Source organism: Balaenoptera acutorostrata, chromosome 12 (assembly GCF_949987535.1).
Source record: "Balaenoptera acutorostrata chromosome 12, mBalAcu1.1, whole genome shotgun sequence".
Classification (NCBI taxonomy): Eukaryota; Metazoa; Chordata; class Mammalia; order Artiodactyla; family Balaenopteridae; genus Balaenoptera; species Balaenoptera acutorostrata.
Window position 1 is genome coordinate 27,657,172 of NC_080075.1, and position 576,716 is coordinate 28,233,887.

Below are 576,716 nucleotides of genomic sequence, written 5' to 3' on the forward strand. Positions count from 1 at the left end.
TGCAGCTGGTGCACAGATAACTTCAAACCTGTTATATACGTTTATTGAAGTATAGTTGATGTATTGGTTTGGCCAAAAAATTCATTCAGATTTTTCCGTAAGATGTTATGGAAAAACCCAAATGAAATCTATGGCCAACCCACTAACATATGACATAAGTTACAAGTGTACAATATAGTAATTCACAATTTTTAATGTTATACTCCATTTATAGTTATTATAAAATATTGGCTATATTTCCTGCATTATAAATATAAAGATGTATTTATCCTTATAGCTTGTTTTATACATAACAGTTTATAACTTCATGTGACCTATACATGTCATCAATTGTTAAATGATCCTATGTATTCCATTCCATGTGTTTGAGCTTGAATTCTTGTGTGTGTGTGTGTACAGTAAATGTGTTGAAGAAATGAATGACAGTGCCTAGCCAAGTCCCTGGTGTGAGGTACATTTGAAATAAATCCTACCTACCTTTCAGGAGCCCTTTCTGTTATGAGAGTGGGCTGTCTCCTTTTATAATAGACTCTTTGTAAAGCTCCTTCATTTCAAATGTGATTTTCTAATCTTCATATTAGTAGTTCCTCCTCTCTCATATTCTTCTTTCATATTCTTTAGGCTCTTTTATCTAATCAAAGGGTGAGACAAGGCTAACTTCCTCCTCACTTTGCCAGCCTGACAGCTGAGGCTTTGGTGGCTGCTTGGAAAGCAGGAATAAAGACCACGTGGGCATGGGTCTTATAATTTACTGTGTGTAAGAGCCACCCAGGGAGCTTGTTAAAGTTCAGAGTTGTGGGCCTCCCCACTGGAAGCTGATTTGTTAGGTTGAGAGTTGGGTCCTGAAATCTGTATTTTAAAGCACAGCCAGGTGTTTTTGATACAAGGGGTCTTCAAATGACACTTTGAGGAGCACTCTCCATAGGACCAAATTTCTCCCACTATTTGGGTATTTCAGGGCTGCCAAAGTTCAAAAGTTCAGCATGGGTTGACTTTTTTCCCTTCACTTGTATCTCAGATGGCTTATATTTGTTAATTTACAAGGGTAACCTTAATCTGCAAAAAGAAATTTAATCTCTGAAAGCTAATTGAGGGTGTTATCATAAACCTTCCTTCAGACACCAACATCTATAGGGACTTGTTCTTCTGATTAGTGAGCTCAGGCCCAGGAGGTTTCCCTTCTAGTGTGTCTGCATGGGATATTGGTTTTAAATGCCGAAGAGGAACCTAGGGAATTTGACCCTGCAGCAGGAATTTCTAAAATACAAGATAGTGGTAACTAAATCATAAGTTTGGGCTGTAATAGTTGCTCTAAAGCCATGTGCCACCTTGCAGAGGAATGACCACTTCAACATTCAAATCTTGTTGGGGGAGTGGGGAGATGAGGGAGGAGCTAAGAAACAAATCAAGGAGGGCTCCCCTATTGCCTGTGTCTGGCACCTGTGTGGAGGGTGGGGTCACCTGTACAACTGAAGAAAGAAAAAGGGGGTGCAATCAGAATTACAAAGCAGTTGAGGCCATATGGTGAATCCTGTAAAAGTTCTCTGATTCCTCCCAAGAATCTTTTGTACCACATGGTGAATGCTTGATTAGAGTCACAAAGACATGTATCTTACTTTTTCAGAGAACATGCATCATACACAGACATGAGTTTTGAAAGACTACAGTGTTTCCTTGTTTCTGGAATTAGTTGATCACATTGAAACATTGAGATTTCACATAAAAATCCAGGTTTCTGGTTGTCCCTGGAAAATGGGAAGATCTCAACACATTGGGCCCTAACTCTGTCTGGTAACCTTAGTTGGAGCTAAGGAACCAGCTGTCTCTGAGAGAGGCTTCTCAATCTTCCACATCTGCATTCCTCAACTATTGTTTTACCTACCAGTCCCCCAGTGCTTTTGGCCTTACACATGATATTTAAAAGCTGCCTTTCACATGTAATGAATTCTTTACAACTCATCTGAGAGGATATGATTTCACACTCTTACAGTGAGTTTCCTGTCTTCCAGTCACTGTCCCTGTGGAAGAGGCCAGGGGAGCCAAAGGTATTCCCAAGTCAGCCCTTGCCTGCCTAGCAGAGATGCCTGTCAATCCCCTCCTCTGCTGCTCTAATAATGACCTCCAGCAAGGGTGACTTCCAGCAAGAGTGACCAACTCATCCTGGTTTGTTGGAGTTATTCCTCATTTTAACACTGAAAGTCCCACTTCCTGGAAAACTCCTCAATCCCAGGCAAACTGGGACAGTTGCTCAACCTATCTCCAGTTGGCCAAAGGGACTTTGGAATTTGGGGCTGTGGGCATCAAGCTCGGAAGCACATTCTTGAGCTCCACCTGCCCTAGCTTTGGAAAGCTCAAAGCGTTGTCAGGAGAAGTTCTAAGCAACCTATCATAAGAACTCTTGTATGCTGACAAGGGAGGAGCAATTTATGATGTACTGTGTCTTTCTGTAGGAATGGGAAATTAGATTTCTTCCTATTCTTTCTTTGTATATTTAACGTAACTGAACAAGGAATTAATTGTTACGGATGGCCAACAGTCTTACCTGGCTGCATCTGCCTCCTGCCCAACTGGACGTTCACTGTGTACCTGGACTTCTGGATCCAAGGGAGAGAGCTTTTCCTGTAATTATAAGGATGGTAAATAGAGATTGTAAAAAGACTGCCTTCATAACACTCACATCCAATTTTTGACTCAGACATTTCATTTCAAATGTTTTGGGGGCTATTGTTTATGAAAGTGGAGGTTAGCTTGTACCAGCTTATAAGATCCAGATACATAGGTGTGGTACAAACCCATGATTGTATCTATCTATGAGTTTTATTTTGTTCACATTTTTACATTTTTTTTACAGTCTTAAAATTAATATGTGCTTTTAATGGAAATATCCAAAACATTCAGACAAGTGTAAAGAGAAAAAAGAATCCATTATTCCTCACATAAACTAACTATTATCAACTTTATAATTTTATTTAAAATGTTTTTTATTGAAGTACAGTTGGTTTACAATGTTGTGTTAGTTTCTGGTGTACAGCAAAGTGATTCAGTTACACACCCACATTTTTTTTTTCCTTTTCACATTATTTTCCATTATAAGTTATTACAAGATATTGAATATAGTTCCCTATGCTAGTGGTCCCCAAACTTTTTGGCAGCAGGGACCTGCTTCATGGAAGACAATTTTTCCATGGACAGTGGTGGGGGCAGGGGGAGAAGGGATGGTTCAGGCGGTAATGTGAGCAATGTTTCAGGCGGTAATGCAAGCAATGGCGAGCGATGACGAGCGATGGGAAACAGCAGATGAAGCTTCACTCATTTGCCTGCCGTTCACCTCCTGCTCTGAAGCCCTCACCGGTCCACGGCCCAGAGGTTGGGGACCACTGCCGTATGCTATACAATAACTCCTTGTTGTTTATCTATTTTATATATAGTAGTATGTATCTGTTAATCACAGGCTCCTAATTTATCCCTTCCCCCTTTCCCCTTTGGTAACCATGTTTGTTTTCTATGTCTATGAGTCTGTTTCTGTTTTGTAAACAAGTTCATTTGTATCATTTTTTAGATTCCACATATATGTGATATCATATGATATTTGTCTTTCTCTGTCTGACTTACTTCACTTAGTATGATAATATCTAGGTGCACCCATGTTGCTGCAGATGGCATTATTTCATTCTTTTTTATGGCTGAGTAATATTCCATTGTATATATATATGCCACATCTTCTTTATCCATTCACCTGTTGATGGACACTTAGGCTGCTCCCACATCTTGTCTATTGTAAATAGTGCTGCTATGAACTTTGGGGTGCATGTATCTTTTCCAATTAGAGGGTTGTTTTCAGATATATGCCCAGGAGTGGGATTACTGGATCATATGGTAACTTTATTTTTAGATTTTTAAGGAATCTCCATACTGTTCTGCATAGTGGCTGCACCATTCCTACCAACAGTGTAGGAGGGTTCCCTTTTCTCCACACCCTCTCCAGCATTTATTACTTGTAGACTTTTTTTTTTTTTTTTTTTGGCTGCATCAGGTCTTAGTGTGGCATGTGGGATCTTCACTACAGTGTGTGGGTTTCTCTCTAGTTGTGTTGGGTGGGCTCCAGAGCATGCAGGCTCAGTAGTTGCAACACATGGACTCTCCAGTCATGGCATGCAGGCTCTAGTGTGCATGGGCTTAGTTGCCCTACAGCATGTGGGATCTTAGTTCCCTGACCAGGGATTGAACTCACATCCCCTGCATTGGAAGGCAGATTCTTAACCACTAGACCACCAGGGAAGTTCCTACTTGTAAACTTTTTGATGTCCATTCTGACTGGTGTGAGGTGATACATCATAGTTTTGATTTGCATTTTTCTAATAATTAGCAATTCAACTTTATAATTTGAATCTTATAATTTGTATCATATAACTCGTATCTTCCTTCTTTCACTTAATGTTACTTCATTAGCAAAGATGTCATTAAAAAAAATATTTCACAACTGAGAGAACATAGGTACAGAACCAGTGGAGATGATGCTGATGCTCGGCTAGCTGTGGGGTGGGAGCAGGGTCCTGGAGCTGTCTGCTCTGCCAGGCTTTCACCTTCTAGTGACTAATAATTTCAAAAATCTATGTCAGCATCAAATATACCTAGAGAGCAATATACTATAGTTATATATGTGCATGTAATACATGCACATAGTTTTAAGTTAAAAATCAAATGCTACTAAATGGCTACTAGAAGCTAAGATTACTATTTTTTCTTTTCTTCTGGTATTTATCTCTATATTCAAATACACACATACATCACCTGCAATAAAGTCAATAAACATCTAAACATACACACACAGACACACACACACACACACAGATATATATATGTGTGTGTTTGGTATATATATGTGTGTGTTTGGATATTACTTATTGACTTTTTTATTACAGGTGAAGTGTTTTGTGTCATTTGTTTATTTGTTACCATATTCTTTTCTATTCCTACTCTTCCATCCTCTTGGTATGGCTATATGACAATTTGGGGGTCAATCTGTATTCATCAGTTTTGTCATTTTGACTATGCGAATATTGTTCACTGCTGATCCAAACTGAGTACTGTGATTACATCTTCTTTCTTAGAGAAGTGGCTTAGAACCTGACAATCTGAGTTTGAATTCCACTCTGGTACCTTAGGTACATCACTGCTCTATTATTCCCTCACTGTATAACACAGATATCAAGAATATCAACTTGTTAGGGTGATTTTAAAGATTAAATGAGTTAACATGTAAAAAGGCTTAGAACATTAGTCTCATATCAGGAGTATTCAATAACATTTAGCTATAATTATTGCTCAACTTATTCTGTACTATGGTATTAATATTGCCCCACTAAAATTTTGGCTTAATTTTTTTTTAATCTCTTAGTCTTTTTACACCATTTAATAGTTCTATAAAACGGCTCAAACCAATTTCCTACACATTCAAATATATCAGGTAGTCTTTCAGGGTTGAGGGATTTATAAGAGTGGTAGGGATTATGGTAAACTGTAGGAGATATCCATTCAGAGGTTCTCTGTCTGCTTGGTTTTATTTAAGGCAGGTTTCCCTTACAACTTGCTGCACAGCTGTCCCCAGAGCTTTTCTTGCCATCATCCTTGGATTTCCCTGGCCTTCCTTCTATCTGAGACCCTGGCTTACTGAGCGCTATGCTCTTCTCTTTTTGGTGTAACTCCTTGCTTTGGTAGAAATCATCCATCTGTGATATCTTGAGAATACTTGAGCAAGGCTAAATGCAGGCATAGTTTTTGAGATTTTGCTTGTCAAAGTATGCCTTAATTCTATTTTTCTACTTAATTGATGATTTGGTTATATATAGACCTCTAGGTCAAAAATCTGATTTTTAAAGGCATTTTTGTATTCTGGCCTATAGTGTTCCTGTTGAGAAAGTCTACTGCCACTCTCATTCCAGTCTTTTGTCTGAGACCTGATTCTCCTTTCTGGAAGAATTTAGACTCTTCTATTTATCTCCAGTGTTCTGGGATTTCATAATCATGTCTGTGTGTTGTGGTTCCGCCCCCCCCCCGCCCCCCGCTCATTGTGCTGGGCACTCATTGGGTTGAGAAATCTGGAAATGAATATTTTTAGTTCTGGAAAATGTCCTTGCATTTCTTTTCTTTGATCATTTTCTTTCCCACTAATTTAATTAATACTCCTATTAGTAGGATGTTGGCCCTCCCAATGGGTTCCCTGATTTTCTACCTTTCTCATCTTTGTCTTTTCTTCTGCTTTCCAGGAAATAACCCCAGTTTTGTCTTCCAAACACTTTACTGGATGTTTTCTTAGCTATCAGTTTTTAAAATTTCTAAGATGATAGCACCACTCAGCAGCATATTTAACTTTATGAATAGAACATAATTTACTTAAATTTTCTCCTATTATTGGACACTTTGATTGGTTATAAATTTTTATAGAAAATGAGGCAATAAACATATGTAAATATATCTGCAACCACAGATCCAATGAATTCAATACAATTTTTCAAAAGTGAACATACTGAGACAAATAATATGAATATTTTAAAGTTCTTTGTTATTGATTTATTTTTCTTTATTTCATTTTTTATTGAAATATAGTTGACATGCAATATTATTAGTTTCAGTTGTACTACATAGTGATTTGGTATTTTCACACATTATAAAATGATATCATGATAGGTGTAATAACCATCTGTCTCCATACAAAGTTATTACAATATTGCTGATGATTTTCCTTATGCTGTATATTACATCCCTATCACTTATTTTATAACTGGATATTTGTAACTCTTAATCCAGTTCACTTATTTCACTCCCCACCATTCCCCTACCCTTAGAAAACCACTTATTTCTTCTCTGTATCTATGAGTCTGTTTTTGTTTTATTTTGTTTGTGTGTTTTGTTTTTTGGATTCCACATATAAATGAGATCATATGGTATTTGTCATCTCTATCTGACTTATTTCACTTAGTACAATACCCCTTAGATCCATCCACGTTTTCTCAAATGGCAGTATTCCATTTTTTAATGGTTGAAATTATTCCATTGTATATGTACCACATCTACTATATCCATTCCTCTATTGTTGGTCACTTAGGTTGCTTCCATATTTGGCTATTGTAAATAATGTTGCAATGAACATAGGGATGTATGTATCTTTTTGAATTAGTGTTTTTATTTTCTTTAGGTAAATACCCAGAAATGAAATTCCTGGATCATATGACAAGTCTATTTTTAATTTTTTGAGGAAACTCCATACTGTTTTCCATAGTGGCAGCACCAATTTGCAATCCCACCAGCAGTGTACCAGAATTCCCTTTTCTCTACATCCTTGCCAACACTTGTTATTTGTTGTCTTACTGATAACTGCCATCTGACAGATGTGAGACAGTATCTCACTGTGGTTTTGGTTTGCATTTCCCTGATGATTAGTGACATCAATCATCTTTTTTATGTGCCTGTTGGTCATCTGCATGTCTTTGGAAAAATGTCATTTCAGGTCCTCTGCCCATTTTTTAATCAGATTGGGTTCTTTTTTGTTTGTTGACTTGTTTTGTTCTTTTGTTTTTTTGCTGTTGAGTTGTATGGTATGAGTTCTTTGCATATTTTGGATATTAACCACTTATCGTATAAATTGATTGTTAATATCTTCTCCCATTCAGTAGGTTGACTTTTCGTTTTGTTGATGGTCTCCTTCACTGTGCAAAACTTTTTAGTTTAATGTGCTCCCATTTGCTTATTTTTGCCTTTATTTCCCTTACCTGAGGAGATATAGCCAAAAAACTATGGCTAAGACTGATGACAAAGAGCGTATTGCCTATGTATTCTTCTTGGAGTTTTATGGTTTCAGGTCTTTGAGTTTATTTTTGTATATGTGTGAGAAAGTTTGATTATAATTTTCCCAACATTATTTACTGAAGAGGGAGATTTTCCCCCAATGTAGATTAACTGACCATATAAGTGAGAGTTTATTTCTGGCTGCTGTATTCTGTTCCATTGATCTATGTGTCTGTTTTTGTGCCAGCATTATGACACTGTTGTGATTAATATAGCTTTGTAGTATATTTTGAAATTAGGGAGCATGATACCTCCAGGTTTGTTCTTCTTTCTCAAGATTGCTTTGGCTACTTGGGTCTTTTGTGTTTCTACACAAATTTTAAAATGTTTTGTTCTTGTTCTGTGAAAAATACCTTTGTATTTTGATATGGATTGCACTGAATCTGTAGATTGCCTTGTGTAGCATGTTTATTTTAACAATATTATTTCTTCTGATCCATGAACACATTATATCTTTCCATTTGTTTGTGTCTTCGTCAACTTCTTTCATAAATGTCTTATATTTTGGGGGTACAAGTCTTTTATCTCTTTGGTAAGATTTATTCCTACGTATATTCTTTTTTTATGCAGTTGTAAATGGAATTGTTTTCTTAATTTCTTTTTCTGATAGTTCTATATTAGTGTGTAGAAACACAACAGATTTCTGTACTTTCATTTTGTATCCTGAAACTTTAATGAATTCATTTATTGTTTGAATAGTTTGTTGTGGCATCTTTAGGATTTTCTATGTATAGTATCATGTCATCTGCAAACAGTAACAAATTTACTTCTTCCTTTTCAATTTGAATTACTTTTTTCTTTTTCTTGTATGATTTCCGTGGCTAGGACTTCCAATAGTATGTTGAATAAAAGTGGCAAGGGTGGGTATCCTTGTCTTGTCCCTGATCTTAGAGGAAAGACTTTCAGCTTTTAACCATTGAGTATGATGTTAGCTATTGGTTTGTCATATAAACCTTTATTACCTTTATTGTGTTCAGGTATGTACCTTATACCTCCTTTGTTGAGAATTTTTATCTTAAATGCATGTTAAATTTTGTCAAAATCTTTTTCTACATCTATTGAGATGATCATATGATTTTTTATTCTTCAATTTGTTAATATGGTGTATCCCATTGATTTGCAGAAAACTGAAGCATCATTTTATCCCAGAGATAGATCCTACCTGATAATGATGTATGATACTTTTAATGTACTGTTGAATTCTGTTTGCTAATATTTTGTTGAGTATTTTTGCATCTATGTTTACCAGTGATTTTAGCCCATAATTTTCCTTTTTTGTGGTATCTTTGTTCTGGCTTTGGTATCAGGGTGATGCTGGCCTCATAGAATGAGTTGGGAAGCATTCCTTCCTCTTCAATTTTTTGGTATAGTGTGAGAAAAATAAATGTAGAATTCACCTATAAAGGCATCTGGTCCTGGACTTTTGTTTGTTGGGAGTTTCTTTACTACTGATTCAATATCATTACTGGTAACTGGTCTGTTCATATTTTGTCTTTCTTCCTGATTCAATCTTGGGAGGTTGTATATTTCTAGGAATTTGTCCATTTCTTCTAGGTTGTCCTGTTTTTTTTTTTTTGGTGTATTATTGTTCATAATAATCTCTTATGATCATTTGTATTTATTTGGTATCAGGTGTAACTTCTTTTTCATTTCTGATTTTATTTATTTGGGCCCTCTCTTTTTTTTTCTTGATGAGTCCAGCTAAAGTCATTTTTCTCCAGGTATTTTTTATTTTCCTCTTTGGTTTCTTCAGTGACCTATTGATTGTTTAGTAGCATATTGTTTAGCTTTCACATGTTTGTGGGGGGTTTTCTTGCAGTTTTTTCTTGTAGTTTATTTCCAGTTTCATAACATTGATGACCTATGGAATCATACTTGGAACCAAGATGGAAAAAACGCTTGATAGGATTTCAGTCTTCTTAAATTTACTGAGACTTGTTTTGTGACCTAGCATGTGATCTATCCTGGAGCATGTTCCATGTGCACTTGAAAAGAATGTGTATTCTATTGTTTTTGGATGAAATGTTTTATATAGATATAGATATAGATATAGATATAGATATAGATATAGATATAGATATAATATATATATATTTATGTAGTTATAAATATATATATATATATATATTTATTTTTATCTGTTCTAATGTATCATTTAAGTCCACTGTTTCCATTTTGATTTTATGTCTGAATGATCTGCACATTGATGTACATGGGCTGTTAAAGTTGCCTGCTATTATTGTGTTACTGTCAACTTCTGTCTTTATGTTGTTATCATTAGCTTTATGTATTTAGGTGCTCCTATGTTGGCTGCATATATATGTACAATTGTTATATCTTCTTCTTGGATTGATCTTTCTATTATTATGTAATGTCCTTGTCTCATGTTACTGTTTTTATTTTAAAGTCTATTTATCTGATATAAGTATTGCTACTGTGACTTTCTTTTCATTTCCATTTTCATGGAATACCTTTTCTCCAGCCCCTCATTTTCAGTCTATGTGTGTGTCTTTAGATCTGATCTGAGGTGAGTCTTTTAGGTAGCATATATTTGGGTATTGTTTTTTATACATTCAGCCACTCTATGTCTTTTGATTAGATCAGTTAGTCCAGTTACATTTAAAGTAATCATTGATAGGTTCCTTTTACCATTTTGTTCAACTGGAAAACATCTGATTATTTTTGCAGTAGTTGTTGTTTTGGTTTCTTTCTTTTGTCTCCTTTTGCTCTCTTCCTTTGTTATTGTTTTTTTAAACTTTTATGTATGTATGTATGTATGTATGTATGTATGTATGTATGTATTTATTCAGGCTGCACCGTACAGCTTGTGGGATCTTAGTTCCTCAACAGGGATTGGGCCCTGACAGTGAAAGCACTGAGTTCTAACCACTGGACTGCCAGGGAATTACCCTCTTCCTTTGTATTTTGTTGACTATTTTTTGTTTTATGTTTTGATTCCTTTGTCTTCTTCGTGTGTGTATCTAGTACAGCTTTTTGGTTTGTAGTTACCATGAGGTTTATTTTTAACAATCTATATATTTACATATAATTATTTTAAGTTGCTGATCTCAAGTTTGAAAGCATTTAAACAACCCTGCATACTTACTCCTCCTCCCATGTTTACTGTTTTTGACATCATATTTACATCTTATTATCCCTTAAATACTTATTGTGGATCTATATGATTTTACTACTTTTGTCAGTTAACCTTTCTACTAGCTTTGTAAGTGGTTGATCTACTACCTTTACTGTATATTTGCCTTACAAATGAGACATTTCCTCTTGTAAATTTTGTTTTTCTAGTTGTGGCCTTTCTTTTCTGCTTAGAGAAGTCCCTTTAACATTTCTTGTGAAGCTGGTTTCGTGGTGCTGGACTATTTTAGCTTTTGCTTGTCTGGAAAACTTTTGCTCCCTTCTTCAAGTGTGAATTCTTGGTTGTAGGTTTCTCCTTTTCATCACTTTAAATATATTATTCCACTCTCTTCTGTCCTGCAAAGTTTCTGCTGAAAAGTCAGCTCATAGTCTTATGGGTGTTCCTTTCCTTGTATGTAACTAGCTGCTTTTCCTTTGCTGCTTTTAATATTCTCTCTTTATCTTTAACTTTTTGCATTATAATTACAATGTATCTTGGTGTGATCTTTTTTGGGTTGATCCTGTTTGGGACTCTTTGTGATTCCTGGACCTGGAAGTCTGTTTCCTTTGCCAGTTTAAGGAAATTGTTAGTTCTTATGTCTTCAACTATGTTCTTTGCCTCTCTCTCTTTTGTCTTTCTGTGACACTTATAATGAGAAATTTAGGAGGTTTGATGTTGTCGCAGAGGTCTCTTAAACTGTCCTCATTCTAAAAAATTCTCCTCTTTTTTTCTGTTCAGCTTGAGTGATTTCCACTATTCTGTCTTCCAGTTTGCTGGTTTGTTCCTCTGTATCATTCACCCTGTGCAGAGACTGCCAGCTGCTGGTGGGTAAGGCTGGGTCTTGTCATGGCTAGTTGCACCACCAAGGGAGTCTAGGTCCTGGTGCTGGGCCACTTGTGGGTAGGACCAGGTCATGAGGTAGCTGGCTACAGAGTCTGAGGGGTCCTGGGACTAATTCTGGCCCAGTGGTGAGAGGAGCCAAGGTCTCAGTGTGACTGGTTCTGGGGCTAGTGGTCTTGGAGTTAGTGTCAGCCTGCTGATGGGTGTGACCATGGACCAGAGGGTTCCCAAGACTGCTGTTGGCCTGATAGTGGTTGGGGTCTGACATGGCTTGCTGCAGGGTCCATGGTGTTCCAGGTCTAGTGTAAGCCCACTGGTGGGTAGGACCAGACCCTGAGGTGGTAGACTATGGGACCCAAAATGTCCCAGTGCTGGTGTCTGCACATTGATGGGTGGGGCCAAAGCCCAGAGAGTCTTGGGGCTGGTGCCAGACCACTAGTGTGAAGAGCTGGGTCCTTGGGTCTCTGGCTGTGAGGCTAGGGGTCCCTGAGATGGGTTGGCCCACTGGTGAATGGGACCAGAATCTAAGGGGTTCTGGGGTTAGTTCTGGACCACTGGAGGGTGGAGTCAAGTTCCTACATCTCTGGCTCTAGGCCTGGGGTTCCTGAAGCTGGTTTTGGCCCACTGGTGGGTGGAGATGAGGCCTGAGGGGTCCCAGAGCTGGTGCCTGTCCCCTGGTGGGTGAGGCCAGGTCCTGGGGCTAATGCTGGTCAAATGGTGGACAGAGCTGAGTTCTGTGGTCTCTGGTTTTGAGAACCAGGAGTCCTGGAGCTGGTGGGTGGCTCTGTTGTTTGGATCTGGGGCCCTGGGTGTCCTGAGGTTAGTGCAGTCCCACTGGTGCATGGGGCCAGGCCATAGGCCCTTGGTGGGTGGGGCCAGCTCCACTAGCTCTGAGCTAGAGGTACTTTGGAGAATACATAGGAAGTAATTGCTTCCACCCTTGCAGTTATAAGAAAGAGAGAGAACAGCAGCTATTGGAGGTGAGATAATGAATAAATATCAATAATTAAGTGTGAGCAGGAATTCGAAGCAATAGGTGACCATGAGATAACAAACAATCTTAGAACGGGGCAAGGGCTTAATCCACTGTACTTGAAAATGAAAGGAAGGATGACCTCAGAAAGCTAGATGACCTAGAAACATTTGGATTACACATTGTCATTATTTGTCTCATTTTTCTTCTCCTGCTGCAATCCATATCTAACTTATTCCCTTATTTGTTCCCCTAAATTGCATCTCTCTTTAGACTTACTTACCTGGAAATTGACTGGAATTATTATGCCCCTTTTCAAGCCTAGTAATTTATTGTCTACCCTTAGGAGACAGCTTATTTGACCCTAAATTTTTATAATAAATAAGAAACATGATCCTATTCTTTATAATTATAGTTTCTGAAGGCTATTAAAACAGATTTCTAACCATAGTTTATAATATGACTGAGACATGAGTCATAGACTCAGCAGTGAAGTAAGTTACTGTCTTCTATCTTCCATTGTTTCTGATAAGAAGCCAACCATTATTTACATCATTGTTCTACTGTATGAAATAAATCATTTTTCTCTGGCTACTTTAAATTTTTTTCCTTATCTTTAGATTTTTTTTTTTTAACAATTTGACTATGTGTCTTGATGTAACTTTCTGCTTGATGTTTGTGGGGCATTTTGAATCTCTAAGTTAATGGCTTTCATAAATGTACATAAACTAATGTATTCATTAGTTCTTTAAGAATTTTTTCTCCATTCTTTCTCTTTTCTCCTTCCAGTACTCCAACTGTGTATGTATTAAGCTGCTAAATAAATGGTTCCACAGGTCTTTGAGGGGCTCTGATGATTTTAATTCAATCTTTTTCTCTATGACCTTCAGATTAGATAATTCCTTTTGATCCATTTTCAAATTAACTGACTTCTGCTATTTCCAATCTATAGTTAAGTCAATCCAATGAATTTTCATTTCAATAATTTTATTTTTCAGCTCTAGCATTTACGTTTCTTTAACATAGCATTTATTATGCTATTTTCAACTTGATTATTTATTGCTCATATATTTTTCTTTAAGTTCTTAAACATATTTGTAAGAGCTGCTTTTAAGTTCTTTTTTGCTAATTACAGCATGTAGATAAACTTGGTATTGGTTTTTATTTTCACTTCCTCCTTCTCCTTCTTCAGTATGTCCATGATTTTCATGTTTCTTCACATGCCTCATGACTTTTATTGAAAACTGGAGATTATGAGTTTTGGAGTTTTAACTGGCTATATTGTACATGTTGAGAGCTGCAAAGTGTCAAGGTGGTCAATTTAGCCAAACTAAATCCTTAGTTCACTTTTTGTGATAGTGTAAGCAAGAGGCCAAAAAGAGAAGAGTATTGTTGGCTCTCCCAATGTTCCCAGTGACAGGGGTCAGTTGGATCACTGCAGCTGGGGAACCAAAAGTTCCTGCTATTTTCTGGAACTGGATGCCAGCGTGAGAGAGAGGGGAAGAACTAAGATTGGAAAAGACTGAGTCAGAGTAGGGAAAAGTATCCCCTTGGAACTTTGATAAAGAGATCTTGGCAGAGGAGTCTGAACATGTCTTAGCTGAACATCCTCCCCACCCTCCTCCTTCCCCACATAAGGAGGTCTCTGAATGGAAGTGCCTGGGATAGAATTGAAGATATTCATAAGAGCATAGTCAGCCCAGGGAGAGGAAGTGACTGAGTCCATTATTACAACTACCTTCAGAGGTCACAGGGTGCACCAAATCAGACGTGGAGAGGGCTGCTTTTCCCCCTATGAGGCTTGCTAGGTAAATTTTGTAACTGTCTATGGTCAGGCCTGAAAGATCACACATAGGATTCTGAACTGCAGCTAACTCCAGTAGAGGCTTTAGATTCTGTCATGCTCCTCTGGAAAGTGATTTTTTTTTTTTTTCTAGCAAGAGTTAACTTGGCTAGACTCAAACTACAAACTGTCTTTGTTTCAATTGGCAGCTGCTAAAATCTTCATTTCGTTCTTTCAGCCTCGGGCTGCTGCTTTGTGACCAGGCTCCCTTGGGTCTCTCCCTTATTTGTGTAGTTTGGCAGCTAATCAACGTTTTGGGCATATTTTAAATGAATATTTTGGGGTTCAATCGCTCTGAACCATCATTCCTTCTAGAATTTCTCCCATGTAATAAGTTGAATAGTCGATATATCCACATTGCAATCTCAGGAACCTGTGAACTTTGCCTTATATGGCAAAAGATATGATTAAGTTAAGAATCTTGAGAGGAGAAATTTATCCTTGATCATTTGGGTGGACCCTAAATGCAATCACGTATATAATTATAAGGAAGAAGCAGAGGGAGTTTTGAGACAGACAAACAGAGGGGAAGACAGGCAGAAGAGGAAGAGGTAGAGATTCGAGTGATGTGCCTACAAACGAAGGAATGCCTGGAACCAAGAAGCTAGAAAAGGCAAGGAATTGAGTTTCCCTAGAGCCACCAGAAGGAACATGGTCCTGTAAACACCTTGATTTCATACTACTGATTTTCAGATCTATAAGAGAATAACTATCTCTTGTTTCAAGCCACGCAGTTTGAGGTAACTTTTTACAGCAGCCAAAGGAAACAACTAAACCTCTTAACTTTCTGGTTGTTCTGCCACTCTGGCTTTTGTCCTCTGACACCTCAAGACAGTAAGACTGTTGAATTCTGTGGTTTGGTAAATGGAAACAAAAATCATCAAGAAGGAAAAAATAAAGGGAATTTCATGGTTAAGGTCCCACAGCAAGTTAATGGCCAATCAATGTCATCATTATTTACTTGTAGATGTGGTGTGATTTATAGGCATTCAGACACTTTTCCTGTCCATGTTGCCTTTGTGGTGCCTAAAATCCTATCATCACTAAGGAGAAGTTTTTTATGAATTGTAAAGACTTTCTGGCTTTTAGGGTCTTCCATTATCATGGAACTACTCTCAGATGAGGTAACAACTTCTTCCACAAATGAACATGACAGTGAAACTGAGCACGACCCTGTGGGGCTCCTGGGCATGGAAGCCTTTGCACGTTTCCTTTTTGTTTCTTTTTTGAAGGGAATCGACTCCAACCTCCATGACCTTCCCTGAGTTCCAAAGGGCAGATTCAAACAGCTGCTAATCAGGGAAGGGAGGGTATGCAGAGACAAGGGAGGGGCAATCAAGAAACAATAGTACAACCTTGGGGCAGGGTCTAGTTCTGCTTCAAGGGATACACATAACAATATCTTTGAGCTCTTTACAGAACCAAAACTCCCAATAAATGAAAGACATCAGCATTCTTCATTCCAGAGAAGATCACCTTAGGCCAGATTAAAGGAACCTGGGAAACTCGTCAAGAGATTACCTGAAACCAGATTAAAGGAGTGCAGCCCCTGTACACACCGTAATCTTATCAGCAACCCCACTCTTGAACTGTTGCTATAAAAATCCTCATCAAAGCAATAAAGCTATTTGTTTCAGCATCAACAATATTGAAAACAAACTTAAAACAAGGCTCTGTGGGAAAGAGACAATGTTAGCCATTTTTGGGAGGGTAAGGACATGACCCATATCCACTGATTTCTACTTCATTCCTTAGCTTCCACAATATTTAGCTTATATATTTAACACCCAGAACTAGGATCAAAGTGTGCTGTTGAGCCAGGCAGATTGAAGGGAAAAGATAGCCTAGGACTGGAAAAGTGGCAGGAAGATATGTAAAGTAGCTGACCTAAAATTATCTACTAATTCAAATTAAGGTGTATTAATTTCTCCAGAGGGTGGCAGAATGCTTTGTTTAGATGGGATGAGGTAATTGAAGCTGTTCTGTGATTCATCACTGAAGTTACTGCTTATCACTCTTATTTCCCATGGAGGCCTAACCATAAGTAAGCAGAGTATGCTACCCAGAGGGTTGGAATGTGCTTGTTTTATTTCTATTTAAATGCAGTGCTGAATCCAAATCTTGTGGTGATATGATTGCCAGGGTCTTCAGTGAAAGATTTAATTCCTCAACACATAAGAATATGTCCAAGTTGTCATGGTAGTGCTGAGCGTAGTTGGATATGAATGGCATAATCAATTAAGGAAATCATCAATCTATTAATAAATTAATAAATGCTAATTGACTGTAGAAAAGTGGGTTAAGCATTTTAGGGGGATATAAATAGGCATAAGAAGTCCCTGTCCTTAAATTATGTAGGACATACTGTAGGGCCATTTTCAGTCCTATAGACCTCACCTGTACCAATATTAACCAAAATCTATGGCTTCACTCCAAGTCCATTATAGGTATATCAGGCACTCCTTTCCCTGAGAGAACTCTGGGAATTATTTACCATCACCAGGCTGACCTGAGTGACACATGCATGAGACTACATTAACATTGAGACACAACTTCTTCTTCTACCACTGCTTGGGGACTCTTCATTTAACTGGCCCTCTGCCTTAGTTCCTAGGTTTTAGTTTTATTTTGTTTGTTTGTTCCTGTTCTTATTATTAATGGAGCCCAGCCCTGAACACCAGCTCAGTCTCAAGGTACCTGCTACCCTTAGTCTCTTTGCCCTAGCACTAAAGCAAGATTTCTCCACTTCGGCATTATCAACATTTAGGGCAGGATGATTCTTTGTTGTGGGTGGCTGTTCTGTGGATTGCAGGATGCTCTAGCAGCATCCTGGCCTCTAATCACTAGATGCCACTAGAACCCAACTATTTCCCTCCCAGGTATGACAATCAAAAGTGTTTCCTCCAGATATTGCCAAATGTCTTGGTGGGGCAGAATCACCCTGAATTCAGAATTCTTGCTTTAGACCCTCCCCTACATCTCTCCATTGACTCAGAAAGACTTCCTTTTTCTAGGAGTTGTCGACTATAATCATAAACTTCTTACCTTTACTTTTTTTTTCCTCCCACAAGTAGAATAAGGATTTAATATTTATTTTCTTAATGCCTAAGAGGCTAAGTACTTCCATCCTTGAGCCAAACACTCCTGGAGATGGATGCTGACTGGAATCAGACTGAGGTTGTCAGTATCCTTTAGAGTTGATAATTTGGAGAGCTAGCTGGTTGGTTATGCTTAGTACACAAGTTGGCTTGTCCATCCCACTTCTACCTCCCCACCTGATAGAACAGGCTTGTACTTGCCTAACAACTGAGAACACTTAGTACACCTTCAGATAGGGCCATGCTTTTTATGGCAAACATAAAACCACAAGAAGGTTCCTAACACTATAAAGCAGTATACAATAAATGTAGACTGAAAGATGGCTGCCATTAACTGGCATAATTGTGGAGCATCTGCAACTTGAATTGGGCTTTAAAGAAAGGGATGATTTGATGGAGTGAAAGTAGGAGAGTAAGGGAGTTAGTAATTCTAAGTGTTTCATGTGCAAAAATTAATATGAGCAGTCCAAAGAGTTGGGAAAAACATGATATGCTTTGGAGGGCCAATGTTATGAGGAAATGACCCAGATAGGAAAGAATGAAGACGTTCAGGCGTGAAAATACACAAGAATTTTTCAACAGTAGTTTGAAGGTATGCCTGTCTAGAGTGATTATTATGTAAAAAAAATTTAAGTATCCCTTAGAAGATGCCTGTCTTCTGGCAGAGAGAACCTGAGAAAAGGTGTACTTGATCAGATACACTATACATCAACAAAAATACTTTGGCAAAATTCTCCTAAGTTTATAAAAAGAAATGAACAGGAAAGAAACTTATGAAGTTTTTGACAAAAATGAATATGGGGACCTGTCTCCAGTGTCAAGAGTGAAGGTTTGTGAGGGAGAAGATCAAGATGGCAGAGTAGAGGGACATAGAGCTCAACTCCTCCTACAAATACATCAAAAATACATCCACATGTGAAACAATTCTCCCAGTATACCTACTGAAAGCTTGCAGAAGGTCTCATCCAACCAGAGCTGCAGGAAAGATAGGAGAAGAAGAGGAATCGGGATGGGACCTGAGTTTCTAGAAGGGAGCTGTGAAAGAGGAAAGGTTCTTTCACTCTGGAACCTCTTTCACTGGCTTGGAGGTTCATCAGGACAGATAGGGAGTTTCAGGGGCTTGAGAGGAGAGTGTGGAAGCTGACATGAGGCCAAACAGGATAAAGAGAGGCCAGCACAGATGGTCCTTGCCACATCATCACACTTCCCAGCCCGAGACATGTACCTGCTGGTGTGTGCAGTGACTGGTTGTTGAAACTCAAGCTTCAGTGGACTGACCTGGGGAGAAAACTTGGCTTTGCTGTGCAGAGACAGCCTGAAGGGCCTGGAGTGTAGCCTGGGCCAAAACTGGAGCAGGATGGAATGCAGGTTCACCATAGGAGCCCCATTATCAACATAGGAAGGGAGGGGCATGGGTTACCATTGTAGCCTCATTGTGTGCTCACAGCAGGGAACAGCTCCAGCCATCACAGGTTTTGCAAACTTTGTGGGTGCACACATGGGGAGGCAGGGCTAAAATCGGAGCCAATTACCAGCACTCTTACTGTGGACATGGAGTTGTGGCTTTGGGGGATTTTTGCACTGGTGGCTTTGTGAGTCTGCACACACACCTGAGGGACATCTAAGCCAATTACTGGCACTCACACAGCAGAGGTGACCCCTGAGGGCAACACCAGCAACTGTGATCTTTTTGGGTGTGCACAGCAGGTGGCAGGCAGCATCACAGAGTCACACGTCCCAGAAGACAGCTCCTGGGGAAGAACCTGCAATGGCTCCTTTCCCAGAGGGAGCACTCCAGTCCCACCTGCCTTACACTGAAGCTTAGAATTGGATCTGGGGTCTTCTACTTCAATAACTGGGGAGCAGACTCTGTCTCTGACAGGGCTTTGACAACCACAGAGAAAAGAGGAGGCCCCACCCAACATCCACTGTAGGCTCTGGTCACCACAATACCAAACACACTCCCTATCAAGGGGACAAGGGTCAGCACAATCTGAGGAAAGATGTGGCAAACATCAATAACAAAAAACAAACCTTGAACCAAAAATATTGGATTCTCATAGTCTACACATGGTTGTTCCCAAATAAAAACAGCCCTTCAATACCACAGTAGATAACTGTTTCTCCTAAATTCATAGAGTAAAGTGAAAAAAGCAGAGGAACTGCCCTTTTCAATTAAGAAAACAATAGAAATTCCCCTGAAAGAATAAACAATGAAACAAACCTCTGGTAGACCTCTGGTAGACCAAGCCACCAGAAGCTGAATTCAAAAAGGAGGTAATAAAAATGCTGAAGGTACTAAGGAAGACTATTGATAGAAATGTGGATCACTATGGCAAGGAACTAGAAAATATAAAGAGGAGCCAATCAAAATTAGACAACTCAATTACCAAGATAAAAACAAATCTAGAAGCAGTGAATAGAAGACTAAATGAAACAAGAAAACAAATAAGTTATCTGGAAGACAGAATAATGGAAATCACCCAATCAGAACATCAGACAGAAGGGCAAATTAAAAAAAACAAAAAACAAAAACGAAAGCAACATATGAGATCTATGGGATAATATAAAATGACAACCAATTCATCATGGAGTTCCAGGAGGAAAGGAGAAGGAGAAGGGCATCAAAAATGTATTTGAAGAAATTATGGCTGAAAACTTCCCAAACCTAAAGAAGGAAACAGATATCCAGGTACAGGAAGCATAAAGCATCCCCCAAAAGATGAACCCAAACAGACCCACACCAAGACATATCATAATTAAAATGGCAAAAGTTAATGACAAAGAGAGGATTCTAGAGGCAGCAAAAGATAGGGTCAGTTACAAGGGAACACCCATAAATCTATCAGCTGATTTCTCTGCACAAACTTTGTAGGCCAGAGGGAGTGGCATGATATACTCAAAGTCCTGAAAGGGAAAAAACTGAAACATAAGATACTATATTCAGGAAGATTATTTTTTAGAATAGAAGGAGAAATAAAGAATTTCTCAGTCAAGCAAAAATGAAAAGAATACAGCAATACTAAACTTATCCTAAAGAAATATGGAAAGGTCATCTCCAAATAGAAAAGAAGCAAGAATCTATAGAAAAGGGAAAATCACAATAGGAAAAGTAAATATATAAAAGGATTGAAAATCACTTAAATAAGCCAGTGCATAGATTAAAAAATAATCCAAAAATTCTGTGAAAGAGATTATAAATACAATGAACTGCAAAAGGATAAACATGAAGATGTAAAATACGACATTAAAATCACTAAATATGGGGGAGAGGAGTAAGAAAATGTAGAGCTTTTAGAATGTGTTTGAGATTTATGACTACCAGTCTAAAGCAAGTAGATATAGTTATGGGTTTATGTAATTGAAAATCAGGATAATCACAAGCCAAAAACATACAATAGATTTACAAAAACAGAAAAGAAAGGAACTCAAGCAAAATACAAAAGAAAACCATCAAACCACAAAAAAGAAGAAAGGGAAAAAGAAGAAATACAAACTCAACTAGAAAATAAGGTTTAAAATGGCAATAATATATACTTATCAATAATTACCTTAAATGTCAATGTACTAAATGCTTCAGTCAAAAGACATAGTGTGGCAGATTGGATAATAAAATAATTAATATCCTACATATGCTGTCTACAAAAGACTCACTTTAGGGTGAAAGACACACATAGAATGAAAATGAGGGAATGGAAAAAGATATTTCATGCAAATGGAAGGGACAGGAAAGCAGGGGTAGCAATACCCATATCAGAAAATGTAGGCCATAAACACAGTCCATATAAAAAGACAATGAAGGATACAATACAATGATAAACTGATCAATACAAGAAGAAGATATCACACTCATTAACAACATCTATGCACCCAATATAGGAGTACCTAAATATATAAAATAAATACTAAGAGACATAAAGAGAGAAATTAGGAATACAATAATATTCCTAATACAATAGGAATACAATAATACTAGGAGACTTTAACACCCCCACTGACATCAGTGGACCATTCTTCCAGACAGAAAATCAATAAGACAGCAGAGACCCTAAATGACACAAGAGAACAATTCAGGACATTACATCCAAAAAACACAGAATGCAGATTCTCTTCAAGCACACATGGAACATTCTCTAGGATAGATTACATACCAGGACACAAAACAAGTCTCAACAAATTTCAGAGGATAGAAATTATTTCAAGCATCTTTTCTGACCACAATGGCATGAAAATAGAAATCAAACACAGAAAAACAAACGAGAAAAAAATTACATGGAGACTAAACAGCATGCCACTAAAAAACCAATAGGTAAATAATGAAATCAAAGAGGAAACTTAAAAATAACCTGAGATAAATGACAATGAAAATACAACCTTACAGAATCTATGGGATGCAGCAAACACAGTCCTAAGAGGGAAGTTCATAGAGCTACAAGCTTTCCTCAAAAAACAAGAAAAATCTCAAATAAAGAACCTAACTTGCCACTTAAAAGAATTAGAAAAAGAAGAACAAAATAACACCTAAAGTCTGCAGAAAAAGAAATAATAAAGATCAGAGAGGAAATAAATAAAATAAAGATTTTAAAAAATAGAAAAAAATCAATAAAACTAAGAGCTGGTTTTTGGAAAAAGATAAACAAGATTGACAAACTTCTGGCAAGGCTCACCAAGAAGAAAATAGAGAACCCAAATAAACAGAATAAGAAATGAAAGAGGAGAAATAACATCTGGTACCACAGAAATACAAAAAAACATCAGAGAATATTATGAACAATTATATGCCAACATATTGAGCAACCTACAAGAAACGGACAAGTTTCCAGAAACATACAGTTCACCAAAACTGAATCAAGAAGAAATAGATAATTTGAACAGACTGATCACTAGACGTAAAATAGAATTTGTAATTTTCAAACTCCCTGCAAACAAAAGTCCAGGACCACTGGAGAAGTCTACCAAACATACAAAGAAGAACTTATACTGATTCTTCTTAAACTCTTCCAAAAGATTGAAGAAGAGGGAACACTCCCAGATTTATTCCAGGAAACCAACATCACCCTGATACCAAAACCAGACAAAGACACTACCAAAAAAGAAAACTACAGGTCAATATCTTTGGTGAATTTAGATGCAAAAATCATCAGCAAAATATTAACAAGCCAAATCCAACAACATATAAAAAGGATCATACACCATGATCAGGTTGGATTCATGCCAGGGCACAAAGATGGTTCAACATATGCAAATGAATCAATGTGATACACTACAGCAACAAATGAAAACACAAAAATCACATGGTTATCTATTATCTCAATAGAAGCAGAACATGCATTTGATAAAATTCATGATAAAATCTCATGATAAAAGCTCTTGCCAAAGAGGGTATAAAGGGAACATATCTCAACATAATAAAAGCCATTTGTGACAAACACACAGCAACATAATACTCAATGGTGAAAAGCTGAAAGCCTTCCTGTTAAATTCTGGAACAAGACAAAGATGCCCACTTTCATCACTTCTATTCAACATAGTATTAGAACTCTTAGCCATGGCAATCAGACAAGAAAAAGAAATAAAATGTATACAAATCAGAAAGGAGGAGGTAAAATTGTCATTAAATGCAGATGACATGATACTCTATATAGAAAACCCTAAAGACTCCACACAAAAACTATTACAATTGATGAATGAATTCAGCAAAATAGCAGGATACAAGATTAATATACAGAAATTTGTTGCATTTCTTTACACTAGCAATGAAATATCAGAAATAGAAAGTTAAAAAACAAAACCCACTTAAAATCACATCAAAAAACAAGAAAAAACAAAAACAAAAAACCTAGAAATAAACCTAATTAAGGAGGTGAAAGACTTATATGCTGAGAACTATAAAACATTGGTAAAGGAAATCAAAGATGATTCAAGGAAATGAAAAGATATCTCATGCTCTTAGATTGGAAGAATTAATATTGTTAAAATGGCCATACTACCCAAAGCAATCCACAGATCTAATGTAATCTCTATCAAATACCCATGACACTTTTCACTGAAATAGATCAAAGAGTCCTAAAATTTATATGGAATCACAAAAGACTTAGAATTTTCAAAGTAATCCTTAGGAAAAAGAACAAAGCTGGAGGCATAACCCTTCCAGTCTTAGGACTATAGTACAAAGCTACAGTAATCAAAACAGGAATGTACTGGCACAAATAGAGACATATGAATCAATGGAACAGAATAGAGAGCCCAGAAATAAACCCACACCTACAGTTAATTAATCATTGACAAAGGAGGCAAGAATATACAATGGAGAAAAGAGAGTCTCTTCAGCGAGTGGTGTTGGGAAAGCTGGACAGCCACATGTAAATCAGTGAAATTAGAACACTCCCTCACACCATACACCAAAATAATTTCAAAATGGCTTAAATACTGAAATATCATATAAGACATAATTAGCATAAAACGCCTAGAAGAGAACATAGGCAAAACATTCTCTGACATAAATTATAGCAGTATTTTCTTAGGTCTGTCTCCCAAGGCAAAAGAACTAAAAGTGAAAATAAACAAATGGAACATCATCAAACTTAAAAGCTTTTGCACAGCAAAGGAAACCATAAACAAAATGAAAAGACAACACACAGAATGGGAGAAAATATTACCAAATGATATGACTGACCAGGGCTTAATTTCCAAAACATGCTAACAGCTCATAGAACTAAAGATCAGAAAAACAAACAACCCAATCAAAAAATGAGCAGAAGACTTAAATAGACGTTTCTCCAAAGAAGACATACAGATGGTCAACAGGCACATGAAAAGATGTTCAACATTGCTAATTATTAGAGAAATGCAAATCAAAACTACAATAAGGTGTCACCTCAAACAGGTTACAATGACCATAATCAAAAAATATACAAATAATAAATGCTGGAGAGGGTGTGGAGAAAAGGGAACCCTCCTACACTGTTGGTGGGGATACAAATTGGTACAGCCACTATGGAAAACAGTATGGAGGTTCCTTAAAAAACTAAAAATAGAGTTACCATATAATCCAGCAATCTCACTCCTGGGTGTATATCTAATTTGAAAAGATACATGCACCACAATGTTAATCACAGTATTATTTGCAATAGACAAGACATGGAAGCAACAGAAGTGTCCATCAACAGATGAATGGCTAAAGAAGATATGGTATACATATACAGTGGAATATACTCACCCATAAAAAACAATGCCATTTACAGCAAGATGGATGGACCTAGAGATTATCATTCTACGTGAAGTCAGAAAGAGAAAGACAAATATTATATGATGTCACTTATATGTGGAATCTAAAAATAGTAAATTGAACTTATTTACAAAACATAAACAGACTCACAGATATAGAAAACAAACTTATGGTTACCAAAGAGGAAAGGGGGAGGGATAAATTAGGAGTATGGGATTAACAGATACACACTACTATATATAAAATAAACAATGAGGATTTACTATATGGCACAGGGAACTATATTCAATATCTGGTAATAACTTATAACGGAAAAGAATTGAGTTTGGATATATATCTGAATCACTTTGCTGTAAATCTGAAACTAACCCAAAGTTGTAAATCAACTATACTTCAATTAAAAAAAAAAAGAGTGAAGTGTTGGAATCTAAGAGTCATATAATTGTTTCATGATCTTGAGCAAATTCCTTAAATGTCAACCTTAAGATAGTGAAAATAGTACCAGTGCATGCTTGTTGAGAAAGTTATTAAATATAATATTTGTAGCACAGTAGACCCTCACCATATGGGACCTATTTTTAAATATATATCAAATATTAAAACATCACTTAAAGTTACAATGTATATTACAATCTACTCCTGGTACATGGACATAAAGATATCAATAGATAACACTACATAAATGAAAACAATAATATTAATATATGTAACAGAGCTGGACTAAGTAGTATGTAAGCAGAAAGCCACTGTATTTTTTTCTCACTGTCCCTTAATACACTGGCTCTCTATAATCATCCTTCTATGGCACTGAATATAAATGTCTGGCAAATTCCAGAACTTTTCCATATATTCAAAAGTCCCAAACTTCAAAACCAAATACCAAAACACCAAAACTTTAATCTTTTAACCAATCTCAAACTTCTCTTTTTTCTAAGTTCTGGTCTGAATCATATTCTGAAATTGATCATAGGGAAAGGGATTGTGAAGACTCTTTTATTATTTCTCTCTGTTTTGATTTTCTGTCAAAAAAATCTTCACTGATTCTGCAGTTGGTTCCTCCAGGGTTGCAGACCCCCTTCCAGCAGGAGACCTCCAACTGCAGTTCCCTGTTATGCACAATGCCTTCTCTCCTTGCCACTTATAACTCCTCCTCAGCCACTTGTTTCTAGGATAATTCAGAGTCCCCATCTGTGCTACAGGAAACACACATTCTTGTCCAACAGAAGTCAGGAAGGCACTCTCCCTTCTCTATGCTGTCAGAACTGTTAGACAGCCTCTTATCTTTGGACTATTTGAGGAGCTCGCATCTTCTGCTCTGTGGGTGGGGGATACCTTAGCACACTTACTCTTTGTCCATCTCAGAGTATCCTTCTTATATAACCTGGAGGTGATAGGAACTAATGATGGTGAAATTTGTTTTCTATCTTCCTATTGCAAGTTCTGTAGAGATAGTCTTCCTATTCCAAGTCCAATAGAGATATGCTTTTGAATGATGGGGTAATTGATACCTACTTTTCCCAGGTTTACAATGTAAGTTAAAGCTCCCAAAAGGGAAGAAGTCCTATTTTAACATCCTATTACATGTACACTTAATGATGGTTGAGGCACAAATAAAAACATAACAATGTGGTGACTTTTATTGATAGATTATTTGTTGCTAGTCATTGTACAAAGGGTGGCACAATATTAACTCACTAAACCCCACAACAGCCCTGTGAGATAAGAACTCTTATGAGGAAACTCTGACTCAGAGAGGTTATGTGATTTGGTTAAGTTCACACAGCTAGTAGTTAGAAAAAGAAACAAGAATTTATAAGATGTGCTGGGACAATTGATTATCTTATTGTAAAATTTCCAGTTTCTTTCATCCACTGAACTTTGAAGCAAACCTCAGACTATTAAAATAGTCATATGTTAGTGAACAAAAAGGAAAAGCAGGGGAAGGAGATCAAGATGGTGGAGTAACCGGACATGGAGCTCACCACCCCCCATGAACACATAAAAAATAGATATACATGTGGAACAATTCTCACAGAAAACTAACTGGAAACTGGTGGAAGGACTCCTGTAAAACCAAGGTTTTAAGAAAAATACACACGCAATTGGGTAGGACAGAAAGAAAAACAGTTGAGTCGGGACGTGTGCCCCTGGGAGTGGATTCAGAGGAAAAGGGAGATCGCATGGCTGGACACGTGCCCCCAGAAAGTTAAGGGGTTGAGTCACAGACCAGGTGTCCCAGTCCTGGCGTCCTACACCCCATAGGAGACAAACACCCTTGGCTGCTTAGAGAACCACTGGAGAGAGAGAAAAGCTGGAGAAGCCTAGAACCCACTTGTAAGGAGTGTGTGGGTGCTGGCTTGTCCCCAGGCAGTGTGGAAAGGTCTGTATTAGCAGTTGTCACCTTGCTGTGCCCCCTAGCCTGAGCTGAGTGAATGCACTGAGCCCACCTACTCCATGCAACACCGTGGCACTGGGTATAGTGTGGCCAGAATCTGGACAAAAACTTGATCTAGGGATGCATGGGTGACCCAGGGGCCAGAAGTATAGCCCAGGTGGGGCTGCAGTGGCCATTGTTGGTGCTTACAAAGCAGCACCCCAGAAGCAACCCATACTTCTAATTGCAGGACATCTGCTGGAATTTCCATGACTGCCTGGTTTCATGCCCCAGCACAAGCCAAACATATGCTCTAGCTCTGCTAACTCCACACCACAATGCAGTGCTAGATCTGGGAGGCCACAACCAGGAAAAACACATGACAGTGGGCTCCATTTGAGCAAAGCCACAGACACCTGCACAGGGAGAGCATTGGATCTCTGTAAGTGCATGAGTCTCACTTGCTTTATAATTCCCCTCCTTTGAGACAAAGTTTGCCATGCAGGGAGAAGGAAAAACATACTTGGAGGGAACAGAGCCATCTTGAGAACAACCCACAGTGCATAGGCTCCAGCAACTTGATAGCAGACCCCCCTCCTGACAGGGTGGTGACAGCTACTGAGCAGAGAGGAAGTCCTGCCTCACACCCTGAGTGGGCCCTCTATATCCTCCATCAACAGCCACATCCTCTACCAAGGTGATAGCTGCCAGCACACCCTGAGGAAATAATTGATTGGCATCCACATTAAATCCAGCCCCCACCACCAAAGGCTTTGGGCACAAACAGTCTGCGTAGGGATGCTCCCACATAAGAACATCCATTCAAGACCACAAATGCTAAATTTTTCATCTAAATTCATAGAGACAGAGAAAGTTAAGTAAAATGAAAAGGAGAGGAACTACTCTTAATTGAAAGAGCAAGGAAAAAGCCCTGAAAAAATAAATAATAAAAATTAAATAAATAAATAAATAAATAAATAATACAGAAATAAACAATTCACCAGATAAAGAATTCAAATCATTGGTATTAAAAATGCTAACTGAATTAAGGAATAAAATTGATCTAAACATAGATCATTTTTACAAGGTACTAGAAAATATAAAGAAGACTCAATAAAAAATAGATAATATCTGAGATAAAAAACAGTCTACCACACTCTATCTTGAGACTGGCCATGGTTGTGGAGTATAAAAACCGTGAGCTCACCTCTTCTCATGAACACACCAAAATCACAACTATTTGTGGAACAACCATCAATGAAAAAGACTGGAACCTACTAGAAAAGATCTCCCACAACTAAAGGCATAAAGAAGAAACAATAACAAGATGGGTAGGAGAAGAAGACTGGTGATATAGTCAAGTCATACCCCCAGGTGGGTGACCCACAAACTGAACTATAATTATATTGCAGAGGTTCTCCCATAGGACTGAAAGTACTGAGCCACACGTTGGGCTCTCCAGCCCAAGGATCCTGCACCAGGAAGGTGAGTCCCCAGAGCATTTGGCTTTGAAGGCAAGCTGGGCTTGATTTCATTAGTCCCACATGACTGGGGGAAATAGAGACTTCACTCTTAAAGTGTACACACAAAACCTCACTTGTTCTGGGAACCCAGGGCAAAAGCAGTAATTTAATAGGAGCCAGAGCTAGACTGACCTGTCTTGGAGAGTCTTCTGGAGAGGCATCATGTGGCTGTGACTCACCCTGCAGAAATAGATGCTAGCAGCAGCCATTCTTGAGAGCTTCAGCTACTGCATGAATGCTGGTGCTGGTGGGTGTCACTGTGGAACCCTCATTCTAGCTTATTCGCTCTGAGACCTGGCCCCACTCAATAGCCTGTAGGCTCCAGTGATGAAATACCTCAGGCTAAGCAACTAATTGGATGAGGACACAGCCGCCCCCCCCCCATTAGCAGACAAGCTGCCTAAAATCCTCCTGAGCACACAGCCACCTCTGGACATGGCCCAGCTCACCAGAGGGCCCAGAACCAGCTCCACCCACCAGTGGGCAGGCACTAGCCCCAGACTACCCTGGGCTCAAGCCCTGCACTCAGGAAGCCTGCTCTAAGCTCTGGACTAGGCTTACCCACCAAGGGTCAGACACCAGATGCAAGAAAAGCACAAATTTACAGCCTGCAGACTCAGCCTGCCTATAGCATGTGAGACCCTGCCATGGGATCACCTGGGCCACGCCCTGACCACTAGCAGGCCAAAACAAGCTTTGGGACTCGCTGGACCCCACACCAAGGTGTGTCAGGAACAGGTGTCCCTGCCTCCACCAGTGATCTGAAACAAGTTCTGAGATTTCTGGGCCATGTAAACAGACTCCAGGACTTGGCTCTGCCTGCCAGTAGTCCAGCACTGACCCCAGCAACTGGCTTCACATACCAGTGGATGGGAAACAGCTCTAGAATCTTTGGACTCTGACTCCACCACCAGTGCACAAGCATTAGCCCTGGGGTCCCCAGGGGTTCTGCAGTCAGCCACCTTGTGAACTTGCCCACCAACCAGCAGCCTCCACACAAAGCCAGCCTTGGAAACCAACCAGAGGGGGGCCAACCAAGCCTACCAAACTGCCCATATAGTCAGCATGCCACAACAGAAAGACCCATGTCATCCTCATGGGGGAACCCCCTAGAGCATATAGCTTGGGTTACAAGAAGTGAGTGTATTGCAAGGAAGCATAGGACGTCTCCTACAGAAGGACACTTCTCCAAAGTTGGAAAGTATAACTAGCCTACGAGACACACAAAAATAAAAGTAACAACTTAAGCAAAATGAGGAGACAGAGGAACATGTTCCTGATGAAGGAACAAGATAAAACCCGAGAAGAAGAACTAAGTGAAGTGGAGATAGGCAATCTACCCAAGAAAGAGTACAGGGTAGTGATCATAAAGATAATCAAAGAACTTGGGTGAAGAATGGGTGTACAGAATGAGAAGTTAGAAGTTTTTAATGAAGAGTGAGAAAATATAAAGAACAACCAAACGAGATGAAGAATACAATAACTGAAGTGAAAAATACACTAGAAGAAATCAACAGTAGACTAAATGATACAGAGGAATGGATCAGTGAGCGGGAAGACAAAGTAGTGGAAATCACTCAAGCTGAACAGAAAAAAGAATGAAAAGAAATGAGGACAGTTTAAGAGACCTCTGGGACAACATTAAGTGCACTAATATTTGAATTATATAGGTCCCAGAAGGAGAAGAGAGAAAGGAGCTAAGAACATATTTCAAGACATAATAGCTAAAAAATTCACTAACCTGCAAAAGGAAACAGTCATCCAAGTCCAGGAAGCCCAGAGTCCTATACAAGATTAACCCAAAGAGGAACATACCAAGACACATTGTAATTAAAAAGGCAAAAATTGAGAGAGGAGAAGATGGCGGAAGAGTAAGACGTGGAGATCACCTTCCTCCCCAGAGTTACGTCAGAAATACATCTAGACGTGGAAATGCTCCTATAGAACACCCACTGAACGCTGGCAGAAGACGTCAGTCCTCCCAAAAGGCAAGAAACTCCCCAAGTACCTGGGTAGGACAAAAGAAAAAAAATAACAGAGACAGAAGAATAGGGACGGGACCTGCACCAGTGGGAGGGAGCTGTGAAGGAGGAAATGTTTCCACACACTAGGAAGCCCTTTCATGGGCGGAGACTGTAGGTGGCAGCGGGGGGAAGCTTCAGAGCCACGGAGGAGAGTGCAGCAACAGAGGTGTGGAGGGCAAAGCGGAGAGATTCCCACACAGAGGATCGGTGCTGACTAGCACTCACCAGCCCGCGAGGCTTCTCTGCTTACCTGCCGGGGCGGGCGGGGGCTGGGAGCTGAGGCTCGGGCTTCTGTCAGATTGCAGGGAGAGGACTGGGGTTGGAGGCGTGAACACAGCCTGAAGGGGTTAGTGCACCACAGCTAGCCGGGAGGGAGTCCAGGAAAAGGTCTGGAGCTGCCGAACAGGCAAGAGAATTTTTCTTGCCTCTTTGTTTCCTGGTGCGCGAGGAGAGGGGATTCAGAGCGCTGCCTAAACGAGCTCCAGAGACGGGCGCGAGCCGCGGCTATCAGCGCGGACCACAGAGACGGGCATGAAACGCTAAGGCTGCTGCTGCCACAACCAAGAAGCCTGTGTGCGAGGACAGGTCACTATCCACACCTCCCCTCCCGGGAGGCTGTGCAGCCTGCCACTCCCAGGGTCCCGTGATCCAAGGACAACCTCCCGGGAAGAACGCACGGCACACCTCAGGCTACTGCAATGTCACGCTGGCCTCTGCCGCCACAAGCTCGCCCCGCATCCGTACCCCTCCCTCCGCCGGCCTGAGTGAGCCAGAGCCCCGGAAGCAGCTGCTCCTTTAACCCCGTCATGTGTGAGCGAAGAACAGATGCCCTCAGGCGACCTACATGCAGAGGCGGGTCCAAATCCAAAGCTGAACCCCGGGAGATGTGCGAATAAAGAAGAGAAAGGGAAATTTCTCCCAGCAGCCTCAGAAGCAGCGGATTAAAGCTCCACAAACAACTTGATGTACCTACATCTGTGGAATACCTGAATAGACAATGAATCATCCCAAATTGAGGAGGTGGACTTTGGGAGCAAGATATATTGTTTTTTCCTCTTTCCCTCTTTTGGTGAGTGTGTATGTGTATGCTTCTGTGTGAGATTTTGTCTGTATAGCTTTGCTTTCACCATTTGTCCTAGGGTTCTGTCCGTCCGGTTTTTTGTTTTGTTTTGTGTTGTTTCTTTTACTTAAAAAAATTTGTTATCTCTTTTTCTTAATAATCATTTTTTTATTTTAATAACTTTATTTTATTTTATCTTTATTTTATTTTATTTTATCCTCTTTCATTTTTCTTTCTATTTTTTCTCCCTTTTATGCCAAGCTGTGTGGATGAAAGGCTCTTGGTGCTCCAGCTAGGCATCAGGGCTGTGCCTATGAGGTGGGAGAGCCAACTTCAGGACACTGGTCCACAAGAGACCTCCCAGCTCCACATAATACCAAACAGTGAAAATCTCCCAGAGATCTCCATCTCAACACCAAGACCCAGCTTCATTCAACGACCAGCAAGCTACAGTGCTGGACACCCTATGCCAAACAACTAGCAAGACACGAACACAGCCCCATCCATTAGCAGAGAAGCTGCCTAAAATCATAAGAAGGCTACAGACACCCCAAAACACACCACCAGAACTGGACTGGCCCACCAGAAAGACAAGATCCAGCCTCATCCACCAGAACACAGGCACTAGTCCCCTCCATCAGGAAGCCTACACAACCCACTGAACCAACCTTAGCCACTGCGGACAGATACCAAAAACAACAGGAACTATGAACCTGCAGCCTGCGAAAAGGAGACGCCAAACACAGTAAGATAAGCAAAATGAGAAGACAGAAAAACACACAGCAGATGAAGGAGAAAGGAAAAAACACAACAAACCTAATAAATGATGAGGAAATAGGCAGTCTACCTGAAAAAGAATTCAGAATAATGATAGTAAAGATGATCCAAAATCTTGGAAATAGAATAGACAAAATGCAAGAAACATTTAACAAGGACCTAGAAGAACGAAAGAGGAACCAAGCAATGATGAACAGCAAAATAAATGAAATTAAAAATACTCTAGAAGGGATCAACAGCAGAACAACTGAGGCAGAAGAACGGGTAAGTGACCTGCAGATAAAATAGTGGAAATAACGACTGCAGAGCAGAATAAAGAAAAAAGAATGAAAAGGACTGAGGACAGTCTCAGAGACCTCTGGGACAACATTAAATGCACCAACATTCGAATTATAGGGGTCCCAGAAGAAGAAGAGAAAAAGAAAGGGACTGAGAAAATATTTGAAGAGATTCTAGTTGAAAACTTCCCTAATATGGGAAAGGAAATAGTTAATCAAGTCCTGGAAGCACAGAGAGTCCCATCCAGGATAAATCCAAGGAGAAACACGCCAAGACACATATTAATCAAACTATCAAAAATTAAATATAAAGAAAACATATTAAAAGCAGCAAGGGAAAAACAAAAAATAACACACAAGGGAATCCCCATAAGGTTAACAGCTGATCTTTCAGCAGAAACTCTGCAAGCCAGAAGCGAGTGGCAGGACATATTTAAAGTGATGAAGAATAAAAACCTACAACCAAGATTACTCTACTCAGCAAGGATCTCATTCAGATTTGATGGAGAAATTAAAACCTTTACAGACAAGCAAAAGCTGAGAGAGTTCAGCACCACCAAACCAGCTTTACAACATATGCTAAAGGAACTTCTCTAGGCAAGAAACACAAGAGAAGGAAAGCATCTACAATAACAAACCCAAAACATTTAAGAAAATGGGAATAGGAGCGTACATATCGATAATTACCTTGAATGTAAATGGAATAAATGCTCCCACCAAAAGACACAGACTGGCTGAATGGATACAAAAACAAGACCTGTATATATGCTGTCTACAAGAGACCCACTTCAGACCTAGGGAAACATACAGACTGAAAGTGAGGGGATGGAAAAAGATATTCCATGCAAATGGAAATCAGAAGAAAGCTGGAATAGCAATTCTTATATCAGACAAAATAGACTTTAAAATAAAGACTATTACAAGAGACAAAGAAGGACACTATATAATGATCAAATGATCAATCCAAGAAGAAGATATTACAGTTGAAAATATTTATGCACCCAACATAGGCACCTCAATACATAAGGCAAATACTAACAACCATAAGAGGGGAAATCGACAGTAACACAATAATAGTAACGGACTCTAACACCCCACTTTCACGAATGGGCAGATCATCTAAAATGAAAATAAATAAGTAAACACAAGCCTTAAATGATACATTTAACAAGATGGACTTAATTGATATTCATAGGACATCCACCCAAAAACAACAGAATACACATTTTTCTCAAGTGCTCAGGGAACCTTCTCCAGGATACATCATATCTTGGGGCACAAATCAAGCCTTGGTAAATTTAAGAAAATTGAAATCATATCAAGCATCTTTTCCGACCACAATGCTATGAGACTAGATATCAATTACAGGAAAAGATCTGTAAAAAATACAAACACATGGAGGCTGAACAATACACTATTTAATAACGAAGTGATCACTGAAGAAATCAAAGGGGAAATCAAAAAATACCTAGAAGCAAATGGCAATGGAGACATGACAACCCAATATCTATGGGATGCAGCAAAAGCAGTTCTAAGAGGGAAGTTTATAGCAATACAAGCCTACCTCAAGAAACAGGAAACATTTCAAATAAACAACCTAACCTTACACCTGAAGCAATTAGAGAAAGAAGAACAAAAAAACCCCAAATTTAGCAGAAGGAAAGAAATCATAAAGATCAGATCAGAAATAAATGAAAAAGAAATGAAGGAAACAATAGCACATATCAATAAAACTAAAAGCTGGTTCTTTGAGAAGATAAACAAAATTGATAAACCATTAGCCAGACTCATCAAGAAAAAAAGGCAGAAGACTCAAATCAATAGAATTAGAAATGAAAAAGGAGAAGTAACAACTGACACTGCAGAAATACAAACGATCATGAGAGATTACTACAAACAGCTCTATGCCAATAAAATGGACAACCTGGAAGAAATGGACAAATTCTTGAAAAAGAACAACGTGCCGAGACTGAACCAGGAAGAAATAGAAAATATGAACAGACCAATCACAAGCACTGAAATTGAAACTGTGATTGAAAATCGTCCAACAGACAAAAGTCGAAGACCAGATGGCTTCACAGGCGAATTCTACCAAACATTTAGAGAAGAGCTAACACCTATCTTTCTCAAACTGTTCCAAAATATTGCAGAGGGAGGAACACTCCCAAACTCATTCTACGAGGCCACCATCACCCTGATACCAAAACCACACAAAGATGTCACAAAGAAAGAAAACTACAGGCCAATATCACTGTTGAACATAGATGCAAAAATCCTCAAAGAAATACTAGCAAACAGAATCCAACAGTACATTAAAACGATCATACACCATGACCAAGTGGGGTTTATTCAAGGAATTCAAGGATTCTTCGATATACGCAAATCAATCAACGTGATACACCATAGTAACAAATTGAAAGAGAAAAACCATATGATCATCTCAATACATGCACAGAAACCTTTCGACAAAATTCAACACCCATTTATGATAAAAGCCCTGCAGAAAGTAGGCATAGAGGGAACTTTCCTCAACATAATAAAGGCCATATATGACAAACCCACAGCCAACATTGTCCTCAATGGTGAAAAACTGAAACCATTTCCAATAAGATCAGGAGCTAGACAAGGCTGCCCACTCTAACCACTATTATTCAACATAGTTTTGGAAGTGTTAACCACAGCAATCAGAGAAGAACAAGAAATAAAAGGAATCCAAATCGGAAAAGAAGAAGTAAAACTGTCACTGTTTGCAGATGACATGATACTATACGTAGAGAATCCTAAAGATGCTACCAGAAAACTACTAGAGCTAATCAATGAATTTGGTAAAGTAGCAGGATACAAAATTAATGCACAGATATCTCTTGCATTCCTATCCATTAATGATGAAAAATCTGAAAGTAAAATTAAGAAAACACTCCCATTTACCATTGCAACAAAAAGAATAAAATATCTAGGAATAAACCTACCTAAGGAGACAAAAGACCTGTATGCAGAAAATTATAAGACACTGATGAAAGAAATTAAAGATGACACAAATAGATGGAGAGATATACCATGTTCCTGGATTGGAAGAATCAACATTGTGAAAATGACTATACTACCCAAAGCAATCTACAGATTCAATGCAATCCCTATCAAACTACCACTGGCATTTTTCACAGAACTAGAACAAAAAATTTCACAATTTGTATGGAAACACAAAAGACACTGAATAGCCAAAGCAGTCCTGAGAAAGAAAAATGGAGCTGGAGGAATCTGGCTCCCTGACTTCAGAGTAGACTACAAAGCTACATTAATCAAGACAGTATGGTACTGGCACTAAAACAGAAACATAGATCAATGGAACAAGATAGAAAGCCCAGTGATAAACCCACGCACATATGGTCACCTTATCTTTGATAAGGGAGGCAAGCATATATAGTGGAGAAAAGACAGCCTCTTCAATAAGTGGTGCTGGGAAAACTGGACAGCTACATGTAAAAGTATGAAATTAGAACACTCCCTAACACCATACACAAAAATAAACTCAAAATGGATTAAAGACCTAAATGTAAGACCAGACACTATCAAACTCTTAGAGGAAAACATAGGCAGAACACTGTATGACATAAATCACAGCAAGATCTTTTTTGACACAGCTCCTAGGGAAATGGAAATAAAAACCCAAATAAACAAATGGGACCTAATGAAACTTAAAAGCTCTTGCACAACAAAGGAAACCATAAACAAGACGAAAAGACAACCCTCAGAATGGGAGAAAATATTTGCAAATGAAGCAACTGACAAAGGATTAATCTCCAAAATTTAGAAGCAGCTCATTCAGCTGAATAACACAAAAACAAACAACCCAATCCAAAAATGGGCAGAAGACCTAAACAGACATTTCTCCAAAGAAGATATACAGATTGCCAACAAACACATGAAAGAATGATCAACATCATTAATCATTAGAGAAATGCAAATCAAAACTACAATGAGATATCATCTCACACCGGTCAGAATGGCTATCATCAAAAAATCTACAACAATAAATGCTGGAGAGGGTGTGAAGAAAAGGTAACACTCTTGCACTGTTGGTGGGAATGTAAATTGATACAGCCACTCTGGAGAACAGTATGGAGGTTCCTTAAAAAACTAAAAATAGAACTACCATATGATCCAGCAATCCCACTACTGGGCATATATCCTGAGAAAAGCATAATTCAAAAAGAGTCATGTACCAGAATGTTCATTGCACCTCTATCTACAATAGCTAGGACATGGAAGGAACCTAAGTGTCCATCACTGGATGAATGGATAAAGAATATGTGCTACATATATACAATGGAATATTACTCAGCCATAAAAATAAACGAAATGGAGTTATTTGTAGTGAGGTGGATGGAGTTAGAGCCTGTCATACAGAGTGAAGTAAGTCAGAAAGAGAAAAACAAATACAGTATGCTAACACATATATATAGAATCTAAGGGGGAAAAAAAGGTCATGAAGAACCTAGTGGCAAGATGGGAATAAAGACAGAGACCTACTAGAGAATGGACCTGCAGACTGAGGATATGGGGAGTGGGAAGGGTAAGCTGGGGCAAACTGAGAGAGTGGCATGGACATATATACACTACCAAACATAAAATAGATAGCTAGTGGGAAGCAACCGCATAGCACAGGGAGATCAGCTCTGTGTTATGTGACCACCTAGAGAGGTGGGATAGGGAGGGTGAGAGGGAGGGAGATACAAGAGGGAAGAGATATGGGAACATATATATATGTATAACTGATTCACTTTGTTATAAAGCAGAAACTAACATACCATTGTAAAGCAATTATACTCCAATAAAGATGGTAAAAAAAAGGCAAAAATTAAAGACAAAGAGAGAATATTAAAAGCAGCAAGGGAAAAGGAACAAATAATATAGAAAATAACTCCCTTAAGGCTATCAGCTGACTTTTTAGCAGAAACTTTGCAGGCCAGAAGGGAGAGGCATGATATATTTAAAGTGATGAAAGGGGAAAGCATACAATCAAGGATATTCTACCCAGCAAGGCTATCTTTCAGAAATGATAGAGACAATTTACAGAGCTCCTCATAAGGGTTTAGGTTCAGGCCATCTGACCCCAGAGTCTGTGTGTTTAACCATCCTTCTCTTTTGCCAAACAGTCAAAATAAAACTGCAAATAAACAAACAAAAGTGTAGATTTGATAGAGAAATTAAAAGCTTTATAGACAAGCAAAAGCTAAAAGAGTGCAGTATCACAAAACCAGCTTTACAATACATGTTAAAGAAATATCTCTAAACAAAAAAGAAAAGGCCACAACTAGATACACGAAAATTATGAAATGGAAAGCCTCATTGGTAAAGGCAGAAATACAGTAAGGTAGGAAATCATCCACACACAAAGCTAGTAGGAAGAATAAAAGACAAAATTAGTAAAATCATCTATATCCACAATAAGCAGTTAAGGGGTACACAAAACAATTAGATGTGAAATATGATATCAAAAACAGTAACCATGAGGGGAGGAGAGTTTAAATTCAGGATTGTTAAAATGCATATGAAATTAAGAGATCAGCAACTTAAAACAATCATGTATGTAAATAGATTGCTATATAAAAACCTGATGGTAACCACAAACCAAAAATGTATAATAAATATATACAAAAAAAGAAAAAGGAATCCAAACATAAAAATTAAAATAGTCATAAAAGCACAAAAGAAGTAAACAAAAGAAAAAGGGGAAAAAAGACCTGCAAAAATAATCAAAAAACAATTAACAAAATGTCAATAAGAACATACATATCAAAAATTATCTTAAATGTAAAAAAGACTAAATGCTCCAATCAAAAGACAGAGAGTGGCTGAATGGATACAAAAATGAGACCTATATATATATGCTGATATATCCCTATAGAAGATTCACTTCAGATCTAAAGACAAACAGATTGGAAGTGAGGAGATGGAGAAAGGTATTCCATGCAAATGGAAATCAAAAGAAAGCTGGGGTACTAATACTTACATTAGGCAAAATAGACTTTAAAACAAGTACTGTTACAAGAGACAAAGAAAGACACTATATGATGATCAAGGGATCGAGCTAAGAAGAAAATATGACAATAATAAGTATATATGCACCCAACATAGGAGCACCTACTTACATAAGGCAAATATTAACAGACATAAAGGGAGAAATCGACAGTAACACAATAATAGTAGGGGACTTTAACAGCCCATCTACATCAATGGATAGATCATCCAGACAGAAAGTCAATAAGGAAACACAGACTTTAAATGACACATTATACAGGATGGATTTAATTGATGTTTACAGAACATTCCATCAGAAAGCAGCAGAATACACATCTCTTCAAGTGCACGTGAAACATTCTACAGAATAGATCACGTGCTGGGCCACAAAGCAAGCCTTGGTAAATTTAAGAAAATTGAAATCATATCAAGCATCTTTTCTGACCACAGTGCTATGAGATTAGAAATCAACTACAAGAAAGAAACTAAAAAACTCAAACACGTAGAAGCTAAACAATATGCTACTAAACAACCAATGGATCACTGAAGAAATGAAAGAGAAATTAAAAGATACCTAGATACAAATGAAGAAAACATGAGATCCAAAACCTATGGGATGCAACAAGACAGTTCTAAGAAGGAAGTTTATAGCAATACATGCTTACCTCAGGAAACAAGAAAAAGCTCAAATAAACAACCTAAACTTACACCTAAAAGAACTAGAGAAAAACAAGCAAAACCCAAAGCTAGTAGAAGAAAAGAAATCACAAAGATCAGAGCATAAATAAATGAAATAGAAACTAAAAAATCAATAGAAAAGATCAATGAAACAAAAAACTGGTTCTCTGAAATGGTAAGCAACACTGATAAACCTTTAGCCAGACTCATCAAGAAAACAAAAGAGAGCAGGCCCAAATCAATAAAATCAGTAATGGAAAAGTGAGAAGTTATAACCAACACCACAGAAATACAAAAGATTATAAGAGAGTACTATGAACAACTATATACCGATGAAAAGTAAAACCTAGAAGATATGGACATATTCTTAGAAATCTACAGGCTCCCAAGACTGAACCAGGAAGAAACAGAATATTGAACAGACAAATTACCACTAATGGAATTGAATCAGATATTGAAAAATTCCTAAGAAACAAAAGTCCAGGACAAGATGGCTTCACACGTGAATTCTACCAAACATTTAGAGAATATCCTGAAACTATTCCAAAAAAGTTGCAGAGAAAGGAATGCTATCAAACTCATCCTATGAGGCCTGCATCACCCTGACACAAAAACCAGAGAAAGATATCACAAAAAAAAGAAAGTTACAGGCCAATATCACTGATGAATATAAATGCAAAAATTCCCAACAAAATACTAGCAAACTGAATCCAACAATACATTACAAGAATCATACACCATGATCAAGTGAGATTTATCCCAGGGATGCAAGGATTTTTCAATATCCACAAATCAATCAATATGATACACCATATTAACAAATTAAATAATAAAAATCATAAAATAATCTCAAATAGATGCAGAAAAAGCATTTGACAAAATTCAACATTCATTTATGATAAAAAAAATCTCCAGAAAGTGGGCATAGAAGAAACATATCTCAACATAATAAAGACTGTAGAAGACAAACCCACAGCTAACATCACACTCTTATGAATAGTTGGGAAACATTCCTCCGAGGTCAGAACAAGATAAGGATACCCACTATTACCACTTTTATTCAGCATAGAATTGGAAGTTCTAGTCACAGCAATCAGACAAGAAAAATAAATAAAAAGAATCTAAATTAGAAAGGAAGAAGTATAATTGTTGCTGTTTGCAGGTAACATGATACTATACATAGAAAATCCTAAAGATGCCACCAGAAAACTACTAGAGCTCATCAGTGAATTCAATAAAGATGCAGAATATAAAATTAATATAGAGAACTCTGTTGCATTTGTATACACTAACAATGAACTATCAGAAAGAGTAATTAAGGTAAAAATCCAATTTACCATCATGTCAAAAATAACAGAATACCTAGGAATAAACCTACCTGAGGAGATAAAAGAGCTGTATTCAGAAAACTATAATATACTGATGAAAGACATTGAAGAGGACACAAACAGATATACTGTGCTCTTGTATAGGAAGAATTAATATTGTTAAAATGACCATACTACCCAAACCAATCTACAGATTCCATGCTATCCCTATCAAGATACCAAATACATTTTCACAGAAGAAGAACAAATAATTTAAAAATCTTTATGGAAACACAAAAGACCTTGAATAGCAAAAACAATCTTGAGAAAGAAGAAGAAAGCTGGAGTAAACATGCTCTCTGATGTCAAACTATACTACAAAGATACAGTAATCAAAACAGTATGATAATGGCACAAAATCAGACACAAAGAACAATGGAACGAAAGAGAGAGCCCAGAAATAAACTCACAAAATTATGGTCAATTAATCTATGACAAAGTAGGCCAGGATATACAATGGAGAAAGACAGACTGTTCAATAAGGGTTGCTGAGAAGATTGGACAACTACATGTAAAAGAATGAAATTAGAACATTCCCTAACACTATATATGAAAATATGCTCAAAATGGATTAAAGAACTAAATGTAAGACTGGAAACATAAAATTCCTGGAGGAAAACATGGGCAGACCAAACTTTTACATAAATCACAGCAATATTTTTTGGATCTCTCTCCTAAATCAAAGGAAATGAAAGTAAAAATAAACAAATGGGACCTAGTTAAACTTAAAATCATTTGCCCAGTAAGGAAACCAGCTACAAATGAAAAAAGTAGTCTACTGAATGGAAGAAAATATTTGCAAATGATATGACCAATGAGGGGTTAATAGCCAAAATATATAAACATCTCACACAACTCAACATCAAAAAATTCCAAACAACCTAATTTAAAAATTGGTAGAAGACTTGAATAGACATTTTCCTAAAGAGGCCATGTAGGTACACAACAGGCACATGAAAAGATGCTCTACATCACTAATCAACAGGAAAATGCAAATGAAAACCACAATAAGATAAAATCTCACACCTATCACAAAGGCTATCATCTAAAAGAACACAAATAACAAATGTTAGGAAGGATGTGGAGAAAAGGGAATCCTAGTACACTGTTGGTGGGAATGTACATTGGTGCAGCCACTGTGGAAAACAGTATGGAGGTTTCTCAAAAAACTAAAAAGAGAATTACCATGTGACCCTGAAATTACACTCCTGGGTACATATCAAAAAAAATACATATTCAAAAACATTCAAGCAGAGACCTTCAAGATGGCAGAAGAGTGAGACTTGGAAATTGCCTTCCTCCCCACAAATACATCAGAAATACATCTACTTGTGGAACAACTTCTACAGAACACGTACTGAACACTGGCAGAGACCTGACTTTCCAAAAGGCAAGAAACTCCCCATGTACCTGGGTAGGGCAAAAGAAAAAAGAAAAAACAGAGACAAAAGAATAGGGATGGGACCTGCACCATTGGGAGGGAGCTGTGAAAGAGGAAATGTTTCCACACACTAGGAAAGTCCTTCACTGGTTGAGACGGGGGGTTGCAGAGGGGAAGCTTCAGAGCCACAGAGGAGACCACAGCAACAGGGGTGCAGAGGGCAAAGTGGAAAGATTCCCGCTCAGAGGATAAGTGTCAACCCGCACTCACCAGCCCGAGATGCTTGTCTGCTCACCCACCGGCCGGGATGGGTTCGGGCTGGGTGCTGAGGCTCGGGCTTCAGAGGTCAGATCCCAGGGAGAGGACTGGGGTTGGCTGCGTGAACACAGCCTGAAGGGGGCTAGTGAGCCACAGCTAGCTGGGAGGGAGTCTGGCAAAAAGACTGCACATGCCTAAGAGGCAAGAGATCATTGTTTCGGGGAGTGCGAGGAGAGGGGATTCAGAGCACTGCCTAAACGAGCTCCAGGGAGAGGCGCTAGCCGTGGCTATCAGCGCAGAAACCAGACACGGGCAGGAAACGCTAAGGCTGCTGCTGCAACCACCAAGAAGCCTGTGTGCAAGCACAGGTCACTATCCACACGTCCTTTTCTGGGAGCCTAGGCAGCCCGCCACTGCCAGGGTCCTGGGATCCAGGGACAACTTCCCCGGGAGAACACATGGCACAACTCAGGCTGTTATAACATCACACTGGCTTCTGCCGCCGCAGGCTGGCCCCGCATTCCATACCACTCCCTTCCCCCGGCCTGAGTGAGCCAGAGCCCCCTAATCAGCTGCTACTTTAACCCCATCCTGTCTGATAGAAGAATAGACGCCCTCAGGCAACCTACACACAGAGGCAAAGCCAAATCCAAAGCTAAACCCAGAGGTGTGCAAACAAAGAAGAGAAAGGGAAATCTCTCCCAGCAGCCTCAGGAAGAGAGGATTAAATCTAAACAATCAACTTGATGTACCCTGCGTCTGTGGAATACCTGAATAGACAACAATTCATCACAAAATTGAGGCGGTGGACTTTGGGAGCAATGATATTTTTTTTTCCCCTTTTTCTCTTTTTGTGAGTGTGTATGTGGATGCTTCTTGGTGTGATTTTGTCTGTATAGCTTTGCTTTTATCATTTGTCCTAGGGTTCTGTCTGTCCATTTTAATTTGGGGTTTTTTTTGGTGGGGGGGTTAGTATAGTTTTTAGCACTTGTTATCATTGGTGGATTTCCTTTTTGGTTTGATTGCCCTCTACTTTCTTTCTTTTTTTTTCCTTACTTTTTAATTTTTTTTATTTCTAATAATTATTTTTTACTTTTTATTTTATTTACTTTATATCTTTCTTTCTTTCTTTCTTTCTTTCTTTCTTTCTTTCTTTCTCTCTTTCTTTTCTTTCTTTCTCCCTTCTCTTCTGAGCCATGTGGCTGACAGGGTTTTGGTGCACTGGCCGGGTGTCAGGCTTGTGCCTCTGTGGTAGGAGAGTCGAGTTCAGGACATTGGTCCAACAGAGACCTTCCACCTCCATGTAATATTAAATGGTGAAAGCTCTCCAAGAGATCACCATCTCAACACTAAGACCCAGCTTCACTCAACGACCAGCAAGCTACTGTGCTGGACACCCTATGCCAAACAACTAGCAAGACAGGAACACAAACTCACCCATTAGCAGAGAGGTTGCCTCAAATAATAATAAGGTCACAGACACCCCAAAACACAGCACCAGATGCGGTCTTGTCCACCAGAAAGACAAAATCCAGCCCCATCCTCCAGAGCATAGGCACCAGTCCCGTCCACCAGGAAAGCTACAAAACCCACTGAACCAACCTTCGCCACTGGGGGCAGACACCAAAAACAACGGGAAATACGAACCTGCAGCCTGTGAAAAGGAAACCCCACACACAGTAAGTTAAGCAAAATGAGAAGAAAGAGAAACACAAGGCAGATGAAGAAGCAAGGTAAAACCCCACCAGACCAAACAAATGAAGAGGAAATAGGCAGTCTACCTGAAAAAGAATTCAGAGTAATGATAGTAAAGATGATCCAAAATTTTAGAAATAGAATGGAGAAAATACAAGAAACGTATAACAAGGACATAGAAGAATGAAAGAGAAAACAACAATGATGAACAACACAATAAAATAAATTAAAAATTCTCTAGAAGGAATCATTAGCAGAATGACTGAGGCAGAACTGATAAGGGACCTGGGCGATAAAATAGTGGAAATAACTACCACAAAGCAAAATAAAGAAAAAAACATGAAGAGAATTGAGGACAGTCTCAGAGACCACTGCGACAACATTAAATGCACCAACATTCGAATTATAAGGGTCCCAGAAGAAGAGAAAGTGAAAGGGACTGAGAAAATATTTGAAGAGATTATAGTTGAAAACTTCCTTAATACGGGAAAGGAAATAGTTAATCAAGTCCAGGAAGCACAGACAGTCCCATACAGGATAAATCCAAAGAGAAACATGGCAAGACACATATTAATCAATCTATCAAAAATTAAATACAAAGAAAAAATATTAAAAGCAGCAAGGGAAAAACAACAAATAACATACAAGGGAATCCCCATAAGGTTAAGAGCTGATCTTTCAGCAGAAATTCTGCAAGCCAGAAGGGAGTGGCAGCACATATTAAGAGTGATGAAAGGGAAAAACCTACAACCAAGATTACTCTACCCAGCAAGGATCTCATTTAGATTCGATGGAGAAATTAAAATATTTACAGACAAACAAAAGCTAAGAGAAATCAGCACTACCAAACCAGCTTTACAACAAATGCTAAAGGAAATTCTCTAGGCAGGAAAAACAAGAGAAGGAAAAGACATTCAATGACAAATCCAAAACAATTAAGAAAATGGGGGGCTTCCCTGGTTGCGCAGTGGTTGAGAATCTGCCTGCTAATGCAGGGGACATGGGTTCGAGCCCTGGTCTGGGAAGATCCCAACTGCCACGGAGCAACTAGGCCTGTGAGCCACAGTTACTGAGCCTGCGTGTTTGGAGTCTGTGCTCCACAACAAGAGAGGCTGTGATAGTGAGAGGCCTGTGCACCGCAATGAAGAGTGGCCCCGCTTGCCGCAACTAGTGAAAGCCCTTGCACAGAAACGAAGGCCCAACACAGCCAAAAATAAATAAATTAATTTAAAAAAAAGTTCACAGAGGTGAATGGGAAAGAAAGGAGCAACCCAGTTTGCAGACCCCCCCCCCAAAAAAAGAAAATGGTAACAGTAACATACATATTGATAATTAACTTAAATATAAATGGATTAAATGCTCCAACAAAAAAGACATAGACTGGTTGAATGGATACAAACACTAGACCCATATATAGGCTGTCTAAAAGAGACCAACTTCATACCTAGGGACACATACAGACTGAAAGTGAGGGGATGGAAAAAGATATTCCATGCAAATGGAAATCAAAAGAAAACAGGAGTAGCAATTCTCATAGCAGACAAAATCGACTTTAAAATAAACTATTACAAGAGACAAAGAAGGACACTACATAATGATCAAGGGATCAATTCAAGAAGAAGATATAACAATTGTAAATATTTATGCATCCAACATAGGAGCACCTCAATACATAAGGCAAATGTTAACAGCCATAAAAGGGGAAATTAACAGTAATAAAATCATAGTAGGGGACTTTAACACCCCACTTTCACCAATGGACAGATCATTCAAAATGAAAATAAATAAGGAGAAACAAGCTTTAAATGACACATTAAACAAGATGGACTTAATTGATACATATAGGACATTCTATCCAAAAACAAGACAATACACTTTCTTTTCAAGTGCTCATGGAACATTCTCCAGGATAGATCATATCTTGGGTCACAAATCAAGCCTTGGTAAATTTAAGAAAATTGAAATCATGTTAAGTATCTTTTCCGACCACAATGCTATGAGTCTAGATAACAATTACAGGAAAATAATAGTAAAATTACAAACACATGAGGCTAAAAATACATTACTAAAATAACCAAGAGACCACTGAAGAAATCAAAGAGGAAATAAAAAAATACCTAGAAACAAATGAGAAGGAAAACACAATGACTCAAAACCTATGGGATACAGCAAAAGCAGTTCTAAGAGGGAAGTTTATAGCAATACAATCCTACCTCAAAATACTAGAAACATCTCAAATAAACAACCTAACCTTACACCTAAAGCAATTAGAGAAAGAAGAACAAAAATCTCTATAGTTAGCAAAAGGAAAAAAAAGCATAGAGATCAGATCAGAAATAAATGAAAAAGAAATGAAGGAAACAATAACAAAGATCAATAAAACTAAAAGTTGGTTCTTTGAGAAGATAAACAAAATTGATAAACCATTAAGCAGACTCATCAGGAAAGAAAGGGAGAAGACTCAAATCAATAGAATTAGAAATGAAAAAGGAGAAGTAACAACTGAATCAATAGAATTAGAAATGAAAAAGGAGAAGTAACAACTGACACTGCAGAAATACAAAGGATCATGAGGGATTACTATAAGCAACTATATGCCAATAAAATGGACAGCCTGGAAGAAATGGACAAAATCTTATAATAGCACAACCTTCCAAGACTGAACCAGGAAGAAATAGAAAATATAAACAGACCAAACACAAGCACTGATATTGAGACTGTGATTAAAAATCTTCCAACAAACAAAAGCCCAGGACCAGATAGCTTCACAGGCAGAGTCTATCAAACATTTAGAGAAGAGCTAACACCTATCCTTCCCAAACTCTTCCAAAATACAGAAGAGGGAGGAACACTCCCAAACCCATTCTATGAGGCCACCCACACGATGATAACAAAACCAGACAAAGATGTCACAAAGAAAGAAAACTACAGGCCAATATCACTGATGAACATAGATGCAAAAATCCTGAACAAAATCCTACCAAATAGAATCCAACAGCACATTAAAAGGGTCATACACCATGATCAAGTGGGGTTTACCCCAGGAATGCAAGGATTCTTCAATATACGCAAATCAATCAATGTGATACACCATATTAACAAATTGAAGGATTAAAACCATATGATCATCTCAATAGATACAGAAGAAGCTTTCAACAAAATTCAACATCAACTTATGATAAAAAACCCTCCAAAAAGTAGGCATAGAGGGAATTTACCCCAAGATAATAAAGGCCATATATGATAAACCCACAGCCATCATCATTCTCAGTGGTGAGAAACTGAAACCATTTCCACTAAGATCAGGAAGAAGACTAGGTTGCCCACTCTCACCACTACTTTGCAACATATTTTTGGAAGTTTTAGCCACACCAATCAGAGAAGAAAAAGAAATAAAGAGTCCAAATCAGAAAAGAAGTAAAACTGTCACTCTTTGCAGATGATATGATACTGTACATATAGAATCCTAAAGATGCTACCAGAAAACTACTAGAGGTAATCAATGAATTTGGTAAAGTAGCAGGATTTAAAATTAATGCACAGAAATCTCTTGCATTCCTATATAGTAATGATGAAAAATCTGAAAGAGAAATTAATGAAACACTCCCATTTACCATTGCAACAAAAAGAATAAAATACCTAGGAATAAACCTACCTAAAGAGACAAAAGACCTTTATGCAGCAAACTATAAGACACTGATGAAAGAAATTAAAGATGATACCAAAAGATAGAGAGATATACTATATTCTTGGATTGGAAGAATCAACATTGTGAAAATGACTATACTACCCAATGCAATCTACAGATTCAATACAATCCCTATAAATTACCAATGGCATTTTTCACAAAACTAGAAAAAAAATTTCACAATGTATATGGAAACACAAAAGACCCCGAATAGCCAAAGCAATCTTGAGAAAGAAAAACAGAGTTAGAGAAATGAAGCTCCCTGACTTCAGACTATACTACAAAACTACAGTAATCAAGACAGGATGGTACAGGCACAAAAGCAGAGATATAGATCAATGGAACAGGATAGAAAGCCAAGAGATAAAGCCATGCACATATGATTACCTTATTTTTGATAAAGGGGGCAAGAATATACAAGGGAGAAAAACAGCCTCTTCATTAAGTGGTGCTGGAAAAACTGGATAGCTACATGTAAAGGAATGAACACTTCCTAACACCATACACAAAAATAAACTCAAAATGTATTAAGACCTAGATGTAAGACTGTATACTATAGAACTTTTAGAAGAAAACATAGGCAGAACACTCTTTGACATAAATCACAGCAAGATCCTTTTTGACCCACCTCCTAGAGAAATGAAAATAAAAACAAAAAATTTTTAAATGAGACCTAATGAAACGTAAAAGCTTTTGCACAGCAAAGGAAACCATAAACAAGACGAAAAGACAAACCTCAGAATGGGAGAAAAAATTTGCAAATGAAGCAACTGATAAAGGATTAATCTCCAAAATTTACAAGCAGCTCATGCAGCTCAATATCAAAAACACAAACAACCCAATCCAAAAATGGGCAGAAGACCTAAATAGACATTTCTCCAAAGAAGATATACAGATTGCCAACAAACACATGAAAGAATGCTCAACATCATTAATCACTAGAGAAATGCAAATCAAAACTACCATGAGTTACCACCTCACACCAGTCAGAATAGCCATCATTAAAAAATCTAGAAACAGGGCTTCCCTGGTGGCGCAGTGGTTCGGAGTCTGCCTGCCAGTGCGGGGGATTTGGGTTCTAGCCCTGGTCTGGGAAGATCCCATGTGCCGTGGAGCAACTAGGCCCGTGAGCCACAATTACTGAGCCTGCGTATCTGGAGCCTGTGCTCTGCAACAAGAGAGGCTGCGATAATGAGAGGCCTGCACACCGTGATGAAGAGTGGCCCCCACTTGCCACAACTAGAGAAAGCCCTCACATGGAAATGAAGACCCAACACAGCCATAAATAAATAAATAAATAAAAATAAATAAACCCAAAAGTTTAAAAAAAGAAAAGGTTTGAAAGCAGATATATTATAAAAAAAATCTAGAAACAATAAATGCTGGAGAGGGTGTGGAGAAAAGGTAACACTCTTGCACTGTTGGTGGGAATGCAAACTGATACAGCCACTATGGAGAAGAGTATGGGGGGAGGGTCCTTAGAAAACTAAAAATAGAACTACCATATGACCCATCAATCCCACTACTGGGCATACACCCTGAGAAAATCATAACTCAAAAAGAGTCATGTACCACAATGTTGATTGCTGCTCTATTTACAATAACCAGGACGTGGAATCAACCTTAGTATCCATCAACAGATGAATGGATAAAGAAGATGTAGCACATACATACCATGGAATATTACTCAGCCATAAAAAGAAACCGAATTGAGTTATTTGTAGTGAGGTGGATGGACCTAGTGTCTGTCATACAGAGTGAACTAAGTCAGAAAGAGAAAAACAAATACCGAATGCTAACACATATATGTGGAATTTTTTAAAAAATGGTTATGAAAAACCTAAGGGCAGGACAGGAATAAAGACACAAACGTAGAGAATGTAGTCGAGGATACAGGGAGTGGGAAGGGTAAGCTTGGATGAAGTAAGAGAGTGACATGGACTTATATATACTACCAAATATAAAATAGATAGCTAGTGGAAAACAGCCACATAGCACAGGGTGATCAGCTCAGTGCCTTGTGACTACTTAGAGGGGTGGGATAGGGAGGTTGGGAAGGAGATGCAAGTAGGAGGAGATATGGGGATATATGTATATTTATAGCTGACTCACTTTGTTATAAAGCAGAAACTAACATACCATTGTAAAGTAATTATACTCCAATAAGGATGTAAAAAGAAAAAGAAAGAGAATGGCAGAAAGTATTTGCAAATGAAGCAACTGACAAAGGATTAATCTCCAAAATTTACAAGAAGCTCATGCAGCTCAATATCAAAAAAACAAACAACCCAATCCAAAAATGGGCAGAGGACCTAAACAGACATTTCTCCAAAGAAGATATACAGATAGTCAACAAACACATGAAAGAATGCTCAACATCACTATTAATTAGAGAAATGCAAATCAAAACTACAATAAGGTATCACCTCACACCAGTGAGAACGAACATCATCAAAAAATCTACAAACAATAAATGCTGGAGAGGGTGTTGAGAAAAGGGAACCCTCCTGCACGGTTGGTGAGAATGTAAATTTACACAACCACTATGGAAAACATAGTGGAGGGTACTTAAAAAACTATAAATAGAACTACCATATGACCCAGCATTCCCACTACTGGGCATATACCCTGAGAAAACTATAATTCAAAAAGAGTCATGTACCTCAATGTTCATTGCAGCTCTATTTACAATAGCCAGGACATGGAAGCAACCTAAGTATCCATCGTCAGATGAATGGATAGAGAGGAAGGATGTGGCACATATATACAATAGAATAATACTCAGCCATAAAAAGAAACCAAATTGAATTATTTGTAGAGAGGTGGATGGACTAGAGTCTGTCATACGGAGTGAAGTAAGTCAGAAAGAGAAAACAAATACCGTATGCTAACACATATATATGGAATCGAAAAAATAAATGGTTATGAAGAACCTAAGGGCAGGACAGGAATAAAGACGCAGATGTGGAGAATGGACTTGAGGACATGGGGAGGGGGAAGGGTAAGCTGGGATGAAGTGAGAGAGTGGCATGAACTAACATATACTACCAAATGTAAAATAGATAGCTAGTGGGAAGCAGCCACATAGAACAGGGAGATCTGCTTGGTGCTTTGTGATCAGCTAGAGGGGTGGTATATGGAGGGTAGGAGGGAGACACAAGAGGAAGGCGATATGGGAGTATATGTATATGTATAGCTGATTCATTTTGTTATAAAGCAGAAACTAACACACCATTGTAAAGCAATTATACTCCCATAAAGATGTTTAAAAAAAAATTCAAGCATCTCAATGTTCATAGCAGCATTATTTACAATTTCCAAGATATGGAAGCAGTCTAATTGTCCATCAACAGATGAATGGATTAAGAAGTTGTGGTATATATATATACACACACACACACACACACACACACACACATACACACACACAATGGAATATTACTCAGCCATAACAAAGAATAAAATTTTGCCATTTGAAGCAACATGAATGGACTTTGATGGTATTATGCTAAGTGAAATAAGTCAGACAGAGAAATACAAAAACTGAATGATATCACTTATATGTGGAATCTAAAAATTAAAACACACTAATGAATATAACAAAAAAGAAAGAGACTCATGGATATAGGGAACAAATTAGTGGTTATCAGTGTGGAGAAGGGCGTGGGAACCGGTGAGATAGCGGTAGGAGATTAAGAGGTAAAATCTATTATGTATAATATAAGCTACAAGGGTATATTATACAACACAGGAGATATAGCCAATATTTTATAATACTATAAGTGGAGTATAACCTTTAAAAATTATGAGTCACTGTATTGTATATCTGTAACTTATATATTATTGTTTTTCAACTATACTTCACTTTATAAAAAAAACACTCTAGAAACAATGTATAGTAGACTAAAAGAGAAGAATGCATAAGTGATCTGGAATATAGAGTAATGGAAATAAGCTAATCAGAACAACAGACAGAAATACAAATGAAACAACAACAACAAAAAACATACAAGATCTATGGGATAGTATCAAGCATACCAACATTTGCATTATAGGGGTTCCAGAACGAGAAAAGAAGAGAAGGGAATTAAAAATGCATTTGAAGAAATTATGGCTGAAAATTTCCCAAACCTAAAGAAGGAAACAGCCAGGTACAGAAAGCACAGAGAGTCTCAAACAAATGATCACAATAGACCCACACCAAGACATATCATAATTAAAATGGCATAAGTTAAAGATAAAGAGAGAATTCTAAAGGCATCAAGAGAAAGACAAAAAGTCATGTACAAGGGAATCCCCATAATGCTATCAGCTTCTTTCTCTGCAAAATTTTGCAGGTGAGATAGTAGTGGCATGATATATTCAAAGTGCTGAAAGGAATAAACCTGCCACCTAGTATACTGTACACAGCTAGATTATAATTTATAATGGAAGGAGAGATAAAGAGCTTCTCAAACAGGTAAAAACTAAAAGAATACAGCAATATTGAATTTACGTTAAAAGAAATGTTGAAGGGTCTTCTCTAAATTGAAGAAACCTAAGAATCTACAGGAAAGGGAAAATCCTGATAGGAAAGGTAAATATATAGTAAAGATAGAAGATCACTTAAATAAGCCTACACATCCATTAAAAGACAAAAAATTGTAAACCAAATGAAATCTCAGTAAACAGTAAAGGAATAAGCTATGACATCAAAAACACAAAATGTGGGGGAGAGGAATACAATATCTTTTAAAATGTGTTTGAAACTTAAATGACAATCAGTTTAAAGCAAGTAGATACAATTATGGGCCAACATATATGAACTCCTTGGTAACCATAAATCAAAAGCCTACAATAGATACACAAAAACTAGCAAGAAAGGAACCCAAACACACTAGTAAAGAAAATCATCAAACCATAACGGTAGAAACAAAAACAGGGAATGAATAGAGAACAACTACAAAAACGACTGGAAACAAGGAATAAAAAGGCAATAAACACATACCTGTCAACAATTATTTTAAATGTTGATGTATGAAATGCTCCAATCAAAAGACACAAGGTGAACACACCTACGGTCACCTTATCTATGAAAAAGGAGGCAAAAATTATACAATGGAGAAAAGACAGCCTCTTCAATAAGTGGTGTTGGGAAAACTAGATAGCTACATGTAAAAGAATGAAATTAGAACACTCCCTAACACCATATACAAAAATAAACTCAAAATGAATTAAAGACCTAAATGTAAATCTAGACACTATAAAACTCTTAAAGGAAAACATAGGCAGAACACTCTTTGACATAAATTGCAGTAAGATCTTTTTTGACCCACCTCCTAGAGTAATGAAAATAAAAACAAAAATAAACAAGTGGCACCTAATGAAACTTAAAAGCTTTTGCACAGCAAAGGAAAACATAAACAAGATGAAAAGACAACCCTCAGAATGGGAGAAAATATTTGCAAATGAAGCAACTGGCAAAGGACTAATATCCATAATTTACAAGTAGCTCATGCAGCTCAATATGAAATAAACAAACAACCCAATCCAAAAAATGGACAGAAGACCTAAATAGACATTTCTCCAAAGGAGATATACAGACAGCCAACAAACACATGAAAGAATGCTCAAAGTCATTAATCACTAGAGAAATGTAAATCAAAACTACAATGAGGTATCACCTCACACCAGTCAGAATGGCCATTATCAAAAATCTACAAACAATAAATTCTGGAGAGGGTGTGGAGAAAAGGGAACCGTCTTGCACTGTTGGTAGGAATGTAAATTGATACAGCCACTGTGGAGAACAGTTTGGAGTTTCCTTAAAAAACTAAAAGTAGAATTACCATATGCCCCAGCAATCCCACTACTGGGCATATACCCTGAGGAAACCATAATTGAAAAAGACACATGCACCACAGTGTTCATTGCAGCACTATTTACAATAGCCAGGACATGGGAGTAACCTAAGTGTCCATCAATAGATGAATGGATAAAGAAGGAGTGGTACATATATACAATGGAATATTACTCAGCCATTTAAAAGAAAGAAATTAGGTTATTTGTAGAGACGTGGATGGACTTAGTGAGGGTCATGCAGAGTGAAGTAAGCCAGAAAGAGAAAAACAAATGTCATATATTAACACATATATGTGGAATCTAGAAAAATGGTATAGATGATATTATTTGCAAAGCAGAAATAGAGACACAGATGTAGAGAACAAATGTATGGATACCAAGGAGGAAAGAGGGGGGCAGTGGGAGGAATTCGGAGATTGGAATTGACACATATACACTATTGTTACTATGTATAAAATAGACAACAAATGAGAACATACTGTATAGCACAGGGAACTCTACATAATGCACTGTGGTGACCTAAATGGGAAGGAAGTCCAAAAAAGAGGGGATATATGTATATTCATAGCTGGTTCATTTGGCTCCACAGTAGAAACTCTGACTTTAGGGCTAAAGAAACACACAGACTGAAAGTGTGGGTATGGAAAAAGATATGCAAATGGAAAAGAAAAGAAAGTGAAAACAACAATGCCCATACCAGAAAAAAAGAATAGACTTTAAAACAAAGTTTATAAGAAATAAAGGCATTGTATATTAATAAAGGGAATGATAAAGGGATCAATACCAGAAGAGGATATTACACTCATTAACATGTACACATTCAATACAGAAGCACCTAAACATATAAAGGGACAAATTGACTATAACATAATAATAGTAGGGAAATTTAACGTCCCATTGACATCAATGGACATATCATTCAGGCAACAAATAAATAAGGCAACAGTGGTCTTAAATGACACAATAGACCAATTGTACTTAATAGATATCTACACGACATTACATCCAAAAATAGCAGAATACAAATTCTTTTCAACTCTCCATGGGAAGTTCTCCAGAATAGATCATATACTATGCCACAAAATAAGCCTCAACAAAATTAACAGAATAGAAGTTATATCAAGCATTCTCTCTGACCACAATGGTATGAAACTAGAAATCAACTACCAAGAAAAATGGGGGGAAAAAAAAAGCAAGTGGAGACTAAACAGCATGCTGCTAAAAAATACCAATTGGTCACTGATTAAATCAAAGAGGAAATTAAAAAATACCTCAAGATGAATGAAAATGGAAATATCACTTTCCACAATGTATGGAATGCAGCAAAAGCAGTTCTAAGAGGGAGGTTCATAGCAATATAGGTCTTCCTCAAGAAACAGGAAAAATCTCAATCAATCTTACCTACCACCTAAAAAACTAGAAAAAGGAAACTAACAAAGCCCAGAGTCAGCAAAAGGAAGGAAATAATAAAGGTCACATAGGAAATAAATAAAATAGAGATTGAAAAAACAATAGAAAAATCAATGAAACAAAGAGCTGATGTTTTGGAAAGATAAACAAAATTAATAAACCTTTAGCCAGAAGAAAAGAGAGAGGCCACAAATAAACAAAATAAGAAATGAAGCAGGAGAAATAACCAATACCACAAAGGTACAAAAAATCATGAGAAAACATACAGATGGCCAACAGGCACATGATATGATGCTCAACCTGACTAATCATCAGAGAATTGCAAATCAAAACCACCATGAGATAGCACCCTACACATATCATAATAGCTATCCTCAGAAGGTCTACAGATAACCAATATTGACAAGGATATGGAAAAAACTTAACCCTTGTACACTGTTAATGGGAATGTAAATTGGTGCAGCCACTATGGAAAACGGTATGGAGGTTCCTTTAAAAACTAAAACTAGAACTACCATATGATTCAGCAATTCCACTCTTTGGTATATATCTGAGAATAAAGAAAACATCAATTCAAAAAGATACATGAACCCCAAATTTTAGAGCAGCATTGTTTACAAGAGCCAAGATATGGAAGCAACCCGTGTCTATCAACAAATGAATAGATAATGAAGATGTGGTTATATATATATATATATATATATATATATATATATATATATATATATATACACCCACAATGGAATATTAGTCAGCCATAAAAATGAAATTCTACCTCTTACAACAATATGGATGGACCTAGTTTTATTATGTTTAGTGAAATAAATCAAAGATAACACTATGTTATTATTTATATATAGAATCTAAAAAATGAAACAAACAAATCAATATAACAAAACAGAAACAGGCTCACATATATAAAGAACAATCTAGTGATTACCAGTAGGGAGAGAAAAGGGGGAAGGGGAAAATTAGCAGTGAGGATTAAGAGGCACCAACTATTATGTATAAAATAAATAAGCTACAAGGATATGTTATACAGCACAGGGAATATAGCCAATATCTTATAATAACTTTAAATGGAATGTAATCTGTAAAAATATTGAATTACTATGTTATATGCCTGAAACTAATATAAATTTATAAATCAACTATACTTCAATTTTTAAAAAGACAGAGTATGTGCCATAAGGGAGTGTAGATACTAAAAGTAAGATGTTTAGGTAAGCAGTGTTACATTGCTATTACCATCGTTTACGTAATCAATGCAATGTTAAAGACATACACATTATCTTCTTTAATTCTCAAACTGTCCTTGAGGAAGGTAATACTCATATCATTTTATTGTTGGACATCTTTATGATCATTACCTTGATCTCTTTATTGGGTAAATTGCTTATCTCTACCTCATTTAGATCTTTTCTGAGTTTATGTGTTGTTTGTTTGTTTGAAGCATACTCCTCTGTTTCCTCATTTTGCCCAACCTCTGAGTTTATTTCTATGTATTAGGTAGGTTGATTACATTTTCCTCTTTTAGAGAAATGGCCTTATGTAGATGACGTCCTAAGGGGTCCAGCAGCATGCTCCCCTCTGGTCACCAGAGCCATGTGCTCTAGAGGTGCCCTTATATTTGTTGTGTGCACCTTTCTATTGTGGTGGGGCCAACTATTATGTCTGTGTTGGTAGGTGGGATGGATCCCTGTCCTGATTGTCTGTGAAGCTGTGCTTCATGCAGTGGCTGCAGGCACACTGGATGGTGGGGTTGTCTTCCCATGCAGTTGGCTGCATGGCCCAGGTGGCTCGGGGTTGGTGCTGGCCCACTGGTGGGCGGGACGGGGTCCCTGGTACTAATACACTAGAGGGGGGATTCCAAAATGGCACTTGCCAGTGATAGCTCCTCATAAGGAGCTCCCCCCAAAGGCTGTCACCAATGGCTCTATCCCCAGCACAAGTCCCAGTTGCCTCCTGCCTCTCTGGGAGGCTCTCCAAGCAATCAGGAAGGGCGTCTGACCCAGGCCACTTCTTTTTTTATATATAAATGTATTTATTATTTATTTATTTATTTATTTATTTATGGCTGTGTTGGGTCTTTGTTTCTGTGCGAAGGCTTTCTCTAGTTGCGGCAAGCGGGGGCCAGTCTTCATCGCGGTGCGCGGGCCTCTCACCATCGCGGCCTCTCTTGTTGCAGAGCACAGGCTCCAGACGCGCAGGCTCAGTAGCTGTGGCTCACAGGCCCAGTTTCTCCGCGTCATGTGGGATCTTCCCAGACCAGGGCTCAAACCCGTGTCCCCTGCATTGGCAGGCAGATTCTCAACCACTGCACCACCAGGGAAGCCCCCCAGGCCACTTCTAATTACTGCCTCTGCACTGGGACGCCAAGCATGTGAGATTTTGTGTGCACAATTTAAGAAAGGATTCCCCATTTCCTATAGCCCTCAGGCTCTCCCATATGCAAGTTCCACCAGCCTCCAAAGCCAGATGTTTTGAGGGCTCATCTTCCTGGTGCAGGACTCCCTGGCTGAGGAGTCTGATGTGGGGCTTGGATACCTCTTTCCCTGGGGAGGGCCTCTGCAATTGTGATTATCCTCCCATTTGAGGGTCACCTTCCCAGGGGAGTGAGTCTTGACTATATCATGTCTCCACACTTCCTACCCATCTTGTTGTGGTTCCTTCTTTATACCTTTAGTTGTAGAAAATCTTTTCTGCTAGTCTTCAGGTTGTTCTCATAGTTGCTCTGTAAATAATTGTAATTTTGGTGCGTCCATGGGAAGAGATGAGTTCATGGTCTTCCTACTTGGCCACCTCCTCTAATACCCTATACTTTAGAAAAAGGTGACAGCAAATGAAAATACTGATCAAGCCTGAGATTTTTTCTGTTAAATGTGATATGTGTCACAGATGACACATTTTTATATATTCACATCTCTTATCCCAAGAGGACATCACACAGAAGCCATAAATCCTGGCAAATAGAAATAAAAGCAGAACCATAATTGATAATTTATTAATTTTTCATCTACCCTGTATATTAGCTAGAATTTTACTCTTTAGAGAGGAATGCCTTTTTATTTTATTCCTTTTCTCTTCCACTTTACAAAGACACATTCAGACTCTCATAATCACTCTGCATCTACTTCAGCTGTTCATATACACTATCCTTAAAAAATTTCCCAGATAGATACACTAAAATTACTATTATCCCCTGACCATGCTAATATTGGTTTCCATCTCAGTAACGCACAATTATATTCTGTTCCCATGGATGTCAGTACATCCATTGTGTGCTCTTGCTCTTTCTCGCAATACAGCCTCTTTCTTGCAATCATTAACTAAATAACAACTCTTATCCAGTTCATCTAAAATGAAATAACTTGTTTCAAGGCTTTTTGTGACCAATCATCCTTTAAAACTACTTTGGACGGCCTTTAGGTCATTACCTCTAAAGACGTGTTGTTGTCTGCCTCTCTTTAAAAAAAAAGCAATAAGGGTAATATCCTCATAAAGTTCCTATATTTGTGACTTCCAAGGTGCTTGGGGAACGTTAGCTCATCAGTTCAAGGTCCCAAATACAACACCTGCTCCTAGTGGTTGCCTCCATCACTCCTGGTGCTCTATAAACGCTGGATCGTAGGAGTCTAGGGCCTTCAAGGTGGGTTGATGGGAAGCGCAAACCAGAGGAATTTTATAGCAGGAGAAGGAGTTGCCAAATAGCCTAAAGACTTCCCCACAGTAACCTGATGATTCAGGCTGAACCCCAAACAGAGTCCAGGCACGCACTCCAGGCTTTGGAGAGGAGCCAACTGGGCGGTGGTGGCCACAGGCCATTAAGAGATGCTTTGTAATAACAAAGACCATGTCCTGGAGCAGTTCTTGGGGCCTCCACAGTGCTGTGAAAGAGGACTAGCACCTCTTCCAAGCCACTGGAGTGAAAGGAAAGGGAAGAGACTGGATAGGACTTCACTGCACAAGTTAGGGATCAAAAATTCAGAGAAGAGCATTCCTAAGGCAAGTGTTTTCTAAGGCCCTACTGTGTGTGTGGCATCGGATATGGGGAGACAAAGGAGACAGGTGACCCCCTCAGGGAGCCCACCATCACCTGGTGGCAGCCCTGCTGGGTAAACAGCAGGCTCTGAACAAGGAAGAATGGAGTGAGTGCTATGGCAGGTATGGAGGAGGTCTGCTCACTTAGGGCCATCTTCATCTGAGTCACCAGCACCTCCCATCTGACCTCTGCATTGGTCTATCAACTGCTTTCCTGCAGCCACCACACAACAGCCAGAGAGTGAAAAAATGCAATAACACTTCCCTGTGTCAATGTTCTCATGGCTTCTCCCAGCACGAGTTAAAATCCTGACTCCTTATTGCAGCCTGCAGGGCTCCAGTCTGGCTCCTGCCTCTCTCCCAGACCTCTTCCCCTCTCATTGCCTTTCTAACTCATTTCTCCCCCAACACATGCTTTTCTTTGCTCCAGGAAAACACTGCCTCAACCCTCCCCACAGTCAGCATCTTCTAATCAATCAGATCTTGGCTTACCTCTCTCCTCCTCAGAAAGGCCTTCACTCCGCTTCTTATATATAGTAGCCTGTGCAAGTCCCTCTCCATTATGTGAACCTGTCTTATTTCCTTCACGGCAGTTGTCCATATCTGAACTGCTTACTCTCCCTTATGTATTTGTTCACTTACATATTGCCAGTCTTCCTGTATTCGTTAGCTGTTGTATAACAAGCCACCTCAAAACTCAGTGGCTTAAAATAACGATTGACTGTTTTGTTCATGAGTCTGCAGGTCAACTGGATGATTCATCTGGTATTGCCTGGGCTCATGTGGCTCTGCAGATCTGGGTACCCTCACATGTTTGGGGATTGACGGGCTGTGATCTGGTCTAGGAGGTTCTTGGTTGGGACGACTGGGGTCTCCAGTTCATGGCCTCTTATCTACCAGCAGGCTAGTCTGGGCTTGTTTTAATGTGGTTAGCAGAGTGTATGTGTGTGAGAGAGAGAGAATGGGAAAAGAAGTTCACAAGACCTCATAAGGTTTAGGCTCAGAACTGTGTCTGCCACCCTTTAAGAAACAAAGGCTTTGCACCGGAGTTTTTCAGATAGACCACAGTGTCTGTCCCTACCATGGCTGAGCAGACCACACTGCCTACTCCCACCACCTTCAGTTCAGTTCAGAGGCATCTCACTGTTCAGAACACTATGAGGAACAAGGGTCTGTGTGGGAAATGGTTACTTTAAGAAAAATGTTTCATGAGTCTGGAGAAGTAGGAGGGGCATAACATCCACATACAGTTATAATCATAGTACTCATGTTATTATATTAGAAGTGCTGACACAAGATAAAATAAAGTGATTATATGTAAAGCACATAGAATAGTGCCTGGCACATAGTAATCACTGTTTAAGTGCCAGGGATCCTCCTCTTCCTCCTCCTGCCTCCTGTTATTATTATTGTTTATTGTTGTTTTTTGTTTGGAAGATTTACAGTTTAATGACTTCTGATCTGTTGCTGCCTCCCTGCCTTTCTAAATTCAACCATTTTTGTGTAATTCAATCCAATTTAATACATATGTATTGATCATCCACTCTGGGAAGAACACTGTATGGAAGGGTGTGCTAACAAATACATAGTTAAATAACATTATTCTTGCCTTCAGAGAGCTAACAATCTAATTTGAATGAGGTATAATGCACACCAGATAGTCTGTCTTGTGAAAGGTTGGCTGAGGAAGGGAGCCAGTGACTAAGTAACACATCAACACTTGAAGTGGGGAAGGAGTTGCTTCCACACTAGTGGTTCCAGGGGACCAGAGTTTATGGGGAGCTGAATGCAGCTTCCCTCCCTTTCTCAGCCAACTCCAATATCCTCTCTCATCATCCAAGTGGCTTCAGGCCTTAGGGGCAGCTGGACATAAAGTGATTCCTGGGACTCTGTTGGGGGTTGAACTAAGAGAACAATAGAATTCAGTAGAGCTTCCTCTAGCAGACTGGGCTTTGTTGGGAGATCAGAATGAAAACTTGGAGGAGAACCGAAACAGAGGAAACTGGGTACTCAGATCTTAAAATAGGGGCAAGTATCTGCCCTGGGTTGGTGTACCAGGGAGTCTCCATGATGCTCAAAAGGTCTAGAGGAAATAGGAAGGATGAGGTAGGTCTCCCTGCCCCTGGGGCAGAAAAAGGCTAGGAGAATGAAAGGCAGGGATGCTCCCTGGCAGTATCACAGCAGAACTTTGATAGCCTGTATGTTGGGGGAGGGAGTGGACAACCCTAACCCTAATCCCACAACTTCTTTCATGACCTGGGTAATCACTAACTGTCCACTGTTTAGAATGCTTCAACCTGAGCCCTGGTAACGTAAGAAAGAAAACAGCAATCTATGCAATGGTACCTAGCAGTCAGAAAAAAAATGAAGCTAGACAATCAGAAAACATGTTCAGGTAAGAGAGCTGCTGAAAGAGTTACATGAACACCTGAATAAAACATTACAATAACAGTAAGTATCCTTAAGGAGATTCAAGAAACTAAGCAAAAACATTTTGGCTAAACTACTCTACATCTGTATTAAAAGACCCAAGGGAAAGGTTTAGAAAAATCAAGTGCAAGAAATATATTTGAACACAAATCAGAAATATAAAAAAGATGGAAACCATGAGGAAATTTTAAAGAAACTTTCAGAATCGCGTTCAAATTTTTATTTTTTTTTTTACTGCAATTCACACAAGGATGTAATGGAAATAAAAATTTCACAAAACAATACTTACCCTTACTCTATGTGTTATGCACTCTGACGTTTTCTATTCTGTTATTTCATTTTTTAGATACTAGTTACCACCAAGGGGTGAGGCATAGTTTTTAAAACATTCACAGAATGAATACAAGAGACATAGCATGCCAAAAATAAGAGTCCCAAAAGGAGAAAAAAGGACTAATGGAAAAGAGGTAATAATTTCAAAAAATACTAGAAGAAAATTTTCTTGAGATGAAGAAAGGACTCATCTAGTTTCATGCTGGATTTTAAATAACAGACCCCTTTATTTCCAAAACTTGCTTGAAGAGAAGACTGACCCAAAGTACTTGATAAAAGCACAGATCACTGAGCCCCAATCCAGTCCTACCAAATTAGAATTTTTAGGGGAAAATGATAACATGTTTATTTAACAAGTAATTCAAGATGTTCTTATCATCTGATAAATTTGGAAAACACTTAGACCTCTTTTAAGCTCCCCTAACTTTAATGTGCATACGAGTCGCCTACAGTCTTTTTTTTTTTTTAACATCTTTATTGGAGTATAATTGCTTTACAATGTTGTGTTAGTTTCTGCTGTATAACAAAGTGAATCAGCTATATGTATACTAATATCCCCATATCCACCCCCCTCTTGTGTCTCGCTCCCACACTCCCTATCCCACCCCTCTAGGTGGTCTCAAAGTACAGAGCTGATCTCCCTGTGCCATGCAGTTGTTTCCCACTAGCTATCTGTTCTACATTTGGTAATGTATATATGTCAGTGCTACTCTCTCACTTCATCCCACTTTACCCTTCCCCCTCCCCGTGTCCTCAAGTACATTCTCTACATCTGCGTTTTTATTCCTGTCCTGCCCCTAGGTTCATCAGAACCATTTTTTTTCCAGATACCATATATATGTATTAGCATACGGTATTTGTTTTTCTCTTTCTGACTTACTTCACTCTGTATGACAGACTCTAGGTCCATCCACCTCACTGCAAATAACTCAATTTGGTTTCTTTTTATGGCTGAGTTATATTCCATTGTATATATGTGCCACATCTTCTTTATCCATTCATCTGTTGATGGACATTTAGATTGCTTCCATGTTCTGGCTATTGTAAATAGTGCTGCAATGAACACTGTGTAATAAGACCTACAGTCTTATTAAAATGCCTACCTAGTTTGGTAGTTCTGCATTGGCCCAAGAACTTACATTCTCAAGTAGCTTCCGGGTGATGCCAATGCTGCTGGTTCAGGGACCAGGAGTAATACTTTGGCCATAGTTAAAGATTAGATGCTTCACAGTTCATTTTTTGATACATAGCATTGATACCAAAACCTTATCAAGATAGAAAAGGAAAAGAGGAAAAAAAGCTAGACACCAATCTTGCTTAGGCAAATAGATGCAAAAATGTTAAATAAAACATAAGCAATTTGATTCCAGCAATGTATCAAAGGAATGATATAGCCTCTGGCCAAGCAGAATTCATGCCAGGAAGGTTAGGTTAGGTCAGTGTTTGGGTCAGTGTTGGGAAGTCTATCCATTTAATCCATTGTGTCAACAAGTTAGTGAAAAAAATTGCACATTCATATCAGCAAATCCCGAAAAAGGCATTAAAAAGAAAAAGAAATGATATGACATTCCAATGAAAACTTCAATGCAAAATATAGTAGAAGGAAGCTATTTAAACGTAAAAGACTGTCTAGCAAATTTAACAACAAATATTATCCTAAATGGTAAAAAAACAAAACCATCCTAATTAACTTCAGAAACTGTATGGAAATACCTGCTACCACTATTCTGAATTCGACTTTGTCTTGGAAGGTAAAGGAAATTCAATGAGCCAAGAAAATGTTAAAGGTGTGATTGAAAACCAAAGAAACTCAAGTGAAAAACACTAGAATTTTCTTGAATAAGAAATTTAGTAGAATGGCTAGGTCACACACACACACTCACACAGACACATACAAACAAATACATATACACAGAAGTCAATAGGCTTTCTTTGATCTAGGGTAAAAAAGGAAAATATTTCATTTACAATAGAAACAAAACACATGGAAATACCTTTAATCAAAAGACTGGATCTATTTTAACCAAAATTATAAAATCTTTTTTGAAAGGCATAAAACAAGACTTGAAGAAATGGAAAGGCATACCATGTTCTTGGAAGAAAAACTCTAGTATCAAAAATGTCAATTTTGTCAAAATTAAATAAATTACAGGCAGTTCCAATTAGAATAGTACTGTAGTCTATTTTGTTTGGAATTTTTAAAATTGAATTAAAAATACTAAAATTTAAATGTGATGTCCCAAAATAGATAAGAAAATCATGAAATGAGCACTTATGTGAACTTGCCTTACCAGTATCAGAATATTTTTCTGTTAGGATAAGCTACTATATCATAGTGAGTAACAAATTAATCCCAAGCCCTAGTGCTTTAACAAGAGAAGAATTCATTTCTTGCTTATGCTACACGTCCATAATGATTTGGCAGGGGCCTGTGTTATACAGTCACTCCAGAATTCCAGATGATTGGGACCTGTCCTCCTATAGCTGCATCATTTGGGACTTGGCAGGAGACAGTATATGGAGAAGTCTCTCTCTCTCTTACTCTCTTTATTTTACTCCCTCCCCTGCTCACACACACACACACTTCTATGCTTTAGCCTGGAAGTGACACATATCATTTCCACTAACAACCTGTTGGCTGAATTTGTTGGCTCTGCCTAATTGCAAGGGAGCTAGGAAAAGTAGGAGCTCATATGAATTATATGTACAATGTTGCTATAGAATAGATAAATAGATCAGTGGGAAAGACTGGAGAATATAAATATTAAATCACATATATTCAAAATTTTATTCTAGGACAAGGATAATGATTTAATTCACTATGAAAGTGGATAGAGCTGTAGAAATGAGCAAACTACACAAAAAAAGTATTTTACATAATATAAAATAGCAAACTCAAGGTGAATTAAAGACCTAAATATTAAAAAAAAGAAACAGTAAAAACCTGAAAAGAAAATCTAGGAAACAATGTGAAAAAAGCCAGGATTTGGGGAGGTTCTTTTAAACCAGGACTTAAAAAACCCAAAAGGTATTAAAGCAAATACAGACTACTTAAAAATTGTTCACATTTTTATGGAAAATACATAAATTCAAGAGATAAATAATAACACTAGAAAAAATATTTGAAATATTCATGACATGCAAAGTGTTTATACCTATAACATACAAAGAGTACCTAGAAAAAAATGACCAGAAAGCAATCCAACAGAAAAAGGGATAAAGGGGTATGAATAGACAATTTATAGAAGGGACAATCCATATAGCCAAAAAATATTAAGAGAAGTTGTCCAAATTCTCTAGTTGTCAGGAAAATAAACACTATGTATTAACAATGTTATAATATTTTACATATTTTAGACTGACAAAACTAAAAAAACCCTTAATATCTATTACTGTAGGTGATGTGGGGAAAACAGTAATTTAATCACTAGTGAAATGTTATAGTGTTATATCCTTTTAGAAGGCAATCTGGCAACATAAAATAGAAACATACAACACATATACATATATGCATATGAATATAAATACAATCCGTTACCTAGCAATTCCACTTGGAATCTATCCCATTGAAATAAAGCATCGGACTGTGGAGACATAGATATGTTTATAGTAGCATTGTCTTTACCAGCAAAAACTGGAAGCAGAGTGAATTTTAATACAAATAGGGAAGAGAGTGTATAAATTATGATGCATCTATACTCCAAGAATAATACTTAGCCATTGAAAAGAATCAGTTAAATCTACCTGTTGTCTCTGAAGCATCCAAACAATGTTTTGAGTGAGAAAAACAAAATTCAGATGATAGTGAAAATCCTATATGTGTAAATATATGGCTATTGTGTTTGCATTTCTGCTTATATAATATTAAAGGGCCTGTACAAATAAGAAAGAATTTATACTAGGTTGTCAACAGAATTTTCTTTGAGCCTGGTGGGTCTGTGTTGTGTGCCAAGGAGGAAGTTCAGTAGAAAGGAGAGCCAAGGAAACAAATATCAACTCTTGGAGAAAAAAAGCATATATAGGATCTTACTGATAAAATTTTGCAAAGTTATTCCCTGTGTGGGGAAGGAGTGATGCCAGAGCAAGTGTCTGCTTAGAAGGTGTGTGTGTGTGTGTGTGTGTGTGTGTGTGTGTGAATTAAGGACAACTTTGGCTACTGTATGGCTGAGTCATTTTATTAATGTGAAACTATCATGAATATGCTTTGTTGTTTTTTTTTTGTGGGAAAGAAATTAACTTTAACAAGCCATACATACTTAGGACATGGCTACCAGCCATGAGGATCCAGGAACAGGAAGGAGCCACCCAGGCCAGCCTCACCCACTCTTCGGGGCCAGGAATGCAGACCCTTGAAGGCCAGAGTAAGAAATGTAGGTGTTCTTCTGAGTTAGCTGGACCTTGTGGGACTTTAAGCAGGGTGACATGATTTGACATATGAAATGTATATATGGGATAGTCTCCTCTCTTTCACCCTCAGCCTCCTCTCATCCTTAACATTCTTCAGGCTTAACATTCAAATCCACAGATATGATTTTCTACCCTCTTCCCTGGTTCCCCTCATTGTCTAGATTAATGCCTCCCTCTTCTCTTATCAGGAGATAATACTTTGCTCATCATAATACTGCCCATTTTGTGTAGGCAATTGTCTCTTTCTCTGTCACTATACTGTAAATGTTTTCTAGACTATATCCACAGCACAGTAGTACCTGGTTCAAATTATCATCTTGCCCCACTAATGGAGGATTAATAGATAAATCCTAATTTTTTAGCATTTATTTTAAATTTATTTATATTTAGCTTTTATTATATACTTAGGATTTATTCTCTTTCTTCCCACCCCACCCCCAAGCACTGAGTAAAATTCCTTTAGAAAAAGTCAGGCTGCCTCCACCGGACAGGGAGAAAGAGGGAAAGATAGCTTTAAGACAGCTTGGGAGGAAAAATTAAAGGTGGACACACACATACATACTCACACGGTCAGCTCTGGGAGGTGTTGGAAGCAGCAGTGAGAGATCCAGAGTGGAAGAGAAGGTGTTGCCTTCCACAAGAAGGCTCTCCTTTGATGCCTCTCTAAATGGGGTGGGGTGGGGTGGGGTGGGGCCGTGTGGCCACTGTTCTCTTCAAGGTATCACTAGAGTCTTCTTTTCAGGGTTTAAGGGTGCTTGGAGGACCAGGCAGTGCAATATGCGATTCATATAAACGCTGAAATTCCAGGATTCAACAAGAGCAGAGTGAACTAGCAGATTCCCCGAAAGCATCGGATTTTAGCCCGGCTTAAATCCATACAATACGTTTCTGAACATTAAAGCGCTTCCCGCCAGATACTTTGCTCCCTCGCAGGAGAAGCACTCAACCAGGCAGAACGAGTGCATAAACTCGGCTCCCAGTAGAGTGCCGGCTTACTCAAACCCGAGCTCCCGCGCCCATCCCAGCCCACATCCCACAGTTCCGAGTCCCCGCAGTGAAAGGTGAGGGATCGGGCAGAGGGGTAGATGGCCCCCAGAAAGGCTCGGAAGATTCGAGTGCCCACGGAACCTCATCTCCCAGGGTGTCTGGCTGGAACGCCCTCAGAACCTCAGTCCACCTCGGTTTCTGCGAAACGGTTGGCACCTACGGGCGAGCCCTTCCCAGCTTCTCCCAGCGCCCTGTACCAGCTTGGCCATTTGAAATGGTCTTGGACTAGGAGACGAGGCCTCGAAGCCCGCCAGGGTCGGGTCTAGGGTGGGGAGATAAGGCGAGCAGACATGCCCTCTAGTATTTATGCAAACCTGGCAGCCGGATGTGGAGAGGAGGAAGAGCCCCCGACGCCACCCCGGGACCGGCTCTGGCCCACAGGCCGGGGAGGCGCGGAGGCAGAGGCTGCTGGTCTCGGGACGGCCAACGCGAGACCGCAGTGGGTGCTGGCAGAGAGCCCAGAGATGCGCGCCTGGGAGACATACCGCTTCGCAGGGAGCTCAGCGCAGTCCCCACTGCCTGAGCGGGGGCCTCATCTGGAGAGCGCTACTGAAGATTTTCATGGGGCGAGGGGTGGCTGGGAAAGGTGTCCCCAAAGCTTAGAACCTATCACGGCTTCCCAGGGGAATCGGCCTGCTAGGAAAAGGAACTAGGTATTTTGGGAGTGTTTCGGGCTGGAGCGAGGCCCGGAGCGAGCGCTGGCACGTCGCCCCCACACTTGGCCAACTCCGACCGCCAGAAGCAGGGGCCTCTGCAGAGCTATGGAAGCATTCCTGCCCTCCCTGGATGTTGAGCGTCCATCGCTACAGCTCTTTCGCGAATCCTTCCTTTCCCCTTGGTTCATCTGGGGTTCCAGCTGCGGACCCCATCTGGCGCAGTTACTCCGAGGGGACCTAGCTAGCGCCCCCTCGAGGAGTGCGTGGGGAACCCGGCTTGCAGACTCTCACAGCAGGTAGCAGCAAAAGGCTTGGTGGCTGAGATGGTGCAGTGAGACAGTTGTCAACAGATGGTGCAGCTGCAGCTCTGCGCAAGGGGACTGGCGAGCACGTAGCCAGGTACTGCCCCTTCCCAGTGACGTCTTTACAGTGGGTTATAAAGACCTCACGCGCAGCCTGCCAAGGTTCTGCTAACTCCCGAGCTGAGCAGGACCCGAGCCAAGAGGCGCCTGCAAAGCTGCAGACGGTGGCGGCGGTAGTGAAAGCAAAGGAAAAAATCTCCAGCTGGACGCAGGGCCCCAGAATTCCTGCCACAGACTCTGAACTTTGACAGGTCGTGCTGTGACTAATACCCCCCACCCCCACCTTCGCCCCGAAGTCCTCACGCAGCACAGGGCTTTGCCTTTCCCGCTGCAGATAGGAGGAATAGCAGTTGCAAGCAGCAGCAGGTGCAGAAAGGTGGAGGATCTCTGCTTCCTGGAACCGTGACCCGTGGAATTTTTCTCTTTTCCAGCTCAACGCAGGAGAGACGCTGTCTCCAGATTACAGAACTCAAGTGCTTTCTGAGGCTCGAAAGTGGAGGAATTCAAAGCCACCAAGGGCATACAGCACATCTAGAAGCTTTTATCTTAGCGCCAAGTCTTCTGCTTACAAGGAAAGAGTTCTGTCCAGAAAGAGCCTGCAGCCCTCCTGTCTTGCTTAAACAGGACTCTGACACCAGGTGCTGGCTCAGGACCCTGCTGCAAAGGGTTTGTGTGTGTGTACAGAGAGGAAGGTTTAACCGCTTAGCAGAAGAATGGATAACGTCCTCCCTGTGGACTCAGACCTCTTCCCAAATATCTCCACCAACACCTCGGAGCCCAACCAGTTTGTGCAGCCGGCCTGGCAAATTGTCCTTTGGGCAGCTGCCTACACAGTCATTGTGGTGACCTCCGTGGTGGGCAACGTGGTGGTGATGTGGATCATCTTGGCTCACAAGAGAATGAGGACAGTTACTAACTATTTCCTGGTGAACCTGGCCTTCGCAGAGGCCTCCATGGCTGCATTCAATACGGTGGTGAACTTCACTTATGCTGTCCACAACGAGTGGTACTACGGCCTGTTCTACTGCAAATTCCACAACTTCTTCCCCATTGCTGCTGTCTTTGCCAGTATCTACTCCATGACAGCTGTGGCCTTCGATAGGTGAGCTTGCCCTTTGTGCAGAAGGGAAAAAATATCCTTAAAGGAAGATAGCATTGCTATGGAGCTTCAGGTTTGGATAGTGCCTGGTTCAAGGTGGAGATTGGCCCCTGGATTTATACTGACAGTTAGCTGAGTCACTTGTTGATGGGGGATTTTATCTTATCTCATGATTTTCTTTTCTATTTCTCTTTCTTTTTCTACTCCTTTTCACCCATCACCAGTCTCCCTTCCTTTATGTATACATCCCACCTTTTTCCTTCATTTCTCTCTTTTATTTTTCCCTTCTCCACTCATCTTCATGACATTTTCCATTCAACTCCTACTTTGCTTCTTTCAATATATTCCTTCTCTCTTTTGCCTTTAAAGCCTGAAGGGGATACCCAGGATGTGGCCAAGGGGCTGGCCCCTGGCTAGAGCTTTGTGAATCCTTGCAGGCCTGCTATTCAGCTGTACAGCCTTTTGATACCTTCCAGTTTTAAGTACACATAGGCAAAATTTCTCATTTTCAATTTTTCCTGAATATTCAGGAACTTTCTTCTCCCACCACAACTCTCCAATATTATTTGGATGTGAAGAGCATTTTATTAGAATCATAAAATACTCAGGATTCTAATTCAGCTTTCTCTATGCTGCTAGGGGTTCTCATTCAGAAATGAGAGGCAGCTATGCTGTTCTTAAGGAACTCCACAGATAAGGATCCAAGAGTTTTTCTAAACTTCTCTGGCCATGTGAGGTCAATGTTTTTAGGCTCTCTACATCCACAGAGAAACATGCTTAGCAAAGGCAATTAAAGGCAATTGAAAGCTCTTTCTTTCCTGCACCCAACAGGCTAGGGTTTCAGAAGCTGATTAAAAGTGAAAATGTTGGCATTTTCACACATTGGAGCTACAGTTCTGGAATGAAAGTGTCCTCAGGTGGCATGATGGAAAATTGATCATTAGAGCACAGCTCTATTTGTATTGACTTTTTTGTGGGTGTCCTAGGTCTCTAATGTGTATATCTATGGGTGTACAAGTGTTAAATGTTTACCTAGGATGTGGAGGTATGTTTAAAACACCTACCACTGTGATTTTAAAATGGGTTCTTTTGATGGCCTTGCTGAGATAAATGAATATGAGAAGCCCAAAGAAGGAGCTAAGAGAAAAACTTCAAAAAAAAATCATTCCCAAATTACTGAATTCTTTTGTATAGAGATTTGCAATTGATTTGAGGTCTTTTGCAGGTTCTGTAGTCAATGATCACTTTTAAAATCAGAGAAAACTATGTTTCCTTTGCAGTGATGTCCAAATGCTAATTTTTAAGTTCCCTTTATGCAACTCTTAAGTGCTTAATATGTTGTGTGTAAAATAAGTTGTGGTGAATCAATTTATATTTTAAATGTAGAAGGGAAACCAATTACTCAAAGTGGTAGTGAAATGAATTCTTTTGTAAATTTATCTCTTATGCTACTCTGGTTTTTAGATATTTGGTTTGCTGAAAGTGAGGTACCTGTAATCTTTCTGCACTGACTTGCTCCTTTAACTTCACATCAGCCCCCTTAAACTTAGAAAACTCACAGCATGATGTATAACTGATTATATGTGCAGTGAAATCTGGTGCCTTTTCGATCTTACACACACTGTCTTGATTATCTCTAAATTAGAGGGAAAGTTGGTATTTTTACTGCATCGGGTACTTGTGTGAGCTCAAGGGAGACCTGACAGTCAGCATGAGCCCAAGCATTCAGTAGCTGATGGAACACCAGAGAACAGCTCTCTTGCTTTGGCTTACACAGAAATGACATGTTCTACAGCCCTTCTCTTTCCCTTTGAATGTAGAAGGTTAGGGGCAAGATTCGGGGTCAAACTCTTCAGTGGGTTGGGCAAGGAGCCAGATTTTGGCTGCCTTGACTCTGGCATCACAGGCTCCACTGTTTCTCTCCAGGCAAACCATAGACCCTGACCCTTCATGACACCTGTTCAGTGAGGTCAGAGGATCTCTGGTGTCAGAGCTGAGAGCAATGACAAAAACAAGAAATGTCACCTGTGCCTGATGTGCAGATTATCAATGGCATGCTCAGGGCTAGAGTTCAAGGTAGAGTTAGAGATGATGCCTCAAGGCTGTGTCTCCAAGTCCTCCAAGTGCTCCTTCTGTTTTTCCTTGCTCAGCCTCATGAGCTGAGTAAATTAATCCCTTCAGGCCCTCTGATGAATCTAGCTCCACCACAGGCATGGTCATCCATTCTCTCCCAAGAATGCTTGAGAAAGGAAGAGGCCTCCAGCTCTTTCCACATGAATGATCGCTTCTTTCTCCACCATGACAATGCAGACTTTGAGGAAATGTTAAGTTACCTTTTTGTATGCTCCTTGAATTTTTAACAGATAATCTTTGAATCATCTTAAAAATGAAAGCAACGTGGTTTTCCTGATTATAAAATTAAACCTTGTTCATGAAGGACACAGAAACAAAAATACAAATCAACCATTAATTCACAATGCAAAAGTTACACCTTTTAACAGTTGAATTTCTTTTATGACTATTACACTACATAATTGAAGTCAGATTCTGGATAATTTTGTAGCTTACTTTTTTCCATTGATATTAATGGAAAACATTAATAATATTTTCCCATGTTATTAAAAAGTCTTCAGTAACAAATAATATTTTCCCATGTTATTAAAAAGTCTTCAGTAACATAATTATAGTGGTTTCCTATTATTCCATTTTATGAATGTGCCATTATTACTTTAACCATCCCCCTACTGCTGGGAATCTAGGTGATGTCTAGATTTTTTTGCCATTATGATTAAAGTACTAATAAACATTTCTGTATGATAATTTTATTTTGCTTTCTTGATTATTTCTTTAGGGTAGATTTCCCAGAAGTAGAATTACTGGGTCAAATGAAATGAAATTTTTAAAAACATTTCTTCCTAATTTTAAAGGATTATAAACTCTGGGCAGAGCAAGGAACATTTCTCTTCTGTCTTGTTTATCTTCTCAAAACAGAGAAGAGTGCTTGGCACTTAACAGTCACTACATGTTTATTGATTAAACGAATGAATGAATGAATAAAATAATACATGCTCCTAGAAGAACATTTGGAAGAACATCATCAATGGCATGCTCAAGGTTACAGTTCAAGGTAGAGTTAAGCATAAGGCTTCAAGGTTGTATCTCCAAGTCCTCCATTTAAAAAAATGTAAAAATCTACAAGTCCACTATTGACAGTTAACCTGTTAAAAGTCTGGAATGCTAGCTTATACTTTTTCTGTGTTATTTATACCACATAAAGTCACTCATACTTTTTAAGATAAATTTTGGATCATAATAAAAACAGTTTCAGCAGCTGTTTTTTTGTGTGTTTTGTTTTGTCCCTTAGCATCATATCATGGCCATTTTCCATGTCATGAAATAGTTTTCAAAATAGGATTTTTAATGGATGCATTATATTGCAAGGCTGTAATCATTTACTTAACCATTCCTCTATTTTTAGATGTATATTGTTTCCATTTTCAATGATTACAAGTAACTTTGAAATTAATATCCTTGACATAAATCTTTGAGAGCATCCCTTGTTCTTTTCATAAAATAAACTCCTTAAAGTTGAATAGTTAGGTCAAACCGTCTTGGTAAACTATGCCAAATTTCCTTCTAGAAACAAAATGTAAGCAAAGAAAAAACTTCAGCTGCAGATTGTAGAACTAATTTGAATCTTTCTTGTAATCTTTCCATAGAATGAGGGGAGAGAGGGGATGAATGAGATCCCCTTCAGAAGGAATACTTATTTACTGAAGGCAATGACTACCTAGAACTTTAAAAAGCTGCAGAGATAAATATACTAAATAATATCATGTCTACCTCTAATTAAACTCCAAAAAACACCAGGGATTTTACATTTTAAAACTCCATAAGATTTTTAAATTCCTTCCTATTGTACAAACTAAAAGGTGTGTGTGATGTTTCATGAAATTAGAAGCTGGAGGACACTGAGAGGTGACACCTTCATTTTTCAGGAGCCAGTGATGATGACTGGTTCTAGTTTTGTGGAGCAGCATCTAAGAAGAGAGGAGGGGGGAACCAATCTTTAAGCCCCACAAGATGGGCTACAAAGGCAAAATGTAACCTCACTTGGAACCTAGCACACAGCAACAGGAGGCTCAGAAAAGCTCTGGTCTGATAACACTGCTTCTCTACCTGGTAGGGGAAGTTATAGTTTCAGCAAGATGAAAGGTAAAGGTTGCTCACTACTCAGATTGGTTCTAGATATGTTGTATTTGAGTGAAAGAAAACATCCAATGATGGTCTCTGGACAATATGAAATTTGGTCAGGACCAAAAATATAGTTGCTCAGATAGGGGTAATGGTTGAAGATAGAAGAGGGGATGAACTCTCTGAGAGATTAAAAGAGGAACCAAGAGTAAAGACGTGCATAAATAACAAAACTCTGCCTACTAATTCCCTGGTATCCATCCCACTCTGTTCCAGTCATACTCAGCTACAAGTCTAAATAGCCTGTTTCCCAAGTCTCTGCTAGACCTGCAGTCTGTCCTTGAACCTCAACTTGTTGACAGACTTGGATCTCAGGGCAGTCCTTCTCCATCACACCCAGAGGCGAGTCTTAGATCTCAAGATCCTTTTCACTAATTTAGATAGATCTTACAATTCATGACTAAGCACCTGAGTTTTGCTGAGAATGTTCATTCACTAGAAGCTCATCCACAGTAACTGACCCTGTCTTTTCAAATCAGGAATCTCGAATATCAGGGTTGATGCAGATCAACTTGAGTTGTTACATCTTGGATGAGTCATTTTGGCTGCAGAACTTTTCCTGGAGAGGTTTAATGGCCACCTACTCTCTGGAGTTGCCCCACTGCACTTGCCACATCCTCTCCCTACTCATATGACCACCCCCACCCCCAGTGTCCTGAATGGTCAAGGCCCTTGGTGGTGGGGACGGGGTTAGCTGTCAGAAACATAGATAGGTTCAACTGGGGGAAAATAAAGAGTAATTCTCAATGTAAAAGCATGTAGTAGGAGCACAAGACTTTGTTATTATTATTGTTGTTGAATTAGCAAATGGCAGAATAATGATCGTGAGGGAGAAACACACGGTTAAACTTGGACAAAGATCATCAGTCCATCAAGAGATAGGGCCACCATGTAAGGTGGTTCCTGAAGCAGGGCTTCATGTCTTCCCTCAAAGGGCTTATACTACATAATGAGGCAAATAAGACTGATTTAAAGATAACTACAACATAAGGTGTTATGTGATAGGTTTCACAGGTATTGTACAGACAAATTCTATAGGAGTGAAGAGGAGGGAGGTTATCTAGCAACAATGATCAAGGAAGACCTCAAATGGTGGCAACTGATTTGGGCCTTGAAGATTAGATAAGATTTTTAGAGAAGAAGATAAATAATGGTGACATTCTAGGTAAAAGAAACTGTGTGACAAAAGTATGGAAGTAAAAAGTTGCAAAGTGTTTGGGGAGAATGACAGGCTGACTCAATTGAAGTGAACTCACAAGTGAATCAAGGAATGAATGGAGGAGTTGGTCAGAAGAAAATGAGTACAGTTTTTGTTGGATTTTATGTGAAAATATAATGATTAGTTGGAAATGCCCAACAAGCAGTGTAAGAGATGGGGCTAGAGAATGAGAACCCAGGGACCAAAATGTTTACTTAGGAATTTTCCAAACAGATGGCTTATGGGAGATTTGAAAGTAGAGAACATCTCTTTTACCTATATATGTGTTTCCAGAGAAGAGACCAAAGATTCACGGAAATGTGCTATCAGGCAATAGGAGGGAAAAATGAAGAAACAGAGAGTTAGTGGAATAATCAGGACATGAGGAGAGACAAAAATTAAGAGAGGAAAATTGTGGTGGGTTATATTAATTATAGTGTCATTAGAATCCAAGGATGATGACACTGATTTTGGCAATTAGAGAACATAGGTGAGCTGTGAGAGACAGTGTCAGCAAAGTATGATAAGGGGGGATAAAATTAGATGGCAGTGAGGGAAATGGCCTCTTCCTCATCCATCCATCCATCTATCCATTCATGAAACCATTTTTGAGCACTTAACTTTGTACCAGATGCTGAGGCAGTAAAACATTGCCTTTATCCTTCTGCTCTCTGTCTTCAGCTATTGACAAATTTATGAACACCATTATAACCCAATGTAATTAGTACCATGCAGACGGAGTTTGGAGACAAAGCAAAGAACTATCCTTGGGAAGATGGGAAACACTTACGGAAAAATTAAACAAAGAAGAGGAGGGGAGGAGGAAAGAAAGAGCTAAGTACAGAGAAAACAATGTGGAGTTTGGGTTTTTTAAAATAAACTTCAGGAGCACTGGATCAGGGAATTATCATAATGATTTATTAATGTTTGTCACTAGGAAACTAGAATGGAGATTTTATGTTAATAAAATTTATAATGATACCTTATGATGTATGCTCTCCAATCCATTGTCTCATCTAATCTTCAATACCAATGGGGATTCAGTTTCCACCTTGTAAAGACTATTAGAAACAATTTCTTTTAGCATCATCCTCATACTCTCCACTCCCTCATAGCTTGGAGACCCATGCAATTTGCATTTATGTGCCTTAGATATCTGCCTGTATACTCCTGCTCAAGGTGGCTTTTGAATGCTATATCATTTAAGGAAAGTGATGTAAGGGTCCTACTGTGTCAGAGAGGATGTTAGAGCACTTTTGACAAGTTTTCACTCAAATAATAATTCAACCCCACAACCTTCTAGACGAGGCCATTGTAAGAGGATCAAATTCTGCTTAAATATTTTACTCAATTGGTCTCATTTGTTAAATCCATTCCATTTTGAATCATTATAAAATTATTCCTTTTGTTGAAGGAATAATGCCCCTGATTTGGGTCTGCTCTTACTAGTATAATGTCTCTTCCATGTGGCCATCTCTGATAGATCCCTCCTGAAGGTTCTCGATCCTTGGTTAACTGTCCCTGGTTCCTTCATCTTTCCATCTTCATTGGTCTCTACTTGCTATTCTTGTTTGCTAATGGTCCTTTTAAATGAGAGTTTAACTAATGTCCGGAACTGAGCATTACCCTGTTAAAATCACCTTGTCCATATCTACCTGCTGTGGGGCTGGCATACTACCTGGTGACTTCGTCTTCTTAGACTCAGTTCAGGTGTCACCTCCACCAAGAAGCTTACCTTAATCTACAAGTCTAGATGAGGTGTCCTTCTTATATATTCTTATGTCATTTATCCAACTCTCTGTATATTCCTATGTCGTTTATGCAACTCTCTGTAACATGTTGGTCTCTCCCACACCTCCTTACCCACTAAATTGCAAGCACCATGAAAACAGGAATGCTTTGTCTGGTTTCCTGTTACCAGCAGCTATCCAGTTGTCTGGCACAGAACAGGTACTCATTAAAGTGTTTATAGTGGTTGACATGACTGTACCTCTCTTCTGCACACATCAACCAAAATCTAAAAACCAGATCCAATGCATCAGACAGACTTCAAAGCACACCTATGATGCTATGCTTTGAAGCAAAAGAAAAATCAGGCCAAATTTATGTCTACCACGGAGTTTTCCTACAATATAGAACACTTTTGGTTTAGAACTCCCTTTTCAAGAATAACTACATGTTCTAATTCACCTTGTCTCTTCCAGACTTCACTTGACTCATCCCCACTGGATTCCTGACCCACACTCTGTCCCCAACAGGTATTACACCCCAGGAGAACACCTTCAGTTGAGAGAGGTGTTTATCATTTCTACCTTACCTCCAGTCTATCAAGGCATACTGGAAACTGAGATCTTTCATGGACACTTCTGTGGCCCAACTGTTGCCAACCCCTCTGGCTTTTTCTCCAACACCCCTGCTAGCAAAAGGAAGTGAACTCTCTGATTTACTTAGCCTTCCTGAGGCAGGACCAGCAAAAACCTCTCTTCGATCCAGCCCTCCAAGTCCTATAACTACAGTAGTTGTCTGAACACCTAGACTATACCATATTAAAATACCACCACAGACACAGGAAAATTCCAGCAGAGTGGCGTGAGAAAGTCATAGACCTGGAGGACAGACTGGGAAACTGACTTACATTGCCCAAACCTTCCCTCTTGCCACATTTAGAAGCTGTGATTCCAACTTATTGGAAGGGGAAATATGAGGCTCTATGGATAAGGAACCCCAGGGATGAAAAGACGGTTTAATGATGCCCATGTAACATAAATCTTAGCATGAATATTAATACATGAACTGCCTTAGGAACTTTGTCTAAGCAGCCTGGAGTCTGATGCCCTTTCCTTCTCTTTTATAATTCTTTACTAAATCTACTTTCCAATTCAGCTTTATCACTACGTTTAATATTTGGGACTCTCCGTGAAGTGCCTTTCATGTCCTTTGTATAAGAGTGTCTTGTAATATACTTACATCTGATCTTTGATTATGGAGTTTAGTGTAGGAAAGAGCACAGGCAGTGGGTTCCAACAGTGGTTCTACCACTTACTAGGTATGTGAATATGGGCAAGATACTTAACCTCTCTGGGCCTCAATTTCCCCATCTGATAAAAGGGATATTAATAAAAGTTACCTTGTGGAATACTGCTGCAAGGAGAGAAAGAAAAGGAAAGGAATGGAAAGGTATGAAAAGTTCCTGATCTGTGATCTCCAATAAACACTGACACACCATTATAGCCATTATACACACCCATTTCTGTCAGCCTCCACTTGGATTCCTTCTACATTAGGTATAACAGCAACAGGGTGAAACGATTATATCCTTCCCCACAATAAATATAGTTTAAAATACTTCTAACTGGGTCACCAAACCTGTTTCTAAATGCCATCCAGCATCCTTCCCATCTGTGGAGATGCACACACCCTCTATAAGAAGCCAAGCATTTGGATATTGTATGCTGTTGACTCTTGAACAACAGGAGTTTGAATTGCATGGGTCCACTTATACCCAGATATTTTACAGTAGTAAATAATATAGTTCTACACAGTCAGTGATTGTTTGAATCCACAGATATGGAGGAACAGAGGGCAGGCTATAAATTATACTGTGGATTTTCAAGGGTTGGTTCCTCTGATCCCTGTATTGTTCAAGAATCAACTGTATTACAGCCCAGAAAAACCAAATCATTTTCTTTTATACCATCTCCAAAATTACACAGTCACTTCCTACATCCTGTATGTCCCAAAGTCACCACCCTCACATGAAGCATCATTTTCGTGTTTAATGACTGGGGAGAACTTGGTCATAGTAAAAAACTCTTACTTGCTGCATGTGTTTTTGCTGATACTCAATTTGTTAAAGATGTATTTCTTTTGCCTTTGAACACATCTTCTAAATCCTGGAAGTTTTCTTATAAATCTAGTTTGTATGTATTAAACATCCACTTTCCCTTGTCCTGGGACTAATGCTCAATTAGCTATTAAATATGAGATGGCGTCCTTCCACCTAAACATTTAACAACATTTTCAAACTTAATCAATTGAATGATCTTACATATTTACAATTAGTCACAAAATTTTATAAACAAATCAAATAAGCTTAAAAATGTAAACATCACATTTAAACTTGTAAATTTCACTAAATATTTCAAACTATAATTGCAAACTTAATACATCTGGTTTTGTTAAAACTTCAGATCCCTAACTGGATGATTTATAAATAGGAGAAACAAAATCTTTCTCCGGATGTACATAGTCCCAGCAAAGTTAATAAATCAAAACTTCTAAGTTTAGCATATCAAATTCTCTTAAAACATGTCAACCTCCTAAGAACTACACTTACAAATTCAATAAATGAGGTTCTCGTGAGTATCTAAACAATGACTATGATATTACTTAGTTAAATCTTCTTAAGTATTTCAATTAAAATTATAAATCTGGTAGGTCAAATTCTCTAATATTTCAGATTCTCATTTCCAACATATTAAAAACAAATCACCCATAAAGTAACATATACTGCTCATAAAACTTACTACTACACCCACACTTCTTACATAGAAGTACCACTTCTTCATTGTCTATTAACTTTTTAAAAATGCCTCCCTGTGGTTACAGAGTTACACAAGCAGAGGTGGCAGAGTCATCTTCTCCTTAAGGGGCAACTGAGTTTCTGGAATCAGGGTTGAGTCAGAGATCTGAATCTGGGTGTGCCTTTCAGGGGTCTTGCCCAGAGTTGCCACCCAATACCCTGTGCCGTTTTCACAGTGGAGCTCTGCTGGCTCAGTGCCCACAGTACCACCAACACCTTGTTACTGGAATTGACTTTTGAGAACCCACTGTGTGTGGTATTTCTGTGGCTTCCTTCAAGTTTTACCCCTTACCAAATTTCATCTTAACATTTTATCATCTGATTTACCTAGACGGAATCACACAGAGCTTCAGCCCACACTTAGTTTGCATCCAACTGTTTTATTACCTGAGTAGAACTAGATGCATACTGTACTCTTTTTTATTTTACCTTCTTATTGACCTCCATTTCGGACTAGCTCATTTATATGGATAAAATGACAAAAAAAACCCAAAACAAAACAAAAAAAACTACCGTCTGTCCTGGGTCCTTCAGTTTCTTTTTTTTTTTTTTTTATTTCTGAGATATACATTTTAAAGTAATAACAAGAATTATGACTTATAACATTATACCAGAACATATAAGATTTTTAGAAATTTCATGTAATGTCTGAAACATTTATATTAACATATTTCCATACAAATAACCCAATGAAAGTTTAGTATTAGTTGTTTTGTTTGTTTGTTTGTTTTTATACTGCAGGTTCTTGTTAGTCATCAATTTTATACACATCAGTGTATACATGTCAATCCCAATCGCCCAATTCAGCACACCACCATCCCCACCCCACCACAGTTTTCCCCCCTTGGTGTCCATATGTCTGTTCTCTACATCTGTGTCTCAACTTTTGCCCTGCAAACCGGCTCATCTATACCATTTTTCTAGGTTCCACATACATGTGCTAATATACGATATTTGTTTTTCTCTTTCTGACTTACTTCACTCTGTATGACAGTCTCTAGATCTACCCATGTCTCAGCAAATGACTCAATTTCATTCCTTTTTATGGCTGAGTAATATTCCATTGTATATATGTACAACATCTTCTTTATCCATTCATCTGTCGATGGGCATTTTGTTGCTTCCATGACCTGGCTATTGCAAATAGTGCTGCAATGAACATTGGAGTGCATGTGTCTTTTTGAATTATGGTTTTCTCTGGGTATATGCCCAGTAGTGGGATTGCTGGGTCATATGGTAAATCTATTTTTAGTTTTTAAAGGAACCTCCATATTGTTCTCCATAGTGGCTGTATCAATTTACCTTCCCACCAACAGTGCAAGAGGGTTCCCTTTTCTCCACACCCTCTCCAGCATTTGTTGTTTGTAGATTTTCTGATGATGCCCATTCTAACTGGGGTGAGGTGATACCTCATTGTAGTTTTGATTTGCACTTCTCTAATAATTAGTGATGTTGAGCAGCTTTTCATGTGCTTTTTGGCCATCTGTATGTCTTCTTTGGAGAAATGTCTATTTAGGTCTTCTGCCCATTTTTGGATTGGGTTGTTTGTTTCTTTAATATTGAGCTGAATGAGCTGTTTATATATTTTGGAGATTAATCCTTTGTCCGTTGATTCGTTTGCAAATATTTTCTCCCATTCTGAGGGTTGTGTTTTTGTCTTATTTTTGGTTTCCTTTGCTGTGTAAAAGTTTTGAAGTTTCATTAGGTCCCATTTGTTTATTTTTGTTTTTATTCCATTACTCTAGGAGGTGGATCAAAAAAGATCTTGCTGTGATTGGTGTCAAAGAGTGTTCTTCCAATGTTTTCCACTAAGAGTTTTATACTGTCCAGTCTTACATTTACATTTTGAAAACATTTTGAGTTTATTTTTGTGTATGGTGTTAGGGAGTGTTCTAATTTCATTCTTTTACATGTAGCTGTCCAGTTTTCCCAGCATCACTTATTGAAGAGACTGTCTTTTCTCCATTGTATATCTTTGCCTCCTTTGTCATATATTAGTTGACCATAGGTGCATGGGTTTATCTCTGGGCTTTCTATCCTGTTCCACTGATCTATGTTTCTGTTTTTGTGCCAGTACCATATTGTGTTGATTACTGTAGCTTTGTAGTATAGTCTGAAGTCAGGGAGTCTGATTCCTCCAGCTCCGTTTTTTTCCCTCAAGACGGCTTTGGCTATTCGGGGTCTTTTGTGTCTCCATACAAATTTTAAGATGATTTGTTCTAGTTCCGTAAAAAATGCCATTGGTAATTTGATAAGGATTGCATTGAATCTGTAGATGGCTTTGTGTAGTAGAGTCATTTTCACAATATTGATTCTTCCAATCCAAGAACATGGTATATCTCTCCACCTGTTGGTATCATCTTTAATTTCTTTCATCAGTGTCTTATAGTTTTCTGCATACAGGTCTTTTGTCTCCTTAGGTAGGTTTATTCCTAGATATTTTATTCTTTTTGTTGAAATGGTAAATGGGAGTGTTTCCATAATTTCTCTTTCAGATTTTTCATCATTGGTGTATAGGAATGTAAGAGATTTCTCTGCATTACTTTTGTATCCTGCAACTTTACCAAATTCATTGATTAGCTCTTGTAGTTTTCTGGTGGCATTTTTAGGATTCTCTATGTATAGTTATCATGTCATCTGCAAACAGTGGTAGTTTTACTTCTTCTTTTCCAATTTGTATTCCTTTTATTTCTTTTTCTTCTCTGATTGCCGTGGCTAGGACTTCCAAAACTATGTTGAATAATAGTGGTGAGAGTGGACATCCTTGTCTCATTCCTGATCTTAGAGAAAATGCTTCCAGTTTTTCACCATTGGGAATGATGTTTGCTGTGGGTTTGTCGTATATGGTCTTTATTATGTTGAGGTAAGTTCCCTCTATGCCCACTTTCTGGAGAGTTTTTATCATAAATGGGTGTTGAATTTTGTCAAAAGCTTTTTCTGCATCTATTGAGATGATCATATGGTTTTTATTCTTCAATTTGTTAATATGGTGTATCACATTGATTGATTTGCATATATTGAAAAATCCTTGCATCCCTGGGATAAATCCCACTTGATCGTGGTGTATGATTCTTTTAATGTGTTGTTGGATTCTGTTTGCTAGTATTTTGTTGAGGATTTTTGCATCTATATTCATCAGTGATATTGGTCTGTAATTTTCTTTTTTTGTAGTATCTTTGTCTGGTTTTGGTATCAGGATTATGGTGGCCTCATAAAATGAGTTTGGAAGTGTTCCTTCCTCTGCAATTTTTTGGAAGAGTTTGAGAAGGATGGTTGTTAGCTCTTATCTAAATGTTTGATAGAATTCACCTGTGAAGCCATCTGGTCCTGGACTTTTGTTTGTTGGAAAATTTTAAATCACAGTTTCAATTTCATTACTTGTGATTGGTCTGTTCGTATTTTCTGTTTCTTCCTGGTTCAGTCTTTGAAGATTATACCTTTCTAAGAATTTGTCCATTTGTTCCAGGTTGTCCATTTTATTGGCATAGAGTTGCTTGTAGTAGTCTTTTAGGATGTTTTGTATTTCTGCGGTGTCTGTTGTAACTTCTTTTTCATTTCTAATTTTATTGATTTGAGTCCTCTCCCTCTTTTTCTTGATGAGTCTGGCTAATGGCTTATCAATTTTGTTTATCTCATTCTTTATTTTAAAGTCTATGTTATCTGGTATGAGTATAGCTACTCCAGCTTTCTTTTGATTTCCATTTGCATGGAATGTCTTTTTCCATCCCCTCACTTTCAGTCTGTATGTGTCCCTAGGTCTGAAGTGGGTCTCTTGTAGGCAGCATATATATGGGTCTTGTCTTTGTATCCATTCAGCAAGCCTGTGTCTTTTGGTTGGAGCATTTAATCCATTCACGTTTAAGGTAATTATTGATATGTATGTTCCTATGACCATTTTCTTAATTGTTTTGGGTTTGTTTTTCTAGGTCCTTTTCTTCTCTTGTGTTTCCCACTTAGAGAAGTTCCTTTAGCATTTGTTGTAGAGCTGGTTTGGTGGTGCTGAATTCTCTCAGCTTTTGCTTGTCTGTAAAGCTTTTGATTTCTCCATCAAATCTGAATGAGATCCTTGCCGGGTAGAGTAATCTTGGTTGTAGGTTCTTCCCTTTCATCACTTTAAGTATATCATGCCACTCCCTTCTGGCTTGTAGAGTTTCTGCTGAGAAATCAGCTGTTAACCTTATGGGAGTTCCCTTGTATGTTATTTATCATTTTTACCTTGCTGCTTTCAATAATTTTTCTTTGTCTTTAATTTTTGCCAATTTGATTACTATGTGTCTCAGCATGTTTCTCCTTGGGTTTATCCTGTATGGGAGTTGCTGCACTTCCTGGACTTGGGTGTCTATTTCCTTTCCCATGTTAAGGAAGTTTTCGATTATAATCTCTTCAAATATTTTCTCTGGTCCTTTCTCTCTCTCTTCTCCTCTGGGACCCCTATAATGCAAATGTTGCATTTAATGTTGTCCCAGAGGTCTCTTAGGCTGTCTTCATTTCTTTTCATTCTTTTTTCTTTAGTCTGTTCCGCAGCAGTGAATTCCACCACTCTGTCTTCCAGGTCACTTATCCATTCTTCTGCCTCAGTTATTCTGCTATTGATTCCTTCTAGTGTAGCTTTCATTTCAGTTATTGTATTGGTCATCTCTCTTTGTTTGTTATTTAATTCTTCTAGGTCTTTGTTAAACATTTCTTGCATCTTATTGATCTTTGCCTCCATTGTTTTTCTGAGGTCCTGGATCATCTTCACTATCATTATTCTGAATTCTTTTTCTGGAAGGTTGCCTATCTCCACTTCATTTAGTTGTTTTTCTGGGGTTTTATCTTGTTCCTTCATCTGGTATGTAGCCGTCTACCTTTTCATCTTTCTGTGAATGTGGTTTTTGTTCCACAGGCTGCAGGATTATAGTTTTTCTTGCTTCCGCTGTCTGCCCTCTGGTGGTTGGGGCTACCTCTCCTTCAGTTTCTTTTCTGAGACTTTGATGTCATGAAAAATATGGGCCAGAATTTTTCTGGATATATCCTGTCTCTTCACATGAATCATTAAAAATGGAAGGGCCTCCTCAGGACCCACTGGGGCTTTGGCTTCTTGAACACACAGGGCTGAGTCCATGCTGACAGCCCAGAGGCTTCAGAACACAATGGGGTAGAGTTCATGCTAATGGGAGCCAAGTCTCCTCAGGACTTGCTGGGGCTTCACCTTTGGGAAGTTGTGGGGTCCAGTTCACACTGATGGGAGCCCCGTCTCCTCTAGACCTGCTGGGAGGTAGTGCGGCTGAAGGAAAAGGTAATCCACAGGACCCAAGACATGGTAGCTACTAATATACTATTCCCACAGTGCCTCTTAATACCATGAGGACTCCCAGAAGGGAAACAAATATCACAATTTTGGTTGAATTTAGTCTGACCATGTGGCTGACAGGGTCTTGGCCGGGTGTCATGTCTGTGCCTCTGAGGTGAGAGAGGTGACTTCAGGATATTAGTCCGCCAGAGACCTCCCAGCTCCACATCATATCAAATGGCAAAAGCTCTCCCAGAGATCTCCATCTCAGTGCTAAGACCCAGCTCCACTCAGTGATCAGCAAGCTACAGTGCTGGACACCCTTTGTCAAAAAATGAGCAAGAAAGGAACACAACATCACCCATTAACAGAGAGACTGCTTCAAATCATAATAAGGTCACAGGCACCCCAAAACACACCACTGAGGACAGTCCTGCCCACCAGAAAGACAAGATCCAGCCTCATCCACCAGAACACAGGCACCAGTCCCCTCCACCAGGAAAGCTGGAGTAGCAACCCATTGAACCAACCTTAGCCACTGGGGGCAGACACCAAAAACAATGAGAAGTACAAACCTGTAGCCTGCGAACAGGAGACCCTAAACACAGTAAGTTAAGCAAAATGAGAAGACAGAGAAATATGCAACTGATGAAGGAGCAAGGTAAAAACCCACCAGACCAAACAAATGAAGAGGAAATAGGCAGTCTACTTGGAAAAGAATTCAGAGTAATGATAGTAAAGATGATCCAAAATCTTGGAAGTAAAATGGAGAAGATACAAGAAACGTTTAACAAGGAGCTAGAAGAACAAAAGAGCAAACAAACAATGATGAGCAGGACAATAAATGAAATTAAAAATTCTTTAGAAGGAATCAGTAGCAGAATGACTAAGGCAGAAGAAGGATAGGTGACCTGGAAGAAAAAATAGTGGAAATAAGTACTGCAGAGCAGAATAAAGAAAAAAGAATGAAAAGAATTGAGGACAATCTCAGAGACTTATGACACAACATTAAATGGAACAAAATTCAAATTATAAGGGTCCCGGAAGAAGAAGAGAAAAAGAAAAGGACTGAGAAAATATTTGAAGAGATTATAGTTCAAAACTTCCTCGATATGGGAAAAGAAAAAGACAAAAGTCCAGGAAGCACAGAAATCCCATACAGGAAAAATCCAAGGAGAAACATGCCAAGACACATATTAATGAAATTATCAAAAATTAAATACAAAGAAAAAATATTAAAAGCAGCAAGGGAAAAACAACAAATAAAATACAAGGGAATCCACATAAGGTTAACAGCTGATCTTTCACCAGAAACTCTACAAGACAGAAGAGAGTGGCAAGACATATTTCAAGTAATGAAAGAGAAAAATCTACAACCAAGATTACTCTACTGAGCAAGAATCTCATTCAGAATCGATGGAGAAATTAAAACCTTTACAGACAAGCAAAAGCTAAGAGAATACAACATCACCAAATGAGCTTTACAACAAATGCTAAAGGAATATCTCTAGGCAGTAAACACAAGAGAAGAAAAAACACCTACAATAACAAACCCAAAACAATTAAGAAATGGTAAGAGGAACATATATATTGATAATTACCTTAAAGGTAAATGGGTTAAATGCTCCAACCAAAAGACACAGACTGACTGAGTGGATACAAAAACAAGACCTGTATAAATGCTGTCTACAAAAGACCCACCTCAGACCTAGGGACACATACAGACTGAAAGTGAGGGGATGGAAAAAGATATTCCATACAAACGGAAATCAAAAGAAAGATGGAGTAGCAATTATAATACCAGACAAAAGAGACTTTACAATAGACTATTACAAGAGACAAAGAAGGACACTACATAATGATCAAGGGATCAATCCAAGAAGAAGATATAACAATTGTAAATATTTATGCACCCAACACAGGAGCACCTCAATACCTAAGGCAAATGCTAACAGCTATAAAATGGGAAATTGAAAGAAATACAATGATAGTAGTGGATTTTAACACCCCACTTTAACTAATAGACAGATCATCCAAAATGAAAATAAATAAGGAAACACAATCTTCAAATGACACATTAAACAAGATGGACTTAATTGATATTTATAGGACATTCCATCCAAAAACAACAGAATACACTTTCTTCTCAAGTGCTCATGGAACATTCTCCAGGATAGATCATATATTGGATCATAAATCAAACCTTGGTAAACTTGAGAAAATTTATATTGTATCAAGTGTCTTTTCCGACCACAACACTATGAGACTAGATATCAATAACAGAGGAAAATCTGTAAAAAATACAAATACATGGAGGTTAAACAATACACTATTAAATAACCAAGAGATCACTGAAGAAATCAAAGAGGAAATCAGAAAATACCTAGTAACAAATGACAATGAAAACACGATGACCCAAAACCTATGGGATGCAGAAAAAGCAGTTCTAAGAGGGAAGTTTAGAGCAATATAATCCTACCTCAAGAAACAAGAAACATCTCAAATAAACAACCTCACCTTACACCTAAAGCAATTAGAGAAAGAAGAACAAAAAAACCCCAAAGTTAGCAGAAGGAAAGAAATCATAAAGATCAGATCAGAAATAAATGAAAAAGAAATGAAGGAAACGAAAGCAAAGATCAATAAAACTAAAAGCAGGTTCTTTGAGAACATAAACAAATTGATAAAGCATTAGCCAGACTCATCAAGAAAAAAATGGGAGAAGATTGAAATCAATACAATTAGAATTGAAAAAGGGGAAGTAACAAATGACACTGCAGAAAAACAAAGCATCATGAGAGATTACTACAAGCAACTATATGCCAAAAAATGGACAAGCTGGAAAAAATGGACAAATTCTTAGAAAATCACAACCTTCTGAGACTGAACCAGGAAGAAATAGAAAATATAAACAGACTAAGCACAAGCACTGAAATTGAGATTGTGATTAAAAATCTTCCAACAAAGAAAAGCCCAGGACCAGATGGCTTCACAGACGAATTCTATCAAACATTTAGAGAAGAGCTAACACCTATCCTTCTCAAACCCTTCGAAAATATAACAGAGGGAGGAACACTCCTAAACTCATTCTACGAGGCCACCATCACCCTGAAACCAAAACCAGACAAAGATGTCACAAAGAAAGAAAACTACAGGTCAATATCACTGATGAGCATAGATGCAAAAATCCTCAACAAAATACTAGCACACAGAATCCAACAGCACATTAACAGGATCATGCACCATGATCAAGTGAGGTTTATCCCAGGAATGCAAGGATGCTTCAATATATGCAAATCAGTCAATGTGATACACCATATTAACAAATTGAATGATAAAAAACATGATCATCTCAATAGATGCAGAAAAAGCTTCTGACAAAATTCAACACCCATTTATGTTAAAAACCCTCCAGAAAGTAGGCATAGAGGAAACTTACATCAACATAATAAAGGCCATATATGACAAACCCACAGCCAACATCGTTCTCAATGGTGAAAAACTGAAACCATTTCCAATAAGATCAGGAACAAGACAAGGTTGCCCACTCTCACCACTGTTATTCAACATCGTTTTGGAAGTTTTAGCCTCAACAATCAGGGAAGAAAAAGAAATTAAAGGAATCTAAATTGGAAAAGAAGAAGTAAAGCTGTCACTGTTTGCAGATGACATGATACTATACATAGAGAATCCTAAAGATGCTACTGGAAAAGTACTAGAGCTAATCAATGAATTTGGTAAAGTAGCAGGATACAAAATTAATGCATAGAAATCTCTTACATTCCTCTACACTAATGATGAAATATCTGAAAGAGAAATTAAAGAAATATGTCCATTTACCATTACAACAAAAAGAATAAAATACCTAGGAATAAACCAACCTAAGGGGACAAAAGACCTGTATGCAGAAAACTATAAGACACTGATGAAAGAAATTAAGGATGATACCAACAGATGGAGAGATATACCATGTTCTTGGATTGGAAGAATCAAGATTGTGAAAATGACTCTACTATGCAAAGCAATCTACAGATTCAATGCAATCCCTACCAAACTACCAATGGCATTTTTCACAGAACTAGAACAAAAAATTTCACAATATGTATGGAAACACAAAAGACCCCGAATAGCCAAAGCAATCTTGAGAAAGAAAAATGGAGCTAGAGGAATCAAGCTCCCTGACTTCAGACCACATTACAAAGCTACAGTAATCAAGACGGTATTGTAGTGGCACAAAAACAGAAATATAGATCAATGAAACAAGATAGAAAGCCCAGAGATAAACCCACGCACCTGTGGTCACCTTATCCTTGATAAAGTAGGCAATTGTATACAATGGAGAAAAGACAGCCTCTTCAATAAGCGGTACTGGGAAACCTGTAAAGCTACGTGTAAAAGAATGAAATAAGAACACTCCCTAACACCATACATAAAAATAAACTCAAAATGGATTAAAGACCTAAATATAAGTCCAGACACTGTAAAACTCTTAGAGGAAAACATAAGCAGAACACTCTATGGCATAAATCACGGCAAGATCTTTTTTGACCCACCCCTAGAGAAAGGGAAGTAAAAACAAAAATAAATCAATGGGACCTAATGAAACTTAAAAGCTTTGCACAGCAAAGGAAATATGTTTTCCTTGTTTTCTTGTTTATGAAAAAGTCGAAAAGACAACCCTCAGAATGGGAGAAAATATTTGCAAATGAAGCAACTGACAGAGGACTAATCTCCAAAATTTACAAGCAGCTCATGCAGCTCAATATCAAAAAAACAAACAACCCAATCCAAAAATGGGCAGAAGACCTAAAGAGACATTTCTCCAAAGAAGATATACAGACAGCCAACAAACACATGTAAGAATGTGCAACATCAGTAATCATTAGCAAAATGCAAATCAAAACTACAATGAGGTATCTCTTCACACCAGTCAGAATGGCCATCATAAAAAAATATACAAACCCTCTTGCACTGTTGGTGGGAGTGTAAGTTGATACAGCCACTATGGAGAACAGTATGAAGGTTCCTTAGAAAACTAAAAATAGAACTACCATATGACCCAGCCATCCACTACTGGACATATATCCTGAGAAAACCATAATTCAAAAAGTGTCATGTACCACAATGTTCATTGCAGCTCTATTTACAATAGCCAGGACCTGGAAGCAACCTAAGTGCCCATTGACAGATGAATGGATAAAGAAGATGTAGCACATATATACCATGGAATATTACCCTGCCATAAAAGGAAATGAAATTGAGTTATTTGTAGTGAGGTGGATGGACATAGAGTCTGTCATAGAGAGTGAAGTAAGTCAGAAAAAGAAAAACAAGTACCGTATGCTAACACATATATATGGAATCTAAAAAAAAAATTGTTATGAAGAACCTAGGGGCAGGACAGGAATAAAGATGCAGATGTAGAGAATGGACTTGAGGACATGGGGAGTGGGAAGGGTAAGCTGGGACAAAGTGAGAGAGTAGCATGGACATATATACACTACCAAATGTAAAATAGATAGCTAGTGGGAAGCAGCCACATAGCACAGGGAGATCAGCTCTGTACTTTGTGACCACCTAGAGGGGCTGGATGGGGAGGGTGGGAGGGAGAGGCAAGAGGGAGGAGATATGAGGATATATGTATATGTGTATGTATGGCTGATTCACTTTGTTATAAAGCAGAAACTAACACACCATTGTAAAGCAATTATACTTCAATAAAGATGTTAAAAAAATTATTTTTTAAAATGGAAGGGTTAGTGCCTGTTGGTTTGACAAATCCAGGCTCTCAGCATGTTTCAGATCTGTGCCTAGAGACGTTGTGTGCCTCCTGTGTAAAAGGTCTAAACAGCAGCTTCCATTCCTTAGTGGCAAGGCTTTTATTCTTGGAGCCTGGAAGACTTGAATCCTCCAAATGGATAATGAGATTGCCCTTTCTTCAGATCAGCTGGGTTGCCCTATGTGAACAGTCTCATGGCTTTTCCACAGCTTTAGGCATGCTGAGTTCCTTTACATTACCTTCTTTCTCAGTGTCATAGGTTTCAGATAATAAAATAAATGATGCTCTGTTCTTACAGCTCAACCCAGTACTCTAAGCCATATACGGACTGATGAGCATTTAACCTCACAAATGGTGAGATTAGGAGGATAAACTTAAATACCAACCGTGTACAATTACTTAATTAAATTTTACTGTGGAGAAGTTTCCTCTTGAATAATTAATATGTTTCCTAAGAGTATTTGTCTGACTCTGAAATGTTTTAAAAAACCTCATTAAATATTCTTCTATAAGATCATGTTTAATGGTTACAGAGTATTATAATTTTAATAATCCCACCTCCTAAAAATTTGTAGGTGTTTCTAACTTTTGCTACAATATGTGATTTGTGATTGGTACGTTTTAGCTAAATTTGCACACATGCACAATTATTAGGATAAATTCTTAGAAAAAAGGCCATTAAGGGTGTCAGATATTTATAAGGCTTTGGCTTCATTCTGCTAAACTGGTATTCAAAAAGTTTTAACAATTTAACAGGATGAATCAGAATATATAGACCCATTGTATAAGAGTGCTACTTTCCCCATATTCCTAACAATTTCACGGATATATTTTCCAATTTTAAAGATTGAAATTGTTCATTATGATTGATTTCTTACTATTGAGATTGAATATTTTTGTATATTTATTATCCCTTTATAGATCACATTTTGTGCATTACCTACTTATGACCCTAGATTTTATTTTATTTTTCTTTTTTAAATTTAATTTAATTTTTTTATACAGCAGGTTCTTATTAGTTATCTATTTTATACATATTAGTGTATATATGTCAAACTCAATCTCCCAATTAATCCCACCACCACCCCACCCCCCACCTCTCTTTCCCTCCTTGGTGTCCATAGGTTTGTTTTCTACATCTGTGTCTCTATTTCTGCCTTGCAAACCGGTTCATCTGTAACATTTCTCTAGATTCCACTTATATGTGTTAATGTACGACATTTGCTTTTCTCTTTCTGACTTACTTCACTCTGTATGACACTCTCTAGGTCCATCCACGTCTCTACAAATGACCCAATTTCGTTCCTTTTTATGCTGAGTAATATTCCATTGCATATATGTACCACATCTTCTTTATCCATTCATCTGCCAATGGGCATTTAGGTTGCTTATTTACCTGGCTATTGTAAATAGTGCTGCAATGAACATTGGGGTGTATGTATCTTTTTGAATTATGGCTTTCTCTGGGTATATGTCCAGTGGTGGGATTGCTGGGTCATATGGCAATTCTATTTTTAGTTTTTTAAGAAACCTCCATACTGTTCTCCATAGTGGCTGTATCAATTTACCTTCCCACCAGCAGTGCAAGAGGGTTCCCTTTTCTCCACACCCTCTCCAGCATTTGTTGTTTGTAGATTTTCTGATGATGCCCATTCTAACTAGTGTGAGGTGATACCTCATTGTAGTTTTGATTTGCATTTCTCTAATAATTAGTGACGTTGAGTAGCTTTTCATGTGCCTCTTGACCATCTGTATGTCTTCTTCGGAGAAATGTCTATTTAGGTCTTTTGCCCATTTTTTGATTGGGTTATTTGTTTTTTAATATTGAGCTGCATGAGCTGTTTATATATTTTGGAGATTAATCCCTTGTCAGTTGCTTCATTTGCAAATATTTTCTCCCATTCTGAGGGTTGTCTTTTCATCTTGTTTATAGTTTCCTTTGCTGTGCAAATGCTTTTATGTTTCATTATGTCCCATTTTTTATTTTTGTTTTTATTTCCATTACTCTAGGAGGTGGATCAAAAAAGATCTTGCTGTGATTTATGTCAAAGAGTGCTCTTCCTATGTTTTCCTCCTAAGAGTTTTATAGTGTCTGGTCTTACATTTAGAACTCTAATCCATTTTGAGTTTATTTTTGTGTATGGTGTTAGGGAGTGTTCTTTTTTTTTTAACATCTTTATTGGGTATAATTGCTTTACAATCGTATGTTAGTTTCTGCTTTATAACAAAGTGAATAAGCTATACATATACATATATCCCCATATCTCCTCCCTCTGTGTCTCCGTCCCACCCTCCCTATCCCACCCCTGTAGGTGGTCACAAAGCACAGAGCTGATACCCCTGTGATATGTGGCTGCTTCCCACTAGCTAACTATTTTACATTTGTAGTATATATAAGTCCATGCCACTCTCTCACTTCGTCCCAGCTTACCCTCCCCACTCCCCGTGTCTTCAAGTCCATTCTCTACATCTGTAGCTTTTTTCCTGTCCTGCGCCTAGGTTCTTCTGACCATTTTCTATTTTCTTTTTCTTTTTTTAGATTCGATATATATGGGTTAGCATAAGGTATTTGTTTTTCTCTTTCTGACTTACTTCACTCTCTATGACAGACCCTAGGTCCATCCACCTCACTACAAATAACTCAGTTCCGTTTCTTTTTATGGCTGAGTAATATTCCATTGTATATATGTGCCACATCTTCTTTATCCATTCATCTGTCATTGGACACTTAGATTGCTTCCATGTCCTGGCTATTGTAAATAGAACTGCATTGAACATTGTGGTACATGACTCTTTTTGAATTATGTTTTTTTCAGGGTATATGCTCAGTAGTGAGAGTGCTGTGTAGTATGGTAGTTCTATTTTTAGTTTTTTAGAGAACCTCCATACTGTTCTCCCTAGTGGCTGTATCAATTTACATTTCCACTAACAGTGCAAGAGGGTTCATTAGGGATTCTTCTAATTTCACTCTTTTACATGTAGCTGTCCAGTTTTCCCAGCACCACTTATTGAAGAGACTGTCTCTTCTCCATTGTATATACTTGCCTCTTTTTTCATAGATTAGTTGACCATAGGTGCATGGGTTTATCTCTGGACTTTCTATCCTGTTTCATTAGTCTATATTTCTGTTTTTGTGCCAGTACCATATTGTCTTGAATACTGTAGCTTTGCAGTATAGTCTGAAGTCAGGGAGTCTGATTCCTCCAGCTCCATTTTTTTCCATCAAGATTGCTTTGGCTATTCAGGGTCTTCTGTGTCTCCATACAAATTTGAAGATTTTTTTGTTCTGGTTCTGTAAAAAAAATGCCGTTGGTAATTTGAGAGGGATTGCATTGAATCTGTAATTGTTTTGGGTAATATAGTCATTTTCACAATATTGATTCTTCCATTCTAAGAACATGGTATATCTCTCCATCTGTCTGTGTCATCTTTGATTTCTTTCATCAGTGTCTTATAGTTTTCTGAGTACACGTCTTTTACCTCCTTAGGTAGGTTTATTCCTAGGTATTTTATACTTTTTTTGCAGTGGTGAATGGGATTGTTTACTTGATTTCTCTTTCTGATCTTTCGTTGTTAGTGTATAGGAATGCAAGATATTTCTGTGCATTAATTTTGTATCCTTCAACTTTACCAAATACATTGATTAGCTCTAGTAGTTTTCTGGTGGCATCTTTAGGATTATCTAAGTATAGTATCATGTCATTTGCCAACAGTGACAGTTTTCTTCTTTTCCAATTTGTATTTCTTTTTTTTTTTTCTTTTTCTTCTCTGATTGTCGTGGCTAATACTTCAAAACTATTTGAATAATAGTGGCAAGAGTGGACATCCTTGTCTTGTTTCTGATCTTAGAGGAAATGCTTTCATTTTTTTCACCATTGAGAATGTTTGCTGTTGGTTTGTCATATATGGCCTTTATTATGTTGAGGTAAGTTCTCTCTATGCCCACTTTCTGGAGTTTTTATTATAAATGCATTGAATTTTGTCAAAAGCTTTTTCTGCATCTATTGAGATGATCATATGGTTTTTATTCTTCAATTTGTTAATATGGTGTATCACATTGATTGATTTGCATATATTGAAGAATGATTGCATCCCTAGGATAAATCCCACTTCATCATTTTGTATGATCATTTTAATGTGTTGTTGGATTCTGTTTGCTAGAATTTTGTTGAGGATTTTTGCATCTATATTCATCAGAGATATTGGTCTGTAATTTTCTTTTTTTTTTTTTTGTAGTGTCTTCGGTATTGGTATCAGGGTGATGGTTGCCTCATAGAATGAGTTTGGGAATGGTCCTTCCTCTGCAATTTTTTGGAAGAGTTTGAGAAGGATAGGTGTTATCTCTTCTCTAAGTGTTTGACAGAATTTGCCTATGAAGCCATCTGTTCCTGAACTTTTCTTTGTTGGAGGGTTTTAAATCGCAGTTTCAATTTCATTACTGTGATTTGTCTGTTCATATTGTCTATTTCTTCCTGGTTCAGTCTTGGAAGGTTAAACCTTTCTAAGAAGTTGTCTATTTCTTCCAGGTTGTCCAATTTATTGGCCCAGAGTTGCTTGCAGTAATCTCTTAGGATGCTTTGTATTTCTGCGGTGTCCATTGTAACTTCTCTTTTTTTATTTCTATTGTTATCGGTTTGAGTCCTCACCCTCTTTCTTGATTAGTCTGGCTAAACGTTTATCAATTTTGTTTATCTTCTCAAAGAACCAACTTTTACTTTTATTGATCTTTGTTCTTGTTTCCTTTGTTTCTATTTCATTACTTCTGCTCTGATCTTTATGATTTCTTTCCTTCTGCTAACTTTGGGTTTTGTTTGTTCTTCTTTCTCTATTTTCTTTAGGTGTAAAATTAGATTTTTTTTTTTGAGATTTTTCTTGTTTCTTGAAGTAGGATTTTATTGCTATAAACTTCCCTCTTAGAACTGCTTTTGCTGCATCCATGGGTTTCGGGTTGTCGTGTTTTCATTGTCATTTGTTTTTAGGTATTTTTGAATTTTCCCTTTGAGTTCTTCAGTGATCTCTTGGTTACTTTGTAACGTATTGTTTAGCCTGCATGTGTTTGTGTTTTTTATGTTTTTTCCCCTGTAATTTATTTCTAATCTCATAGCATTGTGGTTGGAAAAGATTATTTCAATTTTCTTAAATTTACTGAGGCTTGATTTGTGACCCAACATGTGATATATCCAGGAGAATATTTCGTGTGCATGTGAGAAGAAAGTGTAATCTGCTGTTTTCGGATGGAATGTCCTGTAAATATCAGTTAAATCTCTCTGGTCTATTGTGTCATTTAAAGCTTCTGTTTCCTTATTTATTTTCTGTCTGGATGATCTGTCCATTGGTGTAAGCGAGGTGTTAAAATCCCCAACTATTATTGTGTTACTGTCGAATTCCTCTTTTATAGCTGTTATCATTTGCCTTATCTATTGAGGTGCTCCTATGTTAGGTGCATATATAGTTATATTTGTTATATCTTCTTCTTGGATTGATCCCTTGATCATTATGTATTGTCCTTCCTTGTCTCTTGTAACATTCTCTATTCTAAAGTCTATTTTCTCTGATATGAGAATTGCTACTCCGGTTTTCTTTTGATTTCCATTTGCATGGAATATCTTTTTCCATCCCCTCACTTTCAGTCTGTATGTGTCCCTAGGTCTGAAGTGGGTCTCTTGTATACAACATATATATGGGTCTTGTTTTTGTATCCATTCAGTGAGCCTGTGTCTTTTGTTTGGAGCATTTAATCCATTCACATTTAAAGTAATTATCAATATGTATGTTCCTATTACCTTTTTCTTAATTGTTTTGTTTTTGTAGATCCTTTTCTTCTCTTGTGTTTCCCACTTAGAGAAGTTCCTTTAGCATTTGTTGTAGAGCTGGTTTGGTGGTGCTGAATTTTCTTAGCTTCTGCTTGTCTGTAAAGCTTTTGATTTCTCTGTTGAATCTGAATGAGATCCTTCAGGTAGAGTAATCTTCCTTGCAGATTCTTCCCTTTCATCACTTTAAATATATCGTGCCACTCCCTTCTGACTTGTAGAGTTTCTGCTAAGAAATCAGCTGTTAAACTTATGGGAGCTCCCTTTTATGTTATTTGTCGTTTTTCCCTTGTTCCTTTTAATACTTTTTCTTTGTCTTTAATTTTTTTCAATTTGATTACTGTGTGTCTCAGCATGTTTCTCCTTGGGTTTCTCCTGCCTGGGACTCTCTGCAGTTTCTGGATTGGTTGGCTATTTCCTTTCCCATGTTAGGGAAGTTTTCGACTATAATCTCTTCAAATATTTTTTGGGTCCTTTCTCTGTCTCTTCTCCTTCTGGGACCCCTATAATATGAATGTTTGTACGTTTAATGTTGTTCCAGAGGTTTCTTAGGCTATCTTCATTTCTTTTCATTCTTTTTTCTTTAATCTGTTCCACAGCAGTAAATTCCACGATTCTGTTTCCCAGGTCACTTATCCGTTCTTCTGCCTCAGTTTTTCTGCTATTGATTCCTTCTAGTATATTTTTCATTTCAGTTATTGTATTGCTCATCTCTGTTTGTTTGTTCTTTAATTCTTATAGGTCTTTGTTCTTTAATTCTTATAGGTCTTTGTAACATATTTCTTACATCTTCTCGATCTTTGGCTCCATTCTTTTTCCAAGGTCCTGGATCATCTTTGCTATCATTATTCTGAATTCATTTTCTGGAAGGTTGCCTATCTCCACTTCATTTTGTTGTTTTTCTGGGGTTTTATCTTGTTCCTTCATCTGGTACATACATCTGCCTTTTCATTTTGTCTATCTTTCTGCAAATGTGGTTTTTGTTCCACAGGCTGCAGGATTGTAGTTCTTGCTTCTGCTGTCTGCCCTCTGGTGGGTGAGGCTATCTAAGAGGCTTGTGCAAGCTTCCTCATGACCCTGGATTTTAAAGTTTACATCTTCATGTTTAAGTTACATATTGAATTGCAACAACTGTATATTAAGGATATAGCCTTTTGACTGTCATACACTGCAAATATTTTTCCATGTTTCTGATTAAAATTTCAATTTCCTTTTCAGTGATTATCTTAAGTTAAATTATTTTTTTAATAGATACATCCATCTCTCTTTTCTTTTATGGTTTCTCCCTTTGGTTTTACGCTTAGAGAATGCTTCCTCAACCTAAAAGTAAACAAATATGAAGAAACAATTTCATTTGTTTCTATAGTTTAGAGCTTTTTTCTTAAATCATTAATCCATCAGTAATTTAATTTATATTATGTCTAATTTTTTAAATGCCATATATGTTTATCTGTTGTCCAAACACATTTATTGCAAGATCATTTCCCTACTGATTTGAGATGTTTCCTTTGTTGGACTCTGAATTTTATGGATACTTGAGCTGTGTTTGATTTATCTGTTTTGTTGCCTGACTATTCCTTTAATAGTACTGGCATGAAATTATTCATCCTGATAAATTCTGGATTCATTATTTAGAATTTCTCTATTGAAAAGTTCTAATTGAATTTTTGTTGGAAAAGCATTAAATGTATTAAATTTAGAAATTAACTTTAGCAGTAATTGTTGGCATATCAAGCTTTTTTTTTCAATGTATGCACATTGTGTATTTTCTATGTATTCAAGCCCATATGTTTTCTTATACAATTTTTTGTGTGTTTTTCTTCATATAATCCTTCACATTTCTTTAAACATTTAAAAATTTAATATTTTTGATTGCTAATGAAAATGTAATTATTTCCCCATGGTTTTTCTAATGGTTATGGTTGGTGTACTAGAAAGCTATTGATATTTTTTGTAATCATTTTGAAACCATATCTTAATGAACCTTGCATAGCTGAAATCCTGCTTTTCCTGTTGTTTTTCTCAGATTTTCCTGATAATTGTATAACCTATAAATTATTATATTTTATATTTTTGTTTTATATAAAGTGTCTGTGTCCTCCTCTAGCAGAAACTAGATCTTTCAGAACAATATTTGTTAAAACTGGTAGTAGTAAACATCTTTTCCTATCTCTGACTTTTAAGGAAAGTTTCTCTTAATAATACTGTTAATATATTGGTTTGTTGGTTTAAGAAAGACATTTTAAAATTACTTCATCAATTTCCTGTTTACCAAGAGAGTTAATCAGATCTAGATTTTTAAAAAGTATAGTTGATATCATGTTAGTTTCAGATGTACAACGAATGATTCAGTTATACATATAATATATATTGTATGTTAGTATATATATTATATATAGTATGTATCATACTATTTTCCATTATAGGTTATTACAAGATATTGAATATAATATCCTGTGCTATAGAGGAAATCCTGTTGCTTATTATTTTATGTATGGTAGTTTTTATCTGTTAATCCCATACTCCTAACTTGTCTTTCCCCCCTTTTCCATAGTTTCCCCTAGTTTGTTTTCTATATCTGTGAGTCTGTTTCTGTTTTGTATATACATGTACTTGTATATTTTTAGAGTCCACATATAAGTGACATCATACATCATACAGTATACGTCTTTTTCTGTCTGATTTTTTTCACTAAGTGTAATATTCTCTAGGCCCATCCACATTGTTGCAAATGGCAAAATTTTCATTCTTTTTTATGGCTAAGTACAATTCTATTTCATATATATATATATATATATATATATATATATATATATATCTCACAGCTTCTTAAGCCAATCATCTTTGATGGTTACTTGGGTTGTTTCCATTTCTTGGCTATTGTAAGTAGTGCTACTATGAATATTGGGGTGTATGTATCTTTTCAAATTAGACTTTTCATTTTTTTTCCAGATATGTACCCAAGAGTGGGATTCCTGGGTCATGTGGTAGCTCTATTTTAATTTTTTAAGGAACCTCCATACTGTTTTCCACAATGGCCGCACCAACTTACATTCCCACCAACAGTGTAGGAGGGTTCCCTCTTATTCGCACTTTCTCCAGCATTTATTATTTGTAGAGTTTTTCATGATAGCTATTCTGACAGGTGTGAGGTGATACCACATGGGGTTTTGACTTACATTTCTCTGATGATTAGCAAAAGTGAGCATGTTTTCATTTGCCTGTTGGTCATCAGTATGTCTTCTTTGGAGAAACGTTTATTTGGGTTTTCTGCCCATTTTTTGAATGGGTTGGTTTTATTTTTTTTTGATTTTGAGTTTTATGAGTGGTTTGTATATTTTGGATATCAACCCCTGATGGGTCACATCATTTGCAAATATTTCTCCCTTTCCTAGGTTGTCTTTCATGTTCTTAATGGCTTTCTTCACCATGCAAAATTTATAAGTTTGATTAGGTCCTATTCATTTATTTTTGCTTTTATTTGCCTTGGGAGAGTGATCTAAGAAAATATTGTTACAGTTTATTACCAAGACTGTTTTGCCTATGTTCTCTTCTAGGAGTTTTATAATGTCTTGTCTTATATTTAGGTCTTTAAACCATTTCAAGTTTATTTTTGTATATGGTGTAAGGGAGTGTTCTAATTTCATTGATTTACATGTGGCTGTCCAGCTTTCCCAGCACCACTTGTTGAAGATACTGTCTTTTCTCCATTGTATATTCTTGCCTTCTTTGTCATATATTAATTTACTGTAGGTGTTTGGGTTTATTTCTGGGCTTTCTATCCTGTTCCACTGATATATATGTCTGTGTGCCAATACCATGCTCTTATGATTAACTTTATAGTATAATCTGAAGACTGGAAGGGTTATGCCTCCAGCTTTGTTCTTTTTCCTCAGGATTGCTTTTGGTCTTCTGTGGTTTCATGTAAATTTTAGGGTTATTTGGCCTAGTTATCTGAAAAGTGTTGTGGGTATTTTAATAGGGATTGCATTAAATCTGTAGATTGCTTTGGGTAGCATGGCCATTTTCACAATATTAATTCTTCCAATCCAAGAACATGGGATATCCTTCCATTTCTTTGAATCAACTTCAATTTCCTTTATCAAAAATGTTTTATAGTTTTCAGCTTATAGGTCTTTCACTTCCTTGGTTAAGTATATTCCTAGGTATTTTTTTGACCTAATTTTAAATGGGATTATTCTTTAACTTTCACTCCCTGATATTTCATTGTTAGTGTAAAGAAATGCAAACAGATTTTTGTATATTGATCTTGTATCCTGCTTCCTTGCTGAATTCATTTTGTTCTAATACTTTTGGGGTGGAGACTTTAGGATCTTTCTATATGTAGAAAAAATGATGATTATGTCATCTGCAAATACAGTAAGTTGCCTACATATGAATGAGTTCTGTTCCGAGAGTGCATTTGTAAGTCCAATTTGTTTGTAAGTCCAACAAAGTTAGCCTAGGTACCCAGTTAACACAATAGCCTATACAGTACTATACAGTAATAGGTTTATAATACTTTTCACACAAGTAATACATAAAAAGCAAACACAAAAAATAAAGAAAACATTTTTAATCTTACAGTACAGTACCTTGAAAAGTAGAGTAGTACAGTACAACAGCTGGCATACAGGAGCTGGTATTGAGTGAACAGGTAAGAAGAGTTACTGACTGGAAGGGGGAGTGGAGGTGGGAGATGGTAGAGCTGAAGGATCATCAGCAATAGGAGATGGAGGGCAAGCTGCAATTTCACTCACCCCTGACATTGATGGAATGCACATTTGCATCCTTGAAAGTTCACATCTTGAAGGTTCGTATGTAGGGGACTTACTGTAGTGACAATTTGACCTCTTCCCTTCCAATTTGGATGCCATTCATTTCTTTTTCTTGTCTGATTGCTGTGGCTAAGACTCCATTGCTATGCAGAAGAGAAGTGGTGAAGTGGACATTCTTGTCTTATTCCTGAATTTAGCAGGAAGTCTTTCAGCTATTCACCATTGAGTATTATGTCAGCTGTGGGTTTGTCATAAATGGCTTTCATTATGTTGAGGTTTGTTATCTCTATTCCCTCTTTGGTAAGAATCTTTATCATCATGAATGGATGTTGAATTTTGTCAAATGCTTTCTCTGCATTTATTGAGATGATCATGTGGTTTTTGTTTTTCCTTTTTTTAATGTGGTGTATCACATTGATTGATTTGTGTATCCTTGCAAACCTGGAATGAATCCAACTTGATTATGGTGTATGAGCCTTTTAATGTCCTGTTGGATTTGGTTTGATAATGTTTTGTTGAGGATATTTGCATTTATATTCCTCAGAGATATTGGTCTGTAATTTTCTTTTTTTGTAGTGTATTTGTCTGGTTTTGGTATCAGGGTGATTGTGACTTCATACAATGAATTTGAGAGTGTTCACTCCTTTTCAATTTTTTGGAATAGTTTAAGAAGAAAAAAAAAAGAAGAAGGATTAGTATAAGTTCTTCTTTGTATGCTTGGTAGAATTCCCCAGTGAAGCTGTCCTATCCTGAACTTTTGTTTGGAGGGAGATTTTTTTATTACAGATTCTATTCCACTTCTAGTGGTGATCTGTTCAAGTTATGTGTTTCTTCTTGACTCGGTTTTGGCAAACTGTATATTTCTAGAAACTTGTCCATTTCTTCAATTTGTTAGCATATAACTATTCATAGTATTCTCTTATGATCTTTATTTGAGGATATTTGCATCTATGTTCATCAGTGATATGGGCTTGTAACTTTCTTTTTTTGTAGTATCTTTGTCTGGCTTTGATATCAGGGTGCTGGTGGGGCTGGGGTTTGGGGCATCATAGCTGCAGGAATTGAGGTAGCTGTGCTGCTGCCTAGGATCTGGGCTGCCTCTCTGGTAGACTTCTTCTGGGACCTATCTGCCCCAGATCTAGTGCTAAGCTGTGGTGTGGAGTGGGAAGAGCTGGGGCACTCTTATTGGGAAACCAGTCACTGAGTACTCCTGCCCAGCGCCTGTCTTCCTAAGATTCAGCACTTAGCCACTGTGTGTTCTTGTAGCGTTGGCCAGTGCATGCATTGACAATGGTCTTCCAGGCTCTGCCTGGATCACACTTCAGGCAACTTGCTGTGTCTCTGCATAAATAGACTGAATCTTTGCCCTGATCTTGCACCAGGCTGTGGTGTGGAGTTGAGTGGGGTTGGGGCATTCACCCCTTCAGACTGGGAAGTGCAGCAAGGTGGCAGCTGCCTATGCAGGTCTCTCTCTGGCTTGATTGTTAGCAAGCCAGCACTGCTCACCGGTGGAGTCAAGGCTTCCACAGTCCTTCTATCTATCTCAGCATATTTCTCAGCAAGCAAGGGAGCTTGTCTCCTCCATGCAGGACCCCAGGACTGAGATGTGCAGATTGTGAGTCAATCTGTTCTCTCCTCAGGGCGAGAGTCCACCTCTGTGGACCTTCTCGTCCTTATAGATCCCTCTCAGGGTAGCAGGGTAGACCTGATGCCTTTTTTCCCCATCCTACCTGGTTATGTGGAGATCTTTCTTACAGCTTTGGTTATATAGGAGATCTTCTGCCAGTTTCCTGTTAGTTTACTGTGAGAATTGTTCCACATGTAGATGTATTTTTGATGAGTTTGTGGGGGGAGGTGAGTTCCATGTCCACCTATTCCACCACCTTGTTCCCACTCCAGATCTAGATATTTAACTTACAAGTTCTTTTTTTTTTTTGAGGGGGGAGCATTCATCAATACATTTTTTTCTATTGCCTGGTTTCCTAGTTTTAAACTATTCTAGAGCTCCTAGAATAAACAGTAGTTGGTCTTATGCTTGGCTCTAAATTTGCTTGCTAATGTTTTATTTAAATCTTTGTGTCTTTGCTGTAAAGACCAATTGCCATTTCACTTTTTTTGATGTTGTCTTTTAAAGTTTTTGTTTCAGGGCTATAAGTGAAATAGTTATTTTCTAAAATTTATTCTGCTGGCTGGAAATAAACGAACTTTGGCAAGAAGCTTATATTGCTTCCCACCTTTTCTCTGTTAGTCATCACACAGTAGTACAGGGCATTTCCCAGGCCCTCCAGATTAAGCAAAAAAAAAAAAAAAAAAAAAAGAAAGAACACAATAGGTTGTTGATTCAGAAAACCAGTGGGAGTGAAATCGACACAGTAGTTTGCAGATATCACCCTCTCAGTTTAAAAGCCTCACCAGAAAATGATATAAACACATGGAAAGAACCCAAGCCACACACTCTTGTGAGAATGGTCAGTGCAAAAGCCAGCCCCAGGCAGAGCAGGAAGGATGCCAGCAGTAGTTTTCAGTGAATTGAAGTCCTTAATTAGAGGGAGAGCCTGAGCCTTGATGCACCATCTTTTTTTTTTCCTGCCACAATATGCAATGTCCCAAGAGAGACAACACCTCATGGGCAGACAGATTTGGGGAAAATGAAACAAATAAGCAAAATATAGCAGCACATACTTTATCAACTTGGGAGTACATTTTGTAAGACGTTTAAAAAGCCTGTGGTTAATAAAACTGCTTATATAAGGACCTCAGTTTAGAGAGCAAAATAAGCATTGCAATTTTTAAAATTAAACTTTACCTTTAAAACATGGAGTTTTACATTTTTCAGACTCTCTCTTCCCAGAACAATATGAATAAGGCAAGGCAGTATCACTGATGAACATAGATGCAAAAGTCTTCAACAAAATACTAGCAATCCAAATCCAATAATACATTAAAGGATCATATACCATGATCAAGTAGGATTTATCCCAGTAATGCAAGGATATTTCAATATCCACAAATCAATCAGTATGATACACCACATAACAAATTGACAAATAAAAACCATATGATCACCTCAATAGATGCAGGAAAATATTTTGACAAATTTCCATACCCATTTATGATAAAAACTCTCCAGAATTTGGGCAGAGGGATCATACCTCAACATAATAAAGGCCATATATGACAAAGCGACAGCTAACATCATACTCAATGGTGAAAAGCTGAAAACATTTCCTCTAAGATCAGGAACAAAACAAGGATATCCACTCTCACCACTTTTATTCAACATAGTTTCAGAAGTCCTAGCCATGACAATCAGAGAAGAAAAAGAAATAAAAGGAATCCAAATTGGAAAAGAAGTAAAACTGTCACTGTTGGCAGATGACATGATTCTATACATAGAAAATCCTGAAGATGCCACCAGAAAACTACTAGAGCTCATCAATGAATTTAGGTAAAGTGGCAGGATACAAAATTAATACACAAAAATCTACTGCATTTCAATACACAAACAATGAAAGATCAGAGAGAGAAATTCAAGAAGCAATCCTATTTACCATCACACCAAAAAAATTAAAATGCATAGGAATAAACCTACTTAAGGGGACAAAAGACCTGTACCCCAAAAACTATAAGACGCTGATAAAAGAAATCAAAGGTGACACAAGCAGATGGAAAGATATACCATGTTCTGGATTAAAAGAATCAATATTGTCAAAATGACTATACTACCCAAGGCAATCTACAGAGTCAATGCAATCTCTGTCAAATTACCAATGACATTTTTCACAGAACTAGAAAAAAAATCTTAAAATTTGTATGGAGACACAAAAGACTGCAAATAATGAAACCAATTTTGAGAAAGAAAAACGGAGCTAGAGAATCAGACTCCCTGGCTTCAAACTATACTACAAAACTACAGTCATCAGAACAGTATGGTACTGGCACAAAACCAGAAATATAGATCAATGGGATAGGATAGAAAGCTCAGAAATAAACCCACGCACCTATGGTCAATTAATCTCTGACAAAGGAGGCAAGACTATACAATGGAAGAAAGACAGTCTCTTCAATAAATGATGCTGGGAAAACTGGACATCTACATGTAAAAAAAATTAACTTAGAACATTCTTTAACACCATATACAAAAATAAACTCAAAATGGATTAAAGCCTAAATGTAAGACTGGTTACTATAAAACTCTTAGAGGAAAACTTAGGCAGAACATACTTTGACATAAATCACAGCAATATATTTTTTGATCTGTCTCCTAGACAGATCAAAAATAAACAAATGGGACCTAATTAAACTCAAAACCTTTTGCACAGCAAAGGAAACCATGAACAGAACAAAAAGACAACCACAGAATGGGAGAAAATATCTGTAAATGATGCAACTGACAAGGGATTAGTCTCCAAAGTTTACAAACAGCTCATGTGACTCAATATCAAAAAAACAAACAACCCAATCAAGAAATGGGCTGAAGACCTAAATAGACATTTCTCGAAAGAAGACATACAGATAGCCAAGAGGCACCTGAAAAGATGATCAACATCGCTAATTATTAGAGAAATTCAAATCAAACTACAATGAGATATCACCTCACACCAGTCAGAATGGCCATCATCATAAAATCTACAAACAGTAAATACTGGAGAGGGTGTGGAGAAAAGCGAACCCTCCTAAACTGTTGATGGGAATGTAAATTGGTACAGCCACTATCGAGAACAGTATGGAGGTTCCTTAAGGAACTAAAAATAGAGCTATCATATGATCCAGCAAACCCACTCCTGGGCATATATCCAGAGAAAAACCTGGTTCAGAAGGATACATACACCCCAATGTTCATTGCAGCACTGTTTACAATAGCCAGGACATGGAAGCAACCTAAATGTCCATCAACAGATGAATGGATAAAGAAGATGTGGTACAAAAATACAATTGAATATTACTCAGCCATTAAAAAGAATGAAATAATGTCATATGCAGCAACATGGATGGACCTGGAGATTATCATACTAAGTGAAGTAAGTCAGAGAAAGACATATTATATGATATTGCTTATATGCAGAATCTTAGAAAAAATGATACAAATAAACTTATTTACAAAACAGTGGGACTTCCCTGGTAGTCCAGTGGTTAAAACTCCATGCTTCCACTGCCGGGGGCACAGGTTCGATCCCTGGCTGGAGAATTAAGATGCTGCATGGCACAGCCACACACACACACAAACAAAACAAAAACCAGACTCAGACTTATTGAATGAACTTATGGTTATCAGGGGGAAAGGTGGAGAGGAGGGATAGATTGCGAGTTTGGGATTGACATGAACACACTGCAATATTTAAAATAGATAAACAACGAGGAGCTACTGTAAAGCACAAGGAACTCTGCTCAATGTTCTGTAATAACCTAAATGGGAAAAGAATTTGAAAAAGAATAGATACAGGTATATGTATAACTGAATCACTTTGCTGTACACTGGAATCTGACACAACATTGTTAATCAACTATACTCCAATGTAACATAAAAATATTTTTTAAAAATGAATAGGGCGGGCTTCCCTGGTGGCGCAGTGGTTGAGAGTCTGCCTGCCAATGCAGGGCACACGGGTTCGAGCCCTGGTCTGGGAAGATCCCACATGCCGCGGAGCGACTAGGCCCGTGAGCCACAACTACTGAGCCCGCGCGTCTGGAGCCTGTGCTCCGCAACAAGAGAGGCCGCGATAGTGAGAGGCCTGCGCACCGCGATGAAGAGTGGCCCCTGCTTGCCGCAACTAGAGAAAGCCCTCGCACAGAAACGAAGACCCAACACAGCCATAAATAAATAAATAAATAAATAAAACAAAAAACAAATTTAAAAAAAAAAAATGAATAGGGCAAGCAAGTAGATACTATTGAAGAAGAAATATGAATAAACATTTTATGGCTTAAAAAATCATTATACATACAGGTTATTTGTTTCTAACATATTATTAATACAAACTGAGTTTGGCATATTTTATTTTCATCATCACTTTGCTTTTAAAGTGATAATTGTATGTTCTACTAACACCAAACGCCCTCGTGCTGTGTAGATGTGGATCTAAGTATTTATAGGGAGTCAATACCATACATACCTTGGCTCCAGTAATACAATAGTCAGCAAGAATCAAGCCTGGTTTTTGCCCTCAAACAGATATTAATAAAACATTAATCCAAAGATTATTCAAATTAATATATAATTACAAACTGTCTTAAGAGCTATTAAAGAATATTAATGTTTTGAGAATATGTAAAAAATTCACTTTGTCTGAATGGTTTTAGGCTGAGATCTAAAGTCTGCGTAGAAATGAGAGTGAACAGTGTGGCAGACGCTGTGGACGGGTTACATAAAAGCCATTTAAGCCCCCTTCTTTTAGCCGTCTTCTACTAGAGACACTGTCAATGTCTCAGTCTTCCTTGAAGGGAAAGTTGGCCCTATGACAAAGTTTTGGCCAGTGGGGTACAGGAGGAAGTCTCTACAACCAGTTTCTCTTCCTGAATAAAAAGACAATATCTACAAGGGGAAATACTTTTTTATGCTTTGCCTTTTCCCCTTTTTCCTCTTTAGAACAAAGGCAAGAGACCTGGAAGACAGCGGGACATTTTATCTATGAGAACACCCTCTACCCACTAAGGATTGTGGATCAGAGTGAAAGAGCCTGCAACCCTAAGTGCATCATTGGCACACGTATTAGCCTCACACTACCTTGTTTTGATCTTCTTGTTATGAAAAACAAAGAACTCTCTATTTCTTTAAGCCCTTGATAAACAGATTTTCTGTTATTTACGACCAAACATAATCTTAACTAAGAGTGAGGATGGATGGAGAAGAAAGAGTTGCAGACAAGTTAACTGCATTTGTGAAAACCCTGGGCAGGAGGAAGTATGATACATTGGAAGAATCATTACTTTTCATTTATACTTGCCATTTTTCACATTAAAAATTTATTCATGGATAAAATTAAAAGGAAATGCAAGACATATAAAATCACAACTTGTAAGCACTATGGTAATTTATTACCATCCTAAGTATTAGTGGAGCCTCAGTAATAGAGGTTCATTGCAGGCTGTGGGGTAGAAAAGATAGGCTGAAAGTTATCAGAAATTTTCACTATGAGTCCACTCTTTATTTCATACTCAGGAGAGCAAGTGAGTGAGTGACATGACCAGAGGGATTACGTTGAATACACCCTCATTTATCTTTAATTTTTTTTTTTTTTGCCACACCACAGCATGCAGGATCTTAGACCCCCAACCAAGCTTTGAACCCATGGCCCCTGCAGTGGAAGCATGGAACCTTAATCACTGGACCACCAGGGAAGTCCCTATTTTTAATAATCTATGTTTAACATTATATGAGGAATAATAAATTAATTATTCAGGCAGTTAAGAACAAACAGGTTAACGTATGTTTGCTTTTATTCATTTTTTAAAATTATTTTTCCCTTATTGAACTTGCTCAGGTTATATTTCTATATTTTTATTTAAAAAAATTATTTCCTAGGTGGTTTTAAAAGGAATTTGGGAGAGAAGTATTTCAAAATGACCTCACAATTTTATCTAACTATAAATCAGTATTTGTTTTGTTTTGTTCTATTGAATAGTAGTTGATTTATAATATTACATTAATTTCAGATGTACAACATAGTGATTCTCTGTTTTTATAATATACTCCCTGTAAAGTTATTATAAAATACTATATTCCCTTGCTGTATAAGATATCCTTGTAGCTTATTCATTTTATACAAAGTTGTTTGTACCTCTTAATCCCCTATTTCTATCTTGCCCCACCCCTGCCTTCCCTCTCCCCATTGGTAACCACTAGCTTGTTCTCTATATCATTAAGTCTGTTTCTGTTTTGTTATATTCATTCATTTGCCTCATTTCTTAAATTCCACAAATAGCATACAGTACTGGTCTTTCTTTGCCTGACTTATTGCACTAAACATAGTACACACCAGGTCCATCCATGTTGTTGCAAATGGCAAGTTTTCATTCTTTTAACATCCCATTGTATATATATACCACATATTCTTTATCCATTCATCTGTTAATGGATACTTACATTGCTTCCATATTTTGGCTATTGTAAACAGTGCTGCTATGAACATTGGGGTGCATGTATCTTTTCAAATTAGTGTTTTTATTTTCTTCATATATATACCCAGGAATGGAATTGTTAGATCATATGGTAGCTCTATTTTTAGTTTGTTGAGGAACCCCCATACTGTTTTCCATAGTGTCTGCACCAATTTACATTCCCACCAAGAGTGTACAAGGGTTCCCTTTTCTTCACATCCTCGCCAACATTTGTTATGTGTTGTCTTCTTGATGAGAGCCATTCTGACACGAGTGAGGTGACATCTCATTGTGGTTTTGATTTGTATTTCTCTGATGATTAGAGATGTTGAGTTTCATGTGCCTATTGGCCATCTGTATGTCTTCTTTGGAAAAATGTCTATTCAAGTCTTCTGCCCATTTTTTAATTGGGTATATATATATATATATATATATATATATATATATATATATTGAATTGTATGAGCTGTTTATATAGTTTGGATATTAACCCCTTATTGGTCATATCATTTGCAAATATTTTCTTCCATTCAGTAGGTAATAGAAGCAGATTGTTTTTTTTTTTTTTTATTTTTCAAACATCTTTATTGAAGTATAATTGCCTTACAATAGTGTGTTAGCATCTGCTTTATAACAAAGTGAATCTGTTATACATATACAATATGTTCCCATTTCTCTTCCCTCTTGCATCTCCCTCCCTCCCACCCTCCCCATCCCACCCCTCTAGGTGGTCACAAAGCACCGAGCTGATCTCCCTGTGCTATGCGGCTGCTTCCCACTAGCTATCTATTTTACATTTGGTAGTGTATATATGTCCATGACACTCTCTTACCCTGTCACATCTCACCCCACCCCCTCCCCATATCCTCAAGTCCATTCTCTAGTAGGTCTGTGTCTTTATTCCCGTCTTGCCACTAGGTTCTTCATGGCCTTTTTTTTTTTTTCCCTTAGATTCCATATATATGTGTTAGCATACTGTATTTGTTTTTCTCTTTCTGACTTACTTCACTCTGTATGACAGACTCTAACTCCATCCACCTCATTACAAATACCTCCATTTCATTTCTTTTTATGGCTGAGTAATATTCCATTGTATATATGTGCCACATCTTCTTTATCCATTCATCTGTCGATGGACATTTAGGTTGCTTCCATGTCCTGGCTATTGTAAATAGAGCTGCCATGAACATTTTGGTACATGACTCTTTTTGACCTATGGTTTTCTCAGGGTATATGCCCAGTAGTGGGATTGCTGGGTCGTATGGTAGTTCTATTTGTAGTTTTTTAAGGAACCTCCATACTGTTCTCCATAGTGGCTGTATCAATTTACATTCCCACCAACAGTGCAAGAGTGTTCCCTTTCCTCCACACCCTCTCCAGCATTTATTGTTTCTAGATTTTTTGATGATGGCCATTCTGACCGGTGTGAGATGATATCTCATTGTAGTTTTGATTTGCATTTCTCTAATGATTAATGATGTTGAGCATTCTTTCATGTGTCTGTAGGCCATCTGTATATCTTCTTTGGAGAAATGTCTATTTAGATCTTCTGCCCATTTTTGGATTGGGTTGTTCGTTTTTTTGTTATTGAGCTGCATGAGCTGCTTGTAAATCTTGGAGATTAATCCTTTGTCAGTTGCTTCATTTGCAAATATTTTCTCCCATTCTGAGGGTTGTCTTTTGGTCTTGTTTATGGTTTCCTTTGCTGTGCAAAAGCTTTTCAGTTTCATTAGGTCCCATTTGTTTATTTGTGTTCTTATTTCCATTTCTCTGGGAGCTGGGTCAAAAAGAATCTTGCTGTGATGTATGTCATAGAGTGTTCTGCCTATGTTTTCCTCTAAGAGTTTGATAGTGTCTGCCCTTACACTTAGGTCTTTAATCCATTTTGAGTTTATTTTTGTGCATGGTGTCAGGGAGTGTTCTAATTTCATACTTTTACATGTTCCTGTCCAATTTTCCCAGCACCACTTATTGAAGAGGCTGTCTTTTCTCCACTGTATATGCTTGCCTCCTTTATCAAAGATAAGTTGACCATATGTGTGTGGGTTTATCTCTGGGCTTTCTATCCTGTTCCATTGATCTATATTTCTGTTTTTGTGCCAATACCAAACTGTCTTGATTACTGAAGCTTTGTAATATAGTCTGAAGTCAGGGAGCCTGATTCCCCCAGCTCCATTTTTCGTTCTCAAGATTGCTTTGGCTATTCGGGGTCTTTTGTGTTTCCATACAAATTGTGAAATTTTTTGTTCTAGTTCTGTGAAAATGCCAGTGGTAGTTTGATAGGGATTGCATTGAATCTGTAGATTGCTTTGGGTAGTAGAGACATTTTCACAATGTTGATTCTTCCAATCCAGGAACATGGTATATCTCTCCATCTATTTGTATCATCTTTAATTTCTTTCATCAGTGTCTTATAATTTTCTGTATACAGGTCTTTTGTCTCCTTAGGTAGGTTTATTCCTAGATATTTTATTCTTTTTGTTGCAATGGTAAATGGGAGTGTTTTCTTAATTTCACTTTCAGATTTTTCGTCATTAGTGTATAGAAATGCAAGAGATTTCTGTGCATTAATTTTGTATCCTGCTACTTTACCAAATTCATTGATTAGCTCTAGGAGTTTTCTGGTAGCATCTTTAGGATTCTCTATGTATAGTATCATGTCATCTGCAAATAGTGACAGCTTTACTTCTTCTTTTCCGATTTGGATTCCTTTTATTTCTTTGTCTTCTCTGATTGCTGTGGCTAGGACTTCCAGAACTATGTTGAATAATAGTGGTGAGAGTGGGCAACCTTGTCTTGTTCCTGATCTTAGTGGAAATGGTTTCAGTTTTTCACCATTGAGGACAATGTTGGCTGTGGGTTTGTCATATATGGCCTTTATTATGTTGAGGAAAGTTCCCTCTATGCCTACTTTCTGCAGGGCTTTTATCATAAATGGGTGTTGAATTTTGTCAAAAGCTTTCTCTGCATCTATTGAGATGATCATATGGTTTTTCTCCTTCAATTTGTTAATATGGTGTATCACATTGATTGATTTGCGTATATTGAAGAATCCTTGCATTCCTGGGATAAACCCCACTTGATCATGGTGTATGATCCTTTTAATGTGCTGTTGGATTCTGTTTGCTAGTATTTTGTTGAGGATTTTTGCATCTATGTTCATCAGTGATATTGGCCTGTAGTTTTCTTTCTTTGTGACATCTTTGTCTGGTTTTGGTATCAGGGTGATGGTGGCCTCGTAGAATGAGTTTGGGAGTGTTCCTCCCTCTGCAATATTTTGGAAGAGTTTGAGAAGGATAGGTGTTAGCTCTTCTCTAAATGTTTGATAGAATTCGCGTGTGAAGCCATCTGGTCCTGGGCTTTTGTTTGTTGGAAGATTTTTAATCACAGTTTCAATTTCAGTGCTTGTGATTGGTCTGTTCATATTTTCTATTTCTTCCTGGTTCAGTCTCGGCAGTTTGTGCATTTCTAAGAATCTGTCCATTTCTTCCAGGTTGTCCATTTTATTGGCATATAGTTGCTTGTAGTAATCTCTCATGATCTTTTGTATTTCTGCAGTGTCAGTGGTTACTTCTCCTTTTTCATTTCTAATTCTATTGATCTGAGTCTTCTCCCTTTTTCTCTTGATGAGTCTGGCTAATGGTTTATCAATTTTGTTTATCTTCTCAAAGAACCAGCTTTTAGTTTCATTGATATTTGCTATTGTTTCCTTCATTTCTTTTTCATTTATTTCTGACCTGATCTTTATAATTTCTTTCCTTCTGCTGGCTTTGGGGTTTTTTTGTTCTTCTTTCTCTAATTGCTTTAGGTGCAAGGTTAGGTTGTTTATTCGAGATGTTTCCTGTTTCTTGAGGTAGGCTTGTATTGCTATAAACTTCCCTCTTAGCACTGCTTTTGCTGTGTCCCATAGGTTTTGGGTCGACGTGTCTCCATTGTCATTTGTTTCTAGGTATTTTTTGATTTCCCCTTTGATTTCTTCAGTAATCACTTCGTTATTAAGTAATGTATTGTGTAGCCTCCATGTGTTTGTATTTTTTACAGATCTTTTCCTGTAATTGGTATCTAGTCTCATAGCATTGTGGTCGGAAAAGATACTTGATACGATTTCAATTTTCTTAAATTTACCAAGGCTTGATTTGTGACCCAAGATATGATCTATCCTGGAGAATGTTCCATGAGCACTTGAGAAAAATGTGTATTCTGTTGTTTTTGGGTGGAATGTCCTATAAATATCAATTAAGTCCATATTGTTTAATGTATCATTTAAAGCTTGTGTTTCCTTATTTATTTTCATTTTGGATGATCTGTCCATTGGTGAAAGTGGGGTGTTAAAGTCCCCTACTATGATTGTGTTGCTGTCAATTTCCCCTTTCATGGCTGTTAGTATTTGCCTTATGTATTGAGGTGCTCCTATGTTGGGTGCGTAAATATTTACAATTGTTATACCTTCCTCTTGGATCGATCCCTTGATCATTATATAGTGTCCTTCTTTGTCTCTTGTAATAGTCTTTATTTTAAAGTCTATTTTGTCTGATATGAGAATTGCTACTCCAGCTTTCTTTTGATTTCCATTTGCATGGAATATCTTTTTCCGTCCCCTCACTTTCAGTCTGTATGTGTCCCTAGGTCTGAAGTGGGTCTCTTGTAGACAGCATATGTATGGGTCTTGTTTTTGTATCCATTCAGCCAGCCTGTGTCTTTTGGTGGGAGCATTTAATCCATTTACATTCAAGGTAATTATCGATATGTATGTTCCTATTCCCATTTTCTTAAATGTATTGGGTTTGTTATTGTAGGTGTTTTCCTTCTCTTGTGTTTCTTGCCTAGAGAATTTCCTTTAGCATTTGTTGTAAAGCTGGTTTGGTGGTGCTGAACTCTCTCAGCTTTTGCTTGTCTGTAAAGGTTTTAATTTCTCCATCGAATCTGAATGAGATCCTTGCTGGGTAGAGTAATCTTGGTTGTAGGTTTTTCTCCTTCATGACTTTAAGTATATCCTGCCACTCCCTTCTGGCTTGCAGAGTTTCTGCTGAGAGATCAGATGTTAACCTTATGGGGATTCCCTTGTGTGTTATTTGTTTTTTTTCCCTTGCTGCCTTTAATATGTTTTCCTTATATTTAATTTTTGACAGTTTGATTAATATGTGTCTTGGCGTGTTCCTCCTTGGGTTTATCCTGTATGGGACTCTCTGTGCTTCCAGGACTTGATTAACTATTTCCTTTCCCATATTAGGGAAGTTTTCAACTATAATCTCTTCAAAAATTTTCTCAGTCCCTTTCTTTTTCTCTTCTTCTTCTGGTACCCCTATAATTCGAATGTTGGCACGTTTAATGTTGTCCCAGAGGTCCCTGAGACTGTCCTCAGTTCTTTTCATTCTTTTTTCTTTATCCTGCTCTGTAGTAGTTATTTCCACCATTTTATCTTCCAGGTCACTTATCCTTTCTTCTGCCTCAGTTATTCTACTATTGATCCCATCTAGAGTATTTTTAATTTCATTTATTGTGTTTTTCATCATTGCTTGGTTCCTCTTTAGTTCTTCTACATCCTTGTTAAATGTTTCTTGCATTTTGTCTATTCTATTTCCCAGATTTTGGATCATCCTTACTATCATTTTTCTGAATTCTTTTTCAGGTAGACTACCTATTTCCTCTTCATTTGTTAAGTCCAGTGTGTTTTGAGCCTGCTCCTTCATTTGCTGTGTGTTTTTCTGTCGTCTCATTTTGCCTATCTTACTGTGTTTGGGGTCTCCTTTTCACAGGCTGCAGGTTCGTAGTTCCCGTTGTTTTTGGTATCTGTCCCCAGCGGCTAAGGTTGGTTCAGTGGGTTGTGTAGGCTTCCTGGTGGAGGGAACTAGTGCCTGAGTTCTGGTGGATGAGGCTAGATCTTGTCTTTCTGGTGGGCACGTCCACGTCTGGTGGTGTATTTTGTGGTGTCTGTGGCCTTATTATGATTTTAGGCAGCCTCTCTGCCAATGGATGGGGTGGTGTTCCTGTCTAGCTACTTGTTTGGCATAGGATGTCCAGCACTGTAGCTTGCTGGTCGTTGAGTGAAGCTGGGTCTTGATGTTGAGATGGAGATCTCTGGGAGATTTTTGCCGTTTGGTATTACGTGGAGCTGGGAGGTCTCTTGTGGACCAGTGTTCTGAAGTTGGCTCTCCCACCTCAGAGGCACGGCCCTGATGCCTGGCTGGAGCACCAAGAGCCTTTCGTCCACACGGCTCAGAGTAAAAGGGAGAAAAAATAGAAAGAAAGAAAGAAAGAGGCTATAATATAGTGAAGTAAAATAAAGCTATTGTAAAGCAAAGCTATACAGACAAAATCTCACCCAGAAGCATATACATATACACTCACAAAAAAAAGGAAAAGGGGAAAAATTAATATCTCCTGCTCCCAAAGTCCCCCTCCTGAATTCGGGATGATTCGTTGTCTATTCAGGTATTCAGCAGATGCAGGCACATCCAGTTGTTTGTGGAGCTTTAATCCGCTGCTTCTGAGGCTGCTGGGAGAGATTTCCCCTTCTCTTCCCTGTTCGCACAGCTCCTGGGGTTCAGCTTTGGATTTGGACCCGCCTCTGCGTGTAGGTCGCCTGAGGGCGTCTGTTCCCCGCCCAGACAGGACGGGGTTAAAGGAGCAGCTGCTTCGGGGGCTCTGGCTCACCCAGGCCGCGGGGAGGGAGCGGTACGGAGGAGGCGGGGCGAGCCTGCGGCGGCCGAGGCCGGCGTGACGTTGCCCCAGCTCGAGGCGCGCAGTGCGTTCTCCTGGGGATGTTGTCCCCGGATGCCGGGACCCTGGCAGTGGCGGGCTGCACAGGCTCCCGGGAGGGGAGGTGTGGAGAGTGACCTGTGCTCACACACAGGCTTTTTGGAGGCGGCAGCAGCAGCCCCAGCGTCTCACGCCCGTCTCTGGGGTCCGCGCTGATCGCCGTGGCTTGCGCCCTTCTCTGGAGTTCGTTTAGGCGGCGCTCTGAATCCCCTCACCTTGCGCGCAGCGAAACAAAGAGGCAAGAAAAAGTCTCTTGCCTCTTCGGCAGCTGCAGACCTTTTCCCGGTCTCCCTCCCGGCTAGCTGTGGTGCGCCAACCCCTTCAGGCTGTGTTCACGCCGCCAGCCCCAGTCCTCTCCCTGCGATCCGACCGCAGCCCGAGCCTCAGCTCCCAGCCCCGCCCGCCCCGGCGGGGGAGCAGACAAGCCTCTCGGGCTGGTGAGCGCCGCTCGGCGCCGAGCCTCTGTGCGGGAGTCTCTCCGATTTTCCCTCTGCGCCCCTGTTGCTGTGGGATCCGCGCTGATAGCCGCAGCTCGCGCCCTTCTCTGGAGTTCGTTTAGGCGGCGCTCTGAATCCCCTCTCCTTGCCCGCCGCGAAACAAAGAGGCAAGAAAAAGTCTCTTGCCTCTTCGGCAGCTGCAGACTTTTTCCCGGACTCCCTCCCGGCTAGCTGTGGTGCGCTAACCCCTTCAGGCTGTGTTCACGCTGCCAGCCCCAGTCCTCTCCCTGCGATCCGACCAAAGCCCGAGCCTCAGCTCCCAGCCCCGCCCGCCCCGGCGGCTAAGCAGACAAGCCTCTCGGGCTGGTGAGTGCTGCTCGGCGCCGAGCCTCTGTGCGGGAACCTCTCCGCTTTGCCCTCCGCACCTCTGTGGCTGCGCTCTCCTCCGTGGCTCTGAAGCTTCCCCCCTCCGCCCCCCGCAGTCTCCGCCCGCGAAGGGGCTCCTAGTGCCTGGAAACCTTTCCTCCTTCACGGCTCCCTCCCACTGGTGCAGGTGCCGTCCCTATTCTTTTGTCTCTGTTATTTCTTTTTTCTTTTGCCCTACCCAAGTACGGGGGGAGTTTCTTGCCTTTTTGGAGGTCGGACGTTTTCTGCCAGCGTTCAGTGGGTGTTCTGTAGGAGCAGTTCCACGTGTAGGTGTATTTCTACTGTATCTGTGGGAAGGAATGTGATCTCCGCGTCTTACTCTTCCGCCATCTTCTCTCTCTCTCCGCAGATTGTTTTAAATAGGGAGATCAGAGAAGGCTTTTCTGAGGAGGTGACATTTGAACAAAGACCAGAATAATGTGATGGAATCTGCCATGTGATTTATCTTGGGCAGGGACTTTCTAGGTAGAACGGACAGCTAGAATAAAAGGTCCTGAGGCAGGAAATGTTTGTCAATAAAATCTGGGTGTAGCTAGATTGCAGTGATTCAGGGGGAGAAAGACTAATGAGGTTAGAGAAGAAGAGCATATGTACCACACATATTAGTCAAGGTAGGGTGTGATATGCTGCAGTAACAAGCAAACCCTCAAATTCAATGGCTTAATACACAGAAGTTTATTCATCACTCACTCTAAGTCTACTGCAGGTTCAATTTCTCTTCTGGGAAGCTCCCTGAAAAAATTCCTTTGTTGCAGGCTACTTCCATCTTGTGGCTCAGCCATTTCTACCTGAGCTCCTTGGTTGCTACATTACAAGAAGAAAGTAGTGAGAGTCACACAGGAACTTTAACCTGCCCCAGTCCACAGGCAATACACATCACTTCTCCTCACAGTTCATTAGCAAGAACTAGTCATATGGTCTGGCTCAAATGCCAGGACTCTGGAAAATGTGGGAAAGCAAATGAATATTTAGTGGCCATTAAGAGTTTTTGCCACAGCAAGATAAATTTTGTTTTCATTCTATGTGTGTTGATAAGCTATTAGAATTAAAAAAGAAAGGAAAAAAGAAAGAAACCCCAAGTGCATCACCAACACAATATTAAAAAGCACAAGGTGTGCCTTCAAGATGGCAGAGGAGTAAGACGTGGAGATCACCTTCCTCCCCACAGATACATCAAAACTACATCTACATGTGGAACAACTACTACAAAACACTTACTGAATGCTGGCAGAAGACCTCAGACTTCCCATAAGGCAAGAAACTCCCTGCCTACCTGGGTAGGGCAAAAGGAAAAAGGAAAAACAGAGACAAAAGAATGGGGATGGGACCTGCACCACTGGTAGGGAGCTGTGAAGGAGGAAAGTTTCCACACACTAGGAAGCCCCTTTACTGGCGGAGAAGGGAGGTGGGCAGGGGGGAAACATTGGAGCCACAGAGGAGAGCACAGCAACAGGGGTGCAGATGGGAAAGTGGAGAGATTCCCGCACAGAGGATTGGGGCCAACCAGCACTCACTAGCCCAAGAGGCTTGTCTGCTCACCTGCTGGGGCAGGTGGGGGCTGGGAGCTGAGGCTCAGGTTTTGGAGTTCAGATCCCAGGGAGAGGACTAAGGATGGCTGCGTGAACACAGTCTGAAGGGGGTTGGTGAAACACAGCTAGCTGAGAGGGAATCCAGGGGAAAGTCTGGACCAACCTAAGAGTCAAGAGACCATTGTTTCAGGATGCACAAAGAGAGGGGATTCAGAGCACCACCTAAACGAGATCCAGAGATGGGCTCGAGCCACGGCTATCAACGCGGACACCAGAGATGGGCATGAGATGCTAAGGATGCTGCTGCAGCCACCAAGAAGCCTGTGTGAAAGCACAGGTCACTATCCACACCTCTCCTCCTGGGAACCTGTGCAGCCTGCCACTGCCAGGGTCCCATGATCCAGGGACGACTTCCCTGGAAGAACACACACCATGCCTCAGGCTGGTGCAACATCACGCCAGCCTCTGCCACTGCAGGCTCACCACGCATTCTGTACCCCTCCCACCCCCGGCCTGAGTGAGCCAGAGCCCCCTAATCATCTGTTACTTTAATCCTATTCCATCTGGGCAGGGAACAGACGCCCTCATGTGACCTACATGCAGAGGCAGGGCTAAATCCAAAGCTGAACCCCAGGAGCCATGCGAACAAAAAAAGAGAAAGGGAAATCTCTCCCAGCAGGCTCAGGAGCAGGGGATTAAATCTGCACAATCAATTTGATGTATCCTGCATCTCAGAAATACCTGAAGAGACAACAAATCATTCCAAAATTGAGGCTGTGGACTGTGGGAACATCTGTAGACTTGTGTTTTGCTTTCTGCATCTAATTTGTTTCTGGTTTTATGTTTATCTTAGAGCTTATTATCATTGGTAGATTTGTTTATTGCTTTGGTGCTCTCTTCATTTTATATATATTTTCTCTTTTTCTCTTTTTCTGAGTGTGTATGTGTATGCTTCTTTGTGTGATTTTGTCTGTGTAGCTTTGCTTTTGCCATTTGTCCTAGGGTTCTGCCTGTCCTTTTAAATTTTTTTTTCTTAGTATACGTTTAGCACTTGTTATCATTGTTGGATTTGTTTTTTGGTTTGGTTGCTCTCTCTTTCTTTCGTTTATTACTTTTTTATTTTTAATAGATTTTTAATAAATTTATTTCACCTATTTTTTCTTTCTTTCTTTCTTTTTATTTTCTACATTTTCTTTTGAGCTGTGTCACTGACAGGGTCTTTGTGCTCCAGCCGGCTGTCTGGCTTGAGTCTCTAAGGTGGCAGACCCGAGTTCAGGACGTTGATGCACCAGAGACCTCCTGGCCCCATGTAATATCACACAGTGAAAGCATTCCTGGAGATCTCCATCTCAATGCTAAGACCCAGCTCCACTCAATGACCAGCAACCTACAGTGCTGGACACCCTATGCCAAACAACTGGTAAGACAGGAACACAACCCAACCCCTTAGCAGAGAGGCTGCCTAAAATCATACTAAGGTCACACACACCCCAAAACACACCACCAGATGTGGTTCTGCCTCTTAGAAAGACAAATCCAGGCTCATCCACCAGAACACAGGCACCAGACCCCTCTACCAGGAAGCCTACACAACCCATTGAACCAAATTTACCCACTGGGAGCAGACACCAAAAAAAATGGGAACTACAAACCTGTAGCCTGTGGAAAGGAGACCCCAAAAGCAGTAAGTTAAGCAAAATGAGAAGACAGAGAAACACACAGCAGATGAAGGAGCAAGGTAAAAACCCACCAAAACAAACAAAAGAAGAGGAAATAGGCAGTCTACTTGAAAAAGAATTCAGAGTAATGATAGTAAAGAAGATTCAAAATCTTTGAAATAGAATGGAGACAATACAAGAAACGTTTAAAAAGGACCTAGAAGAACGAAAGAGCAAACAAACAATGATGAGCAATGCAATAAATGAAATTAAAAATCCCTAGAAGGGATCAGTAGCAGAATGACTGAGGCAGAAGAACGGATAAATCACCTGGAAGATAAAATAGTGGAAATAACTACCGCAGAGCAGAATAAAGAAAAAAGAATGAAAAGAATTGAGGACAATCTCAGAGAACTCTGAGGCAACATTAAATGTAGCAAAATTCAAATTATAAGGGTCCCAGAAGAAGAAGAGAAAAAAGAAAGATACTGAGAAAATATTTGAAGAGATTATAGTTGAAAACTTCCCTAACATGGGAAAGAAAATAGGCAATCAAGTCCTGGAAGCACAGAGAGTCCCATACAGGATAAATCCAATGAGAAACACGCCAAGACACATATTAATCAAACTATCAAAAATTAAATATAAAGAAAACATATTAAAAGCAGCAAGGGAAAAACAACAAATAACATACAAGGGAATCCCCATAAGGTTAACAGCTGAACTTTCAGCAGAAACTCTGTAAGCCACAAGGGAGGGGCAGGACATATTTAAAGTGATGAATGGGAAAAGCCTACAAACAAGATTAGTCTACCCAGCAAGGATCTCATTCAGATACGATGGAGAAATTAAAAGCTTTAGAGACAGGCAAAAGCTAAGAGAATTCAGCACCACCAAACCAGCTTTAAAACAAATGCTAAAGGAAATTCTCTAGGCAGGAAACACAAGACAAGGAAAGGACCTACAATAACAAACCCAAAACAATTAAGAAAACGGTAATAGGAACATACATATCAAAAACTACCTTAAATGTAAATGGAATTAAATGCTCCTACCAAAAGACATAGACTGGCTTAATGGATTAAAAAAAACAAGACCCATATATATGCTGTCTACAAGACACCACTTAAGGCCTAGGGACACATATAGACTGAAATTGAGGGATGGAAAGAGATATTCCATGCAAATGGAAATAAAAAGAAAGCTGGAGTAACAATTCTCATATCAGACAAAATAGACTTTTGAATAAACAAAATTACAAGAGACAAAGAAGGACACTACATAATGATCAAGGGATCAATCCAAGAAGAAGATATAACAATTGTAAATATTTATGCATCCAACATAGGAGTAGCACAATACATAAGGCAAATGCTATCAGCCAGAAAAGGAGAAATCAACAGTAACACAATAATAAGAGGGGACTTTAACTTTCACTTTCACCAGTGGAAAGATCATCCAAAATGAAAATAAATAAGGAAACACAAGCTTCAAATGACACATTAAACAAGATGGACTTAATTGATATTTATAGGACATTCCATCCACAAGCAACAGAATACACCTTCTTCTCAAGTGCTCATGGAACATTCTCCAAGATAGATCATAAATTGAGTCGCAAATCAAGCCTCAGTAAATTTAAGAAAATTGAAATTATATCAAGTATCTTTTCAGACCACAATGCTATGAGACTAGATATCAATACAGGAAAAAGTTTGTAAAAAATAGAAAACAAATGGAGGCTAAACAATACACTAATACATAACCAAGAGATCACTGAAGAAATCAAAGAGGAAATCAAAAAATACCTAGAAAAAAATGACAGTGAAAATAGCACGATACAAAACCTATGGGATGCAGCAAAAGCAGTTTTAGGAGGGACGTTTACAGCAATAAAATCCTACCTCAAGAAACAAGAAACATCTCGAATAAACAACCTCACTTACACCTAAAGCAATTACAGAAAGATGAAAAAAAAAAAAAACCCAAAGTTACCAGAAGGAAAGAAATCATACAGATCAGATCAGAAATAAATGAAAAAGAAATGAAGGAAATGATAGCAAAGATCAATAAAACTAAAAGCTGGTTCTGTGGGACGCTAAACAAAATTGATAAACCATTAGCCAAACTCATCAAGAAAAAAAGGGAGAAGACTCAAATCAATAGAATTAGAAATGAAAAAGGAGAAGTAACAACTGACACTGCAGAAATACAAAGGATCATGAGAGATTACTATAAGCAACTATATGCCAATAAAATGGAAAACCTGGAATAAATGGACAAATTCTTAGAAAAATACAACATTCCAAGACTGAACCAGGAAGAAATAGATAATATAAACAGACCAATCAGAACCACTGAAATTGAAATTGTGATTTAAAATCTTCCAAAAAACAAAAGCCCAGGACCAGATGGCTTCACAGGTGAATTCTATCAAACATTTAGAGAACAGCTAACACTTATCCTTCTCAAACTCTTCCAAAATATAGCAGAGGTAGGAACACTCCCAAACTCATTTTACAAAGCCACAATCACCCTGATAAAAGAAACCAGACAAAGATGTCACAAAAAAATGAACACTACAGGTCAATATCTCTAATGAACATAGATGCAAAAATCCTCAAAAAAATACTAGCAAACAGAATCCAACAACACATTAAAAGGATTATACGCCATGATCAAGTGGGTTTTATCCCAGGAATGCAAGGATTCTTATATATATTCAAATTAATCAATGTGATACACCATATTAACAAACTGAAGGATAAAACCATAAGATCATCTCAATAGATGCAGAAAAAGCTTTTGACAAAATTCAACACCCATTTATGATAAAAACCCTCCAGAATGTGGGCATGGAGGGAACTTACCTCAACATAATAAAGGCCATATATGACAAACCCACATCCAACATCATTCTCAATGGTGAAAAACTGAAAACATTTCTATTAAGATCAGGAAAAAGACAAGGTTGCCAACTCTCACCACTATTATTTAACATAGTTTTGGAAGTTTTAGCCACAGCAATCAGAGAAGAAAAAGAAATAAAAAGTTCCAAGTTGGAAAAGAAGATGTAAAACTGTCACTGTTTGAGATCACATGATACTATACATAAAGAATCCTGAAGATGCTACCAGAAAACTACTGGAGCTAATCAATATATGTGGTAAAATAGCAGGATGCAAATTTATTGCACAGAAATCTCTTGCATTCCTCTACACTAATGATGAAAAATCTGAAAGAGAAATTAAGGAAACACTCCCATTTACCATTGCAAAAAAAGAATAAATTACCTAGGAATCAAAACCACAATGAGGTATCACCCCACACCACTTAGAATGGGCTTCATCAGAAAATCTACAAACAACAAATGCTAAAGAGGGTGTGGAGAAGAGTGAACCCTCTTGCACTGTGGTGGGAATGTAAACTGCTACAGCCTCTATGGAGAACATTATGGAGGTTCCTTAAGAAACTAAAAATGGAACTACCATACTACCCAGCAGTCCCACTACTGGGCATATACCCTGAGAAAACCATAATTCAAAAAGAGTCATGTACCACACTGATCATTGCAGCTCTATTTACAATAGCCAGGACATGGAAGCAACCTAAGTGTCCATCGACAGATGAATGGATAAAGGCATATACAATGAAATATTAGCCATAAAAAGAAACGAAATTGAGTTATTTGTAGTGAGGTGGATGGACCTAGAGACTGTCATACAGAGTTAAGTAAGTCAGAAAGAGAAAAACAAATAATGTATGTTACCACATATATATGGAATCTAAAAAACAAAAAAAAATTGTTCTGAAGAACCTAGGGGCAGGACAGGAATAAAGATGCAGATGTAGAGAATGGACTTGAGGACATGGGGAAGGGGAAGGGTAAGCTGGGACAAAGTGAGAGAGTGGCATGTACATATATACACTACCAAATGTAAAATAGATAGCTAGTGGGAAGCAACCACATAGCCCAGGAAGATCAGCTCGGTGCTTTGTGTCCACCTAGAGGAGTGGGATAGGGAGGGTGGGAGGGAGACATAAGAGAGAGGGGATATGGAGATATATGCATATGTATAGCTGATTCACTTTGTTATACAGCAGAAACACACCATTGTAAAGCAATTGTACTCCAATAAAGTTGTTAAAAAAATAAAAACATAAAATAAAAAAAATAAAAGCACAACCCCAGCGATTTCAATAAGACATTCACTGAGTGGAGAAGTTCTGCAGATTCTACAAATTATTTCCTGAAGTAATTTTCTCTCAGTACTCAGCATAAACCTGAAAATTACAATAATCCAAATTACTTCATATGCCACTAGTGAAAACATGATAGTAATTATTCATTTACTTTTTACTAATGTTTGTTTACTTGGGTGCCTCTTATGTGTCAAGTTACTATTCTAAGCACTCAGATATATTAGTAAACAAAGCAGCAAAAATCTTGCCCTCAGAGCTTATATTCAAGTGAAGGAACACAAACAATAAATAATAAACTTTAGAAATAATAAATTTCATAGTATATTCAATGGTGATATAAGTTATAGAGAAAGAGTAGAACAAGGTAAAGCAGACTTGGATGCTTGGCAATGCAGGGGTAGGGAGTCTCAACTTAAATCTAATTAAAATCTAAATGCAGGGCTTCCCTGGTGGCACTGTGGTTAAGAATCTGCCTGCCAATGCAGGGGACATGGGTTCGAACCCTGGTCCGGGAAGATCCCACATGCCGTGGAGCAACTAAGCCCATGTGCCACAACTACTGAGTCTGTGCTCTAGATCCCATGAGCCACGACTACTGAAGCCCACGTGCCTAGACACCATGCTCTGCAACAAGAGAAGCCACCGCAATGAGAAGCCTGCACACCACAACGAAGAGTAGCCCCTGCTCGCCGCAACTAGAGAAAGCCTGTGTGCAGCAATGAAGACCCAACACAGCCAAAAATAAATAAATAAAATTAATTAATTAATTTTTAAAAATCTAAATGCAATTTAAAGGCTCAAGAAATTAAACATCCCCCCTTATCTCTAGTTCAACTGGTTTTGATAAATTATACAATAAGGGATTACATAAATTGTAATTTTTTTCTCCTTTACCTACTCTTTTTTAAGTAATTAATTATTTTTTTTCCTTTGCCTTACTCTTATCAGTATCCATTTACATTTTACTTTTTACTCTATATGCCCCTGTTTAAAAGTGATGACAGTAGCTCTCCAAAAATTCTACTATTAAAGGCCTTTGTTTGAACCATGTTTTTCTAAACTGTTGCTGTCTGTTTGTCCTTTGCTTGAGAAGGTACTATGGAGCACTTGGTATAGAGGGTATGACTAAGGTAACAGGAGAAGAGAGGTTAGGTTAGGCGTTGGTTCCCTCCGACAATCAACTGTGCTAATTCACAGAGTCCATATATTTAGTTGAAGGTGTAAGAAAATTCTAGTATAAAGAAATAAAGGGTAACAATTTATTTGCCCAAAAAAAGAATAGAATGAGCTGGGTGGAGAAGTTATCTTACCTACACTTTTAAAAGATCATCTGGCTAGTGCATGTTGAATAGACAGTAAGGAGGCAAAAGTGGAAGCAGAGTGACCTGTTAGGATTTCTCCTATGGTGACCCCAGAAGAGAGATCATGGGGGTTTAAACAAGGGTACAATGGTAGAGGTGGTAAGTGTTCAGATTTTGGATATGTTTTTAAAGTAAAGCAAATGAATTACTGATGAAATAGATGTGGGATAGAAGAGAAAAAGAGCAATCAAGAATCACTCCTATGCTTGAGGCTAAGCACTGGGAGAATAGTGATTTCATTTACTAAGACGGGGAAGAATGGAGAAGAAATAGGTTCAGGAACAAAAATCAGTGATTTCAGAGTGATTTTGGCCCTCATAAGTTTGAGATCAGTAGCAGATGGACATGTGGAGATATTGAGTGAACTGACATTTGATTATTATTACTTCAATGAATTTATTTTTTATTGAGGTATAGTAGACATATAACATTATATTAGTTTCAGGTGTACAATACGATGATTCAATATTTGTAGATATTGTGAAATGATCATGACAGTAAGTCGTTAACATCTGTTCACCATACATAATTACAAAAAAATTGTTTTCTTGTGATGAGGACTTTTAAGATCTACTCTTTTAGCAACTTTCAAATATGTAATACAGTATTATTAACAATAGTCACCATGCTGTACATTGCATCCTCATGACTTATTTTATAACTGGAAGTCTGTACCTTTTGATCTCCTTTACCCATTTCACCTCCCCTGCCAAATGTCCACCTCTGGCAACCACCAATCTGTTCTCTGTATCTATGAACTTGTTTTTGTTTTTCTTTTAAATTCCACATATAAGTGAGATCATGTAGTATTTGTCTTTCTCTATCTGATTTGTTTCACTTAGCATAATGTCCCCAAGACCCATCCATGTTGTTGCAAATGGCAAGATTTCATTCTTTTCTTTTAATGGCTGAATAGTATTTTATTGTGTATATATACTACATCTTTATCCATTCATCCATTGATGGACACTTAGATTATTTCCGTATCTTGGCTATTGTATATGATTCTGCAATGAACATGGTGGTGTATATATTTTTTCAAATCAGTGTTTTTTGTTTTGTTTTGTTTTTTTGGCCATGCTGCACAACTTGTGAGATCTTAGTTCCCTAACTAGGGATTGAACCAGGGCTCTCAGCAGTGAGAGCACTGAGTCCTAACCACTGGACTGCCAGGGAATTCCCTCAAATCAGTAGTTTTTGTTTTCTTTGGATAAATACCCAGAAGAGGAATTGCTGTATAATATAGTAGTTCTATTCTTAATTTTTTGAGGAGCCTCCATACTGCTTTTAATAGAGACTGCATCAATTTACATTCCCATCAACAGTGCACGAGTGTTCCCTTTTCTCCACATCCTTGCCAACATTTGTTATTTCTTGTCTTTTTGATAATAGTCACTCCAACAGATGTGAGGTGATTGCTTCTTGTGGTTTTGATCTGCATTTCCCTGATGATTAATGATGTTGATTATATTTTCATGTACCTGTTGTCTACCTGTTTGTCTTCTTTGGACTAATAGTTGTTTTTTAAATATGGATTTCATGAAGAGAGGTAAGGGCCAGGATACAAATGTGAGATTCATTTGCATATACATAAAACCATAAGGCTGTATACAATTACCTAGGGGAAAGAGTGAGATAGAGAAGATTGCCACTGATTGAGCCCTAAGTAACTCCAAACTTAGAAAATCAAGAAAAGGAGTAAGAACTAGCAAATATAACCACAAAAGAATAGTCATTAAGTTAACTAGTAGGTTAGGTATTCTGGAAGTTAAATAAAGACTTTCAGGAAGGTTGAGGTACCTATTGTGTCATAAGCTGCTGGGAGGTTAAGTAAGATGAGAGCCAAATCCAGATCATTGGATTTTACAAGATGAGATAATTACTACCCTTGACAAAAGTGTCTTCAATAAAGTGGTGGGTAGTGACTTGTATAGGCTAGCAGAAGACTGTAAGGGAAGTAGTAGACTTATAAATGGGAGAAGAGGAAAAGTAAAGTAGACGGAAGGGACATTAGCATAAAGAAGAATTTTTTAAATTTACAGTATGTTTGTATGGTGATAAGAATGGGGCAACTGAGAGAGGAATTCATGATGCTGATGAGGGGAGAAAGTAAAAGCAAAGCATTTGAATGTGCAAATGGGGTTGGCCTTCAAAATGAAGTGAGACAATAAACACACTATAGCTGAAAGAAAAATGGTCAATGGGTAGAGGTGAAGATAGACTGGTAGGTTTGATGATAAAATTACGTAGTTCAATTTTATTGCTTCTATGTTCCCAGTGAAATAAAAAGTAAGGTCATCAACTGAAACCGAGGGAAAAGGAGGTGTTAGAGATTGAAAAGAGAGCAAAGGTTGTGAAATAGTTATGTCGTGGAGTTGGAGAGTAAGGTGACTAGAAAATACTTTAAGATTGTTAAGTAATATGGAAGGGTCACTTAAAGTTTATGAATTGACAAGGGAATTTAGAGGTCAACATAATGTGTGTTTTTCTATAATGTAAGCTTAGGGAAAGTAGAGAATTGTGTATTAACATTAGCATTTTGTCAGATGAGTGAAATGGAGAGAGGGAAGAAAGTGGAGTCAATGATACATACAAAGAATGATTATAGGGATGCACCATGGAATCTAAGCTAGGTGAATAGAGAAGCAAGAATGTAAGAGGGTGAGAGATAATAAGAAGTGGTAAGATTGATGGACTGGAGATTCTGGTATTAAGAATTGTTGGATTTGGAGTATGAAAAGGGATGAGCTGAAAAGATAAGAATTGACAGTCACAGAGTAAGAGGCTTGAAGTAAGAATTTTGGAAATGATGTATTTACTAGTGATGACAAAGTCCAGGTAATGATTCAGGTATGAGAGTGGAAGCCTAGAGGAAAGTGGAGGAAAACAGAACTGGAAGTTAAGGAAAACATAACTGGAAGGAGGAAGTTAAGAAAGTAAGTCATGTACGTGGATATTATAGTCACCAAAAATAAAGACAGGAACAGTGGTGGGGAGGAAGACCGTGAGCCAGGGACTAAAATCTCCAATGGATGAAAAGAATGAGTACTAGATGAGTCAGGGAATAGCTGCAACAAGTGCAGCAGGTGGTGTAGTCTTATATCAAATGCTCCAAAGAGGCAGGGGTTTAAAAGAGAAAGGAATAATGGCCTGGAAGTGAAGATTAGGAGCTATAAGTACATGTGCCACTGGTCTAGGCTCTATGGTGGGTGGACTATGGATGAAAAACAGCCAGCCACCTGAGACGACTGCAGTTGTTGAAGTGATATTCTGAAACAGCCAAGTTTCAGATAACAAAATGGTGAAGGGAGCCTCTGAAGAAAAGGGTGAAGATTTTGATGATAGACTATGTGTTCCATAGGGGTAGGAGGTTGGAAGGGTGCATCAGACTAGGGAAGTGCTTGGAGTCATTTTGGAGATAAAAGCCAAGGTGGTTAATGTTAACCGGAGAAGCTCAGACCTCTGGTGGTGGTCAGATACACAGAGAATTAAGAAACAATGGGATTTTTCCTGACAGTCATTATAAGAAAGGCCCATAATGTTCTTAATTAGAGCTACCCCCTTGATACTGGACACCGAGACATCTTTTATTTATTTATTTGTTTGTTTGTTTGTTTGTTTGTTTAATAACATCTTTATTGGAGTGTAATTGCTTTACAATGGAGTGTTAGTTTCTGCTATATAACAAAGTGAATCAGCTATACATATACATATATCCCCATATCTCCTCCCTCTTGCATCTCCCTCCCACCCTCCCTATCGCACCCCTCTAGGTGGTCACACAGCACGAGCTGTTTAGTGGTAAGGTAGGACCAGGGTAGAAATCTTATCAGGAGCAGTTGGGCTCCATGGGATTCCCTGAAATCTTGCTGTACCAAGAACAATTTTGCCAAAGGCTCTTGGATGTCTAGAGGCCTCCAGAGATTTTCCAGGAAAGTTCATGATTTGGGGAGTAGAATGCTTATTAGAACTATAGAATATATCATGGAGACATTGCTTGATGCCATTAGCAAGAATAAATTCAGTGGCGTTTTTAAGGAGATTGAAGGAAGTGAAATCCAGGGCATAGATGATTAGTACTAGAGAAAAGAGATTTCTTCAATTGAGAGGGGCAGCAGGAGTCTGAGATGCATATGTCTGACTCAATACTTTACTTTTTATATCAAATATTTTATTTCATTTTTAAAATATTATATTGAAGTATAGTTGATTTACAACGTTGTGTTAGTTTCCACAGTACAGCAAAGTGATTCAGTTACACACACACACACACACGCAAACATATATATATACTTTGCCACATTCTTTTCCTCGATGGTGTATCACAGGATACTGAATATAGTTCCCTGTGCTATACAGCAGGACCTTGTTGTTTATCCGTCCTATGGTTTGCATCTATCCTACTAGTTTGCATCTGGTAATCCCAAACTCCCAATCCTTCCCCCCTCCCATCCCTTGGCAACCACAAGTCTGTTTTCTATGTCAATGAGTCTGTTTTTTTTTGTAGATATGCTCATTTGCATTGTATTTTAGATTTCACATATAAGTGATATCATATGGTATTTGTCTTTCTCTTTCTGACTTCATGTAGTATGATAATCTCTAAGTCCATCCATGTTTTTGCAAATGACATTATTTCATTCCTTTTTATGGCTGAGTAATATTCCACTGTATATATTTACCACATCTTCTTTATCCATTCATCTGTTGATGGACATTTAGGTTGTTTCCATGTCTTGGCTACTGTAAATAGTGCTGCTATGAACATAGGGGTGAGTGAATATAGTTTTTTCTGGGTATATGCCCAGGAGTGGGATTGCAGGATCATGTGATAGCTCTATTCTTAGTTTTTTGAGGAAGATCCATACTGTTCTCCACAGTGGCTGTACCAATTTACATTCCCACCAACAGTGAGGAGGGTTTCCTTTTCTCCACACCGTCTCCAGCATTTATTGTTTGTAGATTTTTTTTTATGATGGCCATTCTGACTGGTGTGAGGTGATATCTCATAGTTTTGATTTGCATTTCTCTAATAATTAGTGATGTTGAGCATCTTTTCCTGTGCTTTTTAGCCATCTGTATGTCTTCTGTGGTGAAATGTCTATTTAACTCTTCTGCCCATTTTCTGATTGGGTTGTTTGTTTTTGAGATTGAGCTGCATGAGCTGCTTGATATTTTGGAGAGTAATCTCCTGTCAGTTGCTTAATTTGCAAATATTTTCTTCCATTCTGAGAGTTGTCTTTTCATTTTGTTTATAGTTTCCTTTGCTGTGCAAAAGCTTTTGAATTTAATTAAGTCCCATTTGTTTATTTTTGCTTTTATTTCTATTACCTTCAGGGACTGACCTAAGAAAACACTAGTACAATTTATGTCAGAGAACGTTTTGCCTATGTTCTCTTCTAGGAGTTTTATGGTGTCATGTCTTATATGCCCACTCTCACCACTTCTCTTCAACATATTATTGGAAGTCCTAGCCACAGCAATCAGAAAAGAAAAAGAAATAAAAGGTATTCAAATTGGTAGGGAAGAGGTAAAATTGTCATTATATGCAGATGACATGATACTATATACAGAAAGCCCTGAAGACTTCACACAGAAACTACTAGAACTGATAAACAAATTCAACAAGGTAGCAGGATACAAGATTAACAGATATTGGTTGCACTTCTTTACACTAAAAATGAAATGGCAGAAAGGGAATGTAAATAAACAATCCCTTTTAAAATGACTTTAAAAAAATAAAATACTTAGGAATAAACCAGACCAAGGAGGTGAAAGATTTATATGCTGAGAACTAGAAACCATTAATAAAGGAAACTGAAGATGATTCAAAGAAATGGAAAGATAGCCCATGCTCTTGGATTGGAAGAATTAATATTGTTAAAATGACCATTCAACCCAAAGCACTCTACATATTTAATGTGATCTGTATCAAATTACCCATGATATTTTTCACAGAACTAGAACAAATAATCCTAAAATTTATGTGGAAGCAGTAAAGACCCAGAATTGCCAAAGCAATCCTTAGGAAAAAGAACAAAGCAGGAGGCATAACCCTCCCAGACTTCAGACAATACTACAAAGCTACAGTAATCAAAACAGTGTGATATTGGCACAAAAACAGACATATGGATCCATGGAACAAAATAGAGAGCCCAGAAATAAACACACACATCTATGGACAATTAGTCTTTGACAAAGGCAAGAGTATACAATGGGGAAAAGACAGTCTCTTCAGCAGGTGGTGGTAGAAAATTTGGACATCCACATGTAAATCAATGAAGTTAGAACACTCCCTCACATGATACACAAAAATAAACTCAAAATAGCTTAAAGATTTAAATATATCAACTATCTTTAGTGTCCCCTTTACTATACTGAAATATAATTCATAGATATTATAATCTAACTATATATTTTCAAGGGAAAAAATCAATAGAATGTCGTAACTATTATAAAAAAGAAATAAAGAAAAAAAGCAATTTATAATAAAATACGACGTATTTAAATATGGAAATGTTCAGGCATACAATGTGCTGGGCTAGTACCTTTATTTAGAATAAAGAGAATGTGACAGCAACAGATTCAGACAAATACAGTAATGGGGTTTCTTTTTTCTTTAATTGACGGGGTGCTACTCAAATACTATGAGTCATGCTGATATCAGTGACATGATGTTCTGAATTGGGGATCAATTCTTGGTAATGAACAGAACAAAATACAATATCCTCTTATTTGTATGGTAGTTAGGTCCCTAGAAAATTCATGATATTAAAAAAAACTTTAACAATACTTCTTATACTGTAGGCAGAATAATGGTCTCCCAAAGGTGTCCACCTCCTAATCCTCAGAACCTGTGAATATGTTATCTTACATGACACAAGAGAGATGTGATTAAGTTAAGTATCTCGAGATGGATAGATTGTCCTGGGTTATCTGGGTGGGCCCAATGCAACCACAAGCGTCCTTATAAATGAAAGTGGGAGGCAGAAGGGTCAAAACCAGAGAGGGCGATCTGAAGATGCTATGTTATTGGCTTTGAAAATGGAGGTAAAGACCATGAGCCAAGAAATATAGGCAGCCTCTAGAAGCTGGAAAAGTCATGAGAACATATTTTTTCCTAGAGTCTCTAGAAAGAATGGAGCCCTGCTAACACCTTGATTTTATCACAACAAAACCCATTTCAGACTTCCGACCTCTGGAACTCTAAAATAAATTTGTGTTGTTTTAAGTAATAGGAAATTAATTCACTTTATTTATATAAAAATCAAAGCTAGGTTCTGGATTTGGGTACAGATTTTTCACCTGCATGAATATCTGGAGGGACATTCAAAAATCACTTGGAGTTTGGGACAGTATTTCTTTGGACAGTACTGTACCACTCATTGAAGAACATCCAGCATTCCTGGTCCCCACGTCTAAATGCCAGAATCATTGTGACAACCAAAACACACCTTTACAAATAATCAATTTGCAGAAGAAAGCATCCATCATCCAGAAGCAATGAGAGTGAGGGTACTTATATCTGAGGACTTTGAACTAGAAACCCAATTTCAAAGATACTTTCATGGACGTTTAATTAATTGACACTCAGTAGCCTCAAAGCGGACACTGTTTCAGAGTAAAGGTAAAAAAAACTATCAGAATTTCTTATAAAGACTCCTGATTGATTCCTTAAAAGCCTGTGTTTGGCCCTTTCTCATCCCCTGCCCCTGAATTGAGACTGAGAACAGAATCTCCATCTGATAGTAGAAGCCATCGCAATCCATAGCCTTCTAATTTCCCAAGGAGGCATCTTTAATGAAATCCCCAACCCTTATAAAAATTCACAAGTGGAGAGGATTAATGCAATTAAAATTGAAAAAAAGTCATTCTCCTTTCAGTCTCCATTGCTATGGATTACGAAAAAAATAAAATCTTTTTTTAATTTTTTTTTTTAATTTTTGGCTGCATTGGGTCTTCGTTGCTGTGCACGGACTTTCTCTAGTCGCGGAGAGCGGGGGCTACTCTTCATTGCGGTGCACAAGTTTCTCATTGCGGTGGCTTATCTTGTTGCAGAGCACCGGCTTTACGTGTACAGGCTTCAGTAGTTGTGGCACATGGGCTCAGTAGTTGTGGCTCATGGGCTCTAGAGCGCAGGCTCAGTAGTTGTAGCACACGGGCTTAGTTGCTCCATGGCATGTGGGATCTTCCTGGACCAGGGCTCAAACCTGTGTCCCCTGCTTTGGCAGGTGGATTCTTAACCACTGTGCCACCTAATCCTTCCAGATTTAGATTCTAGAAGGGATTTCTACCAGCTCCCAAATGCTCAAGGGACCCTGTTTGTGTCAAATCCAGATTTTAGGGAAGACCCCTAAAACCTTTTATATAATAAGCTCTTCCTCCCTCAGCAGCCATTTGTTATTATCTGCAAAGGTGGGGCATATTTAGCAACTGCTTTCAGAAGAGAAATGTTAGAAAATAATGCATGATATATTTCTGTGTTATAGAAGATGTAATCACATCTATGTCATTTGAGGGTTCAATGAAGGATTCTTGGCATAGTACCATGGAGAAAAAGAACCACAGAATTTAGAAAGGGTAATTTACAGATTGTGAGTCAAAACATGGAAGTCCTTTGGTTGGGAGTGCAGCACCAGAGTAAGTGAGGAGCCAAGGCAAAAGAATGATTATTTCATTCCTGAGCTTCTGAGCTGCAGTGCTGTAATTAGCCCTCACCAGGGAGACCAGGCACCAGCATATTGTTTAGCACATCAGACGTCTGTCCTCTGGGAAGGCTGCATGGTTCAAAGGAATGGAGAAAGCTTATTACAGAACTGTTCTCTGCATAAGAACAGGAAGGTCTAACTTGTGCATTTCCTTCTACTTAAGAATGTAGTTTGATCATTACTAAGTCAAAGGATGTTCTTTATGGTGAGGAAAAAGTATGATGAATATTCTTTCAAGTTAAAAGAGTACATAACTATCGTATAATTAGACAGAACTTTATCTTGCCATCTGCTCCTGTTCACCCCTACGTGCAGACCAGAAAAGGAGTTGTTTTCCCCCTTCTCTGCCTGGTTCATTATGGAGAAGTCAGCTGCTGAGTTCGTCCAGTCATTCCCATCCCACTTTCATTTTTCACACTCTTCCCCTAGTTTAGCCAGATTTACTTGTCCAGTCGATCAGAAGCCAAGTGGAAAATGACCCCTAATTATTATTCATGATTCAAAGAGAGCATTAAAACAATTCACAACAATAAAGTGTGGTAGAAGTATGGCAGAATACACTCTGGAATCACTTTTATCAAAAAATATTTGAAGATTAGAATGTCATAGTTAATCTGGCAGTCAGTTAATAAGCCCTGACAAAGCCTCTTCAGGATTTTTGCTTGCAATACAAGCTCAGCAAAGTAGACAAAATTATGGAAACCTGCAATAACATTGGATACTAAGGTTAACAGCTGAATGTATACCAGTGTATGGGGACAATTTTGACTGAATTGCAAGTTTACCAAGAACTATGAAACAATAAGTTTCTGTTGTTTAAGCCATCCAGTTTGTGGAACTTGGATATGGCAGCCCTCACAAATGAATACAGACATTTTCTGCTGCTAACATGGGGAAACAGGTGTTGCAACCTCAAAGACAAGTCATTATTTTTTGAGGTGACCAGAAGAACATATTCATCCCATCCTCTTTCCCACTGGAGAGCATATTGGCCTGGGAGGCTACAACTCTGCGGATGCAGGGGAAGGTAGAAGACAGGGGAGGGACAAGTGTTGACACCTGAGATGTGTGTTTAGGCCCCTTAGAGAAAACATGGAAGAGACAGAGCCTTGAAAGAAGGGAGTTCAAGGGACGGTTGTTTTTCATATTCTTACTCAGATCAGAGGATCATGTGCTCATAGAGAAATGGGCATGTGGGACAAGTTCAGCAAAATAACACAAGATAAATATACTTGCTAGGTTTAAAAATTGTGCAGGGGCTGTTCAACCTGCCTTCCTGATTTAGATCCTAGAAGGGATTTCTACCAGCTCCCAAATGCTCAAGGGACCCTGTTTGTGTCAAATCCAGATTTGGCTGGATCTCTATTCAAGAAACCAATATGGGGCTTACAAAAAGATTCTACAGCACGGGATGAGGAGAGCATTCTTCTCAGGAATTAAAGAAAAATGATTCTTTTAATAACAGTACAAGAAAGAGGAAAAAACAGAAAACATTCACATTAGTTTCTTAATGTACAAAAAAAATCCTCTCAAATGGAGAAGGAAAATAAGAAAATCAATGTGAGAATAAAAAAGGATCTGGCTGAGAGATGAGAAAACAAGAAGGAGGCTAAAAATGCAATTTTAAAATTACGCTGACAATAATGAAAAGCTGAACTGATACAGAAAAGCCAAATCAGTCACACAGAAGAAAAACACAAGTTGTTCTAGAACAAAGAAGAAAAGAGAAGAAAAAATAAAATTTGAGAGAGAAGTTATTAGTTATTAAAAAATACAAGCCAGAAATCCAACTTCACAGAACAACTGTTCTTGCAAAAGAAGCCACCTTAGAATAAAACTTCTCTGAGAAGAATATACATAGAATGGGCTCACATATTCAAAGTAACGTGAATGGGAAAAAAAAAAAAAAACAACTATACTCATTAATACTACTTTCACTTTCTGGTAAATTTTTAAATTCTAAGTTAAAATTTTAAATCCCTTTCTATATCCCAGCAGAAAAAATTAAAGACATATGAAATGAAACAAAAAATTACTCTGATTTCAGTCTTCTAGTAGTTGGCAATAAATATCAGACAGCAATTGAGCAATGTCTATATAAAATTCTTAGGAGAAAATACTATAACATAATTATTAAATACTTACATTGTTATTCATGCGTGAAAGATATTTTCACATATGCAAGGACTTTGAAAATAGAATAGTCACATCCTTTTCCTGAATAAAAATTAAATCAATGCAAAGACATATTACAACCAGTGAAGAAATGAATCAAAATTGAAGACTCAAGGAGGAAGAACTGGTACAAAACAAGTGATAATGAGAATTGTTACCTGTCAAATACAATTTCCACCCAATTGCTATATAGTAATAAAATTGGAAGCAAAAGTTAAATTCCAAAAGATAAATCTTGAAAGAGATTTATATTTTATTAAAAACAATAATACAATAATAATTTTCAGTGGCATAAGACTAGGATTTAGGTACAGCTGAGAAGGTAGAAGTAGTTGCTGTCTATAAAAAGTAAAGCCATCATAAATTAGATTATTATTATTGATTTAATAATTAGAGAAATATAAGTTAAAGTGTATTTTACCTAACACTTATTTGTGTTTTTTTCTGATTACAAAGCAGAGACATTTTAGAAAATCTGGAAAATAGAAAAACAAGTAAGAAAAAAGTCTCATAATTACAGCACCCAGAAATAATCATTGCCAATACTGTTATATTTCATCATTGGAACTAGGCTGCTATACTTACAATATTGTAATGTGCTTTTCACCTTAACTAAATAAGTTGTTAACCAATATGATTTTTAATTACTGACAGCAAAGTATCCCATTTGTACTAGTTTTCTATTTTTGCTATAACAAATTACCACAAACTTAATGGCTTGAAACAACACAAATTTATTATCTTGCAATTCTGTAGAAATCTTACATGGGTAAAGTCAAGATGTCCGCAGGGCTCTGCTGTTTCCTTTCCTTTCCTTGCTTCTAAAGGCCGACTGCAATCCTTGGCTCATGGGCCCCCTCCTCCATCTTCAAAGTCAGTAACAGTGAATCTCTGACCATTCTTCTCTTGTCATGACTCCCTGGGATCACAGCTAAGAAAAATTCTTCTTCACATTTAAGGACCAGTGTGATTATTATGCCTCCCACACTATTTATGGTCATAATGCATTTAAACAATCCCCCTTTGTTGGAAAACTGTTACAAGATTTTTAAAGTAATAAATAACATTTATTCTTCAACATCAGTCTCTGCAAAGTATTTCCATAGGACAAATTTCTAAAATTGGAATTCCAAGTCCACGTTTTTTTTTTTTTTAAACATCTTTACTGGAGTATAATTGCTTTACAATGGTGTGTTAGTTCCTGCTTTATAACAAAGTGAATAAGCAATACATATACATATATTCCCGTATCTCCTCCCTCTTGACTCTCCCTCCCACCCTCCCTATCCCACGCCTCTATGTGGTCACAAAGCACTGAGCTGATCTCCCTGTGCTCTGTGGCTGCTTCCCACTAGCTATCTATTTTACATTTGGTAGTATATATTAGTCCATGCTACTCTCTCACTTCATTCCAGCTTACCGTTCCCCCTCCCAGTGTCCTCAAGTCCATTCTCTACATCTGTGTCATTATTCCTGTGCTGTTCTTATGTTCTTCATAACCAATTTTTTCTTTTTTATATTCCATATATATGTGAGAGAACACGGTATTTGTTTTTCTCTTTCTGACTTACTTCACTCTGTATGACAGACTCTAGGTCCATCCACTCACTGCAAATAAATCAATTTCGATTCTTTTTATGGTGGAGTAATATTCCATTGTATATATATGCCACATCTTCTTTATCCATTCATCTGTCGATGGGCACTTATGTTGTTTCCATGTCCTGGCTATTGTAAATAGAGCTGCAATGAACATTTTGGTACATGACTCTTTTTGAATTATGGTTTTCTCAGGGTATATGCCCAGGAGTGGGATTGCTGGTTCGTAAGGTAGTTCTATTTTTAGCTTTTTAAGGAAACTCCATACTGTTCTCCAGAGTGGCTGTATCAATTTACATTCCCACCAACAGTGCAAGAGGGTTCCCTTTTCTCCACACCCTCTCCAGAATTTATTGTTTGTAGATTTTTGATGATGGCCATTCTGACTGGTGTGAGTTGATACCTCATTGTACTTTTGATTTACATTTCTCTAATGATTAATGACTTTGAGCATTCTTTCATGTGTTTGTTGGCTGTCTGTATATCTCCTTTGGAGAAATGTCTATTTAGGTCTTCTGTCGATTGTTGGATTGGGTTGTTTGTTTATTTCATATTGAACTGCATGAGCTACTTGTAAATTAGGGATATTAGTCCTTTGCCAGTTGCTTCATTTGCAAATATTTTCTCCCATTGTGAGGGTGGTCTTTTCATCCTGTTTTTATTTTCCTTTGCTGTGCAAAAGCTTTTAAGTTTCATTAGGTCCCATTTGTTTATTTTTGTTTTTATTTCCCTTTCTCTAGGAGGTGAGTCAAAAAAGACCTTGCTGTGATTTATGTCAGAGTCTTCTGTCTATGTTTTCCTCTAAGAGTTTTATAGTGTCTGGCCTTACATTTAGCTCTTTAATCCATTTTGAGCTTACTTTTGTCTATGGTGTTAGGGAGTATTCTAATTTCATTCTTTTATATGCAGCTGTCCAGTTTTCCCACTACCATTTATTGAAGAGGCTGTCTATTCTCCACTGTACACTCTTACCTCCTTTATCAAGGATAAGGTGACCATATGTGCATGCGTTTATCTCTGGGCTTTCTATCCTGTTCCTTTGATCTATATTTCTCTTTTTGTGCCAGTACCATACTGTCTTGATTACTGTAGCTTTGTAGTATAGTCTGAAGTCAAGGAGTGTGATTCCTCCAGCTCCATTTTTCTTTCTCAAGATTATTTTGACTATTCGGGGTCTTTTGTGTTTCCATACATATTGTGAAATTTTTTGTTCTAGTTCTGTGAAAAATGCCATTGGTACTTTGATAGGGATTGCTTTGAATCTGTAGATTGCTTTGGGTAGTAGAGTCATTTTCACAATGTTGATTCTTCCAATCCAAGAACATGGCATATCTCTCCAGTTGTTTGTATCATCTTTAATTTCTTTCATCAGTGTCATAGTTTTCTGCATACAGGTCTTTTGTCTCCTTAGGTAGGTTTATTCCTAGGTATTTTATTCTTTTTGTTACTCCCAATGGCCAATGGGAGTTTTTCCTTAATTTCTCTTTCAGATTCTTTGTCATTAGTGCATATACATGCAAGCGATTTCTGTGCTTTAATTTTGTATCCTGCTATTTACCAAATCCATTGATTAGCTCTAGTAGTTTGCTGGTAATATCTTTACAATTCTCTATGTATAGTATCATTTCATCTGCAAACAGTGACAGCTTTACTTCTGCTTTTCCAATTTGGATTCCCTTAATTTCATTTCCCTCTCTGATTGCTGTGGCTAAAACTTCCAATACTATGTTGAATAATAGTGGTGAGAGTGGGCAACCTTGTCTTCTTCTGATCTTAGTGGAAATGGTTTCAGTTTTTCACCATTGAGAATGATGTTGGCTGTGGGTTTGTCATATATGGCCTTTATTATGTTTAGGTAGGTTCCCTCTATGCCCACTTTCTGGAGGGTTTTTATCATAAATGGGTATTGAATTTTGTCAAAAGCTTTTCCTGCATCTGTTGAGATGATCATATGGTTTTATCCTTCAATTTGTTAATATGGTGTATCACATTGATTAATTTGAATATATATAAGAATCCTTGCATTCCAGGGATATGATTGATCATGGTGTATGATCCTTTTAATGTGCTGTTGGATTCTGTGTGCTAGTATTTTGTTGAGGATTTTTGCATCTGTGTTCATCAGTGATATTGGCCTGTAGTTTTCTTTCTCTGTGACATCTTTGTCTGGTTTTGGTATCAGGGTGATGGTGGCCTCATAGAATGTGTTTGGTAGTGTTCCTCCCTCTGCTATATTTTGGAAGTGTTTGAGAAGGATAGGTGTTAGCTCTTCTCTAAATGTTTGATAGAATTCGCCTGTGAAGCCATCTGGTCCTGGGCTTTTGTTTGTTGGAAGATTTTTAATCACAGTCTCAATTTCAGTGATTGTGATTGGTCTGTTGATACTTTCTACTTCTTCCTGGTTCAGTCTCGGAAAGTTGTGCTTTTCTAAGCATTTGTCCATTTATTCCAGGTTGTCCATGTTTTGGCATATAGTTGCTTGTAGTAATCTCTCATGATCCTTTATGTTTCTGCAGTGTCAGTTACTTCTCCTTTTTCATTTCTAATTCTACTGATTTGGGTCTTCTCCCTTTTTTTCTTGATGCGTCTGGCTAATGCTTTATCAATTTTGTTTATCTTCTGAAAGAACCAGCTTTTAGTTTTATTGATCTTTGCTATTGTTTCCTTCATTTCTTTTTCATTTATTTCTGATCTGATCTTTATGATTTCTTTCCTTCTGCTAACCTTGGGGTTTTTTTGTTTGTATTTCTCTAATTGCTTTAGGTGTAAGGTTAGGTTGTTTATTCGGGATGTTTGTTTCATGAGGTAGGATTGTATTGTTATGAACTTCCCTCTTATAACTGCTTTTGCTGTATCCCAAGGTTTTGGGTCATCATGTTTTCATTGTCATTTGTTTCTAGGTATTTTTTGATTTCCTCTTTGATTTCTTCAGTGATCTCTTGGTGACGTGCTAGTGTATTGTTTAGCCTCCATTTGTTTGTATATTTTACAGATTTTTTCCTGTAATTGATATCTAATCTCATAGCATTGTTGTCAGAAAAGATACTTGATATGCTTTCAATTTTCTTAAATTTACCAAGGCTTGATTTGTGACCCAATATATGATCTATCCTGAAGAATGTTCCATGAGCACTTGAGAAGAAAATGTTTTGTGTCATTTTTGAATGGAATGTCCTATAAATATCGATTAAGCCCATCTCATTTAATATGTCATTTAAAGCTTGTGTTTCCTTATTTATTTTCATTTTGGGTGATATCTCCATTGGTGAAAGTGGGGTGTTAAAGTTCCCTACTATGATTGTGTTACTGTCTATTTCCCCTTTTATGGTTGTTAGCATTTGCCTTATGTATTGAGGTGCTCCTATGTTGGGTGCATATATACTTAAAATTGTTATATCTTCTTCTTCAATTGATCCCTTGATCATTATGTAGTGTCCTTCCTTGTGCCTTGTAATAGTCTTTATTTTAAAGTCTATTATATCTGATATGAGAATTGCTACTCCAGCTTTCTTTTGATTTCCATTTGCATGGAATAACTTTTTCCATCCCCTCACTTTCATTCTGTATGTTTCCCTAGGTCTGAAGTGGGTCTCTTGTAGACAGCATATATATGGGTCTTATTTTTTTGTATCCGTGCAGCCAGTCTCTGTCTTTTGCTTGGGATATTTAATCCATTTACATTTAAGGTAATTATCAATATGTATGTTCCTATTACCATTTTCTTAATTGTTTGGAGTTTGTTATGGTAGGCCTTTTCCTTCTCTTGTGTTTCCTACCTAGAGAAGTTCCTTTAGTATTTGTTGTAAAGCTCGTTTGGTGGTGATGAACTCTCTTAGCTTTTGCTTGTCTGTAAAGGTTTTAATTTCTCTGTCGAATCTGAATGATTTCCTTGCTGGGTAGAGTGGTAATGGTTGTAGGTTCTTCCCTTTCATCACTTTAAATATGTCCTTCCACTCCCTTCTGGCTTGTAGAGTTTCTGCTGAAAGATCAGCTCTTAACCTGAAGGGGATTCCCTTGTATGTTATTTGTTGTTTTTCCCTTGCTGCTTTTAATATTTTTCTTGGTATTTAATTTTTGATAGTTTGATTAATATGTATCTTGGCATGTTTCTCCTTGGATTTATCCTGTATGGGACTCTCTGCACTTCCTGGACTTGATTAACCCTTTCCTTTCCCTATTAGGGAAATTATCAACTATAATCTCTTCAAATATTTTCTCAGTCCCTTTCTTTTTCTTTTCTTCTTCTGGGACCCCTATAATTCGAATATTGGTGCATTTAATGTTGCCCCAGAAGTCTCTGAGACTGTCCTCAATTCTTTTCATTTTTTTTTTCTTTATTCTGCTCTGCTATTTTATCTTCCTGGTTACTTATGTGTTCTTCTGCCTCAGTTATTCTGCTACTGATTTCTTCTAGAGAATTTTAAATTTCATTTATTGTGTTGTTTATCATTGTTTTTTCTTTAGTTTTTCTAGGCATTTGTTAAACGTTTCTTGTATTTTCTGTATTCTATTTCTAAGATTTTGCAACATCTTTATTATCATTACTCTGAATTCTTTTCCAGGTAGACTGCTATTTCCTCTTCATTTGTTTGGTCTGATGGGTTTTTGCCTTGCTCCTTCATCTGCTGTGTGTTTCTCTGTCTTCTCATTTTGCTTAATTTACTGTGTTTGGGGTCTCCTTTTCACAGGCTGCAGGTTCATAGTTCCGCTTGTGTTTGGTGTCTTCCCCCAGTGGCTAAGGTTGGTTCAGTGGGTTGTGTAGCCTTCCTTGTGGACGGGACTGGTGTCTCTGTTCTGGAGGATGAGGCTGGATCTTTTCTCTCTGATGAGCAGGACCTCATCTGGTGGTGTGTTTTGGGGTGTCTATGACTTTATTATGATTTGAGGCAGGCTCTCTGCTAATGGGTGGGTTTGTGCTCCTGTCTTGCTAGTTGTTTGGCATAGGGTGTCCAGCACAGTAGCTTGATGTTTTTTTGAGTGGAGTTGGTTCTTAGCATTGAGATGGAGATCTCTGAGAGAGCTTTCACTGTTTAATATTCCATGGAGTTGGGAGGTCTCTGCTGGAGCAATGTCCTGAACTCGACTCTCCCACCTCAGAGGCACTGTCCTGACACCAGGCCAGAGCACCAAGACCCTGTCAGCCACACGCCTCAGAAGTAAAGGTAGGAAAAAAATGAAGGAAAGAATAAAATAAAGTTATTAAAATAAAAAATTATTAAAAATAAAAATATTAAAGCATAATTTTAAAAATGAAAGAAGAGGGCAACCAAACCATAAAACAAATCCACCAATGATAACAAGCACTAGAAACTATACTAAAAAAAATCCAAAACTGACAGACAGAACCCTAGGACAAATGGTAAAAGTAAAGCTATACAGACAAAATCACACAAATAAGCAGACACATACACACTCACCAAAAGAGAAAAAGGAAAAACTATATATATATCGTTGCTCCCAAAGTCCACTGCCTAAATTTTGGGATGATTCATTGTCTATTCAGGTATTCCACAGACGCAGGGTACATCAAATTGATTGTGGAGATTTCATCCTCTGCTCCTGAGGCTGCTGGGAGAAATTTCCTTTTCTCTTCTTTTTTTGCACAGCTCCTGGGGTTCAACTTTGGATTTGGCCCCACCTCTGCATGTAGGTCACCTGAGAGCAACTGTTCCCTGCCCAGACAGGACTAGGTTAAATGAGCAGCTCATTCGGGGGTTCTGGCTCACTCAGGCCAGGGGAAAGCAGGGGTACGGAATGAGGGATGAGCCTATGGTGGCATAGGCTGGCGTCACATTGCACCAGCCTTGGGCATGCTGTGTGTTCTCCTGGGGAAGTTTTCCTTGGATCACAGGACCCTGGCAGTGGCGAACTGCACAGGCTCCCAGGTGGGGAGGTGTGGATAATGACCCGTTTTTGAACACAGGCTTCTTGGTGGCTGCAGCAGTAGCCTTAGCATTTCATGCCTATCTCTGGGGTCCACGCTGATAGCCGCGGCTCACACACATCTCTGGAGCTCATTTAGGTGGTGCTCTGAATCCCCTCTCCTCACGCACCCCAAAACAATGGTCTCTTGCTTCTTAACAAGGTCAAGACTTTTTGCCAGACTCCCTCCCAGTAGCTGTGGTGCACTAGCCCCCTCAGGCTGCATTCACATATCCAACAACAGTCTTCTCCCTGGGATCTGACCTCTGAAGCCCGAGCCTCAGCTCCCAGCCCCCACCCACCCTGGCAGCTGAGCAGACAAACCCCTCAAACTGGTGAGTGCTGTTCTGCACTGATCCTCTGTTCGGGAATCTCTCCACTTTGCTCTCTGCACCTCTGTTGCTGCACTCTCCTCCGTGGCTCTGAAGCTTCCCCCCCGCCACCCCCAGTCTTTGCCAGTGAAGGGGCTTCCTAGTGTGTGGAAACTTTTCCTCCTTCACAGCTCCCTCCCAGTGGTGCAGGTCCCATCCCTATTTTATTGTCTCTGTTTTTTCTTTTTTCTTTTGCCCTGCTCAGGTACTTGGGGAGTTTTTTGCCTTTTGGGAAGCATGAGGTCTTCTGCCACCTTTCAGTAGGTGTTCTGTAGGAGTTGTTCCACATGTATATGTATTTCTGGTGTATTTGTGGGGAGGAAGGCAATCTCCACATATCACCCCTCTGCCATCTTGAAGGTCTCCCCAATGGTTATTTTTTAAAATGCCAATGCTCTTGACATGTTGCATTTATTTCCTGAAAGTTCTAAACACATCTCTTTTCAGTGATGTGTGGAAATGCCTATTTTGCATCTTGACAACTGGCAATTATATATCTATTTTTAAATATTTAACAAATTGCTAAGTGGAAAACAGTATCACATTATTATACCAACTGCATTTCTTTGCTTACAATGAGCTGAATCTTTTTTTCATATTTCTGTTTCACATTTGTATTTCTTTACAAATGGTTTAACTCCTTTCTGCATTTTTATATTGCAGTTTATTTGCTTATTTCTTAAATTTCTTTGTAAGTGTTTTATGTTAATAATTTGAACTCTTTAATATAAGGTACAAATATATTTTGTTTATTTGTTTCTTAAATTTTTCTAAAATTTTTTTTGACATTCAGAAGTTTTATATACCTAATCTATTAAGCCAATTTTGCTACTAATTTTAAGTTTAGAAAGCTCTCTGTCACCCCAAGATTAAATATTTACCTATATTTCCTTTTAGTTTTTATATGAGTTGAGGTAATATCATATTTTCCCAGATACTTTACAAATTGCACCAGAAGGATTTCCTGGCAATTTTTGCTTTTCCCATATTTATAATGTCACAGATATACTAAATTCTTATATGTGATAGAGAGTGTTTCTAGGCACTTTATTATGGTTATTTGGTCTATCTTCCTCTCCTTGTGTTGATATGACTTTGTTTTACTATCTGATTAAACAGGAAGTTGCCTCCCACCACCAAACACCCTATGTATATGCCATGCTTCTCCCCTCTGTTTCTGAATTGCTGGACTCTTTTGCCAGTTTATTCTCCCAGATGAACTTTAGAAGCCCTCAGTCATGGTTCAAGAAAAATCTCACTATAATTTTTGTTAGAATTGCATTAAAGTATAAAATGACTGGGCAATAATTCTTTCCTCATAAGCTCTCCCATTTTAAGTTTTCCATTTCACCTCTGATTAGCATTTAATGTATTCATCATACAAATGCCCTCTACATTTTAATGAGGTTCTTCTGTACTTTATCTTTTTGTTGCTATTGTGAAAATATGTACTTTTATTATACATATTCTTATTTATCATTACTGTAAGTATATTTTAAAATCTATTATTGCGTATCTATTTTGTAACTAGTGTCAACTGAAAAAAAAACACAACCTAAAAGTTGAGAATTATGTTTTATTCAGTGACCTTGAGGACTATAGCTCAGGATACAACCTCTCAGAAAGCTCTGAAAACTGTTCTAAGGAGGTAAATGAGGAGCCAAGATATATAGCAGCTTTTGCTGAAAACAAACATGCAGTCAAACATCAAAAGATTACACTAATCCCCAAAATCAGGTATCTCAAGTTAATGATTTGAGTGCTTTTCTATATATGGGAAGATGAGAGAGTCTGGGCTTAATGAAGTTATCTCTTTGATATGCATCTTAACTATATAGGGCCAGTATCCTATTTTTCTTCATCCTGAATTCCACTCAGGGTGCACCATTGAAGTGGCTGCAGCAGCTGATGGCTTGATGGTGGACAGCATTCTTTGTCTACTGGAATGGCAGGAAACATTTTTGGGGTCTAAATTGCCTCCTCTTGGTCATAAATTTGAACAAGGTTTGAGAGGCATTTCATGACAAATTTGTTCCATGGCGCTAGAAAGTTGCATTCCTAGGTCAGATAAGGATTTCATTGATAGACCACTTAATATGCTATATTTTGGGTTAAGCCCTGTTGATAATCTAAAATTCTCTGGATCACCTGTCTTACTAGTCTATTATGATCCAGGAAATATTTTTCCTTTTGCTTCTTCCCATATCTAGAGTTGTACTATTACAATTTTTTTTATATAGAGTTATATATATGATCAACTTCCTCAAGACCTTTAACTATCATTAATTTTGCCAGAGGTCTGTTTACATATTGGGTAATACAAGAGACTACAATCTTACAAAATTAACAGGATATAAGTAACACAGCTTACTATTAATACCTTAATAAAGTCATAGTACATCACAGAGATGCATGAAGCATAATTTGAAAACAACAACAGAGAACAAATTAAAACAATGATTAATATAACTAGTTGTGTACTGGTTGCAATAAGCCATCATGTCCACAGGGGAACCAGCTGGAGAAGCCAAATTCTGAGAGGATCAGGCAGAGAGAAAAAAAAAAGTTTAATCTTCATTTACAAAGATATACTTTATCAACTCATAGGTCATAGTTAGAGTAAGAAGAAAGGTTTTCTGGTAAACAAAGATTAAAAGCCAGTATATTTCAGAAAAAATGTCATAAAATTATAAATCATATTTATCAGTTCATTCAGTTCCATGTAATTAATTCCTGTTATCTGGATGAAGTCATTAGGTTTTCCATTAGAGTTTTGTAGTTTCTTATCCAGTTCAGTGGTATGATCTAAAATTCATCAAACACATATTTGTCAAAAAGTCCTTTTTATGAATTTTCTTGAAGATCTTTATTTTATAAAAGCATCAGAGTAAAACAATAATTGTCTATAAGTGACAAAAGACTTAAAATGGCATGGTTAAAAATCTGACTACAATGTAATTGGGAAGAAACCTGGTTATTTCTGTGACATACAAAATTTTAAGATAACTAGAATTATGACTGATAATATTACACATCATAATTTAGGACATATCATAATTTTAGGAATCCCATATAAATTTTGGAATATCTATATTATGACATTTTTCCATACAAAATAACCTAAGAAGGTTTTATCACCACTTATTTGACAATGTTTCCCATATAATTTAACATACCTAATAAACCTACTTAGTTTAACATCTCTCTTTGGGATGTTTCAGGGGCCTTTTGAAGCATTCCAAAGTTAGCTAGAGGTCAAAAGAACCTTCACTAGAATTTGACATTAAGGAAGTTTGTCAAAAAGAAATCAAAAAGTTTTAAAACACCTGGTCAAATAGGATTATAGGTTACTGTGTGACAATACTTATTTACTTAACCAAAGTGACAACAAGATTTTAAAGGTCCTACAAGATCACTTAAAGGCAAAGAAACTCACACAATCTACTATCAAAAGTAGCTCAATATTTTAAGAAAACTTTGTTCTCTTAACAGACAGAGAAAACCAAACTCCAGTCCTGCACCAGCTCACCCTCAATAACAAAATTCATTTACCTAATTGAATTCTGTCCAATCCCAGCCTGACTATGCACAAAACTCTTCTCAGGACTCCATTTCTATGAAGCTTCCACAACTTTTTGTATCAATATTAGTTTATTCCTTATTTTTTTCCCATTTAGAAATAACCAGCTTTAGGACAAAACCACTTTCATTCCCCTTAACAAAATGCATTCCCATTTCTCACACATTCTTTTGCTGAAAACACACATCCTACTTTCCTTGCATACAGAGATGTTTCCCTTATTATTTCTAGTAGCCTTAATTACACATTTTTATTAGAATTCTCAACTCGTAACAACCTTAATCTCTAGTGAAAATCAAGAAGCAATTGTGAACTGTTTGTCATACCAACATTTCATGATTAGCAAATGTAAGAACATTCTATAACTTCTGGAAACATAAAACTTCTCATAGCACAATTTCTTTCCTCAATGTGATACAGGATATGTGTCTAATAACCTCAAACATCTTTAGTTTCCCTTTCATAGGGGGACAAAAGTATGTAAACTTAGACCTGTTTAGCAGTCAATGTTCCATAACTTTATTTGAAATGACCTGGATATTTAATGAATTCCATAATTTAACTTAGCAAAACTCTAAAGTTTCAAGTTACCAAAAATCTGGAGAAACTATTTTAGCTAAACATACCCCAAACATAATTATTCCTAAATAGTTCACCTGAAAACTTATTTCATTTATCTTTTTAAAAATAACTTATGAAGATATCATACCAAGTTAACTTTTCTTGCTGACAAACTCTGCAACAGAAATACATGAACTTATTGACCTTCAGTAAACCTAGGTACAGTAAGAGTAAGACATGTATATATTGATTAAACCAACAAACTTAAGCTAGCTTTAATACCAGATATTAATTTAATGTTGAATATTTCCTAGATAATGTGAACATGAAGTTCATTCTGGACAGTTTTCTTTATATTTAGAAATATTTAAATTGTGTTTACTTACATTTAAGTCAATTAAGTAGAGATATATCATATGCTTAATGTACATACAGACATAAAAACAGACAAAACTAGATATCCCATAGCTTCATTTTAACACTTAGGTATTACAATATAAACTTACAAGTTTATAAATAACAGCTGGAATAGTTAAATTTACTTGATCAGATGACTAAGGCTTTACTGTTTGTGGAAAAGACTTTCAAGATTTGTATTTGTCCTTGATGAATCGTTAAGGAAGCTGTGAATTAGATTTTGGGTGGGGGAATCTTTCCAGCAGTTATGAGTTTTAAAAGGCCTTTTTTTCCCCCTTTTATTTCCTTCAGTTTCAGGTTTTACCTGATTGAGCTCGTTAGGCTCAGTCTCAGGTAGTTGTGGGCTGTATTTACATTTCTAATATGCAGAGATTTGCAAGACAAAGCCAATTGTTTTACTTCCCACTAAGAACTGGTCTGCCACCTAAATGATATTAAAAGATTGATTTGCCCAACTATATTTACTTTTTTTTATATCAGTGAGAAAATTTTCAACTAAACTGAAAATCAAGAGTTCTATGTTCTACAATGTTAGGGTTGAATTTATCATGCCTTCAAAAGTTTGCACAAGGCATTCAACAAAGGCCCTCTTTCTGAATACACAGGTTAAACCCAGAGCAAAAATCACTATTATTATCTTTATTAGCCCTTGAATATTAGCTCCCAGTTTTAATTTTATATTGTGTGGGCTCAGGTAACACTGTTGGTTTCTTTTAGTATGTTTAATTAATATTGTTTGAGGGGCAGATTTACATGCCCTGTCTTATAATACCAGGCAGGGGAATCATTCCCCAATGAGACATAATATTTATCCTACAATATAATTAGGCAAAAGTGATGTAACCATCTTATATAAAGCCCATTTAAATATACTAATATGTATAAATTTTCATCTTAATTGTGTCAACTTTTATACCTTTAACTTTTGTTTCCTTTAGAACCCCATCAACAAGCCTTCTTTTCCAGCCTCTCTCTCTCTCTATATATATATATATAGAGAGAGAGAGAGAGAGAGAGAGAGAGAGAGCATATTTTTGGGGGGCCCTTTAATGTTGAGGACCAAGAGGAGGGTCCCTTTGGTCCATCCAACCTTAGGTAATATTGTATCAAACCTTTGTTTTAATGCCATTAACATCATTTTATTTATCCCATTTCTTAATAACTATCTAAAGATTTTTATCCTTTTTGGAGCAGTCCCTTTACATTTTTCGTCTTGTTGGGAAGACGTCTCTAGATCACTTTTTTATTTCCCTGTTAATCAACCTAATTAACATTAATCAACCTCTTTTACTAGCATCTAAGACTCATTGAGGTGAAGTGAAGACCATAAATTAAGGCTTCTTAAACCATTTTTTGTTTGTTTTAAACTAAGGGAGTTCTTAGGTTAGCTGTCATATAAATATATATGTGTGTGTTTGTGTATGTGTATATACATATATATATACACACACATATATATCCACCTTCTAATTGTTTTTTTCATAGGTTCCAATAAAACAGCTCTTTATGATGAGCATTGTCTAAAACTTTACCAATTAGGAAGTTTCTCCAGTTTAAAGGATTCATCCTCTGGCCATTGACGAGATATATCTTAACAATGATTCAAATCAATAAAACGCAAGAAGAGTCCTCACAACAGAGTGCAAAGGATACAGCCTTCACAATACCTAGACAGTTTATTCCCAAAAACAGCCTAAGAAAATAAAGACCCTTAACTGTACAGGTGGATGCAATGAAGGTTAAGATGACAAAGACTCCCGAGAGTTGGCACAACCAGACAAAAAGACTGCTTGGAATCACAGTCTATTTGACTGGCTGCCAAAAGTACACCATGTATGCACCTTCTGGATGGCAGAAACTGAGCTCTGAGAACACAGGGGAAAAAAAGCCTATGAAGATCAGGCAGAACAGTTACATCTCAAAGACACAGGGGAAGAATTGCAAGTTGCCCCTAGAAGGGTTTTTTTCCCTTAAGGTCAAAATTCTCAAAGTTTATCAAACCAGCTTTTTCTTAACAGAGCGTGCAAAAACTTAATAATTTGACACGTCAAAAGAACCCTAATTTGGCTATTTTTAGGACAAGATTTCCTTTCATTCCTGATTAAGCAAGTACTTGTAAGTGTAAATTCTCTACATACATAATAAAAGCTTCGCAGTGTCTTTCAACTAAGAATAACCCCACTACCTCTTCTTGAAACTGTTTGAAGGAAAACATACTCCTCCAGAGAGGAGTTTAACACCATCAAATAAAACTTAGGATCATCTGCCAATATAAAAGATCCAAGACCCAGGAGACACTTACACATATTCATCTGGACTCTCCAAGGAAGCACACAGACGCAAGAGGCCTCTGCTAGTACCAAGGCCCTGGTTCCTTGTAGAGTTCAGGAGAAGGAGAGAAGTCTGCTCTGGTTTTCTTCATTGGTTCCAAAACTGTTGACTGAAAAAAATGAACAACCTAAAAGTTGAGAATTATGTTTTATTCAGTGACCTTACCTATATTCTGGGCCTATAGCCCAGTATACAGCCTCTCAGATATCTCTGGGGAACTCTTCCAAAGAGCTAAGGGAGGAGTCAGGATATATAGGAGTTTTTACTTAAAAAAAATTATATAGTTGAACATCAAAAGATTACTGCTAATCACAAAAAGTAGACCTCTCAAGTTAATGATTTTAGTGCCTTTCTATATATGGATAGTTCTGCTTAGACAATGAGGTGTTATTTGTCATTGTACTCATGAGTTTATATTGTGAATGTCTTATTTACCTTTTTTTTTTGAGTTGAGAGAAGACTGAGGAGGACAGACTGATGTCTCATCAAGATTGTGCTTCATGAAACAAATTTGGAGGCTTTACCGCTTTTTCTTTGTGCTGGATTAGTTTATATATGATAGAAATCATATGATCTGTTAAAAAAAAATTTACCTGTTCAACTGCCTGGGCTCAAAGTATTTCAACAGACAATTTTTTCCCAAAATTCATGATATTTCTAGACTGCCAGTTTATGCTTCAGTTGGTTTTGGCAATTTGTATTTACCCAGAAAATTATCTATTTCATTTGCTGCATTCAATGTTCATCATTGTTAAATCTCTCTTTTTTTTTTTTTTTTTTGGTCTTTATAACTTTATTTTTTTATTGGGGTATAGTTACTTTACAATGTTGTGTTAGTTTCTGCTACACAGCAAACTGAATCCATTATACATATATATGTGTGTGTGTATATATCCATTCTTTTTTAGATTTCTTTTAGGTCCCACAGATCATTGAGTACAGTTCCCTGCACTATACAGTAAGTTCTCATTAGTTATCTATTTTATACATAGTAGTGTATATATGTCAATCCCAATCTCCCAATTTGTCCCACCTCCCCTTCCCCCCTTGGTTACCATAAGTTTGTTCACTACATCTGTGACTCGTTTTCTGCTTTGCAAATAAGTTCATCTGTACCATTTTTCTAGATTCCACATATAAGCAATATTATACAATATTTGTTTTTCTCTTTCTGACTTACTTCACTCTGTATGACACTCTCTAGTCCATCCATGTCACTGCAAATGGCACTATTTCGTTCTTTTTTATGGTTGAGTAATATTCCATTGTATATATGTACCACATCTTCTTTATCCATTCCTCTGTTGATGGACATTTAGGTTGATTTCATGTCCTGGCTGTTGTACATAGTGCTGCAATGAACATCGGGGTGCATGTGTCCTTTCGAATTATGGTTTTCTCTAAATATATGCCTAGGAGTGTGATTGCAGGGTCATATGGTAGGTCTATTTTTAGTCTTTTAAGGAACCTCCATACTCTTCTCCATAGTGATTGTACCAATTTACTTTCCCACCAACAGTAAAGGGTTCCCTTTTCTCCACACCCTCTCCAGCATTTATTGTTTGTAGATTTTCCATGATGACCATTCTGACTGGTGTGAGGTGATACCTCATTGTAGACTGGATTTTCATTTCTCTAGTAATTAGTGACATTGAGCATATTTTCATATGCCTCTTGGCCATCTGTATGTCTACTTTGGTGAAATGTTTATTTAGGTCTTCTGCCCATTTTTTGATTGGTTTGTTGGGTTTTGTTTTTTGGGTTTTTTTTTTTTTTATATTGAGCTGCACGAGCTGTTTGTATATTTTGGAGATTAATCCCTTGTCAGTTGCTTCATTTGTAAATATTTTCTCCCATTCTGAGGGTTGTCTTTTTGTCTTGTTTATGGTTTCCTTTGTTGTACAAAAGCTTTTAAGTTTCATTAGGTCCCATTTGTTTTATTTTTGCTTTTATTTCCATTTCTCTAAGAGGTGGGCCAAAAAGGATCTTGCTGTGATTTATGTCACAGAGTGTTCTGCCTATGTTTTTCTCTAAGAGTTTTAAAGTGTCTGGCCTTACATTTAGGTCTTTAATCCATTTTTTGAGTTTATTTTTGTGTATGGTGTTAGGGAGTGTTCTATTTTCATTCTTTTACATGTAGCTGTCCAATTTCCCCAGCACCAATTATTGAAGAGACTGTCTTTTTTCCATTGTATATTCTTGCCTCCTTTGTCATAGATTAGGTGGCTATAGTGTGTGGGTTTACCTCTGGGCTTTCTATCCTGTTCCATTGATCTATATTTCTGTTTTTTGTGTCAGTACCATACTGTTTTGATGACTGTAGCTTTGTAATATAGTCTGATATCAGGGAGCCTAATTCCTCCAACTCCGTTTTTCTTTCTCAAGATTGCTTTGGCTACTCAGGGTCTTTTGTGTTTCCGTACAAAATGTAAAATTTTTTGTTCTAGTTCTGTGAAAATTGACATTGGTAATTTGATAGTGATTGCATTGAATCTGCAGATTGCCTTGGACAGTATAGTCATTTTCACAATATTGATTCTTCTAATCCAAGAACATGGTATATCTCTCCATGTGTTTGTGTCATGTTTGACTTCTTTCATCAATATAGTTTTCTGAGTACAGGTCTTTTTCCTCCTTAGTTAGGTTTATATCTAGGTATTTTATTCTTTTTGTTGCACTGGTAAATGGGATTGTTTCCTTTTTCTGACCTTTCATTGTAGGTGCATAGGAATGCAAGAGATTTCTGTGTATTAGCTTTGTATCCCGCAATGTTACCAAATTCATTGATGAGCACTAGTAGTTTTCTGGTAGCATCTTTAGGATTTTCTGTGCATAGTAACATGTCATCTGCAAAGAGTGACAGTTTTACCTCTTCTTTGCCAATTTTTATTCATTTATTTCTTTTTCTTTTCTGATTGCTGTCACTAGGACTTCCAAAACTATGTTGAATAAAAGTGGCGATAGCGGACATGCTTGTCTTGTTCCTGATCTTAGGGGAAATGCTTTCAGCTTTTCACCATTGAGTATGATGTTAACTGTAGGTTTGTTGTATATTGCATTTATTATGTTGAGGTAGGTTCCCTCTATGCCCACATTTGGAGAGTTTTTATCATAAATGGGTGTTGAATTTTGTCAGAAGATTTTTCTGCATCTATCAAGATGATCATATGGATTTTATTTTTCAATTTGTAAATGTGGTGTATCACATTGATTGATTTGTGTATACTTAAGAATCTTTGCCTCCCTGGAATAAATCCCACTTGATCATGGTATATGATACTTTTATTGGATTCATTTTGCTAGTATTTTGTTGAGGATATTTACATCTATGTTCATCAGTGATATTGGCCTGTAATTTTCTTTTTTGTGATATCTTTGTCTAGTTTTGGTATCAGCATGATGGTGGCCTAGTAGAATGAACTTGGGAGTGTTCATTCCTCTACAATTTTTTGGAAGAGTTTGAGAAACATTGGCATTAACTCTTCTCTAATTGTTTAATAGAATTCCCCTGTGAAGCCATCTGGCCTTGGACTTTTGTTTGTTGGATGATTTTTAATCACAGTTTGAAATTCAGTACTTGTGATTGGTCTGTTCATATTTTCTATTTCTCCCTGGTTCAGTCTTGGAAGGTTGTATCTTTCTAAGAATTTGTCCTTTTCTTCTAGGTTTTTCATTTTATTGGAGTATGCTTGCTTGTAGTAATCTCTTATGAGCCTTTGTATTTCTGTGGGGTCAATTATAACTTCTCCTTTTGCTTTGCTAATTTTATTGATTTGAGCTCTCTCCCTTTCTTTCTTTATGAGTCTGGCAAAAGGTTTATCAATGTTGTTTATTTTCTCAGAGAAACAGGTTTTAGTTTCATTGATCTTTGCTATTGTTTTCTTCATCTCTATTTCATTTATTTCTGCTCCAATAGTTATGATTTCTTTCCTTCAATAACTTTGGTTTTTGTTTGTTCTTCTTTCTCTAGTTGCTTTAGGTGTAAGGATGGGTTGTTTATTTGAGATTTTTCTCGTTTCTTGAGGTAGGATTGTATTGCTATAAACTTGCCCCTCAGAACTGCTTTTTGCAGTGTACCATAGCTTTTGGATTGTTGAGTTTTCATTGTCATTTGTCTCTAGGTAATTTTTGATTGCCCCTTTGATTTCTTCAGTGATCCATTGGTTGTTTAGTAGCATATTGTTTAGCCTCCACGTGTTTCTGTTATTACAGCTCTTTTTTTCCTGTAATTGATTTCTAATCTAATAGTGCTGTGGTCAAAAAATATGATTGATATGATTTCAATTTCTTAAATTTACTGAGGCTTGATTTGTAACCCAAGATGTGCTCTATCCTGTAATGTTCTGTGTGCTTTTTTTTTTTAACAACTTTTTTGGAGTATAATTGCTTTACAATGGTGTGTTAGTTTCTGTTCATAAAAAAGTGAATCAGCTATACCTATACATATATCCTCATATCTCCTCCGCTTTGCATCTCCTTCCCACCCTCCCTATCCCACCCGTCTATGTAGTCACAAACCACCGAGATCATCTCCCTGTGCTATGTGGCTGCTTCCCACTAGCTATCTATTTTACATTTGGTAGTGTATATATGTCCATGCTACTCTCTCACTTCATCCCATTTTACACTTCCCTCCCCCCATGTCCTCAGGTCCATTCTCTATGTCTGCATCTTTATTCCTGTCCTGCCCCTAGAATCTTCACAACTATTTTTTTTTTAGATTCCATATATATGTGTTAGTATACAGTATTTGTTTTTCTCTTTCTGACTTACTTCACTCTGTATGACAGACTGTAGGTCCATCCACCTCACTACAAATAACTCAATTTCGTTTCTTTTTATGGCTGAGTAATATTCCATTGTATATATGTGCCACATTTTCTTTATCCATTCATCTGTCGATGGACACTAAGGTTGCTTCCATGTCCGGGCTATTGTAAATAGAGCTGCAATGAACATTGTGGTATATGACTATTTTTGAAAATATCTATTTGAATTATGGTTTTCTCAGGATATATGCCAGTAGTGGGATTGCTGGTTCGTAAGGTAGTTCTATTTTTAGTTTTTTTAAGGAACCTCCATACTGTTCTCCATAGTGGCTGTATCAGTTTACATTCCCACCAACAGTGCAAGAGGTTTCCATTTTCTCCACAACCTCTCCAGCATTTATGGTGTGTAGATTTTTGATGATGGCCATTCTGACTGGTTTGAGGTGATAACTCATTGCAGTTTTGATTTGCATTTCTCTAATGATTAGTGATGCTGAGCATTCTTTCATGTCTTTGCTGGCTATCTGTATATCTTCTTTGGACAAATGTCTATTTAGATCTTCTGCCCATTTTTGGATTAGGTTGTTTGTTTTTTGGATATTGAGCTGCATGAGCTGCTTGTAAATTTTGAAGATTAGTCCTTTGTAAGTTGCTTCATTGGCAAATATTTTCTCCCATTCTGAGGGTTGTCTTTTCATCTTGTGTATGTTTTCCTTTGCTGTGCAAAAGCTTTTAAGTTTCATTAGGTCCCATTTGTTTAGTTTTGTTTTTATTTCCATTTCTCCAGGAGGTGTGTCAAAAAGGATCTGGTTGTGATTTATGTCATATAGTGTTCTGCTTATGTTTTCCTCTAAGAGTTTTATAGTGTCCTGCCTTACGTTTAAGTATTTAATCCATTTTGAGCCTATTTTTGTGTATAGTGTTAAGGAGTTTTCTAATTTCATTCTTTTTCTTATAGCTGTCCAGTTTTCCCAGCACCACTTATTGAAGAGGCTGTCTTTTCTCCATTGTATATTCTTGCATCCTTTATCAAAAGTAAGGTGACCATATGAGTGTGGGTTTATGTCTGGGTTTTCTATCCTGTTCCATTGATCTATATTTCTGTTTTTGCTAGTACCATAATGTCTTGATTACTGTAGCTTTGTAATATAGTCTGAAGACTTGGAGCCTGATTCCTCCAGCTCCATTTTTCTTTCTCAAAATTGCTTTGGCTATTTGGGGTCTTTTGTGTTTCCATACAAATTGTGAAGGTTTTTGTCCTACTTCTGTGAAAAATGTCATTGGTAGTTTGATAGGGATTGCACTGAATCTGTAGATTGCTTTGGGTAGTATAGTCATTTTCACAAAGTTTATTCTTCCAACCCAAGAACATAGTATATCTCTACATCTGTTGGTATCATCTTTAATTTCTTTCATCAGTGTCTTATAGTTTTCTGCATACAGGTCTTTTGTCTCTTTAGGTATGTTTATTCCTAAGTATTTGATTCTTCTTGTTGCAATGGTAAATGGGAGTGTGATCTTTATGATTTCTTTCTTTCTGCTAACTTTGGGGTTTTTTTGTCTTCTTTCTGTAATTGCTTTAGGTAAGTTTAAGTTGTTTATTTGATGTGTTTCTTCTTTCTTGAGGTAGGATTGTATTGCTATAAACTTCCCTCTTAGAAATGTTTTTGCTGCATCCCATAGGTTGTGGGTTTTCACTGTCATTTTTTCCTAGGTTTCTCATTTCCTCTTGGATTTTTTTCAGTGATCTCTTGGTTATTTCGTAGTGTATTGTTTATCCTGCATGTGTTTGTACTGTCACACTTATTTTCCTGTAATTGTTATCTAGTCTCAGAGCATTGTAGTCAGAAAAGATACTTGATACACTTTCAATTTTCTTAAATTTACCAAGGCTTGATTTGTGACCCAAGATATGATCTATCCTGGAGAATGTTCCATGAGCACTTGAGAAGAAAGTGTATTCTGTTGTTTTTGGATGAAATGTCCTATAAATATCAATTAAGTCCATCTTGTTTAATGTATCATTTAAAGTTTGTGTTTATTTATTTTCATTTTGGATGATCTGTCCATTGGTGAAAGTAGGTGTTAAAGTCCCCTACTATTATTGTGGTTCTGTCGATTTCCCCTTTTATGGCTGTTAGCATTTGTCTTATGTATTGAGGTGCTCCTATGCTGGGTGCATAAATATTTACAATTGTTATATCTTCTTCTTGGATTGATCGCCTGATCATTATGTAGTGTCCTTCTTTGTCTCCTGCAATAGTCTTTATTTTAAAGTCTAATTTGTCTGATATAAGAATTGCTACTCCAGCTTTCTTTTGATTTCCATTTGCATGGAATATCTTTCTCCGTCCCCTCGCTTTCAGTCTGTATGTGTCTCTAGGTCTGAAGTGGGTCTCTTTTAGACAGCCTATATACAGGTCTTGTTTTTGTATCCATTCAGCCAATCTATGTCTTTTTGTGGGAGCATTTAATCCATTTACATTTAAGCTAATTATAGATATGTATATTCCTATTACCATTTTCTTAATTGTTATTGGTTTGTTCTTGTAGGTCTTTTCCTTGTTTTTTCTTTCCTGCCTAGAGAAGTTCCTTTAGCATTATTTTAAGCTGGTTTGGTGGTGCTGACCTCTCTTAGCTTTTGCTTGTCCTTAAGGGTTTTTTGTTTGTTTGTTTGTTTGTTTGTTTGTTTTTTCACACACACATACTGTATTTTATTTTTACAAGAGACAAGTAGACTGACACCAAGCATTGTACAAGGATGACCACAACAAAAGCAACAATGATTGCAATTACCAAACATAAAACGCACTCATACTATGTCATAATATTGACATTCAGCCCAGTAATCCTCCACTGCAACAGCTCCTTTACTTTGCAGTGAAAATTGATCTGTACATTCCTTGCCTCTGAGTCCTTGCTGGACCTTTTTCCATTAAATTCAGACAGCAAGTCACAAAAACCATACTCATCCTCATCAGTTCACTCAGTCCCATGTAATTAATTTTTTTTTTCATCTTGATCTTTTGTTAGCACTTCTATGAGTTCATCAGTTTTTCATTAGAGTTCTGAAAATTCAGTTCTGCTTATTCATTCAGTTCAGCAGTACAGTCAGTTACCAGAAACCTGTACTTGTCAGAGTCTTTTCCATGAATTTCCTAAAGACGAAACCCTTTTATAGGAACATATTTGCAAAAGCATCAGAGTACACACAGAACTGTCTGCAAATGACAAAAGACTCAAAAGTGACCACTGTTAAAAATTTGATGAAAGTTCACAATAATGCAGTTGATAAGAAAATTAGTTATTTCTGAGATATACATTTTAAGGTAATAACTAGGATTATGACTTATAACATTTTGCCAGAACATATAAGATTTTTAGAAATTTCACGTAATGTCTGAAACATTTATATTAACATATTTCCATACAAATAACCCAATGAAAGTTTAGTATTAGTTGTTTTGTTTGTTTGTTTTTTTACACTGCAGGTTCTTACTAGGCATCAATTTTATACACATCAGTGTATACATGGCAATCCCAATCACCCAATTCAGCACAACACCATCCCCACCCCACCGCAGTTTTCCCCCCTTGGTGTCCATACGTTCATTCTCTACATCTGTGTCTCAACCTCTGCCCTGCAAACTGGCTCATCTGTACCATTTTTCTAGGTTCCACATACATTCGTTAATATACAATATTTGTTTTTCTCTTTCTGACTTACTTCACTCTGTATGACAGTCTCTAGATCCATCCACGTCTCAACAAATGACTCAATTTCGTTCCTTTTTATGGCTGAGTAATATTCCATTGTATATATGTACCACAACTTCTTTATCCATTCGTCTGTTGATGGGCATTTAGATTGCTTCCGTGACCTGGCTATTGTAAATAGTGCTGCAATGAACATTCGGGTGCATGTGTCTTTTTGAATTACGGTTTTCTCTGGGTATATGCCCAGTAGTGGGATTGCTGGGTCATATGGTAATTCTATTTTTAGTTTTTTAAGGAACCTCCATATTGTTCTCCATAGTGGCTGTATCAATTTACATTCCCACCAACAGTGCAAGAGGGTTCCCTTTTCTCCACACCCTCTCCAGCATTTGTTGTTTGTAGATTTTCTGATGATGCCCATTCTAACTGGTGTGAGGTGATACCTCATTGTAGTTTTGATTTGCATTTCTCTAATAATTAGTGATGTTGAGCATCTTTTCATGTGCTTCGTGGCCATCTGTATGTCTTCTTTGGAGAAATGTCTATTTAGGTCTTCTGCCCATTTTTGGATTGGGGTGTTTGTTTCTTTAATATTGAGCTGAATGAGCTGTTTATATATTTTGGAGATTAATCCATAAGGGTTTTAATTTTTCCACCAAATCTGAATGATTTGCTGGGTAAAGTAATCTTGGTTGTAGATTTTCTCCTTTCATCACTTTAAATATGTTCTGCCAGTCCCTCTGTCTTGCATAGTTTCTGCTGAAAAGTCAGCTGTTAACCTTATGGGGATTCCCTTGTATGTTATTTGTTGTTCTTCCCTTGCTTCTTTTAATATTTTTTTCTTTGTATTTAATTTTCATAGTTTCATTAATATGTGTCTTGGTGTGTTTCTCCTTGGGTTTATCCTGCGTGGGACTGTCTGTGCTTCTTGGAATCGATTAACTGTTTCCTTTCCCATATTAGGGAAGTTTTCTACTATAATCGCTTTAAATATTTTCTTATCCCTTTCTTTTTCTCTTCTTCTTCTGGGACCCCTATAATTTGAATATTGGTTTGTTTAATATTGCCCCAAATGTCTCTGAGACTATGCTCAATTCTTTTCTTTTCTTTTCTTTTTCTTTATTCAGCTCTGCAGTAATTATTTCCACTATTTTATCTTCCAGGTCACTTATGTGTTCTTTTGCCTCAGTTACTCTGCTATTGATTCCTTCTAGAGAATGTTTAATTTCATTTATTGTGTTGTTCATCATTGTTTGTTTGCTCTGTAGTTCTTCTAGTTCCTTGTTAAACATTTAATGTTTAACATTAAAATGTTTAACATAAAAATACAGACAGACAGAACCCTAGGACAAGTGGTAAAAGCAAAGCTACACATAGAAAATCACACAGATAAGCAGACACGTACACTCTCACCTAAAGAGAAAATGGAAAAAAAAATATATATATATATATAAAATATATATATATATATATCAATGCTCCCAAAGTCCACTGGCTCAATTTTGGGAAGATTTGTTGTCTATTCAGGTATTCCACAGATGTAGGGTACATCAAGTTGATTGTGGAGATTTAATCTGCTTCTCCTGAGGCTGCTGGAAGAGATTTCCTTTTCTCTTCTTTGTTCGCACAGCTCCTGGGGTTCAGCTTTGGGTTTGGTCCTGCCTCTGTGTGTAGGTCGCCTGAGGGCATGTGTTCTTCACTCAGACTGTTGGGGTTAATGTAGTATCTGATTAGGGAGCTCTGGCTCACTCAGGCCGGGGAGAGGGAGGGCTACAGAATGCGGTGTGAGCCTGCAGCAGCAAAGGCTGGTGTGACGTTGCAACAGCCTGAGGCGTGCCGTGTGTTCTCCTAGGGAAGTTGTCCCTGGATCACGGAACCCTGGCAGTGGCAGGCTGCATAGGCTCCTGGGAGGGGCAGTGTGGATAGTAACCTGTGCTTACACACAGGTTCTTGCTGGCTGCAGCAGCAACCTTAGCATTTCATGCCCATCTCTGGGGTCCGCACTGATAGCCGCAGCTTGCGCCCATCTCTGGAGGTCATTTAGGCGGTGCTCTGAATCCTCTCTCCTTGCACACCTCAAAACAATGGCCTCTTGCCTCTCAGGCAGTTCCAGACTTTTTCCCAGACTCCCTCCTGGATAGCTGTGGTGCACTAGCCCCCTTCAGGCTGTGTTCACGCAGCCAACCCCAGTCCTCTCCCTGTGATCTGACCTCCGAAGGTGGAGCCTCAGCTCCCAGCCCCCACCCAACCCAGTGGGTGAGCAGACAAGCCTCTCAAGCTGGTGAGTGCTGGTCGGCACTGATCCTCTGTGCAGGAATCTCTCCACTTTGCCCTCTGCACCCCTGTTGCTGCTCTCTCCTCTGTGGCTCCCTGCCATCTCCCGTCTCCGCCAGTGAAGGGGCTTCCTAGTGTGTGGAAACATTTCCTCCTTCACAGCTCCCTCCCAGTGGTGCAGACCCCATCCCTATTCTTTTGTCTCTGTTTTTTTCTTTTTTCTTTTGCCCTACCCAGGTACATGGGGAGTTTCTTGCTTCTTGGGAGATCTAATGTCTTCTGCCACCTTTTAGTAGGTGTTCTGTCAGAGTTGTTCCATATGTAGATGTATTTCTGATGTATTTGTGGTGTGGAAGGTGATCTCCTCATCTTACGCTTCTACCATCTTGAAGGTCTCAGCCCCGTGTGCTCTTGGGAAGAAATTGTATTCTGCTGCTTTTGATGGAAGGTGCTCTAAATATCAATTAAGTCTCTCTGGTCTAATGTGTCACTTAAGGCTTGTGTTTCCCTATTAATTTTTTTTCTGGATGATTGGTTTAAGTGGGATGTTAAAGTCACTCACTATTATTGTGTTGTTGTCAATTTCCCCTTTTATGGCTGTTAGCATTTGCCCTATGTATTGAGGTGCTGTTATGTTGGGTATATATATGTTTACAATTGTTATGTCTTCTTGGGTTGATCCTTTGATTATTATGTAGTTTCCTTCCTTGTCTCTTGTAACAGTCTTTATTTAAAGTCTAGTTTACCTGATATGAGTGTTGCTACTCCAGCTTTCTTTTGATTTCCATTTGCATAGAATGTCTTTTTCCATCCCCTCACTTTCAGTCTTTGTGTGTCCCTGGATCTGAAGTGGTTCTCTTGTAGACAGCATATATATGGATCCTGTTTTTTTATCTATTCAACAAGTCTATGTCTTTTAGTGGGAGCATCTAATCCATTTACATTTTAGGTAATTATCAAAATGTATGTTCCTACTACCATTTTCTCAATTGTTTTTGCTTTGTTTTTGTAGGTGTTTTTCTTCTCTTGTGTTTCCCACCTAGAGATGGTCCTTTAGCATTTGTTGTAAAGCTGGTTTTGTGGTGCTGAATTCTCTTTGTTTTGCTTGCCTGTAAAGCTTTTGATTTCTCCATTGAAACTGCAGAGATCCTTACTGGGTAGAGTAATCTTGCTTGTAGGTTTTCCCCTTTCATCACTTTAAATATATCATTCCACTCCTTTCTGACCTGCAGAGACTCTGCTGAAAAATCAGCTGATAACCTTATAGGGATTTCCTTGTATGTTATTTGTTGCTTTTCCCTTGCTGCTTTTAGTATTTTTTCTTTGCATTTAATTTTTGTTAGTTTGATTAATATGTGTCTCTATGTGTTTCTCCTTGAGTTTATGCTGTGTGCGACTCTGTGCTTCCTGGACTTGGGTGACTATTTCTTTCCCATATTAGGGAAGTTTTTAACTATAATCACTTCAGATATTTTCTCAGACCCTATCTCTTTCTCTTTTTCTTCTGGCACCCTTATAATTCAAATGTTATTGCATTTAATTTTGTTCCAGAAGTCTCTGAGACTGTCCTCATTTCTTTTCATTCTTTTTTCTTTATTCTATTCTATGCCGTTATTTTCACCATTCTATCTTCTAGCTCACTTATCTGTTCTTCTGCGTCACTTACTCTGCTATTGATTCCTTCTAGTGTATTTTTCATTTCACTTATTGTATTGTTCATCACTGTTCTTTAATTCTTCTAGGTCCTTGTTAAGCATTTCTTGTATCTTCTTCATCCATGCCTCTGTTCTACTGAGATCCTGGTTAACTTTACTACCATTACTCTGAATTCTTTTTCAGGTAGGTTGCCTATCTCCTCTTCATTTATTTGCTCTTGTAGGTTTTTACCTTGCTTCTTCATCTGCAACAGATTTCTCTGTCATCCCATTTTTTTTAACCTATTGTGTCTGTGGTCTCCTTTCCTCATGCTGCAGGGTTGTAGTTCTCTTGCTTCTGGTGTCTGCCCCTTGGTGGGTGAGGTTGGTCCATGGGCTTGTGCAGGCTTCCTGGTGGGAGGGACTGGTGCCTGTGCTCTGGTGGGTGGAACTGAGTCTTGTCCCTCTCATGGGCAGGACCACATTAGAGGGTGTGCTTTTGGGTGTCTGTGAGCTTAGTATTACTTTAGGCATCCTGTCTGCTGATGCGTGGGGCTGTGTTCCTGTCTTGCTGGTTGTTTGGCCTGAGATATCCAGCCTTGGAGTTTGCAGGCATTTGGGTGGAGCCATGTCTTGGTGCTGAGATGGGCACCTCCAGGAGAGCTCATGCTGATTGATATTCCCTGGGGCCAGGAATTCTCTGGTGGTCCAGTGGCCTGGACTTAGCACTGCCACCACAGGGGTTCAGGCTCAACCCCCAGCTGGGGAACAAAGTCCCCACAAGGCACCCATTGCAGCAAAATTTAAAAAATTAAAAAAACAGACAAACAAAACCCAAGACAAATAATAAAATCAAAACCAAATAAACAAAAACAGAAACAAAGAAGCAAACAGCATAGAAAAAGAAAACAAAAGACAAGAAAACAACCAACCAAACAAAAAAACTGAAAAGCCAAAAGTAACAATAAAAATGAAACAGAAATTTTAAAAAGTTAAAAAAGCAAACAAAACAAACACACAAAATGACACAAAAAAAATAAAAACCAAACAAAAACCTAAACAAAACAAAAAATCACAACAAAAACAGAAAACAAACAAAAAATACAGAACAAAAAATAAAAATTGAAAAATAAAAAATATATTAAAAAATTAAAAAAAATAAAACAACAACAAAACCAAAGAATAAACTTTTTTTTTAAAAAAAGAAAAAATATTCCCTGGGTCCTCCTCTATCAGTGTCCTTGTCCCCACAGTGAGCCACAGCCAACCCCTGCCTCCTCAAGAGGCCCTCCAGGACCTCTAGGTATGCCTCTGGACTCACTGTGGGCACTATGGGGGCAGCTCAGACTCTGACCTGACCCAACTCCCATGTGTACATGTCCCAAAGTCCACAGTTGCTAAAGCTAGACTGGCCTCAGTTGTGGGAGCACTCAATGTCCATTCATATATTCCACAGATCCTCAGTTTACCAAGTTGGTTGCCTAGGTTTAATCCACAGCTTGTGCCACTGCATGGAGGGATTTCAGTTTCACTCCCTTAGTTGCCTCATCCCTGGGGCTCAGCTTTGGTTTTAGCCCCACCTCTGTGTGTGGGCCACCCTCAGGCATCTGTTCCCCACCCAGGAGAGAGGGGGCGAAGGGAGTGGCTGACAGGGGCGCACTTGCTCCCTTAGGTGGGAGGGGCATGTGGTAGCAACCAAATGGGGCACGCACTCTCACTCAGGCAGAAGAGGGATAAGGCTCCCTCATCTGCGGTATGCGCACTCGCTCTGATGGGATCCCCCTCAATGCCCATAGAGGCAGGGGCTGGCAAGAGACTGTGACAGACTGGGGTGTGCTCACTCTGGTGGGAGTCCCTCACAGTACCCACAAAGGCAGGGGCTGGCATGTGGGGAGAGGGTCTGTGATGGCAGCCCCACCCCTTGCATGTCACCCAACAATGGTGCCTCACTTCCAAGGCAGACCATGCTTCCTCCAAGAGTATTCCCAGCAGCTGAGCTCCTCACTCCCATCCCTTCAGGCTGTCTCTGTGCAGCCAACAGTATTCCTCTCCTGAGTCCACCCTCCTAACCCCATGCTTTAGCACCCAGCCCCTGCCAGCATTGGCAGACATCCGTCTCAGGCTGTGGTGTCCACGGCTGTGGCACATAACGTCCATGCAAGTCTCAATCTGTCCTGCCTGCCATGGACCGGCTTCTGTACTTTCTTTTGATAGCCCCCCAAGCCCTACCCCCCCCATTTCAGCATATCTCACCACTGGTGATGGAGCCTCTCTGGGTGTGGTAACCTCTCCTCTCTTTCAGCTCCCCTCCAGGGGTGTGGGTCCCATCCCGTTTCCTCTTTTCTTTTTCTTCCCTTTCTCTCCTTCATCCTACTTGGTTACCCTGGGATCCTTTCTTGTCCTTTTTGGTGTCTGAGGTCTTCTGCTAATGTTTAGCAGGTGCTCTGTGTGAATTGTTCCACTTGAAGGTGTATTCTTGATGTACTTGTGGGGAGAGGTGATCCCCATGTCCTCCTATTCTGCCATCTTGATCTAGACCTGTTAAATCTTTTTTAAGTTAATGTCTTTAAGTCTTACAAAATAATTCATTTAGTCATAGCTATTTTTCTATTATTTTTATTTTGTACAGTGTATATATGGTCCCTCTTGCTTTTTTAATTTGTATTTGCCTGATTTTTCTTTGTACATTCATTTGTTTATTTTTTAAGGGCATGTATGTTTATTTCAAGACTAGGGTGACAATGTTTACACCACTTCATGAAACGCTCCAAAGAAACAGAAGAACAGTAATTTTGTAAAAATATAAACTAGTCCACCTGCAGGAGAAACTTAAATGAGTCATTTAAAATTCTGCTGAATACAATGAATAAACTCATGAAGAGTAATAATGGAATACTAGGATAAGGATCAATTTCTCTCTCTCTCCCTGTCTCCCCCCCCCTTACTATTAAGACATCTACACTGTTATATTGGTTAGACTACCTTCTTTAAAATAAATCATAAAGTGCTTCTAATAAAAACAAAATTGAATGTCATATTTTTAACATACCTATGTACTAACTTTCTGAGAATTAGTCATCAGGATGTTCAGAGCTCAGTGTCCCTATCTCGACTTTTTTCCTATTTATCTGTTAAAGATTTAATTAAAACAAACAAACAAACAAAAAATACCCTGGTAATGTTTGCCTACCAAGCAATTAATGTAGAGTTGCATTTAATAGAACATATGTATATGAAACACTAAGTTGATTATTAGGGCTTACATAAATGCCTTTATTTTAGAGTTTGAACATTTCAACTGCCATGAACTGATTCATGTCTTCATTCAAAGCAAATATTTATAGGGCCTAAGGAACTTCAGCCCAAAGGAAAACACAGAAAAAGCCTATGCTAGGGTAAATAATTAATAGCAGCTGCAATAGATAAACCCTGAATTCTCAGTAGTTCAGCACAAAAGTTTATTGCTTGCTCTCCCACACTCTGATGTGAGTCAGCTGGGGCTCTCCTCCATTTGGTGACTCAAGAATCCAATCTCCCTCCATCTTGTGACAGTGTCATTTCAACAATGACTTCCAAGATTGCCATGACAGGGTAAGAGTGAGTGTGGAGTGGCATATCAGCTCTTAACTGTCTTAACCTAGAAGTGACACACATTGCTTCCACTCACATTTTGTTGGTTAGACTTAGTCACACAATCTTACCTAGTTGTAATGGGACTGGTAATTGTAATCTCTCACAGAACGAAGACAGAGAAAATAACTGGATATGAGAGAGCACCAACAGTCTCTTCCACAAGTGATAAATACATAGTGCTTCATACTCTCTATAGCAGATTGTAAATGGAATCCCAGCATGGAATTGTAACAACCTTGAAACATCGACAAAATTTCTCTGAGTCATCCATCTGTCAAGGAAGGGGAAATTCCCCATGTGACCCCTCTTGAGTTCTATTAGATGGACTAATAATAAAATTGACACAAGAGAGATAAACAAGACAAAAAGAAACAAATCTTAATTCAAGTACATAGAAGTCTCATAGTGGCCAAAGCAGGCAGTTTTTATAATTTTTTAGACAAAGAAACAATAAATTTGTAAGAAATTGACAGGACAAAGGAACTTAGGTTTTGTGTGCCCAATTAGTGAAGAATCTAAACAGAGTTTGGGCTTGGGGTAGTAAATTAAGAAGTAACAAGGTTTGTTTATACAGGCTTCTAGGCCCAAATTCCCTATCTTTGGTGATAAAGGTGATCTTCTACCTCCAGAGGCAGGGAGTGCACCTTTCACATGAGAGGTTTACTTCCTACTCTTAGGGAGACAGGAGAGTCAGAGGGTCCCTCTTGTGTTGGCCATTTCTTACGTAACTTTAATTCAAAGTAAGCAACATGCCATTCAGGCACATTTTGGGGCTGTCTACCCTGGGCCCAAACAGTTCTTTTTTTAAAATGGTAATATGAAATTAATGTGCCAAAAGATCTTAAGTAAAAAAGGTCAGCATCTTGAGTGTCACCCAGACATAAATAGTGCACCAAAAAATGCTAAAAATATAATTATATGGACTTTCAATTACAGGGAACTGTATCCCCAGTCAAGAAAGTCACAAAATATGATTATTTTTTTAACATCTCTATTGGAATATAATTGCTTTAAAATGGTGTGTTAGTTCTGCTTTATAACAAAGTGAATCAGTTACAAAATATGATTAAATATGTCTGAGATAAAATGGAGCTCAAATAAACCTATTTCCTTTTATATATTTTTTATTTCTAGCTGAAGTTTTTCAATTTCCACTGGCATGCTGTATTGTTCGGGTCTCAAGATTTTCTTTCCTAAAATACCTGACTATTATAAACCTTCATATGCAGGCACCGGCTTTCTTCTGCTATTATTTGGAGATCCAGAAGTGTTGGCCATTGACTTGAATTAGTTAAGGTATGCTACGCTGTGTGCCTCTACCACATTTTTTTAAATTCCTATCATTTTTCTTAAAGAAGTATTTAGGTTGGGTCATGAAAACATACAATATTTTGGGATGGCTTTGACCTTCATAAAGCTGATTTTGTAAACTTTTAATTGCATGGCTGTCTTCTGAATTTGTAGATATCACAAAGTAATAACATTTTATTCTAAGATGCACTTTCAGAACCTTCTTTTGTTCATGATGTGCAAATAGATTTCCAGTATGCTTCTGAGTAATGTTAATGGGAAGATTTCCAAAATTTCCTCTTTTTCTTTCCTTTCCTTTTTTTTTTTTTTTTTTTTGAATAGTCTGTACTTGTTAGAGTCTTGGTTGGGCTTCTCCAACTCTGTTTTGACTAATTCATCCAATATTCACACTGGATTAGTGATTACCTGATTCACCCACTTACTCTTAATCCAAAACTGCCCAGGTTTTCTCTGCAAGCTGATGAGAAGACATGGCTCAATTCCACAAGCTGAATTTGTACACAGGGTGTCCATTTTTTTTATTTGCAAGTTTTCCTAGGAATTCGTTTTTTAGGAAGTTACATAGTTGTTTATATGCAGCTGATATTTTAGGGGCATTTTCTGTTAGCTTTTTAGCCACTAATGTTCCTGTCATGATAAATATGCCTGATCTGCTTCTGCTTTATATTATTTGTTGTTGTTATTGCTGTCTATTTACTGTTTTCTTTTTTATACCCTCTTTACTACATCGACTGTGTTTTCTTTGACTTTGTTTCCTCTAGTGATTTGAAAGTTACATACTCTGTAGTTAACTTTTGGGGTTCTAATTTTACGTTTAAAAAAATTTGATCTCCCTCCCTCCCACCCTCCCTATCCCACCCCTCTAGGTGGTCACACAGCAAGAGGGAAGAGATATGGGAACATATGTATATGTACAACTGATTCACTTTGTTATAAAGCAGAAACTAACACACCATTGTAAGCAATTATACTTCCATAAAGATGTTAAAAAATGAAAAAATAATGAAGTTCTGATACATGCTACAACTGGATGAACCTTGCAAACATTATGCTAAGTGAATAAACCAGACACAAAAGGACAAATATTGTATGACTCCACTTACATGAAATATTTAGAATAGGCAAATTCATAGAGACAGAAAATAGAACAGAGTTTACTAGGAGCTGGGATATGGGGATGGGAGTTACTGTTTAATAGGTACAGAATCTGGGATGATAAAAAGTTCTTGAAATGTATAGTGGTGACAGTTGCATAACATTGTGATTGTAAAATGATAAATTTAAAAAAATTGACACTATTATTCTTATCACTGCCAAGGCCAAGAATAAAACTGTATTTGTTGCATAGCTCTATGAAAGAGTAACATTTTAGCATGCATTTTTAATTCCTCTTTCCTTTCTCTGACTCACCCAGATTTAAAAGTTACATATGGATTTTTTTTTCTAGTGTAAAACCATTATATTGAGAGGCTTGGTAGGGGTATCAAAGAGCTGAGAGTGAAATCTGAAGTCCTCAGCCTCTCTGGGATCTCCCCAGCCTTACAGTCACAGAAAGCTATATATGGGATTCATTTTTATTGGAGTATAGTTGCTTTACAATGTTGTGTTAGTTTCTGCTGTACAACGAAGTGAGTCAGCTATATGTATACATATATCCCCTTCCTCTTTGACCTCGCTCCCACTCCCCCCACATCCCACCCATCTAGGTCATCACAGAGCACCAAGCTGAGCTCCCAGTGCTATACAGCATGTTCCCACTAGCTATTTTACACATGGTAGTGTATATATATCAATCCTAATCTCCCAATTCGTCCCACCCTCCCATTCCCCCCGTGTCCACATGACTCATGCTTTTATGCTATATATTTTCTCCTTTAAGAGCTATTTTTAACATTTGTATTGTCTTATAGTAATATTAAACTACTATTAAATGTTGATTTTTATTTAGATTATTGCAATGTTAGCCATAATCTTTTTAGTCAGCAACTTTCCTTTATTTGGACTCTGTGAGTTGTTTCTCTCCAATTAAATAATGTCTTTGGTGTTGCTGTTGTTGTTGTTGTTTACAAGGAAGGTATGGCTGGCATATTTTCTGAGCTTTTATGTTCCTGAGAACTTCTTTCTGTTGCCTGAACACGTTAATAGTAACTTAGGTAGACGATTCTCAGACTATAAGATTCCTCCTCCCATAATTTTATAAATGTGGTTCATTTGTTTTCTGGAATTTTATAATAGGAAAGAATTATGAGACCAGCCTAATATTTTTTTCCTATAGGCAAAATGTGTATCTTCTTGGATGGCTGGTAGAATTCTTTTTTAACTCTTTTCTTCTTTTTAATTTATTAATTAATTTATTTATTTTTGGCTGCGTTGGGTCTTCATTGCTGAGTGCAGGCTTTCTATTGTTGCAGCGAGAGGGGGCTACTCTTCATTGCAGTGTGCAGGCTTCTCATTGTGGTGGCTTCTCTTGTTGCAGAGCATGGGCTCTAGGTGCGTGAGCTTCAGTAGTTGTAGCTCATGGGCTCTAGAGTGCAGGCTCAGTAGTTACAGTGCACGGGCTTAGTTGCTCCGCAACATGTGGAATCTTCCCTGACCACGGATTGAACCCATGTGCCCTGCATTGGCAGGCATATTCTTAACTACTGCACCACCAGGGAAGTCCCTCTTTTTTAACTCTGAAATAAGAAAAATATATATATCAGAGTGTCTCTAGGTGTGTATTCCCTCTCCCACATACATTGATTTTGTTTAGTATAAGCAGCCCTAGATGTTTATTCAACTTAGGAACATTTTTCTTTTATGTCTGAAATCATTACTTCTGCTCAAATTATTTAGTTCTCCTGTTCAAGAACCCTAATTTCCTCATTATTTTAATTTTGTTCTCATTTTCCTTTTCATTCTGGAACAACTTCTAAAGCTGGTTCATTCATTTCTAATTTGCTTTTCTGCAATTTACTTACTCCAATGTTGAAATTACTTCTGTAGGCACATTTTTAACTCCTTCAAAATTGTTTCTCATTTCAATCAACACTTTTTTCATTCCTGCCTCTTATTTTGGCTATATATATATTTTTAATTTCAGCTTTTATTCCTTTGATCTCATCTTTCATCTGTTTTGTGGAGTTCATATTATCCTGAATACTTTTTAAAGCCCAAAACAACTGCACACTGCACTATAAAATTTATTTCTGGAAACCACAGTAAGTCTTTTTTTTTTTTTTTCCAAAACTGTGTTCTTCCTCTGCCTTTTGAGTATGTTCTCCTCCTTTCATAATACACACTCATAATTTCTTGGCTCTAAGTTCAATTTTTTTCTATTTATTCATCTTTTAATGTGGAAAGTTCTTCTCAGGCTAAGGTTTACTGTAAGTGCCATATTTTTTTTAACTTGGTTTCCCTCACTGTCCACATAATTGCTGATAAGATTCTCATTTCTGATCTTCAGATCAAGTCTTGTTTGATATTTATACATTCTAGTTCTTTTTTTTTTTTTTTTTTTTTTTACTGTTTTGAAGTATTTTATTTAATATTGCCAGGAGGAGACATCTGGTTCTACTGCTTATTTATCTTTTCATCAGTGACAATGATTCCTACACACTAGTTCTTTACTTACCTGACCCAGTGAATGGTAGGTTTCCTTGCCACATAGTAAATTCTCAGTAGATGTGTTCTCCAGTATTCAACAGAACTCCCAGAACATACCACAACTCCATCAGGCTCCGTTCCTTCCAGCTGCCAACCTGACCCTTCTAGATATAGGCACTCCCAGTCACACAGCATTGTGGGTAATTATAGTCCCAGTACTGATGCAAGAAAACAGCAATTAATGCCAGGGAAGAAGTAGCAATATGGCTCCAGTTATTCTAGAAGGCAGATCTAGGTTGGCTTCTCTTTCTCCAGTAGGAAGACTCCATGTTTCTAAGGGAAGGATTTGTGGTAGACATATAGCTTTATAAAGCTATGAATGTCCTACCACCCTTTTCCTTTCTCCTACCTGTAAGTTTTCTCAGAATTTTGGTTGACAGAAATTCTTTTTGTTTCCTGGCATAAACTCAGGAATACTCAGAGTTTCCAGTTTTATTGAAAATAGTTTCTTGGAGTTGAAGAAGTTGGAGGAGAGAAAAAACATGATTTATTAGATTTTTTAATAAAAAGATAATACAACAATTAATAATTATTTAGATTTAACTGTGTTCAGTACTTACCAGTTGACCTTTTATAATACAGCTTCCCCATTTGTTTACTTTGATTTGTGTCTTAGCTGGTACAAGTACTTAATACTCCAAATGATTTAACTGGTGTGGGCATATTGTTTGGGGTCCGCTTTCTGAACCCTTTCAAGTCTAGAATTAGTTAATAGCCAAGCTGGACTAGAAATAGGTCTCCTATTCCTTGGCCTTTCCTACCAAATTAGCTGCTTTACTTATCTCTCAAAAAAAAAAAAAAAGAAATTACCAATAAAAACTTGTTTTGTCAGCTCATGGTTGTTTTAAGAATTAAATGAGAAAATATATCTAAAGCACTTAGTACAACACCCTTAGAGTTGTTATCTCTGTTTTACAAATACAGAAACAGATGTTCAGAGATTGACAACTTGCTGGAAGCCACAAAGCTTGTCAGAGGAAGAACCAGGGCTGGGACATGGGACAATTGAATTCAGAGCAGAGGCTCAACTCTCACTAAATAGCAAGCATCTCACAGACCACAGATTTCTCTTTTCAGTTCTGCTATCCTCTGGCATGTTAATTTGAAGAATACTCAGCTTTCAGGGCTCATCTGCCAAATTAGATTATGTTGCAAACAGTCAGCTGTCTCCCTGAGCTATAGCACATACTCAGCAGGCATTTCAACAAAAATTAATTGATGAAAATATATGATAATCACCCAAAGCTGACAAAAACAACTTTTACGCCTGCTGATAAAAACTAACAGATTCTAAGTTTAGAGCTTTACTTGAAGCTTGGATTAGAGACCCCCTCTTAGGACCATTTCCATTTATCTATTTAAATATACATTTTACCTTGGATAGTATCTATGCTGTTGCTGCCCCTTATAGTAATCCCTTTTATTAAGTCAGACCCAAAGAATACACAATATGCCTGCTCCACTCAGGAAAAAGCCCGAGAGTAAAGGAGACTTAGGAAGTTTTGGAAATCTCTCCTTGTCCACTATTTCTAATCAAAATTATACTGATTAGGTAGTTACCTGGAATAATGCTTTCCCCACAAATGCCTAGGCATTCACACACCTGAAGATCTCAGAGACATTAACCCTGAAGTGAATTAGATCCCAAAGTAATGAGGAGTGCTGGAGAACCAACCTGGGTCATAGTTAGAGCCTCATATTCTCTCTGTCCTCCACTGTCTCTATGATCTTAGATAAATTCTCAACATAGCAAGGCTTCCATTTTCTCATACATAAAATAAGGTTTAGACCTAACCTATGAGGTGATAATGAGAATTGCATAAATCCATATGTGTCTATGCAAGTTCTCTGGGAAACCAGCTCTGAACTAAAGGTTATTTCCATGGGAAATTGGACTCAGAATGCTCCTACTTCCCTGTCTCTAGGTAGAAACACCATAAATTGCTTCACAGTTGTGAATTCTCTCTCAATAGTAAGAAGATTTTCATTCAGGCTCCTTCCCACATCTTCCTGATAGTGACCAGTAACCAGAACTGAAAGAATGGAATGAAATATTGAAATTGTTCATCTCAAATTATCCACCTCCTCCTGAATAAAATAAATACATTTATATTTTTTTCCTTTTTTTTTTTTTGGAAGTATAGTTACCCCTGGGAGTGAGGGCAGTGCATCCCTGTGCCTGGCCTCTGCCCTGGGGTGTGGTGGGGTTCCCGTTGATGCCACTTGTCAAGGTTCTGGCCCAGGGCTATTTGGGGTTTGCCTGGACTATTTATGTCCCTTTTTATGGCACGTTGTACATGAACTGGTGGGGAACTAAGTGAGTGCAACCCTCCATTTTCAGCTCTTACCGGTACCTTCTCTGAGCCCACTAAGTCAAATCCTTGTCTTTGTAGGTCTTTACCTTGCCTGAGTCCTCTCTTTTAGGACTGTAAGAAAGAGAAGTGTGGGACCTAATCAAGCAACCAGGTGGCCTTTACTTCCATGGATGGATGAGGAAACTACAGTGGGCATGTGGTACAAAGGAAAATGGAAGGAAAGATGATTTGTTCAGACGTGGTGGAGTGGCATCTAGCCTTCCTCCATGTCTCAGTTACCAGTTTGCTCCAAGTTAGTATTCTTTCCTCTTTCACTTTCCTTCTCAATGCTTCCCCAACCCCCATCCTACCACTATCACAAACTTGAAATAAAGCTGAGGAGACATCACTTCCAGCCTCTATTTCCAGTCACAGTGATCCAGGGCAGTGGCTGGGATGCTTTGGAGAGATGAGTCCTTTGGATAGATGGATGGAGCACCCAGCCCCCACCCCTACTCCCATCATGAGAGAGGAAGAGGTATCAGCATCACCCTGTGGACATACAAAGGCTTTCTTATTTTCCTATTCAACTTAATAGAAATACAATGTATCCTTACATTGCATTATCTCTTTATCTCCTTTAGGAGAAAACTAAACTTGAATGAACATAACAAAATACAATGTAAAAATACAAATTGGAACAGGGGTTGGCAAAATTTCTGGAAAAGGTCAATATATTAATTTCCTAGTTTTTAACAAGTTACCACAACCTGGGTGGCTTAAAACAACATAATATTAGTTTCTCACAGTTCTGGAAATGAGAAGTGTAAAATCAAAGTGTTAGCAGGTCTGAATTTCCTCCAAAGGCTCTACAGAAGAATCCTTAATTCCCTCTTCCAGCTTCTGGTGGTTCCAGGAGTTTCTTGGTTTGTGGCTATGTAATTTCAATCTCTGCCTCCATTGTCATATGGCCTTCTCCTCTGTGTCTGCATGCATCATCACCTCTGTCTCTTACAAGAACACTTGTCATTGTATTTGAGGCCCACCCTGATAAATCTAGGATGATCTCATCTCAAGATCCTTAATTTCATCTGCAAAGATTTTTTCTAAATCAGGTCACTTTCACAGGGGCTGGATATCAGGGCATGAACACATCTTTTGGGGAAGACACCATTCAACCCACGACAGTCAGATAATAAGTATTTTAGGCTTTATGGGCCATAAATGTTGCAACTATTTTATGTCCCAAATACTTGATTCTGCTACTGCAGCACAAAGGCAGCCATAGACAATCCATAAATAAATGAGTGTGGCTGTAGTCCAGGAAAATTTAATTTATGGACACTGAGATTCAAATTCCATAGAATTTTCACATTATGAAATATTCTCCTTTTTATTTTTTTTATCATCCATTAAAAAATGTAGGGCTTCCCTGGTGGCACAGTGGTTAAGAATCCGCCTGCCAATGCAGGGGACAAGGGTTTGAGCCCTGGTCCGGGAAGATCCCACATGCCGTGGAGCAACTAAGCCCATGTGCCACAACTACTGAGCCTGCACTCTAGAGCCCGCGAGCCACAACTACTGAGCCCACATGCCACAACTACTGAAGTCTGCGTGCCTAGAGCCTGTGCTCCACAACAAGAGAAGCCACCTCAATGAGAAGCCTGTGCACCGCCATGAAGAGTAGCCCCTGCTCGCAGCAACTAGAGAAAGCCCGAGCACAGCAACAAAGACCCAACGTAGCCAAAAATAAATAAATAAATAAAATAAATTTTTTAAAAAAATGTAAAAACCATTCTTTGCCCATAGACCATATAAAAAAACAGGCAGCAGGCCAGATTTGGCCCACAGGCTGTAATTTGCTGATCCTGGGTTGGAATTATAGAATATATTTTAAATCACCTTGATTTCTTTTTGGAGGCCTCCATTAACCTTCAAATGAGGCCAACTATCTTTTCTGTGTCTTCTTTATTCTAAAAGTTTCTGTGTCTTTTGACATACCTTGTGACTGCTCTCCTTTTCAAAACTCTTCCTCCAGCCATATGGATATGATAAAATGTAAATGTGGCTTCACAAGAAATATGATAATGGAGGGTAATATGGTGACTCTCTAAGGCAGGAAGGTGGTGGTCTTGACCTTGTTTATGTGCATTTGAGCTATATGACCCATAAGAACAGGATATGGTGACGTCTATGGAAGGAATAGAACCTCCCACAAATGAGCTTGGCCAGATGTGCCATTGGGGTGGGAGATGAATGGAGCTAATAACATTAGAGAGAGAGAAACAGAGACAGAGAGAAGAGAGAAAGGGGAAAGAAGAGCATGTAAACAAAGAGAAGGGGAGATGGGGAAAAGAAGGGAGAGAAAAGAGAAAGAAAGATGAAATAAGGTTGCTAAAGGCAGAAAAGGAAGTTAAATCCAAATAATGCTAAGGTAGCTTGAGGCTTACTAAGCCATACCAGGAGAGAGAGCAATTAGAGACATCTTAGAGCTGAGGAGAATTAAGACGTGTTAGGAGTTGAAATCTCAAGAATGGAGAGAACATCCTTGAAGGCCAAGGGCAGGATGAACAAGAACACTGGATCTTAAGGAAAGTTCCTGACTGTTTGGGGGTTTGTTTTTGTTATTTTTTAAATGGCAGACAAGGTGTAACCACCTTCCAAAATTAACAAAGTAAGTTGTATTTAGCAGCCCTTTCCTTTAGTATGGAGAAGTGGGGTCCAGGATGACTGTGCTTGCGATGAATTTCTGTGAACAAAAGAATGGGGAAAGTTTAGATTTCCAGGGAGAAGGGGTGCTTCCTCAGGCCACTGTGACTGAGGTAGAAGTGGACTGGATGTGGGCTCTGAAGCCAGCTGCACAGGGTGGGCCAGAAGTGGTGATGGGGTCATAATAGGATCTGAGCAGTGCTTTGGAGAGTGATTCAGGGGACTCCTCTGACAGCAAGGGGATGCAGGGTGGATGGACAGAGAGAGACTGGGGCAAGAAAACCAGAGAACATAGGACAATTAAGAGTGTGGGGAGGAAGAGATTTTCTTCTACTCTTCTAGGTTCTCCTGGCTGGTCTAAGAGTTAAATTGACATGAGACAGATTAACAGGAGAAAATCAAATTTTAATAACATGGGAGAGACCCAGGAGTATTGAGTAACTTGACAAAATGGCCTCAACCGTTACCTTAAATACCATCTTCAGCTAAAGACAAAAGAGGTTGTTGGAGCTAGGGGTTTGGGACTTCACAGGGGAGGGGAGGAAGGCCATTCACATGGAGATGAAAAAGCAAATGTTTGATAAAAAAATATTTGCTGGGCCATGCAGAGATAATGGGACACAAGGAGGAATTTTAACAAATGGACTTTTCTAGGTTCCTCCCTGTCTACACACCTAGTTCATACTATAATTATCTATGATGATAGCTGTCTTCCTAAAACAGGTCCTCTGTCTACATTTTTTTAGGCATTTAGGGAGAAGATCAAAGTTTCTTACTGATTCTTTTGGGACTTGAATGTTTTCAGCTTGAAATAATCTGCATGCCAGAGATATTTTGGGGTGGCAAGTTTTGCTTCCCTACAGTGGCCTCTGGCCTCAGTCCAGGCAGGATGAATAAGAGCCTGTCCCACAGGTGATGAAAGGGAGAAGAAAGTTGGGAAACCCTTTTCAGAGAGGGACCATGGCTGGGTGGCTAACAGGCTGACATTTTTCATTCAGATGTGCTGGGTTTGGTCTTGAATCCCTGGTGGTTTTTGCTTGGCTGATTATCTCCCTGGAGCCAAACTTCCAGTTAGAAACCTCCCAGAGTAGGCAGCTTCAGAAACACAGTTCTCCATGAGATGCTCAGTCTGGAGGGTCTAACTACTCCCAAGTGGGCTCCTCAGGGGTGTTGCTGTTTGGGGGTTTTCAGGAACAGGACGTTCATACCTCAGCAGCAATAGTGTGACCCTGATTGTTGGAATCCAAGGGGAAGCCAGGAGCCTGGGAGGAAGGCAGCATCATGCTCAGCTTTCCTATGGGTCAAGCACTGCTTTGGGCACTAGGAGGGGCACCTGAGAGAGCTAGTGTTCCGCACAGCCAGCCCCCAACCCCCATCCTTCAATTAACCCCCGTCCTTCTGTTAACAAGCAAGCTCAACCTTTATTGAAATCCTTCAAGCAGGCTAGTCCTTTACCAAGGCTGATGATGTCCTTATATAGCAGGGACACCCCAGTTGTCTTCTTTGTACAACACCCTGAATAAAGCTGAATAGTGCTGTACAGAGTCAGCAACTTCAGTAAAAAGTTTAATGAGTCTGGTTAGAGTATTTACATGATGCCAATGACCTATAATTAGCATGAGTAGGAGAGAGAATGTGCAAGTAGTCAAATTCTTACACATAAGAGTTAAGACTGTCTCTTCTGTTTTGTTCCCTGGGTTTTCCTGCCTGGATCTTCTGCCCTGATAAGTTAAAAGGGTTAGCAGCCGTGTGGAAGGAAATGGGAAATGTGTTGGGTGATTTTCAGGAATCTTGCTGCTGCTTCTCCCTCAGTGATATACACCTACTCTAAGAATTAAGAGGTTTGTTTTAATAGTCTTTGTTCTGATTCTAAAAATGAATCCTAGGTCCTTAGATCTGGAAGATATCTCAGAGCACAGGCAGCCAACATTGGTATTTGACAAATGGGGTCAGTGGCTCTCAGAAGAGAGTAACTTGTCCTGGGTGAGTTACCTCATTTCAATGTCAGGACTATCTTTCCTTTGAGCAATTTTTCAAAATGTCCCACTGCGGTATGGATGATGTCAGAAGATTCCTGTCAACTTCTGCTTCCATGCCATGTCACAGTATCTCATTAGATTCAATCAAGGTGATTGTGACTATCGTGTCATTCCCAGTCAGCTATCCTGTTGAACTTCTGCCTAAAACAATTCTTCCAATAGGTCTTGGACCCATGTCTCTTTGGGATTTAATAGTCATTGGCCCATCTACTGAGGATGGCAGAGTGTGCTGTGTAGTCCGCTCTTCCAGGGAGCATGTCACTATCCCCTTAGAAATGAATTACCCAATGGGAAAAGAGTTCAAGTGATGAGGAGAGCTGTGATCGAAAGTCATGTTTAGTGGTATTTATCAATTGTGTATTAAGCATTAATTGAACACCTATGTGTATCAACTACTAAGCTTGCTGTTTTCAGAGTCAGAAGGAATCAGACCTCTGACACTTCAACTCTTGGCTTTTTGGCTGAACTGAGAGCCTGGATGTCCATTTTCAGGGTTCCCATAGCCCTTTGAACATACATTAATTAAAGTTCTTATCTCACTGTATTGTAGTTCAGTGCTATCACGTCTTTTGTTTTTTTTTACTAAACTCCAAGCTCTTCAAGAGCAACTCAGTGTCATTCATCTCTGTGAAACTTACCCCTAGCAAAGTGCCTGGTGTTTCATAGATGCTTAATGAATACATTTTGTAGGGATGGATGAAAGAAGGAATAAATGTGAGGCTAAGCCCATTATGTTATCACCACTTGACACTTGTCACTGAAATGTTCCCATTAAGGGTTTGGAGAAATGTCAGTGCCGTGAACATTTGAGATCACAGCAATAGAGGGGAAGGACAATTGAAATGTCAGCTGGTTTGGACCATGTGCCAAACATCCTGGGGGTGGGGGCTGGTAGGGATGCTTTCCAGCTAAGTTCTGGGAAGGAACATAGTACTTATATAAGTTCTGGCAACTACTTACACAAACAGGAAAACGCTCCACCACCTCACTTGATTTGAACTGGAATTCTGGTCTCCATTTGATGGCTGAAACAATGCAGGGCATTGTAAAACATTTCAGATCAGTTGGTTTCCCTGGCAGCTTAGTTTGTGTCAGTGCAGAAGAACAGAGCAGATCATGTGTCTGTATTAACAAGCCTGCAGAACCTCCCTTGGGCTGAAAAACTAGGACTACAGAGGAAGTGATGGGAAAATTTTTCAGGACCATTATCTCAGGGCCATCATCTTTAACACATTTCATGTTAAAACATTGCCTGGAAGTTGGCCAGAACTAACAATAACACCATCTGTTGTATAGTGGTTTATAATTTATAAAACATTTCACAATCGTTATCACACATTTTTTGGCAAGTGCAACTCCACTTTATAGAAGAGTAAATTGAGACTCATTAAGGTTTGTTGACTTCACACACTAACTAGTAGATTCCATGTGTACTGTCTCCTCTGTGGTTATTAGCATCACAAGAAATTCAGTGATCCTTATCTCAACTTTGACACTCCCCAATTCCACTGAAACTGTTCTTGCCATTGTGACCAGCAATCTCCTAGAAGCCAAATATCATGGACTCTTCCATTTTTATCTTGCCTGATCCTTCTGTAACAAATGACCATGTGGACTACTTCCTGCTTCTTAAGGCAGTCTTCTTTGGTTTCTATGATGCTGTATCCTCCTGGTTTTCTTCCTCTGTCTTAAAACACACCTTTTCAATATCATTTACTGGCACCTCTGTCCCTGTGCACATTATGTTGGTATTCTCCAGCATTTGGTCTTTGTCCCTTTTCTCTTTGTACTCCACACTCTCCTAGGGGATCTCATCTATGTTCATGGCTACAACCATTAACTTCACAGTGGTAACTCCCAAATCTCTGTTGCCAGATCTCTTATCTGAATTCAAGTTGTATAACTGATGTGATTGCTGCATCTCTCCACCTACATGTGAAAATTCCACACACTAGATTGTTCTAACATTACAGTATTGGATATGCCCATTCAGCAGGGTATAATGTTTCTTCATGTATTCAACTTTTCATTATTTCTTTCAGTAAAGGAATATTTAGTAGTTTCCTTCATATAGATTTTACATAACTCAATTTACTTCTAAGTATTATATACTTTCATGACCATTGTGATATGATCTTATTTCCATTATGATATATAAATGGCTATACTAGTATGTAAAGAATCTATTCATTTTTACACATTTGTTTTGAAACCATCTTCCGAAATCTCTAATTAGTTTTATCTGTTTTTCAGTTGATTCTTTTTGGTTTTGTAGATAGGCTATTATCTGCAAATAATGATAGTTTTCTCTCACTTTACACTATTTAAGCCTCTTACTCCTTTTCTCATCTTAATTACATGGACTAACCTAGAACAATATTACCACCAGCAATAATAATCATTAGACCACTTCAATTTTTCATCATAAATCTTAATATCCTTTCACTACTAAATTAAATCTATGTATATACTTTATTTTATTGAGGGAATATCATTCTATTTCTATTTTACATTAGTAAATGATGTTAATTTTTATTAACCATCTTTTAATTATCCAAAAAAAGATATTTTTTCTCCTTTGATCTAGTCATATAATAGATTTTCTGATATTGAATTGTCTTTTCAGTATTTTTTTTTTCTAGAAAGTGCCCCATTTAATTTAAAAACTGAAAATTTTATTTACCTCAGGGGACCACATTTTAAATTTATTAATTATTGCCTCCCTTTCTAGAATTCCTATTATACTATATTTTATCTCCTAAACCCACCCCTCATATCACTTATATTTTATGTATTATATTTGTTTTGTCTTTTGCTTCTGGGTTTTGGGAAAATTTCTCAAACTGAACTTTTGAGTCACTGATGTGATTTTCTATGCTATCTAATCTGTTATTCACGACTACCAATGGCAAATAAAATTTGAAATTTAAAAAGAATTTACAAATTTATAAGAAAAATGTATGTTTTAAGAAATGAAATTAGTTTACAAATTTAAATGTTTAAGAACAATATTTCCTGACATCAGATTTTTGCTTTTAGATGGGGTGGGTGCTTAAATCCCAACTTTTATTGAGAATATGAATCAATTTTGTTTTGTTTCTTGTTATAACTTTTACTTTTTGGAGTAAACTTCCTTCAGAGAACATTTATTCTAATTCTTCAGATGTATTTTCTTCATTCAAATTGCTGAATCATTTCATATAACTGATTTTTCTAACCCTGTTCATGGCTGTGAGTTACAATGTTTTCTGTCAGAGATCATGGGGATACTTGTTCTAATCTTAAGTTTAAGAAAAAGAGAAAAGCAGAAGTCTGCAGCTTTAGTTTTGTAGGACTACAGTTGGCTGTGAAGATTGGGAAAAGGCTATAGCTAGAAACATCTGCACAAAAGAGAACCTTGTGTTGTGAGAAATAATTTCTTCAAGGCCATAGCATAAGTCCCTGGTTAACTCAGAAACCCACAGGCTATGTCCACACTTTTAATTATCACAACTCTCAAGCCTGGAAGGGCTCCATCTATCAGCCCCTACAGTATTTCCTGAACACTTATGAAACCCATGCCTTTTGTCCCAATCATGGGCCCATGGAGTCCTGGGCCTGCTGCCCAAAGTTAACAACACTTGTGCCAAGTCAGAATTCCCCTCAACTGTGGAAACTAAGAAAGTAATTACAAACGAAGGCAGTCTCATGGTGGGGAGCTTCACTGCTAAGTAGATGGGAAATCACTCCTCTTCTTCTTATGCACAGAACTGGAGGCATTGGTCACCAGTTAATGCAGACTACTAGCACCACAGTTTTACGATATATTAGGCAGTATAATGCTGTAAGTGTTTGGTCTGTAGAGCCAGACTCCTTGGCTCCAAATACTAGCTCTTCTACTAGCTGTGGGACTGATGAACATAGTTACCTTCCCTGTGCTATGGTGTCTTCATCTGTACTAGGGGGATAATAATAACCCATCAGTGTGGATAGTGATAACACTCACCTATCACGGAGTACCATGATGTAAAGCATTCCAGACAATGGCCACACACAGTAATGCTTGGTCAATGTTAACTAATGTAAAGACTGTCACCACTTATGGTTCAAGGAAGACATCCTTCCTTGATTATTCTTTTTATATTTCTTTGGATATTTCCATGGAAATTTGAGAAAGAGTAGAGTTAAATGTGTAGGCTCAAAAGTCCATCTTGTTCCAGAAATTCTGAAGTAATCTTTCTGAAATGAAAGCTGATCATTTCACTCCCTGATTTAAACATTTAAATAGTAGTCCCTATCAAATAGGGTCAAATTCAAACTTGTTGGTGCCATCAACAAGGCCACCTGGAATCTAGCTCACCTTCCAGTCTTTCTCTAACCTTGTCCTCTCTCATACCCTAGGCTCCAGCCCAACCAAACCTCCTGGCTCATCATGGTAGTCCACACTGCAGGGTCTCTGCTCGTATAGAGTCTTCCGCCTGGAAGCCTTCCTCCCACCATCTTCTCAGCACCCTTGTGCACTTTATTTGCTCTATTGCAATTCTGAAGGCTCACTTCAGATATTGCCTCCTCTGTGAAGCCCAGAATTGTACCAGCAGATCCTTCCTTGGTATTCACACTGAACTGAGTGCAGGTTTCTCTATAATGTGAATGTAAGGCTTTATTCTCAACTGCCATGGTTGTTGGAATCAACTAGGGAGCTTATCAACAATACAAATAATGGCTCTGGAAGATTCCAGTTCATTAGGTTAGGAATCCATATAAATTATAAAACAACTAAGGTGATTCTGAGGACCAGTCAAGTTTGGGTTAATAGTACATCCTCTCTAGTTAACATCCTTGCTCTGGTTAACAAGGCTCCTCTCTTGTTAGGTCCTCCTTTCTGGTTAAACTGCCCTCCCTTCTGATTAGCATGTCCTCCTCTCTGGTTAACTTGCCCTCCCCTCTGGTTAGCGACCCCTACTCTCTCTAATAGACCATGGATTTCTTTCAAACAGGCACCATGTCTTATCTGTCTTATGTCCCCAACACCTTACACAATTCCAGGCACTTAAAAATGTGTTGCATGAATGAATGAATGAATAACTGAATCACCTTTCCCCTAAATGTTCCAGCCTCCAGTCTCCGAGGTGTTTCTGTCTTTTATTGTTCATTGCTTTTGCCCACTCCCAGTTGAATTTCGGGGACTAAACTGAGGAGCTTATAAGTGAGTCAGAAACCATTGTTTCTACTTTGGCAATATATGCCAGACTTGGTTGCCAAACTTACCGTGAATCTTCTGTCTTCTTGAGAATGGAAACCCAGGGAATCAGAGGGGCTATTGTGTAGCAGCTTCCTCCTGAGACTTAAATATTTGGCAACTTCAGCCTTGGCATGAGGACTGGCATAAAAACAAAACAAACAAACAAACAAACAAAAAACTGAACACCTAGAAAGCACAAGCCAGCATCTTAAATGGACTTAGTGGTGTGCTAGACAGGACATAGGAGAAAGGCTGGAGACTCTAGGATTGAGCCAGTCTCTCCTCCACTAGCTTCTAGTGGCTGTGTTACTTTAGGCAAGTCATCAACTACTCTGAACCTCAGTGTTCTCATCCACAAAAGAGGGATGAATACAGGATATCACAGGGTTCATATGAGAATAAAATGAATAGTATATGTGAAAGCATCGAGTATAGTGTAAGAAATGTTTCCTCTCTCCTTTCTGTAATATCTTGGGTGTTGGCGTGGAAAATTGCAGCAGAACAGTAGAGCGCAACGAGAAACTTGGGCTTGGACTCTCACAGTGAGATGGGGCAGAGAGTGGGGTAGGCAGCTGCAGGAAACTGAAGAGTTCAGTTTAGCAAGTAGACCACAGTTTCAGAAGGTATAAAAAACACACCATTGAGATAGACCAAGCAAGCCACCTTCTTAGAATATCCAAGAATCTTCATAGGGTTTCTGTAACAGGAGATGGCATAACACGTTTTTGGCACATATCAGTGCTCTTTGGGGAAAGGCCCATACCTCATTCATCTGTGTAGTTCTAGTGCCTACTGAGTGCCTGATAGAGGACCAATAAATATCTGTAAAGTGAATAGTAGGAGGACAAGGTCATAGCTTGACACCATATCTCCCTTGTTCTTTCCTAGTTCCTCAGTCCTCCAGATGATGTGTGATGTGAATAAATTGATGTTTACTGTGGGTCATACAGGCCATTTTGTTCATGCTCCTGCCTTCACATCTGGATGTGCTTAAGCCATTACAGACAGACTTCTGTTTCCTGTGCTATTCTTTTTTTTTTTTTTAGCATCTTTATTGAAGTATAATTGCTTTACAATGGTGTGTTAGTTTCTGCTTTAAAACAAAGTGAATCAGTTATACATATACATATGTTCCCATATCTCTTCCCTCTTGCATCTCCCTCTCTCCCACCCTCCCCATTCCACCCCTCTAGGTGGTCACAAAGCATCGAGCTGATCTCCCTGTGCTATGCGGCTGCTTCCCATTAGCTATCTATTTTACATTTGGTAGTGTATATATGTCCATGACACTCTCTCACCCTGTCACATGTCACCCCTCCCGCTCCCCATATCCTCAAGTCCATTCTTTAGAAGGTCTGTGTCTTTATTCCCATCTTGCCACTAGGATCTTCATGACCTTTTTTTTTTTTCCCTTATATTCCATATATATGTGTTATCATACTGTATTTGTTTTTCTCTTTCTGACTTACTTCACTCTGCATGAAAGACTCTTAACTCCATCCACCTCAATACAAATACCTCCATTTCATTTCTTTTTATGGCTGAGTAATATTCCATTGTATATATGTGCCACATCTTCTTTATCCAGTCATCTGATGATGGACACTTTGGTTGCTTCCATGTCCTGGCTATTGTAAATAGAGCTGCAATGAACATTTCGGTACATGACTCTTTTTGAATTATGGTTTTCTCAGGGTATATGTCCAGTAGTGGGATTGCTGGGTCGTATGGTAGTTCTATTTTTAGTTTTTTAAGGAACATCCATACTGTTCTCCATAGTGGCTGTATCAGTTTACATTCCCACCAACAGTGCAAGAGTGTTCCCTTTCCTCCACACCCTCTCCAGCATTTATTGTTTCTAGATTTTTTGATGATGGCCATTCTGACCGGTGTGAAATGATACCTCATTGTAGTTTTGATTTGCATTTCTCTAATGATTAAGGATGTTGAGCATTCTTTCATGTGTTTGTTGGCAATCTGTATATCTTCTTTGGAGAAATCTCTATTTAGGTCTTCAGCCCATTTTTGGATTGGGTTGTTTGTTTTTTTGTTATTGAGCTGCATGAGCTGCTTGTAAATCTTGGAGATTAATCCTTTGTCAGTTGCTTCATTTGCAAATATTTTCTCCCATTCTGAGGGTTGTCTTTTGGTCTTGTTTATGGTTTCCTTTGCTGTGCAAAAGCTTTTAAGTTTCATTAGGTCCCATTTGTTTATTTGTGTTTTTATTTCCATTTCTCTAGGAGCTGGGTCAAAAAGGATCTTGCTGCGATTTATGTCATACAGTGTTCTGCCTATGTTTTCCTCTAAGAGTTTGATAGTGTCTGGCTTTACACTAAGGTCTTTAATCCATTTTGAGTTTATTATTGTGTATGGTGTCAGGGAGTGTTCTAATTTCATACTTTTGCATGTACCTGTCCAATTTTCCCAGCACCACTTATTGAAGAGACTGTCTTTTCTCCACTGTATATGCTTGCCTCCTTTATCAAAGATAAGGTGACCATATGTGCGTGGGTTTATCTCTGGGCTTTCTATCCTGTTCCATTGATCTATATTTCTGTTTTTGTGCCAGTACCAAACTGTCTTGATTACTGTAGCTTTGTAATATAGTCTGAAGTCAGGGAGCCTGATTCCTCCAGCTCCATTTTTCTTTCTCAAGATTGCTTTGGCTATTCGGGGTCTTTTGTGTCTCCATACAAATTGTGAAATTTTTTGTTCTAGTTCTGTGAAAAATGCCTGTGGTAGTTTGATAGGGATTGCATTGAATCTGTAGATTGCTTTGGGTAGTAGAGTCATTTTCACAATGTTGATTCTTCCAATCCAAGAACATGGTATATCTCTCCATCTATTTGTATCATCTTTAATTTCTTTCATCAGTGTCTTATAATTTTCTGCATACAGGTCTTTTGTCTCCTTAGGTAGGTTTATTCCTAGATATTTTATTCTTTTTGTTGCAATGGTAAATGGGAGTGTTTTCTTAATTTCACTTTCAGATTTTTCATCATTAGTATATAGGAATGCAAGAGATTTCTGTGCATTAATTTGTATCCTGCTACTTTACCAAATTCATTGATTAGCTCTAGTAGTTTTCTGGTGGCAGTTTTAGGATTCTCTATGTATAGTATCATGTCATCTGCAAACAGTGACAGCTTTACTTCTTCTTTTCCGATTTGGATTCCTTTTATTTCTTTTTCTTCTCTGATTGCTATGGCTAACACTTCCAAAACTATGTTGAATAATAGTGGTGAGAGTGGGCAACCTTGTCTTGTTCCTGATCGTATTGGAAATGGTTTCAGTTTTTCACCATTGAGGAAAATGTTGGCTGTGGGTTTGTCATATATGTCCTTTATTATGTTGAGGAAAGTTCCCTGTATGCCTACTTTCTGCAGGGCTTTTATCATAAATGGGTGTTGAATTTTGTCGAAAGCTTTCTCTCCATCTATTGAGATGATCATATGGTTTTTCTCCTTCAATTTCTTAATATGATGTATCACGTTGATTGATTTGGGTATATTGAAGAATACTTGCATTCCTGGAATAAACCCCAGTTGATCATGGTGTATAATCCTTTTAATGTGCTGTTGGATTCTTTTTGCTAGTATTTTGTTGAGGATTTTTGCATCTATGTTCATCAGTGATATTGGCCTGTAGTTTTCTTTCTTTGTGACATCTTTGTCTGGTTTTGGTATCAGGGTGATGGTGGCCTCGTAGAATGAGTTGGGGAGTGTTCCTCCCTCGGCAATATTTTGGAAGAGTTTGAGAAGATAGGTGTTAGCTCTTCTCTAAATGTTTGATAGAATTCGCCAGTGAAGCCATCTGGTCCTGGGCTTTTGTTTGTTGGAAGATTTTAAATCACATTTTCAATTTCAGTGCTTGTGTTTGGTCTGTTCATATTTTCTATTTCTTCCAGGTTCAGTCTCGGTAGGTTGTGCATTTCTAAGAATCTGTCCATTTCTTCCAAGTTGTCCATTTTATTGGCATAGAGTTGCTTGTAGTAATCTCTCATAATCGTTTGTATTTCTGCAGTGTCAGTGGTTACTTCTCCTTTTTCATTTCTAATTCTATTGATTTGAGTCTTCTCCCTTTTCTCTTGATGAGTCTGGCTAATGGTTTATCAATTTTGTTTATCTTCTTGAAGAACCAGCTTTTAGTTTCATTGATTTTTGCTATTGTTTCCTTCATTTCTTTTTCATTTATTTCTGATCTGATCTTTATGATTTCTTTCCTTCTGCTAGCTTTGGGGATTTTTGCTCTTCTTTCTCTAATTGCTTTATGTGTAAGGTTAGGTTGTTTATTCGAGATGTTTCCTGTTGCTTGAGGTAGGCTTGTATTGCTATAAACTTCCCTCTTAGAACTGCTTTTGCTGCATCCCATAGGATTTGGGTCGTCGTGTCTCCATTGTCATTTGTTTCTAGGTATTTTTTGATTTCCCCTTTGATTTCTTCAGTTATCACTTCGTTATTAAGTAGTGTATTGTGTAGCCTCCATGTGTTTGTATATTTTACAGATCTTTTCCTGTAATTGATATCTAGTCTCATAGCGTTGTGGTCGGAAAAGACACTTGATACGATTTCAATTTTCTTAAATTTACCAAGGCTTGATTTGTGACCCAAGATATGATCTATCCTGGAGAATGTCCCATGAGCACTTGAGAAAAATGTGTATTCTGTTGTTTTTGGGTGGAATGTCCTATAAATATCAATTAGGTCCATCTTGTTTAATGTATCATTTAAAGCTTGTGTTTCCTTATTTATTTTCATTTTGGATGATCTGTCCATTGGTGAAAGTGGGGTGTTAAAGGTCCCTACTATGATTGTGTTACTGTCGATTTCCCCTTTTATGGCTGTTAGTATTTGCCTTATGTATTGTGGTTCTCCTATATTGGGTGCATAAATATTTACAATTGTTACACCTTCCTCTTGGATAGATCCCTTGATCATTATATAGCGTCCTTCTTTGTCTCTTGCAATAGTCTTTATTTTAAAGTCTGTTTTGTCTGATATGAGAATTCCTACTCCAGCTTTCTTTTGATTTCCATTTGCATGGAATATCTTTTTCCATCCCCTCACTTTCAGTCTGTATGTGTCCCTAGGTCTGAAATTGGTCTCTTGTAGACAGCATATATATGGGTCCTGTTTTTGTATCCATTCAGCCAGTTTGTGTCTTTTCGTGGGAGCATTTAATACATTTACATTTAAGGTAATTATTGATATGTATGTTCCTAGTCCCATTTTCTTAAATGTTTTGGGTTTGTTATTGTAGGTGTTTTCCTTCTCTTCTGTTTCTTGCCTAGAGAATTTCTTTAGCATTTGTTGTAAAGCTGGTTTGGTGGTGCTGAACTCTCTCAGCTTTTGCTTGTCTGTAAAGGTTTTAATTTCTCCATCAAATCTGAATGAGATCCTTGCTGGGTAGACTAATCTTGTTTGTAGACTTTTCCCATTCATCACTTTAAGTATATCCTGCCACTCCCTTCTGGCTTGCAGAGTTTCTGCTGAAAGATCAGCTGTTAACCTTATGGGGATTCCCTTGTGTGTTATTTGTTGTTTTTCCCTTGCTGCTTTTAATATGTTTTCTTTATATTTAATTTTTGACAGTTTGATTAATATGTATCTTCGCGTGTTTCTCCTTGGATTTATCCTGTATGGGACTCTCTGTGCTTCCAGGACTTGATTAACTATTTTCTTTCTCATATTAGGGAAGTTTTCAACTAGAATCTCTTCAAATATTTTCTCAGTCCCTTTCTTTTTCTCTTCTTCTTCTGGGACCCCTATAATTCGAATGTTGGTGCATTTAATATTGTCCCAGAGGTCTCTGAGACTGTCCTCAGTTCTTTTCATTCTTTTTTCTTTATTCTACTCTGCAGTAGTTATTTCCACTATTTTATCTTCCAGGTCACTTACCTGTTCTTCTGCCTCAGTTATTCTGCTATTGATCCCGTCTAGAGTATTTTTAATTTCATTTATTGTGTTTTTCATCATTGCCTGTTTCCTCTTTAGTTCTTCTAGGTCCTTGTTAAATGTTTCTTGCATTTTGTCTATTCTATTTCCAAGATTTTGGATCATCTTTACTATCATTATTCTGAATTCTTTTTCAGGTAGACTGCCTATTTCCTCTTCATTTGTTAGGTCTGGTGTGTTTTGACCCTGCTCCTTCATCTGCTGTGTGTTTCTCTGTCCTCTCATTTTGCTTATCTTACTGTGTTTGGGGTCTTCTTTTCACAGGCTGCAGGTTTGTAGTTCCCATTGTTTTTGGTATCTGTCCCCAGTGGCTAAGGTTGGTTCAGTGGGTTGTGTAGGCTTCCTGGTGGAGGGGACTAGTGCCTGTGTTCTGGTGGATGAGGTTGGATCTTGTCTTTCTGGTGGGCATGTCCACGTCTGGTGGTGTGTTTTGGGGTGTCTGTGGCCTTATTATGATTTTAGGCAACCTCTCTGCTAATGGATGGGGCTGTGTTCATGTCTTGCTAGTTGTTTGGCATAGGGTGTCCACCACTCTAGCTTGCTGGTCGTTGAGTGAAGCTGGGTCTTGATGTTGAGATGGAGATCTCTGAGAGATTTTCGCTGTTTGGTATTACGTGGAGCTGGGAGGTCTCTTGTGGACCAGTGTCCTGAAGTTGGCTCTCCCACCTCAGAGGCACAGCCCTGATGCCTGGCTAGAGCACCAAGAGCCTTCCATCCACACAGCTCAGAATATAAGGGAGAAAAAAATAGAAAGAAAGAAAGAAAAAGGATAAAATTAAATAAAATAAAGCTGTTATAATAAAAAATAAGAAAAAAATTATTAAGAGTAAATGTATTCAGAAAAAAATTTTTTTAATTCTTAAAAATAGATTTATTAATTTTTATAATAAAAATAAGAAAAAATTATTAAGAAAAAAATTTATTAAGAAAAAATTTTTAATTTTTTAAAATAAAAAATATGAAAAAATTTATTAAATTTTTTTTTTAATTTCTAAAAATACAAAATAAGGAAAAAATTATTTAGAAAACATTTATTAGGGAAAAATTTTTTTTTAAGTAAAAACAACAACAACAACAACAACAACAACAAAAACAGACGGACCTAACCCTAGGACTAATGGTGAAAGCAAAGCTATACAGACGAAATCTCACCCAGAAGCCTACACATATACACTCACAAAAAAAGGAAAAGGGGAAATATTAATATATCCTGCTTCCAAAGTCCACCTCTTGAATTTAGGATGATTCATTGTCTATTCAGGTATTCAACAGATGCAGGCACATGAAATTGTTTGTGGAGCTTTAATCCGCTGCTTCTGAGGCTGCTGGGAGAGATTTCCCTTTCTCTTCTTTGTTCGTACAGCTCCCGGGGTTCAGCTTTGGATTTGTACCCGCCTCTGCATGTAGGTCGCCTGAGGGCGTCCGTTCCCCGCCCAGACAGAACGGGGTTAAAGATGCAGCTGCTTCGGGGGCTCTGGCTCACTCAGGCCAGGGGGAGGGAGGGATTCGGATGCGGGGCGAGCCTGCGGTGGCAGAGGCCGGCATGACGTTTCAGCAGCCTGAGGCGCGCCGTGCGTTCTCCCGGGGAAGTTGTCTCCGGATCTCGGGAGCCTGGCAGTGGCGAGCTGCACCGGCTCCTGGGAGGGGTGGTGTGGAGAGTGACCTGTGCTCCCACACAGGCTTCTTGGTGGTGGCAGCAGCAGCCTTAGCATCTCATGCCCGTCTCTGGGATCCGCGCTGACAGCCGCGGCTCGCGCCCGTCTCTGGAGTTCGTTTAGGCGGCGCTCTGAATCCCCTCTCCTTGCGCGCCATGAAACAAAGAGGCAAGAAAAAGTCCCTTGCCTCTTCGGCGGCTGCAGACTTTTTCCCGGACTCCCTCCTGGCTAGCTGTGATGCACTAGCCCCTTCAGGCTGTGTTCACGCCGACAACTGCAGTCCTCTCCCTGCGATCCGACCAAAGCCTGAGCCTCGGCTCCCAGCCCCCGCCCTTCCCGGTGGGTGAGCAGACAAGCCTCTCGGGCTGGTGAGTGCGGCTCGGTGCCAAGCCTCTGTGCGGGAATCTCTCCGTTTTTCCTTCTGTGCCCCTGTTGCTGTGGGATCCGTGCTGATAGCCATGGCTCGCGCCCGCCTCTGGGGTCCCCGCTGATAGCCGCGGCTCACGCCCATCTCTGGAGTTCGTTTAGGTGGCGCTCTGAATCCCCTCTCCTTGCGTGCCGCGAAACAAAGAGGTAAGAAAAAGTCTCTTGCCTCTTCGGCAGCTGCAGACTTTTTCCCGGGCTTCCTCCAGGCTAGCACCGAAGCCGGAGCCTCAGCTCCCAGCCCCCACCCGCCCCGGCGGCTGAGCAGACAAGCCTCTCGGGCTGGTGAGTGCTACTCAGCACTGATCCTCCATGCGGGAATCTCTCCGCTTTGCCCTCCACACCCCTGTGGCTGCGCTCTCCTCCATGGCGCCGAAGCTTCCCCCCTCTGCCACCCGCAGTCTCCGCCTGAGAAGGGGCTCCTAGTGTGTGGAAAGCTTTCCTCCTTCACAGCTCCCTCCCACTGGTGCAGGTCCCGTCCCTATTCTTTTGTCTCTGTTATTTCTTTTTTCTTTTGCCCTACCCAAGTACGTGGGGATTTTCTTGCCTTTTGGGAGGTCTGACGTCTTCTGCCAGTGTTCAGTGGGTGTTCTGTAGGAGCAGTTCCACGTGTAGATGTATTTCTACTGTATCTGTGGGAAGGAAGGTGATCTGCGCGTCTAACTCTTCCACCATCTTCCTGTGCTATTCTTCACAGTGCCCAGGATCCACATAGCTTGCTCTTGCATGGTGACTGAGCTTTCTTCTCTCAGATAAAGTCATGAGTGTCACAAAGCACTGTTATTAAGGAGGGTTTCTTGTTGGAGAGGCATCAAGTCCTGTTTAATGTATCAGGGAAAATTTATCATTTAAATCTCCAAATGTTTTCTAAGGAGGGTGGGTCCCATTATGAGTTGGCTTTGTTCTCCTGAGACCCTATGGATTTGGATTTGCAAACTGAAAGAACTAGAGGATTCCACATTCTGAAGGGAGAGTGACTTGGGACTTCTGAGGCAATCCAAGAGAAGAGAGAGAGCCAACAAGATGATGTGAGTCACTCAGTGAGACCCTCCTGTGATCTCTAAATCGCAGTTCTTACTAGACTCCCCAACTTGTATGGAAACCAATAAAAAGTGAGTTTTGCATCCAGGTGAATGAGGGGAAAAGTAGCCTATGCATTTAGGAACTAGTTACAATGGGAACCATGAAAAGAAAGACCATGTGAATCCCCACACATCATGAGTAGGACCTTGGACTTTACCAAGATTACAAAACTAAGAGTTTGAGCCAAATTAATCTGTACCACTGAAGGGCAAGGCAGGGACATCTCAAGTAATACCTGTATCCTCTGAACTTGACATCAATCTAGACACCAAAAAGAATGCCTAATTAGCATGCAAACTGTCCTTGTCCTCAAGGGGCATACAGTCTCGTTGTACAGACAAGACATAAAGCCATTGGACAATGTGCTTTCAGGCTGCATTTTAGTTTCAGTACAGTAATGGAGATGATTAGAGAAAGGCCTTGAGCAGGGCCTCTTGAGAGGTCAACCTGAGTTGAGTCTTAAAAGGGAGGTGAGAGTATTGGGTATGACAGAATACAAGAACAGCTTTTTCAAGAGCTCCCTGTCATAATTTAAAACAGACCAGTCAGGAAGTACCCAAGAAGAAAAAAACAGCTCTATCCACTGCTCATTTTAAGCATATACCTCAAATAATTTCCCTGTGTAAACTTTGCAGGCAAATTTGGCTTCCTTTTTCCTTTTAATGACTTTTAAAAGTCATTTCACCAGATGGACATTTACCTGACTTGGTTCTTTTTCTAAAAATAAAACAAAACAAAAACAAACAAGAATAAAACAAAACAAAAAAAATTTTTCTGTCACTTTTAGCATCCTACCTTCATTTTCATTTGTCATTGGCCTTTCTGGATTAATTTGAGTTGGAGAAACGCATGCACTTTCCACTCACCCAATCCTCTACTCTCAGCAAAGTGTGTAGAGTGTCTACACGTAATAGAGCAGGTTACTTTGAGAAATTCAGTTGTAACTTCCAAAGGCCAATGGGTAAAATTATTTCCATTTCCATTGTGGCCAGGAAAGGTAGAGATAATCTTACAGTGTCCAAAAATTGACTCTCCATATGATGAGACTTCAATTTCCATTTTAATGGAAACACGTTGATTTTAAAGGAACAAAAGCATATTTCTGAATTATGTGTCTTCTCTCCCCATTAACAACCTGGACGTGTATGGGCTACATTTTTATTCCAGTTCTGCTGGGGGGCACTGATCAGGGCTGTTGTGTACCTGATATCTGATCTTTCTTACCTCTCTGCCTTATTGATTCCCCTCCTGAATGAGATGTTAGTATCTTGGCTATGTCTCAAATAAACTTACAATTCAGGTTTTTGTTTCTTCCCCAGTGGAGCGTCTCAAATCCTATATCTTCAGCTCAACAGGAAGGTAACTTTGTTATCAGATTATTGAATGCTGATGATTTACTTGCTTATATATGAGGGAAAGAAAGATCTGAAATATTCAATTACATATACAAAAGTTCATGGTTCTCTATGTGGGGGACCCAGTGTGACTGAAGTGCATAGAAAGATGCTGCTTTACACAGCTTCACTAAGTGGAGAGGAAAGCCCCGTGGGTCAGACAGAGCTAAACAGACCCGTTGTTATGCCTTTGTAGCCACAGCAGGGAAGCCAGAAGCACGGATTCTCCTTTACCACTCTCACTTTAGTAGAAAAATTACAGGCGCTGAAGTCAGACAGCCTGGACTCCAATCTTGCCTGATCCCTAACTCCAGCCCAATAGGCCTATTCAGACAACTCCCCTTGCCCCAATTCCTCACTAGCAATGGGACCTTGGGCAAATAATGTAATTGCTTTGTGTCTCAGTTTCCTTATGGGCAAAATATAAGAGATAATACTTGGGTAACAGAGCATGTTATAGGAAATAAAAACCAGAATAATGCCTGGAGACCCCCATTTAAGCATCCCATATTGAATGCTTAAACAAATGTTCATTTCATTTCCCTTTCCTTTAGAAGGTTAAATTAATGATTTGACTGTTTAGTGGAGGGGTGGGCACACTATGGCCAATGGACCAAAGGCATCCAGCTACCTGTTTTCATAAATGAAGTTTCATGGGAACATGGTCACACACGTGCATTTGTATGTTGCCTGTGGCTGTCACTCAACAGCAGTTGCATGGAAAATGGCAGAGTTGAGTAGTTGCAATAAAGGCTATATGGGGGGTCGGATCAAGATGGCAGAGTAGAAAGACATGGAACTTACCTCCCCTCGACAAACACATCAAAAATACATCTACATGTGGAACAATTCTCACTGAAAACCAACTGGAAACTGGCAGAAAGTTTTCTGTACGACCAAGGCTGTAAGAAAAATCCATATGTAATCAGGTAGGAAGGGAAGAAAAGTGATGAGATCTGGACCTGTGCCCTTGGGAGGGGACTCAGAGGAAAAGGGAGATTACACAGACAGATACCCACCCTGGGGAGTGAGTGATGAGAGCCAGAGATTGGACACCTCATTCCTGGGTCCTACACAGGGGAGATGAGCTCTTTTGGCTGGTTGGAGGACCACTGGAACTAAGAGGAGGGCTGTGGTAAGGCTGAACTCCACTTGTGAGGAGTGCATGAATGCTGGCTTGTCTCCAAGATGGAGTGGAGAGGGTGATTAGAAAACTTCTCCAGTGGCTGCTGGGTTTCCTGCAACACCCTCAGCATTGCCCCAACCCAAGCCAAGTGAACAGTCCAACCGCACTCACTCCATGTCACAGCTTGACACAGGATCTAGGGCTGTCACAACCAGGGAGAAAACTCAACCATGGGACCCATAGGTGACCTAGTCCTAGGATGGATCCTGGACGGGACAGCAGTGGCCATTGTTGGGGTTTTTATTCAAGCAGCACCTCAGAAACAACCCAGAACTCTGATAGTGACCACTTTACCACAACTCACACCCTAATATGACTGAAAATTTACACAGGCCTGCCTGACCTGCAGTACAGCTCCACAACAGGGCAAGGTGGCAGAGGTTGGGGGGAGTGATTGGCAGTGAGAGACAGAGGTGATTTGGACCCAAGGCTGTGTCTGAGCAGAGTGAGAGAAATAATTGCTGATACAGGCCTCCCATGCTTCAGCACTCTCCCCCTCAGGGGCAAAGGTTCTGGTGCTGGGAGAGGGGAAAGCACACAGTTAAAAGGAAAAGAGCCATTTCAGGCCCATACTCAGGGCTTCTGCTCCAGCAACTTAGGATCAGATCCCAACCCCAATAAGGCAGTGTTGGCCACTGAGCAGATGGAAACCCCACTTCACACCTGGCTCCAGCTTTATCCCTTCTGTCTCCAACCCCACCTCCTTCCACCTCTTAGCACACCCTGAGGAAAGATGTATCTTGTCTCCATGTCAAATTCAGCTCACCCACCAAAGGCATTGGGCACACATAGTCTGTATAGTGATGCTCTCAAATAAAAACACCCCTTCAAGACTGTCATAGGTAACTGTTTCACCTAAATTCATAGAGGCAGAAAAAGTTAAGCAAAATGAAAAGACAGAGGAACTGGTTTCAATTGAAAATGCAAGAGAAAACTCCTGAAAGAGTAAACAATAAAACAGAAATAAACAACTTACCAAATAAAGAATTCAACATTGGTAATAAGAAGGTTAACTGAATTAAGACCAAAACCAAAGACACTTTAAATACAGAAAATTACAAGCCAATATCTTTGATGAATATAGATGCAAAAATCCCCAATAAGGTGTCAGCAAATCAAATCCAACAATATATAAAAAAGATCATACACCATGATCAAATGGGATTTATTCCAGGGATGCAAGGATAGTTCAGTATTCACAAATCAAACAAGATGATACACCACATTAACAAAATGAAGGATAAAAATCACATAATCATCTTAAAAAATTGGCGGAAGAACTGAATAGACATTTTTGTAAAGAGAAAATGCAGATGGCCAACAGGAACATGAAAAGATGCTGAAAGTTGCTAATCATCAGGGAAATGCAAATCAAAATCATAGTAACATGTCACCACACACCTATCAGAATGACCATCATCAAAAAGAACACCATTAACAAATACTAGGGAGGATGTGGAGAAAAGGGAAACCTCCTACCCGGTTGGTGGGAATGTAAATTGGTGCAGCCATTGTGGAAAACAGTATGGAGATTTCTCAAAACACTAAAAATAGAACTTCCATATGACCCAGCAATTTCACTTCTGGGTATACATTCAAAAGATAGAAACACTAAATCAAAAAGATACATGCACCCCAATGCTCATAGCAGAATTATTTTTTATAATTGCCAAGGTATGGAAGCAACCTAAGTGTCCATCAACAGATGAATGGATGAAGATGTGGTACGTATATACAATGAAATATTACTCAGCCATTAAAAAGAATGAAATAATGTCATTTGCAGCAACATGGATGAAACTGGAGATTATCATATTAAGTGAAGTACGTTAGACAGAGAAAGACAAGTATCATATAATATTGCTTATATGCAGAATCTTTAAAAAATGATACAAATGAACTTGTTTACAAAACAGAAACACACTCACAGACAGAGAATGAACTTATGGTTACTGGGGGGAAGGGAAGGATAGACTGGGAGTTTGGGATTGGCATATACACACTGCTATATTTAAAATGGATAACTAACAAGGACCTACTGTATAGCACAGGGAACTCCGCTCAATATCCTGTAATAACCTAAATGGGAAAAGATTTTGTAAAAGAATAGATACATGTATATGTATAAATGAATCACTTTGCTGTACACCTGAAACTAACACAACATTGTTAATCAACTATACTCCAATACAAAATAAAAATTAAAAAATGAAGATATGGTATATATACACACACACATATATATATACACACACAATGGACTACTACTCAGGCATAAAAAAGAATAAAATGTTGCCATTTGCCTCAACACGGATGGACTTGGAGGGTATTATGCTAAATGATATCACTTTTACGTTGAGTCTAAAAAATACAACAAACTAGTGAATAAAACAAAAAAGAAACAGACTCACAGATATAGAGAACAAACTAGTGGTTATCAATGGGGAGAATAAAGGTGAGAGGGGCAATATAGGAGTAAGGGTATTTTAAAAAAAGAGTTACTATGGGATTATATGAAATCATGTATATGAAACTTTTGAAAATAAAGCACTATAGAATTTATAAAAACTTTCATTCAATGAAAAGTAGTTTCACTAATGAAAAAGTAATTTTGAAAAAGTAATGAAAAAGTAATTTCATTAATGAAATTTTAAAAAATCAATTGATCATCTCAATAGACAGAAAAATATGTGACAAAATTCAATATCCATTCATGAGAAAAACTTTCATAAAAGTTGGTATAGAGGGAACATAATAAATCTCATGTATGAAAAACTCACAGCTAACATCATATTCAATGGTGAAAAATTGAGAGCTATACCTCTAAATTTAGGAATAAGACAAGAATGCCCACTCTTGCAACTTCTTTTGAAATTAGTATTGGAAGTCCCAGCCACAGCAATCAGACAAGGAAAAGAAAAAAAAGGAATCCAAATTGGAAGGGAAGAAGTAAAACCATCACTATTTGCAGAAAACATAATATGTTATATAGAAAACCCTAACATCTCCACCAAAAAACCGATTCAAACTAATAAAAATGCAGTAAAGTTGCAGTACAAAATTAATATACAGAAATCTGTTGCATTTCTATGCACTAATAATGAAATAGAAGGACATTCAAGAGAGCAGAGGAGTAAGACGTGGAGATCACCTTCTTCCCCACAAATACATCAGAAATATGACTACATGTGGAACAACTACAGAACACCTACCGAATGCTGGCAGAAGACCTCAGACTTCCCAAAAGGGTCTTGGTGCTCCAGCCGGGTGTCAGGCCTGTGTCTCTGAGGGGGGAGAGCCGAGCTCAGGACATTGGTCCACCAGAGACCTCCTGGCTCCATGTAATAACAAATGGTGAAAGGTCTCCCAGAGATATCCATCTCACAGCTAAGACCCAGCTCCACTCAAAAAGCAGCAAGCTACAGTGCTGAACAACCTATGTCAAAAACTAGCAAGACAGGAACACAAACCAATCCATTAGCAGAGAAACTGCCTAAAATCATAATAAGGTCACAGACACCCCAAAACACACCACTGTACGCAGTCCTGCCCACAAGAAAGACAAGATTCAGCCTCATCCACCATAACACAGACACTAGTCCACTCCACCAGGAAGCTTACACAAACTACTGAACCAATCTTAACCATTGAAGGCAGACACCAAACACAGGAGGAACTATGAGCCTGCAGCCTGCAAAAAGGAGATCCCAAACACAGTAAGTTAAGCAAAATAAGAAGACAGAGAGGAGGAGCTTCAAGATGGCGGAAGAATAAGATGTGGAGATCACCTTACTCCCCACAAATACATCAGAAATACATCTACATGTGGAACAACTCCTACAGAACACCTACTGAACGCTGGCAGAAGACCTCAGATCTCCCAAAAGGCAAGAAACTCCCTACGTACCTGGGTAGGGCAAAAGAAAAAAGAAAAAACAGAGACAAAAGAATAGGCACAGGACCTGCACCTCCAGGAGGGAGCTGTGAAGGAGAAAAGTTTTCCAAACACTAGGAAGCCCCTTCGTGGGGGGAGACTGCAGGTGGCAGAGGGGGGAAGCTTCGGAGCCATGGAGAAGAGCGCAGCAACAGGGGTGCAGAGGGCAAAGCAGAGAGATTCCCACACAGAGGATTGGTGCTGACCAGCACTCACCAGCCCGAGAGGCTTGTCTGCTCACCAGCCAGGACAGGTAGGGGCTGGGAGCTGTGGCTCTAGCTTCGGAAGTCAGATGCCAGGGAGAAGATTGGTGTTGGCTGCATGAACACAGCCTGAAGGGGGCTACTGTGCCACACCTAGCCAGGAGGGAGTCCGGGAAAAAGTCTGGAGCTGCCGAGGAGGCAAGAGACTTTTTCTTGCTTCTTTCTTTCCTGGTGTGCCAGGAGAGGGGATTAAGAGCGCCGCCTAAATGAGCTCCAGAGACGGGTGCGAGTCGCGGCTATGAGCGTGGACACCAGAGATGGGCATGAGATGCTAAGTTTGCTGACGCAGCCACCAAGAAGCCTGTGTGCAAGCACAGGTCACTATCCACAACTCCCCCCCCCGGGAGCCAGTGCATCCTGCCACTGCCAGGATCCCGTGATCCAGGGACAACTTCCCAAGGAGAACACATGGCACACCTCAGGCTGGTGCAATGTCACTCTGGCCTCTGCCGCCACAGGCTCGCCCCGAACTCCCTATCCCTCAATCCGCCCGGCCTTAGTGAGCCAGAGTCCCAGAATCAGCTGTTCCTTTAACCCCATCCTGTCTGAGAGAAGAACAGACACCCTCAGGCGACCTACATGCATAGGCGGGGCCAAATCCAAAGCTGAAACCCAGGAGCTGTGTGAACAAAGAAGAGAAAGGGAAATCTCTCCCAGCAGCCTCAGAAGGAGCGGATTAAATCTTCACAATCAACCTGATGTACCCTGCATCAGGGGAATACCTGAATAGACAATGAATCATCCCAAATTGAGGAGGTGGCCTTTGGGAGCAATGATATATATATATTTTTTCCCTTTTTCTCTTTTTGTGAGTGTGTACGTGTATGCTTCTGTGTGTGATTATGTCTGTATAGCTTTGCTTTTCCCATTTGTCCTGGGTTTGGTCTGTCCATTTTTTTTTTTCTTTTTAGTATAGTTTTTAGTGCTTGTTATCATTGGTGGATTTGCTTTTGGTTTGGTTGCACTCTTCTTTCTTTTTTTTTATTACTTAAAATAACTTTTTTAATAATTATTTTTAGTTTGTATTTGAATAACTTTATTTTATTTTATTTTATTTTACCTTCTTCTTTCTTTCGTTCTTTTGTTCCTCACTTTTATTCTGAGCCGTGGGGATGACAGGCTCTTGGTGCTCCAGCCAAGCATCAGGGCCGGGCCTCCGAGGCAGGAGAGCCAGGTTCAGGACATTGGTCCAAAAGAGACCTCCCACTTCCATGTAATATCAAATGGTGAAAATCTCCCAGAGATCTCCACATCAACGTCAAGACCCAGCTCAACTCAACGACCAGTAAGGTCCAGTGTTGGACACCCTACACGAAACAACTACCAAGATAGGAACACAATCCCACCCATTAGCAGAGAGGCTGCCTAAAATCATAAGGCCACAGAAACCCCAAAACACACCACCAGACGTGGACCTGCCCACAAGAAAGACAAGATACAGACTCATCCACCAGAACGCAGGCACTAGTCCCCTCCACCAGGAAACCAACACAACCCACTGAACCAACCTTAGCCACTGGGGGCAGACACCAAAAACAACAAGAACTACAAACCTGCAGCCTGTGAAAACAAGACCGCAAACACAGTAAGTTAAGCAAATGAGAAGACAGAGAAACACACAGCAGATGAATGACCAAGGTAAAAACCCACCAGACCTAACAAATGAAGAGGAAATAAGCAGTCTACCTGAAAAAGAATTCAGAATAATGATAGTAAAGATGATCCAAAATCTTGGAAATAGAATGCAGAAAATGCAAGAAACGTTTAAAAAAACCTAGAAGAAATAAAGAGCAAACAAACAGTGATGAACAACACAATAAATGAAACTAAAAACTTTCTAGAAGGGATCAACAGCAGAATAACTGAGGCAGAAGAACGGATAAGTGACCTGGAAGATTAAATAGTGGAAATAATTACTGCTGAGCAGAATAAAGAAAAAAAAAAAAAAGAAAAGAATTGAGGACAGTCTCAGAGACCTCTGGGACAATATTAAACGCACCAACATTCGAACTATAGGGGTCCCAGAAGAAGAAGAGAAAAACAAAGGGACTGAGAAAATATTTGAAGAGATTATAGTTGAAAACTTCCTTAATATGGGAAAGGAAATAGTTAATCAAGTCCAGGAAACACAGAGAGTCCCATACAGGATAAATCCAAGGAGAAACACGCCAAGACACATATAAATCAAACTATCAAAAATTAAATACAAAGAAAAAATATTAGAAGCAGCAAGGGAAAAACAACAAATAACATACAAGGGAATCCCCATAACGTTAACAGCAGATCTTTCAGCAGAATCTCTGGAGGCCAGAAGGGAGTGGCAGGACATATTTAAAGTAATGAAGGGGAACAATTTACAACCAAGATTACTCTACCCAGCAAGGATCTCATTCAGATTTGATGGACAATTTAAAACCTTTACAAACAAGCAAAAGCTAAGAGAATTCAGCACCACAAAACCAGCTTTAAAACAAATGCTAAACGAACTTCTCTAGGCATGAAACACAAGAGAAGGAAAAGACCTACAATAACAAACCTCAAACAATTAAGAAAATGGTAATAGGAACATACATATTGATAATTACCTTAAATATAAAAGGATTAAATGCCCCAACCAAAAGACAAAGACTGTCTGAATAGATACAAAAACAAGACCCGTGTATATGCTGTCTACAAGAGACCCACTTCAGACCTGGGAAACATACATACTGAAAGTGAAGGGATGGAAAAAGATATTCCATGCAAATGGAAATCAAAAGAAAGCCTGAGAAGCAATTCTTATATCGGATAAAATAGAATTTAAAATAAATATTATTACAAGAGACAAAGAAGGACACTACATGATGATCGAGGGATCAGTCAAAGATGAAGATACAACAATTGTAAATATTTATGCAACCAACATAGGAGCACCTCAATACATAAGGCAAATACTAACAGCCATAAAAGGGGAAAACGACAGTAACACAATCATAGTAGGGGACATTAACACCCCACTTTCACCAATAGACAAATCATCCAAAAAGAAAATAAAAAAGGAAACACAAGCTTTAAATGATACATTAAACAAGATGGACTTCATTGTTATTTATAGGACATTCCATCCAAAAACAACAGAATACACTTTGTTCTCCAGTGCTCATAGAACATTCTCCAGGATAGATCATATCTTGGGGCACAAATCAAGCCTTGGTAAATTTAAGAAAATTGAAATCACATCAAATATCATTTCCGACCACAACGCTATGACACTAGATATCAATTACACAAAAAATTCTATAAAAAATATAAACATACGGAGGCTAAACAATACACTGCTTAATAACCAAGAGATGACTGAAGATATGAAAGAGGAAATCAAAAATACCTAGAAGCAAAAAATAAAAAAAATAAAAAAAAAAACCTAGAAGCAAGTGACAATGAAAACACGACAACCCAAAACCTATGGGATGCAACAAAAACAGTTTTAAGAGGGAAGTCTATAGCAATACAGTCCTACCTTAAGAAACAAGAAATATGTCAAATAAACAACCTAACCTTAAACCTAAAGCAATTAGAGAAAGATGAACATAAAAACCCCAAAGTATAGTGGGAAGAAAGAAATCATAAAGATCAGATCACAAATAAATGAAAAAGAAATGAATGAAATGATAGGAAACATCAATAAAACTAAAAGCAGGTTCCTTGAGAAGATAAACAAAATTAATAAACCATTAGCCAGACTCATCAAGAAAAAAAGGGAGAAGACTCAGATAAATAGAATTAGAAATGAAAAAGGAGAAGTAACTATTGACACTGCACACATACAAAGGATGATTAGAGATTACTAAAAGCAACTATATGCCAATAAAATGGACAACCAGGAAAAAATGGACAAATTCTTAGAAAAGCACAATGTTCCAGGACTGAACCAGGAAGAAATAGAAAATATGAACAGACCAAACACAAGCACTGAAATTGAAACTGTGATTAAAAATCTTCTAATGAACAAAAGCCCAGGACCAGATGGCTTCACAGGCGAATTCTATCAAACATTTAGAGAAGAGCTAACACCTATTCTTCTCAAACTCTTCCAAAATATAACAGAGGGAGGAACACTCCCAAACTCATTCTACAAGGCAACCATCACCCTGATACCAAAACCAGACAAAGATGTCACAAAGAAAGAAAACTACAGGCCAGTATCACTGAGGAATATAGATGCAAAAATCCTCAACAAAATACTAGCAAACAGAATCCAACAGCACATTAAAAGGATCATACACCATGATCAAGTGGGGTTTATCGCAGGAATGCAAGGATTCTTCAATATATGCAAATCAATCAATGTGATACACCATATTAACAAACTGAAGGAGAAAAACCATATGATCATATCAATAGATGCAGAGAAAGCTTTTCACAAATTTCAACACCCATTGATGATAAAAACTCTCCAAAAATTAGCATAGAGTGAAGGCCATATATGACAAGCCCACAGCCAACATCATTCTCAATGGTGAAAAACAGAAACCATTTCCTCAAAAATCAGGAAAAAGACAAGGTTGCCCACTCTCACCACTATTATTCAACACAGTTTTGGAAGTTTTAGCCACAGTAATCAGAGAAGAAAAAGAAATCCAAATCGGAAAAGAAGAAATAAAGCTGTCACTGTTTGCCGATGACATGATAATATACATAAAGAATCCTGAAGATGCTACCAGAAAGCTACTAGAGCTAATCAATGAATTTGGTAAAGTAGCAGGATACAAAATTAATGCACAGAAATCTCTGACATTCCTATACACTAATGATGAAAAATCTGAAAGTGAAATTAAGAAAACACTCCCGTTTACGATTGCAACAAAAAGAATAAGTAAATAAAATATCTAGGAATAACCCTACTTAAGGAGACTAAAGACCTGTATGCAGAAAATTATGACACTGATGAAAGAAATTAAACATGATACAAATAGATGGAGAGATATACCATGTTCTTGGATTGGAAGAATCAACATGGTGAAAATGACTCTACTACCCAAAGCAATCTACAGATTCAATGCAATCCCTATGAAACTACCACAGGCATGTTTCACAGAACTAGAACACAAAATTTCACAATTTGTATGGAAACACAAAAGACCCCAAATCACAAAAGCAATCTTGAGAAAGAAAACCAGAGCTGGAGGAATCAGGCTCCCTGACTTCAGACTATACTACAAAGTTACAGAAATCAAGACAGTATGGTACCGGCACAAAGACAGAAATATAGATCAATGGAATAGGATAGAAAGCTCAGAGATAAACCCACGCTCATATGGTCAGCTTATTTTTGATAAAGGAGGCAAGGATATACAATGGATAAAAGACAGCCTCTTCAATAAGTGGTGCTGGGAAAACTGTACAGCTACATGTAAAAGTATGAAATTAGAACACTCCCTAACACCATACACAAAAATAAACTCAAAATGGATTAAAGACCTAAATGTATGGTCAGACACTGTTAAACTTTTAGAGGAAAATATAGGCAGAACACTCTATGACATAAATCACAGCAAGATCCTTTTTGACCCACCACCTAGAGAAATGGAAATAACAACAAAAATAAACAACTGGGACCTAATGAAACTTAAAACCTTTTTCACAGCAAAGGATACCATAAATAAAACAAAAAGACAATCCTCAGAATGGGAGAAAATATTTGCAAATGAAACAACTGACAAAGGATTAATCTCCAAAAATTTACAAGCAACCCATGCAGCTCAATATCAAGAAAACAAACAACCCAATCCAAAAATGGGCTGAAGACCTAAATAGACATTTCTCCAAAGAAGATATACAGATTGCTAACAAACATATGAAAGAATGCTTAACATCATTAATCATTAGAGAAATGGAAATCAAAACTACAAGGAGATATCATCTCACACCGGTCAGAATGGCCATCATCAAAAAATCTACAAATAATAAATGCTGGAGAGCGTGTGGAGAAAATGGGACCCTCTTGCACTGTTGGTGGGAATGCAAAATGTTACAGCCACTATGGAGAACAGTATGGAGGTTCCTTGAAAAACTAAAAATAGAACTACTATACTACCCAGCAATCCCACTACAGGGCATATACCCTGAGAAAACCATAATACAAAAAGTCATGTGCCAAAATGTTCATTGCAGCTCTATTTACAATGGCCAGACCATGGAAGCAACCTAAGTGTCCATCAACAGATGAATGGATAAAGATGATGTGGCACATATATACAATGGAATATTACTCAGCCATAAAAGGAAACAGAATTGAGTTATTTGTAATGAGGTGGATTGACCTAGATTCTGTCATACAGAGTGATGTAAGTCAGAAAGAGAAAAAAAATACCATATGCTAACATATATATATGGAATCTAAAAAAAAAAAAAAAAGGGTCATGAAGAACCTAGGGAAAAAACAAGCAGACCTACCAGAGAATGGACATGAGGATATGGGGAGAGGGAAGGGTAAGCTGGGACAAAGTGAGAGAGTGGCATGGACATATATACACTACCAAATGTAAAATAGATAGCTAGTGGGAAGCAGCCACATAGCACAGGGAGATCAGCTCAGTGCTTTTGACCACCTAGACGGGTGCGATAGGGAGGGTGGGAGAGATGGAGATTCAAGAGGTAAGATATATGGGGATATATGTATATGTATAAGTGGTTCACTTTGTTATAAAGCAGAAATTAACAGACCATTGTAAAGCAATTATTCTCCAATAGGGATGTTAAAAAAAAAAAAACAGAAGACAGAGAAACACACAGCAAAGTAGAACCACACCAGAAGCAAGGTAAAACCACACCAGACCAAACAAGTGAAGAGGAAATAGGCAGTCTACCTGAAAAAGAATTCAGAGTGATGATAGTAAAAATGATCCAAAATCATGGAAATAGAATGGAGAAAATACAAGAAACGTTTTACAAGGACCTAGAAGAATGAAAGAGCAAAGAAACAATGATGAACAACACAATAAATGAAACCAAAAATTATTTAGAAGAAATCAATAACAGAATAACTGAGATAGAAGAATGGATAAGTGAGCTGGAAGATAAAATAGTGGAAATAACTACTGCAGAACAGAATAAAGAAAAAAAATGAAAAGAATTTGGGACAGATTTAGAGACCTCTGGGACAATATTAAATGCACCAACATTCGCATTATAGAGGTCCGAGAAGAAGAAGAGAAAAAGAAAGGGACTGAGAAAATATGTGAAAAGGTTATAGTTGAAAACTTCCCTAATATGGGAAAGAATATAGTCAATCAATTCCAGGAAGCACAGAGAGTACCATACAGAATAAATACAAGGAGAAATATGCCAAGATTCATATTAATAAAACCATTAGAAATTAAATACAAAGAAAAAATATTAAAAACAACAAGGGAAAAACAACAAATAACATACAAGGGAATGCCCATAAGGTTAATAGCTGATATTTTAGCAAAAACTCTGAAAGCCAGAAGGGGGTGGCAATACATATGTAACGTAAAGAAAGGGAAAAATCTACAACCAAGATTATTCTACCCAGCAAGGATCTCATTCAGATTCGATGGAGAAATTAAAATCTTAACAGACAAGTAAAAGCTAAGAGAATTCAGCACCACCAAACCAGCTTTACAACAAATGCTAAAGGAACTTCTCTAGGCATGAAACACAAGAGCAGGAAAAGACCTACAATAACAATCCCAAAACAATTAAGAAATTGGTAGTAGGAACATACATATCAATAACTACCTTAAATGTAAACGGATTAAATGCTCCAACCAAAAGACATAGACTGGTTTAATGGATACAAAACCAAGATCCATATATATGCTGTCTACAAGAGACCCACTTCAGACCTAGAGACACATACAGACTGAAAGTGAGGGGATGGAAGAAGATATTCCATGAAAATAGAAATCAAAAGAAAGCCAGAGTAGCAATTCCTATATCAGACAAAATAGACTTTAAAATAAAGAGTATTACAAGAGACGAACAAGCATACTAGGTAATGATCAAGGGATCAATCCAAGAAGAAGATATAACAATTGTAAATATTTATGCACCCAACATAGGAGCACATCAATACATAAGGCAAATGCTAAAAGCCATAAAAGGGGAAATCAACAGTAACACAATCATACTAGGGAACTTTAAAACATCACTTTCACCAATGGACAGATCATCCAAAATGAAAATAAATAAGGAAACATGCTTTACATGACACATTAAACAAGATGGACTTAAGATATTTATAGGACATTCCATCCAAAAGCAACAGAATACATTTTCTTCTCAAGTGCTCATGGAACATTCTTCAAAATAGATCATATCTTGGGTCACAAATCAAGCCATGCTAAATTGAAGAAAATTGAAATCGTATCAAGTATCTTTTCCGACCAAGATGCTATGAGACTAGATATAAATTACAGGAAAAAATCTGTAAAAAACACAAACACACGAAGGCTAAACAATACATTTCTTAAGAACCAAGAGAGCACTGAAGAAATCAAAATGGAAAACAAAAAGCATCTAAAAACAAAAGACAATGAAAACACGATGACCCAAAACCTATGGGATGCAACAAAAACAGTTCTAAGAGGGAAGGATTTGTAGCAATACAATCCTACCTCAAAAAAACAAGAAACATCTCAAATAAACAACCTAACCTTACACCTAAAGCAATTAGAGAGAGAGATGAACAACAACAACAAAAAAAACAAAGTTAGCAGAAGGAACGAAATCATGAATATCAGATCAGAAATAAATGAAAAAGAAATGAAGGAAATGATAGCAAAGATCAATAAAACTAAAAGCTGGTTCTTTGAGAAGAGAAACAAAATTGATAAACCATTAGCCAGACTCATCAAGAAAAAAAGGGAGAAGACTCTAATCAATAGAATTAGAAATGAAAAAAAAGTAAAAATGGACACTGCAGAAATACAAAGGATCATGAGAGATTATTACAAGCAACTATATACCAATAAAATAGACAACCTGGAAGAAATGGACAAATTCTTAGAAAAGCACAACCTTCTGAGACTGAACCAGGAAGAAATAGAAAATATAAACAGACCAATCATAAGCACTGAAATTGAAACTGTGATTAAAAATCTTCCAACAAACAAAAGCCCAGGACCGGACAGCTTCACAGGCGATTTCTATAAAACAATTAGAGTAGAGCTAACACCTATCCTTCTCAAACTCTTCCAAACTATAGCAGAGGGAGGAACACTCCCAAACTCATTCTACGAGGCCACCATCACCCTGATACCAAAACCAGGCAAGATGTCACAAAGAAGGAAAACTACAGGCCAATATTACTGATAAACAGAGTTGCAAAAATCCTCAACAAAATACTAGCAAGCAGAATCCGAAAGCACATTAAAAGGATCACAAAAAAAATAAAAATAAATTTTAAAAAAAGGGTCACACACCATGATCAAGTGGGTTTATCCCAGGAATGCAAGGATTCTTCAATATATACAAATCAATCAATGTGATAAACCATATTAACAAATTGAAGGAGAAAAACCATATGATCATCTCATTAGATGCAGAAGAAGCTTTTGACAAAATTCAACACCGATTTATGAAAAAACCCTCCAGAAAGTAGGCATAGAAGGAACTTAACTCAACATAATAAAGGCCATATATGACAAACCCACAGCCAACATCATTCTCAATGGTGAAAAACTGAAACCATTTCCTCTAAGATCAGGGACAAGACAAGGTTGTGCTCTCCCACCACCAATATTCAACATAGTTTTGGAAGTTTTAACCACAGCAATCAGAGAATAAAACGAATCCAAATCAGAAAAGAAGAAATAAAGTTTTCACTGTTTGCAGACGACATTATACTATACATAGAGAATTCTAAACATGCTACCAGAAAACTACTAGAGCTAATCAATGAATTTGGTAAAGTAGCAGGATACAAAATTAATGCACAGAAATCTCTTGCATTCCTATACACTAATGATGAAAAATCTGAAAGTGAAATTAAGGAAACACTCCTGTTTACCATTCCAACAAAAAGAATAAAATACCTAGGAATAAACCTACCTAAGGAGACAAAAAACCTGTATGCAGAAGACTATAAGACACTGATGAAAGAAATTAAATATGATACAAACAGATGGAAAGATATACCATGTTCTTGGATTGGAACAATCAACATTGTGAAAATGACTCTACTACCCTAAGAAATCTACAGATTCAATGCAATCCCTATCAAACTACCAATGGCATTTTTCACAGAACTAGAACAAAAAATTTCACAATTTGTATGGAGAATACCCCAGATAGGCAAAGCAATCTTGAGAAAGAAAAATGGAACTGGAGGAATCTGGCTCCCGGACTTCAGACTATACTACAAAGTTACAGTAATTAAGACAGTATGGTACTGGCACAAAAACAGAAATATAGATCAATGGAACAGGATAGAAAGCCCAGAGATAAACCCACGCTCATATGGTCACCTTATTTTTGATAAAGGAAGCAAGGATATACAATGGACAAAAGACAGTCTCTTCTATAAGTGGTGTGGGAAAACTGGACAGCTACATGAAAAAGAATGAAATTAGAACACTCCTTAACACCATACACAAAATAGACTCAAAATGGATTAAAGACCTAAATGTAAGGCAGGACACTATAAAACTCTTAGAGGAAAACATAGGCAAGAACACTATGTGACATAAATCACAGCAAGGTCCTTTTTGACCCATCTCCTAGAGAAATCGAAAAAGAAACAAAAATAAAGAAATGGGACCTAATGAAACTTAAAAGCTTTTGCACAGCAAAGGAAAACTTAAACAAGATGAAAAGACAACCCTCAGAATGGGAGAAAATATTTGCAAATGAAGCAACAGACAAAGGATTAATCTCCAACATTTACAAGCAGCTCATGCAGCTCAATATCAAAAAAACAAGCAACCCAATCCAAAAATGGACAGAAGACTTAAAGAGACGTTTCTCCAAAGTAGATATACAGATTGGCAACAAACACATGAAAGGATACTCAACATCACTAATCATTAGAGAAATGTATATCAAAACTATAATGAGGTATCATGTCACACCAGTCAGAATGACCATCATTAAAAAATCTACAAAGAATAAATCCTGGAGAGCGTGTGGGGTAAAGGGAACCCTCTTGCACTGTTGGTGGGAATGGAAATTTATACAGCCACTATGGAGAACAGTATGAGGGTTCCTTCAAAAACTAAAAATAGAACTACCATACGACTCAGCAATCCCACTACTGGGCATATACCCTGAGAAACCATAATTCAAAAAGAGTCATGTACCACAATGTTCCTTGTAGCTCTATTTACAATAGTGAGGACATGGAAGCAACCTAAGTGTCCATCGACAGATGAATGGATAAAGAAGATGTGACACATATATACAATGGAATATTACTCACCCCTAAAAAGAAATGAAACTGAGTTATTTATAGTGAGGTGGATGGATCTAGAGACTGTCATACAGAGTGAAGTAAGTCAGAAAGAGAAAAGCAAATACTGTATGCTAATACATATATATGGAATCTAAATTTTTTAAAAAAGGGTTCTGAAGAACCTAGGGGCATTAAGAAATAAAGACGCACACGTAAAGAATGGTCCTCAGGACACAGGGAGGGGGAAAGGTAAGCTGGGACGAAGTGAGAGAGTGGCATGGACATATATACACTACCAAATATAAAATAGATAGCCAGTGGGAAGCAGCCACATAGCACAGGGATATCAGCTTGGTGCTTTGTGACCACCTAGAGGGGCGCGATAGGGAGGGTGGGAGGGAGACACAAGAGGGAGGAGATATGGGGATATATGTATATGTATAGCTGGTTCACTTTGTTATAAAGCAGAAACTAACACACCATTGTAAAGCAATTATACTCCAATAACAATGTTAAAAAGAAATCTACAAAAAGAAATCTACAAACAGTAAGTGCTGGAGAGTGTGTGGACGAAAGGGAACCCTCTTTCACTGTTGGGGGGAATGTAAATTGATACAGCCACTATGGAGAACAGTATGGAAGTTCCTTAAAAAACTAAAAATGGAACTACTGTATGACCCAGCAACCCCACTACTGGGCATATACCCTGAGAAAATCATAATTCAAAAAGATTCATGTACCAGAATGTTCATTGCAGCTCTATTTACAATAGCTAGGACATGGAAGCAACCTAAGTGTCTATGGACAGATGAATGGTTAAAGAATGTGTGGCATGTATATACAATGGAATATTACTCAGCCATAAAAAGAAGCAAAACTGAGTTATTTGTAGTAAGGTGGATGGATCTAGAGTCTGTCATACAGAGTGAAGTAAGTCAGAAGGAGAAAAATAAATACCGTATGCTAACACATATACATGGAATCTAAAAAAAGGGGGGGGGTGGTTCTGAAGAACCTAGTGGCAGGACAGGAATAAAGATGCAGATATTGAGAGTGTACTTGAGGACATGGGGAGGTGGAAGTGTAAGCTGGGACTAAGTGAGAGGGAAGCATGGACTTATATATACTACCAGCTGTAAAATAGATAACTAGTGGGAAGCAGCCACATAGCACAAGGAGATCAGCTCGGTGCCTTGTGATCACTTAGAGGGGTGGCATAGGGAGGGTGGGAGGGAGACACAAGAAGGAGGAGGTATGGTGATATATGTACATGTATAGCTGATTCACTTTTTTATAAAGCAGAAACTAACACACCATTGTAAAGCAATTATACTGCAATAAAGTTGTTAAAATAAAAGTAATGAAATAGCAGAAAGAGAAAGTTTTTTTAAAAAATTCCATTTAAAATTGCATCAAAAAGAATAAAATATCTAGGAATATACTTAACCGAGGTGGTGGAAACCTATACTCTGAAAACTCTAAAATATTGATGAAGGAAATTGAAGATGATACAAAGAAATGGAAAGTTATCCCATGCTCTTGGATTGGAAGAATTAATATTGTTAAAATGGTCATACTACCGAAAACAATCTACTATCAAAACAATTTAATGCAACCCCTATCAAAACACCCATGACATTTTTTACAAAACCAGAACAAATAATCCTAAAATTTATATGGAACCATAAAAGACCTGGAACTGCCAAAGCAATCTTGAGAAACAAAAACAAAGCTGGAAGTGTCACACTCCCTGACTTCAGACTATGATACTGTCACAAAAACAGACACATAGATCAATGGAACAGAATAGAGAGTCCAAAAATAAACCCATGTACCTAAGGTCAATTAATCTTTGACAAAGGAGGCAAGGATATACAATGGAGAAAAGACCGCCACTTCAATAAGTGGTACTGGGAAAAATGGACAGCTACATGTAAAAGAATGACATTAGATCATTTCCTCACCCTGTACAAAAATAAACTCAAAACGGATTAAAGACCTAAATGTAAGACCTAAAACCATAAACTTCCTAGGCATAACACTTTTGACATAAATTATAGAAATTTTTTTGGATTTGTCTCCTAAGGTGAATGAAATAAAGATAAAATTAAGTAAATGGAATAGAATTACCATATGATCCAGCAATCCCACTACTGGGCATATATGCAGAGAAAACCATAATTCAAAAAGACACATGCACCCCAATGTTCATTGCAGCACTATATACAATAGCGAGGTCATGGAAGCAACCTAAATGCCCATTGACAGACGAATGGATAAAGAAGTTGTGGTACATATATACAATGGAATATTACTCAGCCATAAAAAGGAACAAAATTGAGCCATTTGTTGAGACGTGGATGGATCTAGAGACTGTTATACAGAGTGAAGTAAGTCAGAAAGAGAAAAACAAATATCGTATATTAACGCATGTATGTGGAACCTAGAAAAATGGTACAGATGAACCGGTTTGCAGGACAGAAGTTGAGCCACAGATGTAGAGAACAAACGTATGGACACCAAGGGGGGAAAACTGTGGTGGGGTGGGGATGGTGGTGTGCTGAATTGGGCGATTGGGATTGACATGTATACACTGATGTGTATAAAATTGATGACTAATAAGAACCTGCAGTATAAACAAACAAACAAACAAACAAAACAACTAATACTAAACTTTCTTTGGGTTATTTGTATGGAAATATGTTAATATAAATGTTTCAGACATTACGTGAAATTTCTAAAAATCTTATATGTTCTGGTATAATGTTATAAGTCAAAATTCTAGTTATTACTTTAAAATATATCTCAGAAATAACTAAATTTCCTTGTCAATTGCATTATTATGAACTTTCATCAAATCTTTAACCGTGGTCATTTTTAAGTCTTTTGTCATTTACAGACAGTTCTGGGTGTACTCTGATGCTTTTGCAAATATGTTCTTATAAAAGGGTTTCATCTTCAAGGAATTCATGGAAAAGACTGACAAGTACAGGTTTCTGGTAACTGACTATACAGCTGTACTGAATGAATAAGCATTTTCAAAACTCTAATGGAAAACTGATGAACTCATAAAAATGCTAACTAAGATCAAGAAGAAAAAAAATTAATTACATGGGACTGAGTGAACTGCTGAGGATGATTATAATTTTTGTGACTTTCTGTTTGAATTAAAAAAAAATCCCACAAGCACTCAGAGACAAAAAATATACAAAGCAATTGTCACTGCAAAGCAAAGGAGCTGTTACAGTGGAGGATTACTGGACTGAATGTCAATATTATGACATAGTATGAGTGTGTTTCATGTTTGGTAATTGCAATCATTGTTGCTTTTGTTGTGGTCATCCATCTACAATGCTTGGTGTCAGTCTATTTATCTCTTGTAAAAATAAAATTCAGTGTGTGTGTGTGAAAAAAGAAATAAGTAAATGGTACCTAATTAAACTTAAAAGCTTTTTCATAGCAAAGAAAACCATCAGCAAAGTGAGGAGAAAACCTATTGAATGGGAGAAAATATTTGCAAATGACATGACCGACAAGGGGTTAATATCCACAATATAGAAATAGCTCATACAGCTCTATATCAAAAAAACAAACAATCCAATTGAAAAATGGACTGAAGGCCTGAAGAGACATTTTCCCAAAGAAGACATACAGATGGCCAATAAGCACATAAAAAGATGCTCAACATTGCTCATTATTAGAGAAATGCATATCAAAACCACAATGAGATATTACCTCAGACCTTTCAGAATGACCATCATCAAAAAGTCTACAAATAACAAGTATTGACGAGGATGTGGAGAAAAAGGAACCCTAGTATACTGTTGGTGTAAATATAAATTGGTGTAACCATTATGGAAAACAGTATGAGGGTTCCTCAAAAAACTAAAAATAGAACTACCATTTTATCCAGCAATTCCACTCCTTTGTATATATCCAGAAGAAAAAACAAAAACACTAATCCAAAAAGATACATGCACCCTAATGTTCATGGTAGCACTGTTTACAATAACCAAGACATGGAAACAACCCAAGTGTCCATCAACAGATGAATGGATAAAGAAGATGTGGTTTTTGTATACAATGGAATATTACTCAGCCATAAAAATGAATGAAATTCTGCCATTTATAGCAACATGGATGGACCTAGAGAATATTATGCTTAGTGAAATAAGTCAGAGAAAGACAAATATTATATGATACCATTTATATGTGGAATCTAAAAAATAAAACAAATAAATGTATATAGCAAAACAGAAACAGACTCACAGATATAGAAAACAAACAATGGTTACCAAAGAGTAGAGGGAATAGAGGAGAGACAAGATAAGGGCATGAAACTGAGATACAAACTATTATGTAAAAAATAGATAAGCAACAAGGTATATATTGTACAGCACAGGGAATTATAGCCATTATCTTGTAATAACTTTTAATGGAATATAACCTGTAAAAATACTGAATACTATGCTATACATCTGAAACTAATATAGTATTGTAGATCAACTATACTTCAACAAAAAAGATTATAAGGCCCAGAAAAATCAAAAATATTTATTGTTTAGCCTTTAAAGAAAAAATTTGCCTACATCTGGGTTAGCAGAAGGAGTCTGGGTTTAGATAAACAGGTTCAAATTCTCACACCCGTATTAAGTGTGAGGTATTGAAGGAGCAGAAAATTTACTGAGCCAAAATTTCCCCTTCTGTCAAGTGATAATATTATCAATAGCTTCAAAGGGCTGGGTTGGCATTAAGCAATAGAAAATATATAAATATTCCATTGTATATATGTGCCACATCTTCTTTATCTATTCATCTGTCGATGGACACTTAGGTTGCTTCCATGTACTGGCTATTTTAAATAGAGCTGCAATGAACATTGTAGTACATGATTCTTTTTGAATTATGGTTTTCTCAGGGTATATGCCCAGTAGTGGGATTGCTGGGTCGTATGGTAGTTCTATTTTTAGTTTTTGAAGGAACCTCCATACTATTCTCCATAGTGGCTGTATCAATTTCCATTCCCACCAACAGTGCAAGAGGGTCCCTTTTTCTCCACACCCTCTACAGCATGTATTGTTTGTAGATTTTTCGATGATGTCCATTCTGACTGTAGTGAGGTGATACCTCTTTGTAGTTTTGATTTGCATTTCCCTAATGATTAGTCATGTTGAGCATCCTTTCATATGTTTGTTGAAAATCTGTATATCTTCTTTGGAGAAATGTCTCTTTAGATCTCCTGCCCATTTTTGGATTGGGTTGTTTGCTTTTTGGATATTGAGCTGCATGAGCTGCTTGTATATTTTGGAGTTTAATCCTTTGTCAGTTGCTTTGTTTGTAAATATTTTCTCCCATTCTGAGGGTTGTCTTTTCATCTTGTTTACAGTTTCCTTTGTTGTGCAAAAGCTTTTAAGTTTCATTAGGTCCCATTTGTTTATTTTTGTTTTTATTTCCATTTCTCTGGGAGGTGGGTCAAAAAGGATCTTGCTGTGATTTATGTCAAAAAGTGTTCTTCCTATGTTTTCCTCTAAGTGTTTTATGGTCTCTGGCCTTACATTTAGGTATTTAATCCGTTTTGAGTTTATTTTTGTGTATGATGTTAGGAAGTGTTCTAATTTCATTCTTTTACATGTAGCTGTCCAGTTTTCCCAGCACCACTTACTGAAAAGTCTGTCTTTTCTCCATTGTATATTCTTGCCCCCTTTATCAAAGATAAGGTGACCATATGTGTGTGGGTTTATCTCTGTGCTTTCTATACTGTTCCATTGATCTATATTTCTGTTTTTGTGCCAGTACCATACTGTCATGATTACTGTACCTTTTTAATATAGTCTAAAGTCAGGGAGCCTGACTCCTCCAGCTCCGTTTTGCTTTCTCACAATTGCTTTGGCTCTTTGGAGTTTTCTCCATACAAATTGTGAAACTTTTTGTTCTAGTTCTGTGATAAATGACATTGGTAGTTTGATAGGGATTTCATTGAATCTGTAGATTGCTTTGGGTAATATAGTCATTTTGACAGTGTTGATTCTTGCAAACCAAGAACATGGTGTACCTCTCCATGTGTTTGTATCATCTTTAATTTCTTTCATCAGTGGCTTATAGTTTTCCACATACAGATCTTATGTCTCTTCGGTAGGTTTATTCCTAGGTATTTTATTCTTTTTGTTCCAATGATAAATGGGAGTGTTTCCTTAAGTTCTCTTTTAGATTTTTCATCATTAGTGTATAGGAATGCAAGACATTTCTGTGCATTAATTTTGTATCCTGCTACTTTACCAAATTCATGGATTAGCTCTAGTAGTTTTCTGGTAGCATCTTTAGGATTCTCTATGTTTAGTATCATGTCACCTGCAAACAGTGAAAGCTTCACTTCTTCTTTTCTGATTTGGATTCCTTTTATTTTTTTTTTCTTCCCTGATTGCTATGGCTAAAACTTCCAAAACTGTGTTGAATAATAGTGGTGAGAGTGGGCATCCTTGCTTTGTTCCTGATTTTAGAGGAAATGGTTTCCTTTTTTCACCATTTAGAAAAATGATGGCTGTGGGTTTGTCATATATGGCCTTTATTATGTTGAGGTAAGTTCTCTCTATGTGTACTTTATGGAGAGTTTTTATCATAAATGGTGTTGAATTTTTTCGAAAGCTTTTTTGTGTCTATTGAGATTATCATGTGGTTTTAATCCTTCAGTGTGTTAATAAGGTGTAACACACTGATTGATTTGCATGTATTGAAGAATCCTTGCATTCCTGGGATACACCCCACTTGATCATGGTGTATGATCCTTTTCATGTGCCATTGGATTCTGTTTGCTAGTATTTGTTCAGGATTTTGCATCTATGTTCATCAGTGATATTGGTCTGCAGTTTTCTTTTTTTATAACATCTTTGTCTGGTTTTGGTATCAGGGTTATGTTGGCCTCATAGAATGAGTTTTGGAGTGTTCCTCCCTCTGCTATATTTTGGAAGAGTTTGAGAAGGATAGGTGTTAGCTCTTCATTAAATGTTTTACAGAATTTGCCTGTGAAGCCATCTGGTTGTGCACTTTTATTTGTTGGAAGATTTTTAATCACACTCTCAATTTCAGTCCTTGGGATTTGTCTGTTTATATTTTCTATTTCTTCCTGGTTCAGTCTCGGAAAGTTGTGTGTTCCTAAGAATTTGTCCATTTCTTCCAGGTTGTCCATTTTATTGGCATATGTTACTTGTGGTAATCACTCATGATTCTTTGTATTTCTGCAGTGTCAGTTGTTATTTCTCCTTTTTCATTTCTAATTCTGTTGATTTGTGTCTTCTCCCTTTTTTTCTTTATGAGTCTGGCTAGTGGTTTATCAACTATTTTTATCTTCTCAAGCAAGCATCTTTTAGTTTTTTTGATCTGTGCCATTGTTTCCATCATTTCTTTTTAATTTACTTCTGATCTGATCTTTATGGTTTCTTTCCTTCTGCTAACTTTGGGGTTTTATTTCGTCTTTCTCTAATTGCTTTAGGTGTCCTTTTAGGTTGTTTATTTGAGATGTTTCTTGTTTCTTGAGGTAGGATTGTATTGGTATAAACTTCCCTCTTAGCAACTACTTTCACTGCATCCCATAGGTTCTGGGTCATTGTGTTTTCATTGTCATTTGTCTCTATGTAATTTTTGATTTCCTCTTTGATTTCTTCAGTGGTCTCTTGGTTATTTAGTAGTGTATTTTTTAGCCTCCATGTGTTTGTATTTTTACTGTTATTTTCCTGTAATTGTTATCTAGATTCATAGCATCGTGGTCAGAAAAGATACTTCATACGATTTCAGTTTTCTTAAATTTACCAAGGCTTGATTTCTGACCCAAGATATGATCTATCCTGGAGAATGTTCCATGAGCACTTGAGAAGAAAGTGTATTCTGTTGTTTTTGGGTGGAATGTCCTATAAAAATCAATTAAGTCCATCTTGTTTAATGAATCATTTAAAGTTTGTGTTTCCTTATTTTTTTCATTTTGGATGATCTGTCCATTGGTGAAAGTGGGGTGTTAAAACCCCCTACTGTTATATGTTACTGTCAATTTCCCCTTTTATGGCTGTTACCATTTGCCTTATGTATTGAGGTGGTCCTATGCTGGGTGCGTAAATACTTACAATTGTTATATCTTCTTCTTGGAATGATCCCTTGATCATTATGTAGTGTCCTTCACTGTCTCTTGTGATAGTATTTATTTTGAAGTCTATTTCATCCGATATGAGAATTGCTACTCCAGCTTTCTTTTGATTTCCACTTGCATGGTATACCTTTATCCATCCCCTCACTTTCAGTCTGAATGTGTCCCTAGGTCTGAAGTGGGTCTCTTGTAGACAGCATATATATGGGTCTTGTTTTCGTATCCATTCAGCCAGTCTATGTCATTTGGTTGGAGTTTTTAATCCCTTTACATTTAAGGTAATTATCGATATGTATTTGCCTATTACCATTTTCTTAATTATTTTGGGTTTGTTTTTTTTAGTTCTTTTCCTTCTCTTGTGTTTCCTGCCTAGAGAATTTCCTTTAGCATTTGTTGTAAAGCTGGTTTTGTGATGTTGAATTCTCTTACATTTGCTTGTCTGTAAATTTTAAATTTCTCCATCAAATCTGAATGAAATCCTTGCTGGATAAAGTAATCTTGGTTGTAGATTTTTACCTTTCATCACCCTAAATATGTCCTGCCACTCCCTTCTACCTTGAAGAGTTTCTGCTGAAAGATCAGCTGTTAACCTTATGGGGACTATCTTGTGTATTTTTTGTTGCATTTCCCTTGCTGCTTTTAATATTTTTTCTTTGTATTTAATTTTTGAGAGTTATTTTTTAACATCTTTATTGGAGTATAATTGCTTTACAATGGTGTGTTACTTTCTGCTTTATAACAAAGTGAATCAGTTATACATATACATATGTTCCCATATCTCTACCCTCTTGCATCTCCCTCCCTCCCACCCACCCTATCCCACACCTCTAGATGGTCACAAAGCACAGAGCTGACCTCCCTGTGCTATGAGGCTCCGTCCCACTAGCTATCTATTTTACGTTTGGTAGTGTATATATGTCCATGCCACTCTCTCTCTTTGTCACATCTTACCCTTCCCCCTCCCCATATCTTCAAGTCCATTCTCTAGTAGGTCTGTGTGTTTATTCCCGTCTTGCCACTAGGTTCTTCATGACCTTTTTTTTTCCCCTTAGATTCTATATATATATATGTGTTAGCATATGGTATTTGTTTTTCTGTTTCTGACTTACTTCACTCTCTATGACAGACTCTAGGTCCATCCATCTCACTACAAATAACTCAATTTCGTTTCTTTTTATGGCTGAGTAATATTCCATTGTATATATGTGCCACATATTCTTTATCCATTAATCCAATGATGGACACTTAGGTTGCTTCCATGTCCTGGCTATTGTAGATAGAGGTGCAATGAACATTCTGATACATGACTCTTTTTGAAATATGGTTTTCTCAGGGTATATGCCCAGTAGTGGGATTGCTGGGTCGTATGGTAGCTCTATTTTTAGTTTAGTAAGGAACCTCCATACTGTTCTCCATAGTGGCTGTATCAATTTACATTCCCACCAACAGTGCAAGAGTGTTCCCTTTTCTCCACGCCCTCTCCAGCATTTATTGTTTCTAGATTTTTTGATGATGGCCATTCCGACCGGTGTGAGATGATATCTCATTGTAGCTTTGATTTGCATTTCTCTAATAATTAATGATGTTGAGCATTCTTTCATGTGTTTGTTGGCAATCTGTATATCTTCTTTGGAGAAATGTCTATTTAGGACTTCTGCCCATTTTTGGATTGGGTTGTTTGTTTTTTTTTTGTTATTGAGCTGCATGAGCTGCTTGTAAATCTTGGAGATTAATCCTTTGTCAGTTGCCTCATTTGCAAATATTTTCTCCCATTCTGAGGGTTGTCTTTTGGTCTTGTTTATGGTTTCCTTTGCTGTGCAAAAGCTTTTAAGTTTCATTAGGTCACATTTGTTTATTTGTGTTTTTATTTCCATTTCTCTAGGAGATGGGTCAAAAAAGATCTTGCTGTGCTATATGTCATAGAGTGTTCTGCCTATGTTTTCCTCTAAGAGTTTGATAGTGTCTGGCTTTACATTTAGGTCTTTAATCCATTTTGAGTTTATTTTTGTGTATGGTGTTAGGGAGTGTTCTAACTTCATACTTTTACATGTACCTGTCCAGTTTTCCCAGCACCACTTATTGAAGAGGCTGTCTCTTCTCCACTGTATATGCTTGCTTCCTTTATCAAAGACAAGGTGACCATATGTGCGTGGGTTTATCTCTGGGCTTTCTATCCTTTTCCATTGATCTATGTTTCTGTTTTTGTGCCAGTACCATATTTTCTTGATTATTGTAGCTTTGTAGTATAGTCTGAAGACAAGGAGCCTGATTCCTCCAGCTCCATTTTTTGTTCTCAAGATTGCTTTGGCTATTCGGGGTCTTTTGTGTTTCCATACAAATTGTGAAATTTTTTGTTCTAGTTCTGTGAAAAATGCCAGTGGTAGCTTGATAGGGATTGCATTGAATCTGTAGATTGCTTTGGGTAGTAGTCATTTTCACAATGTTGATTCTTCCAATCCAAGAACATGGTATATCTCTCCATCTATTTGTATCATCTTTAATTTCTTTCATCAGTGTCTTATAATTTTCTGCATACAAGTCTTTTGTCTCCTTAGGTAGGTTTATTCCTAGGTATTTTATTCTTTTTGTTGCAATGGTAAACAGGAGTGTTTTCTTAATTTCACTTTCAGGTTTTTCATCATTAGTGTATAGGAATGCAAGAGATTTCTGTGCATTAATTTTGTATCCTGCTACTTTACCAAATTCATTGATTAGCTCTAGTAGTTTTCTGGTAGCATATTAAAGATTCTCTATGTATAGTATCATGTCATCTGCAAACAGTGACAGCTTTACTTCTTCTTTTCCGATTTGGATTCCTTTTATTTCTTGTTCTTCTCTGATTGCTGTGGCTAACACTTCCAAAACTATGTTGAACAATAGTGGTGAGAGTGGACAACCTTGTCTTGTTCCTGATCTTAGTGGAAATGGTTTCAGTTTTTCACCATTGAGGACAATGTTGGCTGTGGGTTTGTCATATATGGCCTTTATTATGTTGAGGAAAGTTCCCTGTATGCCTACTTTCTGCAGGGCTTTTATCATAAATGGGTGTTGAATTTTGTTGAAAGCTTTCTCTGCATTTATTGAGATGATCGTATAGTTTTTCTCCTTCAATTTGTTAATATGATATATCACGTTGATTGATTTGCATATACTGAAGAACCATTGCATTCCTGGAATAAACCCCACTTGATCATGGTGTATGATGCTTTTAATGTGCTGTTGGATTCTGTTTGCTAGTATTTTGTTGAGGATTTTTGCACCTATGTTCATCAGTGATATTAGCCTGTAGTTTTCTTTCTTTGTGACATCTTTGTCTGGTTTTGGTATCAGGGTGATGTTGGCCTCGTAGAATGAGTTGGGGAGTTTTCCTGCCTCTGCAATATTTTGAAAGACTTTGAGAAGGATAAGTGTCAGCTCTTCTCTAAATGTTTGATAAAATTCGCCTGTGAAGCCATTTGGTCCTGGGCTTTTGTTTGTTGGAAGATTTTTAATAACAGTTTCAATTTCAGTGCTTGTGATTGGTTTGTTCATATTTTCTATTTCTTCCTGGTTCAGTCTCGGCAAGTTGTGCATTTCTAAGAATTTGTCCATTTCTTCCAGGTTGTCCATTTTATTGGCATAGAGTTGCTTGTAGTAATCTCTCATGATCATTTCTATTTCTGCAGTGTCAGTTGTTACTTCTCCTTTTTCATTTCTAATTCTATTGATTTGAGTCTTCTCCCTTTTTTTCTTCATGAGTCTGGCTAATGGTTTATCAATTTTGTTTATCTTCTCAAAGAACCAGCTTTTAGTTTTATTGATCTTTGCTATTGTTCCCTTCATTTCTTTTTCATTTATTTCTGATCTGATCTTTATGATTTCTTTCCTTCTGCTATCTTTGGGATTTTTTTGTTCTTCTTTCTTTAATTGCTTTAGGTGCAAGTTTAGGTTGTTTATTCGAGATATTTCCTGTTTCTTGAGGTAGGCTTGTATCGCTATAAACTTCCCTCTTAGAACAGCTTTTCCTGCGTCCCATAGGTTTTATGTCGTCGTGTCTCCATTGTCATTTGTTTCTAGGTATTTTTTGACTTCCCCTTTGATTTCTTCAGTTAGCACTTCTTTGTTAAACAGTGTATAGTGTGGCCTCCGTGTGTTTGTATTTTTTACAGATCTTTTCCTGTAATTGATATCTAGTCTCATAGCATTGTGGTCAGAAAAGATACTTGATACGATTTCAATTTTCTTAAATTAACCAAGGCTTGATTTGTGACCCAAGATATGATCTATCCTGGAGAAGGTTCCATGAACACTTGAGAAAAATATGTAATCTGTTGTTTTTGGGTGGAATGTCCTATAAATATCAATTAAGTCCATCTTGTTTAATGTATCATTCAAAGCTTGTGTTTCCTTATTTATTTTCATTTTGGATGATCTGTCCATTGGTGAAAGTGGGGTGTTAAAGTCCCCTACTATGATTGTGTTAATATCGATTTCCCCTTTTATGGCTGTTAGTATTTGCCTTATGTATTGAGGTGCCCCTATGTTGGGTGCATAAATATTTACAATTGTTACACCTTCCTCTTGGATCGATCCTTTGATCATTATATAGCGTCCTTCTTTGCATCTTGTAATAGTCTTTATCTTAAAGTCTGTTTTGTCTGATATGAGAATTGCTACTTCAGCTTTCTTTTGATTTCCATTTGCATGGAATATCTTTTTCCATACCCTCACTTTCAATCTGTATGTGTCCCTAGGTCTGCATTGGGTTTCTTGTAGACAGCATATATATGGGTCTTGTTTTTGTATCCATTCAGCCAGTCTATGTCTTTTGGTGGGAGCATTTAATCCATTTACATTTAAGGTACTTTTCGATATGTATGTTCCTATTCCCATTTTCTTAAATGATTTGGGTTTGTTATTGTAGGTGTTTTCCTTCTCTTGTGTTTCTTGCCTAGAGAAGTTCCTTTAGCATTTGTTGTAAAGCTGGTTTGGTGGTGCTGAACTCTCTCAGCTTTTGCTTGTCTGTAAAGGTTTTAATTTCTCCATCAAATCTGAATGAAATCCTTGCTGGGTAGAGTAATCTTGGTTGTAGGTTTTTCTCCTTCATCATTTTAAGTATATCCTGCCATTCTCTTCTGGCTTGCAGGGTTTATGCTGAAAGATCAGCTGTTAACATTATGGGGTTTAACTTGTGTGTTATTTGTTGTTTTTCCCTTGCTGCTTTTAATATGTTTTCTTTATATTTAATTTTGATAGTTTGATTAATATGTGTCTTGGCGTGTTTCTCCTAGGATTTATTCTGTATGGGACTCTCTGTGCTTCCAGGACTTGATTAACTATTTCCTTTCCCATATTAGGGAAGTTTTCAACTAGAATCTCTTCAAATATTTTCCCAGTCCCTTTCTTTTTCTCTTCTTCTTCTGGGACCCCTATCATTCGAATTTGGTGCATTTAATGTTGTCCCAGAGGTCTCTGAGAGTGTCCTCAGTTCTTTTCATTCTTTTTTCTTTATTCTGCTCTGCAGTAGTTATTTCCAATATTTTATGTTCCAGGTCACTTATCCATTCTTCTGCCTCAGTTATTCTGCTATTGATCCCTTCTAAAGTATTTTAATTTCATTTATTGTGTTTTTCATCGTTGCTTGGCTCCTCTTTCGTTCTTCTACATCCTTGTTAAATGTTTCTTGCATTTTGACTATTCTATTTCCAAGATTTTGGATCAGCTTTGCTATAATTATTCTGAATTCTTTTTCATGTAGGCTGCCTATTTCCTCTTCATTTGTTAGGTCTGGTGTGTTTTTACCTTGCTCCTTCATCTGCTGTGCGTTTTTTTGTCTTCTCATTTTGCTGATCTTACTGTGCTTGGGGTCTCCTTTTCACAGGCTGCAGGTTTGTAGTTCCTGTTGTTTTTGGTATCTGTCCCCAGTGGCTACGTTTGGCTCAGTGGGTTGTGTAGGCTTCCTGGTGGAGGGGACTAGTGCCTGTGTTCTGGTGGATGAGGCTGGATCTTGTCTTTCCGGCGGGCACGTCCACATCTGGTGGTGTGTTTTGGGGTGTCTGTGGCCTTATTATGATTTTAGGCAACCTCTCTGCTAATGGATGGGGCTGTGTTCATGTCTTGCTAGTTGTTTGGCATAGGGTGTCCAGCACTGTAGCTTGTTGGTCGTTGTGTGAAGCTGGGTCTTGGTGTTGAGATGGAGATCTCTGAGAGATTTTCGCTGTTTGGTATTACATGGACCTGGGAGGTCTCTTGTGGACCAGTGTCCTTAAGTTGGCTCTCCCACCTCAGGGGCACAGCCCTGATGCCTGGCTGGAGCACCAAGAGCCTTTCATCCACACAGCTCAGAATAAAAGGGAGAAAAAATAGAAAGAAAGAGGATAAAATAAAATAAAATAGAGGAAGATAAAATAAAATAAAGCTATTATAGTAAGAAATAGAAAAAAATCAAGAAAAATAATTTTTTTAGTTTTTTTAAATAAAATTTTTAATTTTTTAAAATAAAAAGTAAGAAAGAAATTATGGAATTTTTTTTTAATTTTTAAAATAAAAAATAATTAAAAATTATTAAGAAAAATTTATTAAGAAAAATATTTTTTAATTTTTAATATAAAAAATAAGAAAAAATTATTAAGAAAAAAAATTTTTAAGTAAAAAAACAAAATCCAAAAAAAACAAAGAAAAAAATGGACGGACGAACCCTAGGACAAATGGTGAAAACAAAGCTATACAGACAAAATCTCACACAGAAGCATACATATACACTCACCAAAAGAGGAAAAGGGGCAAAAATAATATACCCTGCTCCGAAAGTCCGCCTCCTCAGTTTGGGATGATTCGTTGTCTATTCATGTATTCAACAGATGCAGGTACATCAAGTTGTTTGTGGAGCTTTAATCCGCTGCTTCTGAGGCTGTTGGGAGAAATTTCCCTTTCTCTTCTTTGTTCGTACAGCTCCCAAGGTTCAGCTTTGGATTTGGACCCACCTCTGCGTGTAGGTCGCCTGAGGGCGTCTGTTCTTCGCTCACACAGTATAGGGTTAAAGGAGCAGCTGCTTCAGGAGCTCTTGCTCACTTGGGCTGGGGGGAGGGAGGGGTACAGATGCAGGGTGAGCCTGCGGCGGCAGAGGCCGGCATGATGTTGCAGCAGCCTGAGGTGTGCCATGCGTTCTCCCAGGGAAGTTGTCCCTGGATCACGGGACCCTGGCAGTGGCGGGCTGCACCAGCTCCTGGGAGAGGCAGTGTGGATAGTGACCTGTGCTCGCACACAGGCTTCTTGGTCGTGGCAGCAGCAGCCTTAACGTCTCATGCCCGTCTCTGGGGTCCCTGCTGATAGCCGCGGCTCACGCCCTTCTCTGGAGCTCATTTAGGCGGCGCTCTGAATCCCCTCTCCTCACGCCCCAGGAAACAAAGAGGCAAGAAAAAGTCTCTTCCCTCTTTGGCAGCTCCAGATCTTTTCCCAGACTCCCTCCCTGCTAGCTGTGGTGCACTAACCCCTTCAGGCTGTGTTCACTTCGCCAACCCCAGTCCTCTCCCTGAAATCCGACCGAAGCCCGAACCTCAGCTCCCAGCTCCCGCCCGCCCCTATGGGTGAGAAGACGAGCCTCTTGGGCTGGTGAGTGCTGCTCGGCACTGATCCTCTGTGCGGGAATCTCTCCACTTTGCCCTCCACACCCCTGTGGCTGTGCTCTCCTCCATGGCTCTGAAGCTTCCCCTCTCTGCCACCTGCAGTTTCCACCTGCGAAGGGGCTTCCTACTGTGTGGAAACCTTTCCTCCTTCACAGCTCCCTCCCACTGGTACAGGTCCCGTCCCTATTCTTCCGTCTCTGTTATCTCTTTTTTCTTTTGCCCTACCCAGGTACATGGGGAATTTCTTGCCTTTTGGGAGGTCTGACGTCTTCTCAGCGTTCAGTGGGTGTTCTATAGGAGGAGTTCCACGTGTAGATGTATTTCTGATGTATCTGTGGGGAGGAAGGTGATCTCCGTGTTTTACTCTTCCGCCATCTTGCCAAGACCCCCAATTTTTGAGAGTTTGATTAATATGTGTCTTGATGTGTTTCTCCTTGGATTTATCGTCTATGAGAGTCTCTGTGCTTCCTGGACTTGATTGACTATTTCGTTTCCCATGTTAAGGAAGTTTTCAACTAAATCTCTTCAAATATTTTCTCAGACCCTTTATTTTTCTCTTCTTCTTCTGGGACCTCTATAACTTGAATGTTGATGCATTTAATTTTGTCCCAGAGATCTCTGAGATTGTCCTCAATTCTTTTCATTCTTTTTTCTTATTCTGCTCTGTAGTAGCTATTTCCACTATTTTATCTTCCAGATCACTTATCCGTTCTTCTGCCTCAGTTTTTCTGCTATTGATTCCTTTTAGAGAATTTTTAATTTCATTTATTTTGTTGTTCATTATAGTTTGTTTGCACTTTAGTTCTTCTAGGTCCTTGTTAAAAGTGTCTTGTATTTTCTCCATTCTATATCTAAGGTTTTGCTTCATCTTTACTATCATTACTCTGAATCTCTTTTCAGGTAGACTGCCTATTTTCTCTTCATTTGTTTGTTCTGGTGGGGTTTTACCTTGCTCCTTCTTTGGCTGCATCTTTCTCTGTCTTCCCATTTTGATTAACTTGCTTTTTTTGGTTTCTCCTTTTCACAGGCTGTAGGTTCATAGTTCCCGTTGCTTTTGGTGTCTGCTCCCATTGGGTGAGGTTGGTTCAGTGGGTTGTTTTGGCTTCCTGTTGGAGGGGACTTGTGCCTGTGTTCTGGTCAGTCAAGCTGGATCTTGTCTTTTGGTGGGCAGTGCTGCATCCAATAATGTGTTTTGGGGTGTTTGTTAACTTATTATGATTTTAGGCAAACTCTATGCTAATGGGTGGGGTTGTGTTTCTGTCTTGCTAGTTGTTTTGCATGGGGCATCCAGCACTGGATCTTGCTGGCCATTGGGGGGAGCTGGGTCTTAGCATTGAGACAGAGATAACTGGGAGAGCTCTTGCTGATTGATATTACTTGGCCCAGGATGTCTCTGATGGTCCAATGTCCTGAACTCAGCTCTCCCACCTCAAAGGCTCAGGCCTGACACCCGGCCAGAACACCAACACCCTGTCAGCCACATGGCTCAGAAGAAATGGGAGAAAAAAAGAAAGAAAGTAAATAAAAAATAAAATAACTAAAATAAAAAATATTTTAAATTATTTTTCAAAAATGAAGAGAGCAACCAAACCAATAAGCTAATCCACCAATGGTAACAAGCATTAAAATGTATACTAAGATAAACATAAAAATCAGAAACAAGTCAGTCACAGGCAGCAAACCCCAAGTCTACTGTTGCTCCTAAAGTCCACTGCCTCAATTTTGGGAACATTCATTGTCTATTCAGGTATTCTACAGATGCAGCATACCTCAAGTTCATTGTGGGGATTTAATCTGCTGCTTCTGAGCCTGCACGGTGAAATTCCCCTTTCTCTTCTTTGTTCGCACAGCTCCTGGAGTTCAGCTTTTGTTTTGGCTCCAGCTCTACGTGTAGGTTGTCCTCAGGCTTCTGTTCCTGCCCAGACAGGACTGGTTAAAGCAGCAGCTGACTAGGGGCTCTGGCTCACTCTTGCTGGGGGGAGGGAGGGGTACAGTAGTCTTAATTGGAATGTGGAGCAAGCCTGTGGGAGCAGAGACCAGCATGATGTTGCAACAGCCTGAGGCTCACCATGTGTTCTCCTGCAGAAGTTGTCCCTGGATCACGGGACTCTGGCGGTGGCAGGATGTATAGGTCCCCCGGCAGGGGTGTGTGTAGATGGTGACCTGTGTTTGCACACAGGATTCTTGGTGGCTGCAGCAGCAGTGTTAGTGTTTCATGCCTGTCTCTGGGGTCCTAGCTGATAGCCTCAGCTCACGACCATCTCTGGAGCTCATTTAGGTGGTGCTCTGCCTTCTGTGGGCAGACAGGGAAGGATTCCCCTCTCCTCGCGCACCCCAAAACAATGGTCTCTTGCCTCTTAGGTAGGTCCAGAGTTTTTCCCAGACTCCCTCCCAGCTAGCTGTGGCACACCAGCCCCCTTCAGGCTGTCTTCATACAGCCAACCCCAGTCCTTTCCCTGGGATCTGACCTCCAAAGCCCGAGCCTCAGCTCCCAGCCCTGACCCAATCTGGCGGGTGAGCAGACAAGTGTCTCAGTCTGGTGAGTGCTTGTTGGCACTGATCCTCCATGCGGGAATCTCTCTGCTTTGCCCTCTGCACCTCTGTTGCTGTGCTCTCCTCCGTGGCTCCAAAGCTTCCCCCCTGCCCACCCCCTCTCCCTGCCAGTGAAGGGTCTTCCTAGTGTGTGGAAACTTTTCCTCCTTCACACCTCCCAGAGGTGCAGGTCCCATCCCTATTCTTTTGTCTCTGTTTTTTCTTTTTTCTTTTTCCCTACCCAGGTACATGGGGATTTTCTTGCCTTTTGGGAAGTCTGAGGTCTTCTGCCAGCGTTCAGTAGGTGTTCTGTAGGAGTTGTTCCATATGTAGGTGTATTTTTGATGTATTTGTGGGTAGGAAGGTGATCTCCACGTCTTATTTCTCTGCCATCTTGAAGGTGCCCCTCTACACTTTTTCAATCTTATGTAAAGTCTTGCACAAAAGCAGCTACAAGACAGCCTTCTCCTCTCCCATCAGCCCAATTTATTCCCCTAGCCCTTCAAATACAGAAATTCTGGGGCCACCACAAGCTTTAAACACAACTTGTCCTTAAACTGGACCTTGATTGTTCATGCCACCTCTCTGGGACTCAGTGTTCTCATGTGTCTAGTGAAGGGACTGGACTACACAACCTGTAATCCTTCTCCCCATCCTAACAGCCTGCCTAGTCACTGTGGTCCTATGTGTCATCAACATGCAAGGAACACAGACACACTCACCCTGATTCTTGGTTCAAACTGCTTCTAGGATAGCAAGTTACCATTGACCTAACACTTTCTCCTTGAAGTCCAGGCTAAGAGGCCATTTTAAACTGATGATTAGGACATATTTATCTGTTGAGATCTGCTCTGCCATCATCCACCCTCAGATGTCTGTGATCTTTCTAAAGCTCTGAATGTGGCATAACACACCTTGATGAGTTGCCTTTCTTCCTGTCTTCCCTGGGCCTGAATATCTGTTTGGTGGGTGTCCCTAACAGTGCTTCACATGACAATCACAAGTCCTTAATTTTTGTCTTATTTGGTCCTCATTATATTAACATGAGATGGAAAAGTTTAAGTGCCTTTTAGGAATTTGGCCATTTCTGATTGGAATAAGGGGATTTTGAAAGACACTGGCTGAGAGTTCCTATAAAATGTGACAGAGATGAGGGAAGGAACAGACCTCACAGCAGTTAGGAGAAGCAACCCAGCTCCACCTCCAGGGCCAAGACCCACAGCAAAACTAGTACATGGACTTCACAGAACATCTACAGAAATGTTTCACCAATAAGGAAACCAAGAATCAAGAAAAGATGATTTGCCAAAAGCTCTCACTATTCAGTGGCAGAAAAAGAAAAGGCTAGAATTCAGTTCTTTCTGATTTGTTTTCAGAGGAGATTTTGTTGTTGCACTACATCAGGAAGTGCAAATTCCACATGTCTTCTGTTTTGGGTTGTATAAGAATGAATAAGTGAGTGCCAGGCCCCTTGAAGCTTGGACCTACATCTACAAAGGGAGCAACCACTGCACAGGACAGGAAGGAGGCCAGAGAGATGGCTGTACAGAGGACTCCAGAAGCACGAGGAGACTGAGCTGTGCCTTGTCAGATGACATGCCTGGACCCCTCTGCCAACCCCTGACCTCCCTGTGCACTTCCTTCTTCCTTGGGGATGTGCTTTTCTCCTCCTGTGCAATCCCCACATTCACAATCTGTGAGCTTTATCCTCTGGCAACACCCCACTAGTTCCTGGTGTCACAATAGCTCTCTGGTGACAAAGAAATGAGATTTACAAAAAGGCAATGGGGCAGGATGCTGAATAAAGGAGGAAGATTTGTTACACAGGGGAGGGGGAAGGTGAATCAGGTTCCTCCTCCAGAGAGGAGCATGGTCTTACGGTCCCCCAGTCGGGGCAATTCATTCCATCAAACCCTAGAGGGGGTCTGTTCGTAGCTGTCTACATTTTAGTGTCCCTTTACCAGTCTGTGACAGCATGTTTCAGCAATTGTCATGCTTAAATATCTCAGTGGAATTCACACATGGGGACTGTGGGGATGAATAATATACTATTCCAATTTTTTTTTTACCACGAAATACTATTTAAGTTGTAAATTGAGTACTTCCATCTTTGACAACAGCTATTAAGGGGACACCACTGCTTCATTGTCCTTTTGCTGTTTGAGCAACATTTTGGTGCCTGGCCCCAAATTCAGTCAGTCACACATGGTTTAAATAGTTAGTGTCTGGCGCCCTAGATACCCAGGTTTAAGTTAGGTGCTGAGCCTCTGAGAAGACATCGTGCTGCCTCTGGTCATGTGCCTTACAAAGATGCTAGGGAAAAATGAACCTGTGTCATGTGCTACTGTGCACCAGACTCTGCCCATTTCCTTATCATGTTACTGCAGTCAGCCATCATTACCCAGTAAATAATATGTGGCCTGAGAAACCCCTTCAAGAGAGGTTAAGTAGCTGAAAAAGCAATAAGTAAAAGCAAGGAGGGGAAGGAAAGAAGTATGTTCTGTGCTGGGAGCCCCATGGAAGGAGGAAAGTCATAACTCAGACAACACGAGCTCTAGTGCCCAGGAATACAGATAAAGGAAGCCCTAGATCACCAGCAGGATGGGCCACAGGGTGGTCTGTAAACACAAACCTTTGTAGTGTTTACTTTCTGGAAAGTGTGTTTTCCTCTCTTGAGCTCTTACTCTATGTTTGGCAGCCTTGGTCCCAGCATCCTTCATATGTTCCCTTGGAGGCTATCATCCTCTCTGGGCACTTTCACCAGCAGAGACTCACAAGACCATAGCCTTACTCACTCAATTCACTATCCTTGTTTTCCCATCAATATCTGGAAGGAGCAAACTCAGAGACCAACCTCTGCATGCTTAATAGAGGGAGTTGTTAAATTAATTAGATGGTAGTCACTAAGGGGCTATGTTGTACCTGGCCAGGTGCCATGGGGATACAAAAGAAACAGTACTTGTTTATTCCTGATAAGCATTTAATAACATATTAGAAGTGATTATAAACAAGCCAGTACTTTTCAGGTCCCCAGATCTTTGTATATGCTGTTGCTTCCTCCTAGAAAGAATGTGGCACACAGTTCTCCATAGATGTGCACAACAACTCATCTTTCAAGGTCAAAGTCAAATACCACCTCCACTGAGAAACTTCTCTGACTTTCATGCCCAGGCTGAAATGGCTTTCTGTCTCTCTATGCTTCCTACGCATTGTAACTCTACTGCAGCACGGGGCACCATTGCATCTTCATTATCATGTAAATGTGTGCCTCTCCCACAAGACAGATTCTCCTTCAAAAAAGTGAATATACTGAGCTCTGATATGACACATAGAAGGGGATAAAATAATGCTTATTGAATAACTGAGTAAAAAATAAATTAAGATAAAGTATGAATATATAGGTTTGTATGTGCAGAGAAAGAAAGTTCCACCCATTGTTGACAGTGAATGTGAGAGTCCTGGATAGTGCTATGATTAAAAGCAAAGCAAAACGGGGGGGGGGGGGAATTAATGCAAAGGCTCTGAAGACACACTGCCAAGTTCAAACCCAGACCCATCACTTGGTGTATGAGATGTTTAAATTCTCTGAGCTTCAATTGCCTCATATGGAAAATGGGAGTCATAACAGTAGATTGCCTCAAAGAACCAGTGAAAGATAAAGTGAGTTAATGCACAGAAAACACATAAAACTTGGCACTTCCCAAGCACTCAGTATGTTAGCTAGGTATTTTTATTAGGGAAGGAAGGTGGGAGAGAGGTTTTCCCTTTATGTCCTCCTGTATTATTTGAAATTTTACTCCAAATATTTAGACAAGAAAAAGAAAAATAAGACAACAGAACTTCTGCTTCTAGCAAAATGGCAGACAAGATATTCTGATTTATGTTCTTGAAATCAACCAAAAACTTCTGGATGAGATACCACCAGCATCAAAACAAACAAACAAACAAAACCCTTTTAAATGTAATAATTATCTGGTGAGAAAGTGAGGAATATTCAGGTAAAAATTTAAATGAAGATAAGATTTCTAAGTATTGGACATAGCAGCAAAGCTAGCTTTTGTCTCCAGGGCATTTGACCTCAATTTTGGCTTACAGGGTACGGGAACAAAGCCTAGGACCTGCGCAAGGTGGGTTGTCTAATAGGATACCTTCTCTTAAAGTTGAGAAGCAAAGGGGAACACCTTAAGTGTTTGAAAGAGCTAGAAATGCCTACCCTGCTAGGGAGTGCAAGGAAATTTGCCCATCCCAACCTTGGTGCTCAGTCAACAGAAAAAAAAAAAAAAAAACCTTTCCTGAAAGTTTGCAACAGAAAAGGAGTTCTCACATGGTTATGCAGGATGAATCCATATCAGTTAGTTGGTCTAAAAATCCTTACACTGAAATCTAGTTTACAGTGATCCTAGCCTGGAAGTGCTCCAAGGTTCTTGGCAGAAACTATTGAAAGTCTTTTCTGAACCCACCTTCAACCGAAGCATCAATGAATTCTCACAGATAAGGTTCCAAGGAAAATAAACAGGATGCAGTCAAAATGAAGCAGATAATGAAACAAAGACTTCAGCTACTGGAGTTAGTAGAGACACAGAATACAAACTACATTTACTACATATAAAGAAATTTTAAAAGAAGTTTGAAAATATGAGGAGCAAGTGAAAAATATAAAGAAGGACCAAGCATGCTGAAAAATGAGTAAATCGCAATTATAAAAATGAAAAATAATAAGACTTGAAATGTAAATCAGTGGACAAGTCTAGTAGTAGAAATGTTAAGGAGAGAATCAGTGAACTGGATGATTGATCCAAAAAATTAATGAGAATGAGGCACAAATACACAAAAAGACAGATTTAAAAGATAAAACTAGGCTTCCCTGGTGGTGCAGTGGTTGAGAATCTGCCTGCCAATGCAGGGGACATGGGTTCGAGCCCTGGTCTGGGAAGATCCCACATGCCGCGGAGCAACTAGGCCCGTGAGCCACAATTACTGAGCCTGCGCAATTGGAGCCTGTGCTCCGCAACAAGAGAGGCCATGATAATGAGAGGCCCACACACCATGATGAAGAGTGGCCCCCACTTGCCGCAACTAGAGAAAGCCCTTGCACAGAATGGAGACCCAACACAGCCATAAATAAATAAATAAATAAATAAATAAATAAATAAATAAATTTTAAAAAAAAGAAAAGGATAAAACTAAGCTCTATAAGTTGCCTCTATGTTTCTTTTTAATATTTTACCAAATTTAGATACTCCATAATTGTAGTCCTTCCCAGTTTCATACCAGTCCATTCAGATCCAGAATATAAACTATTTAGTAAAAAATAGGATATCCAAAAGAAGATGTGGTATACACACACACACACACACACACACACAAAATGGAATACTACTCAGCCATAAAAAAGAATGAAATAATGCCATTTGCAGTAACATGGATGGACCTAGAGATTATCATACTACATGAAATAAGTTAGAAAGAGAAAGACAAATGTCATATGTTATCACTTATATGTGGAATCTAAAATACGACACAAATGAACTTATCTATGAAACAGAAACAGACTCACAGACATAGAGAACAGACTTGTGGTGGCCAAAGGGGAGGGAGGAAAGGGGAGTTTGGAATTAGCAGATGCAAACTATTATATATAGAATGGATAAACAACAGGGTCCTATTGTATAGCACAGGGAACTATATTCAATATCCTGTAATAAACCATAGTGGAAAAGAATATATAAAAGTATATTTATATATATATATATATATATATATATATATATATATATATATATAACTTTGTTGTATAACAGAAACTAACACAATTAAATCAACTATACTTCAATAAAATAATTTTTTTATAAAAATAGGAGATCCATCAAAAGATTCTTCCCACAAGTCAAAATATTCCTAAGAGCAATTCAAGAATTTCAAAATTAAATTGTGCACACCATAGGGCTTTTATGGTTTACTTTGTGCAGTTCCTCTCTTGCTTTTACAGAGATAAATTTCAATGTCTTTTTGTTTGCCAGATTTGTATTCAAAAGTTGAAATTTTCTAAAAGCTTTCAAAAGCTAAAATTTTGAGATACTCCATTAAAAACATATTTATGAAGATTTTCAGTGCATTTTAAACAAAATGCAACCAAAAAGAGTACTCAATTACAGAAAGTTCAATACTGTTTCTTAGGTTAATTCACAAAACAGTTTATCAAATGCTCAAATATTTCTAAGATCCTATTAAAATGTACTTTTGTATTCATCATTAAATTTATCACCAAAAATACACGTTAGTTTAGTTACTCTGTACCTACAAAATTTTTAATAAATTTCAACAACTTCAGCTTCTATTTCAATTGGTAAAATAAAACAACTTGCTTGGACACAGTGGTAAATTATGTATATCACAATCTATTCCAAACACATTTCGGTTCCATCGATTTCTTAATTGAGTTCTAAAATTTTTAACACATTGTATTCATATTAGTACCAAAACAAGACAAAACAAACCAATTTATCTTCACTGTTGAAGTTTGAAATGAATTTATGACAACATTTACAACAATGTCAGTTTGAAAGCTGACATTTCCAAAAACTTTGAATCCATGAAGTGAAGTAAAAAACAATTGAACCATTATGGGAATTAACTGATTTCTTATTTGAAAAATCTGATGACATGTATAAAATTATAATGTGGTGTATCACATTGATTGTTTTGCATATATTGAAAAACCTTTGCATCCCTGGGATAAATCCCACTTTATCATGGTGTATGATCCTTTTAATGTGTTGTTGGATTCTGTTTGCTAGTATTTTCTTCAGAATTTTTGTGTCTATGTTCATCAGTGCTACTAGCCTGTAATTTTCTTTTTTTGTGATATCTTTGTCTGGTTTTGATATCAGGGTGATGGTGGCCTCCTAGAATGAGCTTGGGAGTGTTCCTTCCTCTGTGATTTTTTGGAAGAGTTTGAGAAGTATAGGTGTTAATTCTTCTCTAAATGTTTGATAGAATTCGCCTGTGAAGCCATCTGGTCCTGGGCTTTTGTTTGTTGGAAGATTTTTAATCACAGTTTCAATTTCAGTACTTGTGATTGGCCTGTTCATATTTTCTATTTCTTCCTGGTTCAGTCTTGGAAGGTCGTACCTTTCTAAGACTATGTCCATTTCTTCTATGTTGTCCATTTTATTGGCATGACGTTCCTTGTAGCAGTCTCTTATGATTCTTTGTATTTCTGTGGTGTCCATTGTTAACCTCTCCTTTTCATTTCTAATTTTATTGATTTGAGCACTCTCCCTTTTTTTCTTGATCACTCTGGCTAAAGGTTTATCAATTTTGTTTATCTTCTCAAAGAACCAGCCTTTAGTTTCATTGATCTTTGCTATTGTCTCCTTCATCTCTATTTGCAAAGTTCTTCTGCTAACTAAGCTATAATATTAATACCTATCACTTGAACTTTTGTACATGCACAAGAAAAAGTGGACTGAAATTGAGTGAAATTAATTTAGAAAGGTCATTTAAGCTAAATGAAAAGTGATGCTTCACAGACTGATGAGCAAACACACCATTTTCACTGCATATGTTACATCAACACCTTTGGGCACAGTTGTCTTAAAGTAACTACTGACTTTTTGGCATAGATGCTGCTGCTTCTTCAGTAGATTTGTGTCTCCTTGTTCTCATGTGTTCAGTGATAACACTTTGGCCCCATAGAAGGTAAATGTTTAAAATCCCTTTGTGCAAGTTACACATTCATCATCAACTTTCATGAAAAGCAGAAATTTAGTCGTTACATTTTTGTTAAACATACTCTTTTAACTTATTGCATTCAAAAGATTTTTTAACAAAGAAAGCACTATCAATCAATTAATTAATTGTTCATACAATTTGTACTATATAATAAAAGGCAAAATCACTGTACTAAGGGTGACCAAATTACTCTATACTGTCTACAGCAGGATTGCTCAGCCTCCATCCTGCTCATATTAGTGATAACTCTCCAGGTTTCCCAAGAACCCTGCCAGCCATGCTCTGGTGACCTGGGGCAATAAAAGGCTGCAGGCAGAGGACACAGCATAACTGACTGATGATCAGTTGGTTGGCAGGGTCAGCAGCATTAAACAATTTTCCTGCAACTACCTGAGTCCTAGTAGAGTTCATTTTACCCATGATTGTCCTGCCTGATGTACTTGAGTGGGAGAGATTTCAGAGCTGCGGATGCAAAATTTAAGGAGACACAGAAAGTCAGCAATCAAGAAAAGTAATATCTAAAGACAATATTTTATTTTTTAATCTTTTTTATTTATTTATTTTTTATACAGCAGGTTCTTATTAGTTATCTATTTTATACTTATTAGTGTGTATATGTCAATCCCAATTCATCCCACCACCATCACACACACACGCACACACCCGCTATCCCCTTTGGTGTCCATACATTTGTTCTCTACATCTGTGTCTCTATTTCTGCCTTGAAAACTGGTTCATCTTTACCATTTTTCTGGATTCCACATATATGCTTTAATATACGATATTTGTTTTTCTCTTTCTGACTTACTTCACTCTATATGACAGTCTCTAGGTACAATCATGTCTCTACAAATGACCCAATTTCATTCCTTTTTATGGCTCAGTAATATTCCATTGTATATATGTACCACATCTTCTTTATCCATTCGTCTGTCAATGGACATTGAGGTTGCTTCCATGACCTACTGTAAATAGTGCTACAATGAACATTGGGGTGCATGTGTCTTTTTGAATTATGGTTTTCTCAGGGTATATGCCCAGCAGTGGGATTGCTGGGTCATATGGTAATTCTATTTTTAGTTTTTTAAGGAACCTCCATACTGTTCTCCATAGTGGCTGTATCAATTTACATTCCCACCAACAATATTTTAAAATATTGAAATTAATGCAAAACCTTTATGCTGAGTAAAATGTCAAATTTTTCAATAAAGACAGGATCCAACACTGTACTTGTACAACCCTAACACAGTGAGTGCCTCACTCACTTTACCCTCATCCCAACCCACAGGTCCTGCTTTTACGGGGTGAATCAGAAAGAACTGTAGGAGGAAAAGGGGTTGCCCTAAGTGAGAAAGAGGTAAGAACATGCCATACTCCAAATCCCCTCGCATCACACTCATTTCTCAGGTTCCCTTGCTTTAAGTTTTCCGCTATCAAGAATAAAAGTCAAGCCTATTGTTGTCCAAAAAATATGACAGTCCTGCTGAGAAAAAGGAAGGCAGAGAATCAGGAAAACCCTAAATACACCTTTCTGTAACTGTGGCAATCTCTATAGAACCTACCAGACTCGATGAAATGGACATTTCAGCACCAGAAGAAAAACATCTTTGATGTTGCTCACACAAAATTCAAAATTGGTCAGAATAAAACATTAACTTACTATCAAGGCCACACTGCATGGTAAGATGAAAATTTAAACCCATCTCAGATTATGGCCAATTACATTTTCCTACCTAGCTGACCAGAGAGAGTTATTCCATATCTTCAAATAAATACTCAGAAGTGAAATTAATGAATCATATGGTGGTTCTACTCTTAATTTTTTGAGGAACTTCCATAATGTTTTCCATAGTGACTGCACCAATTTACATTCCCATGAACAGAGCATAAGGTTTCCCTTTTCTCTACATCCTTGCCAACACTTGTTATTTGTTGTCTTTGTGATAAGAGGTATTCTGACAGGTGTGAGGTGATATCTCATTGTGATTTTGATTTGCATTTCCCTGATGATTAGTGATGTTGAGCATCTTTTCATGTGTCTATTGGCCATCTGTATGTCTTCTTTGGAAAAATATCTATTCAGTTCTTCTACCCATTTTTTAATCAGGTTCCTTTGGGGTTTTTTTTTTTGAGGGTGAGTTATATGAGTTCTTTGTGTATTTTGGATATTAACCCATAATCAGATATATCATTTGCAAATACCTTGTCCCATTCAGTAGGCTGCCTTTTTGTTTTGCTGATAGTTTGTTTCACTGCACAAAAGATTTTTAGTTTGATGTAGTCCCATTTGTATGCTTTTGCTTTTGTTTCCCTTGCCTGAAGAGACATTTCCAAAAAAAAATTGCCTAGACCAATGTCAAAGATCATAATGCCTATGCTTTCTTCTAGGATTTTTGTGGTTTCAAGTCTTACATTTAGGTCTTTAATCTAGTTTCAGTTTATTTTTGTATATTGTATGAGAAGGTAATCCATTTTGATTACTTTGCATGTAGTTGTCCAGTTTTCCCATCATTTATTAAAGAGTTTGTTTTTTCCTCATTGTATATTCTTGCCTCACTGTCATAGATTAGTTTACCATATAATTTTGAGTTAAATTAGAGCTCTCTATTCTGTTCTATTGATCTATGTTTGTTTTTATGCCGGTACCATACTGTTTTGATTACTGTAGCTTTGTAGTATAGTTTGAAATCAGGACGCATTATGCCTTCAGCCTTGTTCTTCTTTGTCAAGATTGTTTGTGTCACTTGGGATCTGTCGTGTTTCCACAGAAATCTGAAAACTACTTGTTCTAGTTCTATGAAAAATGCCATTGGTATTTTAATAAAAATTGCATTGAATCTGTAGATTTCCTTGGATAGTATGATCATTATAACAATATTAATTTTTCCAATTTGTGAATATGGTATATCTTTCCATCTGTTTGTGTCATCTTCAATTTACTTCATCAGAGTTTTCTAGTTTTTGGAGTACAAAACTGTCTTGGTTAGCTTTATTCTTAGGGATTTTATTCTTTTCGATGTGATTTTAAATGGGATTGTTTTCTCAATTTCTCTTTATGATAGTTCATTGCTATAATATAGAAACAGAACAGATTATTGTATATTAATTTGGAGGCTACACCTTTACTGAATTAATTTATTAATTTGAGTATTTATTGGTGGTGTCTTTAGGATTTTGTATAGTATCATGTCATCAGCAAACAGTGACACCTTTACTTGTTCCTTTCCAATTTTGATTCCTTTTATTTATTTTTCTTGTTTGATTGCTGTGTTTAGGACTTCTAATACTATGTTGAATAAAAGGGGCAAAAATGGACATCCTTGTCTTGTTCCTGATCTTAGAGGAAATGCTTTCAGCATTTCACCATTAAATATGATGTTAGTGGTGGGCTTGTCATATATGGCCTTTATATGTTGAGGTACATTCTCTATATGCCCACTTGTTGAGAGTGTTTATCATAAATGGATGTTAAATTTTGCCAAAAATTTTTCTACATCTAATGAATGAACTTATAATTTTTATTCTTCATTTGTTAACTTGGGTGTCACATTGACTGATTTGCTGATATTGAACCACCCTTGCATCCCTGTGATAGATTCCACTAGATCATAATGAATGATCCTATTAATGTATTGTCTAATTCGGTTTGCTAGCATTTTGTTCAGGATTTTTGCATCTATATTCATCAGTGATATTGACCTGTAATTTATTTTTTTGTGGTATCTTTGTCTGATGTTGGTATCAGGGTGATGCTGGTTTCATATAATGAATTTGGAAGTGTTCTTTCCTCTTGAGTATTTTGGAATAATTTGAGAAGGTTAGATGTTAACCCTTCTTTAAATGTTTTGTAAAGTTCATCTGTGAAGCTGCCTGATTCTTCACTTTTGTTAGTTGGGAGTTTTTAAATTACTGATTCAGCTTCTTTATTGTTAATTTGTCTGTTCATATTTTTTTTATTTCTTCCTGATTCAGTCTTGGGAGATGGTGCATTTCTAAGAATTTTCCATTTCTTCTAAGTTGTCCATTTTATTGGTGTATATTTTTCATAGTAATCTCTTATTATCCTTTGTATTTCTGAAGTATTGGTCTGTAAATTCTTTTTCATTTCTGATTTTATTTATTTAGGTCCTCTCTCTTTTTCTCTTGATGAGTCTGGCTAAAGATTTATCAATTTTGTTTATCTTTTCAAAGAACCAGCTCTTACTTTCATTGATCTTTTCTATTGTTTTTTCAGTCTCTATTTCATTTATTTCTGTTCTGATATTTTTCATTTCTTTCCTTCCACTACTTTGGATTTTGTTTCTTTCTTAGTTCCTTTAGGTTTAAGGATAAATTGTTTATTCGAGATTTTTCTTGTTTCCTGATGTCCACTTGTATAAACTTCCCTCTTGTAAATGCTTTTGCTGCACCCCATAGATTTTGGATCCACTTTCAATTTCTCTCCAGGTATTCTTTAATTCTTCTTTGATATTGTCAGTGACCCATTGGTTGTTTTCTAGCATATTGTTTAGACTCCATGTGTTTGTGTTTTTGCAGTTTTTTTCATGTAGTTGATTTCTAGTCTCATACCATTGTGGTCAGAATAGATGCTTGGGAACTTCCCTGGTGGTCCAGTGATTAAGAATCCACCTTCCAATGCAGGGACACAGGTTTAATCCCTGGTTGGGGAACTTATATCCTACATGCTGCAGGGCAAATAAGCTCCCATGCCAACACTACTGAGCCCACATGCTCTGGAGCCTGTGAGCCACAACTAGAGAGAAGCCCACATGCTGTAACTAGAGAAGCCCGTGTGCTGCAACAAAGAGACTGCACACCACAACTGAAGATCCCATATGCCACAACAAAGATCCTGCATGCTGCAACTAAGACCTGATGCAGCCAAATAAATAAATAAATAAATAATAAAATATTAAAAAAAGAATAGATGCTTGATATGTTTTCAATCTTTTTAAATTTATTGATTGTTTTGTGGCTCAGTATGTGATCTATTTTTAGAGAATGTTCCATGTGCCCTTGAAAAGAATGTGTATTCTGCTGATTTTGGATGGAATGTTCTATATATGTCTATTAAGTTCATCTGGTCTAATGTGTTGTTTCTCTAATGTGTTGTTGCCAGCATTTTCCTGTTGATTTGTGTCTCAAAGATCTGTCCATTAATGTAAGTGGGGTGTTAAGGTCCCCTGCTATTATTGTATTAGTATCAGTCCTTTATTCAGTGCTTTGCTCTTCTCCACTTCACTTAGTCCTTCACCTGGGGTTTTATCTTGTTCCCTCATTTGGAACATATTTCTTTGTTGTCTCATTTTGCCCAAGGCTCTGTGTTTATTTGTATATATTAGCTAGGTCAGTTACTTTTTCCAGTCTTGGAGAAAAGAACTTACGTAGCAGATTCCAATGGGTCCCAGTAACACACTCCCCTTTGGACACTAGAGATATATTATCTATCTTGGTGTGCCCTCTGTGTGGGCTGAATGGGCCCATCTGTTGTAGTGGGACCAACTACTGTGAGTGTGCTGGTTGGCAGGGCTGTTTCCCAGCCCAGCTGGCTGCCAGTCCTGCCTTGTGTGTATGCTGCCAGTCACTGGTGGGTACATTCTGGTCCTGGGATGGCTGACTGCACGTGCTAGGGGGTCCCAGCACTGATGCTGGCCCACTAGTGGACAGGGCTAGGGCCTTGGGTGTCCTGGAGCTAGTGCAGTCCTGCTGGTGAGTAGTGCTAAATCCCAGCATGGCTATTTGTGCCAGGAGGCCATAGGGCTGTTCCTAGTACATGGGTGGGTGGTATAGGTCCAGGCATCATTGGTTATGTGGCCCAGGAAGTCCCTAGGTTGATCCTATCCTACTAGTGGGCATTGCTCGTTCCTGGCATAGTTGACTGCATAACCCAGGGAGTCCCAGCGCTGGTTCTGGACTACTGGTGCATGGGGCCTAGCTCCAGTGTTAATAGACTAGAGGGAAGATGTCAAAATTGTCCTTGCCAGAACCAGTGTCCTTGTGGTAGACCAAGCTCTCAAAAATAGCTGCCTTTAGAGACTTGCCAGCAAGATGGCAGAGTAGAAGGATGTGAGTTTATCCCTTCTTACAAAGGCATCAAAATCAAAACTAACTGCTGAAAAAAAAATTTTTTTTAAATAAAACGCTGGAACCTGCCAAAAAATATACCTTAAGTCAAAAGACAAAGAAGAAGTCACAATGAGATAGTAGGAGGGATGCAACTGCAATAAAAGCAAATCCCATACCCGCCAGGTGGGTGGCCAACAAACCAGAAAATAATTATACCACAGAAGTTCTCCCACAGGAGTGAAAGTCCTGAGCCCCACATCAGGCTTCCCAACCTGGAGGTCTGGCAATGGGAGGAGGAGTCCCAGAGAATCTGGCTTTGATAGCCAGTGCGGTTTGATTGCAGGAATTCCACAGGACTGGAAGAAACAGAAACTCTATTCTTCGAGGGGACACCCAAGGTCTATTGTGCATGAAGGCCCAGGGAAAAAAGCAGTGACATCATAAGAGACTGGGCCAGAGCTACTTGCTTGTATTAGAGGGTCTCCTGCAGAGGCAGGGCGTGGCTGTGGCTCACTTCAGGGGCAAAAACACTGGCAGCAGAAGCTCTGGTGAGTACTCATTGGTATGAGCCCTTCTGGAGGCCACCATTTCCCCCCAAGACCTAGCCCCACCCAACAGACTTTAGGCTCTGGTGCTGGGATGTCTCAGGCCAAACAACTAACAGGGCAGGAAAACAGCCCAACACATCAGCAGACAGTCTGCTTAAAGTCTTCCTGAGCACAGCCCTGCCACCAGAGGGACAAGACCCAGCCCCACCCACCAGCAGACAGGAACCAGGCCCTCCCACCAGGAAGCCTGCACAAGCCTCTTAGACAGCCTCATCCAATAGAAGGCAGACAGCAGAAGCAAGTAGAACTAAAACTCTGCAGCCTGCAGAAAGGAAACCACAATCACAGAAAGATAGACAAGATGATATGTCAGAGGAATATGTCCCAGATGAAGGAACAAGATAAAACCCCAGAAAAACAACTAAGTGAAGTGGAGATCAGCAATCTACCAGAAAAAGAGTTCAGAGTTATGATAGTAAATGCGATCCAAGACCTCAGAAAAAGAATGGAGGCATAGATTGAGAAAACACAAGAAATATTTAATGAAGACTTAGAAGAACTAAAGAACAAACAAACAGAGGTGAACAATACAATAACTGAAATGAAAAATACACTAGAAGGAATAAATAGCCGAGTGAGGAAGAAGAATAGATAAGTGAACTGGAAGACAGAATAGTAGAAATCACTGTCATGGAACAGAATAAAGAAAAAAGAATAAAATGAAGACAGTCTAAGAGACATATGGGACAACATTAAAGGCACCAATATTTGCCTCATAGAGTTCCCAGGAGAAGAGACAGAGAAAGGACCTGAGAAAACATTTGAAGAGATAATAGCTGAAAATTTCCCTAACATGAGAAAGGAAACAGTCACCCAAGTCCAGGAAGCACAGAGACTCCCACGCAGCATAAAACCAGGAGGAAAATGCCAAGACACATAGTAATCAAACTGACAAAAATTAAAGACAAAGAAAAAATATTAAAATCAAAAGGGGAAAAGCAACAAAAAACATATAAGGGAATCCCCATAAGGTTATCACCTGAATTCTCAGGAGGAACTCTGCATACCAGAAGGGAATGGCATGACATATGTAAAGGGATGAAAGGGAAAAAACCTACAACCAAGAATACTCTACCCAGCGAGGCTCTCTTTCAGATTTGAGGGAGAAATCAAAAGCTTCAGAAACAAGGAAAAGCTAAGAGAGTTCAGCACCACCAGACCAGCTTGGCAACAAATGCTAAAGGAACTTCTCTAAGTAGAATACAAGGCCACTACTAGAAACAACAAAATTATGAATGGAAAAGCTCACTGGTAAAGGCAAACATAAAGTAAAGGTAGGAAATCATCTGCACAAATATAAGATATCAAAACAAGCAATTGTGAGAAGAGGAGAGTACAAATGCAGGATATTGGAAATGAATCTGAAATTAAAAGGCCAGCAACTTAAAACAATCTTGTTTATATATAGACTGCTAAATCAAATCCTCATGGTAACCACAAACAAAAAATCTACAATAGAGGCACACACAAAAAAGAAAAGTGAATCCAAATACAACACTAAAGTTAGTTATCAAATCACAAGAGAAGAGAACCAAAGACGAAGGGAAGAAAAAAGACATACACAAAAAAATCCAAAACAATTAAGAAAATGGCAACAGGAACATACATTTTGATAATTACTTTAAATGTAAATGGATTAAATGCTCCAACCAAAAGACACGGACTGGCTGAACAGATAAAAAAAACAAGACCCATATATATGCTGTCTACAAGAGACCCACTTCATCTAGGGGCACATACAGACTGAAAGTGAAGGGATGGAAAAGGAATTACGTACAAATGGAAATCGGAAGAAAGCTGGGTAGCAATAATCATATTAGACAAAATAGACTTTAAAATAAAGATTATTATAAGAGACAAAGAAGGACACTACATAATGATCAAGGGATCAATCCAAGAAGAAGATATAATAAATGAAAATATACATGCACCCAACATAGGAGCACCTCAATATATAAGCCAAATACTAACAGCCATAAAGGGAGAAGTTGAGAGTAACACAATAATAGTGGGGGAATTTAACACCCCACTTTCATCAATGGACAGATGATCCAAACAGAAAATCAATAAGGAAACACAGACCTTAAATGACACATTAGACCAGATAAACTTAATTAATATTTATAGAGCATTCAATATGAAAGCAGCAGAATACACATTCTCCTCAATGGCACATGGAACATTCTCCAGGATTGACCACATGCTGAGCCACAAAGTGAGCCTCAGTAAATTTAAAAAAATTGAAATCATATCAAGTATCTTTTCCAACCACAGTGTTGGCGAGGAAATTAGAAATCAACTACAAGAAAAAAACTCCAAAAAAAAACCCCACAAACACGTGGAGGCTAAACAATATGCCACTAAACAACCAGTGGATCACTGTTGGAAATCAAAGAGGAAATCGGAAAATACCTAGAGACAAATGAAATCAAAAGCATGACAATCCAAAACCTATGGGCTGTGGCAAAAGCAGTTCTAAGAAGGAAAATTATAACAATAAAATCTTACCTCAGGAAACAAGAAAACTCACGAATAGACAACATAAACTTACATCTAAAACAACTAGAGGAAGAACAAACAAAACCCAAAGTAGTAGAAGGAAAGAAATCATAAAGATCAGACCAGAAATAAATGATATAGAAACAAAGACAACAATAGAAAAGATCAAGTTAATACTTTGATCAAAAGCTGGAGAGACCTTCAAGACAGCGGAGGAGTAAGACATGGAGATCATGCCCACAAATACATCACAAATACATCTACATGTGGAACACCTCCTACAGAACACCTAGTGAACGTTAGCAGATGACCTCACACTTCCCAAAAGACAAGAAACACCACACATACCCGGCCTTTTGGCTGACAGGGTCTTGGTGCTCCAGCCAGGTGTCAGCCCTGTGCCTCTGAGGTGGGAGAGCCGAGTTCAGGACATTGGTCCACCAGAGACCAACCGGTTCCATGTAATATAAAACAGCAAAAGATCTCCCGGAGATATCGAGCTCAACGCTAAGACCCAGCTCCACTCAAAAACCAGCAAGCTACAGTGCTGGACAACATCTGCCAAATAACTAGCAAGACAGGAACACAACCCCAACCATTAGCAGAGAGGCTGCCTAAAATCATAATAAGGTCACAGACACCCCAAAACACACCACCAGACACGGTCCTCCCACCAGAAAGACAAGATACAGCCTCATTCACCAGAACACAGGCAATAGTCCCCTCCACCAGCAAGCCTACACAACCCACTGAACCAACCTTAGCCACTGGGGGCAGACACCAAAAACAATGGGAACTACGAACCTGTAGCCTGTGAAAAGAAGACTTCAAACACAGTAAGTTAAGCAAAATGAGAGGACAGAGAAACACACAGCAGATGAAGGAGCAAGGCAAAAACCCACCAGACCGAAAAACTGAAGAGGAAATAGGCAGTCTACCTGAAAAAGAATTCAGAGTAATGATAGTAAAGATGATCCAAAATCTTGGGAAAAGAATGGGGAAAATAGAAGAAATGATTAACAAGGACCTAGAAGAACTAAAGAGCAAACAAACAATGATGAACAACACAAAAAAATGAAATTTAAAATTCTCTAGAAGGAATCAATAGCAGAATAACTGAGGCAGAAGAAAGGATAAGTGACCTGGAAGATAAAAGAGTGTAAATAACTACTGCAGAGCAGAATAAAGAAAAAGAAGGAAAAGAATTGAGGACAGTCTTAGAGACAACTGGGAAAACATTAAACACAGCAACATTCGAATTATAGTGGTCCCAGAAGAAGAGAAAAAGAAAGGGACTGAGAAAATATTTGAAGAGATTATATACGAAAACTTCCCTAATATGGAAAAGGAAATAGTCAATGAAGAACAGGAAGCACAGAGAGTCCATTACAGGATAAATCCAAGGAGAAAAATGCCACGACACATATTAATCAAACTCTCAAAAATTAAATGCAAAGAAAAAATATTAAAACAGCAAGGGAAAAACAACAAATAACATATAAGGGAATCCCCATAAGGTTAACAGCTGATCTTTCAGCAAAAACTGCAAGCCAGAAGGGAGTAGCAAGACATATTTAAAGTGATGAAAGGGAATAACCTACAACCAAGATTACTCTACCCAGCAAGGATCTCATTCAAATTCGATGGAGATAATAAAACCTTTACAGACAAGCAAAAGTTAAGATAATTCAGCACCACCAAACCAGCTTTACAACAAATGCTAAAGGAACTTCTCTAGGCAGGAAACACAAGAGAAGGAAAAGACCTGAAATAACAAACCCAAAACAATTCAGGAAATGGTAATAGAAATATACATATCGATAATTACCTTAAATGTAAATGGATTAGCTGTTCCCACGAAAATACATAGACTGGCTGAATGGATACAAAAACAAGACCTGTATATATGCTGTCCACAAGAGACCCACTTCAGACCTAGGGACACATAAACACTGAAAGTGAGGGGATGGAAAAAGTTATTCCATTAAAATGGAAATCAAAGAAAGCTGGAGTAGCAATTATCATATCAGACAAAATAGACTTTAAAATAAAGACTATTACAAGAAACAAAGAAGGATGCTACAAAATGATCAAGGGATCAATCCAAGAAGAAGATATAAAAATTGTAAATATTTACACACCCAACATAGGTGAACTTCAATACCTAAGGAAAATACTAACAGCTATAAAAGGGGAAATCAACAGTAACACAATCATAGTAGGGGCTTTTAACACCCCACTTTCACCAATAGACAGATCATCAAAAATGAAAATAAATAGGGAAACAGAAGCTTTAAATGATACATTAAACAAGATGGACTAATTGACATTTATAGGACATTCCATCCAAAAACAACAGAATACACTTTCTTCTCAGGGCTCATGGAATATTCTCCATGATAGATCATATCTTGTGTCACAAATAAAGCTTTAGTAAATTTAAGAAAATTGAAATCATATCAAGTATCTTTTCCATCCACAGTGCTATGAGACTAGATATCAATTACAGGGAAAACTCTATAAAAAAATACAAGCACATGAAGGCTAAACAATACACTACTTAATAACCAAGAGATCATTGAAGAAATCAAAGAGGAAAAAAATACTTAGAAACAAATAACAATGGAGACATGATGATGCAAAACCTATGGAATGCAGCAAAAGCTGCTCTAAGACGGAAGTTTATAGCAATACAATCCTACCTCAAGAAACAAGAAACATCTCAAATAAACAATATACACTTACAACTAAAGCAATTAGAGAAATAAGAACAAAAAAAAAACAAAGTTAGCAGAAAGAAAGAAATCATAAAGATCAGATCAGACATAAATGAAAAAGAAATGAAGGAAACAATAACAAAGATCAATAAAATTGAAAGCTGGTTCTTTGAGAAGATAAATGAAATTGATAAACCATTAACCAGACTCATCAAGAAAAAAAGGGAGAAGACTCAAATCAATAGAATTAGAAATTAAAAAGGAGAAGTGACAACTGACACTGCAGAAATAAAAAGGATCATGAGGGATTACTACAAGCAACTCTATGCCAATAAAAAGGACAACCTGGAAGAAATGGACAAATTCTTAGAAAAGTGCAACCTTCCAAGACTGAACCAGGAAGAAATAGAAAATATAAACAGACAAAACACAAGCACTGAAATTGAAACTGTGATTAAAAATCTTCCAACAAACAAAAGCCCAGGACCAGATGGCTTCACAGGAGAATTCTCTCAAACATTTAGAGAAGAGCTAACACCTATCCTTCTCAAAATCTTCTAATATATAGAAGAGGGAGGAACACTCCCAAACTCAGTCTCTGAGGTCACCATCACCATGATAACAAAACCAGACAAAGGTGTCACAAAGAAAGAAAACTACAGGTCAATATCACTGATGAACATAGATGCAAAAATCCTGAACAAAATGCTAGCAAACAGAATCCAACAGCACATTAAAAGGATCATACACCATGATCAAGTGAGATTTATCCCAGGATTGCAAGGATTCTTGAACACACGCAGATGAATCAATGTGATAAACAATGTTAACAAATTGAAGGAGAAAAAAACATATGATCATCTCAATAGATACAGAAAAATCTTTCGACAAAGTTCAACACACATTTATGATAAAAAAACCTCCAGAAAGTAGGCATAGAGGGAACTTACCTCAACACAATAAAGGCCACATATGACAAACCCACACCTAACATCATTCTCAATGGTGGAAAACTGAAACCATTTCCCCTAAGATGAGGAACAAGACAAGGTTGTCCACTCTTACCACTATTATTCAACATAGTATTGGAAGTTTTAGCCACAGCAATCAGAGAAGGAAAAGAAATAAAAGGAATCCAAATCAGAAAAAAACGAAGTAAAGCTATCACTGTTTGCAGATGACATGATACTATACATAGACAATCCTAAAGATGCTACCAGAAAACTACTAGAGCTAATCAATCAATTTGGTAAAGTAGCAGGATACAAATTAATTCACAGAAATCTCCTGCATTCCTACACAGTAATGAGTGAAAAATCTGAAAGAGAAATTAAGGAAACACTCCCATTTACCATTGCAACAAAAGGAATAAAATACCTAGGAATAAACCTACATAAAGAGGCAAAAGACCTGTATGCAGTAAACTATAAGATACTGATGAAAGAAATTAAAGATGATACAGATAGATGGAGAAATATACCATGTTGTTGGATTGGAAGAGTCAACATTGTGAAAATGACTATACAACCCATAGCAATCTACAGATTCAGTGCAATCCCTATCAAACTACCAATGGCATTTTTCACAGAACTAGAACAAAAAAATTCACAATTTGTATGGAAACGCAAAAGACCCCGAATAGAAAAAGCCAACTTGAGAAAAAAAATGGAGCTGGAGGAATCAGGCTCCCGGGCTTCAGATTATACTACAAAGCGACAATAATCAGGAGAGTATGGTACTGGCACAAAACCAGAAATATAGATCAATGGAACAGGATAGAAAGCACAGAGATAAAACCATGTACATATGGTCACCTTATTTTTTTTTTCTTTTTTTTAATTTATTTATTTATTTATTTATTTATTTATTTATCTATTTTTGGCTGTGTTGGGTCTTCGGTTCGTGCGAGGGCTTTCTCCAGTTGCGGCAAGTGGGGGCCACTCTTCATCGCGGTGCGGGGACCGCTCTTCATCGCGGTGCGCGGGCCTTTCTCTATCGCGGCCCCTCCCGTCGCGGGGCACAGGCTCCAGACGCGCAGGCTCAGCAATTGTGGCTCACGGGCCCAGCTGCTCCGTGGCATGTGGGATCTTCCCAGACCAGGGCTCGAACCCGTGTCCCCTGCATTAGCAGGCAGATTCTCAACCACTGTGCCACCAGGGAAGCCCTGGTCACCTTATTTTTGATAGAGAATCCAAGAGTATACAATGGAGAAAAGACTGTCTTTTCAGTAAGTGGTGCTGGGAAAACTGGACAGCTACATGTGAAAGAATGAAATTAGAACACTCCCTAACACCATACACAAAAATAAACTCAAAATGTATTAAAGACCTAAATGTAAGGCCAGACACTATCAAACTCTTAGAGGAAAACATAATCAGAACACTCTATGACATAAATCACAGCAGTCATGCTTTTGGACCCACTTCCTAGAGAAATGGAAATAAAACCAAAAATAAACAAATGGCACCTTATGAAACTTAAAAGCTTTTACACAGAAAAGGAAACCATAAACAAGGTGAAAAGACAACCCTCATAATTGGAGAAAATATTTGCAAATGAAGCAACTGACAAAGGATTAATCTCCAAATTTACAAGCAGCTCATGCAGCTCAATATCAAAAAAAAAAAAAAAAAACCAACTACCCAGTCAAAAAATGGGCTGAAGACCTAAATAGACATTTCTCCAAAGAAGAGATATACATATTGCCAACAAACAGGAAAGGATGCTGAACATCACTAATCATTAGAGAAATACAAATCAAACTTCAATGAGGTATCACCTCACACCAGTCAGAATGGCCATCAGCAAAAAATCTACAAACAATAAATGCTGGAGAGGGTGTGGAGAAAAGGGAACCCTCTTGCACTGTTGGTGGGAATGGAAATTGATACAGCCTGTATGGAGATCATTATGGACGTTCCTTAAGAAACTAAAAATATAACTACCATATGACCCAACAATCTCACTGGGCATATACCCTGAGAAAATCATAATTTCAAAAGAGTCGTGTAACACAATGTTCATTGCAGCTCTGTTTACATTAGCTAGGACATGGAAGCAACCTAAGTGTCCATCAACAGATGAATGGAATAAGAAGATATGGCACATATATACAATGGAATATTACTCAGCCATAAAATGAAACGAAACTGAGTTATTTGTAGTGAGGTGGATGGACCTAGAGACTGTCATACAGAGTGAAGTAAGTTAGAAGGAGTAAAATAAATACTGTATGCTAACACATATATATGGAATCTAAAAAAAACAAAAGAAAATGGTTCTGAATAATCTAGGGGCAGAACAGGAATAAAGACGCAGATGTAGAGAATGGACTTGAGGACACAGGGAGGGGTAAGGTTTAGCTGGGACGAAGTGAGAGAGTGGCATTGACTTATTTATACTACCAAATGTAAAATAGATAGCTAGTGGGATGCAGCCGCATAGCACAGGGAGTTCAGCTTGGTGCTTTGTGACCACCTAGAGGGGTGGGATAGGGAGGGTGGGAGGAAGACACAAGGTGGAGGAGATATGGGGATATATGTATATGTATAGCCGATTCACTTTGTTATAAATCAGAATCTAACCACCATTGTAAAGCAATTGTACTCCAATAATGTTGTTTAAAAAATTAAAAGATCAAAAGCTGTTTTTTTGCAAAGATAAACAGAATTGATAAACTTTTATCTAAACTCATCAAGAAATAAAGGGAGAGGGCTGAAATCAATAAAATTAGAAATGAATAGGATGATAGAGAAGATGGCGGAAGAGTAAGACGCGGAGATCACATTCCTTCCCACAGATACAGTAGAAATACACCTACACGTGGAACTGCTCCTACAGAACACCCACTGAACGCTGGCAGAAAACGTCCGACCTCCAAAAAGGCAAGAAACTCCCCCCGTACTTGGGTAGGGCAAAAGAAAAAAGAAATAACAGAGACAAAAGAATAGGGACGGCACCTGCACCAGTGGGAGGGAGCCGTGAAGGAGGAAAGGTTTCCAGGCACTAGGAGCCCCTTCGCGGGCGGAGACTGCGGGGGGCGGAGGGGGGAAGCTTCAGAGCCACGGAGGAGAGCGCAGCCACAGAGGTGCGGAGGGCAAAGCGGAGAGGTTCCCGCACAGAGGCTCGGCGCCGAGCAGCACTCACCAGCCCGAGAGGCTTGTCTGCTTAGCCGCCGGGGCGGGCGGGGCTGGGAGCTGAGGCTCGGGCTTTGGTCGGATCGCAGGGAGAGGACTGGGGCTGGCAGCGTGAACACAGCCTGAAGGGGTTAGCGCACCACAGCTAGCCGGGAGGGAGTCCGGGGAAAAAGTCTGCAGCTGCCGAAGAGGCAAGAGACTTTTTCTTGCCTCTTTGTTTCGCGGCGGGCAAGGAGAGGGGATTCAGAGCGCCGCCTAAACGAACTCCAGAGAAGGGCGCGAGCCGCGGCTATCAGCGCGGATCCCACAGCAACAGGGGCGCAGAGGGAAAATCGGAGAGACTCCCGCACAGAGGCTCGGCGCCGAGCGGCGCTCACCAGCCCGAGAGGCTTGTCTGCTCCCCCGCCGGGGCGGGCGGGGCTGGGAGCTGAGGCTCGGGCTGCGGTCGGATCGCAGGGAGAGGACTGGGGCTGGCGGCGTGAACACAGCCTGAAGGGGTTGGCGCACCACAGCTAGCCGGGAGGGAGACCGGGAAAAGGTCTGCAGCTGCCGAAGAGGCAAGAGACTTTTTCTTGCCTCTTTGTTTCGCTGCGCGCAAGGTGAGGGGATTCAGAGCGCCGTCTAAACGAACTCCAGAGAAGGGCGCAAGCCACGGCGATCAGCGCGGACCCCAGAGACGGGCGTGAGACGCTGGGGCTGCTGCTGCCGCCTCCAAAAAGCCTGTGTGTGAGCACAGGTCACTCTCCACACCTCCCCTCCCGGGAGCCTGTGCAGCCCGCCACTGCCAGGGTCCCGGGATCCAGGGACAACATCCCCGGGAGAACGCACTGCGCGCCTCGAGCTGGTGCAACGTCACGCCGGCCTCGGCCGCCGCAGGCTCGCCCCGCCTCCTCCGTACCGCTCCCTCCCCGCGGCCTGGGTGAGCCAGAGCCCCCGAAGCAGCTGCTCCTTTAACCCCGTCCTGTCTGGGCGGGGAACAGACGCTCTCAGGCGACCTACACGCAGAGGCGGGTCCAAATCCAAAGCTGAACCCCAGGAGCTGTGCGAACAGGGAAGAGAAGGGGAAATCTCTCCCAGCAGCCTCAGAAGCAGCGGATTAAAGCTCCACAAACAACTTGATGTGCCTGCATCTGCTGAATACCTGAATAGACAACGAATCAGCCCAAGTTCAGGAGGGGGACTCTGGGAGCAGGAGATATTAATTTTTCCCCTTTTCCTTTTTTTTGTGAGTGTATATGTATATGCTTCTGGGTGAGATTTTGTCTGTATAGCTTTGCGATACAATAGCTTTATTTTACTTCACTATATTATAGCCTCTTTCTTTCTTTCTTTCTATTTTTTCTCCCTTTTACTCTGAGCCGTATGGACGAAAGGCTCTTGGTGCTCCAGCCAGGCATCAGGGCCGTGCCTCTGAGGTGGGAGAGCCAACTTCAGAACACTGGTCCACAAGAGACCTCCCAGCTCCATGTAATACCAAACGGCAAAAATCTCCCAGAGATCTCCATCTCAACATCAAGACCCAGCTTCACTCAACGACCAGCAAGCTACAGTGCTGGACATCCTATGCCAAACAACTAGCTAGACAGGAACACCACCCCATCCATTGGCAGAGAGGCTGCCTAAAATCATAATAAGGCCACAGACACCACAAAATACACCACCAGACGTGGACGTGCCCACCAGAAAGACAAGATCTAGCCTCATCCACCAGAACTCAGGCACTAGTTCCCTCCACCAGGAAGCCTACACAACCCACTGAACCAACCTTAGCCGCTGGGGACAGATACCAAAAACAACGGGAACTACGAACCTGCAGCCTGTGAAAAGGAGACCCCAAACACAGTAAGATAGGCAAAATGAGACGACAGAAAAACACACAGCAGATGAAGGAGCAGGCTCAAAACACACTGGACTTAACAAATGAAGAGGAAATAGGTAGTCTACCTGAAAAAGAATTCAGAATAATGATAGTAAGGATGATCCAAAATCTTGGAAATAGAATAGACAAAATGCAAGAAACATTTAACAAGGATGTAGAAGAACTAAAGAGGAACCAAGCAATGATGAAAAACACAATAAATGAAATTAAAAATACTCTAGATGGGATCAATAGTAGAATAACTGAGGCAGAAGAAAGGATAAGTGACCTGGAAGATAAAATGGTGGAAATAACTACTACAGAGCAGGATAAAGAAAAAAGAATGAAAAGAACTGAGGACAGTCTCAGGGACCTCTGGGACAACATTAAACGTGCCAACATTCGAATTATAGGGGTACCAGAAGAAGAAGAGAAAAAGAAAGGGACTGAGAAAATTTTTGAAGAGATTGTAGTTGAAAACTTCCCTAATATGGGAAAGGAAATAGTTAATCAAGTCCTGGAAGCACAGAGAGTCCCATACAGGATAAACCCAAGGAGGAACACGCCAAGACACATATTAATCAAACTGTCAAAAATTAAATATAAGGAAAACATATTAAAGGCAGCAAGGGAAAAAAAACAAATAACACACAAGGGAATCCCCATAAGGTTAACATCTGATCTCTCAGCAGAAACTCTGCAAGCCAGAAGGGAGTGGCAGGATATACTTAAAGTCATGAAGGAGAAAAACCTACAACCAAGATTACTCTACCCAGCAAGGATCTCATTCAGATTCGATGGAGAAATTAAAACCTTTACAGACAAGCAAAAGCTGAGAGAGTTCAGCACCACCAAACCAGCTTTACAACAAATGCTAAAGGAAATTCTCTAGGCAAGAAACACAAGAGAAGGAAAACACCTACAATAACAAACCCAATACATTTAAGAAAATGGGAATAGGAACATACATATCGATAATTACCTTGAATGTAAATGGATTAAATGCTCCCACCAAAAGACACAGGCTGGCTGAATGGATACAAAAACAAGACCCATACATATGCTGTCTACAAGAGACCCACTTCAGACCTAGGGACACATACAGACTGAAAGTGAGGGGACGGAAAAAGATATTCCATGCAAATGGAAATCAAAAGAAAGCTGGAGTAGCAATTCTCATATCAGACAAAATAGACTTTAAAATAAAGACTATTACAAGAGACAAAGAAGGACACTATATAATGATCAAGGGATCGATCCAAGAGGAAGGTATAACAATTGTAAATATTTATGCACCCAACATAGGAGCACCTCAATACATAAGGCAAATACTAACAGCCATGAAAGGGGAAATTGACAGCAACACAATCATAGTGGGGGACTTTAACACCCCACTTTCACCAATGGACAGATCATCCAAAATGAAAATAAATAAGGAAACACAAGCTTTAAATGATACATTAAACAATATGGACTTAATTGATATTTATAGGACATTCCACCCAAAAACAACAGAATACACATTTTTCTCAAGTGCTCATGGAACATTCTCCAGGATAGATCATATCTTGGGTGACAAATCAAGCCTTGGTAAATTTAAGAAAATTGAAATCGTATCAAGTATCTTTTCCGACCACAACGCTATGAGACTAGATATCAATTACAGGAAAAGATCTGTAAAAAATACAAACACATGGAGGCTACACAATACATTACTTAATAACGAAGTGATTACTGAAGAAATCAAAGGGGAAATCAAAAAATACCTAGAAACAAATGACAATGGAGACACGACGACCCAAAACCTATGGGACACAGCAAAAGCAGTGCTAAGAGGGAAGTTTATAGCAATACAAGCCTACCTCAAGAAACAGGAAACATCTCGAATAAACAACCTAACCTTGCACCTAAAGCAATTAGAGAAAGAAGAACAAAAAAACCCCAAAGCCAGCAGAAGGAAAGAAATTATAAAGATCAGGTCAGAAATAAATGAAAAAGAAATGAAGGAAACAATAGCAAAAATCAATGAAACTAAATGCTGGTTCTTTGAGAAGATAAACAAAATTGATAAACCATTAGCCAGACTCATCAAGAGAAAAAGGGAGAAGACTCAGATCAATGGAATTAGAAATGAGAAAGGAGAAGTAACCACTGACACTGCAGAAATACAAAAGATCATGAGAGATTACTACAAGCAACTATATGCCAATAAAATGGACAACCTGGAAGAAATGGACAGATTCTTAGAAATGCACAAACTGCCGAGACTGAACCAGGAAGAAATAGAAAATATGAACAGACCAATCACAAGCACTGAAATTGAAACTGTGATTAAAAACCTTCCAACAAACAAAAGCCCAGGACCAGATGGCTTCACAGGCGAATTCTATCAAACATTTAGAGAAGAGCTTAAACCTATCCTTCTCAAACTCTTCCAAAATATTGCAGAGGGAGGAACACTCCCAAACTCATTCTACGAGGCCACCATCACCCTGATACCAAAACCAGACAAAGATGTCACAAAGAAAGAAAACTACAGGCCAATATCACTGATGAACATAGATGCAAAAATCCTCAACAAAATACTAGCAAACAGAATCCAACAGCACATTAAAAGGATCATACACCATGATCAAGTGGGGTTTATCCCAGGAATGCAAGGATTCTTCAATATACGCAAATCAATCAATGTGATACACCATATTAACAAATTGAAGGAGAAAAACCATATGATCATCTCAATAGATGCAGAGAAAGCTTTTGACAAAATTCAACACCCATTTATGATAAAAGCCCTGCAGAAAGTAGGCATAGAGGGAACTTTCCTCAACATAATAAAGGCCATATTTGACAAACCCACAGCCAACATTGTCCTCAATGGTGAAAAACTGAAACCATTTCCATTAAGATCAGGAACAAGACAAGGTTGCCCACTCTCACCACTATTATTCAACATAGTTCTGGAAGTCCTAGCCACAGCAATCAGAGAAGACAAAGAAATAAAAGGAATCCAAATCGGAAAAGAAGAAGTAAAGCTGTCACTATTTGCAGATGACATGATACTATACATAGAGAATCCTAAAGATGCTACCAGAAAACTCCTAGAGCTAATCAATGAATTTGGTAAAGTAGCAGGATACAAAATTAATGCACAGAAATCTCTTGCATTTCTATACACTAATGACGAAAAATCTGAAAGTGAAATTAAGAAAACACTCCCATTTACCATTGCAACAAAAAGAATAAAATATCTAGGAATAAACCTACCTAAGGAGACAAAAGACCTGTATGCAGAAAATTATAAGACACTGATGAAAGAAATTAAAGATGATACAAATAGATGGAGAGATATACCATGTTCCTGGATTGGAAGAATCAACATTGTGAAAATGTCTCTACTACCCAAAGCAATCTACAGATTCAATGCAATCCCTATCAAACTACCACTGGCATTTTTCACAGAACTAGAACAAAAAATTTCACAATTTGTATGGAAACACAAAAGACCCCGAATAGCCAAAGCAATCTTGAGAACGAAAAATGGAGCTGGGGGAATCAGGCTCCCTGACTTCAGACTATATTACAAAGCTTCAGTAATCAAGACAGTTTGGTATTGGCACAAAAACAGAAATATAGATCAATGGAACAGGATAGAAAGCCCAGAGATAAACCCACACACATATGGTCAACTTATCTTTGATAAAGGAGGCAAGGATATACAGTGGAGAAAAGACAGCCTCTTCAATAAGTGGTGCTGGGAAAATTGGACAGGAACATGTAAAAGTATGAAATTAGAACACTCCCTGACACCATGCACAAAAATAAACTCAAAATGGATTAAAGACCTAAGTGTAAGGGCAGACACTATCAAACTCTTAGAGGAAAACATAGGCAGAACACTCTATGACATACATCACAGCAAGATTCTTTTTGACCCAGCTCCCAGAGAAATGGAAATAAGAACACAAATAAACAAATGGGACCTAATGAAACTGAAAAGCTTTTGCACAGCAAAGGAAACCATAAACAAGACCAAAAGACAACCCTCAGAATGGGAGAAAATATTTGCAAATGAAGCAACTGACAAAGGATTAATCTCCAAGATTTACAAGCAGCTCATGCAGCTCAATAACAAAAAAACGAACAACCCAATCCAAAAATGGGCAGAAGATCTAAATAGACATTTCTCCAAAGAAGATATACAGATGGCCTACAGACACATGAAAGAATGCTCAACATCATTAATCATTAGAGAAATGCAAATCAAAACTACAATGAGATATCATCTCACACCGGTCAGAATGGCCATCATCAAAAAATCTAGAAACAATAAATGCTGGAGAGGGTGTGGAGGAAAGGGAACCCTCTTGCACTGTTGGTGGGAATGTAAATTGATACAGCCACTATGGAGAACAGTATGGAGGTTCCTTAAAAAACTACAAATAGAACTACCATACGACCCAGCAATCCCACTACTGGGCATATACCCTGAGAAAACCATAGGTCAAAAAGAGTCATGTACCAAAATGTTCATTGCAGCTCTATTTACAATAGCCAGGACATGGAAGCAACCTAAATGTCCATCGACAGATGAATGGATAAAGAAGATGTGGCACATATATACAATGGAATATTACTCAGCCATAAAAAGAAATGAAATGGAGGTATTTGTAATGAGGTGGATGGAGTTAGAGTCTGTCATACAGAGTGAAGTAAGTCAGAAAGAGAAAAACAAATACAGTATGCTAACACATATATATGGAATCTAAGGGAAAAAAAAAAAAAAAGGCCATGAAGAACCTAGTGGCAAGACGGGAATAAAGACACAGACCTACTAGAGAATGGACTTGAGGATATGGGGAGGGGGTGGGGTGAGATGTGACAGGGTAAGAGAGTGTCATGGACATATATACACTACCAAATGTAAAATAGATAGCTAGTGGGAAGCAGCCACATAGCACAGGGAGATCAGCTCGGTGCTTTGTGACCACCTAGAGGGGTGGGATGGGGAGGGTGGGAGGGAGGGAGATGCAAGAGGGAAGAGAAATGGGAACATATTGTATATGTATAACAGATTCACTTTGTTATAAAGCAGATGCTAACACACTATTGTAAGGCAATTATACTTCAATAAAGATGTTTGAAAAAATAAAAAAAATAATAATAATAATAAAAAAAAAGAAATGAATAAGGAGAAGTTGCAATGGAAACCACAGAAATACAAAGGATCATAAGAGACTATTACAAGCAACTATGTGCCAATAAAATACACAGCCTGGAAGAAATGGACAAATTCTTAGAAAGGTACAATCTCCCAAGTCTGAACCCAGAAGCAATAGAAAATATGAACAGACAAATCACAGGTACTGAAATTGAAACTGTGATTTTAAAACTCCCAAGAAACAAAATTCCAGGACCTAATGGCTTCACGGGTGAATTCTATCAAACATTTAGAGACAAGTTAACACTTATCCCTCTCAAGCTCCTCCAAAAAGTTGCAGAGGAAGGAATAATTGCAAACTCATTCTATGAGGCCGCCATCACACTGATACCAAAGCCAGACAAAGATACCACAGAAAAAGAAAATTATAGGCCAATATCACTGATGAACATAGAAGTAAAAAATCCTCAAGAAAATACTAGCAATCCAAATCCAACAGTACATTATGATGTACTCCATGATCAAGTGAGATTTATCCCAGGGATGCAAGGATTTTTCAATATCCACAAATCAATCAGTGTGATACACCACATAACAAATTGAAGAATAAAACCCATATGATCGTCTAAATAGATGCAGAAAAACTTTTGACAAATTCAACACCCATTTATGATAAAAACCCTCCAGAAAATAGGCATAGAGGGAACTTACCTCAACATAATAAAGGCCATATATGACAAACCTACCACTAACATCATGCTCACTGGTGAAAAGCTGAAAGCATTTCCTCTAAGATCAGGAACAAGACAAGGATGTCCACTCTCACCACTTTTATTCAACATAGTTTTGGAAGTCCTTGCCATGGCATTAAAGAAGAAAAAGAATAAAGTAAGTGTAAACTGGAAAGGAACAAGTAAAACTGTCACAGTTTGCAGATGGCATGATACTATACATAGAAAATCCTAAAGATGCCACCAGAAAAATACTAGAGCTCATCAATGAATTTGGTAACGTTTCAGGATACAAAATTAATACACAGAAATCTCTTGCAGTTCTCTACACTAACAACAACAAAAGATCAGAAAGAGAAATTAAAGAAACAATCCCATTTACCATCGCATCAAAAAGAATAAAATACCTAGGAATATATCTACCTAAGGATACAAAGGACCTGTTCCAAAAACTGTAAGATGCTGATGAAAGTAATTGAAGGTGACACAAACAGATGGAAAGAGATACCATGTTCTGGATTGAAAGAATCAATATTGTCAAAAAGACTCTACTACCCAAGGTAATCTACAGAGTCAATGCCAACCCTATCAAATTACCAATGGCATTCTTCACAGAACTAGAACAAAGTATGTTAAAATTTGTATGGAGGCACAAAAGACACTGAATAGCCAAAGCAATCTTGAGACAAAAAACGGAACTAGAGGAATCAGGCTCCTTGACTTTGGACTATACTATGAAACTACAGTCATCAAAACAGTATGGTACTGGCACAAAACCAGAAATATAGATCAATGGGATAGGATAAAAAGCCCAGAAATAAACCCACAAACCTATGGTCAGTTAATCTCTGACAAAGGAGGCAAGACTATACAATGGAGGAAAGACAATCTCTTCAATAAATGGTGCTGGAAAACTGGACAACTACATGGGAAAAAATGAACTTAGAACATTCTTTAACACCATACACAAAAATCAACTGAAAATGTATTAAAGACCTAAATGTACGACTGGATACTACAAAACTCTTAGAGGAAAACACAGGCAGAACACTGTTTGACATAAATCACAGCAATATCTTTTTCGATCTCTAGGATTCATTCAATCCTAAAGTAATGGAAATAAAACAAATGGGACCTAATTAAGCTCAAAAGCTTTTGAAGAGCAAAAGAAACCATAAACAACATAAAAAGACAACACACCAAATGGGATAAAGTATTTGCAAACAATGCAACTGACAGGGGATCAGTCTCCAAAATTTACAAATAGCTCATGCAACTCAATATGAAAAAAACAAACAACCTAATCAAAAAATGGGCTGAAGACCTAAACAGACATTTCTCCAAAGAAGATATACAGATTGCCAACAGACACATGAAAGAATGCTCAACATCATTAATCATTAGAGAAATGCAAATCAAAACTACAATGAGATATCACCTCACACTTGTCAGAATTACCATCATCAAAAAATCTACAAACAGTAAGTACTGGAGAGGGTGTGGAGAAAAGGGAACCCTCCTACACTGTTGGTGGGAATGTAAATTGGTACAGCCACTCTGGAGAACAGTATGGAGGTTCCTTAAGGAACTAAAAATAGAGCTACCATATGATCCAGTAATCCCACTCCTTGGCATATATCCGGAGAAAAACATGGTTCAAAAGGATACATGCACCCCAATGTTCATTGTAGCACTGTTTACAATAGCCAGGACATGGAAGCAACCTAAATGTCCATCAACAGATGAATACATAAAGAAGATGTAGTATATATGCAATGGAATATTATTCAGCCATTACAAAGAACGAAATAATGCGATTTGCAGCAATATGGATGGACCTGGAGATTATCATGCTTAGTGAGGTCAGACAGGGAAAGACAAATACCATATGATATTGCTTATATGCAGAATCTTTAAAAAATGATACAAATGAACTTATTTACAAAACAGAAACAGATTCACAGAGAAGGAACTTATGGTTGCCAGAGGTGAAGGGTGGGTGGGAGGGATAGATTGGGAGTTTGGGATTGACATGTACACACTACTCTTGTATTTAAAATGGATAACCAACAAGTACCTACTGCATAGCACAGGGAACTCTGCTTAATGTTCTGTAATAATGTAAATGGGAAAAGAATTTTAAAAAAGAATAGACACATGCATATGTATAACTGAATCACTTTGCTGTACACCTGAAACTAACAAAACATTGTTAATCAACTATGTTCCAATATAGTAAAATAAAAATTTAAAAAAAACACAGAGATTGATATCTGGATGTGAATGATCCAGAGCCTATTAAATGTTAACCTACCCACACCAGCTACCCCAGCTCCTTTTAAAGCTTCCATTATAGAAAGTGGGATTGCTTAAAAGCCTTCATTACAAACAGATTGGTAGATTAAAATACCAGCATCCCTACTGACATCAGGTGGTGTGTGGTTTTAACTTGTTTGCCGTTCCTTTTTATTTGTTTGTTTTTAATATGGAATAAACAGCTTTGCCCATTTTTTAAAAAATGGCTGCCTTGATTGTCTATGTCTCCAGTGGGAGTCCCAGTTCCCTCTTGCCTCTCTGAGGGGCTCTCTAAGATCAGCAAGTGGGTCTGACCCAGTCTCCTTTTAAATTACTGCTTCTGCAGTGGGTCTCAGAGAGTGTGAAATTTTGCATGTACCCTTCAAGCCCAGAGTCTGTTTCCCAAAGCCCTCCCGCTCTCCCATATGCAAACCTGGTTAGCCTTCAAAGCCCGATGTTTGGGGACTCACTTTCCCAGTAAAGGACCTCTGGGATTGGGAGACCTATGTGGGGCTTGGACCCCTCACTCCTTGTGAAGAACCTCTGCAATTGTGATTATCCTCCTATTTGTTGGTCACCTCGCCAGGACTGTGGGTCTTGACTATACCATGTCTTTGCCCCCCACCCCACCTGTCTCCCTGTGGTTCCTTCTTTATATATTTAGTTGTGGAAAATCTTTTTGGTTCATCTTCATGTCATTCTCACAGATAGTTGATCTGTAAATAGTTCTAATTTTGGTGTGTCCATGGGAGGAGTCGAGCTCAGGGTCTTCCTATTCTGTCATCTTGGCTGTTCCTCAAAACACTCAGGATATTATATTTGGTTTAGACCTTTACTGCATTTTACCCATAGTCCATTTCAGTCCTTAGTCATGCATACTTTTATGGTAACCCTGGCTGGAGACTCCACATCTGAATAATATTTGAACCACATGGGTCCACCTGAATAGGACAACTTGGACAACAGTCAGCCACATCCCCTCCTTCAATTCACTCTAAATTGTCACAGGCTCTTGGTTCCATCTGTCTTTGTACCCATTTCTTATGGTCTTGTTTACTGCAATCTTGCTGTCATTTGGTACTTTTTGAAATGAGTCCACCAACAGTGTTATGAATCTACTTGGGCTTGGAGGCAAAAAAAATCATGCTCTTTAGAGTTGTGCATAACATAACAGTGAGAATGTGAGAGGCTCTGCCATTACCACAATGATTTAGTAGATGACTCTGTGTCATCTATATTGGCTGCTCAAAGACCTATTTTGTTATAAGTTGTGAGATTTGTCTTAGTTGAGTAGATAGAGTTGCTGGTCAAATGATCTGGCTAAATGAGGTCCCTGAATTTTGATGATTAAAGAAATGTCCTGGAAGAAAACCCCGACTGATGAAATGTTAGTGACCTCAGGTAGAAAGACTATGTGCTCCTTATAATGGAAGGGAGGGGAGTAGGAGAAAGGATGAAGTGACCTCTTGTTCAGAGGAAGAGCCAAAGGGTGATACCATGTAGAAAGACTGAGTTTTGTTTTGTACAGTTCCCAACGTACTGGTCAATGCAGAATTTATTTGACAAATACTTATTGAGAATTTAAGGGCTTAATGTCAAGAGCTAGGAAATTCTGAAGACCTGGATCCAGTGAGATCACTCCTGCAGGATGATCCTGGATGTCTGTATGACAGAAAACACTGAGCAATAATTATTCTCACATATGTTCAGACTGGGAGAAACAAAGGTATAATATGTGTGTACTTCTCCTGCTGCATGTATTCTTATTCAACAACCATTTACAGAGCCCCTGCCATGTGCCAAGAAATTTGTATATTCATTTATTAAATTAAGCTTTCATTGAGTACTTACTATATCTTAGGCACTGAGGAAGCCAAGGATACCAGCACGAATAAATCACAGCAACTACCATCCTCAAAGAATCTGTGGAGGTTAAAGAGATAGCCATGCTCTCAGCTGTCACCCCTCCTGGTCATTTGAACCCAGGGAGATGCAACCCCTCAAAGGAAACTTGTACCATCACAGGAAGAAGGGAGTGGGGATAAGGGAGAGCAAGGACTGGAATTGGAGGGGAAAGTGTAGAAGAAGGATGTGGTAAGACAGATCTCCTAGCCGAGCAAAGACATTCTCTTTACCAAATGACTTAGGGCTGGTATAGGTGAAAGTTATGAGAATACTGCAGCTTGTCAGAAGATTGGAATTCTTTCTCACAATAAGATTGTTTCACTCTGTGTTTTTAAAAATGTGCAGGCTTATATTTTGCCAGACTTAAAGCACTATATGGAGAGTCCTTTTTATAAAGCAAAATCATGCAGGAGGAAGACAGCACCTCAAGTTTTCATCAGAGAGGCCACATACAATTCAAATCAGAGCTCATGGCCCGCCATGGGACTGAAACAACCTGAAGTGGAGAACATAATCCACATCCCACACAGCCTCCAGACAGTCTCTCTGGTAGCCTGATGATTAATGCATAAACTAGAAAGACATTTCATTGACTGCCTTCTAGTCCCACGAGCACAATGTAGTCAATAAATATTTATTGAATGTAATTTCCTGGGGCTTGCAGCACTTACTCTGTGATAACTTACAAGCAAATAAGCAAGAATTGTTCAGGGTGGTTACAAATAAATATATAAATGTATGTTAATGGAATCCAAAATACAAATGGACAGTAAGAAAGGAAATATGCATCCTTCTGCAGACAAGTCATCCAAGTGGTACTAGATTTGGGGTAAATATGAAAGAAGTGCATTACACAAGCCTCAGAAGTGAGAATTGCAAGAGAGAGAAAGAAGAAAGGAAAAAAAGGAGGAAGGAGCTTTATAAATGGCTCTATTTCATACAAATGAAAATATATACGTTTTTTAAAGTCAATCTTTTTTAGTCTCTCTAGCTTTATGTGTACAATACTTTCATCTGTCACTGAAATAGCTCCTACACTCGGGAAATGGCAGAGTTAACTGAACTGGGCTTCCAAATTACAATACTTGCAATAAAAATAAAATATGGCTTTCTGCCACCCATTTGGAGCTACAACACCAATATGCTTATGCGATCCCCCTTAAGCCCCAGTCACATTAGATTCTGAGCCATGTATCACCAATTCGGGCATGAGGGTGACTGTTAGGTTAAATTTATTTAAGTCTGAACATTTATTCTGAGTTAAAAGTAAATTAAAAATTTGCATTTGAGATAATATCCAAAAGGGACAGTGTAATCACCACATTCTCCCTTGTGCATCCTCTCTAAGCTCCTGTGAAGTCTGAGAATGCACAGACACACTGAAAGCAGGAGCCTGGGAGGTGCTGCAGCTGAGACAGGCATCTTCATGGCTGCATGTCCAGCTTGGTAGGGGAAAGATCTTGCCTCTGGGAAATGCTTCAGTAAGCAATTCTACAATTTTAATACAAACACTCAAAAGAAACTCTAGCTATGACCAACCAGGTCCAGCCCTTCAGCAAATTGGAAAGAAGACAATAGTGATTGCACAAATCCACATCCACTGGCTCTGATTGCAGGATTGCCACAACCACCCCATGACTAAAGAGGAAACAAAGGTTTCATTGCTGTCAGGCAGCAGGAAAGAGGCAGAACCAAGAGAGAAATCAAGACTTCTCAGGATTATTTTCAGGATACCACCCTAAGTATGGAAGGTCATCAGGTCTGCAGTACACTGGACCTCCCTTGGAAGTAGCCAGACAATGCTTGATTCACTGCAGGTTGAGAGTTGTCTTTGCCTTTTCTTTTTTATATATAAATTTATTTATTATTTATTTATTTTTGGCTGCGTTGGGTCTTCATTGCTGCATGCGGGCATTCTCTAGTTGCGGCGGGCGGGGGCTACTCTTCGTTGTGGTGCGTGGGTTTCTCATTGCAGTGGCTTCTATTGTTGCGGAGCACGGGCTCTAGGCACGTGGGCTTCAGTAGTTATGGCATGCAGGCTCAGTATTTGTGGTTCACGGGCTCTAGAGCACAGGCTCAGTAGTTGTCATGCACAGGTTTAGTTGCCCCGTGACATGTGGCATCTTCCCGAACCAAGGCTCGAACCCGTGTCCCCTGCATTGGCAGGCAGATTCTTAAACACTGTACCACCAGGGAATTCCCTGTCTTTGCCCTTTCAATGCTCTGTAGATAGCAGTTGAGTAACAGACTTTATAGCCACCAAATCAACCAGGGAAATTTGCCCAGAGATTTATAGATTACTACTCATCTCCACCACAATATCTTTTACAAGTCTCTTCCTAATTCTACTCTCTCCTGACTTCAAGCCTACCTACACGTAGTGTCTTTTTTTTGTTAAACCATAATTTTATTTCCCAAATAGGTGATAACTTTTTCAGGGTAATGCTGACACTTTTGTGTGTTTGACAAAGGAGGGGCACAGTGACTTGCTGATATGTCATGACTAAAATATTCAAATAAGAATAGAGACATGGGTATGAAATGTATAGTGTGGGAAGTCAATAATTATGTAATATCTTTTTATGGTGACAGATCATAACCAGATTTCTTATGGTGATCATTTTGAACTGCATAGAAGTATCCAATCACTATGCTGTATACCAGGAACTAACATAGTGCTATACTTCAAAAACAAACAAATTCATAGAAAAAGAAGATCAGATTTGTGGTTTACAGAGGTGGGGGTTGGGGGGGGTGGGAATTGGGTAAAAGTAGCCAAAAGGTACAAACTTTTCATTATAAGATTTAAAAAGTACTAGGGATGTAATGTACAACATGATAAATATAATTGACATTACTGTATGTTATATATGAAAGTTGTTAAGAGAATAAATCCTAAGAGCTCTCATCACAAGGAAAAAAGTTACTATCAACCCTTAGAATGTATATATATATATATATATATATATATATATATATATATACCACTTTGGTGTACAGTAGAAACTAACACAATATTATAAATCAACAATATTTGAATAAAATAAATTTTAAAAAAGACTACCTAACCACTTTCCAAAAAAGGGAGAAAGAAAAGATCCTGGGGATTCCCTTCTGGGGAGCTATCATCAGTTCAGATTACATATGTAAAAGCTGACCTGAGGGACTGATGCAACTTAACACTGGCCTCTGCCTCTGCAGGCTTGCCCCGCATCCCTACCCCTCCCTCCCCCCGGCCTGAGTGAGCCAGAGCCCTCGAATCAGCTGTTCCTTTAACCCCGTCCTGTCTGAGCGAAGACCAGATGCCCTCAGACGACCTACACGCAGAGGAAGGACCAAATCCAAAGCTGAACCCAAGGAGCTGTGTGAACAAAGAAGAGAAAGGGAAATTTCTCCCAGCAGCATCAGGAGAGCGGATTAAAGCTCCACAATCAACTTGATGTACCCTGCAACTGTGGAATACCTGAATAGACAACGAATCATCCCAAATTGAGGAGGTGGATTTTGGGAGCAAAGACATATTATTTTTCCCCTTTTTCTCTTTTTCTAAGTGTGTATGTGTATGCTTCTGTGTGTGATTTTCTCTGCATAGCTTTGTTTTCACCATTTGTTCTAGGGTTCTGCCTGTCCATTGTTGTTGTTGTTTTTTTTTTTTTTTACTTTTTAAATTTTTTTCTTAATAATTTTCATTTTTTATTTTAATAACTTTTTTATTTTATTTTATTTTATCCTCTTTCTTTCTTTCTATCTTTCAATGTTTTCTCCCTTTTATTCTGAGCCATGTGGATGAAAGGCTCTTGGTGCTCCAGACAGGAGTCAGAGCTGTGCCTCTGAGGTGGGACAGCCAACTTCAGGACACTGGTCCACAAAAGACCTCCCAGCTCCACATAATATCAAATGGAGAAAATCTCTCAGAGATCTCCATCTCAATATCAAGACCCAGCTTCACTCAAGGACCAGCAAGCTACAGTGCTGGACACCCTATGCCAAACAACTAGCAAGACAGGAACACAGCCCCATCCATTAGTGGAGAGGTTGCCTAAAATCATAATAAGGCCACAGACACCCCCAAACACACCACCAGACATGGACCGGCCCACCAGGAAGACGAGATCCAGCCTCATCCACCAGAACACAGGCACTAGTCCCCTCCACCAGGAAGCCTACACAACCCACTGAACCAATCTTAGTCACTGGGGACAGACACAGAAAACAACGGGAATTAGGAACCTGCAGCCTGCGAAAAGGAGACCCCAAACACAGTAAGTTCAGCAAAATGAGAAGACAGAAAAACACACAGCAGATGAAGGAGCAAGGTAAAAACCCAACAGACCTAATATATCAAGAGTAAATAGGCAGTCTACCTGAAAAAGAATTCAGAATAATGATAGTAAAGATGATCCAAAATCTTGGAAATAGAATAGAGAAAATAAAAGAAACTTTTAACAAGGACCTAGAAGAACTAAAGAGCAAACAAACAATGATGAACAACACAATAAATGAAATTAAAAATTCTCTAGAAGGGATCAATAGCAGAATAACTGAGACAGAAGAACGGATAAGTGACCTGGAAGATAAAATAGTGGAAATAACTACTGCAGAGCAGAATAAAGAAAAAATAATGAAAAGAACTGAGGACAGTCACAGAGACCTCTGGGACAACATTAAATGCACCAACATTCGAATTATAGGGGTCCCAGAAGAAGAAGGGAAAAAGAAAGGGACTGGGAAAATATTTGAAAAGATTATAGTTGAAAACTTCCCTAATATGGGAAAGGAAATATTTAATCAAGCCCAGGAAGCACAGAGAGTCCCATACAGGTTAAATCCAAGGAGACACATGCCAAAACACATATTAATCAAACTATCAAAAATTAAATACAAAAAACCATATTAAAAGCAGCAAGGGAAAAACAACAAATAACACACAAGGGAATCCCCATAAGGTTAACAGCTGATCTTTCAGCAGAAACTCTGCAAGCCAGAAGGGAGTGGCAGGATATACATAAAGGGATGAAGGAGAAAAACCTACAACCAAGATTACTCTACCCAGCAAGGATCTCATTCAGATTTCATGGAGAAATTAAAACCTTTACAGACAAGCAAAAGATCAGAGAGTTCAGCACCACCAAACCAGCTTTACAACAAATGCTAAAGGAACTTCTCTAGGCAGAAAACACAAGAGAAGGAAAATACCTACAATAACAAACCCAAAGCAATTAAGAAAATGGGAATAGGAACATACATATCGATAATTACCTTAAATGTAAATGGATTAAATGTTCCCACCAAAAGACACAGACTGGCTGAATGGATACAAAAACAAGACCCATATGTATGCTGTCTACAAGAGACCCACTTCAGGCCTAAGGAAACATACAGACCGAAAGTGAGGGGATGGAAAAAGATATTCCAGGCAAATGGAAATCAAAAGAAAGCTGGAATAGCAATGCTCATATCAGACAAAATAGACTTTAAAATAAAGACTATTACAAGAGACAAAGAAGGACACTACATAATGATCAAGGGATTGACCCAAGAAGAAGATACAACAATTGTAAATATTTATGCACCCAACATAGGAGCACTTCAATACATAAGGCAAATACTAACAGCCATGAAAGGGGAAATTGACAGCAACACAATCATAGTGGGGGACTTTAACACCCCACTTTCACCAATGGACAGATCATCTAAAATGAAAATAAATAAGGAAACACAAGCTTTAAATGATACATTAAACTAGATGGACTTAAATGATATTTATAGGACATTCCATCCAAACACAACAGAACACACTTTCTTCTCAAGTGCTCATGGAACCTTCTCCAGGATAGATCATATCTTGGGTCACAAATCAAGCCTTGGTAAATTTAAGAAGATTGAAATCATATCAAGTATCATTTCCGACCACAACGCTATGAGAATAGGGATCAATTAAAGGAAAAGTTCTGTAAAAAATACAAACACATGGAGGCTAAACAATACACTACTTAATAACGAAGTGATCACAGAAGAAATCAAAAATTACCTAGAAACAAATGACAATGGAGACATGACAATGCAAAAGCTATGCGATGCAGCAAAAGCAGTTCTAAGAGGGAAGTTTATAGCAAGACAATCCTACATTAAGAAACAGGAAACATCTCAAATAAACAACCTAACCTTGCACCTACAGTAATTAGAGAAAGAAGAAGAAAAAAACCCCAAAGTTAGCAGAAGGAAAGAAATCATAAATATCAGATCAGAAATAAATGAAAAAGAAATGAAGGAAACAATAACAAAGATCAACGAAACTAAAAGCTGGTTCTTTGAGAAGATAAACAAAATTGATAAATCATTAGCCAGACTCATCAAGAAAAAAAGGGAAAAGACTCAAATCAATACAGTTAGAAATGAAAAAGGAGAAGTAACAACTGACACTGCATAAATACAAAGGATCATGAGAGATTACTACAAGCAACTCTATACCAATAAAATGGACAACCTGGAAGAAATGGACAAATTCTTGGAAATGCACAACCTTCCGAGACAGAACCAGGAAGAAATAGAAAATATGAACAGACCAATCACAAGCACTGAAATTGAAACTGTGATTAAAAATCTTCCAACAAACAAAAGTCCAGGACCAGATGGCTTCAAAGGTGAATTCTATCAAACATTTAGAGAAGAGCTAACACCTATCCTTCTCAAACTCTTCCAAAAAATTGCAGAGGAAGGAACACTCCCAAACTCATTCTATGAGGCCACCATCACCCTGATACCAAAACCAGACAAAGACACTACAAAGAAAGAAAATTACAAACCCATATCACTGATGAATATAGATGCAAAAATCCTCAACAAAATACTAGCAAACAGAATCCAACAACACATTAAAAGGATCATACACCACGATCAAGTGGGATTTATCCCAGGGATGCAAGGATTCTTCAATATATGCAAATCAATCAATGTGATACACCATATTAACAAATTGAAGGACAAAAACCATATGATCATCTCAATAGATGCAGAAAAATCTTTTGACAAAATTCAACACCCATTTATGATAAAAACTCTCCAGAAAGTGGGCATAGAGGGAACCTACCTCAACATAATAAAGGCCATATATGACAAACCCACAGCAAACATCATTCTCAATGGTGAAAAACTGGAAGCATTTCCACTAAGATCAGGAACGAGACAAGGATGTCCACTCTCACCACTATTATTCAACATAGTTCTGGAAGTCTTAGCCACGGCAATCAGAGAAGAAAAAGAAATAAAAGGAATACAAATTGGAAAAGAAGAAGTAAAACTGTCACTGTTTGCAGATGACATGATATTATACATAGAGAATCCTAAAACTGCCACCAGAAAACTGCTAGAGCTAATTAGTGAATTTGGTAAAGTTGCAGGATACAAAATTAATGCACAGAAATCTCTTGCATTCCTATACACTAATGATGAAAAATCTGAAAGAGAAATTCAGGAAACACTCCCATTTACCATTGCCACAAAAAGAATAAAATACCTAGGAATAAACCTACCTAGGGAGACAAAACACCTGTATGCAGAACACTATAAGACACTCATGAAAGAAATTAAAGTTGATACCAACAGATGGAGAGATATACCATGGTCTTGGATTGGAAGAATCAACATTGTGAAAATGACTATACTACCCAAAGCAATCTACAGATTCAATGCAATCCCTATCAAATTACCAATGGCATTTTTTACGGAACTAGAACAAATCATCTTAAAATTTGTATGGAGACACAAAAGACCCCGAATAGCCAAAGGAGTCTTGAGGGAAAAAAACGGAGCTGGAGGAATCGGTCTCCCTGACTTCAGACTATACTACAAAGCTACAGTAATCAAGACAATATGGTACTGGCACAAAAACAGAAACATAGATCAATGGAACAAGATAGAAAGCCCAGATATAAACCCATGCACCTATGGTCAACTAATCTATGACAAAGGAGGCAAAGATATACAATGGAGAAAAGACAGTCTCTTCAATAAGTGGTGCTGGGAAAACTGGACAGCTACATGTAAAAGAATGAAATTAGAATACTCCCTAACACCATACACAAAAATAAACTCAAAATGGATTCAAGACCTAAATGTAAGACTGGACACTATAAAACTCTTAGAGGAAAACATACGAAGAACACTCTTTGACACCAATCACAGCAAGATCTTTTTTGATCCACCTCCTAGAGTAATGGAAATAAAAACAAAAATAAACAAATGGGACCTAATGAAACTTCAAAGCTTTTGCACAGCAAAGGAAACCATAAACAAGACGAAAAGACAACCCTCAGAATGGGAGCAAATATTTGCAAACGAATCAACGGACAAAGGATTAATCTCCAAAATATATAAACAGCTCATTCAGCTCAATATTAAAGAAACAAACACCCCAATCCAAAAATGGGCAGAAGACCTAAATAGACATTTCTCCAAAGAAGACATACAGATGGCCACGAAGCACATGAAAAGATGCTCAACATCACTAATTATTAGAGAAATGCAAATCAAAACTACAATGAGGTATCACCTCACACCAGTTAGAATGGGCATCATCAGAAAATCTACAAACAAGAAATGCTGGAGAGGGTGTGGAGAAAAGGGAACCCTCTTGCACTGTTGGTGGGAATGTAAATTGATACAGCCACTATGGAGAACAATATGGAGGTTCCTTAAAAAACTAAAAATAGAATTACCATATGACCCAGCAATCCCACTACTGGGCATATACCCAGAGAAAACCGTAATTCAAAAAGACACATGCACCCGAATGTTCATTGCAGCACTATTTACAATACCCAGGTCATGGAAGCAACCTAAATGCCCATCGACAGACGAATGGATAAAGAAGATGTGGTACATATATACAATGGAATATTACTCAGCCATAAAAAGGAACGAAATTGAGTCATTTGTTGAGACGTGGATGGATCTAGAGACTGTCATACAGAGTGAAGTAAGTCAGAAAGAGAAAAACAAATATCGTATATTAATGCATGTATGTGGAACCTAGAAAAATGGTACAGATGAGCCAGTTTTCAGGGCAGAGGTTGAGACACAGATGTAGAGAATGAACGTATGGACACCAAGGGGGGAAAACTGCGGTGGGGTGGGGATGGTGTTGTGCTGAATTGGGCGATTGGAATTGCCATGTATACACTGATGTGTATAAAATTGATGCCTAATAAGAACCTGCAGTGTAAAAAAACAAACAAACAAAACAACTAATACTAAACTTTCATTGGGTTATTTGTATGGAAATATGTTAATATAAATGTTTCAGACATTACATGAAATTTCTAAAAATCTTATATGTTCTGGTATAATGTTATAAGTCATAATTCTAGTTATTACTTTAAAATGTATATCTCAGAAATAACTAATTTTCTTCTCAACTGCATTATTATGAACTTTCATCAAATTTTTAACTATGGTCATTTTTAAGTCTTTTGTCATTTACAGACAGTTCTGTGTGTACTCTGATGCTTTTGCAAATATGTTCCTATAAAAGGGTCTCATCTTTAAGAAATTCATGGAAAAGACTCTGACAAGTACAGGTTTCTGGTAACTGACTGTACTGCTGAACTGAATGAATAAGCATTTTCAGAACTCTAATGAAAAACTGATGAACTCATAAAAGTGCTAACAAAAGATCAAGATGAAAAAAAAAATTAATTACATGGGACTGAGTGAACTGATGAGGATGAGTATAATTTTTGTGACTTTCTGTCTGAATTAAAAAAAAAATCCAACAAGGACAAAGAGGCAAAGAATATACAAATCAATTTTCACTGCAAAGTAAAGGAGCTGTTACAGCGGAGGATTATTGGACTGAATGTCAATATTATGACATAGTAGGAGTGTGTTTCATGTTTGGTAATTGCAATCATTGTTGCTTTTGTTGTGGTCATCCATGTACATGCTTGGTGTCAGTCTATTTATCTCTTGTAAAAATAAAATACAGTGTGTGTGTGAAAAAAAAAAAAACCCTGCAGAAAGTAGGCATAGAGGGAACTTCCCTCAATGTAATAAAGGCCATATATGACAAACCCACAGTCAACATCATCCTCAATGGTGAAAAACTGAAACCATTTCCACTAAGATCAGGAACAAGACAAGGTTGCCCACTCTCACCACTATTATTCAACATAGTTGTGGAAGTGTTAGCCATAGCAATCAAAGAAGAAAAGGAAATAAAAGGAATCCAAATTGAAAAAGAAGAAGTAAAGCTGTCACTGTTTGCAGATGACATGATACTATACATAGAGAGTCCTAAAGATGCTACCAGAAAACTACTAGAGCTAAAAATGTATTTGGTAAAGTAGCAGGATACAAAATTAATGCACAGAAATCTCTGGCATTCCTATACCCTAATGATGAAAAATCTGAAAGTGAAATTAAGGAAACACTCCCATTTACCACTGCAACAAAAAGAATAAAATATCTACGAATAAACCTACCTAAGGAGACAAAAGACCTGTATGCAGAAAATTATAAGACACTGTTGAAAGAAATTAAACATGATACAAATAGATGGAGAGATATACCATGTTCTTGGATTGGAAGAATCAACATTGTGAAAATGACTGTACTACCCAAAGCAATCTACAGATTTAATGCAGTCCCTATCAAACTACCACTGGCATTTTTCACAGAACTAGAACAAAAAATTTCACAATTTGTATGGAAACACTAAAGACCCCGAATAGCCAAAGCAATCTTGAGAACAAAAAATGGAGCTGGAGGAATCAGTCTCACTGACTTCAGACTATACTACAAAGTTACAGTAATCAAGACAGGTTGGTACTGGCACAAAAACAGAAACATAGATCAATGGAACCTGATAGAAAGCCCAGAGATAAACCCATGCACATATGGTCACCTTATCTTTGATGAAGGAGGCAAGAATATACAGTGGAGAAAAGACAGCCTCTTCAATAAGTGGTGCTGGGAAAACTGGACAGCTACATGTAAAAGTATGAAATTAGAACACTCCCTAACACCATACACAAAAATAAACTCAAAATGGATTAAAGACCTAAATGTAAGGCCGGACACTATCAGACTCTGAGAGGATAACATAGGCAGAACACTCTATGACTTAAATCACAGCAAGATCCTTTTTGACCCAACTCCTAGAGAAATGGAAATAAAAACAAAATTAAACAAATGTGACCTAATGAAACTTAAAAGCTTTTGCACAGCAAAGGAAACCATAAATAAGACCAAAAGACAACCCTCAGAATGGGAGAAAATATTTGCAAATGAAGCAACTGACAAAGGATTAATCTCCAAAATTTACAAGCATCTCATGCAGCTCAATATCAAAAAAACAAATAATCCAACCAAAAAATGGTCAGAAAACCTAAATAAACATTTCTCCAAAGAAGATATACAGATTGCCAACAAACACATGAAAGAATGCTCAACATCTTTAATCATTAGAGAAATGCAAATCAAAACTACAATGAGATATCATCTCACACCAGTCAGACTGGCCATCATCAAAAATCTAGAAACAATAAATGCTGGAGAGGGTGTGGAGAAAAGGGGACACTCTTGCACTGTTGGTGGGAATGGAAATTGATACAGCCACTCTGGAGAACAGTATGGAGGTTCCTTAAAAAACTAAAAATAGAACTACCATACGACCCAGCAATCCCACTACAGGGCATATACCCTGAGAAAACCATAACTCAAAAAGAGTCATGTACCACAATGTCCATTGTAGCTCTATTTACAATAACCAGGACATGGAAGCAACCTAGGTGCCCATCGACAGATGAATGGATAATGAAGATGTGGCACATATATACAATGGAATATTACTCAGCCATAAAATGAAACGAAATTGAGTTATTTGTAGTGAGATGGATGGACCTAGAGTCTGTCATAGAGAGTGAAGTAAGTCAGAAAGAGAAAAACAAATACCGTATGCTAACACATATATATGGAATCTAAGGGAAAAAAATGTCATGGAGAACCTAGTGGCAAGATGGGAATAAAGACACAGACCTACTAGAGAACGGACTTGAGGATATGGGGAGGGAGAAGGGTAAGCTGTGACAAAGTGAGAGAGTGGCATGGACATATATACACTACCAAACGTAAAATAGATAGCTGGTGGGAAGCAGACGCATAGCACCGGGAGATCAGCTCGGTGCTTTGTGACCATCTAGAGGGGTGGGATAGGGAGAGTGGGAGGGAGGGAGACGGAAGAGGGAAGACATATGGAAACATATGTATATGTATAACTGATTCACTTTGTTATAAAGCCAAAACTAACACACCTTTGTAAACAATTATACTCCAATAAAGATGTTAAAAAAAAAAAAAAGCTGACCTGAGGTATCATAATATACTTTCATATTCTGAACACTGACTATGCCATCGCTCTTACAGACCAGAGAAGGAAAGCCTAGGTGCCTAGCAAGAAAATCTGGGAAAAGATATTCTAAAGTTTAGGGTGATAAAAGGACGATCAGGGAAGCCTTCATGTAAACTGAGCCTTCAAGCTTCTCAGACAAGGAAGATGTAACTATTCATAACATGGAGAAGGGAAGAAGTCTCTGAATGCTTCTTGCCCTTCAAGCCAGGTGCTCAGCAGGCTCACCCCAAATCCAGCAAAGCACACCCCTTTAAGTTTCTTCAATAGTCCACCTGCCATTCCGAATCTGCAGAATCTCCCTAAAGCTCTGAGGTATTTATCAGATTACCACTTGAGGTCACATATCCTACTGTCATGTTTTGTGGCTGTTTATTTATATGCATTTTCTCCTTGGAGAAATTAGAAACTCGGAGTTCACAAGGAAACACAGTGTTCTGCATGGGGCAGGTGCACAGTGTGAATTTGTAGTGCACATACTAAATGAAATTGCTTTCCTTGTAACCCTGGCCCCAGTTCCAGCCTAGAGATCCTAGAGTCCAAAGACTGTAAAAAAGAATTATGTGGAGCCAGCTGACAGCTGTTCTATTTGTCTGCTCATTTCTGAAGTCTCCATTGACTATTCAGTCCCATGGAAGCCAGAAACACCTGCCTGTCAGAGAATCAAATGCATGATTCGGAGATTTTGTCAGATATTTAAACCCCGAAGGCGGTATAAGACATAATTCCTACTCTGAAAAAAAAAATGCATATTTTAAGGGATGGATCCATGAACTCTGCAAAAAAAAAAAAAATTGTTTTCAGTGTAGACAATATTTATTGACAGGTGTTAAGAGTGCCAGATAGTAACACAGGGATGGGAAAAGAAGTTGGCATGGCTCCCCTTCCCCAAGTGAGGACCCTGTAACCAGGCCAGTGAGGTGGTAGTACTTGACTGCAGCCACTTTGAGTCCAGCGTCCTCTGAAGAACAAGTTTCCAGGCAGGAGGGGTCCTCACAACATGGGGGAAGGGAGCAGTACCCTAGAAGGGGCGTGAGCTATGTTCCATCCAAAGCTGCTTTGTTCCTGTCCACCACACACCTCAAAAGCTTGGGGCAGGGGTGTTAGGGGACTGGGCTAAACCTATCCCTTTAAAAGGTAGATGACTTCTTCAATGCAGGAGGCAGAATTGATGTGATTATAACTGATATGAAATGCTGATTGGAATATTTGCTAATTCTAAAATCTCTGCTGAATCTCAAAGTCTATACACAAATTCAGACGTGGACACTCATTCAGATGACACCACTCAGTGCTTGATCCCAAGTAAGAGATGGAGAAATGGCTCCAGACCTAAAGTCATCATTCACTTTGCTTCCCTCTTCCTGCAGAGAGGTTTCATCTACCCTGGGCTTTGATATGCTCAAGTGTGTCTGTCTCAGGAGGTGGAGAGTCTCTTTCTCTTCATGAAGCATACTTTGTTAGCCATACACTGACTTCTAGATGTTCAAAGAATTGGTGAAGGTTTCTCCAGGAGCTATTTTTTTTGTTGTTGGCTTTAGGCCACTGCTTTCTCATTCGTACACATTCACTTCCCTTCAAATTGTGTGGACCTGTACAGGATTGCTAGCCTTTTACATTGCCACACCAGGACTTTAAAAACTACTATTTCTAACACCATTATTCCTTAATCCAAAAAAGGTAAAAATAGGCTTTACATTGACTAAATTCACAAAGTTGTTCTTATTTTTCTTATTTCACTGTAAGCCACTGACATATACTTAGGCATCATGTCCCTAGCATAAGGACAAGGATGAAAATTTCTCTCCTGGAATGTTGCTAGATGGGTTCTAAAATATTAAAAAATATATGGCTGAGTTTAGCATTTATGCCATAAAAGTCATAAAGCTTAAGGATAGAATATGAAAAAGAAAATAATTGTAAAAATCACCAGGACTCAAAGGGTTTCTGGAGAATTTTTCACTGGGCAGGAACAATGCATAATCACTAATGCAGATTATGGTGACCAAATTGGAATTTTGTCCTTTCTTCTCTGTTCCAGGTACATGGCCATCATCCACCCCCTCCAGCCCCGGCTGTCGGCCACAGCCACCAAGGTGGTCATCTGTGTCATCTGGGTCCTGGCTCTCCTCCTGGCCTTCCCCCAGGGCTACTACTCAACCACAGAGACCATGCCCAACCGAGTGGTGTGCATGATCGAATGGCCAGAGAATCCCAACAAGATTTATGAGAAAGTGTGAGTAGAGATGAATTCCAGTGCCTTCTTTGCCCTTTCTTATTCCTTTTTTCTTTTGTTCTTTTGTTGCTTAGGACTTAATTTGTATGTTCGGGTTTTATTTGTAAACATTTCTCACAACCACTCTGACGTCAGGTTGATGTGTCCATAATTATCAGGAGACTATTATGTCCCAAATACTATTCTGGACTTTGAATGAAAAGTTTTAAAATATAAGACCTGGATCCTGTTATAGCATACCATTTGGGCACACTACTGTGTCCCTCTTACCAGTGACTTTGCCCTGCCTGTGTCTGCATTTCTTTGCCTGGGAACTTTTTCCTACCCTATAGAATGCCATTTTGCCCTCTTGCACAGCATGCCAGAGGGTAAGGGAATTATCCTTCTCTCCACACTCCCAGCAGCTCTCAAAAACAACTGATGGGGGAACTTCCCTGGTGGTGCAGTGGTTAAGAATCCGCCTGCCAATGCAGGGGACAGGGGTTAGAGCCCTGGTCTGGGAAGGTCTCACATGCCGTGGAGCAACTAAGCCAGTGCACCACAACTACTGAGCCTGTGCTCTAAAGCCTGCGAGCCACAACTATTGAAGCCCACACGCCTAGAGCCCGTGCTCCGCAACAAGTGATGCCACCGCAATGAGAAGCCCGCGCACCGCAGTGAAGAGTAGCCTCCCCTCACCGCAACTAGAGAGAGCCTGCACACAACAACAAAGACCCAACTCAACCAAAAAAAACAAACAAACAAACTGATGGGAGTTGGCATATGAACACCCCAGCTCCCTCCCCCTTCAGGTGGGAGGTCTCTGAGGTGTGTGTGTTTTACTGTGTTCAGGATTTCCTCTTGGGATTAAGCTCCAGTCACCCTGGTAGCAGCTGGCTCAATGACACACCCTTTGTTAGCCCCACTCCCTACTGGTGTTTCTCCTTCCAAATAAGTCATTTGCACTTGAATCTTTATCTCAGGTTGTGTCTCTGGGGAAAACTAAACCAAAACACCTACTTTCTAGGATTTTGCAGCTGGAAAAATACTTACACCTGTGAAATGAATGGGAAGGCAAGGCCAGAACATTGAGACCTTATGAGTTACAGGTCCCCCACAGGACAGGCCTGCTTCTCTTCCAGCGGCCTGACCGATCACATTTAGGGTTTTTTAAAGCTATCTTGGCACATTTTTCCAAGATTTCTTATCTTAGAGGCAACATTATAATGGCTTATTCTTTGTTTTGTTCTATTCAAGTGAGCAGCAATGTGACATTTATATTATCATCAGTTTTCTGGATTCAAAGCACATTGATAATATGGCTCCTTTTGAAAGTCTTCTGTAATTTTCCAATCTTGGGTTTATTAAGTGAATTGTAAAAGACCACTGGGTGTTAGAATCAGAAGATCTGGGTTTTAATTACAAGATTGCCAGTTTCTAGCTATGTGACCCTGGGCAAGAGCGCAGTCTCTCCTCGTTGTTAAATGGAACATGATAAAGCACTGCCTCACATAAAAAACTGTTTTGAAGAGCAAATAAGTTAATGTATTCTCACCTTGTAAGCTATTAAATGCCATACGAAAGATAAGATACTGTTGTTGAACTAAATTCATTAGACAGTATAATATAATCATTATAGACCTTTGAACTTATTACATGGTAAAATGAGATACTGTACCTGTTGGTCCTCTAGATTTGAGGGTCCAAAAGCCTGTTGCACACAGAGTTACACTACTGCATCTGTTCCATGGAGCATGGAAATGTGGCTTGCCAGAAAGCAATACATAAAGCTCAGACTTTGCCTTCCAGACACAGACAGCGGGATTTAATTGATCAGTCAGTGGGAGGATTAATGCTTAGCCTAGGACATATTGAGCATTTTTCTTTCAAATGAAACTACAAGCCTGAGCAGAGTCACAGCGGGAGAAAGAATATAGCTTTACAAGCTGTACAGGACCCATGAACATGTTCAAGCCAGAAGCTTCCCTCAAAAGGGGGAAAAAAAACCCTCTGAATTAAAGCTCATTATATAAACTGCTTCAGAAACTGCCATCAACGTCAGGGACCTTAGCTCAGTTCTTAGTTCTTGTGATCTTTTCAAAGTCTAATCACCTTTCTGCAACTTTTTGCTTCAAATAAGCACAGTTCTTTTATCTTCCAACAAATTCAAATTTTAACTTGGAAATAAAGGTTTATTTTCTCATAGATCTCTGGGATCTCATGCAATAAACAGTAGTGTTTAGTGTTTTACTTTTAAACATTTTGCTATTTTATGCTTACTAATGATTAGAAAGTCCCTTTGAGACTCAACGTTTTGGACTGTCCTTTCAAGTTACCTTTAAAGAATTTTGGGTAACTGCTACTGGATGCAGGGTTAGGTTTGCCATTATTGTTTATTTCATGATTTTAGCCTAAAAAAAATGGGCCTGGATTAAGAGCTCCTGATTTTATCTTTTCAAGATGTATAAAATGTTTATAGATGCAGTAGTAAGTTGAAAGAGTCCACATTTGCCATTCACATATTGTCTGTGATACAAACATAAGTGTAAGCTTTATGCAAACCTATTTTGTTTTTGTCAGTATCTGTCATAATGCATCATGATATATTTTTTAGGGAATTTAAATTTCATCAGTTCTAAACTAAGTACTTTATTATATTCTCTTCTATTAGAACTAATGATTGCCATTTCCACAGTACACAGTAATTCCAAATTTGAAACCATAAGGAAACTTTATTTTGAGACAGGGTAAGAGCATAGGCTTGAGAGTTAAATGAGGGATCAACTCCCAGCTACATCTCTCTCTAGTTGAGTCATAATGGTCAAGTTATTCAAGCTTCTAAGCCTAATAGTACAGTCCATATAGAGGTGTTGAGAGAAGTAAATAAGGTACTTGCTTAGCTCAGTGCCATGCACATTGGAAAGAATCTAGTGAATGTTACCTACTGTTAGCATCATTCATTGATCTGGGTACATGGGCAGAAAACTGGCAGCAGAGAGTGAGGTGGGCAAATGCTTAGGCCCAATTCATCTGATGAATAATTTATGCCAGATAATTACACTAAAATGTTTTGTGAAAATCTTAGATTGCTGCATTTGCCTTCTGGTTACATGGTTAACCTCTAACCCTGATCATTTATCATTTAGATTCTTATTAATACATGGATTAAATTAAGCACTTTTAAAGAAAGGCAATCCAATAAAAGAACAGGTAAAAGATATCCTTATATATTAAATGACCAATTAATATATAAAGAGGCACACAACTTCATTCATCAACAGTGAAATGAAAATTAAAACCATAATGAGATCTTACTATCCACCTATTAGACTAGCAAATGTTCAGAAGTCTGACTAAACTAAGCATTTAAAACTTTTGGTGAAGAACCTTAGTAGACTGCTAAAAGTATACATTGATAAAACCACATTGGAAAACATTTTGTAGTATCTAGAAAAGAAGAAACTATTCATACCTCCATAACCCTGCAATTTCACTCAGGGGTAATTAATTACCCTAGAAAAACTCATGCTGTGAACCCACATACATCTAGATATTGTTTATATCAGCATCATTCTTAAAGCCCTAAACTGGAGATACTCCAAATGTCCATCTTCAGTTAGATGGATATTTTAAATGTGGTACAAGCATGCAATGGAATATTACGTAGTTGACAGAATGAACAAAATGTAGCTCCATGCAGCATAAATGGCTCTTGTAAATAAGGTTTTAAAACAAGCAAAATGAAAGGTGGTAATACTACAACTGCAAGCAAAGAAGTAGTCACCATGAAAGTGAAGACTGTGATTATCTTTCAAGGGAGAGAAAGGGATGTGATCAAGAAGGAACACTAGGAGTTGCTTCTGAGGACATGGCATTATATTTCTCCAGCACAATGGTAGTAGCATGAATGTTTGCTTAAAATTTACTCATAATACCAAGTAGTTTGACTTATGCACTTTTTCTGGAATTTATGTTTCATTTTTATTTAACTTAAAATTAAATGCTATCCAAAGGTTTTTGCTTTTACAAGCTCTCAAGATACTGCTTCCATTGGGATAACCCCAAAATTCCCTCCATAAGAAATTATCTTCTGAAGTGTGGGCTCTGCCTGGGGTGACATTCAAAGTACTCATCTCTGAATAAGCCGAAGTATGGATAGGCCCCATTTCATTCTCATGTTTACTTGCATTTTGCCTTGCTGACTCCTATGTGTCAGCCCATTTGGAATTTTTCCAATTGGTCTAAGGGGGGTTAGGACAAATTATTGTCCCTGGAAGGATGTGACAAATGTTAACCAGAGAACAAGCCCATAGACTCTCCACAGCACTCATCCCTTGCTGCTATTATTCATAAGCACGTACATCTGGGCTACAAAATGCTACAGATAGACTTGGTTCATCTTCCTGGAAAATCATTTAAAACTTCATTTTGCATTTAAAAATATAAATAAATTATGGAGTATAATGAAAATTCTTATAATTTCTTTTATCACCCATATTCCCATCATTTACAAAGGCTCTAACATTTTGATGAATTCCCATCCAGGGAAATATTGTTCTTAGTTTCTTTTGAAGTGTCTTGTGTACCTACAGGTCAACACAAATATAGATTGTTTCCATTTTTGTAACACAAAATGTAGCTTATTATGCACATCGTTCTGTACCCTGTTGTTTATTTAACTTAATACGTCTTAGAGACCTTTTCATATCAGTTCATGAAGAGCTTCTCTATTCTTTTTTTCAGCTACACAGTACTCCATGTTATAAATGTACAATATTATTTAACCAGTCACTTTTAGTGGACTTGGGATTGTCTCCAGCCTTTTGCTATTGGAGTGCTGTCACGAATAACCTTTACATTTATCATGTAAGGCTATGTGGAGCATAAAAATCCCAAAAATGGAATTGCTGAGTCAAATTTTTATATTTGCCCTCCATACTAATTTACATTTCCACCACAAATGTGTGAAAGTCTCTGTTTCTCCACAGCCTTGCCACCAGACTGTATTGTCAAGATTTTAGATTTTTGCCCACTGAAGTTGAAAATGCATTTCTCTTATTAGGAATGGGGTTGAATTTTTTTCATAGTTTGAGTCATTTGTATTTACATCTTATAATCCGCCATTTACCGTATCATAAAGAATTTATTATGTCATTAAACATGTTTCTACAATTTGATGTGAATATATATGTGTGTGTGCATATGTAAATAATAGTTTTTTTAACTAATCTCCTTCTTTGAAAATTGATTACTCCAGTGATTTCCCTTAGCTGACTAGTAAGATAAAACAGCAAACTTCATAAGCAGGCTGCTTCTAGCTACATCCCTAGATTCATGCAGGGACAGGTTCAATGTCTTCTGCCATCCACTGTTTATGTCTACAATCTGCAGTTATGGAATGTTATTCTAACATTATAACATTCATGAAACTGGAGACTTGAGTTCATTATTAATATAGTATTGTCATAGCTTGTGATTGAGTCCTGCCATAATTTTAGCAACTTGGCAACTGTGACTGCTCTCGTGAAACTGTGACACTACCTAGGAAGTCCTATAATGGTAGAGTGATTGACTGGTGAGGAAGAAAAATTTCACAGGTAACCAAAAGTAACTCTTCCCAATGGAGAAAAAAAGCACAGTAAAAGAAAAATTAAAGTATAAAGAAGAAATATTTGGCTTTGCAAAATGCAAATTCAGTAGCTTTCAAAATTATTTGGATCCAAGCCCACTCTTGAGGATGCTATGCAAGCTGTCAAGTTGCCATGGCCCTGGAAGGTTATGGGGTAATACCCCTGAGGACAAGGAAGATGAATGAGCCAATATTTCTTTATCAGAGGGCTCACCAATATGGCCAAGAAAATGTCTGTAATAGGGATGAAAAATGAGAACTACATCCCAAAGAATGAGATTTAGGCAGCCTGGGGAATTTCAGCTTCCCTGAATCATTTATTAATATTGGTCATATGTCATTTTCTGTTAATTAAACTTCTTTGTACATAACTTTGTGGTAAAGTTTTAGCATGAAGTAAGATGTGCTTATCTGAATTCCAAATATTACCAATAGTCCTGGGAAAGGAAACTATGTCAGAAAACAGCATCACTCATGACTATAATTACCTGGAGATTTTGTGGAAGTGTACATGAATGTGGATATATTAACTCTAATGTAATTCTTTTATTTTGTATAAATTTATTCATTTTATTTATTTATTTTTGGCTGCATTGGGTCTTCGTTGCTGCCCTCGGGCTTTCTCTAGTTGTGGCGAGTGGGGGTTACTCTTCATTGCAGTGCACGGGCTTCTCATTGTGGTAGCTTCTCTTGTTGCAGAGCATGGGCTCTAGGTGCATGGGCTTCAGTAGTTGTGACATGCAAGCTCAGTAGTTGTGGCTCACGGGCTCTAGAGCACAGGCTCAGTAGTTGTGGCACAGGGGCTTAGTTGCTCTGTGGCATGTGGGATCTTCCAAGACTAGGGCTCCAACCCGTGTCCCCTACATTGGCAGGCAGATTCTTTTTTTTTTTTAAGCATCTTTATTGGAGTATAATTGCTTTACAATGTTGTGTTAGTTTCTGCTGTATAGCAAAGTGAATCAGCTATACATATACATATATCTCCATATCCCCTCCCTCTTGTGTCTCCCTCTCATCTTCCCTATCCCACTCCTCTAGGTGGTCACAAAGCACTGAGCTGATATCCCTATGCTATGCAGCTGCTTCCCACTAGCTATCTATTTTACATTTGATAGTGTATATATGTCACTGCCACTCTCTCACTTCGTCCCAGCTTACCCTTCCCCCTCCCTGTGTCCTAAAGTCCATTCGCTACGTCTGGCAGGTGTATTCTAAACCACTGCACCACCAGGGAGGTCCTCTAATATAATTCTTTATTAGTACCAATTGAAACAGAAGACTATCTTTATTTATAGCATTTTGTCTTTTGTATGTCATGTCCCACCATCTTAGCTGAAATATTTACATTTATACATATCCTTTAGTTTCATTAATAATAATGAAAATTAAAAATTGACTAATTGGTGGAGAATAAGAAGGAAAAAAGAATATTAGAAAAAGTACCTGCAGTTTACTTCCCCAATTTTCCACATTCTTGATTATTTCACAAATGAAAAACAAGTATGGATCCTTTACCAAGCTGCTCCAGGCCTTGCCAAAAGGGTGTCAGCATATTTGTGGTTCCAGGACTGTTTATGCTAGCTTCTATGATTAATCTCCTCCCCGACACCCACTACATTTATATAGCCCATCACTCCTAGTATTGTCACTGCTGTTGATGGAAAGCAGTTAAACTGATAATGAAAAGTACATTGGTATTTCAGGGAAAAGTGGTTGCATAAAAACAAGCCTTTAACCCTGACTCTCAGACAAAAAAAATTACAGTAAATAAAGTAAAAAAAAAAAAAGAAGGAGAAGGAGAAGGAAAAGCCTACATTAATGCAGAAACTATGGAGGTTGCCATAAAAATGCGAGAAATTTCACTACCTTTCTGGTAGATATTGCACAGACAGAGACAAAGAGGAGGCAGTAGCCACCATGGGAAGTTATGTGCAATACATATGGCAACCCCTAATTTGGAGGTGAAAGTGTAAGCCTGAAAAAGATGGGACTACCAAATTTGGGATTCCTTTGTGTTGTCATGTTAAATTTCCAGAGATGCAAGAGGGAAGAGAAATGGGAACATATTGTATATGTATAACTGATTCACTTTGTTATAAAGCAGAAGCTAACACACTATTGTAAGGCAATTATACTTCAATAAAGATGTTTAAAAAAAAAAAAAAAAAAATTTCCAGAGATAGCTGACCTTACCGAAAGAGAAAACACAACCAGGCCTGAAAGTGTAATTGAATGTAAGATTAAATGGACAATTTTCTACAAAACTGTAAATCACATTAATGCAGCTTGAGAGGGGAAGAATGAAAATACTGTTCAAGAGTTACATTTATAAAAGGCAATGGAATCAAAATTTGTGCAGAGAATTTCTTTCAAATATCTTATAAGCTCTTAATGAGTTCAGAACCATATGGAGAACTTGCTAATTTATTATACACATTTGGTATGACCTAAATGTAAAAAGTTGACAAACTAAGCTCCAAAAACAAACCTTTAGGCCAATTCCATTTCCAACTATAGATAAGAGATTCACACAAAGGAATTCAAAATTATATTAAAATAACAATGTTTTATTTTTTGAGCATGACTTCTTCCAGCAATAACGTTAGTAAGTTATCAGGAAATTGTTATTTTATTTTATCAAATGAACTGGTCAAAGAGAAGTATATATTTTCTCAATAAATGTCAAAAATAAATTTGTTAAAATGTAATATGTATTAAAGAAAAAAATAGTTTATATCAGCAATAATCCTTGAGAAAATAAAGTGAATAACACATCTTCTTTACAACAGAAACAAACAAAACCCCAGAAAATTAAGAAATAGGCATTATATGAAGAAAAACAAAAAAATTATGCTATTTTAGACTTTACTGAATGCCATAACAGAATATTTGAGAAACATTTCACATGATCCAAAACCTGGAAAGTATCTAAGGGTATATAGGAAACAATCTCCCTTCTATATACATATTTTTTAAATTTGTACACCAATGTTCATAGCAGCATTATTCACAATAGCCAAAAAGGTGGAAACGCCCTTCTGTCTTTATGTAATTCCATGAAGATATCAGTTCTTCTCAAACTATTCCAACAAGTATGTTTAGATGGCTGATAAAGCAAATCATCTGAAAGAATAAATGGATTAAAATAGTTCAAGAAAATGTTGAAAGAGAAGAATTAATTTCGATATCAGCAAAATAAAAAAGAAATATAAGAAGTGACTTGCTCTTTCAGATATGAAAATACTCAGTACTGAGGATAGAATTGATCAATAAAAAACAGAATAGAAATCACACACACATACAAACACACACACACACACAGACACATGCATACACACACACAGAAACCCAAGAATATAAAGTTTTGTATATAGTATACGCTACAGATAACATGTGAATTCTGAAATGATTTTTCCATAAATTTTTTTTGGAAACCTGAGAACCCCAAATTCTGTAGGATTTTGTAACTTGAATGACTTTATAAGTAATGATTGTGGGTAACCACATAACTCACAGCTACCCACAACTTAGAGAGTCAAAATTGCATTAGTGTACTGAAGCCTCTAAGAGGCTTTCCATTTTTAAATTTTTAAATTTACTTTTTTATGTAATATATTCATGTGGTTTAAAAACCAGTAAGTGTAAAAAGTAATCAGAAAAAAGATTTCTCCCTCTAACCACTGTTCTTAGTTTCTTTTGAATTTTTAAATTTTAATTAATTTATTTTTTTATACAGCAGGTTCTTATTAGTTATACATTTTATACATATTAGTGTATATATGTCAATCCCAATCTCCCAATTCATCACAGCACCACCTTTACCCTGCCACTTTCTCCCCTTGGTGTCCATATGTTTGTTCTCTACATCTGTGTCTCTATTTCTGCCCTGCCAACCGGTTCATCTGTACCATTTTTCTAGGTTCCACATATATGCATTAATATACTACATTTGTTTTCCTCTTTCTGACTTTCTTCACTCTATATGACAGCCTCTACATCCATCCACGTCTCTACAAATGACCCAATTTCATTCCTTTTTACAGCTGAGTAATATTCCATTGTATATATGTACCACATCTTCTTTATCCATTCCTCTGTCAATGGGCATTTAGGTTGCTTCCATGACCTGGCTATTGTAAATAGTGCTGCAATGAACATTGGGGTGCATGTGTCTTTTTGAATTATGGTGTTCTCTGGTTATATGCCCAGTAGTGGGATTGCTGGGTCATATGGTAATTCTATTTTTACTTTTTAGAGGAACCTCCATACTGTTCTCCATAGTGGCTGTATCATTTTACATTCCCACCAACAGTGCAAGAGGGTTCCCTTTTCTCCACACCCTCTCCAGCATTTCTTGTTTGTAGATTTTCTGATGATGCCAATCCTAACTGGTGTGAGGTGATACCTCATTGTAATTTTGATTTGCATTTCTCTAATAATTAGTGATGTTGAGCAGCTTTTCATGTGCTTCTTGGCCAACTATATGTCTTCTTTGGAGAAATCTCTATTTAGGTCTTCTGCCCATTTTTTGATTGGGTTATTTGTTTTTTTTAATATTGAGCTGCATGAAGATGTTTATATATTTTGGAGATGAATCCTTTGTCCATTGATTCATTTTCAAATATTTTCTCCCATTCTGAGGGTTGTCTTTTCGTCTTGTTTGTAGTTTCCTTTGCTGTGCAAAAGCTTTTAAGTTTCATTAGGTCCCATTTGTTTATTTTTGTTTTTATTTCCATTACTCTAGGAGGTGGATCAAAAAGGATCTTGCTGTGATTTATGTCAAAGAGTGTTCTGCCTATGTTTTCCTCTAAGAGTTTTATAGTGTCCAGTCTTACATTTAGGTCTTGAATCCATTTTGAGTTTATTTTTGTGTATGGTGTTAGGGAGTATTCTAATTTCATTCTTTTACATGTAGCTGTCCAGTTTTCCCAGCACCACTTTTTGAAGAGACTGTCTTTTCTCCATTGTATATCCTTGCCTCCTTTGTCATAGTTTAGTTGACCATAGGTGCGTGGGTTTATCTATGGGCTTTCTATCCTATTCCATTGATCTATACTTCTCTTTTTTGTGCCAGTACTGTATTGTCTTGATTACTGTATCTTTGTAGTATAGTCTGAAGTCAGGGAGTCTGATTCCTCCAGCTCTGTTTGTTTCCCTGAAGACTGCTTTTGCTATTCGGGGTCTTTTGTGTCTCCATACAAATTTTAAGATTTTTTTGTTCTAGTTCTTTAAAAAAATGCCATTGGTAATTTGATAGGGATTGCATTGAATCTGTAGATTGCTTTGGGTAGTATAGTCATTTTTACAATATTGATTCTTCCAATCCAAGAACATGGTATATCTCTCCATCTGTTTTGTTCTTAGTTTCTTGTGAGCTTTCCAAAGTTCCTTTCAGCTTATCTAAAAGGGTTTGACTATATATTCTAATTGTCTCCTTTCTTTACACAAAGTGTCATATATAACATACTGTATTCTTATTTTTTCCACTTACAGTTTAACTCAGATATCCTTTCCCCTTAGTATTGAGCAAATAGTCTCATTGTTTTCTTTACAGCTGCATAGTATTACGTTGTATAGAAAAAACATAACTTATTTATCTGGCATGATATTGATTTATATTTGGAGTGCTCCTAGTGTTTTGCTATTTCAAATAATATTGTAATGAATAGGCTCCACTCTGATAATTTTGCAGTAAAGAAACCTGATGGTTGTGTTTAAACTTTGTGTTTCCCAAATTTACTTGATCATAGAATCCTTCTTTTGACTAACCCCTGGTAACATCCCACAGAAATATTGTCCATGATATATATTCTGGTGAAACTCTGCACTAATCATAAAAATGTGTTTCTTTCTCACATCTTAAAACGAATATAAATTCCAAATAAATTGGAAAGGAGTGAAAGCTTTCAAAAAATAACACTCAAGACAAAACTAAAATGAAAGAGATGGCTGGTTTGAGTATAAACTTAGATATAGATACAGGTATATATATATTTGTTAAATACTGTATGTCAGGAAACTCCATGAGAGAGTTTGGCAAATGACAAAGTGAGGGAAAAAACCCACAATGTATGAGACAAACCATTGACATAATTATCATAGAGGAGACCTGAGCACCTGTGGTTGGAGCGCCGAGTCCAAACCACTGGACTAACAGAGATCTTCAGGCCCCAGGAATATTAGTCAGTGTGAGCTCTCTCAGAGGTCCTCATCTCGGCAACAAGACCTGCCTCCATCCAACTGCCTGCAAACTCCAGTGGCGGATGCCTCAGGCCAAACAATCAGCAAGATAGGAACACAGCCCCACCCATCAAAAAAATGAGATGACCAAAATATATGTTACAGATGAAGGATTAAGGTAAAATCCTACAAGAGCAAATAAATGAAGAGGAAATAGGCAACATACCTGAAAAAGAATTCAGAGTAACAATAGTAAAGATGATCCAAATAGAAATAGAAATGGAGGCATGAATTGAGAAAATAAAAGAAATGTTTAACAAGGACCTACAAGAACTAAACAACAAACAAACAGTGATGAACAACACAGTAACTGAAATGAAAAATACACTAGAAGGAATCAATAGCAGAATAACTGAGGCAGAAGAACAGATAAGTGAACTGGAAGATAGAATGGTGAAAATAACTGCCATGGAATGGAATAAAGAAAAAAGACTGAAAAGAAATGAGGACAGTCTCAGAGACCTCTGGGACAAATTAAATTCAACAACATTCGAATTATAGGGGTCCCAGAAGAGGAAGAGAAAGAAATAGGATCTGAGAAAATATTTGAAGAGATTATAGTCAAAAACTTCCCTGACATGGGAAAGGAAATAGCCACACAGGTCCAGGAACCACAGAGAGTCCCATACAGCATAAACCCAAGATGAAACACACTGAGACACATATTAATCAAACTAAAAAACATAAATTCAAGGGAAAAAATATTAAAAACAGCAAGGGAAAAGCAACAAATAATATAAAAGAGAATTCCCATAAGGTTATCAGCTGATTTTTCAGCAGAAACTCTGTAGGATAGAAGGGAGTGCCAGGATATATTGAAAGTGATGAAAGGGAAAATCCTACAACCAAGATTACACTACCCAGCAAGGATCTCACTCAGCTTCAACAGAGAAATGAAAAGCTTTACAGACAAGCAAAAGCTAAGAGAATTCAGCACCACAAAACCAACTTTCCAACAAATGCTAAAGGAACTTCTCTAAGTGGGAAACACAAGAGAAGAAAAAGACCCACAAAAACAAACACAAAACAATTAAGAAAATAGCAATAGGAACATACATATCAATAATTATCTTGAAAGTAAATAGATTAAGTGCTCCAACCAAAAGACACAGATTGGCTGAATGGATACAAAAATAAGACCTGTATATAATCTGTCTACAAGAGACCCATTTCAGTCCTAGGGACACATACAGACAGAAAGTGAGGGGATGGAAAAAAGATATTCCATGCAAATGGAAATCAAAAGAAAGATGGAGTAGCAATATTCATATCAGAAAAAATAGACTTTAAAATAAAGACTGTTGTAAGAGAAAGGACACTACATAATGATCAAGGGATCAATCAAAAATGAAGATATAACAATTGTAAATATATATGCACCCAACATAGAAGCACCTCAATATATAAGGCAAATGCTAATAGTCATAAAAGGGGAAATCAACAGTAACACAATAATAGTGGGGGACTTTAACACCCCACTTACATCAATAGACATCATCCAGAGAGAAAATAAACAAAGAAACACAAGCTTTAAATGACACAACAGTCCAAATAGATTTAATCGATATTTATAGAACATTCCACCCAAAAGTGGTAGAATACACTTTCTTCTCAAGTGCACATGGAACAGTCTCCAAGATAGATCACATCTTGGGTCACAGATCAAGCCTTGGTAAATTTAAAACAACTGAAATCATATCAAGAATCTTTTCTGACCACAACTCTATGAGATTAGAAATCAATTACAGGAAAAAAAACTGTAAAAAACACGAACAAATGGAGGCTAAATATTATGCTACTAAATAACTAAGAGATCACAGAAGAAATCAAAAAGTACATAGAAACAAATGACAATGAAAACATGAAAACCCAAAACCTATGGGACACAGTAAAAGCAATTCTAAGAGGGAAGTTTATAGCAATTCAATCTCACCTCAAGAAACCAGAAAAGTCTCAAATAAAAAATCTAACCTTACACCTAAAGTAACTAGAGAAAGATGAAAAAAAAAAAAACCCCAAAGTTAATAAAAGGAAAGAAATCATAAAGACCAGAGCAGAAATACATGAAATAGAAATGAAGAAAACAATAGCAAACATCAATAAAACTAAAAGTTGATTCTCTGAGAACATAAAAAAAATTGATAAACCTTTAACCAGATGCATCAAGAAAAAAGGGATAGAATTCAAATCAATAAAATTAGAAATGAAATGGAGAAATTATAACTGACAATGCAGGAATACAAAGGATCATAAGAGACTACACAAGCAACACTATGCCAATAGAATGGACAACATGGAAGAAATGGAAAAATTCTTAGAAAAGTACAACCTTCCAAAAATGAACAAGGAAGAATTAGAAGATATGAACATACCAATCACAAGTAATGAAATTGAAACTGTAATTAAAATCTTCCAGTAGGGCTTCCCTGGTGGCGCAGTGGTTAAGAATCTGCCTGCCAATGCAGGGGACACAGGTTCGAGCCCTGGTCTGGGAAGATCCCACATGCTGCAGAGCAACTAAGCACATGTGGCACAACCATGGAGGCTGTGCTCTAGGGCCCCCGAGCCACAAGCACGGAGCCTGCATGCTGCAACTACTGAATCCCACACACCTAGAGCCCATGCTCAACAACAAAGAGGAGCCACCACAATGGGAAGCCTGCGCACCATAACCAAGAGTAGCCCCCACTCACCACAATTGGAGAAAGCCCACACACAGCAACAAAAGCCCAATGCAGCCAAAAATAAATAAATAAAATAAATTAAAAATTTTTTTTCCCTTAAACAAAAGTCCAGGACCAGAGGACGTCACAGGCGAATTCTCAAACATTTAGAGAAGAGTTAGCACCTTTGCTTCTTAAACTCTTCCAAAAAATTGCAGAGGGAGGAACACACCCAAACTCATTCTATGAGGCCACCATCACCCTGATACCAAAACCAGATAAATATATCACAAAAAAAGAAAATTACAGACCAGTATCACTGAAGAATATAGATGCAAAAATCCTCAAAAAAATAATAGCAAACAGAATCCAACAATACATTAAAAGGATCATACACCACGATCAAGTGGGATTTATCCCAGGGATGCAAGGATTCTTCAATACACACAAATTAATCAGTGTGATACACCATATTAACAAATTAAGAATAAAAAGCATATGATCATCTCAATAGATTCAAAAAAAGCTTTTGACAAAATTCAACACTCATTTATAATAAAAACTCTCCAGAAAGTGGGCATAGAGGTAATCTACCTCAACATAAAAAAGGCCATGTATGACAAACCCACAGCAAACATCATTCTTAATGGTGAAAAACTGAAAGTTTTCCTCCAAGATCAGGAACAAGACAAGGATGTCCACTCTCTCCACTTTTATTTAACATAGTTTTGGAAGTCTTAGCCATGGCAATCAGAGAAAAAAAGAGAAATAAAAGGAAAACAAATTAGAAAAGAAGAAGTAAACCTGTCATTGTTCACAGATGACATAATACTATATATATAGAAAATCCTAAAGATGCTACCAGAAAACTACCACAGCTAATCAATGAATTTAGTAAAGTTGCAGGACACAAAGTTAATGCACAGAAATCTCTTGCATTCCTGTACTCTAATGATGAAAGCTCAGAAAGAGAAATTAAGGAAACACTCCCATTTACCATTGCAACAAATAGAATAAAATACTTGTGAATAAACCTACCTAACGAGACAAAACACCTGTACTCACAAAACTATAAAACACTGATAATAGAAATCAAAAATAATGCAAACAGATGGAGAGATATACCATGTATTGGAAGGATCAATATTGTTAAAATGGCTGTACTACCCAAAGTAATCCACAGATTCAATGCAATCCCTATCAAATTACCAATGGCATTTTTCAAAGTATTAGAACAACAAAAACAAAAAATTTGGGCTTCCCTTGTGGTGCAGTGGTTGAGAATCTGCCTGCCAATGCAGGGGACACGGGTTCAAGCCCTGATCTGGGAAGATCCCACATGCTGCGGAGCAGCTGGGCCAGTGAACCACAACTACTAAGCCTGTGCATCTGGAGCCTGTGCTCCGCAACAAGAGAGGCAGCGATAGTGAGAGGCCCGCACACCGCAATGAAGAGTGGCCCCCACTTGCTGCAACTAGAGAAAGCCCTCGCACAGAAACGAAGACCCAACACAGCCAAAAATAAATATATAAAAAAAATTTACAATTTGTATGGAAACAGAAAAGCTGTAAATAGCCAAAACAATCTTGAGAAAGTAAAACAGAGCTAGAGGAATCAGACTCCCTGACTTCAGACTATACTACAAAGATACAGTAATCAAGACAGTATTGTACTGACACAAACACGGAAATATAGATCAATGGTACAGGATAGAAAGCCCAGAGATAAACCCACACACATATGGTCACCTAATCTATGACAAAGGAGGCAAGGATATACAATGGAGAAAAGACAGTCTCTCCAATAAGTGGTACTGGGAAAACTGGACAGCTACATGTAAAAGAATGAAATTAGAACACTCCCTAACACCATACAAAAAACTAAACTCAAAATGGATTAAAGACCTAAATGTAAGACCAGACAATGTAAAACTCTTAGAAGAAAACATAGGCAGAACACTCTTTGACATAAATCACAGCAACATCTTTTTTGAACCACCCTCTAGAGTGATGAAAATAATAACAAAAATAAACAAATGGGATCTAAATAAACTTAAAAGCTTTTGCACAGCAAAAGGAACCATCAACAAATAGAAAAGACAACCACAGAATGGGAGAAAATATTTGCAAATGAAGTAACTGACAAAGGATTAGTCTCCAAAATATGCAAACAGCCATTGCAGCTCAATGTAAAAAAAAAAAAAAAAAAAAAAAGTTCAATCAAAAAATTTGGGGAAGGTCAGCCTTTAAGGTTCCTTTTCCTGCATGCAATTCTCCATTTATTATCTTTAATTTCTTATCCCTTTGAGACTAAAATACTTTCACAGACCTAGAACAGGCCTTCAGACAAAAATAATTGTTGTCAGAGACTGTAATATGTTGTATGGGAGGAGTTTCAAGATGGCGGAAGAGTAAGATGTGGAGATCAACTTGCTCCCAAAAAATATATCAGAAATACATCTACATGTGGAACGACTCCTACAGAACACCTACTGAACACTGGCAGAAAACCTCAGACCTCCCAAATGGTGTCAGGCCTGTGCCTCTGAGGTGGGAGAGCCAGGTTAAGGACATTGGTCCACAAAAGACCTCCCAGCTCCATGTAATATCAAACGGCAAAAATCTCCCAGAGATCTCCATCTCAATATCAAGACCCAGTTCCACTCAACGACCAGCAAGCTCCAGTGCAGGACACCCTATGCCAAACAACTAGCAAGGCAGGAACACAACCCCACTCATTAGCAGAGAGGCTGCCTAAAATCATAATAAGGCCAGAGACACCCCAAAACACACCACCAGACGTGGACATGCCCACCAGAAAGACAAGATCCAGCCTCATCCACCAGAACACAGGCACTAGTCCCCTCCACAAGGAAGCCTACACAACTCAATGAACCAAACTTGGCCACTGGGCGCAGACACCAAAAACAATGGAAACTATGAACCTGCAGCCTGTGAAAAGGAGACCCCAAACACAGTAAGTTAAGCAAATGAGAAGACAGACAAACACACAGCAGATGAAGGAGCAAGGTAAAAACACACCAGACCTAACAAATGAAGATGAAATAGGCAGTCTACCTGAAAAAGAATTCAGAATAATGATAGTAAACATGATCCAAAATCTTGGAAATTGAATGGAGAAAATACAAGAAATGTTTAACAAGGACCTAGGAGAACTAAAGAGCAAACAAACAGTGAGGAACAACAAAATAAATGAAATTAAAAATTATCTAGAAGGTATCAATAGCAGAGTAACTGATGCAGAAGAAGGGATAAGTGACCTGGAAGATAAAATAGTGGAATTAACGACTGCAGAGCAGAAAAAAGAAAAAAAGGAAAGAAAAGAATTGGGGACAGTCTCAGAGACTTCTGGGACACCATTAAATGCACCAACATTCGAATTATAGGGGTCCCAGAAGAAGAAGAGGAAAAGAAAGGGACTGAGAAAATATTTGAAGAGATTCTAGTTGAAAACTTCCCTAGTAAGGGAAAGGAAATAGTTAATCAAGTCGAGGAAGCACAGAGAGTCCCATACAGGATAAATCCGAGGGGAAACATGCCAAGATACATATTAATAAAACTTTCAAAAATTAAATACAAAGAAAAAATATTAAAAGCAGCAAGGGAAAAACAACAAATAACACATAAGGGAATCCCCATAAGGTTAACAGCTGATCGTTCAGCAGAAACACTGCAAACCAGAAGAGAATGGCAGGTCATATTTAAAGTCATGAAGGGGGAAAACGTACAACCAAGATTACTCTACCCAGCAAGGATCTCATTCATATTTGACGGAGAAATTAAAACCTTTAGAGACAAGCAAAAGCTAAGAAAATTCAGCACCACCAAACCAGCTTTACTGCAAATGCTAAAGGAACTTCTCTAGGCAGCAAAACCAAGAGAAGGAAAAGACCTCCAATAACAAACTAAAAACAATTATGAAAATTGTAATAGGAACATACATATCAATAATTATGTTAAATGTAACTGGATTAAATGTTCCAACCAAAAGACATAGACTGGCTGACTGGACAAAAAAACAAGACCTGTATATATGCTGTCTACAAGAGACCCACTTCAGACCTAGGGAAACATACAGACTGAAAGTGAGGGGATGGAAAAAGATATTCCATGCAAATGGAAATCAAAAGAAAGCTGGAATAGCAATTCTCATATCAAACAACATAGACTTTAAAATAAAGATGATTACAAGGGACAAACAAGGACACTACATGATGATTAAGGGATCAATCAAACAACAAGCGATAACAATTGTAAATATTTATACACACAACATAGGAGCACCTCAATACATGGGGCAAATACTAACAGCCATAAAAGGGGAAATCAACAGTAACACAATCATAGTAGGGGATTTTAACACCCCACTTTCACCAATGGACAGATCATCTAAAATGAAAATAAGTAAGGAAACACAAGCTTTAAATGATACATTAAACAAGATGGACTTAGTTGATATTTATAGGACATTCCATCCAAAAACAACAGAACACACTTTCTTCTCAAGTGTTCATGGAACATTCTCCTGGATAGATCATATCTTGGGTCACAAACCAAGCCTTACTATTTAAGAAAGTTTAAATCGTATCAAGTATCTATTCCAACCACAATGCTAAGAGACTAGATATCAATTACAGGAAAAAATGTGTAAAAAATACAAACAACTTGAGGATAAACAATACACTAAGAGGTCACTGAAAAAATCAAAGAGGAAATCAAAAAATACCTAGAAACAAATGACAATGAACACGATGACCCAAAACCTATGGGATGCAGCAAAAGCAGTTCTAAGAGGGAAGTTTATAGCAATACAATCCTATATTAAGAAACAAGAAACATCTCAAATAAACAACCTAAACTTACAACTAAAACAATTAGAGAAACAAGAAGAAAAACCCCCAAAGTTAGCAGGAGGAAAGAAATCATAAAGATCAGATCAGAAATAAGTGAAAAAGAAATGATAACAAAGATCAATAAAACTAAAAGCTGGTTCTTTGAGAAGATAAACAAAATTGATATACCATTAGCTAGACTCATAAAAAAAAAGGGAGAAGACTCAAATCAATAGAATTAGAAATGAAAAAGGAGAAGTATCAATTGACACTGCAGAAATACAAAGGATCATGAGAGATTACTACAAGAACTATAGGCCAATAAATTGGACAACCTGGAAGAAATGGACAAATTCTTAGAAAAACACAACTTTCCAAGACTGAACCAAGAAGAAATAGAAAATATGAACAGACCAATCACAAGCACTGAAATTGAAACTGATTAAAAATCTTCCAACAAACAAAAGCCCAGGACCAGATGGCTTCATAGGTGAATTCTATCAAACATTTAGAGAAGAGCTAGCACCTATCCTTCTCAAACTCTTCCAAAATATAGCAGAGGGAGGAACACTCTCAATCAAACTCATTCTATGATGCCACCATCACCATGATACCAAAACCAGGCAAAGATGTCACAAAGAAAGAAAACTACAGGCCAATACCACTGATGAACATAGATGCAAACATCCTCAACAAAATACTAGCAAACAGAATCCAACACACATTAAAAGGATCATACACCATGATCAAGTGGGGTTTATCCCAGGAATGCAAGGATTCTTCAATACATGCAAAACAATCAATGTGATACACCATATTAAAAAATTGAAGGACAAAAACCATATGATCAACTCAACAGATGCAGAGAAAGCTTTTGACAAAATTCAACATCCATTTATGATAAAAACCCTCCAGAAAGTAGGCAAAGAGGGAACTTACCTCAACATATTAAAGGTCATATATGACAAACCCACAGCCAACATCGTTCTCAATAGTGAAAAACTGAAACCATTTCCTCTAAGATCAGGAACAAGACAAGGTTGTCCACTCTCACCACTATTATTCAACATAGTTTTGGAAGTTTTAGCCACAGCAAACAGAGAAGAAAAAGAAATAAAAGGAATACAAATCAGAAAAAAAGAAGTAACTCTATCACTGCTTGCAGATGACATGATACTATACATAGACAATCCTAAAGATGCTACCAGAAAACTACCAGAGCTAATCAATGAATTTGGTAAACTAGCAGGATACAAATTAATTCACAGAAATCTCCTGCATTCCTAAACACTAATGAGTGAAAAATCTGAAAGAGAAATTAAGGAAACAGTCCCATTTACCATTGCAACAAAAGGAATAAAATACCTAGGAATAAACCTACATAAAGAGGCAAAAGACCTGTATGCAGTAAACTATAAGACACTGATGAAAGAAATTAAAGATGATACAAATAGATGGAGACATATGCCATGTTATTGGATTGGAAGAGTCAACGTTGTGAAAATGACTATACTACCCATAGCAATCTACAGATTCAGTGCAATCCCTATCAAACTACCAATGGCATTTTTCACAGAACTAGAAGAAAAAATTTCACAATTTGTATGGAAACACAAAAGACACCGAATAGCAAAAGCCAACTTGAGAAAGAAAAATGGAGCTGGAGGAATCAGGCTCCCGGGCTTCAGATTATACTACAAAGCTACAGTCACCAGGAGAGTATGGTACTGGCACAAAACCAGAAATATAGATCAATGGAACAGGATAGAAAGCACAGAGATAAACCCATGTACATATGGTCACCTTATTTTTGATAAAGAAGCCAAGAGTATACAATGGAGAAAAGACTGTCTCTTCAGTAAGTGGTGCTGGGAAAACTGGACAGCTACATGTAAAAGAATGAAATTAGAACACTCCCTAACACCATACACAAAAATAAACTCAAAATGTATTAAAGACCTAAATGTAAGGCCAGACACTATAAAACTCTTAGAGGAAAACATAGTCAGAACACTCTATGACATAAAATACAGCAATCATGCTTTTGGACCCACTTCCTAGAGAAATGGAAATAAAACCAAAAATAAACAAATGGCACCTTATGAAACTTAAAAGCTTTTACACAGAAAAGGAAACCATAAACAAGGTGAAAAGACAACCCTCATAATTGGAGAAAATATTTGCAAATGAAGCAACTGACAAAGGATTAATCTCCAAATTTACAAGCAGCTCATGCAGCTCAAAATCAAAAAAACAAAACAAAACAAAACTACCCAGTCCAAAAATGGACTGAAGACCTAAATAGACATTTCTCCTAAGAAGATGTACATATTGCCAACAAACATGAAAGGATGCTCAACATCACTAATCATTAGAGAAATACAAATCAAACTTCAATGAGATATCATCTCACACCAGTCAGAATGGCCATCAGCAAAAAATCTACAAACAATAAATGCTGGAGAGGGTATGGAGAAAAGGGAACCCTCTTGCACTGTTGGTGGGAATGGAAATTGATACAGCCTGTATGGAGAACAGTATGGACGTTCCTTAAGAAACTAAAAATATAACTACCATATGACCCAGCAATCTCACTACTGGGCATATATCCTGAGAAAACCATAATCCAAAAAGTCGTGTAACACAATGTTCATTGCAGCTCTACTTACATTAGCTAGGACATGGAAGCAACCTAAGTGTCCATCAATAGATGAATGGAATAAGAAGATATGGCACATATATACAATGGAATATTACTCAGCCATAAAATGAAACAAAACTGAGTTATTTGTAGTGAGGTGGATGGACCTAGAGTCTGTCATACAGAGTGAAGTAAGTCAGAAAGAGAAAAACAAATACCGTATGCTAACACATATATGGAATCCAAAAAAAGAAAAAGGAAAAAAAAAAACGGTCAGAAGAACCTAGGGGCAAGACGGGAATAAAGATGCAGACCTGGTAGAGAATGGACTTGAGGATATGGGGAGGGGGAAGGGTAAGCTGGGACAAAGTGAGAGAGTGGCATGGACATATATACACTACCAAACGTAAAATAGATAGCTAGTGGGAAGCAGCTGCATAGCACAGGGAGATCAGCTCGGTGCTTTGTCACCAACTAGAGGGGTGGTATAGGGAAGGTGGGAGGGAGGGAGATGCAAGAGGGAAGAGATATGGGGATATATGTATATGTATAACTGATTCACTTTGTTATAAAGCAGAAACTAAGACACCATTGTAAAACAATTATACTCTAATGAAGATGTTTAAAAAAAATCACTAGGGAATAAAAAGATGAAAAAAAATGAATATTTTAGCACCTGAAAAAATTAGTTTGGCAAATTATATAGTTATTAGTCCGGAGTCATTTTCCCACAAATTCTTTAGACGTTGTTCTGTGGTCCTCTGGCATTTCGTTTCATGAGGAAATCTGATGCCATCTGATATTTTTCCATTGTAGATTATTTGTGATATCTGCCTACATGCATTTAAGATTTTTCTCTATGCTTTATATGTATACCCACAGAATATATGTATATATTTAGATGTTTATATTGTATTTTTCTATAATTTCTGAGACCTTATAATCTTACGTCAGATCTCTAGTTCAAGGAAAAATTTTTAAATATTTTTTTCTTTTAATTGCTTGCCCTCTGTTCTGCTCTCCTCAGAGTTAATGCTATGTATAAATTGTTTCCCTCAAGTCTGTTCTCCATGTCCCTTACTATTTTACTAATCTTGGTTACTTCCTTCTGTTTTTTTTTTTTTTTTTTTTTTTTGGTTTCTGGGTGAACTCTCAATCATTAGTAATGAAATTGTGAGATCAAGAGTTTATCTGCTGTTCACTGCTTCTGTTGCATTTTTAAATTCTGTAATCATGTTTTCCTTGGAAAGAAGTATTTCCTGCCTTTTTCATATGTGCAGCAGTCTCTCAAATCTGGTTTTAAAAACAAATAAGGGATTGCCTGGAGTTTCCACCTGTTTCTTGAAGCAAGATTTTTCACAGAGACACATTTAGTTCTTTCCCAGATTCCCATTGTCAGTTCTACCAAATATCAAACTTTTTCTCTTTTTGCTCATCTTCATAAAGTGTAGCCTAGTGTGGAGAGCTAAGATGGCTTCAGTGTTTTAGGGGTCCCTACTCAAATCTTTCAATGGCAGGTGAAAGGAGAAGAAGGAAGTGTGGGTTTGCTGTGGTTTCCTCCTCCCAGCTGCCTCCCTACTGTAGGGTGGCACAGCCCAAAGATATTCGGAGCCCTGCCCCCTTCTCTAGTTATTAGGTTTCATGCTCCCAGGTGTTCAAGCTCCTGAGCTAACAGTTTCTTACCCCGATGCCTGCTGCGCTTTCCAAAACTTGAAGCAGGTTTGAGGTCTAGCCTCAACCATTCCCTCAAGCCCTTCCTCACCATCACCCTGCAGCCTTCTGCACATGGGCAGCCTCCTTACACTTGCTTTCCCTCGTGGGCTGTTCTTTCCCCAGCAGGCTGGACTCTCCCTCCAACAGGTCTCAGCTGCTCAGTGACCTGAAGAAATTTGCTCTGGCCCACGGTGGACACCTTCCACTTGCTTCCAGAGCTGAAAAGGATTTTTACATTTCTTTGACCATTTCAGAGACTACTCCAGAGGGAGAAGGAATTAACTATATTGGGCTTAAATTGGAGTATTACATCCAAATTTTGAAGTGATTCCTTTTATATTTTTCAACTAGTAACATATCAAAGTAATTTGTTTTTATGAGCTTATCTTTTATCTAACCACTTTACTTATTCTAATGATGTTTAAGCTGATTCTTTTTCTAGAAACACAATCATATCATCTGCAAATAATAATTCTTTCTTTCATCTTTCTAGTGGTTATAACTTTTACTTCTGCTTCACGTTGTATTATAATGACCAAAACTTTTACAAGGTTGAATAATAATGACTTCCTTAACTTTCTTACTGTTCTGAGAATGCCTCCAGAATTTTACCATTAAGTAGGTTTTTGGCTATTGATTTCACAATTAAGTTTAATATTTGGAACCTGCTTAGAAGATCATTTCTCAATATTCATATCTTTTATTATTTTAAGAAGCATTCTATTCCTGGTTTGACAAAGAGTTTTAACAAAATATGTCAGCATCTGTTGAGAAAAGTATTTTTTTAGTATGCAAATCATTATAATATCTATCCCTAAGATAAGTCTTAGTTGGCCACAGTGTATTATGCTCTCATATACTGACTAGTTATGTTAAATAAGATTTTATATCAATATTTAAAAGTAATATTTGTCTTTTTGTGCTCTTTTTGTCAGGTTTTGTTGTCAAGGTTAGAGTTTTGAAAACTATACTTGTTTTCCATAATAGCATTGGTATTAGCAAAGGAACTCACCCATGAAACCAACTAGCCCTAGAGTCTTTTATGGAAGGACATTAGTACATTTTTTAGTTCTATCACAGCTACTGTATTTTTGTTTGTTTCAATTTTTTAATGTATATTATTTTTAAGAAAAAAACATCTATTTTATAGTGACTTTCAATATACAGTTATACACCATCTTTAATTTTTTTTTTTAATTTTGACTTTATTTTTATTCCAAAGTACTTGCCAGAGGAGATTATTTATCCATTCTCTTTTTCATTCATTAATTTTGCTCTTATTTTTATTTTCTTCCTCCTGCCTTTTAAAAAATGTATTTAAATGTATATTTTCTGAATTTCAGGGTTGAATAGTTACTCCACTTATTTTATTTCTCAAATAGTGAAATGATCTAACACTTAGATCCACTTTGTCTCCCTTCCAGTAGCACTGATATATATATATAGTGCTCTCTTATTCTCTACTTTTAAAATATTCTATCACTATATTTTTCTAAATATCCAGTAGGTATTTAGAAAAGTTTTGTTTTTTAAAGTCCAAGATTGACATGTACACACTGCTATATTTAAAATAGATAAACAACAAGAACCTATAATATAGCACCAGAAACTCTGCTCAGTATTCTGTAATAACCTAAATGGGAAAAGAATTTGAAAAAAATAGAAAAATAAATAAATAAATAAAAATTTTTAAAAATGAATAAATATCTGGATTTTTATGAGATGCAAAACAAAAACCTCTTATTAAGAGAATGTGTGAAATATTATCTACTGTTTTATCTACATGCATTAAGGTGACCTTATGTTTCTTCTCATTAGTCTGTTAGTGTGGTGATTTTCTTTTTTTTTTTTTAGATATTCTGATATTGAAATATCTTGCATTCCTGAAATAAAGCATACCTGGACATGATTTATAATATAATTTTTTAAAAGTCCAAGATATATGGCATTGTTCTTTCTTTCTCTCTTTCTCTTTCTTTCTTTCTTCTTTTCTTCCTTCCTTTCCTCTATCTCTCTCTCTCTCTCTCACTGTTTTCATTTTTGTTTGTGTTATATTGTATTTCCAGCACTTTCATGCTCTGTAGCACTACAAGATGCTTTAGGCTCATCCTGTATATTTCCTGCCCCAAACCTACAATCAGCCATTTCTCTAAGGAGCCCTAGTTTCTTTTATTGGAGAATGACATTAAAAATCAAGATCTGGGCTCTAGATGTATTACTGTTATTTTTAACTGACTAAAAAAACACTAAAATTTTCTCAGTTTCTGTTTCTAATGTTGTTAACTATTGATAGGTAGAACCCACATGAACAGAAGTTCTTTGGGATCCTCAGTAATTTTTATAGTGTAAAGAGGTCCTAAGGCCAAGTGATTGAAAACAACTTATATAGATCTGCCCTCTTAAAAGTGTTTTCTATTTTATTTTATAATTATGGTTTATAAACAATGTCATCTCAAGCTCAAACAAAAGGTCAGGACTGCAAATATATGGTCAAATGTCACCCATCTGAAATTCTGTAAAGGGCTAAGGATTCAGGACTGAATCTTGGGAAAGAAACATCAGTACACGTCTAAGAGCATTAAGTAACCCATCTATCGTCCTATATTTGTCCTGTAACTCTTCAGTAATTTGATATGATTTAGTTTATTTCTTTGTAAAATGTGGTCTCCATTTTCAGTGATGTGTGTAAGAATTTGTTACTAGTGTGTAATCCATCTCTGAATGAATTATTGTTATAAAATTTATGCTTAAGCTATTGAATCAACTCATGAGTAGGACAAGATGAACTGGTTTCCAATATTTTAACATCCCCTGTCTCCTCAAGGAGATCAGGGATTATATAAACTGGAACTTCTTAATAAAGAGAACTTTTTCTTTCCTGAAAAAAAATAAAAATAAAAATAAATAAATAAACAATGTCATCTCTATATACTTTTGTTTTACTAATCATCAACAATTTATTAGCGCTATGGCTTCCTGATTTTGAATTCTCATTTTGGCTCATCTCTCATTGTCCTGGAGCATGTCTCTTGGTAGCTTCTTTGCAGAAAAGAGTACTTTCTTGCATATTTGAGAATACTTTTTCATACAAACGGCAGCTTGATTTGGTATAGATTGTCAGAATACTGTGTGTCCTTTTAGGCTCAGCAAATATTACTCTTTTGTTGTTTGAAGTCACAATGGTCTCTCCTTTTGTGGGTAGCCTGAATTTTACTCCAAGATCCTTATAGGATTTTATATTAATCTAGGAAACCCAAACAAGATTGAAATATTACATCTGCGCTTAATCGAATCATCACTGTCAATTTTTATGCCAAGATATATTTTACATATGAAAAAAAAATTTTTACTCTATTATAGTTAGTACTCTTTTGACTGCAAGTAATAGAAAATGATTTTGGATAGTGTACCAGTTAACTCCTGCTGGGTAACAGATCATTCCAAAACATATTGGTTTAAAGTAACAACTATTCATTCAGGTCATGATTTTGTGAGTTGGTTAGCTAGTCTGGATTGTGTCAACTCAGCTAAACTCTGTGGGACTCTCTCATACGTCTTCAGGTTATCTGAGTGCTGGATAACCTAGGAACCCTTACTCACATATCTGGCACTTGGAAGATTGCCAACCAGGATGACAGGGGTGACTGAACCATGTGTTTCTCATCATTCAGCAGGAGTCCTTAGGCTTCTTCTCCTGAATTTCAAAAGCAGCAAGAGAGGACAAGTCCTATTGCACTAGTGCTTTTCAAGTCTCTGCATGCCCCACATATGCTGATATGCCATTGGCCAAACAAGTCATATGGCAAAAAATATGTACATATCTTTACCTTCAATTGCAGAGGAGAACCTGGCATTTATTTCTCAGGTACAGTTCCAGAATTTATGATGACGATTTGCTCAACATGGTCAAGAGCTTACTCCCAAATTAATCCACAGTAGGGCCATCATTCATCAACTATGTGACTTTGAGACAGTCACTCCACTAATCTTCTGAGCCTCAGTTTTCTCATCTGAAAATAATAGTATGTACATCATGAGTTATTGTGAAGATTAGATGAAACAGTGCATGCTAAGGACTTAGCAAGTGTCTGGTACATAGTAATCATCCAATTAATTCTGACAGCCACTAATTCTTAAGTTATTTTATTTAATTATTATTAAAAATATGGTAGATCTTGCAGACCATTGCTGAGGAGATTACCAAGGATGTTTAGTGAATTGGGGGTTGCATTCCTCTGATTCACAGTTACTTCATAGTTCCCATGAACTTTATTTTTTAAATTATTCTTCTTAAAAGGAGAGAGCTATGGTCATTCAGTGTGATTTATCATTTCACTCATTCACTTAGCAAGTATTTATGAACACTTATTTTATGGCAGGTACTATGCTAAAGATATATCAATGGCCAAGATGCACACCCCAATCTCAATGCCCTTAAAGTATACCGGTCAATCAGAGAGGTAAAGGAACATTTAAATACAGGAGTGGGTACTACAAGGATAAAAGGTTCACAGTGCCAGGAAAGAACAAAGGCAGTTGTCCTTAACCTGGGATCATAAAACATCCAACACACAAAGTAAGTAACCAGCTGAGTCCTGGAGGTTAAGTCTGAGTTAGTCAGACAGCATGTGGATGGGGGGGTGGGGGAAACAAAGCAGTATGCAGAGTTCAGTGGAAGAAAGAATTCCAGGTTGAAGCAACAGCATGCTCTGAAAGAGAGGTAATATGTTATGTTTAAGAAACTGAATTAAAAAACGATAATCATTAACATTCATTAAGCATCAATGGTGTTCCAGGCACTCTGCCAGGAACTTTACATGTCTCATCTCATTCCATTCTCACAGCAGCTCAGTAAGTTAGGTAAACATTCAAGAATCTCTTGCTAGTAAGTGGCATAACAAAAATTTGAGCCAAGGAAGTCTGACTTTGGAGTTCATTCATTAGCCATTACATCATCCTGCCCCGCTGAATAAATTCAGAGTGGTTGAGAGGAATATGTGTGTGTGTGCTGTAGTTTGTGTGTGTGGTGTGTGGTAGGTAATTGTGTTGGTGTGTGGTGTGGTGTGTGTGGTATATGTATGTATGTGGTTGTGTTCATGTATGGTGTGGTGTGGAGGGGGTGTATGTATTGGTGTGGTGTGTGTGTGGTATGTATATATGGTGTGGGGTGGTGTGTGTGTGTGTGTGTGTGTGTGTGGTGTGGTGTGGTGTGATGGGTGGGACAGGATGGGAATAAGTGAAGAAATTCAAGCCTAGAGATCATGAAGAGCACTGCAGATCCACTGAAAAGTTTAGACTTTACCCTGACAACAATGGGGGAGTAAATGCTAGAACAGGAAAGCCTGAAGCAAGAGGGTGATCATGAGACACCTGTAAGTTACATCCCAGTAGACATAAAAGTCCAGCTCACAAGTAAGGTCTGAGGTAGAGATATAAAAATGTGAATTATGGGCATCCTTGGGAGCAGACAAGTAACCTAGGGAGAGCTAATCAAAGGTTTGGACAAAGCCCTGAGGAAGTCAGTAGAATAGGAAGGCTCGACAAAGGGGAATGTGGATCAGTGGCCAGCAGCCTGGGGTGTGTAGTCACAGAAGAATGGAAGGAAAAGAACCCAAGAATTGAAAGTCAAATCAGTCTAGCTCTTCAAACCTCTCCCAGTGTTAGTATCTGGGGCAGCACCAGACAAGGATGTGGGTGGTTGGATTCATCTTGGGCTGACATGCTATTAGGTGAATATCATAGTGAGTGGAAAGGGTAAGTGTATTGGAGGCAGCTGAATAGAGTGCTTACATTGATGGACAAGGAGGGAAGAAAAACCTGAAGAGACTGAGAGATAGGAAGAAAGTGGCAGGCTCAAATGATTTGAGTTCCCATTGAGACAGAGAACTGTGACACTGGAATTACATAGGCAAGTGAGCTAGGAGGATGGACATGGTATTTATGGAGGGGATGTTTGAAATCCACATCTCAAAAGTGGTGCACAGTGCAGGTGTGACCAGAGAGCACATAACTGAGGTGAAGAAGAGAGTAAAGTCACTAGAGATGAGGAGTCTAAGAACTGAGATGTCAGAGTGCCGAGTGCTGGGCAGTCTTCCTCAGAAGGAAGAAGTCACTGCAATGAGACAGAAGCCAGATGGACAGGAAAGCTTCCAGCCAGAGCTAAAATCCTCAGTGATTAGGGAAGCATGACCAGACGTTTGGAGAGTAATAACAATGAGGGACAGAGGTATGTGACCAGACACGTGCTCCTTAAAGGAATGGTGTTTGACAGAACAGAAGGGAAAGTGGTCTGGTAGAAGCAGGACAACCCTCACCTTACCTCCTGGTTCTGAGGGGAGTAAATATGAACGCAAGAAGAAAATTTTGCCTTAATCTGCAAAGGAGTATAGAGAACACATGTTCTCAGGGGTTCTAATAAGGCTAGAAGTAGAAGGAAGATTCCTAAAACTTTGAGGATAGATGGGAATTTACTTGCCACAAAGCAGTTCAAAGACAAAACGAGAGTTTGAGAGGAAAGTGAGAGAGACTAGATTAGCTAATAGGATGAGAATCAACTGATGGAGTGAGCGGGACATGGTGGTGAGCAAGATTGGTAAGGATGTAAGTTTCAGGGATGAAACCTTGGAAATCTCTTAGCAGATGAGTCACTCAGTTCAGGTTCCTTGATTCCAAGGTTTGACCAATATTGAGGCAGCTGTTTCCAGGGTTTTCCCTTTGTCTTTCTCATAGGACAACTGCTCCCTCAGCTTCCACAAAAGTGTTTCTGGGAGACTGAGGATGTTTATTAAAGTAAACAAGATCATTTCTGACCAAAAATCAGAAACAACCTGAATGTACCATGAAATGGACTGGTTTGCTCATGTTTTAGAATATTATGCAGCTGCTAAAATGTTTAGGACATATTTGTAATAATATGGGAAAATGCTTATGTTGGGGTACAAAAAGGAAATGGAACTGCAGTATGATGATGACAATTATGTAAAAACTAAACACTAAAAGGAATCTATGCATAGAATTTTTTCTTTTTTGGAAATGGAATATATCAAATTATTGTCTTTTTTTGGATGGTGACTCTTCTAGTATTTTTTCTCTCTTCATTCTTCCCTGCATTATATGATTTTCCAATTTTTTATGGTAGGTGTACTACTTCGGTAACGGAATGTGTGACATATTCGGCTGTATGCTGGCATATTCATCATGTTGTAGCTTGAAATTCGCTATAGCAAAAGTATTCACACCACAGAATGCTACCGATTAGAGACTTTTCAGAAAGCCAAGTGTTACCAACATACCACTAGCTGTACGTCACCACCAGGAATGCTTGATGAATATTTGGGTAAACCCAGGAGCAGGCAAAGGTTTGAGAGACTGAATGTTCCATTTGTCTTTACCCTGATGCAAATCCCTAGAGAGCAGAGAAACAACTTGCTCATGTCTCAGCTGAGCAATAGGAAGAAACAAAATCTGTCTCTCGGATATAGAGAGTAAATAATAGCTGCCTCCATTTTGGATGCGCCCCCCAGGCAGGGACAGTGGTCAGCTGCTCATCCCAAACTGGGAGTGAGAAGGGTACCTGAAACCAGCTTAGTCCCAAACAGTCTTCACTCTTGCCCCCCATGTGGTTATCTGTCACTGTCACTGCTTTTCACATGTTGAGTTCTATGGGTTATGTCATTTATTTTTAAAAGATCCAGGTTGGCTCTAATCCTGAATGCGCTGTTTTTTAGGTGAGAGAATGTTTAGCTCAAGTCTCCAAATATAGGCATACCTTGGAGATATTGGGGTTAGGTTCCAGACCACCAAGATAAAGCATATACTGCAATAAAGTGAGTCACACAAACTTTTTGGTTTCCCAATGCATATTAAAGTTATGTTTACACTATACTATTAAGTGTGCAGTAATATCATGTCTAAAAGAACAATGTACATACCTTAATTAAGAAATACGTTATTGCTAAAAGATGCTAGCCATCATCTGAGCCTTCAGTGAGTTGTAATCTCTTTGCTGGTAGAGGGTATTGCTACAGTGTTGATGGCTGCTGACTGATCAGGGTGGTGGCTGTTGAAGGTTGGGTTGGCTGTGGAAATTTCTCAAAATAAGACAACAACAATGAAGTGTGCCACAACGAATGACTCTTCTTTTCATGAACAATATCTCTGTAGCATGCAATGCTATTTGATAGCATTTTACCCACAGTAGAACTTTTTTCAAAATTGGAGACAATTCTCTCAAACTCTGCCACTACTTTATCAGCTAAGTTCATGTAATATTCTAAATCCTTTGTCATTTCAACAATCTTCTCAGCATCTTCACCAGGAGTAGATTCCATGTCAAGAAACCACTTTACTTGCTCATCCATAAGTAATTCTGCACCCATTAAAGTTTTATCCTAAGATTGCAACAATTCAGTCACATTTTTATGCCCCACTTCTAATTCTGGTTCTCGTGCTATTTCCAGCACATTTGCAGTTACTTCCTCCACTGAAGCCTTGAACACCTCAGAGTCATCCAGGAGGGTTAGAATCAACTTTGTCCAAACTCCTGTGTATGTTGATATTTTGACCTCTTCCCATGAATAATGAATGTTCTTAATGGCATCTAGAATTGTGAATCCTTCTCAGAAGGTTTTCAATTGACTTTGCCCAGATCCATCAAAAGAATCATTATTTATGGCAAATATAGCCTTACAAAATGTATTTCTTAAATAATAAGGCTTGAAAGTACAAATTACTCCTTGATCCATGGGCTGCAGGGTGGATATTGTGTTAGCAGGCATGAAAACAACATTAATCTTGTTGTACATCTCTATCAGAGTTCTTGGGTGACCAGGTACATTGCCAATGAGTAAAAATATTTTGAAGGAAATCTTTTTTTCTGAGCAGTGGGCTTAAAATATTCAGTAAACAATGTCGTAAACATAAGTGCTGTCGTTCAGGCTTTGTTGTTCCATTTGGGCATAGGCAGTAGATTTAGTGTAATTATTAAGGGCCCTACACTCTTCAGAATGGTAAATGAGCATTGGCTTCAACTTAAAGTCACCAGCTGCATTAGCCTCTAACAAGAGTCAACCTGTCCTTTGAGGCTTGAAGTCTGGCACTGACTACTCTCTAGCTATGAAAGTCATAGATGGCATCTTCTTCCAATAAAGCTATTTCATCTATATTGAAAAATCTATTGTTTGGTGTAGCCACCTTCATGAATTATCTTAGCTAAATCTGGATAACTTGCTGCAGCTTTTACATCAGCAGTTGCTGCTTCCCCTTGTACTTTTGTTATGGAGATGGCTTCTTACCTTACCTCAAGAGCCAACTTCTGCTAGCTTCAAACTTTTCTTCTGCAGCTTCCTCACCTCTCTCAGCCTTCACAGAATTGAAGAGAGTTGGGGTCTTACTCTAGATTAGGGTTTGGCTTAAGGGAATGTTGTGGCAGCTTTGATCTTCTATTCAGACCACTAAAACTTTCTCCAGATCAGCAATAAGGCTATTTCTCTTTCTTATTATTCATGTGTTCACTGGAGTAGCACTTTCAATTTCCTTCAAGAACTTTACCTTTGCATTCACAACTTGCCTAACTGTTTGAGGCTTAGCTTTTGGTCTATCTCAGTTTTCAACATGTCTTCCTCATTAAGCTTAATCATTTCTAGCTGTTGATTTAAAGTGAGAGATGTGTGACTCTTCTTCCACTTGAACACTTAAAGGCCATTGTAGGGTTATTAATTGGCCTAATTTCAGTATTCTTGTGTCTCAGGGAATATGGAGAGGGAAAGAGATGGGGGAATGGTTGGTTGGTGGAACAGTCAGAGTACACACATGTTTTGATAAAGTTTGCTGTCTTATATGAGCACCGTTTGTGGTACCCCAAAACAATTTCAATAGTAACATCAAAGATCACTGATGACAGATCACCATAAAAATATGATAATAATGAAAACATTTGAAAAGTGAGAAAAGTGAACAAATGCTATTGGAAAAATGGTGCCTATAGACTTGCTTGATGCAGGGTTGCCACAAACCCTCAATTTGTAAAAATGCAATATATGCAAAGTGCAATAAAATGAGGTTTACCTGTACTCAGATACCTGACAGAACAGAAATAGTTTCATCACCGACAATTAAAAAAAATTAATGAAGCAATGGCATTATTGAAAGCCAAGAGTGAGAAATAGTCAAAGAAAAATTACTGAGTTATTTAATCTAGTTCCCCAGTTGTAAAACTTTTTTTTATATATACTGTGTAGCTACTCAGAACAGAAGACTCTGAAGAGCCACTTTCCTCTCTTGCCACATTCACCACACCCATGAAAATTAACTGGCTGTTTAATTGTGGTCAGAAAGTATCTACTTACATTCTTTCTACTTCAAATGAGCATGGATGTGGAAGTGGAGAACTATTGTTTCAGAAATATAGTATGTGGTAAAGAGAAGGAGAGAAAGATAAGATTTAGTCTTATGAGGCTATATGCTAAGGAAATTTTTTTCAGGATACAAGAGACTTGAACACATTATCTGACTGAAGGGATAGAAAAACTGGAAGAGAGACTTCCCTGGTGGCCCAGTGTAAAGAGTCCACCTTGCAATGTCAGGGACGCAGGTTCAATACCTGGTCAGGGAACTAAGATCCCACATGCTGTGGGGCAAATAAGCCCACACGCCACAACTACTGGGCTTGCACGCCTCAACTAACTAGAGAGCCTATGTGCTGCAGACTATAAAGCCCACACACTCTGGAGCTCACGTGCCACAACTAGAGAAGAAGAAAAAAAAAAAAAACCCACATGCCACAACTAGAGAGAAGCCCGCACACCACAACAAAGGGCTTGTGCACCACAACTAAGACCCGATGCAGCCAAAAAGAAGAAAAAAGAAAAAAGAAAAACTGGAGGATATGAGATAGGGGTTGATGGGTGGAGCAAGGTTTTGAAGGAGGTATATGATAGGCTGTGAGCCCAAGTAAAAGGTTTGGCCCTGGAGCAGAAGAAGAGCACTATCTTCCTCTGAAACAAGAGAGAAGAATGAGTAGATGTACAAAAGTATGGAGAGAAGCTGAGATATCCATGTTGGAAGTTCTTGATATTCTCAGTGAAGTGGGAGGCAAGGTCATTTACAGAAAAAATTGAGAAGGTTCTGGAATGTACAACAGACAATGTGAGAGGGAGCAATGAGGCACCAACTGAAATAGCTTTGCAGCTATGCATACATGATAATGAACAAACCACACATATTTGCAGAGCCCTATATAGTTCACAAAGTATCATTCACACATTTTATATTTCTTTATTTGCACAATAGTCCTGTACACTAGGAAGTGCAGGTATTATATCTAATTTCACATGAAGAATACAACCAGAGAGATTAAGAAATTTACCTACACAACTAGTAACTGGTGGAGCCAAGAGTCAAATCCATATCTTCCAAATCCAAATTCTGTGTATTTTCATGCTACCAGGGTATTTTCCAACTGGGTTCTGAATTGTATTGGAGTTCTGAAGAGTTTCCATTGGCTGGCTGGGGTTTAGGGGAAACTAAAGTGTCTTGCCTCCTAATCCCCTGCTTCAACTAGAGTATCAACTTTCTTTCAAGCATCTCACTCTCCATGTCAACCCAACTGCTCCAAAGTATTCAGAGCTTCACAGGCAAAAGGATTGTGCCCAGTGAAAAGAAGAGGCATCCATGGATTTTATAATCAACTGACATCCCCAGTTCCCAGAAAAGTACTACACCATCTGATTGCACATGACAGGAAACTTCACAGATGAAGAGGGTATAGCCTTGTACATATCCTTCTACCCCCCAACTCTCACCAGTCCTCTCCTTGACCCCAAGCCTTAGCAGCTGTCAGAATAGTTGCCCGAACAAATTAATCTAAAATCTCAGGCTCTTATCAAAACAAAGTGTTACTTCTCACGCACAGTATAAGTCCCAGATCCTGCTCCTCACAATCAGAAACTTGTGTAATGAAGGTTCTGCTATCTTGTAGCTGCACCACCTGGAGTATTTCCAGTGCACCACAGAAGTGGCAGAGAGGGATGGACAAGGCACCCCTGACTGGAAGTAATATGTCACTTCTGCTTACATTCCTGTTTGCCAGAGCTCACTCACAGGACCCCATCTGACTGCAAGGGAGACCAAGACATGAAAGGGAACACACGGATTTTAGATTAGTACCCACTGTTCTGACTCAGAAACCCCTGACCTAAGAGAGTAAATATAGCTTTTTTACCTGAATATTCAAGGCTCCCCTAGTTTGACCAGAGTAGCAAACAGCCCACACATGACTTCACTTCTGCAAAACTCACCCACTCATTTCAATGCCTAAGTCTCAGCCCCTGATTTTTTTCCTCCTGAAACACCCTCCCTCTCTACTTATCCAACCTCTATCTTTCTTTAAGATTCAGATAAAATATCACCTCTTCCATGAATATCCCAGACTCCCCATCCTTCACAAGTTCCCTCCTCTAATGGGAGCTGGAGAAGGTGCTGTATACAATGTTGTCATCCCCAATCAATTGCCTGGAGGCTGACCAAACTGTGGACTGGGTTATAGCCATGCAAAGGAGGTCTGTTGTGTGGGTGTGCCACTGCCTAAGTGTGTACACTCAGGGAGAATGAAGGAACAGGAAAAGAGTGAAAGTCAGCCCCATGGTCAGCTCCTTAGCAGTTAAATAGATCCCAGATATTTTCAGAGCACCTACCACATATTAAGCACAGTGCCAGACCCTATGGAAAAGCCAGGTAACACGATATATTGCCCATGCCTTCATAGAGCTGCTCATTACACAGAGCATGACTCCTCCTGGATCTCCATACCCAGTCAGTTGCCAAGTTCTGTTGATTCACAAATGACTCTCATGTCTATACTCACATCTCTATTCTAAGGACTACTGCCCTGAGTGAGCTCCTCATCATTTTTTGTTTGTTTGTTTGAATGATTCTGGTCATCTAGTTGTTCTCCTTGACATTGTGGGGAAATACCTGTTCAAAATTCCTGTTCTAGTATCCAAGGCTTCACCAGATAACCCCAGGTGCACCTCTCTGAGGTTATCTTTCACACTCTTATCACACACCATTGATCCCACATTCCAGACAGTCAGAGAAATTTAGTGACCCCAGTGAAGCTATTTCCTCACCTTGGAATTTCCATTCCTAGAAATCTCTGCCTTTAGAAAATCCTGCCTATCCTTGAAAGTTGAGTGCAAATAGCGTGCTTCATCACTACCACTGCCACCATCTTCATGGCCACCACTACTTTCACTACAATTACCACAGCAGCTTCTACTACCACCACTACCTTTACCTCCATCACCACCATCATTATGACCACAACAACCACCATCATCATCACCACCATTTCTATCACCATCAATCCCATCATCACTGCCACTACCACTAACACAGTCACTATCATTATCACCACCACCATCACCATCATGGATACCCCCACCACAGAAGAGTTTAGAAGTCACAAACTATGAATGTTATTTAGTTTAAGAGCCAGCCACCACACATGGAGATGTCAGAGATCACTGTGGTCATTGGTTGTTAATGAATACCCTTCCTGGTTGATGGACAATTTTGTATCTAACTGGAAAATTAAAGAAACAGAAGCTTTGGTTCAGTTTTCTAGATATTTTACCCAAATAAATTCCATAGCCTATCTTTATTTTAATTTAAAGAATATATATGGAATACTTAGAACAATTTTTGACTCGTTTTTCAACTTGAGTCCTTCCATTTGGAAAACTGTGACTTTTTTTTCCTCCTAGCACCCTATAATTAAATCAACACTAACAGCATTATCAATCACAAATATGCTTTAAGGAGCTATTTGCACACAATGTTATCTGTACATGGTATGGGTTATCTTAGGCATAGCCATGAAAACACAGTGTCAAGAGAGAGCACTACTGCTAAGAGTTGGAAGACCTAGGTTCTAGTACTGGTTTTGCCTCTAACATGTGTTATAACCAGAGTAACTCTCTGTCCCTCTGTGAGCTTGCTCCTCATCTGCAGATAGAGAGCTTTGAACTGGATCATTGCTAATGTCCCAGGATTCTAAGGCAAAACTCTTAGGCCTCATCTTATTATTCCACAGGTAAATCCAGTTATCAAAGGGGCTAGTCAGGAATTTTCTCCAATTAAAAGCCAAAGCACATTGACCAAACAGCCCATATGGTAGGTTGCTGAGGTGTTACAAATCTAACAGAAACTGTCAGTCATAATGCCACAAAGACTTAGAATTACCATCCTACCAAATACAAGGCAGAGACAGATTCTGCAGATGCTACAGATGAACAAACTAAGTGGCTTCAGATTCTTGTCTATACTTCACAGGTGTTAAGGCCTTTGATTCCCAATGCCCACCCTCATAGCCCTTTTTCAGTGTCTCTAACCAGCAGTCTTGAGTTTGTTGAGAATTCCACAGGCGGGTTAAGAGTAGATCAGATTCATTCTGCTCCAAGTTTAATGATGGAGAAAATCTAGCTAAAAGAACATAGCTTACAGTTGCTATTCACAAACCCTCTGGTCCTTTCCATTGCCCAACCTCTAACTCCCAAGATCTGTGAGATTTTTGCTGCATAGATATTATGCACAAATGGTAAATTAAAATTCTCAATATTCAGGTAAATCTTTTCTCTGCTCTATGGAAACTCATGCAGGAGGAAATGGAGGATTAATTTGTGAGGAGGAAGAAAATCAGGGTTAAACACTAGCTCATTGTAAATCATAAAAATGAAACTATGACACATCTTCCCCCTTTCTCCTGTTGCCTCTTCCTTTGAACTGTTTTTTTTTTTTTTTTGAGAATAAGTTTTTTTCTTTTTTCTTATTCTAATTGAGGTATAGTTGATTTACAATATTAGTTTCAGGTGAACAACATAGTGATTCTTATTTATTTTATATCTAGTGACTTGTACCATGTTGCTGTCCCCCCTTCCTTCTCACCACTGGAAACCACTAGTTTGTTCTCTGTATCTGTACATCTGTTTCTTTTTTGTTGTATTTGTCCATTTGTTTTATTTTTTAGATTCTGCATATAAATGATAACATACAGTATCAATCTTTCTCTGACTTATTTCACTAAGCATAATACCCTCCAGGTCCATCTATGTTGTTGCAAATGGCAAAATTTTCATTCCTTTTTATGTCTGAGTAGTATTCCATTGTGTGTGTGTGAGTGTATAAATGTCACATATTTTTTATCCATTCATCTGTTGACACTTAGGTTGCTTCCATATCTTAGCTATTGTAAATAATGCTACTATAAACATTGGGGTGCATATATCTTTACAAATTAGTGTTTTCATTTTCTTTGGATATATACCCAGCAGTGGAATTACTGGATATATAGTAGTTCTATTTTTAGTTTATTGAAAACCCTCCATACTATTTTCCACAGTAGCTGCATGAATTTCATTCCTGCCAACAGTTAACAAGGGTTCACTTTTCTCCATATCCTTGCCAAAATTTGTTATTTGTGATCTTTTTGAAGATAGCCATTCTGACAGGTGTGAGGTAATATCTCATTGTGGTTTTGATGTGCATTTCTCTGATGATTAATGATGTTTAGTATCTTTTCATGTGTCTGTTGGCCATCTAAATGTCTTCTTTGGAAAAAGTCTATTCAGGTCTTCTGCCCATTTTTTAATCAGGTTGTTTGGGGTTTTTTTTATATTGAATTGTATGGGTTGTTTACATATTTTGGATATTGACCCCTAATAAGTCATATCATTTGCAAATATTTTCTCCCATTCAGTAAGTGGCCTTTTGTTTTGTCAATGATTTCCTTTGATGTGCAAAAGCTTTTTAGTTTGATATAGTTCCATTTGTTTATTTTTGTTTTTGTTTCCTTTGCCTTAGGAGACAGATCAAAAAAATATATTGTTACAATTTATATCAAGCAGTATTCTGCCTATGTTCTCTTCTAGGATTTTTAGGTATCCAGTCCTACATTTCGGTCTTTAATACATTGTGAGTTTATCCTTGTAGATGGCGTGAGAAAACGTTCAATCTTCAACCTTTTACTTGTAGCTGTCCAGTTTTCCCAGCACTACTTATTGAAGGGAGTGTCTTTTCCCCATTCTATATTCTTGCCTCCTTTGTCATAGATTAATTGACCTATGGTGTGTGGGTTTATTTCTGGGCTCTGAATTCTATTCCATTGATCTATGTGTCTTTTTTGTGCCAGTACCATACTGTTTTGTTTACTATAGCTTTGTACTATAGTCTGAAATCAGGGCACATGACACCTCCAGCCCTGTTTTTCTTTCTCAAGTTGTTTTGGTTATTAGGGGTCTTTGTGTTTCTACACAAATTTTAAAGTTATTTGTTCTAGTTCAGTGAAAAATGCCTTTGGTATTTTGATAGGGATTGCATTGCATCTGTAGGTTGCCTTGGGTAGTGTGGTAATTTTAACAATAGTAATTCTTCCAATCCATGAACCCAATATATCTGTCCATCTGTTTGTGTCATCTTCAATTTCTTTCACTGGTGTCATAGTTTTCTGAGTACAAGTCTTTTACTTCCTTAGTTAGGATTATTTTGAGGTATTTTATTCCTTTTGATGTGATTGTAAATGAGATTGTTTCCTTAATTTCTCTTTCTGATAGTTCATTGTTAGTATAGAAATACAGTAGATTTCTATATATTAATTTTGTGTCCTGCAACTTTACTGAATTATTTGATGAGCTCTAGTAGTTTTCTGGTGGCATCTTTTGGATTTTCTATGTGTAGTATCATGTCATTTGCAAACTATGATAGTTTTACTTCTTCCTTTCCAGTTTGCATTCCTTTTATTTCTTTTTCTTGTCTGATTGCTGTGGCTAAGACTTCCAATACCATGTTGAATAAAAGTAGCAAGAGTGGGCATCCTTGTCTTGTTCCTGATCTTAGGGGAAACGCTTTTAGCTTTTCACTGCTGGGCATGATGTTAGCTGTGGGCTTATCATATATGGCCTTTATTATGTTGAGGTATGTTCCCTCTATACCCACATTGTGGAGAGTTTTTTTTTTTATCATAACTGAATGTTGAACTTTGTCAAAAGCTTTTTCTACTGGCCTGCTGGTGTGTGGGCTTGGTCCTGCCATGGCAGGCTGCAGGGCTGCAGTTGTCCTGGGGCTGGTATGCACCTGCTGGTGAGTGAAGTTTGTCCCAAGGCTAGAGCAGGCTAGCTGGTGGGCAGTGCCAGGGCCCAGGAGATTCTGGGGCTGGTGCATGCCCACTGGTGGGTGGAGCTGGGTCCTGAGGTCTATGACTGCAAAGCCCTGGGGGTTTCAGGTCTAGTGTCTACATACTGGTGTGTGGGGGTGGGTCCTGCACACTCTGGGCAGGGCTGTGTCCAAGGGTGTCTGTGGGCTCAAGGAATCTTAAGGCAGCCTGTCTGCTGGTAGCAGGTAGGGGCTGTTTCCCTGTCTAGTTAATTGCTTGGCATGAGACATCCCAGTACTGGTGCCTACAGGCTGATGGGTGAGGACAGGGCTGGGTCCTGAGGCTAATAAGCTAGAGGGAGGATTCCAAAATGTCACCTGCCAGCACCAGTGTCCACACCATAGAATAAGCTCCCCAAAATGGATGCTGCCAGTGTCTGTGTCCGTGGATGAGCTCCAGTTGCCTCCTGCCTCTCCAGGAAACTCTCCAAGATCAGCATGTAGGTCTGACCCAGGCTCTTTTCAAATTACTGCTTCTGCCTTAGGTCCCAGAGCTTGTGAGATTTTGCATGTGCCCCTTAAGAGTGAAGCCTCTATTTCCCCCAATCCTTTGGGACTCCCCAATATAAGGCCCACTGGACTTCAAAGCCAAATGTTCTGGGGTGCTCATCCTCCTGGTGCACGACCCCAAGGCTGGGGAGCCTGATGTGGGGTTCAGATCCCTCACTCTTTGGGGAGAACTTCTACAATTGTAATTATTCTCCCATTTGTGGGTCACCCACCCATGCTACAGTCTTGGCTGTACCATGACTCTGCCCCTCCTGCCAGTCTCATTGTGATTCCTTCTTTATATCTTTAGTTGTAGAAAATCTTTTCTGGTAGGTTCCAGGCTTTTTCATCAATACTTGTTCTGTAAATTGTTGTAATTTGGTGTGCTCATGAGAGGAGCTGAGCTCAGGGTCTTCCTACTCTGCCATCTTGGGAACGCCCCCACTGCCTTTACACTCTTAAAGGGCCTCAAGTCCAGATACACAGTCTGTGCCATCTATTGCATACCTCTCACTGATGATATGATTTATTTCTCACTAAGGTATTAGAAACAAATTTAGTTTACCATACATAAAATAACATTGCTGTAGATGACAAGGAGTAGTTGAAGACTCTTAATCAGGAATTTTCTTATTTTGGTAGCTTTAATTCCATTTCCCCTTTTCTCAGCAACTCCAGATTTCTTTCATGTTACCCCTTCTGTGTAAATTTGTTTTCCACTTAATTCTTGGAAAGAACCCTCCAAACAAAGGTAATCACACTGACATGGTTGGTTAAGGCAGACAGTCTTTGATAGGATCTGCTGATCTGTGAGATTGATCTTATGAACCAGATTATGGAGGACCTTATTTATCATCCCAGGGAATAGGGTTCTGATCCTGTAAGTCAGGCAATTCTAAGTGGTCTTTGGAGACCCCCTCATCCCCCAACAAGGAGCTGTCATAGATGGGTAGGTGTGGGGATTGGGTGGGGATCTGTGCCTCCAGTGTGGAGTGATAGATGAACATCAGTTGCTGGATATAGGTAGTCCAATTTTTCAGAGAATAGGAGTCTGAATTACAGAGATACTTTATCCAGCACTGGATTCTCTTGATCTGTCTATAACTCTTTTGAAATTGGATTAAAATGTTCCCAACTCCCGTTTTCTAACACCTCTCTATATCTGCATTGTTCAACTAAGTTACAACAAAAGGTTTTTTTCTTTTTTAATTTTTATTGGAGTAAAGTTGATTTACAATATTGTGTTAGTTTCAGGTGTACACCAAAGTGAGTCAGTTATACATATACATATATCCACTCTTCTTTTTAGATTTTTTTTCCCAATAGGCCATTACAGAATATTGAGTAGAGTTCCCTGTGCTATACAGTAGGTTCTTATTAGTCATCTATTTTATATATAGTAGTGTGTATATGTCAATCTCAGTCTCCCAATTTATCTCTTCCCCCCTTATACCCTGGTAACCAAAGTTTGTTTTCTACATCTGTGACTCTACTTCTGTTTGGTAAATAAGTCCATTTGTACCTTTTTCTAGATTCCATATATAAGTGATATCATATGACATTTGTATTTCTGTGTCTGACATACTTCACTCAGTATGACAATCTCTAGGTCCATCCATGTTGATGCAAATGACATTATTTAGTTCTTTTTTATGGCTGAGTAATATTCCATTGTATATATGTACCACATCTTCTTTATCCATTCCTCTCTTGGTGGACATTTAGGTTGTTTCCGTGTCCTGGCTATTGTAAATAGTACTTCAATGAACACTGAGGTGCACGTATTTTTTGAATTATGGTTTTCTCTGGGTATCTGCCTAGGACTGGGACTACTGGGTCATATGGTAGTTCTATTTTTAATTTTTTAAGGAACCTCCATACTGCTCTCCATAGTGGCTGTACCAATTTACATTCTCACCAATAGTGAGGAGGGTTCCCTTTTCTCCACACCCTCTCCAGCATTTATTGTTTGTAGATTTCTTGATGATGGCCATTCTAACCAGTGTGAGGTGATACCTCATTGTAGTTTTGATTTGCATTTCTCTAATAATTAGCAATGTTGAGCATCTTTTCATGTGCTTTTCAGACACCTGTTATGTCTTCTTTGGAGAAATGTCTACTTAGATCTTCCCCCATTTGTTGATTGGGTTTTGTTTTTGTTTTTGTTTTTTTTGATATTGAGCTGCATGAGCTCTTTGTATATTTTGGAAATAAAGTGCTTGTCAGCTGCTTCACTTGCAAATATTTTCTGCCATTCTGAGGGCCGTCTTTTCGTTTTGTTTATGGTTTCCTCTGCTGTGTAAAAGCTTTTAAGTTTCATTCGGTCCCATTTGTTTATTATTTTTTAAATTTTCATTACACTAGGAGGTGGATCAAAAAATATCTTCCTGCGATTTATGTCAAAGAGTGTTCTGCCTATGTTTTCCTCGAATAGTTTTACAGTGTCTGGTCTTGCATTTAGGTCTTTCACCAATTCTGAGGGGTTTTTTAAAAATTTTATTTTATTTTATTTTTTAACATCTTTATTAGAGTATAATTACTTTACAATGGTGTGTCAGTTTCTGCTTTATAACAAAGTGAATCAGTTATACATATACATATGTCCCCATATATCTTCCCCCCTGAATCTCCCTCCCTCCCACCCTCCCTATCCCACCCCTCCAGGTGGTCACAAAGCACCAAGCTGATCTCCCTGTGCTATGCGGCTGCTTCCCACCAGCTATCTACTTTACGTTTGGTCGTGTATATATGTCCATGCCACTCTCTCACTTTGTCCCAGCTTACCCTTCCCCCTCCCCATATCCTCAAGTCCATTCTCTAGTAGGTTTGTGTCTTTATTCCCGTCTTGCCTCTAGGTTCTTCTGACCATTTTCTATTTTCTTTTCTTTATTTTTTAGATTCTATATATATGTGTTAGCATACGGTGTTTGTTTTTCTCTTTCTGACTTACTTCACTCTGTATGACAGTCTCTAGGTCCATCCTCCTCACTACAAATAATTCAGTTTCATTCCTTTTTATGGCTGAGTAATATTCCATTGTATATATGTGCCACATCTTCTTTATCCATTCATCCAATGATGGACACTTAGGCTGCTTCCATGCCCTGGCTATTGTAAATAGGGCTGAAATGAACATTTTGGTACATGACTCTTTGAGTTATGGTTTTCTCAGGGTATATGCCCAGTAGTGGGATTGCTGGGTCGTATGGTAGTTCTATTTTTAGTTTTTTAAGGAACCTCCCTACTGTTTCCATAGTGGCTGTATCAATTTCCATTCCCACCAACAGTGCAAGAGAGTTCCCTTTTCTCCACACCCTCTCCAGCATTTATTGTTTGTAGATTTTTTGATGATGGTCATTCTGACCAGTGTGAGATGATATCTCACTGTAGTTTTGATCTGCATTTCTCTAATGTTTAATGATGTGAGCATTCTTTCATGTGTTTGTTGGCAATCTGGATATCTTCTTTGGAGAAATGTCTATTGAGGTCTTCTGCCCATTTTTGGATTGGGTTGTTTGTTTTTTTGATATTGAGCTGCATGAGTTGCTTGTATGTTTTGGAGATTAATCCTTTGTCCATTGCTTCACTTGCAAATATTTTCTCCCATTCTGAGGGTTATCTTTTCATTTTGTTTATGGTTTCCTTTGCTGTGCAAATGCTTTTAAGTTTCATTAGGTCTCATTTGTTTATTTTTGTTTTTATTTCCATTTCTCTAGGAGGTGGATCAAAAAAGATCTTGCTGTGATTTATGTCATAGAGTGCTCTGCCTATGTTTTCCTCTAAGGGTTTGATGGTGTCTGGCCTTATTTAGGTCTTTAATCCATTTTGAGTTTATTTTTGTGTATGGTGTTAGTGAATGTTCTAATTTCATTCTTTTACATGTAGCTGCCCTGTTTTCCCAGTACCACTTATTGAAGAGACTGCCTTTTCTCAATTGTATATTCTTGCCTCCTTTGTCATAGATTAGGTAATCATGGTACATGGGTTTATTTCTGGGCTTTCTGTCCTGTTCCATTGATCTTTATTTCTGTTTTTGTGTCAGTACCATACTATTTTGATGACTGTAGCTTTGCAGTATAGTCTGAAGTCAGGGAGCTGATTCTTCCGGCTCTGATTTTTTTTTTTTCTCAGGTTTGCTTTGGCTATTTGGGGGTTTTTGTGTTTCCATACAAATTGTAAAAATTTTTTGTTCTAATTCTGTGAAAATTGCCATTGGTAATTTGATAGGGATTGCATTGGATCTGCAGACTGCTTTGGGTAGTACAGTCATTTTGATAATGTTGATTCTTCCAATCCAAGAACATGGTATATCTCTCCATCTGTCTGTGTCATATTTTATTCGTTTCATTAGTGTCTTATAGTTTTCTGAGTACAGGTCTTTTGCCTCCTTAGCTAGGTTGAATGTTAGGTATTTTATACTTTTTGTTCCAATGGTAAATGGGATTGTTTCCTTAATTTATCTTTCTAATCTTTTGTTGTTAGTGTATAAGAATGAGAGATATTTTTTTGTATTAATTTTGTATCCTGCAACTTTACCAAATTCATTGATGAGCTATAGTAGCTTTCTGGTAGCATCTTTAGAATTTTTAATGTATAGTATCGTCATCTGCAAACAGTGACACTTTAACCTCTTCCTTTCCAATTTGTATGCAGTTTATTTCTTTTTCTTCTCTGATTGCCACAGCTAGGACTTCTAAAACTATGTTGAATATAAGTGGAGAGAGTGGACATCCTTCTCTTCTTCCGGATCTCTGAGGAAATGCTTTCAGTTTTCCACCATTGAAAATGATGTTTGCTGTGGGTTTGTCATATATGGCCTTTATTATGTTGAGGTAGGTTCCCTCTATGTCTACTTTCTGGAGAGTTTTTATTATAAATGGGTGTTGAATTTTGTCAAAAGCTTTTTCTGCATCTATTGAGATGATCATATAGTTTTTATTCTTCAATTTGTTAATATGGTGTATCACACTGATTGATTTGCATATATTGAAGAATCCTTGCATACCTGGAAAAAATCCCACTTGATCATGGTGTATAATCCTTTTAATGTGTTGTTAGATTCTGTTTGCTAGTATTTTGTTGAGGATTTTTACATCTATGTTCATCAATGATATTGGTCTGTAATTTTTGTGTGTGATATCTTTGTCTGGTTTTGGTATCAGGGTGATAGTGCCCTCCTAGTATGAGCTTGGGAGTGTTCCTTCCTCTGCAATTTTTTGAAGAGTTTCAGAAGGGTAGGTGTTAACTCTTCTCCAAATGTTTGATGGAATTTTCGTGTGAAGCCATCTCATCCTGGACTTCATTTTGTTGGAAGATTTTTAATTACAGTTTGAATTTCAGTACTAGTGATTGGCCTCTTCATAATTTCTGTTTCTTCATGGTTCTATCATGAAAGGTTGTACCTTTCTAAGAATTTTTCCATTTCTTCCAGGTTGTCCATTTTATTGGCATATAGTTGTTCACAGCAGTCTCTTATGATCCTTTGTATTTCTGTGGTGTCTGTTTAACTTCTTTTTCATTTCCAATTTTATTGATTTGAGTCCTCTCCCTTTTTTCTTCATGAGTCTGGCTAAAGTTTTATCAATTTTATCTTCTCTAAGAACCAGCTTTTAGTTTCATTGATTGTTGCTATTGTTTTCTTCCTCTCTATTTCATTTACTTCTGCTCTGATCTTTATGATTTCTTTCCTTCTACTAACTTTCGGTTTTGCTTGTTCTTCCTTCTCTAGTTGCTTTAGGTGTAAGGTTAGGTTGTTTATTTGAGATTTTGCTTCTTTCTTGAGGTGAGATTGTATTGCTGTAAACTTCCCTCTTAGAACTGCTTTTGCTGCATTCCATAGGTTTTGGATCATCGTTGTCATTTATCTCTAGGTACTTTTTAATTTCCTCTTTGATTTCTTCAGTGATCCATTGGTTATTTAGTTACATATTGTTTAGTCTCTATGTGTTTGTGTTTTTTACAGTTTTTTTTCCTGTAATTGATTGCTAATCTCATAGCATTGTGGTCAGAAAAGACGCTTAAATTTGCCAAGGCTTGACTTGTGACCCAAGATCTATCCTGGAGAATGTTCTGTGTGCATTTGAGAAGTGTAATCTGTTGTTTTTGGATGGAATGTCCTATAAACATCAATTAAGTTTATCTGGTCTAGTGTGTAATTTAAGGCTTATGTTTCCTCATTAATTATCTGTCTGGATTATCTGTCCATTCGTGTAAGTGGGGTGTTAAAGTCCCCCACTATTATTGTGTTACTGTCAATTTCCCCTTTTATGACTATTAGCATTTGCCTTATATATTGAGATGCTCCTATATTGGGTGCACATATATTTACAATTGTTATATCTTCTTTTTGGATTGACCCCTTGATCATTATGTAGTGTCCTTCCTTGTCTCTTGCAACAGTCTTTATTTTAAAGTCTATTTTATCTAATATGAGTATTGCTATTCCAGCTTTCTTTTGATTTCCATTTGCATGGGATACCTTTTTCCATCCCCTCACTTTCAGGCTGTATGTGTCCCTAGGTCTGAAGTGGGTCTCTTGTAGATGGCATATATACAGGTCTTGTTTTTGTACCCATTTAGCCAGTCTGTGTCTTTTGGTTGGAGCATTTAATCCATTTACATTTAAGGTAATTACTGATATGTATGTTCTTATTGCCATTTTATTAATTGTTTTGGGTTTGTTTTTGTAGGTCTTTTTTCTTCCCTTCCTCTTTTGCTCTCTTCTCTTGTGGTTTGATGACCATCTTTAGTGTTGTGTTTGGGTTGCTTTTTCTTTTTTGTGTGTGTAGCTATTGCAGTTTTTTGGTTTGCATTTCCCATGAAGTTTTGATAAAGCAGTCTATATATGTACAAGGTTGTTTAAGTTGCTAGTCTCTTAATTTCAAATACAATTCCCATTTCCTACCTTTGTACTCTCCTCTCATCATGGTTGCTGGTTTTGATATCATATTTGTGTAGATGATTTCCTGCTTTTATTGTATGTTTGCCTTTACCAGTGGGCTTTCCCATTTGTGATTTTCTTATTTCTAGTTGTGGCCTCTCCCCCCAACCCCTTTGCTTAGAGAAGTTCCTTTGGCATTTGTTATAAAGATGGTTTGGTGGTGCTGAATTCTCTTACCTTTTGCTTGTCTCTAAAGCTTTTGATTTATCCTTCAAATCTGAATGAGAGCCTTGCTGGGTAGAGTATTCTTGGTTGTAGGTTTTTCCCTTTCATCACTTTGAATTTATCATGTCACTCCCTTCTGGCCTGCAGAGTTTCTGCTGAAAAATCAACTGATAACCTTCTGGGAATTCCCTTTTATGTTATTTGTTGCTTTTCCCTTGTTGCTTTCAATATTTTTTCACTATATTTAATTTTTGTTAGTTTGATTAATGTGTGTCTTGGTGTGTTCCTCCTTGGGTTTATCCTGTATGGGACTCTCTGAACTTCCTGGACTTCGGTGACTCTTCCTTTTCCCATGTTAGGGAAGTTTTCAAATAGAATCTCTTCAAATATTTTCTTAGGTTCTTTCTCTTTTTCTTCCTCTCCTGGGACCCCTATAATGTGAATGTTGGTGCATGTAATGTTGTCCCAGATGTCTCTGAGACTGTCCTTATTTCTTTTTATTCTTTTTTCTTTGTTCTATTCTGCAGCAGTGATTTCCATCATTCTGTCTTCCAGCTCACTTACCCATTCTTCTGCCTCGGTTATTCTGCTGTTGGTTCCTTCTAGTGTATTTTTCATTTCAGTTATTGTATTGTTCATCTCTGTTTGTTTGTTCTTTAGTTCTTCTAGGTCTTTTTGTTAAACATTTCTTATATCTTCTCAATCCGTGCCTCAATTCTTTTTTGGAGATCTTGGATCCTCTTTAATATCATTACTCTGAGTTCTTTTTCAGGTAGATTGCCTGTCTCTTCAAAGGAAGAAGTTTTCTTGTAGGTTTTTATCTTTCTCCTTTGCAACATGTTTCTTTGTCATCTCATTTTGTGAAACTTACTGTGTTTGTGGTCTCCTTTCCACAGGCTGCAAGATCATAGTTCCTCTTGCTTCTGGTGTCTGCCCCCTGTTGGGTAAGGTTGGTCCAGAGGCTTGTGCCATTATTCCCTTAATATGGGTTTTGACTTGTGTGGTGACCAGAGCCTGCCTTAGATATTGAGCAGGGTCTCCCCTTTGCTCTGTAGTTCTCACTGCCCTTCAGGGCCAGTGGCTGCTCCGTCATTGTTGGAGTAGAGGCCCCCAGATCTGTTTCTTAGCTGTGCTTTTGATCTGTGGTGTGAGGTAGATGGAATTGTAGCACCCTCACTGGGAGAGAAGCCACTGACTATTCCTCCTCTGGAGCTGTTCACCTGTGAATGTGTTCTGTTGTGTCACTTTTCACCCATTGTATGGGCTCACAAAGTACACTCTTGTTGACACTGCTCTCAGTCCCACTTTAACTATGCATGCGCCGGTAATTGGCCCTGGTGACTCTTGTTTTCACCAGGCCACCAGCACAGATCCACTGAGATCAGGTCCCACGACTGCAGTTGTCATGCACCTGGACCCACTGTGGGAGCTATGGAAGCAGCCCAGACTCTGGCTTTGCCCAACCCCCACAAGTACATGCCCACAAAGCCCATAGCTGCTAAAGCCAGCCCCGTCCCAGCTGCCAGAGCACTTGTTGTCCTTTTGGATGTTTCGCAGGTGCTGAATTTAGGAAGCTGTCACCAGAGTTGTAACTCCGTAGTTCGTGAAGCCATGAGGAGAGATTTCAGCTCTTCTTCCTTAGTCACATTGCCCCTGTGGCTCTGCTGTGGTTTCAGACCCTCCTCTGGGCAGATTTCCTAGTGGGGGGAGCTATCCATGCCCTCTCAGGACAGCAGGGCGGGTCCCAGTGCCCACTGACAGATTTCCTAGTTGCAGAAGCTATACCTGCCCTTCTGCATCAGCAGGGGCATGTCCTGGTGTCTGTCCATGGGTTTGGAAGAGGTGGCCAGTGCCCACCTCTGGAGCCCAAGATGGCAGCTGCAACTTGCCCCTGCCCCCAGAGCTCCTGTCGGTGGCGTCCTGTTGCCTGGGAACACTCACAGGAAAAGAAGTTCTTATGGTGGTCCCACCCCTCTCCATGTGCCTTCCAATAATGGTGACTTGCCTCTCTGGTGGGCCCAGGTTTCTTCCTAGTACACCCTCAGTTGCCACTGCCCAACCTCTTAAGGCTGTTTCCACACCTAACCCTGGTCCTCTCCTTGAGACTGACCTTCAGAGCCTGAGCTTCATTCCCCAACCCCCCCACACACTGACAGAGGAATGTCTCAGGTTGGGGAGCGCAGGGTGGTGGTGCCGACCCTCTGTGCAAGTTACTCTTAGTTTTGCCTTCCACAAACTGATTGCTGCTCCCTCCTCTTAGGCTCTGAAGCTCCCCCTCTTTCCAGGCTGATCTCCCCACCAGTGAGGAGACTTCCCAAGGTGCGGGAACATTTCCTTCTTCACAGCTCCCTCCATGGGGCACAGGTCCCATCCTGATTCCTTCTTTTTTCCTTTTCCTTTTTTCCTACCCAGTTACATGGAGGTTTTTTTCCCTTTTTGGATGTCTGAGGTCTTCTGTCAGCACTCAGTAGCTGTTCTGTGTGAATCGTTCCACTTGTACAAATACAATTGTTCCACTTGTATTTTCCATGTTTCTGTGGAAGAAGGTGAACTCTGCTTCCTACTCCTCCGTCATCTTGGTCTCTTCTTTACAACAGAAGCTTTTGATGATGTAGGTGATGATTATAATGTACAAGGAAAATAATCTTTATTATTTAGAACCCCAACAACTACCATGTTAACTGGCAAGGACTTTGTTTTCTGAGCACCATAATAAGTTGGAAACATGAATTCAGAGAAGAAAACTGGTGGTATTGCATTCTGCACAATCAAGGGAGGAGGCATTTGAAGTTGGGGGAGGGATGAGAAGGATGGGAACCAGAGGATTGGCATCATATCGGGAAAGGTGACTCAGAATATGTGAATATGGAATTGTTTACTACAGTGTGTGTGATGCAAACCCTCCCTCCTATCACCCTGTCAGATTATCAGGGAGGTCTTTGCTGCTCATTGATGTGAGTATATGTATGGTGTTTGTGTGTTCTTTTGAGAGAATTGGAAGGTTTACTGAGTTCTGCATCCAGGTTAAGTTGGAATAAAAACAAACACCATATATAGAGTTTCAGTTTTGCAAGATGAAAAGTTTTGGAGGTGGACAGTGGTAGTGGGTGTATAACAAAATGAATGTATTTAATACCAATGAACTGTACACTAAAATTGGTTAAGATGGTAAATATTTTTAAAATGATGGTAAATATTATATGTATTTTACCACAATTTTAAAAAAATCTTTAAAGCATCATATGCTGATGTTACAGTCATTCCTCGTTTAAATTTCTCCTAAAAATCCTGGGAGGTAGGTGTTATTATCCTTATTTAATGAATGAAAACAATTTGTAAACTGAGGCATATAAAACTTATGTAAACTGCCCACAGTCATACATCAGTGGGTGGAAGAGCAACTTCTTCACCAGGTGGGCTGCCTTCTGTCCAACTGCCAGGATCAAGGAGCCTTTGAGGGTAAGTCCCAGCCCAAACAGCAGGCAGGTGTCAGAGCCACGCAAGAAAATGCAAACAGATTCCTCTTTTTGAGCTTTGAAATACAATTCAAAGTTCACCTCAGATCATTTATTGTCCCCGGGTATGTCATTCATGGTCAAGAGTAATATAAAAGAAATATAAGGCAAGAAACCATTTAGAAGTGGGAAATGGACATAGCCTTTGAAGTTAGACAGACTTAAGATAGAGTTCCAGCCTATCAGTCACTACTGTTAGTGACTGTCTCACTAACAGTCACTTAAGTAAGTTTTTTTTAACAGTTCTGAGTATTAGTTTCCTAATCTGTAAAATGGGTATAATAGTACCTCCCTTATAGGATTATAGAGAGGATTGGAAACAATGCAGCTGAAGCAGGAACTTGTGAATGGAACTGTCATTATTATTATTGGACATGGACCCTGCTGTCAAACTACTTAGAACATAAAATCTGAGGAGAACTTGAATATCATCTAATTGAGCCCCTTATTGTAAAATGGAGAGAATGAGGTCTAGACTGCTTGGGTAATTTTTCAAGGTCATCATTAACTTATGACCGAGTTAGGAGTAATAACCCAGTGTGAAATTATTTTTTACCTCCAAGCACATAAGAAATAGAAGATTACAAAAAGGAATTCTGTCAAACACTGAGATGTGAAATAAAAAATTTACTCCATGAGCAACCAGGGGAGGCAGAATCAGTGCAAACCAGAGCCAGGAAAGAAGGCCGGGACTTGACTGGAACTTGAAGGGAGAGTGGAATGCTAATGGGCAGAGCAGATACCCATGCTTAGTTTACATTCTAGCAGGGGGGGAAAATTAAGCAATACATAAACAAAAATAAGTAAATTGTATAGCATGTTAGAAGGTGAAAAACAATATGGGGAAAAAGTTAAAATCAGAGTGGAGATGGCAGTTCAGAGGACAGGAAAGGAGTGGGTTGTACTTTGCAGTAGGATGGTCATGTCATTGAGAAGTGATCTTTGAGCAGACCTGAGGAGGCAATAATATATTTGTTTCAACAAATGCTGTGATAAGTCCTCACACTGTACTTATGGACAAAACGGTGCAATATAGATAATTAGATGAATGGTGTTGATAATGATTTTGATGAACTGATGAGTTGCCATATTTGGTGCATTCATTTTAAGCGAGGCAGTATGCTGTGGTTTCCAGAAATTTATTTCTTTTAGTATTGATAAAACCCTTGTAATGCACTATGGTTGGATGGGGGGAAGGTAGGATGTGGAGTGGTGGTGGTGACAAAACCAAGCCCTCTCCACTCAGACTCCCTTAACTGCTTCCAGCTTCTACATTAAGAATTTAGCCTCTCGGCAACATTTTCCCAATCTGTCAGCTAAGACAGTGACACCTCTGCCCCTACCAACATGTTCACATGGTTATACATTTCATTTCTCTGAAATGAAATTTAAAGAATTTAGGTGTACAACATAATGGTTTGATATATGTATATATTGTGAAATGATTACCACAGTAAGTTTAGTTACCATTCATCACTTCACACAGTTACAATTTATTTTTCTTGAGATGAGAATTTTAAGCAACTTTCAAATACAATACAATATTGTTAACTATAATCACATTTTGTGTATCACATCCCTAGGACTTATCTTACAATTGGAAGTTTGTACCTTTTGGCCACATTCACCCATTTTCTCCACTGTTTATCCCTTACCTCTGGCAACCACCAATCTATACTCCGTGAGTTTGGTTTTTTTTCAGATTCCGCATATAAGTGAGATCATACAGCATTTGCCTTTCTTTGTTTGACTTATTTCACCTAGCATAATGTGCTCAAAGTCCATCCATGTTGTTTCAAATGGCAGGATTTCCTTCCATTGGATGACATTAAGCAGAGGAACAGCATGTTTGAATTACATGTCAATAAGATCACTCAGAATGCAGTGCTGAAATAGGGACTTAAGGCAGAAGCAGGGAGACCATGGCAGTGGCTTAGGCCAAAATGCTGCAAGCGGAGGTGGTGAAAAGCGGTCTGATTCTTGATATATCTTTGAAAGGAGAGTTAGTAGATTTTGCTGATGAAACATCTTACATTTATGCAAAAGATGAGTCATGGTGTACTTCCTATGTAAAATTGTGGCAGATGTGATCTCTGGGACGTGAAGAACTCTCTAACCAGTGGCCTCATCTGAAACTCTGTACCTGGCCCCCAGTCCTGTGTTCTAGGCCAAAGAGAGGAACATGTGATAAGCCTCCATGGTGTCTAATTGAGCCTGGGCTACCTTACATGGGTGTGTTAAAACTTGAAACCACTATAATCAGATGGAAAATTGCCACTTGCTGAGAGCTTGATATTCTCTAAGGGAATCTATCAAACTAGCAAGAAGATGGGGGCAGCACATGGAAAGGGGAGGGGAAGGAGTTGTGAGCAGCTCAAGCAGAAGAGCTTTGGGGAAGAGGGAGAAGATTTGAAATCCAGAGAGAAGGAATCTCAGGAAGTGAGAATAGGTAGCTCAGGTCAAGGGAATTAAGAAGGGAGACATGATTTGAGGTTTGCGGGTTGGGAGGATACCATAAGTCATTTTGCTTCCATGTTCCGTGTAAATGACCCACCTAACCCACCATTGCCATACACGTGGTAGATATTGTCTAAAGTACAAGGGTCTCCACCTTATGGAAGAATAAGGGAAGAGGAGGGAGACACACACACACACCACATACATGCACGTGCACATGCACCTTAGCACTCTCACCAATGCAATTTCATCAGTCTGTTTTAAGATGAAACGAGGCTTCACATAAATGTCTAAGCTTGACATGCATAGCTTAGGGCTATGCCCTCAGATTCTCCAGAGGATACATGTCCCCAGTTCCTCTGCTGCAAGAAGTAACTTTCATCAAAAAGTCTGAAAGGACCAGTAATTGCCCCCCACCCCGCTTTCGTTTTCTCTCTCCTCAACCTGAACAACACAGAACTGTCAGAATGACCATGCCACAAAGCAAACACATTTATGAATTCATTCAGCAAATATTTATTGAGTCTCTAACCCTGGATATACAGCAGTGAACAAACCAAAGATTATCCCTATCTTCCATGTGCTTAAAATCAAGTGGCAAAGACACACATCAAATAATCATCTAACGATATAATATCATCAACTGTGATAAACATTTGAAAGACAGTCTACCTTGAGAACAAATAAAAAGGCTGGAGGTTTCGAGGAAGATGCCCAGCGGGCCTAAGCCTTGAGGAGTTTGTGAATGAAAAAGGAGAGTAGGGGGACTTATTCCAAGCAGAGAGGCTGCAAGGAATGGTCCTGAGGCTGGAAGCAGTAGGACCTGATCAAGAACAAGAACCAAGTCCAGCCAGGATGGCTGGAACAAGGTTCATGGGAGAGTGGCTTGAGATGTGGCTGCAGAAAGGGGCAGGGCCAGGTCAGACAAAGCATTGCTGGCCAGTTGAGGGTCTAGGTCTTTATCCATCACCAAAAGGGATAGGTGGAACTTCAGGCTGCAGGATCAAACCACAAGGCGAGCTCAGCTAGAGAAGCAAGGACTCAGGTGTGGCAGGACTGCAGATGAGAGAAGTTCATTCTACCACAGAGGAGAGCTTCCCTTGGAAGGATTCCAAAAACAATAACTAAATGCCTGCCCCTGGGGGTCAAGTTCCTTATCAGTGAGTAGGTCTCTATGTAACTGCATGTAGCACTTTGCCTCATGAAAATACCACAAATAGCAACTAGGTAATTAGAATCCTGACCCTACTAGAGCTGCAGATAGATGTTTTAGTAACAGTATCAAAAATGCTTCAATTGCTCCAGGTGAATAGACTACTTAGTTTAAAGGACCAGGTCTCAGCAGGGGAGAAGTGATTAGGAATGGTAAGGAGATAAACAGGTGTCCAATTATTTGTTTAAAATGGAAAGGGGTGGGGAAATCAGTGACAACCTGGAGATATAGCTGGAGAAGTACTGACTAGCACAAAAGGGACTTTAATCACAGGTCTCTACTTGAAGTTGTTTGGGACTGATGGGGCTTCTTTAGGCCAGGGTTTTAATTAGTTTCCATTTGAATTTACACTTCTACAGCTTTTCTCAACAGTAAACCCTGTCAAATGTGTGTAGTGAATGATAATTGTTCTTTGTAGCCACCTAGTACAAGTTCCCCCAGAAGGGCTTTTGTTTCTTTAAGGCCAGAATTCTGAAAAGATGTTTCATCAAGCCAGATTCTCTAACTTAATGTGTATGCAATAAAAGAGCCCCATATTGGCTATTTTCATGGGGAGATTTCCTTTAATACCCAATTAAGTAAGTACTTGTAAGTATAAGTTTTGTACATACATAAATCTAGCTGGAGTGTTAGTTGGAGGTTGGCTCTCTGGTGCCCCTCATTTAAGCCAGCCTCTCAAATAATCACCCAGTCCAGACTGCTCAGTGTCTCTCAAATGAGCAACTCCCAGTGTCTTTCAACCAGATTTCCGCAGTATCTTTCAACTGGGGAGCCAGGTACTTGTTATACACCACCACATGAATTTCAGGATCATCAGCCAATAATCTGAAAATCCAAGAACCAGGAGAGACTAACCCAAATTTGTCTGGACTCTCTGAGAAGGCAGATGGGCACAAGAGGCCTCTGCTGATACTGCCGACCTAAAAAATATTCACAACCTAAAAGTTGAGAGTTATGTTTTATTCGGCAGGAATTTTTAGGACTTCAAGGCTGGGAGGCAGCATCTCAAGTAACCCTGAAAGAACTGTTCTGAGGAGGCGAAGCGGGAGCTAGTATATACAGGAGTTTTGCAACAAAAGGCAGATAGTCAGGAACATCAAAAGATTACTGTTAATTAAAGGAAACCAGATATGCCAGGTTAAGGAATTTAGCACTTTTCTATGTATGGGAAGATGCAAGAGTCTGAGCTCACTGAAATCATTCCTTTGATAGGCACCTCAGCTATCTGGGGCCAGTATCCTGTGTTTTCATATCCTGAGTTTCCTCAGGGCTCACCGTAGGAAGTGGCTGAAGTCTGTTGGCTGCTAGATGGCAGGTATTCTTTCCTTCCTGAGTGTCCTCAGGGCTCACCAGTTCACCATAGGCTGTGGCTGCAATCCCTGATGACTGTGACATCCTTTGTTTACTGATATGGCAGGAAATATTCCATTTCTCAATGCCAAGGCTCCAGTTCCTCATAGAGTTCAGGCAAAGGAGAGAAGTCTGCTCTGGGTCCCTTCATTGGTTGCTAAAACTGTCAACTGAAAAAAATGCACAACCTAAAAGTTGAAAATTATGTTTTATTTGGGGGTATTACTGAGGACTTAAGCCTGGGATACAGCCTCTCAGATAGCTCTGAGGGACTCTTCCAAAGAGGTAAGGGAGGAGACAGGATATATAGGAATTTTTGCAAAGAAACCAAAAACAAAAACAGGTAAGACAACATCAAAACATTACTGCTAATTAAAGAAAAACCAGACATCTCAAGTTAAAGAATTTAGCACTTTTCTATGTATGGGAAGATGCAAGAGTCTGGGCTTAATGAAGTCATTCCTTTGATATGCACCTTAACTATCTAGGGCCAGTATCCTGTTTTTCTCCATCCTGAATCCCCTCAGCATGCACTGTAGTGGCTGATAGCTTGATGGCTGCAACATCCTTTGTTTACTGAAATGGCAGGCAACATTCTTTGTCCACACCTGATATGACCATTGAAATAGTAATCTAACCTCCAGCTACTCAAATGCAGCCATGCTTCCTCCTGGGAATATAGTGCAATGGACTGGGCATATGAGACTCCCCAATGTGATTCATTCATTCATTCATTCAACAAATATTTATCAAGTGTTCACTATGTGCCACGTGCTGTGCTTGGCTCTGAGAATAATTCATGTTTTATAAAACTGGCATGATAAATATTCCAGGAGAGTTGGTTTTACTCAGTGATAAGTAATTTAAAAGTTAATTTTAACAGATACAAAAATGTATCATGGCATAAAATATAAAATCTGCATGAAGTTTTAAGATAAAACAAGAGGCTTTACATAAATGTCTGAGCTTGACAGGCATAGCTTAGGGCTATGCCCTCAGATTCCCCAGAGGATACACATGTCCCCAGTTCCTCTGCTGCAAGAAGCAACTTTGATCAAAAAGTCTGAGAAGACCGATAATTGCTCCCCTTCCTTCATTTTCTCTCTCCTCAACCCAACAATTTAGAACTGTCAGAATGACCTTACCACAGACCAGTTTTATTGTCATTCTCTAACTGAAGGGCTCTTGATCCCCAGGAGCTCTAGTTTTTGGAGCCAAAACTAACACTCCCAAAAGTATTAGTGCACAATTAAATTCTAAACTGGTTAGTGCCAACTAGTAATGTCCATGTACAGTAGGTTTTCTAAAAATGCTTGTACATGCTGATGGTGTAGATAAAGTATTCCAATGGAAGCAGAAAAGAAAGGTGATTATGAAATGAGGAAATCCAAGTAGGCTCCATGGAAGAAGAGGAACGTCAGTAAGATTTGAAGAAAGGTCAGGAATTTAGCCACATGGGGGACTATAAAGAGTGGTTGAGGCTGGAAGAAATCAACAGTGACTGACTCCAGCCAGGTCACCCTCATTACCTCCAGGACTTTGCTCAATAATTTGTGTGCCTTGGAATTCCTTCCCAATGTTGACAAATACTGCAAGGCAAAATTCAAATCTTATCTCCTAGGGGAGGTCCTTCCTGATGCTTGCAGTTAATTTCAGTAAGAATTACTTTCCTCACAATCTTAATATCCTGAAGTATAAGTAATAAACATGTAACAACCATTTGCAAAATTGGAGAGTAACTGCTTCGGCTAATGCTGTGATCTGTGGTCAGATCCACTTAATTGCTTCAAAACCAGCCTCTGAAAACCTTCTCTGAATCTTGTGATGCAGCAACCTGCCTGATGTGAGGCAGCTGCTTAGCAAATGTTGGTCTCTTCCTTCTCCAAACTACTGTAGCGCTCAAGCCTGCCAAAACAAGAATGCATCTTGCATACTATGTCTAAATATTAAAAAGTTATAAATCAAGCTAATAAACCATTCATTAACATCTTTATCCTCTTATCTTGAAAAACACCTTAATGTTGACCTGAAGCCCAGGTTTGAACATTTTACTCCTTGACGTTCTCTGTGGGAACATGATCTTGCAGGACAACCTAGCCTCTAGCTCACAGACTGGTCTACTTTCCTTCCCACCACTGCTTCTGCCCCTACCCAGAGATGGGGTCTCACACAGTGACACCTCAATCTCTGCATCCAAGTTCTTTCTAAATCCAGTCCCTATAAGCAGTTGCCCCTTGGCCACCCCACAGGCAACACAAGCAGCATTGTCTACACTTGGGGAGACTGACCCAAAGGAAGAGGCTTACACAGGCCCTAGAAATAGGGTCTAGGGAATTCCAGGGTTCCAAGTACAACATGATGAGGGTGGAGGGGTCACCTACAGGCATGTCTTCTTGACCCCAGGAAGGGCACAGACTCCTTGCTTTATGGGGTTGGCCTGGTCATGAAAGGGCCTGACAGGGGCTCCTATAGCAAAGGACATGGGATAATGACCCTCTCTTGCCTAGGTATAAGGTGGGTCTGGGAGCACTAATGTGCTCTCTCTGGAAGAGAGACTAGACACAGAAAGATATGCTAAGGAGACTTATTATAATAACCCCTTCAACTGTGATGGACAACATTACAGCCGTAGCCATCTGTTGAGGCAGAAAGAGATGTATATGAGAAAGGGAGTAAAAAGCTTTCACATGGAAGAGGTATGGGACTTACTTTGGGTTGTTCCAAACAGCAAAATTAGGACCAATGAATGGAAGCAGCAGGAAGGCATGTCATGTGGCATCCATGTAAAGACAACTTTGGGAATAATTACTACTGAGAGGTAATGGTATAGACTGCCTTGTGAAGTGAGAGCTCCCTGGCATTGGTAAGGCCTCAAGCACAGACAGGATTTTGATGCTTTAATACATTTGTCAGAGAGCTTGTGGGTGCATGATTCGATGTCTGTGTTCACTTTACATGAACTTTAGAATTATTTTGTCATATTTTCCCCTTAATAATTCTGAGAATCTTCAGGATTTGTTACTAAATAGATTTTTTTAAAAATATGGTGGGTAGTGGAAGAACTATCAAAAAAGAGAGAAAGAACTCTCATTTACTAAGAACCTATAGGAGACAAGTCATGGTGCTAAACATTTAGCACACAGTGTGACTATCAGAAAAGGAACAAAGGAAGACAAGAATATTCATGGTTTGAAAACCACTTAGAGTTACTATTTGCTTTTTTGGTGCCCAAAGAGGATCCTTAGTTCCCCTGAATATATCACTACCAGGACCCTGGTTGCATCTCTGTGCTACCTCCATGATGTTGGAAGTGGCATAGATGGTGTAATTGGAACATATTAGAGTGGAACGTGGAAAAGCAAACAAAGATGCTATTGGACGTTTTGCCTAGAAGCAGAGGGTCTTCATAGAAAGGAGAAATAATAAAATGGAAGCAAAGGGGAACTAATAGAAATGAAATTATTATTTTGAATGACATTAATTTTTTGTCAAGCTCTTATATGAGCCAGGTACTATGCTAAGCACTTTAAATGAATAACCCCTGTTCTTTCCTCCCTGCTGGTGGTCAGAGGCCTTACCTGGGTGATATAGGGGAGCCCTTCTCACTCCCAATCTGGAACATTTCCCTGCTCTAATAATAGCAGTCACACCAATAGAGAAGTGGTTCATTTGATATCAGGAGTCCCAAATTAAAATGCAGATTCTCCAGAAGGGGCAATGCAATAGATGTGGATGAGCTTTCCAACCTGAGTTAATTGATGTGAGTCTGATTATTGGAGGAAAGAGAGAAGAGCACAGAGCTGAGACCAAGAAAAATGGGAAGATTGAAGAATAAAGAGAAGAGGACAAGATCATCAATGGGTTATGTTCCTAGGAGCTTTCCCTGAACCCTCTTGTCTGGAGGAGCAGGCACCAGCCCAGAGCTCCCATGATACATGTACTCTCTCATCACAGCACTTTCACACCATATTGCAATGCATTATCCAGTGACTGAATTCTCAGTAGACCTGAGCTACTGAGAATTTAGCAGAACTAAAGAGAGCAGGGACTGGGTCTATGTTGCTCATCACAGTACCCTCAGCATTCCAGAACTGTCCCACAATAAATGCTGAGAAAGTATTTGAAAAGTGGATGTAAGAATGAATGAATGCACGTGCTGACCTGTTGACTACAAGGCTCTGCCTCAGGATGACCTCCTACACATCCCTTGCCAGAATGTTTGTGTATTTGAGTTGTTCCCATGTCAATCATCAGATATTTGTGAAATTTTTGTAGTCTGGTGTCAGCAATTTACCAAAAACCCCTCTTTTCTTTTAGCTCCTTTGGGAAGAATTCTACCTTATAGGAAGAAAAATTCACAGCAGAACAATCTGAACAATCTTTTAGTGGAGATGAATTAGCCACTGTAGGTTGGTTGGCATAGAAAAATCACACTCTGTGGTGTCAAAAGGCCTGAGTTTGAATCCTGTCAATATTACTGTATTTTCTCTCTGAGTCTCAGTTCTCATAATCAAAATTAAAATAACAATAGGTATATGGTGAGAATTATATGAAATTACTTGTGTAAAACATCTGGAACCTCGTAGCACCTGGTAAATGCTAGTACACTCCCCTTTCCTACTGAGTAAAAAAGTCAATTAACAAAAGAGTTATCTTGCCAAGACTTAGAGTTCTCAGTCTCTTCCAGAGCTGGGAAGGTCTTGGAGGTTAGAACCCAGTCCCATCACTTAGAGAAGAGAAAGAGATACAGAGATAAGCAGCAGTCAGCCCAATGTTGCACCAGTGATTGTCAAGGCCAGCAAAACCAACCTTTATTACACACCAGCACTGCCCAACTAGTCCCTTTATGATGCACTTGGAATTGCCACTGAAGGAAGCTGTACTCCCAACTTTCACAGATGGCTGCTTCAAGGTTTGCAGGTGCATTTGTCCTGTATTAATGCCAGCCTTCCTGTGGAGTTGGCTTGGACTGCCTTCCTCACTCTAATTAACTTCAAGAGGCAAACCACATGTACAGTTCCCAGAAGCTGGATCGACTGGACTGTGTTTTCACTCTCTTAGCCTTTCAGCTAACAAATATAAGCTTCTGTATTTGTAAAGCTGCCTGGGATGGGGGTGAGGGGCGGTGGGGTGTTAGGAGGTGACATTGTCAGGGAAAACAGTACGTGGTAGATTCTTAGAAGCATCCATCATATGACAAGGTCTTTTCCCAAACACTGCCTGGCATAGGATTGTGGGTATTTCATGGAATTCCTACCCATATGATCCAGTCTCTTCTTTTCAGATATGAGAAACTGAGGTTTAACAAGAGGAAGAGACTTGTTCACGGTCACATAAGAAATTAGTAGGGACAGAATAGTAGAGGCAGATTGAAGCACAAACCTGCATCTGCCATTCACTTGTGTTAAAATCTCCCACCCAGTGTGGTTGTGAATTTATCCATTTCTCCTAGTACTTATGTTGTGTATTGCTTTATACCTCGTAAAGCTATGCTATACAGATTAAAATAAGTTTTAACTTTCTGGTGATTTTACAGAGACTCGATTCCTAATATTGGATATTAGGATATTGGATATTCCTAAATTTTGGCTTAATGTCTATTTGTCTGATGTTAACATAGTTACCTCTTGCTTGTAATATCTTCTTCTGTCCTTTTACTGTCAATTTTTCTGTGTTCTTTTGTTTTGTGTGTCACTTTCATAAAGAGCATTTACCTGGATTTCTCATCATTGCTGTTGTTTAAAATATAATCTTACCATCTTACTGGCCTTTTAGCCAGTGAATTTAGTCTCTTTATATTTATTGTATTCATTGACAATATTTTGATTTACTTCCACATTTTATTTTCTTAAAACATTTGTTATATAATTTTTATTTTTACAAATAAATGTATGTAACATATATGTAAATAATGGGGCATATTAATAATTTATAATATAGGAATCTAACAACCGTCTTGTGAACTAGAACATTATTAAGCTATAGAAACCATCTCTGCTTCCTTCCCATAGGTGGTCTGTATGGATTCCTAAAAAATAGGAATTTTCTTGATTTTCACCTTTATGGAAATGGCTGCATTTAGTTTTCATAATTAGTTTAACATTTTTGCTTGACATTATGTAGCTGTGGTTCATTAGTGTTAACTGCTCCATATTGTCTCCTGTATAAGTACACCATAATTCATTTATCTGTTCTATTACTTGTCATCACTTAGGTGGTTTCCAATTTTTTGCTGCTATGAAATACTTGTGTATGATTCCTGAGGCCCAAGTAGAAGAGTTTCTCTAGGGCATATATCTTAAAGTGAAATTAACTTGAGTTCACACATGTTCAACTTTATATGAGAATGTCTATATGATAATTGTTTTCCAAAGTGGGTGTACCAACCTACATACCTGCCAGCAGTAAATAAGAGTTCCTGGTGTTCTGTGTCCTTGTCAACACTTGGTATTGCCAGACTTCTTTATTTTTTGCCTATATAGTAAATGTAAAATGCTATCTTGTTGTGCTCTTAATTTGCATCTTTATGAGGAAGAAGATAGCTGTTTCAAGAAGAGGGAGTGATCAGCTGCATGGAATGCTGCTTCCAGTTATAATGGTTTAATGGTTCACCCCTCTCAAAGATGTCTGCATTTTAATATGGGACAGTGTTTTAACTCAAAGGAATGGATTTTAAATAGTGTACAATCAGCCCTGTTATAGCCATTGAAAGAGGGGACAGCTGGGAAGAGGAGCAGGCTCACAGCAACCCCACATCTAGGGTAAACAACGATACTGATTTGTCTGGAACTGAGGGGTTTCCCTGAATGTAGGACTTTCCGTTTTAAAGTCAGGAAAATCCCAGGCAAGCCAAGACAATTTGGTCACCTACTTACACTACATATATAGATGCTCTCCAACCCTATTAGGACTAAAACATTTTATTCCATGAAGGAAGACTAATCCTCATGCACACACACCCCAAATTAGCCTGGCCTCTGTATGGCAGATGGCAGCACATAGACTACAATTCGAAGCTACCGTCTTGCCTGAAAATACTGCTGTTATTAGTGAATAAGGTGAATGAAATAATTTTACTTCTCATTTTAAAAGAGAAATCTGTAAAAAAAAAAATTTTAAGAGAAATCTGGATCATGTTGCATTTTATGTCAGTATAGTCCTCAGTAGCTATTTTTACAAAAATTCCTATTTCCCCATAGTGGGGAAAGACATCTCAAAAATGATGCAGGATCCAGGGCCAGTCTACCTGGGAAAATCAACCACATTCTATAGAGCCATGTTACTTGGACATGAAGTTTGAGTTTTGCCTCCCCCACAAGGCAGAGTATGCCCAAGAGCTCCTGAGGCACTGTTAACAGGGCTTAACAGTTAAGAGACTTAATAGGGGTCTTGCTAGAGGCTGGAGTTTCAGGGAACAAGAATGACAAAACCCCTATTGTCAATTTTTTTCCTTTGCAGCAAGTTATGACAGCACCAGCCAACACTTGTGTCAGTGGTTTCTTACCTTGCAGATAAGCTGGGTGCTCCTCATGAGCTGGGCTGGCATTCAGCAGAAGCAAACAAGCACAGCTGCACCAGTTGTGAAAATATTTTGACACTTCCTTCCATTTAGTAGATAGTATATAACATAGTAGGTGTTTAAAAAAAAACACTACTTAATAATATAAACTCTAATATGTGTGGTTCATCTTGGACACTATACATGCCATATAATTCCAAGATGTGTTTTGGGTTTGGGCAGAACACAAAATGGGAGGGGTGGTGCAGGTATCCTTTATTTCAGGGCTTGTGAAGTTGCCTTCAGGTTCAAAGCCCTTGGGTAGGAAAGGGCCTCAAAGCTGAGCTGAGGAAACCTATTCTGTAAATGTCTCACCCTACCCAGCAGAAATGGTCCTCCAGGTGGGTTTGTGGAGCCTTGCTTTATTTGGCCATCTGTCTCTCGGTAAGAGGTGGCCATTCCTATGTGAGGCTGTGGAAAATTCCGTTAAATGGAAGTGGGAGAGATTCCTTTCTCTGTTCTATTTCCTCCGTGACTGGTCTCCAGACAGAGAAGCTTCGTTACCCACAGGTTGACTGCTCCCTCCTCCCAGGCCAGCCCCAGTGGGTGCCCACCTGACTCCAGGCAGAGAAAACCGCAAGCTGCACTCTCACCTCTGAGCAACCACCATGCCCTTATCCTTTATTCCTTTTTGTTTCTTTATCTCTTCTGTCTTGGTCCCACTTAGAAACTGAACTCAAGCCAGTTACTGCCTTACCAGCCAGCACCAACATCGTGTGGCCCCCTTATCACACACCCTCCCTAAGAGGGAGATCAGAGTGAAGATGCAGGCTCCAAGCCCTGGTGACCAGCACCAGGAAGTCATCACCCTTCTCCTCAAATTCCTCCTCTTGGAAATAAAGTCACCGTCTGAGATTTTCACTGGGAGCTTCCACACACAGAGGATGCCAAAGCTGTCTTTACATCAGGAGCTTGTCTGTGAAAGTGACACTGCCCAGTTTGAGAACACCTAAAACCCTAATCAGGGTGATCTCAGAGGTGGGACTGGACTGTGATTGTGAGTAGATGGAAATAAAATCAATCCGATTGTAGCTTGTCTGGAGGGTGACTGCAGTCAAAGAAAGAGACTGATTGCCCAGATTCTCAGGTGTTTCCAAATACCCAGTCTGTATACCTGTGGGTAATGAGGTTTTTTTCATTTAAAGGTCTGGTTTTCATGCTGAAATTATGCCTACCCTTCTTTTCTGTTATTAAAATATACTTTGCCAAATGGAGTGATGAAGACAATCATCAGTAGCTTAGTTTAGTTTACCTTAGTTTAGCTTACCTTAGTTTAGCTTAGGTTAATTCTGTTGTTCCATCCTTACTTGGAACAATAAGAAACTGAAAAAAAAAAAAAAAAACCTACATCAGTTCCCAAATTTTATTTAAAATTTTTCCATGAAGTACAGAAGTCTGGGAACAATAGATCTTGAGATTTTAGGCAAAAGGGTTCTGAAGCTGTCCTCACCCTGCTAAGCCAGCTTCAGGACACCAATTGTGTGCCAGGCACTATGCAAGGGCAGATGTCCCCTCAGGAATAGGTGTGTCCATCCCTCTGACAAATAGATTCTCACTGTGGAAGGGGGTGCACCTGCCTTTCAGGCTCTCAGAGTCTGATGCCAGGGAGGCCCTGGATTCAGCCAGCCAATGCTCTTAGTGCTGAATCTGATTACATGATCTGCAGCCCTTTGATTTGGCCAGCACCAACACCCAGTTTACTTAGTGGTCATATTTCTCCCTTAAAAATGGTTTACAAATCAGATTCCTGAGAGTGTGGTTAGTATACCCATGCCTGTGAGGCTATGCATGCTGACAAATGAGGGTTCTGGGGCTCAAAGACTGGAGCCAGCCCCTGCACTAGAGAAAACTTATTAAGGAAAATGCCCTTGGGGGTCTCTTGGTGTCTGGCCAACCAACCATCCCCTGAGACACCATTGTGTACAACAGACACAATGTCCCTCTCAGAGCACCGTTTTTTCACATGTAGCAAGAGCCACCTGCCTCAGAATCATTGAGGCACTTGTTAAAATTCATGCTCCCAGGACTTCCCTCAGAATCTCTAGGGTAGGGCCCAGAAATCATCATTTTTAAAGCTGGCTCACAGTGATATTTTTTTAAACATCCTGTTTGAGACTAACTGCTATGAAGATGGAAGAAATGGGTTTAAATATGATGGGAAAGTCTCTTGTCTTTCTGCTTCTAGACCCAGGAAACTGCCTTCTTATCTTTAAAAACACTTTTTGTTGTTATTGTCAAGATGGAACCAAAACAGGTTTTCACCAGAGAATTGTACTCAGAGATCTGAGTCTGGAATAAACTGGGGTTATCTTAATTTAGGCTGCTGCAACAAAATACCATAGGCTAGGTGGCTTAAACAACAAACATTTATTTCTCACAGTTTTGAAGGTTGGTAAATCCAAGATCAAGATGCTGGCCCATTCTTTTTCTGGTGAGAACCCTCTTCCTGGTTTGTGGAGGGACACCTTCTTGCTGTATCCTCAATGGCGGAGAAAGAGAGATCATTTCTCTCTTCTTATAAGAGCTCCACCCTCATGACCTAATTACCTCCCAAAGACTCCCGCCTCCTAATACCATCCCACTGGGAGTTAGCGTTTCAACAGGTCCATTTGGGGAACACAGACATTCAGTCTCTAACAGAAGTCTTTCTTGGAGAGTCATAGTGAAGAGCAAAGGGGTCTTGGGGTTGGACCCTTGCTGGTCCCCTTCCCACTCCTAATTTTCTTCTACTGGAGAGAGGGGAAAGCAAGCAGTGACCTGCGCTACGCATGGTTCCCCCAGGTGGACACTGGTACCCTCAGGACTCCGCTTTTCACAGACAAATTCAGCAGAGAACAAACACCACTCATGTGGCTGGGTGGACCAGGAGGGGTTAGATGAACGGTGTCACAATGAGGAAGGATATGTGATTTGATAGAAATGAAGGTGCTAAAGAATCTTAACCTTTCAAGGCTACTGCCTTTCACTTACCGCCCACTCCCCCCCCCCCACACACACACACAATCTGTGGTACCCTGGGGCCTCTTGGCACACCATTTCTATAGTATGAAGGTACAATGATAGAGTGGAAAAAGACATAAATATCTGGATTAAAGCTCCAGCTCAAACCACATCAGTCAAGGAACATCTTTGAACCTCAAATTAAATTGAAAAATTGGGATGATGAACCGCAATCTTAACAGAATTGGTTAAACAGGGTAAGACATGGTAATTTTCTGGACTGCAGTTGGTGCTAAATCAAAGGTAGCTCAATCCAATGTGTTCACCTAGGCATTGTTCCCAAGGTTTTCCATGGTTTCTATGGCCATCCCCAACCTCAACTCTCCCACCTTATATTTTCTCCTGATATTTTCTCCCCTATCAGACTCAGATTTCCCAGGAATGCTAGTAAAAGCCAGGAAATGAGGCTAATTGTGTCCATATTAATTCATGCTACTTGGCAATCTTCTCTTACTGATGTCAGCAGCTGCCTTCCTGTGGCCAGTCTCCTCAGATCTCTAATCCTGTCCTGCATACTTGACTCAGTATATGGCTCATGTCAACCACACTGAGAAGACAGAAATCGGACCTCCCTTCTCTTCTCTTTCCCTCTCTGCAATTGAGCCCTCTTTCTGCTCCTTCTGAGCTATTCCTAGCTAACTTCCTCTTCATATTGCCATTGACTCCTGTCATTCACCCACAAATCCATGCAGTACTCACCCCAGACTAAACATTGGTCTTCTGGCTGCCTCACCACCTCTTCCTTCTCAGCACAAACATCTACACTATGCCTGCTACAGTTATTTTTTTCATTGACATATTCCTTTGTTCCTGCTTTCTGGCTTTTGTCCCCATCCTAACACTAAAATTGCTCATGACTGACCTCATCATTATCAAATCCAGAACTGTTCTCAGGCCTCTTCCAATGAAGTAAGAGCATAAGAGAAAGCAAAGTAAGGGAAAACAGAAAAGACCATTCCTGAACAGCCACTCTGGGCACTAGTTAGCTAGTAAGAATGGGGACTGAAGATTATAGAGAGCTTTAAATGTTGTGCTAAGGAGTTCATGCTTAATCTGGTAGGCAATAGGAAGCCTAAACAGGGAGGACATTTGTACCAACAATCAGAGCTGAGTAGTAGAAAACTTAATCCGTGGCTGATAATGTAGGGAGAAGAAAGATACCCATGGTCTGTGTTTTCACAGAGTTTACAGGTAACTTGGAAGACAAAGCTAAGGTGCCTGAAATGAAAACCTGTACAAGGCATCAAGTAATCAAAAACTTAGTAGATGTTAAGTGGTCTGGGAGATCAAAGGAACAGGAGGGATTGTGAAGACCAGACTCATCCAGAGAAGTTCTCAGCATCAGGAGATGGGCCTTGAAAAAGGGTAGGAGTTGGTTTGGTGCCAGAAGAAGGGAGAGCATCGCGATAGCACTAATAACATCAGTGAAGGCACAGTGTTGATCTATACTACTTTCTTCTTTTTTTTTTAATACATCTTTATTGGAGTATAATTGTTTCACAATACTGTGTTAGTTTCTGTTGTACAACAAAGTGAATCAGCCATATGCATATATATATCCCCATATTCCCACCCTCTTGAGCCTCCCTCCCACCCTCCCTATCCCACCCCTCTAGGTGGTCACAAAGCACTGAACTAATCTCCCTGTGCTATGCTGCTGCTTCCCACTAGCTATCTATTTTACATTGGGTAGTGTATATATGGCAATGCTACTCTCACTTCACCCCAGCTTCCCCCTCCCCCCCGGTGTCCTTAAGTGCATTCTCTATGTCTACGTCTTTATTCCTGCCCTGCCACTAGGTTCATCAGAATCTCTCTTTTTTTTTTTTTTAGATTCCATATATATGCGTTAGCATATGGTATTTGTTTTTCTCTTTCTGACTTATTTCACTCTGTATGACGGACACTAGGTCCATCCACCTCACTACAAATAACTCAATTTCAGTTCTTTTTATGGCTGAGAAATATTCCATTGTATATATGTGCCACATCTTCTTTATCCATTCATCTGTTGATGGATATTTGGGTTGCTTCCATGTCCTGGCTATTGTAAATAGTGCTGCAATGAACACTGTGGTACATGTCTCTTTTTGAATTATGGTTTTCTCAGGGTATATGCCCAGAAGTGGGATTGCTGGGTCATACAGTACTTCTATTTTTAGTTTTTTAAGGAACCTCCATACTGTTCTCCACAGTGGTTGTATCAAATTACATTCCCTCCAACAGTGAAAGTAGGTTCCCTTTTCTCCACACCCTCTCCAGCATTTATTGTTTGTAGATTTTTTGATAATGGCTATTCTGACCAGTGTGAGGTGATACCTCATTGTAGTTTTGATTTGCATTTCTCTAATAATTAGTGATGTTGAGCATCTTTTCATGTGCCTCTTGGCCATCTTTATGTCTTCTTTGGTAAAATGTCTATTAAGGTCTTCTGCCCATTTTTTAATTGGGTTGTTTGTTTTTTTGATATTGAGCTCCATGGGCTATTTGTATATTTTGGAGATTAAGCCTTTGTCCATTTTTTCATTTGCAAATATTTTCTCCCACTGTACCATTGATCTATAATTCTGTTTTTGTGCCAGTAACATACTGTCTTGATTACTGTAGCTTTGTAGTATAGATTGAAGTTGGGAAGCCTGATTCCTCCAGCTCAGTTTTTCTCTCTCAAGATTGCTTTGGCTATTTGGGGTCTTTTGTGTTTCCATAGGCATTGTAAAATTTTTTGTTCTAATTCTGTGAAGAATGCCATTGGTAGTTTGATAGGGATTACATTGAATCTGTAGATTGCTTTGGGCAGTTTAGTCATTTTCACAATATTGATTCTTCCAATCCAAGACCATGGTATATTTCTCCATCTGTTTATGTCATCTTTGATTTCTTTCATCAGTGTTTTATAGTTTTCTGAGTACAAGTCTTTCACCTCCTTAGGCAGGTTTATTCCTAGGTACTTTATTCTTTTTGTTGTGATGGTAAATGGGATTGTTTCCTTAATATCTCTTTCTGATTTCTCATTGTTAGTGTATAGGAATGTCAGAGATTTCTGTGCATTAATTTTGTATCCTGCAAACTTACCAAATTCATTGATTAGTTCTAGTAGTTTTCTGGTGACATCTTTAGGATTTTCTATGTATAGCATCATGTCATCTGCAAGCAGTGACAGCTTTACTTCTTCTTTTCCAATTTGTATACAGTTTATTTCTTTTTCTTCTCCGATTGCCGTGGCTAGGACTTCCAAAACCATGATGAATAAAAGTGGTGAGTGTGGATCTCTTGTCTTGTTCCTGATCTTAGTGGAAATGCTTTCAGTTTTTCACCATTGAGAAAGACGTGTGCTGTGGGTTTGTCATATATGGCCTTTATTATGTTGAGATGGGTTCCCTCTGTGCTCATTTTCTGGAGAGTTTTTTTTTATCATAAATTGGTGTTGGATTTTATCAAAAGCTTTTTCTGCATCTATTGAGATGATCATATGGTTTTTATTCCTTAATTTGTTAATATAGTATATCACACAGATTCATTTGTGGCTATTGATACATCCTTGCATCCCTGGGATAAATCTCACTTGATCATGGTGTATGATCCTTTTAATATGTTGTTGGATTCAGTTTGCTAGTATTTTGTTCAGGATGTTTGCATCTATGTTCATCAGTGATATTGGTTTGTAATTTTCTTTTTTTGTGATATCTCTTTCTGGTTTTGGTATCAGGGTGATGGTGGCTTCGTAGAATGAATTTTGGAGTGTTCCTCCCTCTGCAATTTTTTGCAAGAGTTTGAGAAGGATCGGTGTTAGCTCTTCTCTAAATGTTTGATAGAATTCACCTGTGAAGCCATCTGGTCCTGGACTTTCGTTTGTTGGAAAATTTTTAATTACAGTTTCAATTTCATTACTTGTGATAGATCTGTTTATATTTTCTAATTCTTCCTGGTTCAGTCTTGGAAAATTGTACCTTTCCAAGAATTTGTCCATTTCTTCAAGGTTGTCCATTTTATTGGCATATAGTTGTTAGTAGTAGTCTCTAATAATCCTTTGTATTTCTGTAGTGTCAGTAGTGATTTCTCCTTTTTCATTTCTAATTTTATTGATTTGCATCCTCTCCCTTTTTTGTGTGTACTAGTAACAGCCTCTTCTCTTTGCAGTACAGTGGAACAGAGTGGGCAAAGTTTAAGAGGCCAGGTAGTAAATATTTTAGGTTTTGAAGGCCCTATGGTCTCTGTCCCCTAAGCCACAGAAGCATGAAAGCATCTACTGACTAGATTCTCTTTGGCCAACTTGAGGAGGTATGAAAAGCTGTCAACACTCCTTCATTAAAAATGTTTGTCCTCTCACATATAACTCACAGCAGACTTCAAACTGATTCAAACTTCTATCTACAAATGTAGTCTCCTTGATAATTTCTTGTGAAACACACAAATTGCATTGCTCAATTTGTTAATGAAAACTGTAGACTTGCAGCCTGTGTGGTTCACAGCATAACGGTCTATTGTCTATGCTGAGAAATTTTGGCTGAGGTACTGAAAGTAAAGTGTTTGTCTTTCCCACATATTTCAGGCAACTGAGAGTCTTTGGGCTCAGGGTTCAAGACAGGAAAAGGCTGTGGAAATACAAAAAGGAATCCAGATGTAAGCTGAAATCCAAGACCTGGCCACATTCCAAGTCACCCATGTAGATGGAATTGAATTCTGTGTCTGATATTTTAAGCTATGCTATTTTTCAGTGAATTATCTGCATTATTAAATGTTGTGAATAATTTTTGTGCTTAACATACGTGTTTATTCTTGAAAACTGTATTTTCCCTGCTCTAAGAGACATTTATCCATTCTTCTTTCAAGCTCGTCTAAAGAGAAATAATAGAAATGCAAAGGGTTAAAATGAGAAAAGAACATATCTGTTTTCTATTCCCATTTCAACCCTGAGTGACTTGAACAAAGCAGTTATCTTCCTTGTACCTTCATTTTTCAATTTAAAATGGGGTTAGCAATATCTGTCCCTTACCCCACGTCCCAGAAGTAATAGATGAAGTCAAATCCACTTTTCAGAAACACCTTTACAATGAAACTACTGCACATAGAAAATGTGAAATGTCTACATCTTCTACAAGCAAATGGCTGTTTATGTTGTACCACACTTGATAAACTAAATTTCATCAGACTTTATCAAAAGAAAAATGGCCACTACCTGGCCATTTGTTAGTGGTTGTTATGCCAAGATTTTCCTTGTGGAGAGAAAATACTATCAGGGCCTAGCAAGGAAAGTGGGCACTCAGCATGAGGGCCATGAGACTGAGCACTTAGTCCAGACCTGGGGACATGAATGGTTATTAGTTGCAGGCTCTTGTGACTATGATTGTTTTGATTATTTTGTGTTTTCCAGATGCCAGGGACTAGAGTATAAAAACACCCACATTTTTAGGCAACTTACTTATATAAGGGAATGTTTACTAATACCAGTTAGTATCAATCAAATTTTAAACAATGCCCTACCAAAATTAACAGTATTTTAAATGCTCAACAGAATGGTAAAGTACAAGCTTCAGTTCTGCTGCATGTAGCTGAGTCCTCTTTGGCTCAGCATTCATCACAAGCTTCAGCAGCCAAGGCATAAGCTCATCCCAGATCTGTCCCTGCTTGCTTATACGGCAAGGAATATTCCACTGCAGTGATAGTCAGTGAAGCCAACCTCAAGGTGAGCAAAACACGTAGAGTTAAGCACTATCTAGAGAGGTTGAAAGTGGGTAAGTTATATAAACAAAACATTTATCAATGTCCACAGACACTCAGAAAAAACAAATCACAGATAAAATGCAATCTTGTTCTCAATGGGTTTGTAATTATCCGAGGAGGTTTGCAAAGCCCAAGCCATGTTGGTAAAGACCAGGCTAAGGTACATACTGGAAAATGACATCATGACATGGTAAGGGATTGGGAGGAGGGGTATGCAGTTTACAATTAATTCAAGCACATAAAATGCATGCTATTTTATTAATAGGTTACAGAAATACCAGTCACCTAAATGAAATACTGAATGGTCCAAGTGCCAGCTGCAGTTTGGCGCCACCTGGTGGCAATGTCTGTTCAGACGTCAATTATCTGAGCTCTGTGTCTGGCTGGGGTCTCCAGAACTACCATGGGGATTCAAGGAATATCTACATGATTTGATGTTATCTGCCAGACTGGGAAGATTGACCAGGGAGCATAGTACAGATTCAGGAAATCTGTCTCTGTCTCCCTGCTTCCTGAGACAGAGACTTCCTCTCCACCACATCTCCTACCCCACACAAGGTAATGGGAACTTTGTGGCCACCATTATCTCTGGCCAGCCCACTTGGATCCACTCTGGAAACCAGTCCTCCTCATTCACATCTCAAAGCCTCACTGACATGGAGTTGTTGGGTGAGGCATATTTTACAGAAGATTTGGGGAGTGTTTAGAGAAATCAGAGATTTACAGTGTAGGACAGGATTGTACTTTCTTGAATTTACTTCAGATACCACGGTTCCTGCAGTATATTGAGCAGTCCTTACCATAGGAAATTTCTTGCTAGATGTGTCCTTTTACAAGTCCCTGCTACCAACCAAGGGGTCTCAATATCTTCTCTCTCTCTCTCTCTCTCTCTCTTAATCTCTCCTTTTCCCTCTCCTTCTTGTTACTGGTACTCTTGATATTTTTCTTCCTCACAGACAGTAGTTTGGCATTTTTCACCCCACCTTAAGTTAAGCTTCTGGCCTATCTTTTCTTATTGCAAAACACAATAAGATCCTCAGCCAAACCAACTACCAACTACCAACAACCAACAAACCAACTACTAATTTGTTCTTCTCTCTCAGATATATGAAGCCTGCAGAAGCTTTGAAATTTATGGTTTGTTTTTTTCTTTAACATATCCACCGAATAAAAATTTCAGGCAGGATTACTAGCCACCTGCCTCCACCCAAATCTCTGCCTTGCCCCTAAGCAGGCTGGAGGGAAGAGGGGTGTGGATAAGGGAACTGAGTTTCTTTCTGCTGGAGTCCAATATTTAAATATTTCTTGTTAGAGCATTTCCAAACTCTGGAGCCATTCCTGGCAACACATCCTTATAGAACCTTTCTGTTTGCCTGAAAGAGCTGAAGAAGAAAGAATTTGAAACAAGGACATAAGGCCCTGGGCAGATCAATAGCATCCACCACTGAACTTCATCATGAGAATCAATGCTGGGATGGACCAGTGAACTGATCATCTGATATCTTTTGGGAAGCTGCAAGCCTGGCTGCAAATAACTAAAACCATCCCTTGACCCTCTTCTTAAGAAATGTTCAGGAATGGAGATACTTTTTATTTTTTGGAACTAAGTAAAATAATAAGAGATTTTAACTGCCATAGGATAAAAAATGTACTACAAAGCCACAAAAATTGAGATGGTGTGAAGCTGATACCAGAAAGGAGGGATAGATCCAGGAAACAGAGCAAAAGCCCAGAAACAAAGCCATGTGAGTGTATAAGTTAGAAGTGCAATTTTGAATCATCAGGGAAAGGATGGAGTGTCCAATAGTGGTACTTGGGAAACTATAAACAATTGTTAGAGAAAGCAAATTTGGAGCCTTTTCTCATAATACCAAAGTAGATCCCTGATAGACTGAATAGTTAAATGCAAATAAATAAACAAGCTAGGAGAAAGCATAAGTGAATGTTTTCATGATTTTTATATGGAAAAAACATTTTAACTATGATATGATAGAATCCATAAAGAGTTCTTACATATTAGCAAAGACAATATGAACACCCCAATGTAAAATTAAGTAAATTATGCAAGTGGTCAATTCACAAAAAAAGAAATGACAATAACTAAATAGCATAATTGTAAATTTTCAATTTACAATGAATCCCCTCCTGTGGTGGATACCATCAGGAGGATTTCTTGCTGTAGGGAATGGATGAGGTGAGAATTATAATGTCCTTTGAAGCCTGAGATTATATATTTCTGTGAAGTATTGGGTTGGCCAAAAAGTTCATTCGGGCCAAACCAATATTTCCTTGGTGCCTGTGTTGTAAAAGGAATTAAAGAGAAATAACACTGGGCTCTCCCTCTAAGGACCATATCATCCAATCAAGCAGATAAGGGGAGGGAGATCAAGATTGCATAGTAAGGGGACACAGAGTTTACTTTCCCCCACAAACAGATCAAAAATACATCTACATGTGGAGCAATTCTCACTGGAAACTATCTGGAAACTGGCAGAAAGACTCCTGTACAATCAAAGCTATAAGAAAGATACACATGGAATTGGGTTGGAAGGGAAGAGAAGCGATCAGGTCAGTACCCTTGGGAGGGGACTAGGAGGAAAAGGGCAATTAAACAGGCAGAGATCCTCCCTGGGGTGTGAGCAGTTTGAGCCATATATTGGCCACCCCAACCCTGGGGTCTGATGCCAGGAAGATGAACACCCTTGGCTGGTTGGAGGGCTGGTGGCACTAACAGGAGGGCAGAGGGAAGCCTGAACTCCAGTCATGAGGAATACATAAACACTTGCTTGCTCCTGAAGCAGGGCAGAGAGGGAGAATTTAAATCACACTGGTGACTGACTGGTTTCCCGCCACCTCCCCGGCATGCACCCCAGCCTGGACTGAGCAAATGCTCCAACACTGCTTGCCTTGCATCGCAGCTCCAAACTGGAGCAAGGACTGCTACAACCAAGGAAAAAGTTGGGCTGTGAGATGCTGAAGAATCTCAAACCCTAAGTGGTGTCTGAGCAGGGAAAAGGCAGCCATTATTGGCAATTATACAGGTGGCACATCAGAGGCAGTCTGGATTTCTGACAGCAGCCAGACTGCCACAACCCACATCCCAAACCTTGCTGACTACCTTCAACAGTCCCTCTTGTACCAGTACTGCTGGGTGCAGGAGCTGGGAGGGAGAAGAGCACACACTTAAAGGGAACAGAGCCAGCTCGGACCCAACCTTCAGGATTTCTTCTGCTCCAGCAACTTGGGACCTGACCCCACAACTGATAGGGCAGAAACAGCCATTGAGCATAGGGGAAGCCCTGCTTCACATTGGCTCTGGCCCTAGCCTTTCCATCTCCAACCCCAGCTCCTTACAAGATGATAGCTGCCAGCATACCCTGAAGAAGATGTGACTTGTGTTCACATCAAATACAGCTCTCTGACCAAAGCCACTGGGCATAGGCAGACTGTATAGGGACACTCCCACACAAGGACACACCTTCAAGACTACAATAGGTAACTGTTTCACTTAATTGCATAGAGACAGAGAAAGATAAGCAAAATGAGAAGACAGAGGAATTTGTCACCATTGAAAGTGCAAGAGAAAATCCATGAAAAAACAACTAATAAAACAGAAATAAATAATTAACCAGATAAAGAATTCAAAGCATTAGTATTAAGAATGCTAACTGAATTAGAAAAATGAACAGATGAACACAGTGAGAAATTTAACAAGGAACTAGAATAAATAAATAAGAATGAGTCAGAAGTGAAGAATACAATAAATGAAAGGAAAAGCACACTAGAGGAATGAACAGCAGACTTGGTGATACAGAAGAATGCATAAGTGATCTGGATGATAGAATAATGGAAATCACCCAATCAGAATAGAAAAAAAAATTTTTTTTTTCAATGAGAATAGTTTAAGGGATCTTTGGAACAATAGCAAACATACCAACATTTGCATTATAGGGGTCCCAGAAGGAGGAAAGAGAGAGAAGGGGGTTAAAAATATATTTAATGAAATTATGGCTGGAAACTTCCCAAGCCTGAAGAAGGAAACAGATATCTAGGTACAGGAAGCACAGAGAATCCCAAACAAGATCTTAAATAGACCCACACCAAGACATATCATAATTAAAATGGCAAAATTAAAGAGAGAATTCTAAAGGTAGCAAAATAAAAACCAAGAATCATATACAAGGGAACCCCCATAAGGTTAACAGCTGCTTTTTCTGCAGAAACTATGCAGGCCCGAAGGGAGTAGCATGATATATTTAAAGTACTGAATGGGAAGAGCCTGCAACCAAGGATAATCTACCCAGAAAGATCATCATTTAAAACAGAAGGAGAGATAAAGAAATGTTCAGATAAGCAAAAACTAAAAGAGTCGATCAATACTAAACCTTCCCTAAAAGAAATGTTAAAGGGTCTTCTCTAAAGGGAAAAGAAAAGGCTAAAACATGAAGATTCTGTAGGAAAGGGGGAAATCCCACTAGAAAGGCTGAAAGGCTGAGGATCAACAACTTAAATAAGCTAATCCAAAGATTAAAGTACAAAAAAAGTGTAAAATCAAGTATAACTAGAATAATCAGTAAAGGGATAAATATGAAGGTGTAAAATGTGACATCAAAAACACAAAGTATGGGGGAAGGGAATAAAAAATGTAGATCTTTTAGAATATGTTTGAACTTAAAGGACTTCCTGCTTAAAACAAATAAATATAAGTGAACATATATGAACCCCATGGTAACCATAAATCAAAAAGCTACAGTAAATACACAAAAACAAGAGAGAAGGGAAGACAAGCATACCACTAAGGAAATCATCAAACCACAAGTGGAGAGACTAAGAGAAAAAGAAAAGAACAGGGAAAAACTACAAAAACAACTTGAAAATGAGTAATAAAATGTCAATAAGTGCATACCTATCAATAATTACTTTAAATGTCAATGGACTGAATGCTCCAACCAAAAGACATAGAATGGCTGAATGGATAAAGAAAAAAACAAGACCCATCTATATGCTGCTTACAAGAGATGCACTGCAGAACCAAAGACACACAGAATGAAATTAAGGGGATAGAAATAGATATTTCATGCAAATGGAAATGACAAGGAAGCAGATAGCAATACTCATATCAGACAAAATAGACTTTAAAACAAATTCCATAACAAAAGACAAATAAGGGCATTATATAGTGATAAAGTGATCAATACAAGAGGAGGGTATTACACACATTAACATATATGCACCCTATACAGGACCACCTATATATATAAAGCAAATATTAAGAGACATAAAAAAAGAAATTGGCAATACAATAATAGTAGGGGACTTTAACACCCCACTTACACCAGGGTGCCTTAAAACTCCCTGAGCCCACAGCCACCACTGGACACAGTCCTGCCCACCAAAATGTCCAGGACCTGGCCCCACACACCAGAGTGCAAGCACAAAAACTGGGACCCCCAGGGCCTTGCATTCAGAGACCCCAGGACTCAGCTTCACCCACCAGTAGACAGACCCCTTCCACAGAATCCCTGGCCCCACCCACCCTGCTCTAGCCTTGAGACCAGCCTCACTCACTAGCAGGTGGACATGAGCCACAGAACATTCACAGCCCCATAGCCTGAGGACCCAGTCCACACAATAGCAGGCCAGATCCTGCCCTGGGACCAGCTGGGCCCCAGCTTTGCCCACCAGTGAGAATGTTCTCCTCAGGACCAGCCTAACCCACCAGCAGGTGGACCTCAGCCATAGGACAACTGCAACCCCACAGCCTGAAGACCTAGCCCACTCACCACCAGTCCAGCACCTGCCCTGGGTCTGACTGAACCCAGGCCCTGCCCGCTAGCAGGCCAACAGAAGCTTTGGAACACCCCCGACAAAACAGCCTACTGTGTCAGAAACTGGCCCCACCCACCAGCAGTCTGACACAAGCTCTGGGACCCTGGGGTCTTGCAGTTAGATCCCAGGACCCAACTCTGCCTGCCAGTGGCCAGCATTAGCCCCAGGACCTGGCTTCACCCACCAGTGGGCAGGTAACAATGCTGGAGTCTCCTGGACCCCAACTCCGTCCACCAGTGGGTCAGCACAAGCCCTTGGCCCTCCTTGGGTTCTGAAGCCAACTGCCTTGTAACACAGCCTCACCAACTAGTGTCCAGCAACATTCACACATGGCAGGGCCTAGCAACCAACCAGACCAGGGCCAACCAAGCCTACCAAACTACTCACAGTAGTCAACCTGCCACAGCAGAAGAACCCACAAAGCCCACATAGGGGAGCATATAGCTCTAGTGATGAGAGGGGAGTGTGCTGCCAGACACACAGGACATCTCCTATAAAAGGCCACCTTTCCACAGTCAGGAAATATAACCAAGCTTCCAGATACATAAAAATTAAAAACAGCAAGTTGGGCAAAATAAGGCAACAGAGGAACTTGTTCCAAATGAAGGAACAAGATAAAACCCCAGAAGAGGAGCTAAGTGAAGCAGAGATATGCACTCTACCCAAGAAAGAGTTTAGGGTAATGAACTCGGGAGAAGAATAGATGCACAGAGCCAGAAGTTATAAGTTTTTAACAAAGAGTTAGAAAATATAAAGAATAACCAAATAGAGATGAAGAATACAATAACTGAAATGAAAAATACACCAGAAGGAATCAAAAGTAGACTAAATGATACAGAGGAATGAATCAGTGAGCTGGAAGACAGGGTAGTGGAAATCACTGCCACTGAACAGAAAAAAAAAAAAAAAGAAAAGAATGTAAGGAAATGAGGACAGTTTAAGAGGCCTCTGGGGCAACACCAAGTGCACTAATATTTGCTTTATAGAGATTCCAGGAGAAGAGAGAGAGAGAACGGGGCTGAGAACATATTTGAAAACATAATAGCTGAAAACTTCCCTAACCTGGGAAAGGAACAGTCATCCAAGTCCAGGAAGCACAGAGAGTCCCATACAGGATTAACCCAAAGAGGAACACACCAAGACACATTCTAATTAAAATGACAAAAATTAAAGATAAAGAAAGAATATTAAAAGCAGCAAGGGAAAAGCAACAAATAACATACAAGGAAACTCCCATAAGGCTATCAACTGACTTTTCAGTAGAAAATCTGCAGGTCAGAAGTGAGTGGCATGATATATTTAAAGTGATAAAAGAGGAAAAGCCTACAACCAAAAATACAGTACCCATCAAGGCTCTCCTTCAGATTTGATGAAGGGGTCAAAAATTTTACAGATAAGCAAAAGCTAAAATAGTTCAGCAACCACACCAGCTTTAATAGAAATGCTAAAGGGACTTCTCTAAGTAAAAAAAGGAAAGGCCACAACTAGAAACATGAAAATTATGAAAGGAAAAAACTCATTAGTAAAGGCAAATATACAGTAAAGGTAGGAAATGATCCATGCATAAAGCTAGTAGGAAGGTTAAAAGACAGAAGTAGTAAAATCACCTATATCCACAATAATCAGCTAAGGGATACCCCAAACAATTAAATGTAAAATGTGAAGTCAAAAACAATAATCGAGAGGAGAGGAGAATACAAATGCAGGGTTGTTAAAATGTTTTTGAAATTAAGAGATCAGCAACTTAAAACAATCATATATAGACATAGATATTTAGATATATATAAACTTTATGGTAATCACAAACCAAAAATCTATAATAGATACACACACAAAAGAGAAAGGAATCCAAACATAAAACTAAGATAGTCATCAAATCACAGTAGAAGAGAAAAAAAGAAGAAACAAAAAGAACTACAAAAACAACGCAAAAAACAATAAACAAAATAGCAGTAAGAAAGTACATATCAATAATTACTTTAAATGTAAATGGACTAAATGCTCCTATCAAAAGACATAGAGTGGCTGAAAGAATATAAAACAAGACCTGTATATAATGCTGCTTACAATATACTCACCTCAGATCTAAAGATGCAGACTGAAAGTAGGGGATGGAAAAAGGTAATCCATGCAAATGGAAATCAAAAGAAAGCTGGGGTAATTTTTCACAGAACTAGAACAAATAATTTTAAAATTTGTATGGAAACGCAAAAGACCCTGAATAGCCAAAATAATCTTGAGAAAGAAGAGAGCTCGAGGAGCTTCTGGACATCAGACTATACTACAAAACTATAATAGTAAAAACAGTATGGTACTGGCACAAAAACAGACACATAGATCAATGGAACAGAATTGAGAGCCCAGAAATAAACCCACACACTTATGGTCAATTAATCTATGACAAATGAGGCAATAATATACAATTGGAAAAAGACAGTTTCTTCAATAAGTGATGCTGGGAACATTGGACAACTACATGTAAGAAAATTATATTAGGGTTAAAGACCTAAATACAAGGCTTGAAACCATAAAACTCCTAGAAGAAAACATAGGCAGAACACTCACTGACATAAATCATAGCAATATTGTTTTGGATCTGTCTCCTAAGGCAAAGGAAATAAAAGCAAAAATAAACAAAAGGGACCTAATTGAACTTAAAAGCTTTTGTACTGCAAAGGGAACCATGGACAAAATGAAAAGACAACCTACTGAATGGGAGAAAATAGTTACAAATGATATAACCAATAAGGGTTTAATATCCAAAATATATAAAGAGTTCATACAGCTCAATATCAAGAAACAACCCAATTAAAAATGGACAGAAGACCTGATTAGACATATTTCCAAAGAAGACATATAGATGGCTAGCAGGCACATGAAAACATGCTTAATATCACTAATCATCAGAGAAATGCAAATCAAAACCACAATGAGATATCACCTCACACTTGTCAGAATGGCTATCTTCAAAAAGTCTACAGATAACAAATGTTGGTGAGGATGTGAAGAAACCTACACTGTTGGTGGGAATGTAAATTGGTGCAGTCACTATGGAAATCAGAAAGGAGGTTCCTCAAAAAACTAAAAATAGAATTAGCCATATGACCCAGCAAATCCATTCCTGGATGTATACACAAAAAACAAAAACACTAATTCAAAAAGATACATGCATCCCAATGTTCATAGTAGCATAATTGACAATAGCCAGGACATGGAAGCAACCTAAGTGTCCATCACCAGAGGAATGACTAAAGAAGATGTGGTATATAAATATTAATACAATGAACTATTACTCAGCCATAAAAAGGAATGAAATTTTGCCACTTGCAACAACATGGATGGACTTGGAAGGTACTTAGTGAAATAAGTCAGACAGAGAAAGACAAAATACTGTACGTTATCACTTATATGTGGAATCTAAAAAATAAAACAAACTAGTGAATATAACAAAAGAGAAACAGATTCATAGATATAGTGACAAACTAGTGCTTACCAGTGGTGAGAGGCAAGGGTGGAGGGGCAAGATAAGAGTATGGGATTAAGAGGTACAAACTACTATGTATAAAATAAATAAGCTACAAGGATATATTGTACATAATAGGGGGTATAGTCAATATTTTATAATAACTATAAATGGAGTATAACCTCTAAAATTGTGAATCACTATGTTGCACTGAAACATATAATTTTATAAATCAACTATGCCTCAGTTTTTAAAAAGACTTAATAAAAACACAAAAAAATCAATGCACGTGTCTCATCTATCACATCATGTGGGAACCAAGCTGTCCTTTCAGTCACAGTCTATTGCAGTCACTCCTGATTCTTTCCCTGGCTCAGATTTGGCATATCCCTGATCCCTGATCCCTGATCTCTTCTCCCAAGGCAGATATTAATTCTGAGAGCTATCAGATTCGAGAGCCAAAAAAACCCATGAAGCTATACAAAATAAGATTATACTAGGTCCTATTGACCAGTTCTCTAAAATAATTATTCTGGCAAAATATTAAAATGCATATTTATCTCCAATTAACTGCAAGAATAGGTAAAACTTCTCCAAGAATGTGTGAAGATGGAAGAAATATATTTATTTTCATATTTTCTAGTGATTAAATTTCATTCATTTGACCTACATTCATTTAGAATTTTTGATAACTTGGACATAGGATTGAGCACTTGCAACTTCCATGTGAAAGGGGTTTATATGAGCAAGATTTACTTACCCTTTGATCACAGTGGAGGATTTTTATTATTTTGGAGGTTGTTGAGGAGTATCTGAGGGGAATAGAAGGCTGAAAATCTGGAGACCCTGGACGCCAGGTCAGATTAAATGTTCTTATGGTTTTTATTATATTATATAATATATATGTGTGTGTATGACATTTGTATATGTGATAAAATATTCATAATGTAAAATTTATCATTTTACATTCACAATGTTATGCAACTGACACCACTATCCATTTCAAGAACTTTTTATCATCCCATATTCTGTACCTATTAAACAGTAACTCTCAACCCCATATCCCAGCTCCTGGTAACCACTGTTCTATTTTCTGTCTCTATGAATTTTCCTGTTCTAAATATTTCATGTAACTGGAGTCATACAATATTTGTCATTTTGTGTCTGGCTTATTCACTTAGCATAATGTTTGCAAGTTTAATCCAATTGTAGCATGTATCAGAACTTCATTCTTTTTTTTTAACATCTTTATTGAAGTATAATTGCTTTAAAATGCTGTGTTAGTTTCTGCTTTATAACAAAGTGAATCAGTTATACATATACATATGTTCCCATATCTCTTCACTCTTACATCTCCCTCCCTCCCACCCTCCCTATCGCACCCCTCTAGGTGGTCACACAGCACCGAGCTGATCTCCCTGTGCTATGCGGTTGCTTCCCACTAGCTACCTATTTTACGTTTGGTAGTGTATATATGTCCATGCCACTCTCTCACTTTGTCACAGCTTACCCTGCCCCCTCCCCATACCCTCAAGTCCATTCCCTACTAGGTCTGTGTCTTTATTCCCATCTTGCCACTAGGTTCTTCATGACCCTTTTTTTTTCCCCCTTACATTCCATATATATGTGTTAGCATAAGGTATTTGTTTTTCTCTTTCTGACTTACTTCACTCTGTATGACAGACTCTACCTCCATCGACCTCACTACAAATAACTCAATTTCATTTCTTTTTATGGTTGAGTAATATTCCATTGTATATATGTGCCACATCTTCTTTATCCATTCATCTGATGATGGACACATAGGTTGCTTCCATGTCCTGGCTATTGTAAATAGAGCTGCAATGAACATTTTGGTACATGACTCTTTTTGAATTATGGTTTTCTCAGGGTATATGCCCAGTAGTGGGATTGCTGGGCCATATGGTAGTTCTATTTTTAGTTTTTTAAGTAACCTCCATACTGTTCTCCAGAGTGGCTGTATCAATTTACATTCCCACCAACAGTGCAAGAGGGTTCCCTTTTCTCCACACCCTCTCCAGCATTTATTGTTTGTAGATTTTTTGATGATGGCCATTCTGACTGGTGTGAGATGATATCTCATTGTAGTTTTGATTTGCATTTCTCTAATGATTAATGATGTTGAGCATTCTTTCATGTGTTTGTTGACAATCTGTATATCTTCTTTGGAGAAATGTCTGTTTAGGTCTTCTGCCCATTTTTAGATTGGGTTGTTTGTTTTTTTGTTATTGAGCTGCATGAGCTCCTTGTAAATCTTGGAGATTAATCCTTTCTCAGTTGCTTCATTGGCAAATATTTTCTCCCATTCTGAGGGTTGTCTTTTCGTCTTGTTTATTGTTTCTTTTGCTGTGCAAATGCTTTTAAGTTTCATTAGGTCCCATTTGTTTATTTTTGTTTTTATTTCCATTTCTGTAGGACATGGGTCAAAAAAGATCTTGCTGTGATTTATGTCATAGAGTTTCTGCCTATGTTTTCCTCTAAGAGTTTGATAGTGTCTGGCCTTACATTTACGTCTTTAAACCATTTTGAGTTCATTTTTGTGTATGGTGTTAGGGAGTGTTCTATTTACATACTTTTACAAGTACCTGTCCAGTTTTCCCAGCACCACTTATTGAAGAGGCTGTCTTTTCTCCACTGTATATGCTTGCCTCTTTTATTAAAGATAAGCTGACCATATGTGCGTGGGTTTATATCTGGGCTTTCTATCCTGTTCCATTGATCTATATTTCTGTTTTTGTGCCAGTACCATATTGTCTTGATTACTGTAGCTTTGTAGTATAGTCTGAAGTCAAGGAGCCGGATTCCTCCAGCTCCATTTGTTGTTCTCAAGATTGCTTTGGCTATTCGGGGTCTTTTTTGTTTCCATACAAATTGTGAAATTTTTTGTTCTAATTCTGTGAAAAATGCCAGTGGTAGTTTGATAGGGATTGCATTGAATCTGTAGATTGCTTTGGGTAGTAGAGTCAATTTCACAATCTTGATTCTTCCAATCCAAGAACATGGTATATCTCTCCATCTATTTGTATCATATTTAATTTCTTTCATCAGTGTCTTATAATTTTCTGCATACAGGTCTTTTGTCTCCCTAGGTAGGTTTATTCCTAGATATTTTATTCTTTTTGTTGCAATGGTAAATGGGAGTGTTTTCTTAATTTCACTTTCAGATTTTTCATCATTAGTGTATAGGAATGCAAGAGATTTCTGTGCATTAATTTTGTATCCTGCTACTTTACCAAATTCATTGATTAGCTCTAGTAGTTTTCTGGTAGCATCTTTAGGATTCTCTATGTATAGTATCACGTCATCTGCAAACTGACAGCTTTACTTCTTCTTTTCCGATTTGGATTCCTTTTATTTCTTGTTCTTCTCTGATTGCTGTGGCTAACACTTCCAAAACTATGTTGAATAATAGTGGTGAGAGTGGGCAACCTTGTCTTGTTCCTGATCTTAGTGGAAATGGTTTCAGTTTTTCACCATTGAGAAAAATATTGGCTGTGGGTTTGTCATATATGGCCTTTATTATGGTGACAAAAGTTCCCTCTATGCCTACTTTCTGCAGGTTTTTTTATCATAAATGGATGTTGAATTTTGTCAAAAGCTTTTTCTGCATCTATTGAGATGATCATATGGTTTTTCTCCTTCAATTTGTTAATATGGTGTATCACGTTGATTGATTTGCATATATTGAAGAATCCTTGCATTCCTGGAATAAACCCCACTTGATCATGGTGTATGATTCTTTTAATGTTGTTGGATTCTGTTTGCTAGTATTTTGTTGAGGATTTTTGCATCTATGTTCATCAGTGATATTGGCCTGTAGTTTTCTTTCTTTGTGACATCTTTGTCTGGTTTTGGTATCAGGGTGCTGTTGGCCTCGTAGAATGAGTTGGGGAGTGTTCCTCCCTCTGCTATATTTTGGAAGAGTTTGAGAAGGATAGGTGTTAGCTTTTCTCTAAATGTTTGATAGAATTCGCTTTTGAAGCCATCTGGTCCTGGGCTTTTGTTTGTTGGAAGATTTTTAATCACAGTTTCAATTTCAGTGCTTGTGATTGGTCTGTTCATATTTTCCATTTCTTCCAGGTTCAGTCTCAGAAGGTTGTGCATTTCCAAGAATTTGTCCATTTCTTCCAGGTTGTCCATTTTATTTGAGTAGAGTTGCTTGTAATAATCTCTCATGATCATTTGTATTTCTGCAGTGTCCATTGTTAATTCTCCTTTTTCATTTATAATTCTATTGATTTGAGGCTTCTCCCTTTTTTTCTTGATGAGTCTGGCTAATGGTTTATCAATTTTGTTTATCTTCTCAAAGAACATTCTTTTAGTTTTATTGATCTTTGCTATCATTTCCTTCATTTCTTTTTCATTTATTTCTCATCTGATCTTTATGATTTCTTTCCTTCTGCTAACTTTGGGGCTTTTTTGTTCTTCTTTCTCTAATTGCTTTAGGTGCAAGGTTAGGTTGTTTATTTGAGATGTTTCCTGTTTCTTAAGGTAGGATTGTATTGCTATAGACTTCCCTCTTAGAACTGCTTTTGCTGTATCCCATAGGTTTTGGGTCATCGTGTCCCCATTGCCATTTGTTTCTAGGTATTTTTTGATTTCCCCTTTGATTTCTTCAGTGATCACTTAGTTATTAAGTAGTGTATTGGGTAGTCTCCATGTGTTTGTATTTTTTACAGATCTTTTCCTGTAATTGATATCTAGTCTCATAGCGTTGTGGTCGGAAAAGGTACTTGATAAGATTTCAGCTTTCTTAAATTTACCAAGGCTTGATTTGTGACCCAAGATATGATATATCCTGGAGAAGTTTCCATGAGCACTTGAGAAAATTGTGTATTCTGTTGTTTTTGGGTGGAATGTACTATAAATATCAATTAAGTCCATCTTGTTTAATGTATCATTTAAAGCTTGTGTTTCCTTATTTATTTTCATTTTGGATGATCTGTCCATTTGTGAAAGTGGGGTGTTAAAGTCCCCTACTATGATTGTGTTACTGTCAATTTCCCCTTTATGGCTGTTAGTATTTGCCTTATGTATTGAGGTGCTCCTACGTTGGATGCATAAATATTTACAATTGTTATATCTTCTCCTTGGATCGATCCCTTGATCATTATGTAGTGTCCTTCTTTGTCTCTTGTAATAGTCTTTATTTTAAAGTCTATTTTGTCTGATACAAGAATTGCTACTTCAGCTTTCTTTTCATTTCCATTTGCATGGAATATCTTTTTTCATCCCCTCACTTTCAGTCTGTATGTGTTCCTAGGTCTGAAGTGGGTCTCTTGTAGACAGCATATGTATGGGCCTTGTTTTTGTATCCATTCAGCCAGTCTGTGCCTTTTGGTGGGAGCATTTAATCCATTTACATTTAAGGTAATTATCAATATGTATGTTCCTACTCCCATTTTCTTAAATGTTTTGGGTTTGTTATTGTAGGTGTTTCCCTTCTCTTGTGTTTCTTTCCTAGAGAAGTTCCTTTAGCATTTGTTGTAAAGCTGGCTTGGTGATGCTGAACTCTCTCAGCTTTTGCTTGTCTGTAAAGGTTTTAATTTCTCCATCAAATCTGAATGAGATCTTTGCTGGGTAGAGTAATCTTGGTTGTAGGTTTTTCTGCTTCATCACTTTAAATATGTCCTGCCACTCCCTTCTGGCTTGCAGGGTTTCTGATGAAAGATCAGCTGTTAACCTTATGGCAATTCCCTTGTGTGTTATTTGTTGTTTTTCCCTTGCTGCTTTTAATATGTTTTGTTTATATTTAATTTTTGATAGTTTGATTAATATGTGTCTTGGCATGTTTCTCCTAGGATTTATCCTGTATAGGACTCTCTGTGTCATAGAAATGACTTTTAACTATTTCCTTTCCCATATTAGGGAAGTTTTCAACTATAATCTCTTCAAATATTTTCTCAGTCCCTTTCTTTTTCTCTTCTTCTTCTGGGACCCCTATCAGTCAAATGTTGGTGCATTTAATGTTGTCCCAGAGGTCTCTGAGAGTGTCCTCAGTTCTTTTCATTCTTTTTTCTTTATTCTGTTCTGCAGTAGTTATTTCCAATATTTTATATTCCAGGTCACTTATCCGTTCTTCTGCCTCAGTTATTCTGCTATTGATCCCATCTATAGTATTTTAAATTTCATTTATTGTGTTGTTCATCATTGCTTGTTTCCTCTTTCGTTCTTCTAGGTCCTTGTTAAACGTTTCTTGCATTTTGTCTATTCTATTTCCAAGATTTTGGATCATGTTTACTATCATTATTCTGAATTCTTTTTCAGGTAGACTGCCTATTTCATCTTCATTTGTTAGGTCTTGTGTGTTTTTACCTTGCTCCTTCATCTGCTGTGTGTTTTTCTGTCTTCTCATTTTGCTTATCTTACTGTGTTTGGGGTCTCTTTTTCACAGGCTGCAGGTTCGTAGTTCCCGTTGTTTTTGGTGTCTGTCATCAGTGGCTAAGGTTGGTTCAGTGGGTTATGTAGGCTTCTTGGTGGAGGGGACTAGTGCCTGTGTTCTGGTGGATGAGCCTGGATCTTGTCTTTCTGCTGGGCAGGTCCACGTCTGGTGGTGTGTTTTGGGGTGTCTGTGTCCTTAGTATGATTTTAGGCAGCCTCTCTGCTAATGGATGGGGCTGTGTTCCTGTCTTGCTAGTTGTTTGGCATAGGGTGTCCAGCACTATAGTTTGCTGGTCATTGAGTGAAGCTGGGTCTTGTTGTTGAGACGGAGATCTCTGGGAGATTTTCGCTGTTTGGTATTACATGGAGCTTGGAGGTCTCTTGTGGACCAGTGTCCTGAAGTTGGCTCTCCCACCTCAGAGGCACAGCCCTGTTGCCTGGCTGGAGCACCAAGAGCCTTTCATCCACATGGCTCAGAATAAAAGGGAGAAAAATAGAAAGAAAGAATGAAAGAAAGAGGATAAAGTAAAACAAAGATAAAATAAAATAAAGTTTTTAAAATAAAAGATAAAAAATAATTATTAAGAAAAAAAATTATTTTTAAGTAAAAACAAACAAACAAACAAACAAATGGACAGACAGAACCCTAGGACAAATGGTGAAAGCAAAGCTATACAGACAAAATCTCACACAGAAGCGTACACATACACACTCACAAAAAGAGGAAAAGGGGAAAAAATAATATATCTTGCTCCCAAAGTCCACTTCCTCAATTTGGGAGAATTCATTATCTATTCAGGTATTCCACAGACGCAAGTACATCAAGTTGATTGTGGAGCTTTGATCCGCTGCTTCTGAGGCTGCTGGGAGAAATTTCCTTTCTCTTCTTTGTTTGCACAGCTCCCGAGGTTCAGCTTTGGATTTGGCCCCGGCTCTGCGTGTAGGTCGCCTGAGGGTGTGTGTTCTTCCGCTCAGACAGGACGGGGTTAAAGGAGCAGCTCATTCGGGGGCTCTGGCTCACTCAGGCCGGGGGTGCGAGTGGTATGGAATGCGGGGAGGGCCTGTGGCAGCAGTGGCAGGCGTAACATTGTACCAGCCTGAGGCGTGCCATGTGTTCTCCAGGGGAAGTTGTCCCTGGATCACGGGACCCTGGCAGTGGCCAGCTGCACAGGCTCCCTGGAGGGTCGGTGTGGATAGCGACCTGTGCTTGCACACAGGCTTCTTGGTGGCAGCAGCAGCAGCCTTAGCATCTCATGCTCATCTCTGGGGTCCACGCTGATAGCCGTGTCTCAGGCCCATCTCTGGAGCTCCTTTAAGCAGTGCTCTTAATCCCCTCTCCTAGCGCACCAGGAAACAAAGTGGCAAGAAAAAGTCTCTTGCCTCTTCTGCAGGTCCAGACCTTTTCCCGGATTCTCTCTCAGCTAGCTGTGTTGCAGTAACCCCTTCAGGCTGTGTTCACACCACCAACCCCAGTCCTCTCCGTGGGATCTGACCGAAGCCCAAGCCTCAGCTCCCAGCCCCCGCCCTTCCCGGCGGGGGAGCAGACAAGCCTCTCAGGCTGGTGAGTGCAGGTTGGCACTGCTCCTCTGTGCGGGAGTCTCTCCGCTTTGCCCTCCGCACCCCTGTTGCTGCACTCTCCTCCATGGCTCTGAAGCTTCCCTGCTCTGCCACCTGCAGTCTCCGCCCACAAAGGGGCTTCCTAGTGTGTGGAAACCTTTCCTCCTTCACAGCTCCCTCCCAGAGGTGCAGGTCCCATCCCTATTCTTTTGTCTCTGTTTTTTCTTTTTTCTTTTGCCCTACCCAGGTACATTGGGAGTTTCTTGCCTTTTGGGAGGTCTGAGGTCTTCTGCCAGTGTTCAGTAGGTGTTCTACAGGAGCAGTTCCACGTGTAGATGTATTTCTGTGGGGAGGAAGGTGATCTCTACGTCTTACTCTTCCGCCATCTTCTCCTCTCTCCCCTCAGAACTTCATTCTTTTTTAAGGCTAAGTAATATTCTATTTTATGTATATACCACATTTTGATTATCCATTCATCTAATGAGGGGCATTTGGGTTGTTTCCACCCTTTGGTTATTGTGAATAATGCTGCTATGAACATTGGTGTACAAGTATTTGTTTGAGTCCCTGCATTCAATTCTGGGTATGTATCTAGAAGTGGAATTGCTGGGGCATATTCCTGTCATTCTTAATTATCCCTGTTAGAGCATGGACCTGTCTATAACTCATTTTAGTTGAAATTAAGTCCATACTTTTTCTTTCTCACAAATGAATAACAAAATAACTTTTCCTTCTTAAAAAAAAAAAAGAGGCTGATAATTTATGTTTACTGATTTAGCTTAGCATTTTCCTAATGGTCTGATCTGTGAATTTCTAAAGAGTACTTTGTGGGGGTTTTTTGTTGTTGTTGTTGTTGTTTTTAACATCTTTATTGGAGTATAATTGCTTTACAATGGTGTGTTAGTTTCTGCTTTATAACATAGTGAATCAGCTATACATATACATATATCCCCATATCTCCTCCCTCTTGCATCTCCCTCCCACCCTCCCTATCCCACCCCTCTAGGTAGTCACAAAGCACTGAGCTGATCTCCCTGGAGCACTTTGTTTTAAAGTATAGATTTCATTTTTTTATTCAGGTATAGTGAGGCCAACAGATCAGGACATGATTTCCATTGAAAAGATAGTTTATTACTCATAGTTCCCAAGAGGAAGGCGCACACCACCCCACAGAGGGTCACAGGCAGAGAGCATGGAGAAACTGTAGGAAAGTCTTTTACTATGTTTTTGAGGGAAGCAGCCAGTGAGGCAGGGTAAACAGGCCTGGCATTTTCTTGTTTGAATCATTTCAGTGGGCTCCAGTGTAGGGGCTGCCCATAGATGTCTGAGGTGGCCCTGGGGTGATTAGGGCAGGAGGATAGTATCCTGCACTGTAAAAGCCCCCAAAAAGCAGATAGACGGCAGGTAGGGGCCTTGGGTTGTTTAGTTTGCATATGAAGTCACACTAGCAGTAGTTATCTCTAGGAGTTAGCTAGCTCTGGACAGGGAGTCCCTCCTAGATCATCAGCAAGACCCAAGATGTCAAAGCATCAGATACAGAAACTAGAAAATATCATTAATACATACTTTAGTGATGTCATTAAATCTCAAACAACAATATAGTAGTTCCAAGAGGCTTGTAGGCCTTGGATCTGAAAAGGTGATTCTCAATGTTAGCCATATTCCAGAATGGCTTGGGGAATTTTCTAAACTGGTTTCCTGCTCCCACACTCATGACCAATTACATGAGTATCTCTGGACACTGATCATTTAAAAATCTCCTCCGATTTTTCTCATGTGATTCTGAGCTTGAGAACCACTGGTCTAAGTGTTTCTCAAAGTCTGAACCAGAACCAGCAGCAGCATCACCTGGGAACTTGTTATAAATGCAGATTCTCAGACTTACCTCAGACATGCTAAGTTGGAAACTGGGTGGGGCCCAGAGTGGGGCCCAGCCCTCCATATTTGTACAAGCCCTCTAGGTGATTCTGAGGCTGGTTTAAATTTGAGAACCACTGGTCCAAGGTAAGGAGCATCTGTGACTTGACTGCAGTATTCTTCCATCACATCCCTGACTCCAAAAAGATGCTCAGTGCTCTGAGGCAAAGACCCCACAAAGCTCAGTTAACATGTTTTTATCACCAAGTAAGTATTGGTCTTCAAAAGGGAGGGCTGTTCTTACAGATAGAAGAAGTAGGTGCAACCTGCAGGTTCCCAGGATCTCCCTGACACCATAGTCTCCAAACATTTTGATTTCAAGCAGTATCTACACAGCAAACAGGAAGAGGGACTGAGATCAGGTAGGAAACCAGTATGCAGTCACTGCTGTGGTGACTAGAGAACTGAGGCTCCCAAGAAGTCTTCCAGAGGAGACAAAGTGAACATTGAAAGTCCAGTAAGACTGGAACAGCCTGCCTGCACGGAACAACCTGTCTGTACATAACAGCTTGCACTAAACACCCTGCTTTGCTGAATCTGTGGCTTGTTACTTTAAGAACTCTTCAAGTTTCTTCAAGTTGCAAATGTTAGCATTCAGAGGAGGCAGAATAAGTGGTAAAGCTGGGGGCTTTGCAAAGAAGTGCATGAAAACAAACTATTGATAAAGGAGAAATTGAGGGAGTAAGTGGGTTTTCCTTTTTGGAAAAAAATATTGCAGAATATAAGCATAAATAGTGGAAGAAAATATCACTGGGTGACTAGAGCTAATCAATGAATTTGGTAAAGTTGCAGGATACAAAATTAATGCACAGAAATTTCTTGCATTCCTATACACTAATAATGAAAGATCAGAAAGAGAAATTAAGGAAATAATCCCATTCACCATTGCAACAAAAAGAATAAAATACCTAGGAATAAACCTACCTAAGGAGGTAAAAGAACTGTACTCAGAAAACTATAAGACACTGATGAAAGAAATCAAAGATGACACAAACAGATGGAGAGACATACCATGTTCTTGGATTGGAAGAATCAAAATTGTGAAAATGACTATACTGCCCAAAGCAATCTACAGATTCAATGCAATCCCTATTGAATTACCAGTGGCATTTTTTTACAGAACTAGAACAAAAAAATCTTAATATTTGTATGGAGACACAAAGACCCTGAATAGCCAAAGCAGTCTTGAGGGAAAAAAAAACAGAGCTGGAGGAGTCAGACTCCCTGACTTCAGACTATACTACAAAGCTACAGTAATCAAGAAAATATGGTACTGGCAAAAAAACAGAAATATAGATCAATATAACAGGATAGAAAGACCAGAGATAAACCCACACACATATGGTAAACTAATCTATGACCAAGGAGGCAAGGATATACAATGGAGAAAAGATAGTCTCTTCAATAAGTGGTGCTGGGAAAACTGGACAGCTACATGTAAAAGAATGAAAATAGAACCCTCCCTAACACCATACAGAAAAATAAACTCAAAATCGATTAGAGACCTAAATGTAAGACCAGACACTATAAAAATCTTAGAGGAAAACATAGGCAGAACACTCTTTGACATAACTCACAGCAAGATCTTTTTTGATCCACCTCCTAGAGTAATGGAAATAAAAACAAAAATAAACAAATGGGACCTAATGAAACTTAAAAGCTTTTGCACAGCCAAGGAAACTACAAACAAGATGAAAAGACAACCCTCAGAATGGGAGAAAATATTTGCAAATGAATCAATGTACAAAGGATTAATCTCCAAATATATAAACAGCTCATGCAGCTCAATATTAAAAAAAAACAAATAACCCAATCAAAAAATGGGCAGAAGACCTAAATAGACATTTCTCCACAGAAGACATACAGATGGCCAAGAAGCACATGAAAAGATGCTCAACATCACTAATTATTAGAGAAATGCAAATCAAAACCACAATGAGGTATCACCTCACACCAGTTAGAATGGGCATCATCCGAAAATCTACAAACAACAAATGCTGAAGAGGGTGTGGAGAAAAGGGAACCCTCTTGCACTGTTGGTGGGAATATAAATTGATACAGCCACTATGGAGAACAGTATGGAGGTTCCTTTAAAAAATAAAAATAAAATTACCATGTGACCCAGCAATCCCACTACTAGGCATATACCTAGAGAAAACCATAATTCAAAAAGACACATGCACCCTGATGTTCATTGCAGCACTATTTACAGTAGCCAGGTCATGGAAGCAACCTAAATGCCCATTGACAGATGAATGGATAAAGAAGATGTGGTATATATATACAATGGAATATTACTCAGCCATTAAAAGGAATGAAATTGAGTCATTTGTAGAGACGTGGATGGATCTAGAGACTGTCATACAGAGTGAAGTAAGTCAGACAGAGAAAAACAAATATCGTATATTAACGTATATATGTGGAGCCCAGAAAAATGGTACAGATGAACCGGTTTGCAGGGCAGAAATAGAGATACAGTGTAGAGAACAAACATATGGACACCGAGGGGGGAAAGTGGTGGTGGTGATGGTAGTGGTTGGATGAATTGGGAGATTGGGATTGACATATATACACTAATATGTATAACATAGATAACTAATAAGAACCTGCTGTATAAAAAAATAAATTAAATTAAATGTAAAAATTAAAAAATATATAACAGTGGCTGACTTTTCTCCATTGGCAAGAAGCTGATTCTGTGGTCACAGTCCTGTGTTCTAATCTCAGCTCCTCATTTTACCAGCTGTGAATTTAGGAAAGTTAATTAAATTCTAAGCTTTGGTTTCCTTATCTACAAAATGGGATTATGATAGTATCTACCTAATCATTTCTTTTGAGGATTAAAGAAGATAATGCCAGTAAAGTGCATGGCACTGTGCTATTCACCCAATAAAATCTAACTTCCAGTTCAGCTATTAATACTATCATTAATGTTATTATGAACACAGTGACCTAGAGTAAACCCCTCAAAATATTAGCTCTTCTCATTATTATTATTATCAGGAATGCTGAGGCTTTGTATTAAACTCACATCAGGGGGAAAGGCCTATAACTAGCCAGACATGCCAAGGACCATCTGAGAAAAAATATTCTTTCTCAAAATTCAAATAACTTATTAAAATGTCCAACTTACAATGAGCTTCATCTTAAACAGAATAGGATAAATTGTGCTGTTGTAAGAAACCTCAAAATCTGTGGTTTAACACTGCAAAGGTTTGTTTCTTTCTCATATTCCAATCAGACTCAAATCATTTGGTATCTGTCCTCCAAGTGGTAACTCAGAGACCCAGACAGCTTCCATCTGGAGATATATATTTAAGGACCAGGCCTAGAAGTAGCTTAAACTTTGTGGCTCTCACCTACTGATCCTAATTCTAGGATAAGTCTTATCTCTCTCCAAGATAATTATACTTATATCCGTGAAGCCATTTGTTATTTAGGATAGACTGTCTCATTAACCATGACGATGGTTCTCATCTGAATGTACTAGTTGGTCTATGTCTCTGCACCAAAACTGACCCTAAGTTTAAATCTGACAAGTATGTATTGAGCAGTAAAATCACCGCCTTTATTCTAGAGAATATACTTCCATTAATGCAGCCTAAGATTGCATTTTCCTTTTGGAAGGAGAGGTAAGCAATATTGAACTTAACATCAACTAAAATTGCCGTAGGTATACAACAGATTCAGTTCCCTCTGATCAGTGTTTTTTCTTCTCTTTTCATTCTGAATAGGAATCTCCATTACAGAAAAAGTCCACAAGAAAAACATAAGTTGAAGAGATTTGCTTTCTCTACTTTATCCATTATCACCCATCCATCCAATGCAGGTGGCTAGCCTTATCATCAAAACTTATTAATGGCAAATGCTGAGAAATGTAACTGTCAAGGCTTGACCAACACTATTATTTCTTGAACTGACCCCTCCCATCCACCTTGTTGCAGGTACCACATCTGTGTGACTGTGTTGATCTACTTCCTCCCCCTGCTGGTGATAGGTTATGCGTACACTGCAGTGGGCATCACACTGTGGGCCAGCGAGATCCCTGGGGACTCCTCTGACCGTTACCACGAGCAAGTCTCTGCCAAGCGCAAGGTGAGCAAAGGACAGGCAGCACTTAACCCACCCTGGCATAGGTGACAGACCAGCAAGCTTATGAGCCCCAGAGCCTCAGGAGACCCAGAGGCAGCAGGCACAAAACATCCCTGGGTCCTGGGAACAATAGAAGGGAGTGGAGGAAAGGGGAGGGGAGGGGAGGGATGGGATCTTTCTTCAATGTTTTCATAACCTAGGCCTGCCTCTACAGGCATAAGCCACCTCACTCTCGCCTTAAGGCTAATTGAAAACTGTCGAGTCATTAAAACACAAACACACATATTTAACTACAAAAGCATGAAGAGTTATTCAGTTCTCTTTTATTATTAAAATTTGACAAAATAGTACATATACTTGGTTCAAACATCAAAAAATACTAAAAGAAACAAAATTATGGTGATGGAGAACAGACTAGGAGTTGCCAGGACTAGTACTGGGGGAAGAGTCTGCCTACAAAGGGATAGCATGAGTGAGTTTCTTTGTGATGATGGAGCAGCTATGTATCCTGATTGCTGTGGGTTTTTCACTTATCTCTGCATATGATAAAATTTCATAGAACTATACACAAAAAAAATGCATGTAAAAAGTGGCAAAATCCAAATGCAGTCTGTTAATAGTACTGCACTATCATCAGTTTCCTGATTTTGATCATGTGGCATAGTTATGTAAGATGATATCATTGGGAGAAGCTGTGTGATGGGTACCTGGAAACTCTCTGACCTATTTTTACAACTTCTTGGGAGTCTTAAATTATTTGAAAATTAAAAGTCAAAAAATATATTGAGTCTTACCATGAAAGGGCTTCCTCCTTTCTAGGTCCTCCATCTACACAGTTCCCAAATGTATGCGCACACACACACACACACACACACACACACACACACAAACACATACACACACACTATGATAACCACAGTTGTTGTTAATCCTTTCAGATATTGTAATGCATTTATAAGCCAAATAAATATATATTCTTTTCTTTCTTACACAAATAGTAAATACACACTGTTCTTCCCCTCATTTTTAAATTTAACAATATCCACAAAATCTTCAAAAATCAATATAGAAAGAGATTTCTCATTCTTTTTTTTTTCTCTTTTGGTACTTCTTTGCATAGTATTTCATTGTGTGGATGCTAGATAGCTTTTCTTTTTTACTGAAATACAGTTGACTTACAATAGTATGTTAATTTCAGGTATATTACATAATGATTTGACATTTGCATCCACTAGCACCACAATAATTCTAGTAACCATCTGTCCCCATACAAAGTTATTAAAATATTACTGACCATATTCCTTATGCTGCTTATTACATCCCCATGACTTATTTAAGGTTTGTACCCCTTAATCCCCTTCACCCATTCCACCCACCTGCCCATCCCCCTTCTTTCTGGCAACCACCCTTTTATTCTCTACATCTTTATGAGTCTGCTTTTGTTTTGTTTGTTTCTTTGTTTTGTTTTTTAGATTCCACATATAAGTGAGATCATGTGATATTTGACTTTCTCTTAGGATAATACCCTCTATATTCATCCATGTTGTCCCAAATGACAAGATTTCATTTTTTAGTGTCTGGGTAACATTCCATTGTATGTGTGTGTGTATGTGTGTGTGTATGTGTGTGTGTGTGTGTATATATATATATATATATATATATATATATATATATATATATATAAAATATATTTTTATATCCATTCCTCTATCAATGGACACTTAGGTTGCTTCCATATCTTGGCTATTGTAAATAATGCTCCTATAAACATCAGGGTGCATGTATCTTTTCAAAGTGTTTTTGTTTCCTTTGGATAAATACCCAGAGGTGTAGTTGCTGGATCATATGGTAGTTCTATTTTCAATTTGTTGAGGAATCTCCACACTGTTTTCCAGAGTGGCTGTACCAATTTACATTTCCACCAACAGTTTACAAAGGTTCATTTTTCTCCACATCCTTGCCAATGCTTGTTATCTGCTGTCTTTGTGATATAGCCATTCTGACACGTGTGAAGTGATAGCTCATTGCGGTTTTGGTTTGATGAGTGATGTTGGGCATCTTTACATGTGCCTTTTGGCCATCTGCATGTCGTATTTGGAAAAACATCTCTTCAGGTCCCTGCCATTTTTTAATGCAGTTGTTTGGTTTTTTTGATGTTGAGTTATATGAGTTCTTTGTATATTTTAGATATTAATCCCCTATCAGATATATTATTTGCAAATATTCAGTAAGCTGCCTTTTTGTTTTGTTTATAGTTTCCTTCACTGTGCAAAAGCTTTTCACTTTGATGTAGTCCTATTTGTTAATTTTTGCTCTTGTTTCCCTTGCCTGAGGAGACAAATTTAAAAAAAATGCTAAGACCAGTGTCAAAAAGGGTGCTTCCTATGTTTTCTTCTAGAAGTTTTGTGGTTTCAGGTCTTCCATTTAAGTTTTTATTCCAGTTTGAATTTATTTTTATATATGATGTGAGAATGTAATCCAGTTTTATTTTTTTGCATATAGCAGTCAACTTTTCCCAACATGGTTTGTTGAAGAGGCTTTATTTTCCCCACTGTAATTCTTGCCTCCTTTGTCATAGATTAATTGACCATATGGGTGTGGGTTTATTTCTGGGATCTCTATTCTGTTCTTTTGAGCTCCGTGTCTGTTTTGTGCCAGTACCATACTGTTTTGATTACTGTAGCTTTTAGTATGTTTTTGAAATCAAGAGCATAATGCCTCCAGCTTTGTTCTTCTTTCTCAAGATTGTCATGGTTATTTGGGGTCTTTTGTGTTTCTGTATAAGTTTTAGAATTATTTGTTGTAGTTCTGTGAAATTGCCTTTGGTGTTTTGATAGATTGCATTGAATCTGTAGGTTGCCTTGGGTAGTATGGTAATCTTAACATTATTAATTCTTCCAATCTGTGAGCACGCTATATCTTGGTTTTTGCTTGTGTCCCCTTCAATTTATTTTATCATTGTCTTATACTTTTCCAAGTACAAGTTGTCTACCTCCTCGGTTAGGTTTATTCTTAGGTATTTCATTCTTTTTGATGCAATTGTAAATGGGACTGTTTTCTTAATTTCTCCTTCTGATATTTCATTGTTAGTATATAGAAATGCAACAGATTTCTGTATATTAGTTTTATATCCTGAAACTTTATTGAATTTGTTTATTAGTTCTAATGGTTTTTTGGTGGCTTCTTTAGGATATTCAATGTATAGTATCCTGTCATCTGCAAACAGTGACAGTTTGACGTCTTCCTTTCTAATTTGGATATCTGTTATTTCTTTTTCTTGTCTGATTGCTTTGACTAGAACTCCCAATACTACATTGAATAAAAGTGGTGAGAGTGGGCAACCTTTTCTTGTTTCTGATCTTAGGGGAAATGCTTTCACCTTTTCACCACTGAGTATGATGTTAGCTATGGGTTTGCCACATATGGCCTTTATATGTTGAGGTATGTTCCCTCTATACCAACTTTGTTGAGAGTTTTTATCATAAAAAAATACTGAATTTTGTCAAAAGTTTTTTCTGCATCTATGAAAATGATCATATGATTTTTTCTTCTTCAGTTTGTTAGTGTGATGTAACACATTAACTAATTTGCTGATGTTGAAACATCCTTGCATCCCAGGCATAAATTCCACTCAATCATGGTATATGATCCTTTTAATGTATTGTTGAATTCTGTTTGCTAATATTTTGTTGAGGATTTTTGCATCCATGTTCATCAGTTATATTGGTCTGTAATGTACTTATTGCCATATTGTTAATTGTTTTCTGGTTGTTTTTATAGTTCTTTATTCTTCTCTCTTTTTTGCTCTCTTCCCCTGTGGTTTAATGTCTGCCTTTAATGTTATGTTTGGATTCCTTTCTCTTTTTTCATGTGTATCTATTAGAGATTTTTCTGGTTTGTGGTTACCATGAGGTTTATATATAGCAAACTATATATACATACACATGTGATTTTTTTTATGGCTGCATTGGGTCTTTGTTGCTGCATGCAGACTTTCTCTAGTTGCGGGTTGTGGGGGCTACTCTTTGCTGTGGTGTGAGGGCTTCTCACTGTGGTGGCTTCTCTTGTTGTGGAGCATGGGCTCTAGGTGTGCAGGCTTCAGTAGTTGTGGCATGCGAACTCTGTAGTTGTGGCTCACAGGCTCTAGAGTGCAGGCTCAGTAGTTGTGGCGCATGGGCTCTGTGGCATGTGGGATCTTCCCAGACCAGGGCTCGAACCTGTGTCCCCCACATTGGCAGGCAGATTCTTAACCACTGCACCATAGGGAAGTCCCACATGTGATTATTTTTAAGTTGGTGACCACTTAAGTCTGAACACATTCTAAGCACCCTTCATTTTTATTTGCCCCCCCACACATTTAATGTTTTTGACATCATATTTTACATCTTTTTGTTTTGTGTATCCCTTAACTACTTATTGTGGATATAGATGATTTTACTACTTTTGTCTTTAATCTTCCTACTAGCTTTATAAGTGGTTGATCTACTATCTTTATTGTATGTTTGCTTTAACCAATGAGATTTTTCCTCTCATAATTTTCATATTTCTGGTTGTGGTCTTTTCTTTTCCCCTTAGAGAAATCCCTTTAACATTTCTCGTTAAGCCAGTTAAATGGTGCTGAATTCTTTTAGCTGTTGCTTGTCTTAAAATTTTTATCTCTCCTTCAAATCTGAATGATAGCCTTGCCAGATAGAGTATTCTTGGTTGCATGTTTTATCCTTTCATCACTTTGAATATATGGTGCCACTCCCTTCTGGCCTGCAAAATTTCTACTGAAAAGTCAGCTGACAGTCTTATGGGAGTTCCATGTATGTCACTATTTGTTTCCTCTTGCTGCTCTTAATATTCTCTCTTTATCTTTAATATAATGTGTATTGGTGTGGATTGCTTTGGGTTCATCTTGTTTGGGACTCTTTGTGCTTCTTGGACATGGATGTCTGTTTCCTTTCCCAGATTGGGGAACTTTTTAGCTATTATTCCTTCAAATAAGTTCTTTGATGTTTTCTCTCTCTCTTATCCTTCTTGGACCCCTATGATGCAAATATTTGTACACTTTGGTTGTCCCAGAAGTCTCTTAAACTACACTCATTTTTTGTTAATTATTTTCTTTTTTAATTTTTTGTTCAGCTTGGGTGTCTTCCAGTTTGCTGATCCACTCCTCTGTATCACCTAATCCACTGTTGATTCCTTCTAGTGAATTTTTTATTTCAGTTATTGTATTCTTCAGCTCTGTTTGGTTCCTTATATTTTCTAATTTTATTTAAATTCTCATTGTGTTTATCCATTCTTCTCTCAAGTTCATTGAGCATATTTATTATCATTACTTTGAAATCTTTTTCAAGTAGATTGCTTATCTCCACCTCATTTAGTTCTTTTTCTGAGGTTTTGTCTTGTGCCTTTGTTGAGAACATATTCCTCTGTCTCCAAAAATTGTGTGTATTTATTTCTCTGTGCTTATTTCTATGCATTAGGTAAGTTGCTTACATGTTCTGATCTTGGAGAAGTGGTCTTGTGTTGGAGCTGTCCTGTGGGGCCCAGCAGCACACTCTCCTCTGATCAACAGAGCTATATGCTCTAGGGGTGCCCCCTATGTGTGCTGTGTGGGCCCTTCTGTTGTGGTGGGACTGACTACTGTGGGCATGCTGGTAGGTGAGGTTGGCCCCCAGCCCAGTTCACTGCCGACCCTGCCTTGTGACTGCTGGCCCACTGGTGTACAGGGCCAGGTCCTGGGGTAGCTGGCTGTGGGTCTATGAGGGCCCTGGGGCTGGTACCAGCCCACTGGTGGGTGGATAACCTCCCAGAGCTAATAGGCTAGAAGAAGAACTCCAAAATGGCATTTGCCAAAACCAGTGTCCTCATGGTAGAATGAGCTCCCCAAAATGGCTGCCACTGGTGTTTTTGTCCCCAAGGATGGTCCCAATTGCTTCCTTCCTCTCCAGGAGACTCTTCAAGGTCAGCAAGTGGGTCTGGCTCAGGCTCCTCTCAAATCACTGCCTCTGTGCTGGGACTCAGAGCATGTGAGAATTTTTGTGCACTCTTTAAGAGAAGAATCTCTGTTTCCTACAGCTCTCTAGCCCTCCTGTGTGCAAGCCCTGCTGGCCTTCAAAACAAGAGATTCTGAGGGTTTGTCTTCCTGGTGCAGGACCCCCTAGCTGGGGAACCTGATGTGGAGCTCAGACCTCTTGCTCCTTGGGGAGGACCTCTGAAATTGTGATCATCCTTGCATTTGTGGGTGACCTCCCCAGGGGTATGGGTCTTGACTATACTGCATCTCTGCCCCTCCCATCCATCTCATTGTGATTCCTTATTTATATCTTTAGTTCAAGAAAATCTTTTCTGCTAGTCTTCAGGTCGTTCTCATTGATAGTTGTTCTGTAACCAGTTGGTGTGCCCATGGGAGGAGGTGAGCTCAGTGTCTTCCTACTCCACTATCTTGGCCACACCTCTCCTCGGTCATTTTTTCTCTGAAGGTTTCTTGGGAATAAAAAGGAATGGGTTAAGCAATCCCACTACTGGGCATATACCCAGAGAAAACCGTAATTCAAAAAGACACATGCACCCCAATGTTCATTGCAGCACTATTTACAATAGCCAGGTCATGGAAGCAACCTAAATGCCCATCTACAGACGAATGGATAAAGAAGTTGTGGTACATATATACAATGGAATATTACTCAGCCATAAAAAGGAATGAAATTGAGTCATTTGTTGAGATGTGGATGGATCTAGAGACTGTCATAGAGAGTGAAGTAAGTCAGAAAGAGAAAAACAAATATCATATATTAACGCATGTATGTGGAACCTAGAAAAATGGTACAGATGAGCCAGTTTGCAGGGCAGAGGTTGAGACACAGATGTAGAGAATGAACATATGGACACCAAGGGGGGAAAACTGTGGTGGGGTGGGGATGGTGGTGTGCTGAATTGGGCGATTGGGATTGACATGTATACACTGATGTGTATAAAATTGATGACTGATTAAAAAAAAAAGGAATGGGTTATATCACCCAGTATTCATAAAACCATTTTATGAATATCCCCTTTAAACATCTGACATTCCCTTGCTGCAGCTGTCCAAATCCCACCCCTTCTCTTTCCCTCCCCCGAGTCTTCAAACCTAGAAGCCTGCTCTGGTTCATGGCCCCTTTCCCTCTGCTGCTTCCTCCTCATTCCTGGGTCTTTTCCTCCTGAACACCCATACCCCTTTGCTCATTAATGTGGTCTCCCTTGGCTTCTCCAGTCATTGCCCAGAAGTATGGTATAACACAGTAGTTCTCAAACATGAGTGCACATCAGAATAATCAGAAGGGCTTGTCAAAGTCTGAATTTTGGGTCCCACACTCAAAGTTTCTGATTCAAATAGTCTGGAATGGGGTCCAAGGATTTGCATTTCTGACAAGTTCTGTTATGGTTATGTTGCTGGTCCTGGGGCCACCCTCTGAGAATCACTGACATAACCAAAGTCCTTTGGTACCACATATAAATGGTCCTTCCTCCACCTTGAAAGGTGTTATTATAATTACTTTACACCCCATATCACACTGTGCACAGTAAGGGGGCAGGATAAGACAGAAAATAACCATGAGAAAGGGAGGATGTGCTGGTGGTCTCACCTGTCTCACCCTCTTGCCAGGTGGTTAAGATGATGATTGTTGTTGTATGCACCTTTGCCATCTGCTGGCTGCCTTTCCACATCTTCTTCCTCCTGCCTTACATCAACCCTGATCTCTACCTGGAGAAGTTTATTCAGCAGGTTTACCTGGCCATCATGTGGCTGGCCATGAGCTCTACAATGTACAACCCCATCATCTACTGCTGCCTCAATGACAGGTAAGAACCCCATCCCCCATACTCTCTCCAGGACAAGAAACTAATCATCACACTGTTCAATCCGCTGACTGAACCATGTGATGATTAGTTCTCTGTAGTCTTTACCACTCCCTCTTGTCTCACAGCTGGCTTTCCTCATTTAGGTTGGCTACTTGGGGACTACACAGACAAATGGTCTTCTTGTCACCATGCAGGAATATGAGCTCTGAGGAGACTTTTTTTTTCTTTTCCAAGATGAACCAGAAATCCATGTTTTTATGTGAAATCTTCTAACTTTTAAACACTCGTTACTAAGTCAGTAGTAGAGGATGGGATGCAGGGACAGATAAAAAACCCTCTGTGATTAATACACATAAAGCAGGTTGCAAACTGGATCAAGCTCATGAATTGCTCAATCTGCTCTATGGATTCCATGCACAGGGGGCTGTCCATGCAGACAGAGAGAAAGAGAATCAGAGAGAGAGAGAGAGTCAGAGAGTGAATGAGTCAGAGAGTGATAGTGAGAGAGAGACTGAGAGAGAACAAGAGAGAAAGAGAGAAATTGATGCCACTAGAATAATTATCCACCACATGGCATCTTTTCCCTTCTCTGGTCTCTAATTTTCTTCTTCCCATCCCATCATAAAATCTGGGCAGCTTTGTCCAGTTTCTTCCAGCACTTCCAGCAGGACAGGGTAAGCAAAAAGAAGTCAGAGCCTCAAAGACCTGATTCTGCCTTTACTTGGCCACAGGGGCCAGAAGAGCCTTCCCTGAAGTGGAAGCCAACCTCAGACAAGTAAGAGAAGGTAGAGCCATCTAGAATGGTATTCAGCAATAGGGAATTCACCACTATGTGCAGAGTCCCCAAGAGGGAGCTGGTATGCCATGGTGGCAGCTCACTCATTTGGAGCACCACCTCAGCCTCTGTGAAAAAGGAGGCAGGAGAAGGAGGGGGAGGGGAAAAAGGCGTGTCACATTTATAGCCAACAGTTATCAGCCTATAACGTGCCTTCTCTGAATGAGACACTCAGGTGCTATGAATTTGGGGACAGGTATTCCATGGGACTTGTCCAAATGGTCTTGTTTGTCTAACTCATGGATTTATCTTTCTTCTAGGAGCCTCACAACATACGTAAACATTTCTAAGTTTAATCTCCCAAAAGCTAATTCTGAAGGGATATGATTGGCAGAAAATCAGTGGGCTACTTGAAGGAAAGGACTGAGTCTTGACACAGTATTGTGCATATAGTAAACACTTGGTGAATGTTTTTACTGATGTTGAACTGACCCAAAATCAGCTGACCCTGAACCAGTGGAGGCAGCATATTTCAACAGCCACCCTAAGTACAGACATGCATTTGACATGAACTTGGGTTCTAGTCCTGGATTTGACCTTGATCACTAACCTTTGAATCTTTTTGCCCTTAGCATCTTCAGCTGTCAATTAATTTTAAAAAATAATAACACAGTGTCTCATTTGGGTTTATCCACATATTAAAGAGCTACCGCAATGGTGGGAACACCCTCTGAAAGCAGGTCATACTCAAGGATTACCTCTCCTTCCACTCTCTCTTCAGGTTTCGTCTGGGCTTCAAGCATGCCTTTCGGTGCTGCCCTTTCATCAGTGCTGGTGACTATGAGGGGCTCGAAATGAAATCCACTAGGTACCTCCAGACGCAGGGCAGTGTGTATAAAGTCAGCCGCCTGGAGACCACTGTCTCCACAGTGGTGGGGGCCCATGAGGAAGACCTGGAGGAAGGCCCTAAGGCCATGCCTTCATCCCTGGACAAGACCTCCAATGACTCCTCTCGCAACGACTCTAAGACCATGATGGAGAACTTCAGCTTCTACTCCAACATGCTCTCCTAGACTACAGGGCCTTCAGTAGGCACAGTCACCTTTGTCTTTGTCTTGCTTCATTTCATGCATGGATAAATCCTCAATATAGAGACCATAAGAAACACTCTTGGGGCTTGTGAAAGGGTCAGAATAGTTTAGGAAAAACATTCCATTCTGGAGTCAAAAATCTGCATTCTTCTATGTCTTTGCCACCCACATGCTGTGTGACCCAAAACAAATCATCGAACTTCTCTGAGCCTGTACAATGGGAAGGTTAGACTCGATTTTCTCTACAATCCATTCCAAGATTCTAGAATTAACTTTAATTGTATGTTGGCACTCATTTCAGGGTAATTCCTGCAATGCAGCAACAGGTCCAACTGATCTGTTTGCCTAGAGCTGCTGTCTTATTTCAATAAAGGTGTTCTCAGTCTTGCTTAGGTTATTTTCCTTTAGCTGGTGGCTCATACTCCATCAGCCTCTGCTTGATAAGGTGAACAAAAGGAGGAACCACATAAAATCTGAATGAACGATATAACACCCTCTTCTAAGGACCCATGAAAAGAAGGCATACTTCTGCCCCTTTTTTGGCATCTCAATATCTCAGTGCATTATGGGATTGAGAGCCTCAAGTTTATCTGCATTATGTCCCCAGTGACTGTCCTGAGCAATCAATGCAGATAGAATATGGCCACTAATACTAGCTAATGTCTGTTATGAACCAAGACTCAGGAGAACTGTGCAATACTTAATCTATCTGATCCTCTCTTTCCTTATTTGTAAAACTATGAGCTGAACTACATAATCTAGGGGTCCTTTTGAATTTTAACATTCATTGGTTCAATGATTGTGTCAGTCTTTTTTTTGTTCAACCAAAAATTTGTAGTCTCAGGAAGAATAGAAGCAGTAAGTCCAGCAAATTAACACCTGGCTGCTAGAGACGTAGCAACTGCTAAGACCATGTATCAGTATCCACATATGACTTTCTCTGATTTATCCTAAAACTGTGAGCACTTTGCTTCTCCTGAAGATTTTGGCCTTTGATGGAGCAGAGGACTTCGTGTCAAATCCTACATCTCTCTATCAGGCTTTAACAGGCTAAGTCTCCCAGCTGGAGAATGCCACCAGGGAAGAAAAACATGTAGGCTCCCTGCTCTGGCCTTTTGGGTATCTTAGGGCGGGGAACTCACCTAGATTTTTAGCTTTATACTAGCATAAGGCATGAGCTCAGATGCCCAGTGACTGAGGAGGCTGCACGCTGCAACAACACTTGTGGGAAGAGACCACCTTGCATCTTCCCTTTAGACTCTCTGAATCTCCCCTTCCTGCCACCAGCTTTGCTGGCCTCCTGTCTAAAAGAGGTGGGATGATCAATCAACCCTACAGAAGAGTCAGTTGACAGAGAGTCATGAACTTAAAGCTTCATGCCCTGACACAGTTTGGGGGTTACAGCAGGTGAGTGTGCAGTTTCTTTCAGTCTCCCAGATCTGTGCTTTGTCCAGATGTGGCTGAAAGCAGAAACCTCATGTATACCATAAATGCCTTCTTCGTGGTTCAAAGAATGCATGCACATATTCTGCATCCATCATGTTGAGGGAGAACCGTGCTGCACATAGGGTTTACAGCCTTTACCAACTGTGCTGGCCCTAACCCTACCAGGACATTGACAGGCCAGGAAGAAGCTATATAGCAACAGTATAAGCCAGAAAGACCTGACAGTCATATCCTCCAAAGCAGCATGAGAAGGATTAAATAAACTAAGAAAACCAGCTCAGTGCAAATATATGAATGGAACACATAATTTAGGGACAACAAAAGTCAGTGCCCAAAGCATTAGTCTTACTTCTGATAAAGAATCATGCCATGTATGGATTATTCACTTCAGAGGGATGTAAAGAACTGGCATGATTATGAGAAGTACCTAAGAAGAAAGTGTTAATGAGTAGGGGACCTCCCCTCTATGGAAGAGGTTAGAGTTGAATTCAACAAGGATTATTGAGCACTTGCTCTGGACTTGGCCCTGAGCTGGGGACACACAGCTACTTCTGTTCTTGAGGAGCCTACCGACAGGCCATTGTTAACTCACCAGTCTTAGTGGGTCTAGGCTGCCCTGCAGGCATGGAGGCAGTTGAGAAGCAGATTTTCCACAGGATTCTAAAAGACCCACACTCAACATGGGTAATCGGGCCAAAGACCTTAAGATAGCCTTTTGCAATGAGAGCTCTCTGAGATAATTCCAAAGAGAGCACCAGCTAATCCAGGGGAACTGAAGGGATGCGTTTGGACAGCATCATCACTGCACATAATAGGAGTAGACAGTTTCAAATATGGCAGAACATTTCCTCTGAGAGAGCCCAGCAAGCCTTCCTCTGACCCACTCTGCAACACCCATTTAACTTATGAATTTGTTGTCTCCTCCCATGTGTGAGAAACACCATGATCTGCACTGTGCATTGGTCTCATTCTTATAGAAATCTGTCATCCTGTGTTTATCTCCTAAGTGTTTTTCCTTGATATTCTGTTCAGTAGTAATAGAATATAAGGCATCGTGGGGCTATCACTGTTATGTTACTTCCAAAATGTGGGATCCAGTTGCTGTCAATGAGCTATTTGTATTGTGCTGATTCCTCCTCATTCTTTCACAGAGAGAAGCTGATGTATATAATGGATTCACAGTAGTACCATAGCAATTGAGGGTTGGGGAGGGACACTATATGGCAAGAACTAAAGGATAGGGGTCCTTGTCTTCCTCACCTCCCACTGGAGTGCTAAGACATACTGGAATGTCCTTTCTCTTGGAAGGACTGAGTGGAACCCTTGGAAAAGGGGACTTGGGAGCTAACCTTATTGACCTGGTTTCAGGAAGAATCATGTAAGTGGAGAGGAGTAGTTCTTGAAGTTTCTATGTTTTCCAACCTGAGATCATGGAAAGAATCTCCATACAGAAATAAAGTATGTTTTTAACTGTCTCATGCCTCTGTCTCATCTCCAGGGAAACTAAGCACCCTACAAGATGCTGAATGGGGTGGTACTATGAATCTTAATAAATTGCATAGGCCAAAGAATGGAACCCAACACCCAGAAAACTCCTATCTCTATGACAAAATGGGTTGGCAAGATGTGGGAACTATTTCCAGGTAGGGATCTGGGAAGGTAATATGGGATTGTGTGAAGTGACCAACAGTGTCACCTATGAGTAGAGTTGTGTCAGTTCAGATCCTCCTAGAAGCAGACACCAAGACAGAGTCAGAAGTGCAAGAGATTTATTGAGGGAACACTTGGGAAAGATAAGGGGTGAGGAAGGTAAGCAGGGGAGGCCTTGAGACCACTATGCAGATCTGACACCTGTGAAAAAGTGAGGGGAAGATTGGGCAGGAGGAGCTTCCATATGAGGTGCAGCCCTGAGAAAGTCTCAGCTGGCCCACCAGTGTGCAAAGGGTGCCCAGAGAAAAGCCCCAGCGTGCAGAAATGGCCAGGCTTGGTACCCTCAACATGCTGGGTCACTGACTGGTAGCTCTCCGGGGAGAGGGTGGTCTGCTCTTGAACACTGTGGTGGTCCCTGAAGGCACAGCAGCTGGAGGCAGGCAGCTGATGGCACGCCCACTGCCGGGCCTCTCCTGAAGGGAGATCTGTACCATCACTACCACAGCTGCCACCAGAGCTTCGGTCCAGCCCCCTCTGTTTGAAAACACACATCAGGAAACCCTTGGCAGTATTAGAAACTTCAATGGTTAATCTCTGTGAGCCCGGGCAACCTGAACGGAAGCCCAGGAAGTAGGGGCCACCCTGTACCACCTCACCCCTCAGGCATGCATCCTCAAAAGAGTGATGAGCAGCTGTCAGCAAACTTGCGATGACAAAGATTGTAAAGCCTATAAAAGAGGGAGTTTTTTTTTAACATCTTTATTGGAGTATAATTGCTTAACAATTGTGTGTTTGTTAGTTTCTGCTTTATAACAAAGTGAATCAGCTATACATATACATATATCCCCATATCTCTTCCCTCTTGTGTCTCCCTCCTATCCTCCCTAACCCACCCCTCTAGGTGGTCACAAAGCACTGAGCTGATCTCCCTGTGCTATGCGGCTGCTTCCCACTAGCTATCTATTTTACAATTTGGTAGTGTATATATGTCTTTGCCACTCTCTCACTTCGTCCCAGCTTACCCCTCCCCCTCCCCGTGTCCTCAAGTCCATTCTCTACGTCTGCGTTAAAAGAGGAAGTTTTGAGGAGAATCTAGATAGCTTCGCAACACGATGAGTATCAGAAACAAATAATAAAGATGTCTCTGTTTAAACTAAGGCATCTTAAACTGAGGTGCCTGGATAAGCTTCAAGAAATCCACAACTTCACTTCAAGGTCTCCACAAATCATATGTAAAACACTATGTGTGTGTGTAATAAAGGGTGCAAAACCTGAATCTTCTCAGAAGAAATCATTCATCCTCCACTCTCTAGAGAAGGAGAGAAAATAAATTGTTTATGGGAGAGAGGTGAGGAGCCCTGAGGCCTTCAGAGCACACTGAGAGGTAGGTGAGCCCTGGGAGAACCAGAGTGGCTGCCATGAAACTTGAAACAACTTTGGAACAAAATCATAATTCACCTCAGGCGTCCAGATGTGTTAAAGCTGTAGAACATCCTTAAAGATGTTTGTGGCTGTAAAAACACCAAATTCATGATTAAGGGGTGTGCTCACTCTTCCATGGAAAGATGAGTATTTGTTAGCTGAAGAAAGACTAACCTTAGTTACAGGTCAACAAATAATATCAGCTGTGGAGTATTGATATTCTTGTGGAAATGCAAGCACGTTTTCATTTAGTCCTGTGTAAGCACATGTGACCTCATACACGCTGAATGTGCTTACCTTTAGGGGCCAGTCTGGCTTTGGTAATTCTCCCTGCATAGCTGCCTCAGATTCTTTTCATGAATAAATGGATTTCCTCAGCTCTGGAACCCAAGAGGGGGTTTCAGTCAAGGCCTCAAACAGAGTCAGGCAAGGTAGGGACACACCAAGAGCGTTCCTCTCCATCTTCAAAGGTGAAGGGAGCACTTGACTGCAGAAACTGCTTTCCTGATCTCCACAGGCAATGTTCTGAGACACCCTCATTTATCTTTACCAATTAGGAAAACAGGGAGGAAGTGGAATGAGGCATGGAAGGGCACATCTCATGAACACCAAATTCAACATAAAATTCAACCTTTGGTTCTGGCTTCTTTCTCAAGCAGTGCAGCTAGCAAGGAGAAAAGGCTGCTAATTAGAAACAAGTGAAAAAGTGTATCAGCAATGACATGAGCCCCACCGGGGGTGCTACCCTTGCTCCGCCACTGTCTGCTGGCATGTTAGCAGCATCTATTCCACGAGCTTCAGAGATTTTCACACAGACAGATTCAAACCCAAGTGCTCTGCATTGTGTTCACATGTCCTTTGTCTCTTTCCTCTTCTTTTTATGTCCAGTATCCTTTTGTACTCCACTCTTTAGTCCAACATTATTTTCATTCCTAGAAACCCTCTCCTCTTAACATACTCCCTGCTGAAATCTCTAGGTTTTAATCCCACTATTCTGGATGGCTTCTTAGTACACATTTTAATAAAGAACGTACTTGGCGTAATAGTGAAAACCCACCATCCCTAACAAATTCTCTTTTCCTATCTCAAGTACCCTCTTGCCCACTTCATGTACTCACTCACCCACTCTTTTCTTTCACCCCCTAACCTCACCTCCCACTCACCCATTTTCTGAAATTAAGAGGACTTTCAGATCAGGACTCCTGAATTAGTGCCAACACTCAAAAGAAGCAGCTGAAGCAAGAGATCCAGCCACTAGGCTGGGCTGGGAGAACAGCAGACTCCAGAGGGATGCCAGGTTCCAGTGCTGTCATCTCCTAACCATGCCAATACATGAATTTAAAGAAGAATGTTAGTGCATGAAGAGGCCAGGCAGTGCATGCTCACTGCCCAGAAAGCTCATTCTGAATTTGGCTGTGCTCCTCTGCCCTTTTCTGACTCATTGACCCATGCCCATTGCCCTCTTTTTCCATAACCACAGCCTGGAGGAGTACCTGTTTTGGCAGAAGTGTCCTAAGGGACAATAACTATTCCTGAAACATGGCAGCCACCTAGGCTGGTCCAGATAGTCAAAAAGAGATGCTGTTATGGATGATTATAAACATGATTCTGGGTTGACCTCAGAAATTTGGGGACAACCTGAACACTATCTCAAAAAGAGAGGCAGCACTTTTCTGCTAATTTTATACCTATAAGGACTTGACAGCTGATAATTCAACTTCATCCACTGAATATTTGCCATGATGTAGCAGGCACACTGTGGGGGATTGGAAATATAAATTTCAATAGCACATGGTCCCTGCCCTCAAAAAACTTACAGTCCAGAGGGGTAGACAGAGGTTCACCACAGTCCAGTGGGAGGAATGTCAAAGTAGAGATGCTGGAAAGAACTCTTGATGTTTTACCACACCAAATGTTGTCGAAAGACAACAAAATCTTAAGCCCAATGTTTTTCTCAGTGGCAACGCACATACAATTACTCACAGAAAATGATTTCTTGTCTCAATGACTGACTTCCACAAACTCCTAAGTTTTCTCATATCAGATGGACATCCTTACTTTTTTAGGTTGTGAAGTTCCAAATTCTTTAACCCTCTTTCAATTGTTGATTTTTCAGTTGGGTTTATTGTTGAGTTTAAATCCTCCCAAATCAAAATGCAGTCCCTCAGTAGTCTCAGTTGAATCTGACCACCACTACCTCTACCCTCACCTCTCTCCAGGTTCCACTTTTGGACCACAGGACTGCTTTCGGCTGCCCTCTGGAGGACTCTATAAAAAGGCACAGGTGGGCTTCCCTGGTGGCACAGCGGTTGAGAATCTGCCTGCCAATGCAGGGGACACGGGTTCGAGCCCTGGTCTGGGAAGATCCCACATGCTGCGGAGCAACTAGGCCCGTGAGCCACAACTACTGAGCCTGCGCGTCTGGAGCCTGTGCTCCACAACAAGAGAGGCCGTGATAGTGAGAGGCCCACGCACCGCGATGAAGCGTGGCCCCCGCTTGCCGCAACTAGAGAAAACCCTCGCACAGAAACGAAGACCCAACACAGCCAAAACTGAATAACTAAATTAATAAAAAAAACAAAAAAAACAAAAAAAAAAACAAGCTCACTCTGCATCCTGGGTCTCTAGCTTTAAAAAAAAAAAAAAAAAGGCACAGGTTACGGATTGAAATGAATGAAGTATCCAACACTAAAGCCAAATGCCCTCTGCCAGCAGGTGGCGATGCCACTTTAATGTGTCCCAGGAGCCAATGCCATGAGCATGACTTTCCTGTGCCTGGGTGTTTGGGTTATAGATTCAAAGAAAGAAGACACACATTAGAATATGTGGACGTGAAAATGGGGACTTCTCATACAATTGTACTCATCATACATACAATCACCTCTGTTCCCACCAGAGGAGCTCCCGATCTGATTATGGGAGCCAATCATGGGACTCCACCATGGACTCCTCATGTCATTATCCTTCTGTCCTCTTTGATCTGAAGATCCCACATCCCTAACCATGGTGGGCATTCTGCCAACTCCGGAATACCCTTGTGTTGATCCTAATGTTCCAGTGGGAGTTGTCACAATGGGAGTGAAGAACAGTGCAGAACTATGACCACACAGATAAGCAGAGTAGGTGACATGGCATCTCAGCAGCCCACTCAGAGATACCATGCAAGCCCCTCTCTTTAAAAAATAACAAGCTTGGGGGAGGAGCTTCAAGATGGCGGAAGAGTAAGACTGGAGATCACCTTCCTCCCCACAAATACATCAGAAATACATCTACATGTGGAACAACTCCTACAGAACACCCGCTGAACGTTGGCAGAAGAACTCAGACCTCCCAAAAGGCAAGAAACTCCCCACGTACCTGGGTAGGGCAAAAGAAAAAAGAAAAAACAGAGACAAAGAATAGGGACGGGACCTGAACGAGTGGGAGGGAGCTGTGAAGGAGGAAAGGTTTCCACACACTAGGAAGCCCCTTCGTGGGCAGAGACTGCGGGTGGCGGAGGGGGGAAGCTTCGGAGCCACAGAGGAGAGCACAGCAACAGGGGTGCAGAGGGCAAAGCGGAGAGATTCCCGCACAGAGGACCGATGCTGGCCAGCACTCACCAGCCCAGGAGGTTTGTCTGATCACCCACTGGGACTGGTTGTACTGGGAGCTGAGGCTCAGGCTTCGGTCGGATCCCAGGGAGAGGACTGGGGTTGGCTGCGTGAACACAGCCTGAAGGGGGCTAGTGCACCACAGCTAGCTGGGAGGGAGTCCAGGAAAAAGTCTGGAGCTGCCAAAGAGGCAAGAGACTTTTTCTTCCCTCATTGTTTCCTGGTGGGTGAAATGAGGGGATTAAGAGCACCGCTTAAAGGAGCTCCAGAGATGGTCGCGAGCCGCAGCTATCAGCACGGACCACAGAGACGGGCATGAGACGCTAAGGCGGCTGCTGTAGCCACCAAGAAGCCTGTGTGCAAGCACAGGTCACTATCCACACCTCCCCTGCTGGGAGCCTGTGCAGCCCGCCACTGCCAGGATCCCATGATCCAGGGACAACTTTCCCGGGAGAAAACACGGCATGCCTCAGGCTGATGCAACGTTACACCCGCCTCTGCCGCCACAGGCTCTCCCTGCATTCCATACCACTCCCACCCCTGGTCTGAGTGAGCCAGAGCCCCCGAAGCAGCTGCTCCTTTAACCCCGTCCTGTCTGAGTGAAGAACAGACGCCCTCAAGCTACCTATATGCAGAGGCGGGTCCAAATCCAAAGCTGAACCCTAGGAGCTCTGCGAACAAAGAAGAGAAAGGGAAATTTCTCCCAGCAGCCTCAGGAGCAGCGGGTTAAATCTCCACAATCAACTTGATGTACCCTGCATCTCTGGAATACCTGAATAGACAAAGAATCATCTCAAATTGAGGAGGTGGACTTTGGGAGCAACTATATATATATATATTTTTTTACCCTTTTCTCTTTTTGTGAGTGTGTATGTGTATGTTTCTGTGTGTGATTTTGTCTGTATAGCTTTGCTTTTACCATTTGTCCTAGGGGTCCATCTATCCGTTTTTTTGTTTTGTTTTGTTTTTGTATAGTTTTTAGCACTTGTTATCATTGGTGGATTTGTTTTTTGGTTTTGTTGCTCTCTTCTTTCTTTCTTTTTTATTACTTAAAAAAATTTTTTTAATAATTATTTTTTATTTTAATAATTTTATTTTATTTTACCATATTTTATCTTCTTCTTTCTTTCTTCTTTCTTTTTTTCTCCCTTTTATTCTGAGCCATGTGCAGGACAGGCTCTTGGTGCTCCAGCCAGGTGTCAGTGCTGTGCATCTGAGGTGGGAGAGCCAAGTTCAAGACACTGGTCCACAAGAGACTTCCCAGCTCCATGTAATACCAAATGACGAAAATCTCCCAGAGATCTCCATCTCAGTGCCAAGACCCAGCTGCACTCAACGATCAGCAGGCTACAATCCTGGACACCCTATGCCAAACAACTAGCAAGACAGGAACACAGCTCCATCCATTAGCAGAGAGGCTGCCTAAAATCATAATAAGGCCACAGACACTCCAAAACACACCACCAGATGTAGACCTGCCCACCAGAAAGATGAGATCCAGCCTCATCCACCAGAACATGGGCACTAGTCCCCTCCACCAGGAAGCCTACACAACCCACTGAACCAACCTTAGCAACTGGGGACAGACACCAAAAACAAAGGGAACTATGAACCTGCAGCCTGTGGAAAGGAGACCCCAAACACAGTAAGTTAAGCAAAATGAGAAGACAGAGAAACACACAGCAGATGAAGGAGCAAGGCAAAAACCCACCAGACCTAGCAAATGAGGAGGAACTAGGCAGTCTACCTGAAACAGAATTCAGAATAATGATAGTAAAGATGATCCAAAATCTTGGAAATAGAATGGAGAAAATACAAGAAACATTTAACAAGGACCTAGAAGAACTAAAGAGCAAAGAAACAGTGGTGAACAACACAATAAATGAAATTAAAAATTCTCTACAAAGGATCAATAGTAGAATAACGGAGGCAGAAGAATGGATAAGTGAACTGGAAGATAAAATAGTGGAGATAACTACTGCAGAGCAGAATAAAGAAAAAAAGAATGAAAAGAATTGAGGACAGTCTCAGAGACCACTGGGACAACATTAAACGCACCAACATTCGAATGATAGGGGTCCCAGAAGAAGAAGAGAAAAAGAAAGGGACTAAGAAAATATTTGAAGACATTATAGTTGAAAACTTCCTTAATATGGGAAAGGAAATAGTTAATCAAGTCCAGGAAGCACAGAGAGTCCCATACAGGATAAATACAAGGAGAAACATGCAAAGACACATATTAATCAAACTATGAAAAATTAAATACAGAGAAAAAATATTAAAAGCAGCAAGGGAAAAAGAACAAATAACACACAAGGGAATCCCCATAAGGTTAACAGCTGATCTTTCAGCAGAAACTCTGCAAGCCAGAAGGGAGTGGCAGGACATATTTAAAGTGATGAAGGAGAAAAAGCTACAACCAAGGTTACTCGACCCAGCAAGGATCTAATTCAGATTTGACGGAGAAATAAAAACATTTACAGACAAGCAAAGCTAAGAGATTTCAGCACCACCAAAACAGCTTTACAACAAATGCTAAAGGAGCTTCTCTAGGCAGCAAACCCAAGAGAAGGAAAACACTTACAATAACAAACCCAGAACAATTAAGAAAATGGTAATAGGAACATATATATTGATAATTACTTTAAATGTAAAGGGATTAAATGCTCCAACCATAGGCCATAGACTGGCTGAATGGATACAAAAACAAGACCCATATATATGCTGTCTACAAGACACCCACTTCGGACCTAGGAACACATACAGAATGAAAGTGAGGGGATGGAAAAAAGACATTCCATGCAAATGGAAATCAAAAGAAAGATGGAGTAGCAATTCTCATATCAGACAAAATAGGCTTTAAAACAAAGACTATCACAAGAGACAAAGAAGGACACTACATAATGATCAAAGGATCGATCCAAGAAGAAGATATAACAATTGTAAATATTTATGCACCCAACATAGGAGCACCTCAATACATAAAGCAAATATTAACAGCCATAAAAGGGGAAATTGACAGTAACACAATCATAGTAGGGGACTTTGACACCCTACTTTCACCAATGGACAGATAATCTAAAATGAAAATAAATAAGGAAACACAAGCTTTACATTAAACAAGATGGACTTAATTTATATTTATAGGACATTCCATCCAAAAACAACAGAATACACATTCTTATAAAGTGCTCATGGAACATTCTCCAGGATAGATCATATCTTGAGTCAAAAATCAAGCCTTGGTAAATTTAAGAAAATTGAAATCATATCAAGTAACTTTTCCGACCATAACGCTATGAGACTAGATATCAATTACAGGAAAAAATCTGTAAAAAATACAAACACGAAGCAAGACGGTGGAGTAGAAGGACGTGCTCTCACTCCCTCTTGCTAGAACACCAGAATCACAACTAGCTGCTGGACAATCATCGACAGGAAGACACTGGAACTCACCAGAAAAGATACCCCACATCCAAAGACAAAAGAGAAGGCACAATGAGATTGTAGGAGGGGCGCAATCACAGTAAAATCAAATCCCAAAACTGCTGGGTGGGTGACTCACAGACTGGAGAACACTTATACCACAGAAGTCCACCCACTGCAGTGAAGGTTCTGAGCCCCACATCAGGCTTCCAAACCTGGGGGTCTGGCAAAGGGAGGAGGAATTCCTTGAGAAACAGACTTTGAAGGCTAGTGGAATTTGATTGCAGGACTTTGACAGGACTGGGGGAAACAGAGACTCCACTCTTGTAGGGCACACACAAAGTAGTGTGAGCATCAGGACCCAGGAGAAGGAGCAGTGACCCAGGGGAGACTGAACCACACCAACCTGCCAGTGTTCGAGGGTTTCCTGCAGAGGCGGGGGGGGGGGGCTGTGTCTCACTGTGGGGACAAGGACACTGGCAGCAGAAGTTCTGGGAAGTACTCCTTGGCATGAGCCCCCCCAGAGTCTGTCATTAGCCCAACAAAAGAGCCCAGGTAGGCTTCAGTGTTGGGTTGCCTCCGGCAAACAACCAACAGGGAGGGAACCCAGCCCAACCCATCAGCAGTCAAGCAGATTAAAGTTTTACTGAGCTCTGCCCACCAGAGCAACAGTCAGCTATACCCACCACCAGTCCCTCCCATTAGGAAACTTGCACAAGCCTCTTACATAGCCTCATCCACCAGAGGGCAGACAGCAGAAACAAGAAGAACTACAATCCTGCAGCCTGTGGAACAAAAAACACATTCACAGAAAGATAGACAAGATGAAAAGGCAGAGGGCTATGTTCCAGATGAAGGAACAAGATAAAACCCCAGAAAAACAACTAAATGAAGTAGAGATAGGCAACCTTCCAGAAAAAGAATTCAGAAAAATGGTAGTAAAGATGATCCAGGACCTTGGAAAAAGAATGGAGGCAAAGATTGAGAAGATGCAAGAAACGTTTTAAAAGACCTAGAAGATTTAAAGAACAAACAAACAGAGACGAACAATACAATAACTGAAATGAAAACTACACTAGAAGGAATCACTAGCAGAATCACTGAGGCAGAAGAATGGATAAGTGACCTGGAAGACAGAATGGTGGAATTCACTGCTGCAGAGCAGAATAAATAAAAAAGAATGAAAAGAAATGAAGACAGCCTAAGAGACCTCTGGGACAACATTAAACGCAACAACATTCTCATTATAGGGGTCCCAGAAGGAGAAGACAGAGAAAGGAACAGCAAAAATATTTGAAGAGATTATATTTGAAAACTTCCCTAACATGGGAAAGGAAATAGCCACTCAGGTCCAGGAAGCGCAGAGAGTTCCATACAGGATAAACCCAAGGAGAAACACACTGAGACACAAAGTAATCAAACTGGCAAAAATTAAAGACAAAGAAAAATTATTGAAAGCAGCAAGGGAAAAATGACAGATAACATACAAGGGAACTCCCATAAGTTTAACAGCTGATTTCTCAGCAGAAACTCTACAAGCCAGAAGAGAGTGGCAAGATGTACTTTAATTGATGAAAGGGAAGAACCTACAACGAAGATTACTCTACCTGGCAAGGATCTGATTCAGATACAATGGAGAAATCAAAAGCTTTACAGAAAAGCAAAAGCTAAGAGAATGCAGCACCATCAAACCAGCTCTACAACAAATGCTAAAGGAACTTCTCTAAGTGCAAAACACAAGAGAAGAAAAGGACCAACAGAAACAAACCCAAAACAATTAAGAAAATGGTCATAGGAACGTACATGTCGATAATTGCCTTAAGCGGGAATGGAATAAATGCTCCAACCAAAAGACACAAACTTGCTTAATGGATACAAAAACAAGACCCATATATGTGCTGTCTAAAAGAGACCCAATTCAGACCTAGGGACACATACAGACTGAAAGTGAGGGGATGGAAAATGATATTCCATGCAAATGGAAATCAAAAGAAACCTGGAGTAGTAATACTCATATCAGATAAAATAGACTTTAAAATAAAGAATGTTACAAGAGACAAAGAAGGACACTACATAATGATCAAGGGATCAATCCAAGGAGAAGATATAACAATTATAAATATATATGCACCCAACATAGGAGCACCTCAATACATAAGGCAACTGCTAACAGCTATAAAAGAGGAAATCGACAGTAACACAATAATAGTTGGGGACTTTAACACCTCACTTACACCAATGGACAGATCATCCAAAATGAAAATAAATAAGGAAACAGAAGCTTTAAATGACACAATAGACCAGATAGATTTAATTGATATTTATAGGACATTCCATCCAAAAACAGCAGATTACACTTTCTTCTCCAGTGCGCATGGAACATTCTCCAGGATAGATCACATCTTGGGTCACAAATCAAGCCTCAGTAAATTTAAGAAAATCTAAATCATATCCAGCATCTTTTCTGACCACAACACTATGAGATTAGAAAAGAATTACAGGGGAAAAAATGTAAAAAACACAAACACATGGAGGCTAAACAATACGTTACTAAATAACCAAGAGATCAATGAAGAAATCAAAGAGGAAATCAAAAAATACCTAGAACCAAATGACAATGAAAACACGGCTATCCAAAACCTATGGGATGCAGCAAGAGCAGTTCTAAGGGGATGTTTATAGCTATACAAGCCTACCTCAAGAAACAAGAAAAATCTAAAATAAACAATCTAACCTTACACCTAAAGGAACTAGAGAAAGAAGAACAAACAAAACCCAAAGTTAGCAGAAGGAAAGAAATCATAAAGATCAGAGCAGAAATAAATGAAATAGAAACAAAGAAAGCAATAGCAAAGATCAATAAAACTAAAAGCTGGTTCTTTGAGAAGAAGAACAAAATTGATTAACCATTAGCCTGACTTATCAAGAAAAAGAGGGAGAGGACTCAAATCAATAAAATTAGAAATGAAAAAGGAGAAGTTACAACAGACACCATGGAAATACAAAGCATCCTAAGAGTCTACTACAAGCAACTCTATGCCAATAAAATGGACAACCTGGAAGAAATGGACAAATTCTGAGAAAGGTATAACCTTCCAACACTGAACCAGGAAGAAATAGAAAATATGAACAGACCTATCACAAGTACTGAAATTGAAACTGTGATTAAAATCTTCCAACAAACAAAAGTCCAGGACCAGATGGCTTCACAGGTGAATTCTATCAAACATTTAGAGAAGAGCTAACACCCATCCTTCTCAAACTCTTGCAAAAATTTGCAGAGGAAGGAACACTCCCAAATTAATTCTATGAGGCCACCATCACCCTGATACCAGAACCAGAAAAAGAAACTACAAAAAAAGAAAATTACAGACCAATATCACTGATGAATATAGATGCAAAAATCCTCAACAAAATACTAGTAAACAGACTCCAACAACACATTAAAAGGATCATACACCATGATCAAGTGAGATTTATCCCAGGGATACAAGGATTCTTCAATATGTGCAAATCAATCAATATGATACACCATATTGACAAATTGAAGAATAAAACCACATGATCATTTCAATAGATGCAGAAAAAGCTTTTGACAAAATTCAACACCTATTTATATAAAAACTCTCCAGAAAGTGTGCATAGAGGGAACCTACCTCAACATAAGAAAGGCCATATACGACAAACCCACAGCAAACATCATTCTCAATGGTGAAAAACTGAAACCATTTCCTCTAAGATCAGGAAGAAGAGAAGGATGTCCACTCTCACCACTATTATTCAACATAGTTTTGGAAGTCCTAGCCACAGCAATCACAGAATAAAAAGAAATAAAAAGAATACAAATTAGAAAAGAAGAAGTAAAATTGTCACTGTTTACAGATGACATGATACTATACATAGAGAATCCTAAAAATGCCACCAGAAAACTACTAGAGCTAATCAATGAATTTGGTAAAGTTGCAGGATACAAAATTAATGCACAGAATCTCTTGCATTCCTATACACTAATGATGAAAAATCTGAAACAGAAATTAAGGAAACACTCCCATTTACCACTGCAGCAAAAAGAATAAAATACGTAGGAATAAACCTACCTAGGGAGACAAAAGACCTGTGTGCAGAAAACTATAAGACACTGATAAAAGAAACTAAAGATGATACCAACAGATGGAGAGATATACCATGTTCTTGGAATGGAAGAATCAATACTGTGAAAATGACTATACTACCCGAAGCAATCTACAGATTCAATGCAATCCCTATCTAATTACCAATGGCATTTTTTATGGAACTAGAACAGAAAATCTTAAAATTTGCATGGAGACACAAAAGACGCCGAATAGCCAAAGCAGTCTTGAGGGGAAAAAAAACGGAGCTGGAAGAATCATACTCCCTGACTTCAGACTATACTACAAAGCTACAGTAATCAAGGCAATATGGTACTGGCACAAAAACAGAAACATAGATCAATGGAACAAGATAAAAAGCCCAGAGATAAACCCACGGACATATGGTCAACTAATCTATGACAAAGGAGGCAAGGATATACAATGGGAAAAGACAGTGTCTTCAAAGAGTGTTGCTGGGAACACTAGACAGCAACATGTAAAAGAATGAAATTAGAATACTCCCTAACATCATACACAAAAATAAACTCAAAATCGATTAGAGACCTAAATGTAAGACCGGACACTATAAAACTCTTAGAGGAAAACATAGGAAGAACACACTTTGACATAAATCACAGCAAGATCTATTTTGATCCACCTCCTAGAGTAATGGAAATAAAAACAAAAATAAACAAATGGGACCTAATGAAACTTAAAAGCTTTTGCACAGCAAAGGAAACCATAAACAAGATGAAAAGACAACCCTCAGAATGGGAGAAACTATTTGCAAATGAATCAATGGGCAAAGGATTAATCTCCAAAATATATAAACAGCTCAGGCAGCTCAATATTAAAGAAACAAACAACCAAATCCAAAAATGGGCAGAAGACCTAAATAGACATTTCTCCACAGAAGACATACAGATGGCCAAGAAGCACATGAAAAGCTGCTCAACATCACTAATTATTACAAAAATGCAAATCAAAACAACAATGAGGTATCACCTCTCACCAGGTAAAATGGGCATCATCAGAAAATCTGCAAACAACAAAAGCTGGAGAGGGTGTGCAGAAAAAGGAACCCTCCTGCACTGTTGATGGGAATGTAAATTGATACAACCACTATGGAGAACACTATGGAGGTTCCTTAAAATACTAAAAATAGAATTACCATATGATCTAGCAATCCCACTACTGGGCATATGTCCAGAGAAAACCATAATTCAAAAAGACACATGCACCCCAATGTTCATTGCAGCACTATTTACAATAGCCAGATCATGGAAGCAACCTAAATGTCTATCGCCAGACAAATGGATAAAGAAGATGTGGTACATATATACAATGGAATATTACTCAGCCATAAAAAGGAACGAAATTGGGTCATTTGTAGAGACGTGGATGGATCTAGAGACTGTCATACAGAGTGAGGTAAGTCAGAAAGAGAAAAACAAATATCGTATATTAACGCATATAAGTGGAACCCAGAAAAATGGTACCATTGAACGGTTTGCAGGGCAGAAATTGAGACACAAACATAGAGAACAAACGTATGGACACCAAGGGGGGAAAGCCGTGGCGGGTGGTGGTGTGATGAATTGGGTGATTGGGATTGACTATATACACTGATGTGTATAAAATTGATGACTAATAAGAACCTGCATATAAAAAAAAATACAAACACATGGAGGCTAAAAAATACACTACTTAATAACCAAGAATTCACTGAAAAATCAAAGAGGAAATCAAAAAATACCTAGAAACAAATGACAACACAAACACAACGACCCAAAACCTATGGGTTGCAGCAAAAGCAGTTCTAAGAGGGAAGTTTATAGCAATACAATCCTACCTTAAGAAACAAGAAACATCTGAAATAAACAACCTAACCTTACACCTAAACAATTAGAGAAAGAAGAACAAAAAAACACCAAAGTTAGCAGAAGGAAAGAAGTCTTAAAGATCAGATCACAAATAAATGAAAAAGAAATGAAGGAAACGATAGCAAAGATCAATAAAACTAAAAGCTTTTTCTTTGAGAAGATAAACAAAATTGATAAACCATTAGCCAGACTCATCACGAAAAAAAGGGAGAAGACTTAAGTCAAGAGAATTAGAAATGAAAAGGAGAAGTAAAAACTGACACTGCAGAACTACAAAGGATCATGAGAGATTACTTCAAGCAACTATATGCCAATAAAATGGACAATCTAAAAGAAATGGACAAATTCTTAGAAATGCACAACCTGCTGAGACTGAACCAGGAAGAAATAGAAAATATGAAGAGACCAATCACAAGGACTGAAATTGAAACTGTGATTAAAAATATTCCAACAAACAAAAGGCGAGGATGGGATGGCTTCACAGGTGAATTCTATCAATCATTTAGAGAAGAGCTAACACCTATCCTTCTCACGAGGCCACCATCACCCTGATACCAAAACCAGACAAAGATGTCACAAAGAAAGAACACTACAGGCCAATACCACTGATGAACATAGATGCAAAAATCCTCAACAAAATACTAGCAAACAGAATCCAACAGCACATTAGAAGGATCATACATCATGATCAAGTGGGGTTTATCCCAGGAATGCAAGGATTCTTCAATATATGCAAATCAATCAACGTGATACACCATATTAGCAAACTGAAGGAGAAAAACCATATGATCATCTCAATAGATGCAGAGAAATCTTTTGACATGATTCAACACCCATTTATGATGAAAACCCTCCAGAACGTAGGCAGAGAGGGAACTTTCCTCAACATAATAAAGGCCATATATGACACACCCACAGCCAACATAGTCCTCAGTGGTGAAAAACTGAAACCATTTCCACTAAGATCAGGAACAAGACAAGGTTGCCCACTCTCACTACTATTATACAACATAGCTTTGGAAGTTTTAGCCATAGCAATCAGAGAAAAACAAGAAATAAAAGAAATCCAAATCGGAAAAGAAGAAGTAAAGCTGTCACTCTTTGCAGATTACATGATACTATACATAGAGAATCCTAAAGTTGCTATCAGTAAACTACTAGAGCTGATCAATGAATTTGGTAATGTAGCAGGATACAAAATTAATGCACAGAAATCTCTTGCATTCGTGTACACTAATGATGAAAAATCTGAAAGAGAATTTAAGGAAACACCCCCATTTACCATTGCAACAAAAAGAATAAAATATCTAGGAATATACCGACCTAAGGAGACAAAAGACCTGTATGCAGAAAATTATAAGACAGTGATGAAAGAAGTTAAAGATGATGCAAATAGATGGATAGATATACCATGTTCTTGGATTGGAAGAATCAAGATTGTGAAATTGACTCTACTACCCAAAGCAATCTACAGATTCAATGCAATCCCTATCAAACTACCACTGGCATTTTTCACAGAACTAGAACAAAAAAGTTCACAATTTGTATGGAAACAGAAAAGACCCCGAATAGCCAAAACAATCTTGAGACAGAAAAACAGAGCTGGAGGAGTCAGGCTCCCTGTCTTCAGATTATACTACCAAGCTACAGTAAACAAGACAGTCTGGTACTGGCACAAAAACAGAAATATAGATCAATGGAACAGTATACAAAGCCCAGAGATAAACCCACGCACATATGGTCACCTTATCTTTGATAAAGGAGGCAAGAATATACAATGGAGATAAGACCATCTCTTCAATAAGTGGTGGTGGGAAAACTGGACAGCTACATGTAATAGAATGAAATTAGAACACTCCCTAACACCATACACAAAAGTAAACTCAAAATGGATTAAAGACCTAAATGTAAGGCCAGACACTATCAAACTCTTAGAGGAAAACATAAGCAGAACACTCTATGACATAAATCACAGCAAGATCCTTTTTGACCCACCTCCTATAGAAATGGAAATAAAAACAAAAATAAACAAATGGGACCTAATGAAACTTAAAAGCTTTTGCACAGCAAAGGAAACCATAAACAAGACAAAAAGACAACCCTCAGAATGAGAGAAAATATTTGCAAATGAAGCAACTGAGAAAGGATTAATCTCCAAATTTACGAGCAGCACATGCAGCTCAATATCAAGAAAACAAACAACCCAATCCAAAAATGGGCAGAAGATCTAAATAGACATTTCTCCAAAGAAGATATACAGATTGTCAACAAACACATGAAAGAATGCTCAACAGCATTAATCATTAGAGAAATGCAAATCAAAACTACAATGAGATATCATCTCACACCAGTCAGAATGGCCATCATCAAAAAATCTACAAACAATAAATGCTGGAGAGGGTGTGGAGAAAAGGGAACACTCTTGCACTGTTGGTGGGAATGGAAATTGATACAGCCACTCTGGAGAACAGTATGGAGGCTCCTTAAAAAACTAAAAATAGAACTACCATACAACCCAGCAATCCCACTACTGGGCATATACCCTGAGAAAACCATAATTCAAAAAGAGTCATGTACCAAAATGTTCATTGTAGCTCTATTTACAATAGCCAGGACATGGAAGCTACCTAAGTGTCCATCAACAGATGAATGGATAAAGAAGATGTGGCACATATATACAATGGATTATTACTCAGATATAAAAAGAAATGAAATTGAGTTATTGTAGTGAGGTGGATGGACCTAGAGTCTGTCATACAGAGTGAAGTAAGTCAGAAAGAGAAAAACAAATACCATATGCTAACACATATATATGGAATCTAAAAAAAAAAGGTCATGAAGAACCTAGGGGCAAGACGGGAATAAAGAAGCAGACCTACTAGAGAATGGATTTGGGGATATGGAGAGGGGGAAGGGTAAACTGGGACAAAGTGAGAGAGTGGCATGGACATATATACACTACCAAACACAAAATAGATAGGTAGTGGGAGGCAGCCACATGGTACGGGGAGATCAACTCGGTGATTTGTGGCCACCTGGAGGGGTGGGAATAGGAGGGGGTAGGGGGGGAGATGAAGGAGGGAGGAGATGTGGGGACATGTGTGTCTGTGTATGGCTGATTCGCTTTGTTGTAGAGCAGAAGCTAACACACCATTGTAGGGCAATTGTGCTCCAATAAAGATGTTAAAAAATTAAAAAAGAAAAAAAAGAGAGAATCCACCTGCCAATGCAGGGGACACAGGTTCGAGCCCTGGTCCAGGAATATCCAACATTCCACGGAGCAACTAAGCCCGTGTGCCACAACTACTGAGCCTGCACTCTAGAGCTCACAAGCCACAACTACTGAGCCTGCATGCCACAGCTACTGAAGCACACGTGCCTAGAGCCCATGCCCTGCAACAAGAGAAGTCACCGCAATGAGAAGCCCGGGCACCACAACAAAGAGTAGCCCTCACTTGCCGCAACTAGAGAAAGCCTGTGAGCAGCAACGAAGACTCAAAGCAGCCATAAATAAGTAAATAAATAAATAAATAAATAAATTTATAAATGAATTTATAAAATAAATGAATAAAAAAGCCTATATGATCAATTGCTATTCTTGATAACACTTACCTAAACAATCAGACCAAGTTTATTGAAACCAGACTTATTTTGCAAACAAGTTAGGTTACTTTGGCTATATTTGGTGGAAAGAAGGATGACATTAGAGAAAAAAATGTTTCAGTAATATACCTTTGTGGATATTAAGTTCTAGTGCTATTAATTGTCTTTAAGGTTTGGTATTTACTGCCTGAAACTCACTTCCCAGCTGCCTCCTTGATGCTCTGTTACATTATTACAAACTTTAATTGAATTATTAAAAGGACATTTTAAGCCGATTTTTGAAGTTTATCACAGTAATCTATCTTTGGATGAAGATCAGATGCCCCTTGACTTACAACCAGGAGCATATAAAATGAAAAAGACATCACTTAAAAGACTCTCTCCAGCCTGGATGTAAAGGCCCTTATCAGGTACTTTTAACTACCTGATGCACAAAAAAACTAAAGGGAATTGACTCTTGGTTTCACATTTCCCACTTAAAAAGGGCCCCTGCACTGGACTTGTTCATAGAGAGGATCACTAACCTCAAATTCACCTTAAAGCAACACTCAAACAACATCAGAAGAAGACAACATCAGAAGTAGACTGCTATCCCAAGATGCTGGACCTTACCTGTATGATTATTTATAGTATTTTCTTCATTTCTTGGGCTTCTATATATGAATTATGACCTTATTAATGCTACTAGCTATATTACTTGTACTCTGCTTATTTTATAAGACTGTTTTTCTTGTATTACACAATGTGCAACTGAGTCTGTGACAAAAATAACAATGACTAAGTGAATTGGAACAATTGTCCAGCTATATAATTCTATATAACAGTAAGATTGATTGTAATAGTGTAAACTCTAGACAGGGGAAGAAGAAACAAGGGAGAATCATTTCCTGGACCATAACAGACTAGTAAGACAGGTGGTCCAGAGACATTTACAATTAACAGGGCCCAGTTCAGTCATAGCACATCGAGTGGTCTATCAACAAAATACTCTCTTGACCTAGGAATTAGCCTTCCTAGGGCCATGGGACAAATTTGTCTTGAAATGCCTCCCAAACTTTGGCTGAATTTATGACCAAAATGGGGGAACTACAAACAAAAGAAAAGCAAAGAGCGTTTCACTAACTATCCAAGTCTACAAATATTAACCTGCTGCAGTCACTGACTGACAATATACTCAGTGCTTCAGACAAAGAGATTAAGGCAATAACAGGATGAAGCACTCTGTGATTCAGAGAGAAGAAATTAAAGATGATAACAAGATGCACTGTGCTTTGGACAAACAGGCCTTAGATAGTTAGATGCTTTTCAAGAAGAATTTTAATGAACCTCACTTCTTGCATCTTGCCATACATAGAAAAGCACTATAATAATTAACTTGAGATATCTGTTCTTTGTGACTTTCAGTAATTTTTCACCAAGATGTATATTCAACTGCATGTACTCCCTAAAAATATCACATATAAACTAGCTTCCCCCCTACATCTTTGAAGCAGTTCCTCAGAGCTATCTGAGAGGCTATCTCCCAGTTTATAGTCCTCAATAAGACCCTGAATAAACCTTTATTCACAACACTCACATTGTGCATTTTTCTTCCAGTCAACACTTTCTATTTCCGTTTTATTTGCTTTGTTGCTACTAATTGCTTCAAAACTTTTTGGAAAGAGGAAAAGTAGAAATAAGTTTAATTAAACAAACAAACAAAAATACACACTTTGAGTTTATGCTGAGAGTACTATGTCTGAGGAATCGGTGAATGGAGATTGAGAGCAAAAACCCCACAACTTGGGATAACATTTAAACAATTCTGGAAGCCAAATATCTTTTCCTGGACCTTCCAGGATATGGTGGGTGTTCATATGTTTTAAGGAGAATGGAGTTATTGGATTCCTACCCAGGGAGAGCCCTGAAATCTATGAAAAACACTTTGGTGAGAACATCAGAGGTTTTTAAAGAGAATGGAAGCATCCTTTATTATAGAAACCACTCTTGAAGCAGCTATACATAAGCATCTATTATGTGCCTCTTACTCTAATATGAGTATGTAATTAAAAGAATCTTTTTAATTTATAAAGTAACTTGAACTTAAATATGCATGTGTTGCCCAGGGGTCAGGGTAACAACTGTACTCTGATTCCTCTGGCAAATCAGTACAGCTATCCATGAGATTCAACATATGAGAAAAATCCAAAAAGAATAATGCATTCAGAACAAACAAGGCATACTACAACCCTTTCCTTTCATCTAAAAGGGGTTTGGCATTGTCAGTTTGCCTCAGTTGTTTCATTTTAGCAGCTATGGTGACCACAGAAATATGTCCTTCCCCTCATTAAGACTCTTAAAATTCCTTGGGAGAGATAGTTTAATGTTTAATCAGAAATGTCAATTACTATCCAAATTTCACCAGAAAAAAACATTTAACACAAACGGAGAGAAAGACTTTGAAACCTGTGACTCCTTTAGATTTTCCTTAGCTGGTTCATACTGTGCTTAGGGGCAGGCCTTCTAGAATTCTGTATGACATCAAATCTGTGATCACTCTAAAGGCTCTAACCATTCTCCATAATGGTGCTTGCATTCTGAAAATTGATTTCAGGTGTTCAGATCAAAGTAGTTCTGATTCTTCCCTTGAAAGTTTATGCTTCAACTGATCAGTCCAATTTGTCATGAATTTGTGACTTTTATTTAAAACCTGATTTTTTCAATTTACTTCCTCTTAAAACTCTGTGCTCAGAATGCTTGATTAGGTTCTAACAATGTGCATCTGGTTTAAACAATTTCTTATCTAATGAGATACTTTAGCTTTTCTTTTTTCTTTTCTTTTTTTTTTCTTTTTGCTATTTTCACCCTCTTTTTTTTAATTTAATTTTTTTATACAGCAGACTCTTATTAGTTCTCTATTTTATACATATTAGTGTATATACATCAATCCCAATCTCCCAATTCATCCAACTACCACCACCATGCCCCACCCCGCTTTCCCCCCTTGGTGTCCATACATTTGTCCTCTACATCTGTCTCTATTTCTGCCCTGCAAACCGGTTCATCTGTACCATTTTTCTAGGTTCCACATATATGTGTTAATATACGATATTTGTTTTCCTCTTTCTGATTTACTTCACTCTGTATGACAGTCTCTAGGTCCATCCACGTCTCTACAAATGATGCAATTTCGTTCCTTTTAATGGTTGAGTAATATTCCATTTATATCTTCTTTATCCATTTGTCTGTCAATGAGCATTTAGGTTGCTTCCATGACCAGGCTATTGTAAATAGTTCTGTAATGAACATTGGGGTGCATGTGTCTTTTTGAATTATGGTTTTCACTGGGTATAAGCCCAGTAGAGGGATTGCTGGATCATATGGTAATTCTATTCTTAGTTTTTTAAGGAACCTCCATACTGTTCTCCATAGTGGCTCTATCAATTTACATACCCACCAACAGTGCAAGAGGGTTCCCTTTTCTCCACACCCTCTCCAGCATTTATTGTTTCTTGATTTTATGATGATGCCCATTCAAAACTACCTCATTGTAGTTTTGATTTGCATTTCTCTAATAATTAGTGGTGTTGAACAGCTTTTCATGTCCCTCTTGGCCATCTGTATGTCTTCTTTGCAGAAATGTCTATTTAGGTCTTCTGCCCACTTTATCATTGGGTTGTTTGTTTTTTTAATATTGAGCTGCATGAGCTGTTTATATATTTTAGAGACTAATCCTTTGTCCATTGATTCCTTTGCAAATATTTTCTCCTATTCTGAGGGTTGTCTTTTCGTCTTGTTTATGGTTTCCTTTGCTGTGCAAAAGCTTTTAAGTTTCATTAGGTCCCACTTGTTTATTTTTGTTTTTATTTCTGTTACTCTAGGAGGTGGATCAAAACACATCTTGCTGTGATTTATGTCGAAGACTATTCTGCCTATGTTTTCCTCTAACAGTTTTATAGTGTCTAGTCTTACATTTAGGTCTTTAATCCATTTTGAGTTTATTTTTGTGTATGGTGTTATGGAGGGTTCTAATTTCATTCTTTTACATGTAGCTGTCCAGTTTTCCCAGCACCACTTATTGAAGAGACTGTCTTTTCTCCATTGTATATACTAGTCTCCTTTGTCATAGATTAGTTGACCATAGGTGTGTGGGTTGATCTCTGGGCTTTCTATCCGGTTCCATTGACCTATATTTTGGTTTTTGTGCCAGTACCATATGTCTTCATAACTGTAGCTTTATAGTATAGTCTGAAGCCAGGGCATCTGATTCCTCAAGCTCTGTTTTTTTCCCTCAAGATTGCTTTGGCTATTCGGGGTCTTTTGCGTCTCCATGCAAATTTTAAGATTTTTCGTTCTAGTTCTGTAAAAAATGGCATTGGTAATCTGATAGGGATTGGATTGAATCTGTAGATTGCTTTGGGTAGTATAGGCATTTTCACAATATTGATTCTTCCAATCCAGGAACATGGTAAATCTCTCCATCTGTTTGTGTCATCTTTGATTTCTTTCATCACTGTGTTATAGTTTTCTGAGTACAGGTCTTTTACCTCTTTAGGTAGGTTTATTCCTAGGTATTTTATTCTTTTTGTTGCAATGGTGAATGGGATTGTTTCCTTAATTTCTCTTTGTGATCTTTCATTGTTAGTGTATAGGAATGTAAGAGATTTCTGTGCTTTAATTTTGTATCCTGGAACTTTACCAGATTCATTGATCAGCTATAGTTCTCTGGTAGCATCTTTTGGATTCTCTATGTATAGGATCATGTCATCTGCAAACAGTGACAGTTTTAATCCTTCTTTTCCAATTTGTAATACTTTTATTTTTTTTTCTTCTCTAATTGCCATGGCTAGCACTTCCAAAACTATGTTGAATAATAGTGGCAAGAATGGGCATCCTTGTCTTGTTCCTGATCTTTGAGGAAATGTTTTCAGTTTTTCACCATTGAGGACGATGTTGGCTGTGGGTTTGTCATATATGGTCTTTATTATGGTGAGGTAGATTCCCTCTACACCCACTTTCTGGAGAGATTTTTTTTTATCATAAATGGGCGTTGAATTTTGTCAAAAGCTTTCTCTGCATCTATGGAGATGATCATATGGTTTTTATCCTTCAATTTCTTAATATGGTTTATCACATTGATTGATTTACATATATTGAAGAATCCTTGCATTCCTGGGATAAACCCCATTTGATCATGGTGTATGATCCTTTTAATGTGCTGTTGGATTCTGTTTGCTAGTATTTTTTTTGAGGATTTTTGCATCTATGTTCATCAGCGATATTGGCCTGTAGATTTCTTTCTTTGTGACATCTTTGTCTAGTTTTGGTATCAGGGTGATGGTGGTCTTGTAGAATGAATTGAGGGTGTTCCTCCATCTGCTATATTTTGGAAGAGTTTGAAAAGGATAGGTGTTAGCTCTTCTCTAAATGTTTGATAGAATTCACCTGTGAATCCATCTGGTCGTGGGCTTTTGTTTGCTAGAAGATTTTTAATCACAATCTCAATTTCAGTGCTTGTGATTGGTCTGTTTATATTTTCTATTTCTTCCTGGTTCAGTCTCAGGAGGTTGTGCTTTTCTAAAAATTTGTCCATTTCTTCCAGGTTGTCCATTTTATTGGCATAGAATTGCCTGTAGTAATCTCTCATGATCGTTTGTATTTCTGCAGTGTCAGCTGTTACTTCTCCTTTTTCTTTTCAAATTCTATTGATTTGAGTCTTCTCCCTTTTTTTCATGATGAGTTTGGCTAATGGTTTATCAATTTTGTTTATCTTCTCAAAGAACCAGCTTTTAGTTCTATTGATCTTTGCTATTGTTTCCTTCATTTATTTCTTTTTTTAACATCTTTTTATTGGAGTATAATTGCTTTACAATGGGGTGTTAGTTTCTGCTTTATAACAAAGTGAATCAGCAATACATATACATATATCCCCATATCTCTTCCCTCTTGCGTCTCCCTCCCTCCCACCCTCCCTATCCCACCCCTCTAGGTGGTCACAAAGCATCCAGGTGATCTCCCTGTGCTATGCGGCTGGTTCACACTAGCTATCTATTTTACGTTTGGTAGTGTATATATGTCCATGCCACTCTCTCACTTTGTCCCAGTTTACCCGTCCCCCTCTCTGTATCCTCAAGTCCATTCTCCAGTATATCTGCATCTTTATTCCTGTCTTGTCTAGGTTCTTCAGGACCTATATTTTTTCTATTTTTTTAGATACCATATATATGTGTTAGCATACGGTATTTGTTTTTCTCTTTCTGACTTACTTCACTCTGTATGACAGTCCCTAGGTCCATCCACCTCACTAAAAATAACTCAGTTTTGTTCCTTATTATGGCTGAGTAATATTCCATTGTATATATGTGCCACATCTTCTTTATCCATTCATCTGTTGATGGACACTTAGGTTGCTTCCATGTCATGGCTATTACAAATAGAGCTGCAATGAATATTTTGGTACATGACTCTTTTTGAATTATGGTTTTCTCAGGGTATATGCCCAGTAGTGGGATTGCTGGGTCGTATGTTAGTTCTGTTTCTAGTTTTTTAAGGAACCTCCATACTGTTCTCCAAAGTGGTTGTATCAATTTACATTCCCAACAAGAGTGCAAGAGTGTTCCCTTTTCTCCACACCCTCTCCAGCATTTATTGTTTGTAGATTTTTTGATAATGGCCATTCTGACTGATGTGAGATGATATCTCACTGTAATTTTGATTTGCATTTCTGTAATGATTAATGATGTTGAGCATTCTTTCATGTATCTGTTGGCAATCTGTATATCTTCTTTGGAGAAATGTTTATTTAGGTATTCTGCCCTTTTTTGGATTGGGTTGTTTGTTTTTTATGATATTGAGCTGCATGAGCTGCTTGTAATTTTGGAGATTAATCCTTTGTCAGGTGCTTCATTTGCAAATATTTTCTTCCATTCTGAGGGTTGTCTTTTTGTCTTGCTTATGGTTTCCTTTGCTGTGCAAAAACTTTTAAGATTCATTAGGTCCCATTTGTTTATTTTTGTTTTCATTTCCATTACTCTAGGAGGTGGATCAAAAAAGATCTTGCTGTGATTTATGTCAAAGTGTATTCTTCCTATGTTTTCCTCTAAGAGTTTGATAGTGTCTGGCCTTACATTTAGGTCTTTAATCCATTTTGAGTTTATTTTTGTGTATGGTGTTAGGGAGTGCTCGAATTTCATTCTTTGACATGTAGCTTTCCAGTTTTCCCAGCACCACTTACTGAAGAGGCTGTCTTTTCTCCACTGTATATTCTTGCCTCCTTTATCAAAGATAAGGTGATCATATGTGCGTGGGTTTATCTTTGGGCTTTCTATACTGTTCCATTGATATATATTTCTGTTTCTGTACCAGTACCATACTGTCTTGATTACTGTAGCTTTGTAGTGTAGTCTGAAGTCAGGGAGCCTGATTCCTCCAGCTCCATTTTTCTTTCTCAAGTTTGCTCTGGATATTCGGGGTCTTTTCTGTTTCTATACAAATTGTGAAATTTTTTGTTCTAGCTCTGTGAAAAATGTCATTGGTAGTTTGATAGGGATTGCATTGAATCTGTAGATTGCTTTGGGTAGTAGAGCTATTTTCACAATCTTGATTCTTCCAATCCAAGAACATTGTATATCTCTCCATCTATTTGTATCATCTTTAAATTCTTTCATCAGTGTCTTATAATTTTCTGCATACAGGTCTTTTATCTCTTTAGGTAGTTTTATTCCTAGATATTTTATTCTTTTTGTTGCAATGGTAAACGGGAGTGTTTTCTTAATTTCACTTTCAGATTTTTCGTCATTAGTGTATAGGAATGCAAGAGATTTCTGTGCATTAATTTTGTATCCTGCTACTTTACCAAATTCACTGATTAGGTCTGTAGTTTACTGGTAGCATCTTTAGGATTCTCTATACATAGTATCATGTCATCTGCAAACAGTGACATCTTCACTTCTTGTTTTCTGGTTTGGATTCCTTTTATTTCTTTCTCTTCTCTGATTGCTGTCGCTAAAACTTCCAATACTATGTTGAATTATAGTGGTGAGAGTGGGCTACCTTGTCTTGTTCCTGATCTTGGTGGAAATGGTTTCATTTTTTCACCATTGAGGATGATGTTGGCTGTGGGTTTGTCATATATGGCCTTTATTATGTTGAGGAAATTTCCCTCTATGCCTACTTTCTGGAGAGTTTTTATCATAAATGGGTGTTGAATTTTGTTGAAAGCTTTCTCTGCATCTATTGAGATGATCATATGGTTTTTCTCCTTCAATTTGTTAATATGGTGTATCACATTGATTGTGTATATTGAAGAATCCTTGCATTCCTGGGATAAACCCCACTTGATCATGGCCTATAATCCTTTTAATGTGCTGTTGGATTCTGTTTGCTAGTATTTTGTTAAGGATTTTTGCATCTATGTTCATCAATGATATTTGTTTGTAGTTTTCTTTTTTTCTGCGACATCTTAGTCTGCTTTTGTATCAGGGTGATGGTGGCCTTGTAGAATGAGTTTGGGAGTGTTCATCTCTCTGCTATATTTTGGAAGAGTTGAGAATGATAGGGGTTAGCTCTTCTCTGAATGTTTGATAAAATTCGCCTCTGAAGCCATCTGTTCTTGGGCTTTTTTTTGTTGGAAGATTTTTAATCACAGTCTCAATTTCAGTGCTTGTGATTGGTCTGTTGATACTTTCTATTTCTTCCTGGTTCAGTCTCGGAAGGTTGTGCATTTCTAAGAATTTGTCCATTTCTTCCAGGTTGTCCATTTTTTTGGCATATAGTTGCTTGTAGTAATCTCTCATGATTCTTTGTATTTCTTCAGTGTCAGTTTTTACTTCTTTTTCATTTCAAATTCTATTCATTTGAGTCTTCTTCCTTTTTTTCTTTATAAGTCTGGCTAATGCTTTATCAATTTTGTTTATCTTCTCAAAGAACCAGCTTTTAGTTTTATTGATCTTTGCTATCGTTTCCTTCATTTCTTTTTAATTTATTTGTGATCTGATCTTTATCATTTCAGTCCTTCTGCTAACATTTTTGTTTTTGTTTGTTCTTCTTTCTCTAATTGCTTGAGTTGTAAGTTTAGGTTGTTTATTTGAGTTGTTTCTTGTTTCTTGAGGTAGGATTGTATCGCTGTAAACTTCCTTCTTGGAACTGCTTTTGCTGCATCCCATAGGTTTGGGTCGTCGTGTTTTCATTGTCATTTTTTTCTCAGTATTTTTTGATTTCCTCTTTGATTTCATCAGTGATGTGTTAGTTATTTAGTACTGTATTGTTTAGCGTCCAAATATTTGTATTTTTTACAGACTTTTTCCTGTAGTTGATATCTAGTCTCATAGGGTTGTGGTCAGAAAAGATACTTGATAAATTTCAAATTTCTTAAATTTATCAAGCCTTTATTTGTGACCCAAGATATGATATATCCTGGAGAATGTTCCATGAGCACTTGAGAAGAAAGTGTATTCTGCTGTCTTTGGATGGAATGTCCTATAAATATCAATTAAGTCCATCTTGTTTAATGTATCATTTCAAGCATGTGGTTCTTTATTTATTTTCATTTTAGATGATCTGTCCATTGGTGAAAGTGGGGTGTTAAAAGTCCCCTAGTATGATTGTGTTACTGTCAATTTCCCCTTTTATGGCTGTTAGCATTTGCCTTATGTATTGAGGTGCTCCTATATTAGATGCATAAATATTTACTATTGCTATATCTTAGATTATCTTGGATTATCTTGGATTGATCCCTTGATCATTATGTAGTGTCCTTCTTTGTCTCTTGTAATAGTCTTTATTTTAAAGTCTATTTTGTCTGATATGAGAATTGCTACTCCAGGTTTCTTCTGATTTCCATTTGCATGGAATATCTTTTTCCATTCCCTCAGTTTCCATCTCTATGTGTCCCTAGGTTTGAAGTGGGTCTCTTGTAGACAGCATATATATGGGTCATGCTTTTGTATCCATTCAGCCAGTCTATGTCTTTTGGTTGGAGCATTTAATGCATTTAAATTTTAGGTAATTATCGATATGTATGTTCCTATTACCATTTTCTTAATTGTTTTGGGTTTGTTATTGTAGGTCTTTTCCTTCGCTTTTGTTTCTTGCCTAGAGAATTTCCTTTATCATTTGTTGTAAAGCTGGTTTGGTGGTGCTGAATTCTCTTAGCTTTTGCTTGTCTGTAAAGGTTTTAATTTCTCTGTTGAATTTGAATGAGATCTTTGCTGGGCAGTGTAATCTTGGTTTTAGGTTTTTCTCTTTCATCACTTTAAATATGTCCTGCCACTCCCTTCTGGCTTGCAGAGTTTTTGCTGAAAGATCAGCTATTAACCTTATGGGGATTCCCTTGTGTGTTATTTGTTGTTTTTCCCTTGTTGCTTTTAATACTTTTTTCCTCATATTTAATATTTGTTAGATTGATTAATATGTGTCTTGTCGTGTTTCTCCTTGTATGTATCCTGTATGGGACTCTCTGTGCTTCCTGGACTTGATTGACTATTTCCTTTCCCATATTAGGGAAGTTTTCAACTATAATCTCTTCAAATATTTTCTCAGTCCCTTTCTTTTTCTCTTCTTCTTCTGGGACCTCTATTATTCGAATGTTGGTGCATTTAATGTTGTCCCAGAGGTCTCTGAGACTGTCCTCAATTCTTTTCATTCTTTATTCTCTATTCTGCTCTGCAGTAGTTATTTCCACTATTTTATCCTCCAGGTCACTTATCCGTTCTTCTGCCTCAGTTATTCTGCTATTGATTCCTTCTAGAGAATTTTTAATTTCATTTATTGTGTTGTTTATCATTGGTTGTTTGCTCTTTTGTTCTTCTAGGTCCTTGTTAAATGTTTCTTGTATTTTCTCCATTCTATTTCCAAGATTTTGGATCATCTTTACTATCATTACTCTGAATTCTTTTGCAGGTAGCCTGCCTATTCCTTCTTTGTTTGTTTGGTCTGGTGAGTTTTTACCTTGTTCCTTCATCTACTGTGTCTCTGTCTTCTCATTTTGTTTAACGTACTGTGTTTGGGGTCTGCTTCTCGCAGGCTGCAGGTTCATAGTTCCTGTTGTTTTTGGTGTCTGCCCCCAGTGGCTAAGTTTGGTTTAGTGGGTTGTGTAGGCTTCCTGGTGGAGTGGACTGGTGCCTGTGTTCTGGTGGATGAGTCTGGATCTTGTCTTTCTGTTGGGCAGGACCACATCCGACTGTGCATTTTGGTGTGTCTGTGACCTTATTATGATTTTAGGCAGCCTCTCTGCTAATGGGTTGTGTTGTGTTCCTGTCTTTCTAGTTGTCTGGCATAGGGTGTCCAGCACTGTAGGTTGCTGGTCGTTGAGTGCAGCTGGGTCTTAGCGTTGAGATGGAGATCTCTGGGAGAGCTTTTTCCATTTAATATCACATGGAGCCAGGAGGTCTCTGGTGGACCAATGTCCTGAACTCGGTTCTCCCACCTCAGAGGAACAGGCCTGACAGCTGGCTGGAGCAAGAAGACCCTGTCAGCCACACAGCTCAGGAGAAAATGGCGAAAGAAAGAAAGAAGAAAGAAAGAAGGAAAGAAGAAAGAAAGAAAGAAAGAAAGAAAGAAAGAAAGAAAGAAAGAAAGAAAGAAAGAAAGGAAGGAAGGAAGGAAGGAAGAAAGAAAGAAAGAAAGGAAGAAGGAAAGAAGGAAAGGAAGAAGGAAAGAAGGAAAGGAGGAAAAGAAAAGAAAGTTATTAAGATAAAAAATAAATTATTAAAAATAAAAAACTAAAAAGTAATTTAATAAAAGGAAGAAAGAAGAGAGCACCCAAACCAAAAAACAAATTCACAAATGATAACAAGCACTAAAAACTATAATTAAAAAAAAAGGACAGACAGAACCCTAGGAAAATTGGTAAAAGCAAACCTATACAGAGAAAATCACACAAAGAAGCATACACATGCACACTCACAAAAAGAGAAAAAGAAAAAATATATATACATATCTATATATGTATATTTTAAAAAGGAAGAGAGCAACCAAATCAATAAACAAATCTACCCATGATAATAACCTCTAAATACTAAACTAATATAAACATAAGACCAGAAAAAATTAGATGCAGAAAGCAAACCCCAAGTCTACAGTTGCTCCCAAAGTCCACCACCTCAATTTTGGGATGATTCGTTGTCTATTCAGGTATTCCAGAGATGCAGGGTACATCAAGTTGATTGTGGAGATTTAATCTGCTGCTTCTGAGGCTGCCAGGAGAAATTTCCCTTTCTCTTCTTTGTTCGCACAGCTCCTGGGGTTCAGCCTTGGATTTGGCCCCACCTTTGCGTGTAGGTTGCCTGAGGCCATCTGTTCCCCACTCAGACAGGATGGGGTTAAAGTAACCTCTGATTAGGGGGCTCTGGCTCACTCAGTCTTGGGGAGTTGCGGGGAGTGGAGGTGTATGGAATGCAGGGCGAGCCTGCCATGGCAGAGGCTGGGGTGATGTTGCAACAGCCTGAGGCATGCTGTGTGTTCTCCTGGGGACATTTTCCATGGATCACAGGACCCTAGCAGTGGCCGGCTGCACAGGCTCCCAGGAGGGGAGGTGTGGATAGTGACCTGTGCTTGCACACAGGCTTCTTGGTGGCTGCAGCAGCAGCCTTAGTGTTTCATGCCCATCTCTGGGTCCGAGCTGATAGCCACGGCTCAAACCCGTCTCTGGAGCTCATTTAGGCAGTGCTCTGCATCCCCTCTCCTCGCACACCTGGAAACAACGGTCTCTTGCTTCTTAGGCAGGTCCAGACTTTTTCCTGGACTCCCTCCTGGCTAGCTATGGCTCACTAGCTCCCTTCAGGCTGTGTTCACGCAGCCAACCCCAGTCCTCTCCCTGGGCTCTGATCTCCGAAGCCAGAGCCTCAGCTCCCAGCCCCCACCCGCCCTGGCGGGTGAGCAGAAAAGCCTCTCAGGCTGGTGAGTGCTGGTCAGCACTGATTCTCTGTGGGGGAATCTCTCCGCTTTGCCCTCTGGACCCTTGTTGCTACGCTCTCCTCCACGGCTCCGAAGCTTCCCCGCTCCGCCACCCACAGTCTCCGCCCGTGAAGGGGCTTCCTAGTGTGTTGAAACCTTTCCTCCTTCACAGCTCCCTCCCAGAGGTGCAGGTATTGTCCCTATTCTCTTATCTCTTTTTTCTTTTTTCTTTTGCTCTACCCAGGTACGTGGGAGTTTCTTCTCTTTTGGGAAGTCTGAGGTCTTCTGCCAGCGTTCAGTAGGTGTTCTGTAGGAGTTGTTCCACATGTAGATGTATTTCTGATGTATTTGTGGGGAGGAAGGTGATCTCCACGTCTTACTCCTCTGCCATCTTGAAAGTCTCCCCCTCGGCAGGCGGATTCTTAACCAATGAGCCACCAGGGAAGCCCAGGAGTATAATTGATTAACAATATTGTGTTAGTTTCAGGTGTACAGCAAAGTGATTCAGTTATACATATACATGTATCTATCCTTTTTCAAAAATCTTTTCCCGTTTAGGTTGTTACATAATATTGAGCAGAGTTCCCTGTGTTATACAGTAGGTCCTTGTTGGTTATCCATTTTAAATATAACAGTGTGTATATGTCAATCCCAAACTCCGTAACTATCCCTCCCCCCCAACCTTCCCCCACCCAGTAACCATAAGTTCCTTCTCTAAGTCTGTGAGTCTGTTCCTGTTTTGTAAATAAGTTCATTTGTATCATTTTTATTAGAATCTACATATAAGTGATATCATACGATATTTCTCTTTCTTTGTCTGACTTACTTCACTCGGTATGACAATCTCTAGGCTCATCCATGTTCCTGCAAGTGGCATTATTTCATTCTTTTTAATGCCTGAGTAATATTCCATTCTATATATGTACCACGTCTTCTTTATCCATTCCTCTGTTGATGGATATTTAGGTTGCTTCCATGTCCTGGCTATTGTAAATAGTGCTGCAATGAACATTGGGGTGCAAGTATATTTTCAAATTATGGTTTGCTCTGGGTATATGCCCAGGAGTTGGATTGTTGGGTCATATGGTGGTTCTACTTTTAGTTTTTTCACGACCCTCCAAACTGTTTTCCATAGTGGCTGTACCAATTTACATATCCACCAACAGTGTCTGAGGGTTCCCTTCTCTCCACACCTTTTCCAACATTTATTCTTTGTGGATTTTTTGATGATAGCCATTCTGACTGGTGTGAGGTGACACCTCATTGTAGTTTTGATATGCATTTCTCTAATAATTAGCAATGTTGAACATCTTTTCATGTGCCTCTTGGCCAACTGTATGTCTTCTTTGGAGAAATGTCTATTTAGGTCTTCTGTGCATTTTTTTATTGGGTTGTATGTTTTTTCAATATTGAGCTGCATGAGCTGTTTCTATATTTTAGAGATTAATCCCTTGTCAGTTGCTTTGATTGCAAATATTTTCTCCCATTCTGAGGGTTCTCTTTTTGTCTCGGTTATGGGTTCCTTTAATGTGCAAAAGCTTTTAAGTTTAATTAGGTCCCACTTGTTTATTTTTGTTTTTATTTTTATTACTCTAGGAGGTGGGTCAAAAAAGATCTTGCTGCACTTTATGTCAGAGAGTGTTCTGCTTATGTTTTCCTCTAAAGGTTTTAAAGTATCTGGCCTCGTTTTAGCTCTTCAATCCATTTTGAGTATATTTTTGTGTATGGTGTTAGGGAAGGTTCTAATTTCATTCTTTTACATGTAGCTGTCCAGTTTTCCCAGCACCACTTACTGAAGAGACTCTCTTTTCTCCATTGTATATTATTGCCTCCTTTGTCATAGATTAGGTGACCATAGGTGTGTGGGCTTATCTCTGGGATTTCTATCCTGTTCCATTGATCTATATTTCTGTTTTTGTGCCAGTATGATACTGTCTTGATAACTGTAGCTTTGTAGTATAGTCTGAAGTCAGGGAGCCTGATTCCTTATTCCTCCAGCTCCGTTTCTCTTTCTCAAGCTTGCTTTGGCTATTTTGGGTGTTTTGTGTTTCCAAATAAATTGTAAAATTTTTGTTCTAATTCTGTGAAAAATGCCATTGGTAATTTGATAGGGATTGCATTGAATCTTTAGATCACTTTGGGTATTATAGACATTTTCACAATATTGATTCTTCCAATCCAAGAACATGGTATGTCTCTCCATCTATTTGTGTCATCTTTTATTTCTTTCATCAGTGTCTTATAGTTTTCAGAGTATGGGTCTTTTACTTCCTTAGGTAGGCTTATTTCTAGGTATTTTATTCTTTTTGTTGCAATGGTAAATGGGATTGCTTCCTTAATTTCTCTTTCTGATCTTTCGTTGTTAGTGTATAGGAAGAGATTTCCGTGTATTAATTTTGTATCCTGCAACTTTACTAAATTCATTGATTATCTCTAGTAGTTTTCTGGTAGCATATTTAGGATTTTCTATGTATAGTATCATGTCATCTGCAAACAGTGACAGTTTGGATTCCCATTTGGATTCATTTTATTTCTTTTTCTTCTCTGATTGCCATGGTTAGCACTTCCAAAACTATGTTGAATAAAAGTGACAAGAGTAGACGTCCTTGTCTTGTTCCTGATCTTAAAGGAAATGCTTTCAGCTTTTCACCATTGAGAATGATATTTGCTGTGGGTTTGTCATATATGGCCTTTATGATGTTGAGGTAGGTTCCTTTTTTGCCTACTTTCTGGAGAGTTTTACCATAAATAGGTGTTGAATTTTGGCAAAAGCTTTTTCTGCATCAATTGAGATGATCATATGGTTTTTATTCTTCAATTTGTTAATATGGTATATCACATTGATTGATTTGCATATACTGAAGAAGCCTTGCATCCCTGGGATAAATCCCACTTGATCATGGTGTATGATCCTTTTAATGTGTTGTTGGATTCTGTTTGCTAGTATTTTGTTGAGGATTTTTGCATCTATATTCATCAGTGATATTGGCCTATAATTTTTTGTGTGATATCTTTGGTTGGTTTTTGTATCAGGGTGATGGTGGCCTCGTAGAATGAGTTTGGGAGTTTTCCTTCCTCTGCAAATTTTTGGCATGGTTTCAGAAGGATAGGTGTTAGCTCTTCTCTAAATGTTTGATAGAATTCACCTGTGAAGCCATCTGGCCTTGGACTTTTGTTTGCTGGGAGTTTTTAAATCACAGTTTCAATTTCAGTACTTGTGATTGGTCTGTTCATATTTTCTATTTCTTCCTGGTTCAGTCTTGGGAGATTGTATCTTTCTATGAATTTGTCCATTTCTTCCAGGTTGTCCATCTTTTTGGCATACGGTTGCTTGTTGTAGCCTCTTATAGCCTTTGTATTTCTGTGGTGTCAGTTGTAACTTCTCCTTTTTCATATCTAATGTTATTGATTTGAGTTCTCCCCCTTTTTTTCTTGATGAGTTCTGCTAAACGTTTATCAATTTTATATTTTTAAAGAACCAGCTTTTAGTTTATTGATCTTTGCTGTTGTTTTCTTCCTGTCTATTTCATTTATTTCTGCTTTGATTTCTTGATTTCTTTCCTTCTACTAATTTTAGGTTTTGTTGGGGTTTTTTTCTCCAGTTGCTTTAGGTGTAAGGTTAGGTTGTTTATTTGTGATTTTTCTTGTTTCCTGAGGTAAGATTGTGTTGCTATAAACTTCCTTCTTAAAACTGCTTTTGCTGCATCCCATAGGTTTGGATCATTGTGCTCTCATTTTCATTTGTCTCTAGGTATTTTTTGATTTCCTCTTTGATTTCTTCAGTGATCCATTGGTTCTTTAGTAGCATATTGCTTAGCCTCCACGTGTTTGTGTTTTTACATTTTTTTTCCTTGTAGTTTACTTCTAGTCTTAAAGCGGAGTGGTCAGAAAAGATGCTTGATATGATTTCAATTTTCTTAAATTTACCAAGGCTCACTTTGTGGCCCAGGATGTGGTCAATCCTGGAGAATGTTTCATGTGCACATGAAAAGAATGTGTATTCTGCTGCTTTTGGTTGGAATGTGCTATAAATAACATTTAAGTCCATCTGGTCTAATATGTCATTTAAGGCCAGTGTTTCCTTATTGATTTTCTGTCTGGATGATCTGTCCATTGATGAAAGTGGGATGTTAAATTCCCCCGCTATTATTGTGTCACTGTCAATTTCTCCCTTTATGGCTGTTAGTATTTGCCTTATATATTGAGGTGCTCCTATGTTGGGTGCATATATATTTACAATTGTTATCTTCTTCTTGGATTGATCCCTTGATCATTATGTACTGCCTTTCGTTGTCTCTTGTAACACTCTTTATTTTAAAGTCTATTTTGTCTGATATGAGTATTGCTACTCCAGCTTTCCTTTGATTTCCATTTGCATGGACTACAGTAAGTCTCCTACATACGAACAAGTTCTGTTCCGAGAACATGTTCATAAGTCCAATTTGTTCGTAAGTCCTCAAAGTTAACCTAGATACCCAACTAACACAATCAGCTATATAGTACTGTACTGTAATAGGTTTATAATACTTTTCACAAAAATAATATATAAAAAACAAACAGAAAAAAATAAAGAAAACATTTTAAATCTTACAGTACAGTACCTTGAAAAGTAGACTAGTACAGTACAACAGCTGGCATACAGGGGCTGGCATCAAGTGAACAGTCAAGAAGAGTTACTGACTGGAAGGGAGAGGAGGTGGGAGGTGGTAGAGCTGAAGGATCATCAACAATAGGAGATGGAGGGCAAGCTGAAATTTCACTCATACCTGACGTTGATGGCACAGGTTCTGGTTCCTTGCTGGATTCAATTCTATCTACCCTCTTGAAAAAATGATCCAGTGATGTCTGGGTAGTAGATCTTTTTGTCTCATCATAATGACATGGTAGCACCGGATTGCATTCTGAACAGCTACTGCAACCTTTGTGTACCATTCTATGTTTGGGTGCCTCAAAAACTAACAGTGCCTCCTCAAATAAAGAAAATCCCCTTGCCATTTTCTGTGTCATGAATCTCTTCTTATTTCTTCTTCCTCTTGTCTCTCTCATCCTTTCTTGGCACTCGGTGCTTCTTAGCAGTACCAACTACATCACCACTGCTTTTACACTTGCTTCCGTACATCCTGGGCTTGAAATAGAGATACTGTACTATTGTACCCTATACAGTACTGTACAGTAAAGTACACAAAAGCACAACCACTTGTAGAGGATGTACACACATGACAATGTACACCAGACACATGAACTAACTTACATGATTGGACATGTGAATGCACGTTTGCCTCTTTGAAAGTCTGCAAGTTGAATGTTTGTATTTAGGGGAATTACTGTACCTTTTTCCATCCCCTCATTTTCAGTCTGTATGTGTCCCTATGTCTGAAGTAGGTCTCTTGTAGATAGCATATATATATGGGTTTTATTTTCTGCATCCATTCAGCCAGTCTATGTCTTTTGGTTGGAGCATTTAATCCATTTGTTTTAAGGTAATTATTAATATGTACATTCCCATTGCCATTTTCTTAATTGTTTTGGGTTTATTTTTGTAGGTCTTTTTTCTTCCCTTCCTCTCTTGCTCTCTTCTCATGTGGTTTGATGACCATCTTTAGTGTTGTGTTGGTGTTGATTTTTCTTTTTTGTGTATGTATCTATTGTAGTTCTGGGGTTTGCTGTTCCAAAGAGGTTTTGCTATAGCAGTCTATATATGTGCAGGGTTGTTTTACGTTGCTGGTCTCTTTCCTGCCTAGGGAAGTTCCTTTAGCATTTGTTGCAAAGCTTGTCTGGTGGTGCTGAATTCTCTTAGCTTTTGCATGTCTGTAAAGCTTTGAATTTCTCTGTCGAATCTGAATGAGAGCCTTGTTGGGTACAGTATTCTTGGTTGAAGGTTCTTCCGTTTCATCACTTTAAATATGTTGTGCCAATCCTGGCCTGCAGAGTTTCTGCTGAGAAATCAGCCTATAGCTTTATGCAAGTTCCCTTGTATGTTATTTGTCATTTTTCCCTTGTTGCTTTTAATATTTTTTCTTTGTGTTTAATTTTTTGTCAGTTTGATTACTCTGTGTCTCAACGTGTTCCTCCTTGGGTTTATCCTGCCTGAGACTCTGCATTTCCTGGACTTGGGTGACTGTTTCTTTTCCCATGTTAGGAAAGTTTTTAGCAGTTATCTCTTCAAATATTTTTTCAGGCCCTTCTCCTTCTGGGACCCTTATAATACAAATGTTGGTGCATTTAATGTTGTCCAGAGGTCTCTTAGACTGTCTTCATTTCTTTTCATTCTTTTTTCTTTATTTTGTTCCATGGCAGTGATTTCCGCCATTCTGTCTTCAAGCTCACTTATCTGTTCTTCTGCCTCAGTCATTCTGATATTGATTCCTTCTAGTGTATTTTTTGTTTCAGTTTTTGTATTGTTCATCTCTATTTGTTTGTTCTTTAGTTCTTCTAGGTATTTGTTAAACATTTCTTGTATCTTCTCAATCCTTTACCAGTGAGCTTTCCCGTTTGTGCCTCCATTCTTTTTCCAAGACCTTGGATCATCTTTACTATCATTACTCTGAATTCTTTTTCAGGTAGATTGCCTATCTCCTCTTCATTTAGTTGCTCTTGTAGGTTTGTATCTTGCTCCTTCATCTGCAACATATTTCTTTGTCATCTCATTTTGTCAAACTTACTGTGTTTGTGGTCTCTTTTCCACAGGCTGCAGGATCATAGTTCCTCTTGCTGCTGGTGTCTGTCCCCTGGTGGGTGAGTTTGGTCCAGAGGCTTGTGCCATTATCCCCTTGATAGAGGGTTTGACTGGTATTGTGGTGACAAGAGTCTGCCCTGGATATTAAGTGGGGCCTCCCCTTTGCTCTGTGGTTGTCCCTGCCCTGTCAGGGTCAGAGTCTGCTCTCTGGTTATTGGAGTAGACGCCCCCAGATATGTGTCTTCATTGTGTTTCTGATCTGTGGTGTGAGGTAGGTGGGATTTCAGCATTTCCACTGTGAAAGAAGCCACTGAGTATTCCTCCTCTGTAGCTGTTCATCTGTGAATGTGCTCTGTTGTGTCCTCTTTCACCCACTGTGTGGGCTCAAAAATTACACTGTTGTTGGCACTGCTCTTGGTCCCACCTTAATTGTGGGTGTGCCAGCAATTGGCCCTGGTGTCTCTCAGGCATTGTTTTCACCAGGTCACTGGCACAGATCCACTGAGATCAGGTCCCAGGACTGCAGTAGTTGTGCATCTGGACCTGCTGTGAGAGCTATGGAGGCAGCTCAGACTCTGGCCTGGCCCCCCCTGCATGTATGTGCCCACAAAGCCCACAGCTGTTAAAGCCAGACCCATCTCAGCTGCTGGAGCACTTGTTGTCCTTTTCAATGTTTCTCAGGCACTGAATTTAGGAAGCCGTCAGTGGAGGTGTAACTCCACAGTTTGTGCAGCCATGAGGAGAGATTTCAGCTCTTCTTCCTTAGTCACATGGCCAACCCCTGGGGCTAAGCTGTGGTTTCAGCCCTTCCTCTGTGTGTCTTCCTCCAACCACAGTCTGCCCCAGAGGTTGCTGGAGCCCACGAGCCCATCAGGTAGGAAGGACCTGAGGTGGCGATCAGGGTGAGTGGGTCACCCAAGCAGGGCAGGTGGGGGCAGAGGAGGCGATGGCAGGGGCATATGAGCCTGATCTGGTGGGAGCCCTCCCTAGTGCCCGTGGAGGCAGGGCCAGCATGTGAGGAGAGAGGCTGCAATGGTGGCCCAGCTCTTTGTGTGTCACTCAATGATGGCACTTCTCTTCTGTAGCAGTCTGGGTTTCCTCCACAAGCATTCCCATTTGTGGAGCTCCTCACTCCCATCCCCTCAGGCTGTCTCCTCACAGCCAACAGCAGTCCCCTCCCTGGGTTTGCTCTCCAAACCCCATGTTCCAGTACTCAGCCCCCATGCACAGTGGTGGACAACTGTCTCAGCCAGTGGTGTGCAGTGCTGTGGCATGGACAATCTGGGTAGATCTCACTCTGTCCTGCCTGCCACAGACTTGTTGCTAGGATCTCCTCCAAGCCCCTGAAACTCCCTTTCTGTCCCAATTGATCCCCCAACCAGTGAGAGGGCTTCCACAGATACAGGAACCTCTCCTCACCTTTAGCTCTCTGCCAGGGGCTCAGGTCCCATCCTGCTTCCTCTCCTCTTCCTTTCCCTTTCTTCTTTATTTCATCCTACCTGGTTATGTGGAGATCTTTCTTGTCCTTTTAGGTGTCTGAGGTCCTCTGCCAATGTTCAGCGGGTGCTCTGTGAGAATTGTTCCATTTGTAGATGTATTCTTGACACACTTGTGGTGAGAGATGAACTCCATGTCCTTCTACTCCTCTGCCATCTTGGAAAGTCCACCAATCAATTTTAAATGTTTGAAATCATATAGAATGTATATCCTCCAACCACAATGGAATTATTTTAGGAAGAAAATAATTAATAAAAAGATAGTTAGAAAAATCCCAAAGTAAGAAATATATTTCTAAAACAAAACTCCTGGGTCAAAAAAATCACAATGGAAATTAGAAATTATTCTAAATGGAAAAAAATTATTCTAAATGAAATGATAGTTAAAATATAACATATCAAAAAATTTAGGGTACAGCTAAAGTAGTACTTAGAAGAAAATGTGGAGCTTTAAATACTTGCATTAGAAAAAAGGCTGAAAATTGATTACCTAAGTATGTATTTCAAAAGTTAGAGAAAAATTAGCAAATTAAAACATAATCAAAGCATGATTAGCCTGGTATATAGTAAGTACCATAAAGTGCTAGCTATTATTATTACCTAGCTTAGGGTAAAAGTGGGTGTTATATATGCTACATGGTTTACTGAAAGAAACTTACCAGATTGTCTGCCCTGGAACGTGGGTTTAAAACCCGATATGTTAATAAAATAGCAATTCTAATTTTTTTTTAATTTTTATTTATTTTGTTTTTGGCTGTGTTGGGTCTTCGTTTCTGTGCGAGGGCTTTCTCCAGTTGCAGCAAGCGGGGGCCACTCTTCATCGCGGTGTGCGGGCCTCTCACTATCGTGGCCTCTCTTGTTGCAGAGCACAGGCTCCAGACGCGCAGGCTCAGTAGTTGTGGCTCACGGGCCTAGTTGCTCCGCAGCATGTGGGATCTTCCCAGACCAGGGCTTGAACCCGTGTCCCCTGCATCAGCAGGCAGATTCTCAACCACTGCGCCACCAGGGAAGCCTAGCAATTCTAATTTTTAAAAATGAAACAAAGCAAAGACCAATGGTTAAGGACTTCTCCGGTGATGCAGTGGTTAAGAATCCACCTGCCAATGCAGGGGACACAGGTTCGAGCCCTGATCCAGGAAGATTTCACATGCTGCGGAGCAACTAAGTCTGTGCACCACAACTACTGAGCCCGGATGCCACAACTACTGAAGCTCGCATGCCTAGAGACTGTGCTCTGCAACAAGAGAAGTCACTGCAATGAGAAGCCTGTGCAACGAAGAGTAGGCCCCACTTGCTGCAACTAGAGAAAGCACACGTGCAGCAACAGAGACCCCACACAGCCAAAATTTTAATTAATTAAAATTTTTTAACTAAAAAAAAAGAGCAATGGTTAAGATGGATAGCTCTAAAGCTAAAGGTACATGGGTTGGACTCCAGGATCTATGGTTGACAAATTATATGACTATTTCCATTATCTATTGCTCTATAACAAACTATCCCAACAGTCAGTGGCTTAAAACACCACGATTTTATTGCATACAATTTTTCGTGTTGGAAATGCAGGCAGACTCAGCAAGCAAGTCTCTGCTCCATGTGGCATTAGCAAGGCCCCTGCACGTGGCTGCATTCAGCTAACGACTAGGCTGGGCTAACAGGTCCAAGATGGCTTCACCCACAGGACAAGGCTTAGGTGGGGCTGTCAGCTAGCACACTCTGGTTCTCCTCCACATGGCCTCTAACTCCACATGGTCCCTATTATCATATGGCCTCTGTCTCCAGCAGCCTGGACTTTACATGGGAGTCAAGTTAGTAGGAGAATGAAAACAGACTCTGCAAGGCCTCCAAAAGAAACCATAAACAAAATGAAAAGGCAACCATAAGAATGGGAGAAAATATTTTCAAAGGATGTGACTGACAAGGGATTAATCTCCAAAATATACAAACAGCTCATAGCAAAAAAAAATCAAATCAATATCAAAAAAACAACCCAATCAAAAAAACTGGCAGAAGATCTAAACAGACATTTCTCCAAACAAGACATACAGATGGCCAAGAGGCACATGAAAAGATGCTCAACATCACTAATTATTAGAAAAATGCAGATCAAAACTACAATGAGATATCACCTCACATGAGTCAGAATGTCCATCATCAAAAAGTCTACAAATAATAAATGCTGGAGAGGGTGTGGAGAAAAGGGAACCCTCCTACACTGCCAGTGGGAACGTAAATTGGTGCAACCACTATGGAAAATAGTATGAGGACCCTTAAAAAACTAAAAATAGAGCTACCATATGATCCTGCAATCCCACTCCTGATCATATATCCAGAGAAAACCATAACTTGAAAAGATACATGTACCCCAATGTTCATTGCAGCACTATTTACAATAGTCAAGACATGGAAGAAACCTAAATATCCATCGACAGAGGAGTGGATAAAGAAGATGTGGTACATGTACACAATGGAATATTACTCAGCCATAAAAAAGAATGAAATAATGCCATTTGCAGCAACATGGATTGACCTAGAGACTATCATACTGAGTGAAGTAAGCCAGACAAAGACAAATATCATATGATATTGCTTATATGTGGAATCTAAAAAAAAAGATGATATAAATGAACCTATTTACAAAACAGAAATAGACCCACAGACGTAGAAAATAAATTCATGGTTACCAAAGGCAAAAGTAGTGGGGAGGGATAAATTAGGGATTTGGCATTAACATATATACACTACTGTGTACAAAATAGATAACCAACAAGGACCTACTGTATAGCACAGGGAAGGAACTCTACTTAATATTTTGTAATAACCTAAAAGGGAAAAGGATCTGAAAAAGAATATATATATACAGTGAATCACTGATTCGCTTTGGTATATACCTGAAACTAATACAACATTGTAAATCAACGATACTTCAATTTTTTTAAAAAAGTTGAACCATGTCTCTTTCATTGCATTCTACTGGTCAAAGCAAGTCACAGACCAGTCCAGTTTAAGGAAAAGAGAAATAGACTACACCTCTTGATAGAAGTGACAAAGTCACTTTGAAAAACTAGAAGAGATTGTTGCCACAATCTTTGGAAACAATACACTACAGGGACCTTGAGCAATTTACTCATACTTTCTGTGCCTCAGTTCCCCCACCTGTATAGGGAGATGATACTAATTCCCAGGTTGTTGTGAAAATTAAGTGAGAAAAAATATGATGCACATAGATGCGTCTAATGCAGTGATTCTGAAAACTTGGTGTTTATTAAACGTTTATTAAAAAAAGATTCCTGGACCCCACCCTCTAGAGTTTCAGATTGAGCAGGTCTGGGGTAGAGCCCTCAATTTTCCATTTTTAAAAGTTCCCAGGTGATGCTATTGCTGCTGGTCTTCAACCACCCTTTAAGTAGTACTGGGATGGTATACAATCAGCACTCAGTAACTCTTAGCTATTTTTATTGTAAACAAAAGAGGGAAAAAAATGATTATAGACAGTTTTGCTATTTTTAGACCCTGAAGGCACAAGGAAGTAACATTATTGTCTTTCTCTCCCCTGAAGGAAAGAGTTTGTATGTGTTAAAAAAAAAAATTGCAAAATGGGACTAAATACATGGCTGAGCCTTTCAATGCTGTGGTTCACTGAGGGCCAGTCAATGAGGAACCCTCCTTGAGGAAGCACGTTTGGTGCTATGCGGCAAAGGATAGATAGAAACAAGACAAAGGGGAGAAGTGCCTTCCAGGAAAACACATGAATAGATGTACATCAGTCATAGTCACTATGTGCACTGTTTAATGGGTTATTTTTTAAAATCAGGCAATGTGGCAGAACTGTAAGGGAAGAAAAGAATATTCATTCTGCATAATCCCCAGGCCTCCACAGCCCCATTTTTCTCATCTAGAATCAGGATGCCAAGCTTTGTCAGCTCCACTGTATCATTATCCAGCCTGGGCCTCTTCAAGTTGTCATGGTAACAGAATAACTTCATCTCTCTTGCTTTTTCTCACAAACTATTCAAAGGAATGAAATGTCATGACATCAGCATATCTCCCATTTTCAGCTGAATTTCTTTGGAAACTGCATGTTCGCAAGAGCAGATTCATGAATTCTCAGGGTTCAGCCCTCTCTTTTGTGGGTAACTCTTGTCAGAAATCTAACCCTTTGTTTTCTGAAGCAATGTGTGACCTTGTACTTCAGCTCTGGGAGCCCTTGACTTTTGCAGGCTGAGTCCCATGTTCCCTGTGGCTTTGAATGTATCTGTTTTCTCAATGAGAAAGAAGTAAATGCAGTTTTAATACCAAATTTATTCCAGCCCTATGCCACATCACCCTGTTCAATAACAATTCTCAGAAAGAAAAGGAGAACACAATTTAATTTCTAGATACTGTAAGGATTAATTGGGCTTTTTTTTTTTCTAGAGTCAGCTCTCATGGTTTCATATCATCTATTTTAAGTTAAAAGAATCCTCAAATGTGTAGTGTTTAGGTCACACTTAAACTTGCATCAGAATCACCTGGGGGGCTTGTTAAAACACATTGCTGCCATTTCCGATTCAGCAGGTATGGAAGGGGTCTGAGAATTTATATTTCTAACAAGTTCCCAGGTGATGTTGATACTGCTGTCTGGGGACCACACTTTGAGCACCATCAATAGTTGCTGAGGCTAGTTAGTAAGGCTCTGAATGACCAACAGTTGGTAAACTCCGGGAATGCACCTCTAGTTAGCCTGTTAAAAGCAGGAGTGGCCAGGGGAAGGGCTCTCACAGTACTTGCAGATAGAAGATACTGGTTCCACATCGACATTTCCCCACCCCGACTAAATAATGTGTCCTCGTAGGCAAGTCATAGAACTTCTCTAAGCCAAAATTTGACCTTAAAATAATAATAATATCCCCTTACTTAACTTTGCAAATTTATTGTTCTAACTGAATACAACAAAGTGTGTGAGGCTACTCAGTCAGTGGGGAACTGCTATATAAACACAAGTTGTTAAGAGTGTTGCTGCCAAGACTAACTCTTTTCATAACTATTGAAATGAAATTTTATTCATATTCTCAAGGCCACCTCAAAGGTTACCTCCTCAGGAACATGGCCCCTAATCCCCATCGACAGAATTGATCCTTTTCTCATCAAAACTGCCACAATATTTAGTTTATACCTCTCTTTTGATACTTAATTTTTGTAAGATGTAAAATTTGATAAGTTACATGCCTGTCTCCCCCATAGATTCTGAACTCTTTGAAGACAGGACACATGTCTTTTTACCTTTTGAAGTCCTGTACCCCACCATCATTCTTAGCACAGTGTTATACACCTTTAAGCATTTAATAAATACTTGTTTGAACTAATAAATAAATAAGTAAAAACATTAAGTTACATATGCTTGATTTCAGATAAGATGATAACATATACACAGTGTATACCTGCATTCTTCCCCTCCTCTCTCACAACCTCACTATCCAAATATATATATATATACTGTATATATAATATATAATATATAGGCTGTATTTACTGTGTCATAGTATATATATATATATATATATATATATATATATATACACACACACACACACACATACACACATACATACAAATAATAAAGAGTGAACTCAAGAAACTAAAACTTGTAACTTGTGGTCATATCCAGCATGGAACCAGTTTACATGGTTCAGGTACCCTCAAGGTAGACTCTTTGGAAGATGGAAGCAAGCTGGATAGTGAGCAACTCTCAGCCCCACATCAGTTGGTTGACCTCTACCAGGGCCAGCTTCCAAGAAAAGAAGCAACAGGACAGAGACTGCCAGACCTGAGATTTCCCTTGATAATATGGCTCCCAGTGCTGTGCTGTGGGCATTGTCCTTAGCCATGCAAATCTGGGTGGGATCAGATAAACTAGAATTAGTGAAGATCTGTATGTTTTCAGCTGTCTTGGCCACTAGAATTCTGCAACTGCAGAACACCACCACCCCCACCTTTTCTTACTTAAGAATCTTGGTTACAAGAGAAGACTGGGTGGAAAGTAAGGAACAAAACACCATAATTTTCATGAAGCCTATCCAGGAATCACTAGACACCTTCAACTAACCAGGAAGCTCCCACACCTTGTCAGCATCTTGACTTCCAGAGAGGGAAAACCTGATGAGCCCATTCCATGAGCAAGTGCAGATGACTTGCCAATAACCTTGGCCTCAAGCTCAGGAGGGAGGGCCAGATCAATTGTACAGTCCTAAACAGAACAGAGGTCACTTCTTTCTCTATATAACTGGGAACATCTTCCCCTAGGCATCATGTTTATCTGGAATTCTTGGCATGGGGTGCAGAGGGTAGATTCTGATAGGAAACCTAGGCAACACTGGCTACAGAAACTTGAGATGAAGTAGAAGAGACAGGTTCTTCAAATGGCCCAGCCAGGGACCTCAGGCAGAGGAAGCCCCAGTTAGACCAAGGAGAGATAGACAAAGGGCCACAGCAGTGGCAATGGACTGCACTTGCCACTCATCCTTGTCCACAGCCCTCTGCAGGGACAATCTTCAAGGTCCTCACTCTTGCAGGGGTATGGAGTGCTCATATGCATAGATCTCCTTTGGACTTGGTTTTTCTGAGACTGTCTCTGAATTTCTGGCAAAAAAAGCAAAGACCCAACCAGGAATATAATGGCCTGACACCTCTGGGGCCCTGATCTCAGCACCTAGATGGCCTTTCTTCCTCTTGATTTCACTTCTGTCCTCTTTAATGTCAATAATGAACAGAAAATATTTAAACAAAATTTACAAATCCAATTCACATATTAAAATATTTTAATCAACCCTGGTTTTTGTCATCTGCAATTGACCACTTTATTATTATTGTGTAAATATTCCCCAAAATACATTTTCTCATTTAAATACCACAGGAAACTGAATACCTAAGAGGGCTGTCATTTGTAACTGTCACTCAACTCTTCTAAGTCCAGCAAGATAAATGGGTTATGGAGAATTTTCTTTCTTTATACTCTGCACCTCAGTGTCTACTCACCTAAAATAATTCTTGCTCTGTGCTATAAAATATTTAAAAATATAATATTCTGTTTATCTTTTAAAGTGCATTTCTGGTGACATTCAGTATTAAAATCCTTATAAAATGCCCTCCTCCAAAATGTGTTTACTGGAGCCCTGAGTAACTTTTAAAATCACCCTCAGTATCCTGGGTCCTCTGTCACTTGTCCAAATTTGGTGGATTTGTTCACAGCAGCCATGCTTGTCATCAGATTCATACCCTCCTTCATGTCATTTAAGGAAATGGCCAATAGGATGCACAAGGTCCTGCGGGTTTTCAGAGTTTGGATTTTTTTTTATTCTATCAAGTAATTTGAAAGTGGTTTCTTCAAACCAGCTGGAAAGCCAACTATTTCTGAATGTGACTCAGATAAAAGAAGACAACACGAAAGCACTTTGAAGGAGACCATGAGGGGGAAGCTCATTCAATCCAAGATACTTTTTAATCAGCTACCTTCTACTTGGCCCAGAAGAAATAAGGAAGAGAAAAATAAAAAGCAAATAGGGATGGCTAAAATGAGCAGTACTTATTGGTGGCCCACCCAAGAGGAAAATAAGGATTTAATAGCTATGATACTTTAAATTTTAGAGCATTTCTAAATTTTCAAAGTAATTTTACATGTATTATCTCTTTGTATTCTTCTAGCAGGAGTGCAGGAAGGATTGTTTCCATTTGTATTATTGTTATTATCCTAATTATTACCACTGCTTAACAGAGACCAAGGACAGGGCTGGAAGAATCTGGCAAATCACCTTATACACATGAGAGAAAGTGGCTTTTGTCCTTAGAGACTCTTCTGTTTTACACATTATGAAGTACAGTTTTTCCAAGGTCCTGCCCAGTGAATTCAAGATGGAACATGATTAGGGACTTCCCAGGTGGCACAGTCGTTAAGAATCCGCCTGCAAATGCAGGGGACACAAGTTCGATCTCTGGTCCGGGAAGATCCCACATGATGCGGAGCAACTAAGCCCATGTGCCACAACTACTGAGCCTGCACGTCACAACTACTGATCCTGCGTGCTGTACCTACTGAAGCCCGTGCACCTAGAGCCCGTGCTCCACAACAAGACAAACCACTGCAATGAGAAGCCCACGCACTGCAATGAAGAGTAGCCCCTGCTCGCGGCAACTAGAGAAAGCCTGCGTGCAGCAACGAAGAGCCAATGCAGCCAAAAGAAAAAAGAAAAAAAAAAAAAAAGATGGAACATGGTTAGAAAGTGAGGAAGATAAGGGACTGGGCAAGAAGTGGGGTACAAGGAGGGAAGAGCAAATGGTTCCACATGTGGGTTGTGAACAGAAGTGCCAGGAGCATGCTGGAGGCCACTGCAAGGAGCCAGATCAGCCCACTGATTTCATAACCAGCTGGACAGGGGATAGTTGGGTTGTCAAGATCTAACCAAAAGATTCTAAGAAACATGGGGTTTATTGAAAAATTGATGAAGCTACACCAGCAAATACCCATTTGCAGTCCCCAACCCAGATTAGGGTATTAGGAAAACACTTTTAGTGGCAGACAAAATTTTTCATCATTTTAGAGAGTTCTACTGGACAGTGCTGGTCTAGACTAGATTTGAAATTATCTAGGCAGTAGATGATAACAGGGTCCCCTCGTTACCTGGTCTCTAAAGGCAGTGGTGTGACTCTGAGTCAAGTCCTCACTTGGTAGAGCTAACAAATCTGCTTACGGACTCCACAGGAAGACCATGTACCAGTCCATAGGATAGCATTTGCCCACAGGAGGGTAAGTGGCTAAAAAGGAAGCTACCTAGTAAATACTGGAGGTACATCTTCCCCTTTTCCAGACAATGCAATTCTAATTCAAAAGTCCAGGACTTCCCTGGTGGTCCAGTGGTTAAGACTCCGTGCTTCCACTACAGGGGGTGTGGGTTCAATCCCCGGTGGGGGAACTAAGATCCCACATGCCATGCAGTGCAGCCAAAAGGTAAAATAGAAATTCGAAAGTCCTTTTAGAATCTCTGCATTTGCCCCCCCACCCAACTTCACCCATTCCTTAAAGGTCTTAGAAGGCCAACTGGCAATACCGATTAGACTAAAGGAGAGACAAAGAGCTCCTCAAGAAAGATTCTGCTTTTTCACCTTAGGACATGTATCTTTCTTCCCAGAGACTTGTGCTTTCTTCTCTCAGAAATAGGAAGGATGGTACCAAAACTCCATTGCCCACTTACTGGGAATCTGGATTGGGGACCACAAATAAGTGCTTGTTTGTGTGGCATCAGCCATTTTTCATTAACCCCCACATTTCTTAGAATCTTCTTGCTGGTTCTTTACAACACAACCATCCTGTGGGATATATACCTCTTTTTGTATACCAGCTGACTGTCCCATGTGATTTTATCCCAGCCCAGGAAAGTCTTAGGCCCACCAGATCCAAGCAAGTGCCAAGACATCAGAGCCAAAAGTAGTGATTTGTTTGTGCATTACTATGAAGGCTGGAGTCAAAATGAACTAGGAAGGTAATGAGATATATAGACACAGATATGACTCAGAAATAGAAGATTCAGGTGAGGAACCAAGGACCAGGACAAAAGATGGAACATGTTAAAAAAAAAAAAAAAAAAAACAGAGATGGATGGCCTAGGTACTATTAACCAAAACTTCAGAAATGGAGACCTGATTGAAATAAAGAGGCATTTATTTGAGGTTTGTTAGGACTGCAGCCCAGGAGATCCAAAAAGCACTTAAATTATGTTCTGCTGAACTACAAAACGGAGGAGGTTTATAAAGGCAAAAAAACACAAGGTTGCATAAGTTGTTTGTCAAGAATTAGGATTGGAGCTGGCAAGAAGTATGGGTGCTTGTTAAACAAGGATTGGCTGGGGTCTGAAATGATTACATAGTTGCAAAGGACAGAATTGGGGTGACTTTGAAACTACAAGGTTGTAACTAGCATCTTAACAGGTATTGTTTTGAAAATGGCTGGTAGTGTCCTTGAGTTTGATACAGTTTAGAGAAAATTCAACTTCTCAGTGATGCAGAAACATGTCTGAAACCATATCCACAATGGCTACCTGGCTCCAATTTGGATGCCTGAACCATAGCTACTCCATTTTGATTTTTAAATGATCTTAAATATGTCACCAGTACTAAGGAGTGCACCAAAACAAACAGCCCAGGACCCCCACAGAACTGTGCTTGGGGGTCCAGTCTGTCAGGGTGGTCATCTGCCCACAGTGTCTCTTCTAAATCTGTTGGCCACACTGCCCTTTGGCCATAACAGTTAGTCATATCCTGTACCCAATATACAGAGTCAACAAAGCCAGAAGCTACCTTTGGGGCTATTCTTTGCTCTCCTTCCATTCCACCATAGTCATGTCCCTTCTAGAGTGTACAGTGCAAATCCCGAATCTAGAACTAGATTAGCTGGTAACCTCACCTCCTTGGAATATAGGTGAAAATAAAGTCTGAGAAAATACATGCATAAATGTCTCCAAACAACAAAAATAATGATGCTAAAGTTACTGCAGTCTACTTATGGGATTAGTCTTCAATCTCTCATTCAGAATTTATTGATCTTATTTTACACCACATAGTAACAAGTTTAACTGTCTGGTTTATCAGTCCACAGCAAATGTGAAGCAAAAAATCAGGGAAAGGATACCAAACATTATAAAAGAGACATAAGGTCAACTCACAAAGCACAAGTTGAGGCCATTTGGTATAGCATTAAACTATTTCACTTCATAACAGTAGCTTCCAGTAATTAGCACAAAATGATTATATTATGTCCAGTTTTCTCTGCTTAAATCACAGATTTGTCATAATAATTCAGAGATTAAAGATACTGGTTTATGTGCTAAGCCGTATCTCTTTTTTGTTTTATTTTCATCTTTTTATTTTACTCTTGAAGAAAGGAGGAAGAAGTTACTTTCTTCTCTCGAGACCCAGCAGAGGTGGATCCTGCAAAATGATGACCCAGTTACAGAAGGTGGAATAAAGGTCACCAGAGGCGGCAGGGAGGGAGAAATGAGAAGTCATTGTTTAAAGTATATAGAATTTCTGTTCAGGATGATGAAAAAGTTCTGGAAATGGATAGTGGTGATGGTTGTACAACATAGTAAATATAACTAATGCCACCTAAATTGTACCTGTACACTTAAAATGATCAAAATGGTAAATTTGATGTTATGTACACTTTACCACAATAAAAATAAACTAATTAATTAATTAAAGATTAAAAGGCAGCCCAGCTAAGGAGCTAAAGACAGAGTGGGGGACGGAAAAAACCTCCGGGAAGGAACTCTAGGAGGCGTGATCTCTACCATGCAGTTTGAATTTTCCTTTTCTGCTTGGTAATTACCACCTGTTCTCACCAAGTCTTCAGGTAAAGCCTGCTCTAGGCTGTTCTTTGGAGAGAAAAAGTAGGTCATTTCTGGACTATGATGAAAGCACAGTCACCTGGAGAAAGAGTAATGAGAAGAAGTATTGACCAGCAGAGCAGCTATTGGCTAAGGCTGCATGTGGGAATGAAAGGATATGGAGGACATGTGAGCATTCCCTGGAGCCTCTCAGGAACAGCAATGGAAGGAATTCTCTCACAGGCTGGACTCCCACACGCTGTGAGCCACGTACTAAAGGCTGGACCACTGGCTACAACCCTAACTTCTTCCCTGACCCCAGCATCTTCTCAGATTTCTACCCAGCCTGGCTCAACTACCTGCACTGTGGCTGTGGCAGCCTCTTGGTGACGCTTTGGACTTGAATCCAACGTTACCCAGAGTCTTCCTGCAGCTGAGACATTCTGGTCACCTTCCATCCCCCAATCCATCCCATCCTCCTCATGCCCTGCCCCTCCTAGAGTTATTACCACCCTCACTCCTAGGATCCCCACTGAAACCAACTTCACCCAAGCCCCAGGAAGGATCACAGAGTTCTACTGTGGCTGACACCTCTTCCTCAAGCACAGAGCCACCTCTGTTGGCCCAGACCTCCATCCAATACAATTTTTTCAATTCTGTTGGTCACCAGGGGCTAAAGTAAATCCAGGAGCATCTCACTGCTCAGGTACTATAACCTTCTTCCACCTGGTCCTAGGTGTAATCATTATCAAAATAGTGCTCTTAGGGTCCCTCTAATATGGTGTAGTGTGGGGCTGACTGGTCCCTGGTACCACTCTGTGTAACCCCTCTTGAGAGTAGCTGAAGGATCTAAAACCACCCTTGGGTGCTGCTTAATTTTCTTCCTATTTAGAACTCCCTGGATACAGCTAAGCATGAGATGCCTGTATCAGTCAAGGCCCCAGCATCCTGAACTGAGATGTCACATGCAACTTTGGATAATTTGAGAGCAGTTTACTAAGGGACTATTTACAAAAGTGTAGGCAAGGAGTAGGGACTTCACAAGGAGTAGTGTGGTAGCCCGAAGTCAGAAACAGCCATCATCTCACCCCTAGGACTGAAGGGGTGAAGGAGGTGTGATTAAGGGAACTTGCAGATGAGGAGGCTAAGTTGAGAGGAGGTCTGCCAAAAGCTGAGGCTTTTGGTCAAGGGCCACAGCTACTTGTGGCGATCCCACTGGGAGAAAGGAAATGTACATTGGCTTGACTCTCCCTCTCTCCCGCCCATCTCCTGTGGAGACTGAAGGAAGCCCACTGATGTAAGGGCATGCAGGTCAGCTTCCCAGGGCACAGGGCAGCATGGAGAAGGGTGCAGGTGGATGATAACCAGCACAGTGCCCCTGCCCTTGGTAACTGAACATCACTCACCTGCATAGTGCTGACTAATATGTGCCCACAGTGCTGGTGACAGGGAAGGAGGAGGAGGGAAGACTAAGGTAACCTATGCCCTACAGAGTTTCAAACCCAGACATTGAGACACAAACCCAAAGAAGGCAAATTAAAGATCTGAGCAAGACAGATCTCCCTGGCCACATTTAGCGCTCCCGGCACTGGGTACAGCTCCCTCTCTCCTTTCCAACCCTCTCACTCACTAGCTGATTTCCCACTCAAAAATAGTGCTAATAACACAATTTAAAAAATCAACCCATAAAGACATAAATAGGCAATTTATAGACAAAAATTACAAATGACTTACCAACATATGAAAATATGCTCAATCTCATAATTTATGAATTGCTAAGGTACTATTTTTTTAAACCTCTCATACTGGCAAAGATTAAAAGATTCAGTGATACACAATACCTGCATGTTTATGAGGAAACTATTGGTAGCAATATAAATTGAAGAAATTTCTTTGGAGGATCATAAATTTAAGATTTACATATTCATTAATTTAGCAATCTTACTTCCAGAAAGGTTTTCTATAAATACTCTCCCACATGCAAGCAAAAACTCAACAAGGATATTCGTTTCCACATTGTATGTAAAAGCAAGGATTTGGGATTAGGATTGGAAAAATCCTAATTGTTTAGAAATAGAGGAATGTTTAAATAAATATGGTTTGTATATACAGTGTAATACTACATAACAGACTTTAAAAATAGATACATATTGTGCTGGTAAGGAAACATCTCTAAGATATGTTATTACATAAAAAGCAAGGTACAGAACAATAGGTATAGTATGGCCCTATTTGTGGAGTTTTTAGGTTTTGGGGTAGGGGGGGTGGAGGTTGGTTTTTTTTTTTTTTTTTGATGGAGCCATAATCAAGTAGAATATGGGCCATGAAAAAAGTAAGTTCATTTTTTCCCACCACTTCTGCTTAAACTCACCTTGTGTACTTGTTCTTTTTCTGCACTCCAGATGAAATTGCTGGCAGGTCCTATAGTTTCCAGCCACTCCTAGATAATTTTAAAGCCCCCAGTCACATTCAGTTATAAGAAAAACCTCATATTAGTAATTTACAATCCATCGAGTATAGTAGCTAAAACTCCAGTCTCATCAAATGTCAAACTTCTCTTCTCTGTCAGTCTAGGCCTGCTGTCTGCCGGTCGGTGCTGTTGGGGGTGGGGCTATGGTGGGGCGAATTTGGCTGCTCTCTCTTCCCCACTCACCTTCCCCAGTCGCTTGCTGGCTGCAGTTTCTGGCCCGCCCACCCCACCTTAGAGTGCAGGGGAAGAGGGCCTATAGGGAGAGGGTAGTCTTCTGTGGCTGATGCAGAGGTAATGGAGCCTGGTTCTCTGAGTGTGACAGATGCAGAGTTTCCAGATGTTTTACAGAGAGCTATTATAAGATTTGATTTTTCTTTTTTTCCCTCCCTTTTTGAAGCTCCTCGCACTGAGGACTGATAGTTATGGCTCCCTTGCCCCAGGAGCTGTCTCTTGTCTGGCTGTAGACAACCTCTTCCTCAGGCCCACACATTCACTCTGTTGGGATCTCATGGTCCCACCATGAAATTTTCCTTGGTGGAACCCAAAGCAACCCTAAGCTACTCCCCAAACCCAAGAGAATCCACATCTGGTCCCCTCCAAACATGCATTTTTGCTCCACAGCTACTGAAAATGTAGCCCAGTTCTAAGGTAGCCACCTATCTTCATTCAACCCCCAGGTAGACGGTTCAAAACAGCCTTTTCACCTTCTGCAGACAGAAACAGATGCATCTTTATTTCTAACAGATACCAGGCAACAAGGTCCAGCCCTCTGGAAGACGGACTTAAAGCCCTCTCACTTGGCCAAGCACACTGACAACACTCTCTGAAGAAATCTCTCAGCCTCTACGCCCACTACTCTTATTGGCCAGGAGAGGGTTGCTAATACAGCCAATCCTCTCTCACCGTCTCTCAGCACAACCTACAAAGGCAGTTGACCCAGTGTAAGTATAAAGCATCTACAGTACTTTTGCAGGCCTTTAGGCCTCACTCAAAAGGAAGAAACATCTTATTGCATATACATATAACCATGTATAAGCAAAAAAAAAAAAAAAGTTCTGGAAGGATTATACAAGAAATCATCCACAGTGATAAACTCTGGGGGTTAATTGGGGGACCAGGATGAGAGGGAAATTTACTTTTCATTGTATACCCTTCTATATTTTTAATCATTTTTATAATGGCATGTATTACTTTTAAAACTAAACAAAAATCTAGTTAATACATTTTAAAATACTAGAGAAATTTTTATACCTCAAGATCAAAGACTTCATTGATACAATGGTAAGTAAAACACCAAACAATTACAAAATATATTAGAAAATATGATCTCATTTATAAAGGCAACCAAAGAGATAAAATACAAGACAAGGGCAAAATCTGTCAGAAGTAAACTTTAAAATTCTACTGAAGAACATAATAGAATAATTGAATAAATGGAAAAACATATTCTGTTCTTGAAAGACTTAATAGTTTAAAGATGTCAATTCTCCCTAAATTAAACAATAAAAGTATACAATCTCAATAAAATCCCAATGGGTTTTGGAGGGATATAAGGGGGGGGGGGGGGAGACTAGGCAAGTTGATTATAAAATTCATATAAAAAATAAAAATTAAAGATGGACTAGGAAAACTCTTTTAGGCCAACCAGAGAGCAGAACATTTTGTATTGTTCTGGTAATTAAAACCATTTGACAAACTTCTGAGCAAACACAACCATTGAAACACCACCAAAAGAACAGTGACGTAATAAAAGTGTAAACCAAAAATCCAAAGAGAATGGGAGGAACAGAGGAAGCTATAAACTGGGTGCTTTATGCAGTAGAGGGGGATAAGAATGAGGAAGGGTTTTCCCCTATAGACCCTGGAAAACCTCAGGACACAGAGGAACAAAGTTCTAAGGAAGGTAAAGATGAGGCAAGGGGCTAAAAACATAGATATTATTTGAAATTCTATTTACGGGGAGATCCAAATCTCCTACATCCCTTCCCCAAGCCTGCCAAGGTAAATAATATCCCCCACTATCCCACCAGATACCATTGATTTCTTCTCTGGGAAAACAGAAATTGAAAAGTAAAATGACTTTCAACCTAGCATCTAGCCTGTACCAAGCCAAACTATCAAGTCAACATGTGGCTGGAATAAAGACATTTTCAGAGATGTAATGACTCAGAGAACATACTGTTCTGAAGATGTAAGTGCATGTGATGTTGTAATTTATAATAATTTGTATATTTGGTCTTTGTCCCCATTCCTGGCACAGAGCTCCTAAAGCCCTTAGAATTTCCTAAGTGTTAAGAGCACTAGGAGCAGAGCCTGAACAAAGATTGTAGAGTAGAAGGACGTGCTCTCACTCCCTCTTGCAAGAACACCAGAATCACAACTAGCTGCTGGAAAATCATCGACAGGAAAACACTGGAACTCACCAAAAAAGACACTCCACATCCAAAGACAAAGGAGAAGCCACAATGGGATGGTAGGAGGGGAGCAACCACAGTAAAATCAAATCCCATCACTGCTGGGTGGGTGACTCACAGACTGGAGAACACTTATACCACAGAAGTCCACCCACTGCAGTGAAGGTGCTGAGCCCCACGTCAGGCTTCCAAACCTGGGGGTCCGGCAAAGGGAGGAGGAATTCCTTGAGAAACAGACTTTGAAGGCTAGAGGGATTTGATTGCAGGACTTTGACAGGACTGGGGGAAACAGAGACTTCACTCTTGGAGGGCACACACAAAGTAGCGTGCGCATCAGGACCCAGGGGAAGGAGCAGTGACCCAGGGGAGACTGAAGCAGACATACCTGCTAGTGTTGGAGGGTCTCCTGCAGAGGAGGGGGGGGTGGCTATGGCTCACCGTGGGGACAAGGACATTGGCAGCAGAAGTTCTGGGAAGTACTCCTTGGCGTGAGCCCTCCCAGAGTCTGTCATTAGCCCAACAAAAGAGCCCAGGTAGGCTTCAGTGTTTGGTTGCCTCAGGCAAACAACCAAAAGGGAGGGAACCCAGCCCAACCCATCAGCAGTCAAGCAGATTAAAGTTTTACTGAGCTCTGCCCACCAGAGCAACAGTCAGCTATACCCACCACCAGTCCCTCCCATTAGGAAACTTGCACAAGCCTCTTACATAGCCTCATCCACCAGAGGGCAGACAGCAGAAGCAAGAAGAACTACAATCCTGCAGCCTGTGGAACAAAAAACACATTCACAGAAAGATAGACAAGATGAAAAGGCAGAGGGCTATGAACCAGAAGAAGGAACAAGATAAAACCCCAGAAAAACAACTAAATGAAGTGGAGATAGGCAACCTTCCAGAAAAAGAATTCAGAATAATGATAGTGAAGATGATCCAGGACCTTGGAGAAAGAATGGAGGCAAAGATTGAGAAGATGCAAGAAATGTTTAACAAAGAACTAGAAGAATTAAAGAACAAACAAACAGAGATGAACAATACAATAACTGAAATGAAAACTACACTAGAAGGAATCAATAGCAGAATAACTGATGCAGAAAAATGGATAAGTGACCTGGAAGACAGAATGGTGGAATTCACTGCTGTGGAACAGATAAAGAAAAAAGAATGAAAAGAAATGAAGGCAGCCTAAGAGACCTCTGAGACAACATTAAACACAACAACATTCACATTATAGCGGTCTCAGAAAGAGAAGAGAGAGAGAAAGGACCAGAGAAAATATTTGAAGAGATTATAGTTGAAAACTTCCCTAACATGGGAAAGGAAATAGCCACCCAAGTCCAGGAAGCGCAGCAAGTCCCAAACAGGATAAACCCAAGGAGAAACACACAGAGACACATAGTAATCAAACTGGCAAAAATTAAAGACAAAGAAAAATTATTGAAAGCAGCAAGGGAAAAATGACAAATAACATACAAGGGAACTCCCATAAGGTTAACAGCTGATTTCTCAGCTGAAACTCTACAAGCCAGAAGGGAGTGGCATGATATACTTAAAGTGATGAAAGGGAAGAACGTACAACCAAGATTACTCTACCCTGCAAGGATCTCATTCAGATTCAATGGAGAAATCAGAAGCTTTACAGACAAGAAAAGGCTAAGAGAATTCATCACCACCAAACCAGCTCTACAACAAATTCTAAAGGAACTACTCTAAGTGGGAAACACAAGAGAAGAAAAGGACCTACAAAAACAAACCCAAAACAATTAAGAAAATGGTCATAGGAATATACATATCGATAATTACCTTAAAGGTGAATGGATCAAATGCTCCAACCAAAACACAGCCTTCCTGAATGGATACAAAAACAAGACCAATGTATATGCTGTCTACAAGAGACCCACTTCAGACCTAGGGACACATACAGACTGAAAGTGAGGGGATGGAAAATGATATTCCATGCAAATGGAAATCAAAAGAAACCTGGAGTAGCAATACTCATATCAGATAAAATAGACTTTAAAATAAAGAATGTTACAAGAGGCAAGGAAGGACACTACATAATGATCAAGGGATCAATCCAAGGAGGAGATATAACAATTATAAATATATATGCACCCAACATAGGAGCACCTCAATACATAAGGCAACTGCTAACAGCTATAAAAGAGGAAATCGACAGTAACACAATAATAGTGGGGAACTTTAACACCTCACTTACACCATGGACAGATCATCCAAAATGAAAATAAATAAGGAAACAGAAGCTTTAAATGACACAATAGACCAGGTAGATTTAATTGATATGTATAGGATATTCCATCCAAAAACAGCAGATTACACTATCTTCTCAAGTGCGCATGGAACATTCTCCAGGATAGATCACATCTTGGGTCACAAATCAAGCCTCAGTAAATATAAGAAAATTGAAATCATATCCAGCATCTTTTCTGACCACAATGCTATGAGATTAAAAATCAATTACAGGGAAAAAAACGTAAAAAACACAAACACATGGAGGCTAAACAATATGTTAATAAATAAGCAAGAGATCACTGAAGAAATCAAAGAGGAAGTCAAAAAACACCTAGAGACAAATGACAATGAAAACACGATGATCCAAAACCTATGGGATGCAGCAAAAGCAGTTCTAAGAGGGAAGTTTATAGCCATACAAGCCTACCACAAGAAACAAGAAACATCTCAAGTAAACAATCTAACCTTACACCTAAAGGAACTAGAGAAAGAAGAACAAACAAAACCCAAAGTTAGCAGAAGGAAAGAAATCATAAAGATCAGAGCAGAAATAAATGAAATAGAAACAAAGAAAACAATAGCAAAGATCAATAAAACTAAAATCTGGTTCTTTGAGGAGATAAACAAAATTGATAAACCATTAGCTAGACTCATCAAGAAAAAGAGGGAAAAGACTAAAATCAATAAAATCAGAAATGAAAAAAGAGAAGTTACAACAGACACCACAGAAATACAAAGCATCCTAAGAGACTACTACAAGCAACACTGTGCCGATAAAATGGACAACCTGGAAGAAATGGACAAACTCCAAGACTGAACCAGGAAGAAATAGAAAATATGAACAGACCAATCACAAGTAATGAAATTGAAACTGTGATTAAAAATCTTCCAACAAACAAAAGTCCAGCACCAGATGGCTTCACAGGTGAATTCTATCAAACATTTAGAGAAGAGCTAACACCCATCCTTCTCAAACTCTTCCAAAAAATTGCAGAGGAAGGAACACTCCCAAACTCATTCTATGAGGCCACCCTCACCCTGATACCAAAACCAGACAAAGAAACTAAAAAAAGAAAATTACAGACCAATATCACTGATGAATATAGATGCAAAAATCCTCAACAAAATACTGGCAAATAGAATCCAACAACACATTGAAAGGATCATACCATGATCAAGTGGGATTTATCCCACGGATGCAAGGATTCTTCAATATACGCAAATCAATCAATGTGATACACCATATTAACAAACTGAAGACTAAAAACCACATGATCATCTCAATAGATGCAGAAAAAGCTTTTGACAAAATTCAACACCGATTTATGCTCAAAACTCTCCAGAAAGGGGGCATAGAGGGAACCTACCTCAACATAATAAAGGCCATATATGACTAACCCACAGCAAACATCATTCTCAATGGTGAAAAATTGAAAGCATTTCCTCTAAGATCAGGAACAAGACAAGGATGTCCACTCTCACCACTATTATTCAACATAGTTTTGGAGTCCTAGCCACGGCAATCACAGAAGAAAAAGAAATAAAAGGAATACAAATTGGAAAAGAAGAAGTAAAACTGTCACTGTTTGCAGACGACATGATACTATACATAGAGAATCCTAAAGATGCTACCAGAAAACTACTAGAGCTAATCAATGAATTTGGTAAAGTTGCCAGATACAGAGTTAATGCACAGAAATCTCTTGCAATCCTATACACTAATGATGAAAAATCTGAAAGAGAAATTAAGGAAACACTCCCATTTACCATTGCAACAAAACGAATAAAATACCTAGGAATAAACCTACCTAGGGAGACAAAAGACCTGTGTGCAGAAAACTATAAGACACTGATGAAAGAAATCAAAGATGACAAACAGTTGGAGAGATATACCATGTTCTTGGATTGGAAGAATCAGTATTGTGAAAATGAGTATACTACCCAAAGCAATCTACAGATTCAATGCAATCCCTATTAAATTACCAATGACATTTTTTACAGAACTAGAACAAACAATCTTAAAATTTGTGGGGAGACATAAAAGACCCTGAATAGCCAAAGCCGTCTTGAGGGAAAAAAAACGGAGCTGGAGGAATCAGACTCCCTGAATTCAGACCATACTACAAAGCTACATTAATCAAGACAATATGGTACTGGCACAAAAACAGAAACAGAGATCAATGGTACAAGATAGAAAGCCCAGAGATAAACCCATGCACATATGGTCAACTAATCTATGACAAAGGAGGCAAGGATATACAATGGAGAAAAGACAGTCTCTTCAATAATTGGTGCTGGGAAAACTGGACAGCTACATGTAAAATAATGAATTTAGAACACTCCTTAACACCATACACAAAAATAAACTCAAAATGCATTGAGACCTAAATATAAGACTGGACACTATTAAACTCTTAGAGGAAAACATAGGAAGAACACACTTTGACATAAATCACAGCAACATCTTTTTTGATCCACCGGCTAGAGAAATGGAAATAAAAACAAAAATAAACAAATGGGACCTAATGAAACTTAAAAGCTTTTGCACAGCAAAGGAAACCATAAACAAGACGAAAAGACAACCCTCAGAATGGGCGAAAATATTTGCAAATGCATCTACAGACAAAGGATTAATCTCCTAAATATATAAACAGTTCATGCAGCTCAATATTAAAGAAACAAACAACCCAATCCAAAAATGGGCAGAAGATCTAAATAGACATTTCTCCAAAGAAGACATACAAATGGCCAAGAAGCACATGAAAAGCTGCTCAACATCACTAATTATTAGAGAAATGCAAATCAAAACTACAATGAGGTATCACCTCACACCAGTTAGAATGTGCATCATCCGAAAATCTACAAACAACAAATGCTGGAGAGAGTGTGGAGAAAAGGGAACCCTCTTGCACTGTTGGTGGGCATGTAAATTGATACAGCCACTATGGAGAACAGTATGGAGGTTCCTTAAAAAATTAAAAGTAGAATTACCATATGATCCAGCAATCCCACTACTGGGCATATACCCAGAGAAAACCATAATTCAAAAAGACACATGCACCCCAATGTTCATTGCAGCACTATTTACAGTAGCCAGGTCATGGAAGCAGCCTAAATGCCCATTGACAGATGAATGAATAAAGAAGATGTGGTATATATATACAATGGAATATTACTCAGCCATAAAAAGGAACGAAATTGGGTCATTTGTAGAGACGTGGATGGATCTAGAGACTGTCATAGAGAGTGAAGTAAGTCAGAAAGAGAAAAACAAATATCGTATATTAACGCATATATGTGGAACCTAGAAAAATGGTACAGATGAACCGGTTTGCAGGGCAGAAATTGAGACACAGATGTAGAGAACAAACGTATGGACACCAAGGGCAGAAAGCCATGGGGGGGGGGTGTTGGTGTGATGAATTGGGCGATTGGGATTGACATGTATACACTGATATGTAGAAAATTGATGACTAATAAGAACCTGCTGTATAAACAATAAATACAATAAAATGTAAATTAAAAAAAAAAAAAGAGCACTAGGAGCATCTTTTGTTCTAATATTTGGTCTTTCACCATAGTTCCTGAAATAGAGTTCCTAAATCCTTTGGAATTTCCTGGGTGATAGGAAATTTGTTCTAATAAGGTGTCTCTTGGTGTGCTCCTGGATGGGGGCTGGTCACTAGAAAGACCAAGCCATGATTAGATGCTTGGAGTTTTCAGTCCCACCCCTCCATTCTCCAGAGAAGGGAAAGGGGCTGGAAATGGAATTAATAATTGATCATTCCTGTAGGAGGAAGCCTCCAAAAAACCCAATAGTATGGGGGGTTCCGAGAGCTTCCATATTGGTGAGCACATCCCCAGCTCCACAGGGACAAAAATCCTGTGCTATGGATCCTCCCACACCTCACCCTATGTATCTCTTCATCTGGATGTCCATCTGTATCCTTTATCATACCCATTAATAAACTGGTAAACTTGTTTCCCTGAATTCTGTGAGCCACTCTAGCAAATTAATCGAATCTGAGGAGGGGGAAATGGAAACCTCAGATTTATAGCTGATAGGTCAGAAGCACTGGTAACAACATGGACTTATGATTGGCATGTGAAGTGGGATGGCATCATGTGGGACTGGGTCCTTAACCTGTGGGATCTGACACTATCTTCAGGTAGATGGTGTCAGAATGGAGTTAAGTTGTAGGACACCCAGCTGGTGTCACAGAGAGTTGCTTGGTGGGGGAAAACCCCCACACATCTGGTGTCAGAAGTGTTGTGAGGGTGGTAAAAAGGAGGAAAGACTGAGGTTTTTCCTTAAACAGTGCCTCTCAAACTTTCCTGAGCAATGCAACCACTTGAGGATCTTATTAAACTGTACATTCTGATTCAGATCCTGGTGATATTGGTGTTGCTGCACCATACTTTGAGCAGCAAGATACCACAGTAGCAGTTTTCATTATTTCTTTTAGTTTCTATTTTTTCTTTTCTTTTCTTTTTTTATTGGAGTATAGTTGCTTTACAATGTTGTGTTAGCTTCTACTGCACAGCAAAATGAATCAGCCATACATATACATATATCCCCTCCCTTTTGGATTCCCCTCCCATTTAGGACACCACAGTGAATTAAGTAGAGTTCCCTGTGTTATACATTATGTTCCCATCAGTTGTCTATTTTATCCCAGGGATGCAAGGATTTTTCAATATCCACAAATCAATCAGTGTGATACACCACATAACAAACAAGAATAAAAAACATATGATCATCTCAATAGATGCAGAAAAAGCTTTTGACAAAATTCAACACGCATTTATATAAAAACTCTCTGGAGAGTGGGCACAGAGGGAACATACCTCAACATAATAAAGGCCTTATATGACGAAGCTCCAGCTAACAACATACTCAACAGTGAAAAACTGAAAGCATTTCCTCTAAGGTAAGGAACAAGATAAAGATGTCCACTCTCATCACTATTATTCAACATAGTTTTGAAAGTCCTAGCCACAGCAAACAGAGAAGGAAAAAAATAAAAGGAATTCAAATTAGGAAAGAAGTAAAATTGTCACTGTTTGCAGATGACATGATATTATACATAGAAAATCCTAAAGATGCCACCAGAAAACTACTAGAGCTCATTAATGAATTCGGTAAAGTTGCAGGATACAAAATTTATACACAGAAATTTGTTGCATTTCTATACACTATCAACAAAAGATCAGAAAGAGATATTCAAGAAACAACCCCATTTACCATTGCATCAATAAATAAAATACCTAAGAATAAACCTACCTAAGGAGACAAAAGACCTGTACTCCAAAAACTATAATACGCTGATGAAAGAAATCAAAGATGACACAAACAGGTGGAAAGATATACCATGATCTTGGATTAGAAGAATCAATATTGTCAAAATGACTATACTATCCAATTCAATCTACAGATTCAATGCAATCGCTATCAAATTACCAATGGCATTTTTTCACAGAACTAGAACAAATATATCTTAAAATTTATTGGAAACACAGAAGACCCTGAATAGCCAAAGCAATCTTGAGAAAGAAAAACAGCTGGAGGAATCAGGCTCCCAGGCTTCAGACTATACCACAAAGCTACAGTCATCAAAATAGTATGGTACTGGCACAAAACATAAATATAGATCAATGGAAGAGCATAGAAAGCCCAGAGATAAACCCATGCACCTATGACCAATTAATCTACAACAAAGTAGGCAAGACTATACAATGGAGGAAAGACAGTCCCTTCAATAAATGGTGCTGGGAAAACTAGACAGATACATGTTAAAAAATGAAATTAGAACACTCTTTAACACCATACACAAAAATAAACTCAAAATGGATTAAAGACCTAAATGTAAGACATAGGCAGAACACACTTTGACATACATCGCAGAAGTACCTTTTTTGATCCACCTCCTACAGTAATGGAAATAAAAACAAAAATAAACAAATGGGACCTAATTAAACTCAAAAGCTTTTGCACAGCCAAGGAAACCATAAACAAAACAAAAAGACAACCCACAGAATGTGAGAAAATATTTGCAAACGATGTGACTAACAAGGGATTAGTCTCCAAAATTTACAAACAGCTCATGTGGCTTAATATCAAAGAAACAAACAACCCAATCAAAAAATGGGCAGAAGAACTAAAGAGACATTTCTCCAAAGAAGACATACAGATGGCCAAGAGGCACATGAAAAGATGCTCAACATCACTAATCATTAGAGAGATGCAAATCAAAATTACAATGAGATATCACCTCACACCAGTCAGAATGGCCTTCATCAAAAAATCTTCAAACAATAAATGCTGCAGGGGGTGTGGAGAAAATAGAACCCTCCTACACTGTTGGTGGGAATGTAAATTGGTACCGCCACTATGGAGAACAGTGTGAGGATCCTTAAAAAACTAAAAATAGAGCTACCATATGATCCTGCAATCCCACTCTTGGGCATATATCTGGAGAGAAACATGGTTCAAAAGGATATATGTACCCCATTGTTCATTGCAGCACTGTTTACAATAGCCAAGACATGGAAGTAATGTAAATATCCACTGACAGATGAATGGATAAAGAAGATGTGGTACATATATACAAAGTGCCTATATTGTAAATATAAAAATAAAGAATGAAATAATGCCATTTGCGACAACATGGATGGACCTGGAGATTATCATACTAATTGAAGTAAGTCAGACAGAGAAAGACAAATATCATATGATATCACTTGTTGCAGATTCTAATAAAAAATGATACAAATGAACTTATTTACAAAACGGAAAAAGACTCACAGACTTAGAGAACAAACTTACAGTTACCAGAAGGGAAGGGTGGAGGTGAGGGATAGATTGGGAGTTCTGGATCAACATGTACACACTGCTATATTTAACACAAAATGCCTTTCCCTGAAAAAAAAAAGAAAGAAAAAAACTATGGAAGTAAATAGCAAAGAGAAAAACTAGAATAGCTGAACATGGTTGTCTCTGAGGATTATGACTGGGACAGGAGTGGGAAAGGCATGGCTGATTCTCATTATAAGCCTATTAGTACCGTGCCAGGCATTCTCTCTGCTCTACATGCACACTGTCCTTCTCCCATCTGCTTATTACCCTTCTCTGTCCTACTCTGAGCCCCAGGAGGCTGACCTTGATGTTTCTTTGCCCCTGGGTTCTGGTTGAATCAGCCATTAGGAGGCACTGCAGAGATAAAAGTGTGGAAGGAGGGAGGGATTTCCTGCATTGTGGTAATCTCCCTGAGCTGCGGGGTGTTTCTGGGCAGGGCATTCATTTCTCATCCAAGCTCCAGCTCTCACCGGCTCTTGTGCAATGTCCCCTCCCCTTGCTCCTACAGTCCCAGGAACGGGAACAGCTTCTCAATGTCCCTTGCTGTGAATCTTAATCCCACCCTCACCTCTGAAAATTGCCCCTTTACTAAAGTCTCTTGAACTTCTTGAGTGCCTTAGTTTTCTGCCAGGACCCTGACAGATATTGATACAAATACTATATTGTGTGACTTTTTAAAATCTTGTACGTGCCCAAATTATATTCTAAAAAAAAAGTAATGGCCCATTTTCTTTAAAAATGTCAAAATCATGAATAACAAAACCTAAAGACCTGACACAGATTAAAGAAGACCAAAAAGAAGACATGAAAACTAGATAAAAGGAATGACCCTGGATTGCATCTCAATAAGAAAAAAATTATGAAAATTCAATTATTGAGACAGACAATTGACAGAATTTGAATAAATCCATACATTACATTAGATTGTAACAAGGTTAGATTTGCTGGTTTTTATCACTGTCTCATGGTTAAGTAAGTGAATGCCCTTGTTCTTAGAAAAAAGTTACTGAAGTATTTAGGAGTTAAGGGGCATCATGTCTGCAATTTACTCTTAAAAAGTTCAGAATAAAAATTATATAATAATAATATATATAATAAAGGGTGATAAATAGAGAAAATGAATCTAGGTGAAGGTGATATGGGAGTCTTTTGTATTAGTCTTGCACCTTAAGTTTGAAATTATTTCAAAATGTAAAGTTTAAAAAACATTATATGAGTTATTTTGACAAAAGACTCAAGTAATTTGGTACTGGTACATAATAGGTCAATGGAACAGAACAGAGAATCCATAAATACATATATCCCAGCATGTATGGAATTTAATACATTAAAAGGGTGGCATTTTGGGAATTCCCTGGTGGTCCAGGGGTTAGGACTCAGCGCTTTCACTGCCGGGGTGTGGGTTTGATCCCTGATCAGAGAACTAAGATCCTGGAAGCTGCATGGCACAGCCAAAAAAAAGCGGGGGGGGGGGGGGGGGGGGGGGTAGCATTTCATACATAAAATAGGTAAACAACAAGGTCCTCCTGTACAGCACAGGGAACTATATTCAATATCCTGTAATAACCATAATGGAAAAGAATATGAAAAAGAATATATATATATATATATATATATTATATATATATATATATATATGTATAACTCAATCACTTTGCTGTACACAGAAACTAACACAATATTGTAAATCAACTATACCTCAATTTTTTTTAAAAGGGTGGCATTTCAAAACATCATGTGCTGAGGGTAGGGGTGGGGATGAATGTTTTAAATGGCATATGAATAACTAAGTAGCCATCCAGAAAAGAAGTATCATTGGCTCCCTACATCACTCTATAGGCAAAAATAAGTTCCAGATGGATCAAAAGCTTAAGCATTAAAAGAAAACAAAAAAATACTAGAAAAAGAAAAACCATGAGAGGAGGAGACTTAGTAGGGGCCACATCTATAGGAGTCAAAATCTCCAGACAACTGCATATCCAGTCCCTCTGCAGCTGGCTGCCATCTCCTAACCAGCCTTGGCCAATCCTCTGACTGGGCCTTTGTATAGAGAATTAATGGTGCAAAGACAGGAAGGGTGTGGGTGGTGGCAGCATGGCAGCATTTGTTGGCCAGGGGTAGTGGTGGCACCAGCAAGCAGCACTGACAGAGGTTGAGGGAAGGGGGCAACTGAGGAGTCCCTGCTCAGAGGACAGCAGAGGTGTCCTCACTAGACCTATCCTTTGGGGGAATCTAGCTGTGCTTCTGGTTGTCCAGCTTCCCGTTCTTCCCACCCACTTTCCAAGCCTGCTTCTTCAGGCTACTGCTGATCCTACGAGCTACTTGACATTAAATTCCTTTTCTGTTTAAAATCAACCATTGTTCGTTTCTCTTGCTTACCACTTAGAATGTTAACTATACATACACATACACGCATACTCACACACATTCATTTTTACAAAAATGGTATGCGTATGCATAGATAGATAGATACATAGATACACAGATACATAGATAGATACATGGATAGATAGATCAGTCACATATATGCCACTATATGGCTTCTTTTTTCCCTTTTCTGCTTAAAATTATACATCTATAGGGGGATAGCTTCAAGATAGCAGAGGAGTAAGACGTGGAGATCACCCTCCTCCCCACAAATACATCAAAAATACATCTACATGTGGAACAGCTCCTACAGAGACCTACTCAACGCTGGCAGAAGATCTCAGATTTCCCAAAAGGCAAGAAACTCCCCCACGTACCTGGGCAGGGCAAAAGAAAAAAGAAAAAACAGAGATAAGAGAATAGAGATGGGACCTGCACCTCAGGGAGGTAGCTGTGAAGCAGGAAAAGTTTCCACACACTAGGAAGCCCCTTCAAAGGCAGAGATAGGGTGGTGGAGGTGGGGGGAATCTTTGGAGCCATGGAGGAGAGCACAGCAACAGGGGTGCAGCGGGCAAAGTGGAGAGATTCCCGCACAGAGGATCAGTGGCAACCACCTCTCACCAGCCTGAGAGGCTTGTCTGCTCACCTGCTGGGATGTGTGGGGGATGGGAGCTGAGGCTCGAGCTTCAGAGGTCAGATCCCAGGGAGAGGACTGGGGTTGGCTGCGTGAACACAGCCTGAAGGGGGTTAGTGTGCCACAGCTAGCTAGGAGGGAGTCTGGGAAAATGTCTGGAACTGCCTAAGAGGCAAGAGACCATTGTTTCGGAGTGTGCAAGGACAGGGGATTCAGAGCACTGCCTAAACGAGCTAGAGAGATGGGCGCGAGCCACGGCTATCAGCGAAGACACGAGAGACGGGCATGAGACACTAAGGCTGCTGCTGCAGCCACCAAGAAGCCTGTGTGCAAGCACAGGTCACTATCCACACCTCTCCTCCCAGGAGCCTGTGCAGCCCACCACTCCCAGGGCCCCAATATCCAGGGACAACATCCCCAGAAGAACACACATCATGCCTCAGGCAGTTACAATGACACGCTGGCCTCTGCTGCTGCAGGGCCACCCCACATTCCATACCCCTCCCTCTCCCTGGCCTGAGTGAGCCAGAGCCCCCTGATCAGCTGCTACTTTAACCCCGTCCTGTCTGGGTGGGGAACAGATGGCCTCAGGTGACCTACACGCAAAGGCGGGGCCAAATCTAAAGCTGAACCCCAGGAGCTGTGCGAACAAAGAAGAGAAAGGGAAATCTCTCCATGCAGCCTCAGAAGCAGCACATTAAATCTCCACAATCAAATTGATGTACCCTTCATCTGTGGAATACCTGAATAGACAATGAATCATCCCAAGATTGAGGCAATTGACTTTGGGATCAACTGTAGACTTGGGGTTTGTTTTCTGCATCTAATTTTTTTCTGGTTTTATGTTTATCTTAGTTTAGTATTTAGAGTTTATTATCATTGGTAGATTTGTTTATTGATTTCATTGCTCTCTTCCTTTTTAAAAATATATATATTTTTTTTCCTTTTTCTCCCTTTGTGGGTGTGTATATGCATGCTTCTTTCTGTGATTTTGTCTGTATAGCTTTGCTTTTACCATTTGTCCTACACTTCTGTCTGTCCTTTTTTTTTTTTTTTTAGTATAGTTTTTAGCACTTATTATCATTGTTGGATTTGATTTTTGGTTTGGTTGCTCTCTTCTTTCTTTTTTTCTTTTTTTATTACTTCTTAGTTTTTGTTATTTTTAATAATTTATTTCTTATTTTAATAACTTTATTTTCTTTCTTTCTTTCTTTCTTTCTTTCTTTCTTTCTTTCTTTCTTTCTTTCTCCATTTCCTTCTGAGCCGTGTGGCTGACAGGGTATTCATGCTCCAGCCAGGTGTCAGGCTTGTGCCTCTGAGGTGAGAGAGCCGAGTTCAGGACATTGGTCCACCAGAGACCTCCTGGCTCCACATAATATCAAATGATGAAAGCTCTCACAGAGATCTCCATCTCAAAACTAATACCCAGCTCCACTCAACGATCAGCAAGCTACAGTGCTGGACACCCTATGCCAAACAACTAGAAAGACAGGAACACAACCCCACCCATTAGCAGAGAGGCTGCCTCAAAACATAATAAGGTCACAGACACACCAAAACCCACCAACAGACGTGGTCCTGCTCACCAGAAATACAAGATCCAGCCTCATCCACCAGAACACAGGCACCAGTCCACTCCACCAGGAAGCCTACACAACCCATTGAACCAACCTTAGCCACTGGGGCAGACACCATAAACAACGGGAACTATGAACCTGCAGCCTGCAAGAAGCAGACCCCAAACACAGTAAGTTAAGTGAAATGAGAAGACAGAGAAACACACAGCAGATGAAGGAGCAAGGTAAAAACTCACCAGACCAAACAAACAAAGAGGAAATAGGGAGTCTACCTGAAAAGGAATTCAGAGTAATGATAATAAAAATGTTCCAAAATCTTGGAAATAGAATGGAGAAAATACAAGAAACGTTTAACAAGGACCTAGAAGAACTAAAGAGCAAACAAACAATGATCAACATCACAATAAATGAAATTAAATATTCTCTAGAAGGAATCAATAGCAGAATAACTGAGGTAGAAGAAGGGATAAGTGACCTGGAAGATAAAATAGTGGAAAAAACTATTGCAGAGAAGAATAAAGAAAAATGAATGAAAAGAATTGAGGACAGTCTCAGAGACGGCTGGGACAACATGAAATGCACCAACATTCAAATTATAGGGGTCCCAGAAGAAGAAGAGAAAAAGAAAGGGACTGAGAAAATATTAGAAGAGATTATAGTTGAAAACTTCCCTAATACGGGAAAGGAAAGAGTCAATCAAGTCCAGGAAGCACAGAGAGTCCCATACAGGATAAATCCTAGGAGAAACACGCCAAGACACATATTAATCAAACTATGAAAAATTAAATACAAAGAAAAAATATTAAAAGCAACAAGGGAAAGACAACAAATAACACACAAGGGAATCCCCATAAGATTAACAACTAATCTTTCAGCAGAAACACTGCAAGCCAGGAGGGAGTGGCAGGACATATTTAAAGTGATGAAAGGGAAAAAGCTACAAACATGATTACTCTATCCAACAAGGATCTCATTCAGATTCAACAGAGATATTAAACCCTTTACAGACAAGCAAAAGCTAAGAGAATTCAACACCACCAAACTAGCTTTACAATAAATCCTTAAGGAACGTCTCGAGGCAGGAAACACAGGGAAGTAAATGACCTACAATAACAAACCCAAAACAATTAAGAAAATGGTAATAGGAACATACACATCGATAACTACCTTAAATGTAAATGGAGTAAATGTTCCAGCTGAAAGACATAGACTGGCTAAATGGATACAAAAACAAGACTCATATATATGCTGTCTACAAGAGACCCACTTTGGACCTAGGGACACATAGAGACGGAAACTGAGGGAATGGAAGAAGATATTCCATGCAAATGGAAATCAAAAGAAACCTGGAGTAGCAATTCTCATATCAGACCAAACAGACTTTAAAATACAGACTATTACAAGAGACAAAGAAGGACACTACCTAATGATCAAGGGATCAATCCAAGAAGAAGATATAACAATTGTAAATATTTATGCACTCAACATAGGAGCACCTCAATACATAAGGCAAATGCTAACAGCCATAAAAGGGGAAATTGACAGTAACACGATCATAGTAGGGGACTTTAACACCCCACTTTCACCAATGGACAGATCATCCAAACTGAAAATAAATAAGGAAACACAAGCTTTAAATGATACATTAAACAAGATGACTTAATTGATATTTATAGGACATTCCATCCAAAAACAACAGAATACACTTTCTTCTCAAGTGCTCATGGAACATTCTCCAGGATAGTTCATATCTTGGGTCACTAATCAAGCCTTGGTAAATTTAAGAAATTTGAAATCTTATCAGGTATCTTTTCTGACCACAATGCTATGAGACTAGATATCAATTACAGGAAAAAATCTGTAAAAAACACAAATACATGGAGGCTAAACAATACACTACTAAATAACCAAGAGATCACTGAGGAAATCAAAAGATACGTAGAAACAAATGATAATAAAAACACGACAACAAAACATATGGGATGCAGCAAAAGCAGTTCTAAAAGGGCAGTTTATAGCAATACAATCCTACCTCAAGAAACAAGAAACTTCTCAAATAAACAATCTAACCATACACCTCAAGCATTTAGAGAAAGAAGAACAAACAAAAATCCCAAACTTAGCAGAAGGAAAGAAATCATAGGGATCAGATCAGAAAGAAATGAAAAGAAATGAAGGAAACAATAGTAAAGATCAATAAAACTAAAAGCTGGTTCTTTTTTTTTTTTTTTTAAAGGTTAGGGATCCTTTTTTTTTATTAACTAATTTATTTATTTTTGGCTGCATTGGGTCTTCGTTTCTGTGCGAGGGCTTGCTCTAGTTGCAGCAAGCGGGGGCCACTCTTCATCACACTGCACAGGCCTCTCACTATCGCAGCCTCTCTTGTTGCGGAGCATGGGCTCCAGATGCGCAGGCTCAGTAGTTGTGGCTCACAGACCTAGTTGCTCCACGTCATGTGGGATCTTCCCAGACCAGGGCTCAAACCCGTGTCTCCTGCATTGGCAGGCAGATTCTCAACCACTGTGCCACCAGGGAAGCCCCCAAAAAGCTGGTTCTTTGAGAAGATAAACAAAATTGATAAACCATTAGCCAAACTCATCAAGAAAAATTGGGAGAAGACTCAAAGCAATAGAATTAGAAATGAAAAAGGAGAAGTAACAATGACACTGCAGAAATACAAAGGATCATGAGAGATTACTACTAGCAACTATATGCCAATAAAATGGACAACCTGGAAGAAATAGACATATTCTTCAAAAAGCATAACCTCCCAAGACTGAACCAGGAAAAAGTAGAAAGTATAAACCGACCAATCACAAGCACTGAAATTGAAGCTGTGATTAAAAATCTTCCAACAAACAAAAGCCCAGGACCAGATGGATTCACAGGCGAATTCTATCAAACATTTAGAGAAGAGCTAACACCTATCCTTCTCAAACTCTTCCAAAATATAGCAGAGGGAGGAGGACTCCCAAACTCATTCTATGAGGCTACGATCACCCTGATACAAAAGCAGACAAAGATGTCACAGAAAAAAAGAAAACTACAAACAAATATCATTGATGAACATAGATGCAAAAATCCTTAACAAAATACTAGCAAACAGAATCCAACAGCACATTAAAAGGATTATACGCCATGATCAAGTGGGGTTTTTCCCAGGAATGCAAGGATTCTTCAATATATACAAATCAATCAGTGTGATAAACCATATTAAAAAATTGAAGTAGAAAAACCATATGATCATCTCAATAGATGCAGAACAACCTTTTGACAATATTCAACTCCCATTTATGATAAAAAGCCTCCAGAAAGTAGGCATAGAGGGAACTTACCTCAACATAATAAAGGCCATATATGACAAACCCACAGCCAACCTCGTTCTCAATGGTGAAAAACTGAAACCATTTCCTCTAAGATGAGGAACAAGACAAGGTTGTCCACTCTCACCAATATTATTCAACAGAGTTTTGGAAGTTTTAGCCACAACAATCAGAGAAGAAAAAGAAATAAAAGGAATCCAAATCAGAAAAGAAGAAGTAAAACTATCACTGTTTGCAGATGATATGACATTACACTTAGAGAATCCCAACGATGCTACCAGAAAACTACTAGAGCTAACCAATGAATCTGGTAAAGTTGCAGGATACAAAATTAATGCACAGAATCTCTTGCATTCCTATACACTAATGATGAAAAATCTGAAAGAGAAATTCAGGAAACACTCCCATTTACCATTACAACCAAAAGAATAAAATACCTAGCAATAAACCTACCTAAGGAGACAAAAGACCTGTATGCAGAAAAATATAAGACACTGATGAAAGAAATTAAAGATGATACAAACAGATGAAAAGATATATCATGTTCTTGGATTGGAACAATCAACATTGTGAAAATGACTCTACTACCCAAAGCAATCTACATTCAATGCAATCCCTATCAAACTACCAATGGCATTTTTCACAGAACTAGAACAAAAAATTTCACAATTTGTATGGAAACACAAAAGACACCGAATAGCCAAAGCAATCTTGAGAAAGAAAAACAGAGCTGGAGGAATCAGGCTCCCTGACTTCAGACTGTACTACAAAGCTACAGTAATCAAGACAGTATGGTACTGGCACAAAAGCAGAAACATAGATCAATGGAACAGGATAAAAGCCCAGAGATAAACCCACACACTTATGGTCACCTTATCTTTGATAAAGAAGGCAAGAATATACAATGGAGAAAAGACAGCCTCTTCAATAAGTGGTGCTGGGAAAACTGGACAGCTACATGTAAAAGAATGTAATTAGAACACTCCCTAACACCATACATAAAAATAAACTCAAAATGGATTAAACACCTAAATGTAAGGCCAAACACTATAAAACTCTTAAAGGAAAACATAGGCAGAACACTCTATGACATAAATCACAGCAAGATTGTTTTTGACCCACCTTCTAGAGAAATGGAAATAAAAACAAATAAATGGGACCTAATGAAACTTAAAAGTTTTTGCACAGCAAAGGAAATCATAAACAGGATGAAAAGACTACCCTCAGAATGGGAGAAAATATTTGTAAACGAAGTGACTAACAAAGGATTAATCTCCAAAATATACAAACAGCTCATGCAGCTCACTATCAAAGAAACAAGCAATCCAATCCAAAAATGGGCAGAAGATCTAAATAGACATTTCTCCAAAGAAGATATACAGACTGCTAACAAACACATGAAAGAATGCTCAACATCAGTAATCATTAGAGAAATGCAAATCAAAACTACAATGAGGTATCACCTCACACCAGTCTGAATGGCCATCATTTAAAAAGCTACAAACAATAAGTTCTGGAGAGGTTGTGGAGAAAAGGGAACACTCTTGCACTGTTGGTGGGAATGTAAAGTGATCCAGCCACTCTGGAGAACAGTATGGAGGTTCCTTAAAAAACTAAAAATACGACCCAGCAATCCCACTACTGGGCTGGGCACGTACCCTGAGAAAACCATAATTCAAAAAGTCATGTACCACAATAGTCATTGCAGCACTCTTTACAATAGCCAGGACATGGAAGCAACCTAAATGTCCATCGACAGATGAATGGATAAAGAAGATGTGGCACATATACACAATGTAATATTACTCAGCCATAAAAAGAAATGAAATTGAGTTATTTGTAGTGAGGTGGATCGACCTAGAGACTGTCATACAGAGCGAAGTAAGTCAGAAATAGAAAAACAAATACCGTTTGCTAACACATGTATATGGAATCTAAAAAAAAAAAAAGAAAAAAAGAAAAAATTGGTTCTGAAGAACATAGAGGCAGGAACAGGTATAAAGACATAGACGTAGAGAATGGACTTGAGGACACAGAGAGGGGGAAGGGTAAACTGGGGCGAAGTGAGAGAGTGGCATGGACATAGATACACTACCAAATGTAAAATAGATAGCTAGCGGGAAGCAGCTACATAGCACAGGGAGATCAGCTCGGTGCTTTGTGTCCACCTAGAGGGGTGGGATAGGGAGGATGGGAGGGAGATGCAAGAGGGAGGAGATATGGGGATATATGTTTATGTATAGCTGATTCACTTTGTTATACTGCAGAAACTAACACACCATTGTAAAGCAATTATAGTCCAATAAAGATGTTTTAAAAAATTATACATATATAAATCTGAAAAACGCATACAAAATGTCAGAAGGCTAACACAGCAAACTGCTAACAGTGGTTACTATGGGGACGGAGAGCTTAATGAAGGACCTTGACTCTAGGGAACTTCTACATTTTAATCTATCTTCTGTGTTATTTTAATTTTTTAAGTTATCATATATTCATGGACTACTTTTTAAAAATATAAATATTTTAACACAGTTTTTTTCAAACAAGTCTTTTACTTGTTTTACACCAGAGCCCAACTGGGGGTACCATGAAGCAGGCAGACCCTGTCCCCAGCCTCATGAAGCTGGCAGTCTCCTGGGAGACAGGGACAGGGAAACAAGCACTGGTTCAAGAGTGTGGTAAGCCCTGTGATGAGGAGAGAAAGGGCATGTGGGAGCACAGAGCGAGGGCACCTACCCTCACCTAGCAGGTGGCCTGGAAATTTTCTCAAGCCTTAGACTTAAAAAAAGAGTAGAAGTCAGGAGGCAAATGGGGGAGAGGAGAATGAGCAGAAAAGTACAACAGGCAGAGGGAACAGCATCTGCAAAGCCAGAGACCATGGCTCCCTAAGGAAATCCAGAGTGGCTAGAGTTCAAGGAGAGTGGGGAGGAGAAACAAGCATAGAGAGGCAGGCAAGGTCCCATCAGAAACCTTGTAAAGAAAGACCTTGTAAGGTCTTATTGAGCAGGTTGGACTTTATCCTAGAAGCAAATATGTATTCAGAGAGGGCCTGAAGCAGAAAGGCTGATGGACCCACCCTTTAGCATGATCAGTTAATCAGCATCTCCTCCTCCAGACTATATCAGCTGTGATGCATGGCATTCTTACTCTCATTGTCTTACAACTGCAAAGTTTTCTCATCTTTTAGAACACTGGGTAGTGTTTTCCTAGTGTCAACTGAAGGAAGACCATCCATCCATCTGTCCCCAGCTTATAACTCCTGGCTCTTATTGCCAACTTTAACAGACACTTTTCCCTAGGGCCAAATACACCATCATTCCTAAACTACTAGCTATATAATACGATGAAAATCAAACCCAGAAAAAAAAAAGCCCTTTCTACAAGTTTAGTGTTGAAGAATCTCCTGGTGAAATCCATGGGCAGGTCTGTTTAGCCATTCTAGGCCCTGCGGGGCCCAGGCTGTGTTCTCGAACATTGGCACATACCACAATTAACACCTCAACCCGTCCTTGCCACAGACACTAATCTGTTGGCACCTGCTGGCACTGTCACTCTCCCCTTCCTGCCTCCCACTGCCACCTTCGCCTAAGGTTTCCTCTTATCTTGTGCCCAAACATCTGCTTTAAGGCCACAGTCTATCTCTTAAGCTCAGAGCTTGAGTGTTTCCCATGACAATGAGCTCTGTTGGGAATTTTCTCTCCGTTTCTGTAATGTCTGATATTTTTCTCTATTAGGACACATATTCCGACGTATCGACATTTTCACTTTTACAAACTGCGTTGTGAAATCACTGTGATTCATGTCACTCGTAATTAGGAACGAAAATTAGGAGAAAACCAATTTAGCTTCTTGCTTTTAGCATGACAAGAGAATAATCCAGAAATTATCCCTAAGATTTTCATTCAGCATTCACCTGGTATTTTACTATCTCAAAGCACCAAAGGCAAATAAGAAATACTATCACCCACTGTTTTGAAATATAGTTTCACAGTTGTTTATTCAGAAATCACACATTTCTTTAAAACAAATTGAGGGTCTTCAGTAAATTCACTATCTTTGTGTAATTTTAGAAGCCAAACATTGATCTTTGCTTCATGACAATCTGGTGTGACATTCCTGAGATAGGACAGATGACTTCTACAGCTCTCACTGCCCTGCTGCTCCCTGGTCAGTCTCTATTTTTTTGAAGTATAGTCGATTTAAATATTATATTAGTTTCAGGTATACAGCATAGTGATTCAGTATTTTTACAGATTATATACTCCATTAAAAGTTATTACAAAATAATGGCTATAGTTCCCTGTGCTATACAATATACCCTTGTTGTTTACCTATTTTATACATAGTGGTTTGTATATGTTAGCCCCATATCCCTAATTTGTCCCTCCCCCTTCCCTATCCCCTCTGGTAACCACTAGTTTGTTTTCTATATCTGTGAGTCTGTTTCTATTTTGCATATACATTCATTTGTATTATTTTTTAGATTCCACATATGAGTAAAATCATACAGTATTTGTCTTTCTCTGTCTGACTTATTTCACTAAGCATAATATTCTATAAATGGCAGAATTTCATTCTTTTTCTATGGCTCAGTACACTGTTGGCGGGAATGTTCATTGGTGCAGCCACTATAGAAAACGGTATGGAGGTTCCTCAGAAACCTAAAAATAGAACTATCATATGACACAGAAATTCCACTTCTGGGTATATATCCAGAAAAAAACCCAAAAACAATAATTAGAAAACATACATGTACCCCAACGTTCATAGCAACACTATTTACAATTGCCAAGATATGGAAGCAACCCAAGTTGCTTCATTCAACAGGTGAATGGTCAGTCTCTATTTACCTTCTTCAATAAGGTAGAGATGTGCTCATTATCAGCTCATCAAGAAAACACTGTGAACTGACAGGCATAGACATCTTTTTAAAAGCATGTCTTTCTCTGTTCACTGTACTAGACTCTATTTGGCAGTGGGGAGCAAAAGGAACATGTTGTCTGTCTTGGGTAAAAGCTCTCCAGCATCCCCAAAGAGGTCCTTCACAGTGACATTAATAATCTCAGTATGTCTCAGACTAAGAAACCTGGGGTTGTCAGCACATCAAAATGAACTTTTTCTCAGAAGCAAACTCTCATTAGCCAAGCCCAATGTCTGATGTGCAGACATGTCTCCATTTATGTTGTTTCCCTTATGTGTGTTTGGCAGAGCCCTCATTTCTTATTTAGAGCTTTTATTATCATAGACAAGCCACATTCAGAATAGAAAGGGTTTCAATGCTCAGTAAGTATTACTGAAGGCTGACACTGAAGTTGACAAAAGCTGTAGTAGCAGTACCCAGTGTTGATTCAACACTGTTCCCAGCATGGTACTGAGGGCTTTACTAGCATTATCTCATTGTGACCCTCACAATAACCTTATGGAGTAGTGATTGTTATTATCACCGAGGCTTAGAAATGTTAATATACCCACAATCCCACACGTAAGAGTTGTTACAAAAATGAGATGCTGTGGCTGAGACTTCTAGATGTCCACCAAAATCTGTCCATCACTTGACCATAACAAGAGAGTTGTGGCTGGGCACATGGCCCGCTAGGCAGAAACTATTTCCTCACTGTCCTTGCAACTAGATGTGGCTACTTGACTAAGTATGGATAAATGAGATTTGAACTGAAGTAATGTATACAACTTCTTAGTCCTCTCCAACTTAAAAGATGAGTCCCTTGTCCTGCTAACACTCTCCTTCCCTTCCTGTGAATTGGAACTGGACTTGGAGATCACCCAGCTTTGATCTAGAGTTACTCTGTCAAATACAGTAACCACTAGACACCTGTGGCCATTTAAATTTAAATTAATTAAAATTAAGCAAAATTAAAAATTTAGTTCCTCAGCCACATTTCAACGGCTAGCCACATATGGCTGGTGACTATCACTGTACACCACAGATGTAGAACATTTCCATCATCACAGAAAGTTCTACTGGGCGGTACTATACAGTTGGTAACCACAAAGCAATGAGATGGAAGGATCCTGGATTCCAAATGACCCCATAGAACAGAGCTGCCCTGCTAGTCTACACCAGTTGAATTGTAACATGGAGGAGAAATAAACTTCTACTTGATTTAAGCCAGTGTATTTTGGGGGATATTTGTTACAGCAAATTAGTTTTTACCCTAATACAGAAAACTAGGGGTGTCACTGCCAGGTAGTTCAGCACAACAGCCAGTGAGTGGTGGGTCTTTCTCACCCGCCCCATGGTTTCCACTGCCTAAAGACTGGACATTTGTGTTTTGATTATTTTAGATCTGGTCCATGATGTCCCACAATTTTGACCTGTGCAGATCACCTTCTTCTCATTCTACAGCATCTACTCTCTCTTCCTCTACCTGTTGGATGTTGTTACCATCTGATACATTGAAATATTTATAGAGCTCTATAAATATGGGCATAATGCAGCCTGCAGATTCTCCCAAATGTGACCAAAACACCTCAATTCTCTCCTGTATCATTTCCTATAGGAAGTTTACTTCTAATATGTGTGTATTCTGACTGTATGCAATTTTCCAATACATCCCTTGCTTGGCAAGTCAGTAATCTACAATGCAGAACAACTCTTACAAGGAGTGAAATACTCCCTATGAATAAGGCCGCCAATCCTCTTGTTTCCCTGTAATGACGCAACATGGACAGACAACTCATAGCTGGAAATGGCCCTATTCATTCATAAAGAGAAATCACTGTCACGGTGAATGGAAATAGAACACATTCCCATGATCAGCGCCTTCTCTCCCTGGGGCAGAGCTACCTGTGAAGCCAGGTCAGCACCAAATTGTTGCTTGGGGAATGTGGGCTCAGAACAAATGGAGCTCAATATACAATTCCAGTGGTTGAAGGCACCTGAATAGGACAGGCTGTCATGCCTGGTCAATGGGACCACAATACTCAGAGGCACTGGCTCAAGCTACCCTACCTAGTGGAGGATGGGGCCCACCAACATATCTCTGGGACTCCTTCCTCACTTTCACGACTGAACAGTGCCCCCTACTGATTGACACATTCTTCTAGATATATTTGATCAGGCCTAGCTGAATCTGGGAGCAACTCAGCCTCTGAACTCAGCTTGACTTTGAGGTTCTACTTTCAGAGGGCAATCTTCCTACCCCTTATTTCCAAATTCTTGGGAAAAACACACCATAGCTCATACACTAGAGCACATTATCATAAGCAAAGGGCTTTGATCATGGGATTCTGAGCAGAGCCTCACACTTGTTTCCTCTGGACTGTATGAAATCTTAACAGCAGGGATAATACATTTTTGAGGTTCAGATAGCCTAGTGAAACAGAAGTAAAAACTCTGGATAGTGCACTCAATATACCGCTTGGAGAGAGTTTGGGAGGCTTCCGGGCCAGAATCCACAGAAAAAATATAATTGTCATTTCTCAGAAAACACAGAGGAAATTCCTAAAATTGTCACAGCCTTAACCTGATTTGGCAGAAGAAATCACCTCCACCAAGGGGAGGTCTAAGTGTGGCCACCTTCACCAAAGGCTTGGGGATCCAGTCTCCCTCTGCTGGTTATGGCCCAGGAATGTAGGAGTCTCTAAATTCCTAGGCCACCTGCCAGCTTTATGCTAGCATTTCAGGACCACTTCTTACTATGAGAGTGACTGCTTTATTAATTATGAATCAGTTCAACAGACATGATGAAGGACCCATGCCCTGCCCTTAGGATTTACATTTTCCTCTAGACCAGAAGTCTGTGGATCAGTGCCAGGGAAAAAAGTACTTGGAGAATTTGTTTTTAAAAAAGAGAGAGAGCAAGAGAGATTCTTGGAGCTCCAACCTTGAGGTTCTGATTCATTAGGTCTGGGGGGTGGTATGGTCCAGAAATTGGCATTTTTAACAAATGCTGCAGAAGAATCTGATACATAGTCAAGTTTTGGAACTAGTCTTCAGAACAGTAATTTCCAAACTGAATTCCCATAACTCTTGTGACACTCTGAAGGATACAGACTTGGTTATGTGCAAGTCTTACCATGCCAGCACTAACTGTACCCATAAGCTCCCATTGAAAGAATACATTACAGTGTACATGAGAATGGTTTTAACTAGGAAGGGTCTTAAATTGACTCTAATAAATTTATTTTAAAGTCAACTATTGTTAGTAACAAGTCACTTGTGAATGTGTTGATAGCAACACATCTATATCATAGCTGTTCCACGGTGGGGTTTGAAGACACAGCATCAGTCACCTCTTCTGGAAGCAATGGGAGTTTTCGGGGTAGAAATCCTCAAGGTCTGGGAGATGACTGTCCTTATCTTGGGTAGGGAGGTAGTTTATCTTAATTTCTTCTGGTTGGGATGTAACTTTCCTTTCTCACACTCATCACTTTTGAGTCTCTATTAATGCATCACTAAAATATTCATTTGGATTACAGAAATTTACTCCCGAGTGGTTCTCCTTCCACATTCCCATGTCCTGCAGGACCAGAATGGATCTATTCATCTCAGCACCTGTGCTGCACAAAAAAAATGTTTGGTGGACTGGACTTTTGGATGCCTTCTATCTCTTTCATTTTCACTTAGTCTCTCATGGGATTGCAATGGTCTTTATTTTCCCAACATTTTATTTTGAAAAATTTTAAAAGGAAAAGTTGACTCACCACCAGATTATCTAATTGTTACATATAATCTGTTTTATCACATAATTCTTCATCTATCAATCCATCTTATTTCTGATCCATTTCAAAGTAAGTTGTAGATACCATTACATACTGCCTCTAAACACTTCAGTATGCACATCAACTAGAATACAAAATTTGTCTATGGGAATTTTTTAAGGTAAAATTTACATACAGTGAACTGCAATAATCTTAAATGTACCATTTGCTGAATGTTGACAAACACAAACCTCCATATGATCCACACACCTACAGAGATATAGAACATAGAAAATTCCCTCAAGCCTCTTCCCAGGTAATTCCCACCTCCATCCCTCAGAGACAACAATGCTCTTATTTTTTTCCACCATAGTTAACTTGACCTGTTCTAGAGCTTTATATAAATGGAATTATACAGTATTACTTTTTTGTGCAACACAGATAACACAAAATGTAATCTGGCTTCCAGAAAATTGGGATATTTTATCACTCTTAGGAAACCATTAGGCAACACTGGGCCAAGCAATCTCAAGCCCAGCTCAGAGATTTTAATGGTTAGTTCCAACCCAGTATCAAAAAGCTCCTAGTTCTGGTCCCTCCTTACATCAATCTCCTCCTAGTTCTGGTCCCTCCTCACATCATAACAACATGCATCGCATAATATGCGATGCAGAGAAGAACAGAGATGAAAGCTTTAAAAAAAAATTTCCACCACCTAGAAATAACCATTAACATTAGGTAGAAAATCACCCTAGGCATATTTCCATGAGAGAAAGATGAGTAGGATGAGGGACACATACGTGATACAATCAAATCCCACACACACCAGGTGGGTGACCCACAAAGTGGAAAATAATTATATCACAGTTTCTCCCATAGGCGTGAGAGTTCTGAGCCTCATGTTAGCCTTCCCAGTCTGGGGGTCTGGCACTGGGAGGAGGAGCCCCCAGAGCATTTGGCTTTGAGGGCCAGCGGGGCTTGATCACAGGAACTCTACTGGACTGGGGGAAACAGAAACGCCACTCTTGGAGGGCATACTCAAGGTCTAGTGCCCACCAGGACCCAGGGGGAAAAGCAGTGACTTCATAGGAGCCTGGGCCAGACCTACCTGCTCGTCTTGGAGGGTCACCTGAGGAGGTAGGGGGCAACTGTGGTTCACTGCAGGGACAAGGACACTCGTGGCAGAGATACTGGGGAGTACTCATGGGCATGAGCTGTCCTGGAGGCTGCCATTTTGACAAGGTCAAATGCACAAACATTTGCGTTATAGGAGTCCCAGAAGAAGAGGGAAAGAAAGGGCCTGAGAAAATATTTGAAGAGATAATAGCTGAAAACTTCCCTAAAGTGGGAAAGGAAACAGTCACCGAAGTTCAGGAAGCACAGAGCCTCGTACAGGGTAAACCCAAGGAGGAACACACCAAGACAAATATTAATCAAATTGACAAAAATTAAAGACAAAGAGAAAATATTAAAAGCAACTAGGGAAAAGCAACAAATAGCATACAAGGGAATTCCCAGAAGGTTATCAGCTGATTTTTCAGCAGAAGCTCTGCAGGCCAGAAGGGAGTGACACGATAAATTCAAAGTGATGAAAGGGAAAAACCTACAACCAAGAATACTCTACCCAGCAAGGCTCTCATTCAGATTCGAAGGAGAAATCAAAAGCTTTAGAGACAAGCAAAAGGTAAGAGAATTTAGCACCACCAAACCAGCTTTACAACAAATGCTAAAGGAACTTCTCTAAGTAAAGGGGTTGGGGGGAGAGGCCACAACTAGAAATAAGAAAATCACAAGTGGGAAAGCCCACTGGTAAAGGCAAACATACAATAAAAGCAGGAAATCATCCACACACAAATATGATATCAAAACCAGCAACCATGATGAGAGGAGAGTACAAAGGTAAGAAATGGGAATTGCATTTGAAATTAAGAGACTAGCAACTTAAACAACCTTGTACATATATAGACTGCTTTATCAAAACCTCATGGGAAATGCAAACCAAAAAACTACAATAGCTACACACACAAAAAAGAAAAAGCAATCCAAACACAACACTAAACATGGTCATCAAACCACAAGAAAAGAGAACAAAAGAGGAAGGGAAGAAAAAAGACCTAAAAAAAAACCCAAAACAATTAATAAAATGGCAATAAGAATATACATATCAGTAATTACCTTAAATGTAAATGGATTAAATGCTCCAACCAAAAGACACAGATTGGCTGAATGGATACAAAAACAAGACCTGTATATATGCTATCTACCAGAGACCCACTTCAAATCTAGGCACACATATAGAATGAAAGTGATAGGATGGAAAAAGATATTCCATGCAAATGGAAATAAAAAGAAAGCTAGAGTAGCAATACTTGTATCAGAAAAAATAGACTTTAAAATAAAGAATGATACAAGAGACAAGGAAGGACACTACATAATGATCAAGGGATCAATCCAAGAAGAAGATATAACAATTATAAATATATATGCACCCAACATAGGAGCACCTCAGTACATAAGGCAAATGCTAACAGCTATAAAAGAGGAAACTGACAGTAACACAATAATTGTGGGGGACTATAACAACCTACTTTCATCAATGGACAGATCACCCAGAGAGAAAATCAATAAGGAAACAAAGGCCTTAAATGACACATTAGACCAGATGAACTTAATTGATATCCATAGAACATTCCATCCGAAAGCAGCAGAATACACTTTCTTTTCAAATGCACATGGAACATTCTCCAGGATAGATCATATCTTGTGCCATAAATCAAGCCTCGGTAAATTTAAGAAAATTGAAATCACATCAAGCATCTTTTCTGACCACAACGTATGAGATTGAAATCAACTACAAGAAAAAACTGCAAAAAATACAAACAAGGGAGGCTAAACAATATACTATTAAACAACTAATGGATCACTGAAGAAATCAAAGAGGAAATCAAAAAAATACCTAGAGACAAATGAAAAGAAAAACACAACTATCCAAAACCTATGAGATGCAGCAAAAGCAGTTCTAAGAGGGAAGTTTATAGCAATGCACGTGCTAGCAAGGATGCAGAACAACTGAAATTCTAAAACACTGCTGGTATAAATGCAAAATGGTACTGGTACTTTGGAAAACAGTTGGGCAGATTCTTTAAAAAGTAAACATATGTTTACAAGATCCAGCATGCCCACTCCTATGTATTTACCCAAGAGACATGAAAAGTTAATGTTCACACAAAAACCTACATGCAAATATTTACAGCACCTTTATTCATAATCACCAAAAACTGGCAAATATCCCGCAACTGGGGAATGGATAAACAAAATGTGGTACGTACATTCCATACAATGGAATACTACACAGAAATAAAAAGAAACAAACTACCGATACACACAACATAAATGAATCTCAAATGCATTATTAAGGAAGCCAGGCTCAAAAGTCTACAAACTGTATGATTCCATTTATGAAGGCAAACTATGTGGGCAATAAATAGATCAGTGGTTGCCAGGAGCTGGCACACTGGTTGGGTGGGAGAGGACTATAAAGAGGCAGCACGAGGGAATTTTTGTGGTGATGTAACTTTTCTAATCTTTGATCGAGATGGTCATTAAATGCATTTATCAAAACTCATAAAACTATATACTAAAAGAGGTGAATTTTGCTGAAAAAAAAAAGGGCAGTTCATAAAAGAAAAACATGTCATATGGAAGAAACTTTAGAATAACCCACTCAACTGATAAGAGGGAAAACTCAGGAAGGGTAAGTGATTAACACAGTTTTATCTAAGGTAGTAGGAGTAGTGAGATGAGAACCAAAGTCTCCTGACCCATCCATGATCCCTTCTACTACAGCAATATTTTCCAATGCTGTTTTACCTTGACCCCCAGTAAGAAATACACCATTACCACAAAGTTGGCAGCTTAAACCAACACTCATTTATTATCTTACAGTTCTGCAGCTTAGAAGTCTGGCACAGTGTGACCATATTATCTGCTCAGGGTCTCACCAGGCCAAAGTGAAGGTGTCAGCTGGCCTGGGCTTTTTCTGGAGGCTCTAAGGGACAACCCATTTCCAAGACCAGGCAAGTTACCAGCAGAATTCAGTTCAATGCAGTTGTGGGACTGAGGTCATTTCCTTGCTGGCTGTCAGCCAGCAGTTGTTCTCATCTTCTAAAGGCTGCCACATTCCTTGGCTCATGACCCTCTCCATCTTCAAAGCCAGCAACAATAGATCATGTCCTTTTCATGCTTTGAATCTTTCTGATGTCCTCTTCTGCCACATCTCTATAACTTCTACCCTCAGCCAGGAGAAAGCTCTGCTTTTAAGAGTCCATGTGATTACTTTGGGGCTGGCCAGATAATCCAGGATAATCTATTTTAAAGTCTACTGATTAGTAAGTAACCTTAATTACATATGCAACATTCCCTCTTGCCATGTAACATATTCACAAGCATGACACCAGGGGCAAAGGTCATGGGGGCCAAAACTGTGCCCACCACATAGATTTTCCACAATGATGTAGTATACACACATATAAATGAAACAAAAATACTTACCTTTCACTCAGTTCAACACTCCACTGCTTTTAATATTTTATTTTAAAATGACAGTGGCAACAGTACATTGATTTCATGTCCTATTAATGGGCTGCAACCTCTAAGTTTATCTTGAAAAAAGGCCTGCATTCCCTTTTAAATTGCAATCTGCAATAATAATACGAGGCCCACGGAAGGGCCTCAGGGGCCTGTGTAACCCCTGAAATTATATGCAAAGTTCTGGTACTAACTAATCATAAGAAAAGCAGACAAACCCGTGTCGGGGACAGTCTGCTGGATACCTCCCCAGTGCTACTGAAGGCTATCATGGTCATGAAAAGAGAAAACAGACCAGAGGAGACTGGGAGACATGACAAGTAAATGCAATGTACTGGGTTGGATCTTAGAACAGAAAAAGGATATTAATGGGAAAACTGGAGAAATCCAAAAAGTCTGGAGTTTAGTAAATAGTGATATAAACGTCAGTTTCTTAGGTTTGACAAATGTACCTGGCAACGTAAGATGTTAACAATGGGAAACTAGGTGAGGAGTATACAAGAACTCTGTACTATCTTTGCAGCTTTTCTGTAAATCAGTATTATTCTAAAAAAAAAATTTACTTATAAAACATTACAAGGGCTTCCCTGGTGGCGCAGTGGTTGAGAGTCTGCCTGCCAATGCAGGGGACACGGGTTCGAGCCCTGGTCTGGGAAGATCCCACATGCCACGGAGCAGCTGGGCCCGTGAGCCGCAATTGCTAAGCCTGCGCGTCTGGAGCCTGTGCTCCGCAACAAGAGAGGCTGCGATAGTGAGAGGCCCGCGCACCGCGATGAAGAGTGGCCCCTGCTTGCCACAACTAGAGAAAGCCCTCGCACAGAAATGAAGACCTAACACAGCCATAAATAAATAAATTAATTAAAAAACAAAAAAATTACAAGATTGAGCATCTGCACATCCTTCTAGGGAGATTTATATACTTTATACCTTCTATTCATGATCCAAAAATATTTAAGTCCCACTGTCCAAGGCTTCCTGCTGCTTTCCTTAACCACTACTTTCTAAGTACTCTGCCTCCTTCCTCCTATGTCACCCACACCTTCTCTCAAAAAACAAGATTTAACTAGGACCTGGGGAAGGGAAGAATGGGGAATTATTTTCTAATGGGTTCAGTTTCAGTGTGGGAAGATGAAAAATGTTCTGGAGATGGATGATGGTGATAACAATGGGAATGAATGCCACAGAACTGTACACTTAAAAGTGGTTAAAATGATACATTTCATGTTATGTATATTTTACAATTTTAAAAATAAAGGAATGGGTACTGATACATGCTATAACATAGATAAACCTTACAAAACATTATCTTAAGCAAAAGAAGGCAGACACGAAATACCACCTATTATGTAATTCCCTTAACAATGCTCTAAAATTGACTATAGCAACAGTTTTACATAACTGTGCATATATTAAAAACTACTGAAATGTATACTTTAAGTGGGTAAATTGTATGGTAGGTGAATTATATCTCAATAAAGCTACTGAAATATTTTAACTGGTTTTAAATCTAGGATCACATTTATTTGACATCTGAAGACCTTAAGTGACATCCTATAAATTCTGGAGCCACACTCTGCTGATGTGCTAAAAAAATGAACAAATAAATGAAAGACTGGGGTTTACAATGGCTAGCAGGGAAGATCAGAAAAATCTGTGGCTAGGCATGGTGGCTCTCCAGTCATGAGGCAAAAACAAAGGCAAGATTATAAAACACACTAGGTTGAGGTTGATCAGAAACTTTTATTTGGTCCTTATCATTTATTAAGCAACCTACAAAATCACTTTCTATATCTCTACCACAAGCAGCAGCAGCTGCATCCAGGCCAGAAATGGAAGACACAAGTAGTGGAAGACCTTATAAAGAAAAGCTAAGAGGTGAGATCTCTGCTTATCCAGGCTTAGGTGAAGGTAGAACAGGAAAAGTGTGTAAGTCCAGTATTCCAAAGACTCTTCGTCAAAGCTGAGACTTGCAGAGGCCCTAGCTGAAGGATGCAGGTACAGGCTCACAAAACTGCCCAGCTCAGCAATCAATCCAAAGTACCTAAAAACACAAAGAGCAATGTTGAAAGCAAGGTGTCTCAAGAGCTAGATGAATGTAGCAAACTGGGCAAAGTTAAGTGGCAGCTGCTTTGGTACTGGCAGTTCTTCTAAGACCAAAATACTCATTTTGGGGAATATCTATCAAAAGGTCCTTTGGGAAGAACATGTCATTACAGAGGCTGGGCAGTTAAGTCTGGAGAGTTCAATTTAGAGGTGGGAAAAGGGCTAAGAAATTGTGTTGGTTAATGAGCATCTGTGGAGACTACAACAAGGGGTGAGTGATACAAAATAAATAAGTTCTCTAAGCAGAGTTTATAATCTTTGAAAAAGTTCCAGGTCAAGATGGGAAACTGGGGACTTCCCTGGTGGCGCAGTGGTTAAGAATCCTCCTGCCATTTTAAGGGACATGGGTTCGATCCCTGGTCTGGGAAGATCCCACATGCCACAGAGCAAATAAGCCCGTGTGCCACCACTACTGAGCCTGCACTCTAGAACCTGTGAGCCACAACTACTGAGCCCACATGCCGCAACTACTGAAGCCCACATGCCTAGAGCCCGTGCTCCGCAACAAGAGAAGCCACCACCATGAGAAGCCTGAGCACCACAACGAAGAGCAGCCTCCACTCGCTGCAACTAGAGAAAGCCCGCACGCAGCAATGAAGACCCAATGCAGCCAAAAATAAAAATTTTTTTTAATTTTAAAAAAAGATGGAAACTGAACCCTCAAGTTTGTATGCCCTCCCATGCAAGATTCCACTTGAAAGGAAAAAAATCTTTTAACAGGTATATAAATCTACAACAAAGAGATTTGGTTGAAACAAAAAACTGACAAAGAAATCTGACTGAAGTGTGTTTATAAATAGGGCAGAGGAAAATAAGCCTACAATAAACACGGAGGGGGGTGCAGCAGAGGTGGGAACCCATCTAACTAGAAAACTCATGGGGAGGATCTAGACTGACACCAAAAATGACAGAAAGAGATGCAAGGCTAACATGGGTAATGACTCGAGGGTCTACATGATAAACAGTTGACCCCATCTCCCCACAACCCTCCCTGTGTGCAGCACTACCAGAAAACAAGCATTGAAACTAAATCTAACTTGAAAACAAAATCAGCAGGCTCTCTTCTAAAGAACTAAATGAATTATCTGGAGAACTAGAGCAGCTTCTGAAAATTCCAGCTTCCCACAGTCAAGTTTTCTGCAATTCTGGCCTTTGGAGGCCCCCAACATAACATCTGGTCCCACCCGCTACCCACACTAAAGTAAAACTGCAAGGCAAAAACCACCCTCCATACACATACATACACAGGTTCCAAACAGCCTTCTTATTCCCTCATTCTAAAATAGAATAAAAATTACAAGGCATTTGAAGAAAGCCTATCCAGTAAAAGGAAAGATTAGAAAGAATAATTCAGGGACAAGAACACATAAGAGGGGCTTCTTTGGTGGTGCAGTGGTTGAGAATCTGCCTGCCCATGCAGGGGACATGGGTTTGAGCCCTGGTCTGGGAGGATCCCACATGCCACGGAGCAGCTAGGCCCGTGAGCCACAATTGCTGAGCCTGCACGTCTGGAGCCTGTGCCCCACAACAAGAGAGGCCACGATAGTGAGAGGCCCATGCACCGTGACAAAGAGTGGCCCCCACTTGCTGCAACTGGAGAAAGCCCTCGCACAGAAACGAAGACCCAACACAGCCATAAATAAATAAATAAATAAATAAAAATATATATCATAAAAAAAAAAGAACACATAAGAACAAAACAAAGCAAAAAACCTCAAAATTTTTTTAATAGCCTATGCTTTTGATAATGGCAAATTTCTGCTGATACCAACTGATACAGCTGATTGAACTATTTTTAAAAAGAAAATCCTTCAGGCATTAAACAGGCCTCAAGAAAAGGCAAACCCAAAATCTAGAGAAGGCAAAAACACAAAGAAAACCCAGCCTCCAAAACTGCTTTTACCTCAGGGGAATCTGCCAATCCAAAAGAGAGCTGAGAAACTGTTGTGATTTGGGCTGAGCAAATGAAGGGTCAAATCTGAGAATCTGCCCAAGTGGAAAGGTTTGATAATTGCCCCCTTTCTAAAAGCTGGATTCCCAAAAGGCTACACCCTCAGAGTAAGGCTGAACTAGAATTAAATCAGTCCCCTCACAGACCTGCCATCACAGTTTATATCACCACAGTGATCAAGTAATCCTCAAGTCTTGGATTCAAAAAGGAGGTTCTGCACTGATATATGTCCATAGATGTCTTACAGAAGCAAATGAAAATCTTTGAAGAAAAGTCTCATTATACTGGCCTCAAATAATTATCCAACAAATAATTTTTTCAAATATTAATACAATGACAAATATACCAAGATAACTAGGCAAATAAAAAAAGACCATGAGACAGTACCAACAGAAACAATAGACAGAAAAGTAAATAAATAAGCCAGGCTTAAAAGGCTTTGGATATTAGATTGGACACAGACTATAAACAATTGTACATACTATGTTTAGTGAAATAAAAGACAAGCTTCAAAACATCTGCAGCAAATACAAAGTGACAAAACAGATTTGAAAAATAACTAAATGGAATTTGCAGAAACTGAAAAATAAAACAAGAACTGAAACTAATAAATCAACAGGAAAGTTTAAAGGAGACAAGACCACTGAACAGAGAATTAATAAACTGGAAGGTCAGAAAAATTACATAGAACACATCATGGAGAGGCAAAATGATGGTTGACTTTTAGCATACATTTAATGTGAATCCCAGAGAGAAAGGAGAAAGAACAAGAGAAAGGAGAGAGAAAGAGACTTCTCCAGGACAGATGAAAGACATCAATCCATAGATTTAAAAAGCCTAAGCAGACTACATAAACGGAAATTATACCTAGACAATGAGTGAAACTACAGAAAAAATAAAGAGAAAATCTTCAAAGCAGACAGAAAAAAGGGACAAATTTGCTTCAAGAGAGAAGAATGACTGTTTCAAGGTGCTAAAACAAAGTTCCACCTAGAATTCTATATTCAGCAAAATATCTTTCAATAAAGAAAGTAAATCAGCAAGCCAGAACAGGTAGAGAAAAAAAGTAAAATAAAGGCTTTTTTATACCAAAAAAGAAAAGCAGAGTTTGCTACCATCAGACCCTTTAGGATTTACTTCAGAAAGAAAGAAATGATCACAAACGGAGGAGCAGAAATATGAAAAGGAAAGATGACCAAAGACAGTATAAATACGTGGATAAATTTATATATCATTGCCTGTATAATATAGCAATAATATAATATAGCCTTATGTGGATTGTCAAAGACAACACAAAATAGGTGATAATACCAGCATAAGTGGGGGATGAGGGACTTGTAAATTGAGCTAATGGATTCTAAGATCCCATTTTGTTGAGGATAAAGGGAAAGGTACTAACACTAGGCTCTGATAAATTAAGGATGCATGTAGTAACTGGTAGGGTAGCAAAAAAAAAGAGTATACAACTTCCAAATTGATAGAGGGAAAACTGAATAAATTATACTCAAAAAAAGGTAAAAAATGGAAAGAAAAAAATAAAACATAAAATAAGAAAGACAGATAGTAAGCACAAAATAAGACGGTACTTCTAACCCATATATATCATTCACTACATTAAATTAAATGCCCCACTTAAAGACAAAGAATATAAGCCTTAAAATAATTCACATCACACACATCAAAAATACATCCACATGTGGAGGAATTCTCACTGAAAACTACCTGGAGTCTGGCAGAACTCCTGTACAATCAAAGCTGTAAGAAAGATCCACACAGAGTCAGGTAGGAAGGGAAGAGAAGTGGTCAGGTCAGGACAGGCTTGGAGATCCTCCCTGGGTAGTGAGCAGTTTGAATCACAACATGGGCACCCCAGATCTGGGGTCCAACACAAGGAGGATGAGTCCTCTTAGCTGGTTTGAAATCCAGTGGGACTGACAGTGTGGCTGTAAGAAACCTAGTCTCCACTCGTGAAGAGTGCACACACGCTTGCTTACTCCCAAAATAAGGCAGAGGAAGCAGACTGAAACTGTGACCAACCAGTGCGTGCCCCAGCCCACACCAAGCACCTCCTCCAGCCCCCCTTAATCCACAGCACAGCTCCACACTAGGGCAAAGGCTGCCACAGCTGAGGAGAACACACAGTTGTGAGGGACGGAGCCGGCTTGAATCTGGCACGGCATCTGAATAGAGCAAGGGAACCCATGACTGGTGGTCACAGGGCAGCAAATCAGGAGTGGTCTGGAGTTCTGACTGGTGCTGGGACCACCCCAGCGCATACCTCAGTCCACGCCAAATGCCCACTCTGGCCCCTCTTGCTCCACAACAGTTCCCCACTAGGGCAAAGGCTGCAACTGCAGAGGAAAGTACAAACTGTGGAGGACAGAGTAGGCTCAAACTTGGCACAGCACCCAGACAGGGAAAGGGCACCATTACTAGCATTCACAGAGGCAGCAGATCACAAGCAGTCTGTAGCTCTGACTGGTGCCAGGACCATCCAAGTGTGGGCCCCAGCCTCCACTGGGTGCCCAATCCAGCCCCTCTGGTTCCAGCACTGCTCCCCTAGGAGCAAAGGTGCTGATGTGGGGAGGGGGGAACAGCACACACTCAAAGTGAACAGAACCAACTCAGACCCTACTCTCAGGGTTTCTGCTCCAGCAATTTGGGACCTGACACCATTCCTGATAGGGCAGTGTTGGCAACTGAGGAGTGGAGAAGACCCAGCTTGCATCTGCCTCTGGCTCCAGCCCCTCCATGTCCAGCCCCACCTTCTACCAAGGTGATAGCTTCCAGCACACTCTGGGGTAAGATGTGACTTGTATTCACTTCAGATCCAGCTCTCCCATCAAAGCCACTGAGCACACACAGACTATATAGAGATGCTCCCACACAAGCACACCCCTTCAAGACCAGGATGGGTAACTGTTTCACCTAATTTCACAGAGACAGAGAAAGTTAAGCAAAATGAGAAGACAAAGGAATTTCTTTAAAATGAAAGAACAAGGAAAAAACCCTGAAAAAACAACTAATGAAACAGAAATAAGTAATTTACCAGATAAAATGTTCAAAGCATTAGTAACAAGAATGCTAACTGAACTAGGGAAAAGAATAGATGAACTAGGGAAAAGAATAGATGAACAGTGAAAATTTGTACAAGGAACTAGAAAGTATAAGAAAGAACTAGTCAGAACTGAAATGAAAAACACCCCAGAAGGAATTAACAGAAGATTAGGTGATACAGAAGAATGCAAATATGATCTGAAGATAGAATAATGGAAATCACCCAATCAGAACAGCAAAAAGAAAAACATTAAAAAATGAATATAGTATAAGGGACCTCTGGGACAACATCCAGCATACCAACATTCAAACTATAGGGGTCCCAGAAGAAGAGAGAGAGAGAGAGAGGGATCAAAAATGTATTTGATGAAATTATGGCTGAATACTTCCTGATCCTGAAGAAAGAAACAGATATCCAGATAAATAAAGCAGACATGCTCAAGAGTCTTCTTTACGTGGAAAATAAAAGGCTACAACAGGAAGAAAGAATCTACAGGAAAGGAAAAATCTCACTTGTATAGGCAAATATATATTAAAAGGCTGTGGATCAACCTCTGAAATAAGCTAGTAAGAAGATTAAAAGACAAAAACCAGAGAATTCCCTGGTGGTCCAGTGGTTAGGACTCAGCGCTTTCAGTTCCGTGGGCCCAGGTTTAATCCCTGGTCAGAGAACTAAGTTCCCACAAGCCACATAGCACAGCCACAAAAAAAAAAAAAGGATAAAAAATTGTAAAATCAACTATAACTACAATAACAGTTAAGGAATAAACATAAAGATGTAAAATATGACATCAAAACAATAAAACATAGGGGAAAGGAGTGAAAAAATGTACATCTTTTAGAATGTGTTTGAACTTAAATGACTACCAGTTTAAAACTTGTAGTTATATATAGGTCAACATATATGAACCCCATGGTAACCACAAATCAAAATCCTATAACAGATACACAAAAACTAGAGAGAAAGGAACACAAGCATAGCACTAAATAGAATCATCAAAGCACAAGGGAAGAAACTAAAAGCAGAAGAACAGGAAAGAACTACAAAAACCAGAAAACAATGAACAAAATGGCAGTAAGTACGTACCTATCAATAATGATCTTAAATGTCAATGGACTAAATGCTCCAATCATAAGCATAGGGTGGCTGACCGGATGAAAAAACAATACCTATCTATTATGCTGCTTACAAGAGACCCACCTCAAAGCTTCAGACACACACAGACTCAAAGTGTGGGGATGGAAAAAGATATTTCATGCAAATGGAAATGACAAGAAAGCTGGGGTAGAAATAGTCCTCTCAGACAAAACAGCCTTTAAAACAAAGTCTATAACAAAAGACAAAGAAGGGCATTATATAATGATAAAGGGATCAATACAAAGACAGGATGTAACATTCAATAACATATGCACCTAATATAGGAGTACCTAGTACATAAAGCAAACAGTAACAGACATAAAGGGAGAAACTGAGAGTAATACAATAGTAGTAGGGGACTTTGACACCCCACTTACATCAATGGACAGATCATCCAGATACAAAGTCAATAAGGAAACTGTGGTCTTAAATGACATATTAGACCAGTTAACATAAAAGATACCTACAGGATATTCCACCCAAAAACAACAGAATACACATTCTTTTCAAATGCACAAAGAATGTTCTCCAGGACAGATCACATGCCAGGTCACTAAACAAGTCTCAACAAATTTAACAGGTTAGAAATTATATCAAGCATTTTTTCCCAGCACAATGGTGTGAAACCAGAAATCAGTCACAGGAAGAAAAATGGGGAAAACACAAACATGCGGAGACTAAACATATGCTACTCAAAAACCAATGGGTCACTGAAGAAATCCAAGAGAAAATCAGAAACTACCTCAAGACAAATAAAAATGGAAACACAACTTTCCAAAATCTTTGGGATGCAGCAAAAGCAGTTCTAAGAGAAAAGTTTGGAGCAACAGAGGCCTACCTCGAGAAATGAGAAAAATCTCAAACAACATAACCTACCACCTAAAAGAATTAGAAAAAAAAGGTCAAAGCCAAAAGTCAGCAGGACAAAGGTAACAATAAAGATCAAAGAGGAAAAAAATGAAACAGAGAAACATACAACGATAGAAAAGATCAGTGAAACCAAGAGCTGGTTTTTTGAAAAGATAAACAAAATTGAAAAGTCTTTAGTCAACTCATCAAGAAAAAAAGAGGATCCAAATAAACAAAATAAGAGATACAAAAAAATCATAAGAGAATACTACCAACAGTTATATGCCAACAAATTGGGCAATCTAGAAGAAATGGATACATGTCTAGAAACAGACAACATTCCAAGACTGAATGAGAAAGAAATAGATAATCTGAACAGCTGGACCACCAGTACTGAAACTGAACTATTAATCAAAACACGCCCAGCAAACAAAACTCCAGGACCAGATGGCTTCACAGAGAAATTCTACCAAACGTATAAAGAAGAGCTAGTACCTATCCTTCTCAAACTATTCCAAAAACCTGGAAGATGAAACACTCACAAATTCATTCTACAGTAAGACCACCATTACCCTGATACCAAAACCAGACAAAGAAACTACAAAAAAAAAAATTACAGGCCAATTATCACTGATGAATATAAATGCAAACACCCTCAACAAAATACTAGCAAACCAAATCCAACAATATATTTTAAAAGGATCATACACCATGATCAAGTAGAATTTATTCCAGGGATGCAAGGATAGTTCAATATTCACAAATCAATCAATGTGATACACCACATTAACAAAAGGAAAGACAAAAACCACATGACCATCTTAACAGATGGAGAAAAAGCATTTAACAAAATCCTACGCCCTTTTATGATAAAAACTCTCATCAATGTTGTTCCTACCAGACTGGCAAAAATCAAACCCTGATAATACCAAGTGTTGGTGAGAATGAGGAACAATGGGAACTGTCATACACTGCTGATAGAGATGTGAATCAGGTATACAGGATGTTTGGCAGTATCCACAAAAAATATACTTATTCTATACCATATTCATTTCATAAGGAAAGGCTTAGAAAAGAATATATATATATACACATATATAACCATATTTGCATTAAAATACCCAGAAGATTAGACAAGAGACTAATAACCGCTACCTAAAGGGAGGGGACCTATATAAGGGATTAAAGGACAGACAGGGTAGAGGAAGACTGTTCACAATACCGTTTTTCAACTTCTACACTCAACCTATATAGCATGGAAGATCTAATTATGATAAGGAGGTATGTTTTCAGCCTTGACACAAAGTGAGAGCTAGAAGTGAGCTAAAAATGGGAAAGGAAGGAATAAGAGAACTAACAGTCATACCTTACAAAGTGAGGAGTCAACAACAAAAAATACATATTTTAGTATGTTATATAAATTGTAAAGGTAACAGAGAAACTAAAAATAATGATAAAACTACCAAAAATCAGAAAGGAGGGAAGGGACTGATGGGGTACTATAGGTTAGCCAAACCTTCATTTATCATAGCAGGAAGTCAAAAGATAAGATCTACAGTTGATAAATCAACAACAAAGCATATTATTCAAAAATGTAAGAAGCCATCTGAAAAGCTAAAAACAGAAATAATAAAAGGATGAGGGCCATTTCATTATAAGTCATTAGGTAACTATTTCACTTTTAAACAGGAATATATACTGACTCAACTAAAAAGAAAAAAAATTTCACTTAGAACATACACACCTAAGGACATAAGAACATTTATTTTACCAGGTACAAAATAATATAATACTGACTAAATCCAAGGGGGCTAAAATGACCAAAATTCAGATCTACTAATGTAGGATAGAGCAGAGGGATTCAACTACTGAGATTATTGAATCCAAAGATGAAAATGAACACATCCACCACTCATTAAATGGCCATTTATTAAAAATCCAAGCCAAGCACTATGCATGGTATAGGCTAAAGTGGAAAACCTTGTTAAGTTCTCTCCACTTCTATTCCTAGCACCCTCCAATTTATCATCCTGGCACCAGAGGTTGGCAGTTTTATGTCTTTAAATGGAACTTTGATCACATCGCTCATCTCTTTGAAAAGATGGTAATTAAAAATAAACAGGTAGAAGTGCTCACTTCAGCACTACACTTACTAAAATTGTAACGATACAGGGAAAGTTAGCATGGTCCCTGTGCAAGGATGACACAAATTCATGAAGTGTTCCATATTTAAAAATAAAATAAAATAAAAATAAACAGGTAGAGTTAGGCTCCAAACATTTTTGATTGAGGAACTGACAGGATGTCAGTCACAAGAAATTGTCCGCCTTAGGTAGGCAGCTAACAAGTTATTTTTAAGAAAAATGAGTAATCAGAAAAGAGGCTTAAAAAAGATCTAAAAATTAAGAGAATGCTCAATAATCTAGGCTCAAAGCTAGCCATGGGAATATATCTTAAAAGACATTTAAAAGAATATATCAAGAGGGCCAGGGGCCTAGGTTGATTACAGATGCAGAACAAAGGAGTAAAAATAGTGAAATAAATAATTCAAGAAAAGATTTCTGAAAGTAATGAGGCTTCAGGGAGGTAGCTGAGAACATCCTGGTGTGATAAAGGTGAGAATGAACTGAAGGTGCATGGCTTTTGTAAAGCTCTTCAATCAGAATATATGTAGGGAATAGTAAGCTGATCAGATTTAGGAATTAAGTAGGAGAGAGAGCTCTAAGAGAAGTTAGTTAAAATGAGGTATCTCAAATATTTTCTATTTCAATGACAAGATTTAGTTAGTATACAAGAGTTAATCTAAAATTCCTAAGAACAAATAGATACAGGCCAGAACAGAATCTCACTGCGGCAAAATAATCACTTTACACAGACTGCTGAAGAAGAAAAAAGAAGAAGCAACCCTTTAAATGATGGCAATCATTTCTGATCTCTAGCATTATGATGAGGGGTAAGATTTATATCTAAGAATGCAGATCAAAGTAAGAATCAAACTTCTGAATCCACCTAACTACACTGGGGTCTTTATAGTCCCTCCCATTTTTTTATGGTTAAGCAGTTTTCAGGAAGAAGTTCTAACTACCCAAGGGAACTTGAATTAGAATTTGTTTTTCCTATCTTAATAGGAAATAGGGAGAAAGAATTATTCCTACATGAACAAGGAAGAACCAGGCCATCAGTTTTATAAAGTTTTGAACTCAGATCGTTAGCATGGGAAAGACAGGTGGAAATGATTACCCCGTGATAGAGAACTCACCTTCCAGGAAAGCAAATTCATCCACAGCTTCTATTGCATTATCTGAAACACAAGGTAAAGGGACACCTGACTAACTCTGGTCATCAGGGCATCAACCACTTACAAAAGCACAACCCACACAGTGAAGGGCATGAGGCTTTATGCAAATTAGGGCATTTATAAAATTTGTCCCTTGCTATCTTGAAATCCATAGCTACTCCACCACCAAATTTTACGTATCAGCTGTCTCTCTGAGAGTAAGAAAATAAGAAAAGCCTGGTTAAATACTGCTCACTGAGGGGAACATCTTTACTCTGAAAGTCATCAGAGAAGAGCTGCCTATACAGCAGGGAAAGCGATATTATGGTCTATGAAAGCTTACAGATGTTTTAGGGTTACCAGCTAAAAAGTAGAGTCAGAAATCAAACCTCTACTTTCTAGGTGAATAAAAAACAGTCAAGCCTGGTACAATATGGCAGAAGGTATAAAGGGGTCTAGTTAGCTTTGGCAACATCTAGACTCCTTCGGTTCTCTGTCCCAGCACCTCTCCAGCCACCCAAAGCAGATTTTCAAAAGATAGGGTTTTCTGGCACTGTGGCAGCCCAAGAGAAAACATCGTAGGAAGAGACCTGTAGCACCGCTCATCTTACAGTGATGCCGTCTTAACCAGTGTAAGGGAAAACCTTGCCCAGCCCTCTCTTGTCTGCCCCCAGATCCAAGATACCACAGTGACACTTTACCCAAATCTCTCCTCTGAAGGGTTTTCCTCTTCCCCTGTTGAGCACAACAGTAGGCATCTTTTGCAATGGTTTCCACAAACAGTTCCTGTGAAGAAAAGAAGCAGGGAAAAAAAAAAAAACAGTAAAAGTTATAATACAAACCAAAATTGAAAAAACAAAACAAACAAGCAGAGTTGTATGGATGAATTCTAGTACAATTCTTGTGCGTGCTTCTGTTGGCGGTGGGGGAACGGACAGGGGTGAAAGAGAGGTTCTCAGGGAAGCTGAAGGCTCTCCTGGACTTCATAAAAGTCTAGTCCCCTTCCCCCTCCTGCAGTCGCCCATGACACATCCGTCCCTCCCTCACTTGTAGATCCACCACACTCATTTACTTGAGGCTCCTACAAGTTCAGTGTTAGACTGGAGATGCAAATTAATGTCGCGTCCAGGCACTCATGAAGAGGTAGGTATGTTAGCAAACCAGTACAACTACTTTATGTGACCCTTTTTCCGTCCTCCCTTCGTATACTCACACCTCAGAATCCGGCCCCAGCACCTCTCTCACCTCCCGGTGCTCAGCACACCCCGCCCCAAAACCTCTTCTCGCTCCTCACGTTCCCCAAACCTGGCCCAAAAGCTCGCTAAGCCCCGCCCTTCGGAAAGGCCCCGAGCCCCGCCCCTCGCCACGCACCCCCGCCACCCCCTTGTGCCTCTGCCGCACCGCGGCTCGTGCCAGAATGAAGATGGCTTCCTGTCCTGCAAGCGTCACGTCGGGGTCCGCCTTCACCAAGGCCTTCACTCGCGCCAGAGGCAGCCTTGAGAGACGAGCCCCGGGCGCACTCGTCGGGGCATGGGGCTGCGGAGCCGCTGCGTCCCCACCGGTGCCCTCCTCCTCCCGGAAAGCCCCCTTTCCAGCCGCCAGAGCCGCCATACAGGCCCAGAGTGCTGCGCGCGGCCGCCGACTGTGTGCACACAGGCAGTGCCGGCCCCCTTCTCGCGCGCGCTGGAAGCCACGCCCCCTACGGGCGCGTGACTCCGCCCATCACGCGGCGGGGCGCCAGACGGGCCTTTTTGCGCCACTCGCAGCGCCTTTGGGGGCCTGGTAGCCTGTGTTGCCGTCACAGATGACTCTCACGCGACATCATGACTAGTTGAGCCTTCTTTTGAGAAATTTGATTGTAAAAGTAAACACAGCAGTAATAGAAATATATACAGGAGAAACTTGAACAAGTTTATGTGCTACTGGAAGAGACAGTAAAATAAGAGCAATAAAAATGTAGGAGGGGGCTTCCCTGGTGGCGCAGTGGTTGAGAATCTGCCTGCCAATGCAGGGCACACGGGTTCGAGCCCTGGTCTGGGAAGATCCCACATGCCGCAGAGCAACTGGGCCCGTGAGCCACAACTACTGAGCCTGCGTCTGGAGCCTGTGCTCTGCAACAAGAGAGGCCGCGACAGTGAGAGGCCCGCGCACCGCAATGAAGAGTGGCCTCTGCTTGCCGCAACTAGAGAAAGCCCTCGCACAGAAACGAAGACCCAACACAGCCAAAAATAAATTAATTAATTAATTAATTTTAAAAAAATATGTAGGAGGGAAAAGAAACAAGTTATAGACATCATTTCAACAATTCTTCCCTCTTTCTCGTGACAAAATGTCATCTATATCAGTTAGGGTACAATTAGGAGAAAGAAACCGCACAGGGTTTGAGCAGGGAAAGTAATTTGAACAGGAAAGTTTAATATAAAAATTCCTAACTTTAACAGGGAATTGACTATTAAGGGGCAAAGAAAAGTCTAAAGAATAGAGGAATTGCATGTATGTTCCCAGGACTGGGGTAGAAAACCCAAGGATGGAACGAACATGGGAGAGCACCCCCTCCCACCAGAGCTGAGATCAAGATCTTGTTGCAGAGGGCCAGCCACGACTCACTGAAGTGCCCGCTGGCAGGACTCATGGGCAGTTCACTTCTCTGGGGTGCTTTGGAGAGGTGCTGCACACTTCTGGCCACTGTGCACTACAAAAACCTGCTCCCAAAACACACTGGGACCAGGAAATGCCCCTTTTGTCCTCCAGTGCACTCTACTGATACAGCATAACATCGTAATCATCTGGCTGAGGAGAAACGTTTTGACATCACCAGCAAGCAATGAAGATGGACCTGGAGCTAAGAGACAATAGGCTGATAGCAGCACACCACACCAGGTTAAATCGAATCCTATGCCTATGCTACAGTGACACCCACGCAGCTGTATGTGGATAGAGAGAACAACAGAAACGTCAACAACAAAAACCAAACTGACTGGTCTTACCAGTCTTGTCCTCAGTCTCAAGTGAAAATGAAGGCAGCCAACAATCCCACCACATTCTGCTCACTTGCCTACTCACCAGATGATTATCTGACACCTTCTCCTCAATCCACCTGGCTCTCTCTGCTGATATCGGTTGCTATTTCACAGAGAAGATAGAAGCACTGAGAATGGAGCTTCCGCCGACTCTCATCACTGCGCCTATACACCTAACAGTACCTACACCCAGGTGCTCTGCCTTCCCACCTGCCACTGGACTGAAATGTCAGTGCTCCTCTCCAAGGCCATCCCCTCCATGTTTGTCCATTAGATTCCTAACCCTTCTTACCTTCTCAAGGAAATCACTCTGGCATCTCTTTTCTCTCTCTTGCTCTTGCTCCCTTGCTGTCTTTCTCTCCCTCTGCTGAACCATCCCTATCAGCATACATCTTTTTTTTTTTTTTTTTGAGAACTTTGTATATACCCCTTTATTAGCTTCTGGCAATGGATGTTGCTGGGGAGAACTGTTAAATGAGCTTGATGATTTTTTTTGCCTTATAGAAGAAAAAATGTAGAAAGTACATTACATGTATTACATAACATTACATGTAATGTTATGTAATATATATTTTACATAATATTGTACATATATGCATATACACATATACATTAACACGTGGGTTTTGATATGTATGCATCAATTTTTGTTTTACTATTGTGTGTTTTTTCAGTATACAGACTTACTTCATCATTTAAGGAATAATTTTTGTTTTTATGGTGGGGTTTTTTTGTGGGTTTTTTTTGGGATTTTTAAAATTTATTTTATTTATTTATTTATTTTATTGATTTGGATGTGCCAGGTCTTAGTTGTGGCATGTGAACCCTTAGTTGCAACATGTATGCAGGATCTAGTTCCCCGAACAGGGATCGAACCCAGGCCCCCTGCATTGGGAGCATGGAGTCCTAACCACTGCGCCACCAGGGAAGTCCCTATGGTGTTTTTAATGGTTGATATCTTTTCAGGGATACTAGTTATCCCCAAGTTAGATTATCTTTGTCCTCCATGTTGATTGCCTTATAATTGTTTTGATTTTGTTCTTTTTTCATTCATTGTGGTTACGTTAAGCCTTTGTTTCATGTCAGTAATTCATTTCATAGCTGTGTTTATCTGCTTTCTTTTGTTTCTAATTTACTTATCAGTTTTATAATAATGGCATCTCGGCTCTTAATTTGTTTCCATAGCTATATAAACAGCCATTTAGTCTCATTCTGTTTTTTCATCATTTGCCATGTGAGTTCTTGTTTTAAGTCTTATTAAAATTTTAAATCACATGAAGCACTTGTGGGCAATTTTCCTGTTTCATAGAGCATGTTTTTTTCCAGATGGGGTTCTTCAACTGTCTTTTGTATACCACCTTCCATTCTTTTAATATTTTACTGTAGCATATTTGTACATTTGCCATACTCTTCTGTTATTTTTAAAAATGTTGCCTGTACTTAATGGGAGAAGTTCTAGTTAGTCTTCTACTTGCTTGATATAACATGAATGAATTTTCCATGACTCCTTATAATCTATTCATCCTTTTTGAGTAGTGGTGGGTCCAGTATTTTTTTTAATTTACATCTTTATTTGAGTATAATTGCTTTACATTGTTGTGTTAGTTGCTGCTGTATAACAAAGTGAATCAGCTATATGTATACATATATCCCCATATCCCCTCCCTCTTGCGTCTCCCTCCCACCCTCCCTATCCCACCCCTCTAGCTGGTCACAAAGCACCAAGCTGATCTCCCTGTGCTATGAGGCTGCTTCCCACTAGCTATCTATTTTACATTTGGTAGTGTATATATGTCCATTACACTCTCTCATTTCTTCCCAGCTTACCCTTCCCCCTCCCCATGTCCTCAAGTCCATTCTCTATGTCTGCATCTTTATTCCTGTCCTGCCCCTAGGTTCTTCAGTACCATTTTTTTTTTAAGATTCCATATATATGTGTTAGCATAACGGTATTTGTTTTTCACTTTGTGACTTACTTCACTCTATATGACAGACTCTAGGTCCATCCACCTCACTACAAATAACTCAATTTCGTTTCTTTTTATGACTGAGTAATATTCCATTGTATATATGTGCCACATCTTCTTTATCTGTTCATCTGTCAATGGACACTTAGATTGTTTCCATGTCCTGGCTATTGTAAATAAAGCTGCAATGAACATTGTGGTACATGACTCTTTTCGAATTATGGTTTTCTCAGGGTATATGCCCAGAAGTGGGATTGCTGGGTCGTATGGTAGTTCTATTTATAGTTTTTTAAGGAACATCCATACTGTTCTCCATAGTGGCTGTATCAGTTTACATTCCCACCAACAGTGCAAGAGGGTTCCCTTTTCTCCACACCCTCAACAGCATTTATTGTTTGTAGAATTTTTGATGATGGCCATTCTGACCGGTGTGAGGTGATACCTCATTGTACTTTTGATTTGCATTTCTCTAATGATTAGTGATGTTGAGCATTCTTTCATATGTTTGTTGGCAATCTGTATATCTTCTTTGGAGAAATGTCTATTTAGGTCTTCAGCCCATTTTTGGATTGGATTATTTGTTTTTTTGATACTGAGCTGCATGAGCTGTTTGTATATTTTGGAGATTAATTCTTTGTAAGTTGCTTCATTTGCAAATATTTTCTCCCATTCTGAGGGTTGTCTTTTCATCTTGTTTATGGTTTCCTTTGCTGTGCAAGAGCTTTTAAGTTTCATTAGGTCCCATTTGTTTATTTCTGTTTTTATTTCCATTTCTCTAGGAGGTGGGTCAGAAAGAATCTTGCTGTGATTTATGTCATAGAGTGTTCTGCCTATGTTTTCCTCCAAGAGTTTTGTAGTGTCTGGCTTTACATTTAAGTCTTTAATCCATTTTGAGTTTATTTTTGTGTATGGTGTTAGGGCAGCATACATCTTTACAAAAAATTTACTCTTGACTCCACACACTCCTGCAACTTCTACCTCATTTCTTTTTTTTTTTTTTTTTGGAAAACATTTTTTAAATTTTTATTTATTTATTTTTATTTTTGGCTGCATTGGGTCTTTTTGCTGCATGCAGGCTTTCTCTAATTGTGGCAAGCGTGGGTTACTCTTCATTGTGGTGTGTGGGCTTCTCATTGCAGTGGCTTCTCTTGTTGTGGAGCATGGGCTCTAGGCATGTGGGCTTCAGTAGTTGTGGCACGTGGGCTCAGTAGTTGTGGTGCACAGGCTTAGTTGCTCTGCGGCATGTGGGATCTTCCTGGACCAGGGCTTGAACCTGTGTCCCCTGCATTGGCAGGTGGATTCTTAACCACTGCGCCACCAGGGAAGTCCCTTCTGCCTCATTTCTTTGCTCTTATTTGCAACAAAAGTCTTTTGCAAGCTTATCTATATTCATTGTCTCCAATTTTTCCCTTTTCGCTCCCTCTTGCTCTTACTCCAGTGAGGTATTTATCACCACCAGTCCACTGAGGCTGCATTTTCAAGATCACCAATGACCAGGGCCACCCCTGATGTGTAGGAACCTGGAAAGATATTTTTTAAGGGCTCTTGTCTATCTAAACAATTTGATTTTAAAATGTATTTCAAAATTTATGGGCCCATGTGAAGTGTTGATATTTAATCAATGAAGATTTAGAATCATCAATAGAGGTATTTACATATTTGTTCATTGTATCAAGACTGCACATGAAGACTCTTCATAGAGTCCAGGCACCAATTATTCCTGTTCAGGTGCAGGAAACATCTTTTTATGCTCTTTTGGCTTATGTTACATCTCTCACTGTGAGAATAAGGCAGCAACACAATAGCGATAACAATTGCTCATAATGCCAGGGCTCTTTGAAACCTGTTTGTATTGAAACAGTATGGTTTTGGGTTTGGGTTTTTTGTTTGTTTTTTGTGCCTCTTCAGTCCTCTAATCCCATTTATTTAATTCTGGTTGCATCATTACTCATGACACTGCAACATGGATCATGGCACCTGTGCATACTCTCTCAAAGGGTGTCTCTGTGCTTCATTGATGATGACCAAAAAATGCAAGCCTTACCAAGCCTTGTATGCATGAAAGTATGAATGATAATCAATTTTCTGAATATGTTAAATTTTCTGCTTGAAATTTTATAATGTTAACATAGAACAACACATCTTCAAACCACATATTCTCTTGAATTCTTTAGGCTGTAATCACTGCATTTTTAGAATGTAATCATTTTAAGTGTTGCCTGCAGTCCTGCTTCCAAACACTACCATCAACAGGGAGGAGAGGTAAGGAGACATGAATGGAGCAAGAAAAACAGTCCTGGTAACACAAGAAATGTTTATTCCTTGTTGGGCATAGCTTAAGACTGACCTGGGAAAGCACACTATCACCATATCATCTGGAGGCAAGAGAGGACATTGGTTGGAAGAGCCTGTTGGCATTGCAAAGCAATAGTCTTAAAAGCCCTCAGAGGAGGTATGCACAGCCACCCCAGGAGGACTTTCTGATGTATGGTACAAAGCCTGAGGAGGGCATGGGATGACAACCCCCAGTGGCAAGGGGATATACACGATAAAGAATGCCTGCCACTGTCCCACACCTTTGAGTGCTATATATCAGAGATGACACTATGGTTGGAACACAGATGGGTGAGAGTTGAGGTATGGGCCCACACATGCAGCTCAAGTCTGAGTATTGGCAGTGGATAATTAGTAGCCCAGTGCCCTGTGTCTGATGTGAGAGTCACCCTAAATCAGTGTGTCAGTTCCATTCTGGTGACCCAATCTCACACAATTCCATATCAGCCAGTAGGAACAATTTAGTTGCCAGGCTGCCCTCCCAGACCAGGACCCAGCCAAGAGTCCTCAGAGGAACCTATTGGCACAAATCTTGGGGTTCCTCAAGATAACAGGTCAACCCTACAAGTGGAGTAGAGGTTCAGAGTGTGCCCCCACAGTGAGAGAAAACAAGGATTGGGGTCCACACATGTTCCTGTCTAAAGACAGGGGCCGTCATTTGTCCCCAACCCCTGGGGTCTACCATGACTAAGTGAGCCCTACTAGAAGAGGAGATCAGATAACCCCATTTATATTTTTCCACTTGCATTGTTGCCCAAGCTTCTCTCCAGGGATCCTCATTTTTGTTCTAGACTTGACCTTACCCTTGATCACTTTAAGGCCCAGATATAAAATTCCTCATTGTGAAGAATTAATTTTTATAGTCTTTGGAGATACTCAATGATTCATCAGGAAGTTTGTTTTTCCAAAGATGCTATAGAGTCACAGAATTTCCAAGCTTGAAGGGATTTGAGACATTCATAAAATCATAGACATTCAGATCTGGAGGAGCTTTAGGGTCATTCAGATCAATTCTTTATTTCTGAATTCCCTCTTTCTAAGACTCCTTTCTTGGTTTCCATAACATCCAATACCCTAGTTTCCCTCCTATCTTTCTAGTCACTCTTTCTCAGTCTCCTTTGCAGACTACTTTTTCCAGAGCTAAACCTTCATACTCTTTTGCTCACTCTAGATCCCTAGGTGAGCTCATCCAGGCCCATGGCTTTAAATACCATCTATATGCTAATGATTCCCAAATTTATATTTCCAGCCCCACACTCTCCAAGGAGTTTCAAGCTCATATATCCAGCTGTCTATTCCTTGCCACTAGTATATCTCTCAAAAGTCTCAAACTTGAAATGCTTAAAAATGGACTCTAGATTTTACCTTTCACACATATCAATGAGTTCTTCCCTTAGTATTCCAATCAAAGGAAATGGCTCCACAATCCATACAGATGCCAAAGCCTGAAACCCCAGAATCCTTCTTCTTACTTACTTTCTTTCCCTCAGTCTCACATCCAGTCTGTTAATAAATTCTTTCCATTCTTCCCACCTTTTTTCAAGTGCATCTACTTCTGTTAATTTCCAATGCCAACATTCTTATCCAAGCCATCATCATCTATATCTCCTCTGGACCACTCCAGTAGTGTCCTAACTGGTTTTCCCTATTCCAATACCACCTCAATCCATGCTCTGTGTAGCAACTGGAGGATTCTTTCAAGGTGTGAATTTAAATCTTAAATCATCCAATGACTCCCACTGTACCCACAATAAATTCCAAACTCATATTACTGCTTCAAATGGCTCTGTCACCTCTAACCTCATCTCATACATCCCCTCTTGCTCACTGTGCTCCAGTATTGCTGGCCTTTCATTGCCTTGACCACACCAAGCTTTTTCCACCCTCAGGGACTTCACATACTAGGACCTCTTCCTGGAATATTCTTCTACTAATTTCTTTTTTAGGTCATAGCTTGTCATGGTTTTAAACACATCTACAAATTCTTGGGCTTTAACCTATCAAAACGTGGAATCTGAGTTTCCCTCCCCTTGCTTCCAATGAATAAAATGCTGCAGAAGTGACCCTGTTTAAAGTGACTCTGACTTCTAAAACTAGGTCAAAAAAGGTGATACAGCTTCCAACTTGGTTCTCTCTCGGGAGGCTCACCCTTGGAACCCAGCCACCAAGAAAGGAACCACATGGAGAGGCCACATGCAGGTGTCTTAGCTGACTGCCCAGTTCAGGTCCCTAGCAACAGCCAGCATCAACCACTAGACATGTTAATGAGGAAGATTTCAGATGAGTCCAATCCCCATCCTCCAAGCTGCCCCAGTTGATGCTAGGTAGAACAGAGACATGCTCTACCAAGCCCCACCTAAATTACAGATTTGTGAGCAAAATAACAGCTACCATTGTTTTAAGCTGCTAAGTTTTGGGGTCATTTGTTGCATAGCAATAGATGTCTGGAATACAGCCGATATGTCCCCTCCTCAGAACTGCCCTCCCTGACCATCCTATCTAAGTGTCTGCTGGTTCCATCCACCACTAATAAATGATTAATCATTATTATTAACTTCAATGCCCAGCCTAGTGCCTGGCACATAGGAGGTGCTCAGTGAATATTTGTGGAATGATCGATTAAGTGAGTGAATACTCTTGTCACATTTGAAGTTATCAGTCATTAATAAGATGGAAGTTTGTTTAATCATTTGCAGGGTGGTAACATCAAACATCAACTCAGATAGAGGGAAGGGGAGTTACAGAGCATGCTCTCCTGGTGCTGCTGCATGGTCAGGGTGGGCAGACTTGATGGCCACCACTCAGGGGCCTAGATAACTAGAAGTCACTAGGGCCTGGGAAAGTAGAGAGGGAGCCCCAAAGACACTAGTCCTGGTGTCAATGTAGCAGAGAGTCTGCCTTATCTGTTACTGAGGAAACAAGTGACTCTCCTTGTTATCTGTTATGCCTGCCAGCACATGTCTTTCTCAGAGGTGGCATATTCCCAATTTGGAAAACAGAAGACATGTGGACTGAGGCAGAAGAATTTCAGAGAATCATTCTTGCAAGAGATGCTTGACTTTGGCAGAGTTGATAATGACAAACATGTCAGATGATTGAGTTTCAGGCTGGTTCCTGGGGGCCCTGTTCATTGCTTTCCACTCCAACTTGTGGTTTCCTTGGTGACAGGACAGCTGCTGGGCAGATGGCGGCTTTGGGACCACCTGACTAGCTTTGAAGCTAACTGACTCTGACAGCTTTGATTGGAATGAAAAGATTTAGGGTTCCTACTGGCTTTCTTAAATTAAACCCTCCCTCCTGGACTGAGTTTGTTTATGAATGTTGCATTAGATTAGGGGATTTTCCTGTGACAACAGAGTTCCTTTACCATAGATGTTGACTAGTTGGGGTTGCTGGCAGGTTTTCTGAGGTTGGGTTCCTCAAAGCAGCCCAGCCAGGCAAGGCTACACCCTCATCTGTTCCCCCAAACAATGCCTCTCAGTGGTGTGTACCAATCAGGTCTCAATAGGAAAACAGAAACCACACCAGTTATTTTGACAGAAAGAATTTAACCTAGGCAATAGGTGATACAAGTACTGGAGGCTGAAAAGGTAAAAAAGGAATTTCAAGATAAACACAGAGGCAGTAGCTGCAGCAGGCAGCTCCATCTCTGGGACTGGAGAGCAAAGGGAAGAGATTGGGGTCCTAATCCTTTAGAAGTTTGGCAGAGGGACCCTGCAGAGCTGGAACCCAGACCTCCAAGGAGTGGCAACTGCCTAGTATCTGTGAGGCTGGTGCTGGGAGTGTAGAAAAAACTGGAAAATGGAACACATTGCTATTAGAAAGAACAGTCATTGCTAGAGTTATGCTCATGGGAGCAAGAAGCAGTGAGGAAGGAGCGAATCTCTGCTCCCTCCTCCAGCCTCATAACCCACTTTGTTGACAGAGCCTAACCCGGAGCTAGCTGGCCACAGAGAATTGTGGTTTTCAAAAAGTCACAGCCCCAGTGTCACAGAGTAGAGTGTAAAAGGGTGGGTCTGAGCTGAGAGACATTAGCTTCATAACCAGCACAGGATTCTGAACAAAAGGATCACAGTAGATGATGAGATAGAACACCCAGGCCACGAATACCCACACCTTCTCTTTCATGGGTGGAAATCACCCATGTTTACTTAGTTCTTTGCACATTACAGAGAACTTCTTACATTGTCTTATTTAAAGGCAGATAATGATAACATGGGAGAAACTGCCTATGTGTTCTGGCCCTGAGGAGAATGGGAGACTGTCCTGTGTCCAACATTGGTCCACTTTGCCCCCACTTTGTCCCTGAGCTCCTGCCCTCAGGGCCTAGAACGGCCAGGTGCAGACTGATCTGTGCTTCTCTCATCTAGTACATTTCCAACAGATCTGGATGTTTCCAACTTGTTCCTCAGGAGCAGATGGGAGGGTCACCAAGCAGGACAGTCACCCTGCCCTCCAACCCTGTTTCAGCCAGAATAGCTCCACAGCATTTATTTATCATATTTGGTTTCCAAGTCAGTTTACATTTGAAGAGGAAGTTGTGCAGGGAACAATAGCTGGCAGACCCTTACCCTAGAGGGAGAGCCTTCAAACTGCCACTGCCAAGTGTGCCAACAAGGCTGACTTCCAATGGTCTCCTCCTCTGAGATGTCCTCTCTCCCTACCAATCTGAGGCAAGTATCAGTCCCTGTTTGTCCCCTTCAGAGGCTAACCCTCCCCAAAACCTCTTAAGAGTGTCCCTTCAAAGGCATGTTGCTGGGTGGTGTACTCAGTGTTCAATGTCTGGGTGCATGGGTTGTGCCCATTTGTATGTAGGTATAATTTGAGGTATTGTTTTTTGTTCATATGTTGGTTGATGTGTTTTTCTGCAAGAAGTCTGTTAATCCAGCCTAGAGGAAGAGAAGGGTAGGAAAGGGGTGACTCAGCAGGAAGGAAGGAATAATATTTTTCCTTTCCCAAATACACTCCAGACTTACACCTGCCCCTAACATTTGTCAGAGTATACATGGAGGCAGTGGACCCATACTCCCACCTTCTCTTCCCACTCCCAACCCCACCCAGCAGGCATTAAACACACACCTCAACCCACATGTCTAAATCCTATCCAAAACCCGTCTACAAACAGCTGCCCTTAGCTACCCCTGAGACCTAGGTGAGCTCACCATAGGCAGGACAGATGGAGAAGAGGCTCATGAAGCCCTGGAAGAGAATGGGGTATTTGGGCAGGGAATTTTGAATCCCAGGTACCCAAATGCGGCCTAAAGGGAGGGACTGACCTTGGTTGGCACAGACTTCTTGGCCTGTGGACTTCTTATCCTGTGGGGAGGGGTCAGCCCCCACCAGGACCAGGACAAGTGTCCTGAAATCAAGGCTCAGATTGTAGCCTGAGAGGACAAGAGGCTTCCTGGGCAAAGCAGAGCCCAGAAGGAGTCACTAGGCAGCCAGCCTCCTTCTGAAGTCCCCACCCAAGCAGGTACCCCCTACGCCCGGGCAAGAAGCAAGAGAAGTCAACGTAAGGGGCCAGTGCTCAACAGCAGTGTCCTGTGGCAATGAGGGCAGGGGTAGCCACAGCTATGCAGGCTGGCCAGGGGGCCACTTCCTTAGCAGAAGCCTGAAAGAGCTCCATTAAGGCCTCCAGGATCCCATCATGACATGTGAAGGAGGTGGGCTCTCCAAAGATGGACACTGGGCCACACCCTGGCTGATGGTGGGGGCAGGGGGAAGGTGAAGTGATAGCTGCTTACAAATTAACTCTAGAAAATCAGAAATATGATGTTTCTTCACTTTGTTGCGCTTGTCAATTTTAAGTCTTTTCCCAGTTCTGCCCACCACCACCATACTCTCTTAAGGTTCAGAGTTCTTGCGTTTACAACCCTTCATTTTAGTGCCTAATATATCTTTTTTAAACTTTTCATATGGAGAAATTCAGTGAAAGGTAAAAGTAGATAGAAGACTACAATGAACCCATATGTACCCATCACCCCAATCTTGTTCTATCCAAAATCCCATCTATTTCTCCCCTCCTGTGTTATTTTGAGGCAATCCCAAGTATCATTTGGTTTCATCATTTAATATTTCGGTGTATATCTCTTTAAATTGATTCTTTTAAAAAATTACCTCAATGCCTCTATTAAGGAAGATAAAAATTCCTTAATATCATCAAATATCGACTCAGTGTTCTCATTTCCTTGTCTCCTAAATATCGCTCATGGTGCTTTGGGAGGGACCCTGGCAGGAGCACAATGTGAGACAGGACAACAGTGGACCTCGCTGTGGCCCAGACCAGGTGAGTGCTAAAGGTTCAAATGGGGGAAGAAATGGTAGGAGATGCCCAGGGAGCATGGGACCATGAACCAGCACTGAGCAGACGGGACAGAATCCTCTCCCGTTCCTTCCCAACCAGAGGGAAAGGGGAGGTTTGAATAAGAAGGCACTGTCAGAGAACAGCCAAGTTCATTTTCCTCCCTTCTCTTCTGGGCACCTTCTTGGCATACTCACTCCCAACACTTTCATCTCCCTTCACAGCCTGGAGGCTCCTGAAAGGGAGACACTTTCTCCTTCACCTGCTCATCTGCAATGCAAACAAGGTACTTGGTACATAGTAGGTGCTTGAGAAATGGTTTGCTGGGCACTACCTGGCTAGACAGCTGGATGGCCATTGTTGGAGTACAGGGCAGGCTACTGTAAAATGTGCCTCAATGGCCTATTGATTATTTTGAATTAAAGTTACTTAAGAAATGCCCAATGCAAGAGGGACACTCTGTCCCTCCCTTCTGTCTCCCTGAGAGCAGGAAATAAAGGTGCACTCCTGCCTCTGAAGGTAAAGTCCCTTATCTCCAGAGACAGGGAATTTAGGCCCAGAAGCCTATATAAACAAACCTTGTATGAGTGAAAAAGTGTTACCTGCCATATCAGTAGACAAAGGATATTGCAGCCATCGAGCCATGACCTTACAGTCACCCTGATGGTGAACTCTGAGGGAACTCAGAATAGAAACAGGATGCCCGCCATCAAGCCATCAGCCACTGCAGCCACCCCACAAGTGTGCATCCTGAGGAGACTCAAGATGAGAAACACAGGATACCGGCCCCAGATACCTGAGGTCCATATCAAAGGAATGATTTCAGTGAGCCCAGATTCTTGCATCTTCCCATACATAGAAAATTGCTAAATTCCTTAACTTGAGATGTCTGATTTTCTTTAATTAACAGTAATCTTTTGATGTTCTGACTACCTGGTCTTTGTTGCAGATCTCCTGGGTATCCTGGCTCTTCCCTCTCCTCTTCAGAGCAGTCCCTCAGAGCCATCTGAGAGGCTGAGTTCCAGGCCTAAGTCCTCAGTTTTGCCCACCAAATAAAACATAGTTCTTAAATTTTAGGTTGTGCACTTTTTCAGTTGACACTTATTACTTCTTTAATTTACTACTCCAAGCGCAAACTCTGTTTAGAGATTCTTCGCTAATTGGGCACCAAAACCTAACTTTTTTTGTTTTGTCAATTCCTCACAAATGTATTCCTTTTTTGTCTAAAAGTATTAAAGCTGCCCGCTTTGGCCACTTCTTAGGGCCCATTTCAGTGAGACCTCCATGAACATTAATTAAACTTTATTTATTTTTCTCCTGTTAATCTGTCTTGTGTCAATGTTATTATTGGTCCAGCCACAAGGACTCAGGAGGGGCTGAGGGATAAATTTCCCCCTCCCCCACACTGCTCAGCTCAACAGAGGGAAACAGGGTTGCAGATTTGGGAGCCTGCAGATGCTGGTGCCAGGCTGCCTGGGTTCTAGCCCTACCTCTGCTACTTTCTAAATGAGCAATCTTGGACAAATTATTTAACTTCTGTACCTGAGTTTGTTCACTATAAAACAGAAATTTATATTTTAAAAATTATTTTATTATGTACCTTTGAGTAATTTGTATAAAGTACTTAGAACAATGCATGACACCTAGTAAGTGTGCTGGAAAAGCCACGCACTTGCTGTTAGTGTTATTATGATAGATGTCAACTGAAAAAAAAATGCACAACCTAAAAGCTGAGAGCTGTGTTTTATCTGGCAGACTTTCTGAGGACTCAAGCCCAGGAAGCAGCCTTTCAGCTCTGAAGGACTGCTCCAAAGAGGTAAGGGAGGAGCCAGGTTATCTAAGGGTTTTTGAAACAAAGACCAGGGAGTCAGAACATCAAAAGATTACTGTTAATTAAAGAAAACCAGACATCTCAAGTTAAGGAATTTGGTGCTTTCTATGTATGGGAAAATACTAGAGTCTGGGCTCATTGAAATCATTCCTTTGATATGCACCTTAGCTATCCGGGGCCAACATCCTGTGCTTTCCCAATCTGAGTCCCCTCGCGTGCACCACTGGGGGTGGCTGCACTGTGTGACCACTGGGCAGCCTGTTTGTTTCCATCCTGAGGTCCCTCAGGGCTCACCATCAGGGGTGGCTACAGTGTTGATGGCTGCAACATCCTTTACTTACTGATATGGTAGGCAGCATTCTTAGTCCACACAGGTAAATAACATTTTGTGTGTGGGCGTGTTGCAACTGTCAGCCATCAGCAGAGGTGTGACTCCTTCACCTGCTGGCATGAGAGGCTTAGATATCACCCAAGAGGCACCGCAAGGCGGCAGTCCCCTTCTCCCTCCCCAAATAACATTCCAGAGCTATCTGCAAGGAGGCCCAAGAGCTCAGGGAGGTGAAGCCCCCCTGCCACAGCTATGTTTTGGCCCAGAGAAGGCAGTGTGTCCACTGGGGCCCAGGCTGCTCTCTTGCCAGGGACCTGCCTGACGCAGGCTGTGCGCCCCGCCGGTGCAACCGGGACTACTGCCCAGGGGCACCTGTGAGCAGCGGCCGCCATCTGGAGGCCACCTCAGAATCTGCGGGGATGCCACGTGCACTTGGGGTGGTGGCAAGGTCCTTTCATTCTATTTCATCCTTTAAATCATTTATTAAGCCACTGCTGTGTGTTAAGCTCTGGCAATGTAGGCAGAAGTAAAGATAATGTCTCTTCTCCCATGGCATTCATGGCATGATGGAGAAGACAAACCCTCAACAAATGTGTAATACCAAGGGCTGGAAAAGAGATGGATACAAAGGAAGGAATAACTAACACGGTCATTCCCCGAGAAGTTTATTGGTGCCAGAGACAGTCCAAGGCAATAAAAATAAAGAAAGGAACAAAACAGTGCTCCTGCTCCCAGGGAGCTCATTGTGTGGAGGACAAGCAAGCAAATTTAGAGGTAACGTGTAATAGGAAATAACAAATCTGACTCCATATCAGACCTTTTTTTTTTTTTTTACTTTAATCTTTGTTTTCTGATGTTTTTGCTACAAGTTAACCACTAAAGGGATGTTGCCTATACCTTAAAGTATACATATGGCCCATCTCTGGAATCCTGCCCCCATGCCTGAATGCTAAACTAAAATATCTTTGTTCAGCTTACAGAAAACTTCCTGACCCTTCCCACCTGTGAATGGCTGCAGGGAAGAAGAAATTAATACATCCCCTCCTGGAGTCTGGCCAAAACCAGGAAATATTTGCAACAATTTATGGCCTTTTCACTGTACCTCCTCATCTCCCCACTTTGTTCTATAAAAGAAACTAGAATCGAGACCCTGGCAAGATGGTTCTTTAGTAATGTCACAGTCCACCATCTTCTTGGACTCCTGGCTTTCCGAATAAAGTCATTATTCCTTGCCCCAACACCTTGTTTCTCAATTTATTGGCCTGTTGTGTAGTGAGCAGTAGGAGCTTGGACTTGGTTGCAAGGGACAGAGCTAAGAAGGAATTAGAGGTATCCAGAGGGAGGTCAGGGAAATTTTCTAATTTTCCAGTCTTAAAGAATGGGCAGGATTTTGCCAGGTTGGGAGGTGGGGGAGGAGTATCTTCTGTAAAATTGTGGAAGCAAAAAGAAAGGATATGGGTTGGAGAGTGGCAAGTTTCTGTGTCTGAAGCAAAGAAACACAGAAGAGAAGTGCTGGATCCAGGACTGGAAAAGGAGGTGTGGTCAAATCCTGAAGGGCTTGGTTTGACAGGTGAAAGAGTTCAAACCTGATCCAAAGGGCAGCAGGGAGCATCAGAGGTTCTAAAGCAGAGCTCTGTGCAATAGAAAGCTCACTCCGAAATGTAGAAGTGAAGATGGGAGAGAAAGCTAACAGCTCAAACCTATATGTGCCAGGGACATGCAGAGAAAGCGCTTGATATCCAGTTTTATTTTTAATCCTCTACATTGGTCTATTGGTTAAGAACTATAATTATTCCAATTTACCAATGGATAAAACAGGCAGCCATCAAATGCCCACTAGATTCAAGCTAAGTTCAAACCCACCAGATTCAAGCTAAATTCAAAGTCAGCCAGCTGTGGAGCCTGAGCTCTTCAGCAGGATGAGCAAAGCCAGTGGTGCTGGTGAAAGGGGCAGCATTGCAGTGGGTAAGAGTAGAGTCAAGGCCTGCTTGGTAGGTGGAACCAACAGTATTTAATGATTGTCAGATCTGCAAGATGAAGACTAGGAAAGAACTGACAATGAGACTCTAATAAAAAGTTTGTTTTTGAGATAAATTTTAGACCTGAAAAAACTAATTGGTCATCCAGAACAACCCCCTGTTCTTCCCATGCTCCTGGCACTGCATCAACCCCCATGCATCTGTACCTATATTTCTGCCTGCCCCCCACCCTGCGCAGGAAGGATGAGGCTGCAGTTCCCAAATGCAGGCCTCCATTGGATCCCAACCTCGTGCCTACTCACGGCCACCACTTCATCCATTGGCTCATCTAAGACCACCTGAATAATTTTCTATCTTTCTACTGAATCATACCCCAAAACATACGCCCACTATAATTTCCCCCATCCTAAAACAAACAAACTCCCTGACCCCAAAATCTCTCCCCACCATCACCACTCTATTTTACTCAGACTCCACTTTCTCTCCTCTTATTTTTTCTTGAAGCCATTTCAATCAATTTCATTCCCACAACTCCACCAAAATTGTTTTTCTTGTGATTAATAATCACTCCACATTGAGTGTTTTCATCTTAGGTCACCTGTCAGCAGCATTTAACACACTTGAGTCAGTTCACTCTCCAAAATGAGCTCAACCTGGGCTGTCACAGAACCTCACAAAGGCACCCTCTGCTGATCCATGAGCCCTAACACCAAATGCATCGTAATTAACCTGATCATGAACCTGTTTTGGGCTCACATGGAAGATCCAGAACCCCCAGCTAGCAATTTCCCTTCTCTCCCCCATCATTATTTATTCTCTCTCTCTCTCTACTGGGTCATTCTCATCATATTAAAAACATGATACAGCTCTATTTACAATAGCCAGGACATGGAAGCAACCTAAGTGTCCATCGACAGATGAATGGATAAAGAAGATGTGGCACATATATACAATGGAATGTTACTCAGCCATAAAAAGAAACGAAATTGAGTTATTTGTAGTGAAGTGGTTGGACCTAGAGTCTGTCATACAGAGTGAAGTAAGTCAGAAAGAGAAAAACAAATACCATATGCTAACACATATATATGGAATCTTAAAAAAAAAAAAGTTCTGAAGAACTAGGGGCAGGACAGGAATAAAGACGCAGATGTAGAGAATGGACTTGAGGACACGGGGAGGGGAAATGTAAGCTGGGATGAAGTGAGAGAGTGGCAAGGACATATATACACTACCAAATGTAAAATAGATAGCTAGTGGGAAACAGCCGCATAGCACAGGGAGATCAGCTCGGTGCTTTGCGACCACCTAGAGGGGTGAGATAGGGAGGGTGGGAGGGAGACACAAGAGGGAGGAGATATGAGGATATATGTATATGTATATCTGATTCACTTTTTTATAAAGCAGAAACTAACACACCATTGTAAAGCAATTATACTCCAATAAAGATGTTAAAAATAAATAAATAAAATCATGCTGCAATTCTTCCCATCTTGAAAAATAACCTGTCAGCCCTATATCCCACTCACTTCTCTGTCTCATTTCCCTGCTGCTGTATTACAGAACTCTTCTAAAGACTCAACTATGCTCACTGCCTCTGGTCTCCTCCTCTGCCTTCTGGAAAACACCTCACCCTCCCTCAAACTGCTGTGGTCCATCCAGGTCAGCAATGACCTCTCTCTGCCAAGTGCAATGGTCAACAGTGCAGCTCCTTTCCTACCTCATCTTCCAGGCCTCTCAACTTTGGAAATTCTTAAGATTTAGTCTGTAACATCTTTTTTCTCTCACGTTTTACTCATTTTTAAAGTGATCTCATCAAGTCCCATGATTTTCATATATTTATTAATTTAGGACTTCTTAACTGTTGTCCCTTGCCTTAACCGTCTCCAGAACTTCAGTCCCACATACTCAACTACTGACTCAACATCTCTCTCTGGATATCAAATTAGCAGCTCAAACTCCACATGCCCAAAACAAAACTTATCTCCTTTCTTTCCTTTCTTCCTTACCTCTTCCCTTCTTCTCTACCTTCTTCTCATTTTTCCTTATCTTTTCTTTCTTTACTTATAATAATAGGGAGTTTCAAACAAACATCCACAAAAGTAGGTAGACGGACTGGTATAACAAATCCCCATGCACCCATCACAGAGGTTCAACCATTACTAACTTGTGGCCAATCTTGTTTCTCTTCCCTCCAGCCCTGTATTATTTTGAAGCCAATCCCAGACATAGACATTGCATCATTTCAACTGTGCCTATTTCAGTGTTTATCTCTAAAAGATAAGGCCTCATTTTTCAACACGATCATCTTACCAATAGGCAGTCATAGGAAATAACAATTTCTTAATGTCATAGCCAGTCAGTATTCACATTTCCAATACACTCAATTTTTTCCGTAAGATTGTTTGAATCAGGATCCAAATAAAACCTACACAGTGTGATTTTTTTAAACATCTTTATTGGAGTATAATTGCTTTACAATGGTGTGAGAGTTTCTGCTTTATAACAAAGTGAATCAGCTATGCATAAACATATATCCCCATATATCCTCCCTCTTGCGTCTCCCTCCCACCCTCCCTATCCCACCCCTCTAGGTGGTCGCAAAGCACCGAGCTGATCTCCCTGTGCTATGCGGCTGCTTCCCACTAGCTATTTTACATTTAGTAGTATATATAAGTCCATGCCACTCTCTCACTTTGTCTCAACTTACACTTCCCTCTCCCCGTGTCCTCAAGTCCATTCTCTACATCTGCGTCTTTATTTCTGTCCTGCCCCTAGGTTCTTCAGAACCAATTTTTTTTATTCTACATATATGTGTTACAATACGGTATTTGTTTTTCTCTTTCTGACTTACTTCACTCTGTATGACAGTCTCTAGGTCCATCCAACTCATTACAAATAACTCAATTTCGTTTCTTTTTATGGCTGAGTAACATTCCATTGTATATATGTGCCACATCTTCTTTATCCATTCATCTGTTGATGGACACTTAAGTTGCTTCCATGTCCTGGCTATTGTAAATGGAGCTGCAATGAACATTGTGGTACATGACTCTTTTTGAATTATGGTTTTCTCAGGGTATATGCCCAGTAGTGGGATTGCTGGGTAGTATGGTAATTCTATTTTTAGTTTTTTAAGGAAACTCCATACTGTTCTCCAGAGTGGCTGTATCAACTTACATTCCCACCAACAGTGCAAGAGGATTCCCTTTTCTCCACACCCTCTCCACCACATTTATTGTTTGTAGATTTTTTGATGATGGCCATTCTGACTGGGGTGAGGTGCTCCCTCATTGTAGTTTTGATTTGCACTACTCTAATGATTAGTAATGTTGAGCATTCTTTTATGTCTTTGCTGGCTATCTGAATATCTTCTTTGGAGAAATGTCTATCAGGGCCTCTGCCCATATTTCGATTGGGTTGTTTGTTTTTTTGATATTGAGCTGCATGAGCTGCTTGTAAATTTTGGAGATTAGTCCTTTGTCAGTTGCTTCATTTGCAAATATTTTCTCCCATTCTGAGGGTTGTCTTTTCATCTTCTTTATGGTTTCCTTTGCTGTGCAAAAGCTTTTAAGTATCATTAGGTCCCATTTGTTCATTTTTGGTTTTATTTCCATTTCTCTAGGAGGTGGGTCAAAAAGGATCTTGCTGTGATTTATGTCATAGAGTGTTCTGCCTATGTTTTCCTCTAAGAGTTTGATAGTGTCTGGCCTTACATTTAGGTGTTTAATCCATTTTGAGTTTATTTTTGTGTATGGTGTTAGGGAGTGTTCTAATTTCATTCTTTTACATGTAGTTGTCCAGTTTTCCCAGCACCACCTATTGAATAGGCTGTCTTTTCTCCATTGTATATCCTTGCCTCCTTTGTCATTGATTAGTTAACCATATGTGCGTGGGTTTATCTCTGGGCTTTCTATCCTGTTCCATTGATCTATATTCCTGTTTTGGGATCAGTACCATACTATTTTGATGACTGTAGCTTTGTAGTATAGTCTGATGTCTGGGAGCCTGATTCCTCCAGCTCTGTTTTTCTTTCTCAAGATTACTTTGGTTATTCAGGGTCTTTTGTGTTTCCAATAAATTTTAAAATTTTTAGTTCTACTTCTGTAAAAATTGCCATTGGTAGTTTGATAGGGATTGCATTGAATCTGTAGATTGCTTTGGGTAGTATAGTCATTTTCACAATATTGATTCTTCCAATCCAAGATCATGGTATATCTCTCCATCTGTTTGTATCATCTTTAATTTCTTTCATCAGTGTCTTATAGATTTCTCAATGAAGGTCTTTTGTCTCCCTAAGTAAGTTTATTCCTAGGTATTTTGTTGTTGTTGTTGCATTGGTAAATGGGAGTGTTTCCTTAATTTCTCTTTCAGATTTTTCATCATTAGTGTATAGGAATGCAAGAGATTTCTGTGTAATAAATTTGTATTCTGCAACTTAACCAAATTTATTGATCAGCTCTAGTAATTTTCTGGTGGCATCTTTAGGATTCTCTATGTATAGTATCATGTCATATGCAAACAGTGACAGTTTTACTACTTCTTTTCCAATTTGTATTCCTTTTATTTCTTTTTCTTCTCTGATTGCTGTGGCTAGGACTTCCAAAACTATGTTGAATAATAGTGGCAAGAGTGGACATCCTTGTCTTGTTCCTGATCTTAGAGGAAATGCTTTCAGCTTTCAATCATTGAGAATGATGTTTGCTGTGGATTTATCATATATGGCCTCTATTATGTTGAGGTAGGTTCCCTCTATGCCCACTTTTTGTAGAGTATTTATCATAAATCGGTGTTGAATTTTGTCAAAAGCTTTTTCTGCATCAATTGAGTTGATCATATGGTTTTTATTCTTCAGTGTGTTAATATGGTGAATCACATTGATTGATTTTCATATATTGAAGAATCCTTGCATCCCTGGGTTAAATCCCACTTGATCACTGTGTATGATCTTTTTAATGTGTTGTTGGGTTCTGTGTGCTAGTATTTTGTTGAGGATTTTTGCATCTGTGTTCATCAGTGGTATAGGCCTGTAGTTTTCTTTCTTTGTGACATCTTTGTCTGGTTTTGGTATCAGGGTGATGGTAGCCTCGTAGAATGAGTTTGGGAGTGTTCCTCCATCTGCTATATTTTGGAAGAGTTTGAGAAGGAAAGGTGTTAGCTGTTCTCTAAATGTTTGATAGAATTCGTCTGTGAATCCATCTGGTCCTGGGTTTTTGTTTGTTGGAAGATTTTTAATCACAGTCTCAATTTCAGTGCTCATGATTGGTCTGTTTATATTTTCTATATCTTCCTGGTTCAGTCTCGGAGGGTTGTGCTTTTCTACGAATTTGTCCATTTCTTCCAGGTTGTCCATTTTATTGGCATAGTGCTACTTGTAGTAATCTCTCATGATCCTTTGTATTTCTGCAGTTTCAGTTGTTACTTCTCCATTTTCATTTCTGTTTCTATGGATTTCAGTCTTCTCCCTTTTTTTCTTGATGAGTCTGGCTAATGCTTTATCAATTTTGTTTATCTTCTCAAAGAACCAGCTTTTAGTTTTGTTGATCTTTGCTATTATTTCCTTCATTACTTTTTCATTTATTTCTGATATGATCTTTATGATTTCTTTCCTTCTGCTAACTTTGGGGGTTTTTTGTTCTTTTTTCTCTAATTGCTTTACGTGTAAGGTTAGGTTTTTTATTTGAGATGTTTCTTGTTTCTTGAGGTAGGATTGTATTGCTATAAACTTCCCTCTTAGACCTGCTTTTGCTGCATCCCATAGATTTTGGGTCGTCGTGTTTTCATTGTCATTTGTCTCTAGGTATTTTTTGATTTCCTCTTTGATTTATTCAGTGATCTCCTGGTTATTAAGTAGTGTATTGTTTAGCCTCCATGTGTTTGTATTTTTTACAGATTTTTTCCTGTAATTGATGTCTAGTATCATAGTGTCGTGGTCAGAAAATATACTTGATATGATTTCAGTTTTCTTAAATTTACCAAGGCTTGATTTGTGACCCAAGATATGATCTATCCTGGAGAATGTTCCATGAGCACTTGAGAAGCAAGTGTATTCTGTTGTTTTTGGATGGAGTGTCCTATAAACACCAATTAAGTCCATCTTGTTTAATGTATCATTTAAAGCTTATGATTCCTTATTTATTTTCATTTTGGATAATCTGTCCATTGGTGAAAGAGGGGTGTTAAAGTCCCCTACTCTGATTTTGTTACTGTCGATTTCCCCTTTTATGGCTGTTAGCACTTGCCTTATGTATTGGAGTGCTCCTATGCTGGGTGCATAAATATTTACAATTGTTATATCTTCTTCTTGGATTGATCCCTTGATCATTAGGTAGTGTCCTTCTTTGTCTCCTTTAATAGTCATTGTTTTAAAATCTATTTTGTCTGATATGAGAATTGCTACTCCAGGTTTCTTTTGATTTCCATTTGCATGGAATATGTTTTCCCATTCCCTCACTTTCCGTCTGTATGTGTCCCTAGGTCTGAAGTGGGTCTCTTGTACACAGCATATATATGGGTCATGCTTTTGTATCCATTCAGCCAGTCTATGTCTTTTGGTTGGAGCATTTAATCCATTTACATTTCAGGTAATTATTGATATGTATGTTCCTACTACCATTTTCTTAATTGTTTGGGGTTTGTTATTGTAGGTCTTTTCTTTCTCTTGTGTTTCCTGCCTAGAGAATTTCCTTTAGCATTTGTTGTAAAGCTGGTTTGGTGGTGCTGAATTCTCTTAGCTTTTGCTTGTCTGTAAAGGTTTTAATTTCTCGGTTGAATTTGAATGAGATCTTTGCTGGGTAGTGTAATCTTGGTTGTAGGTTTTTCTCTTTCATCACTTTAAATATGTCCTGCCCCTCCCTTCTGGCTTGCAGAGTTTCTGCTGAAAGATCAGCTGTTAACCTTATGGGGATTCCCTTGTGTGTTATTTGTTGTTTTTCCCTTGCTGCTTTTAATACTTTTTTCCTTGTATTTAATTTTTGTTAGATTGATTAATATGTGTCTTGTCGTGTTTCTCCTTGTATGTATCCTGTATGGGACTCTCTGTGCTTCCTGGACTTGATTGACTATTTCCTTTCCCATATTAGGGAAATTTTCAACTAGAATCTCTTCAAATATTTTCTGAGTCCCTTTCTTTTTCTCTTCTTCTTCTGGGACCCCTATCATTCAAATGTTTGTGCATTTAATGTTGTCCCAGAGGTCTCTGAGACTGTCCTCAATTCTTTTCATTCTTTATTCTTTATTATGCTCTGCAGTAGTTATTTGCACTATTTTATCTTCCAGGTCACTTATCCGTTCTTCTGCCTCAGTTATTCTGCTATTGATTCCTTCTAGAGAATTTTTAGTTTCATTGATTGTGTTGTTCATCATTGGTTGTTTGCTCTTTAGTTCTTCTAGGTCCTTGTTAAAAGTTTCTTATATTTTCTCCATTCTATTTCCAAGATTTTGGATCATCTTTACTATCATTACTCTGAATTCTTTTTCAGGTAGCCTGCCTATTCCCTCTTTGTTTGTTTGTTCTGGTGAGTTTTTATCTTGCTCCTTCATCTGCTGTGTGTTTCTCTGTCTTCTCATTTTGCTTAACTTACTGTGTTTGGGGTCTGCTTCTTGCAGGCTGCAGGTCCATAGTTCCCGTTTTTTTTGGTGTCTGCCTGCAGTGGCTAATGTTGCCTTAGTGGGTTGTGTAGGTTTCCAGGTGGAGTGGACTGGTGCCTGTGTTCTGGTGGATGAAGGTGGATCTTGTGTTTCTGGTGGGCAGGACAGCCTCTGGTGGTGCGTTTCGGGGTTTCTGTGACCTTATTATGATTTTAGCAGCCTCTCTGCTAATGGATGGAGTTGTGTTCCTGTCTTTCTAGGTGTTTGGCATAGGGTGTCCAGCACTGTAGCTTGCTGGTCGTTGAGTGGAGCTGGGTCTTCGTGTTGAGATGGAGATCTCTGGGATAGCTTCACCATTTGATATTCCATGAAGCCAGGAGGTCTCTGGTGGACCAATGCCCTGATCTCGGCTCTCCCACCTCAGAGGCACAGGTCTGACACCCGGCCAGAGCACCAAGACCCTGTCAGCCACACAACTCAGAAGAAAAGGGAGAAAAAAAGAAAGAAAGAAGGAAAGAAAAAAAATAAAATAAATAGAAATAAAGTCCTTAAAATAAAAAATAATTATTAAAAATAAAAAAATTTTAGAAGTAATAAAAAAAAGAAAAAAAGACAAAAGAAAGAAAGAAGAGAGCAACCAAACCAAAAAACAAATCCACCAATGGTAACAAGGTCTAAAAACTATACTAAAAAAAAAAAAAAAAAAAAAAATGGACAGACAGAACCCTAGGACAAATGGTAAAAGCAAAGCTGTACAGACAAAATCACACAAAGAAGCATAGACATACACACTCACAAAAAGAGAAAAAGGAAAAATATATATGTATGGTTGCTCCCAAAGTCCACCGTCTCAATTTTGGGATGATTCGTTGTCTATTCAGGTATTCCACACATGTAGGGTACATCAAGTTGATTGTGGAGATTTAATCCACTGCTCCTGAGGCTGCTGGGAGAGATTTCCCTTTCTCTTCTTTGTTCGCACAGCTCCCGGGGTTCAGCTTTGGATCCGGTCCAGCCTCTGCGTGTAAGTCGCCTGAGGGTGTCTGTTTTTCACTCAGACAGGACGGGGTTAAAGTAGCAGCTGATTAGGGGTTCTGGCTCACTCAGTTGGGGGAGAGGGAGGGGTACAGAATGCGGGGCGAGCCTGCAGAGGCAGAGGCTGGCCTGACGTTGCAACAGCCTAAGGTGTGCTGTGTGTTCTCCCGGGGAAGTTGTCCCTGGATCACAGGACCCTGGCAGTGGCAGGCTGCACAGGCTCCCAGGAGGGGAGATGTGGATAGTGACCTGTGCTTGCACACAGGCTTCTTGGTGGCTGCAGCAGCAGTCTTAGCATCTCATGCCCGTCTCTGGTGTCCGCGCTGATAGTCGCAGCTCGCACCCGTCTCTGGAGCTCGTTTAGGCGGTGCTCTGAATCCCCTCTCCTCGTGCACCCTGAAACAATGGTCTCTTGCCTCTTAGTCAGTTCCGGACTTTTTCCTGAACTCCCTCCCAGCTAACTGTGGTGCACTAGCCCCCTTCAGGCTGTGTTCACACAGCCAACCCCAGTCCTCTCCCTGGGACCTGACCTCCGAAGCCAGAGCCTCAGCTCCCAGCCCCCGCCCGCCCTGGCGCGTGAGCAAACAACCCTCTCAGGCTGGTGAGTGCTGTCGGCACCGATCCTCTGTGTGGGAATCTCTCCACTTTACCCTCTGCACCCTTGTTTCTGTGCTCTCCTCCGTGGCTCCGAAGCTTCCACCCTCCACCCCCACCCGGTCTCCGCCTGCAAAGGGGCTTCCTAGTGTGTGGAAACCTTTCCTCCTTCACAGCTCCCTCCCAGAGGTGCCGGTCGCCTCCCTGTTCTTTTGTCTCTGTTTTCTCTTTTTTCTTTTGCCCTACCCAGGTACGTGGGGAGTTTCTTGCCTTTTGGGATGTCTGAGGTCTTCTGCCAGCGTTCAATAGGTGTTCAGTAGGAGTTGTTCCACATGTAGATGTATTTCTGATGTATTTGTGGGGAGGAAGGGGATCTCCACGTCTCACTCCTCCACCATCTTGAAGCTGCCTTGTGATTTTTTGATATATATTTTAAGTCTTTTTTAATCTACAGGTTCTTCTTCTTGTCTTTTTTCTTTTCAACTTACTTGTTGAAACAAGGCCATTTCTTCCACAGAGTTTTCCTCATTTTGGATTTTGCTGAATGCACCCCATGGTTTAGTTTAACATGTCCCACACTCTTCTGTATTACCTGCAAATTGATATTTGGATTCTAGACGTGGAGGTTCAGCCTTCCATCAGGAGGCACACAATGTCTGCTTCTCTCTCTTTTTGTCATATTCAGAGCAGTTTATGCTCATTGCCTGGGCCTAATACCTCATTAATATTGTCAGATGGTGATATTCAAATTCTATCATTCTTTTTCATTCATTAGCTGGGATACTTCTGTGAAGAGAAACTTACCCTCATCTACTATTTTGTTACCCTGAGGTATAGTTTATATAGGAAAAGCAGGATAAACGCTTGATTCTTTCCTTTTATTAACCACTTTTCAGAATAATGGGTTGGTTCCCTAACATTCTCCAACACAAACAAATTAACAGAACAATTTTCATATCATTATAAACATCTTTGTTTTAAACATCTTTGATGATGTTTAAATCCATTGCAGTTTGATCCTTATTGATGCTCCCATTATCACATCTTTAGCAAGTGGTTTAGTCCTTCTGCCAGGATCATAATTGTCTTTGATAACTTCCTTGCTACCTGATATTTCAAGATGCCCCAGGATCATCTGCATTTCCTGCCCCTGATCTGGGATCAGCAAACCTGGGACATGATGTTTGAAGACCATAATCTGGGTGCTAGGGTGACTGTTGCTCTTGAGTTGGTTCAAAATAGATCTCTTTTCTCCTCAAAACCTGCCCCTCTCCTAGTGCTTTCCCCATCTCAGTGGATGACAACTCCATTCTTCCTGTTACTTAGGCCAAAAACCTTGAGTCAGCTTTGATCCTCTCTTTCCTTCACATTCCCTATCTATTCTACTACCAAATCTATTGACTTTATCTTCAAAACGCATCCAGATTCTGACAGCTTCTCACCTCTGGCACTGCTGCCTGCCTGGTCTATCATCTCTCACCTGATTTATTTCAATAGCCTCATAACTGTTTTTTCTGTGTCTGCCTATTCTCTACATGGCAGAAAATGTGTTCTTTTTAAAAACATAATTCAGCTCTTGGCATTACTGTGCTCAAAACCATTTCCAATGACTTCTCATTTCACTTGGAGCAAGTTCCAACAGCCTTACAATGATTTGTAAGGTCTTTTTTTCCCCTATATTTTCACTTTTATTCCATATTATATTCCATATTTTTATTCCCATTATTATAAACATGACTTGACCTCATTTCAAAATGAAGAGAAAAGAGTGATCACGATTTGTCTCAAGAAAGTAAAATTGCTAAAATGAATATTTTAGAATTCAGAATTTGGTACTTTCCTTAGTGGTCCATGAAACAAAAAATAATTAGAGATTATGCATTACCATTGGAGCTGAATTCAGAATGAAGATCATATTCCATAATTGAGTGTCTGGTGCAGACAATGCATTGTATACATTGTCTCTAGTTAGTATTATGCTATGGGGAAACTGCATTATAGAACTCAATAGAGTTGTATGATTTCTGTCTATCAATAAGTTTTATAATTTAGTCTTTATATTCATGGAGATAAAGGGAATATGCTTGTACAAAACCTTTTTATCTTCCTCTTCATAAAGTAGCTTTCTCATATAATTTATAAAATATATAATTTTTTCATGTATTAAATGGTATTTATGTTATTTATTTTTAAAATATAGGGGAAAGTGGCTACATTTATTGACAGGATTAAAAGGTAAAATATCTTTAATTTAATAATCTTTTTTAAAAATGTTCTTAATGTCAAAACGTATGCTCTTGTTTTCTTTCTTTATGTTCTTGTTTTCTTAAACAGAGTACATCAATAATAATCTCACTTCTTTTGATTCTTTGTAATTTTCATTATTTAGTGGCACATTTTCCACCTTAATTTAGTATAAGGATAAGTTCAGAACCTAGTGAGCTATATAAAGTGGAGCTGCTTGCCACCCCTCCCCTCCAAAGTGTCTTAAAGTCCTTTGCTTTGTTGTGTCCATGTGCCTGAGTTTTTGACTTTTGTTTATCACCCTTCTATTTGCTATAGGGCTGTTATCTGTCCTTCATTCTTTCTTGTATCCATTTATCCAGTTTTTAAAAATCATGCTGAGAGACTGGAGATAATCCTCAGACAGAGCATCCCTCTATAACAGAGCTCAATTTAGGCAAATCACTTCTGCTATAATTTGTGGGGGCAGGGTGAAGGCAGTGTGGTTGACAGGAATAAATGGAATGGCATATGGCATATGAAAAGTACCTGGCTTCCAGCGATACCCTACTGCATTTGTATTGACTGCCCGAAGGCTTTCCTTATCAGTGACAGCTATCCTCCTGGATAAATGAAATTTTTTGCCAAGTGTTTCAAAATATCACTGTATTTTGATTATTATATAACCAAGAATGATACATCTGAAAAGTTTCACAGCCCCACACTCAAGGCAAGGAGTAATGCCTGTTGTGTGCGTTCATTTACTCCATAAGAAGAGGCAGGGTCTAGAAAGATGATTACATGAGCTATAAAATATAATATTATCACAACTACCACAAAGCCCATTAGTTTTAGATATGAGACTGAGTTACTAAATCAAGTTTCAACTGCAGACATTGCATATCCCCTGAAGGTTCTCTAATCTGGGTGTTGAATGACTGAATGAATGAGTGAGTTGAGGCAAGAGGGAGAGGGAACATCTGGATATGAGGTTGGGCCTCTGGAGTATCTTACTGGTTGTGGAGTTCCAGGGGGCCTAGAGGAAGGGTTGAGAGGAGGAAGGAGTGAATGATTAGATCAGAGAAAGAAAGTTCCGGGCAGTCTGAAGATGTTGGGGTTATAAAAGAGAAAAGAACTCTAGGAAAATAATGTTTGCAACACTGACTGATGAAATCAGAGTTGTCATGTGAGGTGTGCTTTCCCACTGACCCTATGCAGGGTGGATGCTGGAGCTAGTGGACAGAAGATTTTGCTCTGCCTATTTGGGCCAGGCTCTGCCCAGCGACAGTGGACTTGTGCAGTGAGAGGCCTGGAGGCCTCTCCTTTAGCTTTTGATGGGGGTGGTATTGATTCCTGACCTCACTCTGCCTAGTGAGGTGTTGCCAGTGGGAAATATTATATAGCTCTCCCCGTTCCACACTCTGATTAAATGTCCTTTCCTAGCCTTCTGCAAAAGTATCCCTCATCCAATTTACAGTTAAGTCAGGATTCAGCATTGAATCATCAGCAAAAAAAAATTTATTCTAGAGAGCCAGAAGAGACAATGTTATAAAGGCGAAAGAAACAGTGTGAGCAGGAGAAAAATAAGAACTCTAGGGTTTCCATAAACACAGAGGGAAGAGAACTTGAAAGTCTCTGTATTCGAAACAAAGCCAGGCGAGGCCCCAAGCACCTCAGTGAGAGGCTAGGCTACCCAGGCGCGAGTTTCACAGAGTGCACTTCTTCAGAGCCAGCCTGCTCTCTGCTCCCACTACAGCATTCAGGTGGGAAATCTAAATTATTGATTTACAATAAACCTAACTGACTACTGAGTTATTATTGATTTACAGTACACCACTGAACCACCTGCCTTGGAAAGTCTGGCCATCTCTTTAAGATATTCAGCCCTCTCTAGCTGTAGATGGGTGCTTTTGGGGGCACCTATGCAGGATGGGGATATGCAAAATGGGAACCCAGAGGTACTAGAGTTGACGGTGGAGTGAGCGGCTGCACAGTGCCCTGAACACACATGGCAGACAAAGCCCTCTGCCCATTCTCTCTATACCTCACTACTTTCACCAGGAGTGGACAAGCCTTCTTAGCAACTTCTTCCTCCCTCTTCCCTTCTCCATCCCCTCCTCCTTTGAAATCTTGTCTATAATGTAGGAAGCAAAGGAAACACACACAATTTTAAAACAATCTGCTTGTTTGGGGGGAATCTAAATAAAATATATCCATCCAGTGCCTAAGGCTGGAGCAGCTTCCAGTCTTGAAAGTGAATCAGAGACCCAAAGAGGAATTTTGGGACAGGGATCATCAGGAAGAGAATGGTGGGATGGTTCCCACAGCGGGGGCCGTTCCCATATGCCCCCACAGCCAACCACACAGGGTGTATCCGAGGCAGGGTTCCTGACAGCCCAGGCATGGGGTGCCAGTATGGCCTCCAGGGCTGCCATCTGTTCAGCAGGGTCTGGGCAGCATCTGGTGCGAGATGGGATGTGTTCCTGGGCAGGGGCTGTGGCAGGCTCCAAGTAGCAGGGCCTCTCCAACAGGCTGGGCTGGCTCAGAAAGCCAGGGGACCACAGTGTGCTTAAAGACTAGAGGCCTTTCTCAGGTGCCACTGGACTGTGCCCCTCCCAGGGATTCCTGCTCCATCCTTGGGAGGGGAAAAGCACCCCAATAATACTTGACATTGGACATCTCATTCTCTTGGTGAGGGAGGGCTCAGAGCTAATTTCAGTACTGTGACATTTCTTGCATCCAAATGTTGTGAAGAAAATTCATACTTGCTTCTGCATAATGTATATAAATTAAATAATACAAATGTACAAAGGTCACTTGCCAGATGTTTTTGCTCTATGGAGCATGGGGAAATGGCCTTATGGCAACATCTGAGGCCTGGAAATTTGTAGAAAGTCGCCAAGGAAAGCGTCACTTGGTCCTGCTTGGTCCCACCCAGATAGAAGGCAGAGCTGGTCCCCTGGGGCAATTCTGGCACCCCCAAGATGAGGATATTTCTGGCATGACTGAGTAAACCAAAAATAGTCTCAGAAATACGCCCTTCCCAGTCCCCAGGGTCAGCAAGCAGCTGCAGATTGTTCTGGCATTTCCCACTGCTTATTAAGAAGGAAAACATTTAATAAAACAAAGAGTACACATTTGTCTCTCAGCGGACCTGAAGTCCCAGCACTGCCAAGGGTACTGATTCCTGTTTATTTCCACGATCCAATTGGCACCATTCATGCCTGCATTCCCTGGAAATGGTTTTGCAGCCTGGAGAACAGAGACCATCATGGGAGAAAGAAACGTGTTTATCACTAAATGATAGAAGGCAAAAGGTCACATCATCTCCTGATAATGCAGAGAGGAAGGCCTCCTCCCCGCCCCCACTGCCTGTGGGTGGGACCCTGAGGGCCTGTTTTGTGAGGTTTCCTATGGTGATTGTACCTGAGCCTGGATGACCGCCAAGGTGCTAGGATTTTCTTGTAACCACACCAGCAGCAGACGGAGCTTACAAATAACAGAACACAAATGTTCAAGCTGGGTGAGGAGCTTAAATCCCCTCTTTTTACAGAGCAGGATGGCAGGCCAGGAAAGGTAGATGAGTCATCCACACAATCTACAGTGGCAAATGTCATCCTTTGTCCATACCAATGCTCTTACCAACCTAGGGCAGTGAGTGTCACGTGAAATCTTTGACATTGATTTCAAGAATATTAGGAAACAGACAAACAAAAACCGCTGTCCAGGAAGAAAACAAAGGCCACCTATAATTTACCACAAAGAAACCCAGAAGTAACTTATGTTAATCATCTAGAAATTATCCACAGTCACTCTGTCTCTGTGCTTGTGCCTCTCTCTCTTTGCCTAATTTTATGCACTATACCAAAGAAATACAGAGCTTTTAGACACCTCTAGAAGGGTTACAGCATTGCCCATATACTAGGCCACAAAGGAAGACTTGACAAATTCCAAAGATTGAATATCAAACAGACCATGTTCTCAGACCATAATGCAAAAAAATTAGAAATGAATAACAAAAAGATAGTTTAAAAAACATATTACTGGAGACTTCCCTGGTGGCACAGTGGTTAAGAATCTGCCTGCCAATGCAGGGGACACGGGTTTGAGCCCTGGTCTGGGAAGATCCCACATGCCATGGAGCAACTAAGCCCATGAGCCGCAACTACTGAGGCCACGTGCCGTAACTGCTGAAGCCTGCATGCTACAACTACTGCAGCCCACGCACCTAAAGCCTGCGCTCTGCAACAAGAGAAGCCACTGCAATGAGAAGACCATGCACCGCAACGAAGAGTAGCCCCCGCTCACCGCAACTAGAGAAAGCTTGCACGTAGCAACAAAGACCCAATGCAGACTGAAAAAAAAAAAAAAATTACTGGAAACTAAATAAGAGAGTATTGAATTTCATAAGGTGAAAAAAAAAGCATATACCACATTAATTACTTAGAATTCCAGTGAAATGGCAATGTATTAAAATTTGTGGGACTTAAAACAGTAGATGGAGGGGAATTTATAACTTCAAATATAAGCTAAACAGTTCACTTAAGAAGCTGAAAAAGGAGCAACAAAGCAAGCTCAAGAAACAAGAAGGAAAAAAATAGGGTGAAAAATAAATGAAGGAGAAAAAAACAAAAAAAATAACAAAATTCATAAGCTAATTCTTTGGAAAGATTAATGAAATAAAATTCTGGCAAGATTGATCAAGAAAAGGGGTGAGAAAGGGACATTAAACATTGAAATATGCAAATATACAATAAAAGGGGAATAATTACAGACACATAAAAATAAAAGAATAATGCAAGAACCACTCTGAAGTAGTCTTGCTAAAATACTAAATCTATCAATATATTTGATCAAGAATTGAGATTAAACTACCAATTTACAGGAATACAGAGGACAGGGGAACATGCCAAACTAAAGATGCAATCACGGGAAACTCTAGACAATGTGATTTCTTCAGAAGAGAGGAAAACAGAGTTGGAAGGGAGCAGAAGGCTATGAGAGATTAGAAGACAGGTGACCAAGCACAACATGTAGATTTTGTTTGGATTCTTATTTTTAAAAATTGTATTGACATTTATGAGACAACTGGAAGTCTAAAAACTGACTAGGTGTTTCTTGACATTGAGGAATTATGAGTATTTGGGGAGGAGGTGATGACATTGTGGATAGGTTGGAAAAAGAGGGTTCTTATCTTTATACCGGAGCATTTGTAGTGGTCATGATAAAATGTCTGAGGTTTGCTTCAAAATAATATGAGGAGATGAGCATGGGGCTATAGACCAAATAAGACTGGCCATGAGTTAATAACTATTGAAACACAGAGGATTCAGTAATCTATTCTGTATACTTTCACATATGTAAATTAAAAAAGAGAGAAAACTGCTCAGCCTTTTTTGTGAAGTTATGTAATTTTTATTTAAAAGCAGATCAGGACAATACAAAAGAAAAAAAGATAGCCTCATTTCACTTATGAATGAGAATGCAAAAAATAATTCACTTATGAATGAGAATGCAAAAAATAAAATACCAGGTGAACTAATCCAACAATGTACTAAAAGATATTATTTATCCCAGCAATAAAGGAAGATTTTCCAGAGAATGCATCGATGCTATTCATTACAGTAAAGCCTAAAGGAGAAAAAACATGCATCTCTTTCAATAGATGCAGAAAAAGCCTTTAATGTTGTACAACATCTGCTTAAGATTTTATAATTTAAAAAAATCTTAGCAAACTAGGAATAGAAAAAAGAAGTTCCTTAAATTGGTACCCTAAAACCGACATCAAACATTTTTCTCAACGGACAAAATTTAGGCACGTTTCTTTTAAGATTGGGAAGGAGACAAAAATGTACTACTGGGACTTCCTTGCTGGTCCAGTGGTAAAGAATCCACCCTGCAATGCAGGGGACGTGGGTTCCATCCCTGGTAGGGGAATAAGATCCACATGCCGCAGGGCAACTAAACCTGCGCACCACAACTACTGAGCCTGTGTGCCTCAACTAGAGAGCCCGCTTGCTGCAAACTACAGAGCCCACGCGCTCTGGAGTCCATGTGGCACAACTAGAGAAAGGAAAACCCACATGCCACAACTAGAGAGAAGCCCGTGCAACACAACTAGAGAGGAGCCCATGCGCCACAGCAAAGAGCCTGCATGCGGCAGCAAAAATCCCGTGTGCCACAACTAAGACCCGACACAGCCAAAAATAAAAATAAATAAGTAAATGAAAAATAATTTTTTTAAAAAGTGTACTATTACTGCTACTGTATAGCAGTGCTAGAGATCCTAATCAATGTGGTAAGAAAAGAAAACAAAAAGTTTTAGCAATTGAAGGGAAAAACAAAACAAATTATTTATTTAAAAATATGGTAATCTACATAGAAAAAAACAACAGAATAAATAACCTACTGCAATAACCTACTGCAAGTTTATCAGAAATAAGATCAACATACACAAATTGCTAACTTTTCTCTACACCAGTGCTTCCCAACAAGGAGTGGTTTTGCCTCTCAGATAGGATTGATAAATTGGACAAATAACATTTGAAAGGATACCCAGTTTAATTTGAATTTTAGATAAGAAATAAATAATTAAACATGTCCCATACACTACTTGGGACAAAATATTGGGTTCAGTGTTTTATGTGGGTATCCCCCTCCCACAGGACTTTTGGCAATGTCTGAAGACATTTTCAGACATTGAAGGGAAGGGCTGCTACGGGCATCTGATGGTGTAAGACAGGAATGGTGCTAACATCCTACAATGCACAGGACAGCCCTCACAACAAAGCCCCAAAGCCCTCACATCCAGCCCCAAATCTTAACAGTGCCAAGGCCAAGAATCCCTGTAATAATCAACAAGAAAATATAATAAAAATCAAGGATTGTGCACAAGTATAAACTGTCTGGGTATTAACTTAAAGAATTCACAAAACCTCTATAAAGAAAACTTTGAAACTCTGAGAAAAGCAGAAAAGATTATAATACACATAATCTTGTAACGTTCTTGTAAACATTCGAAAGGTCAATTCTACCTCCCAAATCAGTAATTTTTTTGCAACTCTAACCAAAATTTAAGCTGATTTTTTTTCAGATATATGATAAACTTATTCTAAAATTTACATGGAGGAATAAAGGACCAACCATGAATAGCACAAATATGAAAAAGAAAAGAGGGGAGACTTGCCCTGCTAGATATTAAGGCACACTAGAAAGTCGTGGTAATAGAAACAGTCTGTTAGTGTTTCCAGAACAAATGAAAACAATCAATGGGGCAGAAAGAAGTACTCAGAAACAGACCCTTGGGAACTTAATATATTTCAGAAGAGGGGTCACAAATCAGTGGGAAAGGGCAGACTCACTAATAACATGAGAAAAAAAAAAACTGTACTCTACCTGATACTACATAGAAAGATGGACTCCCTAACGATTTTACATTAACCCTTTAAAATAAAAAGTAAAACTATTAATAAAATTAATAGAAGACAGTGTTAATGGGCTAAGGGCAAGAAAGGTCAAAAGTACAAAACATAAAGCAAAAAGAATTGTTGGATTTGGTTATAGCAAAAGAAAGTATTCCTAGTCAACAAAGGATGTTGTGGACTAAATTGACAGATTAGGAGAAGATACAATACCTGAAGCCAACAAAGGACTGATCGTCTAGATTAAATAAGGGTTTCCAGCAAATCAGAAAGAGAAAACAAAGAACCCTGGTTGAAAAATCAGCAAAGAATACAAACAGGCAATTAACTGAAGGAAACATAAAAAGAGATGCTCAAAGTCATAGTGGAGAAACGTAAATTAAAACAATCATACAAACTCATTTTAAGCACATTAATAAAAAGTAGAAAACAGGATAATGCCAAGTGTTGTGACAATTCGCTGCTGGTGGGATTAGTGGCTGGGGGCAGACTTTCGGGAGAGTAACTTGGCAGGAGAGGGTCAAATTAAGCAAAAGCACAACCTATGCTCCAGCTCTCCTGCTCCTGGGTGGGTACATGCCCAGAGAGATAATTACAAAGATGATTAATGTGCAAGGATGCTTGTTGCAGCGATTTTTTTTAACATCTTTATTAGAGTATAATTGCTTTACAATGGTGTGTTAGTTTCTGCTTTATAACAAAGTGAATCAGTTATACATATACATATGTTCCCATAGCTCTTCCCTCTTGCATCTCCCTCCCTCCCACCCCTCTAGGTGGTCACAAAGCACAGAGCTGATCTCCCTGTGCTATGCGGTTGCTTCCCACCAGCTATCTATTTTACGTTTGGTAGTGTATATATGTCCATGCCACTCTCTCACTTTGTCACATCTTACCCTTCCCCCTCCCCATATCCTCAAGTCCATTCTCTAGTGCAGTGATGTTTGTGTAGCTGGAGCTGAGTCAATCCACATGTCCATCACTGGAAGTACAGGTGGGAAAACAGAGTGCATGCACACAGTGGGATATTTATGCAATAACTGGAAGTAAAGAATCAGATGTGCCCAATAGCAGCATCCATGAGTCTTTAAAAAGAAAAAAAAAGGCAAAAAGCAATTTTTAGCCAATAGCATTTTGTAAATTAAAAAAGCATCAACAGAGGAAAGGATAAAGAAGATGTGGTACATAATACAATGGAATATTACTCACACATAAAAAGGAATGAAATTGGGTCATTTGTAGAGATGTGATTGGACCTAGAGACTGTCATACAGAGTGAAATAAGTCAGAAAGAGAAAAACAAATATCATATATTTAAGCATATATGTGGAATCCAGAAAAATGGTATAGATGATCTTATTTGCAAAACAGAAATAGAGACACACACGTAGAGAACAAACATATACCAAGGGGGGAAAGGTGGAGGGGTGGGATGAGTTGGGAGATTGGGATTGACATATACACTACTGATACTATGTATAAAATAGATAACTAATGAGAACCTACTGTATAGCTCAGGGAACTCTACTCAGTGCTCTGTGGTGACCTAAATGGGAAGGAAATCCCAAAGAGAGGGGATATATGTATACGTATAACTGATTCACTTTGCTGTACAGTAGAAATTAACACAACATTGTAAAGCAACTATACTCCAATAAAAATTAATTTTAAAAAAAGCATGCACAAAAGACACACAAATAAGCTGCACATCAATACAATAACATGGTTGCCACTTGTGAGTGGAGAATGGGCAAGAGAATAAAAGGCAATAAGAAAATAAAAAAGCAAGAAAACTCCTTGCAAAGACTAGAAAATGCCTTGAATTGAGGGGGGGCGGGGTGTGAGTAATCTAGCCTTCTGCCCCTGGTGCCCCCCAAAAATGAAAACAAAGCAACAAAGAAGGGAGTGAAAAGTAAGACAGGCTGGCAGAGGCTGGAAAAGCTATTTCCAAGCTGGAAGCAACCTGGGTGCAGGAAATAGACTTCCCAGTGGTGAGGAACCCTACAGAGGAGGTGGATGGGAGTTGAGTAGGGAGAAGCCTGTGGGAAACCCGTGAGTATGGGTGGCCCAGAGGCTTTCAGGGTCTCTGAGTGCAGAAACCTGAGAAAACTCCCTTCTGAGCATCTTGTCCAGTATTATAATCTATGGGGAATTAAGGGTCTATGTCCACCCAGGAGCCCCATTGGGAAAAGCGAGGGCTCTTCTCCGAGACTCTGTGATGGGGTAGCAGCGACCTAAGGAGGGCGGTGCTACCAAAGTTGCCCTGAGCAGCTGCTCAGATGATGCTGGCAGGCCCAGCAGAGTGGCCTGCTCCAGAGTCCCACAGGGGTGCCCTAGTCGCAGAGGTGGGGACATCTGAGGGAGAGCTGCTGAGGAATGGGGTTGGGGCTAAGTCCCCATACTGTTTTGTAACATACTTTCAGCATAATTTCAACATTTTCTATGATACCAAATATCCTTCAGTAACACTGTAATGGTTTTACAGGGTACATGCCCCTCACTTATTTAGCTCCAGGTCCCATCCTCCCCTGCTCTGCTCTGCCTCACAGGTAGGGTCAGCCAATGGGAGACACTGCAGAAAACTAGAGGGTGGGAGGGGGAAGCCCTCCCACCCTCTAGTTCTATTTCTAACCACCTCCAACTCCAGCACTGTGGTTCCAGCTTCCAGAATCTGGCCCAGCCGTTGGGATAGAAGTGGGTTTTTTTGATGTTGCTAACCTCTGGGCTGCTCCTCTATGCTGTGGGACTTCTCAGCTCTCCTATCACCTGCATAACCAAGTCCCTGTGTTAAAATCTGTTCGAAATAACTGGAGTAGATTGTCTTCCTGACTGGACCCTGGTACAAGGTAGGCAGACCCATGGTACGGAGTTCCCCTATTTCGTTATTTTAAGTTATACAGTCGCCAGTACCCTTAAAGCTAAATCTTGGTCTCCAACTATGTGTACTTCCTCTGCACAAATTTCTAGAAAATTACACAAAACATGGATATTGACTATTTTTTGGTGGATATTGCCTATTTCCCTCCTAAATAATTGTACCTTGCATTTCCACCAACAGTATATGAGAATGCACCTATAAACTCACCAATTTGAAGTCAGAAAAATAGGGTCCAATTTAAATTTCTTTTCCTTTACAACTAGCTAGGTTGAATTTTGTGTTCTGGCTATCTCTAGCATTCTGTTAGCCTTGATCTGCCTCCCCCTTCAGTTATTGTCAAACAGGGCCATGTGAAAGTCAGTGGGTATCACTAGGAACTTGTGAGAAGTTTATTTCCTAGGTTTGTATTTTGCTTATTAGGGAGAGGGTTTGAAAGACTGTAAGGATAGGACAGAGGCAAGTGCTTTTTAGATGTTCATATAAGTAAGGGCTTTATATCTTGAATGTGAATCACATATGCCTATACAGAGACTACCCAAAGTCCCTAAGGGTTCTGCTACATCTCAGTCAAACTGTTTAAACAGTAGACTGCTGGGCCAGCCATGGTTCTTCAGTGGTGCTTGAAATCTAGGGGCTCAAAGACGGCCTAGGAAAAGTCATCTACCTTCCCGTTCCACTGGGACTGTGTTTCTGGAGTGAGAAATACCTGGGGTCAAGGCCAAGTGTTAGCTACATGCCTGTCAAGCACATATAGTCAAAATCAAAACACTCATCAACTACTGAGATGGGCCAGGAAGTACTAATATGCTCGAAAGATGACTGCACTCTTGAAAAATGCTCATGAATCACACACTGAATATTTTGAAAAATGTTAAAATTTATTAATAGTTAACATCACACAGTTAATTCAACTAGTTCTTTATTGTACATGACAACATCTTCACTAGACTGAGGGCTCAAGGATTTGAGATGATCTGCTATTGAGCACATCCCAGCCAAAGACTGAGAGTCAACGTATTTACATGGGCAAAGCAGCGTCAGCAAGGAACTGTCACCTAACTGTGGGAACACAAACATTCAAACTGCATTTTCCAGCTTTCCTTTTTGGAAACCAATGACACATCTTAAATAGCCACACACACAGCTCTACCTTTTAAAAATGTGCAATTTCATAGATGGTGCCTAATTTTCAAGTTTAAAAGTTAAGATTCATTTCTATTTCTTGGGCGTCCTTTAATGATACACAAATCTAGACACTGTTCTCAGTACAAGTTTGATAAACGTGCAAAAATTGGGTGCTATTGAGTCGTGTCTTTCCATTTTTCTGTTTTGATCCTTGTATCCTACTCAACATTGTTAAAAGGCCATACCCTCTTTATTATGAAGTATTCAGGTTTAACGTGTGGGGGTGTGATCATTTTAGGGCAGAAGTGGGCTTTCAGATTCAGAATTAACTGCACTCTAAACAGCAGGGTAAGGAAGGTTTTATGTCTCCCCTCACCACCACCCCCCACAACCCCGCACCAAGCAGTTTGAAATAAACACTTCTTGTAAAAACAGGTCCGTGTAGGCAAGTCTGTGGACAACACCTCTTGTAGAACATTTACAAAACAAACCGAAGGCGAAGTTTGCTGGGAGGGTACAAATCCACCAAAAGTGTTGTCCCTGAAGTTTTGTTTGTTTGATTCTTTGTTTTGTTTGGGTTTGCTATCAACAATTAGACAATTTTTTAAATGTTTTTGGTGGCTTCCTTTATCTTGTTAGAGAGGTTTAAAATATTAATAACTGCCCTAAGAATGAAGATTTCTAAGCAGAGTCTATTTGAAATGATTCCTGTTTCCTTTGTTAACATCTCATGTAATATGGCTCCAGGAAAGTCCCTAGATTGAGCAGCCAGTTAGTGTGGTTTCTTCAATCCATAGCCCCAGCCTCCTTCACTCTGTCCCCAGCCACCTTCCAAGTTTCTGAGTCTGCAGGGAAAGGAGGAGCTGGCAAGGAGCTGCTTGGCCATTCGCTCACCCTAAAGAGGCTTTCCTTCTTTTCCTGCAGATGAATGAGGTATTTCTAGTAACCAATCAGAATCTTCATCTTCCATCTTTTAACTACACTGTTCTACTAATGAGACCCTGTGTATTTACAGACATAACAAATTAACATATAAATACGTTACATACAACTGATCATTACGTACAGTGTCAAAATGAAGGAGCAGATGTACTTCATGAACTAAATAAATTTCAAATATAAATTAAAATGAAAATACAGTGCTTCCACTTCTGCAGGAAAAAATTTTTAAACAGACCAAAAAGTCTTCCCTCCCCCAAAGGTCCACTGCTTATGGATGACTTGTGAACCCACAAGGAGATGGGACAACAAGCCCACTCACAGGACTCTTGGCTTTGGTTTTGCTTGCTCAGACTCAGGATGCTTTGATTCCAGGAATAGCATCCACTGGAACCCACTAGGCAAATGCTTAAAGATGAGGTTGAAGAGGGGCTGCCACATGGTTATCCATGGGTTTCCCCTCCATTGCTGCCCCTCCCTGTCTATGGGAGAATCAGGCTCAAGTCAGTGGAGACCTCCCAGATCTCTGAGAGAAGAAATAGCATCAACTTCCATGCTGGGGGATGCTCTCCACCTAGAAATGTCATGTTCAGGCTCCAAGGTGAAGCAACCATATTTTTTCATTAGTGTCCCCACCCTGTAGGATTATACAGAGACATGGAATTTGGCCAGGGGGATTACTAAAGGTTAAATTTTTTTTTTTCAAGTTTTAAGAGAACCAATGGTAATGGTTGTGACAAGTGTGAACAAATCCTTACTTCCAATTGTATTTATCTCAGGAGGGCTAAGCCTTGGGTACCAAACTCTACAGTGAGTAGACAGAGACAAAACCCAGTCCAATAAGGTCCTCTCTGCCAAGGAAAAGCCAAGGGGTCTGTCTCTGACACAAGGGGATCAAGTTATAATTTAAAGCAGGAAAGAAGGGAAACCAGAGGAAGTCCTTCCAATTTCAGGGGCTCTACCGCTGTCCAGCCTCTCGGATGCGGCAGGCCACAGCAGTGATGAGAGCCGCCCCCTTCCCGCTGCCATCCTCCGACTCCAGGAAGGACACATCACATTTTGGAGCCAAGTCCTTCACCGTCTCATGCATGACTTTGGCAAAGCTGGAAAAGTTGGGAAGAAGACAGAAAAAATACCTTAGTCACAACTGATTTGTGTCCTCAGAGATGGGACCCTAAGAAGTGATGCTGGAAACCCAGGAATAATTGAGATGGGAAAGAGGATGACAGCTACCATGTATTAAACACTATGTATTGTGTTTCAGAAAACTGAAGCTTGGAGAGACTAGCAACATGCCCAAATTCTATGTCACAGTGGGCAAGTGGGAAGCTAAGAGTCAACTCTAGGACAAAAGTCTGAGATTCTGGCAAGCTGTGTTCTTAAAACTAAGCAGTGAAAGAGAAGTTCAACAGTCGTGGACGTCACAAGCATACCTTGCAGCAGTGTATGTATAACCTGTTCATCAACTCTGGAGGGAAGGATGAAGCGCCACATGTGTGATATTCTATTTTCCAGAGGTATTAACTCACATCAGACTCATATCTAACCCGAAATGTCATTAAAGGCAAAAGGAGCAGACTTAGGAGGGTGTGTTGAGAGATGACAGAAATCACAGATTCTTCCTGATATGGGACTAGAGAAAGAGACCGTTCATCATCATCTCCCCACCATAGCATGGACAAGTTGCTCCTTCCCATCTGCAGAGCTGAGAACAGAGGCTCCTAACACCAAGCCCCAGTGCTGGTGGCTGGACTTCTGTCCCCCTTCCGACCCTCACTTGGGACTGAGGTTCCTATTTTCACAATGACACTGACCATCAACAAGAGAAACTTGGAACTTCTCAAGGTCCAGTCTTTTCACTAACTGTGTAGACTCTGGGCAAGTTTCTCAGCTCCCTGAAACAATCATGGTGACAGCAGGTGACAATTCAATCGATGAGTCTCTCCATCCTACCTCATGTCCAGGCAAGGGGCACAGCTCTATTCTTTTAACTTTTAGTTGAAGAGCTTCTAGGGGAGAGGGACTGAGACACTTCCTAATTTTAAAACAATTTATTCAACATATGCAAGTGAGGGAAGAAAGGAGAAGAGAAATAGTGATGAGAGGAGAAAAGGGAGAAGAGATGGAGAAAGGCAGTAAAAAGAAAAGGGAATTCAGTACTTCCATACCACGGGTGAGGGTGGAAAACTTCTTCTACAGAGGGCCAGACGATAGGTATTTTGAGCTCTGTAGGTCATATGGTCTGCTGTTATAGCCAAAAGCAGCCATAGACAACACATAAACAAGTGGGCATGGCTGTATTCCAGTAAAACTTCAGTTACAAAAATACTTGTGGCTATAATCTGCCAACCCCTACCCTAGACTGTAGAAAAAAATCTTGATCCAGAGTTCCAGCATACATTTACTAGAATGTTGACAGGAGCACTGCTTGTAATAGTCAAAACCTAGAAATAACCCAAGTATTCATCATTAGAATAAATTATAGTATAGTCATTCAAAGGTATGCTATACAGCTTTGAAAATTAATTAACTATGATTGCAGACTTCAATGTGGATGCATCTCAAAACCATAAATGTGGTGTGAGAAAAGCCAGTCACAAAAGAAAAGATGTCATATGGTAAGTTCAAAATTAAGTAAAACTAAACAATGTAGATGCATACGTAGATATATGTAGGGGGAAAAGAAAGCAATAGACTTAATCACCACAGCACTCACTCATGGTAGGGGGGAGTGAAGGGTGCAATTGGGAGGGGCTCACAGGGGGCTTCCAAGCTGGCTGGTAAAACACAGACCTACTTCTAGTTATTAATCTTTAAACTATAATATATATATTATATACACTCTTTGGAATGTCTGATAATTTGCCATAAAATAAAGAGAGAGAGAAAGGAAAGCAAGGAAAGAATGGTGAGAAAGAGGGAGAAAGATGGGCAGGAAGAGTGGAGATCAGGCACTCACTGAGGATGTAGCTTGTAGAGGGTCCCGTCCACGCCCACTGTCACTTTGAGGGTGTCCAGCCCACGGTTCTCTCGTATTTTGTCCACCACGGCGGCCATGCCTGCACCACAGAGCTGGGCTGCCCGCCGCGCCACCACAGTGCACACCTCCTTGACAATGATGCTGTCATCACAGGTGCTCTCGAGCCCTAAGTGGTGCAGGATGGCGCGGACCTGCAGCAGGGCCAGGCAGTCACTGGGCCAGGAGGAGACAGTGAGTGGTCAGTCACATACCTAGAGGGCCTGGTGGCCTGCCACGCCGGCGCCTGGCTCCTTCATCAGGAATGGTTTTGGGGGACCTGGCCTTCCGAGAGCTGGGGGTAAAAGCCACTGCCCCTGAGAGGTGGTTCCGTTCTTAAACTCAGTTCAGGAACTAGTGCTCATCTCACTGGTCCTCACAGAGAGAACACGAAGAAACAGCTCCTTATGCCACTTTGCCCAGGCAAGGTAGGGCACTGCTGCTACAAAACTGACACTCAAAACAAAAGGAAATTCACTGTCCATGTATTCCACTTATTTGGAAATATTGACAGCAAAGACAGTGATGATGCTCGTATGCGACAGTTTTCAGTTGCAAAGCCCTTTTCTGTCCAGTCTCTCATTGTTCACAGGTCAGCAGGACAAGCATCACCCACCAACATTAAATGCCTGTTCTATTTCTACTCCCCCACTCTGGGTGGTCTGAAATCTACTTGTGCACTATTTATGAAACAAAGGTAAATAAAACTATAAGAAGAAAATAAACAGACATGCAAACTAGAACAATATTCTATTCACTGGTGCAGATGCCCTAGGGCCCCACTCATGTACGCCAACCAGTTCCTGTTTTCCTATATGCATGAGAGTAATAATGACACAGCATTAATTTTTAAAAGGCTCTGAAATTCAGTATTCTAATTTGGAGCAGACTTCTCCACCATTAGACTGGAGGAAGAAGGCTTTGCTTTAATGAGCCGCCACAAGGCATGTTTCTGCATTGCCTGACGTGCCAACCTCACTCAATCCTGGTTGCCTTATTACTGCAGCCAGCAGTTAAGAAGAACCCTTTTGCCAAGCATAAGTGCTTCAGTGGGTTATCTTCCTCTGTGCATTCCAATTTACATTCTATGAGCAGCTATATTTCTTTCTACCTTTGAAATTGGTCTAAAACCCAACAATACTTCTTTGCACAGGCTCATCCAGCTTACCGTGATTTTTCATGAGAATATTATATGTTTTCCCTTAAAATGCCAACTGTTCATAACGTACTTTAAAACAACACTATATAGATACAAACATGTGAGCTACTAAACTGACCTTTATGTAAGCCACACCCTGATCTTACCTGAACTGTGGAAATCCCAGCTTGTCTGTCCATGAAAAGGAGGATATACAGTCCATCCTATTCCAGGCCCTAAATTCTCACCTCTCAATCTGAGACAGGAACTTGGTTTCAAAGATTCCCCGTGTCTTGAGCCGCTCCGAGATGCGGCCACGGAAGAGCAGCCCATGCTTGGTGAAATCGATGAGGATGTTACGAACAATTTCGCCCAAGTACATGCCACTGATCATTTTCTCGAACCTGCAATGCAGGTAATGTTCATGGAGGTTAAGAAGGAAGGTGGTGGGATGTGCTGAGGTACACCAGCTCAGTCACCCCCATTGCATTAGAAGGTAGAGGGCATACAGATTCCCCTTCGTGGGAAGGAAATGCTATTTGACTCACTGAGGCAGGATTCCTGGCATCCACACATACTGACTCATAGCCTTCGGTAAAATGTGTCCTGAGGCCCAAGGGGTTCCCTGAGATTGACCCCATTTTATGGTTTCATTTCCCTTCCAAGGCTTATTCCCAACTCGTCAAGAAGGAACGCACACCCAAACCCCACCACACTTCCAGAAGGGTAAGATGCTGTCTTAATGCCCTGCGCTGCTGAGAATTTAGCATGTTTTCTCTTCAGCCTAATCACTTATTGCTCAAGTAACTAGTGCCAGCTGGAGACCCCTGTTCTGGCCACTAGAATGAAACATGACTACTCAATGGCGTGAGGGTCTTCTGGCTCTACCTAGTGCCTTTAAAAGTCAATGTTCTCAGTTTCAACCAAAACCCCATCATCATTCAATCTTGTCTTACTCCAGCCTGTTTCTTTCATTAATGTTGCCTGCCTGGCTCCTGGAGGCATTTTAGCCTGTGACCTCTACCATAAACAAATATTTTGCAAAGTATATTCTGCAGAAGTATAGTCCCTGATTAATCTAGTTAGGAAACACTACATGCAACCTCTTCCTAATGGGATCCCACCATACCAGGGGCTTTGTGATGCTGGGTCTACCCCCTTGTCCAGTATGACAGTAGAGGGTGCTATATACTGGATGGATGGAGGAGAAAGAGGTTTGCTCCTATTGCTTCCTATTCCTATCTGCCTCACCCCAGCAATGCTTCTTCACCCTGATGGCAGCAGGTGGTTCAACTGTCTGTTTTTCCTCAAGTTCCAGATCTAGGTTTTAATACTCTCTCCCACCTGTTCTCCTAGTCCTCAGGGTAGGAGCTGATTGCTACATGTACTAACTGCTCCTCAGCATCCCTTTTTGTCTTTTCATCCCTCTAAAACCTGTGTGACCCGTTCCCTATATGAAATTCTCCTTGCAACATAACTGTTGTGATTTGTTTTCCCAACTGGATTTCAAGAGCATCACAGTCCAGCAGGGGGAAAAGGACTTAACCCAGAACTTTCCAGATGTATTTGACAAGAAGCCTTTTCCAAAGAAATCTCTTCTATTAACATCTCAAGAGAATGAGTGTCCCGGGATTTGCTGTTGTGGAGGACCTGATCACTCATCACTGTTCAGCTCTGAGATGAACATACCAGGGCCTACATGCAGTTGGGTACCTACCTCTGTTTGCCAGCGTTGAGGGAAAGTTCATCCACAGCTGCATCAAATTCTGTGCGGAAGTCATCTAGGCATCCATTGTCCCCGAAGGCCCCCCACTCCATGTTGACACACATCCGCCCCTCTTCCCCTTCCACCAGCTCAACATTCCGCATCTCCTCCATGTAGCAGGCATTGCTGCCTGTGCCTGCCAATCAAGAGATGTCAGTCAGGGCCTCACTCTGCACTTTCTGCCCTCCCACCCTAGGCTGCGTGTCCCCACACAGGAAGGACAGCCCAAGTCCTTACCAACAATGAGGCCAACTTCACAGTGAGGGTCTTCATAGCCACAGGTCATCATAGTCCCAACTGTGTCATTCACCACAGCAACCACATCCAGGTCAAACTCCTGAGAGCAACAGCAGATCCCATTCCACAAATGAACCACAATATTCTCCCTTCAGACCCTTGCAAGGGAGATTTAAATGTATCTAAAACTTATAAGGCAGGGTTCATTTTCTCTGCTCAAATATCACCTCTTCAGAGACCTTCCCTGGTTATGCTATTTAAAAGACTGCCCTTTCCCAACCCACTCACTCTGTCCTCACCCAACTTCATTCTCCTTCATAGCTCAAGAGCACCTGACATTAGCTCATGGGTTTGTTTACATAACAAGAGCTTTCTGCAGGCGTTCCTGAATCCCCAGTTGCCAAGAGCAGGGCTTGACACACAGTGTACACTCATCAACTGCTGAAGGACTAGGTTAACTCTCCCTTTGACCAACACAACTGCACTTAACACTTCCCCCAGCTCTGAACACACAGATCACTTCGGGCCTCATGTCACGCCTCTCCCACCTCTCGCCGGTGGATGGCTTCCTTCAGCAGTGTAACCACGTCCTCACCCTCGCAGCCAGATGCCTTGAAGCCTTTAGTCCACTTGAGGAGGATGCTCTAAAAATCATACATGGGCAGGGATGTGGATATCAGAGAAGGGCTCCTGGGTCATTTTCTAGTCCACAACCTCACAGGTTATACAGATGCCCTTTAAAAACCAATCATCTCACCCACAAATTATTCTAAACCTGTTTCACCTACTAGGAGTGCCTACTATGCAACAGGTACTGGGCTAAGCACAACCCATGTGTTACAACATTTAATCCTCACAGCACTTTTGTGAAATGTTTATCATTATCATGCCCATTTTACAGGTAACTGTAGCTCTGGAGTAACTTGCCCAAGGCCTACAGCTTGGAAGAGAGGAGGACTCACCCCCAGGCCCACCAATTCCAATGGATGGGCTCATAAGCACCATACGACTGCCCCTGCCAAGGAACTAAGTTCTATACGCTTGTTTCTTTCACTGGGAAAAGCAGTTTGCCCTGTACGTCGTACAGAGGGGCAGGTTTGTGTCTCCAAATTTTCAAACTCTAGTACGAAGTGAACAAGTACCCTTTGCTGTGTCACAGGGCCCTCCAGGAGCAGATACATGGTGGCTTTGAATATGGGGGACTGTTTCATATACTGTTCCCTGGTTCCCTCTTTGCTGCCATAGCCCATCAGGGAGCAAGTATCAAGGACCCCCAGGCCCCCTTCCAGAGAGGTCAGAACCTATAAGTGGGCTGTGTGCTCACTATCCACCCACTTGTATGGTTTCTCCACGACTTGCTTGGTTGTTTATATCAACCAGCCTGGCATTTCATGGACCAGGAGTTTGGTCTCACAAGTCCCGCTGTGTTCAGATCCCAGGAAATTCGGAAAAACAAAGTACAATCTCAGCAGTGGCCTGGTTTACACACCCACATCCAAACAACTATGTCCTTATCTCCACCTGATTTTCTTGTCTACAAATTAGCTTGACGTCTCTGATGAAATTTTGTATTTGGCACTTTCAAGCGTACAGAATGTTCAAATTACATTATTGCAGGTGGTCCTTAATAATAAGACATAGAGAGGCCCCAACAGCTGAGGAGAACTGCCTGTGGCCACCAGCTAATCCAGGCAGCTTGAGGCCTCTGGACCTCAGCACCTGCTGGTTTTCCCATCAACAGGGTGATCTCAGCAGAGCAGAATCCAGCTTACAGACAGAACAACAGACAAAACCCAGCTTCTGCTTCGTTTGTTCTTAGTTTTCACAGTTCTAAACTGAATACATGCTCCTTACAGAAACTTAGAACATATGGTATAAAGTCCAATACAATGACCTGGAATTTTACAATTCAAGCACTAACAGAAACAGTTAACATGCCTTGGGAGCCACCAGATAAATATATAAACATATATACCTGTTGCTATACTTGAAAAGTAAGATAGTGTCTGTTAAAAATATTTCAGTAGGAAAAGTCTGGAAGCATATACACTGCAATGTTATGTTTTTATCTTCCTATTAATCACGTTTTGTATATTTCTATGTTATAGAGATTATACGTTTCTTAAAAATATTTTTTTAGTCTTACCACCAGTGTTCTCCCAAATCATTGAAATTTCTTGAAAAAACTAGTTGCTGATATGAGGCAGTGAATGACTCATGATTTAACTATTTCCCAACTGTTGGACAACTTGGTTTGTTTCTAATGACTGTTACAATAAGCAATGTTTCATTAAATATCACATAAATATTTATACACATGTTTGATAAGTCCTTTTGGTAAATTGACGCAAATGTGAAGGCTTTAAAAACCAATGCATTGACACTGAAAAAAATAATATGTTGAGACAAAGAAGTTGGAAAGCTAAAAGCAATACTGGACTAGTTAACACTGGACAAATGTTAACAGATGTTGGGAAATACTGGATTAGGCAGGGTTTTTATTGCAGGACTTCCTAAAACCTTTCCTGTGCTAGTGCACGTGGTGAATTTAACTCTCAGAAGGGAGGAGTAGGAGGCATTTACAAAACTCAACTGAGCAACGTAAGGCCTGCTGCTCCAGGGACCCTGTTGGAAATGCAGGCCTTTTCCCGCCACTGGGCCAAGCCCACTGTACCTATGACTGTTCCCACCTACATGCCTTTCTCCATACTGCCAGGCCTGCCTGCCTTTCTTCCTCAGCAACTCAGTCTTCTGACCAAGTATTCCTCATGCCCTCCAGGTATGTGCTCAGATTAACATCATCCTCAGGGCTTCATCATTCCACTGCTGCCACATTCCAAAGAGCAGCTCTTGCTTTTCTGAGCTTGCTTCCTCAGTCCAGTTCGTTTGTAAGCACCTATAGCAGGAACCATGCCCATTGTACCCTGGCAACTCCATCCACAGCATATGTCCACCTGTACCAAGCATGTAAGCTTCTAGAACACCGATCGAGACAGAGAGAAACAACTGCTTAAATAAGAGTATTCTGATATCTAACATACCAATCATCTGCCTTGAGTAAGCCTAGGCATTGCCTACTCAGCTCTGCTACACTTCAACACACCCATGTCCAGAATATGTGAGAGCACCAGCTCTTCAACCACCTGCTTCATTCATCCGAGGCAAGTTGACAGGGAAATGAAAAGCAAAGGTGACACTAGAGAAACACCAGGGCAGCCAAGAGAGATGGAGTGAAATGTCCTGAGCCCAAAACAGGAGCCTCAGAAGCAGCTGAGCATAATCGACAGCATGGACTCAGGTGTCAGGAAACCGGAATGAAATCATGGCTTAGCCACTCCCAAGCTATATGACCTGCAAGATATTTGGCTTCTCCGTAGACATTGTTTTCCTTTCTGCAAAACGGGTATACAAACACCTACCTTATATGGTTGCTGTAAGGGTTAAATGAGATTACGCACACAGGAAGCCTAGGAGTACCTCGCATAAAATGCTTTAAAAATGTCAGTTGTTGATATTATTAGCATCATCATCATTATCCCAAAGATTGTTACCTGCTTGACCTCTACCAGCTCTGACTTGCTCATTCCCATCAACAAGTCCTTCCCCATGACTGGTCACTCATGCCCTTGTTTTCTTCCTCTCAGCTCAGCATTCTCCCCTGCTCGAAACTCTGGCTGGTTCAGAGTCAGTACAGCCCATAGAAGAGCCCTCCAGGAAGGCACTATTACCTCGTCCAGGCTGTTCTGCTGGCAGGGGAAGGAGAAGGTGAAACCCAAAGGCAGGGACACGCCCTTCATGCCCATGTACTCAAGGAAGTCGGCAATGCACTGGACGATGTGGTCAAAGAGCTGCAAGGAGAAATTGGGCTCTGAGAGGGGGAACCCTGGCCCAGGCAGGCTGCCCCACCAGGGTCTGAGCACCAGCTCGAGGCCTCCACCCAGGAGAAATGCCAGCTCAGGCACACACCTAAGCAAAGGCCAGCCCAGGGCCCTAGCCCATGTAGCCCTCCCCAGGAACACGGGTGAGCAGAGAAAGCACTGTCCTCCCAGGTGAGAAGTGGGTGTCTCCTGGGGTCCCCTCTCAGAGGTGCCACCCTGCTTCACCTCATCCCCTGTGCCATGCATGACCTCCCGCGGGATAGAGTAGATCTTGTTGTGCATCTCCACTCCACGTCGCTTCCCATTCCGCACGCGCACCAGCAGGACCCGGAAATTGGTACCCCCAAGGTCCAAGGCCAGGAAGTCACCTTTCTCTGGAAAATAAGCCCAGGAAGATGATGCATCTTCCTGATGTTTAGAGTGACAGTCTAAACACCTTCCCCTAATGGGGAGCTCTCCCAGGAGACCCTGGACAACCTCAGGGTGATGGACTGTGAGCTCCACCTAATGATATAGAAAATAAGATCCCTGGGGCCAGAAACCTGCTGGCTTCTTGTGGTTCTCAAATGAATTCAAGTTGTGGGGCCCCAGGAGTCACAATGAGCTCCAGAGCTCCAGAACACAGGAAAGAAATGGTGATACAGTATACTCCAAAATTTCCAGACATGCCACTTGTACTAAATCAAAGGCCACCTTATATAAGTTTCTAGAATACAGAAGGAACAACAGAGTCCAACTCTTTAAAGGAAACTGAAGGGAAATTTTTCTAGAATGAGAAAACCCTCCTTTTTAGGACAGTCACAACGCACTACGTGTGTCACACACAGTTTCCATGCAACCCTCAGGCAGCCCTAAGAGGGAGGCATTGCATTCCCCTCTACGGAGGAGAGAGATCTGGCTGTGCTCAGGGCCACACGGCCGGAAGATGGTAGAGCTGGGACTGAGTCCCAGTCTCCAGCTCTGGAACCTGTACCAGCTGTACCACACTGGCCTGGTCAATGATCATTTTTCTGAATTGCAAAAAGACCTCCATTTCTTAGATTGCAAGACCTAGAGCAGGGGTCAGCAATCTTTTTCTGTAAAGGGCTGGGCAGTAAACATTTTAGGCCTTATGAGCCATAGTCCCTGCTGCAACCATACAACTAGGCCATGGTAGCACAAAGCAGCCATAAACAGCATGTAGGCAAATGGGCATGGCTGTGTACTAATAAAACTTTATTTACAGAAATAGGCAGTGGGTCAGATTTAGCCCATGGACCTCAGTTTGCCAACCCCTGGCCTTATAAGAGCTAGCCCCGGAACCAAAATTCCTGATTTGAATCCCAGCTCTGCCATTTTTCTAGCTGTGTGAAGTTGGGCAGGTTTCTTAATTTCTCTGTGCCTAGGTTTTGTGCAAAACATAGCTTGTTAACAAACAAAATTAACTACTAATCTCTGTTAACAGTTAAAAATTAAATGAATTAATATGTGTAGAATGCTTAGAGAAGCATTTGACACACAGTAAGCATTCATTAAGTATTTACTATTATCACCATTCAGTTTTAGCAGAGGAATGCCTTGGTTGAGACCACTGAACACTAGAATTTCCCAGTACTATAGCTGAAGAAACACGGTCAACAATCTGGCCTGAACACCCAATGCTAAGGCTAAGGGAGTCCTCCCACAGCGATTGAACCCTGTGGTGAGCTGGGTGGCAGCCCTGCCGCATACCTGTGCCATCAGGGGTGGCACACACATAGGTGGGCAGCATCTTGACGGGGGCAATGGTGTGAGTCTCCTTGCTCAGACCTCGCTCCATTTCTACCTTCATCCTCCTCTTGACCTCCAGCAGCTGCTCACGGCTCAGCTTCAGAGGCTCCAGGGTCTTCTGGCGGGCTCGATGTTGATCGACCAGCCGGTAGGCCACTGCTGTCACCATGGCTGCCCCCTTGCCACTGCCATCCTCAGAGCGGAGGAACCGGATGTCGCAGTCGGGCACCAGGCGCCGCACGGTCTTGTGAAGACGCTTGGCGAAACTGCAGTCACAGACGTGGGGTAAGAGGTGGGTGTCCACAGTTAGAGTCAATGGTACAAATGGTTGGGGCAGTAGCTCACCACCTCAGCCCAAATGATACCCTAAACATCCTCTCCCTACTCTTTCCCAAGTTAAGGGTCACTGTATAAAAGCTCAGATATTCAACTGCGACCACCCTGCTAAAAGGAAGGGTGGCCTTCTGGGAAGCCAGTGTCACCTGCATGCACTCACAGAAGACCCCCTTCCCATAGGCCACAGTTCCTTTGCCCAACTTATCAGCCTCAGGTGATTCTGACACCAACTACTATTCATGTTTCATCCTTCATTTCATTAGATGCTGCCTATGAAAGACCCAAAAAGGAAAAAGTCAAAATGCTCTTCTGGACTTTGGCCTCTCTTTGGCCCATTTCTGCCAACAACCCTAGAGGTGTCTGAACAGCTAAAGATAATAGGTGTGTTCAGCAAGAAATTCTTGTGTGGTGGCTGCTTGGAGCCATGGTCTCCAGGGCCTCACTACTCCAAGTGTGGCCTGTAGGCCACCAGCATCGCTGGGGGCTGTTAGAGATACAGAATCTCAGGCTGAACCCAGACCTTCTGAATCAGAATCTGCCTCTTAACAAGATCCCCAAGTAATTCGTGTGCACTTTAAAGTTTTTGGAGCTTTGGACTAGGAGCCTAGGGAATGGAATGGCTGAGACCTTCCACATCTACCTTCAGTTAATGAAGGCCCATTGACCTGGCACTCATATCAGGTGAAAATGATGGGATAGTAAGTGGGCACAACTGAGAGAAATCCTTCAGGTCCCAACTGAAATTTGAGTATTTCAGCACTTATGACCAAGGGATCAAAACATGGAGGGCAGGGCAGGATCAAATCAATACCCAGGTGAGCCAGAGAAGCTGGAAATAAGAGGGTGCAGAAAAAGAGCCCCTAGAAGCCAGGAGAGCTCTGAGTAAAGCCCTAGTTGGCAGCCTTCAGAAGTAGCCTCTACCCACGCCAAGGAAAACACACTCTCAGCTCCTGCTTGCCCCACTGGGAGCTTTTATTCTACAAAGAACCTCAACTCTATGGTCCATCTCCACCACCCCACAGTGCAAAACAGGGTTCCTGTAGAGTCAGGCCTCTCAGAGGCCCCGAATGCTGGCTCACTGGGGATGCTTCTTGTAGACAGAGCCGTCCACCCCGATGGTGGAGCGCAGCCGCTCCTCGCCCTTGTTCTCCTTGATGCGCCGCAGTACGGCTGCCAGCGTAGCCGCACACAGGCTGGCTGACCGTGTGGACACAATCTGGCAGACCCGGTGAGTGGCCACACAGTCCTCCTGTGTCGGGTCCAGGCCCAGCCGCACCAGGATCTCGCGGGCCTTCTGGATGCCATCCTTCTCCCTGGGAAACAGAAACAGCGTGTGGGCAGGGGTATGTGGGCCGACAAAGAAAGCCCTCGGCTCCAGCAAACACCATGTCCCAGGGAGGGCAGACACCCACCTCACTGCTCTGTCCACCTATGGGGGGGGAAGCAGTGAACAAGGAGGAGAGGAAAGCACAAGCTGAGCTCCTCTCCCAGACACAGACACACAGACACACACACACACACACACACACACACACACACACACACAGAGTACTTCAGGTGCCCATTTTTCCCCCAGTGAGAACAACTAATTTTTCTCACGCACATCCTATGGGAGGACAAGGCCCTGGTCTTGGGGCTTTACGCACCAAGTTGTGTGTATGTGAGTTTGCCTTTCTCAGGTTAGTGGGAATGGTGTCCCTCTGACCACAGGAATCCAGCTGTGGAGCCCATCCTATTTTCTCTCTATAAGGCAGTCAGAGTCTATTGCACTTTACAATGGAGTCAGCACTGCTTTACCTTGCGTCTAAAGACGGTGATAAAGGGTTGATGCTATGAGATTAGCCCTCTTCTTAGGGGAACTAAGTGCCACACAAATATGAGTACTGTCATCCCCTCCAACTTTAACAAGTAGGTACAGTTCCTTCAAGAATTCCACTTAAGGGCTTCCCTGGTGGCGCAGTGGTTGGGAATCTGCCTGCCAATGCAGGGGACACGGGTTCGAGCCCTGGTCTGGGAGGATCCCACATGCCGCAGAGGGGCTGGGCCTGTAAGCCATGATTACTGAGCCTGCGCGTCTGGAGCCTGTGCTCTGCAACAAGAGAGGCCGCGATAGTGAGTGAGAGGCCCGCGCACCGCGATGAAGAGTGGCCCCTGCTTGCCGCAACTGGAGAAGGCCCTCGCACAGAAACGAAGACCCAACACAGCCAAAAATAAAATAAATAAATAAATTAAAAAAAAAGAATTCCACTTAAAACAAAGTCATTTGAACTGTCTCACTGCTCTCTTTAGCACCAAGATCACCTCCTCTCCACCATCTGGTCCCTGAGACAAGGCCTCGTCAGGCGACAAGTGGAAGTCTCAAGAACAGGAAACCAGACCCAACCCTTTGGATATTGTTAACTGAAAAACAAAAATCAGGCCATCCTCACTCCCACTCCTGCCACTCTGTGAAGATGTAGGTAGGCCTCAGCCCTACCTTTTGGAAATAAATGGGTCAATCTCGGGGCCATCCAAGGACCTATTTTTCTGTTATGAAGCAGGGGTCAGGACAGAGCCCTTTTTGAAAATCACCAATGGGGAATGAAATGTCAGAGCTTCAGGAGAAGGGAAAGGAAGTAGATGCAAGTGAGTCATTAAAGGACCCACAGGGAGCCTCCAGCATTAAGCTTAGGTCTCTGGGCCAGGCAGGAACACAAGTGCAAAAACGTGAGTCCCTGCATGGGGGCCAGCTGTCCCCAGCACCATGAGTCACTTTGGTAGTCAGCACGTTCAAAACAGACAAGAGTGGAGACTATCTGGCCAGTGACATCAAGCCACAGGCCTGCCATGTGAGGCCCAGGCCTCACACTGGGTGAGACCCTCCTGCCATCCACATTTGAAGGGTCAAGGGCCCGTGCGTCTTCCTCATTCCCCAGCCACCTGTCCACCCTTCTGGGGTCTCAGTGAACAGAGAAGGACCCGAAGCTTACCCTTCAATATCTGAAACATCTTTGGTCTCAAAGTGGCCTGTGGCGAGGAGTTCAGGGCTGAGCTTCCCCCCAAACAGCAGCTCCTCCTTGGCCATCTTCACTAGGATAAGCCTCACCAGCTCCCCCATGTACATTCCACTGATCATCTTCTCAAATCTGCAGGGAGATACACACCAAAAAAATTAAGTCTCTGCTGCCAATGAACTCGCAACTTCCTTGTGGAAGCAACATGCACACACGTGGGGTTGATGCAGAACAAAGCACTAACTTGTGTGGCACTGACTAGGAGTGAGAGGTGTAGAGAAGTGATGGTATTTCCTTCTCTAGCAAATAAATGCTCTTTTAAAATGAAATCTTATGTAGAACCTCAATATTTATTTACAAGAGGAAAAAAAAAAAGGTCAATCTGATTAAATTTGGGGCACAGGGCCAGCAACTCATCACCTCACACTGTCCCTCCCCTTGCAGGCCATTTGTGGATTCCTGAGAAAACTGTAAAAACAACCTGGGGTGGGAGGATGATGAGGCAAGAGTAGAAGGACAGGTTGGGACAGATGAGAAGGAGTACCAAATGTCAGGTGGTCTTGGGAATCTGGGAGTGAGACATGTTGGAAGTTTCCGAGGAGAAAGGTGACAGGATAGCTGAGAGGGCAGTTGGGTAATTTATTTTTTCAACACTAGGTGACACTGTTTTCTTTACAAGATCGTCTTTCTGGCTTAGATATGTGACAGGAGAAACCAAGCCCTTACAATTCTTTCTAGCAAAAAAGGTCCTTTCTTGGTATCTTAGAAAGGATCTAGGTCCTAGAGAGAGGAGGCACACAGGGCCTTGGGACACTAATCTACGAAGGTCTTCAGAGAAGGCCCAGAGCAGGGGTGTGGATGGGATTCCGATATCACCTGGTGCAAACTAAAGAGAGGAAGCCGGGCCCTCGGGAAGTGACTTGCTCAAGACCCAAAGCCAGGTATGGCAGAACCGGAGCTAAGTGGAGAGCTGGCAAAACTGCCTGAGCAGAAGGTATGTTTAAAATGTTTAAGCACCAGCACAGGCACGCTGCCTGAGAGGTAGCCCAGCTTCAACAGTAAGGAACTCACAGGTCTGCTTCTGCACCTTCTCCAAAATAAATGGTTCTATGACAGATAGGGGAGGGGGCCAGTGGGGCTCTGAAGTGTGAGTGGTAAAAGTTTTTATTTCAGTTTTTAAAAACACTTTGTTTCAGTCAATGTTTGGAAAATATTTATTTAGAAACATATAAAGAGTGAAAAAAAGCTCCTCCTCAAGCCCAATAATAACTTCAGGGACAGCTGACACGTTGGTACGTGTCCTCCCAGCACTTTTTTTCTTTTTGAGCAGTTTTTTCAGTCCATGAATTTCTCACCAGCCATGGCAGACACAGACAGTCTATGAAATGGACGCATGTTTCAACATGTGAGAGAAGCTTGTGACTTAAATAAACTGTGCTTTGAGGAAGCAAGGACTCCCCCTGTAAAGAAAAGGACTCTCTTTTATAAAGCTGGTTTATAGGGTTGGATTTTCCTCTCCAAGCAGGGATTGGTACTAGAAGATTTCCTACAACAGTCACAACACCAGTAAGACCAGAGTGGGCCTGGGAATTCCCTGGTGGTCCAGTTGTTAGGACTCCACGCTTTCACTGCTGCGGGCCCCTTTCAGTCCCTGGTTGGGGAACTAAGATCCCGCAAGCCTTGAAAAAAAGACCAGAGAGGGCCTGATTGCTCAAAACGTTTTGTAACTGCCTTCAGAGCTTGCAGCAATCCCTGTTTCAAGATCTTTAATAAGGACATTGGGCAAATGTTTGTGAGAGTGAAATAATGTTTTGTAAGACTCAAAAGTAACTAAAAACCAAGTCTGACCAGGTTGGAGAGACTTCAGGGGTCCAAAATGCTAGAGCCCCTCCTCCAGGCCACTCCAGGATCCTGGCTGGACCACAGGTCCAGGGGAGGTGGCCAAATGGGCTCCTTAACCAACTTTTCTACAGGCCTTGGGTCTGGCTACGGCTGGAGCGGGAAGCCCTGGGACTGCTGTGACCCAGCCTAGCTCATAATAGGCAATGCTGCAGGAGTCTGAGTCAGAACCTCAGCCAGTAATTAGGAGCCAACTCTCACAGCCTCATCCCCTGGGCAGTGACAGAGCTGGGAACTACGAAAGGAGCTTTCAGATCCCTAATCTTTGCCATCTCAACATGACTTCTTATGTGGTGCACAAACTGTTTCTATGGACAGCTTACAAACTGAAGATGGAAAGAAAGAGCAGGGCCGCACACTTAGAATATGAAGAATACAACCTTCTAAAATGACTGCTCTGAGAGACCCAGTCAAATCATTACCCATAATCTGTTTTGTCTGCTTGCTCTATCTTTTTTAGAGCCATCTCAGCAACTGATAGTCACAATGTATTAGTAAGCACAACATTCCCATAAAGCAGTGGGTGTCTTGGCACCTTTTGGGGGCTATAAGGTTGGAAAGTAAAAATGAGAACCACCCCCCGGCCCTGGCCAGCCCCCACCTCAGCTCTGGAGCCCACCCCTTGCGCCCACCGCACACAGGGTGGCTGCTCACAGTTGCTTCCCGGGGTTCAGAGAGCCCATGTCGATCTCCTGGTCAAACTCCGTGCGGATGTCGTCAAGCGCGCCGTCATCCCCAAAGGCTCCCCACTCCATGTTGATACACATACGGCCCTCATCACCCTCCACCATGTCGATGTGGCGCATCTCTTCCATGTAGCAAGCATTGCTGCCCGTGCCTGGACAAAATAAGGAACTGCTCAGCACCCACCCGCACCATCCTCCCCCCAAACCCCACCTCCCTCTTAAACCTCCGTCCTGAGACCACCCAGGGTGGCTGGGATTCCTCGGTGCAGACTCCCAACATCCCAACATGGTCCAACCCACTACCATCCACAACTCCACAAGTCCTGGCTCAGCCCTCCAAAGTGACCGCACCATTATCTTTCAATATGAAGTATTCAATACAAAGGGACATCCAGGCCATGGACCCCTCCTCTCTTTGCAGCCCACCCCCGCAATCCATCGGCCAGCACTGCTCCTCACACCCAGTGCTCACGCACCCACAATGAGACCAATCTCGCAGTTCTGGTCATCATAACCACAGGTCATCATGGTCCCAACTGTGTCATTCACCACTGCCACAATGTCAATATCAAAGTCCTGCAGGGATAAAAGGGGGGCTTCTGACTTTCACTGTCACAGAAAGGTTACAGATGTGAAGATGAAGAGAAAGAGCAGTAAGACTCACAGCTCAAGTGCAAGGCTAGAGCTGGAAACTGGGTCCAGATCCAGTCTAACAGCAGCATCTCACTTCCCACCCTGCTGGTCCTCATCTTGGAGGACTTCGCTGACAGCAGCCCTGCGGTCTAGTTCACAGCCATCACTACACTGAGAAGAGCCCGTCTTGTCATCATTTTCTTCTCATTCTTTTTTCTTTTCTTTCTCTCTCTATCTCTCCCTCCCTCCCAGAAGGTCTTGTCCTTCTGTGACAAGACCTTTATCATGTCCTTTCTCTACCTTGTTCCACCCTAATATCAATATCATCCCAACTTTCTCATTTGAAAATGATATTCGAGTCTTCTTCAGATTAAGAACTAAAGGGTTTTTCTCGCACCAAGACTAAGATTAGTTGTCCATCATGCTAATATGAAGACCCCAAAGGCATTTGATCATATATAAGATCACTGGCATGCTAACTATCTCTCAATATAGGTAGGTCATTATGCAGCACACCTTAAACTTATACAGAGCTGTATCTCAATAAAACTGGAAAAAATAAAGATTATTGGGTAACATAGCAGAGAAGAAGAAAAGAAAACTTCTCATTAAGAACCACAAAAGATTCTCATGCTGATTTGAGGACAGACAGGGAAAGACTTCAGAGTGGACCCAAAAGAATGTAAAGAGCCTCCAGACCCCAAGCTCCTGCCTCCCCATCTCTGCTGCCCTACTCACCCCTCTCCTCTGGATGGCTTTCCGGATCAGAGTAACCACATCTTTCCCTTCCACACCACTGGACTTGAACCCCTTGGTCCATGAGACCAGGAAACTCTGGAAAAGGACCAAGGAATATTGACTCCCACAAAACTCAACCACACTCCTCATCATTAGGAGACCTCTTCCATGGGGCTAAACTAAAGTCATGACTGAATTTGTATATTTCTTCCTGACTAGTCTAGGAAGGAGAAACTCTGTCAATGACCAAGAAAGGAGACGAAATGAATGATTTACTGCCCCCAAGAAGTGGAAAGAGCAGGTTGTAGAAATACCAAAATAAGACACTTGTATCCTAACGTCATTAACTTTCAATGATGTCTATCATAACACTTTAGAACAAAGGAGTCCCGGACTAATTTCTCACTCCTGTTTCCCTAAGAGGGATAAGGATAATGTGCAATGTATATGGTCCTGCAAATTGCCATTTGACAGTGATAAAGACCCCCTCTTCTCCGATACCTCTTTACCATCGCTCTCACACATACCTACACACGCTCTTCCAGAAGGACAGAACTCCCAATATTCAAACACTGTCCACTCGATCCATCAGAGCAACCTCCTTTACAACCTCCATTGTAAAGGTAGCAGGTGGCTCAGAGTTCTTCCCAGTTCTCCCAGTCCAAAGAATGAAGCAACAAAAGTGTCTGAAGAACTCATCTTACCTCATCTAGTTTTGTTTGGAGACAGGGGAATGAGAAGGTAAAACCCAAAGGGAGCTTCTTGTCTTTGATTTGTAGCTTATCCATGAAGTTGGCCAGGCATTCAGCAATGTGGTCAAACAGCTAAGGGCACACAACACAGGAAGATGAGCAGGGAGGCAGAATAGCATAGAGATTAAGAGCATGGACTTTGGGCTCAGAAAGGAACTAGTTTAGCTGAATGCATGCAAGATATGTATCCCCTCTGAAGTTTTAATTTGTTCATCTATAAAATGGGGGTGATAACTGCACCTGCTCATGAGTTACCAAAAAAATTAAATGAGTCAATACATATAAGGACTTAACACTAGTTAGTGATTATTAAATACTGTCTTCCACTTAAACCATTTATCCAACCCACTGTCAAAATAACTGCATTAGGCAGGGGAAACCATAGCCAAAGCTAATCAGAAAGTCATCGCAAGCCCTGACAACAGAATATCCTTTGGTGGCTCTGTCAGAACCTCCCTTGACATGGATGCACAGCTGATTGTCTTACCAGAAAGGGCAGCCCATCTCACTGCCAAGAAGTATTTTAGCATCCCTGTCTCTTGTGATTGGGGGAGGGGATGGGACATTCTCTGTTGGCATTCTATAAATGAACTTAACGAAAATAAGTAACTTTTATATTTTTCCTCCACTCTAGAAAACCAATTTTCTGGGAGCAATTCCAAGAAGTTAGTTTTGTATTCTAACTTCAGTATGGAACACTCAAGTGAGTCCACAAAGAACACTGAAGAATAAATAGGGTTTTATGGGTGGGCAGCCTCACAACCGTGACTATTCTAAGCAGGACCCAAGGCCCCTAAGAAAAATCCTAAGCCTAAGAAATCATCCAGACTTTCAATCTGCCCCAAAGCCCACAGCCCCATGGCTTCCTTTTTGCCCACTCAGCATCCCCAAAGAGAAATTGGTGACCATTCCAGACACTTAGAGACTGAGGCCAGGAACATTCTGGTGCAAAAAGTAAGCAAAGGTCAAAAAGACTGAGGAGCAGACGTAGAGAATGGACTTGAGGACACGGGGAGGGGGAAGGGTAAGCTGGGACAAAGTGAGAGAGTAGCATGGACATATATACACTACCAAATGTAAAATAGATAGCTAGTGGGAAGCAGCCACATAGCACAGGGAGATCAGCTCGGTGATTTGTGTCCACCTAGAGGGGTGGGATAGGGAGGGTGGGAGGGAGACGTAAGAGGGAGGAGATATGGGGATATATGTATATGTATAGCTGATTCACTTTGTTTTAAAGCAGAAACTAACACACCATTGTAAAGCAATTATACTCCAATAAAGATGTTAAAAAAAAAAAAAAAGAGAGACTGAGCAGATTCCAAGGGCCAGGTTGACCAGATGGCAAAATCTAAAAGCCAAGGGAGGTGAAGGTGGACAACATTCCTTTCCTTCTCCAGGCAGAAGCAAGGAAGATTCCACTAATCCTGGGGTCCCCAAAGTGTGGTCCACAGCAGCATCACCATCATGTTACAAATGCAAATTCTAGGGCCCAAACCTAAACCTGCTGAATCAGGTGTGGTAGAGCCTCCAGGTGATCCTGAAGCAATGGTTTGAGAACCACTGCACTAAACCACAAAAGTATTTGCATTTATAAAGGAACTGAGAGGCTTGGGGTGGCAGGGTAGGTTGAGAGATGCACTGGCTCCCCAGATGTCTGGGGTATGCTCAGTGAGAGGCTAGGAAGACAAGACAAGCCCCTCCTAGAAGGGGGCCAGCTCTAACTGAACTTCCCACATAGATCCTGTCTCTCTGTCTGATCATGTGCGAAATTAACCTCAGCTGATGCTGAAACTCTCAATTTCCAAACCAAAACATTCTCAAGAGCAAATGCTGGGCAATGACAGGGCTCTCTCACTAAGAGGATCCCCAATGCAAAGTGCCAACTCCCTTGAGCAGAGATCAAGTATTTTAATGTGGAAATAGGGTTTCTAGATAGATACTCAGCAAGTTCTGTTCTGCTGGGAAGTTGATCAGAGACAAAGTTTACAATAGGGTTAAACAAATTCCCAGCACCTTCTTCCTGGTACTCTAGTCAAAATGATCTTTAGTACAGTAGTTTTTAATCCAAAAAAGGGAAGTTGCAGAAGCTGTGCAAAGAGATAAGGCCAATCATCAGAGATGGGGGGAGGGGTTGGAAAAAGTAAAATGGTTTCCCCTCATCCAGCCCTGATCACTGCTCTCTTTCCAACTGCACTACCAACAGGGGAAGGCAGAAAAAAAAAAGAGAGACAGTGAAGAGGCATTAAATAATGTGTTGCCCAATACAGTAGCCACTAGCCATCTGTGGCTATTTCAATTAATTAGAATTATAAAAAATTTAAAAGTCCCTTCCTCAGTCACACTAGCCATATTTCAGGTGCTCAATACTACACGTAACTAGTGGCTGCCTCACTAGACAGGGCAGATATCAAATGGTTCCACCACCATGAACAGTTCTATTGGACAGTTCTGAGTTAGAAGAACCTACAGCTCTTTAAAAGAGGGTAAAAGGAGACCATCTGCTTCCTTAAAAGGAAGACTATATCTTTTTCTGTTAGCTGATGACCTAAGGATAAGATACTGGGAGAAACAGCTAACACCTTCCTGCCATAAAAAGGCTCAAAGGGCATCATTTTATGAAGGTAGAAAAGTTTCCTCTTCCTTATTGGTCTGAGAATCTGTTCACTCCCCTTCCCACAGGAAACACCTTAAAAAATCTAAAGTGGCTGCTATTACCATTTGTAATTCACTGCTCTCATGTGAAAGTTCATGTGGCAGAAGACAGACTCTGTCCAGGGACCCACACTGCCCAGGTTCACAGATCTTCAAAAACTTTTGCAAGTTTTGAGCTTGGTGATTTGGTCTTGGTTTTAACTAAATTTTATTTTTTAAATCCATTTGTTTCCCTATAGTTAATTAAAAGACTGATACTTAATATTATAAAAAAGAAAGAAAGAAAAAGGAAAAGATAGGGAAAAAAGCATCAGTAATTCCATCACTAAAATAGCAACAATGAATTTCCTTCCAATCTTTTTACCAAGTGTTTTCTGCTGCTTTTAGGACAATAGCATTCTTTCCCTTTCTTATGATGGAATAAGCACCTATATTTTCTAGTTTTCTTTGTTTCATTTTTATATAGCATTTTTTTCCATTTATTTGAAGGATTCTTAATATCACAGTGGATTCATAGTTTCTTCCAGATGGGTCTCATAGATTCTTTTGGACTAACACATTTTGTTTCTGTATATTGGAGCCACGTGACAACCTCAGTGCAGCTCAAATCCCACTGTCCCAGAGACTCAGCCTCCCGTGTCCAACCCCAGCATTAAAACAAGGAAAATAGGTTTACCCTGAGGGTAGTAGGGACCCTGGACCACCATGTTGCCTAGTTCCAGGAAGCACCCATGGACTACATAATGTGGCCTAAAAAGTGGAGCCTCCTAGAGTTGGACAAACACAGACTCCTGTCATATGGATCTGACTTTGTGTCTTGCCTCTGGCCCCTCCCACCCCTGTAATCTAAGGCCAAGTCACTCAATCTTTCAAAGCCCAATTCCACATCTAGAAAATGGAGATAGTAGGAGCACCCAGCCTTAGGGCTAGTGTGAGGATAAAATTAGGAAATCTATACAAAGCGCATTCACTCAGCCTGACTCCTGTCAGCTCTTCCTCCTGATGGTTGCTCATCCACTTCAACACAACATGTATTACTTTCTGTGGGCTGATATGTGTGTTTGGTCGTCCAGTTGGACTTGAAGTCCTGGAGGGGGAGGACCAGGACTTTGATTCCCAGCAAGGATCAGTGACCCAGTGTCCAGTAGATGCTCAACACATGTTTGGACACTATCATGACAGCAACTCCATCCTTGCTCGTTCTCTTCTAGCTATTACTGAGATGACTCTTACTTGGATTTCACATTTCTTCTCCATCCACTCTTTTTATTGTATGTGCCGAGTACAAAATGTGACTCTAGAGGTCACAGAGATATGGGGATGACTAAGCATGATTTGGGGCCAGTGTGGAAGCACACGGAGCCCACTGCAGTGCCAGGTAGAACAGACACCCAGAAGCTGGATTTTAGTGTTTTCTCAACAGGCTCCCATTCCTGTGTGTAAAACCTCTTCTGTTTCAGAAGGCAAAAAAAAGAGAGAGCAAATAACCAAAAAGGCAAAGAGGCAGGTCCCATTTCATGCAATGCTATGCTAACAACTGTGAGTCAGAGGGCTACAGAATGACCACCGTGGCAGGTGGCAGTGTCAAACCACAACCGTGTATTCTACTGACTTGCTATTCAATGACACCACTAACCATAGGTGTCCAGGTATATTGGCCCAGCCTCCTGGCAGTAGGCTTTCCTCAATAACCAGTGCATGCAAGCACACCTCAAATGAGATGGAAAAATCAAAATCCCTCCCACTAAAGCCCATCCAGACCCTGGGGCCTTGTGCACACACTCCCTGCCCTCTGGCCATGTGCACCTCTCCTGATAGAGGCCCCCCACCTAGCCTCCAGGCATGGAGGAGGATCACCCAGCAAAGAGAGGACAGGGAATCTGAGCTTCAGTCAAGGTCTCCTCCCTCCAGACCACAGAGAAGGAGCAGTATCTGCTCCTGTGGGGCCCAGAGCCCCAGTGGCCACCCCAAGAGATGGGTCATACCTGGGTGCCACTGCCTCGCATGATGTCCTCGGGAATGGCGTAGATCTGGTTCTCCATCTCAACCTTCTGGAGTCCATTGTCTGTTACTTTCACCCAAAGCACACGGAAGTTGGTCCCTCCAAGGTCCAGAGCCAGGAATTCTCCATGTTCTGCAGAGAGAAGGACCACTATTAGTTTGGGAAAGACAAGGTGTAACTGTTTCACAGAGACCAAAACTTAAAACCCAAGAATCCTGCCATAAACACTGGTCATCTCTGGGTGATGAGGAGGCCAGCGGGTCTTTTTTCTACACATTTTTATGTATTGTCTGATTCTTTTTCTTAATGCTAAACACTTCTATATTACTTTCAGAATTCACATAAAGAATCAGACAGTTTCACATCCAGTGATAGGGTGCCCACCCCCTCACAAGAGCTATTTCCCAAGGGCTTTCAGCCAAGTCCCCATCAAGCTCACAGGGCCCAGCAAGCCCTGCACCAGGAGACCAGGCTTCAGGTTTTTTGGGGGTTTGTTTTTTTAAATTAATTCATTCATTTCTGGCTGTGTTGGGTCTTTGTTGCTGTGCACAGGCTTTCTCTAGTTGCATCGAGCTGGGGCTACTCTTCGTTGCGGTGTGTGGGCTTCTCATTGCGGTGGCTTCCCTTGTTGCGGAGCACGGGCTCTAGAGTGCAGGCTCAGTAGTCGTGGTGCACGGGCTTAGCTGCTCCGTGGCATGTGGGATCTCCCTGGACCAGAGCTCAAACCCGTGGCCCCTGCATTGGCAGGCGGATTCTTAACCACTGCGCCATCAGGGAAGTCCCCCAGGCCTCAGTGTTGTTCTTCATGGCCCCAGGACACCCAGCACGCTGCTACAAGCTTGTGGCCCCCTGGGCCTTTTGCCAAATTGTGATCCCTGAACAAAATGTACTCTTTAATGTTTGTATACAGTGACAGCAACATCTCTCGGCAGGATGAGGGTCACATGATGGAGTGGAATGGGATCCAGCTGGCTATAAATTAAGAGGCCTAGCAAATAAGTCAAGCAGGTGCCCCCACCAATAAAAGATCCCAGGTGCTGAGTTAAGAGTATATAAGACAAGAGTCAGGCCACTCAGACAAGCCACAAGGCTGGGGCAGAGGGAGGAGAGGGAGACTCCACAGACACAAGTGGGTCAAGATCTTCAGGTGTCACCAGGAAAGCACAGTCCAGTCTCTCCAGGAAATAAGCAGTGCAGAACAGGAAACATCCAGATTCCAGACGATAATACCAGCTACAGGGACACGTGCCATTGTACAGCACAGAATGGAAGTGCTGAAGAGGCTCGGAGGCCACAGCCAGGGCCGGGGCCTAGCGGGGCAGGCAAGGATGGGGGAACAAGGCGGGCTTGTCCCCTCAGCAGCCTCCTCAACCAGTCCTGCTCCATCAGTCTTCCAATGTCCTGCCGCACACCTTCTTGAAGGGTACATGATTATTTCCGGGGGGATTCACTTGTTGGCATGTTTGTCAACACTCGGCCCCTTTCCTGATGGGAGACTTGCCACTGAAGTAAGGGAGAATGGATCAGAGGGTCAGGGAAGTGCTCTGACTAAATGAAACAAGGATTTATTCTGACCCACTTCTTCTCAGCAGCAATAACTGTTTGGCCCTGAGAAAAGCTACATCTGCCCGGCTCCCTGAGGGCACTTACCCACACAGCCCCTACCGTCCAGAGGGGCAACTTGGGGTGGGCATCATTCACCCGACATTCCGTGGGGACTTGCCCCCACACAACCGTGGCTTGCTGGTAACAATATACAGAGACTGGCTCTGAAGCCCACATTACCTGCATCAGAACCCCAGCCACTTTTTGGCCGTGGCAAATTCCTGAGCCTCTGAGCCTCAGCTGCCTCATCTCTAGAGCAGGAACATCATACCTCATGTGGTTGAGGTGAGGGGCAGAGCAGATAATGTGCCTCAAGTACCCAGCACAGTGCCAAGAACTCAGGACACACTAAATAAGTACTAGAAACTTTCCATCCAGGTTCTCGGCAAACACTGCCTGACACCCACACTTAAAAGTCTCCCAGGCCCAGTATTAGGACTGTCTCTCAGACTGAAAAAAGTAAAAGCAACATTCAGAGGGGAGACTGAAGAAACCTGTCCAAGGAAAGCCATTGAAATCTTCTCCAGTGACTTTAGCATTCCTCCTCAGGGGTACTAATTTTCCATCCCTTCCCTGGCATGTGGAGGTCCCTCCAGCCCTCTAGCTACAGTCACTAGATAGCTTGGGTAACCTCAGCCCCATCTTGGGAGACTGCGCCTCTTGTGGCCATGGATGACTTTTCCAGGCACTTCAGTTCTGAGCCTCCCCTGGTAGTGGGACGTCAGCCAGTTTGCAGGGAAAACTATGTGTGGTTGTCATGGGGGATGAAAAGGAAAATCAAAGATGAACTGCCTACATCAGCACTCTGCCCCAGGACACATGAATCTGCTGAGTCGGCAACCGTGGGGGATTGAGGCTGCTGAGGCTGCCCCTGGTTGGTCATGATTCAAGGCCAGCCCAGCTTTATTCACTGGAGAGGACAGCTCCATCAAGAATGGTGGTTTTTGTCTTTATTCCCATCTTGCCACTAGGTTCTTCGTGGCCTTTTTTTTTTTTCCCTTAGATTCCGTATATATGTGTTAGCATACTGTATTTGTTTTTCTCTTTCTGACTTACTTCACTCTGTATGACAGACTCTAACTCCATCCACCTCATTACAAATACCTCCATTTCATTTCTTTTTATGGCTGAGTAATATTCCATTGTATATATGTGCCACATCTTCTTTATCCATTCATCTGTCGATGGACATTCAGGTTGCTTCCATGTCCTGGCTATTGTAAATAGAGCTGCAATGAACATTTTGGTACATGACTCTTTTTGACCTATGGTTTTCTCAGGGTATATGCCCAGTAGTGGGATTGCTGGGTCGTATGGTAGACCTACTAGAGAATGGACTTGAGGATATGGGGAGGGGGTGGGGTGAGATGTGACAGGGTAAGAGAGTGTCATGGACATATATACACTACCAAATGTAAAACAGATAACTAGTGGGAAGCAGCCGCATAGCACAGGGAGATCAGCTCGGTGCTTTGTGACCACCTAGAGGGGTGGGATGGGGAGGGTGGGAGGGAGGGAGATGCAAGAGGGAGGAGAAATGGGAACATATTGTATATGTATAACTGATTCACTTTGTTATAGAGCAGAAGCTAACACACCATTGTAAGGTAACTGTACTTCAATAAAGATGTTTAAAAAAAAAAAAAAAAAGAATGGTGGTTTTGCAGTATTTGCTGATGGACTGAAGGGAAACCACAAATAATACAGTGCTGCTGAGAATTCCGTTCCCAGGAAGAAATGTCATTCTTTTCAGACTCCACCAGATCAGACATTCCTCTGCATCCCTCCTCCCTGATGCTCCCTCCACAAACACACATGATCACAGCTACCATAGCCAAAGACTTTATTCCTTCCAGAGTCTAATATCTCTGAGGCAGGCCCAGCATCATGACTCCTGGAGCTAAATCCTAAGGTGACCCCTTGGGACAGTGGATGGACCCCTCCCCTAGTGCCTGCCTCTACACCACCCATGAGAGGCCCTCACACAGAGAAGCAACAAGCTTTGCTTTGAATTCCAGCTCAGCTGCTTCACCACCTGTGTGGCTTCTCTGAGCATGTCACCTCAGCTGCAGAACAGGGCTCATAATGCTGACTTTCCCAGGGGTCATGAGCTTATATGAAATACAGAACACATTACGTGAATATATAGGTACACCGTAAGCCATCAATAAACAGCTGCTGCTGTCACTGTTATTACTCCTTTGATTATGTAGCTCCTCTCCTAGTTCTCCTCAGCCCCTCCAATCCCTACCTACACCTATCCTACTCCTGGCCCAGGTCCTACCTACACTGTCAACCTTCCGGGACATCCCAGAAGCCCAGAGCAGAGAGTATGTGATGTGGTGTGAAGGAGGATGGCATCTATGGGCCTGGGACAGTCAGACTGGATGGGCAGGAGTGAGGCTCTGGGGCAGGAGAACATGTCTACAGCAGGTTTCTTAAGTACACAGCCACAGGGCAGACAAGCCAGTAAGGTCCAGTGAGATCATTCTGCTGAATGAGTATACTTGGTATTTGAGGCAATGTATTAAGAAAACATCTCATATTGCATCTGCTTACTGATGGTTCATTTATTAAACAAAATATTTGAGGAGACCATAAGACCAGAGGTAAGATTTCTTTTATTGTTAAGCATGCTGTTATGTCTAGAAAACAATTTTAATACCTGATTTTTAAAATGTTCAAACAGTACAAAAGTGGAAAAAATGAAAAGCAAACATCTCTTCTCTTCTCCATACCACAAAAGTAACCATTATTAACGTTTCTTGAGTGTCCTTAGATACATTTATATTATAAAAACAGGGAAGACCATTAACTGACACATTCTAAGAAAAGAGTTTGAATTGCTGGTTCTAAGGATTTATGTTTTTGATTACCAAAGATATTAGCAAATTAACTTCCTAAAAATTCTCTCCAAATTCCACATAAACCAACAGGTGGGTGTCACTGTCACCAGTGTCCTATGTTATGTACAATTAATCTTTGCCAACCTCATAGGTTAAAGTGGCAGCTCATTTTTTAAACTCGGTTTCTTTCCTTGGTGTAGATTAGACATTTTGAATTATTGACTGGCATTGTGAATTCTTTCTTCTGTGAATTTTCTGCTCACATGTTTTGTCTTTTAAAAATATATATTCATTATTTTCTTAATAACATAAAAGAGCTCTTTGTATATTAATGAAACTATTTTGTTGGTTGTATATCTGCAATTATTTTTCTCCAGTTGGATATTTGTCTTCACTGCCCTTTCTAAATCTCTCCAGTTACTTCTAAGTGTTGTCACCACCACTGCTAAAATAAAAGAAGCAAGGTTTCACCATAGGTTTATTTAAAAGATCAAATTCATCTTATACTTTCTTATGTGACTTTTTGAAAAAAATGAAGCCCAGAACCCTGTCTTCATCTCTCTTGTCTCTGGGACACAGTTCAGACTTTCCCACTTGCATCTGATTATTGTGGCAATAAAACAATGGAAAGACAGAGGCAGGTGTGGAGGAGGTTTAGTTAATTTAAGGTCCACCATGTAGATATTTTTAAAAGAAGAGAAATTTGTTGTGTGATATTCATAAACATTATCTCATTAATCCTCAACAACCCTGTTAGACATCATGATCCCAATTTCCAGATAAGAAAACTAAGGCTCAGGCCAAGTAACTGAAAACAAGATTTAAATCCAGGTCTAGCTCTCTAGCAAACTTTTCTACTGCAGTGAGCAAGAAGGCTGTTCATGAGAAAGTTGTAAATCCTCAAATAAGGAATTCTTCATTATTGGGACTTCCCTGGTGGTCCAGTGGTTAGGGCTCTGCGTTTTCACTGCTGAGGACCCGGGTTCAGCGCCTGGTTGGGGAACTAAAATCCTGCAAGCCTCATGGTGTGGCCAAAAAAAAAAAGGAATTCTTCATTATCGATGCCAAGAGCATAAAACCCAGAGGTTGCCACAGGCTCTAAGCTGGCCTGGGTGGCAAAGGAAGTGACACTGTGGTTCAGAAGCTGAGTCACTTAGTTAAGATCATACAGGGGTAAACAACTGCTGGATTTGACCCCAAGTTCATCTGACCCTAGCACCCATGCCAGTCCCTATGCACCTCGCCCATATCTCTTGTGGTGCTGGTTCCTGGAAGCTGAGGGTTACCTGACACAGAATCTAGGATGGAAGCAAATAAGCCATAAAGTGATGAAAAAGAAAGCAAAGATGCCCTAATCTTTATCAGTAACTTGGCCCATCCCTCTGGGCCAAATGCTCTCAAACTTGAGTGGGAGGTGGCAGACACACATCCACTGGCAAGAAGTGACACACCCTTCTCCCCAAAGGAACCCAGGACCTACTAAGGCTTTTTGAGGCAGGTTTTCTTGGTAGCCGCAAATTGGCGCCATCTCATACAATTATACCAAACCTCCGTTCCCACCTTACTGGACACTCTCCAGTCTCTCTCTGATGAAGGTTCTCCTAATTAAGAACGGCCCCCTCCAAAAGCAGACAAAAGAAGGGGTAACAACCCTCTATCGAAAGGAAATAAGGGGGCTTCCCTGGTGGCGCAGTGGTTAAGAATCCGCCTGCCAATGCAGGGGACACAGCTTCGAGCCCTGGTCCAGGAAGATCCCAAATGCCACAGAGCAACTAAGCCTGTGCACCACAACTACTGAGCCTGCGCTCTAGAGCCCGTAAGCCACAGCTACTGAGCCCACAAGCCACAACTACTGAAGCCCACGCACCGCAACGAACAGTAGCACGTGCTCACCCCAAACAGAGAAAGCCCGCACACAGCAACGAAGACCCAAAACAGCCAAAAATAAAATAAATAAATTAAAAAAAAAAAAAAAGGAAATAAGGACTCATAGTTAAGAGGAACTGGCAATAGGGGTATTAGGTCTTGCCACCCTTCATCGAATTGCCCAATGGTTAAGATTCAAGTTGCTGGGCTTCCCTGGTGGCGCAGTGGTTGAGAATCTGCGTGCCAATACAGGGGATGCGGGTTTGAGCCCTGGTCCAGGAAGATCCCACATGCCGCAGAGCAACTAAGCCCGTACATCACAACTACTGAGCCCACACTCTAGAGCCCGCGAGCCACAACTACTGAGCCCGCGCACCACAACTACTGAAGCCTGCGTGCCCAGAGCCCGTGCTCCGCAACAAGAGAAGGCACTGCAACGAGAAGCCCGCACACTGCAACGAAGAGTAGCCCCCGCTCGCCACAACTAGAGAAAAGCCTGCGCACAGCAACAAAGACGCGGCCATAAATAAATAAATAAATAAATTTATTTTTTTTAAAAAAAAGATTCAAGTTGTTCCCTCTGGCAGAGTTTGTTTGCTGACTCATTTCCCATCCTGGACTACCATTCTGCTCACTCTCAGTGAGGTTCTTATCAAATACATAAAGTCAGCGAGATAAAGGGGTTTCAATTTCTCCTGGGAACTCACCTGTCCCAGGGAAAGGCTGAAGAGGACTAAAATGGCACCTAAGTAAGTAACCGCCTGAATGTGATAGTCACTGTCATCTCGGTTGACGGGATATCACTAATGTATTTGAGCAGGCCATAACTCCAGCATTCTTCAAGTCACCCACTCACAATGTCCATGCAATTTGTGAGGGGTGAGGGCCAGATGAATTTCCCAACAGTCTATTTTCAATCACTAGGTATTTGCCACTAACTAAAATAGATCACCACCTGTTCCTCCCATCAGGAGCTCAGAGCAGTGTGCCAACCAGTGCACAAAGGATGACTTGTGAACAGAAAAGGTCTGTTTTTGTTTTGCATTTTTAAGCAGCAGTGCCCTTTTGTCGAAGGCAACTGTGTTCAGAAGTGGCAGAGCACTGCCTTGTTAAGGCTAGAGCCAGAGCCCAGTCCCTCACCCCGGGCAGGGCTTCTTCAGGTGATCGAATGGACTTCTTTGGAAGCCTCCTATAAACAAGTAGCTTTGACGCAGCGTTCCCAGAGCTCTGAGGATCCTTGAAGGTGCCATAGTGCCTGCTAGCACTCCACAACAGACGGCTAAGAGTGTATGGCATGGACTCCAATTGAGAGGACAACTAAAAATCTCCAGGTCTTGAGTAGGTAATCCAGCAAAACTAACTTTGCCAGACACAGGTTTCAAGGCACGTATTTCCCAAGTACCTGGAAACACCACAGTCACTAACACCTCTGGCAGCCTCTTTTTAAGTTCCAAGATTTCAGATACTCCATTATAGTACAACAACAAGATGCTGAATGCCAAAATGTAGAAACAGAGAAACATAAAGCTGCTTCAATTGAAGGGAGGGGCCTGGAGCACATACCACTTTGTAAGTGCCCCCCAAAACTCCCAAAACACCATCAGAAAGCACCACCCTGCTGCTTTTATACTCAGGAAATGTTTCTTAAGCTCAAAATATGTGCCACTCACAGAGAAATGTTATACTAGCTCCACAGATGTGAAACCACTCTTCAAAGGATTAAAATATGATTATCTTTCACTACTGTGTAGGCGTTGAGTGTGTTAAGATTTTCAGGCAGGCCGACATGGGTTCAAATCCCATTTTAACATGTATTAGCCATATAAATTCAGGTAAATTATTAGAAATTTGATACTCAGATTTCATCATCTGTTAAAAGGGGACAGTAATAACCTCCTGTCTAGCCAGCACCTCCCCATCACTCGCCAGGACACAGAGACACAGACACACAGACACACAGTTTTTGGTCAAGAATCAATGCAATGAATGCGTAAGGTGTTTGGCACAATTCCTGGTGTATGTAAAATGTTTAATAAACTCCAGTTACCACTATATGGAGGCTATTTATCAATACAATCTTCATTTTATATTGTAGGCACCATATAAATCCACTTATTAATTTGCATGTATGTGAGCTATTGATCTATGTCTCCACTACATAGCTGTTGATACAGTCCTGAGCAACCAAGATAAGGGCTCCTTTCAGGTTAAAGGGCTCCTTTACCAGCCTCCATGCACTCTATCACCAGCCTAGTCTCTCTTTATCGTATCATGTGCTTGCATTATATGACCTAGTATCATTTCATTTATGATGATAAATGATATCCTTATGTCCCCAGGATAATTTGCACTCTTCAAAGATGGGGCACAAGGCTGCTCAGCACATTGCTGCCCCACAGAGGACCAGCCTCAGAGGGGACTCTATTGAATGAACTGAACAGCTAGGCCTGAGTTACAAATAGAAGAATGAATGCATTGTGCTAGCAGTGTTGGGGGCCTCTAGTGATACGCCTAAGGGCCCAGGCTTTGGAACACAGATGGCTGGGTTCAAATCCCAATGCTTCTACTTTCTCATTATGTGACTTTGGGCAAGTTGCTTAATCTCTCTAAATCTAGTTTCTTTTTCTCTAAAACAGGGTTTATGGTGTCTACCATTGGGTCACTGTGAGAATTAATGAGATAGCTCAAATACAGTGCTTAGCATAGTACCTGGCATTTATAAGCCTACATTTTAAAATTATCATGATCATCATCATCATCATCATCATTCCCTGCTCTCGAGGGAATTAAGTCTAGCTAGAGGGTAGAGATACATTCACCTGTAAAAAATAATTCACAATTCAGGGAAGTGGGGAAGTATCAAAAGATCAATACAGCAAAGGCTTCATCTCACTCTGCCTTAAGACATGCTTATATCTAAACAATCTTGCCAAGACAATGAGGGCAATAAAGATACTACAAAGATAATTTATTTCTAAATTGGAAAGCTGGAAAAAAAAAAAAACTTGTTAAAAATGTAAATTATTTATAAAATAAATAAATAAATTGGAATGCTGGAATATTTGTAGGTTTTTAGTTGGGTCTACTTGAGCTTCTTATTATAATGGTACAAAGTCAATCCATATTTATGGTCAATTTTAAAAGATAATAATCTGATTTGCTCCAGAAACTTTTGTTCAGCAACATGAGCCAATGTAAAGCATGAATCTTATGGCCTTGGAGTCAAGACTACCTATGCTTAAAGTCCAACTCTGCCACTAACTGTACACAGGTGACCTTGGCAATCTCTTTCAGCCTCAGTTGCCTTATTTTTAAATTGGAAATGTCTCTCTTGTAGAGTTTGCAGGGAGAGTAAAACAGATTGCTTACATAAACAGATATCATGGGTGCTCATTAAATGATATCAACTATTCCTGCATTTCCTCTTAAGATGGAACTGTCGTCTGAAAGCCAGATGCTTTGTGATGTGTGTAGTGGGCCCCCTGACAGGGCTGTGATTGGGTCTGGTACTGCAATCACATGTATAGCCCAGCGTAGGTTAGGGCTGCCTACAGAGAGGTCAAGATGGTGAGATTCCTGACAGATACAATAAAACACTTTCTCTATTCAACACTGCCAAAAACAAAAAGGGTGAAGGGAGTCACAGACAATAATTATTGGGGCAAGTGGAACTCTCATACAGCATTGGTGGGAGTATAAAATAGCTCAACCACTTTGGAAACCAAAGTTCAAACCACTTTGGTCTGGGAGTTTCTTACAAATTAAACACATCCCAAACCCTATGACCCAGAAATTCCACTCCTAGTTGTTTACTCAAGAAAAGGAAGAAAACAAAAACATATGTCCACAAAGAAGCTTGTGCAAGAATGTTTATAGAAGCTTTCATCAAAAACTGGAAACAGGGCTTCCCTGGTGGCGCAGTGGTTGAGAATCTGCCTGCCAATGCAGGGGACACGGGTTCGAGCCCTGGTCTGGGAAGATCCCACATGCCGCGGAGCAACTAGGCCCGTGAGCCACAGCTACTGAGCCTGCGCGTCTGGAGCCTGTGCTCCGCAACAAGAGAGGCCGCGATAGTGAGAGGCCCGCGCACCGCGATGAAGAGTGGCCCCCACTCGCCACAACTAGAGAAAGCCCTCGCACAGAAACGAAGACCCAACACAGCCAAAAATAAATAAATAAATAAATAAATAATAAAAATAAAGGAATTCCTTTAAAAAAAAAAAAAGTAAAATAAATACCCTTCTTTAAAAAAAAAAAAAAAAAAAAAAACTGGAAACAGCCCAGGTGTCCATAGAATTCATGTCATATAGGATTCCAATCACACCACGGAATCAGCAACCAAAAAGGAACTACTGATATACACAACACGGATAAAGCCCACATTTTGATGGGTAAATGAAGCCTTGCATAAAGAGTAAATACTATATGATTGTATATGTGGGAAGTTCTAGAGCAGGCAAAACAAATACATGTGGAAAATTTAAAACAGTGATTACTTCTGGGGGTTGGGGACAGGGACTGCCTGGGAAGGTGCAGCAGGGAGCTTCCTGGGCTGATAATGTTTTCTATCTTGATAGGGGTTGTATTAAACAGGTGTATGTATTTGTCAACTCATCAGATGATATTTAAGATTTGCATCTCGTACAAAATTTTACATCAAAAGAAAAAAGAGCAAATATTGAACTCTGGTTAATAATGGGCCTGCTGAAGTTCTGGGGTTGAAATGAACTGATTTCTGCAATTTACTTTGCAATGCCTCAAATAAAACAAGAGGGACTGATGGGAGGAAGGATAGAGGAGTGTGATAAAACAAATCTAGTTAAAATATCAATGTAGACTCTAGGTAGTCTGTGTATGGATGTTCATTATACAATTCTTTCAAGTTTTTAAAACTGTCTTAGAGAAAAAAACAAATAAGGAACATTTTTTATATACATACCAGCTGACACCAAATTCAGTCACCTAAGTAAGATATTCTTGGACCATTTACATTTTCATTTTTATCTGTGCCAACTATGTTTCTTTGCACTGAATGGTCCACACAGTCTACAAAGCACAGATATTTTAAAATCAGCCACCACAGGGTTCTGACTGTGGACATTCCCTTCCTTCTCACAGAGAACTCAAACCATAATTTGGAAGTTCATATTTCATGTGTGTAATGGAAGCCTCCATCATAAACGAATGGCCTGAAACTTCCTAAAGTCTCTCCCACATTCTCTACCAGGTCTTTGATTACCATTAAATAGCTGAGACCTGATTTATGAAAGCTGGAACCCGGTCCTTGCTCCAAAATGCAGGGAGGGCCTCCAACAATGGGGATGAACCCTCACACCTGCTCCCTCCAAACAAAAGGACCTGGGAGATTCACTCACCCTCTCTCAGTAAAATCGGTGCTGGCCATGGTGGCTGCATAGGACTGGGTTTACAACACACATGGGAAGGTTACATAACCGATTCCCCCTTAATTCTCAGAGAGCCAACCCTCTGATGTTTCTTCTTTTTACAAATGAGAAAATGGAGGAATACGGTATAAATGAACTGCTCTAAAGCAAACAGCTTGAATTCAAACCCTTTTAAACCTAGAATTCTGATCTTCACCCCTCAACACACACTGCCCTGAAACCACCTCTCACCCCTGGCAAGAAATAGCCAATTTTACAAAGGTCTGACCAGGACAAAACTGGGTAAGGAGCATTTAAAACAGTGGCTTTCACACTGCAAGCTGAAAAAAAAATTAGTGAGCCCTGACTAGAGACAGTTTTAAAGTATAGAAGATAATAGATCTGGGGCTTCCCTCGTGGTGCAGTGGTTAAGAATCCGCCTGCCAATGCAGGGGACACAGGTTCGAGCCCTGGTGCGGGAAGATCCCACAAGCTGCTGAGCAACTAAGCCCGTGCACCACAACTACTGAGCCTGCGCTCTGAAGCCCGCGAGCCGCAACTACTGAGCCCACGTGCCACATCTACTGAAGCCCACACGCCTAGAGCCCGTGCTCCACAAAAGAAGCCACTGCAACGAGAAGCGGGCCCACCGCAACGAAGAGTAACCTCCACTTGCCGCAACTAGAGAAAGCCTGCGCGCAGCAACGAAGACCCAACGCAGCCAAGAATGAATGAATGAATGAATTTTTTTAAAAAAGAAGATAATAGATCTGTCACATTCAAGAATAAACATTAGTTCCTGAAACTTATTTTGGTTGTATATCAACATTCATATGTATGTGTTTCTTGCTGTGAGTATGTAGTCCAAAAAAGTTAGAGAGCCACTGACTAAGTCCCTTTAGAGCAGAGGTTTAGATCTAAGGTTTAATTTCCCAGATATGAAAAAGTAACACTGGAAAGGTCTGAGCAGGGTTCTGAGGAAGGCTAGCCTGGAGCAGGCACCACTTGAGCAAGGCCTCTAGCCTTCTGTAGAAGAGAAGCACAGTCACCAACAGCAGCAACAGTGCCGGGACTGCGGCCTTGGCCAGCAAGCAGATGCACCAGCCAAGCCTCCCAGGCTGTGTGACCACGTCCAGGGGAAAGGCAGTGGTCCCTGCACATAACTGCTCTCTCGTTTCTCCTCTCAGCACTTTACTGGGGTGCCAATAAAAAGAAGAATGTTCATTTTTGACAGGCTTTATCTAGTGAAGAGTCACTGGTCCTCATTGCCACATTCCATAACTCACAGCCCAACTAATGAAATATAAAACTCAAAGCCTTGATGTTGACCACTTTCAATTATATTCCCTCATGTTCCCCTCCCAGTTCCATTTTCTTTCTCTCTCTCCAGAAGCAACCCCTATCATTTATCTGGTACACATTGTCCAGTTTATATCCTAACAATTTTAGGATATGTGTGTGTCCATGAGCAACATATAGCATTACTTGGAGAGGTTTTTTTAAAATAACATTCAACTACTATGAGGTACATGTCCTTCTGCAATTTTCCATTCTTTGTTTTTTAAATGTATCCATATTTATACATGGTCATTTTTGTAACATGCTATATTGTATCCCATCACATGCACAGTCTATAAACTGTTCCCAATATGCTGTCATTATAAGCGGCACTGCCATGAACATTCTTAGACGTGTCTCCTTGAGTTCGTATGGGAATCTGTTCAAGGTATAGTTGGAAGTAGAATTGCTAGTTGTCATATACATATATTTTCAACTTAACTAGTCACTGCCAACCTCACACTCCGGGTGAACCACTACCAATAGCTCAATACATATCCTTGAGACTTTACACACCTGTACACACACATATACATATATGTGTATATATATATTCTGTAAAATCACACACATGATTTTACAGAATATGAATTTAGATAAATCTATCTCATGCTTTATGATGTGTTGCAGAGGACTGTTTTCTGCATTACTTGACCAGTGCCCAACTGATGGACATTAAAGGGTTTTCCCCTCATTACAGTAAGTCAAGGAACTTTGTGCATAAATACACTGACACACTAGCTCCAGGACATGTGTAGAACAGACCAGGACTGCTGGATCCACCTCTTATTTTTACAAAGGAGAAAAGGCTGAATCCCACAGAGCTGGGATGAGGAGCTGGCCCACAGACCCCCCAGCAAATGAGGAATGAAAGGGCTGGGGTCCCCATTTCCTACAGTCTGGTCTCTAGTACTCTAGGGGGCACCTGCTCTGCTTAAGCAAATAAAAACATACCAAAACACAGTATTCCTTTCACACACTGTCTCCATTTACACTGTAGAATCTGAGGTTATAAAGAGGTACTCTGGGTATCACAAAAGTCATGTAAAATCTCCCTGCTTCTGTGTGGAAAGAAGGTCAGGCAGACAAGTCTTGCACCAGACCCTCCCACCCCAAGAAGCCTACAGGAGTCAGCCTCTGGCTCCTGTCCTCAGTCCAGGCAACTCAAATGCATAGAAGCCAAAATCATGCCTGCTGCTCCACTGTGGGTAGAGGTGGGACAAAGACAGGCTCCAAGGACTCTGGCCTGAGGTCAGGGAAAAAGACTCAATGATCACACAATACAGCAACGGATGCAAACTCTAAGAGGCAGTGGGAGGTCTCCATGATCCAATCTCAGGAAAGCAATGAGAATAGAAAAAGTTGGCCCCATACCTAGTTCTCCCCAACAAACTTATTCACCTGCCTATAATCCAGGCCAGACATCCACCCCCAACCCCATTTCAAAAAATTTCCACTGAGCGTATGCGTGCTCTGGTGCTGAGTGTACAGGCTCACACGTGCACCTACACACATGATGTATCAAGTGCAGTCTTGATGCCTGGCCTTTGGCATATATGAGTTTGAATCCTGACTCAGCTTCTCATTAGCTATATGACCTTAGGCAAGTTATCTGACCATCCAGGCTCCCAACTCCTCCTCATCTTTAAAAAAAAAAAAAAAAAAAAAAGTACTTAAAATTTGTACCTACCCTATAGGGTTTTGTGAAAAGTAAATAAGTTACTACATGTAGGTGTTCAGAAAAGCTGTTAGCCCATAATATACATTTCAAAAATATTTAGGATACTTGCTTAGTGCTAGTGCCTGAAATAAAGACAAGGTCCCTGGTCTTAAGGAGCTAGTAAATTTATCAGAATGTCAAATAAAAACAGTAAAAGTAGGTGTGGCTGCCAGTCAGAGGGAGTGGTAGGTATAGTAATTGTGCCATTCTAGAGGGCACATGAGGGATATCCGAGAATTGGAGGAGGCCCCTCACCTCAAGAAGCTCTTTGAAGGGCTGAGACACACACACTCAGAACAATCCTGAACAAGGTCACACCCTCAACGTTGGGTTCCAAGGCTTTAGCAAACACATACTTATTTTAGAAATTGTAGAAAGGTACAAAATCTTGTTAGACGAACCAGGTCCCCAAAGGCTCTCAAGCAAGTAAGCCTCAGGGACACAGATGTGATGGAAACACTGAAGGCATGTGGTGCAAACGAACAAGCCCTGTCCTGTGCCTTTCCCCGCCCCCACCTCTCCAGGGTTTCTCTGCAGATGCAGATGCTTCACCAGCAACCAGCCAGCATTTTGGCCTTCTGTCCTCCCTCCGGTTCTCAGACTGTGCTTCCTGGTTCCTCCATCACCCTGGCAGCTGCCCCCTGGTCTCTTTCTCTCACCCTCTACATATAGGTAGCCATCCCACACCCTTCACCCCTCGTGGCCCCAGAGGTACCTCATCTCTAAAATGGAGGGTTGTCATGAGGATTAAATGAAACAAACTGTGTGAAAGTGCTGGCACAACTTAGTTCCGTTCCCTTCTCTGAGGATGTTGCCACCCCTGGGCAGCTGGGCTCAACACCCTGGCATCACCTTTGAACCCTCTCTGGTCTCTGCCCACTACATTCCACCAGGGCCATGCCCTATGCTCTACCATCCACCCATCACCACCCCCCTCCCCCACTATGCATAAACTGCTGATGATGTGCATTGCCAAGACAGTTCTGCTCACACCCCTCAAAAACTTTCAGTTACCCCCCAATGCCTATTACTGAAGAAAGACTCAGTGTTTCAGGTGTGCATGCAAGGCCTTCTGAATCTAGCCCCAACCCACCTTCCAACTTCAGTCTCCACCATGTCCCTTTTAATTAAATCACTTGCTGGGTGGTGCATCATGAAATAGACTCTGTATCCAAATAAGGGGATAACACAAAGCTTGACAGGTTCTAATTGCACAGTTTCAGAGCCTTTTATACCTTAATATGTACCATGTCTCTTTCACATTCTTCCAAGTTTATTTGGACTTCTAGTAGTCTTTATTCATGGAGTTCAAAACACAGTCTAGAACAATCTATACCACACTGTTTCTCCAACAAGTCTGTGGAATGTGCCAGTTAGATGGGCCCGAGAGTGACTGACATGGCCTATGGCCGTGACCATATTAGGCACGTTTGTTGTTCATCACTTTCATCGTGTGCAATCTCAGTGAAGCTGTAAAATCCCAAACTGAGCCAAACAGCCTTTCTCAGCACATGGATGGGAAACAAATGGCTGACAGCAGTACCCCGACAGGGCTGACAAAGATTTACTTCTCCCTTGACTGCCAGGACTTCCATTCAAATCCCTCCATGCTTAAGTTAACAAGGGTTGGCTTCTGAGCCTTGAAACCAAAGAACCTTCACTGTTGTATATAGTTCTTTGGGTCCCTAAGTAAAGTTACCCAAATCTCTCCCAGGCAATGGAGCACCCAGAGCCTTCCCCCGGGGGTATAGTACCTGTACCATCTGGAGTAGACCTCACAAAGGTAGGCAGCATTTTTACTGAAGCAGTGGGGTGGGTGGTAGCTCCAAGCCCTTTCTCCATCTCCTTGCGGAACCGCTTAGCAATCTCCAGAAGGGTCTCATCAGAAAGACGCATGTGGTAGAGATACTGGTCAACCTGAAAGAGAGGAAAATGAGAGTAGCAACCTATATGTTAAATGAATTATGGTATGCATCTACATCATGGAATGCCACTCAGCTCCTCAAAAGGGTAAAATCTGTTATCTACGGAAGGTTATTATTAAAGACCATTTAACCAGACTCTATGATAGGACTTTGTATTTAAAAAAAAAAAAAAAAAAACTCAACTAAAAATTTAAATTAAATTTTATTTCTGGAGAATGTTAAAGACCAAGGGAAAGGCCAATTAGGGAAAAGAAGAGTTCTTTTCAGAAAGGTTGAGTTTAAATGCCTATGACAACATCCCTGGAGCTGGGGTTCATTACTGGCCCACATCTCTGGTCCTCCCCCACACTCATAAGGCCAGTCATGCCAACCTTATTACCCCTCACCACAGGCCAAGCAGCCATAGCCTCTTGCCTGGACTAATAAAATCCCCGATTCTACAATACTTTTACCTCTTCTATCCATTTTCCATCCCCAGACAGACTACTATTCCCCTGCTTAAAACCTTTCAGTGACTTCCCGTTGGCACCAAACCCTAAATCCTTCCAAGGCCCTACCTATATAGCCAGGCCTCTCCCACTCCCCATCTTACTGTGTGCCTCTGCACTCCTTGTGCAGATCAGCCTTGGTTCAGTCCCCCAACTCACCCAACTTGCCCTTCCCTGCCTAGAAGACTGTTCATGCAGGCCCCACAGCTCCTCACCCTGCTCTTCATCTGCGGATCCCTTATCAATCCTTCGGGCCTCTCTGCACGGAGGCCTTCTCTACTCTCCCTAATAAAACAGTCAAGCGCCTTCTCTACTCTGCCTAATAAAACAATCAGGCTTCACTGTTTTTTCTGCAAACTCAGACTTTTCCCTTCACAACACCATCCTCAATTTGGAAATACATATTTATTAGTGTCCAAATCATAAGCACCAAGGGCAAGAAGAACCATGACTATTTGTTCACGCTTGCATCCCTGGAGCCTAGCACACTGCCTGACACATTAACAGAGGCTCGATACACGTGGTAAAGCAACCTCCCCCATCCTCAGAGGCAGAGGCAGCTCTCCCTAGTCATTTCATTTATCTTGATTCCAACATAAATTTACAAGAACTTTTCCCAGATTTAACACCAGGAGAAGGAAAAACAACAGGAGTCCCCCTCAGACAGTCTGCTTCTTGAAAGCTCTCATCTGCCCTGGCTATGGATATTCCCAATTTTCTCCTATCAGGAAAAGGTCTGATAGAAATCCATCCAAGAAGGCACACAAGTTTCCACAATATCCCTGTTCTCAGCAGCAGTGTCCAGGACAGGTAAGGCTGCTGGCCACAAAGGGTAGGCGTAGAATCAGGACCCTTGGACCAGGCCATAGCTATGCCCTCAAGGTATGAGGGTGGTGGTCCTGGTACTCCCAGCCTCATCAGCAGACTGGAGGACCAGAAGGGACCCTGGTCTTCCCAGCTTCAAAACTCCAGGATTCCCAAGGGCAAAGCTTGGCCGATGACCACTACCACTGCTCGTCATGCAGAGTTTTAAATTTGCAGAAATGAGGATTTCCCCAAATTCCCTTGCTGCCAGCTTTTACTAAAGATCCACAGCAGACATCTAACTCCATTGGTCTAAACCAGGACGACTCCAACCATCCATTCTGTTTTCTGATTTCAGGCCCCTGGCACCTCGATTGCCTTGAGCCCACTGTCTGCCTCAGCCTCCTAGGGCTGTGGGCCACCAGCCCCCACCCCAAGCTGGGTCACTGATCTGGGCTTCCTACAATCCTGGGGAGCCAGGGTGCTCCTGAGGAGGCTGGCCTCCCCCACAATGACATTTGAGGCTCCCAGGAGGAAAAAGCATACAGCCTCAGACAAGTTCCCTCCCTATTGGTGCAGTGGGAGACAAATCGCTGGAGACTCTGAGCCCAAGGCAACTTAAATCACCCCAGAGGCCTCCTGTTCCAGACCCAATGACGCCTGGGCTGGCCCAGGAACACTACATTATGGCTTACGCATCTCAGTGCTAGCGTACAAAGTCCCAGCCACCAGACCAGAGGCCAGTGCCAAGCCACGTCCAGGTACAGCCTGAGATGCCCTCAGAGGCAATAGTAATAACAACAAACCCTTCAGCAAAACCTGGTTTCAAGGTTTTATACCCATTAACTCATTTAATCCTTGTAACAGCCCTGTGAGGTACGTAGTGTTATCTCCTCCATTCTACCAAAAGGCAAAGGCAACATGCCCAAAATCACACAGGTGCAAAAAGCTAAGCCAGGACTGGACAGGGCAGCCCAGCTCATCTGTGCTGTTGCCTGCTCTGCTTGATGAATGCCCGTCTCTGCTGAACAGCAGGGTCTATACAGGCCAAATGGCACTACATCACATTCAGGCTGGCCATGTCCACTAAAAGGCCATCTTCTACTCCAGTCATCCCACCACACAGATATGAAGGGCAAACAGTGGAGGGCATGGCCCATGGGGCTGCCCTGGCAGATCAGAAGGCAGCAGACATATCTCTGGACATTATCATGAGTTTGACACATGACTAAGTTGGAGCTCCCACATTACTATTTTCCCAAAGAGAAGAGAGGTCCAGAGGCCTCACTGCCACCCACCCCCACCTCCATGGATGGCTCTGGATGTTGCAAAGGAAGCAAGAGAGTTCCTGTGTGGGAAAGCAAAGCCTGTACTGCCTTGTTAAGAGGCTACACTGTCACTTCTTGGAGTGTGAGGTCACATGCACAAAAGAGCAAATGTGGAATGGCCATAATTCTACAGCGGCCATGCTTTATTTAACTTTGATGTTTAAACTGCTACAAGGCTTGTTGGAAATCCAGTCTTAACTCTCAAAGAACCTAACAAGTTAAACAGTCAGACTTTACTCAAATCATGTTGCCCTTTACCCAAGAGATTATAATCATCTTTCAGTGTTCAGTGACAGATGAAAACGATGATGATGATGATTGTTACAGTAGCTGAACATTTACCAAGCATTTCTTACCTGCCAGAAACCATCCTATGGGTTTACTGACTTGACTTCCATTGTTCTTTTGTAATACTTCTACATCCCTGTTTTACAGGTCACTTGGTGAGGGGCAGAACTAGGATTCAAACTGAGGTGTCCGGCTCTAAAGCCAGGCCCTTAGGACCACCACTGTCGCCTTTCCTGTGGACCCTCTTAGTGCAGGAGGGCACTCTCTGCCCTGTTGTTTCTTGGATGACCTCAGTGCTTTGATTTCCTCTCCATCAGATGAGACTAAGAGAAAGGATATGGGACAGCTATGAAAAATGCAACTATAGCACCTTGGCCCAAACTTCTTCTCTTTGGGCCATGATGATGGGCATGATGATGTATCCACCCTGAGTTTCTTAGGGCCACTCAGGAAGGGATGATTAATCACCTGATGTTACAGCTTCTTAAACACACCACTGAGGCCCACCTAGCCTTGGTCAGCACTGCTGTGTTGAGTGAAGGGTAGCCAATGGAAGCAGAAGTCAGAAACAAGAAGCAGTCTCCATACAAAGACCTTTTTCCTGGATTGGGAAGGAAGGAAATGCATTTGGCATAATCCTGCCAACTTTCACTCACAGTGCAGCCAGAGGGAGGGAGCACAAGGAAGGCGCAAAGTCATGGGAGAATGTCATTAATGTTACCAAATGTAAACAGCATAGTAAGACTATGGCTAAAAAATACTAACTCTTAGAAGGGATCTTGGGGTAATGTGAGTTCAAAATCCCACTGAACATAGCATTTGAGTTTATCTAGTTTGTCCCTCTTACCCCAATAGTCATCAGGCCTAGGTTTGAATGCTTCCAAGCATGACAGGCTCACCACTTCTCAAAGTTGCTTAGCTTCTACAGTTGGTCAGCTCTAGTTATTAGAAAGCTTTTCCTCAATCTGAGATAAATCTACTTTCTGATAATTTCCATCTATTCTTTATTCTGCCACTTGGGGTAATAGTTCCCAAACTTGGCTGCACGTTAGAATGACATATTAAGAATTCCAAAGATCTATTCCAGACTAATCAAACTGACACCTTTAGGTCTGTCTGGGTGCTCAAACATCTCCCCCTCTCCTTTGGCTGGTATCCACCATGTCAATAATGTAATAATGATGGGCTATGTTCTGGTCAACACTGCTCAAGGTCATTTTTACCACTTTCTGCCTGGGATCTTTGAAAGTCATTACTTAAGACATTAGGCTAAAGTGTGAAATAACCCTGTGTTGATTCTGGGTGCTGGCAGTTGGAGAGACAAACCCTGTACTTGTTGAAAACAAATTTCAGTTGTTGGAAACTATCAAAGTAGAAACATTCAAGCCAACCCTTATTTAGTAGCTGGTTGTGGTGAAGTACAGGCTGTGGCATCAGAAAAATCAGTGTTCAAATCCTGGCTCTAGCATTTGTACAGGTGTCTGAGTCCCAGTTTCCTCCCTCTAAAATGGGAGAACTAGGGGTCACAACAGAGTCACTGGCATAAATGAGGTGACGTATGTAAAGCTCTCCATCTATCTAACCTTTTATTCCACCCGTTTTCCTCTTCTTCTCCCAGACTCATCTCTGCCAAGTGGCACCCTCAGAGGATCAAGGACATTTCTTAACCCTATTTCATCATATTGGGGGTTAGCAAAACAGGGGCTGGTTCCCCAAATTGCTCCTTCTCTTTCTGCGGTGGGTGTGTGGCCTATCACACTGGGCTGCTCCTCCTTAAATCTCTATCAGGAATAAAGAAGGAAAGGAGGGGGCATTCCAGGCTGGGGAAACAGAGGCAGGCCAGAAGCAAAGCCTGGCTGAGGTATGGGAAGGCCACTTGCCTACCCAGAGACAAGGGACTAAAGACAGATAGTAGTTTTAGATACATCTATTTAGCAATCTTCAGATTAGAACTTCCTCATTGGGCAATTCTGGTCAATTTCTTTCTTCCCATAACATACCAGTCCATGCCTGCCTCCTCTACAGAACTGTGGTACGTACAGGCAAGAGAAGTTCTAAAGAGAAACTGAAAACAAGCAGGACCCTTTGGGGCCTTCCCAGGTACAAAAGCCTTTCCGAGTCCTGGTTCATGTTTGTAGGAAAAAGGCTTCAGCCTCCTAGACTTTCGCAGAGTTCTAAAGGGCAGATTCAAACAGTTACCAACTAGGGAAGGGAGGGAATGCAGAAACAAAGGAGGAGCAGTCAAGAAACAATAGTGCAGCGATAAAGCAGAGCCCTGGTTCCTCCTCAAGGGATACACATAACAATTACCTCTGAGTTCTTCTGCAAGAACTAAGGCCCCCATCCAGATGGAGGATGGGAACTTCAGGCTCAGCACAAGATTCCTGGAGCACCTCCCAGTTACCTCACCACCAATCAATCAGAAGAAAGTCACACACCTTGCAGCCCTCACCCCAAAATTTGCCTATAAAAACTCTTCCCTGAAAACAATCAAGGGAGTTCAAGTCTTTTAAGCACAAGCCACCCGTTCTCCCTGCATGGCCCTTGCAACAAACCTTTCTCTGCTCCAAACTCCAACATTTCGGTGTATTTGGCCACACCGTTTGTCGGGCACATGAACTTATGTTCAACAATAAAATTAACCCCATACTATTTATGAAATAAGATAACACCCCAAACGGAAAGCCCATCTCCTTAAGTGCCCACAGTTTCCTCCAGACTAGCACTAAAGAGGGGAAACTGTGTCATAGCAATGAGGCAAGGAATGGAGGAAGCAGAAGATCACCCTTGTAGAGGCTCCACTTCAAAGTGTGCAGTGGCTCAGGTGTGGCAGACACAGCCCCAGCCTGGTATGAGGAAGCCCAGAAAGGAAAGCCTGGAGGTGAGAGCCAGAAAGGAACCTCAGAGAAACTGAGGTCAAGGTAACAGCCTTGACTAAGGTCACAGAGTTGACACTAGAATCTGGATCACCCAGATCCCTTACTCTATTGTCAGAAACAATAAACGATAATCCTACCCCCAAGCATCCCCAAGGGCCTATATCATCTTGCAGGCCAATTTCAGTTGAATGGCTAGACCTTCCCTGGAT

At 39.5% G+C, this 576,716-nt stretch overlaps 3 protein-coding genes and 1 non-coding gene across 10 annotated transcripts in view; 2 read left to right on the forward strand and 2 right to left on the reverse strand.

Moving 5' to 3' along the window:
• The first annotated feature begins 69,324 nt into the window (after nucleotides 1–69,324).
• TACR1 (tachykinin receptor 1) lies at nucleotides 69,325–386,937 on the forward strand. Its single transcript, XM_057557767.1, has 5 exons — nucleotides 69,325–69,713; nucleotides 280,475–280,669; nucleotides 377,112–377,262; nucleotides 384,893–385,089; nucleotides 386,646–386,937. The coding sequence occupies exons 1-5, from the start codon at nucleotides 69,325–69,327 to the stop codon at nucleotides 386,935–386,937; spliced, it is 1,224 nt and encodes a 407-aa protein (XP_057413750.1).
• Nucleotides 386,938–474,964: 88,027 nt separating this feature from the next.
• Nucleotides 474,965–489,658, reverse strand: POLE4 (DNA polymerase epsilon 4, accessory subunit). Of its 4 annotated transcripts, none has more exons than XM_057558297.1 (4): nucleotides 489,369–489,658; nucleotides 488,699–488,783; nucleotides 487,980–488,021; nucleotides 474,965–475,401 (listed from the first exon to the last, which is right to left on the reverse strand). In XM_057558297.1, exons 1-4 carry the CDS (start codon nucleotides 489,606–489,608, stop codon nucleotides 475,352–475,354), a joined length of 417 nt encoding a protein of 138 aa, XP_057414280.1. In that variant the 5' UTR covers nucleotides 489,609–489,658; the 3' UTR covers nucleotides 474,965–475,351. The 4 variants fall into 4 exon arrangements, with proteins under 4 accessions (XP_057414280.1, XP_057414281.1, XP_007184114.1 ...); XM_057558298.1 differs by having other exon boundaries at nucleotides 475,000–475,401; nucleotides 489,399–489,658; XM_007184052.2 differs by lacking the exon at nucleotides 474,965–475,401 and adding an exon at nucleotides 477,343–477,663 and having other exon boundaries at nucleotides 489,399–489,658.
• LOC114238160 (U6 spliceosomal RNA) lies at nucleotides 486,849–486,953 on the forward strand. Its single transcript, XR_003623570.1, has one exon. It is a non-coding gene; the product is annotated as a U6 spliceosomal RNA (small nuclear RNA).
• Nucleotides 489,659–528,354: 38,696 nt separating the features above from the next.
• HK2 (hexokinase 2) overlaps nucleotides 528,355–576,716 on the reverse strand; it is a 61,852-nt gene continuing 13,490 nt past the window's right edge. For 3 of the 4 annotated variants that reach the window (XM_007184050.2, XM_057558269.1, XM_057558268.1), the window contains exons 2-18: nucleotides 570,550–570,712; nucleotides 554,020–554,168; nucleotides 549,332–549,451; nucleotides 548,628–548,723; nucleotides 547,733–547,832; nucleotides 547,225–547,408; nucleotides 544,648–544,803; nucleotides 542,758–542,991; nucleotides 541,304–541,608; nucleotides 539,819–539,967; nucleotides 539,444–539,563; nucleotides 536,264–536,359; nucleotides 535,716–535,815; nucleotides 535,431–535,614; nucleotides 533,962–534,117; nucleotides 532,519–532,752; nucleotides 528,355–530,662 (exon numbers count right to left, since the gene is read on the reverse strand). In XM_007184050.2, the coding sequence (XP_007184112.1) occupies nucleotides 530,518–530,662; nucleotides 532,519–532,752; nucleotides 533,962–534,117; nucleotides 535,431–535,614; nucleotides 535,716–535,815; nucleotides 536,264–536,359; nucleotides 539,444–539,563; nucleotides 539,819–539,967; nucleotides 541,304–541,608; nucleotides 542,758–542,991; nucleotides 544,648–544,803; nucleotides 547,225–547,408; nucleotides 547,733–547,832; nucleotides 548,628–548,723; nucleotides 549,332–549,451; nucleotides 554,020–554,168; nucleotides 570,550–570,712 (2,691 nt within the window). In that variant the 3' untranslated portion in view covers nucleotides 528,355–530,517. The remainder of the gene's footprint in view (nucleotides 530,663–532,518; nucleotides 532,753–533,961; nucleotides 534,118–535,430; nucleotides 535,615–535,715; nucleotides 535,816–536,263; nucleotides 536,360–539,443; nucleotides 539,564–539,818; nucleotides 539,968–541,303; nucleotides 541,609–542,757; nucleotides 542,992–544,647; nucleotides 544,804–547,224; nucleotides 547,409–547,732; nucleotides 547,833–548,627; nucleotides 548,724–549,331; nucleotides 549,452–554,019; nucleotides 554,169–570,549; nucleotides 570,713–576,716) is intronic. The other variant, XM_028166975.2, reaches the window with a different exon arrangement.

Excerpts from the sequence above, each read along its gene's own strand:
- TACR1 (XM_057557767.1), top strand. The coding sequence starts at position 69,325 with ATGGATAACGTCCTCCCTGTGGACTCAGACCTCTTCCCAAATATCTCC. Across the intron at positions 377,263-384,892 it reads AAGTCTCTGCCAAGCGCAAG|GTGGTTAAGATGATGATTGT; the intron begins GTGAGCAAAGGA and ends CCCTCTTGCCAG. Across the intron at positions 385,090-386,645 it reads TACTGCTGCCTCAATGACAG|GTTTCGTCTGGGCTTCAAGC; the intron begins GTAAGAACCCCA and ends CTCTCTCTTCAG.
- POLE4 (XM_057558297.1), bottom strand. The coding sequence starts at position 489,608 with ATGGCGGCTCTGGCGGCTGGAAAGGGGGCTTTCCGGGAGGAGGAGGGC. Across the intron at positions 488,784-489,368 it reads GGCACAAGGGGGTGGCGGGG|GAACTGTTTGTGGAAACCAT; the intron begins GTGCGTGGCGAG and ends TTTTCTTCACAG. Across the intron at positions 488,022-488,698 it reads CCTTCAGAGGAGAGATTTGG|ATAATGCAATAGAAGCTGTG; the intron begins GTAAAGTGTCAC and ends CTTGTGTTTCAG.